Source organism: Lepisosteus platostomus, chromosome 5, assembly GCF_059453375.1.
Source record: "Lepisosteus platostomus isolate fLepPlt1 chromosome 5, fLepPlt1.hap1, whole genome shotgun sequence".
NCBI lineage: Eukaryota > Metazoa > Chordata > Actinopteri > Semionotiformes > Lepisosteidae > Lepisosteus > Lepisosteus platostomus.
Genome location: NC_142615.1, coordinates 57,688,463 through 58,237,439, shown reverse-complemented (window position 1 = coordinate 58,237,439; position 548,977 = coordinate 57,688,463). Strand labels below are relative to the sequence as shown.

Sequence of the window (548,977 nt, the reverse complement as noted above, 5' to 3'; positions counted from 1 at the left end):
TGGAGACTTGTTCGGCTGGCCTTTCGGAGGGTCGCGTTTTTCAGAATTGTATTGAGATCGTTTTCCACAGAGCTCAGATGTCAAAGCACAGCAGCAGCTCTCCAGAGCGATCCTCTATAGCGCCCTTTCTCCCGCAGCTCCGTCCTCATTGGAAGGAAGCAAGAGTGAAAGGCTGAAGTGAAATACAGCGGGGACGAAGGCAGTGAAGAGAGAGAACGTGGGAAGAAGAGAAAAACGCAAGGGAAAAAAAGCAGCGTCGTAAAAGAGGTGACGGAGCTGTCCTCTATAAGAAGGGTGCCAGCGAACCCTGCTTTTGCTTATGGCCACACCCCCTTGAGCACGCCTGATCTCATCTGATCTCGGAAGCTAAACAGGGATGGGCCTGGTTAGTACTTGGATGGGAGACCGCCTGGGAATACCAGGTGCTGTAAGCTTTTAAGCGCAGGAGGCGCCCTATCCCCGCTCGCTCGCTCATTCCCCTGTTCACACGTGCAGTGCGGCTTGTCCGTCTGTTTATTTGTCAGCTTTGGCGAGACACGGGTGCTTGTGTATTAGCGTGAGCGTTTTTTATTCTGATCAGGAACAGTTTTACAAGTCCGCAAAGGATCGAGGAAAGGTTTATCGCCAGCTGAAAAGAGACACAGCGCTTCGGCTGTGGAGACTTGTTCGGCTGGCGTTCGGAGAGTCGCGTTTTTCAGAATTGTATTGAGATCGTTTTCCACAGAGCTCAAATGTCAAAGCACAGCAGCAGCTCTCCACAGCGATCCTCTATAGCGCCCTTTCTCCCGCAGCTCCGTCCTCATTGGAAGGAAGCAAGAGTGAAAGGCTGAAGTGAAATAGAGCGGGGACGAAGGCAGTGAAGAGAGAGAACGTGGGAAGAGAAAAACGCAAGGGAAAAAAGCAGCGTCGTAAAAGAGGTGACGGAGCTGTCCTCTCAATAAGAAGGGTGCCAGCGAGCCTTGCTCTCGCTTATGGCCACACCCCCTTGAGCACACCTGATCTCGTCTGATCTCGGAAGCTAAACAGGGATGGGCCTGGTTAGTACTTGGATGGGAGACCGCCTGGGAATACCAAGTGCTGTAAGCTTTTAAGCGCAGGAGGCACCCTATCCCCGCTCGCTCGCTCATTCCCCTGTTCACACGTGCAGTGCGGCTTGTCCGTCTGTTTATTTGTCAGCTTTGGCGAGACACGGGTGCTTGTGTATTAGCGTGAGCGTTTTTTATTCTGATCAGGAACAGTTTTACAAGTCCGCAAAGGATCGAGGAAAGGTTTATCGCCAGCTGAAAAGAGACACAGCGCTTCGGCTGTGGAGACTTTATTAATAAGGCCCCTCAGTAGTTGAGATCTCTGTTATACCCATCTAGAAACATGCAATCAGCATGTTATTGCTGAAGCAATAGTCACAACATTATTCCACACCTGGGTGAGAGGCGGGTTATGATGACAGTCATGCTTTCTACACCTTATACTGAGCTCAGAAATGGCCCAAGCGGACATCTCACGAGCAGATCCCTCCGCGTAAAGAAAGGCAACTTGTCTCAGCAAAAATACCACGGATTCACATCCAAAATATGATAAAAAGGCAAAAACCCCACACTTGGAATGCAAACGTACCCTAAAAAGGAAACACGGTTTTAAAACCAACTTGATTTTCCCCTGGAGAAACCTTTTTATGGACACACATCGCATCTATTACACATGTAGAACTAAATATAAAGATACAACTTAATATAAGAAGTCATGACATATCACACATGACGAAGTCTGGTCCAGAATAAACAGTTTACACTGACCCACCTTTATTTACCCTGGTCACTCACTTCTATTAACTGTTTAACTGGGTAACAAATTAATATTTGTTTCAATTTGGGATCTACACCTGGGAGCCCTGAAATGTTGGCCAGAGGGGAGAAGCTGATATTCAGACGTGAGAATATATTTAAAAAAAGGATCTGATGTTGTTTTTCACCTGTCTAATCAAAGCTTGTTCAAAAATTATAGGACAATCTGATTATAGGACACACGAGTTTATAATCATACTCATTCCACTTTTTAACCCCGTATATATGCACAATATGAAACGTATATACACTAAATCTCACGTGTGAGTCACATAATATACATTTCTTTACGAAAATTAGGAACACTTACTACAATTATCAACCCCCCATGACGAGGCAATATTTCATACCTTTGTTTCTTTGTGGGTTCAAAGTTCTGTCCTGTCGTTTCACACGTAATGTTTTGGTAGTTATCTCAATTTTCCTTTGCAATTATCTCCAAGATCATCATCAACTTTTTGTAAAACGCTATGCACAACTGATATTTAAAGAAAGTCCTGTACCAAAACGTCTTCGTAGGGAAAGACAACCTTTTTTTCCTTACGTTAGTCGCTACACGGTTACTCAAAAAATCCATTCACCGCCTTTAAAAAAAAGTTTCGTTTTTTATTGTGGTTCACTGACATTTCTGTCACAATTCTGAGGGACCCCAAATAAAATTCACTTGCCGGTATAAAGACGCCGGCGAGGATAAGACAGGTATCGAGCCACCTGCGTATCTAGCGGACGTTTAAAATAAAAAAAATGGCGTGTAATGTTGCGAAGGGCTACTGTTTTTTTTATAGTTTGTCGATTGTAAGGGACGTGGGCCGCGACAGAAATACTGGACGGGGTGGGAAAAGGTTTATTGATGGTTTATTGTACCGCAACGGTCACAATTGACTCACCAGCAAAGATGGCGCCGGAGCCACATCGACTCCCTCCCGCCCTGCCTCGCACCGAAGCTCGAGCTGCGGAGCGCGACGCCAAACCGCCGGTCCACGGGCGCGGGCGCCGGACATAGACGTCATAAACCCTTCCGAGGCGCAGGAATTATAGATCACGGTAGTTTCTTCTGGACCCGGGTTAGGGACAGTGTGCCCTCCGTGAGAGTCTTCTGAGGAAGCCAGTGTCTCATGGGTGTCCAGGCTTGGTACCATCTGTCCATCACAGGACACACAGACACACACACTCACTCACACACCCTGGACAGGACACCAGTCCATCACAGGACATACACACACCCTAGATAGGACACCAGTCCATCACAGGACACACACACACTCACACACCCTGGACAGGACACCAGTCCCTCACAGGACACACACACACAACCTGGATAGGACACCAGTCCCTCACAGGACACTCAGACACACACACTCACACAACCTGGACAGGAACCAGTCCATCACATGACAAACACACACTCACTCACACACCCTGGACAGGACAGCACTCCATCACAGGACACACACACACCAGGGCCAGTTTTCCCAGAAGCCAATTAGCCCAAAAGCCTGTCTTTGGACCCGAAGAACACAGGGAGAACATGCAGACTCCACACAGACAGTCCCCCCCGGGTCCAGACCCGAGCCCGGAGCCCCCCCGCGCTGAACCCCTCCGTACAGACGTCCGCACACAGCTCCGTTGTTCCCGATTCCCGAGGTGATCTGTTAAAAGAAGCCGGTGTGTTGCCTCCAGGTGACATTTCCTACTGGAGTCAGGACAGGAGGCTCTTCTGTACACAGAAGGGGGTGGGGGTGGGGAACAAGCCGCCCAGCCCTGTGGTTGAAGCCGATACCCCGGCTTCTCTCCAGACACAGCTGGGTGAGCTCCTCCAGTCAGTACAGGGGGCTCTACTGTACACAGAGGGTGGCGGGGGTGTGGAACAACTCCTTTGTTCGGGGCCTTGGGGCATTCTTGTTGTGAAAGGCGCTATATAAAAACTGAATTGAAATTGAATCTTACAGGTTTGGGTTTTTCGGAGATCTTGTCAGAGATCTTGTCTGACGTGCCATTTCAAAAACGTAACGACACTCCTCACGTCCGAGCGCCGCCGGTCTGTGACGTAACGTATGCTTACACAACCATGACGGTTTCATCATGGACAGCACGAAAGCCCGAAAAGTGGTTGACGTTTTAATTTGGCAACGCCACGATGGATCCCAGTTTTTTTTTTTATTTTGGGGGCCAAAGAGGACAAAAAAGGAAACGTCTGGAGGTGGATCGATGGTCATCTCTGCGGTTGTTCTGATGTTCTGGAAAAAACAAAACAAAAAAAAAAACGGCTCGCTTGCGCGGTCGTGTAGTGTTTCCACACCCCACACAAATCAATTTCTCTTCGCCCCCTGGGGCTCGTCGCCCGCCGCACCCCTCTCACGTGATAGGGGCTTCCCCCGGCTGTGACGTACTTACCCCACCCCCTTCGGCCAACGTCATACCGAAGGTCGCACTTCGGGCCGCGGCGATGTTGACGGACTGTCTTGTAGCGTGAGAAGGGTTTAAATTTCAACTTAAGGAGTTGGCCATCGTTATATTTCGCGAGGTATCATACGGGGGGAAAAAGAACATTTATATTTATCAACCTACTAGTAATACTGGGTGGATGTCACGTTCCCCAAAGTTCAGTGCCTCTCTCTAATAAAGTAGAAACGCGACATTAAAAAAAAGAACTCCTATTCCCATTTGTAATGACCCTGTCGTGTTTTTCCTGGTGTGCGCTTATCTTTCGGAGACCGTTTCTCTCTGGTGTTGTTTTGCTGTTGGAATAAATGCCGAGGTGACCCTTCTGTGTGGAGTCTGCGTATTCTCTCCAGCGGGTCGTTTCCTCCACCGCAGGGGCTGGTCGAACCGGGGTCTCCCAATCGTCACAGAAGTGTGTGTCGTTTTGGGTGGTGGTGGGGGGGTGCATCGGGGATACTGCGCCCCGAGGGGGTGACCTCTCACCTTACTCCGGACAAAGGGAGAAGACCTGTACCTTCATGAGTCCGGGTTGTGAAAACTTCTTCTGGCAGTTCAAAACGTTTCGAAGGGACTACAGCGCTACCCTGTTTTCCATTTGTATCGTGTATTATTAGACAGTCATAAGTATCTGTACTGATCACAGAGTCCCCCTCTCACTGCCAGGACTGAAGACCAGTGCAGCACGAATAATAATAATAATTAATAAGTCTGGACTCTCCACTCAGAGCTCCTCCCAGGTCAGGGGGATCCCCTCCAGCCCCCCCAGTGTGCAGCCCCTACCTGGATGATGCTCCAGTCCGCTCAGCACACAGCAGCTCTCAGTGGGGAGGAGAGCAGAGGGATGGAGCCAGTTCAGAGAGGGGGGTGATAAGGAGGCCATGATGGGTCAAGACCAGGGGGGGAATCAGGCCAGGACACTGGGGTAACACCCCTACTCTTCTCCAGAAACACCCCGGGATTGTTAACGAGCACAGAGAGTCAGGACCTCGGTTTTACGTCTCATCCGAAGGACGGCGCCTGTTTACAGTCCAGTGTCCCCCGTCACTATACTGGGGTATCAGGACCCACACAGACTGCAGGGTGAGAGCGCCCCCTGCTGGCCCCACTCACACCTCTCCCAGCAGCAACCTTGGGGGGGGGGGGGGAGGGAAAAAACCAAAAGCTAAACAGATTTTTTTTTAAAAAAATTTATTGATGCTTAACAAAAGGTCATCAGTCCAGTCTGGGGCCCCTCAGCTTCAGTACAGTCTGGGGTCCCTCAGCTTCAGTCCAGTGCAGTCTGGGGTCCCTCAGCTTCAGTCCAGACTGGGGTCCTTCAGCATCGGTCCAGCACAGTCTGGGGTCCCTCAGCTTCGGTCCAGCACAGACTGGGGTCCCTCAGCTTCGGTCCAGTCTGAGGTCCCTGAGCTTTGGTCCAGCACAGACTGGGGTCCCTCAGCTTCGGTCCAGTCTGAGGTCCCTGAGCTTCGGTCCAGCACAGTCTGAGGTCCCTCAGCTTCGGTACAGCACAGCCTGAGGTCCCTCAGCTTTGGTCCAGTCCAGTCTGGGGCCTCTCAGCTCCAGTCTAGTCCAGTCTGGGGCCCCTCAGCTCCAGTCCAGTCCAGTCTGGTGTCCCTCAGCTCCAGTGCTGTCCAGTCTGGGGTCCCTCAGCTTCAGACCAGCACAGTCTTGGGTCCCTCAGCTTCGGCCCAGCACAGACTGGGGTCCCTCAGCTTCGGTCCAGCATAGACTGGGGTCCCTCAGCTTCGGTCCAGCACAGTCTGGGGTCCCTCAGCGTCGGTCCAGCACAGTCTGGTGTCCCTCAGCTCCTGTCCAGTCCAGTCTGGGGTCCCTCAGCTTCAGACCAGCACAGTCTTGGGTCCCTCAGCTTCGGCCCAGCACAGACTGGGGTCCCTCAGCTTCGGTCCAGCATAGACTGGGGTCCCTCAGCGTCGGTCCAGCACAGTCTGGTGTCCCTCAGCTCCTGTCCAGTCCAGTCTGGTGTCCCTCAGCTCCAGTGCTGTCCAGTCTGGGGTCCCTCAGCTTCAGACCAGCACAGTCTTGGGTCCCTCAGCTTCGGCCCAGCACAGACTGGGGTCCCTCAGCTTCGGTCCAGCATAGACTGGGGTCCCTCAGCTTCGGTCCAGCACAGTCTGGGGTCCCTCAGCGTCGGTCCAGCACAGTCTGGTGTCCCTCAGCTCCTGTCCAGTCCAGTCTGGTGTCCCTCAGCTCCAGTGCTGTCCAGTCTGGGGTCCCTCAGCTTCAGACCAGCACAGTCTTGGGTCCCTCAGCTTCGGCCCAGCACAGACTGGGGTCCCTCAGCTTCGGTCCAGCATAGACTGGGGTCCCTCAGCTTCGGTCCAGCACAGTCTGGGGTCCCTCAGCGTCGGTCCAGCACAGTCTGGTGTCCCTCAGCTCCTGTCCAGTCCAGTCTGGGGTCCCTCAGCTTCGGTCCAGCACAGTCTGGGGTCCCTCAGCTTCGGTCCAGTCTGGTGTCTCTCAGCTCCGGTCCAGTCCAGTCCAGTCCAGTCCTTGGTGGGGAAGGCGACTCCGATCTTAGCTGGCACAGAACCAGGAAAGGAACCTGGAAAGATATTCTTATTGCAGGTGTGAGGGACACAGACACAGACGTCACCATGACATCAAACAGCAAGAGGAGACTCCTCCTTGAATCACAGACACGACCGGGCGGCGCCCCCCTGTCTGCTCACCTGCACCTCCTCTTCCTCTTCTTGTCCTTCCCGGCAGCCTGCTTCTCCTCTCCCTCGCTCTTCCTCTCCTGAGCTACGGTCTCCGCCGCCTCCATCGGCTCGTCCTGATCTTCTGTCTCCACTGACACGCAGCTCAGGGACTTTAAAAAGACGCATCGGCGCTTCTGAAGCAGAGACAGGAGAGTCACGTTAAGAGTCGGACTGGACACTCCAGTACATGAACACTGCACTGAGAGAGAGAGGGGTTCATACAGACACACTGACTGGACACTGACTTGACACTGGACAGGAGTAAAGAGAGGATCAGAGCATTACCCACCTTCTTTTTCTTCTGTCTCACAGGAGGTGGTGATTGGACCTCCTCCAGCTGGAGTCCGTGGAGGGAGAGAGGGGGCAGGAGAGGGACAGCACAGGGAGAGAAAGAGAGAGACAGGTGAGTCAAGTGTCCCAAGAGCACAGAGACTCTGCTGAGATCACACTCGCAGTGAGTGAGCCTGGGTGTAGCCCACTAATACTGACCCACTGGACACCACATGACAGACAGGAGGAGGAGGAGAGAGACACACCGCCTGGACACCACAGGACAGAGAGGAGGAGAGAGACACACTGAGGACAGAGAGGAGGAGGAGAGAGACACTGACAGACAGGGCTGAAAGAGAGAGAGACACTGAGACCCAGGGACAGACAAGACGGCAAAACTCCACCACAGACAGGACAGGGGGCAGGGTGGGACCAGCACTGACCTCCTTACTCTCTCCTGCCGGAAGAGCTGTCTCCACCTCCTCTTCCTCCTGCAAGTCAAGAGACAGGCTGAGAGAGTGACGGGCTGGCGGGACATCGGCGAACAGAGCTGAAGGCAAAGAGCAGAGGAGACAGGCCCAGCTGGGACAACGCAGGACAGACAGAGAGACAGACAGGGAGACACACGGAGAGACACAGGGAGACAGGCCCAGCTGGGACAACGCAGGACAGACAGAGAGCAGGGAGACACACGGAGAGACACAGGGAGACAGGCCCAGCTGGGACAACGCAGGACAGACAGAGAGCAGGGAGACATGGAGAGACTCAGACAGAAGGACAGAAAGACAGAAAGAGAGAAGTACAGACGGACAAAAAGACAGAGAAAAGGACAGATGGACTGATGGACAGAAAGGCAGAGAAAAGGACAGAAAGACAGATAGACAGATGGACAGAGAAAAGAACAGAAGGACAGAGGGACAGATGGACAGAGGGACAGATGGACTGAAGGATAGACGGACAGAAGGACAGATGGACAGACAGACGGACAGACTCTGCCCCACTTGCCTCGTCAGACATCTCAGCCTCTCTCCTTGCCCTCCGCACTGGGGAGCCCCAGGCGGGGCCTGGCGGGGCCGGGCGGGCGATGGGGGGCAGGACGGGCGGGGGCAGGGGCAGGGGCACCGCCCCGGGCAGCAGGGGGGGCTCGCAGGGCATGGTGGGGATGAAGGGGGGGCGTCGGGGCGGGGCGGGCAGGGGCCTGAGGGGGCTGGAGGGGGGGGCCGGGGGCGGGGAGCGGAGGGGGCTCTTGGGCGGGGGGGGGGGGCACCGAGCCGAACGAGCTGGGCGACCCCGGGAGCTCCAGCTGCAGCTCGGCCGCCCTCTCCAGCTTCTGGACGAGCTCGGGGAAACACGAAGACACCACGGGATTCTGTCCAGCGGGGAGAGAGGGAGACACAACGCAGGGGGGATGAGGAGCAGAGACTACGCCTGGACAGGTGAGTGTGTACAGTGTGTCCAGTAAGAGTCTGGACAGGTGAGTGTGTACAGTGTGTCCAGTGAGAGTCTGGACAGGTGAGTGTGGACAGTGTGTCCAGTGAGAGTGTGGACAGGTGAGTGTGTACAGTGTGTCCAGTGAGAGTCTGGACAGGTGAGTGTGGACAGTGTGTCCAATAAGAGCCCAGACAGGTGAGTGTAGACAGTGTGTCCAGTGAGAGTCTGGACAGGTGGGTGTGTACAGTGTGTCCAATAAGAGCCCAGACAGGTGAGTGTGGACAGTGTGTCCAGTGAGAGTCTGGACAGGTGGTTGTGTACAGTGTGTCCAGTAAGAGTCCGGACAGGCGAGTGTGTCCAGTGTGTCCAGAAAGAGTGTGGACAGGTGTGTCCAACAGTAAGAAGCTGTCTTACCCTGTAACCTAGCTCAGGGGTGTTAGGGGGTGCTCTGTCTCCTCCCCAGATCTCACCTTCAGCTCTGGTGAAATGACGGACCACTAGGAGATGCTGGAAACGAGGACACAAGACAGAGGTTAGGTCCACAGAGCTCACTCAATCACTACAGCAAGCAGAGACCTCTCGGCCATCAGGACTGTGGGGGTCAGAGTGGGGAGCTGTAGGGTATCGGGAGTTTAGGGGCCAGAGTGGGGAGCTGTAGGGTATCGGGAGTTTAGGGGTCAGAGTGTGGAGCTGTAGGGTATCGGGAGTTTAGGGGTCAGTGAGGGGAGCTGTAGGGTATCGGGAGTTTAGGGGTCAGTGTGAGGAGCTGTAGGGTATTGGGAGTTTAGGGGTCAGAGTGGGGAGCTGTAGGGTATCGGGAGTTTAGGGGTCAGTGGGGGAGCTGTAGGGTATCAGGAGTTTAGGGGTCAGTGGGGGGAGCTGTAGGGTATCGGGAGTTTAGGGGTCAGTGGGGGAGCTGTAGGGTAGATGTGGGGCACCGGGCCCACCACAGGGCGGCCGGTCCAGTCTCGCGGAAGGCGACCGGGTCAGACTTACGGAAAAGCACCGGGACTTGGGCCGGGACCTCTCCCGCTGCCAGTCCGGGTTCGGCCTGACCGGTGTGACCTGTGAAGACGCCAAACAGCCCATCTCCGAGACAGCTCTGACCAAATAGCCCAGCCCAGTCGTGTCGAGACTAGGGGCCTTGGGCAGTCTCTACAGTGTGTCCAGTGAGAGTGTGGACAGGTGAGTGTGTACAGTGTGTCCAGTGAGAGTCTGGACAGGTGAGTCTGACCAGTGTGTCCAGTAAGAGTCTGGACAGGTGAGTCTCTACAATGTGTCCAGTGAGAGTCTGGACAGGTGAGTCTGACCAGTGTGTCCAGTAAGAGTCTGGACAGGTGAGTGTGTACAGTGTGTCCAGTGAGAGTCTGGACAGGTGAGTGTGTACAGTGTGTCCAGGAAGAGTCTGGGTCATCCAGAGGCAATCTGTGCTCTCAGAAGGCCATACTGTACACGTGACCCTGTCTCTTGAGCCGAGGGCGTGTCCTCAGTCAAGATCACCACTGGAAGTGTCTCTCCTCGTCTGGAGGTGTTACCGTGAGACCTGGTCTGTCAAGCGCTTTGTGCTGCTATGTGTGTGAAAGGTGCTCTATCAGTGAAGTTTATAATATTATTATAATACAGCGAGTGCTGCTGGGGGCGGAGAGGTCAGTCGGAGGAGGGCTGGATGCTGGACGCTGGACGGTGGGCGGGAGGGGTGGACTTACGACGCCTCGCCGGGCCCGGGTCCTGCTGCGACCGCGCATGGCCATGCGGCATCTCTGTCGGTGCATCGTCCTGCCGAGACAAGCAGAGTCACAGTGGGGAGGGGAGGGGGCGGAGCCACACAGCTGGGCGGTTTATTCCCCACCCCCGCCCCCCTCTGTGTACAGAAGAGCCTCCTGTCCTGACTGGAGGAGCTCACCCAGCTGTGTCTGGAGAGAAGCCAGGGTATCGGCTTCAACCACAGGGCTGGGCAGCTTGTTCCACACCCCCGCCACTCTCTATGTAGAGGTGCACCTCCTCTCAATATCTTTTTACAGCACGATCACACCCATAAGAGTTGAGTAACGGTAAAAAAACAACTTATTTCTCCACTTATTTTGTTATTTCTCGCCAGCGGCACTTTTGACTGACTTACCGTTTCACGGGGATACTGAAGAGCGATTCTGAAGCTGAAACTAATGATTGAAGTCGAAGTAACTTTATTGGAAGAAACACGTGTTTAGAAAGGACTATATAGCGCTTTCCTCCTCTTCTCTCTTCACTCCTCTGAGCTCATGGGGCTCCGGCGCCGCCCCCCGCTAGAATCCGCCGCTCTGTGACGTCAGGCGGCTCATTGTGACGCCCCCGTGACGTCGCCCCCCACGCGCTCACGGCTCGGCCGCGAAACAAAAATGGCCGACATTTTTCACGGTTGTTGTTTTTTTTTTGGGTGGACATTTTATTTTTCCAACTCTCAGCGGCCAGCCGGGTGTCCCTGTACGACCCCGGTAGTCGCCACCTCGGACAGGCAGAGGAAACGGGTCCAGGTGTTTCCGGCCCAAGCGTTACAAAAGCTGCACTTGAATTTAAAGACAAAATCACGTCGAGGGCGCATTCAGCACCCCCACGTCCAACACGGGTTTCCGTGGGGTTTGGTTCAGTGAAATTAGCACCCCCCCCCCGACCCCAAAATCAAAGAAAGACCAACATCCACCCCCCTCTAGCGCCCAAGGGCGTAAATTTCGGGCCACGCCATGTCCAAAAAACACGGGTTCCCCCCCGTCCTGCCGGGACAAGAAACGCCATTTTCTTTTCCGAGCGCTGCGTGGGACCTCACGACCCCCCCCCAAAACCTCTCTCGACCTCTCTACAACACCACCCGGCTGTTTCTGTTTCAAACCGTGGGAAAAAAATAAATAAAATTTCGCCTCTCACCGACCGCCGCGCAAAAAAACACAACTTCACGCTACAGAAACGGCCTGTGTGAGGGGGGGCACGGGAAAAAAATAAAACCTGCGTGTTTTCGGCAGAGTAAGCTCAGCGGGGAAACTCCCTGAATCTCGGGGTTGCTTCTTGAACTCCGAAAACGACCTTTTATCTCTCTCTCGTTTTCTTGGTGTCTGGGACGTTCACGAACTCCACCGCGTTGGTGCGATTCCCAGCGGGACTTGAACATAACCCCCCCCCCGTGGAGCCAGAGCGCCCCCGTGTGGCCGAGAGGACCACCACCCGCAGGGCTGAGCTTTTACTGCCGTGTCCCGCTTTCACTCTGGCGATGAAGGAGGGAATCAAGGAGGAGAATTAATATTGTGATCCACCAGTCCATCACAGGACACATACACACCCTAGACAGGACACCAGTCCATCACAGTACACACACACACCCTGGACAGGACACCAGTCCATCACAGGAAACACACACACCCTGGACAGGACACCAGTCCTTCACAGGATACCAGTCTATCACAGCCAGTGTCTCATGGGTGTCCAGGCTGGGTACCATCTGTCCATCACAGGACACACAGACACACACACTCACACACCCTGGACAGGACACCAGTCCATTACAGGACACGCACACATATTATATTTCGCGAGGTATAATATGGGGGGAAAAAAAACATTTATATTTATCAACCCACTAGTATTACTGGGTGGATGTCACGTTCCCCAAAGTTCAGTGCCTCTCTCTAATAAAGTAGAAACGCGACATTAAACTCCATTCGAAACGGGAGAAATCACCAGGACACGATACACCTTGCTCCGGACGATGGGAGAAGACCTGTACCTTCACGAGTCCGGGTTGTGAAAACTTCTTCTGGCAGTTCAAAACGTTTCGAAGGGACTACAGCGCTACCCTGTTTTCCATTTGTATCGTGTATTATTAGACAGTCATAAGTATCTGTACTGATCACAGAGTCCCCCTCTCACTGCCAGGACTGAAGCCCAGTGCAGCACGAATAATAATAATAATTAATAAGTCTGGACCCTCCCCTCAGAGCTCCTCCCAGGTCAGGGGGATCCCCTCCAGTCCCCCCAGTGTGCAGCCCCTACCTGGATGATGCTCCAGTCCGCTCAGCACACAGCAGCTCTCATTGGGGAGGAGAGCAGAGGGATGGAGCCAGTTCAGAGAGGGGGGGTGATAAGGAGGCCATGATGGGTCAAGACCAGGGGGGGAATCAGGCCAGGACACTGGGGTAACACCCCTACTCTTCTACAGAAACACCCCGGGATTGTTAATGAGCACAGAGAGTCAGGACCTTGGTTTGACGTCTCATCCGAAGGATGGCGCCTGTTTACAGTCCAGTGTCCCCTGTCACTATACTGGGGCATCAGGACCCACACAGACCGCAGGGTGAGAGCGCCCCCTGCTGGCCCCACTCACACCTCTCCCAGCAGCAACTTTGGGGTGGGGGGGAGGGAAAAAACCAAAAGCTAAACAGATTTTTTTAAAAAAATTTTTATTGATGCTTAACAAAAGAACAAAAATTACAAGCTTCAGTCCAGACTGGGGTCTGGGGTACCTCAGCTTCAGTCCAGTCCAGTTTGGGGCCCCTCAGCTTTAGTCCAGTCTGGGGCCCCTCAGCTTCAGTCCAGTCCAGAATGGGGCCCCTCAGCTTCAATCCAGTCCAGTCTGGGGCCCCTCAGCTCCAGTCCAACCTGGTGTCCCTCAGCTCCAGTGCAGTCCAGACTGGGGTCCCTCAGCTTTGGTCTAGCACAGACTGGGGTCCCTCAGCTTCAGTCCAGCACAGTCTGGTGTCCCTCAGCTTTGGCCCAGCACAGACTGGGGTCCCTCAGCTTCGGTCCAGCACAGTCTGGGGTCCCTCAGCTCCAGTCCAGTCCAGTCTGGTGTCTCTCAGCTCCGGTCCAGTCCACTCTGGGGCCCCTCAGCTCCAGTCCAGTCCAGTCTGGTGTCCCTAGGCTCCAGTCCAGTCCAGTCTGGGGCCCCTCAGCTTCAGTGCAGTCCAGTCCAGTCCAGTCCAGTCCAGATCTTAGCTGGCACAGAACCAGGAAAGGAACCTGTAAAGAATATTGTTATTGCAGGTGTGAGGGACACAGACACAGACGTCACCATGACATCAAACAGCAAGAGGAGACTCCTCCTTGAATCACAGACACGACCGGGCGGCGCCCCCCTGTCTGCTCACCTGCACCTCCTCTTCCTCTTCTTGTCCTTCCCGGCAGCCTGCTCCTCCTCTCCCTCGCTCTTCCTCTCCTGACCCACGGTCTCCGCCGCCTCCATCGGCTCGTCCTGATCATCTCTCTCCACTGACACGCAGCTCAGGGAGTTTAAAAAGACGCACCAGTGCTTCTGAAGCAGAGACAGGAGTGTCACGTTAAGAGTCGGACTGGACACTCCAGGACATGAACACTGCACTGAGAGAGAGAGAGGGGTTCATACAGACACATGACTGGACACTCCAGTACATGAACACTGCACTGAGAGAGAGGGGGGCTCATACAGACACACTGACTGGACACTGACTGGACACTGGACAGGAGTAAAGAGAGGATCAGAGCATTACCCACCTTATTTTTCTTCTGTCTCACAGGAGGTGGTAATTGGACCTCCTCCAGCTGGAGTCCGAGGAGGGAGAGAGGGGGCAGGAGAGGGACAGCACAGGGAGAGAAAGAGAGAGACAGGTGAGTCAAGTGTCCCAAGAGTACAGAGACTCTGCTGAGATCACACTCGCAGTGAGTGACACCGACACTAACCAGCCTCAGGACAGCAGTGCTAGAGCACCACAACCCAGACTCAACCACATCACAGCACAGATCAAACAGCAATATCTCACACACTGGGACACACACAAACACAACATAAACTGGAATGCTACAGAACCTTAAACAGACAATACACACTAGCTGAATATTTGACCAAAATAAAAATTAACAAACAGAAACAGACCCTGACGAAGTACAGGCTCAGTGACCACAACCTGGCCATAGAAACTGGGCGACACAGGCAGACCTGGCTGCCCAGAGAGGACAGGCTGTGCTCCCACTGCCAGCGGGGAGAAATAGAGACAGAGGTGCACTTCCTACTGCACTGTGACAGATACTCTGGGATTAGAGAAACATTCTTCCCGAAATTCAGAAATCTAATCCCAGAGTTCCCACACCTTCCAGAATCACAACGGGTCCCAATCCTACTGGAAGAGGGAGGAGGGAACTCAGTTGATCTGGCAGCCCAGTATGTGATCTCCTGTCACAGCCTGAGGAACAGTGAGTCTGTCTCCCAATAATGCTCCAGCCGCCTACAGTATATGTCAATATTTTATAATATGTCTTTGTTGTAAATGTCTGTAACATGTCTGCTTTACGCAGAGAGTGCCGGGGGTTGGATATCAAGGCCTGACGATACCGCATTACGCAGAGAGTGGAGGGGTGGGATGTCAGGGCCTGACGACACTGCTTTATGCAGAGAATGGAGGGGTGGGTGTCAGGGCCATACGACACTTCTTTATTCAGAGAGTGGAGGGGGTGGGATGTCAGGGCTAGATGACACTGCTTTACACAGAGAGTGGAGAGGTGGGTGTCAAGGCTATACGACAGTGCTTTCCGCAGAGAGTGGTGGGGGTGTGATGTCAGGGCCATACAACAGTGCTTTACACAGAGAGTGGTGGGGTTGAGATGTCAGGGCCATATGACACTGCTTTACACAGAGAGTGGTGGGGGTGGGATGTCAGGGCTTGACGACACTGCTTTATGCAGAGAGTGGAGGGGTGGGATGTCAGGGCTATACGACAGTGCTTTCAGCAGAGAGTGGGGGGGTGGGATGTCAGGGCTATACGACAGTGCTTTCGGCAGAGAGTGGTGGGGGTGTGATGTCAGGGCCATAGGACACTTCTTTACGCAGGGAGTGGCAGGGGTGATATGTCAGGGCCTGACGATACTACTTTACACAGTTAGTGGTGGGGGTGGGATGTCAGGGCCATATGACACTTCTTTACGCAGAGAGTGGTAGGGCTTGACGACACTGCTTTATGCAAGAAATGGAGGGGTGGGTGTCAAGGCTATACGACAGTGCTTTCCGCAGAGAGTGGTGGGGGTGTGATGTCAGGGCCATACAACAGTGCTTTACACAGAGAGTGGTGGGGGTGAGATGTCAGGGCCATATGACACTGGTTTACACAGAGAGTGGCGGGGGTGGGATATCAGGGCCTGACAACACTGCTTAACGCAGAGTGTGGAGGGGTGGGTGTCAGGGTTATACGGCAGTGCTTTACGCAGAGAGTGGTGGGGGTGTGATGTCAGGGCCATACGACAGTGCTTTACACAGAGAGTGTCGGGGGAGGGTTTCAGGGCCATAAGACACTGCTTTATGCAGAGAGTGGAGGGATTGGTGTCAGGGCCATATGACACTACTTTACACAGAGAGTGGCGGGAGTGGGATGTCAGGCCCTGACGATACTACTTTACGTAGACAGTGGCGGGGGTGGGATGTCAGGGCCTGAGGACACTGCTTTATTCAAAGAGTGGAGGGGTGGGTGTCAGGGCTATACGACAGTGCTTAATGCAGAGAGTGGTGGGGGTGTGATGTCAGGGTCATACGACACTTCTTTACGCAGGGAGTGGCAGGGGTGGGATGTCAGGGCCTGACGATACTTATTTACGCAGAGAGTGGCAGGGGTGGGATGTCAGGGCCTGAAGATACTGCTTTTCGGAGAGAGCGGAGGAGGTGGGATACGACCTCTCAGTGGGGCCAGCAGGGGGCACTCACCCTGCGGTCTGTGTGGGTCTTAATGCCCCAGTGTAGTGACGGGGGACACGATCTGGCCCACCAGCGACGAGCAGGTTACCAGATCTAGACAAAGGGGGCAACTCTTAGTCGTATGAGCTTAGTCACACATCGCAGTGATTAAAAAAACAAAACAAACATATTATGTCTGTTACTAACGACTTTTTTTTCCTACATTGAAAGTCTCTTTCCCGGGGGATTTTCTAGCGCGACTGGGGCTCTTCATTTCTCCTCGGTGTCTCATCGCGGGCGGATTTGAAACAGACCACAGAAGGTGGTCACACACTATATTATTATTGAGAGACAGGCTCACTGTACCTCAGGCTGGGACAGTAGATCACACTGTATTATTATTATTAATATTACTGAGAGTCTGGCTCACTGTTCCCCAGGCTGGGACAGGAGATCCCACACTGTATTATTATTATTGAGAGACAGGCTTACTCTCCGTTCCTCAAGCTGAGACAGGACATCACATACTGTATTATTATTGATTGACAGGCTCACTGTTCCTCAGGCTGGGACAGGAGATCACACACTGTATTATTATTATTGAGAGACAAGCTCACTGTCTGTTCCTCAGGCTGGGACAGAGGATCACACACTGTATTATTATTATTTAGAGACAGGCTCACTGTCTTTTCCTCAGAGTTGGACAGGAGATCCCACACTGAATTATTATTATAGAGAGACAGGCTCACTGTATGTTCCCCAGGCTGGGTCAGGAGCTCACACAGTATTATTATAATTATTGAGAGACAGTCTCACTGTCTGTTCCTCAGGCTGGGACAGTAGATCACACTGTATTATTATTATTGAGAGTCTGGCTCACTGTTCCCCAGGCTGGGACAGGAGATCCCACACTGTATTATTATTATTTAGAGACAGACTCACTGTCTTTTCCTCGGTCTGGGACAGATGGTCACACACTGTATTATTATTGAGACAGGCTCACTGTCTGTTCCTCAATCTGGGACAGTAGATCACATTGTATTATTATTAATATTATTGAGAGTCTGGCACTCTGTTCCCCAGGCTGGGACAGGAGATCCCACACTGTATTATTATTATTTTGAGACAGGCTCACTGTTTGTTCCTCAGGCTGGGACAGGAGATCACACACTGTATTATTATTATTGAGAGAGAGGCTCACTGTCTGTTCATCAGACTGGGACAGGAGATCCCACACTGAATTATTATTATTGAGAGACAGGTTTACTCTCTGTTCCTCAGGCTGGGACAGAGGATCACAAACTGTATTATTATTGAGAGACAGGCTCACTCTCTGTTCCTCAGGCTGGGACAGGAGATCACACATTGGCTTGTTATTGAGAGGCAGGCTCACTGTCTCTTCCTCAGGCTGGGACAGGAGATCACACGCTGTATTATTATTATTGAGACACAGGCTCACTGTCTGTTTCTCAGGCTGGGACAGGAGATCACACACTGTATTATTATTATTGACAGATAGGCTCACTGTGTCTTCGCTTGGGCTTGAATAGGAGATCACACACTGGATTATTATTATTGAGAGACAGGCTCACTGTCTGTTCCTCAGGAAGATCTAAAGGTCCCTGGTTCGATCCCGGGTTTCGGCATCTTGTTTCATCGCGCCCTTTGTTCCTCTCTCCAGCGCCCCCTGCCTAAAGTGACGCGTCCCTTTCTCAGCCCGAAACGAAAGCGAGACACCAGCAGCGGTCCCTGCAGGTTTCTGTAGTGTAGCGGCTATCACGTTCGCCTAACACGTGGAAAAATCCCCGGTTCGAAACCGGACGGGAACAGCCTCTTTTTGCACGCTCCTGTACTTCACAGAGGTCTTGAGCGACCGGTCATTTGTTCCCAATGTATTTCCGGTGCCTTCGTGCACTCTTGTACCAAACGCACGTTCCTTCTGTACGCGGAGCCGATCATTTGCAATTGGGCTGTGCCCACAGACCAGGACGAGCTCTGTCGGCTCAAAAGCAGCGCAAGACCTGCAAGAACAACAGAAAGATTAGCATCCAGCGGGGGCCTCTTAGTGAGCCCAAGAGCTCATCAAGAATCGGCTCCAGCAACAGGGCTGGGCGCATTGTTCCATTCTCCGACCACTCTCGGTGTAAACAAGTCCCTCCTGGTCTCTGCTTGAAATGCACTTTCCTGCGTTTGCTTTGGTGTAACTGGTTTCCACTGCATGGGCGAATGTGAAGAAGATCCTTAGTAAGTCATTGAAGAAAACCGAGAAGAGGTCGGAGTGGCCTCTGTCGTTCATCAACGATCCAGTCAGGCAGTACTCCTCTGTAAAGCGCCGTTCGTTCACATCGATTGGCTTTTTTTTGCCTTCATTCGTGCGAGTAGTAAAAGCAGACGCCCCTATTCTGCCGTGAGCCGGATTCAAACCGAGGTTGTTGCGGCCACAACGCAAAGTACTGACCACTATACGATCACAGCGACTTACCGAGACACACGCGGCAGGGTGGAAAGGGCTGTGCTCTCTTCGTGTGACATAATTCGGAAAAGTCCTGACGTTGCATTTCAACTGAGCCCCAGTATACATCGACCCTTCGACACTCTGAGTGACAACTCTCTTGCGTGTTTTCTCATATTTATGTAGTTTGCTTGCATGATGCTGGGAACTGCATGGTTGTTCGCTGCCATATAGTCTAGCGGTTAGGGTTCCTGGTTTTCACCCAGGCGGTTCGACTCGGTTTTGCCTCCTGCTTTCCAAAAGATCAGCACCGTGTACGAAAGAGCCGCATTAAAACTACTCGAACGTGCAAAACGTGCGAGAAGAGGGGGCGCTTGTTTCCAACCGAAACTTCTCGCGTGTGAGACGAGCTGATCATCGCTGTGGGAGGGTTACACTGGTAGACAGGGCTGACCTTCGGCAATAGGATTTATACTCTCCAAGATGATATTTGCACTTTCTGGAGAGGCGATTTTCTCCACTTCAGTAGCCCGATTTCGTCGATTGCGTGGAGAGGGCTGTAGAATGTGGCGCCGCCTTTCCTGCTCCGTCCATGACAGGCGTGCTGGTCTCTGGAGAGAGAGCACGGTCCATCAGCGCACTCCAATAAAGGCACTGGAAGCAGCTGAATCGCATTGGCGAAGCTCAGCGCTGGGCCGCTGGGCACGTCTTACCACCGTTTCTGTTATGTAGTGGTTATCACGTTCGCCTCACACGCGAAAGGTCCCCGGTTCGAAAGCGGGCGGAAACAGACATCTTTTGTCGCCAGGCACAAAAGGGGATTGGGGATTCGCCTAGCGCTGTGATCAAACAGACCCACTCACCTCTTAGTGTGGCGGGATCTGCACAGTGCATGTCGCAGCGCTTCCTGCTTTCACTTCAGTGTGCTTCCTGATGTCGAGTCGTGTGCCGTGCGGAGGCTCTGAAAGCGAGAGCAATGAAAAGGTGCACGACGCTGTGAAAGAAAACAGAGAAGTGAAAGGCAGTCCTTTCTCTAAGGAGGTGAAAGAAAAGCTACTCCCCGTCGGGGAATCGAACCCCAGTCTCCCGCGTGACAGGCGGGGATACTTGCCACTATACTAACGAGGAAGACATCGCTCTTTCCGACCCCCGGCATCGTGTCCCGACCCAGCGTGCTGGAAGCCGACGCGTGCTGTGATCCCTTTACGGAGCAGAAATGACAACCGAGGAGCCGAGAGATCATTTCAGCATATCGCGTCTGAACGGAAAACACAAACGACCAACTCGGAATGACTTGCCTTTGAGGCTTTTCAAAGCGTTCTTTGTGCACGATGACTGCGCCACTTAGCAGATACAAATGGGTTGTACAACTTTGAACTAGCAAATGGAAGAGGGCTGAAGTAAGAGACAAGATGTAAAAAGGGTTAACTTAAGTCAGTTCTGCCTGAAAATTAGACTTCTAAGCAACAGGGGTTTATGGCAGGAAAGGGGGTTAACTGATAAGGATTCCAGATGCGAGGGGGCATAATCTTAAACTGACCATTTCGCCAGGGTCTCTTAACTGGCCAAATACCATGACCCCCCCCCCTTACCATAACACCGAATGACGTCTGAAGCAGCAAGGAAGGACTATATAACCTAAAAGTTTGTACCGGCACATCGAACAATACTTCGGTTTTGTTGTTTCTTGCGGGAAACAAGACTTCGGCTTTATTGTTCCTTGCATGCAATACACTCATCTGTTTTACGTCATCTCGGGATCCAGAACCTTATTCTTTCTGTTACAACGAATTTGGCGTAGTCGGCGGATGCTCCAGAAGGCGCAGAACTTCCCATCGGTAGGAGAGACGGTCAGCGCTCACATTACTAAGAGGTAAGGACTCCTCTTTTTTTTAAAAAAAAGTCCCGACTCTCTCTGATCGATAGGGAAATCTCTGCTCCCTGCGAGAATCCCCCGAGATGACAGAGTAAATGTGAGTTCCTGAATTCCTCTGGCCCGGGGAAGACACCGGTGTATGTAATAGGTGGTTTGCTGTAAGCCCAGAATTTGGTCTGGCAGGCGGTCCGCGGTATTGTGTACAGGCGTTCGAAGCTGGTGTAGGCGTCCCACACTGACAGATTGAAGAAACTGAGTCTCTTTAGTCTGAAGGGAGTGTCTCACACTGACAGGCCGGAGGAACTGAGTCTCTTTAGTCTGAAGGGAGTGTCTCACACTGGCAGATTGAAGAAACTGAGTCTCTTTAGTCTGAAGGGAGTGAACCCAGGCGCCCTGTGCTGAGCCAGGATCAGGGTGGAGTGGCGATTGCCATGATCTGGCGAGCACAAAGCTTCATCAGCTGCCCTTTGCCACAGGAGGTAAGAGGATGTCCAGTGATGACGTACTTCCCTGTCCGTCGTGGCAGTGAACAGGTCCTGGTTACAGGATCTCTAAAAAAGGAAATAAAGACTGAAATCAGATCCTACCCACCATGCTGCCACGGCGACGGTGCACTGCCCAGTGAAAGTGGCAGCCTGTCCCTGGACTGTGGGTGGAAACTGGAGCACCTGGAGGAAACCCCCACAGACAAGGGAGAGAACATGCAAACTCCACACAGACAGCACCCACACCCCAGGTCCAGCACTGTGAAGCATGCCCGACGATGCGGAAGGGCTGTTACAAATGAGTGTGTAACTCACACTGGTGCCCAGGATGGCCTGCTACCGGAACGCAACCTAATTTTCTTAATGCAGTTTGTTCGAAGTGGTTCGCAGGAGCTTGAGGTGAGGACTGAGCTGGGGTCCAGGGTGCGAGAGTGACTGCTGATGTCGTGTGTGTGTGTGTGTGTGTGTGTGTGTGTGTGTGTGTGTGTGTGTGTGTGTGTCTGGATCATTGTGAGCGCCGTCAGGTTTGTGTATTTGTTTAAACAAGAGGACGTGTCTGTGCGGGTCTGACTCTGTGTGAAGGTGCATCTCTAACTGTGTGGGCGCTGGCCTGTCTATCTCTCTACACTGCATGAGGGGCTAAATCTGCCTCCGAGAACCCAACTTTTCAGAAGAAAAATCTATGAAAAGGCACGGCCTGGCCCTCTTCTCTTGCTCTCGACGTACAACACACTGGGGGATGAAGCTGGTGTCTTCAGCTGTAACCCTAGCTATTTATGCAAACAGCTCTTTTATGAAAAGCAGCTCTAGGCCTAGACAAGAGGAACAGATTAAACAAATCTTGGATTTATGGCTTATTCAAAGCAGACTGAGCGCTGCTATACTGTATGTAGGAGCCAGAGATGAAGAATGAGCTATTTAAGGAAATCAGGAGTGTGAGAGAGGGACTGTGTGTTTTTCCTCCCAAAAGAGAAGGCTTGTGGTTCATTTGCTTTTCTGCACAGGCTGCCAACGTGAGTACGTGTTGGGTTCTTGGTTTGAATGCTCGAGTTGTCAGGCTGGCGTTTTTTGTTCCTGTTGGAGCCCATAATTGTGAACAAGGCGCTTGAGGACGTCTCTGTGCGGGTGTGCGTTTGTAATGACGTGTGTGTGCCTCTCTGTTTCAGTATAAAAAATGCATTTAAGAAATTCAGCCTTTTCATGTTCCTAATATTCTTTCCTTCTCGACAATAATAACTAAGGTGGCTGCTGGAAGAGGTGTTAATGGGGCCAGCAGGGGGTGCTCACCCTGCGGTCTGTGTGGGTCCTAATGCCCCAGTATAGTGATGGGGACACTGGACTGTAAACTGGCGCTGTCCTTCGGATGAGACGTAAAACCGAGGTCCTGACTCTGTGGTCATTAAAAATCCCAGGGTGTTTCTCGAAAAGAGTAGGGGTTTTACCCCAGTGTCCTGGCCAAATTTCCCATTGACCCTTACCAATCATGGCCTCCTAATAACCCCCATTTATGAATTGGCTTCATTACTCTGCTCTCCTCCCCACTGATAGCTGGTGTGTGGGGAGCGTTCTGGCGCACTATGGCTGCCGTCGCATCATCCAGGTGGATGCTGCACATTGGTGGTGGTGGAGGGGAGTCCCCATGTCCTGCAAAGCGTTTTGAGTGGAGTGTCCAGAAAAGCACTATATAAGTGTAAGCAATTATTATTCATTATAATGTAATAAGTCCATTATTTCTCACCCCTCCATTGCAAGGCATACACAACACAAACACCAGGAACAATTTTCTCAGAAGCCAGTTAACCTCCCAGAAGAAATAAAAGGTGTTAAAAGTAAGTATCTCCTTTAGGTGAGGACAGACTGGATCAAACAAAAACAACATTTGAAGTGAATTGCAAATGTATTGAGTTGTGATGCAACTGTAACTTGAACCTAACATGACTGGGGCGTGCATTTTTGAAATTGCATTTTCACAGCTGAAATACAAAATGAAGCTGATCGCAGTCCAAACTCAAGGTATTGTTGTAAAACTAAATATTCAACATGTTTCTACCTGTCCCTTTTCAGCTCACTCAGAAGTCCACAGCCTGCAGCCTGGTGCCTCTCTGTCTCCCCCCTCCACACTGCTGGTCCAGTGGAGGTGCTGTTTGATCCTGCACGATCTGTCCAGAATCGTATAGTCTTACTGAGCAGCGCAGGGCTCCCTGGCCCCAGGTACGAACAGTGAGTGTCAGTGCAGAACAGCTCTCTGACACTCCGCTCCCTCACTCCAGCTGATCAGGGCAACTACACAGTGAGGGACCTTAATGGAAGCAGTATCAGCACTGTGATCGTCACTGTGGGTGGTGAGCAGGTCTACAGTAGGATCACTAGAGGGCTCTATATTCTTGACAGAGTGTGTTCTTATATCATCCTCTGTCCTGATTGTCTTTCAGCTCACAGAGACAATGTCACCCTGCAGCCTGAAGCCTCTCTGTCTGTCCCTCTGTTCACTGGAGAGCCAGTGGAGGTGCTGTTTGATCCTGCAGGAGGTGGAAACTGGACCTCAGTGTGTTCTGTCCAGAACAGCACAGCCAGCTGTGTCCCCCAGTACAGTTTTTTTTTTATTTTTGATGATTAGCCATATGTTGATTACAATATTGTACATAATGTATAATTTGAACTCGATATTTTTCAGGAGTGAATGATTGTATATTTTCAGAATAAATTTCGAAACCAATTATTGTCCCTCGATCTCTGTCTCTCTCTCGTCCTGCTGTCTGTCTGTCCCTGCCTCTCTGTCTCTCTCTCTTTCAGCCCCGTCTGTCAGTCTGTCTGTCCTTCTCTCTCCTTCCTCTCTCTCTCTCCTTCCGCTCTCTCTCTCGGTTTGTTTGTCCCTCAATCTCAATCTTTCTCTTTGCCTGCTGTCTTTCTGTGCCTTCATCTTTGTGTCTCTCTCTCCTTCCTTTCTGTCTGTCTCTCTGTCTGTCCTGCGTTGTCCCAGCTGGGCCTGTCTCCCCGGCTCTCTGCCTTCAGCTCTGTTCGCCGATGTCCCACCAGCCCGTCTCTCTCTCAGCCTGTCTCTTGACTTGCAGGAGGAAGAGGAGGTGGAGACAGCTCCTCCGGCAGGAGAGAGGAAGAAGGTCAGTGCTGGTCCCACCCTGCCTCCTGTCCTGTCTGTGGTGGAGTTTCGCCATCTTGTCTGTCTTGTCAGCCCTGTCTGTCAGTGTCTCTCTCCTCCTCCTCTCTGTGCTGTGGTGTCCAGTCAGTGTGTCTCTCTCCTCCTCCTCTCTGTCCTGTGGTGTCCAGGCAGTGTGTCTCTCTCCTCCTCCTCTTCTCTGTCCTATGGTGTACAGTGGGTCAGTATTAGTGGGCTACACCCAGGCTCACTCACTGCGAGTGTGATCTCAGCAGAGTCTCTGTACTCTTGGGACACTTGACTCACCTGTCTCTCTCTTTCTCTCCCTGTGCTGTCCCTCTCCTGCCCCCTCTCTCCCTCCTCGGACTCCAGCTGGAGGAGGTCCAATCACCACCTCCTGTGAGACAGAAGAAAAAGAAGGTGGGTAATGCTCTGATCCTCTCTTTACTCCTGTCCAGTGTCCAGTCAGTGTGTGTGTATGAACCCCTCTCTCTCTCAGTGCAGTGTTCATGTACTGGAGTGTCCAGTCAGTGTGTGTGTATGAACCCCTCTCTCTCTCAGTGCAGTGTTCATGTCCTGGAGTGTCCAGTCCGACTCTTAACGTGACTCTCCTGTCTCTGCTTCAGAAGTGCTGGTGCGTCTTTTTAAAGTCCCTGAGCTGCATGTCGGTGGAGACAGATGATAAGGACGAGCCGATGGAGGCGGCGGAGACCGTGTGTCAGGAGAGGAAGAGCGAGGGAGAGGAGGAGCAGGCTGCCGGGAAGGACAAGAAGAAGAAGAGGAGGTGCAGGTGAGCAGACAGGGGGACGCCGCCCGGTCGTGTCTGTGATTCAAGGAGGAGTCTCCTCTTGCTGTTTGATGTCATGGTGATGTCCGTGTCTGTGTCCCTCACACCTGCAATAACAATATTCTTTCCAGGTTCCTTTCCTGGTACTGTGCCAGCTAAGATCGGAGTCGCCTTCCCCACCAAGGACTGGACTGGACTGGACTGGACTGGACTGGACTGGAGCTGAGGGACACCAGACTGGACTGGACCGAAGCTGAGGGACCCCAGACTGTGCTGGACCGAAGCTGAGGGACCCCAGTCTGTGCTGGGCCGAAGATGAGGGAAACCAGACTGTGCTGGACCGAAGCTGAGGGACCCCAGACTGTGCTGGACCGAAGCTGAGGGACCCCAGACTGGGCTGCACTGGAGCTGAGGGACACCAGACTGGACTGGACTGCACTGGAGCTGAGGGGCCCCATACTGGACTGGACCAGAGCTGAGGGGCCCCAGACTGGACTGGACCGGAGCTGAGGGACCCCAGACTGGACTGGACCGGAGCTGAGGGACCCCAGATCCCAGTCTGGACTGAAGCTGAGGGACCCCAGTCTGGACTGAAGCTGAGGGACCCCAGACCCCAGTCTGGACTGAAGCTGAGGGACCCCAGACTGGACTGTGGAAAACTTTCACATTATCTCCACCTGAGTCCTCAGATCGTCTGCATGACCTTGTATTATTAAGTATTATTTTAAGGTCCTGTGATGATCGTAAGATGGGGGGGGGGGTGTGTCCCTTGACATTAATCTGTATTGTAATTTTTGTTCTTTTGTTAAGCATCATTAAAATGTTTTTTAAAAAAAGCTTTTGGTTTTTTCCCTCCCCCCCCGAAACGAACGAACAGAGTCTGTCCTTCTCTTTCATCCCGGAGAGTTTGTGGTTGATGGATTGAGGCCGAGAGCCCTCGTTGTCGGCGTGCCACCAGTTAGCGGGGCTAAAGCAGGGGGGGCATCGTGTCCAATACTCCTTGAAACGAGACAGATTTCAAGCCACCTCCGTCTGAAGAGGAGGAAGTTGACCACGAACTCCAGGGTGTCCTAGGAAGCTCTTTAGCCATCGTTTGCCCAGCAGCCATCTCACCCTGCAGCTCCCAGCTAGCAGCCCCCTCCCCACTGGAGCCCAGCAGGTGGGAGCCTGGTCAGTACCTGGAGGGGAGACTCCTGGGAAAAACTGAGGTTGCTGCTGGGAGAGGTGTGAGTGGGGCCAGCAAGGGGGGCTTTCACCCTGCGGTCTGTGTGGGTCCTGATGCCCCAGTATAGTGACAGGGGAAACTGGACTGTAAACAGGCGCCGTCCTTCGGATAAGACGTCAAACCGAGGTCCTGACTCTCTGTGCTCATTAACAATCCCGGGGTGTTTCTGGAGAGGAGTAGGGGTGTTACCCCAGTGTCCTGGCCTGATTCCCCCCCTGGTCTTGACCCATCATGGCCTCCTTATCACCCCCCCTCTCTGAACTGGCTCCATCCCTCTGCTCTCCTCCCCACTGAGAGCTGCTGTGTGCTGAGCGGACTGGAGCATCATCCACGTGGGGGCTGCACACTGGGGGGGCTGGAGGGGATCCCCCTGACCTGGGAAGAGCTCTGAGTGGAGAGTCCAGACTTTTTAATTATTATTATTATTCGTGCTGCACTGGGCTTCAGTCCTGGTAGTGAGAGGGGGATCTGTGATCAGTACAGATACTTATGACTGTATAATAATACACGATAGAAATGGAAAACAGGGTAGCGCTGTAGTCCCTTCGAAACGTTTTGAACTGCCAGAAGAAGTTTTCACAACCCGGACTCGTGAAGGTACAGCTCTTCTCCCTTCGTCTGGAGCAAGGTGAGAGGTTATCCCCTCGGGGCGCAGTATCCCCGATGCACCCCCCCACCACCACCCAAAACGACACACACTTCTGTGACGATTGGGAGACCCCGGTTCGATCAGCCCCTGCGGTGTAGGAAACGACCCGCTGGAGAGAGCACGCAGACTCCACACAGAAGGGTCACCTCGGCATTTATTCCAACAGCAAAACAACACCAGAGAGAAACGGTCTCCGAAAGATAAGCGCACACCGGGAAAAACACGACAGGGTCATTACAAATGGGAATAGGAGTTCTTTTTTTCTTTTCCGGACGTCAGTTGTATCGTGTCCTGGTGATTTCTCCCGTTTCGAACAGAGTTTAATGTCACGTTTCTACTTTATTAGAGAGAGGCACTGAACTTTGGGGAACGTGACATCCACCCAGTATTACTAGTAGGTTGATAAATATAAATGTTCTTTTTCCCCCCGTATGATACCTCGCGAAATATAACGATGGCCAACTCCTTAAGTCGAAATTTAAACCCTTCTCACGCTACAAGACAGTCCGTCAACATCGCCGCGGCCCGAAGCGCGACCTTCGGTATGACGTTGGCGGAAGGGGGTAGGGTAAGTACGTCACAGCCGGGGGAAGCCCCTATCACGTGAGAGGGGTGCGGCGGGCGACGAGCCCCCGGGGGCGAAGAGAAGTTGATTTGCGTGGGGTGTGGAAACACGACACGACCGGGCAAACGAGCCGTTTTTTTTTTTTTTTTGTTTTTTCAGAACATCAGAACAACCGCAGAGATGACCATCGATCCACTCCGGACGTTTCCTTTTTTGTCCTTTTTGGCCTCCAAAATAAAAAAAAAAACTGGGATCCATCGTGGCGTTGCCAAATTAAAACGTCAACCACTTTTCGGGCTTTCGTGCTGTCCATGATGAAACCGTCATGGTTGTGTAAGGATATGTTACGTCACAGACCGGCGGCGCTCGGACGTGAGGAGTGTCGTTACGTTTTTGAAACGGGCACGTCAGACAAGATCTCTGACAAGATCTCTGAAAAACCCAAACCTGTAAGATTCAATTTCAATTCAGTTTTTTTATATAGCGCCTTTCACAACAAGAATGCCCCAAGGCCCCGAACAAAGGAGTTGTTCCACACCCCCGCCACCCTCTGTGTACAGTAGAGCCCCCTGTAATGACTGGAGGAGCTCACCCAGCTGTGTCTGGAGAGAAGCCGGGGTATCGGCTTCAACCACAGGGCTGGGCGGCTTGTTCCCCACCCCCACCCCCTTCTTTGTACAGAAGAGCCTCCTGTCCTGACTCCAGTAGGAAATGTCACCTGGAGGCAACACACCGGCTTCTTTTAGCAGATCACCTCGGGAATCGGGAACAACGGAGCTGTGTGCGGCCGTCTGTACGGAGGGGTTCAGCGCGGAAGGGCTCCGGGCTCGGGTCTGGACCCGGAGGGGGGGGGACTGTCTGTGTGGAGTCTGCATGTTCTCCCTGTGTCCTTCGGGTCCAAAGACAGGCTTTTGGGCTAATTGGCTTCTGGGAAAACTGGCCCTGGTGTGTGTGTGTCCTATGATGGAGTGCTGTCCTGTCCAGGGTGTGTGAGTGAGTGTGTGTTTGTCATGTGATGGACTGGTTCCTGTCCAGGCTGTGTGAGTGTGTGTGTCTGAGTGTCCTGTGAGGGACTGGTGTCCTATCCAGGTTGTGTGTGTGTGTCCTATGAGGGACTGGTGTCCTGTTCAGGGTGTGTGAGTGTGTGTGTGTGTGTGTGTGTGTGTGTGTGTGTGTGTGTGTGTGTGTGTGTGTGTGTGTGTCCTGTGAGTGACTGGTGTCCTGTCCAGGGTGTGTGAGTGTGTGTGTGTCCTGTGATGGACTGGTGTCCTATCTAGGGTGTGTGTATGTCCTGTGATGGACTGGTGTCCTGTCCAGGGTGTGTGAGTGAGTGTGTGTGTGTCCTGTGATGGACTGGTGTCCTGTCCAGGGTGTGTGAGTGTGTGTGTCTGTGTGTCCTGTGATGGACAGATGGTACCAAGCCTGGACACCCATGAGACACTGGCTTCCTCAGAAGACTCTCACGGAGGGCACACTGTCCCTAACCCGGGTCCAGAAGAAACTACAGTGATCTATAATTCCTGCGCCTCGGAAGGGTTTATGACGTCTATGTCCGGCGCCCGCGCCCGTGGACCGGCGGTTTGGCGTCGCGCTCCGCAGCTCGAGCTTCGGTGCGAGGCAGGGCGGGAGGGAGCTGATGTGGCCTAGGCGCCATCTTTGCTGGTGATTCAATTGTGACCGTTGCGGTACAATAAACCATCAATAAACCTTTTCCCACCCCGTCCAGTACTTCTGTCACGGCCCACGTCCCTTACAATCGACAAACTATAAAAAAAACAGTAGCGGTGTTACTGTTACAAGGCGGTGACTGGATTTTTTGAGTAACCGTGTAGCTACTAACGTAAGGAAAAAAAAGTTGTCTTTCCCTACGAAGACGTTTTGGTACAGGACTTTCTTTAAATATCAGTTGTGCATAGCGTTTTACAAAAAGTTGATGATGATCTTGGAGATAATTGCAAAGGAAAATTGAGATAACTACCAAAACATTACGTGTGAAACGACAGGACAGAACTTTGAACCCACAAAGAAACAAAGGTATGAAATATTGCCTCGTCATGGGGGGTTGATAATTGTAGTAAGTGTTCCTAATTTTCGTAAAGAAATGTATATTATGTGACTCACACGTGAGATTTAGTGTATATACGTTTCATATTGTGCATATATACGGGGTTAAAAAGTGGAATGAGTATGATTATAAACTCGTGTGTCCTATAATCAGATAATTTTTGAACAAGCTTTGATTAGACAGGTGAAAAACAACATCAGATCCTTTTTTTAAATATATTTTCACGTCTGAATATCAGCTTCTCCCCTCTGGCCAACATTTCAGGGCTCCCAGGTGTAGATCCCAAATTGAAACAAATATTAATTTGTTACCCAGTTAAACAGTTAATAGCAGTGAGTGACCAGGGTAAATAAAGGTGGGTCAGTGTAAACTGTTTATTCTGGACCAGACTTCGTCATGTGTGATATGTCATGACTTCTTATATTAAGTTTTATCTTTATATTTAGTTCTACATGTGTAATAGATGCGATGTGTGTCCATAAAAAGGTTTCTCCAGGGGAAAATCATGTTGGTTTTAAAACCGTGTTTCCTTTTTAGGGTACGTTTGCATTCCAAGTGTGGGGTTTTTGCCTTTTTATCATATTTTGGATGTGAATCCGTGGTATTTTTGCTGAGACAAGTTGCCTTTCTTATACGTGGAGGGATCTGCTCGTGAGATGTCCGCTTGGTCCATTTCTGAGCTCAGTATAAGGTGTAGAAAGCATGACTGTCATCATAACCCGCATCTCACCCAGGTGTGGAATAATGTTGTGACTATTGCTTCAGCAATAACATGCTGATTGCATGTTTCTAGATGGGTATAACAGAGATCTCAACTACTGAGGGGCCTTATTAATAAAGTCTCCACAGCCGAAGCGCTGTGTCTCTTTTCAGCTGGCGATAAACCTTTCCTCGATCCTTTGCAGACTTGTAAAACTGTTCCTGATCAGAATAAAAAACGCTCACGCTAATACACAAGCACCCGTGTCTCGCCAAAGCTGACAAATAAACAGACGGACAAGCCGCACTGCACGTGTGAACAGGGGAATGAGCGATCGAGCGGGGATAGGGCGCCTACTGCGCTTAAAAGCTTACAGCACCTGGTATTCCCAGGCGGTCTCCCATCCAAGTACTAACCAGGCCCATCCCTGTTTAGCTTCCGAGATCAGACGAGATCAGGCGTGCTCAAGGGTGTGTGGCCGTAAGCGAGAGCAAGGCTCGCTGGCACCCTTCTTATTGAGAGGACAGCTCCGTCACCTCTTTTACGACGCTGCTTTTTTTCCCTTGCGTTTTTCTCTTCTTCCCACGTTCTCTCTCTTCACTGCCTTCGTCCCCGCTCTATTTCACTTCAGCCTTTCACTCTTGCTTCCTTCCAATGAGGACGGAGCTGCGGGAGAAAGGGCGCTATAGAGGATCGCTGTGGAGAGCTGCTGCTGTGCTTTGACATCTGAGCTCTGTGGAAAACGATCTCAATACAATTCTTAAAAACGCGACTCTCCGAACGCCAGCCGAACAAGTCTCCACAGCCGAAGCGCTGTGTCTCTTTTCAGCTGGCGATAAACCTTTCCTCGATCCTTTGCGGACTTGTAAAACTGTTCCTGATCAGAATAAAAAATGCTCACGCTAATACACAAGCACCCGTGTCTCGCCAAAGCTGACAAATAAACAGACGGACAAGCCGCACTGCACGTGTGAACAGGTGAATGAGCGAGCGAGCGGCGATAGGGCTCCTCCTGCGCTTAAAAGCTTACAGCACCTGGTATTCCCAGGCGGTCTCCCATCCAAGTACTAACCAGGCCCATCCCTGTTTAGCTTCCGAGATCAGACGTGCTCAAGGGGGTGTGGCCGTAAGCGAGAGCAAGGCTCGCTGGCATCCTTCTTATTGAGAGGACAGCTCCGTCACCTCTTTTACGACGCTGCTTTTTTTCCCTTGCGTTTTTCTCTTCTTCCCACGTTCTCTCTCTTCAGTGCCTTCGTCCCCGCTCTATTTCACTTCAGCCTTTCACTCTTGCTTCCTTCCAATGAGGACGGAGCTGCGGGAGAAATGGCGCTATAGAGGATCGCTGTGCAGAGCTGCTGCTGTGCTTTGACATCTGAGCTCTGTGGAAAACGATCTCAATACAATTCTGAAAAACGCGACTCTCCGAACGCCAGCTGAACAAGTCTCCACAGCCGAAGCGCTGTGTCTCTTTTCAGCTGGCGATAAACCTTTCCTCGATCCTTTGCGGACTTGTTAAACTGTTCATGATCAGAATAAAAAAAGCTCACGCTAATACACAAGCACCCGTGTCTCGCCAAAGCTGACAAATAAACAGACGGACAAGCCGCACTGCACGTGTGAACAGGGGAATGAGCGAGCGAGCGGGGATAGGGCGCCTCCTGCGCTTAAAAGCTTACAGCACCTGGTATTCCCAGGCGGTCTCCCATCCAAGTACTAACCAGGCCCATCCCTGTTTAGCTTCCGAGATCAGACGAGATCAGGGGTGCTCAAGGGGGTGTGGCCGTAAGCGAGAGCAAGGCTCGCTGGCACCTTTCTTATTGAGAGGACAGCTCCGTCACCTCCTTTACGACGCTGCTTTTTTTCCCTTGCGTTTTTCTCTTCTTCCCACGTTCTCTCTCTACACTGCCTTCGTCCCCGCTCTATTTCACTTCAGCCTTTCACTCTTGCTTCCTTCCAATGAGGACGGAGCTGCGGGAGAAAGGGCGCTATAGAGGATCGCTGTGGAGAGCTGCTGCTGTGCTTTGACATCTGAGCTCTGTGGAAAACGATCTCAATACAATTCTGAAAAACGCGACTCCCCGAACGCCAGCCGAACAAGTCTTTAAGTGGAAATCTAATAAGTAAATTGATTCTTAAAATGTAGAGAGCTTTGGAAAGAAATATATTGGGGCTTTTAGATAATATATTTCAAGGATGTAATTGCTGTGCGACAGTACGTGCAGAATTTTAGAAAACAGTGCGTCAACAAAGTACACTGTTTAGGTTACTTTAGAAGACAATGTACCAAAACAATATATGCTGTCTGGGTCGTTAGAATTAGCTGAAAGTAACTGATAAGCTTTGAATAACATATCTAGTGCTTCTTCTTTCGCTTTTTGATGTAATCTGTTTTCTCTTAGGGAAAGTGGAAGTTTTAGAATGGACAAAGCGCTGAGCTTTTTTACAGCGCAACGTCTTATGAAAACCCTGTACTGCTTGTAACAAATTGAGTCTCTGGTTGCTCCCAATATTGAAATAAAGACCTTACTCAGGTGAGAACTCTCTCTTGTGGCTTCCTTGATAGTTATATTTCCATGACACCGGTTTTAATGTCTGTAGATTGTATCTTATTTTTATTTTTTGTTTTGTTTCATGTTCATATTATGTGTTTTCACCCAGTTGACTCCAGTTAATAACAGTTCACCCAGTTAATAGCCACTTTTTATGCGCGAAAAACGGGTGATCTTTCTATCTCGTGATCAGCTTAGTATCTTTCTGTAAGTTTTTTTCTTCTTAATTAAACGTTTAAAATACATGAATTTCATAAAGACAACACACGCTTCGAACAGAAAAAAATCATATTCTGTTCTCTTCCTAGTATGTATAACAGATCAGCAGGTCTTATTTTCCCAATTGCTTTTTTCCACTGTATTTATCATAATGGCTAGCCAATGTCCTCTCTTAGCTAGGTAATGTTACTTGTGGATGTGCTTCTGCGTTGCGTAGAAGCACATGTATCCATAGAAAGTGTATTATACTACTATTTGAGCTACAGTACATAAAAATAATTATATCGTTATTAATTTCTTTAGGTACGTGATTCTATATTATATTCCCTATTAATCAAATTCTAAAAGTATGCTTTTGTTTACTCCGATAACGAGCACATTCACAGAAAATGTTAATATCTTATGACTTTTCACAAAGTATATAAAGTTAAGATGGTCAGAAGGAGCATGTAAAAACGTTTCCGAAACGTGGTAAAATCTTACTACATGTAAGACTTTGATGCTTAAAATGTTTAGGAAGAAAGTGGAATACTGGTGTGTATTTTTTCTTTAAACTACCAATACCAGCCATATACAGTTTACACTATATGTTTATGTTCCTAAATTAATATAGTTTATGGTGGTGTATCGTGGTTGTAGAGGTTTGATGGGTTTACTGAGACAATTATTAATTGTAGCAGTAATCACGAGGTTGTTCGTTGTGGCTTTTAGAAAATCAATCGTCAGAACAACTAACAACGCACACACACGGGTTCAATACACGAGATACATTTATTCATATAAATTGTGCACCAAACATATACTAGTCTGCCTGGATACGAGCGGCAGACCTTACTGTGAGGGTTATCAATATACAAGGTATATAATCTCGAAGAGATGCAAACACAAAGATACACAGCAGAGAATATATGTCAATATATATCTTCGGTTACCAAATCGCTAATCAGTGTTATTACCCACTGTTACTCTAAACTCGGAAGTAAATACATTACTCATGGATTAAATTGATAACTTTTTTTGAGGTACAACTGAATTCTCGAGACAGAATGTAGAACATGGGGTTTACTTATCCACTGTGTATGGATTTGGAATCTCCCAGCACGAACACCAAACCAGCTGACAAGCTCTGTTGCAGCCTCTGTTCCAGCAGTTGTCCAATGGGCGTTGTCCTGGCGTCCTCTGGCTACCAGTCTGAATCCATCAAGAAGACAGGAATTTTAATATCGCACTGCCGTCTTGTGGACAAAATATTTGTTCAGCTCTAACGTCTGTGTGCGTTGACAAGGCATCTCAAAAGGAGGTATTAAATAAGAAAATGATCCTTTCTGTTACCATTCCTGTGGTTGGAGCGTTGTTTCACCCTTTTACGTTCTACAATATTTACAGACAAGGTTTTATCACTGGAGTTGTACAGAACAAGTGTGCATCAGTCCATGAAAATCATCAGTACTGCTGTTTTTCTATGCATAGTTTAATCAAGAGCACTTAAAACATGCAAAAGATGGATTGTGGTCTGTGAGCACCTGCACATCTTCGAAAGTTCTCTATGTCGGGGGTGTAGCTTAGTGGTAGAGTGCTTGTCTTACATGTATGAGGTCCCAGGTTCAATCCCTAGCATCTTCAAGTGCTTTATGTTACTGTGCTCACATCGCAGTCTTCTGTCGAGTGAGAACTCTTTGCTCGTGTTCATAGAGAGCCAGGTTTACACAATTAAACTCAAAAGTGCTACAGTGTTCTCTGCAGTTTTAGATGTACCTCCAAAGCATTTAGTTCTGTTAACTACCAAAGAATGTGAACTAATTTAAAGTCACATTCAGGAAATCCAGAGGACGTCTTCACACTTGTCGTGGCTGTTGCAGAAAAACCTCACCCGGGATTTCCTGAGAGATCATTCACCGAGCGAGTCCTCCCTCTGGATTCCGCACTGAGCTGAAAGCTGCGCGAATTCCTCACTGCGTGTCCTGTACTGTGTAGCACAGTGACAAGAATGCCTTGAGTTCTTTTCCGTATGTGAAGGAAAATGCAAAAGAGCATGAAAAGTATTGATGGAATAAAATATCCATGGTACAACTCGAGAAAGAACTGACGGACAAAACAATGCCATTTGATGATTACAAGAGAAACACAACCGTCCGAATATGGGCTTGGATCCTGAACGCTTGTGTTAAAAGACAAAGCAAAGGATATAACCTGTAAATGTCTTCATGTCTTACAGTTTATGAAATAACACAATTTCTTACTTTCTTGATAATTTCTTACTATTGATAGATGCTTTTTTTAATTTTAACAGAATCACAATTACAGAAATTTGGGGTTAAACTGTTATTCACATATTCTAACGAAGAGAAACGTTAGTGTCTTCCGGTGTGTGAGCCCATTTCTCAAATAAGAAAAAAATAAGTTATATAAATTGAATTATTCTATTTTGTAGGCTTGCATAGTCTTATTCATATTTCAGTTAAACCTTTTCTTCTGTAGTAATTTCATTTGATATTGTATTAGTCCTGATTTACAATTTTTGGACATGGTTCATCTTAAATCATTTGTATTTAGTTTCAGTTTTGGAAAATCGTGCCCAGAAGCTACTAAAACTGGTAATGTTTGCATAATGTGTAATGCAATAGTAGCATTTTGGGTGGGAAAACAAAAGGTATTTCTTGGTATTAATCCTAACACTTCATAAGCGGTGTTCGAGGATTTCTCGCTTCAGATAAAGCTGTCACTACATCATAGATTTTTACTCAATCAATATCAGCAGTGTTATCGCTACCGAACGCTAAATATAGATCCTGGCAATACTAAGGAAGCAATCAATTTATACATTTTGATCATTGATATTGACGAATAATATTATACAAATTGTGGTTTTCTGTTAATTGCCAATTTTATTGTAATTACATCTTCGTTTACAGATGTCTTGCATGTATCACAAGGTATAATAGTCGCCGTGTGTCCTCAGCTAAAATGTTTTAAAAAGTACAACAAAAGTACAATATGCTTAACAACATTTATGGTTATATCTATATTAAAATGAAGGTAAATATACCAAGATATTAAAAAACAATTGTACAGTCCTAATCTCATAATGCTTGTGAAGTTTTCCAATAAATCTGAACTGTAATTTTGAAATATTATTGCTGAGAATGGAAAGAGAATACAAAGATCAAAATCAACGAGTGAAAATACGAAAGTAGTTCATTAAACTGAGTTTCTTCCCTGAAATGATTTGATTTGCTTGCAAAGTACTGAGCAGCTTTGAAAGGATCGCGGGAATCAAATATACAGATGGGTTCAGAGTGTGCTTTCCAACTTTTGTTTAACATTTGTCTTTGATAGGGCAGAGTCGTCTTCACAATCTGGGTTACATAAACAGGAGTGACGTCAGTACAAAACAGCTTTCCTTCTTGGGGAACAACAGTTGTGTTCCATATTTCTAACTATTTTGGTTTCTGTGGTTATAGCTGTGACCTTGTGGCGCAAATGTAGCATGCCTGACTCCACATCAGAAGGCTGTGTGTTCAAATTATGTCGAGGTCTGCTTTTAGTTTTTCAGGTTCTGCTCGTCCTGAACACGGAATTCACACCATGTAGTTGAGTTCTATCTGTACACCACATAGATAATCTAAACAAAATAGAGCCCTACTGGACATACAGTTAGGATCTCACTCAGCGAATACCCTTGAACACTAGAGAGAAGGCACAGTTCACATCTGCGAAACATCACATCCGTCTTTAGAGACAGCTACATCAGAGAATGGAATCCCGGAAGTTTCAAATAACTTCTTTTAATACAGGTTCAAGCAAACCTGAAAGTTAGGGAGTTTCTGGACACTTTTGTTTTATTAAAAAGTGTCTGAAGCCTGAAAATGTAATTTGAAAAAAAAACGGTATTGGACATTAGCAGGTACTTTTTGTAACGATTTGCTATTTCATGCTGGAAAACAGAGGAAACAGACCCAATGTTTGCTTTCAGGTGCGGTTCATTACATAATAGACATCTATTACTGAGGAGCTTGAATAAAATTTACACAAGCAAGGTAGAAGTCGAACCTACAATCTTATGATCTAAAATCAGATGTGTTATTTATTAAACTGCTGGTATTTCACATAACCTGAATTCCCCCATAGTGTGCTCAGCGTCGCTACTAGTAATATAACGCCCTGTCTAAAATTTCAAAGTGAGAAACATGTGTTTTCTGATTTTTTATGAGTTTTAAAATATAATCTCTTTAAATCAGACAAAGGGTTTATGTTTCGCACTGAAATTCCAATTGATTGAGAATTCAAAGAAAGACTGTTTTCTTCCACAACACCTTATATTTATCACATCCACCAGACTCTTCAACTTCTCCAGACCTTGCTGGGTGAGCATTTGCTCCTATAAATCAGGTCACGTATCATGTTAAATCACTTCTTCTCAACACAACATTTCCCGGTCCACGTTTTCTCTATGAAAAAAAGACATTTTTTCCCTTGCACGATTTCTCATTTTTTATCAAAGCGTACAGAAATAAAAAAGAAGAAGAAATAGTGTTGCAAAAGAACTCTGTTGCCCTTGGGAGATGTCAAACGCATTGGACATGAAAAATGCCAGATAAAAGCCAATTCTCTTAGTTTCTCGTTGTCGGGGCTGCTACTGTATGTAAAAGAGGCCATTTGCTCTGAGAGCAGGTTCAGCGCTTTCTCAATGCAGATGTCTCAGAGCGATGTGTCCAAGTGGCTGTAAAAGGGGTTGGATGTCATGTCACCGTAGCTTAGTTGTGTCACGACCACCAGGCAGTCAAGACCAAAGCGTAAGCGAGCTAATCAGACCCAGCAGCGGGTGATTATTAACAAACGCCGCCGCACGAGTTAAACCACCTGCGCACACTCATTGCGGTGCACACTGCTATTTAAACCTTCTTCACCTGCTTCCCACTGCTCGGTATTGAGTCTACTCCTTGAGAGCTCTACCTGGCGTTTTTCCCCCGTACCTCGTTTATTCTGGATTTTGGATTCCCCTTCTGCCTTTTCGACTTTGCACCTCGCCTCTCGACTCGGACTGTCTGCTACCGGTGAACTTCCTGGATTACGACTTGCCTTTCGCCTTTTGACTACGACCTTGCCTCTCGTTCTGGTTTGTTCGCCTGCCTCATCTATCACCCGTGCCTGCGTCTGCACAGGATCCGTGTATCTTCTCACCAGGGATTCCTAACAAGTTGGTTAAAGTCCCTCTTTATTAAACAAAAGAACTGCGGTTTGAATCCCAGCTGTGTATTTCTTCCTATCTTGTAGTACAGAACGTACCATTTTGGGCACTCACAAAGGGCTTGATTTCGTTAAATGCATGTGTTCATTTCCTTTCTGGAAAACTTGTTTTTGATTAAATTCACACAGCTTGCGAAACATGAAATTCAGTTCTTGGTTATCAGTGCAGAAGAAATATTACCGGCCGGCAAAAAGAACGGTAAGAGATTTTTTTGGGGGGATTTGAGAAAATTCTCCACCAGTCAGTGTCTGTGGCCCGATCGGTTAGTGCATTTGGTTGTTATCTAAAAGGTTGGTGGTTCAAGTCCAACCAGGGATGGGTTTCTTTTGTGATGTAAACATTGTTTTCGCATAGGTCGATTGGATTTTTGAGCTAAACCATAGCTATTTTAATATTTGTAGGAAATGCGACTGTTCAACACGTGTCAAAAATGTCCAATAATGCCCAACATCGCAACTCCCCAGAAAACCATATTCACCCAAGAAAAATGATCGTTGAATCGTCATTTATACTCCCGTCACATCCTCTGCTGAAATATTTTAAAAAAACAATGCAGATTTGTTTGAGAACTTGACAAGCATTGTTTTGTTAGCACTGTGCAGTTGGATTTTAATATTTTGACATATTTACCTTAATTTTAAACTGTAAATACTGTACAATCTATTGTAATTGTGTTGTAATATTAAAATATGTTAGCTGAGGATGCAAAGGGGTGAAAGGGAAAGGTCAGAGGGTACAGTAACAACAAGGTTAGGATTGGTGGAGGTGTTGATGGTTTTTCTCTGTAGAGGATGATTGAGTTTTTTATCCTTCTCTGAAGTGAGAAACTGGAAGAGTTGGGAGTTGAGAGATCTGATGAGGTTAGTTATAAAAGGAAGTTGATGTGGAGCTGTTAGCTGTAAGAATTCCTTAATGTCTTTGATGTTGTCATCAAAGATAAACTGCAGTCAGCAAAGCTAAAAAGAAATGTATCTTTGCATACTGCCCTGTCTTTCTAACACCTGAAGAAGGCTCCACGGCCAACACGTTGTTTCCTTTCTTCTCTTTTCAGCATGGAATAACCTTTTACTTGTTCCTTTGCAGCCTACGCATGCTGACGCAGCTACTCACCTGATATTTAACATTCCTATAATCACAAATATGAATGTCCACTGTGGGTATTTTTTCCATGGTTATTTATTCTGTCATTGAAGCATATTTTATGTCATACCGAAGTGTCATAATCACTGAATTTTATTTTTTTATTTAGAAAGTAAGAAAATGATAAATCACTATGAATTGCATTTAGCCTGTTCTGATCTAGATTTTCTATATACTTTAACATGCCATGTTCACAATGTCACAACTGAAATGCAACAGGAACATTGAGATGTTTTGGTAATGAGGAAGGAGGGACATGCCATGTTCACAGGGTCATATTTAAAAAAAATGGCACAGTAAAATTTCCTAAAGTTCAGAATTTTGATAGTCTGTTCAATTGTCTCTCACACCTCAATGTCAGACTTTTTAGATATTTTTTATAACCAGGGGGTAGGTTTATAGCAAGAAGCAGAAAGTGCCATCACCCGTTGCTCATCCTCGGTTAACCATATATTCTCATATGCCATGTTCTAAATGTCCCATTTATATTAAAAAGTTCTTGTAAAATGCAAGATTTTAAGACTTTTTATGATCAGAAGGTAAGGTCGTGGTAAATATGCAGAAAGTGCCTGTGAACTTATGTTTTGCCTTTGTCTTATTTACTTATTGTGTTTGTGTTATTGTGAGTTTTGAAAATTGGTTTACAATTTTCTGAAATGTGTTTCACACAAAAATTCTATTTGGATATTCACTACTTACATATTCCCCTTTGCTGAGGATAAATACAGTAATCCATCCCGATTAGTACTTTTAAAAATTACTGTAAAGAGCCATCTACAGGTGAAAGGCGGCATAACATCACAGCAGCAGCATTTAAGGCAGAAGAAGCTGGCGAATAAGAAGCCAGATTCAGCTTCGTTAATGCAATACCATTGGGTGAGGTGGAAAAATATTTCTTGCTCTGAATCCTAACATTTGTATAGGAGGTGTTCTAGTACTTCTTGCCTCAGATAAAACTACCAATACACTTATTTCTACTCCATCAATAGCAGCAGTGTTATCGGTACTGAGTCCTAAATGTACAGATGCAGCCATTCAAAATGGGTGAGGTATTTCGCGGCATACCCCGGTGGGCGTGTCGCGGTATCACGCGGTATCACGCAGTTCACGTGTGTCACGTGACTTACTATCCGGCGTCGCCTTGTAAAACCGCCAGGGGGAGCTTAACCTCTCATGTACAGCATTTGAGCCTTTAATTTTGAACTGTGTATTACAGCATGTTAATCATCAGTCATTAAAATGTTGGTATATTTTATGAAAGCAAGATTGCTCAGTTGGACAAAAGTACACAACCTACCTTTATCAGAAATATTTATGCATCAAAGCCTTTACTGAAGATATTACTAATAGTATTAATAATGGATGACTTTGGACAAGCTGTATACTCAAAGTATAATTTCTTTAGCACATTTGTACAAGCACTTGGAATCTGTCCAAGCCATACTTTGTCAGGCATTTTGTTTTACTTCAACGGGGCATAAAAACTTCCTTGCTTTTAACAGGGCGTTTCATAATTTCTAGCTACGAAAATGATTTAAAATGCGACACCTATCATTCAACTAGAGCTTAAAATATCACAAGGAAAAATACACTCCGGTATTCCATTTCTCCCTAAACATTGTAAGCTTCGAAGTCTTTAACTAACGTGATACCGGAGTCAACAAGCATACTTTTAGAATTTGATTAAAAGGGAATATAATATGGAATTGCGTATCTAAAGAATTTAATAACGGTATGATTATATCCGTGTACTGCAACAGGGCTGTGTAGGGCTGTTTCGCCTGCCTGATCATTGTGTTTACAAACATTGCGAGCTGTCTTGTAGCCTACTGGTCTAGGTGTGTGACTACCAACTGGCAGGTTGTGTGTTCAAATCCAGCTGGTGCTGGACTTTTCTTTTAACAAACATTTCTTCGAAAAAATAGGTAAGCGATATTATGGACAATCAATTGACTTTTATATTTCAAAATATCGCAACATGATCGATATTTGCGATATTTTGAACATATCTTCCCTTCTGACAGCGGTTCCTGCTTCTATTGTGTGTGTGTGTGCAACAGTAAATTTTTATAGAGAAATGGAGGCTGGACAGTATGCGTTACAATATAAACATTTATATTGATTTAAATCGTGTTCTGATTTAAATCGCAAACGCGTGTTTAATTATGTGTTTTTTAATCATAATCAGGCTAATGCATTTCTACATTTTCTGTATGAACCAGCTTAGAGGTTCATACAGAAAGACAGCTTGTGTTTAAATTGAGTGTAAGGTAATTTATGCTTCTAAAGTCATGGTCAGTATTATTGTACTGTGCTGTACTGTGTCACATTATTTTATAGCGTTTTTATTGCGTTATTAAATCCGGTGGCGCTGTGTTAGTTTCCTGACTCACATTATTTAAACTGCGACACTGATCATTCATCTCTAAATAAACTTTATTTTATATAGCGTTTTAAGCGAATAGGTAATTAGATTGCTCATAAACCTAATCACTTTTTCTACATAAACACAGCGTGATTGCTCTCTGAAAATGCTTTTCCTTTATTTTTAAAGTAGGCTCAGATTTCAACTATAGATCGTATTATTATAAACTTTCTTGGAAAAATGTATTTTATGTAAACCATGTTTGCTATTAATTCATTTAGGGCTAAAATATGTTCATTGTCTTCCAATCGAGTCGAGTTGACATTGGAAGCCTGCCACACCCGGACTGTTAAACCAACGCATTAGCACGTCAAAGCCCATTGAGCCAGTATTGGCTTTAGTATTCCCCCCTTCTCCCCTCAATTCAATTCAATTCAAGGTGTTTTATTTGCATGACAGATGGGTACAAGCAGTGTTGGGTATGTATATTGTAACGCTTACGGCAGACAGGCACTGTGTAGGAGCCGACGCACCAGAGCAGCGCACCGAGGGAGCGTCTGCATTTATAACTTAGTTTTTAAAATTAGTCAAGCAATACGAAGCATCTCCTTTTACTTAGTGCCTGAGCATACTGCAACGCGTGTGAAGCCCATAAACGATTTTAATTTTGGAACTTAAACATACAGTATATGGCTGGTCTCGGTACTTTAAAGAAAACATACACACCAGTATTCCATTTCTCCCTAAACATTTTAAGCATCGAAGTCTTTAACTAACGCGATACCGGAGTCAACAGGCATACTTTTAGAATTTGATTAAAAGGGAATATAATATGGAATCACGTATCTCAAGAATTTAAAGACCAGACAATCGCAAACTCGTTTTCAATAAAATTATTTTATTCATTCAGCAGTTTGTGAGAGGGACATCCAGCAGGAAGAGACACACACACCGGTTTTCATTGACAAAATTGTTTTTTTTCAATTCCTCTTGTCTAACAGGAATGTTTTGTTTGTGGACAGACTGTTAGACAAGAGGAAAAGACCGCCTCCTCCTACGAAGCATTTCGTTGATCCGATCACGAATTCTTTTCCAGTCGTACGCAGCAAGGGTTGAGAATCTCCGATTCACCATCGTACTAATGGTTTCCCGGAGATTGCAAGGCAAGGCACTTTTGCCTCTGGACCCATCGAAATTTACAGACGTGGTCCACCCCCAGTAAATTTCAAAAGTCACAAGATTTCGAAACACGAGGGCGGCGTAGCGGTCGGCTCTTGCTTTCCCGTCTATGCCGATGCACTGCAAGTACAACCCCCCCTCCATCTCCTGGGTGATGGGTAGCAGCTGGACATCTGGGAGAATTATTCGTCCCACTGGCATCTGTGAATTCCGCTGTGCTTCCTGGGGGGAGATAGCCGGCGGGGACAGCATCAACAGATTCCTGCGCGGTGGTGAAGTGAGAGGCCGGGATGGAGTGTCCTGAGGCGGTGTGTGCTCTGCGGGGGGCAGAGCTTCCGCCAGGCATTGCAGCCTGCGTGGCGGGGAGAGGCACTTTTCGGGAGACAGCTGCTCAACTGTTTGACTGCTGGAACTCTAGCCTCCCAATCCTCCCCAGTAATGCATCGTAATGCTCCCGCTGCTGCCGAAATGTCTCCATACAGGTGCTGCTTCTACAGGTTGGCACCCTGGCCAGTGGCCGAGAGCAGAGACCCACGGCCTGTGGCAAAATAACATAATTCATGTAAGAAATAAAGTCACACAGTAGTATTCATCAGTCGCGGAACAGAAGTCAAAATAAACTTTTCTTTTTTTCCGTCTTACCGCTTTCTTTTTTACTGTCCTGGTGGTAGATCGTTTTGCCTGTGCGGTGTTTTCTTGAAGAACAGGCTACGAAGAAATAATTATAATTGAATTTAAAATTCAAAACGGCAATAATACCTTGTAATATGCGCTGTAATCGCGTATTTCAGATGAAGTCTGCTGTATTTGCTTACCCTTCGCTCTTTGGAAGCTGGGGCGGCAGAAGCACCCCGTCTCTTCCCGTAAAACGCCTTGGTCTCCAAACTGTACTATGGTCGCTGTAGTGCAGGTTCGCAGTTTTTTTTTTGTGATGGGAGCTCACCCAATCCCTTGGTGTCTTTTATGCGTCACACATACTGTATTTCAGCGCCATATATTTCATGGATATTATGGAATATAATGGATGGATATCTTAGTTATCTTTCTAGTTCACAGGTTTGCATGCATAATTTTATTTTGAAAGCCACTGAGACATCAGGTACTACTGTTGTATTTATGAAAAAGAAACAAAACAAAAAACATACTAACAACTGTGCCATCCTACTCCTTAGTTAATACATTTTATTATTCATAAACAGTTAACATTGTTAGCAAAATATTTTGAATTATATTTAACCCTATTTTTTCTTTAGTTTTGTATTTAACTTATTATACAGATGCAGCCATTCAAAATGGGTGAGGTATTTCGCGGCATACCCCGGTGGGCGTGTCACAGTATCACGCAGTATCACGCGGTATCACGTGTGTCACGTGACTAACTATCCGGCGTCGCCTTGTAAAACCGCCAGGGGGAGCTTAACCTCTCATGTACAGCATTTGAGCCTTTAATTTTGAACTGTGTATTACAGCATGTTAATCATCAGTCATTAAAATGTTGGTATATATTATGAAAGCAAGATTGCTCAGTTGGACAGAAGTACACAACCTACCTTTATCAGAAATATTTATGCATCAAAGCCTTTACTGAAGATATTACTAATAGTATTGATAATGGATGACTTTGGACAAGCTGTATACTCAAAGTATAATTTCTTTAGCACATTTGTACAAGCACTTGGAATCTGTCCAAGCCATACTTTGTCAGGCATTTTGTTTTACTTCAACGGGGCATAAAAACTTCCTTGCTTTTAACAGGGCGTTTCATAATTTCTAGCTACGAAAATGATTTAAAATGACACCTATCATTCAACTAGAGCTTAAAATATCACAAGGAAAAATACACACCGGTATTCCATTTCTCCCTAAACATTGCTTCGAAGTCTTTAACTAACGTGATACCGGAGTCAACAAGCATACTTTTAGAATTTGATTAAAAGGGAATATAATATGGAATCGCGTATCTAAAGAATTTAATAACGGTATGATTATATCCGTGTACTGCGGCAGGACTGTGTAAGGCTGTTTCGCCTACCTGATCATGCGAGCTGTCTTGTAGCCTACTGGTCTAGGTGCGTGACTAACAACGCACAGGTTGTGTGTTCGAATCCAGCTGGTGCTGGGCTTTTCTTTTAACAAACATTTCTTTGAAAAAATAGAATAGCGATATTATGGACAATCAATTGACTTTTATATTTCAAAATATCGCAACATGATCGATATTTGCGATATTTTGAATATATCTTCCCTTCTGACAGCGGTTCCTGCTTCTATTGTGTGTGTGTGTGCAACAGTAAATTTTTATAGAGAAATGGAGGCTGGACAGTATGCGTTACAATATAAACATTTATATTGATTTAAATCGTGTTCTGATTTAAATCGCAAACGCGTGTTTAATTATGTGTTTTTTAATCATGATCAGGCTAATGCATTTCTACATTTTCTGTATGAACCAGCTTAGAGGTTCATACAGAAAGACAGCTTGTGTTTAAATTGAGTGTAAGGTAATTTATGCTTCTAAAGTCATGGTCAGTATTGTTGTACTGTGCTGTACTGTGTCACATTATTTTATAGCGTTTTTATTGCGTTATTAAATCCGGTGGCGCTGTGTTAGTTTCCTGACTCACATTATTTAAACTGCGACACTGATCATTCATCTCTAAATAAACTTTATTTTATATAGCGTTTTAAGCAAATAGGTAATTAGATTGCTCATAAACCTAATCACTTTTTCTACATAAACACAGCGTGATTGCTCTCTGAAAATGCTTTTCCTTTATTTTTAAAGTAGGCTCAGATTTCAACTATAGATCGTATTATTATAAACTTTCTTGGAAAAATGTATTTTATGTAAACCATGTTTGCTATTAATTCATTTAGGGCTAAAATACGTTCATTGTCTTCTAATCGAGTCGAGTTGACATTGGAAGCCTGCCACACCCGGACCGTTAAACCAACGCATTAGCACGTCAAAGCCCATTGAGCCAGTATTGGCTTTAGTATCCCCCCCTTCTCCCCTCAATTCAATTCAGTTCAAGGTGTTTTATTTGCATGACAGATGGGTACAAGCAGTGTTGGGTACTGTATGTATATTGTAACGCTTACGGCAGACAGGCACTGTGTAGGAGCCGACGCACCAGAGCAGCGCCTGCAAATTTTATATTTATAACTTAGTTTTTAAAATTAGTCAAGCAATACGAAGCATCTCCTTTTACTTAGTGCCTGAGCATACTGCAACGCGTGTGAAGCCCATAAACGATATTAATTTTGGAACTTAAACATACAGTATATGGCTGGTCTCGGTACTTTAAAGAAAACATACACACCAGTATTCCATTTCTCCCTAAACATTTTAAGCATCGAAGTCTTTAACTAACGCGATACCGGAGTCAACAAGCATACTTTTAGAATTTGATTAAAAGGGAATATAATATGGAATCGCGTATCTAAAGAATTTAATAACGATATAATTATATTCATGTTGCAAAAGAACTGCAACGGACATAAAAACTCCCTTGCATGGTTTCATTACGACCAGAATCGGTCTTGAGATATTTTTAACTTGATTTACAGTATTTGAGAGGTATGTCTTAACACCGATACTACAGTGCTTAAGTACTGCTCACGTATATGTTTCTAGGTTTATATTATGCATTTCATACGGTCAAATTACTTTTGAGCAATAAGAAGCGAGAAACGGTATGCGTTTTACTTTCGTTTTGTGCTGGGACCCGTGGATTGATTAGAGATATCAAGTACATACAAGTCATTTTTTAAATGTTGTAGTTCGTCTTGAAAAAATGTTACGAGTACATCATCTATCAACAATTACACAGGTTCTGTTTCCATATTGCGGATTTTGGTTACGTAATATTATTTTCTAGATTTCACGTTGTGAATATGATGGGATGTCTGATGGGATGTTCCTAAAAATCCATCCTCTGTAAAACGTCTTCTCTAGTTGTCCTGCATATGTATTCGCTAATGAAGCTGTGTGTTCTGAGCCTAGCCAGCTTAGAGGGCTAAAGACAGCTTGTGTTTAAATTGAGTGTAAGGCAATTTATGCTTCTAAAGTCATGGTCAGCATTTATCTTTGTACTGTGTTGTAAACTTGTTCTGTGCCAATCACAAACTCGTTTTCAATAAAATTATTTTATTAATTCAGCAGTTTGTGAGAGGGACATCCAGCAGGGAGACACACACACACACCGGTTTTCATTGACAACATTGTTTTTTTTTCAATTCCTCTTGTCTAACAGGAATGTTTTGTTTGTGGACAGACTGTTAGACAAGAGGAAAAGACCGCCTCCTCCTACGAAGCATTTCGTTGATCCGATCACGAATTCTTTTCCAGTCGTACGCAGCAAGGGTTGAGAATCTCCGATTCACCATCGTACTAATGGTTTCCCGGAGATTGGGTTAAAAAAAAAAAACATACTAACAACTGTGCCATCCTACTCCTTAGTTAATACATTTTATTATTCATGAACAGTTAACATTGTTAGCAAAATATTTTGAATTATATTTAACCCTATTTTTTCTTTAGTTTTGTATTTAACTTATATGATAGTCAGACTTAATGTATATTTGAACAATGAAAATATATTTTTACAAGATTTTACATTAAGCACTTAAAATTAATATGGTTAATAATAGTAAACTGTAACATGCTGTAACAAGATCGGTTACAAGAAGAAAATGCTTTCAGAGAAAATGTTTCAACCAAACCTGTTCCCACACACCCCGCCCCCACTACCATTAGAATATACACAAACATTTTAGCGTTTCATTCTGAGCAGAAGACCCTCACACCTGAAGAGTGCTGGCTGTGACGAATTAAACCGGTTTTACAGGTTTCAATCACAGACCATGTGACATGGGACTCAGTAAACTACGGTAACACCGTATTTGATAACGCTTTAAAAACGCTATAAAATAATGTGACTTGGCACAGAACAAGTTTACAACACAGTACAAAGATAAATGCTGACCATGACTTTAGAAGCATAAATTGCCTTACACTCAATTTAAACACAAGCTGTCTTTAGCCCTCTAAGCTGGCTAGGCTCAGAACACACAGCTTCATTAGCGAATACATATGCAGGACAACTAGAGAAGACGTTTTACAGAGGATGGATTTTTAGGAACATCCCATCAGACATCCCATCATATTCACAACGTGAAATCTAGAAAATAATATTACGTAACCAAAATCCGCAATATGGAAACAGAACCTGTGTAATTGTTGATAGATGATGTACTCGTAACATTTTTTCAAGACGAACTACAACATTTAAAAAATGACTTGTATGTACTTGATATCTCTAATCAATCCACGGGTCCCAGCACAAAACGAAAGTAAAACGCATACCGTTTCTCGCTTCTTATTGCTCAAAAGTAATTTGACCGTATGAAATGCATAATATAAACCTAGAAACATATACGTGAGCAGTACTTAAGCACTGTAGTATCGGTGTTAAGACATACCTCTCAAATACTGTAAATCAAGTTAAAAATATCTCAAGACCGATTCTGGTCGTAATGAAACCATGCAAGGGAGTTTTTATGTCCGTTGCAGTTCTTTTGCAACATGAATATAATTATATCGTTATTAAATTCTTTAGATACGCGATTCCATATTATATTCCCTTTTAATCAAATTCTAAAAGTATGCTTGTTGACTCCGGAATCACGTTAGTTAAAGACTTCGAAGCTTACAATGTTTAAGGAAGAAATGGAATACCGGTGTGTATTTTTTTCTTTAAAGTACCGAGACCAGCCATATACTGTATGTTTATGTTAAGATTTCCCTTCAGTGGTAAAATTAGATATGAATATTCAATACTTAAACGGGCACAGTTAAGACATTAAATATACATATACATATTGTATACAGTACAGTTTGCATACGGTAATATGTTTATGTTACGCGATTAAAAAATAAATAAATAAAACTGGAAGGTCCAGCACCACCATTATGTTTATATGGTTGTTTTTGTTGGTTGGTTGTTATTATGGTTATTAATAATACGATCTATAGTTGAAATCTGAGCCTAAATAAAAAGAAAAAGCAAGTGATTAGGTTTATGAGCAATCTAATTACTTATTCGTTTAAAACGCTATATAAAATAAAGTTTATTATTAATTTGCTGGACAGAGCGGTGAACATTATTATGCATAAGACAAAGATAACGATCCTGATCAGTTTAGAAATCTGTGTACGCTGTAAGGTTTTTACTTCTTAAACTTTTAAAATACACGTTTTGAATATAAAGAATTCCTCTTCCTGGTAGTGTGTATAGCACGCCAGCATGTCTTTTTTCTCCAATCAGAGGGGTGTCAGATGGTGTCAGCCAATCACCATTCTGCGTTGGGTAGCAACGGGTGACTGTTCTCAGGCGGAAGATGTAAACAGCTTAATGTTCGTGTTAAATAATTTTTTTTAATTCAATTAAACGGGCACAGTTAAGACATCAAATATACATATACATACTGTATACAGTACAGTTTGCATACGCTAATATGTTTATGTTACGCGATTAAAAAATAAATAAATAAAAATGAAAAGCCCAGCACCAGCTGGATTCGAACACACAACCTGTGCGTTGTTAGTCACGCACCTAGACCAGTAGGCTACAAGACAGCTCGCATGATCAGGTAGGCGAAACAGCCTTACACAGTCCTGCCGCAGTACACGGATATAATCATACCGTTATTAAATTCTTTAGATACGCGATTCCATATTATATTCCCTTTTAATCAAATTCTAAAAGTATGCTTGTTGACTCCGGTATCACGTTAGTTAAAGACTTCGAAGCTTACAATGTTTAGGGAGAAATGGAATACTGGTGTGTATTTTTTTCTTTAAAGTACCAAGACCAGCCATATACTGTATGTTTACGTTCCAAAATTAATATCATTTATGGCCTTCACACGCGTTACAGTATGCTCCTATTCTTTTTATGCTCAGCTACTAAGATTTCCCTTCAGTGGTAAAATTCAATATCTACAACGGGCACAGTAAAGGCGTTTACAGTAAGTCTTTCTACGACAGACCAACGGACCACGAGTGCCCCTGTCGGTCAACCAATCACGCACCGCGGTATCGCGTGTCATCTTACCTGCGGTATCTGTACTGCGGTGTCTGTACCGCGCACTTTGAATGGCTGCATCTGTATGATAGTCAGACTTAATGTATATTTGAACAATGAAAATATATTTTTACAAGATTTTACATTAAGCACTTAAAATTAATATGGTTAATAATAGTAAACTGTAACATGCTGTAACAAGATCGGTTAAACTGCGAAGAAAATGCTTTCAGAGAAAATGTTTCAGGTGTGAAGAACATAGATCTCCAATGCAATTTCAACCAAACCTTTTCCCACACACCCTGCCCCCACTACCATTAGAATATACACAAACATTTTAGCGTTTCATTCTGAGCAGCAGACCCTCACACCTGAAGAGTGCTGGCTGTGACGAATTAAACCGGTTTTACAGGTTTCAATCACAGACCATGTGACATGGGACTCAGTAAACTAAAACACAGTGCCACTGGATTTGATAATACTGTAAGAGGACACGGGGAAGGGTCATCTCTAACAGGTACTTCCGAAACGAAACGCTGAAAATGCTAGAGATGGACCTTAGCATGATGGCGGACAAAAAGAATCAGCTGACCAGTAGATGGAAAGGGTCTACCTTAAGAGACAACGAGACACAGCTGAGACGCATCAGAAACCGGGATATAAGTGGCCCGGAGGCAGTGAACAGCGTGGAAGCCGGTAAGGTGAATGCGTTTTGGAGGAAAAGAGTGGAAAGAGGTGGATGTTAAGGATCGGGCTAACGAACGACTGCAAGGAGAAAGGTTTACGATTTTGGATTACTGACACTGGTTTAGGATACATCGCGGATTGTCTTTATTACGAGCTTTTGGAACTCGGAACAAATCAGGACTAAGGGAACGGATTACGGACAGTATTAGGAAGACAGTTGTTGGAAGAAACGCCACGGATCGGAGGACAGTAAAGTGTGGTGTAAGTACGACCTTCGTTTACATAAACTATTCCCCCGGAGACACCACATACCTAACCAAAATCCGCAATATGGAAACAGAACCTGTGTAATTGTTGATAGATGATGTACTCGTAACATTTTTTCAAGACGAACTACAAAATTTAAAAAATGACTTGTATGTACTTGATATGTCTAATCAATCCACGGGTTCCATCACAAAACGAAACTAAAACGCATACCGTTTCGCGCTTCTTATTAGTTGCTCAAAAGTAATTTGACCGTATGAAATGCATAATATAAACCTAGAAACATATACGTGAGCAGTACTTAAGCACTGTAGTATCGGTGTTAAGACATACCTCTCAAATACTGTAAATCAAGTTAAAAATATCTCAAGACCGATTCTGGTCGTAATGAAACCATGTTTCGTGTATGTTTTCTTTTTCATCTTGAAATAACTCATTTCTAAATACCTTTTTCACTGTTAACATATAAAATATGTATATAAAATATACACTCTGAAAGTTCATCCTGCTACCAACATTAAATAAAACAAATCTTAAGATTTCTATATTTATGTCTTTATTTAGTGGTTTCATTCGAAGCTTACAATGTTTAGGGAGAAATGGAATACTGGTGTGTATTTTTTTCTTTAAAGTACCGAGACCAGCCATATACTGTATGTTTATGTTGATTTCCCTTCAGTGGTAAAATTAGATATGAATATTTGATACTTAAACGGGCACAGTTAAGACATTAAATATACATATTGTATACAGTTGTAGTTCAGGTGGGTAGCTGCGTCAGCATGCGTAGGCTGCAAAGGAACAAGTAATAGGTTTATTCCATGCTGAAAAAAAGAAGAAAGAGAACACAACGTTTCGGCCGTGGAGCCTTCTTCAGGTGTGCCTTCTTCACACCTGAAGAAGGCTCCACGGCCGAAACTTCTTCAGGTGTGCCTTCTTCACACCTGAAGAAGGCTCCACGGCCGAAACGTTGTGTTCTCTTTCTTCTTTTTTTCAGCATGGAATAAACCTATTACTTGTTCCTACATATTGTATACAGTACAGTTTGCATACGGTAATATGTTTATGTTACGCGATTAAAAAATAAATAAATAAAAATGAAAAGTCCAGCACTAGCTGGATTCGAACACACAACCTGCCAGTTGGTAGTCATGCACCTAGACCAGTAGGCTACAAGACAGCTCGCATGATCAGGTAGGTGAAACAGCCCTACACAGCCCTGCCGCAGAACACGGATATAATCATACCGTTATTAAATTCTTGAGATACGCGATTCCATATTATATTCCCTTTTAATCAAATTCTAAAAGTATGCTTGTTGACTCCGGTATCACGTTAGTTAAAGACTTCGAGGCTTACAATGTTTAGGGAGAAATGGAATACTGGTGTGTATTTTTTTCTTTAAAGTACCGAGACCAGCTATATACTGTATGTTTACGTTCCAAAATTAATATCGTTTATGGCCTTCACACGCGTTACAGTATGCTCCTATTCTTTTTATGCTCAGCTACTAAGATTTCCCTTCAGTGGTAAAATTCAATATCTACAACGGGCACAGTAAAGACGTTTACAGTAAGTCTTTCTACGACAGACCAACGGATCACGAGTGCCCCTGTCGGTCAACCAATCACGCACCGCGGTACCCCGTGTCATCTTACCTGCGGTACGTGTCTGTACCGCACACTTTGAATGGCTGCATCTGTAAATTTATGCCGTCCCAAAACCACATTTCTCCGCGGTGTAAAGTAAGCGTCTAAGGCAGCTACAGTCTGTTCATATGTACCTTTTTCTCCAGGGAGGTTGGCGAAAATCCGCTGCACGGGAGCCCCGATACAGTGCAGTAATGTAGCACGTCTCACGCCATCCTGAGCTTCTGAAGATCCACTGGCTATTTAAAACAATCTGTACGACTCCATCCATATCTTGTATTCCGTATACAAATCCGGAGCTCCGAGGTTCAGTAGAAGCGGTGGAAAAAGCTGGGCATAACCAAAGCTTCTCGGCGCGGCTGCCATATCTTCCATGGCGCAAACTAAACGAAAAGTCTGAAAATTCAGAAGTTCGTTTCTACCAGCAAGAGAACTAAAATCTGCAGTGTTCTGCTCGCTTTGAGTCCGTCAAGCACTCATCTCTCGTCGCCATAAATGTTGTGTATCTAAATTAAGAGACGTTTTTATATTATTTTAACTATTTTGTTAACTACACAGATCACGCCCTTACACCAATATTCCCGCTTTCTACTCTCTCGTTCTGTTGTCTCGCGATGTCTACTCACTATACTACATTTAGCATGACTTCTTGTTGCAGTTGAGCTCAAAGCTGGAGATGATCTCCATATTCTACCGCACTAACTAGTCCGAAACGTAGTATACTTTTTAAGTGAAGTCAGGTTGTTCAAAAATTAAACCAGCGCCCTGTCACAGAAACGTACCCCGGTCTCCCGCACAACAAGCGGGGGTACTCGGCACTATACTAACGAGGAGCGCTTGTCTGCAGCTGAGCGTCAGCTCTGTTTACTGTCAGCAGTCATTGCCTCATTTTCAAAGACTTTTTCACCTGCTCTCAGCTTTTAAAGACAGTCATAAACGCTCAAGAAGTAATTCATGTCAGTTTGAAGTCTGTTTCTGTTGTCTCAGCTCTTGATGAAGAAAAGCCGTGCGTGGGAGACTCCCTCTCTGAAGAAGTTTGCCGTCACCCTGCGAGGGAGAAGAGCCATCAATCACCGAGGCAACCACTGAGACAGTTAACATTAAACACGTGAAATGCGAGATGTTGTGATTTTTTCCCGCTTAAGGCTTCTATAGTTTCTACTCTAACGAGAAAGACCTCTTTATTAGAAGTAAGATTTTACCAAACGTCTCCAGGGGTAACTGCGACCCGAACGCAACGCCTTAGACCACCAGCCATCTTGCCTGTGGTACTTTTAATGAAGTATATATTTTAGTTCTTTCTACTCATTGATAAGAAAAAAAGTGAAATTATGTAATTAGCGATATGTCTTTTTTTTCATGGGGAAAACTAGCCCGAGCAAATGTAAAGTTTAGAACAGCGCTCAATAAAAATGATCAGAAACCGAAAGCGCTTCTTATGCGGATCAGTATATTCCGATACCACTGGTTCTGCAGAAGAAATAAGAAAAGCCGAACTCAAAGCACTGTGTTGCCATTACGGGTACTCTGTCTGCAGGTACTTTAAGATCTACTCACACCGTGATGCCATTAAGGGTACCTAGTTAAAAAAAACTTATCGTCACCTTTTTGAACGTGATTATTAGACACCCGTTAAATCTCAACCGAGGTTTCTTGAGAGATCGTTCAGCGAGCGAGTATTAAAAAACTACATCGCTTCCAACCTTTGCTGTCACTGTAAACTCGGACGTGATGTTCTGCAGATGTGCAGTGTGCCTTTCCTCTTGTTGTTTTCAAGAGCACTCACTGTGTGAGCTCCTCACTGCGTGTTCTGTACTCTACTGTGATTTAATTTAGATGATTATGTGGTTCAACATTTTCGGTTTGAGAAATGAAACACTAAATACACTACTGTAAATACAAGTAATGGACATTTAAAATAACCACAGTACAGCTAGAAGAGTGAAAGATAAAAGACTATTTAGAATGATATTCACAATAGACTTAAAAACAGCACAACCGCCCAAACAGGGACTTGAACCCTGGGACCCTCAGATTAAAAGCCTGATGCTCTACCGACTGAGCTATCCGGGGTCTGAAAGAAAGTCGACACTGTCAGGATCCTCGCGAGTCACGTGTCTCTTGTGCCGAAGAGCAGTCATACCTGACCTGTCTGGAATGACCACTGACAGACGTTATCCAGAAGCGACGGCACCACTCACAGTAGAATGAGTGAGAAATACAGCATGACATGGGTAGTTAAGGGGCTCCCACAATCCATCTTTCCTCACATTACTGATTTTTTCACTAACATTTTGACCTTTTCACAGTCAGATTTTTTTCACATTTAATAAAATCTTTTAATCAACAACATTAAAAAGAAAACAAATGGAACGTTTTTTGGAACAATAATTAAAAAAACTTTCAATGCCTTGGTTGTATACGTGTGCACACCCTTTATGAAGAGAGTTGCAACAGTGCTGAAATTTAAAGAGCATTTCTGTAGAGAAAACAGCATTTTTTCTGCCTTGATGTTAAGCTTAGGGAGCCTGTCTTTTCTAAATTCTATTTCTTAACACCTTGCACAGCCTCCCGACAGACTAACAAATATTTTTTGGAGAAATTGGCTCACACACCGGAAGACACTAACGTTTATTTACGTTAGAGTATGTAAAACTCAGGCTTTCACACCTCTGCTTATAGAGCCCTTCAAGTCATTTTATTTTTACAGGAAGACGCATTCCCTAACAATCTCTCCTGTTTTAGAAATGCTTCATAAGGCGTGTTTGATTCAACGGACAAACAGTATACTAATTGTACAATGCAGATCTATGCGGCATTCGTACTGGATTTGAGTGGGATTCTGAAATACTTCTTGCAAAGGTATTCAGACTTTCTTGAACCTATAATAAAAACACAGACCTGAAACTCCCTAGCTTCCAATCTCTGATGTTGCTGTCCTTAAACTCGGACGTGATGTTCTGCAGACGTGCAGTGTCCCTTTACTCTCATTGTTTTCAAAACGACCTCCGTTGTCGGGTGAAGTTGAAGTGGAACTGGCCTGACTGCACAGAAAAGTACTGATGATGAGGAATGATAAAATGTTTCTACGGCTCAAAATGTCTCTTTAGACTCTCGTCATGTCTCTGTGAGGAACGGGCAGGTAGAGAGGTTTAACAGATGTTCATGATGTTTCACACGGGGTGTTACCTGTTGTAGTGTTTCAAAAGATGTGTTAGCGGACCACAAATTATCTTCAAAAGATTTGGGTTTGTACTGGCTGGGATTCAAACCCGACTCAATTATTTGGAAGGCGCCTGTACCACCAACAAACTTCCGAGAAGCACCTGCAAATTATCACAATCCTCTCACTCACCTTCAAAGTTATGGAGACACAGACGTCCAATGAAAACTAATTTTATTCACTCAAGGCTCCACTCTTTTGTTGTGATGTCATTTTAATTAATATTAGCTTTGATAAGGTGTCGTTTTTGCCTCTTAAAGTTAGTCTGCTCCTTTCTTCCTGGTATAGAAATAGCATGTTCCATCTTTGTTTAAAAACACCACTAAAAGTAAATTATTCAGCTCTAACGCCTGTGTGCATTGACAAGACATCTCAAAAGGACTTATCAAATAAGAACACGATCCTTCCTGTTACCATTCCTGTGGTTGGGGCATTGTTTCACCCTTTTATGTTCTTCTACAATATTTGCAGACAGGGCTTTATCACTCGAGTTGTACAGAACAAGTGTGCATCGGTCAATGAAAATCATCAGTAGTGCTGTTTGTCTATGCATAGTTTAATCAAGAGCACTTAAAAGATGCAAAAAGCTTTCAAATAAAACAGAATTGAAAGACAGTCGAGTAAGGGGGTAGAAAAAAAGCTCTCCCTCATCTGGGAATTAACCACCGTCGCACGTGTGACTGGATACAAAAATAATAGATTAATTTTTGCCCAGTCTCTTGAAGCTTCAATGCGATTAATTTTCCTTCCTTATTTCTTCATTCCCATTAATTTACTCAGAGGAAACTCGAAAGTGGGAAACTGCAGGCATTTTTTGTGAGTGGTGGATTGTGATCAGTGAGCATCTGCACATCTCTAAGTCTGTTCCATTACCTTTGCCATCGGGGATGTAGCTCAGTGGTAGAGTGCATACTTTGCATGTAGTAGGTCCCAGGTACAATCCCTGGCATCTCTAGGTGCTTTGTATTCCAGGTCTCACATCGCAATCTTCTGTTGAGTGAGAACTCTTTGCTCGTGTTCAGAGAGAGCCAGGTTTACACAATTAAATGCAGGCACACTTGACGTGCTGCAGAGTTGCTCTGCTGTTTTAAATGTACCTCATTTAGTTCTGTTAAATCCTAAATTATTTGAACTAATAATTTAGTTCAAATTCAGGAAATCCTGAGATTGCTTCACACTTGTCGTGGCTGTTGCAGAAAACACCTGTTGAATCTCACCTGGGATTTTTTGAGAGATCATTCAGCGAGCGAATCCTCCTTCTGAACTCCGCACTAAACTGAAAGCTTCACGAGCTCCTCACTGTGTGTCCTGTACTGTTACAAATAATAATAATAATAATAATAATAATAATAATTGCTTACACTTATATAGCGCTTTTCTGGACACTCCACTCAAAGTGCTTTACAGGTAATGGGGTCTCCCCTCCACCACCACCAAGTGCTCTCTTGTAGATGTGAAGCACAGACATAAACACACTTTGAAATTGTTCAGTTTGTAAAGGAAAATGCAAAAGATCATGACAAGTATTGATCGTATAAAATATCCATGGTACAACTCGAGAAAGTACTGAAGGACTACACATCGACTTTTGATGATTACAAGAGATTCAAGAAACACAACCGTCTGCACCTGGGTTTGGATCCTGAACGTTAGAGTTAAAAGAACAAAAGCGACGGATAAGACCTACAAACTCTCTTAATTGTCTTATAGTTTATGAAATAAAATAATTTCTTACTGTTGATAGACGATTTATTGAATTTTAACAAAATCAGAATTACAAACTTTTTCGGTTAAACTGTTATTCATATACTCTAACGCAGATAAACGTTAGTGTCTTCGGTTGTGTGAGCCCATTTCTCAAAAAATATATATTTCTCTCTGGAGGCTGCGCAAGGCGTTTAGAGAGAGAATTTCTAAAAGACAGGCTCTCTAAGCTTAACATCAAGGCAGAAAAAAATGTTTTGTTTTCTCAACAGAAATGCTTTTTGGAACTTTCAGCCTTACGTAGGGAGCAACGTCTGCCGAGATCACTGATGAGCCAGTGCACATGGTGGTGTGCCTGCAAGTATGTTTAATATTGGCTGTGGTGGCGAGCTGCTTTTGTCTGTGAAACTTTAACTTCTTCATGCTGAATCATCGGCAGGAGTAGAGCTTATTGAATCTTTGCGCATACGCTTCATCAGAAATTCCTTGTTCCAATGTCCATGTTCAAAAGAGATTAGGGGATTTACTTCATACTTTCACAAAGCATACCTTACACGAAAGACTTAAATGGGGAATTGATTGTGCTTATTTACGTTGTTCCTGTGGTTGCCTTGGTTACAAAGCTGAACATTCTTCCACGTTCTGCTAGAGTATCCTCTGGGTGGGCTTTATCAGTTCGCTCGGATAGGTCATCAGTGCTCAGTCTCTGGAAAATAATCAGCACTGTCGTTTATTTCTGTGCATATGGCCGTGTTTTAAAGCATATAATCACGAGTTCATTGATTTCTCCAAATAACAACAATACATTTAACCCCGCGGTAAGAATTCCTTCAATCCGATAGTTTAACTCCGAGTAAAAACTATAGCAGCACTATATATAATGAGGTGATATTCAAAGATTTCAACGTTCTTATTGAATCGCCTGTTTGAGATATCGGTCAGAATTCCTAAAATGATTTTATAATTCAGTTTTGCTTTACTATTATGATCCATAATCAGACGCGTTACCCATAGCGCTCCTGGCCCTCGAGTCACATTCTCCAACTCAACCACATTGATCTCAGAGCTGCGACTAGTAACACTGCCCCGGTCAAACTTTTCTCAATTAGATACAATGTCATTCATTTTGTCTGTTTACCCGTCGCGCTGAAATTCACACATGAGGGAAGTCACACGAAAGAAATCACAGAAAAGATATATCGCTTTAAAAAGAATTCCAGAGTGGAGACGCTGACGATTGAAAACTGAGCCTCGTACACACGATGCATGTGCTCTACCAATGAACTAAACTCCCAATTGGTACTTTTGCTTGAGGCTCTTTAATTGTGTTAGGAAGAGTGAGGAGTCGACAGTACATTTTAAAGGTCACAGCAAGACAATAAGACGCGATAATTCAGAACATGACCCTCTGCTTCATTGTATACTGAGCTTTCGATTAACATCTAAGTGAAAGACAAACTCACTTTTTGATTAAAGAACACTTTTATCACATGTTCTGCACTCCTGATGGTGTTTAGCTCTTTTCTACACTCAGTTTTTGAAGATCCCCAGCTAAAATATTCTAAAAAGTATTGAATAGCATTTTCGTTTATGTTTATATTAAAATTCCCAGTGATATTGACTTAGGTACTCAAATATTTACTTTTTGTAGTTTGAGTCGCGCCAAAAGTTTAAAATCTCTGCAAATATCAGGATGGTTGAGAATGTGCAAAGAAACCCAATCACATTTAGAGAAGGTGATGTTTAGATCAGATTAATTTGAAGTGTGTCTCTGGGTGCGTTTGATCTACCAACGATGTGTTTAACTGAAGGACGTCCTGCTTGATTATGCCATAGAAACTAAGACGTCGTATTTTTTCTACTTTCACAGATTTTTGGCTAGAGACAAAGAAAATCGTTGTCGTTTTCTTGCCAGCTGGCAGTAGTTTTTCTGCACTAATAAGAAAGATGAGAATGTTATCTTTCGCAATGTGTGGGTTTCTTGAATAAAAAGTTGTGCAAAAAATGAAATGAACACTTCCATTAAACTTATTGCAGAAGCATGTTGATGGCTATAACGATAAACAGTGTGAGAAAACAGGAAGAAAGGCACCACTGGAACACAGGATCTGTTTACTAGACGAGCACTTTAACCAACTAAGCCATGCACCTGCGAAGTACTGTCCTTTTACAGCTTCTTGGACACACCACTCTGTCACATCTTCGTTCGGTGTGCACTGAGCCTGCTCGCTGAGCAAGTTGAGAAAGGATGTGAAATGGCTTTTAGCTGGCAATTTCATTACCTAGGAGCTCAATATGCTTTTGATGATCTACAGGGAGTCCAGTGCAGCACAGGTGATGGACTGTTAATCCATTGTGCTCTGCACAGGTGGGTTCTTGTCCCATCCTCGTCGACTTCAGGGTTTGACAAATATGCTTTTTTAAGTGGTTGTGCTTTCGTTTCGTTTTTCACTCCTGTTCTAGAGTAGTAATGTTTCTAGATGTGCATGAACGTGGTATAGTAGGCTGACAGCAGGAACACGTGGCCCACATGCAGTGACAGTATTAGAGGTGCCTGCAGTATGTAGGTTTGTGAGCAGTGATAAAATAACTTGCCATGGAAGCAGGTGTGCCTGAGTTAATACAGCTCCATCAAGTAGAAAAAGTAACGGAAGAACCAACATAAATCCAACAGCGAGCTTCTACCCCTGAAAACACGGGCAAGACTCCTCCACTGACACTGCACAAACACAGGGTTTGGGCTGTGGATCCATCTCCACATGGAAGAAAGAGACAGTAAAATAGCAAGGAAATACAAGAGAAGAAACTGAAATAATTGTGCTCACTGCAAAGTAGGAAGGACAGAGGTGGCCGGACACTTAAAACAGCTTGGAGAAAAATTTGTAACGACGTTCTTCGGTGTCAATCAGCAGATGGATTTCTCATCAGGTTCTGCTGTGCAGTTTGAACGTTTGTTCTCCAAAATCTGGTTCTTTATATGAGATCAACTGATATTAATTTGGACTGATCAGAATCAATACAATTGATGTCTGGGGAAGGCAAATAACCTTTCTTCATGATCTGGGATGTGACTCGTTAAATTTCAACAGTTACAATCCCCTTTATAAAGGGTTTGCACACTTATGCAATCAAGGCATTGAAAGATTTTTATTATTATTATTGTTCCAAAAATGTTCCATTTATTTCTGATGGAGCGCCATGTGCAAAGATTTAACAAGCTCAACTCTCGCCAATGATTCGGAGTGAAGAAGCAGAACATTCAAGTTTCACAGACAGAAGCAGTACGCCAGCACAACCAATATTAAAACACAGTACAATTTGCACTGACTGGAAAGTGATCTCAGCAGACGTTGTTCCTTGTATAACGCTAAAGGTGGCAAAGCGCATTTGGTTTGAAAGGATGCAGTAAAGCTTTTGTTTTCTGCCTTGATGTCAAGCTGACAAAGTATTTCTAAAAACTTTGCTTAGGTTCTCAAGGGACTGTCAAAACACAATTCCATTTTCCACAATTCCGATTTTCAAGTCAGAAGAAAAAGGTTCACAGAAGCATCTGGCAGTGGTGGGATTCGGACCCACGCCTCCAAAAAGACTACTCACTATGCTCTCTCTCTGTCTCATTACTTGCCCAGAGGAAGCCAGGTGGCTTATAGCTTATGACCATGGAACCGACTGCACCTGCTTTTTCTGAGATGCTTCCCCTCTCATGGAGAGATCTCGACTTCTTTAACACCTCCAGATAAACTTCTTCTGTGGAGCAGGCTTCAGACCTCTGCGTACAGCATTCTTAATGTCATTTTATTTATACAGCAGGATGCATCCTGAAAGTTTTTTTTAAATATTTTTTTTAATTTGAACAACAAAAATACATATAATACAAGGAAGAGCACATATGACGTATTAATAACATCGTCAGGGGCACGTGCTATAATCCAATTATACTTTCTGAAAAATCTACTGTCCAGGCAAATGTACATGCTGATCTACAGGGCTCTTTTCTGCACTGAGCTGCTCATTTGAAATCCGGAAGGCAACACAAACGCGCTTCTATACCAAGAGTCAAACCTGGACCGCCTGGGTGAACACCAGGAAACCTGGGCACTAATCCATACCTGACAGCTTTTGAAAAGGAGTTCTGTAATATTCACAAATATGAAGACAAGATGTAAATACTCCATAGGTTTAACATTCAGGAATATGAATGGTCAATTGTTTACAATTAGAGTTTTTATGTTTCGTATGATTTAGCTACTTTTTTACAACATGTAAAAAAACAGCACACCTTAATGACAAAGCCTTAGATCCACAGAGAAAAACAAATTGTGTTTAAAGTCATTTTAAAGACACGAGATAACATTACTCTTACTTTTTGTTGCTTTAGCAAATTTCATGTAGTTTATTTCTGACACAAGACATAACAAGCTTATGTATTTATGACAAAAAAGCAGGGCAACAATTTTCATCGACCTTGAAATTGAAATTGTTAAAAAGTAAGTTAAATGCACATATAGTAAATATATTTTCTCATATAATGGTGTGTTTTTTTCTCTAAAAATCGTTCATGAATGGTTTAACAGACACTTTGCATAATTAAAAAAATATATTTATGGATTTTAACGTTTTATACAGTAAGGTTTTATTGTGAACATGAGCCCTGTTTATCGATATCACCAATACAGTTCTGGATTTTATTCTTGCTCCCTATGCACATATGAATTTTCTTTCACACAACAGCTCGCATGTGTGGTAGTTTATTAGCGCCAGGGAGAAAAAGAATGTTGTTGGCTTTTAAATGATAAACCATTTGCTTTTATACAAAATCAAAATGCATTGTCCAAGACATTGGGACATCCTCTGTTTAAACACCTGTCGTTTTCTATAACATTGGCTCCTGTGCTTCGGTCCATTTGAGAGAGAAGACACTGAAAAAGTCCTGTGAAAGTGGATTTTGCACCTGCACCAGTGCTGTAGTGGTATCATACAAATCCATCACATGCTGGAAGCTCTGGAAGGCAATGTAAAATATTGCTCAGTCTGTTGGTGGATTAGGTATGCACGCTTTTTTTCAATGTACAATGCAATGTAAAAAGTTCAAATATGATTCAAAATCGATTAATGTACAAACTGATAAAGCTAATGTTTTTTATCTAGTTTTATACATACATCTATATCTAATTTTTCAAAGGTCTTTTTTTTTAAAAAAATGTTTATCACGATTGTGAAAGTTAGAGAAGGTGTACCAGCGGGTGCCTTCATATTGCCAGCTTCAGCATCACCTATAGCTGCGAGAAAGTTAAATGCGCACAATCTGTCTTTCATCAAAATAATTGCTGGAGCAGCAGGACGCAGAGCACTACCCAGCAGCTGTAGATGGCGCTCGGGTAAGAGCTAATTCTGTTTTCAGCACAGGGAGCAAGAATGAGCTCCGTCCGGCTCCCAACAGAATCCATTCTGGTTTGGTTATTGTAAGACTGTGCGTCTGAGGTTCTTTGGATCGCAACGTGAAAAAAAAAGAACAAAAAACAATTGCTCACATCGTGTTACTTCCACCAGAGGAAGGGAAGATATCACTTTAAAAAATCAGAACTGAATATTTGGATCCGGGGCCTCATACTTAAAATTAATAATTATTTAACTATCAGATTGTGTTTCTGCCACATTTCGTGCACAGTACGCCGTATTTAACAATAAAACAGTCACAACGAGGCCTTTACACGCAGTTTTGGGTATTTTCCCCTTTTATATTTTTGCCACTTTATATCGAACCTGTTATACTACCAGAAGTGCGCAGTAGCTTCTACTTAATACAAATATACAATTCACAGCTGTTGTAAACAGATGTGTGCTGTGTTTGCCTTTGTAAGCATTTGTTTCAAAAATAAGTTCACAATATGTTAAAAACACAAAAAGCACAAACTTAATAATACAACGATACAAAATCAAAACCAAATCATAAAGCCAATTAAGTACCTATCCTTTGAAAACAGAGAACACCTTTATGTCTACAATACAAACATGACATTTGTATCTACTTTTGAATTACTGTACAAATCAGACAGAGAAGTCCCTAAATTCAAAGATCAGATCTTGGCCAAAGCAAGACAATCAGACGTGAGCTGAATTCGGAACAAGAGCCTCTGCTTCGTCGTTTATTGAGCTTTTGATCAAAGTCTGAGCGAAAAAGATCGGCTATTTTAACTGTTTGATTGAAATACACAAAAAGCACATTTCTTCAAGCTGGAGTCGAACCAGCGACCTAAGGATTCCCTCTTGTTTCTACGACAGTCCTCCACTCTACCAACTGAACTTGTCAGATGTCAAGAGCTGCTCTCTGGCACATACTTCCCAATGTAGTGAAATGTTCCAGATGATTTAAATCCCAGTTCGACATCAAGTTTCCAACTCGTTTCCTTAGTCTTGTTTACCTTGAATTTAAGCCACAAACCAGGATTCTACTGTATAAACTTCTGGGAATATTACAAAATGTTTGATGGAGCATCAATCATTCCAGGCGGAAATGGACTCCTTTTTTTTCTTGGGGGATCATATTAAACATTTCATTTGGATCGAGAAGAGGATCACCATGAGACACATAAAAAACAGTTTCATTCTGTCTTTATTAGAAACAGTATCACAGCTAGTAAAGCCTTTAGTATGCGACAGTGAGAGTTCAGTTATGCCGGGGAGTAAAGAGAACTGAAATTTAGTAAATTCATATTTAAATAGATTGCAAATCTTCAAAGTGTTCTGTCACTGCAAAATTATTACAGGGGTCTACCAGCTGCCAGACGTGCTTGTTTTGGGACTATTTCCAATGAGTATCACATTAGTAGTTGTGTGTCCTTACTGGTATCTTTTAAACATTCGGTTATATACAAACGGGACAGAGACACAGTAATAATCCGATTTTAAAGTGTCCTGCATTTTAATTTACTGAACAGATAAATTAAAATGTTCTGATTCAGAGCCCCTGCAGTTCGTGCTAATTAGAACCACAACAATGCTCCTGAGTCCTGAGCACACGTTCAGCTGAACTCTGACTTTGTTCAGCAGGACTTGTTGTTGCAGTTGAGCTCAGAGCTGGAGATGACCTCCATATTCTACCGCAATAGCTAGTCCTTAACGTAGTACACAGTACACACTTTAAACAATTTAAAATATTAAACAAAGGCTGTAAAGCACACTCTAAATCGATCCGAATATTTGATTTCCGCGATCCATTTAGGCAACATTAGGCAACGTGGCGCTTCTCCAGCAAAGCATTTCTCAGTTTTGTGAACTACTGGTGCTTTCAACACACCAACTTGCGGAGCTTGTCAGGATGGCCGAGTGGTCTAAGGTGCCAGATTCAAGGACTTATCTTCTCATAGAGAGAATATAGTATCATACCAGCAGCAAGGACTCGCTCTCGTGTACAGAACTCTTCCATTGTGCTCAGCCTTTTGATGTGGAATTGCGAGTTCACCAATTCTGTACACTTTCCCACACGCCTCAATTCATCTCTGATCTCTGTCAGGAGACTCAATACCTGCTTCTGAAACTCTGAAATCATTCACATCTTGTATCAGCATTTGAAAGGAATAAGGTCAGGATTTTCTTACGCTGTTGTTATATTAGCATTACTGTAGTGTTGCTAATGTGCTACATGTAATTTATAATCTTAAAAATTTAAAATTCCCACATTTGTAGTTGATTTTGTGTGATCTTCACCTTCACACTATTTTTATGTGTCATTTATTGCTTATTAACATACTATTTTTCATCAAAGTAATATTAAGTAAGACCTGATGCATTAAAATAGTATGATTATTATTTATACTTACTCGTGAAAAGAGGATTGCTGAGATTTTTGCAGATTTCTCCTTTGTTGAAAAACATGACAGTATTTAACCAAAATGGCGACCAATGAATATCAGCAATGCATTTTGGTATATAACTGGAAAAGATGCTGTGTTAGATTTGTTTTCAATTTCAATAATATATGCGTTTATTAATGTTGTCGATATTATGGTTGTAATTTAAAATTGATAATACATTGTGGCAATGTGCTGCTATGTGCTGATGTACAACGCATGCAGTTAGTAAGGAAATGGTCACTGTTGTAAGGTATTATATTATATATAATTACATTATGGAATAGGATGTGGACAGGCCCTCAGAACAGGGCAAAAGTATTTTTGAACACTTTCGCTTACTTAACTTGGCGCTAAGAAATAGTTGTATATTGTCAATGGTCAGTAAACACTAACTGACACTAACAGTCACTTGGACTGTTTGATGTGCAGGAGGGCTATCTGTCCAGTATCTACAGATACACAATAACTAACATTAACACAAATACTACTCATATTACAACAGTAACACTATCACTAATACATACACTATCATTATCACTACCACTGACACAAACTACATATAATAACAGTAATGCTATCATTAAAACTAACAGTACTACTACTGTTAATACTCTTAACAGAAACAATATAATTAATATTAACATGAATATGAACATTAAAACTAAAACTATCAGTAGCGCTATCATCATTAATACTCACATGAACACTAGCATTAAAACGACCAGTTGTACTCTCATTAATATTAACATGAATACACTAGGATTAGTACTAGCTGCTACCCATGACGTCACATCACTCTTTGTGACAAAAGCGAGACACCTAGATGCATACAATGACATGGCGCCTGTTGGCGTGGTTACCATATTTATGATTTATAAACACTGGAAAAAATGCATGTAAACTGTTACTTACATACATTTATCAACTTAGGATACAGTTACGTAAATAATAATATGAATAATTATTGTTTAATTTCAGTTTGAACATTTTTAATACTAAACGCACTATGGTAATTGATCGATACAGTCTTTTTTGACTGTTTTCTAGATATTTAAAACATGGTCAAGAACGGAAAAAGAATCAGTACTCACCAATCGGTGAAGTTAATCGTTAATTCTACGGTTCTTCAGGTGAATTAATTGGTTGTCGATAGATAAGTGATCAATAACTCTCCTCCCTGCACCCCACCCGCCTCCCGCGGTCGCTCTCTGATCCCGGAGCTCTTGCTGGTGTCTGTGACGTCACAGCGCTCTTTCTGATGGAGCAGAGCGCCTCAGCCGGAGGAGACTCCTGTCCGGAGCCCGGGGGGCTTTTCTTACACATATAACACCCCCCCCCCCAAAAAAAAAAGAACGCACCGGGTTGTGAAGAGAAGCGAATCATAACAGTTGCAAAAGGAGAGCGACAAACAAAGGAATGAAATTCATTAAACAGGAAAAAAAATAGTTTACTTCGCAGATTAATGTGTTACAAAGCGTACCCGTGTGGAGCAGTAGAGAACGAGCACAAGTCCCTGTAATAATTTTTTAATGTTTTAAACGAATCATTAGAGTATAGGAGCCAGGAGGAACAGACTCCTGTTCCTGGAGGTTAAAATGTGTATCCTGGCTTCATTTCCAGCCTGCTCTCAGTTCCACAGGTAGTCTGATGGTTTACATTAACTGTGTAACTGTTACAATAATTAATCTAATTGTAAATTTAGAAGACTGTTAGACACTTGTGAGAGCAGCTGAATCCCAGGGCTGGTGTGGAATCTTCTGTGTGATCTGAGTTCCACTGCTCAGAGCTACAGACTGGTCAACTAGTCACTATTGTAGACATGACCATCGGATCATCAACTACTAATAATCAATATACTGACCAGAGTGTCACTACTGGTGTTTATTACATAAAAACTAAGGTACTTCCACACTCACGTGTGTTATAAAACATTTGTAAAACGTGTTTGGAGGCTGATATACAGTAAAGAAAGTACAGTAATACTGAATGCCTTGAGGTCCTGGAAAGGGTTAATAGAATCTTCTTGCTTCTGACCTGGAACAGAGCCCACAGCTACCAGATCAGTGACCCCTGAGCCCAGAGATTAGACCTGAGTCTAGGCTGTTCTGTCTGATATTATTCATGTAGCAGCACTGATTGCCTGAATATACTCTGGTTCTGGGTTGTCAGGATAGAGAACAGTATGGAGATGAACTTCTGTCCAAGTGTGAGTCTGAGCTGTGAATCTGACTGAGAAGAGAATAATATTTTTTATTCTGCCTCTGAGAATTTTTCTTCATTGCCAAGTGGTGTTACATCCCCTTCAGATACTCTGCACAGATTGCCAGAGAGAAGAGGAGAGAGATGGACAGATAAGGGTTAGACAGATAAGAGCACACGCAACGAGAGAGATATAAGTCTTGATTTACTTTGAAACAAGTGTTCATTTCCTTTCTGGAACAAGCTGTTTCCGAACTTCAGGAAATTCATAAAATTTCTACAAGATAAAATACAAATCTTCCTTAGCAGGACAGAAGAAATACTGCAAGTAAATGCCAGTGATTTTTTTATCCTTTTAACGAAAAGTGGAGAAAAACAACGGCAGTGCATCTCTGTTGGCTAAATTTAGCTTAATACAAGTATTCACTTCCTTTTCTGTAGATTACAGCCTGCGAAAGATGAAATGAAGTTCTTGGTTACACTTGGTCAGTGCAGAAGAAATACTGCCTGCTGGAAGGAAAATGCCAGTATTTTATTTTAACTACAAACATATGAATGGTGAAAAGCAATGGGAGTGTGTCTCTGTGCAGCTGTTAAACAAAGGGCTGGTGGTTCAAGCACACTCAGGAATGTGCTTCAGATTATCTCCGCAAAAAATTGATGGGATTTCTACGCAAAACCTTAACCCTCTTGAACTTTGTTGGAAATGTGCGTGGTTTACTCGTGTGGAACTACAACAAGTAAACGATTAAGTACTTAAGTCAATGTCCAAGAAAACCATTTTCACGTGTGGAATTGTATCTTCAATTGGCACTCCGGAGAATTCATTTATACACCCATTGTATGCTTAGCAAAAATATTTTAAAATAAGAACACAGATTTGTTGGAGAACTTGACAATCCTTGACAATACTTATTAAATGAGCATTATACAAATGTGCATTTATATTTTTAATATGTACCTTAATTGTAATATATATAAACATAATTGCTTTGATATGGATGTTCATTTGAAGGATTTGAGGAAACTATCAAGGATCTCAGAACAACCAAAGATACATTTGGGCATCTGCTATTGGTAAAGATTAAAGAGTACCGCAAGTGTGACATCAAGAAATCACACACACGAGAGGAAAAAAACAGTTTAATTATCAATCGTGCGTAAAAATGCACATAGTAGAGGATGGTTTCAATCCATCGACCTCTGGGTTATGGGCCCAGCACGCTTCCACTGCACCACTCTACTCACAGCTACTGCAGAATGATTCAACACAACTGCTCCATCTTTGCTTTCTAAAAGTGCGCCTGAGATGAAAACTGTAAACGGTAAACGTCACTTTGAGCACTTGGTCTTTTATAGTACAAATCATCACATGCTGCTCTACATGGGCGTGTCTTCAAGATCATTGAGATCCAGAAAGCAATACCTGCTATCCCTTCAATAGCTCAGATGGTAGAGCGGAGGACTGCAGTGGAAATGGGGGAATCCTTAGGTCGTTGGTTTGACTCCGGCTCGAAGGAAGGTGCTTTTTGTGTACTTCAATCAAAGAGTTAAAATAGCCAATCTTTTTCACACAGACTTTGATCAAAAGCTCAATAAACGACGAAGCAGAGGCTCTTGGTCCGAATTCAGCTCATGTCTGATTGTCTTGTTTTGGCCATGATCTGATCTTTGAATTCAGGGACTATTCTGTCTACTTTGTATAGTAATTCAAAAGTAGATACAAATGTCACATTTTTATTGTATATAAAGGTGTTCTCTGTTTTCAAAGGATAGGTACTTAATTGGCTTTATGATTTGGTTTTGATTTTGTATCGTTGTATTATTAAGTTTGTGCTTTTTGTGTTTTTAACGTATTGTGAACTTATTTTATAAACAAATGCTTACAAAGGCAAACAAGGCACACATCTGTTTATAGCAGCGGTGAATTGTACATTTTTTTAAGTACAAGCTACTGTTCAATTTTGGGAAAATAACAGGTTCGATATGAAGTGGCAAAAATATAAAAGGGGAAAATACCCCAGGCTGCGTGTAAAGGCCTCGTTGTGACTGTTGTTTTCTTGTTAAATATGGCGTATTGTGCACGAAATGTTACAGAAACACAATCTGATATTTTAATAATTTGATAAGTTTGGGGCTCCAGATCCAAATATTAAGTTCTGATTTTTTCTAAGGTGATATCTTCCCTTCCTCTAGTAGAAATCACACGATGTGAGCAGTTGTTTTTGTTCTTTTGTTCACGTTGGAATCCAAAGAGCCTTAGACGCATAGTCTGACAGTAAACAAACCAGAATGGATTCTGTTGGGAGCTGGATTGAGCTCATTATCACTCCCACTGACCCTCACGTACATCCTGCTGGAGTCGCACCACACAGCCACTCCTCGGGTGCCCCCGATGGCCTGGTGAGCCGGCTGCCGCCCTCGCTGGGGAGGGAACAGGACGCTCTTGACGTAGGCGGGTAAGGGCCGGCTGCCGGCTTCGGGGTTCATCTTCTCCTTGTTGAAGAAGGCGAGTGCGCGTCTCTGGACACGGGAAGGCAGCGGTGGTCGGGAGCCGAGGACTGCGAGTTGTTCTCGCTTGCAGACAGGTCTTCGGAGGGCGCATCTGCCAGGCTCAAGTCCTCCGACTGGGCTGCGTCTTCGAGAGCCGGGAAGTTGGCCTGGAGCGCTAATTCCCGAGAGTCCCAGCCAGCCGGCCCGGCAGAGATCAGTGCGGGCACAGCACAAAGAAAATGAGCGCATCGCCAAATTGACGTCCCGGCAAACTGCTACAGGAGTAAGACAACTGTGTTGAAGCAAGAGAGCATAAAGTATGAAAGCGGTGACTAGGTTTTTACACTGGCAGGACCTGCTACCATAAACCTGGTCACACTACCGCTCAATCAACACAATCAATTACACACAGAGACCCGGATTGTTCTCAGCGTCTAATTAGAACCTGCTTCCAGTATGAGGCAGGTCTCCGTGAAGCCGCCTGAACACCGTGTGTATCTGACCTCAGTGGAGGAGTTCCACGCAATTTAGACAGAATAAAATCACCCACACAAGTAGATTTGGCTCAGATTAATTTATTGTTCGTTTCTAATTTCCGAGGACAGTGTGTTAAACTCGCTGTCAGATAGAGTACGGAAAATGTGACACATCCGTCCACACTTTCCTTTATCGAGGGGGCTGTTCTATCAACATGTAACGCAATTAAAATAATTTTACTATTTTTCATTTTTGCATGTCATATTAAAATGTGTAATACAAGCATTTCTTTGCTTCCCAGTAAAGAAATACTGATCAGCTTTTGACATGATCTGATAATAATTTGTCTGATTTTTCAGATTGCTTTTGCTTCGCAGCACTGAGAACCTATGGAAGCCCGTTTCCACCAGGGAGTAAAAAAAAAAACTATGGTATCTCAGAATTGCGACTTAGAAACTTAGAATTCCGAATTTATATCTCGGAATTGCGACTTAAACACTCAGAATTCTGACTTTATATCTCACATTTGCGACTTCGAAATAGCCCATATTTCATTGTCTGTTCTTTTGTTATTGTAATGAATTCAGGTTCTAGGGCTTGTGCCCTCGCCGCTTCTGTATCTTATTTCATATTCTGTGTCCGTTTTTGTATTTTTGGTGTTTAAATATTTTTTTTAAAAGCCGCTATTCCATCCGGGTACTATGGAAGCCTCACGGCAGAAATGGGATTCCATAACAATTAGTGTAATTAATTTGATTTTTATCAAGTCTTCAGGCCTATAGATCCTATGATCGTTGTGTTTTCTTTCTTTTTTTTCAGCATTGAATAAACCTATTACTTGTTCCTTTGCAACATACAATTTGTACGATCTGGTTGCAGTGTGGTGATGGCACCGCCCTCCCCTGCGCATAACAGGGATGCTGGCCGCCGGGGCTAAAGAAAGTGTTCTTAAGCTCAGCTGGCAAGACCTGGGTTCGAGGCAATGCAGTGAGGCACGAACTAGGGTGGGAGTGGTGAGGGCACAAGCCCTTAGAACCCGAATCCGTTACAATAACGAAAGGACAGACAATGAAATATGGGCTATTTCGAAATCGCGAATGTGAGATATAAAGTCAAAATTACGAGATATAAAGTCGCAATTCTGAGTTTTTAATTTGCAATTCTGAGATATAAAGTTGGAATTCTGAGTTACTAAGTCGGAATCCTGAGATACCATAGCGCGTTTTTTTTACTCCCTGGCGGAAACGGGCATCCATACATTTCAATTAGTCTGATCAGTGTAGGACAAGTTAATGTAGAATTATTACTTTGTCTCTTGTTCGTATATAAATGAATGTCTCTGACAACTTAATGTTAGTTTTTAATTTAGTTTTAGTTTTACGATGTAGGTCAAACGTTGACATGTGCACGAGTATAGGAAATGTCTCCCTCCTGATTCAGCTCATGCTCCATAGGAGAGAAGTGATTCCTCCTGCTTCTCGTACAACTATATCAGAACAGAAGCCCGTGTCACCCAGCTCTGATTCAAGAGCGACTCATATCTTTAGCCCCTTTTTTTATTCGTGATCCTAATTTTCTTTAGTTATGATCAATATTGAACTTTTTCTAAATAAAACGACAAAATCAAACATGCAGGCAGACTTTTTAAAAAGTATTAGGAGTTGACAGGGTGCCCCTTTGGAATAGTTGTCAGAAAATGTGAGAAAAGGAAAGTTACATTACAAGCTCTCACACACAGCATTAGAGATTGGAATCTGATTGTAAAAAAAAAACAAAAAACTACCCGTCTCCCCAGCATTTATCGGTGCTGTTGTTTTTATTTTACATATTGTTAGCATTTTAATGAATTGTTAAAAGATTGATACACAAATCGCTAAATACGAAACATAAAAAACCCAACTGTAAGCAATTGACCATTCATATTCCTGAATTTTAAATCCCTGTGTTTATCTGTGTCCAAGTGCCTGGTGCAGCTATTTTGAAAGAAGAGTCTATGATTTATTGTGGAAGCGTATTGTTGCCACCAAGGAGTTTCTAATTAAGAGTTCTCTTAATTAAGAAATACCAAATTATCTCCTAATTACGAGATAGAAATGATATCATATGTGTGTATGAACAACCTGTTACATTTGCAATGGCAGTACCTACAGGCTATCGATAGGTTTGCTGTCACTGTGGGTTTAGTGTTCCTGACACTGCGCATGCTGAGAAATACACACAGACTGACTTTCTTCTCGGAATGAAAAGGTTACCGTTTGTACCTCATGTAAACACAGTTTTAACCATTAGCACACTCATATATATCCTGAATAAAGAACTAATGTGCCCTGGAATCCATTGTACCACTTCAAACTGAATGTCCGATATTTAGAGTCTCAAAACTACATAACTCAGGATTTTTTTCCTTGATGGCAGCATTGGCTTCCGTAATTTAGATACTCAAACACGGAAAGACATTTGCTTTTAGGTAATGTTCAGATGGACCTTGATTATCGATTTGTGGTAGGTACCAATAAAATGTAAATTGGTCAAGGATGAAGGGGAGCTTTCTTTCACTCAGAAAATACACCTTGCCCAAGGTCAAGCTCCAACCCACGACCCTGAGATTTTTTATCTGGACTAGATACCATCTCCAGATTTATCAGTGCTGCCAGCAGAGCTGCCAGCACACTTACAAGTACCCTTGTGAAGCAGTCAGTGAATATGAGTCTGGTGTTAGCGTACAGGGCCAACTCCTCACTTAACACTCAGTTCAGCAGTCACTGGTGATTAACCTGCTAGCACAACTGGTCTATACTTATATTGTTAATAATATAATCTTAATAATATTATTAACCTTAGCTTCCTTAGGGGTGCCTGTCTGAACTCAGAGGGAATCTTGCTGGCACAATATCGTCGCTTAGCTCACCTTGTTCCGTTTAGGGACTTTGCTTCACCCCAGGGGGAAAGCTCCCTGGTTTAGAGACCCGCTCAGAGGAACCACGTCTTGTCTTGGTTTCAAAACCAAGCTCAGAGGAATTGTGTCTTGTCTCGGTTAAGGGATTTTTACCCTGAATCTCAGAGGCGTGTCCTTACTCTTTTCCCTATTAATGATTCTTTATATTCTCTGTATGTTTCCGGTCCTTCCTTTTCGGTAACCTAATTGTGTGGTAACATAAAAAATATACTCACCCTGTGTGCTGTCTGGGAATTACCGAAGACTTGGAGAATCCTGTCGACTACGCCAACTGTTGTGGGAAATTCTTCATCAGAGGAGCAGGACACGGTCTTGTGCAGATTCAGTTTTATTGAGCTCAATAAGTCTGACAATGCGTGCTGGGTCTGCCCCACAGAACAGACAAACCGCAAGGGTTTCCCAGTTCTTATATACAGTCAGAAGAAAGTTTGTTTCACCACCTGAGTGCTTGTCCTGTTCTTTGATATGTAATTACTTCTTGTCCTACTCTGTCTTGCTTTAGGTTCTGTCCTTTGATATGCAGCAGACATTGGTCTGGTTTATCCTGTTTGTGGGTGTTGTTCCTGTTTTTTTATTATGTAGCATTAAGCCACTGGGGCTGCTAAAGCAGGTCAGCTTTATGGCATCTTAGTTTAACTTTTGTTTGAGGCTAGATTAACAGACCCCATCAACACCTCTCACAGTGTGCTTAAGTGGTGATACTGTGATGCTGGATAAGTGAGATATATACACGTCCCACTTCAGTTACAATGGACTTCACGGGGCTCCTAGGAAGATTCAAAGCTTTGCCAATCTTTTTATAACCTTCTCCAGCTTTTCTCCTCCTAACAACTTTATCTCAAAGCTCCACAGGCAGCTCCATGGTCCTCATGACAGCAGGACTGATCTGATCTGCTGTTTTAGTTGTGAGACCTCACAGTCAGTGATATTTATTAATTTATCGAGCAAGTGAACACCGGTGAACTTGAAAGGAACACAGGTGTACCTTGTTAACATAATTTAGTGTGACCTCTCAAGATAATTGACCCAAATTAGGTTGTTAAAACAAAGGGAATGAATACTTATCAATTAAGTAATTTTCCATTTTTATTTAAAAGATGACTTCAGAACTATAAATATTTAATTTCATTTTAACATTATAAACAATGGGGCATGAATACTTTCTGAAGGCACTGTATATATTGCTTGTCTTGTTAAAACAATAGTTGCATTGAAAAAAATGACTATTATAGAATTATTGCTAATTCATACGATATCTTGTTCTTTATTATTTACCCTTTATTGTATAAATATTTCTTGTATTTGATATATATCCTCTCTGGGGAAAATACACTTTAGATTGTGCAACAAAGACTTTGAGCTTTTGTTTGTAGAATTTAATCAGATGTGTGACTTTTTTTCCTTAAGAGTGACAGTTAAGGATCTTAATCTGTTTTATACACATTCTGTGTATAACATGGTAAGTTAAAAGCTGTAACACAATTACAAGCTTATCCAATGAGAACAGTCTTAATTGGAAAATTAAACAGGACTAAAATTAACATTCCAAGACTATAAGGAATTCAATTCAATTGACAATGAAATTTATTCAATTTAGACCTCATTCATTTTAAAATTGAATAACACTAAAAACATTTAATTATACACATAAATTAAACTCTGTGACAAGAGCTATTTCTATTTTAGTCAATCGTAAATAAGAGTATAGTCATAATTTAATTGACCAGATGAACTCAAAAGTGGGTGAGTACAAAGTGACTGTGACTAATAGATATTATATTAAAGTAAAGGTTTGTTCCATGCTGAAAAGAGAAGAAAATAAATGTTTCGGCTGTGGAGCCTTCTTCGGATGTCACATGCCTACTTGCACTGAAAGACATTTTAGTTTACTTGGCTGATAACTGACCTGGTGACTAGATTGGTGTTTTTAAGTCACCCGACTGGGAAAAAAACCCACTCTTAACTGCAGCGGAATGGTCTCTCTCCTGTGTGAATGCGCTGGTGCATTTTTAAGTCATGTGATTGAATAAAACTCTTCCCACACTGACTGCACCTGAATGGTTACTCTCCTATGTGAATGTGCTGGTGAGATTGCAAGTGGCTTATCTGACTAAAACTCTTCCCTCGCTGACTTCAGCTGAATGGTCTCTCTCCTGTGTGAATGCGCTGGTGGGTTTTTAACTGACCTGACCGAATAAAACTCTTCCCACACTGACTGCAGCTGAATGGTCTCTCTCCTGAGTGAATGCGCTGGTGGGCTATTAAGCTACTTGACCGACTAAAACTCTTCCCACACTGACTGCAGCTGAATGGTCTCTCTCCTGTGTGAATGCGCTGGTGGGTTTTTAAGTCACCTGACCGAATAAAACTCTTCCCACACTGACTGCAGCTGAATGGTCTCTCTCCTGTGTGAATGCGCTGGTGGGCTATTAAGCTACTTGACCGACTAAAACTCTTCCCACACTGACTGCAGCTGAAAGGTCTCTCTCCTGTGTGAATGCGCTGATGTCGTTTTAAGTTGTGCAAGTGACTAAAACTCTTCACACACTGACTGCAGCTGAACGGTCTCTCTCCCGTGTGAATGCGCTGGTGGTTTATTAAGTTACGTGACCGACTAAAACTCTTCCCACACTGACTGCAGCTGAAAGGTCTCTCTCCTGTGTGAAGGTGCTGGTAGGGTTTTGAAATGCTAGACTGACAGAAACGCTGCTCCTCCCTGTGCCATAATGGCAGTTTGTCCACTCCATCTGAGCAAGGCCTTGAGTGATTCTTCCTCATCCTTTGATCGTGCTGTGGTCTCTTATTCTGAAAATGCTCCATGGAATGATCTTGCTCTGTGTGCTGAAACTGAGATTTGTTTTCTCCACCTTGTCCCTCAGTGTGCTGATCAGCAGTGTGAATCATCTGGGGCTCCTTCTCCAGCTCTCTGAGACTAAAACCATCCAGTTCATTCAGTTGTTCCTCTCTTTGCCGAAGAACAGACATACTCTCCAGTTCATTAAAACTTTCAACAATTTTCTCAGTAACCAGATCATTAAACCTGTGTGTAAAGTCATCAGATACTAAGGGATCATATGGTTGTTTGAGACTCTGCAATGACAGTCTCTCCACTTGAACAGAACAAGGCCTAATTATTATCAAGCCCTGTAGGAGCTGCTGTTGCTCCTCCCTGTACTGACTCTTCTCAGTGTGCTGTGACTCAGTATTGTTCTCTTCACCAGGTACATCAGTCTGCTGCTCTGCAGGGTCAATCAACTGGGGATCCATGTCCTGCTCTGTAAGATTAAACTCACCCAGTTCTTCTTTGTGCTCTTGTACAGAGAAACAGCCTAGTTCATTACAAACTTGCGTAATATTGTTTGAGTACAGATTATTCATCTTCTCTGTAAACTCATCACATACTAAGAGTCCAGGTGTCCCACTCTCAGACTCCATCTTCATCATGGGCACAGAGTCCAGAACCTCAACAATCTGTCTGCTCTCTGTGTGCTGCTCACTGAGAGTCTTTTTCCCTTCTGGAGCAACGAGCTCTGTCTCCTGCATCAGACTGGAGCCCCACTCCTCCGCACTATGCTTCTGTTCAAGAGGAGCCCTTTCCCCAGCCTCAGAGAGAGCACTGGCCTCTGAGCCTGTAAACACAGAACAAGATAAAATCTTTATAATAATAATAAAAAACGTTATTTTATATAGCACCTTTAAAGGTGGCTTCTCAAAGCATTTTACAGAATGCCAAGAACAAAAAATACACAAAATAAGCACGATGAGAACACACAGTTAGAGGAGACAGTAGATGGTGGTACTAAATACAGTAGGAGCAGAGGGGTAAAGAACAGTTCAATGAAGGGTCTTCTAAAGAAGAAGGTTTTGAATCTGGATTTGAAGGAGTTTAGAGAAGGTGACTCTCTGATATCCTTGGGGAGAGAGTTCCAGAGCTAACAGGAGAAGGCCATGTCACCCATTGATTATAGACGGACTGGGGGACAGATAGGAGAACACAATTAGAAGAGTGAAGGTTGTGACGTGGGGAGTAGGGTGATAAACCAGACAGGTACTGAGGTGCCAAGCCATGGAGAGCCTTATAGGTGAGCAGGAGGATTGTTAAGTCGACATGCAACTTGACAGGAAGCCAGTGCAAGGACTCCAGGATAGGAATAATGTGAACACTTCTTCTAGACCTGGTCAGGATTCTGGCTGCCGAATTATGGACATACTGGAGTTTGTTCAATGGGGATTTAGAATCCCCAGAGAGTACAGCATTACAGTAGTCAATTCAAGATTAGACAACACTTTTCAGCCACAGTTAGTGATAACATAGGGCGTAGTGGAGCAATATTTTTGCTGCACATATGGGTCAAACGTCAAATAGCATCCCTAAGTTTTTCAATATAGACTGAAGCTCAAGTATAAGATTATCTACAGATAGAGTTACAGCATTGGTTTTACAAAGTTGATGGGTGGTGCCAATAAGCATGACTTCAGTCTTGTCACAGTTAAGATGAAGAACATTTTGAGTCATCCAAGATTTTATATGGGAGATGCAACTAAATAGAATAGAGACAGACACATCAGTGTCAGGTTTGGTATGGATGTATATTGAGTATCATCAGCAAAGTAGTGATAGCTGAGGCCATGTGATCTAAAAAGCTTTAAACTACACACATGCGTACTAGTACACTGACAATCAATTTGGGTTGTTTAAACATAGCGGAATAAGGGGGTGTTCTGATTTAGCTTTGTCAAAACCCTAACTACCATGTAAAAAGTAAGTCTACTGTAATAATATCACAATCACGTTACATTTACTTTAACAGTGCACTGAGAGAGAGAGGGGTTAATACAGACACATTGACTGGACACTACAGTACATTAACACTGCACTGAGAGAGAAAGGGGTTAATACAGACACACTGAATAACTTGACACTACAGTGCATTAACATTATACTGAGAGAGAGGGGTTAATACAGACACTGACTGGACACTACAGCACATTAACAATGCACTGAGAGAGAGAGGTAAATACAGACAATGATTGGACATAACAGTACATTAACACTGCACTGACAGAGAGGTGTTAATAGATACATACTGACTGGACACTGCAGCATATTAGCACTGCACTGCACTGAAAGGGGTTTATACAGACATGCTGACTGGACACTACAGTACATTAACACTACACTGAGACAGAGGCATTTATACAGACCGTACATTAACAGTGCTCAGAGAGAGGGGGGTAAATGCAGACAGACTGACTGGACACTACAGTACATTAACATTGTACTGAGAGAGATAGAGGGATAAATACAAACACACTGACTGGACACTACAGTACATTAACACTGCATTGAGAAAGAGAGGAATTAATACAGACACACTGACCACACATTACAGTAGTTTAAAACTGCACAGAGAGAGGCAGGTTAATACATACAGACTTAACACTACAATGCATTAACACTGCACTGAGAGAGGGGTGAACACAGACACATTGACTGGACACTACAGCATATAAACACTGCAATGAGAGAGAGGGGTGAATACAGACACACTGACTGGAAACTACAGCACATAAACACTGCACTAAGTGAGAGGTTAATATGGACACTTTCTGGACACTACAGTACATTAACACTTCACTGAGAGAGAGGGGTTAATACTGACACTGACTGGACACTACAGTAAATTAACTGCACTGAGAGATAGAGGGGTTGATTCACACACACTTACTGCACAGTACATAAACAATGCACTTAGAGAGAGAGAGAGGCTAATACAGACACACCGGATTAATATTCCAGAGGAGTTAATACAGACACAGACCCTGGAGGACGGTAATATCTAAACCAATCAAAATAATGTTTATTTACAAAATCATTTGTTTAAATAAAAACAATCTAGTCCGATACAACGTGAATACAATATTTATAAATGGTGTTTCCTAATGACGTTGGATTACAAATTGATTCAGTGGAACAATTGTTGAATGTGAACGAGGTGTTTTCAGCATCGTAACCGGACAAAACAGTTCAGTTTCCAATAAAGAATCCCGTTGCTACATCACACAAGTCTTTCCCACGTCACTCTGCATCTCTCCACTATACTCTCACCTCTTTCGGAAAGTTTATTTGATGACAGTTTGATACTTTGTTACTTTGTTAGATACTTTGTTAGAATGCGTACTGATAATGAGAATGAGAATGTTCACTATTGTGAGATGTTTTCTTTAAAATAAAGTTTGTTATTTAAAAAATCTCACCAGTGAGTCAGTTATATACACTGGTTTTTAACACATACAAGTTCACCACACTGACCTGACAACATTTCTTCTTTTATTTCTGCAGTGACTTCACAGAGAAGCGTGTGTCCAACACGATCTGTCTGTCCCTGATCTCCTCTTGCTCCCGAATCCTTCTCCCACAGCTGAAATCTCCACTTCAGGCTCTCGTTTTCCTTCTTCAGCTGCGCCATTTCACTCCCGACACTGTCCTCCACACACTGTGTGATTTTAAATACGGCCCGTCTCACCAGAATCTGGGAGACGCTGCGGAGTTTGTCTTGAAACTCGTCCTCAGAGTCAGAAATCCTGTTTCGGAAAACTTCTGAAACTTCATACACGATCGATTTGAGCAAAACCTGCATGAAAGAGTCAAGCTGGATTTGCAGATTTAACAAGCACTCCGCCATCCTTCTTCAGAGTAGGTCAGAAACAAAGGCTCACTTCCGAAGTTTAAACAGAATAGCTTCTTTATTTTTATTCTTCACAGATCCTGTTCTGTTCAAGCATAAACTCAGCCGACGAGACGTTACATATTCAGAACCTGAAGTCTTTAAAAAATAATAATGAATAATGATAAGAAAAAGATTCAGTCACCCACACGTGTGTGAAATACACGCAGTGTCGCGCAGTATGATGACGTCATTCTTTAGCGCGGATGCGGCTTCAAGACAACCGAGAAGCGGAGCTGAGAAAGAGGAGTTTCTGCAGCCGGATATAAACTTCACTGCACCTCCTAGCGCCACCTAGTCAAGAGGAGTGAATCACCTGCGACCTTCGCCGTTCGTAACGGAACAGATACATTTTTTTGCCCTTTCACAACCCTCCTCCCCAATGAAAACGTCTCAATCGGATTTTTGTTCTACATCTCCCTATGCAGGTTTTTGGTTAAAGAAAAAAAATGCTGTCGTTTTCTTGCCAACTGGCAGTATTTCTCCTGCACCGATAAGCAAGATTTCTATTTCATATTTCACAAATTGTTTGAATTTCTTGAAAAACAAGTGGTTCCAAGATAGGAAATAAATACTGTACTTGCATTTAACAAAATCAAGCCCTATGTGATTGTCCTTAATGATACATTCTGTATGACAAGACAGGAAGAAAGTCACCTCAGGATTTTGGACACAGGATCTCATTTACTTTTTAACAGTTTCAATAAGACCGATGAAAATTGTTGCCCTGCTTTTTGTCGTAAATACACAAGCTCTTTACGTCATGGGTCGGAAATAAACTGCATGAAATTAGCTAAAGCAACAAAAAGCAAGCGCCACAAAGAGGACAAACATTTGAGTTTATGGTGCAATATTATCTCGTCTTTAAAATAACTTTAAACGCAGTTTTTTTTTTCCTCTGTGGCTCTAAGGCTTTCTTATTTAGCTGTACTGTTTTATTTTACATATTGTAAAAAAGTCGCTAAATCATACGAACCATAAAAATTCCAATTGTAAACAAATTACAAATTTGAAATTATTCATATTCCTGAATTTTAAACCCATGGAGTATTCATACCTTGTCTTAGTATTTGTGAATTTTACAGAGCTCCTTTTCAAAAACTGTCTGCAGTCTTGTTAACGTGTTTTTTTAAACATTTTGTTACATATTATTAGCATTTTAATGTATTTTTAAATTATTTGTAATCTCTAAACCGCCGTCACCCAGGCGAACTGGGTTCGACTTCGGGTATAGGAGCGCGTCTGTTGCCTTTTGGATTTCAAAGGAGCAGCTCAGCGCAGAAGAGAGCCCTGTAAAACAGCATGCGGAGTGCAAAAACGTGTAATAATAGTCATCGCTTTGGTGTGTTAAGAGAGATACATTGCGGGAGGAGGGGAGGAGTGACTGGTAGAGAGTGCTGACCTTCAAAAAAAGGACTCGTCTCGGTAAATATATATTTCCACATCCTGAAGAGGAGGTTATCCCCATTTCTCTAGTCGGAACTCCTCTATTGCTAGAGAGCTGTAGAATGTGGAGTCTCCAATCCTGCTCTGGGAGTAGGATGTACTGTCGTTTCCGTAGCGCGGTGGTTATCACGTTCACCTTGTTTCTTTGGCCTTCTGACAGGCATGTTTTTTTTAAAGAAACTACTGTATAAAAAATAAAGAGGAACTAAGCTACCAATAATGGTTGTGATAATGAACAATGTTTTGCTCAAGCAATTTCATACTATAATGTGGCATGTATTAACTGCGTTTATCTGCCCTAGTGTCTGGTGAAAATACATTGAGAGCAGAGTCCTTGATTCATCTACTAAAGCAAGGAAAGAGATTTGCTTCTTGATAATCTTTAGCTGGATCAAATACATGCATTGCTATTTAGTGCTAGGTAACTTAAGGTGATTAAAGATGAGGGGAACCTTGTGTAAGAAAATGACATACACTGTGCCCAACAGGGGCTGGAAACCACAACGCTGGGATTAAGAGTCTCAGGCTCTACCGATTGAGTTAGTCAGACGCCGACGCCTGATTGGTTCTGCTGTCGTCACTTTGAAGAGGTAGCTGTCTTATAATTATGTGGTGATCAGGATTCTAGTGTCTTTCACGGTGTGGTATGTTGACTATTCAAAACAGAGCAAATGTCAGTAGTCATTGAAATTAATGGTTGTTATCAAAAGCGCTTAATTCTTTCACACAGTAACAGATACGCATATAACGTGGGAAGGTCCTCATTGTGTTTTCTGTGTCCGATACTGGCAAAATACCAAGAGGCAGCAGGCAATACAAGAAATAAATTTCAAATAATAATAAAGTATTACCCGGGTCACCCTGCTGAAATTGAAGAACACTAACCGCTAGACCATACGGGAGCATGCAGCCTCGTCATTTCGTGCATAACGCAGGCAAAGTGTAATTTCTGTCGCTACAGCACGCTAGAGAGCTAGGTGGCACCCGGAGCGCTTACTGAGAGTCAGTTGAAGTACAATGTCAGGATTTTCCGGTTTTCTGAGATCACAGCCGTTTCTACGCAGGAATGAGACAGCATGTGTACAGTATGTTGGAAATCTTAGTAACGTGCAAAAATAATAAAACGGTTAATATTTTTGTACAACATACCTTTAAATAGGTGTAACTGAATATCAATGGTGTAGCGAAAGATTTAAAGCACACTTGATAAAAAGTGATATACTAACAGTATGTTAAAAAATCTTAGCATAATTTAATACGGTAAAAAAGTTTAAAATGAATGATCAATTATTAAATTCTTATCATGGGTGTTGTTTGTGTTTTATGCAATTTATATTAAAAACAATCATTTAGAAATACATTCAAAAGACAACAATATTTTTATAAAAATATATATTTTCAAAAGTCAGCAGAATGCACAAAACAATAAAGTGATGTAACAGAAAATGCTCACACAATTTGTTAAAACATTTTTTTAAAAGCTCTAATATTCACAAATACTAATACAAAGTATAAATATTCCGTGGGTTTAAAATTCAGGATTATGAATGCTCAATTGCTTACAATGGGTGTTTGTGTTCTATACCTGAACCGATAGAAACACCTATTTCTCTACAAGACATAGAAATAATGACTTAGTAAAACAGAGCACTTTTGCTGGAACATCATTTAATCATAGGATTTGATTGCTTGAAGATGGGCACACAACTTTTTCCAAGGCTTGTCACACTGTCATTCCATGAACCCATTCCAGCTTCTCATAGCAAAACGTCTACTTTTTACTACTATAAGAACAGTGATGCACAAGAAATATTTAGTTATCTAAAATATTGTAATAACAACAGGGAGCTATTGGCCACTCTGACACAGTATATCCAGGTGGATGCTGCACATTGGTGGTGGTGGAGGGGATCCCCATTACTTGTAAAGCGCTTTGAGTGGAGTGTCCAGAAAAAGCGCTATATAAGTGTAAGCAATTATTATTATCATTATTATTATAAACAGTACAAACCTTCTGCCATACAGTATGCACTTCTCCAGGACCAATTTCAGCACACGATGATCCTCGGTCAAATGAAAACTTTAATTTATATCACATTGGCTTCTGGAAAAGCAGTTGATCAGACATCACATTTGCCGCAACACACTTCATCCTCACTTTGAGTGTAATCTTGGGATTTGAGCACAGAAGTGAGACACACCCCACCCCATAAAGGACTTGAGACCCAAATTCCTGTCTTAAAAGACTAATAAACTTCCACTCAGACACACTTTTTATATCTAAGTTCTCTGATTGACTATCTTCACCTGGGTATTGAGCCAATCATCTGGTCCTGAGACTTAATAGGCTGGATTTGAGTGTCTTTCCAAAAGATTATTTAAAAGCCTCACTTATGCAAATAGTGACACTCTATCTTTTCTTCACATATGAGATTTTAAATATTTTAGCACTTTCCTCTTCACCTGCAACACACTCATCTATCTATAGTAAGTGGTATCTTTGCATCATATTTCACCATGGAAAGAAAGATCAAAGGGTTTTGGCAGAAGAGAAGGAGCTCTCCTCGCCCATATAGGAACAAGCAATCTTGGTGTTATTAGCACCACACTCTAACCAACTGAGCTAACTGGCCATACAGAAGAAAGTGCTCTCTGTGCAGCATAAACATTTAATTTAGAGATTTTTTTTTCCTACTCTGAATTGAAACCCTCCCAATTAAGTGTGTGGGCTCTCTGGAAGTGGACAAAATGGTTTTAGTAATTGATTTTCTATCTATTTTTCTATCCTCTTAGGAAGAGGGCATGATTGCTCACTGTGCGGCATAGAAGGTGTTTTAGAGCTTTTACTAAGAATTGAAACTCTTGCAAATACGTGTCCTTACTTCCTGGAAGCGGATACAAGTGGTCTGAGTTGCTTTATTGTGAAGTGACTGGAACAATAAAAGAAGAAATGGACACAAAACTGGAGATGTCAGGTCAGTGGGGTGACTTGTATGAAGCCAGTCTTTAACTTCCTCACTGGTGAGAATATAGTGGAGAGATGCAGATTGAAGTGGGAAAGACTGAACTGTTATTGTCTGGTTTTGGTGCTAAAAACATCTGTAAATAACAGTAACAGGACTGAAAACACCATTTCAAACACAATTACTGTATCAGTATTATAGAACTCAAATCATTCAATAATATTTTGCATATTTTATTATAGTGTTGATATGTAGAAATACATTCTGTTAATAATTGCTAATTTCATTTAATTTGGAAAATTCCCCAAAACCAGGCAACCTAACATAAAAGGTTTAATACATTGTTAAAGATCCAGAGTGAAAGTATATAGAATATTGTTTTACACAATCTCTTAGTGTTTCACAAATTATATTTATTTTACAGGTGGCACCATGGTTAACATTGCTACCATGCAGTGCTGGAGCTCTGTGTTTCATTCCTGCCCTGTGCGCTCTGTGTGGAGTTTGTAAGTTGTCCCCCATGTTTGCATAAGTTTCCTCCAGGTGCTCCAGTTTCCTCCTAAACTCCTAAAACATTCTGATATTATTTTAGGAAGTGAGCTTAAAAGGCTCGTTTTTTCATGATCATGAGTTTTGTAATGTCAGTTTGTCACACCTATCAAAGTGTGTATTGTTTGAGCAAACTTTTAAGTCTCCTGTGTTCCTGTCATTTAAATCCAGATGCTTTAGTAGATGTCTGTAGTTATAACATTTCTGAAGTTTTAGATTTTGGGATTCTGTGCCTTCTTGTAGGGAAATTTTAATACCAGGTTGTCTCATGTTGTGTCTGGTTTTGTCTACAGTGTCCTTTGTGTAGATCAATTTATATGACTAAGTTGATAAACATTTACATTTCCTCTTCCTGTGAGGTGGATATTATCATTGTGAGTGGCCAAGGGCTCCTTAATTTTTTATTGATACTTTTAATATCATACATTAGAAATAACACGCAGATAAAAATGGGTTTAAAAAGTTTATTGCAAAACATCTTTTTAATAACATTTATAAAAAAAATGTTACCATCAAAAGTGGTACATTCAGAATTGAACATCAATGAATGGTTTTATTTCTAATTTCTAAAACATCAAAATATAAAAAGAAGAAAGACTGAGCAGAAATGGGATGTTCAAGCCTCCCTTTTCTAAAACACAAGCTGCAGGTGCTGTAGACACAGACACCGAGGACAGTGTGGAAACAGTGGAATGAAGTGGACTCAGGTCACAGTCTGAATGTGGAAACAGTGGAGTGAAGTGAACTCAGGTCACAGACAGTGTCAGTGTGGAAACAGTGGAGTGAAGTGGACTCAGGTCACAGACAGTGTCAGTGTGGAAACAGTGGAGTGAAGTGGACTCAGGTCACAGACAGTGTCAGACAGTCTCAGTGCTCAGAGCTGCTGTAAGACTGCGTGACTCTGTTGGTGGAGCTCTTCTGTGTCTAGACCTGCAGGAGGAGCTTCTCCCAGACAGCCCTGTCAGTCTCACAGCACCCATCCTCTCCCTGAGACTCGTCCCCAGCATCATCGTAGTCAGCCCTGTCAGGGGCAGAGACTCCTTCTTCAGAGGGCAGTGTGGGCAGGGCCCTGTCCACTCCAGGGCCAGTGTGGGGGACACCTGAAACAGAGACACAGAGTAAGAGACAGGCAGTGGACAACTGATGGACAGGTAGGACACTCTAAGCTGATATTTTTGGTTTAGCAAGTCATTAAAATTGGACCCATCAATTTTTAATCACGGGTACAGTATGCATTTTTTTTAATTGTATATGTGCGATTTTAAAATCTATAGGAATTAATTGCCTATAAACAATGCTAGAAATAGATAGTATCACAAAATTAATACTTGAAATACGGTTTGTCAAATGAATCAGGTATTGAAATAATATTACAAATTACAAATAGGGGTTATGAAAATGGTGAATATCAGAAATGACAGAGTAGATAAATTAATAATTAAAAAAATCATAGCCCCCACCTTGTAAAAATTGTTAAAATTTTGCTAAGAATATACCCAAGCTTTTGGTATAGTTAAAGGCAGATTAGTTCTTTGTTCTTTGGTACAGCTTTGGGAAAACAAGTAATATTTCAGACACAATGAGTTAAATATTTGTTAACAATGACAATACTCACACTAAACAACACACAGAAGAAATGTACAGCACACATGAATTGTACAAATTTAGGCAACTACTTCCTAACCACCCAGAGAAACTACAAAGTGTCACCAAGTATTTAACTTTTACAGAACACCTACACAGGCCAAAAGAAGAGATATACAGTAGCCGCTTTTTTAAAAATCAAACAGAATACGACCTACAGTTAAATCTCTCTCTTTATGAACCTGGATGCTACAAAATCAATATACAGAACAGTTGTTACAATCATTTAGTCAAAAGCCTTGAATAGGACATTTTTTAAATCAAATTGTATTTTTTAGGATGAGTTGATGGTTCAGTGCAGATTTCGCTTATGAAGTTCCAGTGCTCTAAAACCACAGTGAAGAAATACTTTGACAGTATTTTCTGGACTCATTCTTTTTGCAGTCAGAGAACAGAATTCCTGGTCTTGGGGAATCCTTTGCTCTGCCCAGACCTCACTCTCTCATAATAGATCAGCAGCTGATCAACCTCAAACATCTGATTGGCTGGGTATGTCAGTATTTGGGTTTCAATGAGACTCTGATCTATGAAGTCTAACCTTGTACCAGTACAGTCTCTCAGCCTGTACTGGCGAATATTGATCCCAAAATGCCTGATGCCCCCTTATCTTGAATGAAAGTGGCACTGACATGGATTACTGGGAGTCGCCTTCCCCATTACTGAACCACCTTGCCCACACTGAGCCCCCTGGCTGTAGCCCCCTTTACCTGAAGCGGGGTCTCCCTCACTGTCCCCCACATGACTGTACCCAGATTGTGTATCATCAAAGAGGAGTCTCCCTGTGAACAGAAGAGCAGGTCAGTAATGTCTCTGTCATTCTGACACAGACTGGCCTGTCAGAGATCTCTTCTCTTCCAGTTAGTATTTATTTGCAGATGTGAAATTAGGTCAAGACTAATTTCTAACGACAAAGGTTAATGCAGGCTGGTACAGGGTGTACTCAATCTTATTAATAATAATTCACCTGACACAGTGTCTGGACTCTGGAGCACAGTGATGGCATCATCATAGTACTCTGGAGCCTCTTCTTTCACAGAAGACATTAGCTCCCCTAAAGCACACAGAGCACAATGTCACTATCAGTCATCAAAACACTGTTTCATCTAAAGCGCAGGACTGCTGGAGCTCATCATAACACACTGATTAACTAAACATCATGTTATGACTAAAACACCAGACTCTTAAGTACAGTTGATCAGGGAACCTGATTTCCTCTCCTATTCATTTCTGTCATAAATTTAAAATTAATCCTAGATTTTGTCGTATGAATATATTTGGACAGAGAGCAGTAATGTGAGCCCCAAAATCCAGACTCAGTGTGATGTACTGTGCAGTGCACAGTGAGAGGAGAGAGTCAGACTCACTGGGATTGGTACAGGGTTTCTCTATGGGACTGGACTGAAATAACTCACCTGACAAGGCATCTGGGCTCTGAGGTACAGTTACAGCATCATCATAGTACTCTGGGGCCTCTTCTGTCACAGGGGACATCTTCTCTCCTGAACCACAAAGAGCACAGATTCAGTGACACATATCAGAGCACGGAGCCATCTAGAGCACCGGACTGCTGGAGCTCCTCAGAACACACTGATTAACTGAATATCACAAAGGAACTAAAACTCCAGACAAGTACAGGAGATCAGGGAACCTGATTTCTAATCCTATTCACTTCAGTGATATATTTCAAACAATTCCTAAATGTTAAAATAAGATGTTGAAGGACATCAGGGGAGAGAAAGGTTGGTTGTATTTGGAGAGATTGGTGATGTGGACACTATGAGCAACTGAAGAGGAGCAGACTGAGTGTGCAGGGCTGAGATCACAGAGAGAGAGTCAGACTCATGTGACTGGTGAAGGATAACACAGACTCCATATTCAGAGGCTGAGATCAAAGAGAGATTGGTGCAGAGTTTCCCCCATTTGACTGGACTGAAGTAACCCACCTGACAATGCATCTGGGCTCTGAGCTACAGTTACTGCATCATCATAGTACTCTGGGATCTCTTCTTTCAGAGAGGGTATCGAGTCTCCTGAACCACACAGAGAGACAGAGAATTTACACTTCCGGACTCAGACTTACTTTGACCATAGAGCTGCAAAGTTACTGTAGTGTGATTTTAAATGTTTTGTGGAGTATAGTTAAGCCATAACTCTAGGGTCGCTGATTTATCTGATCTGAAAGGCAGTTTTTACAGCATGCTGTTCCCCAGTCTCCTTTTCTATCAAAACCAATTAGAGCAGCACCTTGTTTACTACCCCAGTATTGACCAGCTATAGTTTTGCTCAGCATCTGTGATCTGCCGAGATAAGGCTAGTGTGAGGCAACACTGAAGAGCTGGCTTTATAAGGTATCAAACACATGTGGTTCTATTTGTATAATTCAGTATTTTCTAAATAAGATCTCTAAATGGCATCCTGGTTTGAGGTGAGAGTGAGTACTGGACTGAAGACCTCCCACTCCCACACTGAGACCCCTGACTCCACCTCCCCTCACCTGGTACTGGGTCTCCCTCACTGTCCTCCACATCATCGTATCCAGAGGGCAGCTCATCAGAGAGGAATCTCCCTGTGAACAGGAGAACAGATCAATATTACCTGCAGTCAGACAGCAACCACACTGTCCTCTACTGGAAGAGAAGCCAGGATGTGAGTTTGCTCAATTGCTCATTGTTGTGTCTATAAGGCAGATCCAGAATCGTGCTGTGTTGATTTTCTTCACTTAGTTTGACACCAGTTGAGAAAGTAAACTCTACAGGTTTAAAACTAAAAAATACTTTTTTTTATAAGGCAGCCCAGGGATAGTGATGTGATCATTTTCTTTATCTACCTTAACACACCTCTTGAGAAAACCAGTCAGAAACCAGGATGGTTAGATTTTCTACAATTTTTAAGTCCTCAGATCTTCCTCAGAGGGTGGAGATCAATCACACCTGAAGACTCTCTCCACTCACGTCTCCTGGGGGCACTGTAGGTTCCCTCTCTGGCCAGTTTATACTCTATTTTCTCATAGATGGCATCATGATAAGTGGCGAGTGCTCCCTTAGATAGGGCTGTGTGAGGAAACAGACACTCAGGGTTAACATGCAGGGAGCAGAGTACAAGATCAAACATTGACTACTAAACCTTCTTTGGACATTTGAGCACATAAATGTTATGCTTCTGGATTTGCAAATTTCCTGATATCTCCATCTGTAATTGTTGATAATCTTTTTTAAACTTCAAATGGTTTTCTCTACCAGGTTTATTCCTCACGGTAATTATATAAATATCAGTTCCATGTGAGTGACAGAACTGACCACTAGAGGTCACTATGTGGATGGAGAGTTCCCTCCCTACCTTTCCTCAGCTTCCTGTTCTGGATCAGCTGCCCCACTAACAGAGCCAGCACCACGAAGAGCAGAGCCCCCAGCAGCAGGAGGACCAGGGGCGAGGCAGATAGACCTCCCAGCAGCTGTGTCTGGGGTGTTGTCCTGGTTCTGCCTGAGAAAGGGGGAGACAATGGATGAACAGGGACCAGGAGAGGTGCTCTTGGACTCATGTACGCTTTGACAGATGGAATGTTCTGTCCTCCCCCATTTCCCATATGGGGCTATGATGGTTCAGGATCAGGTGCGTAGAGGAAAGAGAGGCACTAGATCTACAATGGGAATCTGAAAACACTGATCTTCACCCTGAGAGAGGAGAGGAGACATTACAGCTACACTGGGAATCTGAAGAGACAGAAAGACAGGAGTTATCACTGACAAGGAGGATTTCTGTTCACCTGTAGCTGTTGCTGGACTGGATGTTGGCTCTGACAAACCTGTAAAAGAGATACGAGAACTGTCATTATTTTGTCTTTGGTTTTATAGCAAGCTGAATCCAGAGTGGTCTTAATAAAATAAAAATCTTTACATGTGTTCCTTGAGGTCAAATGTAGGATTGCAGGATGAATGGTGTCTTGCTCAGAATTAAAGTCTAGTATTGTTCACACACACAGGGCTACACAACATCCCGATCTTGTGACTGATGATCTTAAGATATTAAGCAGTGATAGAATATGTGTAACAGTGTATCTTCTCCATCAATCTCCTACTTTGTTCATCTACAGTTCTAAGACTCTCCTCACCTGTACAGGTAACCCCTGCATCCTCCTTGTGTCGACAGTCACTCTGATTCAGTCCAGAGTGACAGCAGTCCCACAGGTGAACCTCACTGCCCCTGCAGTTCACCTCGTCCAGCCAGATGGCGCCACTCCCTGGTCCGAATGAGGCCTCTACTGCTGCACTCACTGCGTCCCCACAGCCCAGCTGTCTGCAGACCACCTGGGCATCCTGCAGGTCCCAGGAGTCGTCACAGACTGTCCCCCAGGGGCCCTCATACCGCAGCTCCACCCGGCCAGAGCAGTTAGTGCCTCCAGCCAGGCGCAGAGCCAGTGGGACTGAAAGTCAACAGAAGGGTTACTGAGTGTCATCAGATCTGTGACTGTAGATGAGAGCAGAGAGGTTACTGAGTGTATTTAGCTCAGTGACTGTAGTAAAGATCAGTGAGGTACTGAGTGGCTCTAGAAGAGAGCTGTATGGTTACTGTTCCTCAGCTCAGGGCTGCGGTGTCTCTGAGTGTTTTACACACTGAACTCACCTGGGCAGTACAGCTGAGGCTGCTCTTCCTGAGGGGCTGCAGTGCTTCTGTCAGCTTCTTTTCTAGGACCTTCAAAGATTAATAATCATATAAAAACATTATTATTATAAAATAAATAACAATGACATTGCTTTCATTTTTATACATGTTTGGATATAAATTAATAAGAATTCAGTTTAAAGCTTTTGTCTGTTCTTAATATGGCAGAACACTAATTTACAGAGCATTACTCTTCCCTCTGTACCTGAGCAGGTGATATTAGCCACTTCTCGGTCTGTGCAGTCATTCTGGCCCCAGGGGGAGGAGGGACACTGCCACAGGGTGGAGTCGTGTTTGCGGCAGGAGACAAAGTCCAGCCATTTGGGATCAGGGCTCAGCCTGGAGTTTGTCTCTCTAGTGGTGCCCTTGTCTCCACAGCCCAGCTGTTTACAGATCACTGCAGCTGTAGTGTCTGTCATGCTGTTGGCACAGATGCTGCCCCAGGTGCCATTGTAGTAAACCTCTGCCTGTCCTGAACAGCCTGCAGATAGCCTCAGGAGATTATGATCTATCAAGACAGCAAGGAAAGTCAAAGGAAACAAACCCTGACAAGACAGCATTTCATTCTGAACTGGTAAGAAACTACAAGCAAACAATGTGAACAGCAACCAGTCTCATTTCCCGTACTAATCCAGTTATAACTGACTCACGTAATGAAACAAGGACAGCTGTACAATAACACAGTTGATATGAAGGTGACAGGACTGTGTGGTTCTACAGCATTCCCAGCTGTATCATAACTATATCTTAGTCTCTTTTTACAAAGCTTTGCGTGATCTTGGCCCAAAATATTTGAGTGATCTTTTAGTCCCTTATAATCCCTCTCGTACACTTCAATCACAAGGAGCAGGTTACCTAGTTGTTCCTGGAATTAAAAAAGTCACAGCTGGCAACAGAGCATTTTCTCATAGAGCTCCCCAATTCTGGAATAGCCTCCCTGCAGATGTGTGGAATTAAGACGCACTCCCAGCGTTCAAATCTGGGTTAAAAACATATTTGTTCAGTCTAGCCTTTGGATAAATATTAAGGAAAAACAAGCCACGCAACCTACCAATTTCTGTTTTCGTTGTCATTCACTAATACTTTATTTCTTGTCTATTCTGAGGTGGAGTGTTAGGAAGCCAGGCCCAGAATCCAGCTCCTTCTACCTGTCGAACTCAACTTCCCAGAGAAATTTCAACCAAAGGAAACTACTGAACATTCCAGACACTGCTGGACCTCACTACACATTACTGAAATAAAAATACTATCTTTTTCACCATGTCTGTTCATTTTAATTAACAGAGGAGGATAGGCTCCCCCTTTCGAGCCTTGGTTCAGGCCTGGAAATCTGTAAAGCTGCTTTGTGACAATGTCCATTGAAAAAATACAAATAAAACTAAACTGTATTGAACTGAATTTTCCTCAGTAGGATATATTTAAGCACTCCAAATGCAAACCATATCCACGTTGTGGAATTCGAGAATATGGATGATTTTTTTTTCGTTCGTTTACCTGAACACAGGATTCTCACATCCTCCTTGTGTCCACAGTCATGCTGTCCCCACCCTGCTGAAGGACACTCCCACAGAGACGACTCGTTCCCCATACAGCCCACCTCGTCCAGCCAGATGGGTCCAGTTCCCTGGCTGAAGGAGGCTGGCACTGGGGCACTGAGGGCCGTCCCACACCGGAGCTGCCTGCACACCACCTGAGAGTCTGCCAGGTCCCAGGAGTCATCGCAGACTGTCCCCCAGGAGCCATTGTGATAAACCTCCAGCCTCCCAGCACAATCGCCTCCTGCTCCAACCAGCCTTAAGGAGCGCTGGGCTAGGAGAGAGGCAGGACCAAATGATAAAGACACATTCCTATAAACATAGTAGTTCAGGTGGGTAGCTGCATCAGCATGCGTAGGCTGCAAAGGAACAATAGGCTTATTCCATGCTGAAAAAAAGAAGAAAAAAAACACAACGTTTCGGCCGTGGAGCCTTCTTCAGGTGTGAATTTCTATAAACATTGCTGATACAATTACCTCCTACCTCATCTAGCCTGAGGGAGTGCTGGGCTAGGAAAGAGACATATATATCATTATGGCTGGAGTGGTGTCATTCAAGCTAACGTTGACTCTTAAAAAAAAGTTAGGAGTCTCAAAAATATTAGTTTACATATCTGCAGAACTGGTAAGCACAGAGGAACAAAGTGAATCTTTTGGTTTACTCGAATTACCTCCTTATTAGAGTTGTCATCAGACTAAATTCACAGGATAAAATATAAACAAAGAGAAAGAAGAGAGAGGTAACTGAAGGAAGGAAGAGAGAGGAGGCATGTCAGACAAGAAGAACTGGAGATAAAATTCTAGTTAAATAATGGAACCTTGTTTAAGAGACCTTGCAGTCTTGTAATTTAAGAACATTAAAACATTTTCAGGTTTCCTTTATTGTGCAATCCTCAGGCTAAAGGCATTCTCTCCTAGTTGGAGGTTTAGAATAGAAAGTAGATTTTCATTCACTTTTCGGCATTATATTAGTGAGAACATATTCTGTTCATTTAGGATGCAGGGTAATTCTCTGGTTAGCCTGTTTATCCATCATAGAGGATTTCAGATTATAGAGTTATAAGGGAAAAATGTTTTATATAACAAGGGGTAAACTATGGATTTTTACCCTGTCTTCAAACTAAGTGTCTGTAGAAAACCCGAATAGAAATAGCTATAAGTCAATGAATTCTGACCATTCTGAGGCTTAGAGAGATATCATTGCTGTTTGGGGCAATGCTGAGCAAAAAACAAGTTTTTGTTTAATCTTCATTGCCTGCATGTCAGTCAAGTGCAGATCAATCAGATTCTAGCAATCAGTTTGTAAGAAGTCTTCTTTTTTACTGCTTAAATCCTATATATAGCCTCTCTAGCACTGCCTATGTCACTAAGACATATGAGAAATGTAATGATTCAGGTTTAATATCCAAGGGTTTATCTTCAATCCAAGCCCTGGTCCAGGCCTCTACTGTCTATACTTCACAAGATATTGCACCCCAAGATGTTTAAGGGCACTTTCTTCCAGGTGGAAATTTCCCCTGGATTCTGTGACAACCTGAGACTCCATCTCCAATGGATTTGTTAAGATTATGTCACGAACACGGACTGAAATCCATGTCAGATCTTGTAGAAGACCCTATGCGATGCGGTAAGAGCTGGAGAAAACAGGAGGCGTGGTAAAAAGGAACACACAGGGGTTTAATAGTGCACAAAATAATAGTGACAGTCCGTGAGACAGTGTACGAGGAAGACAAAACGGCATCCAAATCCAAACGGGTCCAAAGGCAGGTCAAAGCACAGTCCGAGAGTCCATCAACTAGAAATCCATCCTGGGACGCAACAAAGTTAAAATCCCCGGGAGGGGGGAGCACACGGACAAACAAAACATGGAGGTCCAAGGGTGACGGGGCGAGATCCTCCAGACCCCGGGCTCAGGAAGCGGGAGGTGTCGGGGATGAGGCCTATGCCCTCAGGAGACGGGCGTAGGGTGTCCTGGTGCTAGGCGGGCCTCGCAACATCTTACCCTAATGATGAGCCCCGAGGACTGGAAGAGCTGGTCTTAAATAATAACACTAAAAGGGTACACCTGGAGAGCTTAATCACACGAACAATAATGGGAGCAGTGAAGCGCCCTCTAGGGAGGGATGTCGGGCGTGACAGATTCTGAATGTTTTAATGTTTATTTTCTTGTTATATCAATGGAAATCCAGCCCATTCAAGATAAAACATTATATATCATTAATAACACTAAAAGATTGTTTTTATGGACCTAATAAACCAGTACTTTTCAATGCTTATGATGTAGTAAGTGCATCTACATCCATATGTTCTGGTAATGCCCACCAATCATTCTTTCAAAAAAATGAATAGATAAAATGTTTGTTTCCTTAGGCTGTAGAGTTTCATTGTTCTTTATTAATGTATTGACTTGTCATGCAAATATTCTCAGTTTTCATCTCTGTTGCTCACAACTGCAAGAAAGGAGATCTTAATGAATTAGAAGCACAGGCCTCACATCTGTGGTCAGCAGTGCATTAACCTGATGACAAAACACTGCATCTCTACAGAAAGGGATGATTGGATCGAACAATATATAGAGCTTCTTCTACAGACATGCTCAAGTTTCAGGAAACATTTATCCCAGCTCTATTATCAGTCTATATTAATGGACAAAAGACTTAAAATAGGAACAAATATCACTTCATACAATATTTTAACTCTTAACAGGTCCAGCTGTTATATTTTGTGACAAATCTTTTAGGGTTTGTCTTTTATGTCCTACATATCAATCTGCATATGATAACAGTCAAAAATACTTTGAATGGCTCCTACCTGAGCAGAGCTGGGCAACATCCTGTCCAGTGTTGCAGCTAACTGTCTGTGGAGAACTGCAGTTCACCAGGTGAGACTCGTCCCCGGAGCACTGAATACCTGTCAGACACACAGTGCTGTCACTGTCCCATACAGAGAGGAGTTATAGACTTGTACTACAGAGCACTGAATACCTGTTAGACACACAGCACTGTCGCCTGTCTCATACAGAGAGGAGTTGTATATTTGCACCACTGAGCCACAGCCCAGCTGTCTGCAGACCACAGAGGCCTCTCTGTAGCCCCAGGAGTGCTGGAGGAGTGTCCCCCAGGTGCTGTTGTAGTGAACCTCCACCCGGCCATCACAGTGACTCTCTCCTCCTGACAGCTGGACTCCACCATCTAGAGCTGACAAGGATGAATCTAAAAAATAAATGAACATCACGTTTTATTGTCAGTCAGATATCAGTACCATAAAACCAGCCCACGGAGATGGAGAATTTGTTTTGTCCAGGTGAAAGGATGGAAAATTTGTTCATACCTGACTGATTTCATCGTTATCTTTTGGTAAAATTAACATGACACATCCATGTGTTCAACCTCAAGAAGCATTGTTTTTAAATAATAATAATATCACTTTATTAACCCTAAACAATTCCTTGCATTAGGAATTATCTTTTCACATATCCCGCTTGCTCTCCATGAGACACACACAGACAGGGAGAGAGCATAGGATCTGCCATTGTACAGCACCCCTGGAGCAGTTGAGGTTACAGGCCTTGCTTAGGAGCCCAACAGAGTAGGATTCCTCTGCCAGTCACAGGATTTGAACCAGCAACCTTTCAGCCATAAGCACAGATCCTTAGCCGCAGAGCCACCACTCCACCCAATGTTAATTATTAACAGTTTTTCAACAAAATGTTTGGACATCATGTTTCATTTATTGGATGGCATTGTGGTGCAGTAGTTAACATTGCTTGCCTCACAGCACTAATGACCTACATGTTCTTCCCATGTTCACGTGGATTTCCTACCACAGTCCAGAAACATTCTGACAGGTTATTTAGATTTTGGGATAACTGCCCCAGGTATCGGTGTGTGTTTGTGTCTGTGTGTGCACTGTGATGGACTGGTATCACTTTCTCCTGTTGTTTGCTTGGGTAGGCTCCAACTCCCCCATGACCCTAAATTGGATGAAGCTGTTAGAAAACGGTTGGAATTTCAATTTAAAAGACAATTTTTCACTAGGATCCAACAGATTGGGGGATGCGATGGGGGATGCCAATACATGTGTTTGTGAACTTCTACCGCTGCACTATCGAGAGCGTCCTCACCAACAGGATCACCGTGTGGTATGGCAACACCTCTTCGCGAGAAAGAAAGGCACTGCAGAGAATGGTCAATATGGCCCAGAAGATCATCGGCTGCAGTCTCACCGAGATTAAACAGCTCTATGAGGACCGCTGCCGTGGTAGAATTCTGGCCATCACAGAGGACAGTCACCACCCAGGGCATGAGCTCTTCACCCCACTGCCCTCAGGCAAGAGATATAAGAGCATACGGACACTTACCACTAGATTCTTCAATAGCTTCTATCCACAAGCAGTGAGACTGGCGAACACATTTAGCCATCCCCCTCGGACCACACCCACACCATCACCATCTACCTCATTGTAATTTATTTATTGTACGTCTCCAGTCATTGTTTACACGTCTGTATTGTTTACATTCAAACTGCCTGCATGTTTACTTGCACATTGTCTATTGTTTGTTTGTACATTGTCTTGCTGCACTGTTTGCACTTTGTTTTGTTTTTTTACACTTGTTTTACAATCGAGAGACTTTCTGTAAGTAAGAATTCCATTGTACCAGTACCGGTTACATATGGCAATAAAGTTCAAGTTCAAGTTCAAGTTCAAGATTGATGGAAGTGGAGCACCAGCAATGTGTCAAAATCACATTTACATTCTGCATGTAATGGCTGCATGTCCCGAGTTCATATATTTTTAGTAGTTAACATGTTTAATTATCAAGATGTAAATTGGTTTGATGGTTGCATTCTCACCAGAGCAGATGACTCCTGCGTCCTGTCCATGAGAGCACACTGCTCTCCCCCATGAGGAGACAGAGCAGTTTGAGAGACGGCTCTCATTCCCCCTGCAATCAAACACATCAGCCCATACTGGTCCACTGCCCTGTCCAAACCAGGCCTGTCCTGGTGTTGCTACAGCCTCCCCACAGCCCAGCTGCTGGCAGAGAACACTGGCATCTGTGAGGTCCCAGCACTGATCACACACTGTCCCCCATTTACTGTCGTACTGCAGCTCCACTCGTCCAGAGCAGGAGTCCGAGCCGTTCGCCAGCCTGAACCCTGTGTATCCTGCAGATAGGAGAGAACTTCATCAGCATGACACCATAACAGGGCACATGAAATACAACAATAAAAAAAAAATCAATAAGATGAAAAAACTGTAACATCCAGCTCTCAGTGACCGAGAGACCAACAGAAAGCTTTGACTAAGAACAAATATTGTGATGCCATGTTAAGGCTTCTTCAAGATGTGTTACTTTTTATTTTTGCCAAGCTTTCCCAGCACCTAAGATAGTGATGTGAAGCTCACAGGAGACAATGTGCTCCCTGCTCCAGGCCTGATGAAACCAGGAAGGACAACCAGGAGAAGAAGACGCAGAACAAATACTGCCCGATCATCAGCCTCCAAGCTGAAGGCTTTCACTTTTATTTTTCATCACTACAACCCCAGCCTTAGACCTGAAGAAGAGCGTTGTGTTATGCTCCCACCTAGCCTTCCCAAAACTTAGAGAGTGTGCAGGTGTGCCTGTTGTGGCTAACAATGAGCCGCAAAAAAAAACAAAAACAAACAGCACTTGTGCCTGTTTTTGAAAAAACAAACCAGAGTACTAGTTTATTTGACAATCTCAGATACAACGTTAGTTAAATAATATCACAGTTATATGCGAGGTCCTATCAGTAAGAAAAATTTAAAAAAGTAACTAGCTGTGAACCTGAAAACACAACAAACACAAAAAGAAAAGTCTTCGGCTAACTCCCTGTCCTAATCTGACTCAAAACAACTAAAATTAACAAATCCAAGACATGAATAAAAATAAAAACAAAAACAAAGTCTCAATCAAATAATTTTCCTGGACACTGGTAATCTATTTTGCTCCTCATGTCTCACTAGATCTCTCATTTACCTATATATAGGCCAACTGGAGGTCCACAGCTGATATTAATTAAGATGTGACCTCCAGGGACACAGGGACTGTCCAACATCAGTGCTACACTAGTCCTACACAAGTCTCATACACTGCCTCTGCAATACCCACAAATACTCACAAATACTACAATACTCACAAATGACAACAACCTTGCCTTTAGTTAAGTGATCTTATCTTACCTGTGCAAGTGAGACCCACAGCTCTGCTCTGGGAGCAGCTCTGCTCTGGCCTGGCTGCAGTGGGGCAGTGCCGTAGCTTGGACTCTTGTCCTGTACACTGGAACTGCTCTGACCCGACTGGACCCTGGCCCTGTCGGAAATGAGCGCCTCTGTGTATCACCGAAGGAGCCCCACAGTCCAGCTCCCGACAGACAACCTCTGCATCCTGCCAGTCAAAGTCAGAGTCGCACACTGAGGTCCAGGTGTTCTTGAGATTCACCTCAACTCTCCCAGAGCAGAGACTGTGTCCGTTCACCAGCCTCACAAAACCTGCAATAGAGAACTACAGGCTGTCAGTCTGAGCAGGTAATCTCTCATAGTGCAGCTCATTGCTCACTGCCACTGAACCTGGTGCCTGTGAGAATTAAACTTACTACCCTATGAAAATAAACCAACTTCATGTGAAAAAATAAATATGATAGATTCTCAATTTAAATCTTGACTTCTTATTGTTCCATTCATAAACAGATTTACACCTACAATTTGGCGTAGAAAATTACATTTTAGAAATACATACACTATTACAATCAATTGTACAATAATGCAGAGTGCTTTCAATAAGAATATAGATAATAGGATAGATATAGATAAAAAAGTAGATAATAGGATATAAATAAAAATGAAATGAAAGAGAGGAGAGTCAGAAGACAATCTGAAAGGTCAACATCAGATAGTTAAACCAAAAAATCTTTTAGGGCTGAATGTTGTTTTAAATTGATTGTTTTCCTCCAGAAATAATGTAGATACATGTACATCTAATAATTGTAGATGAATGTTAAACTCTATTAAGATCAAAGACTCTAAATCATCAATCTCCACCTCTGTGCTCTAACATGTGCCTCCAAAGAAGGTGTTCAGTGCATCATTACCTTTACGCTGGGGCAAATACAAGATATGAAAATCAGAGACACTAAATTAATCAGTTTGTGTAATACTACAAATCAAACTATCACCCTCATTCCAGCTGTTCCACATGTTCATAGCAATAACCACAGTGCTGAAGATGCCACCTGTGGAACACATTTGACTGTAGAATAAGTAAAAATAGAAACTGATCACAAATCCATCCATCCATTTTCGAACTGCTTCTTACAATTCATGATTCCCAGTGTAGCTAGGGATGTAGACTTAATAAATACAGAAGAAAAAAAAACTGATCCATATCACCAAATTCACAGAAGCAGAATGGCATGTCATATACTCAAAGAAAAGATTCCCCATTGCCTGGCACTGCTGAAACAGGACTGTCTGACCTGGGCACTGACACACACTCTGGACAAGACCAGGACTGTCACAGCCTGGCACTGCTGGAGCAGGACTGTCTGACCTGGGCACTGACAGATACTCTGGACAAGTCCAGGACTGTCATAGCCTGGCACTGCTGGAGCAGGACTGTCTGACCTGGGCACTGACAGATACTCTGGACAAGTCCAGGACTGTCACAGCCTGGCACTGCTGAAACAGGACTGTCTGACCTGGGCACTGACACACACTCTGGACAAGACCAGGACTGTCACAGCCTGGCACTGCTGGAACAGGACAGTCAGACCTGGGCACTGACACACACTCTGGGCAAGACCAGGACTGTCACAGTCTGGCACTGCTGGAGCAGGACTGTCTGACCTAAGCACTGACAGACACTCAGGACAAGACCAGGACTGTCACAGCCTGACACTGCTGGAACAGGACAGTCAGACCTGGGCACTGACACACACTCTGGGCAAGACCAGGACTGTCACAGTCTGGCACTGCTGGAGCAGGACTGTCTGACCTGGGCACTGACAGACACTCTGGACAATATGACAACACACACTAGCTGAGGGCAAGACACAGTAAAGAGAAACAGACCCTGAGGAAGTATAGGCTCAATTACCGAAGCTCACTTCTATTAAGATTAATAGAAACAGTATTATTCTTCATGTATTTACAGTATATATTGGCTACAGACGTGTGCATATGTGACCTTATTTCAGGTACAGTGCCTACATATTATTTTCTAATTTGTAAAGGGATGAGCATGTGGAGACAAGACAAGATTGTGATTTCTGTCAAACCCATGAAGATTGATCTGCCATCCTCAGTCACCTGTAAGGTGACATTTAAAATTAGGAAGCGGTTCTCCCAGATGAGATGGGAGCAGAAGGAAGGGACTGATCACTTTTGAGAAAGATATTAAAGAGCTGGTAAGCAGCTTAACTGCCTGTTGTATTCCTTCATGTGAAGATGCTCATTCAAATGTTTAGCTTTATTTTTTTTGTTTTTGGGTTGTTTTTATTGTTCTGTAAATAATTAAACACTACTTTGGAAATGAAGGCTTTATTTGTGTTCATCCAAATAGCTACCTGTATACAGCAGCTGGCTTCTGGGTTTGACACTAACTTACAAAGCGTTTTTATTTTCTGAAACCTCAACCCTGGAAAACATAAAACAGAGGGAGAGGGACATTTTTCCCTAGAGAAACAGATGTTATATCAGATTTTTTAGTTATTTTTTAAGAATGTGAATGTATTCATGATGTATTTAAAACATTCCATACTCTATGTACACTGAGAACTGAGGGCAAGTTTGCTAAAGGATTGTAGGAATATGGAACAGGTTACCAGATATCCCAGCTTTCTTGAAGAAACAGTGGATGAGATCCTTGGATCAATACTGACTACCAAATGGACCAGGAAGCTGAGAGATCTCCTCTACTTTGTAATAGATTACATTTTGAGAATACATATCAGTCATATTGTTTTTATTCTATAGTTTTTAGATATTGTTGTAACTAATTTGTTTCACTCAATCTCACAGAATGCGGTCATTGTTGTTATGTTTGTAAATATATCAGAGAAAAGCAACTGATGTTCAATGTCAATGCTGTAATTCTTTGATCAATACAGCTCTTTGAATCTGAATTTAAATAGAGAAAAGGGAGAAGTAAGAGAGACACAGCAGAACTGTAAGTGAAAATGATCCTGATGAATTACAAGGAGGACAAACTGGAGTTTTCAAATCAAGACCAAGAATAAATTTGTTTATACAGATCTATCGGTCACATACTGTAAATTTATTTGTAGATTTACAGCCTTATGATCAAACACTGTCCTTTGGCCTCTTTATTGGTCAATTGTAAAACGTAACAGGAATCATACAGGTGGGGTTGGGGGTTTCAGACAGTTTTCAATATCTTTTCTACACACTGTAGGAAATACAATCCAGAAGGAGAAAAGACACACAGTGACTTTGAGGGGTGCTGTCACAGCTCTCAGCAGGACAGGAGCAGTAAGAATGGGAGGATGGACAGATGGATCATGATAATGGACTCTAGATAAATAGATGAGTTTTAATTCTCCTCAGTGCTGGAGACTGGAGAGAGTCTGCGTCTCTTACCTGAACACCTCACTCCAGCATCATAGGAGGAGGGCTATACTGCTTCACTTCTTGTTTTCCACAGTCCCTCAGCGCAGCCTCTGACCCCTTGCAGTTGACCCAATTCAGCAGGACTGATCCAGACCCTGGTCCAAAGTGAGCTCCTCCTGGTGCTGAAACAGCAGATCCACAGCCCAGCTGTCTGCACACCACTGCAGCAGCATCCAGATCCCAGCCAGAGTGACGTACTGTCCCCCACTCTCCACCATGATACACCTTCACTGTCCCCTCATAGGGACTGGCTCCATTCACCAGCCTCACATCAGAACTGCCTGGAGAAAGAGAGATAAATACGCATGACTATGACTACAGAGGATTGAGACTTTTTCTTCCTGGGTATTGGGAGCTATAGTCCCTATAGTGGACAGGGGACATAAAAGCCGTAGTGACTATGGCTCTCAGAACACAGACATTAACCACTGTGCTCTGAGAGCTGTGATCAGTACATTGGACAGGGATGTGTGATGTCAGAGTTCTAGGACTTGTGTTCCTGGGTTTCTGGAAGCTGTGGTAACTGCAGTGGACAGTGACTGTGGAGTCAGAAGCCTACATCACTGACACATGGTCTGTTGTATCTGTGTCTCAGGTCCTATATGTAAAAACTGTATGATACCACTGGCTGCTGCCTGCTTGTCCATGTAAGGTAAGAGATATAAAGTGAGATTTAATGATGTGTCTCTTTACTTAGTGTGTTGTATTTGAAAGTGAGACCTTAGAAAACACAAAATAGAAACAGTACAAAAATGTTCACAAACAGATAAGTGCTTTATAGATTGTGCTTAAATATACCATTAATGAACCATTATCTAGTTAAAATATAACTAGATATTTTTTAGATTAAACATTCATTCACTTTCAGTTTGCAGTATGTAATGTTGTTCCCTTATATACTGTAGTACAAATCATTTTTAATACTGATTTTTTACATTCAGATTTTTTTTCACTTAACAAAGTCTTTTCAGCTTATAGATGTTAATATATGACTCACAGAATGAATTCCATTTAAAACACAGCATATTCCAAATGTATAAGATAAGTTTATTGTATGTTTAACTAAAATATGTTTACCAACCATGTTCTTGTGTTTTTGTCCTGAGACATTCTGGTCCTGATTCTCAACTGGTGGTGACAGGCAAATTAAATATTTCACTTGTATAATATTAATTAAATATTCAATTTTCATTATCCGGCTTAAAAACTTGCATTTGAGTATGCATTTTAAATGCAGACTCCACAGATTGACTGTTTTATCTGCGTCTTAGGTCCCAAACATAATAACTGCATGGTAACACTTTGTATGTATGTGGTAGAGATGAATCACTCTGCTCTGAGTGTCCCATTTGAAAATGAAAATGCAATCAGTACAATACCTTTATAATAAACAGATGATTTACATACTATACTAAAATATACATTAGCATGTACAGTACCTACTCAATTTCCAGTGAATATTTAACTAGATTTGTTTTTAAACCTTCACATTCAGGAATATTTGGAATATATATTGTTTCCATTATATATGACAATTCATTTGTAGTATCAATTTTGCTTTACATTCATACATTTCTTTTGCTCTGGAGACATGTTAATGTGTGCCTATTGTATTTTTAGCATTTACCTGTTAACTAAGTATACTTAATTTTCATTATCCAAACTTGCATTTTCATTATGAAAGCTTAAAACACTGCATTATTTATACATTATACACTCCAAATGCACACCACAAAGAAAAAAAAAACACTTATCACACACATCGCAATATAATAAAAAATAATACCCAGCATACAGTTAAATAACCTCAAAACACAAAATGATTAAGCTATCATTGAATCATCAGTCAGATACTGTATAAACATATTTTCTACACATTATCCTTTACCTTTACTACAGTACAGCCTCTACGTGTTAAATTATTGTTGTAACGCCTCAGTGACTAATAAGACTCCACTTTCTAAAAATAATTGATATTCTGCTTTTTCTGAAGGAGTAAAGAATGCCACCTTTACTATAGTACAGCCTGTCCCTTTTAATGTCTAAACACAGCAAACCTGGTGTACATGGTGTACATCAGACGTTGCGTTTCTTTTCTTTAAACCACATGAGACAAAACCACACAAGACAATTTTCCTGTGAGTCTGGTGTTGAGAGGAAATGGGGCTCCTCTGTGTAACCTCTGTGTAAGCTCCTCAGGGCTATAAACCGGCAACCATTAACACATTTCAGAAGAGACAGACGACCCCAGTGATGGAGCTGCAGGAAGAGGCTGTCCTGACGTCTGCTGTCTCTAACACACTAGAGATGAGGAGGTCAGAGCCCCCAGATACACCAGGAGGCTGCTGCAGTGGTGGGGATGTTAGTGTGAGGAACTGGGACTTGTCCTCCTTCTGAACGTTCATCAGACTCCATTAACTTTCCGGTCCCCCTGTCTCTCTTAACCAGCTACTGTCTTAAAGTGTTAATGTTCAAAATAAGCAGCTCTCTACACTGTAAAAAAACATAGCTGTACTGTATCTCTTTCATATCCCTCGATCACAAACAATTGTCTTCCTATGTAATATAGCTTCCTCTAAAAAAATACTCCAGGCTGAACAAATCCCATAATCCCAAAGGAAATACCTGCAATTAAATCTCACACAGACACAAGACAGGAACCCCAGACTGTCTGAACACACAAAGAGGAATAATGGCAGCAAAATAAATGGTTCTGAAAAACAAGAAGCTGTAAGACCAAACTAGGGGCTCCTGTTTCATGAAATTACTGTATATAACTAAAACAACAATGGTGCTGACTGTGTTTCACTGACAAGACTTTCACTAACAATCTACTTTTCTAGGAGAGTCAGTGCTATGTAGCAGGACTTGCGTTCTGTACTGGACAGTATTATCACTCTGCCCTGGTGGTATCTGTGTCCAGTAACACCCCATAACAAAGATAGGCTTCCTCAGTAATTAATTTGACAAGATTCTGTGATAAAACTATCCCAGTCTCTAGAAATGCTGCAACAATTATCTAAATATGTCAAATAACCCCTGGCACAAACACACTACTTAATAAAAAAGGTAATTAATAGTCTTCTTATTAACACAGTATGCACAGAAAAGTTCCTACAATTAAATTACTCCACTCTACAAAATGACATAACTACTGTATTATCCAACCTTAAAATGTCCTTGGCTCAAAATACTCCAGTCTTTTACAACACATTTACCTCCAGTGATGTCCCAGTCTCTGATAATTCTCTATTTAACAAACATGATATCAATGATACTACACCTGTGTGACATAATTATTCAGGCTAAAGATCTCACCTTCAGTAGAAATACTTTTCTCTTTCATAAGAGTTCTATCTCTAATTAAGCCACAGTCTGTAATAATAAAATGGAATCTCAATAATACCTCAGTCTTTAACACACTTAGCTCTTTACATACTGTACATCTGACAGTAATAATAAAATGGCTGAGTCCCACTTACTGGCTGAGCTGTGCAGCACCAGGACAGCGAGAGAGAAGATGGACAGGCAGCTCTCCATTGTCATCAGGACAGAGCGCAGCTGAGACCCCTGTCTTCACCCCTGAGCCCACAGGGCAACTGAGCTACTGCTCCGCACCCTGGACCCCCAGTAACAACACAGCCCCCCGCCCGGCCAATCACACACAGCACTGCCTTTTCAGACTGACAGCAGGAACCTCTCACACAGGCGGGACGGCCAATCACACAGGGCCCTTTCAGTCTTCTCCATATATATCAGAGACACATCACTGTTTCCTCTCCCAGCAGCGCGGAGGAGAGGAGAGACAGGAGCAGCTCTGTGTCTCACTGGAGGAAACACAGATACAGATACAGATACAGATATGACAGACAGCAGGGCTACAGTACAGTCAAATCTCCACCAAATTTTGAGGTTCAATGAAAACTTAAGCTACAGTACTAAGCAAATAAAAAATATGAAATACAATATAAGCATATACATGAGAATTGGATAGTTCTAAAAAAAATGTATTTTGATCATAATAATTATGATATTAACTATTCCCCATCCAAGCACAGAAATGTATAAACATTGCCAACCATTCAATTAGAATTCCAAGCATTCTGGGAATAAAGCACAGTGCCCACCAGAATAACACAATCCAGCGAAGATACCGGAAAAAAAATCAAATTGGAATATCAACCTCACTTTTATTTTTGGCACAAATAATTTCCATAGCTGTGCTGGTGACAAACGGGGGCACTACAGTTTACTTTTCAATTACCCACTAAGGATAGCAGATCACTTCTTCTTCTGAAATTCTTATTTCATTAGACTATAATCAGCCAGTATGATTTTCTCAGTCTGATATCCACGTGACTGAGGGAGCTAGAATATCCCATTTTAACAATAGAGTGAGATCTTGTCTTGACATATTTATTAATATCACAGACCTCTGAGTGTGTCTGAGGACCAGTACAGGGCTGTTCCTGTCAGAATGGAGGCTGACTCTCAGAGCTCCAGTGTCAGTATGAGGAGAAGCTCTCAGACCTGACTGCTGCCAGAGCCTCTGAGCCTGAGTGGCCATGATCACTGAGCTCCTCAGCAGCTGAGAAAAGCCTCCTGTCTCCTGTGGTCACAGTGTGGTGTGGTTTAGTGGGGGCACATTCTTCCTGCTATTTGCTTCCTGTAAATACACCTAATCTCCCCTTCAAATCTGTCAACACATGCTGTAATCTGCCCATCTCTCTCTTCTCTTTAACGTCATCCTCTTTCACATGCTAACTGCATTGGCAGGTGATAAGCAGAAATGAAAAAAAGTATGAAAAAGTATTTTTCTCCTTCTTGTTTTCTTATTTTCTTCTTGATCACACACATATAATATTGGCTTTTCTTACATAAATCTCTCTAACTGCCATTACATCATATTCAGTTTTTCCTTTTCTTTTTGATTACAATGAGCAGCTGGAGTAGGATCAATTATGGCTTTAATAACACCATTTGGTTCCGCTTAGAATGAACAAGGTGTTTACTGCTTTTATGAAGCAAGTTGTCTTATTTTATATTTCGTTAAGTTCCCCATGTAGTTGTTCAAAAATGATTTTCCAGAACAATCGCTCATGTTTGAACTAACGTCCTTTCACAAAATTCAGTCTAACCGGCTCATGGTGTACATGTCATCAGGCTGGAAAGAGAAGAAAAGAAACGGTGACACCTCTCTCCTTCTGTTTTCAGCCTGGAATAAACCTCTACTGTGTTCCTTTGCAGCCTACGCATGCTGACGCAGCTGCCCTACTTGAATTAAATGTCGTCGTGACCAGCATTGTGACGTCACACTGGGACGATGCCGTTAAACGAAGTGACTCTGGATTCTTGCTATCAAGCTGTTTACAGCTCAGCGTTACTTCTTAAATGTGACTTCTTTAATATTAGATTCACATGTGAGTCTTCAGTCTTAGCTGTGTGCATTATCTAACTGCCCCTCCCAAAATTGCGTTCTTTGTCCCACGTAATCCCAAATGATTTCCGCTGTTTGGTTTAATTTAAGTGAAAAAAAAAGTTTTCCTCTGTGTTTCGCTTCGCAAAGAAAAGACGAGCTTCGCTGGCTGGAACATACAGGTGACGTACATGTGCCGTCTGTGTTATTGTGACACAAGTGTTAACCCGCTTTGTAACAGCTGACACGTCGAATGCTATTGGCTGCACATATATGAGTGAGCTGTGAGGACAAGGCTCTTATGACACATTTGTTTTTGCAGTTAATGATAACTGGCACATGTTTTTTTTTACAGTACCTAGCGACTCCAGACTCCTAGCGCCAGATGTTTCCGCATAACCGATAAACTAACCCCTATGCCCTCAGCCTTAACTGGCTCAGGCTGTGTTCCCGTTAATCAGTTGCTGCGGAAAAAGCCATGAAGGTCTTTGCGCTGATGTTTCTCTGCTGCAGGGATCTTGTCCATGCGGGTGAGTGCCAAATGTTTTGCTCTTCAAGAAAAGCAGCAAGTTTCAACACCAGCGGCACTTTGGGGGAAATTTGAAAAATTCCCGGTCTGAGTGTTTGTGTCTGTGTCTAAATAATAGACACATAATTTGTGAATTTTGGTAAAACGCCAGGAAATTAACACATTGCAGGTCTTTTTGTCTGTTTCCAAAATAGTAACACCAGCTGTCAGTGGGGAGGATAGCAGAGGGAGGAAGCAATGAGGATAGTTTGGCCAGTTTGGGTTACAGCCCTACTCTTTTTGAGTAACACCCTGTGGTTTTTGATCATCTCTTCTGAAGCACAGCATCTTTTTACAGTGTAGTATCCCCGTCACTATACTGGGGCATTAGGTCCCACACAAGATCGCAGGGTGAGCTCCCCCTGCTGGCCCCACTAACACCTCTTCCAGAAGCAACTTCAGCTTTCCCAGGAAGTCTCTCACCCAGTTACTGCCCAAACTCATACCTGCTGAGCTTTAGTGGGTTGCTAGTTGTGAGTTGCAGGGTGATATGGCTGCTGGTGTTTTGTAACACTCTAAACACCAGGTTGTTTTGTAGAGCGATGAGCAGGGGGCATGGCTTCTCAGTCAGTTAAAATGTTCTTGTGTCCTGGAAAAAAAAACATTAAGTCACCAATGACTGGTTAACATCCAGTGGTCCAGTTATCAAAATAGGTCGTAAAATCATGGAAGCACCGATTTGCTTAATGACCACTTGATGGCGTGTGTAAAAACCGGTTAACAGCGCTAGTCTTTTTTTTTCAATGTAACACCAGTCTAAAAATTGCTGCTGTACATAGGTGCTGTGTAGCTTGCGCCCTTGATTTTCTGTTTTAAAAATAAAAAAAAATCCCTTTTCCTCTTCATTCCGATAGTTACAATTCTGACAGGCACAGCAGTGTTGGGGTCTGAGAGTTGGAAGTGAAACTCATCAGTTGGGCTAGCAGCTCAGTTAAACGGTTCATATTAAAATGGCCATTAACCGAGTTGAGCTGAAATCTACAGTGACTATATTCTGTTTCTCTATAGATTCTATATACGCCACTATCAGATACACTCTTGCACTGTGCTGGGAATCGGTTCAATTACAAAGAACAGCATAGTGTCCAGCTGGATTTTCAGACATGTTGCAGATCAGGTTGGAACGATCTCTCACTCTTATTCCCTCTGGTTAATCTGGACTCTCCAGATGGGCCAGACCCAGAGTTAGTGGTCAGGGGGATGGTGGGCACTGTCCAGTTCATTCTCCTGTCCTTGTCCTGTTTCCAGACTCGCACTCCCTGTGGTATTTCTTCACTCTCACGATGGGACAGACCCAGATGCCGGAGTTTGTGGCTGTGGGAATGGTGGACGATATCCAGGTGGAATACTACGACAGCGAGATTGGGAAGATCATCTCTTGACGACACTGGCATCCAGGCTCCGAGGTCGAGGAAGCCACGAACAAGGTTCATTCTATGTGGAGTTTGCATGTTCTCCCAGGGACTGCATAGGATTTTTCGGTCTGGTCCAGTTTCCTCCCCATCCTGGTAGCCTGGTTATATTATCACACTGACTTTCCCTCAGACGCCACAGGCCACAGTTTGGAAAGGGATATTTGCAGAGGTGCCTGATCTGTGCGTTGCAGGTCAACGGACCTACCAGGCAGTGGCTGGCTGTGAGTTGGGCGATGACGGTACGGCCCGAAACGAGAGCTGGGACGCTTACGATGACCAGGATGTGATGGTCTACAACATGAAGAGCCACAGCTGGACTCTGCTCATCCCACAAGTAGTCATTGATATGGCACGGCTGCAGGCCACTAAGTTCTTGACAGAGAATTTCTACCAGCCACTGTGTGGCCGGATCCTGAAGAGCTACCTGCTGCAGGAGAGGAACAGGCTGATGAGGAGAGGACAGCTCTTTAGTCTTTGTGTATTTCCTCTACAAGTGGCCAGAAACATCCTGAGCTGTTTCCACACTGTAGCACTCTCCCAATGTTGGTGTACTGTCCATCAATTCCCTAATGGAGTGATGATGTTGCTACATTTTTTTTTCCGGTTTCTTTGCTGGAATGTGTTATTCTGGTGGGCACTGTGCTTTATTCACAGAATGCTTGGAATTCTAATTGAATGGTTGGCAAAGTTTACACAGTTCTGTGCTTGGATTTGGAATAGTTAATATCATAATTATTGCTACTGTGGTTTGGGTCAGTGAGCAACAAACAGCAGAATGACCCAGATAGTGGGCACCCCTTTATTTGCATGGCTGTGGCCACACATAGAGGTCAGTGGTATCAGGGCATTAGGGATGTGTAAAAGACCAGTAACAGCTGCCAGTGCGTTTGCTGTAATCAGTGTCCTGTATTTTTCTCTCTTTTCTTTACAACTCAGCATCAGGGCTTAAAGGCAATGTGAAATATAACTGGTAACTGATACAGGGAAGCCAAGGTAGGAGTCATATGATGACAAAACTAGTTACAGTTCATGCATTAAAATAATGCAAGTTTTTTTTTCTGTACAGCAGAAAGGACAGTTAAAGAAACCTGCAAGCAAGACATTGTGGTAGTCACTGCCTGATGACATAAAAGATCAACTTTCTACGTAAAATACTGTTACTCTTTATTCCCACATGTTGCAGTGAAGCCCAAGGTCAGGGTCTTTCAGAAGAAATCTGGGGTCTCTGGGGGGACAGAAGTGGTCTGCCTGGCCACTGGCTTCTACCCCCGGGCCGTGGAGGTGACCGTGCTGAGAGACGGGCATCCCATCCCAGAGCAGGAGCTGAGAGGGGGGAAGGTGTTGCCCAACGGAGACGGGACCTACCAGCTGAGGAAGAGCCTGAGAGTCAGTGAGGAGGAGCAGAGCGAGAGACGCAACTATCCCTGCAGGGTCCAGCACAGCGGTCTGGACAACAAGATGGAGGTGAACTGGGGTGAGTGAGAGAGAGACCTATCCCGGTCTGGTGATCAGTGCTCTCCTGCACTGTCAGTCTCCTGGATGACTGGGACTTTGGCACAAACTCTCAAGACCTGCACTGCCAGGCCAGACCAGCAGGATGTCCTGAGAGACGCACTGGTGTGTGGACTGTGATCAAACCTTCAGAATAAGAGCTATGTGAACAAGTAACACAGGAGAGTGAACTACTGGAGCTGAGAATCAGCCAGGAATCAATTTGTTTCGGTGTCGATGTGCGGTAAAAAATGCACGACACTTCTCACGAAGACGATGTGTGAGAGAGATTCTCCACAGTTGGATCTCTGTCCCTAAAGACAGAACAGACATTCAGCTGTTGGGCTCAGCTCTGCAGGTTCTTGTTTGACATTGTGACAACCCGGGTGTATATACCAATTCAGCCTCATTCTAGAATGAGCACAGAAAACACTGGATACTAAATCACACACAACGAAACAGACACATACTGTACTCTCATCAAGAGCTCAGTCGTCCCTCTACAGTGTTGACAGATCCAGAGCCCGACGTGAACACTGGGCTCATTGCTGGGGTGGTGATCGGGGTTCTGACTGTGGCTCTGCTGCTGCTCGTTTCTGCCTTTGTCCTCTGGAGGAAGAAACGACAAGGAGAGAGAGGTGAGAAGATCAATATGGACAGCAGACATAAGAGATAGGAGACAGGGTGAGACAGGAGAAAATGAAAAAAAAAATTTGGGGGGGAATTTCTGTTGGATCTGCAATTAAGTTGTTGCAATGTATCTGAGTTGCTTATTATTATACGCAGGTGGGGTTTCATCTGACAGTCCATTAGCTACAACACAGCTCAGATTAGAGCACTTCACTGCTGTCTCACTAACACTGATCTGTGATTTGACATCCTAGGAGCCCAGAGTCCCGGCTGTATGAGCACTGAGGTCAGATACACTGCAGCCCAGGATGACTGTGATGAGTCCTGACAGTGGGAGGCCTCTCTGACTGTAGGAATGTTATGACATATAATGTAACTATTGTACAATTGCCCGACAACACAGCTGCCAGCTTGTTGCTGTAAGATAAACACAATAAGTTGTGGGAATGGGGAACAAGCTGCCCAGCCATGTGGTGCAAGACCATAGCCCGGCTTCTGTCAAGACACAACTGGAGGAGGTCCTCTAATCAGGATAGAAGGCTCTTCTCTACACAAAGGGTGGTGGAAGTGTGGAACAAGCTGCCCAGCTAGTTCTCTCTGGGCTTCTCTGTGACCTTCTGACCTCTCCTGTTGTGTCTTGCAGGAAAAGAACAGAGCAACACTTTTTCCAACAGCTCTGGTCCCTGAAGAAGCTGTACAGACAAGGCGAAAAACTCTACATTGTATGGGCAGAGATGTCACAAGGCCTACATTATTTTTTGAAGGATATTTTTTAAATATTAGATATTTTTCATAAGTAAAATGCATCTGACCGGACTGTATTTCCCTATGGAACAGGACATAGAGCACAGGCAGGACAGCGGCAGGAAACCCACTGGAGAATGAAGGTCTGCGTGTTGTACAAGGTGTACTGACACTGTTTGGTCACCGGGAGGCACTGCAGGGGATGCCAATTCAACACCACCGGCCCTGAGCCCCATGATCCAGGTGTCGCTGGTTCGAGCCCGGGTCTTGTTATGAGCCCCTTAAAAGCAAAGGCTTTAGGGGGTAAAGAGCTATGAATCTGATCACCTAAATTCTTAATTACTGATGTGCATAATTAGGCATTTTTACCCTCCTGGTAAGGTCTATGATCAGCAGATGAGACTGCAGGAAAAATCCTGCAGGATTGTGTCTGTGACACCCTGGATAGCTAACCTCTTTTATACTCTTTTAAACTTAATACTCTTTTATATCTTAAGCTAATCTGTATTCTGCTATACATGGGTGTATTCTATAGATGGCTATATCCTATTGATGTACTGGATTACCTCCTGTTACAGCCCAGGTACTATTGGAACTGAGGTGCTATAGGACTTGATTCTCACTGGGCCACCGCTCAACTCTACAGGTTTTTAAACCATGAAGCCTTGATTACAGTATTATAGGAACAAGTAATAGGTCTATTCCATGCTGAAAAGAAAAGAAAGAAAACACATCGTTTGGGCCGTTGAGCCTTCTGACACGTGAAGAAGGCTCCACGGCCCAAACGATGTGTTTTCTTTCTTCTCTTTTCAGCATGGAATAGACCTATTACTTGTTCCTTTGCAGCCTACACATGCTGATGCAGCTACCCACCTGAACTACTACAGTAATATAGGGTCTGTTTTCAACTTGTAACCTAATTAGAGTCTTAGTTTAAGCTAATTAGACTCTAAGTCTCAGTATTATATTTAAGAAAGTCAATAAAAGCTCTGATTCTCTGCATCACTGGCTTGGTGCGTTGTCGTTATTGAAAAGACAAGAGTTCTGGGGAAGCCCAGGGTTCGACCCAATGAGCTGATCAATACAGCTGATCAGAAGAAAGTGTCAAGATGGGTCCTTTGTCTTCACAAAGACCAGTAGCTCTGTAACGCAGCCAAAACCAGCAGCCATTTCACTCTGCAATTCACAACTGGCAACCCACTGAAGCTCCGCAGGTGTGAGTCTGGTCAGTGCCTAGATGGGAGACCTCCTGGGAAAAACTAAGGCTGCTGCTGGAAGAGGTGTAAGTGGGGCCAGCAGAGGATGCTCACCCTGCAGCCCATGTGGGTCCTAATGCCCCAGTAAAGTGATGGGGACAATATACTGTAAACAGGCACTGTCCTTCAGATGAGATGTAAAACCGAGGTCCTGACTCTCTGTGGTCATTAAAGATTCCAGGGTGTTTCTTGAAAGGAGCAGGGGTGTAACCCTGGCATCCTGGCCAAATTTCCCATTGGCCGCTTACCAATCATGGCCTCCTATTAATCACCATCTATGACCTGGCTTCATCACTCTGCTCTCCTCCACACTGATAGCTGGTGTGGGGGGAGCGTTCTGACGCAGTATGGCTGCCTGTCGCATCATTCAGGTGGGACTGCACACTGGTGGTGGTGGGATTCCCCATTACCTGTGAGCGCTTTAAGTGGAGTGTCCAGAAAAGCATTTCTTATTATTATTACTGAACTTGAAGGTACTAATATGTACTTCTGTGCCTGCAGGCCTTGTGGGTTTTATGAGAAATTGGTCCCGCTGAATAAAAAGAGGCTGTTTTGAGAAACAGGATGCAGAGCGGTTGCTAAACAAGGTGAGGATGCAGCTGTTGAGCCGTTGAGCCAGTTACGTCAGAAACGCATTGCTGGGCAGGGAGCCCGCTCTCGGCTCCACAGCGACCCCCAGTGGACAGAGAGGTAAGGTGAAACCGCAGTCCGGCTTGAAGAGGATGACGGGATGCTCAGGAAGACACCTTGCGTGACGGAGAGTTTTTCCTCAGGTTTTAACAGAACGTCAAATAATACAAAGGAGAAAAGTGATCCAAAAAGGCAAGTGAAAATAAAAACACACAAAACACTATTCTGCCAGAGGTAATGAAAAATCTGAATACAATAACTTAAGATTTTTACATACATCAGATGTGTTATTTTTACCATTTTTAAAGGAGTTCAAGTAATATTTTGCATTTCTGTCTTACACGCCTTAAAGCATGGAGAAGTTTTAGACCATTTTGTATTGCAAATGTGATATTTACCTGTTATTAATAACACATTAATTGGAAAAAAACATTTTCTTTTCCATATTATAGCTCACAAAGTATAAGAACTATGTTGTTATAAGAACTAATAACTATAACACCTAATAACATATCAATGTCCTTACATCTGGCATTCACATTTAAATGCTTAAAGATAAAGCTTTACTAAATCTATCTAAACAACTTTGTATATATATAAACAGCTCAAAATAAATGTCAGAGTTCTTTTCCTTGCCTTACATAAATCATCTTATTCATAAAACCTAGGACGAGTTTTAAATGTGATTTATTTTACCTTGTTTGTAAGGCAGTATAAGTCAGAAGTTGTCCAAACTAATTCCCAGATAATGTTTTAAACAGTGTTCCCAGAAGATACACAGGGAGGATTGAAGGAGTGTTGACATGGATTCTTTATGTGGTTATTGTTGTCGTTTTGTCTTCTTTTCCATACCTTCCAAAAATACATTAATTGTAAAATCTGGAATACTGACAGTTAAAAATTTACTTTGAAGAAACTCCCAGCTTTCTCGGGGATCAAAGACTGGAACCTGTCCAAAAATTCAGTGGATTGAAATTGGGAATCACTTTGCATAGAGAATTATTGTTTTGAATATATTGTAATGGAAAGTTACTGAAGAAAAGTTTTATCCTAAAAATGTCGTGCACGGGCAGAGCTGTGTTGTAAAAGCAGTTGGATTCTATGAACAAAGTGAGATTGTACCTCAGCGAGTCAAGGGCACAGGATGTTCTAAGAATATGTATATCTCTGCCCCAGCAAAAAAGGCAGATACAAAACTGCACGTACAGTAGCTGTCTTCTCTGTCCTTCAAGGCTGCCTGTCTTTGTATTACAAACCAACTAAAATGAAGTAAGAAAGTTGAGGTGTTGCATCAGCTAAGTGTATAAAATAAGGGACCTTTCTCTATTTTACTTTGAAATCAGCTCCCACTTGCTGCACAGACTAGTGGTTGCTGTCTTTCCCTATTGCGCAATATGAATAAATGCCTTACTGAGTGAATGAGAACACCTCTCCTGGCTCTTCTTTGATAAAGATTCCACGACAATATAGTTTCTAATTTCAGTTGATTTTGAAAGTTATATTTTAGTTACAAAATTCTAATATGTTCAAATTCAGTTCTCGTCCTACTTTACTACAGAGAATCAAGAAGGTCTTTGTGCTGATACTTGCTTTGGCGCTGATACTCTGCTTTGGCGATCTGGTCAATGCGGTTAGCACAACGTTTTGTTTTTCAATGTCTTTCGATTACGGTTTGACTTCCAGCTTTCGTCTCTGTGTGCGCGAAGTTCACACTCGGCGTGTTCGCGTGAGTCTTGGTGAAAGAAACGCGCATTGTGAAATTCACACATCACAGCTCTTTTGGAGATCGGAAGTTCTCAGTATAAGAGCAGCCAGAACTCGCTTGGAATATTTTCCCTGTATCATTGGCCGGGGGTATTTTTTTAAACAGACCTGTGGGCCCCATTGGTCCATAAAAATGTTGAATAGTTTGTGAACCAATGATTGGTTAGATGCAATGGTTTCGCAGTTCAAATTTATTTTAGCGGATGCATTGGGTGATCTCGGGTACAAGTTTACAGTAGCCGGCCTCAAAATGTGCGGTAGAAAATATGATAGTGGGGCACAAGAACGAAAAGCACAGCGGTAAAAAGAGCAGTGTGAGCAGGATCGACATAAAAAGATCCCCAGATTGACTGGTTATTTCAAGTTTGCTGAGCCTGACCCCCATCCTGGGTTTGCGGCTAACATTGCAGCCAGTGCTACAACAACCGCGGTTGAGAAGTTAGCTGCAGCGAGCTCTGGCCGAGGCGCAGTCTACATCCACGCCGCTCATGAGGACGAGCAGCTCCCGCAACGGAGTCACAGGAACACGAGTCAGAGGCAGAGCCGTCCGAAACGCCACCATCTCCACAAGACCCACGAGCCGTGTCTGGGCCGCCGCCATGGCTGTTGCACCTGCTGCCGTGGAGCTAACAGAGGCCGAAACACCCGCTCCCGCTTCCTAAAGCTCGGACCCAGCATGCTGGGGTAAAATAGATTTAGGCCATACGTGGCTAAATTGGGTCCAAAATCGTGTCAAAACCTATTTTTTGCGGCTTTGCAGCATCAGAAAGACAACATAAGAGGTATTTCTCTAAAACCCTCTTCAAAAGAAAACTCAGAAATGACGAGTAAATTATCTGGGGACAGTGATAAGGTCAGTCCGGACTGACCATAGGCTATAGAGACTGGAAAAGAGCAGCTGCACGCTTGGCTGAACACGAAGTGTCGGAGAGCCCTAGGAAAGCTATGGTTGTATACGTTATGCACTGGGCTGATAATGGTCTAATAGATTCAGAACTAAAGACAGTTCGACAACGAATATGAGTATTGGACTAAAATCTTGAAAAGGGTGGTTACAGTGGTGAAGTTTTTAGCAGAGCAAGGGCTGCCTTTACAAATAATTGCTACAATACATAGAATACAGTGTATACAATACATTGGTAATCGTTAAATAATTCCTAGAATCCATTTTGTGAGATAATGCAAAACGATTTCAAATTTACAAAAAATATATCTAACGTTAAATGTAATGATTGAGGGGTATTTCCTAGTGCACTAATAAAAAAAATAATGCTCAGATGTAAGCTATTTTACATTTATTTTAGAGGAGTTAGAACTCATTTTCTGTAACCAAATGTTTTTCACTTTAACAATGATTAGTAGCTTATGTTGATCGAGGAAAGCCTGGAATTGCAGTGTGAAAGATGACATAACTTGATCTCTTTGTAGCCAGAGCACAGGGCAGACCTGGCAGGTTAATATTTGTCTTTTAAAAGGAACTAATATGAATTATAGGAATTAATATCAAGTCTTGCTATTTCACAATGTTTCAAAGGTGAATCACCTAAATAGATTTACTGTATATAGATATAAAACCCATATATATACAGTATAGGCTACTATAATATATACAGAATTTTAACTGAACAAAATGTTACAATCTTTTTGCATTCAGCTATAAATTTATTTCCCTTTTAAACCTACAAAACTGTGTGCATTATTCTCAAATTAATTCCAAATAGAACGTGAATATAGTCTGAAGATGTTACATAACAGTGCCCACCTACGACCAGACAAAACTACAGCAAGTGATTGTAAGAAACATGCCAGACACCGGAAGCAGTTTTTTAATAATCCATTTCCAATAAAATATTTGTACCATAACATTTCAGTCCCTTTCTTTCGACGTAATTACAAAAACTGCAGACCCTTAAAAACATAAAAATGACCTCTCCACGGAAATGATCTTTGCAGTAAAAAAAGTGATACCCTATTATGTTACTAAAGGAAAATCACTTTACAATAAATAAGCATAACCTGTCTGTTCCCCCGGTTTAAAAGAGTGATGCAAACATGATCATCCAACTGTATATACCTGCAAGACATTGTACTTTGTGAAATGTTAAGCTGTGAACCTGAAATCAGTGAACACCTGTTCCTTCAGAAATCAAAGCACTTTTCCAAAACACACAGCCGAATTAGTCTTCATTTATTAATTGCACCTTAATTAACCCAGGCGATTTGTTTTACTGTCGAAATTACCAGTCTTCTTTTGGAGATTTGAGAGCCAGTGTCCTACAGATCTCCATGGTCATGATTGTGTTTAAATCTGAGCTCAGACTTGTGACTCTGAAAGGATGTCCCTGGAGTCGAGAGCAGTACTGTTGGACATGCACACCCACCCCACGTGGGCTGAAGATGGTCTTTATTCTTCTGTCGTCACCACAGGCTAGTATGGCCCAAATCACAAGGTGGACGCCTTTATGCACTTCTTACCCTACTTAACTCTGAAAAGGGATGCTTCTTTTTCTGCAATGATTTAAAAGGCACTACAGAGCCTTGCTCTGCAGAAGGGCCGCCCTGCTGCTTCGACAGCTGACCTCCGTGAGATCCGTGCTCTGTTCATGTCAGCTCAGTACAAGTTGGAGTTGGACTGCTTCTCCAGAAAGCGCCACTTGAGCATTGTCAGCGCTCCCGGCAGTGACAGCGGTCATGACAGCACACGTGGACTTGCGATTCACCAGCACAGAGGGCGAGAAACGCGTGTCCCGAACAAAGAAAAGAGTCCGAAGTGAAAAGGGAAAGCCTGGGGCACCTCCTGCTGATAGCTCCAGAAAGAACTGACAGCAGCAGAGCGTTTATGCTCCAAGCACTAACCAGGCAGGAGCTTGCTTACCTGAAACAACTGCTCTGCTACTGCCATGCACAAGCCCCATGTAAGTGATGTGAATGAATAGCGCTTTACAATGCAGTGCATTTCAATCAGAGAACAGGAGAGACTTGTTTACGCCAAGAGTGGTCAAAGTATGGAACAGTTTGCCAGGCCCGTTGCTGGAGTAGATATCCTGGCCTCGTGATGAGATCCTGGGCTCACTAAGAAGCTCCCGGTGGTTTGCAATCTTTATGTTATTTTGAGCTGCTTTGGAATTGACGAAAAGCTCGTCTTTGTCTCTCTGCACAGCCAAATTGCAAATTATCAGCAATTTGGTACGAGATGCCATGAAGGCACCAGAAATACATTGGAAACAAATGGCCTCTCTCTAGGGATCTTTAAGCAGTAGAGATACATGCGAAAAGAGGTGGCTTTTTTCCTCCCGGTTTTGAACCAGGGAAGCTTTCGCATGTTAGGCGAATGTGATAACCAGTACACTATGGAAAGCTGCGGGCACTGCTTTTGCTGCTGGCTCTTGTTGTGAATGCAAGGAGCTGTGTTTTTTTAATCTCACGCCATGCATCATTAACCAAAAGTGCCAGTGCATTTTTCATTATGTCACTTGAGCAGTGTGGGGGCTCCAGAGGGACTTGGAGACACGAAGGGTCTAGTTTGCGTATCGGGCAGAGAAAAGGACGCATTACTTTAGGCAGGGGACACTGGAGAGAGGAACAAAGGGCACAATGACAACAGTGTTTCAGCTGCGCATGCAGGAGCTCTCCCACCGCCAGCTCTGGCCTTCGAGTGTTTCAGCATGAGCACACCCACCAAGAGGAGCGGTAGAGTGGTACAGGAATGCATGCGACGTCCAGGAAAGGATTAGCAACAGCACCGCACTGGGTGTCCAGGCATGAAAAAATTGCCACAATTTAGGTTCTGACATGTGGAGGTGTGAGGGGTTGCTGAGCCAGTTTGGACCAGACGTTGGGTGGAGGAGGGAGCAGGGAAGCAAACACCTGAAGTTCTGCACAATCACAGCTCTCTAACACCCCTAACATCTGCTCAATAATCTACTGAACATACCTGCCCCTCACAGAATCAGTGGAAAAGCCCCCGAGTGGGAGTAATGGAAGGCACAAGAGCACAGCTCTCTAACGCCCCTAATCCCTAGTGGCTGACAGGAGGCACAAGAGATAGGGGTCTTCTCTTCCTCTCACGAACTGTGGGACACAGCAGACACACGGAAGGCTCTGGAGCGCCATTTTTGTAAAAATGCAGTTGTGTCGTATGACATAGTCCAGCTCCTTGCACCTCTGGGGCAGAAACGTCAGCCTCAGACGTTCCCACAGCCATGCCGGCTCGAAGTGGGGGGAGATTTTTCCCCAAACCACCTCAGAGACTGGCACCCTGAACTGTTCTGCCACAATCAGCCTGTGGAACACGCTGGTTGGGGCACCCCATTAGGTCCCCAGACTTAACCATCAACCACCAGTCACAGCTTCTCCAGCCAGCTGTCTGGGAGGCTGAGCTTGAGCTGCTCAAATTCCTGGCAGATCTTACTGCCAGACAGCTCATCGTCAACCTCCCGCACAGTGTCGACAATAGCCTGAGCAGGCAGAAAGCCGTCCTTTATTTTGTAAAAAAAGATCCATGTACTTAGACAATCCAACATCATAACAAAGTCTATTCCATCGATACCCAATCAAGGTGGTTGAGGAAAAGAGGCTGCTACAGCAGCTGGGCCCTCGTCTTCAGCATGTAGGAGACAGGCTGCAAGACGAACTCCCCCATGCCTGCAAGACTTCCCTGTAAAAGGGGGGCAGATGTTTCACCAGCCCTGGACTCATCAGAAGAGCCTTCCACCCCACGCCCCCACAGGTCTTGAGGTGACGCCCCATACAGATCTTCCAGACGCTATGATTATCCGTGTCAAGGAACCTCTTCAGCTTCAGGCTGACATCAGACAGCCCCAGCCCACCCCTGGAGACTTCTCCAATAACGGTGTTGTAGGCAACCCATGGAGGTTCCCCCCCGACACGAAGCATTTGCATTTGCATTTGAGGACTTTGCATTTGTGAAGGAGAAAAGAGCAGACCAAAATCTTCTATGTGATATTGTACGAGAGACTCAGACTTGTAACTTCTTCACTGGACCATGTGAGTCAAAACTGCTTAATATTGTATATGTTAATAGTCTGGATATGCATGCAAGGGAGAAATTCCTCTCTGTTGCACAGAAAAGTAGTGTGTCTCCCATATTGTGCTGGTTATGTCCTTTTCCCTCTTCTACATGGAATAGAACATAATCCTGTTCCATGAAGTAGTTGCAACTTTGCTTCTGTCTGCTCTTTTCTCATGGTTAAGTTTAAATTTTAAAGTTTGTGAGGAATTGCTTGTAGTGAATACCATCTAACACCAAATGTATACATAAAGCAGAATGTTTATTATTGAATTATGTGTTTCATTGAGTATAATCATTATAAGCGAACACAAGTGTAGTAATCAGCACCACAATCTGAATTAAGACTCAACATTAAAATGTGTCTGTTTCAGGTGATGTGGACACGCGCTGTTTGGATAGAGCAGGAGGGGGAGGTTGAGGTCCTGCCCTCAAACTGGGTGGAAGCCCGAAGAGAATATGTGTGGTGGCTGAATGATCCAAAGCAGGCCACAAAACTATACAAAGAGAAGGCCAACCCTAATAAAGATACAGATGCAGCCATTCAAAGTGCACGGTACAGACACGTACCGGAGGTAATTGGCTACGGCGTCACGCATCGTGACGCAAGATGACGCGGGGTACCGCGGTACGTGATTGGTTGACCGACAGGTTCACTCGTGGTCCGTTGGTCTGTTGTAGAAAGATTTACAGTAAACATCTTTACTGTGCCCGTTGTAGTATTGAATATTCATATGGAATTTTACCACTGAAGGGAAATCTTAGTAGCTGAGCATAAAAAGAATAGGAGCATACTGCAACACGTGTGAAGGCCATAAACGATATTAATTTTGGAACATAAACATACAGTATATGGCTGGTCTCGGTACTTTAAAGAAAACATACACGAAACATGGTTTCATTATGAACAGTATCGGTCTTGAGATATGTTTAACTAGATTTACAGTATTTGAGAGGTATGTCTTGACAATGATACTACGTAAATACTGCTCACGTATATGTTTCTAGGTTTATATTATGCATTTCATACGGTCAAATTACTTTTGAGCAACTGATAAGAAGCGCGAAACGGTATGCCCAGGGCGTTTTAGTTTTCGTTTTGTTTTAATGCAGTGCAGTGGATTGATTAGAGGTATCAAGTACATACAAGTCATTTTTTAAATGTTGTAGTTCGTCTTGTAAAAATGTTACGAGTACATCATCTGTCAACAATTACACAGGTTCTGTTTCCATATTGCGGATTTTGGTTACGTAATATTATTTTCTAATTTCACGTTGTGAATATATGATTTGGGCAAACAGAGCCGCAAAGAAGTACATTATGGGTTGTTGTTTGTTTTTTTTGCAGTTTTATCTAGAACAAGCGATGCTTAAACCTTTGTCTGATTCTTGTGAAACTATCCACACGACAGTTACCTAGGAGTTGACTTCAGTGATGTCACTGATGGGATGTTTCTAAAAATCCATCCACTGTAAAACGTCTTCTCCACTTGTCCTGCATATGTATTCGCTAATGAAGCTGTGTGTTCTGAGCCTGGTTCTCTACATTTCTGTATGAACCAGCTTAGAGGGCTAAAGACAGCTTGTGTTTAAATTGAGTATAAGGTAATTTATGCTTCTAAAGTCATGGTCAGCATTTATTATTGTACTGTGCTGTAAACTTCTTCTGTGCCTAATTACATTATTTTATAGCTTTATCAAATCTGTACATTGTCTGTCGATAATGTTTCTGTAGTGCTTTTTCAGCCCTCAGCATGTGACTGTGCTGGTGGCGCTGTGGGTTAGGTTCCTGACTTCCATTTCACATGGTCTGTGATTGAATCCTGTGGAACTATGACTATTTCTTAACAAACATTTCTTTGAAAAAATGAAACGTTTCCCTTGGTCAGAGATTAAATAAAACCTCACTCGCACCAAACAAATGTATATTTCGAAATATCATAACATGATCGAATTTAAGTCTTTTTAATAACAATGAATAGTCACCTATGTGTTACAAAATAAACATTTATATTGATTTGAATCGCGTTTTGATTTAAATCGTAAACGTGTGTTTAAATATATGTGTTTAAAGGCGATATACTGTATAAAAGCACTGATTCTTATGGAATGTGTTCCGCCGGGGATTCAAAAATTTTTTTTTTTTAATCACGTATCTAAAAGCAGTATAACTTTGTTCATGCACATCATTATACAGTATCTCATTTTGTATTTCTATAAAAAAAATTTGTTTGCCCAGCCACTATTGTTGTTATTGTTTTTATCCTGTAAAGCGCTTTGAGGAGCACAGCTTTCTCACCACTTAGATTACTTTTTGACACCATCCTTACACAAAGCAGAAACTGATTGTACTTTCCGATGACATACAAGTGCAAAGATTACAGATTTTAATCGTCTTTTTTCTGAACCAGGGAAAATCTGATCATGTTTCTCTATAACAATAATAAAAAAACTTTATTTTACATATCACCTTTAAAAGTGGCATCTCAAAACAATACAGTAGATGTAAACCACAGATTACAAAGTAAATACCCAGACAAACGCAAACGCGTTTTTAATAAAATGCTTTCATTCATTCAACAGAGAGAGAGCGTAAAACCTGGGTGTAACAGCTGTTCCTTTTTCTGATCACTCGCTCTCTGGATAAACGTCTCGCCTGTCCAGTTCTTTGTTTTCCTAATTTGCTGATTATGCCTGCTGCGATCCACTCCTACCCTCACACCTAAAGAAGACTATTTAAAATTTATTTGCGCATCCTTAAGGTGATATCACATAAAGGTGATACGTAAAATAATGTTTTTATATTGTTGTTATAGAGAAACATGATCAGATTTTCCCCGGTTCAGAAAAAAAGATCTAAAGTATACTAGTTAAGAAAAATAAATCTAAACGGGGAGAAAGCTATGCTGAAAGTTTATTAAGATACTTAGAAGACAAAGATATCAATTTATTTTAGTCAAAATTTTATATATCACCTTTAAAAGTGGAATCTCAAAGCAAAGTAAATACCCAACACTGATTGTACCCATCTGTCATGCTAATAAAACACCTTGAATTGAATTGAATTGAATTGAGGGAGAGAGGGGGGGAGGGCGAGCGAGATAACCAGGACGTAAGGCAAATAAGATACACTCCACAGGCATTCACAACAGCAACATATGGAACGTTTGCACATATAGTTAAGTTATTACTTGGTTTTCAAAGTGCAATGAAATACAATATTGTTGTTGTTGCTGTTCTTGTTGTATTTATCCTGTAAAGCATTTTGAGAAGCCACCTTTAAAGGCGATATATACTGTAAAAGCGCTGATTCTTATGGAATGTGTTCCGCCGGGGATTCAAGTTTTTTTATTTTTTTTTTAATCGCGTATCTAAGGAAATCTCAGTATAACTTTGTTCATGAACAAACAGTGGCATGTTACATTATTAATTTGGGTGTCTTAATTTGATGTATCTAAAGCAGTGAACTACTGTAGGTGTAACATAACATTCAGAAATACAATAATGTAACCGGGCATCCATATGAATCAAGTAACAGGTTTATTCCATACTGAAAAAAAGAAGAAAGAAAACACATTCCATAAGAATTGACTGAGCTCTGCTCTGTACCACGCAATGATCCCCCCAGAGTCTCTGCCCCGGGTTATTTGGGTTTTTAGACAGAGGGTAAAAAACTCTCTCTCTGGCTTGACCTCCCCCTCCCTGTGTATTGTCTGTTTTTTTGTTAACAAGGCTCGCCAGCTAATGTGAATCGAAACCTGTCTTTCTAGCTTTTAAAGTCGTGCGATGTGTAAGCCACAATTTCTCAAATAGAGAAAAAAGAGCTGACTGACAAGATTTAAGATGTGGCTGTCAATGTTGGATTAAAAAAAAACACATTGCCCGACGTTTGTTGCATTGCTTGAAAAATAACTTTATTTCGAGAGACTAGATAAGTAATTCAAGTGTTTTTTTAACTTCCTGAAAAACAACGAATAATTTAACTATATGTGCAAACGTTTTATGATATGTCGCTGTTGTGAATGTCTGTGGACATGTGCTGGCTGGACAGGAGGCTCTACTGTACACAGAGAGGGGCGGGAGGAGGGGACAAGCCGATAAATACTCTTAGAGTTTGATTAATAGGGAATATAATACAAAAATATAGTACTAAAAATAAGATACACTCTACAGACATTCACAACGGCGACTGTCAGAAGATAGGACACAGCGGCTCAGGCACCCGCTGAATGGAAAAGGGGCACTTTAATGTTCTGTATGGCTAATACTAAAGCCAATACTAATATTCAATACTTTAATATTCTTTTCTGTATGTTTAACAATAGTGGGTTACTGGCCTAATTCATCCCTGCTCCCGTTGTTAGGTGTTAATGTGTTGTTAAGTGTGAATTTGTACTTGTTTCCCTGAGGTCTGGCTTTTTTTCTGGAAAACCATAACTCTGGTCTTGTCCAGATTGACTGTCGGCGCCCAGGTCTGACAGTGCTGCTCCAGCAGTGCCAGGTTCTGGCGCAGCCTCTGTTCTGTGGGCAACAGCGGGACCAGGTCGTCTGCAAAGAGCAGGAACTCGATTTCCATAATTAATGCAGATCAGTAAATCAAGGGACAAAACAACTATTGCTCCCGGGTCCTCAATGGGCTTTGACGTGCTAATGCGTTGGTTTAACAGTCCGGGTGTGGCAAGCCTCTACTGTTTAACCTTTAACTGTTTTTCCATGTACTGTATTGCTTTGAGATGCCACTTTTAAAGGTGATATGTAAAATAAAGTTTTTCATTATTGTTATAGAGAAACATGATCAGATTTTCCCTGGTTCAGAAAAAAAGATCTAAAGTGCTACACCTAGCTTTCTTATTTCGATGTATTTAAAGCAGTGAACTACTGTAGGTGTAACATAACATTCAGAAATACAATCGAGAATAGTTTTGTGGTGTTTGTTTAGATGAAACGTTCCTAAAACGTATAATGTAACAAAATTAAAGACGATTAAAATCTGTAATCTTTCCACTTGTACTGTATGTCATCGGAAAGTTTCTCCTTTGTGTAAGGATGGTATCAAAAAGTAATCTTAAGTGGTGAGAAAGCTGTGCTCAATGTATTTGAGGGACTTAAAAGTAAAAGGAGATGCTTCATATTGCTTGACTAATTTTAAAAACTAAGTTATAAATGCAGTTATAAATCCCTCGGTGCTGCGCCGGGTGTAAATATCAAAATATACATTCATCCCGGGCAGAGGCCGAAGAGCGCCCGGCTGGGGTGCGCAGGGAAGAGCAGGACAGGAGTGAAAGGCGGGGTTTAGGGAGGCGTCCAGTCTGGGCAGGTATAGATTACACTTTTCTAAAACGTATTTGAAAAATAAAAACGATTACAATCTAATCCTTCCACGTTTGATCCCAAAATCCCAAGAAAAATAAATCTAAACGGGTAGAAAGCTATGCTGAAAGTTTATTAAGATACTTAGAAGACAAAGATACAGTATCAATTTATGTTGCATTAGCCTGATTATGATTAAAAAACACATATAATTAAACACGCGTTTGTGATTTAAATCAAAACACGATTTAAATCAATATAAATGTTTATATTGTAACGCATACTGTCCAGCCTCCATTTCTATATAAAATTGTACTCTATTACACACACACACAATAGAAGCAGGAAGCAGAAGCAGGGACCGTTGTCAGAAGGGAAGAAGGTGACTATTCATTGTTATCAAAAATGACTTAGAATCGATCATGTTGTGATATTTTGAAATATAAAAGTCAATTGATTGTCCATAATATTGCTATTGTATTTTTTCGAAGAAATGTTTGTTAAAAGAAAAGTCCAGCACCAGCTGGATTTAAACACACAACCCGTGAGTTGGTAATCGGGCACGTAGACCAGTGGGCTACAAGGGAAGTCACATGAAGAGAGTTGAATGATAAGTGTCGCATTTTAAATCATTTTTGTAGTTAGAAATTATGAAACGCCCTGTTAAAAGCAAGGGAGTTTTTATGCCCGTTGAAGTAAAACAAAATGCCTGACAAAGTATGGCTTGGACAGATTCCAAGTGCTTGTACAAATGTGCTAAAGAAATTATACTTTGAGTATACAGCTTGTCCAAAGTCATTCATTATTAATACTATTAGTAATATCTTCGGTAAAGGCTTTGATGCATAAATATTTCTGATAAAGGTAGGTTGTGTACTTTTGTCCAACCGAGCAATCATGCTTTCATAAAATATACCAACATTTTAATGACTGATGATTAACATGCTGTAATACACAGGTCAAAATTAAAAGCTCAAATGCTGTACATGAGAGGTTAAGCTCCCCCTGGAGGTTTTACAAGGTGACGCCGGATACTTTCCGGCATGACGTCAAATGACGCGATTAACCGTGTGATACTGCGTGATACCGCGACACGCCCACCGGGGTATGCCGCGAAATGCCCCACCCATTTTGAATGGCTGCATCTGTACATATTTTTCAGGTGTGAATGTGTATTTTCAGAATAAATTTCAAAACTAAATCATTGGCTTGGTTTACTAGTATTCTTACTGTCATGTTCTTTACCACCCCTGGGTGCTATAGGTGGACTGGTGTCACATTATGGGCGATACTCTGCTTTGCACCCACTGCTTGCCAGGATTGTTCCAGTTCCACCACAACCCTGAATCGAGTGGATGGGTATATTAATGTATATTAATCATCTTACATATTCCTGTTTTTCACTCTATAGGCATCCTCCCACGAGGCACCAGTAAATGTAGGGGTTTTGTGCTTAACTGGGACAATTATTAATTATAGCAGCAAGTCACAAAACTTATTCTTTTGATGGCTATTAGAATCAACCTTGCAGGATAACTCAAACAACGCACACACGCAGATACTAATACACAACAATACATTTATTAATACAAAAAATGTGCATAAACATAACAGATCTTATAGAGGGGGTTAGCAGTATACAAAAGGTATATATTCAATCACGAAGAGTTACAAACCAAGAGGGACATACATTCCATATATCATTCATTTAGACCATTTTGTAAATGAACTTTGTTACAACTTGTACATTAGATACTCAAAAGCAAGTACATGACTCATAGGAATTAAATTGCTATCAACTCAGGTTGAGGTAACAATTGAATTCTCGAGCTGTAATGCAGAAAGTTGAATACTCATCCGCTCTATGGGGATTCAGATCTCCCGCGGATGCAAAGAAGCAGTGGCAGGCTGTTGCCGTGTCCAGTCGGTGCTCTCTGGCCTGGTGCAAGGCAGTGCTGGTTCGACTTGAGAGAAGGAGAAGGAGGGAGAGATTTCTGCTGAGGTGCGCTGCTGATGCTCTCTGAAGACCTGTGTTGGCTGAAACTAGCAGAGAATACTGATATTCAGCTGTCCACAGTTCCAACCGTAGTTCACTCGTTGATCAGGTGAGCATTCGCGGTGGGTTCACGAGGCTTGCTGCTGGGCTAACCTCGGGTGGATCCTTTGGTTACACGCTGGCAACCTCCATTCTCAACTCTTAGAACAAGGAAAAGTCCTGGCACTGGGACACACTGGCCATTACGTGACTGTCTGAGCCGAGTCTGAGGATGTCCAGGAGGAGCTGGAGTTGTACCTGGAGGAACTACGGTCGCTCATTGGTTGAAAGTTCGTTGGGCATTCAAGAATCATTTCGTGACTTACTGCTACAATTAACAATTGTCCCGGGAAATGCACAAACCCCTACAGTTATTGGTGCCCCGTGTGAGGATGAGTAACCATGAACTCTGACCTTGGGGTTGTAAACCACTTGGGATGAGACTCTCCCTTGGAATCTCCCAGACAGCAAGGCACCAGCGATGACCATTCACGTGTCTCAGCTTTGGGAGTTGTTCCTTATCAGAACACACTGTCAGCTAGAAAAACACCTTAAATGTGAACCAAATGGAATCGCCTCTCTGTGTCCAGCACCACTTGAGATGAGGGAGAGAGAGACTGGCAAGGGAGCAGCAAACTTAATTCCTGTATTTTAATAAACCTTGCCGCTACAACGGTCTCTCTCCTGAGTGAATGCGCTGGTGGGTTTTTAAGTCACTTGGCAGACAAAACTCTTCCCAAACTGACTGCAGCTGAACGTTCTCTCTCCTGTGTGAATGTGCTGGTGGGTTTTTAAGCCACCTGACCGACTAAAACTCTTCCCACACTGTCTGCAGCTGAATGGTCTCTCTCCTGTGTGAATGCGCTGGTGGGCTATTAAGGTACTTGACTGACTAAAACTCTTCCCACACTGACTGCAGCTGAACAGTCTCTCTCCTGTGTGAATGCGCTGGTGGGTTTTTAAGTTACTTGACTGACTAAAACTCTTCCCACACTGACTGCAGGTGAACGGTCTCTCTGCCGTGTGAATGCGCTGGTGGGTTTTTAAGTTATTTGATTGACTAAAACTCTTCCCACACTGACTGCAGCTGAATGGTCTCTCTCCTGTGTGACTGCACTGGTGGTCTATTAAGTTACTTGACTGACTAAAACTCTTCCCACACTGACTGCAGCTGAACAGTCTCTCTCCTATGTGAATGCGCTGGTGGGTTTTTAAGTTACTTGATTGACTAAAACTCTTCCCACACTGACTGCAGCTGAATGGTCTCTCGCCTGTGTGAATGGGGTGATGCCTTTTTAAGTGACTTGCCTGACTAAAACTCTTCCCACACTGACTGCAGCTGAAAGGTCTCTCTCCTGTGTGAATGCGCTGGTGGTCTATTAAGTTACTTGACTTACTAAAACTCTTCCCACAATGACTGCAGCTGAAAGGTCTCTCTGCTGTGTGAAGGTGCTGGTAGGGTTTTGAAATGCTAGACTGACAGAAAAGCTGCTCCTCCCCGTGCCATAATGGCAGTTTGTCCACTCCATCTGAGCAAGGCCTTGAGTGATTCTTCCTCATCCTCTGATCGTGCTGGAGTCTCTTATTCTGCAAATGCTCCATGGAATGGCCTTGCTCTGTGTGCTGAAACAGAGCTGTGTTTTCTCCACCGTGACCTTCAGTGTGCTGCTCAGCAGTGTGAATCATCTGGGGCTCCTTCTCCAGCTCTCTGACACTTAAGCCGTCCAGTTCATTCAGCTGTTTCTCTCTTTGCCCAAGAACAGACATACTCTCCCATTCATTAAAACTTTCAACAATTTTCTCAGTAACCAGATTATTAAACCTGTGTGTAAACTCAACAGAATCTAAGGGATCATATGATTGTTTTAGACTGTGCAATGACAGTCTCTCCACTTGAACAGAACAAGGCCTAATTCTTATCAAGCCCTGTAGGAGCTGCTGTTGCTCCTCCCTGTACTGACTCTTCTCAGTGTGCTGTGACTCAGTACTTTTCTCTTTACCAGACACATCAGTCTGCTTCTCTGCAGGGTCAATCAACTTGGGATCCATATCCTGCTCTGTAAGATATAAAACATCCAGTTTTTTACTGTGCTCTTGTACAGAGACGCAGCCAAGTTCATTACAACTTTGTGTAATATTGATTGTGTCCAGATTATTCATCTTCTCTGTAAAATCATCACATACTAAGAGCCCAGGTGGCTCACTCTCAGGCTCTGTCTTCATCATGGGCACAGAGTCCAGATCCTTGACACTCTGTCTGCTGTCTGTGTGCTGCTCACTAAGTGCCTCTTTCCCTTCTGCGGCAGTGAGCTCTGTCTCCTGCATCAGACTGGAGCTCCAGTCCTCCTTCCTGTGCTGCTGTTCAAGAAGAGCCCTTTCCCCAGCATCGGAGAGAACACTGGCCTCTGAGCCTGTAAACAAAGGACAAGAAGACACGACCTTTATAAGAATAAACTTTATTTTATAGTTTTATACCTATAAAGAAGTGGCTTCTCAAAGCATTTTACAGAATGCCAACAACAAAAAATACACAAAATTAGCACGATGAGAATACACAGTTAGAGGAGACAGTAGACAGTGGTACTAAGTACAGTAGGAGCAGAGGGGTACAGAACAGTTAAATAAAGGCTTTTCTGAAGAAAAAGTTTTTGAGTCTGGATTTGGAGTTTAGAGAAGGTGACTCTCCGATATCCTTAGGGAGAGAGTTCCAGAGCTTGGGGGGATAACAGGTGAAGGCCATGTCACCCATACAATGTAGACAGGCTTGGGGGACAGTAAGGAGAGCAGAATTAGAAGAGCGAAGGTTGTGAGGTGGGGAGTAGGGTGATAACTCAGACAGGTACCGAGCCATGGAGAGTCTTATAGGTGAGCAGGAGGACTGTTAGGTCGATATGAAACTTGACAGGAAGCCAGTGCAAGGACTCCAGGATAGGAGTAACGTGATCATTTGTACTAGACCTGGTCAGGATTCTGGCTGCTGAATTTTGGACATACTGGAGTTTGTTCAATGGGGATTTAGAATCCCCAGAGAGTAGAGCGTTACAGTAGTCGATTCAAGATTAGACAACACTTTTCAGCCACAGTTAGTGATAACATAGGGCGTTGTCAAGCAATATTTATGAGGTGAATGAAAGATGTTCTGACAACATGCTGCACATGTGGGTCGAAGGTCAAATATCATCCACAAGTTTTTCAATTTAGACTGAAGCTCAAGTACAAGACCATCTACAGATAGAGTTACACATTGGTTTTACAAAGTTGATGGGTGGTGCCAATAAGCATGACTTCAGTCTTGTCACAGTTAAATGAAGGACATTTTGAGTCATCCAAGTTTTTATATCGGGGATACAAATAAATAGAATAGAGACAGCCACATCAGTGTCAGGTTTGATATGGATGTATATTTGAGTATCATCAGCATAGTAGTGATAGCTGAGGCCATGTGATCTTAAAAGCTTTAAACTACACACACGCATACAAGTACACTCACAATCAATTCGGGTTGTTTAAACATAGTGGAATAAGTGGGTATAAGGGCGTGTTCTGATTTAGCTTCGTCAGAAACCTAACTACCATGTAAAAAGTCTACTGTAATAATATCACAATTACATTACATTTACATTAACAGTGCACTGAGAGAGAGAGGGGTTCATACAGACACACTGACTGCACACTACAGGACATTAACACTGCACTGAGAGAGAGGGGTTAATACTACGCTGGGCAAACGTTCCGAGGTCAAATGCTTCCAGCACGGGGGTACCTTTAAAGCGGAGATGACGGCACCGAAATTTTTTGGCGCGCCTTCTCTTTAAAGCCCTGGCCAAATATGAAGACAGTACGTACAGTTATAATTCAAACAGAATTAAAAACTACACATCCCAGTTACCATGGTGGTGCTTGTGATCATTGCGTTTAACCAACGAAACAGGGCGAAAAATCAGTCACATGACTTTGGGGCAGAGTTTCGAAAGCTTAACCTATCAGCAACAAAGCGAAATTTACACGATAGGCTACCTCAAACTGTCAGTTACACGACTGTGTATGTCGCTTAAGCCACTCCTATTTGGCATTTTAGTTATGGAGGTGAGAAGACGCCCCCCCCCCTCTGGGTGTCTGATTTGCCGCCATCTTTAACTGTTCACTGTCCGAATCGTAGTAGCTATGCGTATGAAATGAAGTTAATCCCAGCTACAAAACATATATTTTTGTGGTAAGAGGGTGCAAAACATCAGTATTTACTGCTATTAATTACTGTACGATTTATAGTTGAAATATGAGCCTAGATATAAAGTTAAAATCTCGATAAAGCAATGTAGGAAATAGAGAAAATAAATCCTTTCTGACATCTAAAATCAGTTTCGATCAAGGTCTCTAAAACGAACAAGAAAAAGAGGATTTTCGGAGGGCAATTACGCTGTGTTTATATAGAATAACTGATTTAGGAGCAATCTAATTTCTTGTTCGTATAAAACAGTGAAATGTCAGCTGCAAAAGATCGCACCAGAAACGGCACTCTCTCTGCCTGTCATAGACGTTCAGGAAAGGCTGAATGAAGTCATGTCAAGTACAATAATTCGGTGATCAATAATAACAGTTGTAGGACAAGAAACAAAAGATAGTGAAAACTTAAGGCTAAAACTCAAATTCATTCTACAAATTAATGCAAATGAAAATTCAGGACGTTTAAGTGCTAGAGGTGTAAAAAATACAAAAATGCACATGGGCAAAAAGTTTTAGAAATGGAGCAGGTGTTGCTTTGAAATAAGCAAACAGAAAAAAAGCCATGACTACAGTGCAGAAGAGGGATGCAGGAACACTTGCTTAGATATACAAAAAAATCACAAAAAGGTGTATGTTACAAAAGAACATGCAAACATGTTCATCATGTATATGAACATGTACATCAATTTCCCTTCGCGATCAATAAAGTCTTATCTATAAACATGAAACAGAGTGAGGAATCAGAAAATTATCATGCATAAAAAACAGCAATTCTGTCAGTGAGCCCTAAATGAATTAATAGCAACCATGGTTTCATGGAGGGCTTCTCAGATAGTTGGGCATTCAGGTAGATTGGCAGGTGAAAGGATCTGTAAACATATTTTGTTAAAGCAAGTCAGTTTTTTCCACAACACATAAAATACATTTTTCCAAGTTTAGCCTTTGTCACTAATGAAACCACTAAAGAAAGACATAAATATAGGAATCTTAAGATTTTTTTTATTCAATGTTGGTAGCAGGATGAACTGTCAGGTTGAGCTAAGTGTATATTTTGTCGCAGAGTTGCTGCAAGATGTTAACAGTGAAAAAAGGTATTTAGAAATGAGTTATTTCAAGAAGAACATTTTCAGAATAATTGCAAATCTAGCAGGATAGAGAAAGCACAGAAAACAGGCAGTTAGATTGATCAGATTAGTATGAAAAGTCATTTAGCAAAGGGAATGAGAAGAGTGACAAACTAGTATACTTTAGATCTTTTTTTCTGAACCAGGGAAAATCTGATCATGTTTCTCTAATTTCTGAACCAGGGAAAATCTGATCATGTTTCTCTATAACAATAATAAAAAACTTTATTTTATATATCACCATTAAAGGTGGCATCTCAAAGCAATACAGTAGATATAAAAACAGATAAAAGGACCACAGATTACAAAGTAAATACATATAAGAAAGACAAGCAGTTAGAGGTGCTACCAAAATTAGAAAACGAAGCAGATACAGACACTAAGTCTTCTGAAAAGAAAGGTTCTGAGGTTAGATTTAAATGCATTTAGGGTACGTGACTGATATCACTGGGAATACAAATTGAGAGCTCTGGGGTGCAGCTAGAGAAGACCCTGTCACCCACAGAATGTAGATGTTCTTGAGGACAGCTAGAAGACCAGAGTCAGATGGACAAAGGTGGGGAGTAGACAGATAATAAGCCATATACTGTAGGTACTGAATGAGGATAAGGATTTTGAAGTTGACTCGAAACCTGATAGGTAACCAGTGCAAGGACTTGAAAACAGGTGTAATGCATCCCTGATAGGATTTTTGCTGTCATATTCTGAACATATTGAAGATTGCTCAGTGTGGATTTAATTTCCCCAGTGAACAGGATGTGCATTTATTAATTCTAGAAAAAAAAGCCTTTCTTGATTTCTCTAGTTCTTAGTTTCTCTAGTTCCCTTTAAAATAAACTATTATTCTACAATGCAGAGTATTACATGGCCAGTATGTGTTGGCTGAGTTATTGCAGGATAAAAGACTAGAGATGTTGGTAAGAAGAAGATAATTTGGGGAAAGCTGAGGAATACACTGATAACAAGCACACTTCCTAATGGAGTTAGGCATACTTTTGATGAAGATGATGAAGTTAACAGACTGTATGTTTACATAGATACTGAAATGAGGATTGTATTTTAGATTTTGTGTAGTTGCTGGCATTGAACTGTGTGTTGGATGCACATGAATTGAAGGAATGGGCAAACATAGCTGATGCGGATCCACAGAGCCAGCATATTAAGATGTTTATAATTAGAGGCAATTTGTTTAAATAACTAGGTATGGATACTGATGTGCAAGAGAGGTGGAAAGGCTGTTTCCTTAAGCCAGCACTATAAAATATTTTATTCTCAGTGAGATGCTACCATTTCATAATGGGTTTCTAACACTGTGTATAGTTCCATCCACACAGTGCCTTTACTTCCATCCATTTCTAATCTCTTTATCCAGTACAGAGGATTTGGAGCCTATCCCAGTAAGCAACGGACACAAGGCAGAATACACCCTGGACATAGCGCCAGTCCATCACAGGACAGACAGACACAAACACACACACACACCAGGGCCAGTTTTCCCATAAACCAATTAACTTACCAGTATGTTTTGGAGTGCGAGAGGGAGTCATATCACACATATGGAGAAAAACCATGTAACCTAGAGAGAACATGTAAACCCCACACACACTGCCAGGATGGCAGGAATTGAACCTAGGACCCCAGTGCTGCAAGATAGCAATGCTAACCACTTCGCCACCATTATAAATGGATGGATATCTTAGTTATCTTTCTAGTTCACAGGTTTGCATGCATAATTTAATTTTGAAAGCCACTGAGACATCAGGTACTACTGTTGTATTTATGAAAAAGAAACAAAACAAAAAACATACTAACAACTGTGCCATCCAACTCCTTAGTTAATGCATTTTATTATTCATAAACAGTTAACATTGTTAGCAAAATATTTTGAATTATATTTAACCCTATTTTTTCTTTAGTTTTGTATTTAACTTATTATATGATAGTCAGACTTAATGTATATTTGAACAATGAAAAAATATTTTTACAAGATGCGGGGGAAAGTGCAACAACTTATTACAGTGCTAAATTTAATATTATTGATTGCTAATAGTTTATGCTAACACCTAACTTTCTTAATTAGATGTATTTAAAACAGTGAACTAAGTGTAACATACTATTCAGAAATACAATCGAGAATAGTTTTGTGGTGTTTGTATGGATGAAACGTTTCTAAAATGTATAACGTAACAAAATTAAAGACGATTAAAATCTGTAATCTTTCCACTTGTAATGTCATTAGACAGAACAAGAAGTTTCTGCTTTGTCTAAGGATGGTATCAAAAAGTAGTCTAAGTGGTGAGAAAGCTGTGCTTAACGATAATTAAGTGACTTAAAAGTAAAAAGAGATGCTTCATATTGCTTGATTGATTTTAAAAACTAAGTTATAAATGCAGACGCGATCGCTGCCATAAGCGCTCCAGGCAGCAGAACGTTCGTTCTGTACTGCTGCGCTCTGCGCCTCCTCCCTCTCTCGGTGCCGCGCCCCTCTCTGACGGAGCGCAGTGGGCGGTGCGCTATTTTTTTAGAGCCTCTGATTGGGAAAAAAAGACCTGCTGATCAGTTTCACACACCAGGAAGAGAAAAGAATGGGATTTTTTCTCTTTGAAACGTGTGTTGTCTTTATGAAATTCGTGTATTTTAAACGTTTAATTAAGAAGTAAAAACCTTACAGCGTACACAAAGATTCTGAGCTGATCACGAGGAAGAAAAATCACCTATTTTTCGCGCATAAAAAGTGGTTTTTAACTCTCGAAACCTGTTTTTATATGTTTTTTTAAAGTCGTGCAATGTCTAAGTTAAGCAGGAACACATCATTATATCTCATTTTTTATTTATTTTTTAAAAATTTTAAAAATCGTTTGCCCAGCCTATTAATACAGACACACTGACTGGACATTACAGTACTTTAAAACTGCACAGAGAGAGGCGGGTTAATACATACACAATGACTGGACACTACAGTACATGAACACTGCACTGAGAGAGAGGGGTTAATACAGACACACTGACTGGACACTCCAGTACATTAACACTGCACTGAGAGAGAGAGGGGTTCATACAGACACACTGACTGGACACTCCAGTACATGAACACTGACCTGAGAGAGAGAGGGGTTCATACTGACTGGACACTCCAGTACATGAACACTGCACTGAGAGATAGGGGTGAATACAGACAGACTGAATGGACGTAACAGCATGTAAACACTGCACTGAGAAGAGAGGGATTAATACAGACACACTGACTGCACATTACAGTACTTTAAAACTGCACAGAGAGAGGCGGGTTAATCCATACACAATAACCGGACACAACAGGAAAAAGACTGCACTGAAAGAGGGCTACACACAGGCACTGCGACTGGACAATACAGCACATTAACACTGCAATCAGAGAAAGGGGTTAATAGACACACACTGACTGACTGGACACTACAGCACATTAACATTGCAATCAGAGAAAGGGATTAATACAGACACACTGACTGCACATTACATTACTTTAAAACTGCACAGAGAGAGGCAGGTTAATACAGACACTGACTGGACACTGCAGGACATAAAGACTGCACTGAGAGAGAGGGGTGAATACAGACACAGTAACTGGACACTACAGCACATTAACACTGCACTGAAAGAGGGGTTAACACAGACTGACTGGACACTATAGGACATTAACACTGCAATCAAAGAAAGGGGTTAATACAGACACACTGACTGCACACTACAGGTCATTAACACTGCATTGAGAAAGAGAGGGATTAATAGAGACACACTGCACATTACAGTAATTTAAACTGCACAGAGAGAGTCGTGTTAATACAGACACACTTACTGCACAGTACAGTACATAAACAATGCACTTAGAGACAGAGGGGTTAATACAGACACACTGGATTAATATTCCAGAGGAGTTAAAACAGACACAGACCCTGGACGACAGTAATACTTAAACCAATTAATGTCTATATACACAATCATTAGTATACTTATAAAATTTAGACCAATACAACGTAAATACAATATTTATAAATGATGTTTCCTAATGACGTTGGAGTACAAATTGATTCAAAAGTGAAACAATTGTTGAATGTGAACGAGGTGTTTTCAGCACCGTAACCGGACAAAACAGTTCAGTTTCCAATAAAGAATCCCGTTGCTACATCACACGTCTGTCCCACGTCACTCAGCATCTCTCCACTATACTCTCACCAGTGAGGAAAGTTTGATGACGGTTTGATACTTTGTTAGAACGCGTACTGATAATGAGAAGGTTTACTATTGTGAGATGTTTTTTTTTTTTAAATAAAGTTTGTTGTTTAAAAAATCTCACCATTGAGTTAGTTATAGACACTGGTTTTTAACAAACACACACTCTGACTTCATACAAGTCACCACACTGACCTGAGAGCTGCAGTTCCGTGTCCATTTCTTCTTTTATTTCTGCAGTGACTTCACAGAGAAGCGTGTGTCCAACACGATCTGTCTGTCCCTGATCTCCTCCTGCTCCCGACTCCTTCTCGCACAGCTGCAATCTCACCTTCAGGCTCTCGTTCTCCTTCTTCAGCTGCGCCATTTCACTCCCGACACTGTCCTCCACACACTGTGTGATTTTAATCACGGCCCGTCTCACCAGAGTTTGGACGCTGCGGAGTTTGTCTTGAAACTCGTCATCAGAGTCAGAAATTCTGTTTCCAAAAACTTCTGACATTTCATACACAATCGATTTGAGCAAAACCTGCATGAACGAGTCAAGCTGGGTTTGCAGATTTAACAAGCACTCCGCCATCCTTCTTCAGAGTCGATCAGAAACAAAGGCTGACTTGCGATGTTTAAACAGAACTGCTTCTTTATTTTTATTCTTCACAGATTCTGTTGTCAGGGCTGTGCTCTGTTCAAGCATAAACACAGTTGACAAAATGCTACGTTTTCAGAAACTGAAGTTATTAAAAAAAACAACTTTCTTCTTTATAGAAAAAAAATCATTCAAGCACCCACAGGTACGCTGTGTAGCGCCGTGTGATGACGTCAGTCGTTAGCGCGGCCGCGGCTTCAAAACAACCGAGAAGCGGAGCTGAGAAAGAGGAGTTTCTGCAGACGGATATAAACGTCACTGCACCTCCTAGCGCCACCTAGTCAAGAGGAGTGAATCACCTGCGACTTGCACCGTTCGTAAGTTTGAATTTTGTGAAACGGAACAGATTTATTGTTTTGCCCTACCACAACGAAAACGTCTCCCTTTGCAGGTTTTTGGTTAAAGAAAAAAATGCTGTCATATTCTTCCCAGCTGGCAGTATTTATTCTGCATCATAAGCAAAATTTGTATTTCATATTTCGCAAATTGTATGCATTTCTCGAAAAACACGTTGTCCCAAGAAAGGAAATAAATACTTCCATTAACAAAATCAAGCCATATGTGATTGTCCTTAATGATACATTCTGTATGACAAGAGAGGAAGAAACGCACCTCAGGATTCCAGACACAGGATCTCCTGTTTATTGAGAGAAGTTTTAACCATCTGTCAGTTTTCATGTCCAAGGAGCTCAATTTGCATTCCATGTACAACACCGTGTCCTCTACACCCGCCACTGAAGCACAGCACAGGCACAGCATCTTGACATCTCCCTAACAGAGACACGCAGAGACCTTTTGGTGGGCAGTGGCTCAAAAGGGGAGAAGAGACAATTTCTGGAGCAGGATTTGTTAAGTTGGAGTATTCTGGACACAAATCAGTGCCCGCTTGTATTTCTGTGTTTTTTTTTAATTTTACAGAAAGTTTAAATGTGACTTTTAAGGCATTATAATTCACAACCTTGGCAAAAAATGGTTGTCCATAATTGTTGATTATGTTTGATTAACAGACAAAATATGACAACCCCTCTACTGAGCATATACTTTATTTTCCTGATGTAACAGATCTTAACAAGAGGGCAAAGTAAATAAAATAATTAGCATCTAATTACATGCAATACCAAATGCAATCTCTTTCCATCTTAAGAGCAAGGGTTCACATGATACATCAATTCAATTTTTTTTCCCAAAAAAGTGTGTATTGTGGGACAAATAATCAGGAAGTCGCTATAAATTATCATCTGGTACCAATTTATTTATGTATATCAGAATCAATGATGCTCCAGGAGATGCTGGAACTCACAATCTCAACATGACTCTGCTGTATAAGTATGCTGACCTATTGTGCCACCGGAGCAGCGTGAGTCCCTCTCCTCACACAGACTGACGCTGCACAAACAGGGTGAAACAAGCAGGGTTTTGGCTGTAGATCCATCTCCACATGAGGGAAGGGGACAGTAATACAGCAAGGAAAAGACAGGAGAAGACACTGAAAGAAATGTGCTCACTGCAAAGGAGGAAGGAAAGATGTGCTCAGACACATAATACAGATTGGTGGATAATTTGAAGTGACTTTTTTATTGTCAATCAGCACACGGATTTCCCTTCATCTGTCTTCCTGTGGAGGACATGACTGGAAAGGGAGAGGACATGAGGCTCATGTACAGGGGGATCATGAGGTGTGTCAGGGTGAATGGTTCCCTCACGATCTTCTTTCCCGTGACCAGGTAAATGTGCCAGGGTTGCCCTCTGTCTGCCCTGCTCTACTCCTCAGTGGCTGAGCCCTTGGGCCTGGCGATTCTCAGGAAGGAGCGGGTGCACGGGTTGCCTTGCCTGGGGGCGCTGCCACCTCACTGATCTATTAATATGCCAACAACACCATAGGTGGTGCAGGCCTACTGCACTGCCTCAGGCACCAGGGTAAACCTGGAGAAGTCTGAGATCATGCCGGTGGGGAGGGTAGACACTGACCCGCTCCTTGGATACCCCTTCAAGGTGGAGACGGGTCACCTTAAGGTCCTCGCAGTCTATATTGGTATTGATGAGTAGGCCACTGGGCTCCTGCTGTGGAAGGAAAAGCTTGTTAAGATGAGGGTCAGACTTGGCAGGTGGAGATGCAAGACCCTGACCTCTAAGGGAACGGTCTTATTGGTCAAAATGCTGTGCCTGTCCCTCTTGTGGTACCTTCTATCTGTGATGCCTCTTCCCTAGAGGATTGAGAGAGAGATTCAACAGCTGTTGGTGGGCTCTGTCCACAGGTCGCCTACAACACCCTTATTGGAGAAGTCTCCATGGGTGGGCTGGGGCTGTCTGATATCGGCCTGAAGATGAAGAGCGTCCTTAACATGGATAATCATTGCGTCTGTATGGGACGTCACCTCAAGACCTGCAGGGGTGTGGGGTGGGAGTCTCTCTTGATGAGGCTGACTCTGGGGCTGGTGGAACACCTGCCCCACTTTTACAGGGAAGTCTTGCTGGCATGGGGGGAGTTCATGTCTCCTACATGCTAAAGATGAGAGCCCCGCTGCTTGAGCAGCCTCTGTTCCTCAACCACCCGGCTCAGGTCTCGATGGCGTAGATGTTTCTATGAGGCTGAATTGTCTAAGTTCAGGGATCTTCTTTACGAAATAAAGGATGGCTTTCTACCTGCTCAAGCTATTGTCGACACTGTGCGGGAGGTTGACGATGAGCTGTCTGGCAGTTAGATCCGCCAGGACTTTGAGCAGCTCAAGCTCAGCCTCCTGGACAGCTGGCTGGAGAAGCTGTGACCGGTGCATGGCTCAGGGAGATGACAGTGAAGTGGGGGGACCATGGGGTGAGCCTCCTGGGGTGCACCAACAGCGTGTTCCACAGGCTGATTGTGGCAAAGCAGTTCAGGGCACCGGTCTTGGAGGTGATTTGGGGAAAAATCTTCCCCGACTACGAGCCGGCGTGGCTGTGGGCATGTCTGAGGCTGCCTTTCCTTTCCCAGAGGTTGAAGCAGCTCGACAATTTCATCCAACATAATTGCATCTTATGAAAATGGTGCTGCAGCACCTTCTGTATGTCTGTTGTGTCCCACGGCTTGTGAGAAGAAGAGAAAGACCCCTTTCTCTTTTGCCTTCCATTACTCCCACTCGGGGGTCTTTCCACTGACTCTTTGAGGGGCAGGTGTGTCCAGTAGATTATCGAGTGGAAGTTAGGGATGTTGGAGATGCAGCTCCTTGCATTCACAACAAGAGTCACCAGCAGCAGCAGCAGTAGTGTCTGAAGCTTTCCATACTGTAGTGGTTTCGCCTAAACGGAAGGTTTAACAAGCGGAAACAAGCCACCTTTTTTCCCATGCTTCTCAACTGTATAAAGGTCCCTAGTGACAGGCCATCTTTTGTCAATGTATTTCTGGTGTTTCATGGCATCTCGTACCAAATGCACTTTCCTTCTGTACATGGAGCTGATCACTTGAAATTTGGCTGTGCAGAGAGACCAAGATGAGCTTTGTCGACTCCAAAGCAGCTCCTTTGTAAAACGCTGTTTGTTCACATCACTTATGTGGGGCTTATACACAGCGGTCTCTAAAGGTCTTTGCTACCTGATAGTGGGGCATTGCAGTAGTCTAACCTGCTGTATGCAAGAGCATGCATTAATTTCACTGTGTCTTGAGTGGAGAGAAACTGCCTTAGTTTTGCAATTTTTCTTAACTGTAGGAAGCATGTTTTGATACTCTTTTAACATGAGAGTTAAGCGAGAGCCTTGTGTCTAATATGGTTATGTGCTGAGTCTTTGAGGCAAATTTTTGAATCCTCTGAGTTAAGTGCTGAAGTTATAGTAGTCCTATCAGTATTGTAGCCACCAAACAACAGAACCTGTTTTATCAGAGTTGAGTAACAAAATGTTTTCACACATCCAAGTCTTTACTTCATTAATGCAATTAAATAAAGTGATAATAGACGAGTTGTCGTTAGGTGTAAACAAAATGTTTATTTGAGTGTCATCAGCATATGAATAAAAGTTAATATTATGTTTTTGGATTATCCTACCTAGCAGCAGCATGTACAGAGAGAACAATATTGGCCCCAGCACTGATCCCTGTGGTACCCTAAATTGACATTGAGGAACCAGTTCAATTATTAGATATTGGAACATTTAAAAAGCATCAGATATTTATTTCTTGATATTGTATTTATACTTTATGTTACTCTTTTATACATGTTATATCAGAATTTATTTTACCTTCATTTACACATTGTAACATTCAACCTCTAAGTAAATAACAAATGCTCAAACATTCCGAACAGTAATTATAAATCCTCTTAGTCAATAACTTCGGAAAATCAAGTTAGAAACACTTAATCTCTGTCTGTAATAGATTCTTGTAAGTCTTGGATTTTAAATAAGTCTACTGTAGCTGAATATATTTCATGTAAAAGCAGAAATATTACACATCCTTAATCTCTTTAATGACCTCTCTGCTACATAAGGCATCTCAGTGAAAAGTATTAAGGAGGTGGTATAAAGAATCTCTACTTAATCTCAATCTCTTCTCTACTTAATTGGATTTCTTAGCAAAAACTTAACCCACTTGATATTTGCAGGAAATGTGATTGTTTTTGTTAAACAATTGAGTACGTACTGTACAGCCTTTAATATGCGATAGTGAATTTTCCCGTATTCTGCGGAGGGAAGAGAACTGAAATTAAGGAAATACATATTTAAAGGGGTGAAAGTCTTAAATGTGTTCTGTCATATCTGGGCGTTTGAATAGATTTGTTGTATAATTTATTATGATTTCACTCTATACTTGTGTTTCTCAGGAGAAAGTAGTAACATTGGGGATTTGAGGGTACAGAAAATACATTGTACTGTATGGGTAAATGTAAGGTTATGTTAAAAAAGAAACTTTTCGGCACCTTTTTGAACGTGATTATTAGACACCTGTTGAATCTCAACCAGGGTTTCTTGAGACATCATTCAGCGAGCGAAGCCTCCCTCTGGACTCCGCACTGAGTTGAAAGCTATGTGAGCTGCTCACTGCTTGTTGTGTACTGTTACCAGAAATCAAGATAAATCATGTCAGACATTTTTCCATCTTTAATGTGACCTTGCAACCAACAAAATTCAAGAGAAAACAGATAATTATTAGGAAAAATCATTGAAATTAAAAAACCTACTGTCACAGACGTCCAAAGGGACTAACCGTGGAGAGCAGGAGAGTGGAAAAAGACCCATATGCGTAGCAGCGGAACGGAGAGTTAGCCCGGGCTCATTCGTGCAAAGAGTTCAGGAGTGCCGTATAGAAACCAATGCCCTCAGGTAGCGGACGTGGGATGACCTGGTGCTAGATGGGTCTCAGGACATCTGAACATCAATGTTGAGCCAGGGCAGAGTGCAAGACCCGGAAATATATAGCCCCAGAGAGAGAGAAATACCGGAAGGACAACAAATAACCGGAAATGAGATACAGGACAGAGAAGGAGCACCCTCTGGCTGCAGAGGGCGTGACACCTACAACACTCTGGTTGCATAAGTGTGCACACCCTTTTATAATGGGGGCTGTAGCTGTGTTCAGAGTTAACCAATCACATTCAAAATCATGTCCAAAGTTAAGTAGCATACACCTGCCATTAATGAAAGTGATTATGATTAACCCCAAATAAAAATCAGCTGTTCTTGTAGGACTTCCTTGTAACTTTCGTGGTTGAAGTCTACTGGGATAGCCATGGTCCTCAAGGAGGTGATTAAAAATATAAGGGATCTTATTGTTGAAAGGTACTGATCAGGAGAGGGGTATAAAAGAATATCAAAGGCATTGGATGTACCATGGAGCCCTGTGAAGATTATCATCAAATGTGGCACCACAGGGACATTGACAAGATCAGGACAACCCTCCAAAGTTAATGATGGGACAAGGAGAAAACGTATTAGGGAAGCTACCAAGAGGCCTACAGAAAGCTACAGAGGCCTACAGAGCTGCAGGACTTTTTGGTGGGTATTGGTCACTCCTTGCATGTGACAACAATCTCCCATATTCTGCACGTCTGGGCTATGGGGTAGGAGGCAAGACAGAAGCCATTTTTCACAAAAAAATAAATCTAAATTTTGCAATAAAATGCATTCAGTCACCCTAAAAAATGTCTTATGGTCTTATAAGACAAAGGGTGAGCCTTTTGGCCTTAAGTTTAAAAGATATGTTTGGTGCAACACAGCCCATCATCACACACCACTTGGTGGTGGAAGCATCATGCTTTGGGGATGCTTTTCTTCAGCTGGGACAGGGGCTCTAGTCAAAATACATAGGATAATGACTAGCTCCAAATATCAAGATATTTTGGCACAAAACCTGCTGGCCTCTGTCAGAAACCTGTCATCTAGACACTGTTCCCAGAGCTGGATAAGTGACTCCAGATTCTACAGCTCTCTAGCAATAGAGAAAGTCAGGGTACAGAAGTGGAGAAATGGCTACAATGTGGAAAAATATTACCTTGACGAGTAAATTTCTTGAAGTTCAATACTTTATACAAGTTACCCCTTCCCACCTGGCAAAATTTAAGGGCTTCAGTACAAAATCTGGCTGAAACAAGTGATCGCTATTATTACACGTTTTTGCAGACCTCACGGTGCTCTACACTGCTCTTTTCTAAACTGAGCTGCTCATTTGGAAACCAAAAGGCAACAGAGAGGCATTCTTATACTGGGAGCCGAACCCGGGCCACCTGGGTGAAAACCAGGAATCCTAACTGCTAGACCAACGTAGTCATTCTGTGCATAATGCAGGCAAATTGTAGTTCCTGTCTCTATGCCGTTCTTCCTAGAGAGCTAGCTGACAACCAGAGCGCTGCAGAGTCTAAACAGAAGGCCACACCTGCATTCAACATATTCACACCAGGACTTGAACACAGATACACCTGATGAAAATCTTCCCACATTATACACTTGCAGCCCTGGGTCTCAGTTCATTGTTGGTAGCCTTAGCCAATCAAAGCCTGTATGGCTCCCAATTATTTACAAAGAATTGTCCAATCACAGTCTCCGCTCTCATTCTTGGTAGTTTTCACCGAATCACAGCCTGCTGTCAATCAAGTGGGGAGTTTATCCATTTGTGTGCTGGTTAATCAATCCGGTTTTTCAAACTTGAAGTACCAGAAACTGTGGGCTCCTTGTGTTCCTTTGTCCTTTTTAAAATGTTTCTGGTTTGTAAAATAACTGTTTTTGACATCAGCTTCTCCGGTGCTGTTAGAAATAAATATAAATAGGTATGTGGAATTTTAACAAATCTGGTGTTTGAATCAATTAAGGGGTGGCTCCATCTGCTTTGTAGTTATAAAAAAAAATAATAAAAAATGTTAGTGAAGCTTGATATGAGGGTATTCTGTGTTTTTACGAGTTGGGTACTTAATAGACTTGTGGGTTTGGATTTTGAATCATTATTGTCATGCTCAGGGTGGGACCAGCTTCTTTCTTCATAGAAATGTTTACACACTATAAACAAGTAAACCATGTACACTCAGGAAAAAATCTCAATTTCAATTTCTCATCTAGTCTATTTTGATCTTACAGAAGATTGATATTATTGATATATTATCTTATCTGTATTATTGATAGAGCTCATGTATTTGTTGTAGAGTATTTATATTCTTGAGAGAACAACTGTACAACTGTTCTTTTTCTCCACTTCCCATCTCCTCTTCTCCACCTCCTGCTTCATCTGTTCCATCTCCTTCTATACAGTGTGTCCAATAAGAGTCTGTCCAGATGAGACTATACAGTGTATCTAGTAAGAGTCTGTCCAGATGAGTTTATACAGTGTGTCCAATAAAAGCCTGTACAGGTGACGCCACACAAGGACAGAGGTTCTGTTCACTTCTCACCTGTCTCTGAGTCTCAGGAACTCTGAAGTTACTCAAAGGAGGGGGCTCCTCCAGGGGTTGATGGGGGCGGCATGGCACAGTCACCAGGGGTTTCTCTGAGCTCAGATGATTGAGGAGGGAGGGCCCAGGGGCGCCGAGGTCCAGGAGAGGGAGGGATGAACATCTTGTTTTCTTTAACAGCCTCACCCATCTGGATTGTGCGTCTCCTTGGCTGTGGAGACTGAAGACACACAGAAGACCTTTCTGTTCCTGCTGAGTCCCACAACAAGTCAGACTGTCCTAAGACTACTACAAAGAGAAAAAATTAACCTGCTATTCACAGACCTCAGCTACAGGGACTCCCAGGTTGTTCTGCAGGATGAGGTCGAGCTCTGCTGCAGACTGGCAGAAGCACTTGTCCACCTCAGAGAAGTGACACCTGACCTTCGTGTTTTCGAAGTAAGACTTCAGTGTCTCCTTCGCCTCCTCCTAGTCATCCTGCTTCATGATTCCTGTGCCCTGGAAGGGAAAATCCTAAGAAAATGGGGAGAGAGAATCAGGCAAGATGTCCTGACCATGTCTGCTGCCGTCAAACCAAACCTCCATTATCAGAGCTCTCGTTGTGTTGCCTGTTGTCTTCACTGTTTTAATTTTGGGATTTGGTAAAATTTCTTATCATATCCTCTGTTAAACTTCACGAACTCAGTACCAACTCTTGTACCAAAGAGAGAGAACAAAGACAGTGAATCATCATCATCATACCTCCACAGCGCCAGACAGGAGATGCAACCTAGGGGTGGAACTGTGGTATCTCTAAAGCCAAAAGAGAGGGGGAGGGGGGTCACCCCACTGTTAATAGAGCCAATAGAGAGAGAGAGAGACACCCCACTGTTAATAGAGCCATTAGAGAGAGGGGGAGTAACCCCACTGTTGCCATCGATGACCAAGAGTCTCACCACCCACTCTATGATGCCCCCTACTGGTGATCTGTAAGTGGTGTGTTTTTCAGCCACCCACTTGAAATAACAGCAGGCTGGTGTCCCAGCCCAGCTCCTGTCTCTCTCCCCTTGGATCTGGGAGATTTCCAGGTTGAGTGGGGTGGCGCAGGTATCTTGGAAAGCTGAGGGGGTCAGGAGAGTCACCCCAGCCCCTGTACCGCCCCGATACCACAGTGTAAGCTGGACAAGGGGAGGGGTTTCAGTGACTCACTAATCCCACATATGCTGCCTCCAATCCAATCTTGGCCAGGACCTCATCGTACAACTCCAGGCAGTCAAGCAACTCCAGGCAACATCGCATTCTGAGCCCTGGGCCGCACCCGGCTCTCCTCAACCTAGAGCAGCCCCTCCAGTTCGACCCACAGGCCCTCCCCGAGCCACCACAGGGCAGCCGGGGCCTTACCTACACTCTTACCTACAGTTACACTATAACTAACACACAAATACGGCCAATATTACAACAGTAACACTGCAATTAAGGCTTACAGTATCATTATTACTAACAATAACACAAACTTAGCAGTACACTAATAATACCAATAATAACAATAATACTATCAAAAGAAATAACATGACAATGAGTCTTAATATTCTGACACTAACACTATGATTATCACTAATATTAACATGAATACTAGAATTAAAACCAAAATTAAAAGTAGCTCTATCATCACTAATTCTCACATGAATACTAGTATTCAGTAGTGCTATCATCATTAATACACACATACAGATGCAGCGGTACAAAGTGCGCGGTACACACACGTACCGGAGGTAATTGGCTACGACGTCATACATTGTGACGCTCGATGACGCGCGGTACTGCGGTATGTGATTGGTTGACCGACAGGGGCACTCGTGGTCCATTGGTCTGTCGTAGAAAGATTTACAGTAAACGTCTTTACTGTGCCCGTTGTAGTATTGAATATTCATATGGAATTTTACCACTGAAGGAAATCTTAGTAGCTGAGCATAAAAATAATAGGAGCATACTGTAACGCGTGTGAAGGCCATAAACAATATTCATTTTGGAACATAAACATACAGTATATGGCTGGTCTTGGTACTTTAAAGAAAAAATACACACCAGTATTCCATTTCTCCCTAAACATTTTAAGCATCGAAGTCTTTAACTAAAGAGATACCGGAGTCAACAAGCATACTTTTAGAATTTGATTAAAAGGGAATATAATATGGAATCGCGTATCTAAAGAAATTAATAACGATATAATTATATTCATGTACCGCAACACAAGAATAGTACATGCTGTACATTGTCTGTCGATAATGTTTCTGTAGTGCTTTTTCAGCACTCTGCATGTGACCTTGCCGTTGGCGCTGTGGGTTAGGTTGCTGATTCCCATGTCACATGGTCTGTGATTGAATCCCACTATAACTCTGACTTATTGCTTTAACAAACATTTCTTTGAAAAAATTAAACGTTTCCCTTGGTCAGAGATGAAATAAAACCTCACTCGCACCAAACAAATTTATATTTCTAAATATCACAACATGATTGAATTTAAGTCTTTTTAATAACAATGAATAGTCACCTATGCGTTACAAAATAAACATATATATTGATTTGAATTGCGTTTTGATTTAAATCGTAAACACATGTTTAAATATATGTGTTTAAAGGCGATATATAAAAGCGTTGATTCTTATGGAATGTGTTCCGCCGGGGATTCAAAAAATTTATTTTTTTTAATCGCGTATCTAAGGAAAATTGCAGTATCACTTTGTTCATGCACAAACAGTGGCATGTTACATTATTAATTTGGGTGTCTCCTCTTTCCAGAAAGCTCTAAATTGCATTTTGAGTGCGGTTTTTGACTTTTTCTAAATTGCAACCCATAAATAAAGCTGATACAGTTTAGACTTACTGTATTTTAAACTGTATTACAGCAGCACATTGGACAATGCAACGTAAATTGCAAAAATGCACTTGGAATCTGTCCAAGCCCTACTTTTTCAGGCATCTTCTTTTGCTGCAACGGACATAAAAACTCTCTTGCTTTTAACAGAGCGTTTCATAATTTCTAACTACGAAAATTATTTAAACTGCGACACTTATCATTCATATCATTCAAATAAACTTTATTTTATATAGTGTTTTAAGCGAATAGGTAATTAGATTGCTCATAAACCTAATCCCTTTTTCTACATAAAAACAGTGATTGCTCTCTGAAAATGCCTTTTCTTTATATTTAGGCTCAGATTTCAACTATTGATCGAATTATTATAAACTTTCTTGGAAAAATGTCTTTTATGTAAACCATGTTTGCTATTAATTCATTTAGGGCTAGAATACGTTCTTTGTCTTCCAATCGAGTCGAGTTGACATTGGAAGCTTGCCACGCCCGGACTGTTACACCAACGCATTAGCATGTTAAAGCGATTTCATTGAGGAGCCTAGCTTTCTTAACTAGTAAGTACTGTACTTCCTACTTTGAAAATACCTGTGAAACCGGTTTAATTTGTCACAGCCAGCACTCCCGCAGAGAGGGGGGTTGTACTTGTTAATGTCTTAGCACAAAGCAGAAACTTCTTGTATTTTCCGATGACATACAAGTGGAAAGATTACAGATTTTAATCGTCTTTTTTCTGAACCAGGGAAAATCTGATCATGTTTCTCTATAACAATTATAAAAAACTTTTATACTAAAGAATATTACTTAGTAATATTAATCATCATATAATTACCAAAAAAGCAGGTTGTTTTGAGTGTCTGAACATTGTCTCTTTGCACCTGTAGTTATTTGCAGCTGGGAAAGCTAATGATTATGATCTGGGAATGTAACTGAGATTTTTTTCTCCATAATAAGCAGCTTTGCAGCAGGTTATTTGTTTTCACTGCTTGAGAGGTATTGGAATGGTGCAAGCAAACATGCAGCTGTAAAGTTTAGCAGTTTTTAATGTCATGCTCTTAAGAAATAAAGCCTTTAGACAATTAGGAGGTACTGGTATTCACAAGGTAGAAGGTGGTGTTTTCAGAGGCCTAAAGGGAAACTGTTATACCTAATGATTAAATACTTGATTTTTTTACTGCATTGTCTATGTATGATCTGTGTATCTCAGCTGAAAAGCTGAGATAAAAAAAGATGTATGCATCTAAATAACTGGACCTCAAATAGCAGACCTTATGAGCAATACTGTGTGTATTTATTTAAAATATTTATAGCTCCTCTGGAAAGTTTGTGGGGGAAAAAAAACTGATGTGCTGAAACAGTACAATTAAACACGCTCTGCAGAAAAGGTGATGATTGTTAGGTCAGTTTCAGTTTTACACGTACAGTACACATTTGATTTAATTAAAATTATGAGGTACCTGTATCTGCAGGACTCAAGAGGCTCTCAGTCATGTCACTTTGCAGTTGATGTCTCCTAGAGGTTCCTAGATTCTTATTGTAAATAAAAGGAACAGCATACAGTGGGACTTTTTCAAAAACGGGGAACAAATTTCAACATGTGACTGCACCGAGCACACAAATATTGGTTCTAGGCTCCTGAATCACCTTTGGTCCCTGGATCATTGCTTTTAACCATTTACACAAGGTTTTAACTGTAAAGCACTTTCACAGCTCAACATAAATGGACCTTCTGGGGCACAGGCTTTAAAGGAGCTTTTTTAAAAAAACAGACTTTGCATTTCCTGTTATAAGCTATTCTTTTAGCATATGACAAGCATTGGAGAAATCTAGAAGTTCAATTAAAACAGAAATGCTTCAAATCACTTGGGATACAACAAAAAAGTGGTGTATTATAAAGTGTGTTAAAAAATGTAGCTAGTTTGTTTTCATACCCTAGATTATAATAAAACCTCACCATTTAACACCAACAGGTGTTTTCTTGAAGACTGCTAGCTTCAAAGTTTATGGTTTGGCTTTTGTGTATAATGATAGTGAACTGCATTGGAAATGTAGGAAAGTAAGTAATAAGCAGGAAAATTAAACCAAGAAACACCTAAAGTACTGGACTATATTGCAGATAAACTACCGATCTACCTTTTAAGCCTGTACAACCTGCAGAACTCCAGCTTTAATTGATTGGACTCAACAGCCTAAGGTTAAGGTTATCCTTACAAGTGTGGAAAAGCATGGGCGTAATGTTGCAGCCTTCACTGTTGTTTTAGAAGCTGTTTTTTCCAGCTGTACATGAACATTTCTGTCTTGAGTCTTTCTTAACAATATGGTGTAAACAGTGTCTGGTTTCTACTGTGATTATTATTTCATTACTGAAGTAGCCTTTTGATATTTGCACAGTAATTTTTGTTGTTATGGATGTTTTCATATTCGTAGTTTTCTTCTGTTAAAACTTAAAATCTCTCGCATTAAATTGGCTACAAATGCAAGAATTCAACCAGATATTCTTACTTGTAAAATGTATACTGTTGCATTGCAGTTAGTTAATGTAGTTAGTCCATAGTCAGCAATCTAAACTTTATGGTTAAGCTTTAATGATCGATGTTGTACCAGTAACCTTTAGAAATACTATAGTACTTCACAAATGCTTTGTGTGTTTGGAAATCTTTTGAGTAAAAGCCTTATAAAAATAGGTTTAGTTTTTACAGGACATCACAAAGAAATAGGATGGTATAATTCTTATAATTGCTTAGTGATTGTATTTGGAAGATTATGGACTAAACAGACTTCAGGGATGCCAGTGGATCATTGTGCTATTTGGAATTATTCCAAAAATCAAGTGACCTCTTTGCTGTAGTATTTTTAGTATTATTTATTTAGTATTAATAAAGAATAGATTCATTAAAGTCGTGCGATGTGTAAGCGGGATATGCAAAATAATGTAAAAGAAAGTTTTTTATTATTGTTATAGAGAAACATGATCAGATTTTCCCTGGTTCAAAAAAAAGACGATTCAAATCTGTAATCTTTCCACTTGTATGTCATCGGAAAATACAAGAAGTTTCTGCTTTGTGCTAAGACATTAACGAGTACAACCCCCCTCTCTGCGGGAGTGCTGGCTGTGACAAATTAAACCGGTTTCACAGGTATTTTCAAAGTAGGAAGTACAGTACTTACTAGTTAAGAAAGCTAGGCTCCTCAATGAAATCGCTTTAACATGCTAATGTGTTGGTGTAACAGTCCGGGCGTGGCAAGCTTCCAATGTCAACTCGACTCGATTGGAAGACAATGAACGTATTCTAGCCCTAAATGAATTAATAGCAAAAATGGTTTACATAAAAGACATTTTTCCAAGAAAGTTTATAATAATACGATCTATAGTTGAAATCTGAGCCTAAATATAAAGAAAAGGCATTTTCAGAGAGCAATCATACTGTGTTTATGTAGAAAAAGCAATTAGGTTTATGAACAATCTAATTACCTATTCGCTTAAAATGCGATATAAAAGATGAATGATAAGTGTCGCAGTTTAAATAATTTTCATAGTTAGAAATTATGAAACGCTCTGTTAAAAACAAGAGAGTTTTTATGTCCGTAATTATTGAAAATTCCCGGTAATGTTGACTCTGGTACTGGTAGTAATGGTTTACTACTGCAAATATCAAAATAGTTCAGGTTTTGCGGAAAAATTAAATTTTTGGAGTGATAATGTTTACTATAGGAAGAAGTGCGTCCCTGGGTGGGATCAAAAAACCCACATTGGGGTTAATAGCTGAACATGCTAACCAATTGCACCACAGAAATGCTTACACCTTTTTCATTTACATACTTTTGGTGAACAAAACAATTCGCTCGCATTTCACCTTTCGCAAGCTATATGATTAAAAAAAACAAGTTGTTCTGCAAAGGAAATGAATAAAGGCATTAAACCAAATCAAGACCTTTTTGAGTGTCCCAAATTACATGTTCTGTAAAACAAGATGGGAAAAAAGGTACCGCTGGAATTCGGATCCAGGATTTCCTCTTTATGAAACAGGTGTTTTAACCAGCTTTACCACAGCACCAGCAGAACACTATTCTTATACAGGTGGGTACCCACCCTCAATGGAATAAACCTATTGGAATAACATGGAATAAACCTATTACCTATTCTTATACAGCCGCTTGGACACACCGCTCTGAGGCATCTGAGGTCGATGTGCGCTGAGCCTGGTCGCCGAGGAAAATCATGCCCAAGTGGGGTGGCCCTCATCACGAGGTGGCTGAGTGGTTAAGGCAATGGACTGCTAATCCATTGTGCTCTGCACGCGTGGGTTTGAATCCCATCCTTGTCGGTTTATGTTTTCGACTTGTGATCCGTTTCTAAGTCGGACTTGCTTTCTTTAGCTACTGTAGTAGAGCAGTAATATTTCTAGCGTTGGCTGAACATGGCTTACAGCAGTAGCTGACAGATATAGTCTCTTAATATTTAGCTTAAATTGATGCTTTGTACTGCTTTCACCTGATATTAATAGTAGTCCTGATGAACGATTTAGGGACATGGCACATCTTGAAAATGTTCTTGTTAATTTCAGTTTGGAAAAGATGCACTCACCAGAAGCAGAAACTGGTCGTATCTGCAAAATGCGCAATGCAATAGCAATGTCTTGCTATGAGTCCTTACCTGTTACAGGAGGCTTTGTAGGACTTTTTAAGTTCAGCAAAAGCTGTCAATTCATCTTACATTTCTACTCCATCAATATTAGCAATGCTATCTTTACTAAGCTCTAAATATAGCTCTAAATAAATGCTAGTTTTAAAATACATTTAAAAATAAATGCTATTCCATATGTTGTAACTTTGTGGTATTTAGAAATTTGATCTGAGGATGCAAGGGAAAGTATTATACAACTGTGAAAGAGGCTTGTATTTTAATACAATTTTCGATCAAAAGAAAACCAAAGTCCCTATGATATAACTGTCAATATCCCTTGATATCAACGTTCAGTTGAAAGATTTGAAGAAACTCTCAAACAAGCAACTGCAGTAGCAGAGAGTTTTGATTTAAACCGATGCTTGCAGCTCAATACTCCATTCATCCTTGAAAGAAGCAAAGACAGGGATGTTTTGAGTGTCTCCATGATCCTCTTCTCAATCCAAAAGAAAGGTTTTATATGATCCTGATCCCAATAGAAAAAGGGTCAATTTCAGCCTGCACTGATGTCCCTTCAAACATTTTATAAGAACTCTGGTCCATTTCTTCTTCTGAACGAGACTATGGGAGTGAGTATTTTGACGTCGAACTCGGATTTAAATAGAGGAACACTACACTACATTGGGCTACATGTGTGACAAAGCGTTTACTTTCCGACCTCTTGATAGCTCAATTGCTAGATCTTAAGACTGTAGACAAAAACAGTGGGCATTTCTTATGTCCCTGGTTTGAATCCAGCTCGAAGGATGGTGTTTTCTTGTTCCTTAATCAAAAAGTGAAAATTGCGAATTTGTCTTTTACTTTGATGTTAACCCGAAAGCTCAGTATACAAAGAAGTAAAGGCTCCTGTTCTGGATAATCCTCACGTCTGATTGTTTTGCTTAGACCTTTAAAATGTACACTGTGGACTGTTTGCTCTTCCTAACACAATTAAAAAGCCGCTGACAAACTTAACGATCGGGAGTTTAGTTCAGTGATAGCGCGCACTTAAGATGCTCCGTTATCTATCGCCGGCATCTCTGTATTCTTTTTAAACGCGATATTGTTTATTCTTCGTGTGTGAATTTCAGGCTGACTCATAAACCCTTTGTCTGTTTTAAAGATACATTATTTTAAACCAGACATAATGAAAGACGTAGTAACTAGACACACGTACAACACACATGAATAGTAGCGGCTCTGAACTCAATGTGGTGCTGGATAGGAATGCAATACAAACGCCAATGGCACAATGGATAACGTGTCTGATTACGGATCAGAAGACTGTAGATTTCTACTCCTTCCTGGTTCGTGAAAAAGCTTTTAAACCACACTACTCAACACTGACATCGTAGTATGTGAGGTCCTACACAACCTTACTATCGACTGGATGACTGGTCTTCTGTTCTATCTCCGATTCTTTCCGCACATTCCTGCTATTTCACCACCGTTATTGTAGGATAACAGCCACAGACACAAGAAGATATACTATTCCGAACAAATGTCTTAAAAAATCACGTTGAAAAGGGTGACAATAAGTTTTTGTTTCTTTAACGTAACCTTATTTTTGCCTGTAAAGTTCACATTATTTTCTGTAGCCGCAAATCCCCAATATTTCTGCTGTCTCTGGAGAAACACAAGCCTGGAGTCAAATCATATTAAATAACACAACACATCTATTAATTTAACACCCAGATGTGACAGAACACATGTAAGACTTACACACAGCTTTTAATATGTATCTATAGTGAATTTGCAGGTATCCTGGGGAGGGAAGAGAACTGATTTTAAGGAAATACATATTTAAAGGGGATGTAAGTCTTAAATGTGTTTTGTCACATCTGGGTGTTAACTGAATAATTTTTTAGCATTATTTATTGTGTTTTGACTCTATACTTGTGTTTCTCAGGAGACAGCAGAAATATTGATGTTAACATTTATATTCACATTCCCGGTGATATTGACTTAGGTACTCAACTATTTACTTGTAGTTTGACTCGTGTCAAAAGTTGAAAATCTCTCCAAACATCAAGATGGCTAAGGACGTGCAAAGAAACTCAATCACATTTAGCGAAGGTAATGTTAAGATCGGATTAATTCGAAGTGTGTCTCTGGGTGCGTTTGATCTACCAACGTTGTGTTTAACTGAAGGACACCCTGACTGAGTGTGCCATAGAAACTGACACATGTCGTATTCTTCTACATTCACAGATTTTTGGCTAAAGTAAAAACAAATCGTTGTCATTTTCTTGCCAGCTGGCAGTAATTATTTTGCATTGATAAGAAAGATGAGCACTTTCTCTTTCGCAATGTGTGGATTTCTTGAAAAACAAGTTGTGCCAAAAACTAAATGAACACTTCCTTTAAACATAATGCAGAAGCATGTTGTCTATAACAATAAGCAGTGCGAGAAGACAGGAAGAAAGGCACCACTGGGTTTTGAACCTACGATCTTCTGTTTACTAAACAGGCGCTTTAACTAACTAAGCCACAACGCCAGCAAAGTACTTCCCTTTTACAGCCAGGTGGACACACCACTCTGTCACATCTTTGTTCAGTGTGCGGTGAGCCTGCTCGCTGAGCAAGTTGAGAAAGGATGTGAAATGGCTTTTATCCGGCAGTTTCATTACTAATGAGCTCAATATTTTTTTTTGATGATCTACAGGGTGTCCAGTGCAACACAGGCGATGGACTGCTGGGATTTGGAGCCAGGATTTCCCGTTATCTAGACAGGTGCTTTAACCAACTAAGCCACGGCGCCGGCAGAATTCTCCTCTTTTACTGCCGATTGGACACACCGCTCTGAGACACCTGCGTTCAGTAAGCGTTGAATCGGCTGGCTGAGCACGTTGCCTCCTTTACATTCAATAGGAGCCCCGACACTAAGAGAAACGTACGGAAATGGCTTTTATCGGGCACTTTTCATGTCCAGTGCGCTTGACATCTCCCACGGACGACAGAGTTCATTTACGACACTTTTCCTTTCTTTCTTTCTTCTTTCTGTACTATTTGATGGAAAAAAAATGAGAAACCACGTAAGGTTAAATGTCTTTTTTCATGGAGAAAACGTGCACCAGGAAATGTTGTGTTTAGAAGAAGTGAGTTAACGTGAAAAGTGACCTAATTTACCGGAGCAAATGCTCACCTAGCAAGGTCTGCTTTACTACAAGAGAGAAGTAGAGTGAAAGACGTGATCATTTCACGCCGTTGTGGAACAAAACACTTTTTTCTTTGAATTCTAAATCAATTAGAAATTCAGAGCGACACATAAATGCTTTGTCTGTTTAAAAGTGATGATTTTTTAAAACTGATAAAAATGTAGAAAGCACGTTTCTCTCAAATTGTAGATGTGGTGGTGTACTAGTAGCGGCGCTGAACTCACCAAAGCGCAATTCAGTTATGTGACGGGCTAGTGGTTTAATGGATAACGCGTCTGATTTCGGTTTATAAGATTGTCGATTCGACTTCTACCGGGGTTGTGTGATTTAAATCAGGCTCCTCAGAAATAGATGTCCTAATGTAAATAGACCGCACCTGAAAGCAAACGTTGGGTCTGGTTTCCTTTCTTTCCTGCATGAAAAAGCAAATCGTTACAAAAAACACCAGCTAATGTCCTATAGCATTAATCATTTAAGCAAACATGAATATACTGTAGGTCTTGGTACATGGGAGTGGATTTCAACTACAATTAAAAAAGGACAAATTATAATTACAGGCTTCAGACACTTTTTCATACAAAAGTGACCAAACACTCCCTAACTTTCAGGTTTGCTTGAAACTGTACAAAAAAGCGGTCTGAAACTTCCATTCTCTGATGTCACTGTCTCTAAAGTCGGACGTGATGTTTCGCGGATGTGCAGTGTGCCTTTTCTCTTGTCGTGTTCAAGATGAAACACTGCATAAACTCCTGACTGGGTGTTCCGTACTGCTCTGTTATTTCATTCAGATTACCTAGGTGGTGTACAGATAAAACGCAACTGCGTGGTGTAAAATCTGGGTTCGGCACCAGCAGCATCTACAAACACATCAGCTGACCTCGACGTGATTTGAACACGCAACCTTCTGATCTGGAGTCAGACGCGCTACCATTGCACCACGAGGTCACTCACTGCAAGGGCTTTTAATTCACCCAAAGAGAACAATCAGCGTCCCTGAAAAAGATTTTCAAAAAAGATTTCATTCTCTCCTGTGAGGAGCGCCGCTATTCCAACGAGGGTCTCTTCTTCCCAGACCACAGATTATTCTTCCTGCCCGGCTCTTTCACAGAGAGCAGACACACCGTCCCCACTAATGTCTTCACTACATCTACAGATCTGACCCCCTACAGCCCCGATATTCCTGGACAGGATATTTACCACCAGCCTCGTGAACTTCTCATCTTGTCCTCTCCCAGGAGGAGAACAATTAACACAGCATCCTCTCTCCATTTAGCAAATAACACAAAACACTGTTTACCTGTGAAGACAGAAACCCAGGCTGCTCCAGGTGAGGCTTAAACTCACAAACTCAGCATGACTCCACTGATTATGTCATTTGACATGGCCTGAACCAGGATAGAGATTGGAAGTCGAGAAGTTATGGTGTTGTTTTAATACTTGCCTACTCTTTTAATTTTAAATAAAAAATATTTTATTTTGGAGTACTTTCAATTGATAATCCTAGTCCCGATGAACGATTCTGGGCCATGGTGCATCTTGAAGAATGTTCTTATAGGCTTCAGTTTGGAAAAGTGCGCTCTTCAGAAGCTACCGAAACTGCTAATGGTTACATAACACTTAATGCAAAAGCAACGTCCGGGTTTGAAAAAGAATATTACTTGCTATGAATACAAACACTGTTACAGGAGGCGTTAGGGCTATTTTATCTTAGATCATCAATTCATCTTACATTTCTTCTCCATCTATATCAACAGCGTAATCGCTACCGAGCGCTAAAGGCAGGTCCTGGCAATACAATCTTCTTTAGAAAACATTTTTAAAGCTATTTCCACTACCATCCCTAAAGTAAAAGATACCGATTGCACGCAACTCATAAAATATCTTTTCCAGGGACGTTGTACAGATGCAGCCATTCAAAATGGGTGAGGTATTTCGCGGCATACCGCGACACGCCCACCGGGGTATCACGCGGTTCACGTGTGTCACGTGACTAACTATCAGGCGTCGCCTTGTAAAACCGCCAGGGGGAGCTTAACCTCTCATGTACAGCATTTGAGCCTTTAATTTTGAACTGTGTATTACAGCATGTTAATCATCAGTCATTAAAATGTTGGTATATTTTATGAAAGCAAGATTGCTCAGTTGGACAAAAGTACACAACCTAACTTTATCAGAAATATTTATGCATCAAAGCCTTTACTGAAGATATTACTAATTGTATTAATAATGGATGACTTTGGACAAGCTGTATACTCAAAGTATAATTTCTTTAGCACATTTGTACAAGCACTTGGAATCTGTCCAAGCCATACTTTGTCAGGCATTTCGTTTTACTTCAACGGGCATAAAAACTTCCTTGCTTTTAACAGGGCGTTTCATAATTTCTAACTACGAAAATGATTTAAAATGCGACACCTATCATGAAAAGAAAAAAATACACACCAGTATTCCATTTCTCCCTAAACATTGTAAGCTTCGAAGTCTTTAACTAACGTGATACCGGAGTCAACAAGCATACTTTTAGAATTTGATTTAAAGGGAATATAATATGGAATCGCGTATCTCAAGAATTTAATAACGGTATGATTATATCCGTGTACTGCGGGAGGGCTGTTTCGCCTGCCTGCTTATGCGAGCTGTCTTGTAGCCTACTGGTCTAGTTGCGTGACTACCAACCGGCAGGTTGTGTGTTCGAATCCAGCTGGTGCTGGACCTTTCAGTTTTATTTATTTATTTTTTAATCGCGTAACATAAACATATTACCGTATGCAAACTGTACTGTATACAATATGTATATGTATATTTAATGTCTTAACTGTGCCCGTTTAAGTATTGAATATTCATATCTAATTTTACCACTGAAGGGAAATCTTAACATAAACATACAGTATATGGCTGGTCTCGGTACTTTAAAGAAAAAAATACACACCAGTATTCCATTTCTCCCTAAACATTGTAAGCTTCGAATGAAACCACTAAATAAAGACATAAATATAGAAATCTTAAGATTTGTTTTATTTAATGTTGGTAGCAGGATGAACTGTCAGAGTGTATATTTTGTCGCAAAGTTGCTACAAGATGTTAACAGTGAAAAAGGTATTTAGAAATGAGTTATTTCAAGATGAAAAAGAAAACATACACGAAACATGGTTTCATTACGACCAGAATCGGTCTTGAGATATTTTTAACTTGATTTACAGTATTTGAGAGGTATGTCTTAACACCGATACTACAGTGCTTAAGTACTGCTCACGTATATGTTTCTAGGTTTATATTATGCATTTCATACGGTCAAATTACTTTTGAGCAACTAATAAGAAGCGCGAAACGGTATGCGTTTTAGTTTCGTTTTGTGCTGGAACCCGTGGATTGATTAGAGATATCAAGTACATACAAGTCATTTTTTAAATGTTGTAGTTCGTCTTGAAAAAATGTTACGAGTACATCATCTATCAACAATTACACAGGTTCTGTTTCCATATTGCGGATTTTGGTTAGGTACAGTATTATCAAATCCAGTGGCGCTGTGTGTTACTTTACTGATTCCCAATCTGTGATTGAAATCTGTAAAACCGGTTTAATTCGTCACAGCCAGCACTCTTCAGGTGTGAGGGTCTTCTGCTCAGAATGAAACGCTAAAATGTTTGTGTATATTCTAATGGTAGTGGGGGCAGGGTGTGTGGGAACAGGTTTGTTCTTCACACCTGAAACATTTTCTCTGAAAGGATTTTCTTAGCAGTTTAACCGATCTTGTTACAGCATGTTACAGTTTACTATTATTAACCATATTAATTTTAAGTGCTTAATGTAAAATCTTGTAAAAATATATTTTCATTGTTCAAATATACATTAAGTCTGACTATCATATAATACGTTAAATACAAAACTAAAGAAAAAATAGGGTTAAATATAATTCAAAATATTTTGCTAACAATGTTAACTGTTTATGAATAATAAAATGTATTAACTAAGGAGTAGGATGGCACAGTTGTTAGCATGTTTTTTGTTTTGTTTCTTTTTCATAAATACAACAGTAGTACCTGATGTCTCAGCGCCTTTCAAAATTAAATTATGCATGCAAACCTGTGAACTAGAAAGATAACTAAGATATCCATCCATTTATAATGGTGGCAAAGTGGTTAGCATTGCTATCTTGGAGCACTGGGGTCCTAGATTCAATTCCTGCCATCCTGTGTGTGTGGGGTTTGCATGTTCTCTCTGGGTTACATGGTTTTTCTCCGTATGTGTGATATGACTCCCTCTCGCACTCCAAAACATACTGGTAAGTTAATTGGTTTATGGGAAAACTGGCCCTGGTGTGTGTGTTTGTGTCTGTCTGTCCTGTGATGGACTGGCGCTATGTCCAGGGTGTATTCTGCCTTGTGTCCGTTGCTTACTGGGATAGGCTCCAAATCCTCAGTACTGGATAAAGAGATTAGAAATAGATGGACTATACACAGTGTTAGAAACCCACTATGAAATGGCAGCATCTCACTGAGAATAAAATATTTTATAGTGCTGGCCTTTCCACCTCTCTTGCACATCAGTATCCATACCTAGTTATTTAAACAAATTACCTCTAATTATAAACATCTTAATATGCTGGCTCTGTGGATCCGCATCAGCTATGTTTGCCCATTCCTTCAATTCATGTGCATCCAACACAAAGTTCAATACTAGTAACTGCACAAAATCTAAAATACAATCCTCATTTCAGTATCTATGTAAACATATAGTCTGTTAACTTCATCATCTTCATCAAAAGTATGCCTAACCCCATTAGGAAGTGTTCTTGTTATCAGTGTATTCCTTAGCTTTCCCAAAATTATCTTCTTCTTACCAACATCTCTAGTCTTTTATCCTGCAATAACTCAGCCAACACTTAAATCCCCAAAAGCTGCTTGTGTTAATTTCTTTAAATCACAAATATCATGTGTAAATACTGGCCATTTAATACTCTGCATTGTGGGATAATAGTTTATTTTAAAGGGAACTAGAGAAACTAAGAACTAGAGAAATTAAGAAAGGCTTTTTTTTCCTAGAATTAATAAATGCACATCCTGTTCACTGGGGAAATTAAATCCACACTGATCAATCTTCAATATGTTCAGAATATGACAGCGAGAATCCTATCAGGGATGCATTACACCTGTTTTCAAGTCCTTGCACTGGTTACCTATCAGGTTTCGAGTCAACTTCAAATTCCTCATCCTCATTCTGTACCTACAGTATATGGCTTATTATCTGTCTACTCCCCCACCTTTGTCTGTCTGACTCTGGTCTTCTAGCTGTCCTCAAGAACATCTACATTCTGTGGGTGACAGGGTCTTCTCCAGCTGCACCCCAGAGCTCTCAATTTGTATTCCCAGTGATATCAGTCACGTACCCTGAGTGCATTTAAATCTAACCTCAGAACCTTTCTTTTCAGAAGACTTAGTGTCTGTATCTGCTTCATTTTCTAATTTTGGTCGCACCTCTAACTGCTTGTCTTTCTTATATGTATTTACTTTGTAATCTGTGGTCCTTTTATCTGTTTTTACATCTACCATATTGCTTTGAGATGCCACCTTTAATGGTAATATATAAAATAAAGTTTTTTATTATTGTTATAGGGAAACATGATCAGATTTTCCCTGGTTCAGAAAAAAAGATCTAAAGTATACTAGTTTGTCACTCTTCTCATTCCCTTTGCTAAATGACTTTTCATACTAATCTGATCAATCTAACTGCCAGTTTTCTGTGCTTTCTCTATCCTGCTAGATTTGCAATTATTCTGAAAATTTTCATCTTGAAATAACTCATTTCTAAATACCCTTTTCACTGTTAACATCTTGCAGCAACCCTGCGACACAATATACACTTAGCTCAACCTGACAGTTCATCCTGCTACCAACATTAAATAAAACAAATCTTAAGATTTCTATATTTATGTCTTTATTTAGTGGTTTCATTAGTGACAAAGGCTAAACTTTCTTGGAAAAATGTCTTTTATGTGTTGCGGAAAAAACTGACTTGCTTTAACAAAATATGTTTACAAGTCCTTTCACCTGGCAGTTTACCTAAATGCCCAACTATCTGAGAAGCCCTCCATGAAACCATAGTTGCTATTAATTCATTTAGGGCTCACTGACAGAATTGCTGTTTTTTATGCATGCTAATTTCTGATTCCTCACTCTGTTTCATGTTTATAGATAAGACTATTGATCGCGAAGGGAAATTGATGTACATGTTTACATGTTCTTTTGTAACATAGACCTTTTTGTGATTTTTTTGTATATCTAAGCAAGTGTTCCTGCATCCCTCTTCTGCACTATAGGCATGGCTTTTATTCTGTTTGCTCCATTTCTAAAACGTTTTGCTCATGTGCATTTTTGTATTTTTTTACACCTCTAGCACTTTAACGTCCTGAATTTTCATTTGCCTTAATTTGTAGAATGAATTTGAGTTTTAGCCTTAAAAATCTTAAGTTTTCACTATCTTTTGTTTCTTGTCCTACAACTGTTATTATTGATCACCATGACTTCATTCAGCCTTTCCTGAACGTCTATGACAGGCAGAGAGAGTGCTGTTTCTGGTGCGATCTTTTGCAGCTGACATTTCACTGTTTTAAACGAACAAGAAATTAGATTGCTCATAAATCACTTATTCTATATAAATACAGCGTAATTGCCCTCCGAAAATCCTCTTTTTCTTGTTCGTTTTAGAGACCTTGATCGAAACTGATTTTAGATGTCAGAAAGGATTTATTTTCTCTGTATTTCCTACATTGCTTTGTCGAGATTTTAACTTTATTTTTAGGCTCAGATTTCAACTATAAATCATACACTAATTAATAGCAGTAAATACTGATGTTTTGCTCCCTCTTACCACAAAAATATATATGTTTTGTAGCTGGGATGAACTTTATTTCGTACGCGTAGCTACTGCGATTTCGACACGAAGCGGTTAAAGATGGCGGCAAATCAGGCACCCAGAGGGGGGGGGGGGGGGGGGCGTCTTCTCGCCTCCATAACTAAAATGCCAAATAGGAGTGGCTTAAGCGACATACGCAGTCGTGTAACTGACAGTTTGAGGTAGCCTATCGTGTAAATTTCGCTTTGTTGCTGATAGGTTAAGCTTTCGAAACTCTGCCCCAAAGTCATGTGACTGATTTTTCGCCCTGTTTCGTTGGTTAAACGCAATGATCACAAGCACCACCATGGTAACTGGGATGTGTAGTTTTTAATTCAGTTTGAATTATAACTGTACGTACTGTCTTCATATTTGGCCAGGGCTTTAAAGAGAAGGCGCGCCAAAAAATTTCGGTGCCGTCGTCTCCGCTTTAAAGGTACCCCCGTGCTGGAAGAATTTGACCTCGGAACGTTTGCCCAGCGTACTTAAACTTAATATGGTCAGTAACGGTAAACAGTAACATGGTAAGAAGGAGCACGTACAAACGTTTTCGAAATAACCACATGTAAGACTCTGATCCTAAAAATGTTTAGGGAGAAAGTGGAATACTGGTGTGTATTTTTTCTTTAAACTACCAATACCAGCCATATACAGTCTGTAACGTAGGGATTTCTATATGTCTTTATTTAGTGTTTACATTAGGACAAAGGCTAAACTTTTAGCTTCAGTAACGTGTACATATCTCCCCTTTTTATAAAACGACTTGGTTGAAAACTGTTCCAGAGCCACTGTTGTTTCATCAGTGAAAAGTACATCATGAAATGCCTCTCCCTGTTCAATCCACTGGAAAAAGAAAAGGAGCATAAAGCTTCTGATGGTCATAAACGATATTCATTTAGGAGCAGCATCAGAGGTATGTTTTTAACTGCACTGCATTGGAGAGAATACCATAGTGTGTTTTTTTTTTTACTCCCTGGCGGAAACTGGCTTCCAGAAGAATCAGTATGGCTCAGAGATTAAATAAAACTTCACAGACATTAACGAAGAGCATAACGCGTGTACTGTATACACTGCAAGTACAACCCAACTCTCTGCAGGAGTGCTGGCTGTGACGAATTGAACCGGTTTCACGGGTATTTTCAAAGTAGGAGGCGAGATTTCCAGCGAAAGACACCCCCCCCCCCTCAAAAACCCAGTAAATACAGTACTTACTAGTTAAAGGCTAGGCTCCCGACTACGGCGAAAGGAACCCTTCTTTCATTAGAAGACAATGAACATATTTTAGCCCTGAATGAATTAATAGCAAACATAGTTTACATAAAAGACATTTTTCCAAGAAAGTTTAGCCTTTGTCACTAATGAAACCACTAAATAAAGACATATATAGAAAAATCTTAAGATTTTTAAAATACATGACTTTGCTAAAATTTATTTGAAAATAAAAACAATTACAACCGCCAGGGGAGAGAGAGAACAGGGGAGGGATGTTGGTTTTGCATAAGGGGCGGGGCTATGGAAAGTAGGTATGTTTGGGAATGTGTAGTTACATGTTCTGGCTGTTTGTGAATTATCGTTGTTGAGTATGGAGTGTTGAGGTATTGATTTTGTGTAATGCTTTATGTTGAAAATTGAGGTGGATTTTGTTTATGATAAACAGGATAAACTGGGATGGGAGGAAGGTTTGGTTTTGCATAAGGGGCGGGATTATGATAATTGGAGGACTTGCGAGTGTAAAATGGTTTGATTATTTGATTTTGTATTGTGGTTGTTATCTATGTTTTTGGTTGGTATTATGTTTATATGGTTGTTTTTGTTGGTTGGTTGTTATTATGGTTATTAATAATACGATCTATAGTTGAAATCTGAGCCTAAATAAAAAGAAAAAGCAAGTGATTAGGTTTATGAGCAATCTAATTACTTATTCGTTTAAAAAGCTATATAAAATAAAGTTTATTATTAATTTGCTGGACAGAGCGGTGAACATTATTATGCATAAGACAAAGATAACGATCCTGATCAGTTTAGAAATCTGTGTACCCTGTAAGGTTTTTATTTCTTAAACTTTTAAAATACACGTTTAGAATTGAAAGAAATCCTCTTCCTGGTATAGCAAACCAGCACGTCTTTTTTCTCCAATCAGAGGGGTGTCAGATGGTGTCAGCCAATCACCATTCTGCGTTGGGTAGCAACGGGTGACTGTTCTCAGGCGGAAGATGTAAACAGCTTAATGTTCGTGTTAAATATTTTTTTTTAATTAAAATTCATTCTATACAGCAATCGCATATTTGGGTACCGTTTCATAAAACTTTCATGCTTAAAATGTTTAGGGAGAAATGGAAGACTGGTGTGTATTTTTTCTTTAAACTACCAAGACCAGCCATACACAGTACAGTTTACATACATACAGTAATGTTTTAAATTAATATCGTTTATGACCTTCAGATGCGTTATGCTCCTCTTCTTTTTATGCTCAGCTACTAAAATTTCCCTTTAGTGGTAAAATCCATATAAATATTCAAAACTAAGCGGAAAACAAGGCTGCTCCAGGTGAGGCTTAAACTTTCAGCCTCGGCATGACTCAACTGATTATGTCATTTTACTGTACATGGCCTGAACCTGGAAGAAGATTGGAAGTTAAGACGTTATGGTGTTGTTTTAATACTTTCCTACTCTTTTAATATTCAGGTTAAATATTTTATTTTGGAGTACTTTCAGTTGATATTAATCCTAGTCCCAATGAACGATTCTGGGCCATGGTGCATCTTAAATAATGTTCTTATAGGTTTCAGTTCTGAAAACAACTCAGTAGCAGGCTATGCGGAACAAGCAAACACATTAGAACTGTTGTGAATGCAGTGGAAATAATTAAGTCACTAAATAACAAGCTTATGCACCACTCGCTTGAAAATTGTTATATTTAACAAAAATTGCTTTCCAGACACCACAACTATTCACAATAATTTTGTCAATACATGTCTTAATGAAAAGTGTATTTTTTAAATAATTAACTTTAATGTCCATCTTTATTAGTAGATGTATTACATGTACAGCCTTTAATATGCGATAGTGAATTTTCAGGTATCCTGGGGAGGGAAGAAAACTGAAATGAAGGAAATACATATTTAAAGGGGTGTGTTCTGTCATATCTGGGCATTTGAATAGATTTGTTGTATAATTTATTGTGATTTCACTCTATACTTGTGTTTCTCAGGAGAAACATTGGGGATTTGAGGGTACAGAAAATACATTGTGCTGTATGAGTAAATGTAAGGATATGTTGAAAAAAACGTATTGTCACCTTTGTGAATGTCATTATTAGATACCTGTTGATCGTTCAGCGACCTAGGCCTCCCTCTGGACTCTGCACTGAGTTGAAAGCTACGTGAGCTCCTCACTGCTTGTCCTGTATTGTTACCTGTGCTCTCGTCTATATTATCTACGTGCAGCACAGCACCAAGAACACTATAAACTTTGTGACAGAAAGTGCTTAAGAGCATGAAAAATATTGAACATTTTAAACATTAATAGAACAACTTCTATGTTATACTGAGGGACAAAAGACCATCTATTTCGCAGGTTCACAGTAGTTGCAAGAAAATCAGTCACCTGACTAGGGACCTAGAGATAAAAAGCTCGATATTCTACTGACTGGGCTATTCCTGTCTACTCAGCTTCTCTCTGAAACAACGTTTTTCAAGAAATTTGCCAAATTTGAAATACAATACTTGCTTAAAAGTGCAGATTATTTTTTACCCAAAACTGCAAATGGAGAAAACTGACTTGTTGGAGTCTCTGTGGTACAATTGCTTAGTGCGGTCAGGGTGGGACTCAAATGATAATAAGGTGATGGTTCAAGCGCATCCAGGCACGCCTTTCTCACTGTTCCAACGTGAACATCATTTATGGAAAAAATGGCATAAAATGTTTAACAGATTATTGACCTTATTGATACCGAAGTCTTAGCACTTGGCCACCACGCCTGCAGTGCCGCTTACTTTCCCATTAAGGCTAGCATGTTTTTTAAAATATAAAAAAGTTAAATCTTTGAGCACAAATTGCCATGGTAGGAGGAATAAAACAAATATGACTGTTCAAATTAATTCTATTGAAACTGATTTAATCGCGCAGAATCTACAACAACAAAACCATGATTCTTAACAAGGAGATACTGGGCAGCAGTGGGATTCCGACTCATGCCTTCGAAGAGACGGAGCTTTAATCCAGCTCCTTAGAGCGCTCGGCCGGGTTACCCTTGATAGCAGCTTTTCAGCACTTGTAGTCTGACTTTGTGGTGTTATTCTGCATGGAAGAGACTGCACCTCCTTTTTCTGAGATGCTTTCTCTCGCTTGGTGAAATATTCACTTCTTTGGCCCTCTGAATATAGTTCTTCTGTTAAGCAGGCTTCAGACTCTGCTTATAGCACCCGTGTAGAGATTTTATTTTTACAGGAAGACGCATTCCGAAACGTATCTCTGTAGTTTTTTAAAAGCTTTGAACAGCGTATTTTATACAACGCACAAACAGTATTCTAAATTCACACGTCAGATCTGTGCAGCAATCTTACTCGATTTGACTGTGATTCTGAAATACTTCTAGCAAACATATTCAGGTTTCCTTGAACCTTTCATAAAAAAAATTACTTTGCGATGTTCCGCAGATGTGCAGTGTGCCTTTCCTCTTGTCGTATTCAAGAGTACTCACTGCGGGAGCTCCTCGCTGCGTGTCCTTTACTCTTCTGTGATTTCTTTTAATTTATCTATGTGGAGTGTGGTGAGAAGATCACCTTGAACATTTTCGGTTTGTGAAAGGAAACACTAAAGAAAATACAAGTGATGAACATTTAAAATAACCACAGTACAGCTAGAAGAGGGAAAGATAAAAGACGATTTAGAATGACATTCACAATAGATTGAAGAAAAGCACAACCGCCCAAACAGGGACTTGAACCCTGGACCCTCAGATTAAAAGTCTGATGCTCTACCAACTGAGCTATCTGGGCTCTAGAAAAAAACGAAGACACTGCCGGGATCCTCGCAAATCACATGTCTCTTCTTGTGCCGAAGTGCAGTCATACCTGACCCATCTGGAATGACCACTGACAGACTTTATCCAGAAGCAACGGCACAACTCCCAGTAGAATGAGCGAGAAATACAGAACGACACGAGGAGTCAAGGGGCTCCCACAATTCATCTTTCCTCACATTACTGATTTTTTCACTAAGAATTTGACCTTTTCACAATCAGATTTTTTCGCATTTAATAAGATCTTTTAATCAACAACATTTAAGAAAGAAAACAAATGGAACATTTTTTGGAACAATAATAAAAAAAAAACTTTCAATGTCTTGGTTGTATAAGTGTGCACACCCTTTATAAAGGGGGTAGCAACTTTGCTTAAATTTAACCAGTCACATTCCAGATCATGTACAAAGGTTATTTGCCTTTGCCAGACATCAATTGTATTGATTCTTATTAGTCCTATTTAATATCAGCTGATCACATATAACTAACCAATCTCGGAGAATGTACGTTCAAACTGCAGAGCTGGACCTGAAGAGAAATCCGACCGCTGATTGTCACCAAAGAATGTCGTTACAAATTATCTGCGGAGTTGTTTTACGTATCCAGCCACCTCTTTCCTTTCTACTTTGCAGTGAGCACAATTCTTTCAGTTTCTTCTCTTGTATTTTCCTTGCTATTTTACTGTCCCTTTCCCCCATGTGGAGATGGATCCACAACTGAAACCCCGTTTGCAGCCTGTGTTTCTGCAGCGTCAGTCTGTATGAGGAGAGGGTGTTAAACAGCTCCAGTGGCGCAGTCGGTCAGCGCGCGGTGCTTATACAGCAATGCACAGCAGAGTCATGCTGAGGTTGTGAGTTTGAGCCTCAACTGGAGCAGTGTGACCTGTGTATTTAGCTACTTGTTAAGGATTTGGCCAGTGAAACCGAAACCAAGTAATGAACCCACTTGCAGGAGCCGATAGAGACAAGTCGTGCTCCAAATACCGTAGACGAAGCCAGAGATCCAAACTGAGAGAGAGCAACCGAAGCCGAGCCGTAATCCAAAAAACGTAGTAAGAGGGGAGAAACCAAAGTCGGAACCTGAATAGTACGAAGAGGTAGAAGGCGTAACGCAACTAAGTAGCTCGAAAGGCCAACCAATACTGAGCGAGGAGGTAGGGAAAGACTAGTGCTTAAATACAAGATGAGACGGAGGTGTTACCAGGTGATTATTTCTTCACATAACCCTTGCAGAAAAAGAAAAATTAGGACCTCATCCTCCCAGTGAGTCTCTGCTGCTGCTACTCTAAAGTCTATGGCATAATCCTGTGCAGACCTGCGGCCCTGGCGGATAGATGAGAGGCGGTAGGAGTCTTGTCCAGCTGAGGAACGACAAAAAAAACCCTTAAATTTCTCTAAAAAGAGATCATAGTCCTGTACCTCAGGAGCCCTGCGATCTAGTAGGACAGTTGCCCAATCCAGAGCACAGCCAGTTAACAGAGAAACTAATGTACGAAGGCAATCTTGTCTTGAGGAGAAAAAAAAAGTTTCCGGATGGAGCCTGAAAACCAGCGCACACTGTGCTAAGAAACCCCGACATCTCGTAGGGTTGCCGTCAAACCTGTCAGGTGGTGTAAGTGGAAGAGGTCGAGGAGCGGGTGTAGAAGCTGGCGGGGGCGGAGCCGAAGCGGCAGCTCCAGCGTTACTTTCACTATTACTGGTAGGCGGCACTGCCGACAGGTGCGGTGAAATCTGTTGGACTGAAGCCTGTAACTGGAGTAAGGCTTGCCAGTATTGATCCAAAACCGAGCGAAATTCCTCTTGTTCTGCTGGGTCCATGTTAAGTGGCTCAGTATTCTGTTAAGGATTCGGCCAGTGAAACCAAAACCAAGTAATGAAGCCACTTGCAGGAGCCGATAGAGACAAGTCGTGATCCAAATACCGTAGACGAAGGAGAGAGCTGAGAGTCCAGGGGAAGCCAGTGATCCACTTCTTGGGTAGATGAGATATATGCCCTTAAGTAGGTTAGCAGCTCTTGATTCATACGCTCAGTTTGACCGTTGGCCTGAGGGTGGTAAGCTGAAGTAAGCGAAACTGGGGCTCCCAGTGACTTACAGAAGGCCTTCCAAAATTGTGAAATAAACTGGGGGCCCCTATCGGAAACAATGTCTTTAGGGATGCCATGAAGACGGAAGATATGCAGTACGAACAGGTCTGCTAGTTCCCTAGCCGAAGGCAAGGAAGGTAGGGGAATAAAATGGGCAGATTTAGAGAAACGATCTACTACTGTCATGACTGTCGTGTATCCTTGGCTTGGTGGAATGTCAATAATAAAATCAACTGAGAGGTGGGTCCAAGGACGGTTGGGGATAGGTAAGGGTTGAAGAGGGCCTGCCGCCCTCATCCGAGAAGACTTAATTCGGGAACAGATAGAACAGGCCTGGACATACTCCTTGACAACTTTAACCATGGTTGGCCACCAGAAGTCTCTAGAGATGAAATCCAAGGTACGTCAGAAGACAGAAGACAGAAGATCTGACTGGGGTTGAGACAAATAACTTGTCCGGAGGGCACTGAGGAGGTACAGTTTGTCCAGCCAAGGCGCGTCTAGCTACAACTTCTATGTCCCATCTGACAGCTGCCAGGAATTTACCAGAAGGGATGATGGGTTCGGGAAGCAGTTCAGCCTCAGGGGGGTCGTGGATCTGTGAGAGAGCATCAGCTTTGATGTTCTTAGAGCCTGGAGTGTAGGTGATAAGGAAATTAAATCTGGAGAAAAAGAGGGACCATCTGGCCTGGCGAGGACATAGACGTTTGGCCGATTGTAAATACTCCAAGTTTTTGTGATCTGTGTATATCAAGAATGGATGATGAGCTCCCTCCAGCCAGTGTCTCCATTCCTCCAATGCTAACTTAATAGCCAGAAGCTCACGGTTACCAACATCATAGTTCATCTGTGCAGGGAATAACTTCTTAGAAGGCGCAGGGGTGAAGAATTTGTTTTTCTCCATGACGTTGAGAGAGAACAGCGCCCACACCATGGCCAGAAGCGTCCACCTCAACAACAAAAGGCAAAGAAGGATCAGGGTGTTTCAGGATGAGGGCAGTAGTGAACAGGTGTTTCATGTCCTGAAATGCCTCTTCTGCTTGAGGGGTCCATTTACCTTGTCTGGGTCCTTTGCGAGTTAAACAGGTTATGGGAGCAACCACCGAGCTGAAGTTTCAAATAAACCTCCTATAGAAGTTGGCAAAATCAAGAAACCGTTGCATGTGTTTAAGGTTCTTGGGTGTGGGCCAATCAGTAATTGCGGAGACTTTACTTGAGTCCATTTTCACCCCTTCTGGAGAGATGATGTAACCTAAAAAGTGAATCCTAGAAGCATTAAAAGTGCACTTCTCCAGTTTGACATAAAGTTTATTCTTTATGAGTCGGGAGAGAACTTCTCTGACATGGAGAACATGATCCTGGAAGGTATTAGAGAAAATTAGAATGTCATCAAGGTATACCAAGACAAACCTTTGTAGTGTAAGAAAACCGGCTCAGGGACGCCAAATATGTAATCATAGTGGCTCTCTGAAGGCACCAGTTCTGTAGGGTTTGGGCATTTACTGAGACAATTATTAATTGTAGCAGTAAATCACAAAGTTGATTCTTTTGATGGCTTTAGAATCCAACCATGCGACATAACTCAAACAACGCACACACACAGGTACTAATACACGAGGATACATTTATTAATACATAGAATATGCATATAAACCTAACAGATCTTATCGAGAGGGTTATCAGAATACAAAAGGTATATATTCAATCAGTTACAAAGTGTTACACATATCAATAGGACATACGTTCAGTATATCATTCATTAAGACCGTTTCATAAATGAACTTGGTTATAACTTCTACATTAGATACTCGAAACAAGTACATAACTCTTAGGAATTAAATTGATATCAACTGGTTGGGATAACAATTGAATTCTCGAGCTGTAATGCATTGAAGTTGAATACTCATCCAATCTTTGGGAATTCAGATCTCCTGCGGGCACAAAGAAACAGTTGCAGGCTTGTTGCTGTCCAATCCGCGCTCTCTGGCTCGGTGCCAGGCTGTGCTGTGCGGCTTGCGACGGTGCGCTGCTGATGCTCACTGTTGGCTTTAACTAGCAAAGTTTGTGCACAGGAGAAAAGATGACTGTGGGTCCCAGCAAGTCAGGAAGAGGACCGGTTCGTTCCTGATGAAGAGCTAGTTCTGAATAGTGATTCAGCTGTCCACAGTTCCGACCTGTTCACGAGGCCTGCTGCTGGTTACTCTCTGGCAACCTCCACTCTACACTCTTAGAACAAAGGAAAGTTCTGGCACTCGGACACACTGGCCGTTCCGTGGTTGTCCGGGCTGAGTCTCAGGATGGTCAGGAGGCGCTCTGCGAGAATGTCCTGCCCTTGGGAGCCTTCTGCTCCTGGGCTGTCCTGCCCTGGAATTCTCCTTTGAATTCCCTTTAGAACAGTCCACAGAATCCTCTCCAGAATCTTACTGAATCTCCTCTGAATCTTCCCTTTCTTGTTGAATCTCCCAGGCTCTCTGTGTTGCCTGTTTTTACCTGGAGGAACTTCAGCTTATTGATTGGTTGAAAGTTCCATGGGCATCAGAGTCCCACGTGGGTTACTCGGCCCTACCAGTCCCTGATTGGTTGATCAAGGTGAGATATGAGTCACTTACTCCTGACACTTAGGAATGCAGTCCAGATGTCCATCTGACACTCCCTAGACAGATAGGTGCCAATGGATGACCATTGATCATGATAGCCAGGCTTAGCTCCCTTTGGGAGCTGCCCTAGGACCTTAAATCACCCTGCATGAATGGTCTCTCTGTGGCTGCACCACAGAGATGAACAGAGAAATGGGGCCTCATTTGGGAAGGCTCAGAACACTTAATTCTTTCTTATTAATAAGCCTCGCCGCTACAGTAGCAGATCACAAAAAATATCATTAATAAAGGTTTGAAACACTGCTGGGGCATTTACCAAACAAAAAGGCATGACCAAATATTCATAATGTCCATGGGTTGTCATGAATGCTGTCTTCCACTCGTCCCCTTCCCGAATACGGATTAAATTATAAGCCCCTCGTAGATCCAGTTTGATGAAGATCTTGGCCCCATGCACGGACTCAAGCGCTGCCGGAATTATGGGCAAAGGGTACCGGTTCTTAATAGTGATCTCATTAAGGCCACTATAATCAATACAGGGACGGAGCCAACCATCCTTCTTTTCCACAAAAAAAACTGGCACAAGCAGGAGAAGTGGATGGGCGTATAATTCCAGCCTTCAGAGAATCTGGTATATATATTTTCAGGGCCTCGGATTCCATATTGGAGAGTGGAATATACGACCTTTAGGAGGAATAGTTCCTGGCAAAAGGTCGATGGCACAGTCATAATGTCGGTGGGGTGGGAGAGCCAAGGCCTCTTGCTCATTGAAGGCTTCCTGTAGATCAGAATATTGGGGGGGGTATCGTAGGAACACCAGAAGGGGGCGTTTCCATGAGTGCAACTCTTACAACCTTGCAGACGACAGCAACTACCAATACATTGGGGTCCCCAAGTTAAAATTTCTCTACGGGACCATGAAATGTTAGGGTCATTCTGTTGGAGCCAGGGAAAGCTTAGTACAAGGGGATGTGATGGGGTCTCGAGGAGATAAAACCTTATTAAAAAATCTTATTAATTCAGTTTGCCATCTTATAAGTCCTGGAGACACTGGGGAACCATCAATAGATTGTCCATGAAGAGGAGGAGTCACCTGGGTCAGGGGTAATTTCCAAGCTTGAGCTAAGGAGGCGTCGATGAAGTTCCCTGCTGCCCCCGAGTCAATAAAAGCAAGAAGTGGCGTCTGTTTATTACCCCAAAACAGTGTAGACATAATAGAAAATCCTGAGGAAAACTTAGAGGATTGAGTTAACTCACTCACCACAGGATCTTGAGTAGTAGGGAGGCGCCTCAAAGACGAATGTAAAGCAGGGCAGTCAGCTTTAAAGTGTCCTAATTTTCCACAGAACATATAGTGGCCCTCTCGTCTGCATCTCTCTCTTTCTTCTGGAGTTAACCGGGTGCGGGCAATTTCCATAGATTATTCCGAGTCTAGAGTGTTGGTAGGTGGTGGCCGAGGAACCTCTAGTATCTGTGTCTGAGATCTTTCTATATTCCTCTGACAAATTCTAAACTCTAATTCCAACACCTGGGAAATTACTTCCTCCAAAGTTCTGCCCAACTGTGGTATAGTTACCAGGTGATCCTTTATTTCTTCACATAACCCTTGCAGAAAAAGAAAAATTAGGACCTCATCCTCCCAGTGAGTCTCTGCTGCTGCTACTCGAAAGTTTATGGCATAATCCTGGGCAGACCAGCGGCCCTGGTGGATAGATGAGACGAAGGAGAGAGCCGAGAGTCCAGGGGAAGCCAGAGATCCAAACTGAGAAAGAGCAACCGAAGCCGAGCCGTAATCCAAAAAATGTAGTAAAAGTGGAGAAACCAAAGTCAGAACCAGAACAGTACGAAGAGGTAGAAGGCGTAGCGCAACTAAGTAGCTCGAAAGGAAAACCAATACTGAGCGAGGAGGTAGGGAAAGACTAGTGTTTAAATACAAGATGAGATGGAGGTGTGGTGGTGAAAGCGTACAGTGATAGGTAGACTAATGAACTAAGACTACGCCTTCTTCTGCCTCTTTCGTTGCCGGGATGCAGGGATCGTAACACATGGTTCTAGTGTAATACTGCTACTACAGCTACTACTACTGCTGCCACTGACACAACTGCAACTAATACAATTTTACAGCTACTCCTACTGCTACTACTAATGTTACTAAAGCTACTAATAGTACTGTTACTGCTACTAATACTGCTGCCACTGACACAACTGCTAATACCACTACTACCATTACTACTACGACCATGACTTCAGATTCTAATGGTAATTCTGATACTAATACTCCTGCTACTATTACTGCTGTCATTACTACTAATAGTGATAAAAACAGAGCACTCACAGCTCTGTAGACATTGGTCTGGACTCTAGAAAGTGATTCCATTTGCAAGCAGCTCTGGACCTCGACACCTGTTGATGGGTCACTTCTATCAGACACAACATTGGAGCCCAAGCCCACCTACAAACACATTCACACACAGAGAGATACAGTATACACCTACACACTCACACACATTCACACACACAGACACTACACATACTGACTAACACCATACACATTTATACACACAATCAGACACATACATGCTCAAATACAAACTAGCACACATTCACAGACACACACATACTGTAGACACTACACTCAGAGATACACACCCACACACTGATACGCACACATTTACAGAATCACACATAGACAGTACACATACTCACAGACACAAACTCACACACTGATGGACATTACATACACTCTTACCTACAGTTACACTATAACAAACACTAACAAAAATACCACTAATATGACAACAGTAACACTATCACTATAACTAACACTATCATTATTACTAACTATAACACAAAGTTACTACTACACTACTAATACTAATAATAACAGTAATAATTCAGGTGGGTAGCTGCGTCAGCATGCGTAGGCTGCAAAGGAACAAGTAATAGGTTTTATTCCATGCTGAAAAAAAGAAGAAAGAGAGAAAGAGAGAGTGTGATACCTGAAGTAGGCTCCACGGCCGAAACGTTGTGTTCTCTTTCTTCTTTTTTTCAGCATGGAATAAACCTATTACTTGTTCCATAACAGTAATAATATCACTAAAACTAACATGACTACTAGTGTAAATAGTCTAACAGTATATCCATAATAAGCACTAATATTAACATGAATACTAGCATTAATATTAAAACTACCAGTTGTACTCTCACAAATTTTAACATGAATACACTAGTATTACTATTAGTAGCTGTCCGTGACGTCAGACCGCTCTTTGTGATGAAGGCGAGACACTTAGCCGGGCACAGTGACTTGGCGCATGTCGCCGTGGTTACCATACTTATGATTTGTAAACAAATAGAAAATGCATTTTAACTGTTACTTAAACAAATTTATCAACTTGGAATATAATTCTCTAGTTCTAGGATTAAATTCCTAAATAATAATTTGAATAACCATTCTTTAATTTCGGATTGAACATTATTAACACTAAACGCACTATGGTACTGTAATTGATCGATACAGGCGGTATTGACCGTTTTCTAGATATTTAAAACGGGGTCAAGAACGGGAAAAGAATCAGTACTCACCAGTCGATGAAGTTAATCGTTTATTCAACGGTTCTTCAGTTGATTTAATTGGTTGTCGATAGATAAGTGATCAATAACTCTTCGCAGTGCGTTCCGCACACCTCCCGCGGTCTCGCTCGCTGATCCTGGCGCTCTGGCTGGTGTCTCTGACGTCACAGTGCTCTTTCTGACATATACAGATGCAGCCATTCAAAACAAGTGGGCGGTACCGCATTATTTTGCGGTGGGCTTTACACAGTCCACCGCGAGTTACCGTAAATTCTCCTATAATACCGCAAAAAAATAATAGTATCCGGAATTTCCGCAAGGTGGAGCTAATGAAGCTCAACCTTTCATGTTTGAGCTGTCGCCATCAAAGTCTTTAACGAAGATATTACTAATAGTATTAATAATGAATGACCTTGGACAAGCTGTAAACTCAAAGTATTGCCCTGGTCCACATTCTTTTTTTCATTGACTGTTTTTGTAAAAGTAACACCACAGCATTTCGCAATCACACATTTGTTTCCAATCATGCAAAGTACAGTAATTTTTGAGAATCGATTCACCATACCTTTCACATGCTCATAAAAGAGATTGATTTAGGAACATAACATATTACTGTATGCAAACTGTACTGTATACAGTATGTATATGTATATTTAATGTCTTAACTGTGCCCGTTTAAGTATTGAATATTCATATCTAATTTTACCACTTAAGGGAAATCTTAGTACCTGAGCATAAAAAGAATAGGAGCATACTGTAACACGTGTGAAGGCCATAAACGATATTAATTTTGGAACTTAAACATACAGTATATGGCTGGTCTCGGTACTTTAAAGAAAACATACACACCAGTATTCCATTTCTCCCTAAACATTTTAAGCATCGAAGTCTTTAACTAACGTGATACCGGAGTCAACAAGCATACTTTTAAAATTTGATTAAAAGGGAATATAATATGGAATCGCGTATCTAAAGAAATTAATAACGATATAATTATATTCATGTACCGCAACACAAGAATAGTACACGCTGTACATTGTCTGTTGATAATGTTTCTGTAGTGCTTTTTCAACACTCTCCATGTGACCTTGCTGGTGGCGCTGTGGGTTAGGCTCCTGACTTCCCTATCACAATGTCTGTGATCAAATCCCACTGAAGCCATGACTCTCTCTTTAACAAACATTTCTTTGAAAAAATGAAACGTTTCCCTGGGTCAAAGATTAAATGAAACCTCACTCGCACCAAACAAATTTATATTTCTAAATATAAATATTTCAAAATATCACAATATGATCGAATTTAAGTCATTTTTAACAATGAATAGTCACCTAGTGGTAGTGGTAAAATTCCATATAAATATTCAATGCTAAAATGGGCACAGTAAAGACATTTACTGTAAATCTTTCTACGACCGAGTGCCCCTGTCGGTCAACCAATCACGTACCGCGGTGTTTTGCATCAATTACCTCCGGCACTTTGAATGGCTGCATCTGTATAACATCTCCAAAAAAAAAACACACCGGGCTTTGAAGAGAGGCGATTCATAACAGCTGGAGAAGGTGTAATATTTGTGTGCGTCAGCAGTGAAACTGCATGTTGATTGATGGAGGGCTGGGCGGGGAATAACGGTTGCTCAGGGTCACAGGTCATAGTGAATTTAGGAGCTAACTGGTTCGGAGTTACGGGTGCTCCAGGTGCTCCAGTGTCCTCCCACAGTCCAAAGACGCTCTGGTGAGTGAATTGGCTGCTGGGAATGTTTGGCCCTGGTGTGACTGTATGCGGTGCTTGTGCCTCCGTGCAGTGGACTGGCGTCCCATCCAGGTGGTATCCTGCCTGTTGCTTGCCGAGGCTGCTCCGCGACCCTCAACCCGACTACTGACTGGGGTTCACTTCTTCAGGGGGGGAAGGCGCAGCCGATCAATACTTCCTGGTGGCTGAGGCCAAGAACTGGACAGAAGCCCTGACGTTTTGCAGAGAACATTACACCGACCTGACCCGGGTGAGGAGCCAGAGCGAGAATGAGTTAGTAAGAGTTACGGCCGGAGGCAGGGAGGTCTGGATCGGACTGTTCACCGAGCCCTGGAAGTGGTCCGATGGGGACGTCTCCACTTTCCGCCCCTGGCACGTGGGCGAGCCCAACAATTATGGTGGCATCGAGAGCTGTGGCGCCGTGAATCTTCAGGGGAGTGCGAGAGGCTCCTGGAATGACTATAATTGCAACACCACCTACGCTTTCTTCTGCTACAGTGGTAAGTTATCGCGGTGCCACTTCGACAGCCTTATGGGGGTAACCTTGCGGGGAACGTCGCCTTCACTTTGCTATTCCACGACCGCTTATCCAGTTCGCACTTGTGGTGGCCCAGAGTCGGTCCCAGGGTGCACTGGGTGCAGTGGTTAGCATTGCTGCCTCGTAGTGCCTGAGCTCTGGGTTCAGTATCTGGGCTGTTGTCTGCATGGAGTTTGAATGTTCTCCTTGTCTTTGCGTGGGTTTTCTCCTGCAGTACGAAGACATGCTGGTAGGTTTTGAATCGGCTCCTGGGAAAATGAGCTGTGGTGTGTGCCCTGTGACGGACTGGCATTACTGCCAGGGTTAACCCTGCCTTGCACCTGTTGCTTGCTGGGATAGACTCTGGAGCCACCTTCAGAGCACCAGTCTTTTGTAATATTGTAAGTGATGTTTTGACGTCCTTGACCATATAACTGTCCCTCAGACCAGGCAGGGTGAATCACTTAATGCTACTTCAGAATGGGGTTTGCCTCTTTTTTTGTCTTCTATGCTGTTTTCATCCTTTCCTCCACAGGGAAGAGAGTGGTGCTGAGAGTAAGGATATTAATGGACTTGGAAGTGAATCCTAATGACCCAGATGTTAAAGAGTGGCTTCTGGTCCAGGTATAGGAAATCGACTACTAGATTGTGTCAGTGTGCATAGGTGGCTTGCGATATTCCAGGCTCCTCGTAAAGAAGAAACTAAGCAAATCATACTGTTGGAGCTGCAGTAGACAAAAAAGATCATCCAGTCAATGCTATGCATAATGAGCCACACATTGCTTTGTTATACAGAAATCAGAAATACACTCAATCATAATGGTTGTCACACATTGCACGCAGTGGGTTCCTACCAATATGAATCATTATTGGGGATTTTCTTTGGTTAAAAAGCAGCATTTTAGGAATTCAGGAAACAATCAGATGAATATAAAGGGATAGTGTACTTATTATTGTAGTGTTACCTCACCTGGCTGGGGAAATCATTTGTGAAGAATGAGCCAGGGAGGCAGTTGCAAGGGTCAAGATAGGATGGAGGGAGGGGAGCAAGAGAAGATTAGCGCAGAGCTGTGGACAGACTGGGAGTATTTATAAACTGGGGAGTGGAAGTGATTAATAAACACAATACAAAACAAACAGAAGAAATTACTATTATCTTCCTTTTGGCATTTTGAATTAAGGGAGCATATGAATAGGCCCAAAAGTGCAGGGTAGAGTTATAGAGTTAATAAGGGCTTTAAACTAGAATATAAGAGAGAGAATACTGGAGATCATAGTTGCAGTTATATCGAAGCGCTGACCTTTCCCTTGCTGGCTTTGTTTATTTTATCATGCCTGCTCACGTTGGATTGCTCAAAGACCCTTCCGAGTAACCACAGCAACCGACGTGGCCACCTGTCAGTCACCTGGTTGCCGTGACAGTGCAATTGGGTGGAAGATCAGTTCCACCTGCTCACAGTCAGCCCTCCGCTCGCTCAGTGTTAGGGAGTTCAGGCTTGAGCCTTGGTGTTCCTTAGTCAAGTTTTCCTTGATTCTTTGACCCCATTTCCCTCGACCTTGCTCTTGGATTGCCCTTGTGTTTACTCCTTGGCGTCGAAGATTTCTCGCCTCGACCTCGTCTCTTAGCTGCTTCGCTTGGGTATCTATCGGCTCCGGGCTTTGCTTGCTTTCGACGTCACCTATCTGGCTGCCTCCCTGCTTCGTTCTGCAACTTTGAATCCCACTACGTCCCACGTTTTCCAGAGCACTCACTCCAGCTGCCACCTCCCACTACAGACCACTATCACCCACCACAGGCGCTGTCTGCTGCTGCTTCCCTGTTTCGCCCGGCGATCGCGTCCTCCCTGCCGCGACAAGACCGCGGCTCTCGTTCAGGAAGACGTACCGGGCCCTGATTTCTGACCCGGGCTGCTGTGGTACTGTCCCCTCCACAGGTGACGAGAGAGCTGTCCAGGCACACCGAGCTGGGCAACACCAGCCTGCGCTGGGGCCAGGAGGACAATGGCGTGGTGTTCTCGAAAGACAAGGAGGAAGATGGTGAGATGCTTAAGCAGCACAGCCTTGGCGACGCGCATTCTGAACGCCAGGAACTTCATCGGTGATGTCTTTGCTCCACAGGGCAGTGCCACCCTATGGGAGACTGAGTGTCGGAGGATCAGTCTGCACAGGATTCCTCTGTGAAACACTGGCGACTGGCCACTGGCAACAGACCGACGTCTAAGAATAATGCAAGCTTCAAATACCGTAGCATTTATATTAAGGTTCAATATATATGGATATAGTATAATATTTTCTCTATGAGTGGTTCTCTGTTTAAACATCAAGGTCTGGTCTCAGTACAGTGAAAATGCATTGAGAGTTGTTTAATGAATATATATATATATATATCACATTTAAATGTAGTAGTAGTATTCAGGTCCAAGGAAATACTTTTTGAGAATTGTTTGCTTTGGCAATCACTGGTGTATTTTTCCTCTCACGTATGTTTGGAAGGGAACATTCGATCAGCCTTACTGGGCAACTTGACTTTCTGACCAGCTGCTCAAAAGTTGGATTTCAAAAGTTTTAAGGAGAATAAAAATGGTTGGTTAGTTGATGGTTGATGACATTGAAACCACAGATCAGAACAGGTGGACTTACAGTAAGTGGAATATGATTAAACGTCAGATTTTCAATTTTGACAGTTTAGAGACTAACAATAGACTAAACAGATTATGAACATCTATTCTACACAGGGGGACGTAGTGGGATCTTTGTAAATTATTCCATGTATTATAAGTACATGTGTACAGAACAAACACTGAGCTCTAATAAGCTGAATTGTCTATTGGTATCATTAACGTTTCATATGTTCTTTAGTAATTTGATTTGTTATAAATAATAATAATTGCTTACACTTATATAGCGCTTTTGTGGACTCTCCACTCAAAGCTCTTTACAGGTTAATGGGGATCCCCTCCACCCCCTTGTGAGCAGGGTGACAGCTGATCCACTGTGAGAGCGGAGGGAGTGTCTCCCTCTACTGCACGGACACCGGAATTCCGGGATTAAGCTGCACTTCCTTAGTGACCGTTGCTATGCACGACTTTCGTTTTTTTTTTATTGCAACAGCAAAAATTTATACCGTACAAACAAGAGTACATATAACATATAACACCAATAACACCGTCAGGGGCTACATACTGTAATACAATTGCACTTGACCAAAAAAAAGACTAAACAAGGTAAAAAAAAGATAAGGTCCACACAACTCTCACATTCTTACATTTAGAAATACTGTATTGTAGATAACGCCCTCATGCCTATTTTAAACTTTTCAAACATGTGTCTCAGACCATTTCATTTAATCAATATAAGAAAGTGTAGTATTAATGATTTAAAAGGAACATACTTCAAGGAACTTCTTGAAGGAGACATACTGTATATATCTGTGCATACTCAGGGTTATAGTGCTACTTAATCACGCTGGCATGTATGGAATAAATAGTGGATTATAGTGACCATGCAGCTTGGTGTCGGTCACCAGAGTAATTAAACATAGCAGTAATTGCCTTTGCTCCTAACAAGGCTGTCAAGAAAGGATCGAGGCTGTCAGGGTTGTATAAATCTTGAATATACCTGCTCAATATCTGGAACTGCAGTCGACTTTCATGAGCGTAAGACATCATCCAAACTAGGTACTGTGTAATCATCGTGGTCGTAGCTCCTCTGTCATCCAATGGAAGCACAAGGCACCCGCGTTCAAGTCTTTTGTGAGATCATGTGCATGCATCCAGGATGGATAGTGGTGTACCCTGCTAGTCCAATAAGGGACACACACACACGGAAGAATATGCAGACTCCACCCCGACAGCACTCTGGGTCTGGAATTGAACCCGGGGCCTCTGCAGTACGAGGCAGCCAAGCAAAACCACTGAGCCACAGAGCTGTCCCCCAGGTACTCCATATATATCAAATAAGGAGTCTCAGAGGCTCCTTAACACAATTCTAGCTCCTTAACCTGAAGCACTGGACAATAATGAGACAGGCCAATTTCTATAAAATAAAATAAAAAGCAAACTCGAACTAAATCTCTTCCTACAAAGTGGATGTCCAAAAGCAAACAGAGTTTTAAAAAATGCATCTAGGACTACAACACCATGCTTTGACACCCCCAGGGTGGTAGAAACATTCACCACATAATTACTCTGTAATCAGACTTCCTGCGGTTTCAATGTGAAATATACATCTTTCAGCTCAAACGTGTTCTTGCTCTGTGGTGTTGTCATTGGAAGCTTATTAATATTCGTGTCCAGCATTCATGTTCCATGCGCCTGAAGTGTGTTGCCATCTTAAACAGCTTAATAATAAAAATTAATAATAATCCCTTACATTTATATAGTGCTTTTCTGGACACTCCACTCAAAGCACTTTACAGGTTAATGGGGATCCCCTCCAGCCCCACCTGGATGATGCTCCAGTCCGCTCAGCACACAGCAGCTCTCAGTGGGAAGGAGAGCAGAGGGATGAAGCCAGTTCAGAGATGGGGATAATTAGGAGGCTGTGACTGGTAAAGACCAGGGGGGGATTAGACCAGGACACTGGGGAAACACCCCTACTCTTTTCGAGAAACACCCTGGGATTGTTGATGACCACAGAGAGTCAGGACCTCGGTTTTACGTCTCATCCGAAGGACGGCGCCTGTTTACAGTCTAGTGTCCCCATCACTATACTGGGGCATTAGGACCCACACAGACTGCAGGGTGAGCGCCCCCTGCTGGCCACACTAACACCTCTCCCAGCAGTACCTCAGCTTTCCCAGGAGGTCTCCCATCCAAGTACTGACCAGTTGCGAGTTGCAGGGTGATATGGCTACTGGCTATCCAGCCTGCGTACTTCAAAAATCTTAAAATCTTTTTTAAAAATCTGCGGCCGGCAGAGGAATCCTACTCCTTTGGGCCCCTGAGCAAGGCCCTTAACCCCAACTGCTCCAGGGGTGCTGTACAATGGCTGACCCTGCACTTTGACCCCCAGCTTCTCTCCCTGTCTGTGTGTCTCATGGAGAGCAAGCTGGGGTCTGTGAAAAGACTTTGTGAAGACAGTGGTAAAAATGGCACACAGCACAGCTTCTTCTGGTGCAAGATGACTACAGCCCCTGCTGCCATCACACACAGAAGTGCCAGAATCACCCTGACATGCAGTCTGGAATCCAGGTGGATAGAGTTCAGACATGCGGCATAATCTGCTATAGAGACAAGAAAAGTTTCAGACGTTACCTGCTGCATAACAAAAATAATGTGACTCTGTTATCACCCTAGTGTGTGATACAGTATAATACACACTGATCTGCTCCAGACTCACCTGTGTGTGATACAGTATAATACACACTGATCTGCTCCAGACTCACCCCAGTGTGTGATACAGTATAATACACACTGATCTGCTCCAGACTCACCCGTGTGTGATATAGTATAATACACACTGATCTGCTCCTGTATCACCCCTGTATGTGATACAGTATAATACACACTGATCTGCTCCAGACTCACCCCTGTATGTGATACAGTATAATACACACTGATCTGCTCCACTCTCACCCCCGTGTGTGATATAGTATAACACACACTGATCTGCTCCAGACACTTACCCCAGCTCAGCGTGACGCTGTGGTTGGAGCTGTGATGAGTGACAGTACAGCTGTATTCCTCGATCTTACTCTCTCAGATCTCCACACTCTTCCTCAGCTGTCTCCATTGGGTCTGAGCCCACTGGACCACACGTCCTCTCCCTCGGTCTCTCCAGGCCTGGACAAACTGACCTCTATGACTCTAGGACTGAAGCCCCGGTGACCAGACAGGACAGGGAACAGCTCTGTGTGTCTCCCAGATGCTCGGAAGAGACAAACACCTGAGGAGAGACTGAGAGGGAGACCGGAAGCAATGTTAACACACTGAGAATTAGTGTGGACACTGTGCAAGGTGAGGCGACATCGCTGCACAGACAAAATATTGTGTGGCTCCTTTCTGCAAACCTTTACAACCAAAACATGTCAGTATTAGACAATTATACAAATCAAACACATTTTCTCTTTGTCTGTTCCTCAGGCTAAGAAAGGAGATCACAGTAGAACTGGAGCACTGCAGACACGTCCTATTCACACAGGATCACACAAGCTTCACATTCACACAGACACAGACACACACTCACACACGAGCCAATTTCCCATAAGCCAATTTACCCACCAGCAAGTGGGAGGAAACCCACACAAACATGAGGTGAACATGCAAACTCCACACAGACAGCACCCCAGAAACTGCACTGTGCCACCCACTCCTCTGCACATGGGGGAACTTCTTGTGTAGAGCTTCTAGGTGCATTTGTCTCATATTGTATCTGATATCTCTCTGTCTCACCTTTGTGTGGTTTTTGTGTTTCTTTCTGTACTGCAGGAATCTCTTCAGTGTTTCCATACAGTCAGTCTCCAGGAAGAATCTGGTATACTGGTTTTTAATCTTGTTCTGGTTCCAGTCCCTTTGAGTGCCCTCTGCCTCCAGGGAACTTGCTCTCCAGGTCATGTTGTCCACCTCAAAGGACAGGAAGTCTTGTCCATTGAAGCTGTAGTGATCCAACAGAGCCACACTCCCATCATCCTCCAGTCTACAGCCTTGCCACCTCTGGAGCGCATCTGGAGAGAGAGACCGAGGACACTGACACAGACAGAGAGACCAGGGACAGTGACACACACAGAGAGACCAAGGACAGTGACACACACACAAAGAGACCGGGGACAGTGACATCCATTTTCTAACAGCTGTATCCAGTCCAGGGTCACAGGGGGGAGCTGGAGTCTATCCCAGCAAGCAACAGGCACAAGGCAGGGTTCACCCTGGACAGGGCACCAGTCCATCACAGGACACACACACACCCTGGACGGGGCACCAGTCCATCACAGGACACACACATATACACACACACCAAGAAGTCAATTAACCCCCCAGCCTGTCTCTGGACTGGGAGGAAACTGGAGCACCAGGAGGAAACCCCCACAAACACAGTTCAGAACTCCACACAGACAGCACCCCAGGTTCTGAACTGATCCCAGGGCAGGAATAACAACCACTGAGCCTCCCCCAGACATCTATACCTTTTATTTGTACGGAAAGTATTATATATAGAGACATGTAAATATCACTTCTCGAACCTGTTGTTTCCAGCTTCCTGTAAAGTCGTGTGGAAAGTTATTTATTTCTGATACGAAGTAGGAGTGAAACTCCGAAGTAATGAAGACAGAAGTCGGTTCAACGACAAAAGGAGTCAGGCGCCTCTGAAGTCCGCCTACGCGTCAGAAACTGGTGCGCGTTTATGCCCTGGGCCGTTGTCATTGTTTTATTCGGTTATGCAGTTTAAAATATTTTTAAGTTAAAGAGAGCTCTCTACTTCCGTCTCTGAACAGGTTTACGATGATGATACACGCGTTTCCTTGTTCTCTGACTGGCCATGCGGCGGCCATGTGACGAGGAAACGGGAGAGAGCAGGACGAAAATGAAAGAGAGAGAGAGACGGTGGAAATGTGACAGTTAAAATAAACTGCCAGAAGAGAATAACCGTCTCCGTCCCGTCCCTCTCCCTGCAGGCGGAGTGTTTAGTCACCGCCGACCTCTCGTACCCTACAGCAGTTAGTGAACAGGGCACTAGGTACTACTGAGCTTCCGTCCGGACTAAGCCCGGAGAGGACGGCGGTTCACTCACCCGTGGGGCAGCCCGGACCCGGATTCCCGTCTCGGGTTTGACAGCCCGTCTCCTGCGGAGCCGGAGCGGACTGGCGACGCGTACACCGGCCAGGCAGCAGTTTAATCGGAGGTTGTAATCGTGGGGGGGGGAATTTAACCTTACGAGAGTTTCTTCTGTTACATTTTTTTTTTTCTGTTAGGGAAATTCATATTACAGGATAATGTAAATTTACTATGTAAGGCGTTTAAAGGTCGAGGAGAGGTTGGGAAAGCCCCTGAAACCCAGCGCTGGAAACGTTGTCCGTCTCCACTAGGTATAGAATGCGCTCTTTACACGTCATTCACAGGCGTCACGTTACTCGGGCAACGGAGGTACGCTTATCCTCGGTGGGCAAGTTGATGTAATTCAGTAAAGCTGGAAAAGATACTCAGACACGTTAATTTATCACCTGCATATATTAACAAAGTTATTTTAGATGGACTTGCAGAACTATACTGTAGCTGCGTCGGCATGCGTAGGCTGCAAAGGAACAAGTAAAAGGTTATTCCATGCCTTCTTCAGTTGTTAGAAAGACAGGGCAGTATGCAAAGATAATTTTCTTTTTATCTTTGCTTACTGCAGTTTATCTTTGATGACAACATCAAAGACATTAAGGAATTCTTACAGCTAACAGCTCCACATCAACTTCCTTTTATAACTAACCTCATCAGATCTCTCAACTCCCAACTCTTCCAGTTTCTCACTTCAGAGAACGATAAAAAACTCAATCATCCTCTACAGAGAAAAACCATCAACACCCCTACCACCTCCACCAATCCTAACCTTGTTGTTACTGTACCCTCTGACCTTTCCCTTTCACCCCTTTGCATCCTCAGCTAACATATTTTAATATTACAACACAATTACAATAGATTGTACAGTATTTACAGTTTAAAATTAAGGTAAATATGTCAAAATATCAAAATCCAACTGCACAGTGCTAACAAAACAATGCTTGTCAAGTTCTCAAACAAATCTGCATTGTATTTTTAAAATATTTCAGCAGAGGATGTGACGGGAGTATAAATGACGATTCGACGATCATTTTTCTTGGGTGAATATGGTTTTCTGGGGAGTTGCGATGTTGGGCATTATTGGACATTTTTGACACGTGTTGAACAATCGCATTTCCTACAAATATTAAAATGGCTGTGATTTAGCTGAGAAATCCAATCGACCGATGCGAAAACAATGTTTACATCGCAAAAGAAACCTGACCCTGGGTGGACTTGAACCACCAACCTTTTGGATAACAGCCGAACACGCTAACCGATTGTGCCACAGAGACTGACTGGTGGAGTATTTTCTCGAATCAAAAAAAAAATATCTTACCGTTCTTTTTGCCAGCCGGTAATATTTCTTCTGCACTGATAACCAAAAACTGAATTTCATGTTTCGCAAGCTGTGTGAATTTAATCAAAAACAAGTTTTCCAGAAAGGAAATGAACACATGCATTTAACGAAGTCAAGCCCTTTGTGATTGCCCAAAATGGTACGTTCTGTACTACAAGATAAGAAGAAATACACAGCTGGGATTTGAGCATAGGTTCTTTTGTTTAATTGAGAAGCGCTTTAACCAACTAAGCTACGGTGACGGGATGACTGTCACCTTTTACAGCTACTTGGACACACTGCTCTGAGACATCTGCGTTCAGAAAGTGTTGAACCTGCTCTCAGAGCAAATTGCCTCTTTTACATACAGTAGCAGCCCTGACACTAAGAAACGAAGAGAAATGGCTTTTATTGGGCATTTTTCATGTCCAATGCGTTTGACATTTCCCAAGGGCGACAGAGTTCTTTTGCAACACTATTTCTTCTTCTTTTTTCTTTCTGTACGCTTTGATAAAAAACGAGAAATCATGCAAGGGAAAAATGTCTTTTTTTCATAGAGAAAACGTGTACCAGGAAATGTTGTGTTGAGAAGAAGTGATTTAACATGATACGTGACCTAATTTATCGGAGCGAATGCTCACCCAGCAAGGTCTGGAGAAGTTGGAGAGTCTGGTGGATGTGATAATTATACGGTGTTGTGGAAGAAAACAGTCTTTCTTTGAATTCTCAATCAATTGGAATTTCAGTGCGGAACATAAAGCCTTTGTCTGATTTAAAGAGATTATATTTTAAAACTCATAAAAAATCAGAAAACACACGTTTCTCACTTTGAAATTTTAGACGGGGCGGTATATTACTAGTAGCAACGCTGAGCACACTATTGGGGAATTCAGGTTATGTGAAATACCAGCAGTTTAATAAATAACGCATCTGATGTTGGATCATAAGATTGTAGGTTTGACTTCTACCTGGCTCATGTAAATTTTATTCAAGCTCCTCAGTAATAGATGTCTATTATGTAATGAACCGCACCTGAAAGCAAACATTGGGTCTGTTTCCTTTGTTTTCCAGCATGAAATAGCAAATCGTTACAAAAAGTACCTGCTAATGTCCAATAGCGTTTTTTTTTTTTCAAATTACATTTTCAGGCTTCAGACACTTTTAAATAAAACAAAAGTGTCCAGAAACTCCCTAACTTTCAGGTTTGCTTGAACCTGTATTAAAAGAAATTATTTGAAACTTCCGGGATTCCATTCTCTGATGTAGCTGTCTCTAAAGACGGATGTGATGTTTCGCAGATGTGAACTGTGCCTTCTCTCTTGTGTTCAAGGGTATTCGCTGTGGGAGATCCTAACTGTATGTCCAGTAGGGCTCTATTTTGTTTAGATTATCTATGTGGTGTACAGATAGAACTCAACTACATGGTGTGAATTCCGTGTTCAGGACGAGCAGAACCTGAAAAACTAAAAGCAGACCTCGACATAATTTGAACACACAGCCTTCTGATGTGGAGTCAGACATGCTACCTTTGTGCCACAAGGTCACAGCTCTCAGCTGTTTTGAATTCCCCAAAGGAGACAAATCAGCTTCACAAAAAATTCTCCTGTGAAGAGAAAAAATTCTTCCTGCGCAGCTCTTGTGCAGGTGTTGTTCTTGATAACAGATCCAGGAACACTGACTGTTTTTCTATTTTTTTTTAATTAAGTACCCCATGGTGCAACGGTAGCATGTCTGACTCTAAATCCCGAAGTTAATTTTCAAAGTATATCGGAGTCAACTGATACTGATCAGGTTCTGCTGCTGCTGAACCCGCAGTCTTCACCTTAAAGTTTAATTCCCCAAGCCTTATATGTCCATCCCTTCTCGTCAAAACTCATATTTTCACAGGGTACCCTTCAGAAATCGCAGTATAGAATGAAAAACTCCAGTAGATCTCGGCCGCTGTTGGTGATTTTCCTTTAAAAATAAATGAATCTCTGGAAATTTTACGGAGTGTATTACTTTCACTGAGACCGAGGAGTGTTAAGATGTACATGAGTCTTTGTGGCTCGGTTGTTAACCAAAAGGGTGGTTTTATGTTTCACACTAAATTGAGATCTTGAAACCAAAATAGTTAGAAATATGGAACACAACCGTTGTTCCCCAAGAAGGAAAGCTGTTTTGTACTGACGTCACTCCTTTTTATGTAACCCAGATTGTGAAGACAACTCTGCCCTATCAAAGGAAAATGTTACACAAAAGTTGGAAAGCACACTCTGAACCCATCTGTATATTTGATTCCCGTGATCCGTTCAAAGCTGCTTAGTACTTTGCAAGCAAATCAAATCATTTCAGGGAAGAAACTCAGTTTAATGAACTACTTTTGTATTTTCACTCATTGATTTTGATCTTTGTATTCTCTTCGCATTCTCAGCAATAATATTTCAAAATTACAGTTCGGATTTATTGGAAAACTTCACAAGCATTATGAGATTAGGACTGTACAATTGTTTTTTAATATCTTGGTATATTTACCTTCATTTTAATATAGATATAACCATAAATGTTGTTAAGCATATTGTACTTTTGTCGTACTTTTTAAAACATTTTAGCTGAGGACACACGGCGACTATTATACAGTACCTTGTGATACATGCAAGACATCTGTAAACGAAGATGTAATTACAATAAAATTGGCAATTCACAGAAAACCACAATTTGTATAATATTATTCCTCTAAATCAATGATCAATTGAAGGATTTGAAGAAACTATCAAAGAAACAGCAGCAATAGCAGATGATTTTGGTTTTGAACCCATCTTTACACCTCAATAATCCATTTGTCCTCGAAAAAAGAAAAGACAGGGATATTTTGAGTCTCATAATTATCCTCTTCTTGATCCAAAAAAAGCGTTTATTGCTTCTGTACTTTTTTGGATTTTCTTACGAAGATCTCACGAAGTATTGCCAGGATCTATATTTAGTGTTCGGTAGCGATAACACTGCTGATATTGATTGAGTAAAAATCTGTGATGTATTGACAGCTTTATCTGAAGCGAGAAATCCTCGAACACCGCTTATGAAGTGTTGGGATTCATACCAAGAAATACCTTTTGTTTTCCCACCCAAAATGCTACTATTGCATTACACATTATGCAAACATTACCAGTTTTAGTAGCTTCTGGGCGCGATTTTCCAAAACTGAAACTAATTACAAATTATTTAAGATGAACCATGTCCAAAAATTGTAAATCAGGACTAATATAATATCAAGTGAAATTACTACAGAAGAAAAGGTTTAACTGAAATATGAATAAGACTATGCAAGCCTACAAAATAGAATAATTCAATTTATATAACTTATTCTTTTCTTATTTGAGAAATGGGCTCACATACCGGAAGACACTAACGTTTCTCTTCGTTAGAATATGTGAATAACAGTTTAACCCCAAATGTCTGTAATTGTGATTCTGTTAAAATTCAAAAAAGCATCTATCAATAGTAAGAAATTATTAAGAAAGGAAGAAATTGTGTTATTTCATAAACTGTAAGACATGAAGACATTTACAGGTTATATCCTTTGCTTTGTCTTTTAACACAAGCGTTCAGGATCCAAGCCCATGTTCGGATGGTTGTGTTTCTCTTGTAATCATCAAATGTCATTGTTTTGTCCGTCAGTTCTTTCTCGAGTTGTACCATGGATATTTTATACCATCAACACTTTTCATGCTCTTTTGCATTTTCCTTCACATACGGAAAAAAACTCAAGGCGTTCTTGTCACTGTGCTACACAGTACAGGACACGCAGTGAGGAATTCGCGCAGCTTTCAGCTCAGTGCGGAATCCAGAGGGAGGACTCGCTCGGTGAATGATCTCTCAGGAAATCCCGGGTGAGGTTTTTCTGCAACAGCCACGACAAGTGTGAAGACGTTCTCTGGATTTCCTGAATGTGACTTTAAATTAGTTCACATTCTTTGGTAGTTAACAGAACTAAATGCTTTGGAGGTACATCTAAAACCGCAGAGAACACTGTAGCACTTCGAGTTTAATTGTGTAAACCTGGCTCTCTATGAACACGAGCAAAGAGTTCTCACTCGACAGAAGACTGCGATGTGAGCACAGTAACATAAAGCACTTGAAGATGCTAGGGATTGAACCTGGGACCTCATACATGTAAGACAAGCGCTCTACCACTAAGCTACACCCCCGACATAGAGAACTTTCGAAGATGTGCAGGTGCTCACAGACCACAATCAATCTTTTGCATCTTTTAAGTGCTCTTGATTAAACTATGCATAGAAAAACAGCAGTACTGATGATTTTCATGGACTGATGCACACTTGTTCTGTACAACTCCAGTGATAAAACCTTGTCTGTAAATATTGTAGAACGTAAAAGGGTGAAACAACGCTCCAACCACAGGAATGGTAACAGAAAGGATCATTTTCTTATTTAATACCTCCTTTTGAGATGCCTTGTCAACGCACACAGACGTTAGAGCTGAACAAATATTTTGTACACAAGACGGCAGTGCGATATTAAAATTCCTGTCTTCTTGATGGATTCAGACTGGTAGCCAGAGGACGCCGGGACAACGCCCATTGGACAACTGCTGGAACAGAGGCTGCAACAGAGCTTGTCAGCTGGTTTGGTGTTCGTGCCGGGAGATTCCAAATCCATACACAGTGGATAAGTAAACCCCATGTTCTACATTCTGTCTCGAGAATTCAGTTGTACCTCAAAAAAAGTTGTTATCAATTTAATTCATGAGTAATGTATTTACTTCCGAGTTTAGAGTAACAGTGGGTAATAACACTGATTAGCGATTTGGTAACCGAACGATATATATTGACATATATTCTCTGTTGTGTATCTTTGTGTTTGCATCTCTTCGAGATTATATACCTTGTATATTGATAACCCTCACAGTAAGGTCTGCCGCTCGTATCCAGGCAGACTAGTATATGTTTGGTGCACAATTTATGTTAATAAATGTATCTCGTGTATTGAACCCGTGTGTGTGCGTTGTTAGTTGTTCTGACGATTGATTTTCTAAAAGCCACAACGAACAACCTCGTGATTACTGCTACAATTAATAATTGTCTCAGTAAACCCATCAAACCTCTACACTTGTATAGTATAATTTATTATCTGTACCTGCAAATCCCCAATATTACTGCTGTCTCCTGAGAAACACAAGTGTAGAGTCAAATCATATGAAATAATACAACAAATCTATTCAATTAACACCCAGATGTGACAGAACACTTTTAAGACTTATACCCCTTTAAATAAGTATTTCCTTAATTTCAGTTCTCTTCCCTCCATGGGATACCTGAAAATTCACTATAGCATAATAAAGGCTGTGCATGCATTACCTGTAATACAGCTACTAATAAAGATAACATTAAAGTTGATTATTAAGAAATCACACTTTTATTAATAAAATATGTTTTGATAAAAGAAGTCTTAATAGAACCTAGGTAAATCCCTGTAGTAGTCTAACAACTACAAAAAAGAAAAAAAAAACAGAACAACTTCAAAACAAAGAGAAAAAGAACATTAAAAACAAATCTTGGTAACAACAAAAACAGAAAAGTGAGTGCTTTTTCAAGTCTTCGGTACTCCATCGTGCTCCTCTCATTTCAGTAGACCTCTCTCATATATTTGTGTATAGGTCTGCTGGAGGTCCATTGCTGATGGTAATTTAAGTAGGGAGCTGTGTCAGCATGTGTGGACTGCATAGGAACAAGTAAAATTTTATTTCATGCAGAAAAGAGAAGCAAACAACGTTTGAGCTTTGGAGCCTTCTTCAGGTCTGACAAGGAACAAACCTTTACTTGTTCCTTTGATGTTAATTTAGACCTGATCTCCAGCAAATACTTAACAGGACCTAAACTGGTCAGTTAGTTTACATAGTTGAAGATATAGGCCACACTGCTCCAGGTGAGGCTTGAACTCAATCTCAGCATGAGTTCGATCGCACCACTGGAGCTGCAGAAGTCTTTTTTTACACAGACTAATGCAATTGCAATTTGTCACGAAACAAACGAGAACTGCAGCTGTACACTTGAGACAGGACGCTACTGTATTTTTTTTGTTTAACACTCCAGTCGAACAAGCCGACATGTCACTATTGCTAAATCGTTACAAAAGACGCCAACTAATGACCAGTTTTATTTTTAACAGAACTTTACTGAAAGTTAAACTTATAAAACTACCTGAGCAAATAAATACAACAATTATTGTTCCTCTGACCTTCTCAGTATTTCTTTTTTTAAATTAATACATTTATTTATCCATGGTGTGCCTTGTGCTTACTTTTCAGAACTCTCTCTCCTGTGTCAGTAGGAGCTTACATTTCAAATTAAGTTCTTTAATCAGTTCCAATATCTTCCTTTCAAAGTAGGGAAGAGCAAGCTGGCATGTTGTTTTGCCTGTGGTTATTCTTTATGACTATATCTTCTGACACCTGTGCACAATCCTACAACATTACAAGAGAAGCACTATAACAGGAGTCATAAAAATGCAAGAAGCCACTTTGAACAATCTTTCGGAATTGTAAAACAACTAACGCTTTGCTTGGCTGTCATTTGGTTTGTATACCAGTCCATCAAGAGCCAGCACCATCATCATCAGGTCATGTGCAGTCCTACACAACCTTGCGATTGACTGGGATGAGCTACCTTTTCCATCTCCATGGCATGCAGCACACTCTGGCTGTTTCAACACAGTCATTATTGGACCACAGTGCACTGTCTCTTCTGTCCTGTGGCTATCATAATCACTTTTAAGAAGCCAAGTTTTTTTTCTTTAACATGTGCTTGGGTGCCACCCATTTCCTTATTATCCCTGCTTTCCAGCGGCTGACCCTACCTGTGTAAATAATGTCCTAGTAGTTCTAGTGCCCTGTGTAGTCTTGTAAAAGTGTGTATAGTGTGTTGTTAGGTAATTACCACCCTAAAGATGTGTACGTGTTCTGTCAGTCTCCTCATGTGCATGTATATCCTGTGTTTGGTTTTGTGGTTGTTAAAGAATAAAGCTATTGCTTGGTTTGTTAATCGCGTCTCCACTGGTCCTTTGTTCTGAGAAGAACCTCTAAATGCTACATTGGTGTCAGAAGCGGGCAGGATGGACAAATCTTGGCAGACATTAGCTGATTCTGTCAAGTGCTGTCTGACTCTAAAAGAGACAGAACCCATCGGCAGCGCACATAGGGAGCCTGAGCAACTCCTGGGTGTGACTGGTGGCCACAGCCCTTACCAGGGCTATCCAGTAGTGGTCCTGCCGGAAGAATTGGGGCGACTGCCCGCTACTCCCGCCCAGTGGATGCCCCAAAGAGAAGATACCCTCCCTGCTGGAGCTGACCAGCGATTCCCACACCCATCAGTGCGGGTGCAACCCGGTCGCTACGACGGGGAAGCGCCTTGGGAAACCTACAAGGCGCAGTTCCAGCTCGCGGCCTGGACGAATGGCTGGTGCCGGGCAGAGATGGAAGGAGTGGCCTGCCAGGTGCTCCTGGACGTCCCGGAGGAGGACAGAGGCGAATACACGGCGCTGGCGGCGGCTCTCCAGCTGCGTTTCGGTGTGGAGGAGGCGCCGGACTTGATGCGGGAGAGGCTGGCCCTGCGGCGGCGCCGACCAGGAGAGCGACTGGGCCCGGTTGCCGCTGATGTCGCGTTCCTCGCCCGCCGAGGATACCCAACTTTCCCCCGGGAGGCGCAGCGGGAGATGGCTCTCCAGGCCTTTCTCAAGGCCCTCTCACACGAGGAGCTGCGGCACCAAGTGCATCGCTGGAGCAGGCCTTGGTCACCCGAAGTCCGTCAAGGCCCTCTGCGCCCTGTGGGAGGCCTTGGAGGTAAAGGACGGGGTGCTGCACTGGCGGGTACCCTCCAGTGGTGAGGTACGGTGGCAGCTGGTGGTGCCTCGGTCGCTCCGCGGGGCGGTGCTCCGAGCGGTGCACGGCCAGCCGGGCATGGGGCACTTCGGCGGTAAGAAACCCTGCAGCGTCTCCGAGGCCATTTTTATTGGGGTCTTTGCCACCGGGACGTGGAGCGGTACTGCCGAACGTGTGCGGTGTGCGTGGCGCAGAAGGGTCCCCCCGAGCACTCTTGGGCCCCCCTCCAACAACACCAGGTGGGGGCTCCTATGGAGCGGGTGGGGGCGGACGTTTTGGGCCCGTTTCCACACACCGAGGCCGGGAACCGCTACGTCTTGGTGGCCATGGATTATTTTACGAAGTGGCCGGAGGCCTACGGCCCCCCGGACCAGAGTGCCCCCACGGTGGCCGATGCACTGCTGGAGGGGATGTTTGCCAGGCTGGGGGTGCCGGAGGAGTTACACAGTGACCAGGGGCGTAACTTCGAGTCCCAGGTCTTCGCCAGAGTGTGCCAGCGCCTGGGGATCACTAAGACGCGGACCACACCGCTGCATCCCCAGAGCGACGGGTTGGTGGAGCGGTTTAATCGGACGCTCGCCACCCAGCTGGCCACCCTGGTGTCCTGGCACCAACGGGACTGGGACCGCCACCTCCCCCTCGAGCTCTGGGCGTACAGGACCGCGGTCCAGGAATCCACCGGGTGCACCCCGGCCTCACTCATGCTGGGCCGGGAAATAAGAACCCCGGTGGACCTGGTCTTCGGCCCGCCGCCCGAAAATGGGTTGGCACTGCCGGCTGGACCGGACTACGAGTGGGACCTGTGGCAGCGGATGCAGCGGGTGCACAGCTTTGCACGGACCCACCTGACACAGGCGGGGGTCCGGCAGAAGCGGTACTACCACCTGCGCTGCAGGGGACCTGCCTTCCAGCCCGGGGACTCGGTTTGGGTGTACAACCCGCGCCGCCGCAAAGGCCTCAGCCCTAAGCTGGCGCTGTCGGAGGAGGAGCCGTGTGGGGAGGCTCTAGAGGAGCAGCCGGGGCTGGAGCCGGCCGATAGTGGGGCGTCCGTGGGTCGCCAGCCGTCACCGCAGCGCAGCGGCCGCTCACGCAGGGTTCCGCAGCAGTTGGCCGAATACGAGTACAGCCTGAGGGGGGTGTTCGACGTCGGCGAGACGCCAGACGCTTCAGGTGGGGGCAGTGTAACGCCCTCGCCTGGTGGTGAGGAGGAAGCGCCCCTAGGCGCTCGTAGTACCGCTGGGCATGCTGGGAGTGGTAGCCGGGGAGAGTCTGAGGGTCAGCACGATGACCAGCGGCTGACCCTACCTGTGTAAATAATGTCCTAGTAATTCTAGTGCCCTGTGTAGTCCTGTAAAAGTATAGTGTGTTGTTAGGTAATTACCACCCTAAATATGTGTACGTGTTCCGTCAGTCTCCTCATGTGTGTGTAGCTCCTGTGTTTGGTTTTTGTGTGGTTGTTAAATAAAGCTTGTGCTTGGTTGGTTAACCGCGTCTCCACTGTTCTTTAGTTCTGAAAAGAACCTGCAAACGCTACACAATGTATTGTGAAGCATAAAAGCCAGCTGCATCAATCTCTATTACGCGTCATTTATGAAGGCGTTTCAAATAGCAGCCAGTGCAGTATTAACGCTTTTGGAGCATGTATTACATTGTAAATAGTCTTATTTAAATAAGTTTAAATTCGCACACTGTTATTTAGACAGCGCCAACCAGTCTGACCTCCTACAACCTGTGCCCGCTGAGTAGATCTTAAAGCAGCTGCAGCCAGAGTAGCCGTAATGGCAACAGTGTTTGGATTTCGGCTTATTTCTTCTGCAGAACCACTGGTATCGGAATATACTGTTCCGCAAAAGAAGCGCTTTCGGTTTCTGATCGTTTTAATTAAGCGCTGCTCTAAACTTTACATTTGCTCGTACTAGTTTCCTCCATGAAAAAAATACGTTTCCCTCATTACTTGATTTCACTTTTTTCTTATAAATAAATAAAACATTTAATTCAATACAATAACCACAGGCAGGAAGGCTCGTTGTCTAAGGCGTTGCGGTCAGTTAGCAGTTTCTCCTGGAGACATTTGTTCAAATCCCACTTCTGATGAAAAGCTTTTCTCGTTAGAGTAGAAACGATAGAAAAAAATCACAACATCTCGCATTTCACGTGTTTAATGTTAATTGTCTCAGTGATTGATGGCTCTTCTCCCTTGCAGGGTGACGGCAAACTTCTTCAGAGAGGGAGTCTCCCACGTACGGCTTTTCTTTGTCAAGAGCCGAGACAACAGAAACAGACTTCAAACTCACATGAATTAATTCTTGAGCGTTTATGACCCTCTTTAAAAAGCCGAGAGCAGGCGAAAACGTCATTGGAAATGAGGAAATGCCTGCTGACAGTAAACAGAGCTCACGTTCAGCTGCGAATAAGTGCTCCTCGTTAGTACAGTGCTGAGTACCTACGCTTGTTGCGCGGGAGACCGGGGTACTTTTCTGTGACAGGGCGCTGGTTTAATTTTTTAAAAACCTGACTCCACTTAAAAGTGTGTACTGTGTACTAACTTTCGAAGTACTTAGTGCGGTAGAATATGGAGATCATCTCTAGCTCTGAGCTCAACTGTAACAAGAAGTCGTGCTGAACAAAGTCAGAGCCCAGCTGAACATGTGCTCAGTGTGGTGCTCAGGACACGTGAGCATTGTTGTGGTTCTAATTAGCGCGAACTGCAGGGGCTCTGAATCAGAACGTTTCAATTTATCTGTTCAGTAAATTAAAATGCAGAACACGTTAAAATCGGATTATGACTATATAACCGAATGTCCCTCACAGTTTAAAAGATACCAGTAAGGACACACAATTACTAATGCGATACTTATTGGAAATAGTCCCAAAACAAGCACGCATCGCAGCTGGTAGACCCCTGTAATAATTTTGCAGTGACAGAACACTTTGAAGATTTGCAATCTATTTAAATATGAATTTTCTAAATTTCAGTTCTCTTTACTCCCTGGCATAACTGAACTCTCACCTTCACATACTAAAGGCATTACATGCATTAGCTGTGATAATGCTTCTAAGAAACACAGAATGACATTTAGTTTTGTTCCTCATTTCCCCCAAGAAAAAAAAAGGAGTCAATTTCCGCCTGGAATGATTGATGCCCCATCAAACATGTTTTAATATCCCCAGAAGTTTATACAATAGAATCCTGGTTTGTGGCTTAAATTCAAGGTAAAAAAGACTAAGGAAACGAGTTGGAAACAATGTCGATCTGGGATTTTACTCATCCGGAACATTTCACTACATTGGGCAGTATGTGCCAGAGAGCAGCTCCTGATATCTCTTCGATAGCTCAGTTGATCGAGTGGGGAACTGTAATAAAAACACTTTGGAATCCTTAGGTTGTTGGTTCAACTCTGGCTTGAAGGAAGGTGCTTCTTGTGTATTTTAATCAAAGAGTTAAAATAGTGAATCTGTTTAATTCAGTCGTTGATCAAAAGCTCAATAAACGACGAAGCAGAGGCTCCTGTTCCGAATTCAGCTCCTGTCTGATTGTCTTGTTTTGGCCAAGATCTGATCTATGAATTAAAGGACTACTCTGTCTGCTTTGTAATTCAAAAATACATTTTGTAATGCAAATGTCAAGTTTTTTGTAGATATAAAGGTGTTCTTTGTTTTCAAAGGATAGCTACTTAATTGGCTTTATGATTTGGTATAGATTTTGTATCGTTGTATTATTAACTTTGTGCTTTCTGTGTTTTTATCGTATTGTGGACTTATTTTTTAAACAAATGCTGACAAAGGCAGACACAGCACACATCTGTTTATACCAGCGGTGAATTGTACATTTTTATTAAGTACAATCTACTGTGCATTTTTGGGAGTATAACAGGTTCGATATAAAGTGGCAAAAATCTAAAAGGGGAAAATACCCCAGACTGCGTGTAAAGCCCTTGTTGTGGCTGTTGTTTTATTTTTAGATAAAAATGGCGTAGTGTGCACGAAATGTTGCAGAAACACAATCTAATATTTTAATAACTGTTATTTTAATAATTTGATAAGTATGAGGCCCCAGATCCAAATCTTCGGTTCTGATTTTTTAAACATGATATCTTCCCTTCCTCTCGATGTGAACAATTGTTTTTTTTTCACGTTGCGATCCAAAGAGCCTCAGACGCACAGTCTAACAGTAACCAAACCAGAATGGATTCTGCTGGGAGCCGGACTGAGCTCATTCTCACTCCCTGTGTTGAAAACAGAATTATCTCTTCCCCGAACATCGTCTACAGATCACTTGTGTGCTTTTAACCTTCTCGCAGCTACAGGCGAGACTGAAGCTGGAGATGTGAAGGCACCCGCTGGTGCATCTTCTCCAAATTTCACTTCTCTTTTTTTTAAAAGTAGATATAGCCCTGAAAAAAGCATTAGCTTTATCAGTTTTTACATTAATCAATTTTGAAACAAATATTATATTTTTATTGCAGTTTACATAATAATAATAATAATTATTATGATTATTATTATCACTTACACTTATATAGCGCTTTTCTGGACACTCCACTCAAAGCGCTTTACAGGTAATGAGGAATCCCACTACCGCCACCAATGTGCAGCCCCACCTTGATGATGCAACGGCAGCCATACTGTGCCGAAATGCTCACCACACATCAACAATCAGTGGGGAGGAGAGCAGAGTAATGAAGCCAGTTCATAGATGGGGATTATTAGGAGGACATGACTGGTAAGGGCCATTGGAAAATTGGGCCAGGATGCTGGGGTTACACCCCTACTCTTTCAAGAGACGACCTGGGATTTTTAAAGGCCAGAGAGAGTCAGGACCTCAGTTTTACTTCTCAGCCGACAGACGGCACCTGTTTACAGTTTAGTGTCCCCGTCATTATACTGGGGCATTAGGACCCACATGGACCACAGGGTGAGCGCCCAGCGACAGAAACCAGATGGTACTGTGTGTCGGGCTCGGCTGCAAGCAGGACAATGATGTCACGGGGACAAAGTAGAAAAAATCAAAACGGTTCTGTAAAAGACCTGTGTCAGCTGTCGGTTCGCAGTCTGGACTCTAAATCCATCGATCTGATTTCAAATCTCTCTAACACCTGAGCTGTGGCTTCTTTTGAGTAGTTATTCAGGAGAACATTATGTTAATCGTATAGATGAAACGTTTAATATATTCAGGTGGATAGCTACTTCAGCATGCATATCTGCAAAAAAACAAGTAATATTGTAGGTTTAATCCATGCTGAAAAGAGAAGAGAGAAAACAAACCTGAAGAAGTTTTCATAGCTGAAACATTGTGTTTTCTCTCTTCTCTTTTCAGCATGAAATAAACCTATTACTTGTTCCTTTAATATATTGTTCGGTTGAATTCAAAATGCTTTACTACTACAAGAGAGGATTATAGTATGGAGGATGAGACAAATTTATGATTTCTTGGAAGAAAATGGTTTTACTTTGCATTCGAAATGAATCAAAACTTTTGCATGACACACAAACCCTTTGTCTTTTTTAAAGATATCATATTTTTAAACAGACAAGTATAGAAAAAGTTTTTTTTTTTACTTAGAAATTTTGGATGGGGGTGATGCATTACTAGTAGTGGCACTGAGGTCACTATGGTGCTGTTGAGCACCATAAGGTTAGGGCCAGTGGTGTAATGTATAATGCATCTGACTTTGGATCAGAAGATTGTAGGTTTGACTCCTGTCTGACTCATGTTGCTTTTAAACCAGTAGTAGATTTTCTTTATGTAAATTAACTGCAGCTGAAAGCTATAGAAAACACGTTGGGTAATTTGCAATGAACTGTCGAACTGTTTTGCACGAAGCTGCAGACTACTTAACACGGTACTGTCTGAAGATCAGCTCCTGCTCTGAGCTCAATAGCAATGCAAAACTGTGCGTAACAAAGCTGGCGAGCAGCTGAACTTGTGCTAAGTAGTCAGTTCAGTGATGAGGGTTCAGTACTGGCGTTGTTCTAATTAGCACGAACTGCACAGGCTGAATCAGACCATTTCAAATAGTCTGATCAGTGTAGGACAAGTTAATGAAGAATTATTACTTTGTCTGTCTCTTGTTTGTATATAAATGAATGTCTCTGACAACTTAATGTTAGTTTTTAATTTAGTTTTAGTTTTACGATGTAGGTCAGGCGTTGACATATGCACAAGCACACGAAATGTCTCACTCCTGATTCAGCTCATGCTCCATACGAGTGAAGCGATTCCTCCTGCTTCTCGTACAACCATATCAGAACAGAAGCCCGTGTCACCCCGCTCTGATTCAAGAGCGACTCACATCTTGACAGGGTGCCTGACATGAAGGGGGGGGGGGGGTACTGTCACGCCCTCTGCAGCCAGAGGGCGCTCCTTCTCTGTCCTGTCCCTAGTTTCCAGCCTGCTGTCCTTCCTGTCCCTCTCTTTCCCTTGGGCTATATATTTCCGGGTCTTGCACTCTGTCCTCGCTCAGCATTGACGTTCGGATGTCCTGAGACCCGCCTAGCATCAGGGCGCCCCACGTCCGCTCCCTGAGGGCACAGGTTTCTATACGGCATTCCTGAACTCTTTGCACTAATGAGCCCGGGCCTTTTTCCAGTCTCGCCTCTACGCATATGGGTCTTTTTCCACTCTCCTACTCCCCATGGTTAGTCCCTTTGGACGTCCGTGACAGGTGCCCCTTTGGAATAGTTGTCAGAAAATGTGAGAAAAGGAAAGTTATGTACAGTAAGCTCTCACACACAGCTCTCAAACACAGCATTAGAGATTGGAATCTGTAAAAAAAAACTGCCCGTCTCCCCGAATTTAACGGTGCTGTTGTTTTTATTTTACATATTGTTAGCATTTTAATGAATTGTTAAAAGATTTATACACAAATCGCTAAATACGAAACGTAAAAAACCCAACTGTAAGCAATTGACCATTCATATTCCTGAATTTTAAATCCCTATGTTTATCTGTGTCCAAGTGCCTGGTGCAGCTACTTTGAAAGCAGAGTCTATGATTTATTGTGGAAGTGCATTGTTGCCACCAAGGAAAAAAATCCAGAATTCTCCTAATTAAGAAATACAAAATTATCTCCTAACTGCGAGATAGCAAAACCTGTTACATTTGCAATGGCAGTACCTACAGACTATCGAAATGTTTGCTGGCACTGTGGGTTTAGTGTTCCTGACAATGTGCACGCTGAGAAATGCATACAGACTGACTTTCTTCTCGGAATGAAAAGGTTACCGTTTGTACCTCATGTAAACACAGTTTTAACCATTATCACACTCATATATATGAATTAAGAACGAATGTGACCTGGAATCCATTGTACAGCTTCAAACTGAAAGTGAGATATTTAGTCTCAAAACTACATAACTCAATATTTTTTTTTTCCTTGATGGCAACATTGGCTTCTGTAATTTAGATTCAACCACTGAAGAGGTTGGTTTTGTGTTTTTAGCTATTAAACTTAACTGGTAAGTTTAAGTCAGTTCTTGTTACTCTTTCCACTCGAAAGAGCTGTATTAATACCGGCGCACCTGTCTCCACAGGAAAGTTATTGCTGTTCCCAAACCAATGTACTGCAGCTTGTGGCCACGTGTTCCTGCTGTCAGCCTGTGATACCATGTTCGTCTTACGCCTTAACCATGACAAGGATAGGATTTGAACCTAGACGAGCAGAGCACAATGGATTAGCAATCCAAAAAGTGACTCCTGTTTAATTTTCTTTTCGCTTGCTCGATTTGTGGTACGCTCCGCAATCCTTACAACGATAAACAAAACGGCTTCATGTACCACAGCATTCTGCTGCAGGTACGGGTTGCACCGTGTATTAGGCGAACCCAAATGAAATATTTCAAATATGTGAAGAATTTCATGAAACCTGAAAAAAGAAGATCACAGCCAATGTCAACAGTTCAGAGCCTGTAGGCAGCTTCAACAGAACAAAACGATCTGAAGCCACAATTCTTTCATAGAGTGTATTGTGACGCTCTAACCATGCTGTTGCTATTACTGCTACATCTGCTGTCGTTGGTTAAAACTCTACTCAGCGGGCAAGTAAAGTTGTACAAGGAATAGACTACTTTGAGCCGTCCAAATTCCATTATGTGAGTTTAAGCTTTTTTTTAAATTAATAATAGCATTAGTAATACAATGCGTGCTCAGAAACGTTACTTATTAGCTTATGAAGCAACAGTGTTTCGACAATTTGCGGTCTTCAAAAAGTAAACGCTGAAGTTTTTATACTTCCTTGTGAGCAGATCACCTTTGATTTAGAAAAGGAAAACTTACTCCCCTGTTGCTTTCATTGCAATATCTGAATCGAGACCCAAGCGCTAAGAAAGCTGAATAACGCAAAATACATTTTCTAATGCAGCTTTCATTACAAGACAGTCTATTTCTCGAAAGCGTGTTATGTAAAAAAGAGAAAAACGAAAATATATGGATGACAATATTTAAAAGATTAAGAATTTACTTTTGAGAAATTGTCATTTTATGTATCTAGACGCTTTTCAACCGCTGGTTTTAGACTGGGGTAAGGTTAGCTTGAAGTTCGAAAACGATTTTGGCACGCCTGTAGCGCTTTCACGAAATCTCTTAGAGTTACAAAAACACTTGCTTTGTGTATAAAATACATTGTGGATGATTTCTCAGCCTTTACTTTTTCGTTTTTATGACATTTTTTTGACCAAGCACGAATATTCTTTTGTCCATATCTCCGCAATGGAAGCACAGAACGCCTTCAAACCAAAAGCATTTTAAAGACCACGAATTGTGGATATTTCCACAGCCTTTACATCAAACTATCAGTGAGCTAATTCTCTTTTTTTAAATCTCCGGTTTTTCATCGATGCGTAATTACGCACGAACTGGAACCCGTGGGACCGCTGGTTTTAGAACTTTGCTGTGCTTCCTGCATCATTTTCAGTGTTATAAAGTGGGTGTAGAGGGAGCGATCACTGTAGAACAGTTGATAGGTTGGAGCTGTTCAGACTACTCTTGTTATTTCTCAAATGCTTCCATAATTTTTCTTTCACGGTACGACGCGAGTGTGTACAGATGCAGCCATTCAAAATGGGTGAGGTATTTCGCGGCATACCCCGGTGGGCGTGTCACAGTATCACGCAGTATCACGCGGTGTCATGTGTGTCACGGCGTAAAAACTTCCTTGCTTTTAACAGGGCGTTTCATAATTTCTAGCTACGAAAATGATTTAAAATGCGACACCTATCATTCAACTAGAGCTTAAAATATCACAAGGAAAAATACACACCGGTATTCCATTTCTCCCTAAACATTGTAAGCTTCGAAGTCTTTAACTAACGTGATACCGGAGTCAACAAGCATACTTTTAGAATTTGATTAAAAGGGAATATAATATAGAATCGCGTATCTAAAGAATTTAATAACAGTATGATTATATCAGTGTACTGCGGCAGGACTGTGTAAGGCTGTTTCGCCTACCTGATCATGCGAGCTGTCTTGTAGCCTACTGGTCTAGGTGCGTGACTACTAACTGGCAGGTTGTGTGTTCGAATCCAGCTGGTGCTGGACTTTTATTTTAACAAACATTTCTTCGAAAAAATAGGTAAGCGATATTATGGACAATCAATTGACTTTTATATTTCAAAATATCGCAACATGATCGATATTTGCGATATTTTGAATATATCTTCCCTTCTGACAGCGGTTCCTGCTTCTATTGTGTGTGTGTGCAACAGTAAATTTTTATAGAGAAATGGAGGCTGAACAGTATGCGTTACAATATAAACATTTATATTGATTTAAATCGTGTTCTGATTTAAATCGCAAACGCGTGTTTAATTATGTGTTTTTTAATCATGATCAGGCTAATGCATTTCTACATTTTCTGTATGAACCAGCTTAGAGGTTCATACAGAAAGACAGCTTGTGTTTAAATTGAGTGTAAGGTAATTTATGCTTCTAAAGTCATGGTCAGTATTGTTGTACTGTGCTGTACTGTGTCACATTATTTTATAGCGTTTTTATTGCGTTATTAAATCCGGTGGCGCTGTGTTAGTTTCCTGACTCACATTATTTAAACTGCGACACTGATCATTCATCTCTAAATAAACTTTATTTTATATAGCGTTTTAAGCGAATAGGTAATTAGATTGCTCATAAACCTAATCACTTTTTCTACATAAACACAGCGTGATTGCTCTCTGAAAATGCTTTTCCTTTATTTTTAAAGTAGGCTCAGATTTCAACTATAGATCGTATTATTATAAACTTTCTTGGAAAAATGTATTTTATGTAAACCATGTTTGCTACTAATTCATTTAGGGCTAAAATACGTTCATTGTCTTCTAATCGAGTCGAGTTGACATTGGAAGCCTGCCACACCCGGACCGTTAAACCAACGCATTAGCACGTCAAAGCCCATTGAGCCAGTATTGGCTTTAGTATCCCCCCCTTCTCCCCTCAATTCAATTCAAGGTGTTTTATTTGCATGACAGATGGGTACAAGCAGTGTTGGGTACTGTATGTATATTGTAACGCTTACAGCAGACAGCGCCTGCAATTTTTTATTTATAACTTAGTTTTTAAAATTAGTCAAGCAATACGAAGCATCTCCTTTTACTTAGTGCCTGAGCATACTGCAACGCGTGTGAAGCCCATAAACGATATTAATTTTGGAACTTAAACATACAGTATATGGCTGGTCTCGGTACTTTAAAGAAAACATACACACCAGTATTCCATTTCTCCCTAAACATTTTAAGCATCGAAGTCTTTAACTAACGCGATACCGGAGTCAACAAGCATACTTTTAGAATTTGATTAAAAGGGAATATAATATGGAATCGCGTATCTCCAGAATTTAAAGACCAGACAATCGCAAACTCGTTTTCAATAAAATTATTTTATTCATTCAGCAGTTTGTGAGAGGGACATCCAGCAGGGAGAGACACACACACCGGTTTTCATTGACAACATTGTTTTTTTTTCAATTCCTCTTGTCTAACAGGAATGTTTTGTTTGTGGACAGACTGTTAGACAAGAGGAAAAGACCGCCTCTTCCTACAAAGCATTTCGTTGATCCGATCACGAATTCTTTTCCAGTCGTACGCAGCAAGGGTTGAGAATCTCCGATTCACCATCGTACTAATGGTTTCCCGGAGATTGGGTTAAAAAAAAACAAAAAACATACTAACAACTGTGCCATCCTACTCCTTAGTTAATACATTTTATTATTCATAAACAGTTAACATTGTTAGCAAAATATTTTGAATTATATTTAACCCTATTTTTTCTTTAGTTTTGTATTTAACTTATTATATGATAGTCAGACTTAATGTATATTTGAACAATGAAAATATATTTTTACAAGATTTTACATTAAGCACTTAAAATTAATATGGTTAATTTATAATATAGTAAACTGTAACATGCTGTTACAAGATCGGTTAACTGCGAAGAAAATCCTTTCAGAGAAAATGTTTCAGGTGTGAAGAACGAACCTGTTCCCACACACCCTGCCCCCACTACCATTAGAATATACACAAACATTTTAGCGTTTCATTCTGAGCAGAAGACCCTCACACCTGAAGAGTGCTGGCTGTGACGAATTAAACCGGTTTTACAGGTTTCAATCACAGATTGGGACTCAGTAAAGTAACACACAGCGCCACTGGATTTGATAATACTGTACCTAACCAAAATCCGCAATATGGAAACAGAACCTAATTGTTGATAGATGATGTACTCGTAACATTTTTTCAAGACGAACTACAACATTTAAAAAATGACTTGTATGTACTTGATATCTCTAATCAATCCACGGGTTCCAGCACAAAACGAAACTAAAACGCATACCGTTTAGCGCTTCTTATTAGTTGCTCAAAAGTAATTTGACCGTATGAAATGCATAATATAAACCTAGAAACATATACGTGAGCAGTACTTAAGCACTGTAGTATCGGTGTTAAGACATACCTCTCAAATACTGTAAATCAAGTTAAAAATATCTCAAGACCGATTCTGGTCGTAATGAAACCATGCAAGGGAGTTTTTATGTCCGTTGCAGTTCTTTTGCAACATGAATATAATTATATCGTTATTAATTTCTTGAGATACGCGATTCCATATTATATTCCCTTTTAATCAAATTCTAAAAGTATGCTTGTTGACTCCGGTATCACGTTAGTTAAAGACTTTGAAGCTTACAATGTTTAGGGAGAAATGGAATACCGGTGTGTATTTTTTTCTTTAAAGTACCGAGACCAGCCATATACTGTATGTTTATGTTAAGATTTCCCTTCAGTGGTAAAATTAGATATGAATATTCAATACTTAAACGGGCACAGTTAAGACATTAAATATACATATACATATTGTATACAGTACAGTTTGCATACGGTAATATGTTTATGTTACGCGATTAAAAAATAAATAAATAAAACTGGAAGGTCCAGCACCACCATTATGTTTATATGGTTGTTTTTGTTGGTTGGTTGTTATTATGGTTATTAATAATACGATCTATAGTTGAAATCTGAGCCTAAATAAAAAGAAAAAGCAAGTGATTAGGTTTATGAGCAATCTAATTACTGATTCGTTTAAAACGCTATATAAAATAAAGTTTATTATTAATTTGCTGGACAGAGCGGTGAACATTATTATGCATAAGACAAAGATAACGATCCTGATCAGTTTAGAAATCTGTGTACGCTGTAAGGTTTTTACTTCTTAAACTTTTAAAATACACGTTTTGAATAGAAAGAAATCCTCTTCCTGGTAGTGTGTATAGCACGCCAGCATGTCTTTTTTCTCCAATCAGAGGGGTGTCAGATAGTGTCAGCCAATCACCATTCTGCGTTGGGTAGCAACGGGTGACTGTTCTCAGGCGGAAGATGTAAACAGCTTAATGTTCGTGTTAAATATTTTTTTTTTAATTCAATTAAACGGGCACAGTTAAGACATCAAATATACATATACATACTGTATACAGTACAGTTTGCATACGGTAATATGTTTATGTTACGCGATTAAAAAATAAATAAATAAAAATGAAAAGTCCAACACCAGCTGGATTCGAACACACAACCAGCCAGTTGGTAGTCACGCACCTAGACCAGTAGGCTACAAGACAGCTCGCATGATCAGGTAGGCGAAACAGCCTTACACAGTCCTGCCGCAGTACACGGATATAATCATACCGTTATTAAATTCTTTAGATACGCGATTCCATATTATATTCCCTTTTAATCAAATTCTAAAAGTATGCTTGTTGACTCCGGTATCACGTTAGTTAAAGACTTCGAAGCTTACAATGTTTAGGGAGAAATGGAATACCGGTGTGTATTTTTTTCTTTAAAGTACCAAGACCAGCCATATACTGTATGTTTACGTTCCAAAATTAATATCGTTTATGGCCTTCACACGCGTTACAGTATGCTCCTATTCTTTTTATGCTCAGCTACTAAGATTTCCCTTCAGTGGTAAAATTCAATATCTACAACGGGCACAGTAAAGGCGTTTACAGTAAGTCTTTCTACGACAGACCAACGGACCACGAGTGCCCCTGTCGGTCAACCAATCACGCACCGCGGTATCGCGTGTCATCTTACCTGCGGTATCTGTACTGCGGTGTCTGTACCGCGCACTTTGAATGGCTGCATCTGTACGTGTTTGGTTTTCGTTTCACTGATTCTCATTTAATATTTCAGAATTAACGACGAAAGAATCAGTTGCCTCGGAAAGCAGAAGCTTTGGTTCACAACGATCTTGAAGACACGCCCATGTAGTGCAGCGTGTGATATTTGTACTATAAAAGACCAAGTGCTCAAAGTGATGTCTGCGTTTACCGTTTAGACTTTTCATCTCGGGCGCACTTTTAGAAAGCAAAGATAGAGCAGTTGTGTTGAATGACGCTCTGATAGCCGTCAGCAGAGTGGCGCAGCGGAAGCGTGCTGGGCCCATAACCCAGAGGTCGATGGATTGAAACCATCCTCTGCTATACACACTGTCAGTTTAATGAAGTGAATTAAAACTGGTTTTTTTCTCTCGTTTGTGTGCAAGCTTCACACTTACTGTATTCGTTAATCTTTACCAAGATTGGTTGTTCTGAGATCCTTGATAGTTTCCTCAAATCCTTCAAATGAACATCCATATCAAAGCAATTATGTTTATATTTATTACAATTAAGGTACATATACAAAATATCAACGCACATTTGTATAATGCTCATTTAATAATGATGGTCAAGTTCTCCAACAAATCTGTGTTCTAATTTTAAAATATTTTTGCTAAGGATACAACGGGTGTATAAATTAATTCTCCTGACAGCCAGTTGAAGATAAAATTCCACACGTGAAAATGGTTCTCTTGGACATTTACTGAGGTACTTAATTGTTTACTTGTAGTTCCACACAAGTAAAATGCAAATTTCCTGCAAAGTTCAAGAGGGTTTGCAAAGAAATCCCATCAAGTTTAAACAGAGATTATGGTTACAGCAGAACAATCTGAAGCACATCCCTGAGTGGGTTTGAACCACCAGCCCTTTGTTTAACAACTGCACAGAAACACACTCCCGTTGCTTTTTGCCATTCACGTTTGTAGTTAAAATAAAATACTGACATTTTCCTGCCAGCCAGCAGTATTTCTCCTGCACTGACCATGAATAACCAATAACTTTATTTCATCTTTCGCATTCTGTAATCTACAGAAAAGGAAGTGAATACTTGTATTAAGCTAAATCAAGCCGACGGAAATGCACTGCCGTTGTTTTTCTCCACTTTTCGTTAAAAGGAGAAAAATCACTGGCATTTTCCTGCGGTATTTCTTCTGTCCTGATAAGCAAGACTTGTATGTTATCTTTCATAAGTTGTTTGAATTTCTTGAAGTTCAGAAACAACTTGTTCCAGAAGGGAAATGAACACTTGCTTCAAAGTAAATCAAGACGTACTGTATGTCTCTCTAGCTGTGTGTGCTCTTATCTGTCCATCTCTCTCTCCTCTTCTCTCTGGCAGTCTGTGCAGAGTAACTGAAGGGGATGTAACACCACTTGGCAAAGAAGAAAAATTCTGAGGCAGAATAAAAAAAAACATTATTCTCTTCTCAGTCAGATTCACAGCTTAGACTCACACTCAGACAGAAGCTCAACTCCGTACTGCTCTCTATCCTCACAATCCAGAACCAGAAGATATTCAGACGATCAGTGCTGCTACATGAACATAAAAGAGCTCCTGGTTCTCCTTTCTGTGAACTGGGCTCAGGGGTCACTGATCTGGCAGCTGTGGGCTCTGTTCCAGGGCAGAAGCAAGAAGCTTCTATTAACCCTTTCCAGGACTTCCAGCCCTTCAGTATTACTTTCTTTACTGTATATCAGCCTCCAAACATGTTTTTTAAGTGTTTTATAACACAAGTGAGTGTGTAATTATATTAGTATTTATGTAATAAACACCAGTATTGACACTCTGATCAGTATATTGATTATTAGTAGCCAATGGGCCGATGGTCGTGACTACAATAGTGACCAGTTGACCAGTCTATATCTCTGAGCAGTGCTCTGGTGATTCTACACCAGCCCTGGGATTCAGCTGCTCTCACAAGTGTCTCACAGACAGTCTTATAAATGTACAATTAGATGAAGTCTTGTAACAGTTATACAGTTAATGTAAATCATCAGACTATCTATAGAGCTGAGAGCTGGGTGGAAATAAAACCAGGATACACATTTTAACCTCCAGGAACATGAGTCTGATCCTCCTGGCTTCTATACTCTGATGATTCGTGTAAAACCCTTAAAAGCGCTTATTTCAGGGACTCGTTCTCTACTGCTCCACATGGGTACGCTTTGTAACGCATTAATCTGTGAAGTAAACTTTTTTTTTCTGTTTAATGAATTTCATTCCTCTGTTTGTCACTCTCCTCCTCCAACTGTTAGAAATCGCCTCTCTTCACAGCCCGTTTTTTTTTGGGGGGGAGATGTTATATTTGTATGAAAAGCCCTCCGGGCTCCGGACAGAAGTCTCCTCCAGCAGAGATGCGCTCTTTTTTGTTTATTAAACGTATAGAATTTACAAATATAACTACAACCAGAGGATCAGAAACAGGTACAAGAGAAAAAAAACACAACAGAAAAAAAAATTAACCACCAGAGATAATGAAGTAAATTATGTGATCAAATTGTATTTTTACATATATGTTTTCCTGGCTTTATTATTTCTCAATTATTTATAGAATTTAGTGTTTCAACATACATGCGTTTCCTGTATAAAATAAAACTCAGCACTCACTTTTTTACAAAACAAAAAAAACGCTTTTCTTTTTGCAACATTTCGAGTACCTCTGGCATTCCTGAAAAAGACACACAAAAGCAGCAGAGACGCGCTCTGCTTTGTCAGAATAAGTGCTGTGATGTCATAGACACCAGCCAGAGAGCCGGGATCAGAGAGAGAAAGAGTGCGGGAGGAGCACGGAGCGCACGGAGAAGAGTTATTGATCACTTATCTATCGACAACCAATTATTTCAACTGAAGAACCGTAGAAAAATCGATTAACTTCACCAATTGGTGAGTACTGATTCTTTTCTTGATCCTGTTTAAATATCTAAAAAACAGTTAATTAATAATAATTGCTTACACTTATATAGCGCTTTTCTGGACACTCCACTCAAAGCGCTTTACAGGTAATGGGGACTCCCCTCCACCACCACCAATGTGCAGCATCCACCTGGATGATATGACGGCAGCCATAGTGCGCCAGAACACTCACCACACATCAGCTATCAGTGGGGAGGAGAGCAGAGTAATGTAGCCAGTTCAAAGAGGGGGGATTATTAGCAGGCCATGATTGGTAAGGGCCAATGGGAAATTTGGCCAGGACGATAATGACTGTATCGACCAATTACCATAGTGTGTTTAGGGTTAATAATAATAATAGTTGCTTACACTTATATAGCGCTTTTCTGGATACTCCACTCAAAGCGCTTTACAGTAATGGGGACTCCCCTCCACCACCACCAATGTGCCGCATCCACCTGGATGATGCGATAGCAGCCATAGTGCGCCAGAGTGCTCACCACACATCAGCTATCAGTGGAGAGGAGAGCAGAGTAATGAAGCCAATTCATAGATAGATAGGGTTAATAATGTTCAATCTGAAATTAAACAATGATTATTCATATTATTATTTAGGTAACTGTATCCTAGAGCTAGAAAATGATATTTCAAGTTCATAAATGTATGTAAGTAACAGTTTAAATGCATTTTTCCAGTGTTTATAAATCATAAGAATGGTAACCACGGCGACAGGAACTCCATCACTGCACGCGTTTAAGTGTCTCGCATTTGTCACAGAGAGCGGTGTGACGTCACGGGTAGCAACTAATACTAATATCAGTGTCTTCATGTTAATATTAGTGAGATTACAACTGGTAGTTTTAATGCTAGTGTTCATGTGAGTATTAATGACAGTGGCACTACTGATTGTTTTAGTTTTAATGTTCATATTCATGTTAATATTAATTATAATTATAGTGTTACTGTTAGAGTATTAACACTAGTAGTAATGTTAGTTTTAGTAACAGCATTGCTGTTATTATTAGTAGTTTGTGTCAGTGTTAGTGATAGTGTTACTGTTGTAGTATTAGTAGTATTTATATTTGTGTTAGTTATTGTGTATCTGTGGATAAGTGTGTTTGTGGTATCTGTGCGTGTGTGGGTGCATGTCTGGAAGTGTGTGGTGTATGTGCATGTGTGGGCTGTTAGTGTGTGAGCGTGTGAGGTCTCTGAGTGTTTGGTGTCTATAAGTGTGTGTCTGTGAGTATGCGTAGTGTCTGTTTCTGTGAATGCATGCCTGTGAATGTGTGTGTATGGTGTGTGTCTGTGAGTGTGTGGTGTCTGTCAGTGGGTAGTTTTATATTTGTAAGTGTATGTGTTGGTATGTCTGTTAGTGTGTGTAGTGCCTGCGTCTATGTGAGTATTAATGATGATAGCATGTGTGAGTGTATATATGTGAATGTGTAAGTGTCTGATTGTGTGTATAAATGTGTGATGTGTCTGTGAGTGTAAATGTGTGTGAGAGTGTAGGTGTACAGTATATCTATCAGTGTGTGTGAATGTGTGTGTAGGTGGGCTTGGGTTCCACTGATGTGTCTGACAGAAGTGACCCATCAACAGGTGTTGAGTTCCAGAGCCGCTTGCAAATAAAAACACTTTCTAGAGTCATGACCAACATCCAGAGAGCTGTGAGTTCTCTGTTTTTATCAGTATTAGTAATAATGACAGAAGTAATTCCCACGCAAATGATTATTAACCAAGACAGACATCAGAAAATATCGCCTTTGCAGTGATGTCACACCTCTTCTTCATAAATTTTCTTTAATGACAGGACATTTCTGTGTCTGAGTGTCTGCTGCAAATAGTGCGACAAGCCATTTCTCTCCAATATTTTCTGGTGCGGTTATTTATCGCATACAAAATATTATTCTCATTAAGAATATTTTACCTGCAAAGTCACAGTGAAACTGCTACGGCGAATGAACTTTTTATGAGTGAAAAACATTCAGAAGACTTAATGGCTCCAGGGGAGGCTTGAACTTATAACCTCAGCATGACTCCACTGTATACAGCTATATAAGTAACACAGACTGACTGATTGTACCACTAGACCTGTGTAAGGCAGGCTTTTACACAGATTGTAAAACTGGCACAAATGCAGGGTGAAACATGGGGTTTTGGATGTGGATTCATCTCCACATGGGGGAAAGGGATAGTAAAATATCAAGGAAAATATAAGAGAAGAAAATAAAATATATGTGCTCACTGCAAAGTAGGAAGAGGTGGTTAGACAAGCAAAACAGCTTTGCAAATAATGTGAAGCGACATTGTTTTGTGTCAATCTGCTCACGAATTTCGCTTCATGTGCCTTAAGCTGTGCAATTTGTATGGTTGTTGAATGAGATTGGTTTCTTCAAAAGCCCGGTCAATTGCCAGTGGAGAGCTTGCCATTAATACCTTCATGAAGACTCCTTTAATTGTCAAGGCGCCTCCTTTGCATAGAATAGTAGCACCAACACTAAGAGAAAGGATGAGAAGTGTCTTTTATCAAGCTATTGCAGTGTTTGTTTGACTGAGGATCCTCGTGTGCTGAACTGGCTCCTGGAGAAGTGTAGTGCAGTAAAAGAGAAGGATTGTGTCACTCAAGACTGTCACAGAACAGAACAATACAATTACAATACTTTTATGAGAGTAAATATTACTGGTGAAACACAGTTTTTATAATGGTGAAAACAGGAGCACCTTCTCTATATTTTTGACTGAAATATTTAAACGACAAGAAATACTATCACTATGCAATTCATGAATGCAATTGAGCTCCTCTAAATGTTCTAGTCTGATGAAACAATGTATAGAATTAGGTGACAATATTGGAATTAATTCAAATGCACAAGATAAAGTTTCAGCAACAAAAATGTGCTCGAAAATATTTTACAAAAAAGAAACCTTACATTCACCTTAAACAACATTCACCCTCTACGTTAGCAGAGAACAGTAGGACAGATAGTTAGTGTCACTGGACACTGCATCACAGAGGCCAATCTCTTCTCCCTCATTATGCAGGCTTACCCACTCATGATGAACTGTCCTCCAGTGATAGTCAGCTGCCATCACCGACTCAGACTTCAGACTCAGTTCATGTACATATTATACCTTAATTGTACCTGCCACTGCATTACAATAATTTGATCAAAACAACTGCTAGACAATTATCAAATATTTCCTTTCTTCTTTTAGCAGATAAAAAATAAGTATTTATTCCTTTCCTCTCCTACCAGTCTTTGCAAGCCACCCAGTTTTCTCTGAGCCAGTGTGAGGTATGAGGCAGTCAGGGCTAACACAGCCGAGCACTCTAAAGAGCTGGATTAAAGCTCCAGACTCTTTGGGGACGTAAGTTGGAATCCCACTGCTGCCAAATATCTCCAACTATCTCTGTGTTAAGAAGCACTTAATTTTTTGTTGTTACATCCCTTTGATTTAAACCAATTTCATACCAATACATTTAAATAACCACACTGTTCTTACGGCATGGCTTTGTCTGGCAAAAAAAATAACATGACATCTCCTTTAAAACACACATTTTCTACAGAGGGAAAAGGAGAACTCGTGCCATTCAACCTTATAGCGTGATGTCATTTTCTCACGCTAATTTTTAGATGCTTGTGATCGAATCTATGATCCTTATGAGTGCGCTCACCCTCCATAAAGGTACCACAGATATAATGTGCCACGTTTTTAGAGAATTGCTTTAAATACAGGTCAGAAGAAGGCGACAAAATGTCCGCTAGGCAGTTCAGCGATGTCAACTGTGTTCTCTGTTGTTTATGTGTAGAGTGCCAGCCGTTACAACCAGGAACCACACAGTTTCAGGCATCAAAAAGACTTCCCCAAACCCTGATCCTGTCCTTACTCCGATGATGGCATTCAGAAATTTCCTGCAACAAAGCGATGATATGGTCTTCAACAACACACGTGAAAAGCTTGTTCCCTACCCCTGCAGTCCTTCTCAAAGAAGGACCAAGTGTGCTCAGTGTTAAATGCACTGTTCTTTATTAATAATAATAATAAACTTTACTTTATATAGCACCTTTAAAGGTGGCTTCTCAAAGCACTTTGCAGAATGAGAACAATACAATGAAAAAATACACAAGATAAGCAGGATGAGAATACACAGTTAAAGGAGACAGTAGATGGTGGTACTAAATACAGTAGGAGCAAAGGGGTAAAGAATAGTTAATTAAAGGCTCTTCTAAAGAAGGAGGCTCTGAGTCTGGATTTGAAGGAGTTTAGACAAGGTGACTCTCTGATATCCTTGGGGATAGAGATCCAGAGGTTGGGGGAATAACCGGAGAAGGCCCTGTCACCCGTAGAGTGTAGACGGGCTTGGGGGACAGATAGGAGACCAGAATTAGAAGAGCCAAGGTTGCGATTAGGGGAGTAGGGCAATAAGAGCTCAGACAGGTACTGAGGTGCCAAGCCATGGAGAGGCTCATAGGTGAGCATGAGGATTTTAAAGTCGACATGAAACTTGACAGGGAACCAGTGCAAGGACTACAGGATAGGAATAATCCGATCACCGACCAGGTCCAGTGCTAATTTCTCCCTTGTGGCCGCTTGTTCATTTTCGACTGTCGACTCAGAAGAAGTCCTCTATTTGACTTGATCAACACCAATCCCTAGAGGATTTCGAAAGGCTGAATCAAAATAACATGTGACTCTGGGTGGACTCCAACCCACAACCTTTGAATGACTTCATTCTATTAACATCTAGAAGCCCAACACGCCCTCCATTGTGCCACAGAGCCAACACTTGTGCTAAAACATAAAATACCTGCAGAAAGCTGTAACACATGCATATCCTTTCATCCTTAAATTGAGCTCCATAAATATTGGCAGTGATTGGCCCGCTGTTTATGAATAGATACCACTGGGATTCACACCCAGGATCTTTTGTTTTTTAGTCAGGCACACTAACCAGCTAAGCCATGGCACCAAACATGTAAAATGTTATCTACAGCTTCAAACATCTGTGAGAAACAGCCAGCTTTGCAGTGTTACACCTGCTGGCTCAAAAGGTTAACCTTTTCAAAGATGAAGATCGGGAGAGGATTTCTTTGTCAATTCAATCAAACGTTTCAGAAATGCTGAAAGATTGGTGTGATTCATGCCCAGCGTGGGTTCTTGTTTGCTTACAAATAGAATTAATTTCTTACTCCAATCTACTCAGCTTCAATTTTTGCTAATCTTTTGTTTAATTGCTTCCTAATGTATACTGTGCTGATTACTGCACTGTTCAATTTACCAGTTGATTTTCATTTCTTGTTTTGTAAGACAAAGAGGCTGTTCAAAACGTTACCTCACACTTCAGCCGCAGAGGCGCAGAGAGAGATACTACAACAGGTAACACCCCATGAGAAATATCATGAGCATCTGTAAAACCTCTCTACCTGCCCACTCCCCACACTGACGTGTGTGAGGAGGGTTTTAAAGGGACATTTTGAAGTGTAGAAACATTTTATCGTTCCGTAATTTTCTGTGCAGTTTGTTCCCCTTCAACTCTGCCCAACAACAGAGGTACTGTTTAATACGACAAGAGTAAAGGCACACTGCACATCTGCAAAAGACCACATCCGAGTTTAGTTACAGCAACATCAGAGATTGGAAGGTACAGTAGGTAGTTTCAGATCACTTTTTTATTCAAGTTTTAAGCAACCCTGAATACCTTCTTAAGAAAAATTTGAGAATCCCAGCTAAATCCAGTACGATAGCTGCACTGATCTACAGTATACAGTTAGAACACTGTTTGTGCGTTAAAAGAAGACACACCGCCCAGAGCTTTTCTAAAACAGGAATTACACATTTTGGAATGCGCCCTCCTTTATAAATTAAATAAAAGGTCTGAAGTCTGCTCCAAAGAAGAACTATATTCAGAGCTGCCAAAGAAGTTGAGATTTCACCAAGTGACAGGAAATATCTCATAAAACGAAGGTACAGTCGTTTCCATGTTGGACAAGAGCTAAAGCCCAGTGTTCTTTAATTGAGTAATGTAAGGAAGGAATGTGCTGCAGTAGGTAGTGTGGCTGAGCGGTCTGAGGTGCTGGGTTTTAGGCTACGGTCTTTTTGGTGTCATGGGTTCAAATTCCGCTGCTGCCAGTTTCTTCTATGTTAAGACCTTGCTTCCGATGAGAATTTGATCAGTTAAGAATTTATTCGACAGTCTGTCGAGAGATTGGGATATCTTTCAAGATAGTCTTTGTCAGCTCAACATCAAGGCAGAAAAAAGCTTTAATTTGTCTTCTCAACAGAAATGCTCATTGACCCTTTCAGCTTCACGCGGGGAACAACAGCTGCCGAGATAACTTTTCAGTCAGTGCGAATCGTAGTGTGCTGTAAATTCCATTTAATATTGCTTTTGGCTTGCATTCAGCTTTTATCAGTGAAACTCGAATGCTCTGCTTTTTCACACCGAATTGTCAGCAGGAGTACAGTTTATGAAATCTTTGCACACAGCGCTCCATCAGGAATACTTTATCAAGTTTAGAAGAAATTGTGGGATTCTCTGCATGCGTTCACAACGCATACCTCAAACAACAGCACCATTCAATGGGAAATTGATTCTGCTTCTTGCTGTTGTTCCTGTGGTTGCGGTAGTTATAAAGTTGAACGCTCTTCCACCTTCTGCCATAGTATTCACAGGGTCGGCTTCATCAATTGGCTCACAAAGGTCAACTGTGATTCGGCTCCGGAAAAAATCAGCAGCAGTGTCGTTATTTTGTCAGTGGGTATGGCTGTCTTTTAAAACACAAGAAAAACACGAGTTTGTGGATTTCTCCAAATAGCAACAGCAAGTTTTAAACCTGCGATAAACATTCTTCCAGTTGAATAGTTTTCCTTCAAGGAAAAGGCAGCACAACAGGGAGAGTCAATATTTAAAGACTTCAGCATCTGTATTGGATTGCTTGTATGCAGATATCGCTCAGAATCCCTAATATTATTCTCCCGAATTCAGTTGTGCAGTGCTTTAGTGGTTTCAGAGTTTCTTTTATCGACACTGCTGTAGTAGAGAAGTGACATAATCACAAACACAACCATTTGTGCTGGCTGTTTCACTATTAAGCTTTGTTAACTATCACATGATTTTAACTAATTTAACGTCATCTTCAGGAAGGCAAGAGAGCGCTGCACACTGAGCTGAAAGCTGTGTGAGCTCCTAACTGGGTGTCCTGTGCTGTTACATGCGCTCTCATATAGATTGCCACCTTTAAAAGTGCAATATAAAATAAAGTTATTTATTATAATTATTATATAACAAGCTCAACCCCTGCCAACGATTCGGTGTGAAGAAGCAGAACATTCAAGTTTCACAGACAGAAGCAGCACGCAAGCACAACCAACATTAAAATGGAGGGCATTAAAACTGAGTTTCTCGAGAGACTGTGAAAAAGCAATTCATTCCATTTCATATGAAGTCAGCTGAAAACAACAAAACTACATACAATACAAACAAGAGCACATATAAAATATCAATAACATCGGCAGGGGCACATGCTATAATACAATTACACTTTATGAAAAAGGATTACACAAGGTAAATAAAGATAAGGTCCGCACAGCTTGTTCTTACATTTTGAAAGAGTCCGTAAATACCCCTTTACGTCTATTTTGAACTGTTCAAACGAAGGACTCTTCCCAGACCATTTCACTTTATACCACGTTCCTAAACGAGGATGCATCTCCTGTTTTAGAACTATTTTCGTTTCCTTTCTGGAACAACTTGTATTGAAAGAAATCTATACAGCTTGCGAAAGATGAAACACAAATCTTGCTTATCAGTGAAGAAGAGGTGCTCCCAGCAGGCCAGCTAATACCAGCAAAGTTTTTTTTTCACCCTGACCCAGAGAATGGAGAAAAGCGAGGCGCCTGTGGCTCTGCAGTGTAATCAGTTTGCGAGTTCGGCGGTTAGCTGAAAGAGTGGTAAATGGAGCTCGCCCCAGCCCGTCCTTATTCTTTTAAAGCGGATAAAAAATTAACTTCGCCACCATTACTACCAGCTTTAAAAGACTGCCATGAGCACGGAAAAAAACATACAGATGAGTTTTCTGGAACCGAAGCAGAGATTCCTTTTCGAACCAACTGATAAAGCTCAGCCAGTGAATACAGAATTTAACAGAATGTGAAAGCACGATCAACTTTGTAACTGCAACCACAGGAAAAACAGCAAGAAGCAGACTCCATTCTCCAAAGATTTAACAAGCTCAACCCCCGCCAACAATTCGGTGTGAAGAAGCAGAACATTCAAGTTTCACAGACAGAAGTAGCACGCCAGTACAACCAACATTAAAGCGGAGGGCACACTACGATTTGCATTGACACAAAAGTGATCTCGGCAGACGTCGTTCCCTGCATAACGCAAAAAGTGGCAAAACGCATTTAGGTTGAGAGGACGCAAGAAGGATTTTGGTTTGTGCCTTGATGTCAAGCTGAGAAAGTATCTTTAAACACTTTGCTTAGTTTCTCGAGAGACTGCCAAAAAGCAGCTCCCTCCCTTTCGTCTGAAGTCAGCTGAAAGGAGGTCGCGACAGAAGCACCTGGCAGCGGTGGGATTTGAACCCACGCCCCCGCAGAGACTGGAGCCTTAATTCAGCGCCTTAGAACACTCGGCCACGCTACCCGCTGTGCCCTCTCTCTTTGTCTCACTACTTGCCTGGAGGAAGCCGGTTGGGTTTTGCTCTTGTCGCCCGACTTAGTGGCGTTATGACCGTGGAATCGACTGCACCTGCTTTTTCTGAGATGCTTCCCCTCTCATGGCGAGATCTCGACTTCTTTAACACCTCTGGATAAAGATCTTCTGCGAAGCAGGTTTCAGACCTCTGTGTACAGCACCCTTGATGTCATTTTATTTTTACAGCAGCCGCATCCGGAAAGTTGTGTCTTTTACTTTTTATTTGAACAACAAAACTACATACAATACAAACAAGAGCACATATAAGGTATCAAGAAAATCGTCAGGGGCACATGCTATAATACAATTACACTTTTTGGAAAACGATTACACAAGGTAAATAAAGATAAGGTCCGCACAGCTTGTTCTTACATTTCGAAAGAGTCCGTAAATACCCCTTTACGTCTATTTTGAACTGTTCAAACGAAGGACTCTTCCCAGACCATTTCACTTTATACCACGTTCCTAAACGAGGATGCATCTCCTGTTTTAGAACTATTTTGGGCGGTATGGCTTATACAACACACCCACAGTATTCTAATGGTGGACTGCAGATCTGTGCTATAGTTCAGTCGAATTCGAAGGATCCAGCAATCGTACTGGATTTGACTGGGATACTGAAATGTCTCTTGCAAAACTATTTGGGTTTGCTTGAACCTTTGATAAAAAAGTGATCTGATCTGAAACTACCCAGCTTCCAATCTCTGAGGTAGTTGTCACTAAACTCGGACGTGATGTGGCACACATGTGCCGTGTGCCTTTACTTTTGTAAAAAACTGGTATGGGGAAAAGTTTCTTAATATTTCTTTTGATTAGCATGCAAGAAAATGTGATCATTACCTATGGAATTTCCCGCCAGCGTGGAGCTTGAATTCACAATCTTGAGATTGAGTGTTCAAGAGTCACAGAAGAGGTCGGCCTGGTCTTCAGTTTGCCAACGATAAGCTCCGGCAGTGCTCCTCTGTAAAGCAGATTGTTCGGATCGGTTATGTGGGACGGCACTTCGATACTAAGATCGTTTGCAGCACACGCATGGTTTCCCCCCTTCACGCAAAAAACATAGACGAAGGAAGCTCTCTTGTCTTGGGCTGCTGACTCCCGGATTTAAAGCGCTCTGGGTGCCAGCTAAGTCTCTAACAAGCACACTATAAAGACAGGAATTACACTTTGCTCACATCACGCATGGAATGGCGAGGCTACTTGTTCCAATATTATCTAGTCTCACCTCATATGGTGCCGATTCCTGGTTTTCATTTAAGAAAGAGCACTGCAAACACCGTAAACAGTGCAAAACGTGTGATGAAAGAAGTCTTTTCCCCCTTTGTCTAAAGGAGAACACAGCGGAGTCATGCCGAGGGTTGTGAGATCAAGATTTCAGTGGAGCACTGTCGTCTACGTCTTTAGCTACATGAGTTGGACATCCTCTTGTACACGGAAAGCAGATTGAGATCCTCTGACATGAAAAGTGCCAGATAAAAGCCATTTCTCATCCTTTCTCTTAGTGGTGGAGCTATCGCATGTAAATGAGGCAACTTGCAAGGCGAGCAGGCTCGGTGCACACCGAACGCAGATGTCTCAGAGCAGTTGAGACGTGTCCAAGTGGCTGTCAAAGGACAGCACTTTGCTGGCGCCGTGGCTTAGTTGGCTAAAGCGCCTGCCTAGTAAACAGGAGATCCTGCTCCGATTCCCAGCGGTGCCTTTCTTCCTGTCTTACTGTACAGAATGTATCCTTACGGGCAAATCCCATGCCTTTTAATCCAGGTGAATGCAAGTGTTCGTTTCCTTTCTGGAACAACTTGTATTGAAAGAAATCTATACAGCTTGCGAAAGATGAAACACAAATCTTGCTTATCAGTGAAGAAGAGGTGCTCCCAGCAGGCCAGCTAATACCAGCAAAGTTTTTTTTTCACCCTGACCCAGAGAATGGAGAAAAGCGAGGCGCCTGTGGCTCTGCAGTGTAATCAGTTTGCGAGTGCGGCGGTTAGCTGAAAGAGTGGTAAATGGAGCTCGCCCCAGCCCGTCCTTATTCTTTTAAAGCGGATAAAAAATTAACTTCGCCGCCATTACTACCAGCTTTAAAAGACTGCCATGGGCACGGAAAAAAACACACTACAGATGAGTTTTCTGGAACCGAAGCAGAGATTCCTTTTCGAACCAACTGATAAAGCTCAGCCAGTGAATACAGAATTTAACAGAATGTGAAAGCACGATCAACTTTGTAACTGCAACCACAGGAAAAACAGCAAGAAGCAGACTCCATTCTCCAAAGATTTAACAAGCTCAACCCCCGCCAACAATTCGGTGTGAAGAAGCAGAACATTCAAGTTTCACAGACAGAAGTAGCACCCCAGTACAACCAACATTAAAGCGGAGGGCACACTACGATTTGCATTGACACAAAAGTGATCTCGGCAGACGTCGTTCCCTGCATAACGCAAAAAGTGGCAAAACGCATTTAGGTTGAGAGGACGCAAGAAGGATTTTGGTTTGTGCCTTGATGTCAAGCTGAGAAAGTATCTTTAAACACTTTGCTTAGTTTCTCGAGAGACTGCCAAAAAGCAGCTCCCTCCCTTTCGTCTGAAGTCAGCTGAAAGGAGGTCGCGACAGAAGCACCTGGCAGCGGTGGGATTCGAACCCACGCCCCCGCAGAGACTGGAGCCTTAATCCAGCGCCTTAGACCGCTCGGCCACGCTACCCGCTGTGCCCTCTCTCTTTGTCTCACTACTTGCCTGGAGGAAGCCGGTTGGGTTTTGCTCTTGTCGCCCGACTTAGTGGCGTTATGACCGTGGAATCGACTGCACCTGCTTTTTCTGAGATGCTTCCCCTCTCATGGCGAGATCTCGACTTCTTTAACACCTCTGGATAAAGATCTTCTGCGAAGCAGGTTTCAGACCTCTGTGTACAGCACCCTTGATGTCATTTTATTTTTACAGCAGCCGCATCCGGAAAGTTGTGTCTTTTACTTTTTATTTGAACAACAAAACTACATACAATACAAACAAGAGCACATATAAGGTATCAAGAAAATCGTCAGGGGCACATGCTATAATACAATTACACTTTTTGGAAAACGATTACACAAGGTAAATAAAGATAAGGTCCGCACAGCTTGTTCTTACATTTCGAAAGAGTCCGTAAATACCCCTTTACGTCTATTTTGAACTGTTCAAACGAAGGACTCTTCCCAGACCATTTCACTTTATACCACGTTCCTAAACGAGGATGCATCTCCTGTTTTAGAACTATTTTGGGCGGTATGGCTTATACAACACACCCACAGTATTCTAATGGTGGACTGCAGATCTGTGCTATAGTTCAGTCGAATTCGAAGGATCCAGCAATCGTACTGGATTTGACTGGGATACTGAAATGTCTCTTGCAAAACTATTTGGGTTTGCTTGAACCTTTGATAAAAAAGTGATCTGATCTGAAACTACCCAGCTTCCAATCTCTGAGGTAGTTGTCACTAAACTCGGACGTGATGTGGCACACATGTGCCGTGTGCCTTTACTTTTGTAAAAAACTGGTATGGGGAAAAGTTTCTTAATATTTCTTTTGATTAGCATGCAAGAAAATGTGATCATTACCTATGGAATTTCCCGCCAGCGTGGAGCTTGAATTCACAATCTTGAGATTGAGTGTTCAAGAGTCACAGAAGAGGTCGGCCTGGTCTTCAGTTTGCCAACGATAAGCTCCGGCAGTGCTCCTCTGTAAAGCAGATTGTTCGGATCGGTTATGTGGGACGGCACTTCGATACTAAGATCGTTTGCAGCACACGCATGGTTTCCCCCCTTCACGCAAAAAACATAGACGAAGGAAGCTCTCTTGTCTTGGGCTGCTGACTCCCGGATTTAAAGCGCTCTGGGTGCCAGCTAAGTCTCTAACAAGCACACTATAAAGACAGGAATTACACTTTGCTCACATCACGCATGGAATGGCGAGGCTACTTGTTCCAATATTATCTAGTCTCACCTCATATGGTGCCGATTCCTGGTTTTCATTTAAGAAAGAGCACTGCAAACACCGTAAACAGTGCAAAACGTGTGATGAAAGAAGTCTTTTCCCCCTTTGTCTAAAGGAGAACACAGCGGAGTCATGCCGAGGGTTGTGAGATCAAGATTTCAGTGGAGCACTGTCGTCTACGTCTTTAGCTACATGAGTTGGACATCCTCTTGTACACGGAAAGCAGATTGAGATCCTCTGACATGAAAAGTGCCAGATAAAAGCCATTTCTCATCCTTTCTCTTAGTGGTGGAGCTATCGCATGTAAATGAGGCAACTTGCAAGGCGAGCAGGCTCGGTGCACACCGAACGCAGATGTCTCAGAGCAGTTGAGACGTGTCCAAGTGGCTGTCAAAGGACAGCACTTTGCTGGCGCCGTGGCTTAGTTGGCTAAAGCGCCTGCCTAGTAAACAGGAGATCCTGCTCCGATTCCCAGCGGTGCCTTTCTTCCTGTCTTACTGTACAGAATGTATCCTTACGGGCAAATCCCATGCCTTTTAATCCAGGTGAATGCAAGTGTTCGTTTCCTTTCTGGAACAACTTGTATTGAAAGAAATCTATACAGCTTGCGAAAGATGAAACACAAATCTTGCTTATCAGTGAAGAAGAGGTGCTCCCAGCAGGCCAGCTAATACCAGCAAAGTTTTTTTTTCACCCTGACCCAGAGAATGGAGAAAAGCGAGGCGCCTGTGGCTCTGCAGTGTAATCAGTTTGCGAGTGCGGCGGTTAGCTGAAAGAGTGGTAAATGGAGCTCGCCCCAGCCCGTCCTTATTCTTTTAAAGCGGATAAAAAATTAACTTCGCCGCCATTACTACCAGCTTTAAAAGACTGCCATGGGCACGGAAAAAAACACACTACAGATGAGTTTTCTGGAACCGAAGCAGAGATTCCTTTTCGAACCAACTGATAAAGCTCAGCCAGTGAATACAGAATTTAACAGAATGTGAAAGCACGATCAACTTTGTAACTGCAACCACAGGAAAAACAGCAAGAAGCAGACTCCATTCTCCAAAGATTTAACAAGCTCAACCCCCGCCAACAATTCGGTGTGAAGAAGCAGAACATTCAAGTTTCACAGACAGAAGTAGCACCCCAGTACAACCAACATTAAAGCGGAGGGCACACTACGATTTGCATTGACACAAAAGTGATCTCGGCAGACGTCGTTCCCTGCATAACGCAAAAAGTGGCAAAACGCATTTAGGTTGAGAGGACGCAAGAAGGATTTTGGTTTGTGCCTTGATGTCAAGCTGAGAAAGTATCTTTAAACACTTTGCTTAGTTTCTCGAGAGACTGCCAAAAAGCAGCTCCCTCCCTTTCGTCTGAAGTCAGCTGAAAGGAGGTCGCGACAGAAGCACCTGGCAGCGGTGGGATTCGAACCCACGCCCCCGCAGAGACTGGAGCCTTAATCCAGCGCCTTAGACCGCTCGGCCACGCTACCCGCTGTGCCCTCTCTCTTTGTCTCACTACTTGCCTGGAGGAAGCCGGTTGGGTTTTGCTCTTGTCGCCCGACTTAGTGGCGTTATGACCGTGGAATCGACTGCACCTGCTTTTTCTGAGATGCTTCCCCTCTCATGGCGAGATCTCGACTTCTTTAACACCTCTGGATAAAGATCTTCTGCGAAGCAGGTTTCAGACCTCTGTGTACAGCACCCTTGATGTCATTTTATTTTTACAGCAGCCGCATCCGGAAAGTTGTGTCTTTTACTTTTTATTTGAACAACAAAACTACATACAATACAAACAAGAGCACATATAAGGTATCAAGAAAATCGTCAGGGGCACATGCTATAATACAATTACACTTTTTGGAAAACGATTACACAAGGTAAATAAAGATAAGGTCCGCACAGCTTGTTCTTACATTTCGAAAGAGTCCGTAAATACCCCTTTACGTCTATTTTGAACTGTTCAAACGAAGGACTCTTCCCAGACCATTTCACTTTATACCACGTTCCTAAACGAGGATGCATCTCCTGTTTTAGAACTATTTTGGGCGGTATGGCTTATACAACACACCCACAGTATTCTAATGGTGGACTGCAGATCTGTGCTATAGTTCAGTCGAATTCGAAGGATCCAGCAATCGTACTGGATTTGACTGGGATACTGAAATGTCTCTTGCAAAACTATTTGGGTTTGCTTGAACCTTTGATAAAAAAGTGATCTGATCTGAAACTACCCAGCTTCCAATCTCTGAGGTAGTTGTCACTAAACTCGGACGTGATGTGGCACACATGTGCCGTGTGCCTTTACTTTTGTAAAAAACTGGTATGGGGAAAAGTTTCTTAATATTTCTTTTGATTAGCATGCAAGAAAATGTGATCATTACCTATGGAATTTCCCGCCAGCGTGGAGCTTGAATTCACAATCTTGAGATTGAGTGTTCAAGAGTCACAGAAGAGGTCGGCCTGGTCTTCAGTTTGCCAACGATAAGCTCCGGCAGTGCTCCTCTGTAAAGCAGATTGTTCGGATCGGTTATGTGGGACGGCACTTCGATACTAAGATCGTTTGCAGCACACGCATGGTTTCCCCCCTTCACGCAAAAAACATAGACGAAGGAAGCTCTCTTGTCTTGGGCTGCTGACTCCCGGATTTAAAGCGCTCTGGGTGCCAGCTAAGTCTCTAACAAGCACACTATAAAGACAGGAATTACACTTTGCTCACATCACGCATGGAATGGCGAGGCTACTTGTTCCAATATTATCTAGTCTCACCTCATATGGTGCCGATTCCTGGTTTTCATTTAAGAAAGAGCACTGCAAACACCGTAAACAGTGCAAAACGTGTGATGAAAGAAGTCTTTTCCCCCTTTTGTCTAAAGGAGAACACAGCGGAGTCATGCCGAGGGTTGTGAGATCAAGATTTCAGTGGAGCACTGTCGTCTACGTCTTTAGCTACATGAGTTGGACATCCTCTTGTACACGGAAAGCAGATTGAGATCCTCTGACATGAAAAGTGCCAGATAAAAGCCATTTCTCATCCTTTCTCTTAGTGGTGGAGCTATCGCATGTAAATGAGGCAACTTGCAAGGCGAGCAGGCTCGGTGCACACCGAACGCAGATGTCTCAGAGCAGTTGAGACGTGTCCAAGTGGCTGTCAAAGGACAGCACTTTGCTGGCGCCGTGGCTTAGTTGGCTAAAGCGCCTGCCTAGTAAACAGGAGATCCTGGTCCGATTCCCAGCGGTGCCTTTCTTCCTGTCTTACTGTACAGAATGTATCCTTACGGGCAAATCCCATGCCTTTTAATCCAGGTGAATGCAAGTGTTCGTTTCCTTTCTGGAACAACTTGTATTGAAAGAAATCTATACAGCTTGCGAAAGATGAAACACAAATCTTGCTTATCAGTGAAGAAGAGGTGCTCCCAGCAGGCCAGCTAATACCAGCAAAGTTTTTTTTTCACCCTGACCCAGAGAATGGAGAAAAGCGAGGCGCCTGTGGCTCTGCAGTGTAATCAGTTTGCGAGTGCGGCGGTTAGCTGAAAGAGTGGTAAATGGAGCTCGCCCCAGCCCGTCCTTATTCTTTTAAAGCGGATTAAAAATTAACTTCGCCGCCATTACTACCAGCTTTAAAAGACTGCCATGGGCACGGAAAAAAACACAGTACAGATGAGTTTTCTGGAACCGAAGCAGAGATTCCTTTTCGAACCAACTGATAAAGCTCAGCCAGTGAATACTGTTAACAGAATGTGAAAGCACGATCAACTTTGTAACTGCAACCACAGGAAAAACAGCAAGAAGCAGACTCCATTCCCCATTTAAATCTGTCATGCGAGGCATGCTTTTTGAACGCATGAAGTTAATCCCACGATCGCTTTTAAACTTGGACAAAGTACTTTCAAGGAGCGCTATGCGCAATGATTTAACAAGCTCAACCCCTGCCGACGATTCGGTGTGAAGAAGCAGAACATTCAAGTTTCACAGACAGAAGCAGCACGCCAGCACAGCCAACATTAAAACGGAGGGCACACTACGATTTGCATTGACACAAAGGTGATCTGGGCAGACGTCGTTCCCTGCATAACGCAAAAAGTGGCAAAACGCATTTAGGTTGAGAGGACGCAAGAAGGATTTTGGTTTGTGCCTTGATGTCAAGCTGAGAAAGTATCTTTAAACACTTTGCTTAGTTCCTGGAGAGACTGTGCGTCGTGTCCAAGAGCTCCTGGGAGGAAGAGAGAGCCCTCCCACTTGGGGGCTTTTCCACGGTCTGTGTGAGGAGGGGCGGGTGTGTCCAGTAGCTTATCGAGCGGAAGCCTGGGGCGGCGGAGAGCTGTGATCGTGCAGACCTTGAGGTGTCACCTCTTTGTCTGCTTTCCCGCCCCCCCTCCGCCCAAGCTCTGCTCCAAAGTAGCCCGGCAACCCCTCACACCTGCACGTGTCACAACCTAAGGTGTGGTCATGAGACACCCATGGGGTGTTGTTCTGTTCTTGCTAATTGTTTCCTGTCCGTCGCAGGCAGGAGTCCATGCGAGGAAGATGCGCTGGACAGAGCTCAGAGGGCGCAGCTGGGTGGCTTTCCTTCTGAGTGACGTTCCTGCAACACTCTCCTGCTCCTCTTGGTGCGCTCATGCCGCAACACAGGAAGGCTGGAGCAGGTGACTGTGCGCGTTGTGCACTGCTGAAATAGCTCAATTGGGAGAGCGTTAGACTGAAGATCTGAAGGTCCCTGGTTCGATCCTGGGTTTTGGCATTTTGTTTCATCGCGCCCTTTGTTCCTCTCTCCAGCACCCCCTGCCTAAAGTGACGCTTCCCTTTCTCAGCTCGAAACGCAAGCGAGACACCAGCAGCGGTCCCTGCAGGTTTCCGAAATATAGCGGCTATCACGTTCGCCTAACACGAGAAAGATTCCCGATTCGAGACCGGGTGGAAACAGCCTCGTTTTGCACGCTCCTGTACTTCACAGAGGTATTGAGCGACCGGTCATTTGTTCCCAATGTATTTCCGGTGCCTTCATGCACTCTTGTACCAAACGCACGTTCCTTCTGTACGCGGAGCCGATCATTTGCAATTGGGCTGTGCCTACAGACCAGGACGAGCTCTGTCGGCTCAAAAGCAGCGCAGGACCTGCAAGAACAACAGAAAGATTAGCATCCAGCGGGGGCTTCTTAGTGAGCCCAAGATCTCATCAAGAATCGGCTCCAGCAACAGGGCTGGGCGCATTGTTCCATTCTCCGACCACTCTCGGTGTAAACAAGTCCCTCCTGGTCTCTGCTTGAATTGCACTTTCCTGCATTTGCTTTGGTGTAACTGGCTTCCCCTGCATGGGCGAATGTGAAGAAGATCCTTAGTAAGTCATTGAAGAAACCGGAGAAGAGGTCGGAGTGGCCTCTGTCGTTCATCAACTATCCAGTCAGGCAGTACTCCTCTGTAAAGCGCCGTTCGTTCACATCGATTGGCTTTTTTTTGCCTTAATTCGTGCAAGTAGTAAAAGCAGACGCCCCTTTAGGGAGCCTATCAGCACCCGGAGTTTTCCCCTTCTGTAAGCTCTCCATAGCCTCTCAGCTCTTCTACTGTCAAATCCCCCTCAAGTACTTCCCTATCTTCTTCACTCAAAACGTTTTCTAGCTTTGAGGTAAAAAAATGAATTTCTTCATCCTTTACCTCTGTAGAGCTGTACAGTCTTGAGTAGAAGTGTCACACCCTCTGCAGCCAGAGGGCGGTCCTTCTCTGTCCTGTCCCTAGTTTCTGGTCTGCTGTCCTTCTTGTCCCTCTCTTTCCCTTGGGCTATATATTTCCGGGTTTTGCACTCTGTCCTCGCTCAGCATTGACGTTCGGATGTCCTGAGACCCGTCTAGCACCAGGGCGCCCCACGTCCGCTCCCTGAGGGCACAGGTTTCTATACGGCATTCCTGAACTCTTTGCACTAATGAGCCCGGGCCTTTTTCCTGTCTCGCCGCTACGCATATGGGTCTTTTTCCGCTCTCCTGTTCCCCACGGTAAGTCCCTTTGGATGTCCGTGCAAGAAGGCCTCGATGCAGGAGAGGATAGCACTCAACTACACTTTCCATGACAGACTTGGAGCCTACCACTTTCCTGAAAAAGAAGCGAGTACACTTCTCATTTTCTTCCAAGAACTGCACTCAGCTTCTTAACAGCACTCCTCGACTACTTTCTTCGGCTGTGCTCCGGATGTCCTTTTTTAAAAGGGTGATATCCTCGAGCACATCGAAGCCACTGTGCAGCATCGTGTAGAGACGCTGCAGCTGCCTCTGTTTCCTGGCTAGCACTCCTCTCCGTCTTGCAGCAGCCTTCCTTCCCTCAGCCATGAAAAAGGCCTTTGTCCTCACCTTCACCTCCTCCCACCACTCTCCTACTGACCCGTACAGACACTGCAAGGACAGCCACTGTGATAGTTTCTCCTTGTAGCGGGATACTACCCCCTCGTTCTCTAGCAGCTTTGTGTTGAGTTTCCAGAGGCCTGGGCCAAAGACAGTCCCGCCCTGGAGTTCCACTCTACACCCTAAAGCCTGATGATCTGAGAAGAAGACAGGCTGAAGAGTGACCCCAACAACTTTCACTCTCTCTGAGACAAAGCAATAGTCAATTCTGGAGCTGCTATTCCTCCCTGACCATGTATATCCTGCTGTTGTGGGATATATACATCTATATGTGTCTGAGAGTTTAAAGTCTTGAACTAAGTTTTGCAGGGCCAATGAGCTGGAATCCAATTTTATCGGAGAGCTAGACTGCCTGTCTGTGTGCTCTAAGATACAATTAAAATCCCCTCCCACTATCACGTCTGTGCTACATAACAATAGTGGAGAGAGTGCTTTGAGTAGCTCCACCCTTCCTCCCACGTCAGTAGGACAATACACATTGATTAGCCGCAGGTTAACGGTCCCCCATTCCACATCCACACACAGCAACCTGCCATCTATGACCCTCTGAATACTTTTCAATTTGAATGCCCATCCTTTGAAAAGAATGGCCACGCCAGAGGCTCTGTTATTGTCCCCTGACCAAACAGAAGGCCCTTTATCCAACATATCTTCAAAGCTTTTATACCTCTCTTGATAGGCTAAAGCACACTCCTGCAACATCAACACATCTCCCTCTCTCTGCTGGAGGTAATCCAAGACAGACTGGCATTTAACTCTGTCATTGATACCTCTGGTGTTAAGAGAAATTATGTTTAGAGCCATATTACATAAGAAAGTGGAACCAGTCTTTACAAAACACATTTCTCTTCTGTCTCACCTGTTACCTTCTTCTTTTTCTTCTTACCAATTTCCTGCCAGCCATCCTCTGAATGAGCCTTCATCAGGGTGGCAGCAGTAAAAGCGTTCACGGAGTCCATTTCAAGGAAGGGGGTAGAGGGAGGGGTGGAGGGGTTCCAGCTGTCCCCATCGCCATGCTCTCCTTCCTCGTCACTCGGGGAGAAAACAGAGTCATTTTTCCTTTTCCTCAAGTCCAGCTCCTGGGAGCACTGAGGGGAAAGGGGTGCAGCCGATGCACCAGTCTCCTCTTCCCCCTCACCCACCAGCTGCTGCAGATCCTCCGTGATGGACTGGATGGAGGAGAGGAGGGCATCTGTAGGACTTGCAGAGTCTGAGAAAAGCAGCTCCGCTGAATCCTGGGTATCCTCGCTGGACCCGCTCCACCGGGGGGCCCCACACTGGCTCTCGTTCTGAGGAGCAGGAGTGGGGGAGGGGTCCTCGCTGTTCTCGGGGGTTTTCAAACCCTCGTGCTTGTCTGGTGCAGTCTGCGGTTGTGGGGGCGTAGTGGATTTCTCTTCCACCGGCCCTGGAGCCACAGCAGGACTGATCCTGGCTGGAGGCTGAGAGTCTTTGTCCAACAAGGGTTCTTTGTTTGACTTGTTGTTTGCTTTGGCTTTTCGGGCCGGTTTGGCTGAAACAAGCACTGCCTCATCCTTTCTCATTTTGAGTTTATTGGCGTAGGCGTGAGGGCAGTTCTTAAAAACGTGTCCTTCCGAGTCACATAAATTGCACTTTGGCAGCATTGAACAGTCAGAGGCTAAATGTCAATGTTTGCCACAAGTCTTGCAGCATTTCACAGTGCAGGACGATGCCAGGTGTCCCACAGCACCACAGCGCCAACACACCTTTGGTTGTCCCACATAAAAAACATAGCCATTGCAGGCGCCCAGCCGGATTGTAGAGGGCAGGTGCCTTAAGCCTCCATTTACATTGTCCGGTAGCAAGCGAACCTCGAATTTCCTTGCTCCTGTTTTTATACCGTCAACATCTCTAACCTCAGTTCCATGGTGGACGGTGCAGTACTGGTTAAGCCAGGTGTGAATGTCCTCTGTCTTTGCCAGTTCCGAGAACATAACAACATGCACCGTTTTCCTCTCTCTCTGTGTCAGAGGCTGCAAGTCGATCTTCTCAAGGGCAGGAACTTTCCCTCTTTTTGCCTCAAACACATCCACACATTGTTCAAACAGAGAATAGGTAGCAAAAACAACCTCAAAAGCTTTCTGACCTGGGAGAGCGAAGATGAAATCCAAGTGCCGAGGTTCAAAGCCAAGTTCCTTCTGCAACACTTTTCTGCTGAACTGCATACAATCCATGAAGAGGTCATCCAAAAGCTCAAAACTCACAGCATTCTTGCGGGATCCAAAAGTTGCCATTTCGTGAACTGCAAAACAAACACTGCTTCCACAAAACAAGAAAACAATCCAACTACTCCACCTACAGGCTGATCAAGGTATCTCCCCTGCCAGGTAAGTATGAGCTGTACAAACCCCTGCAAGCGGCTCGCACCCACAGCACAAAGCGCGCAGCCTAGGCCAGCTCCTCGCCCCGCACACCACCGCCTCCTGCTGGGCCCACTCTTTCGCACACTCACACGCCACACTAACACTCAAAAGGGTGGACAAAACGAGAAAACGAGCGCGCCGTTTCCTACATATTCGCAGCATGTCCCGGGACGCATTCGCAGCATGTCCCGGGACGCAATTCGGCCTCATTTTCATAACACCAGCCCAGCAGATCGCTACGCAAGCTCGCGTCGTGCGCCTGCCACACACCGAACAAACACCGGAGCCTTTTCAGCAATTTCCAAAAAACGGGCCTGCTCGCCTGCCCACAAGGCTCCGTCTCTTACCCGCTCTCCAGAACCTGCTGCCTTCTGTGCTGTTCTCTCAGCACCGCTGCAGCACACACAACAAATGCAGCGCGGGGAGAAAGGTTCCACACTCCGCCGCAGGGAAGGCTCGCTCCGTGCGCACACGTCCTTTCAATGCCAGTTCAACAAGTGCTCCGCATTAGCAGCGTCGGGGCTCCGGCGTGTCGCACCTCACCTCACCTCGCATAGCCCACTCCTTGAATGTCTGGCGCTGGGCATGCCCCGCTCTCCTCCACCTTATCTTATCGCGTGTGACCACCGACAATGGCCACAATGCCGGGGAATGGCACCTGTAAAGTGTTAATTGGGGCACAGGAACAGCCTGTCTCGTCTCGGGGGCCAGCTTCAAAGACAATACAGCAAACACAGCGGGGCGGGGGAAGTAGACGACACGACACATGCAGGTACATTCAGCTCCGGCGGGAACAAATCATTTGTCAGTCTTTTCAAGTGCTGGGAGCCGAGTAATCCTTCGCTTGTATCGTTTCTCCCCGGTGACTAGATCTCACCCTGCGACTCTCGACTGGGCTCACCCACGGCAGCCCAGCAGGTGTGAGCCTAGCCGGCACCCGGATGGGAGATTCCCCCCGGAAAAGCTCAGGTTGCTGCTGCTCCTTCAAGAGGTGTGACTGGGACCAGTAGGGAGCGCTCACCCTGCGGTCTGTGTGGCTTTCTTATGCCCCAGCATCCTCATGGCGACACTCTGCTGCACAAACAGGCGCCGTCCTTCGGGGGAGGCGTAAAACCGAGGTCCCGACCCTCCTCGGCCATTAAGAAAATCGCAGGGCGTCTCTCAAAAAGAGACACCGGGGGTGTCACTCTGGTGTTAGTGTTCCCCTTCACCAATCAGTCGGGTTCTCCTCCTAATCCCCATCTCATATGTAACAATCAATGACGAGGCCCCCCTGTCCCGCGATATTGTACTTGTCTCCTGGCCACTGGCTGGCGCCGTGAGATTTAGTACTCGCGCAAGAGACCGGGGGCAGAGCGCGAACGCGTTCCCCCGCCCCCCACAAAGTGTGCGCTCCAGGTTCCCTCTCGGGGCTCTGCAACACAGCGGAAAGGCAGCGAGAAGGAGCCTCTTGCGCTGACGCCGCAAGGCCACAAGAGCACATTCGCTAACATCCAGGTACTCAATGCGATTTGGAAAGAAGCTCCTTTCCAAAGAGTTGCACACGAACGATCCTTCAGTCCCGCTCGGGGGGCACGGAGCCCCAGCCACACACAGCTTCAAGTAGCGAGTTAGGCGCCATGGTTTTCGCTTGCGGCCACACCACCCTGAATGTGCCCGATCTCATCTGATCTTGGAAGCTAAGCAGGGTTGGGCCTGGTTAGTACTTGGATGGGAGACTTCCTGGGAATACCAGGTGCTGCAAGCTTTTACTCTCTCGGCCAGCAGGGGTCGCCGTTGGTGCCGTAGGCTTTGGGAGGAAAACCTGGAGGATGGAAAGGTGATATATAGCCTCATCTCTAGAGATGTTTTGTTGCTATGGGATGTGTGTGACCCATATAAAAAAAAAACTGTTTGTAAAACGAATATCGAAGCTGCCTCTAAATCTGCAAATGAAGATGAGTCGATAAACCACTTGTTTTTCATATAACTATACATATGTAGCGGCGAGACTTATTAATAAGACAGAATTAAGTGTTGCGAGCTTTCCCAAATGAGGCCCCATCTCTGTTCATCTCCGTGGTGCAGCCACAGAGAAACTATTCATGCAGGCTGATTTAAGGTTTCCTTTGATAAGGGAGAGCTCCCAAAGGGGAATGCACTTAGCTAAGCCTGGCTATCATGATCAATGGTCATCCATTGGCGCCTATCTGTCTAGGGAGTGCCAGATGGACATCTGGACTGCATTCCTAAGTGTCAGGATTAAGTGACTCATATCTCACCTTGATCAACCAATCAGGGACTGGTAGGGCCGAGTAACCCACGTGGGACTCTGATGCCCATGGAACTTTCAGCCAATCAATGAGCTGAAGTTCCTCCAGGTAAAAACAGGCAACACAGAGATTCAGAAGGGGAGATTCAGTAAGATTCAGAAGGGATTCAGGAGGATTCTGTGGGCTGTTCTAAAGGGAATTCAAAGGAGAATTCCAGGGCAGGACGGCCCAGGAGCAGAAGGCTCCCAAGGGCAGGACATTCTCGCAGCGCGCCTCCTGACCATCCTGCGACTCAGCCCGGACAACCACGGAATGGCCAGTGTGTCCGAGTGCCAGAACTTTCCTTTGTTCTAAGAGTCTAGAGCGGAGGTTGCCAGAGAGTAACCAGAGGATCCACTCGAGGTTAGCACCAGCAGCAAGCCTCGTGAACAGGTCGGAACTGTGGATAGCTGAATCACTATTCAGAACTAGCTCTTCATCAGGAACGAACCGGTCCTCTTCCTGACTTGCTGGGACCCACAGTCATCTTTTCTCCTGTGCACAAACTTTGCTAGTTAAAGCCAACAGTGAGCATCAGCAGCGCACCGTCGCAAGCCGCACAGCACAGCCTGGCACCGAGCCAGAGAGCGCGGATTGGACAGCAACAAGCCTGCAACTGTTTCTTTGTGCCCGCAGGAGATCTGAATCCCCAGAAATTGGATGAGTATTCAACTTCAATGCATTACAGCTCGAGAATTCAATTGTTATCCCAACCAGTTGATATCAATTTAATTCCTAAGGGTTATGTACTTGTTTTGAGTATTTAATGTAGAAGTTATAACCAAGTTCATTTACGAAACGGTCTTAATGAATGATATACTGAACGTATGTCCTCTTGATATATGTAACTCTTTGTAACTGAATGAATATATATCTTTTGTATTCTGATAACCCTCTCGATAAGATCTGTTAGTTTTATATGCATATTCTATGTATTAATAAATGTATCCTCGTGTATTAGTACCTGTGTGTGTGCGTTGTTTGAGTTATATCGCATGGTTGGATTCTAAAGCCATCAAAAGAATCAACTTTGTGATTTACTGCTACAATTAATAATTGTTCCAGTAAATGCCCAAACCCTACAGAACTGGTGCCTTCAGAGAGCCACTACAGTTACATATTTGGCGTCCCTGAGCCGGTTTTCTTACACTGTCAACTTCAAAATCCTCATTCTCACCTATAAGGCTCTCGATGGCTTGGCACCTGAATACCTGTCTGGGTTATCGCCCTACTCCCCACCTCATAACCTTCGCTCTTCTAATTGTGATTTCCTATCTGTCCCCCAGTCCATCTACACTCTATGGGTGACAGGGCCTTCTCCTGTTTTGCCCCAAAGCTCTGGATCTTTATCCCCAAGAATATCAGAGAGTCACCTTCTCTAAACTCCTTCAAATCCAGACTCAAAACCCTCTTCTTTAGAAGAGCCTTTAATGAACTATTCTTTACCCCTCTGTTCCTACTGTATTTAATACCACCATCTATTGTCTCCTCTAACTGTGTATTCTCATGCTGCTTATCTTGTGTATTTTTTTAACTTTATTGTTGTCATTCTGTAAAGCTCTTTGAAAAGCCACCTTTAAAGGCGCTATATAATGTAAAGATTATTATTATTATTAATAATGAACAGTGCATTTAACACTGAGCACATGCGGTCCTTCTTTGCAAAGGATTGCAAAGGTTGGGAATTAGCTTTTCACTCGTGTTGTTGAAGACCGTATCCTGGCTTTGTTGCAGGAAATGTCTGGATGCCATCACCCGATCAAGGAGAGGATCAGGGTTTTGGGAAGTCTTTTTGATGCCTGACACTGTGGGTTTCCTGGTTGTAACGGGTGTCATTCTGGACCTAAACAACAGAGAACACCGTTGAAATCGCTGAACTGCCTAGTGGACACTTTGTCGCCTTCTTCTGACCTGTATTTAATGCAATTCTCTGAAAACGTGGCACGTTATACAGATGCAGCCATTCAAAGTGCGGTGTACAGACACATACCGGAGTTAATTGGCTATGGCGTCGCACATCGTGACGCGCGATGAAGCAAAATACTGCGGTACATGATTGGTTGACTGACAGGGGCACTCGTGGTCCGTTGGTCGGTTGTAGAAAGATTTACAGTAAATGTCTTAACTGTGCCTGTTTAAGTATTGAATATTTATATGGAATTTTACCACTGAAGGGAAATCTTAGTACCTGAGCATAAAAAGAATAGGAGCATACTGTAATGCGTGCGAAGGCCATAAACGATATTAATTTTGGAACTTAAACATACAGTATATGGCTGGTCTCGGTACTTTAAAGAAAACATACACACCAGTATTCCATTTCTCCCTAAACATTTTAAGCATCGAAGTCTTTTACTAACGTCATACCGGAGTCAACAAGCATACTTTTAGAATTTGATTAAAAGGGAATATAATATGGAATCGCGTATCTAAAGAAATTAAGAACGATATATTCATGTACCGCAACACAAGAATAGTACACGCTGTACATTGTCTGTTGATAATGTTTCTGTAGTGCTTTTTCAGCACTCTCCATGTGACCTTGCTGGTGGCGCAGTGGGTTAGGTTCTTGACTCCTATGTCACCTTGTCTGTGATCAAATCGTGCTGGAGCCATGACTTGTTTTTTAACAAACATTTCTTTGAAAAAATGAAATGTTTCCCTGAGTCAGAGATTAAATAAAACCTCACTCGCACCAAACAAATTTATATTTCTAAATATCACAACATGATCGAATTTAAGTCATTTTAATAACAATGAATAGTCACCTAGGCGTTACAATATAAACATTTATATTGATTTAAATTGCATTTTGATTTAAATTGCAAACACGTGTTTAAATATATGTGTTTTTTTGATTCACAATCAGACAAATGCAACATAAATTGATATTTTTGTCTTCTAAGTATCTTAATAAATTTTCAGCATAGCTTTCTCCCCGTTTAGATTTATTTTTCTTGGGATCTTGGGATCAAACGTGGAAAGATTAGATTGTAATCGTTTTTATTTTTTAAATACATTTTAGAAAAGTGTAATCTATACTAAAAAGCTGTACACCACCTGCTATAAAGATACATATTGAAATACTTTTGGGTTCAGATAGGACAGACACAAGAACTCAGACTAAAATCAAAGTCTGTTAAAGCTTTGATTTTATATATCACCTTTAAAAGTGGCATCTCAAAGCAAATACCCAACACTGATTGTACCCATCTGTCATGCTAATAAAGCACCTTGAATTGAATTGAGAGGGGGGGGGGAAGGGCGAGCGAGAGAGAGAGCGAGAGAGCACAGCCAGGACAGACAAGCATCGCATATCTAAGGAAATAGCAGTTTAACCTTGTTCATGCACAAACAGTGGCATGTTACATTATTAATTTGGGTGTCTCCTCTTGCCAGAAAGCTATAAATTGCATTTTGAGTGCGGTTTTTGACTTTTTTTAAATTGCAACCCATAAATAAAACTGATACTGTTTAGACTTCTAATTATTTTAAACTGTATTACAGGAGCACAATGCACAATGCAACGTAAATTGCATAAATGCACTTGGAATCTGTCCAAGCCCTACTTTGTCAGGCATTTTCTTTTATTGTAACGGACATAAAACCTCCCTTGCTTTTAACAGATTTTCATACGAAACTACGAAAATTATTTAAACTTATCATTCAACAGAGCTCGAAATATCACAAGTATCCTCAAGAGCACAGACTGTATTAAAAGTATGCTAGTGACAAACTAGTATACTTTAGATATTTTTTTCTGAACGGGGGAAAATCTGATCATGTTTCTCTATAACAATAATAAAAAATATTATTTTACATATCACCTTTATGTGATATCACCTTAAGGACAGCACATACAAGGGTTAATTGCACAATGGACCGCGCAAAGAAATTTAAAATAGTCTTCTTTAGGTGTGAGGGCAGGAGTGGATCGCAACAGGCATAATCAACAAATTAGGAAAACAAAGAACAGGACAGGTGAGACGTGTATCCAGAATGCGAGTGATCAGAAAAAGGAACAGCTGTTACACCCAGGTTTTACGCTCTCTCTACGCTCTCTCTCTCTAATCTAAGTGGTGAGAAAGCTGTGCTCAATTATAATTAAGGGACTTTAAAGTAAAAAGAGATGCTTCATATTGCTTGACTAATTTTAAAAACTAAGTTATAAATGCAGATGCTCTCTCTTAATATCTCATATCTAATATCTTTTGAGGCTGTACAGTATGCATTACAATATAAACATTTACTGTCAACCTTTAAATCAACAATTGATTTAAAGACAATCTGTCAAAGCGCAAGGAAACCTATTACTTGATTCTTATGGACTCCCAGTCCCGCCAGGGGTTAAAAAATAACATGGAATCGTGTATCTAAAGAAATAACAGAATACAGTAACTATGTTCATGCACCAACAATAGCATGTTACATTATTAATTTGGGGGTCTCCTCTTGCTAGAAAGTGCTAAATTGCATTTTGCCTCAACACTCCATACTCAACAACGATAATTCACAAACAGCCAGAACATGTAACTCCACATTCCCAAATAGACCTCATTTCCATAGCCCCACCCCTTATGCACACCCAACATCCCTCCCCTGTTCTCTCTCTCTGCTGGCGTTTGTAATCATTTTTATTTTTAAATACATTTTAGCAAAGTCATGTATTTTAAAAATCTTAAGATTTCTTTATTTATGTCTTTAGTGGTTTCATTAGTGACAAAGGCCAAACTTTCTTGGAAAAATGTCTTTTATGTAAACCATGTTTGCTATTAATTCATTTAGGGCTAGAATATGTTCATTGTCTTCCAACGAAAGAAGGGTTCCTTCAAAACATTAAATATATATACATACTGTATACAGTACAGTTTGCATACGTTAATATGTTTATGTTCCTAAATCAATCTCTTGAGCATGTGAAAGGCATGGTGAATCGATTCTCAAAAATTACTGTACTTTGCATGATTGGAAACCAATGCGTGATTGCGAAATGCTGTGGTGTTACTTTAACAAAGACGGTCAATGAAAAAAATAATGTGGACCAGGGCAATACTTTGAGTTTACAGCTTGTCCAAGGTCATTCATTATTAATACTATTAGTAATATTTTCGTTAAAGACTTTGATGGCGACAGCTCAAACATGAGAGGTTGAGCTTTATTAGCTCACCTTGCGGAAATTCCGGATACCATTATTTTGCTTGCGGTATTATAGGAGAATTTACCGAAACTCACGGTAGAATGCATAAAGCGCACCGCAAAATAATTTTGAATGGCTGCATCTGTATCTGTGCAACCTTTATGGAGGGTGACCACACTCAAAAGAATCATAGATTCGATCACAAGCATCTAAAAATGAGCATGAGAAAATGACATCACACTATAAGGCTGAATGGCGCAAATTCTCCTGTTCCTTCTGCAGCAAATGTGTGTTTTTTGCTTCTTAACACTGAGATAGTTGGAGATATTTGGCAGCAGTGGGATTCCAACTAACACCCCCAAAGAGACTAGAGCTTTAATCCACCTCTGAATTAAAAACTGGGTGACTTGTAAGGGTGGTAGGAGAGGAAAGGAATAAATGCTTCTTTTTTGGACAAAGTCTTTATCTACTAAAAGAAGGAAAGAAATATTTGATTATTATTTTTTCACCAGTTGTTTTGATCAAATTATTGTAATGCAGTGCCATATTAAGGTATAATATGTACATGAACGTCATGTCTGAGTCGATGATGGCAGCTGAGTATCGCTGGAGGACAGTTCATCATGAGTGGGCAAGCCTGCATAATGAGGGAGAAGAGATCGGCCTTTCTGACGCAGTGTCCAGTGACACTAACCTTCTGTCCTACTGTTCTCTGCTAATGTAGAGGGTGAATGTTTATTTAGGTGAATGTAAGGTTTCATTCTTGTAAAATATTTCCGAGCACTTTTTTTGTTGCTGAAAATTAATCTTGTGCATTTGAATGAATTCACCTTGTCACCTTATTCTATGCATTGTTTCATCAGATTAGAACATTTAGAGAAGCTCAATTGCATTTATGAATTGCATTGTGATAGTATTTCTTTCCGTTTAAATACTTCAGTCAAAAATGTAGAGAAGGTGCTCCTGTTTTCACCATTATAAGAACTGTGATGCACCAGTAATATTTACTCTCATAAAAGTATTGTAATTGTATTGTTCTGTTACAATCTTGAGTGACACAAACCTTCTGTTTTACTGCACTACACTTCTCCAGAGGCCAGTTCAGCACACAAGGATCCTCAGTCAAACAAACACTGCAATCGCTTGATAAACGCCATTTCTCATCCTTTCTCTTAGTGTCGGTGCTACTATTGTATGCAAAGGAGGCGACTTGACAATTAAATCTTAAAGAGAGTCTTCATGAAGGTGTGTGTCGGCAAGCTCTCCACTGGCAATTGACTGGGCTTGTGAAGAAACCAATCTCATTCAACAACCATACAAATTGCACAACTTAAGGTACATGAAGCGAAATCCGTGAGCTGATTGACACAAAACAATGTCACTTCACATTATCTGCAAAGTTGTTTTGCTTGTCTGACCACCTCTTCCTACTTTACAGTGAGCACATATATTTCAGTTTCTTTCCCCCATGTGGAGATGTATCCACTGCCAAAACTGCTGTCTGATTATTTAAATTATCTGTAAAACTGTTACATGACTTCATCTAATTGTAAATTTATAAGACGGTCTGTGAGAGCTGTGAATCTGACTGAGAAGAGAATAATGATTTTTTATTCTGCCTGAGAATTTTCCTGAGAATTTTTCTTCTTTTCCAAGTGGTGTTACATCCTCTTCAGATACTCTGCAAAGACTGCCAGAGAGAAGAGGAGAGAGAGATGGACAGATAAGAGCACACACAGCAAGAGACACATACGTCTTGATTTACTTTGAAGCAAGTGTTCATTTCTTTTCTGGAACAAGTTGTTTCTGAACTTCAAGAAATTCATACAACTTCTGAAAGATAAAATACAAATCTTGCTTCTCAGGACAGAAGAAATGCTGCAAACAAATGCCAGTGATTTGTGAAAAGCAATGGGAATGTGTCCCTGTGCAGCTGTTAAACAAAGGGCTGATGGGTCAAACGCACTCAGGGACGCGCTTCAGATTGTGATGATGTAAACATAATCTCCGCTAAAAATTGAAGGGATTTCTTCGCAAACCCTCTTGAATGTTGCAGGAAATCTTCGTGTTTTACTTGTGTGCAACTACAACAGGTAAACAAATAAGTACCTAAGTCAATGTCCAAGAAAACCATCTTCACGTGTGGAATTTTTCTTTAACTGGCTGTTGGGAGAATTCATTTATACACCCGTTGTATCCTTAGCAAAAATATTTTAAAATTAGAACACAGATTTGTTGGAGAACTTGACAATCCTTGACAATCATTATTAAATGAGCATTATACAAATGTGCGTTGATATTTTTAATATGTACCTTAATTGTAATATATATACACATAATTGCTTTGATATGGATGTTAATTTGAAGGAATTGAGGAAACTATGAAGATACATTTGGGCATCTGCTATTGGTAAAGAGGAAAGAGTACCTTAAGTGTGAAGCTTGCATACACACGAGAGACAAAATCAGTTTAAATTCACTTCATTAAATTGATGGTGTGCTAAATCAATCGTGCATAAAGTGTACATAGCAGAGGATGGTTTCAATCCATCAACCTCTGGGTTATGGGCCCAGCATGCTTCCACTGCGCCACTCAGCTGATAGCTGCCATATAGCGATTCAACACAACTGCTCTATCTTTGCTTTCTAAAAGTGCGCCAGAGATGAAAAGTCTAAACGGCAAACGCAGACGTCACTTTGAGCACTTGGTCTTTTATAGTACAAATCATCACCCGCTGCTCTACATGGGCGTGTCTTCAATATCGTTGAGAACCAAACCTTCTGCTTTCCGAGGCAACTGATTCTTTCCTCGTTAATTCCCAAATCTTCAATGAGAATCAGTGAAACGAAAATCAAACACATGTACACACTCGCGTCCTAACCTGAAAGAAAAATCTACACCCACTTTATAATACTGAAAATGATTCAGGAAGTACAGCAAAGTTCTAAAACCAGCGAATGCATCTGCATGAATAAAATGTCATTTTTTCAAAAGTAAAATCTTCAGCTTTGAAAGATTGCCATCCATATATTTTCGTTTTTCTCTTTTTTTACATAACACGCTTTCGAGAAACAAACTGTCTTTTAATTAAGGCTTCATTAGAAAATGTGTATCTTGGTTTGCTAAGTTAAAATCGGCACATCCCAGTAGGCAAAAGATGTAGAATATACGACTATTAAATGCATACCTTAGACGTGTAAATGTGCTCCGTAACTGGTCTAGAATGAAATTCTAATATACGAATATCATTATACGTCAATTAGACATCTATGATTATATGTTTATTATACATAAATGGTTGGAGTTCTATTATACGGATACATTTAGAAGACTATTATACATATATAGATCCAGCCATTCAAAATGCGCGGGCGATACCGCATTATTTACCGCAAGCTAGACTGCGTACCGCGAGTTACCGGTAAATACCGCTAGTTACCGTAAATTCTCCTATAATACGACAAGCAAAATAATAGTATCCGGAATTTCCGCAAGGTGGAGCTAATAAAGCTCAACCTCTCATGTTTGAGCTGTGGCCATCAGTCTTTAACAAAGATATTACTAATAGTATTAATAATGAATGACCTTGGACAAGCTGTAAGTGTAAACTCAAAGTATTGCCCTGGTCAACATTCTTTTTTTCATTGACCGTCTTTGTAAAAGTAACACCACAGCATTTTGCAATCACTCATTTGTTTCCAATCATGCAAAGTACAGTAATTCACCATGCCTTTCACATGCTCATAAAAGAGATTGATTTAGGAACATAAACATATTACCGTATGCAAACTGTACTGTATACAGTATGTATATGTATATTTAATGTCTTAACTTTGCCCGTTTAAGTATTGAATATTCATATCTAATTTTACCACTGAAGGGAAATCTTAGCTGAGCATAAAAAGAATAGGAGCATACTGCAACGCGTGTGAAGGCCATAAACGATATTAATTTTGGAACATAAACATACAGTATATGGCTGGTCTCGGTACTTTAAAGAAAACATACACGAAACATGGTTTCATTATGACCAGAATCGGTCTTGAGATATTTTTAACTTGATTTATAGTATTTGAGAGGTATGTCTTAACACCGATACTACAGTGCGTAAATACTGCTCACGTATATATTTCTAGGTTTATATTATGCATTTCATACGGTCAAATTACTTTTGAGCAACTAATAAGAAGCGCGAAATGGTATGCCCAGGGCGTTTTAGTTTCGTTTTGTGCTGGGACTCTGCTTTTAACAATGTCCCCGTGGATTGATTAGAGATATCAAGTACATACAAGTCATTTTTTAAATGTTGTAGTTCGTCTTGTAAAAATGTTACGAGTACATCATCTATCAACAACTACACAGGTTCTGTTTCCATATTGCGGATTTTGGTTACGTAATATTATTTTCTAGATTTCACGTTGTGAATATATGATTTGGGCAAACAGAGCCGCAAAGAAGTACATTATGGGTTGTTGTTTTGTTTTTTTTGCAGTTTTATCTAGAACAAGCAATGCTTAAACCTTTGTCTGATTCTTGTGAAACTATCCACACGACAGTTACAGTACATAGGAGTACGCTGGGCAAACGTTCCGAGGTCAAATTCTTCCAGCACGGGGGTACCTTTAAAGTTGAGACGACGGCACCAAAATTTTTTGGCGCGCCTTCTCTTTAAAGCCCTGGCCAAATATGAAGACAGTACGTACAGTTATAATTCAAACGGAATTAAAAACTACACATCCCAGTTACCATGGTGGTGCTTGATATCATTGCGTTTAACCAACGAAACAGGGCGAAAAATCAGTCACATGACTTTGGGGCAGAGTTTCGAAAGCTTAACCTATCAGCAACAAAGCGAAATTGACACGATAGGCTACCTCAAACTGTCATTTACACGACTGTGTATGTCGCTTAAGCCACTCCTATTTGGCATTTTAGTTATGGAGGCGAGAAGACGCCCCCCCCCCCCCCCCTCTGGGTGTCTGATTTGCCGCCATCTTTAACCGCTTCGTGTCCGAATGGTAGTAGCTATGCATACGAAATAAAGTTCATCCCAGCTACAAAACATATATTTTTGTGGTAAGAGGGAGCAAAACATCAGTAATTACTGCTATTAATTAGTGTACGATTTATAGTTGAAATCTGAGCCTAAATGTAAAGTTAAAATCTCGACAAAGCAATGTAGGAAATACAGAGAAAAGAAATCCTTTCTGACATCTAAAATCAGTTTCGATCAAGGTCTCTAAAACGAACAAGAAAAAGAGGATTTTCGGAGGGCAATTACGCTGTATTTATATAGGATAAGTGATTTATGAGCAATCTAATTTCTTGTTCGTTTAAAACAGTGAAATGTCAGCTGCAAAAGATCGCACCAGAAACAGCACTCTCTCTGCCTGTCATAGACGTTGTAGCAGCAATGCTTGTTAATAAGACATAATTAAGCGTTGGTATGCTCCTAAAGGAGGCCCCATCTCACCCTCCATCTCTGTGGTGCAGCCACAGAGAAAGAATTCATGCAGGCTGATTTAAGATGTTTTCTTTTGATAAGAAACAAGCTCCCAGACGGGGATGCAATTGGCTAAGCCTGGCTATCATGATCAGCCTGTCAGCTGGTTTGGTGTTCGTGCCGGGAAATTCCAAATCCAAACACAGTGGATAAGTAAACCCCATGTTCTACATTGCGTCTCGAGAATTCAATTGTACCTCAACACAAGTTGTTATCAATTTAATTCATGAGTAATGTATTTACTTCCGAGTTTAGAGTAACAGTGGGTAATAACACTGATTAGCGATTTGGTAACCGAACGATATATATTGACATATATTCTCTGTTGTGTATCTCTTTGTGTTTGAATCTCTTCGAGATTATATACCTTGTATATTGATAACCCTCACAGTAAGGTCTGCCGCTCGTATCCAGGCAGACTAATATATGTTTGGTGCACAGTTTATATTAATAAATGTATCCCGTGTATTGAACCCGTGTGTGTGCGTTGTTAGTTGTTCTGACGATTGATTTTCTAAAAGCCCCAACGAACAACCTCGTGATTACTGCTACAATTAATAATTGTCTCAGTAAACCCATCAAACCACTACAACATGCAGGTACATTCAGCTCCCGCGGGAACGAGTCATTTGTTATTTTCTTTTCAAGTGCAGGGAGCCGAGTAATCCTTTGCTTGTATCGTTTCTCCCCGGTGACTAGATCTCACCCTGCGACTCTCGACTGGGCTCACCCACGGCAGCCCAGCAGGTGTGAGCCTAGCCGGCACCCGGATGGGAGATTCCCCCCAGAAAAGCTCAGGTTGCTGCTGCTCCTGCAAGAGGTGTGACTGGGACCAGTAGGGAGCGCTCACCCTGCGGTCTGATTGGCTTTCTTATGCCCCAGCATCTTGATGGCGACACTCTGCTGCACAAACAGGCGCCGTCCTTCGGGGGAGGCGTAATACCGAGGTCCCGACCCTCCTTGGCCATTAAGAAATCCCAGGGCGTCTCTCAAAAAGAGACACCGGGGGTGTCACTCTGGTGTTAGTGTTCCCCTTTACCAATCAGTCGGGGTCTCCTCCTAATCCCCGTCTCATATGTAACAATCAATGACGAGGCCCCCCTGTCCCGCGATATTGTACTTGTCTCCTGGCCGCTGGCTGGCGCCGTGAGATATAGTTCTCACACAAGAGACCAGGGGCAGAGCGCGAACGCGGTCCCCCGCCCCCCACAAAGTGTGCGCTCCAGGTTCCCTCTCGGGGCTCTGCAACACAGCGGAAAGGCAGCGAGAAGGAGCCTCTTGCTCTGACGGTGCAAGGCCACAAGAGGGCGGAGGCGCCGCGCGCCCGTCCGACGTGTTGGACTAGTGCGCTTTATGTGCTGAAATAAACACGCGACAGCCAAGAAATGTTTTCAGAGTGCTGTGCACTGGAGGTTTTTGTCTTGTGAAGACTTGCCTTGTGCTCCTCCGAGCAGTTTGTTTGTTCTCCTCCAGTGCGGGACAAGCCAACACAAGGGAGCACATTCGTCAACATCCAGGTACGCAATGCGATTTGGAAAGAAGCTCCTTTCCAAAGAGTTGCACACGAACGATCCTTCAGTCCCGCTCGGGGGGCACGGAGCCCCAGCCACACACAGCTTCAAGTAGCGAGTCAGGTGCCACAGCTTTCGCTTGCGGCTACACCACCCTGAACGTGCCTGATCTTGGAAGATAAGCAGGGTTGGGCCTGGTTAGTACTTGGATAGGAGACTTTCTGGGATTACCAGGTGCTGCAAGCTTCTGCTCTCTCCCCCAGCAGGGGTCGACGTTGGTACCGTAGGCTCTGGGAGGAAAACCTGGAGGATGGAAAGGTGATCTATACAGATGCAGCCATTCAAAATGGGTGAGGTATTTTGTGGCATACCGCGACATGCCCACCGGGGCATCACGCATAACTATCCGGCGTCGCCTTGTAAAACCGCCAGGGGGAGCTTAACCTCTCATGTACAGCATTTGAGCCTTTAATTTTGAACTGTGTATTACAGCATGTTAATCATTAGTCATTAAAATGTTGGTATATTTTATGAAAGCAAGATTGCTCAGTTGGACAAAAGTACACAACCTACCTTTATCAGAAATATTTATGCATCAAAGCCTTTACTGAAAATATTACTAATAGTATTAATAATGGATGACTTTGGACAAGCTGTATACTCAAAGTATAATTTCTTTAGCACATTTGTACAAGCACTTGGAATCTGTCCAAGCCATACTTTGTCAGGCATTTTGTTTTACTTCAACGGGCATAAAAACTTCCTTGCTTTTAACAGGGCGTTTCATAATTTCTAACTACGAAAATGATTTAAAATGCGACACCTATCATGAAAAGAAAAAAATACACACCAGTATTCCATTTCTCCCTAAACATTGTAAGCTTCGAAGTCTTTAACTAACGTGATACCGGAGTCAACAAGCATACTTTTAGAATTTGATTAAAAGGGAATATAATATGGAATCGCGTATCTCAAGAATTTAATAACGGTATGATTATATCCGTGTACTGCGGCAGGGCTGTGTAGGGCTGTTTCGCCTGCCTGCTTATGCGAGCTGTCTTGTAGCCTACTGGTCTAGGTGCGTGACTCCCAACTGGTGTGTTGTGTGTTCAAATCCAGCTGGTGCTGGACCTTTCAGTTTTATTTATTTATTTTTTAATCGCGTAACATAAACATATTACCGTATGCAAACTGTACTGTATACAATATGTATATGTATATTTAATGTCTTAACTGTGCCCGTTTAAGTATTGAATATTCATATCTAATTTTACCACTGAAGGGAAATCTTAACATAAACATACAGTATATAGCTGGTCTCGGTACTTTAAAGAAAAAAATTAACACCAGTATTCCATTTCTCCCTAAACATTGTAAGCTTCGAATGAAACCACTAAATAAAGACATAAATATAGAAATCTTAAGATTTGTTTTATTTAATGTTGGTAGCAGGATGAACTGTCAGAGTGTATATTTTGTCGCAAAGTTGCTACAAGATGTTAACAGTGAAAAAGGTATTTAGAAATGAGTTATTTCAAGATGAATAAGAAAACATACACGAAACATGGTTTCATTATGACCAGAATCGGTCTTGAGATATTTTTAACTTGATTTATAGTATTTGAGAGGTATGTCTTAACACCGATACTACAGTGCGTAAATACTGCTCACGTATATATTTCTAGGTTTATATTATGCATTTCATACGGTCAAATTACTTTTGAGCAACTAATAAGAAGCACGAAACGGTATGCCCAGGGCGTACAGTATTATCAAATCCAGTGGCGCTGTGTGTTACTTTACTGAGTTCCATGTCACATGGTCTGTGATTGAAACCTGTAAAACCGGTTTAATTCGTCACAGCCAGCACTCTTCAGGTGTGAGGGTCTTCTGCTCAGAATGAAACGCTAAAATGTTTGTGTATATTCTAATGGTAGTGGGGGCAGGGTGTGTGGGAACAGGTTTGGTTGAAATTGCATTGGAGATCTATGTTCTTCACACCTGAAACATTTTCTCTGAAAGGATTTTCTTCGCAGTTTAACCGATCTTGTTACAGCATGTTACAGTTTACTATTATTAACCATATTAATTTTAAGTGCTTAATGTAAAATCTTGTAAAAATATATTTTCATTGTTCAAATATACATTAATATACATTAAGTCTGACTATCATATAATAAGTTAAATACAAAACTAAAGAAAAAATGGGGTTAAATATAATTCAAAATATTTTGCTAACAATGTTAACTGTTTATGAATAATAAAATGTATTAACTAAGGAGTAGGATGGCACAGTTGTTAGTATGTTTTTTGTTTTGTTTCTTTTTCATAAATACAACAGTAGTACCTGATGTCTCAGTGGCTTTCAAAATTAAATTATGCATGCAAACCTGTGAACTAGAAAGATAACTAAGATTTTAATACTAATTAAATGACAGCGGGCACTTTCCACCCCCTCTACATTCTCAGAGTAGAACAGACTAACCTTCTAATGAAAGACGGTCCACCCCTCACGGACAGGAAAAGTGCCCACAGGCACTTAAACTTAATATGGTCAGTAACAGTAAACAGTAACATGGTAAGAAGGAGCACGTACAAACGTTTTCGAAATAACCACATGTAAGACTCTGATGCTTAAAATGTTTAGGGAGAAAGTGGAATACTGGTGTGTATTTTTTCTTTAAACTACCAATACCAGCCATACACAGTCTGTAACGTAGGGATTTCTATATGTCTTTATTTAGTGGTTACATTAGTGACAAAGGCTAAACTTTTAGCTTCAGTAACGTGTACATATCTCCCCTTTTTATAAAACGACTTGGTTGAAAACTGTTCCAGAGCCACTGTTGTTTCATCAGTGAAAAGTACATCATGAAATGCCTCTCCCTGTTCAATCCACTGGAAACAAGAAAAGGAGCATAAAGCTTCTGATGGTCATAAACGATATTCATTTAGGAGCAGCATCAGAGGTATGTTTTTAACTGCACTGCATTGGAGAGAATACCATAGTGTGTTTTTTTTTTACTCCCTGGCGGAAACTGGCTTCCAGAAGAATCAGTATGGCTCAGAGATTAAATAAAACTTCACAGACATTTACGAAGAGCATAACGCGTGTACTGTATACACTGCAAGTACAACCCAACTCTCTGCAGGAGTGCTGGCTGTGATGAATTGAACCGGTTTCACGGGTATTTTCAAAGTAGGAGGTGAGATTTCCAGCGAAAGACACCCCCCCCCCCCTCAAAAACCCAGTAAATACAGTACTTACTAGTTAAAGGCTAGGCTCCCGACTACGGCGAAAGGAACCCTTTTTATTAGAAGACAATGAACATATTTTAGCCCTGAATGAATTAATAGCAAACATGGTTTACATAAAAGACATTTTTCCAAGAAAGTTTAGCCTTTGTCACTAATGAAACCACTAAATAAAGACATAAATATAAAAATCTTAAGATTTTTAAAATACATGACTTTGCTAAAATTTATTTGAAAATAAAAACAATTACAACGGCCAGGGGAGAGAGAGAGCAGGGGAGGGATGTTGGTTTTGCATAAGGGGCGGGGCTATGGAAATTAGGTCTGTTTGGGAATGTGTAGTTACATGTTCTGGCTGTTTGTGAATTATCGTTGTTGAGTATGGAGTGTTGAGGTATTGATTTTGTGTAATGCTTTATGTTGAAAATTGAGGTGGATTTTGTTTATGATAAACAGGATAAACTGGGATGGGAGGAAGGTTTGGTTTTGCATAAGGGGCGGGATTATGATAATTGGAGGACTTTGCGAGAGTAAAATGGTTTGATTATTTGATTTTGTATTGTGGTTGTTATCTATGTTTTTGGTTGGTATTATGTTTATATGGTTGTTTTTGTTGGTTGGTTGTTATTATGGTTATTAATAATACGGTCTATAGTTGAAATCTGAACCTAAATAAAAAGAAAAAGCAAGTGATTAGGTTTATGAGCAATCTAATTACTTATTCGTTTAAAAAGCTATATAAAATAAAGTTTATTATTAATTTGCTGGACAGAGCGTTGAACATTATTATGCATAAGACAAAGATAACGATCCTGATCAGTTTAGAAATCTATGTACGCTGTAAGGTTTTTACTTCTTAAACTTTTAAAATACACGTTTTGAATAGAAAGAAATCCTCTTCCTGGTACAGTATGTATAGCAAACCAGCACGTCTTTTTTCTCCAATCAGAGGGGTGTCAGATGGTGTCAGCCAATCATCATTCTGCGTTGGGTAGCAACGGGTGACTGTTCTCAGGCGGAAGATGTAAACAGCTTAATGTTCGTGTTAAATAATTTTTTTAAATTAAAATTCATTCTATACAGCAATCGCATATTTGGGTACCGTTTCATAAAACTTTCATGCTTAAAATGTTTAGGGAGAAATGGAAGACTGGTGTGTATTTTTTCTTTAAACTACCAAGACCAGCCATACACAGTACAGTTTACATACATACAGTAATGTTTATGTTCCTAAATTAATATCGTTTATGACCTTCAGATGCGTTATGCTCCTCTTCTTTTTATGCTCAGCTACTAAAATTTCCCTTTAGTGGTAAAATCCATATAAATATTCAAAACTAAGCGGATTAAAATGTGCACAGTAAAGACATTAAATGATTAAATCTTTGCACTACCAACCAATGCACCACGAGTACCCCTGTCGGTCATTTTGGCCAGCCAATCACTTGCCCTGCGGTACCCTCCGGTGCCCCGCGGTGGCTTGTGGGTAGGTTACTGTACCGCGGGTTTTTACCGCGCATTTTGAATGGCTGCATCTGTAGGCTTCAGTTTGGAAAAGTGCGCTCTTCAGAAGCTACAGAAACCGCTAATGGTTACATAACACTTAATGCAAAAGCAACGTTCGGGTTTGAAAAAGAATATTACTTGCTATGAATACAAACACTGTTACAGCAGGTGTGTTAGGGCTATTTTAGCTTAGATCATCAATTCATCTTACATTTCTTCTCCATCTATATCAACAGCGTCATCGCTACTGAGCGCTAAAGGCAGGTCCTGGCAATACAATCTTCTTTAGAAAACATTTTTAAAACTATTTCCACTACCATACGTAAAGTAAAAGATTCCGATTGCACGCAACTAATAAATTATCTTTTCCAGGGACGTTGTAGCTAGATGCAAATTACAATCGAAAATATCAGTATCAGCTTTAATATTTTCTTTTGGATCCACAGGACGATCAGCATGAGCCATCAAAGAGCCTGTAGCAGCAAGAAGTTTAAAAGCGCACAAGTGATCTGTCTTTGGTCAAAGGAATTGCTGGAGCAGTAGGACACAGAGCAATATCTAGCAGCTGTAGACGATGTTCAGGGAAAAGATAATTCTGTTTTCAGCACAGGGAGTGAGAATGAGCTCAGTCCGGCTCCCAGCAGAATCCATTCTGGTTTGGTTACTGTCACTGTGCGTCTGAGGCTCTTTGGATCGCAACGTGAAAAAAAAAGAACAAAAAACATTTGCTCACATCTTGTGATTTCCACGAGAGGAAGAGAAGATATCACTTTAAAAAAAATCAGAACTGAAGATTTGGATCCGGGACCTCATACTTGTCAAATGATTAAAATAATAATTATGAAAATATCAGGTTGTGTTTCTGCAACATATCGTGCACAGTATGCCATTTTTTTAAAAAAATACAGTAGATTGTACTTAATAAAAATGTACAATTCACCGCTGGTATAAACAGATGTGTGCTGTGTTTGCCTTTGTAAGCATTTGTTTAAAAAATAAGTTCACAATATGATAGAAAAACACAGAAAGCACAAACGTAATAATATAATGATACAAAATCAATACCAAATCATAAAGCCAATTAAGTACCTATCCTTTGAAAACAGTGACATTTGTATCTACTTTTGAATTACAAATCAGACAGCGTAGTCCCTTAATTCAAAGATAAGATATTTGCCAAAACAAGACAACCAGATGTTAGCTGAATTCGGAACAAGAGCCTCTGCTTCATCGTTTATTGAGCTTTTGATCAACGTCTGAGTGAAAAAGATTCGCTATTTTAACTATTTGATTAAAGTTCACAAAAGCACCTTTCTTCGAGCTGGAGTCAAAACTGCGACTTAAGGATTCCTAACTGTTTCTAATACAGTCAACCGCGCTACCAACTGAGCTATCGAAAGGATTTAAAACGCTCCTCTCTGGCACATATTGCCCAATGTAGTGAAATATTCCGGGTACTTAAATTCCAGTTCGACATCAAGTTTCCAACTCGTTTCCTTAGTCTTGTTTACTTTGAATTTGAGCCACAAACCAGGATTCTACTGTATAATCTTCCGGGGATGTTACAAAATGTTTGATGGGGCGTCAATCATTACAGGCGGAAATTCACTCCTTTTTTTTTCTCGAGGCATCATATTAAATGATCCATTTCATTTGGATCAAGAAGAGGATCAACATGAGAAATAGAACAAACTGTTTGATTCTGTCTTTATTGGGAGCTGTATCACAGCTAATGCATGTAAAGCCTTCAGTATGCGATAGTGAGAGCTCAGTTATGCCAGGGAGTGGGAGTGAAGAGAACTGAACTGAAATTTAGTAAATTCATATTTAAATAGAGTGTAAATCATCAAAGTGTTCTGTCACTTAAAGCTTATTATAACACTACCAGAAGTGGGGATTGAACCCACTTGGACATTTGTCCATTAGCTCTTAAGTCCAACGCCTTAACCACTTGGCCATCCTGGTCTACAGCGAGATGCTCTTCAGTTGTTTAACATTTAAATATGATTCAACAATTAAAAAAAATTAAACCACGAAACCTCTTAGAGTTGCGAGAATACTTCTTTGTGTATAAAATACATTGTGAATGCTTTCTCAGCCTTTACTTTTTCGTTTTTATGACATTTTTTTGACCGAGCACGAATATTCTTTTGTCCATATCTTCCCAATGGAAGCACAGAACGCCGTCAAACCAAATGCATTTTAAAGACCAAGACTTGTGGATATTTCCACAGCCTCTACATCAAACTATCAGTGGGCTAATTATCTTTTTTTAAACCTCCGGTTTTTCATCGATGCGTAATTACGCACTTACTGGAACCCAGAGGACCGCTGTGTACAGACGTTCACAACGCGAGAAATACTGTTCAATACGGCTTCGTGCGAATAACCCGCCTATGACCATAGGAAGCAGAACAGTGCAGTCTCCAATTACCCAGACTGTAAGCACAGAAATAAAGCTTTGTTTGATTTCTGAAACCCTTCCTTTACGCCCTGTTTTCATTCAGGTAAGGATCAACTATATTGACAATACTACTGACAGCAGGAAGATTAAAATATTCTTTACTCAGCAGCTTATTAAAAACAGCTCCCATGATGTTCAAACCGATTTTTTACACAGAACACTGACACAGCTTTGCGTTCTGAATCTCTTTTTCTCGTGCTTTTATTTAATATGGCACAATGCACTGGGATAGGGGTATTCTGTTCACAAACCAATAGCATTTAAATCACAGCACCCACAATGCTGCAAGTAAGTGTTTTGCACACTAAGCAGGTCTTCTGACTTTTCCCAGCTTTGTGTTGGGTTGTGGAACCTTTATTTTTTATGATTTTCTGAAGATAACACTACAGGTATACACTGGGATAGGTGGGTCTTTTTCATGGCTCAATAGTAATTCAAATACAACAGCCACACTGCTGAAACCATATGTTTTACACACCAGACAGGGCCCCTAACCTCATACAACCTTGCTGTGGCTGTGGCCTCTTTCTTTATTTTTTTATGATTTTCTGAAAGTAACACTACAGGTAATACACTGGGACAGGTGGGTCTTCTTCATGGCTCAATAGTGTAGTGGTTTGATGGGTTTACTGAGACAATTATTAATTGTAACAGTAATCACGAGGTTGTTCGTTGTAGCTTTTAGAAAATCAATCGTCAGAACAACTAACAACGCACACACACGGGTTCAATACACGAGATACATTTATTAATATAAATTGTGCACCAAAGATATACTAGTCTGCCTGGATACGAGCGGCAGACCTTACTGTGAGGGTTATCAATATACAAGGTATATAATCTTGAAGAGATGCAAACACAAAGAGAGACACAACAGAGAATATATGTCAATATATATCGTTCGGTTATCAAATCGCTAATCAGTGTTATTACCCACTGTTACTCTAAACTCGGAAGTAAATACATTACTCATGAATTAAATTGATAACAACTTGTTTTGAGGTACAATTGAATTCTCGAGACACAATGTAGAACATGGGGTTTACTTATCCACAGTGTATGGATTTGGAATTTCCCGGCACGAACACCAAACCAGCTGACAGTCTCTGTTGCAGCCTCTGTTGCAGCGGTTGTCCAATGGGCGTTGTGTCGGCGTCCTCTGGCTACCGGCCAACCAGTCAAGGTGCAGCTCGGAATAGGACGGGCGGAGGAATCTGACTGCGGCGCGCAGGGCAGTCGTTGCTCCGAGGGGATCTACCAGGAGTCCGGCTGGCTAGTAGAAAGTCTCTATGCACAGAGTGTGACCGCGAGTCCTCACAAGTCACTCTTTTGCCCGGGAAGAAGCTGGTTCGTTCCCGGTCCAGCGCTGCTTCTGAATAAGCTATTCAGGTTGTCGACGAGGGTCCAACTGTAGGCTGCCGTTGATCAAGCGGAGCATTCACGTCGGTAGAATTCTGAGTACGTACGGGATCCTCGGCCTCGCGCTTAGAACAAAGTCCAAGTCCTTTTGCAGACAACAGCAGTTGTCACGTGATTGTCTCTGAGGATGCGCGAAAATGGCCAAGGAGAGCCCCGATCTGAGCTTGCGCTCCCTTTTTGACCAAGACCCAGATGTGTGCTGATTGGTTGAGAGTTTGGCGGGCATTGGAGACCCACATGGTATTACCACGCCCTGCCAGTCCCTGATTGGTTGGTCAAGATGAGATATAATTCACTTACTCTTGACACTTAGGAATGCAGTCCAGATGTCCATTCGGCACTCCCTAGACTGATAGGCGCCAACGGATGACCATTGATCATGATACCCAGGCTTAGCTAAGTGCATCCCCGTCTGGGAGCTTGTTCCTTATCAAAAGAAAACATCTTAAATCAGCCTGCATGAATACTTTCTCTGTGGCTGCACCACAGAGATGGAGGGTGAGATGGGGCCTCCTTTAGGACAGCATACCAACGCTTAATTCTGTCTTATTAACAAGCATTGCCGCTACAATAGCAATTCAAATACAACAGCACACTGCTGAAACCATATGTTTTACACACCAGACAGGCCCCCTAACCTCATACAACCTTGCTGTGGCTGTGACCCCTTTCTTTATTTTTTTATGATTTTCTGAAGGTAACACTACAGGTAATACATTGGGATAGGTGGGTCTTCTTCATGGCTCAATAGCAATTCAAATACAACAGCCACACTGCTGAAACCATATGTTTTACACACCAGACAGACCCCCTAACCTTATACAACCTTGCTGTGGCAGCGGCCCCTTTATTCATTTTTTTATGATGTTTTCAATATGGCACCATTAGACAGGCGGTACATGGTGATAGGAGGGTGCTATTCACGAGTCAATTGCTCTTCAAGCACAACAGCCACAGTGCTGCAACCAGGTGTTTTACACATCAGACAGCTCCCCTAACCTTATACAACCTTGCTTTGAGTTGTGGAACATTTCTTTATTTTTTAATGATTTTTTTACTGTAATCAAGTGTTGTGCTCATTAATAATAATAATAATAATAATAATTGCTTACACTTATATAGCGCTTTTCTGAACACTCCACTCAAAGCGCTTTACAGGTAATGGGGACTCCCCTCCACCACCACCAATGTGCAGCATCCACCTGGATGATGTGACGGGAGCCATAGTGCGCCAGAACACTCACCACTATCAGTGAGGAGGAGAAAAGAGAAATGTAGCCAATTCAAAGAGGGGGATTATTAGGAGGCCATGATTGGTAAGGGCCAATGGGGAAATTTGGCCAGGACGCCGGGGTTACACCCCTACTCTTTTCAAGAAACGCCATGGGATTTATAATGACCACAGAGAGTCAGGACCTCAGTTTTACATCTCATTCAAAGGAAAGCGCCTGTTTACAGTATAGTGTCCCTGTCACTATACTGGGGGCATTAGGACCCACATGGACCGCAGGGTGAGCGCCCCCTGCTGGCCCCACTAGCACCTCTTCCTGCAGGAACCTTAGTTTTCCCCAGGAGGTCTACCATCCAGGTACTGACCAGGCTCCCACCTGCTTAGCTTCAGTGGGTTGCCAGTTGTGAGTTGCAGGGTGATATGGCTGCTGGCCATAATCAGCAGCCTTCAGTACTGAAGCAGGTGTGAGCCTGGTCAGTACCTGGATGGGAGACCTCCTGGGAAAAACTAAGGTTGCTGCTGGAAGAGGTGCTAGTGGGGCCAGCACCACCATTAGGCAGGCCACCTGACCTTTCACAGTCATGCTTTGTTGTGTGAAACTTTAATTATCTTTTTAGGATTTTTTGAACACGGCAACTTCCACCGAGATGGGTGGGGGGTGTCGGGGTGCTCTTCAATAGCTTTTTCATCTATACACACAAACGGATGTAACCAAGACACTCAGAACCTGTCACGCAGGGGCTGACTGCTGAGGATAGGGATCCAATGCGGTGCCCTTGGTAGGGTTGGCGTGAGACGCAGGCGTAGTCGGAGTAAACAGGCAGGGGTCCGAGTCCGGGAAGGCGTATGTCGAAGAAAACTCAGTCTTCACTAAGGTTGGGAGATTGTCAACAGATCTTTAATACAATCAGCTGAAGGGGAGATTATCACAGAGAAAGGGTTTCCCCTAGCACTCAAGACATGCTCACTGGACTGAAGTTATACTTTCCTTTTTTATACATTAAAAGTAGGCAATACTTTAACATATCAAAGGAACATACAGGGAAAGGGGCAGTGTCAGAAGTCAAACAAACAGGACAGGGGGGTTCCATTTGGCATCCTACAATCTGTTTCAATTTTCTCTGGTTGAATGGGTGTGAGGAATCACAGGCTTTAGTTTGCACCTAAAACAGTGGTCTTAGGTGCGAACAGAAAACCTTTCCCACACATAGTTACTGTCCTGACCTTTTGACTCGGTCTTCCACACGTAGCACAGGCGTAGGCACAGAATCGACAGGCGAAAGTGTAGTCGAGGGACTGGCAGGGGTCGGAGACCGGGAAGGCGTAGAAGTTGCGTCGGTGTGGATTCAGAAGGCAGAGGCGTAAACGAAGAGACAGGCTGGGGTCAGGATCCGAAAAAGCGTAAAACAGGCGAAGGTACAAAATCGAGTGGCTAAAGCGGTAGTCGGAAAAGCGGGGTCGAGGTCCAGGGGAGAAGTCGTAGTAAGGCAAAGGTGTAGTTAGTACGTAAGCTCCTGGAGAGAATCTCAATCGTGAGCAATGACCGGGGGGCAGATGAGGGTTTAAGCAGAGGACTGATTGACACGTGCACGTTTGGTACGGGGAGAGCTCGTAGGAATGCGGGAGCGCTTGCCTGCGTGAGGGAGATTCGTGGCAAAACCAACAGAATCAACCTGAACTCACAGAAAAACAAGAATGCCCCCGAGACACTTGCACCCCCCCCGGACCACTCTGGTATCAACACCCCCAAACCCATCCATACCAGCTAACAAGACTCAGAATCGGTGCAACCCTCCATCCTGGACCAAGAGCAGGATGGGACAAGAACCTGCACCACACTACGCACCCCTCATCCAGACCAGCAGGACAGCCAGACCACAGACAGCACCATCATGTAACCCCCCTGTTCATTCCAACAGAAAAGCCGAACTGACCCCCACCAGCATGGCGACGCTGCAGCTCTGGTCACACCAGCAGGCCCAATGGGCTCAGAGCTGGGGGACATACAGATGCAGCCATTCAAAATGCGTGGGCGATACCGCATTATTTTCCGGTACGCTGTACGCAGTCTACCGCAAGTTACGGGTAAATACTGCGAGTTACCGGTAAATACCGCTAGTTACCGTAAATTCTCCTATAATATGACAAGCAAAATAATAGTATCCGGAATTTCGGCAAGGTGGAGCTAATAAAGCTCAACCTCTCATGTTTGAGCTGTGGCCATCAAAGTCTTTAACGAAGATATTACTAATAGTATTAATAATGAATGACCTTGGACAAGCTGTAAGTGTAAACTCAAAGTATTGCCCTGGTCAACATTCTTTTTTTCATTGACCGTCTTTGTAAAAGTAACACCACAGCATTTCGCAATCACGCATTTGTTTCCAATCATGCAAAATACAGTAATTTTTGAGAATCGATTCACCATGCCTTTCACATGCTCATAAAAGAGATTGATTTAGGAACATAAACATATTACTGTATGAAAACTGTACTGTATACAGTATGTATATGTATATTTAATGTCTTAACTGTGCCCGTTTAAGTATTGAATATTCATATCTAATTTTACCACTGAAGGGAAATCTTAGTAGCTAAGCATAAAAAGAATAGGAGCATACTGCAACGCGTGTGAAAGCCATAAACGATATTAATTTTGGAACATAAACATACAGTATATGGCTGGTCTCGGTACTTTAAAGAAAACATACACGAAACATGGTTTCATTATGACCAGAATCGGTCTTGAGATATTTTTAACTTGATTTACAGTATTTGAGAGGTATGTCTTAACACCGATACTACAGTACGTAAATACTGCTCACGTATATGTTTCTTGGTTTATATTATGCATTTCATACGGTCAAATTACTTTTGAGCAACTAATAAGAAGCACGAAACGGTATGCCCAGGGCGTTTTAGTTTCGTTTTACTGGGACTCTGCTTTAACAATGTTGCCGTGGATTGATTAGAGATATCAAGTACATACAAGTCATTTTTTAAATGTTGTAGTTCGTCTTGTAAAAATGTTACGAGTACATCATCTATCAACAATTACACAGGTTCTGTTTCCATATTGCGGATTTTGGTTACGTAATATTATTTTCTAAATTTCACGTTGTGAATATATGATTTGGGCAAACAGAGCCGCAAAGAAGTACACTATGGGTTGTTTTTTTTTTGCAGTTTTATCTAGAACAAGCGATGCTTAAACCTTTGTCTGATTCTTGTGAAACTATCCACACGACAGTTACAGTACCTAGGAGTTGACTTCAGTGATGTCACTGATGGGATGTTTCTAAAAATCCATCCTCTGTAAAACGTCTTCTCTAGTTGTCCTGCATATGTATTCGCTAATGAAGCTGTGTGTTCTGAGCCTGGATCTCTACATTTCTGTGTGAATCAGCTTAAAGGGCTAAAGACAGCTTGTGTTTAAATTGAGTGTAAGGCAATTTATGCTTCTAAAGTCATGGTCAGCATTTATTATTGTACTGTGCTGTAAACTTGTTCTGTGCCTAGTCACATTATTTTATAGCGTTTTTATAGCGTTATCAAATCCAGTGGCGCTGTGTGTTAGTTTCCTGACTCCCATGTCCCATGGTCTGAGATTGAAACCTGTGAAACCGGTTTAATTCGTCACAGCCAGCACTCCGGCAGAGAGGGGGTTGTACTCGTAAAGTAGAAGCAGGCAAGATTTCCAGCGAAAGACACCTCCCCCTAATAATACACCCTCATACGATTCAAATTGTATTACAGCATTGTAATTACACATTGTAATTGTATTACACATTCTACACATGCTTAAAAGAGAAGAGAGAAAACGCAAGCCTTCTTCAGGTGTGAGGGTCTTCTGCTCAGAATGAAACGCTAAAATGTAATGTAGGCTCTGAATGGGTTCAATTATGATTTGGGCTTGATTAAGGTTGCCGCCTTTCATCTAAAACCCTTCTTGAATCCTTCTAAACTAAAAATCAGTGTTAGTGAGTTCTAAATTAAGAGGTATCCAGGTAACAGTGAAACGGGCGGACAGTCTGGGGAGATCGCCCGTTTTCCATGTAAATAGTTCCCTGGTTCCGCACCCCTTGGTGTTTCTCTCTCTCTCTCTCGGGTCACCTGATCATTAGCTCGAAAGATTTCAGTGCTTTGTGTATATTCTAATGGTAGTGGGGGCAGGTTGTGTGGGAACAGGTTTGGTTGAAATTGCATTGGAGATCTATGTTCTTCACACCTGAAACATTTTCTCTGAAAGCATTTTCTTCGCAGTTTAACCGATCTTGTTACAGCATGTTACAGTTTACTATTATTAACCATATTAATTTTAAGTGCTTAATGCCATTTTTTGACCAGGCACGAATATTCTTAAGTCCATATCTTCGCAAGGGAATCAGTGTGAATTGCAATACTAATTAAATTAAAACTACTAACTACTAACTAATACTAGCTAATTAAAACAAACCAGAAACCTGTTGTTCTGTCTAATGACATTACAAGTGGAAAGATTACAGATTTTAATCGTCTTTAATTTTGTTACGTTATACATTTTAGAAACGTTTCATCCATACAAACACCACAAAACTATTTTCGATTGTATTTCTGAATAGTATGTTACACTTAGTTCACTGTTTTAAATACATCTAATTAAGAAAGTTAGGTGTTAGCATAAACTATTAGCAATCAATAATATTAAATTTAGCACTGTAATAATCTGTTGCACTTTCCCCCACATCTTGTAAAAATATATTTTCATTGTTCAAATATACATTAAGTCTGACTATCATATAATAAGTTAAATACAAAACTAAAGAAAAAATAGGGTTAAATATAATTCAAAATATTTTGCTAACAATGTTAACTGTTTATGAATAATAAAATGTATTCCTGTGTGTGTGGGGTTTACATGTTCTCTCTGGGTTACATGGTTTTTCTCCATATGTGTGATATGACTCCCTCTCGCACTCCAAAACATACTGGTAAGTTAATTGGTTTATGGGAAAACTGGCCCTGGTGTGTGTGTGTTTGTGTCTGTCTGTCCTGTGATGGACTGGCACTATGTCCAGGGTGTATTCTGCCTTGTGTCCGTTGCTTACTGGGATAGGCTCCAAATCCTCTGTACTGGATAAAGAGATTAGAAATGGATGGAAGTAAAAGCACTGTGTGGATGGAACTATACACAGTGTTAGAAACCCACTATGAAATGGCAGCATCTCACTGAGAATAAAATATTTTATAGTGCTGGTTTAAGGAAACAGCCTTTCCACCTCTCTTGCACATCAGTATCCATACCTAGTTATTTAAACAAATTGCCTCTAATTATAAACATCTTAATATGCTGGCTCTGTGGATCCGCATCAGCTATGTTTGCCCATTCCTTCAATTCATGTGCATCCAACACACAGTTCAATGCCAGCAACTACACATAATCTAAAATACAATCCTTATTTCAGTATCAATGTAAACATATAGTCTGTTAACTTCATCATCTTCATCAAAAGTATGCCTAACCCCATTAGGAAGTGTTCTTGTTATAAGTGTATTCCTCAGCTTTCCCCAAATTATCTTCTTCTTGCCAACATCTCTAGTCTTTTATCCTGCAATAACTCAGCCAACACTTAAATCTCCAAAAGCTGCTGGTGTTAATTTCTTTAAATCACAAATATCATGTGTAAATACTGGCCATGTAATACTCTGCATTGTGGAATAATAGTTTATTTTAAAGGGAACTAGAGAAACTAAGAACTAGAGAAATCAAGAAAGGCTTTTTTTCTAGAATTAATAAATGCACATCCTGTTCACTGGGGAAATTAAATCCACACTGAGCAATCTTCAATATGTTCAGAATATGACAGCAAGAATCCTATCAGGGATGCATTATACCTGTTTTCAAGTCCTTGCACTGGTTACCTATCAGATTTCGAGTCAACTTCAAAATCCTTATCCTCCTTATATACTGTCCTACAACTGTTTTTATTGATCACCGAATTATTGTACTTGACATGACTTCATTCAGCCTTTCCTGAACGTCTATGACAGGCAGAGAGAGTGCTGTTTCTGGTGCGATCTTTTGCAGCTGACATTTCACTGTTTTAAACGAACAAGAAATTAGATTGCTCATAAATCAGTTATTCTATATAAACACAGCGTAATTGCCCTCCGAAAATCCTCTTTTTCTTGTTCGTTTTAGAGACCTTGATCGAAACTGATTTTAGATGTCAGAAAGGATTTCTTTTCTCTGTATTTCCTACATTGCTTTGTCGAGATTTTAACTTTATATCTAACTTTATATCTAGGCTCAGATTTCAACTATAAATCGTACAGTAATTAATAGCAGTAAATACTGATGTTTTGCGCCCTCTTACCACAAAAATATATGTTTTGTAGTTGGGATTAACTTTATTTCCTACGCGTAGCTACTCCGATTCGGACACCGAACAGTTAAAGATGGCGGCAAATCAGACACCCAGAGAGGGGGGGGGGGCGTCTTCTCGCCTCCATAACTAAAATGCCAAATAGGAGTGGCTTAAGCGACATACACAGTCGTGTAACTGACAGTTGGAGGTAGCCTATCGTGTAAATTTCGCTTTGTTGCTGATAGGTTAAGCTTTCGAAACTCTGCCCCAAAGTCATGTGACTGATTTTTCGCCCTGTTTCGTTGGTTAAACGCAATGATCACAAGCACCACCATGGTAACTGGGATGTATAGTTTTTAATTCCGTTTGAATTATAACTGTACGTACTGTCTTCATATTTGGCCAGGGCTTTAAACAGAAGGCGCGCCAAAAAATTTCGGTGCCGTCATCTCCGCTTTAAAGGTACCCCCGTGCTGGAAGAATTTGACCTTGGAACATTTGCCCGGCGTAGTTATAGTGGACATAAAAACAAGAGTTCGCTGGCATTATATCATAGAAGGCACAGACAGGCGCCAGACCGGTAATGCTTGATGAACTAGGGATTGGACAGTTTCCAAGTGCTTGTACAATCGATGGAAATGTTCAAATAAATGTGCAAAAGAAATAAACAAAATAATCATTTATTTCTTTATCATATTGGCTAGCTAATGTCTTCTCTTTGCTAGTTAGTGGCTGTGTTTCTGCGTTGGGTAGCAACGGGTGACTGTTCTCAGGCGGAAGATTTTCGTGCTAATTTAATTTTTAAAAATTTAAATTCATTCTATACAGCAATCACATATTTGGGTACCGTTTCATAAAACTTTCATGCTTAAAATGTTTAGGGAGAAATGGAAGACTGGTGTGTATTTTTTCTTTAAACTATCAAGACCAGCCATACACAGTACAGTTTATGTACATACAATAATGTTTATGTTCCTAAATTAATATCGTTTATGACATTCAGATGCGTTATGCTCCCCTTCTTTTTATGCTCAGCTACTAAAATTTCCCTTTAGTGGTAAAATTCCATATAAATATTCAAAACTAAGCGGATTGAAACGTACACAGTAAAGACATTAAATGATTAAATCTTTTCACTACCAACCAATGCACCACGAGTGCCCCTGTCGGTCATTTTGGCCAGCCAATCACTTACCGCGGTGCCCTACGGTGCCCTGCGGGTTGGTTACTGAACCGCGGGTTTTTAACGCTCATTTTGAATGGCTGCATCTGTATTTCACTTCAGCCTTTCACTCTTGCTTCCTTCCAATGAGGACGGAGCTGCGGGAGAAAGGGCGCTATAGAGGATCGCTGTGGAGAGCTGCTGCTGTGCTTTGACATCTGAGCTCTGTGGAAAACGATCTCAATACAATTCTGAAAACGCGACTCCCCGAACGCCAGCCGAACAAGTCTCCACAGCCGAAGCGCTGTGTCTCTTTTCAGCTGGCGATAAACCTTTCCTCGATCCTTTGCGGACTTGTAAAACTGTTCCTGATCAGAATAAAAAACGCTCACGCTAATACACAAGCACCCGTGTCTCGCCAAAGCTGACAAATAAACAGACGGACAAGCCGCACTGCACGTGTGAACAGGGGAATGAGCGAGCGAGCGGGGATAGGGCGCCTCCTGTGCTTAAAAGCTTACAGCACCTGGTATTCCCAGGCGGTCTCCCATCCAAGTACTAATCAGGCCCATCCCTGTTTAGCTTCCAAGATCAGACGAGATCAGGCGTGCTCAAGGGGGTGTGGCCGTAAGCGAGAGTAAAGCTCGCTGGCACCCTTCTTATTGAGAGGACAGCTCCGTCAACTCTTTTACGACGCTGCTTTTTTACCGGGGTAAACTTAGCTTGAAGTTCCAAAATGATTTTGGCACGCCTGTAGCGCTTTCACGAAATCTCTTAGAGTTACAAAAACACTTGCTTTGTGTATAAAATACATTGTGGATGATTTCTCAGCCTTTACTTTTTCGGTTTTATGACATTTTTTTGACCAAGCACGAATATTCTTTTGTCCATATCTCCGCAATGGAAGCACAGAACGCCTTCAAACCAAAAGCATTTTAAAGACCACGACTTGTGGATATTTCCACAGCCTTTACATCAAACTATCAGTGAGCTAATTATGTTTTTTTAAATCTCCGGTTTTTCATCGATGCGTAATTACGCACGAACTGGAACCCGGGGGACCGCTGTGTGCACACGTTCACAACGTGAGAAATACTGTTCCATACGGCTTCGTGTGAAAAACCCGTATATGACCATAGGAAGCAGAACAGCGCAGTCTCCCATTACCCAGACTGTAAGCACGGGAAAAAAGCTTTGTTTGATTTCTGAAACCCTTCCTTTACGCCCTGTTTTCATTCAGGTAAGGGTCAACTATATTCACAATACTACTGACAGCAGGAAGATTAAAATATTCTTTTCTCAGCAGCTTATTAAAAACAGCTCCCATGATGTTCAAACCGACGTTTTACACAGAACACTGACACAGCTTTGTGTTCTGAATCTCTTTTTCTCGTGCTTTTATTTAATGTGGCACAATGCACTGGGATAGGGGTATTCTGTTCACAAACCAATAGCATTTAAACCACAGCACCCACAATGCTGCAAGTGTTTTGCACACTAAGCAGGTCCTCTGACTTTTCCCAGCTTTGTTTTGGGTTGTGGAACCTTTCTTTATATTTTTTAGGATTTTCTGAAGATAACACTACAGGTAATACACTGGGATAGGTGGGTCATCTTCATGGCTCAATAGCATTTTAAATACAGCACCCACACTGCTGTACCCAAGTGTTTTACACACCAGACAGGCCCCCGAACCTCGTACAACCTTGCTGTGGCTGTGGCCCCTTTCTTTAATTTTTTATGATTTTTTGAAGATAACACTACAGGTAATACACTGGGATAGGTGGGTCGTCTTCATGGCTCAATAGCATTTCAAATACAGCACCCACACTGCTGTACCCAAGTGTTTTACACACCAGACAGGCCCCCGAACCTCGTACAACCTTGCTGTGGCTGTGGCCCCTTTCTTTATTTTTTTATGATTTTCTGAAGATAACACTACAGGTAATACACTGGGACAGGCGGGTCATCTTCATGGCTCAATAGCATTTCAAATACAGCACCCACACTGCTGAAACCAAGTGTTTTACACACCAGACAGGCCCCCTAACTTTATATAACCTTGCTGTGGCTGTGGCCCCTTTATTTATTTTTTTTAATACGAATTTTAGTTTTTCAATATGGCACCATTAGACAGGCGGTACATGGGGATTGGGGGGTGCTATTCATGAGTCAATAGCTCTTCAAGCACAACAGCCACAGTGCTGCAACCAGGTGTTTTACACCAGACATTTCCCCTAACCTTATACAACCTCGCTTTGAGTTGTGGAACATTTCTTTATTTTTTAATGGCTTTTTTGACTGTAATCAAGTGTTGTGCTCACTAGGCAGGCCTCCTGACCTTTCACAGTCATACTTTGTTGTGTGCAACTTTAATTATCTTTTTAGGATTTTTTGAACATGGCAACTTCCACCGAGACGGGTGGGGGGTGTGGGGGTGCTCTTCAATAGCTTTTTCATCTATACACACAAACGGATGTAACCAAGACACTCAGAACCTGTCACGCAGGGGCTGACTGCTGAGCATAGGGATCCAATGCGGTGCCCTTGGTAGGGTTGGCGCGAGACGCAGGCGTAGTCGGAGTAAACAGGCAGGGGCCCGAGTCCGGGAAGGCGTAGTACAGGCGTTGGCACAGAATCGACAGGCGAAGGCGTAGTCGAGGGACTGGCAGGGGTCGGAGTCCGGGAAGGCGTAGAAGTTGCGTCGGTAGGCAGAGGCGTAAACGAAGAAACAGGCTGGGGTCAGGATCCGAGAAAGCGTAAAACAGGCGAAGGTACAAAATCGAGTGGCTAAAGTGGTTGTCGGAAAAGCGGGGTCGAGGTCCAGGGGAGAAGTCATAGTAAGGCAAAGGCGTAGTTAGTAGGTAAGCTCCGGGAGAGAATCTCAATCGTGAGCAATGACCGGGGGACAGATGAGGGTTTAAGTAGAGGACTGATTGACATGTGCACGTTTGGTATGGGGAGAGCTCGAGGGAATGCGGGAGCGCTTGCCTGCGTGAGGGAGATTCGTGACAGAACCAACAGAATCAACCTGAACTCATAGAAAAACAAGAATGCCCCCGAGACACCTGCACCCCCCTCCTGGACCACTCTGGTATCAACACCCCCAAACCCATCCATACCAGCTAACAAGACTCAGAATTGGTGCAACCCTCCAACCTGGACCAAGAGCAGGATGGGACAAGAACCTGCACCACACTACGTACACAGGTTTGTATTTTTGACTGAAGATGAAAATGTCTAACATAGATTGTTTTGGTTCTAGCAAACAATAAAAATAGTTGTTAAAATCCAAACACACATAATGAGATCACTCTCTGTCAGTATGTGTAACATTCTGGGTCTGGGCTCCTCTGTATTTGGGCTAAAGAGAGTTCAACAACATTATTAAATGCACTGACATCATAATCTGACAAGATCTATTGTTTAGGGGAGACTTGACCACCCACTGTCCCCCTGGTATCGTGAAGCTCATTGTCCTTTAGCTTTCCAAAACCAGAATCACTTGGGACTCCGGGGGGATCGGTGTATGCAAAATATGAATTCCTTATGCAAGAAATTGTATATGGTCAATATAGCGATCATATCTTATCAGCAGATGGTAATCTCCAAGGAACAAGTAATAGGTTTATTCCACGCTGAAAAATGATCAAATGATTGATGAACCCAAGTGATTTGAAAGAAATGTTAAACAACTCAAAGCGAGGTTGTATAAGGTTAGGGGAGCTGTCTGGTGTGTAAAACACCTGGTTGCAGCACTGTGGCTGTTGTGCTTGAAGAGCTATTGACTCGTGAAGAGCACGATGTACTATCCCCATGTACCGCCTGTCTAATGGTGCCATATTGAAAAACTCATAAAAAAATAAAGAAAGGGGCCACAACCACAGCAAGGTTGTATGAGGTTCTGGGGGCTGTCTGGTGTGTAAAACACTTGGTTTCAGCAGTGTGGCTGTTGTATTTGAAATGCTATTGAGCCATGAAGATGACCCACCTGTCCCAGTGTATTACCTGTAGTGTTATCTTCAGAAAATCATAAAAAAATAAAGAAAGGGGCCACAGCCACAGCAAGGTTATATAAAGTTAGGGGGCCTGTCTGGTGTGTAAAACACTTGGTTTCAGCAGTGTGGGTGCTGTATTTGAAATGCTATTGAGCCATGAAGATGACCCACCTGTCCCAGTGTATTACCTGTAGTGTTATCTTCAGAAAATCATAAAAAAATAAAGAAAGGGGCCACAGCCACAGCAAGGTTATATAAAGTTAGGGGGCCTGTCTGGTGTGTAAAACACTTGGTTTCAGCAGTGTGGGTGCTGTATTTGAAATGCTATTGAGCCATGAAGATGACCCACCTGTCCCAGTGTATTACCTGTAGTGTTATCTTCAAAAAATCATAAAAAATTAAAGAAAGGGGCCACAGCCACAGCAAGGTTGTACGAGGTTCGGGGGCCTGTCTGGTGTGTAAAACACTTGGGTACAGCAGTGTGGGTGCTGTATTTAAAATGCTCTTGAGCCATGAAATTGAGAGGATCGCTGTGGAGAGCTGCTGCTGTGCTTTGACATCTGAGCTCTGTGGAAAACGATCTCAATACAATTCTGAAAAACGCGACTCTCCGAACGCCAGCCGAACAAGTCTCCACAGCCGAAGCGCTGTGTCTCTTTTCAGCTGGCGATAAACCTTTCCTCGATCCTTTGCGGACTTGTAAAACTGTTCCTGATCAGAATAAAAAACGCTCACGCTAATACACAAGCACCCGTGTCTCGCCAAAGCTGACAAATAAACAGACGGACAAGCCGCACTGCACGTGTGAACAGGGGAATGAGCGAGCGAGCGGGGATAGGGCACCTCCTGCGCTTAAAAGCTTACAGCACCTGGTATTCCCAGGCGGTCTCCCATCCAAGTACTAACCAGGCCCATCCCTGTTTAGCTTCCGAGATCAGACGAGATCAGGCGTGATCAAGGGGGTGTGGCTGTAAGCAAGAGCAAGGCTCGCTGGCACCCTTCTTATTGAGAGGACAGCTCCGTCACCTCTTTTACGACGCTGCTTTTTTTCCCTTGCGTTTTTCTCTTCTTCCCAGTTTTAGAAGTTTTAGATGGGTCAAAGCGCTGAGCTTTTTTACAGCGCAACGTCTTATGAAAACCCAGTACTGCTTGGAACAAATTGAGTCTCTGGTTGCTCCCAATATTGAAATAAAGACCTTACTCAGGTGAGAACTCTCTCTTATTGCTTCCTTGATAGTTATATTTCCATGACACCGGTTTAATGTCTGTAGATTGTATCTTATTTTTATTTTTTGTTTTGTTTCATGTTCATATTATGTGTTTTCACCCAGTTGACTCCAGTTAATAACAGTTCACCCAGTTAATAGCCACTTTTTATGCGCGAAAAACGGGTGATCTTTCTATCTCGTGATCAGCTTAGTATCTTTCTGTAAGTTTTTTTCTTCTTAATTAAACGTTTAAAATACATGAATTTCATAAAGACAACACACGTTTCGAACAGAAAAAAATCATATTCTGTTCTCTTCCTGGTATGTATAACAGATCAGCAGGTCTTATTTTCCCAATTGCTTTTTTCCACTGTATTTATCATAATGGCTAGCCAATGTCCTCTCTTAGCTAGGTAATGTTACTTTTGGATGTGGTTCTGCGTTGCGTAGAAGCACATGTATCCATAGAAAGTGTATTATACTACTATTTGAGCTACAGTACATAAAAATAATTATATCGTTATTAATTTCTTTAGGTACGTGATTCCATATTATATTCCCTATTAATCAAATTCTAAAAGTATGCTTTTGTTTACTCCGATAACGAGCACATTCACAGAAAATGTTAATATCTTATGACTTTTCACAAAGTATATAAAGTTAAGATGGTCAGAAGGAGCATGTAAAAACGTTTCCGAAACATGGTAAAATCTTACTACATGTAAGACTTTGATGCTTAAAATGTTTAGGAAGAAAGTGGAATACTGGTGTGTTTTTTTTCTTTAAACTACCAATACCAGCCATATACAGTTTACACTATATGTTTATGTTCCTAAATTAATATAGTTTATGGTGGTGTATCGTGGTTGTAGAGGTTTGATGGGTTTACTGAGACAATTATTAATTGTAGCTGTAATCACGAGGTTGTTCGTTGTGGCTTTTAGAAAATCAATCGTCAGAACAACTAACAACGCACACACACGGGTTCAATACATGAGATACATTTATTCATATAAATTGTGCACCAAACATATACTAGTCTGCCTGGATACGAGCGGCAGACCTTACTGTGAGGGTTATCAATATACAAGGTATATAATCTCGAAGAGATGCCAACACAAAGAGATACACAACAGAGAATATATGTCAATATATATCGTTCGGTTACCAAATCGCTAATCAGTGTTATTACCCACTGTTACTCTAAACTCGGAAGTAAATACATTACTCATGAATTAAATTGATAACAACTTGTGTTGAGGTACAATTGAATTCTCGAGACACAATGTAGAACATGGGGTTTACTTATCCACTGTGTATGGATTTGGAATCTCCCGGCACGAACACCAAACCAGCTGACAGGCTCTGTTGCAGCCTCTGTTCCAGCGGTTGTCCAATGGGCGTTGTCCCGGCGTCCTCTGGCTACCGGCCAACCAGTTGAGGTACAGCTCGGAGTAGGACGGGCGGAGGAATCTGACTGCGGCGCACAGGGCAGTCGTTGCTCCGAGGAGATCTACCAGCAGTCCAGCTGGCTAGTAGAAAGTCTCTATGCACAGAGTGTGACCGCGAGTCCTCACAAGTCACTCTTTTGCCTGGGAAGAAGCTGGTTCGTTCCTGGTCCAGCGCTGCTTCTGAATAAGCTATTCAGGTTGTCGATGAGGGTCCAACTGTAGGCTGCCGTTGATCAAGCGGATCATTCACGTTGGTAGAATTCTGAGTACGTATGGGATCCTCAGCCTCGCGCTTAGAACAAAGTCCAAGTCCCTTTGCAGACAACAGCAGTTGTCACGTGATTGTCTCTGAGGATGCGCGAAAATGGCCAAGGAGAGCCCCGATCTGAGCTTGCGCTCCCTTTTTGACCAAGACATAGATGTGTGCTGATTGGTTGAGAGTTTGGCGGGCATTAGAGACCCACGTGGTATTACCACGCCCTGCCAGTCCCTGATTGGTTGGTCAAGGTGAGATATGAGTCACTTACTCTTGACACTTAGGAATGCAGTCCAGATGTCTATTCGGCACTCCCTAGACAGATAGGCACCAATGGATGACCATTGATCATGATAGCCAGGCTAAGCTAAGTGCATCCCCATCTGGGAGCTGTCCATTATCAAAAGAAAACATCTTAAATCAACCTGCATGAATACTTGCTCTGTGGCTGCACCACAAAGATGGAGGGTGAGATGGGGCCTCATTTAGGACAGAATACCACCGCCTAATTCTGTCTTATTAACAAGCACTGCCGCTACAACGGCATCTCTCCTGTCAAACTTCCTCCTGACGTGTTTGACAGGATCTGGGCCGTGGTGAACAGTGGGAAAGACGCCCTGTAGAGAGTGAGGAACATGGGGCTGTTCAAAGGCATCGAGGTCCCAGTCAAGGCAGCAGGTAGCCTGGCCCTGTTCATCACCCGAGAGAACTATTACTTCAGAGATCTGTGGAGAGAAGGGAGGGAGGAAGCAGAAAATCTGTGGGAAATTGAGAGCATAGGTCAATATCTCAAGAAACTGTGAAAAACATTATCATGTTTAAGTAAAGAATGTGATTTGCACCAGAAAAAAATAAATTGTTGCTATATAACTGGTACCGTGTCAAAATGTAATGAGATGTGATTATATATACTGTTTTAAGTATGTATATTAATGTAAAGCTTTCTAATTTGTGATGTCCTGTATTTTTTTGTGAAAAGAAAATAAAGTTCTTAAAAAATCGATTCACCCAGGGCGAGGCTCGGCCATTGCACTCCGGCTGTGCTGACCCCTGCGAATTCCCCAAATGTGGGAATCTCGACTGCATAATTTCTGGTAGTGGGGGACTGCGTTCGCGCTCTCTCCTGATGTGCTTGGTCCAATATCAGATACGGGAGAGTTAGGACACCACGAGCTGCGATAGGATCCCAGTTCGAAAGGAGTCGATGCCACTGCTGGTTCCCGGTTTCTTTTAGTTAGAGGTCCGGAGAAGCATTTCAAGCTGGTTACACTACTCCTTCCGGACATTCATTCCCTTTTCAAAGTCAGTCGTTTTGCTGTTGTCTGCATTATTTAGGCTGATTATCGAGGTTAGCCTTTATTTGGTCATGGGGGCCTCGGTACTGTATGCTAATTCTCAAGACAGTTTCACCCGTTTTCTGATTGCTAGGTTCTGTACCAGTGCAGACATGTCAAACAGTGAATGGCTGTACCTCTATTGTATCCGTGCTCAATGAATGAAATCAGTAATAAATGAATATATGTATAGTTATACGAAAAATAAGTGGTTTATCGACTCATCTTCATTTGCAGATTTAGAGGCAGCTTCGATATTCGGGGGAGGCGTAAAACATGGTGCTGATCTTTGGAAAGCAGGAGGCAAAACTGACACGTTCTCATACAAGGAGCTGAAACCAGGCCACCTGGGTGAAGATCAGGTATCGTAACCGCTAGACCATATGGGAGCATACAGCCATGTTGTGCGTGCGTCATGTAAGCAAACTGTAATTGCTGCCTTCATGACCTGCTTGATGGAGAAAACACACAAGAGAGTTGGCACTCAGAGTGTCGAAGGGTTGATGTATACTAGGGCTCAGTTGAAATGCAGCGTCAGGACTTTTCCGACTAGTGTCACACAAAGAGAGTACATCCTTTCCTACTGGCTGTGTATGTCTCGGTAACTCGCTGTGATCGTATAGTGCTCAGAATTTGTGTTGTGGCCGCAACAACCCCGGTTCGAATCCACATACTGGCAGAATAGGAGGAGTACTGCCTGACTGGATCGTTGATGAACGACAGAGGCCACTCCGACCTCTTCTTGGTTTTCTTCAATGACTTACTAAGGATCTTCTTCACATTCGCCCATGCAGGGGAAGCCAGTTACACCAAAGCAAACGCAGGAAAGTGCATTTCAAGCAGAGACCAGGAGGGACTTGTTTACACCGAGAGTGGTCGGCGAATGGAACAATGCGCCCAGCCCTGTTGCTGGAGCCGATTCTTGATGAGATCTTGGGCTCACTAAGAGGCCCCCGCTGGATGCTAATCTTTCTGTTGTTCTTGCAGGTCCTGCGCTGCTTTTGAGCCGACAGAGCTCGTCCTGGTCTGTCGGCACAGCCCAATTGCAAATGATCGGCTCCACGTACAGAAGGAACGTGCGTTTGGTACAAGAGTGCACGAAGGCACCGGAAATACATTGGGAACAAATGACCGGTCGTTCAAGACCTCTGTGAGGTACAGGAGCGTGCAAAACGAGGCTGCTTCCACCCGGTCTCGAACCGGGGACCTTGCGCGTGGTAGGCGAACGTGATAGCCGCTACACTACGGAAACCTGCAAGGACCGTTGCTGGTGTCTTGCTTGCGTTTCGGGCTGAGAAAGGGACGCGTCACTCTAGGCAGGGTGCGCTGGAGAGAGGAACAAAGGGCGCGATGAAACAAAATACCAAAACCCGGGATCAAACCAGGGACCTTTAGATCTTCAGTCTAACGCTCTCCCAACTGAGCTATTTTGGCGGTGCGCAGAGCCCACAGCCACCTGCTCCAGCCTTCCTGTGTTGCGGCATGAGCGCACCAAGAGTAGCGGGAGAGTGTTGCAGGAACGTCACTCTGAAGGAAAGCCACCCAGGTGCGCCCTCTGAGCTCTGTCCAGCGCATCTTCCTCGCATGGACTCCTGCCTGGGACGGGCAGGAAACAATTAGCAAGAACAGAACGACACCCCATGGGTGTCTCATGACCACACCTTAGGTTGTGACACGTGCAGGTGTGAGGGGTTGCCGGGCTACTTTGGAGCAGAGCTTGGGCGGAGGGGGGGCGGGAAAGCAGACAAAGAGGTGACACCTCAAGGTCTGCACGATCACAGCTCTCCGCCTCCCCAGGCTTCCGCTCGATAAGCTACTGGACACACCCGCCCCTCCTCACACAGACCGTGGAAAAGCCCCCGAGTGGGAGGGCTCTCTCTTCCTCCCAGGAGCTCTTGGACACGACGCACAGACAGGGCGAAGCGAACTGCCGCCTGCAAACACGGCTCCAGGCAGGACTCCACTCCGCAGGAGCCGCAGAGCAGAGGAGATGGGGGCAACTTAGCTCCTGTGCAGAGACCTGAGCTGTTGTTGCTGCGGACGCTGTCTTTTCTGCACTCGGGGTAGGAGTGAATGTTGAGTTGCCCTTAGAAATGAAGCAGAGCACTTCAACGGCACGGGTGTGTGTGTGTGCGTGCGCCCTGGTGATTCTGGGAGACAGATCGAACCTGGGCTAAAAGAGAGGGGGCTTAGCCCTCTTCCATTTGCTAGTTCAAAGTTCTACAACCCATTTGTATCTGCTAGGTGGCGCAGTCGTCGTGCACAAAGAACGCTTTGAAAAGCGTCAAAGGCAAGTCATTCCGAGTTGGTCGTTTGTGTTTTCCGTTCAGACGCGAAATGCTGAAATTATCTCTCGGCTCCTCGGTTGTCATCCCTGACATCCCAACCCCGCCACTCACTGTGTAAAGCAGTGTCGTATGGCCCTGACATCACACCCCCACCACTCTCTACGGAAAGCACTGTCGTATAGCCCTGACACCCACCCCTCCACTCATTGAATAAAGCAGTGTCATCAAGCCCCGACATCCCACCCCCGCCACTCTCTACGTAAAGAAGTGTCGTATGGCCCTGATATCCCACCCCCACCACTAACTGCGTAAAGTAGTATCTTCAGGCCCTGACATCCCAATCCCGCAACTCTCTGCGTAAAGAAGTGTCGTATGGACCTGACACCCACCCGTCCACTCTGTGCTTAAAGCAGTGACGTCAAGCCCTGACATTCCACCCCCTTCACTCCCTGCGTAAGGCACTGTCATATGGCCCTGACACCCACCCCTCCACTCACTGTGTAAAGCAGTGTCATATGGCCCTGACATCACACCCCCACAACTCTCTGCGTAAAGCAGTATCGTCAGGCCCTGACATCCCACCCCTGCCACTCCCTGCGTAAAGCACTGTCGTATAGCCCTGAAACCCACCCCGCCACTCACTGTGTAAAGCAGTGTCGTATGGCCCTGACATCACACCCCTGCCACTATCTGCGTAAAGCAATATCGTCAGGCCCTAACATCCCACCCCCGCCACTCTCTACGTAAAGAAGTGTTGTATGGCCCTGACACCCACCCCTCCGCACTCTGCATAAAGCAGTCTCATCTGGCCCTGAAAATCCACCCCCGCCACTATCTGCGTAAAGCAGTATCGTCAGGCCCTGACATCCCACCCCTGCCACTCTCTGCGAAAAGAAGTGTCGTATGGCCCTGATACCCACCCCTCCACACTCTGCGTTAAGCAGTGCTGTCAGGCTCTGACATCCCAACCCCGCCACTCTCTGCCTAAAGAATTGTCGTATGGCCCTGACACCCACCCCTCCATTTTCTACAAAAAGCATTGTCTTCATGCCCTGACATCCCAAACTCACCACTGTCTGCGTAAAGAAATGTCGTATGGCCCTAACATCTAACCCCCACCACTCTCTACGATAAGCAGTATCGTCAGGCCCTGACATCCCACCCCAGCCACTCTCTGCGTAAAGAAGTGTCGCATGGCCCTGACACCCACCCCTCAACTCTCTGCATAATGCAGTCTCGTGAGGCCCTGACATCCCAACCCCGCCACTCTCTGTGTAAAGCAGTATCATCAGGCCCTGACATCCCACCCCTGCCACTCTCTGCGTAAAGTAGTATGGTCAGGCTCTGACATCCCACCCACGACACTCTCTGCCTAAAGCACTGTCATATGGCCCTGACACTCACCCCTCCACTCTCTGCGTTAAGCGGTGTCTTCATGCACTGACATCCCACCCCCGCCAATCTCTGCGTAAAGCAGTATCGTCAGGCCCTGACATCCAACCCCCGACACTCTCTGCGTAAAGCACTGTCATATGGCCCTGACACTCACCCCTCCACTCTCTGCGTTAAGCACGGTCGTATGGCCCTGACATCCTAGCCTCGCCGCTCACTGCGTTAAGCACTGTCGTATGGCCCTGACACCCACCCCTCCACTCTCTGCATAAAGCAGTGTCGTCAAGCCCTGACATCCCACCCCCGCCACTATCTGCGTAAAGTAGTATCGTCAGGCCCTGACATCCCACCCCTGCCACTATCTGCGTAAAGCAGTATCGTCAGGCCCTGACATCCCACCCCTGCCACTCTCTGCGAAAAGAAGTGTCGTATGGCCTTGATACCCACCCCTCCACTCTCTGCGTAAAGCAGTGCTGTCAGGATCTGACATCCCAACCCCGCCACTCTCTGCCTAAAGAATTGTCGTATGGCCCTGACACCCACCCCTCCATTCTCTGCATAAACCAGTGTCTTCATGCCCTGACATCCCACCCCCGCCACTCTCTGCGTTAAGCAGTGCTGTCAGGCCCTGACACCCACCCCTCCACTCTCTGCATAAAGCAGTCTCATCAGGCCCTGACATCCCACCCCCGCCACCCTCTACGTAAAGAAATGTCGTATGGCCCTGATACCAACCCCTCCACTCTCTGCGTTAAGCAGTGCTGTCAGGCTCTGACATCCCACCCCTGCCACTCTGTGCGTTAACCCCTGTCGTATGGCCCTGACACCCACACCTCCATTCTCTAAGTAAAGCAGTGTCTTCATGCCCTGACATCCCACCCCCGCCACTCTCTGCGTAAAGCAGTATCGTCATTCCCTGACATCCCACACTCGCCACTGTCTGCGTAAAGCACTGTCGTATGGCCCTGACATCCCACCCCTGCCACTCTGTGCGTAAAGAAGTGTCTTATGGCTCTGACAATCACCCCTCCACTATCTGCATAAAGCAGTGTCTTATGGCCATGACACCCACCCCTCCACTTTCTGCGTTAAGCAGTGTTGTCAGGCCCTGACATCCCACCCCCGCCACTCTCTGCATAAAGCAGTGTCGTCAAGCCCTGATATCCCACCCCCACCACTCTCTGCATAAAGCAGTGTTGTCAGGCCCTGACATCCTACCCCCTCCACCTTCTGCCTAAAGCACTGTCATATGGCCCTGACACCCACCCCTCCACTCTCTGCGTTAAGCAGTGTTGTCAGGCCCTGACATCCCGCCCCCTCCACTCTGCGTAAAGCACTGTCGTATAGCCCTGACATCCCAGCCTCGCCACTCACTGCGTTAAGCACTGTCATATGGCCCTGAGACCCACCCCTCCACTCTCTGCGTTAAGCAGTGTTGTCAGGCCCTGACATTGCACGCCTGCCACTCTCTACGTAAAGAAGTGTCGTATGGCCCTGACATCCCACCCCCGCTACTCTCTGCATAAATCAGTGTCAAGTAATAGGTTTATTCCATGCTGAAAAAAAGAAGAAAGAGAACACAACGTTTCAGCCTTCTTCAGGTGTGAGAGAGACAGGGCAGTAGGCAAAGGTAAAGTAATAATAATAATAATTGCTTACACTTATATAGCGCTTTTCTGGACACTCCACTCAAAGCGCTTTACAGGTAATGGGGACTCCCCTCCACCACCACCAATGTGCAGCATCCACCTGGATGATGCTACGGCAGCCATAGTGCGCCAGAACGCTCACCACACATCAGCTATCAGTGGGGAGGAGAGCAGAGTAATGTAGCCAATTCATAGAGGGGGATTATTAGGAGGCCATGATTAGTAAGGGCCAATTGGAAATTTGGCCAGGACACCGGGGTACACCCCTACTCTTTTCGAGAAGAGCCCTGGGATTTTTAATGACCACAGAGAGTCAGGACCTCGGTTTTACGTCTCATCCGAAGGACGGCGCCTGTTTACAGTATAGTGTCCCCATCACTATACTGGGGCATTAGGACCCACATGTACCGCAGGGTGAGCGCCCCCTGCTGGCCCCACTAACACCTCTTCCAGCAGCAACCTTAGTTTTTCCCAGGAGGTCTCCCATCCAGGTACTGACCAGGCTCACACCTGCTTAGCTTCAGTGGGTTGCCAGTTGTGAGTTGCAGGGTGATATGGCTGCTGGCAAGTAGCGGGAGAACAAAGGATGGGAGAGAGGAGGAGTGAGAGGCGGGAGCAGGGGACAGAAAGAGAGGCCAATCAAGAGGTTTAAAGTCAGATTGGGTGCAGAGAGGTGTGAAATGAAACTTCCAATGAATGGAGAAAATTTAAAAGAACAGTAGTCTGTCGTTAAGGGAAGGGAGAATGTGTGATCCTAGCTGCAGAATAATTTTAGTTTCGGTGGTCTTTCTGATGTATGAGTTTCTGAAAACTGTCTTTGAGAACACATACAGAGAGATTAGAGTGGTTGTGGCCGTCAGAGGTGAAATGAGAAACAATGGGCTTGGAGAGATCTTTAATCTTCACAGCCCTGACGTGTTCTCTGAAGCGGTCTTCGAGTCTCCTTCCTGTTTCTCCAATGTAGATGGCTGGGCATTTACTGCAAGAGATACAGTAAATAAGGTTGCTGGAGGTACAAGATGCTGTCTGGGTGATCCGGAAATTGTCCTGAGGGGCCTTGAATGAGTGTGGTGGTGGCTGTGTACTTGCAGGTGATACAGCGAGCTCTGTTGCAAGGGAAAGTGCCTGGTGTGGATGGTTGTTGAGGGCGGTCAAGGGAGCTGTGAACAAGGAGGTTACGCAGATTAGGTGGTCGGCGATATGAGATGATAGGGCGATCAGAAAAGAGGGCCCCAATGGAGGGATCATCCTGTACGATGGAAAAGTTCTGGTTAATGGTCCTGGGGATAGGAAGTGTGTTAGGGTGGTAAGGAAGCACCAAAGGAATGCAGTTTTTACGGCGGGAGTTCCTGATCGGGTTGATGGTCCGGGGGGTGTTTTTGGCTCGGGCAAGGGCCTTGTCAATCACACTGCTGGGGTATCCTCTGTTGATGAAAAATGAGTACATTTCGAGGGCTTGGTTCTTGAAGTCGATGTCGTCGCTGCATAATCGTCGTAACCTAAGGAATTGTGAAAAAGGAAGAGAGTTTTTAGTGTGGTTGGGGTGAAATTAGCTGTACAGGAGGTAGCTGTGTGAATCTGTGGGTTTGTAATAAACTGAAGTGGACAGTCGGGGGTAGTTGATAGACAAGTGGATGTCTAGAAACAGAAGAGTGGTGGAAGATATGTTAACCGTATATTTGAGGGACGGGTGGAAGTTGGTGAAATGGTGCAGGAAGAACTCAAGCTGATCGTTGGAGCATGTGGCGGCACCGACGCAGTCATCAATATATCGCTTGTAGAGGTCAGGGACATAGCCAGTGTAGGAAGCGAAGAAGCGTTCTTCTACCCAGCTGACAAAAATGTTGGCATAGCTGGGTCCCATTCTGGTGCCCATGGCAACTCCACTGACCTGTTGGTAAAAAAGATTATTGAAAGAGAATGCGTTCAGTGTGAGGACCAATTCTGCACGGCATACCAGGGTGTGGGTGGGTGGATCAAGCACTGTGCGTTTGTCCAGCGTGTGCTTGAGGGCTGTAAGGCCGTCATTATGGGGAATGACGGTGTACAGAGATGTGATGTCCATGGTAAAAATGTAGCATTCGGTACCCTGAAATTGGAAATCATTAAAAAGTTGGAGCGCGTGGTTGGTGTCTTTGATGTATGAGGGAAGATCTTCAACCAGCGGTCTCATGAGGCTGTCGAGAAAGGCTGAGATGTAAGTAGTTGGACAGTTACATGCTGATACGATGGGGCGTCCAGGGGTGTCCGGTTTGTGGATTTTGGGGAGGAGGTAAAATTGAGATACCTGTGGATGTTCCATGATGAGCCGGTTCGCCTCCTGGGGGAGCTCGTTACTGCTGATAAAAAGGGAAATGGTGGATACCACTTCCTTTTGGTAGTCAGTGGTAGGGTCCTGTTGGAGAGGGAGGTAGGCAGAAGTGTCAGTTAGTTGTCTAGAGGCTTCAAAGATATATAGATCCTTACGCCACACCACAACAGCACCTCCTTTGTCCGCTGGTTTGATGACAATATCATCCCTGTTGCGGAGAGACTGGAGCGCCTGATTTTCTCCTTGGGAGAGGTTAGACCTATGTTTACTGGGTATAGGGAGTGCCTTGGGAGCTTGATTAGTGCATTGGTTGATGAAATAATCAACTGGTGGAAAACGGCCAGAGGAGGGAGTCCAACAGCTCTGTTTGGGATTAATGTTGTTAATGACATCAATAACCGGGTTGTTATCAGCTGCCTGTGAAGAGAAATTGTTGGCAAAATGTGCTCTGAGACGGATCCTGCGGTAAAAGCGGTTAAGGTCGACATTGGTCTGGGTGATGTCCAGTTTCCTGGGAACTGGTACAAAACTGAGCCCTTTGCTGAGGAGGGATCGCTCATCCTGTGAAAGGGAAAGGTCAGAAGGTATGGTGACAACAAGGTTAGGGTTGGTGAGGGTGTTCGGGGTGTTGATGGTTTTCTTCTGTAGAAGATGACTGAGTTTTTTGTCCTTCTCTGTAGTGAGAAACTGGTAGAGTTTAGAGTTGAGAGATCTAATGAGGTTAGTTATGAAGGGAAGATGATGTGGAGCTGTCAGCCGTAGAAATTCCTTAGCCTCTTTGATGTTGTTGTCGGAAAGGATAATCTGTTTTTTGAGGGAGAAAATGGTAGAGAGCATTAGTTTCCTAGAAAATTGTTTTAGAAGTCTCTGAGTGTTACTCTGGGTGGTATCAGAGTCAAAAGAAAAGGTATTAAATTTAAGGCGAAATCCTTTAGGGATGATATTATGTCGACGACATCTGTAAAGGAATAGAAGGTGGTTAGAAAGCCTGGTCTTGGAACAGATAGCTGTAAAGAGACGGAATGCTGGTTTAGTGAGAGAAGCGGGCAAGTGGCCCAGGGAGGAAGAGAAGGTATGACGAAGAGATCTAGAAAAAGATTTGGAGGAAGGCATAGTGGGTCGCATATATTTTCGTTTTTCTCTTTTTTACATAACACGCTTTCGAGAAATAGACTGTCTTGTAATGAAAGCTGCATTAGAAAATGTGTATCTAAATTAAAATCGGGAATATGTCTTTTGCGTTATTCAGCTTTCTTAGCGCTTGGGTCTCGATTCAGATATTGCAATGAAAGCAACAGGGGAGTAAGTTTTCCTTTTCTAAATCAAAGGTGATCTGCTCACAAGGAAGTATAAAAACTTCAGCGTTTACTTTTTGAAGACCGCAAATTGTCGAAACACTGTTGCTTCATAAGCTAATAAGTAACATTTCTGAGCACGCATTGTATTACTAATGCTATTATTAATTAAAAAAAAGCTTAAATTCACATAATGGAATTTGGACGGCTCAAAGTAGTCTATTCCTTGTACACCTTTACTTGCCCGCTGAGTAGAGTTTTAACCAACGGCAGCAGAAGTAGCAGTAATAGCAACAGTGTGGTTAGAGTGTCACAATACACTCTATGAAAGAATTGCGGCTTCAGATCGTTTTGTTCTGTTGAAGCTGCCTACAGGCTCCGATTTGCTGACATTGGCTGTGATCTTTTTCATGAAATTCCTCACATATTTGAAATATTTAATTCGGGTTCGCCTAATACACGGTGCAACCCGTACCTGCAGCAGAATGCTGTGGCACATGAAGCCGTTTTGTTTATCGGTTGTAAGGATTGAGGAGCGTACTACAAATCGAGCAAGCGAAAAGAAAATTAAACAGGAGTCAGGAGTTTTTGGATTGCTAATCCATTGTGCTCTGCTCATCTAGGTTCAAATTCCATTCTTGTCATGGTTAAGGCCTGAGACGTGTGTGTTTTTTCTAATCGGTGTTTTGCATTTATTTCCTCCTTTACTCCTGTAAACTCAGGATTTTTTTTTCCTTGGTGGCAACAATAGCTTATGCAATACAGTAAATGGTAGACTCTGCTTTCAAATTAGCTGCACCAGGCATTCGGATACAGAAAAACACAGGGATTTAAAATTCAGAAATATGAATGGCCAATTGCTTACAGCTAGGGTTTTTACGTTTTCTTATTTAGCGATTTGTGTATCAATCTTTTAACAATTCATAAAATGCTAACAATATGTAAAATCAAAACAACAGCACCTTTAAATGCTGGGGAGACAGGTAGTTGTTTTTTTCATCAGATGCCAATCTCTAATGCTGTGTGAGAGCTTACGTACCTTTCCTTTTCTCACATTTTCTGACAACTATTCCAAAGGGGCACCCTGTCAGCTCCTAATACTTTTTAAAAGTCTGCCTGCATGTTTGATTATTGTCGTTTTATTTAGAAAAAGTTCAATATTGATCATAACTAAAGAAAATTAGGATCACGAATAAAAAAAGGGCTGAAGATGCGAGTCGCTCTTGAATCAGAGCTGGGCGACACGGGCTTCTGTTCTGATATGATTGTACGAAAAGCAGGAGGAATCTCTTCTCTCCTATGGAGCATGAGCTGAATCAGGAGTGAGACATTTCGTATGCTCGTGCATATGTTAACGCATGACCTACATCGTAAAACTAAATTAAAAACTAACATTAAGTTGTCAAAGACATTCATTTATATACAAACAAGAGACACACATAGTAATGATTCTACATTAACTTGTCCTGCACTGATCAGACTAATTGAAATGTATGAAAGCCCGTTTCCGCCAGGGAGTTAAAAAAACGCGCTATGGTATCGCAGAATTCCGGCTAAGTAACTCAGATTTGCGACTTAGTAACTCACAACTCCGACTTTATATCTCACATTTGCAACTTCGAAATAGCCCATATTTCATTGTCTGTCCTTTTGTTATTGTAACGGATTCGGGTTCTAGCCAGCAAGACCTGGGTTTGAGCCAATACGGGGTTTGAGGCACGAAGTAGGGTGGGAGCGGCGAGGGCACAAGCCCTAGAACCCGAATCCGTTACAATAACAAAAGGACAGACAATGAAATATGGGCTATTTCGAAGTCGCAAATGTGAGAGATAAAGTCAAAATTCTGAGTTTTTAGGTCGCAATTCTATGATTCTAAGTCACAATTCTGAGATACCATAGTGCGTTTTTTTTACTCCCTGGCGGAAACGGGCTTCCATAGGTTCTCAGTGCTGCGAAGCAAAAGCAATCTCTGGAAAATCAGACAAATTATTATCAGATCATGTCAAAAGCTGATCAGTATTTCTTTACTGGGAAGCAAAGAAATGCTTGTATTACACATTTTAATATGACATGCAATTACACATGAAAAATAGTAAAATTATTTTCATTGCGGTACGTGTTGATAGAACAGCCCCCTCGATAAAAGAAAGTGTGGACGGACGTGTCGCATGTTCCGTACTCTGTCTGACAGCGAGTTTAACACACTTTCCTCGGAAATTAGAAACTAATTGAACAATAAATTAATCTGAGCAAATTTTACACGTGTGGGTGATTTAATTCTGTCGAAATTGTGTGGAACTCCTCCGCTGAGGTCAGATACACACGGGAAAGTGTTCAGGCGGCTTCACGGAGTCCCGCCTCAGACTGGAATCAGGTTCTAATTAGACGCTGAGAACAATCCGGGTCTCTGTGTGTAATTGATTGTGTTGATTGAGCGGTAGTGTGACCAGGTGTGCGGTAGCAGGTCCTGCCAGTATAAAAACCTAGTCACCGCGTTCACACTTTATGCTTTCTTGCTTCAACACGGTTTTGTGGTTTATTTATTTTACTCCTGTAGCAATTAAGCGGGACGTTAATTTGCCGATGCGCTCGTTTCTCTTTGTGCTGTGCCTGTGCGCAGGGGCCGGGCTCCCCGCACTGGTCTCCGCCGGGCCGGCTGGCTGGGACTCTCGGGAATTGGCGCTCCAGGCCGACCTCCCGGCTCCTGAAGATGCAGCCCAGTTGGAGGACTTGAACCTGGCAGATGCGCCCTCCGAAGACCTGTCTGCAAGCGAGAACGACTCGCAGTCCTTGGCTCCCGACTTTCGCCGCCTTCCCGTGTCCAGAGACGCGTACTCGCCCTACTTCGACAAGGAGAAGATGAAGTCGGCAGCCGCCCCTTACCCGCCTACATCAAGAGCGTCCTGTTTCCTCCCCAGCGAGGGCGGCGGGCGGCAGCCGGCTCGCCCGGCCATCGGGGGCACCCGAGCAGTGGCTGTGTGGTGCGACTCCAGCAGGATGTACATAAGGGTCAGTCGGCTCCTGTTCGGCTTCAGCTGTCGGCCATCGGAGGTGACCTTGGGCAACTGCAGCGTCAGCCGAACCACACGCCATTACTTCTACTTCATCTACGGGCTTCACGAGTGCAGTACCGAGTGATCGGTAAGCGGGTCTTCATTTACAGGCAATGTATCGATGTGAACTGTAGGGCTAGTGCCTTTCCTGGGAATACCCCTTCCTCTGTGACCTTGCAGGTTGTCCAGGGCCGCCTGGTGTACTCCAACACTCTCCGCTATGCCCCGCCCTCCTCCAGTGCGCCTGTGCATCACTTCATTCCCTTCTCTGTGCCGGTCAAGTGCTCCTACAACAGGTAGGCAGGGCTCTGCTGCTGCTGAGAAGCTGCTGGGAAAGTGTCCAGAAGCCCCTCATCTCCTCTGTCCTGCAGGTTCCACTACTCCTACAAGGTTGGCTATGTCCCCACGTGGGCCAGGAGAAGGACCTTCTTCAAGGACCTGAAGAACAAGCACAGCTTTGTCCTGCTCACCACCAACTGTAAGCTCCTTGAGCGAGTGGCTCCTCCTGCCAGCAGGGGGTGCTGTGTGCAGGTGTAATGCTGCCTCTCTCTCTCCAGCCCACTGGGTCCGGCTCTCTCCTAAGGATGAGTACTTCCTGGGTCAGCCCATGTACTTCCAGGCCACTGCCTACTTTGCCACAGCGGAGCAGAGGCTGTACATCCACTCGTGTTACGTAACCGAGAAACCGGACCAGCACTCGCAGCCCCGTTTCCCTGTGATCGATAACTTGGGGTACGGCCCCTTCTGGAAGGAGAGGTGGGCAGGAACCCCGAGAGCCTGCAGGGGTTCATCCTTGTCCTTGTCCCCAGGTGCATGGTGGACAGCAAGGCAGATGGCTGCCTGTCCAGGTTTGTCCCCTCCAAGCAGAAGGATGTGCTCTGCTTCACAATTGATGCCTTCCTCTTCCAGAAGAAGCTGTCCAGGAAGGTACTGCTCTCAAAGGCTGCTCAGCCTTCTTGCTCTACTGATCCATTGTCTGCTTTTCCATCCATGATCTAGATGTGAACCAGACTGTGGCAGCTGTAGTGCCTAGAGCTGCCAGCTTGCCTTCACTGATGGCAGAAGGTCCTTCTCTGTCCCTCTATTGGCCTTGATCCCTTAATGCTGTGACCTTCCCTCTTGCAGCATGAAGTGACTGAGCTGTACATGCACTGTCATGGCTGTGGCTCCTGCTAAAGCAACACCAGGGACCAAGTCCTGCACCTACAACAGGGAGGCTAAGAGGTACTTCTGCAAGGAACCTGCTGAGGGTGCTCTGGGACATGCCAGGTGGAGGCCTCACCTGTCCTCCTCTCCTCCAGGTGGGAGGAGCTGTATGGTGACCATGAGGTCTGTGCCTGCTGTGAGTCCAGGTGTGCTGGCAGCCGGAATGAAGGTGGGTCTGGTTCTCTATCCCTTGTGGATGCATCTCTGCCCAAGAGACAACCATGCTTGGACAACTGAGGAATGATCCCGTGCTGGACAAAGGGACTGTGTAGATGAGTAGACTGGGTCTCTGGGTATAGCAGATCCCTCACTCCTGGGTGTTACTTGTCCACAGGTACCAGGAGCCTGGTGACCAGCAGTCGGGTGGCTGTGGCACCAGTAGAAGCTCCTCTGGATGTGGGAGCTGACTGGACTGAGGATGAGGAGGGAGACCCTCAGATCTCCAGTGAAAATGCTGAGAGCACCAGTGAGGATGTGGAGGGAGCAGAGGACTTTGGAGATGTTGGCCAGTGGACAGGTAGGGTCTGGCAGGAGGAGCTCCTGTAGGGGTGGGTGTCCTGCAGTTCAGCTGGATTGTTCTCCTTCTTCCTCCCCAGGTGCCTGAATGAAGGCTCCAGCCTGGCCCTTGAGACTCTCCTGCCTCCAGTCGCCTTGTAATGGCAACATTTCAATAAAGCTGTGAAAGACCCTTCTGCCTGCCCTTGTTTCTTTATGGTTTACAGGTTTGAATGGGGTGGAGGAATTCAAGGGAAGTGAGACCCATTAATAAATTAAAGTACTGTATTTGTGGGGGTTCTACTTTCAAGAATGCTTCCTGTATTGCTGCCAATGAGGACTGAAAATGGCTGGAGTTATAAAGCATTGTACTGGGGGAAGATGGCCGCACTATTCCTTGGACAGGTCATTGTGACTTTTTTACTGGGGGAGAGACAGAGGTGTTCAATATACTGAAAATCCTCCCGTTTCTGAGAGGGGTAGTGCTTATGGAGTGAGTTGCTACTGTAGTGCCCAGTAAGAGTGAGATCTGGTGTCCTATTCTGGGCTGCACAAACTGACTAAAATAAACACAAGGAAGGAATTGTCAACAGGGGCTTGGTGTAAAGTAGGGCTTCCCTTCCTTAGCAGAGGAACAATACTGGTGTGTGAACATCAGTGAATAATGGTACAGTTAGAATCTCGGAGGTCTTATGTTATGGGTGTTGGTTTCACAGCAGTGGTAGTGGACAGTCATAAGTATTAGGATTGAGACTGGAGATCCCAGTACTTGATCCGGAAGACAGGTGTTCACAACTACCTCTACCAGCAGCACAGATGGTGTAGATTGAGACTGAATGCTTACTACACAAAGCCTCTCCACTGTTTCAGTGTCCCGTGTCATGGATTTCAAGTGAATCCTAGTCTTCCTTTGTGACTACCTATAATTTGCACAAATCATGATGGCCCACTAAGGCTGTCAATTTTTAGCCCTACTGCAGTGCCCTATTTAAGTTTCAAGGATTTAGAATAAACTATTTTATATAATGGTTCCGAAGGTGGCTTCTCAAAGCACTTGACAAAATTACAATTAGAATACACAGGATAAAACAATTCCAATAGATTGAGGAGAAAAGTAGAAGCAGAGGGGTAAAGAATAGAACCAGTTCAGTAAAGGCTCTTCTACAGAAGAAGGTGTTGAGTCTGAATTTGAAGGAGTTTAGGGAAGGTGACTCTGGTATCCTTGGGGAGAGAGTTCCAGAGCTTGGGGGCATAACAGCAGAAGGCCCTGTCACCCATACAGTGTAGACAGGCTTGGGGGACAGTTAGGAGACTAGAATTAGAAGAGCGAAGGTTATGATGTGGGGAGTAGGGTGATAATAGATCAAACTGCTACTGAGAAGCAACTGAAATGTGATGGCATGTTCTACAATTTATGCAAGACAGGTAATGTTAGGATTTTATGGAACAGTGGTAATGGCACCACTTTTGAGGATCGTTGGTACAACGGCAATGCTCAAGGATTCATTTCTAATATTGAGGACAATGGGTTATATACCCATCGTTCTTACCAAAGGATCAGAGACCTTTTGCTATATATAAAGACTCCTTTCCACCACTAATTTATACAGGTTTGGTTCATTTGGGCTTTATCAGTTAAACATTTAATATTGTATTTGTCAGTTTGTTGATGCTTATATATCACAGTGATCTGCACACACATCTTTGACTGAATATGGGCTGCGAAACCTCTCCACCAAACTTATGTATCACGGTAGGTACACAAGAAGTTTCTTTGTAATAACAGGGTTGATGCCAGTAGTCAGATTGGGTCAATTGCAAGGTAAGAACAGCATCGCATTAACTGGAGATGATCCAGAGATTAGCATGCAGCTCTGTACGCCAGATTACTACCGATTTGCAACGCGCTCGTCTGCTGACTTTAGTCCCCTGCTCAATAATCACAATGTTCCCAATTGCAATGAGCCCAAGGAAACAGCTGCTGCTCTCTAGATGACACTACAGGACAGGACTAAGTACAATTCCTGCAATAGACTAAGCAGTTTAGTGCCAAACTAATGGAACACTGAATCCTATGGGACAGTTCCGAATGTAGTAACAGCTTAATACTGAAATAATATCGTAAACACCTTGTGATCTTAAGAATCTGTCGCTGTTAAAAAGTATTATAATAATAAGCTAAAATTGTACTGCAGCCACAACACAGTGGACCTGCAGCTCCTGTCCTGATCATACAGAAAGATGTCATCACTATGTAGTGTGCTCTCTGAAGGCACCAGTTCTGTAGGGTTTGGGCATTTACTGGGACAATTATTAATTGTAGCAGTAAATCACAAAATGATTCTTTTAATGGCTTTAGAATCCAACCATGCGATATAACTCAAACAATGCACACACACAGGTACTAATACACGAGGATACATTTCTTAATATATGGAATATGCATATAAACCTAACAGATCTTATTGAGAGGGTTATCAGAATACAAAGGGTATATATTCAGTCAGTTACCAAGAGTTACATATATCAAGAGGACATACGTTCAGTATATCATTCATTTAGACCATTTCGTAATTGAACTTGGTTACAACTTCTACATTAGATACTCAAAACAAGTACATAACTCTTAGGAATTAAATTGATATCAACTGTTTGGGATAACAATTGAATTCTCGAGCTGTAATGCATTGAAGTTGAATACTCATCCAGTCTCTGGGGATTCAGATCTCCTGCGGGCACAAAGAAACAGTTGCAGGCTGTTGCTGTCCAATCCGCGCTCTCTGGCTCGGTGCCAGGCTGTGCTGTGCGGCTTGTGACGGTGCGCTGCTGATGCTCACTGACCAGCTAGTTAGTGTTGGCTTTAACTAGCAAAGTTTGCACACAGGAGAAAAGATGACTGTGAGTCCCAGCAAGTCAGGAAGTGGACCGGTTCGTTCCTGATGAAGAGCTAGTTCTGAATAGTGATTCAGCTGTCCACAGTTCCGACCTGTTCACGAGGCCTGCTCGGGTGGATCCTCTGGTTACTCTCTGGCAACCTCTGCTCTAGACTCTTAGAACAAAGGAAAGTTCTGGCACTCGGACACACTGGCCGTTCCGTGGTTGTCCGGGCTGAGTCTCAGGATGGTCAGGAGGCGCGCTGCGAGAATGTCCTGCCCTTGGCAGCCTTTCTGCTCCTGGGCCGTCCCGCCCTGGAATTGTCTCACACTCCTGGAATTCTCCTTTGAATTCCCTTTAGAATAGTCTTGGAGCTCTGTGTTGCCTGTTTTTACCTGGAGGAACTTCAGCTCGTTCATTGGATGAAAGTTTCATGGGCATCAGAGAGCCACGTGGGTTACTCGGCCCTACCAGTCCCTGATTGGTTGATCAAGGTGAGATATGAGTCACTTACTCCTGACACTTAGGAATGCAGTCCAGATGTCCATCTGGCACTCCCTAGACAGATAGGCGCCAATGGATGCCCACTGATCATGATAGCTAGGCTTAGCTAAATGCATCCCCATTTGGGAGCTGTCCCCTATCAAAAGAAAACATCTTTAAATCAGCCTGCCTGAATAGCTTGAAGAGAGAGATGGGGCCTCATTTGGGAAAGCACAGCAACACTTAATTCTGTCTTATTAATAAGCATTGCCGCTACAAATAGTAGGAAGAAAGATACAATGTTTTGAAAATGTAATATGTTTTAAAGGATTAAAGGGAAAAGAAATACTTAATATAAACTAATTCAGCTGAGCTCCTCTAAACAATATAGCCTGAAGAATTGCCAAAGCACAATGTATCAATTTTGGTGACACTGGGGTAAAAGGATCACAACATTGAAAACCACAAGGCTTATTTTCAACAGCAAAATTTGTGCTTGATAAAATTTGACAAAAAAAGGAATATTACACGCACGGAAACCAATATTTACCACTAGGGTAGAATGCAGCATAGAACAGTTGGATAGAAGGTTAATGTAACTCTATAGTGCATCACAGAGGTCAGTCTCTTCCCCCTCATTATGCAGGCTGACTTGTTCACAGTGAACTGTCCTCCAGCGATAGTCAGCTGTAATCACTGACGCAGACATGATGTTAATACTCTGACAGCATCTTGGCTGATTTGGTTAAAGTGTTTTCCTATTAAACAGGAGATTCTGCGTTCAAATCCCACCAGTGTCTTTCTTCCTGTCTTGTCTTACAAAATGTATCACTATGGATGATTACATGCAGCTTGATTTTGTTTAATGCAAGTTTTCATTCCCTTTCTGATGGCTCTCTCTACAGTAATTTTTAAAAGTACTAATCGGGATGGATTACTGTACATATCCTCAGTTAAGGGGAATATATAAGTAGTGACTATCCAAATTGCATTTTTGTGTGAAACGCATTTCAGAAAATCGAAAACCAATTTTCAAAACTCACAATAACAAGACAAAGGCAAAACATAAGTTCACTTGCACTTTATGCATATTTACCACAACCTTGCCTTCTGATCATAAAAAAGTCTTAATTTTAATATAGCAGTTTTAAATGGGACATTCAGAACATGGCATATGAGAATATATGGTTAACCGAGGATGAGCAAAGGATGATCGCACTTTCTGCTTATTGCTATGAACCTACCTCTGGTTATAAAAATGTCTCAAAATTCTGACACTGAGGTGTGAGACACAATGTAACAGGCTCTCATAATCCCGAAATACAAGAAATTTTACTGTAGCGTTTTATAAATTTGACCCTGTGAACATTGCATGTCCCTCCTTCCTCATTACCAAAACATCTCAATGTCCCGACACTATGTACATTTGTAATTACAACACTTCACTGTTTCATTTATGAGTTGTGACATTGTGAACATGGCATGTTAAAGTATATAGAAAATCTAGAACAGAACAGGCTAAATGCAATTCCTAGTGATTTATCATTTTCTTACTTTCTAAATTAAAAAAATATTTTTTCAGTGATTAGGACACTTCAGTATGACATAAAATATGCTTCAATGACAGAATAAATAATAATAATAAATAATCATGGAAAAAATACCCAAAGTGGACATTCATAGTTGTGATTATAGGAATGTTAGCTATCGGGTGGGTAGCTGCGTCAGCATGCGTAGGCTGCAAAGGAACAAGTAAAGGACTATTCCTGCTGAAAAGAGAAGAAAAGAATCACAATGTTTCGGCTGTGGAGCCTTCTTCAGGTGTGAGAAAGACAGGGCAGTAAGCAAAGATAATTTTCTTTTTATCTTTGCTGAATGCAGTTTATCGCTGATGACAACATCAAAGACATTAAGGAGTTTTTACGGCTAACAGCTCCACATCAACTTCCTTTCATAACTAACCTCATCAGATCCCTCAACTCCCAACTCTTCCAGTTTCTCACTTCAGAGAAGGATAAAAAACTCAAAATTCTCTACAGAGAAAAAACATCAACATCCTTATCACCTCCACCAATCCTAACCTTGGTGTTACTACACCTCTGACCTTCCCCTTTCACCCCTTTGCATCCTCAGCTAACATATTTTAATAGTACAACAAAATTACAATAGATTGTACAGTATTTATGTTTAAAATTAAGGTAAATGTGTCAAAATATCGAAGTCCAAATGCACGGTGCTAATGTAACAAAGCTTGCAAGTTCTTAAACAAATCTGCATTGTATTTTTAAAATATTTCAGCAGAGGATGCAACGGGGGTATAAATGACGACTCGACTTTTTCTTGGGTGAATTTGGTTTCCTGGGGAGTTGCGATGTTGGGCATACAGTAATCGGACATTTCCCGGTGATTCAGACACGTGTTAAGCACTCGCATTTCCTGCAAATATTAAAATGGTTAAGGTTTCGCTTAGAAATCCAATCGACCTTTGCGAAGACAATATTTACATCGCAAAAGAAACCCGTCGCTGGGTGGACTCGAACCACCAACCTTTCAGTTAACAACCAAACGAGCCACACAGACGGAATGGTGGGTCCCTGTCTCACCTTACAACTTTCCGGTTAAAAAAATATATTTTTTTGCCAGCTGGCAATATTTCTTCTGCACTGATAATCAAGAATTGAATTTCATTTCTCGCAAGCTGTGTGAATTTCTTGAAATACAAGTTTTCCAGAAAGGAAATTAATACATGCATTTAACGAAATCAAGCCCTTTGTGATAGTCCGAAATGGTACGTTATGTACCACAAGATAGGAAAAAAAACATGACTGGGATTTTAAGCTACGTGACCTATGGTACCAGACCGGGGAAAAGTTAGCTTGAAGTTCGGAAACGATTTTGGCACGCCTGTAGCGTTTACACGAAACCTCTTAGAATCGCGAGAATACTTGCTTTGTGTATAAAATACATTGTGAATGCTTTCTCAGCCTTTACTTTTTCGTTTATATGACATTTGTTTGACCAAGCACGAATATTATTTTGTCCATATCTTCGCAAGGGAAGCACAGAACGCCTTCAAACCAAATGCATTTAAAAGACCACGACATGTGGATATTTCCACAGCCTCTACATCAAAGTATCAGTGAGCTAATTATCTTTTTTTAAACCTCCGGTTTTTCATCGATGCGTAATTACGCACTAACTGGAACCCGGGGGACCGCTGTGTGCACAAGTTCACAACGCGAGAAATACTGTTCAATATGGCTTCATGCGAAAAACCCGTATATGACCATAGGCAACAGAATAGCGCAGTCTCCAATTACTCAGACTGTAAGCACGGGAATAAAGCTTTGTCTGAATTCTGAAACCCTTCCTTTACGTTCTGTTTTCATTCGGGTAAGAGTCAACTATATTCACAATACTACTGCCAGCAGGAAGATTAAAATATTCTTTACTCAGCAGCTTATTAAAAACAGCTCCCATGATGTTCAAACCGATTTTTTACACAGAACACTGACACAGCTTTGCGTTCTGAATCTCTTTTTCTCGTGTGTTTATTTAATGTGGCACAATGTACTTGGATAGGGGTATTCTGTTCACAAACCAATAGCATTTAAACCACAGCACCCACAATGCTGCAAGTAAGTGTTTTACACACTAAGCAGAGAGCGATGTCTTCCTCGTTAGTATAGTGGCAAATATCCCCACCTGTCACGCGGGAGACCAGGGTACATCAGGACATGCATTGAAGTGAAAGCAGGATGCGCTGCGACATCCACTGTGCAGATCCCGCCACACTAAGAGGTGAGTGGGTCTGTTCGATCACAGCGCTAGGCGAATCCCCAAACAGTGTGCGTGGCAACAAACGAAACGGGCCTGTTTCCGCCCGGTTTCGATCCGGGGAAATCGGGCCCAGTAGTGGCGGGATCTGTACAGTGCATGTCGCAGCGCTTCAATGTGCTTCCTGATGTCCTACCCCGAGAACAGAAAGGACAGCGTACACAGCAACGACAGATCAGGTCTCTGCACTGGATCTAAGCTGCCCCCATCTCCTCTGCTCTGCGGCTCCTGTGGAGTGGAGTCCTGCCTGGAGCCGTGTTTGCAGGCGGCGGCTCCCCGCGCTCTGTCTGTGCGTCGTGTCCAAGAGCTCCTGGGAGGAAGAGAGAGCCCTCCCACTCGGGGGCTTTTCCACGGTCTGTGTGAGGAGGGGCGGGTGTGTCCAGTAGCTTATCGAGCGGAAGCCTGGGGCGGCGGAGAGCTGTGATCGTGCAGACCTTGAGGTGTCACCTCTTTGTCTGCTTTCCCGCCCCCCCTCCGCCCAAGCTCTGCTCCAAAGTAGCCCGGCAACCCCTCACACCTGCACGTGTCACAACCTAAGGTGCGGTCATGAGACACCCATGGGGTGTCGTTCTGTTCTTGCTAATTGTTTCCTGCCCGTCGCAGGCAGGAGTCCATGCGAGGAAGATGCGCTGGACAGAGCTCAGAGGGCGCAGCTGGGTGGCTTTCCTTCTGAGTGACGTTCCTGCAACACTCTCCCGCTACTCTTGGTGCGCTCATGCCGCAACACAGGAAGGCTGGAGCAGGTGGCCGTGGGCTCTGCGCACCGCCGAAATAGCTCATTTGGGAGAGCGTTAGACTGAAGATCTAAAGGTCCCTGGTTTGATCCCGGGTTTTGGCATTTTGTTTCATCGCGCCCTTTGTTCCTCTCTCCAGCGCCCCCTGGCCAAAGTGATGCTTCCCTTTCTCAGCCCGAAACGCAAGCGAGACACCAGCAGCAATTCCTACAGGTTTCCGTAGTGTAGCGGTTATCATGTTTGCTTCACATGTGAAAGGTCCCCGGTTCGAGACCATGTGGAAACAACCTCTTTTTGCACGCTCCCTTACTTCACAGAGGTCTTGAGCCAACGGTCATTTGTTCCCAATGTATTTCCGGTGCCTTCATGCACTCTTGTACCAAACGCACGTTTGACGAAATGACAACCAAGGAGCCGAGAGGTTATTTCAGCATTTCGCAGCAATTCACCAGGGCCTAGCAGATACAAATGGGTTGTACAACTTTGAACAAGCAAATGTAAGAGGGCTAAGCCCCCTCTCTTTTAGCCCAGATTCGATCTGTCTCCCAGAATTACCTGGGCACACACACACACTGTCTTGTTTCTCCTACACGTATAGTGTAAAAATTAAGAACCCAGGACGAAGATGTGACACTCGAACAAACTCTTTATTATTTATCCTGTAACTCCGATCCAGTTAGCTCCTAAATTCACTATGACCTGTGACCCTGTGACCCTGAGCAACCGTTATTCCCCGCTCAGCCCTCCATCAATCAACATGCAGTTTCACTGCTGACGCACACAAATATTACACCTTCTCCAGCTGTTATGAATCGCCTCTCAAAGCCCGGTGTGTTTTTTTTTTGGAGATGTTATACAGATGCAGCCATTCAAAGTACCGGAGGTAATTGACGCAAAACACCGCGGTACGTGATTGGTTGACCGACAGGGGCACTCGTGGTCCGTTGGTCGGTCGTAGAAAGATTTACAGTAAATGTCTTTACTGTGCCCATTTTAGCATTGAATATTTATATGGAATTTTACCACTACCACTAGGTGACTATTCATTGTTATTAAAATGACTTAAATTCGATCATGTTGTGATATTTTGAAATATTTATATTTAGAAATATAAATTTGTTTGGTGCGAGTGAGGTTTTATTTAATCTCTGACCAAGGGAAACGTTTCATTTTTTCAAAGAAATGTTTGTTAAAGAGAAATAGTCATGGCTTTAGTGGGATTTGATCACAGACATTGCAACAGGGAAGTCAGGAACCTAACCCACAGCACCACCAGCAAGGTCACAGCCAGAGTGCTGAAAAAGCACTACACAAACATTATCAACAGACAATGTACAGCGTGTACTATTCTTGTGTTGCGGTACATGAATATAATTATATCGTTCTTAATTTCTTTAGATATGCGATTCCATATTATATTCCCTTTTAATCAAATTCTAAAAGTATGCTTGTTGACTCCGGTATCACGTTAGTTAAAGACTTCGATGCTTAAAATGTTTAGGGAGAAATGGAATACTGGTGTGTATGTTTTCTTTAAAGTACCGAGACCAGCCATATACTGTATGTTTAAGTTCCAAAATTAATATCGTTTATGGCCTTCACACGCGTTACAGTATGCTCCTATTCTTTTTATGCTCAGGTACTAAGATTTCCCTTCAGTGGTAAAATTCCATATAAATATTCAATACTTAAACGGGCACAGTTAAGACATTAAATATACATATACATACTGTATACAGTAATATGTTATGTTCCTAAATCAATCTCGTTTATGAGCATGTGAAAGGCATGGTGAATCGATTCTCAAAAATTACTGTACTTTGCATGATTGGAAACAAATGTGTGATTGCAAAATGCTGTGGTGTTACTTTTACAAAAACGGTCAATGAAAAAAAGAATGTGGACCAGGGCAATACTTTGAGTTTACAGCTTGTCCAAGGTCATTCATTATTAATACTATTAGTAATATCTTCATTAAAGACTTTGATGGCGACAGCTCAAACATGAGAGGTTGAGCTTCATTAGCTCCACCTTGCGGAAATTCCTGATACTATTATTTTTTTGCGGTATTATAGGAGAATTTACGGTAACTCGCGGTGGACTGCGTAAAGCCCACCGCAAAATAATGCGGTACCGCCCACTTGTTTTGAATGGCTGCATCTGTTTATGTCAGAAAGAGCACTGTGACGTCAGAGACACCAGCCAGAGCGCTGGGATCAGCGAGCGAGACCGTGGGAGGTGCGCGGAGCGCAATGCGGAGAGTTATTGATCACTTATCTATTGACAACCTATTAATTCAACTGAAGAACCATAGAATAAACGATTAACTTCATCGACTGGTGAGTACTGATTCGTTTCCATTTCTTGACCCTGTTTAAAATATCTAGAAAACGGTCAATACCGCCTGTATCGATCAATTACAGTACCATAGTGCGTTTAGTGTTAATAATGTTCAATCCGAAATTAAAGAATGGTTATTCAAATTATTATTTAGGAATTTAATCCTAGAGCTAGATAATTATATTCCAAGTTGATAAATTTGTTTAAGTAACAGTTAAAATGCATTTTCCATTTGTTTACAAATCATAAGTATGGTAACCACGGCGACACGCGCCGAGTCACTGTGCCCGGCTAGGTGTCTCGCCTTCGTCACAAACAGCGGTGTGACGTCACGGACAGCTACTAATACTAATACTAGTGTATTCATGTTAATATTAGTGAGAGTACAACTGGTAGTTTTAATGTTAATGCTAGTATTCATGTTAATATTAGTGCTTATTATGGATATACTGTTAGACTATTTACACTAGTAGTCATGTTAGTTTTAGTGATATTATTACTGTTATGGAACAAGTAATAGGTTTTATTCCATGCTGAAAAAAAGAAGAAAGAGAACACAACGTTTCGGCCGTGGAGCCTTCTTCAGGTGTCACACTCTCTCTTTCTCTCTTTCTTCTTTTTTTCAGCATGGAATAAAACCTATTACTTGTTCCTTTGCAGCCTACGCATGCTGACGCAGCTACCCACCTGAATTATTACTGTTATTATTAGTATTAGTAGTGTAGTAGTAACTTTGTGTTATAGTTAGTAATAATGATAGTGTTAGTCATAGTGATAGTGTTACTGTTGTAATATTAGTGGTATTTTTGTTAGTGTTTGTTATAGTGTAACTGTAGGTAAGAGTGTATGTGATGTCCATCAGTGTGTGAGTTTGTGTCTGTGAGTATGTGTACTGTCTATGTGTGATTCTGTAAATGTGTGCGTATCAGTGTGTGGGTGTGTATCTCTGAGTGTAGTGTCTACAGTATGTGTGTGTCTGTGAATGTGTGCTAGTTTGTATTTGTGCATGTATGTGTCTGATTGTGTGTATAAATGTGTATGGTGTTAGTCAGTATGTGTAGTGTCAGTGTGTGTGAATGTGTTTGTAGGTGGGCTTGGGCTCCAATGTTGTGTCTGATAGAAGTGACCCATCAACAGGTGTTGAGGTCCAGAGCTGCTTGCAAATGGAATCACTTTCTAGAGTCCAGACCAATGTCTACAGAGCTGTGAGTGCTCTGTTTTTATCACTATTAGTAGTAATGACAGCAGTAATAGTAGCAGGAGTATTAGTATCAGAATTAGTATTAGAATCTGAAGTCATGGTCGTAGTAGTAATGGTAGTAGTGGTATTAGCAGTTGTGTCAGTGGCAGCAGTATTAGTAGCAGTAACAGTACTACTAGTAGCTTTAGTAACATTAGTAGTAGCAGTAGGAGTAGCTGTAAAATTTTATTAGTTGCAGTTGTGTCAGTGGCAGCAGTAGTAGTAGCTGTAGTAGCAGTATTACACTAGAACCATGTGTTACGATCCCTGCCTCCCGGCAACGAAAGAGGTAGAAGAAGGCGTAGTCTTAGTTCATTAGTCTACCTATCAGTGTACGCTTTCACCACCACACCTCCGTCTCATTTTGTATTTAAGCACTAGTCTTTCCCTACCTCCTCGCTCAGTATTGGTTTTCCTTTCGAGCTACTTAGTTGCGCTACGCCTTCTACCTCTTCGTACTGTTCTGGTTCCGACTTTGGTTTCTCCACTTTTACTAAAGAAATAAAGGATCACCTGGTAACTATACAACAGTTGGGCAGAACTTTGGAGGAAGTAATTTCCCAGGTGTTGGAATTAGAGTTTAGAATTTGTCAGAGGAATAGAGAAAGATCTCAGACACAGATACTAGAGGTTCCTCGGCCACCACCTACCAACACTCTAGACTCGGAATAATCTATGGAAATTGCCCGCACCCAGTTAACTCCAGAAGAAAGAGAGAGACGCAGATGAGAGGGCCGCTGTATGTTCTGTGGAAAATTAGGACATTTTAAAGCTGACTGCCCTGCTTTACATTCGTCTTTGAGGCGCCTCCCTACTACTCAAGATCCTGTGGTGAGTGAGTTAACTCAATCCTCTAAGTTTTCCTCAGGATTTTCTATTATGTCTACACTGTTTTGGGGTAATAAACAGACGCCACTTCTTGCTTTTATTGACTCGGGGGCAGCAGGGAACTTCATCGACGCCTCCTTAGCTCAAGCTTGGAAATTACCCCTGACCCAGGTGACGACTCCTCTTCATGGACAATCTATTGATGGTTCCCCAGTGTCTCCAGGACTTATAAGATGGCAAACTGAATTAATAAGATTGCAAATTGGCGCCACACATGTGGAAGATATCTGGTTTTATCTCCTCGAGACCCCATCACATCCCCTTGTACTAGGCTTTCCTTGGCTCCAACAGAATGACCCTAACATTTCATGGGCCCGTAGAGAAATTTTAACTTGGGGACCCCAATGTATTGGTAGTTGCTGTCGTCTGCAAGGTTGTAAGAGTTGCATTCATGGAAACGCCCCCCTCTGGTGTTCCTACGATACCCCCCCCCCCCAATATTCTGATCTACAGGAAGCCTTCAATGAGCAAGAGGCCTTGGCTCTCCCACCCCACCGACATTATGACTGTGCCATCGACCTTTTGCCAGGAACTATTCCTCCTAAAGGTCGTATATTCCACTCTCCAATATGGAATCCGAGGCCCTGAAAATATATATACAAGATTCTCTGAAGGCTGGAATTATACGCCCATCCACTTCTCCTGCTTGTGCTAGTTTTTTTTTGTGGAAAAGAAGGATGGTGGGCTCCGTCCCTGTATTGATTATAGTGGCCTTAATGAGATCACTATTAAGAACCGGTACCCTTTGCCCCTAATTCCGGCAGCGCTTGAGTCCGTGCATGGGGCCAAGATCTTCATCAAACTGGATCTACGAGGGGCTTATAATTTAATCCGTATTTGGGAAGGGGACGAGTGGAAGACGGCATTCATGACAACCCATGGACATTATGAATATTTGGTCATGCCTTTTGGTTTGGTAAATGCCCCAGCAGTGTTTCAAACCTTTATTAATGATATTTTTTGTGATCTGCTACAAAGGTTTGTCTTGGTATACCTTGATGACATTCTAATTGTCTCTAATACCTTCTCTAATACCCAGGATCATGTTCTCCATGTCAGAGAAGTACTCTCCCGGCTCATAAAGAATAAACTTTATGTCAAACTGGAGAAGTGCACTTTTAATGCTTCTAGGATTCACTTTTTAGGTTACATCATCTCTCCAGAAGGGGTGGAAATGGACTCAAGTAAAGTCTCCGCAATTACTGATTGGCCCACACCCAGGAACCTTAAACACATACAACGGTTTCTTGGTTTTGCCAACTTCTATAGGAGGTTTATTTGAAACTTTAGCTCGGTGGTTGCTCCCATAACCTGTTTAACTCGCAAAGGACCCAGACAAGGTAAATGGACCCCTCAAGCAGAAGAGGCATTTCAGCACCTGAAACACCTTTTCACTACTGCCCTCATCCTGAAACACCCTGATCCTACTTTTCCTTTTGTTGTTGAGGTGGATGCTTCTGGCCATGGTGTGGGCGCAGTTCTCTCTCAACGTCATGGAGAAAAACAGATTCTTCACCCCTGCGCCTTCTTTTCTAAGAAGTTATCTCCTGCACAGATGAACTATGATGTTGGTTACCGTGAGCTTCTGGCTATTAAGTTAGCATTGGAGGAATGGAGGCACTGGCTGGAGGGAGCTCATCATCCATTCTTGATATACACAGATCACAAAAACTTGGAGTATTTACAATCGGCCAAACGTCTATGTCCTCGCCAGGCCAGATGGTCCCTCTTTTCTCCAGATTTAATTTCCTTATCACCTACACTCCAGGCTCTAAGAACATCAAAGCTGATGCTCTCTCACGGATCCACGACCCCCCTGAGGCTGAACTGCTTCCTGAACCCATCATCCCTTCTGGTAGATTCCTGGCAGCTGTCAGATGGGACATAGAAGTCATAGTTAGATGCGCCTTGGCTGGACAAACTGTACCTCCTCAGTGCCCTCAGGACAAGTTATTTGTCTCAACCCCAGTCAGATCTTCTGTCTTACAATGGGGATATGATTCCCGCTTCGCCGGACACCCTGGATTCCGACGTACCTTGGATTTCATCTCTAGAGATTTCTGGTGGCCAACCATGGTTAAGGATGTCAAGGAATATGTCCAATCCTGCTCTATATGTTCCCGAATTAAGTCTTCTCGGATGAGGGCGGCAGGCCCTCTTCAACCCTTACCTATCCCCGACCGTCCTTGGACCCACCTCTCAGTTGATTTCATTACTGACCTTCCACCAAGCCAAGGATACACGACAGTCATGGTTGTAGTAGATCGTTTCTCGAAATCCGCCCATTTTATTCCCCTACCTTCCTTGCCCTCAGCTAGGGAACTAGCAGACCTGTTCGTACTGCATATCTTCCGTCTTCATGGCATCCCTAAAGACATTGTTTCCGATAGGGGCCCCCAGTTTATTTCACGATTTTGGAAGGCCTTCTGTAAATCACTGGGAGCCTCAGTTTCGCTTACTTCAGCTTACCACCTGCAGGCCAATGGTCAAACTGAACGTATGAATCAAGAACTGCTAACCTACTTACGGGCATATATCTCATCTACCCAAGATAACTGGGTATCATTGCTTCCATGGGCAGAATATGCTCATAATTCTTTGTATACTTCATCGACCGGCATGTCACCATTCAAGTGTGCCTTAGGTTATCAGCCCCCTCTCTTCCCGGACTCCCCACCGGACACAGAAGTTCCTTCTGTTCAAGAATATATCGCTAACCTACAGGAATTCTGGAAGAAGGCTAAAGCCGCCCTTCTTCACACTGCAGCTAGGCAGAAGACCGCGGCGGATCGGCACCGTCGAACCGTACCCAGATTTCGAGGTTGACAATTTGTCTGGTTATCTACCCACAACCTTCCTCTAAAGCAACCTTCTGGCAAGCTGGCTCCCAGGTTCATCGGTCCTTTTTGTGTCCTCACCCAGGTTACCCCTGTAACTTATCGGCTGGCCTTGCCTCCTACCCTCAGGATTCACCCTACATTCCATGTTTCCCTCCTTAAGCCCTTTCGCAGATCCACTCTGTCTAAACCGCAACAAAAACCCCCACCACCTCGAGTAATTGATGGACTTCCTGCCTACACTGTAAATAAGATCTTAGATTCCCGATGGTCTCGTGGATCCCTGCAATACCTAGTGGATTGGGAAGGCTACGGTCCAGAGGAGCGGTCGTGGGTAGCGGAAAGAGATATACTGGATTCAAACCTGATCCGGGATTTCCATCAGAGTTTCCCTAATCGTCCAGCTAGGGCGTCGGGAGCCGCCCATAGAGAGGGGGGTAATGTTACGATCCCTGCCTCTCGGCAACGAAAGAGGCAGAAGAAGGCGTAGCCTTAGTTCATCAGTCCACCTATCAGTGTACGCTTTCACCACCACACCTCCGTCTCATCTGGTATTTAAGCATTAGTCTTTCCCTACCCCCTCGCTCAGTATTGTTTCCCTTTCGAGCTACTTAGTTGTGCTACGCCTTCTACCTCCTCGTACTGTTCTTGTTCCGACTTTGGTTTATCCCCTTTTACTACGTCTTTTGGATTACGGCTCGGCTTCGGTTGCTTTCTCCTAGTTTGGTTCTCTGGCTTCCCCTGGACTCTCGGCTCTCTCCTTCGTCTACGGTTTTTGATTACGGTCTGGCTTTGGCTACTCTCTCCCTGTTTGGATCACTGGCTTCCCCTGGACTCTTGGCTCTCTCCTTCGGCTACGGTATTTGGATCACGACTTGTCTCTGTCGGCTCCCGCAAGTGGGTTCACTACTTGGTTTCGGTTTCACTGGCCGAATCCGTAACATTACAAGGAGGACAAACTGGAGTTTTCAAATCAAGACCAAGAATAAATTTGTTTATACGGATCTATCGGTCACATACTGTAAATGTATTTGTAGATTTACAGCCTTATGATCAAACACTGTCCTTTGGCCTCTTTATTGGTCAATTGTAAAACCTAACAGGAATCATACAGGTGGGGTTGGGGTTTTCAGACAGTTTTCAATATGTTTTCTACACACTGCAGGAAATACAATCCAGAAGGAGAAAAGACACACAGTGACAGGGAGGAGTGATGTCACAGCTCTCAGCAGGACAGGAGCAGCAGCAATGGGAGGATGGACAAATGACGAAGGATTGGTGCAGGAGTTTTAATTCTCCTCAGTGCTGGAGACTGGGGACTGAAAAATTCAATTTGTTCAACTCAGATCCATTGGTGACATAGTTATATTACCTTATATATTAATGTATATTATACATAACTGGAAGGTCGAGTGTAAAACTGACAGACAGCAGACAGGAGGGGTTTGTCCTGCAGTTGCTCTCAGACAGTGTCTCCTGTCTGTGTTTCTACATCTGGTCTCCACACAGTTAGAAAGACATAGTGACAGTAAGGAGTGTTGACGGGGCTCTCGATCAATGGAGGAGCTTCAATTCTCCTCAGTGCTGTAGACTGGAGAGAGTCTGTTTCTCTTACCTGAACACCTCACTCCAGCATCATAGACATGAGGAATGCTATACTGTTTCACTACAGTTTTACAACAGTCCCTCAGCGCAGACTCTGACCCGCTGCAGGAAACAGCACCCAACAGGACTGATCCAGACCCTGGTCCAAAGTGAGCTCCTCCTGGTGCTGAAACAGCAGATCCACAGCCCAGCTGTCTGCACACCACTGCAGCATCATCCAGATCCCAGCCAGAGTGATGTACTGTCCCCCACTCTCCACCATGATACACCTCCACTGTCCCCTCACAGGGACTGGCTCCATTCACCAGCCTCACATCAGAACTGCCTGGAGAGAGAGAGATAAATACGCATGACTATGACTACAGAGGACTGAGACTTTTTCTTCCTGGGTATTGGGAGCTATAGTCCCTATAGTGGACAGGGGACATAAAAACCGTAGTGACTATGGCTCTCAGAACACAGACATTAACCACTGTGCTCTGAGAGCTGTGATCAGTACATTGGACAGGGATGTGTGATGTCAGAGTTCTAGGACTTGTGTTCCTGGGTTTCTGGAAGCTGTGGTCACTGCAGTGGACAGTGACTGTGGAGTCAGAAGCCTACATCACTGACACATGGTCTGTTGTATCTGTGTCTCAGGTCCTATATGTAAAAACTGTATGATACCACTGGCTGCTGCCTGTTTGTCCATATAAGGTAAGAGATTTAAAGTGAGATTTAATGATGTGTCTCTTTACTCAGTGTGTTGTTTTTGAAAGTGAGACCTTAGAAAACACAAAATAGAAACAGTACAAAAATGTTCACAAACAGATAAGTGCTTTATAGATTGTGCTTAAATATACCATTAATGAACCATTATCTAGTTAAAATATAACTAGATATTTTTTAGATTAAACATTCATTCACTTTCAGTTTGCAGTATGTAATGTTGTTCCCTTATATAGTACAAATCATTTTTAATACTGATTTTTTACATTCAGATTTTTTTTCACTTAACAAAGTCTTTTCAGCTTATAAATGTCAAGATCTATGTTAATATATGACTCACAGAATGAATTCCATTTAAAACACAGCATATTCCAAATGTATAAGATAAGTTTATTGTATGTTTAACTAAAATATGTTTACCAACCATGTTCTTGTGTTTTTGTCCTGAGACATTCTGGTCCTGATTCTCAACTGATGGTGACAGGCAAATTAAATATTTCACTTGTATAATATTAATTAAATATTCAATTTTCATTTTCCGGCTTTAATACTTGCATTTGAGTATGCATTTTAAATGCAGACTCCACAGATTGACTGTTTTATCTGCGTCTTAGGTCCCAAACGTAATGACTGCATGGTAACACTTTGTATGTATGTGGTAAGAGATGAATCACTCTGCTCTGAGTGTCCCATTTGAAAATGAAAATGCAATCAGTACAAAACCTTTATAATAAACAGATGATTTACATACTATACTAAAATATACATTAGCATGTACAGTACCTACTCAATTTCCAGTGAATATTTAACTAGATTTGTTTTTAAACCTTCACATTCAGGAATATTTGGAATATATATTGTTTCCATTATATATGACAATTCATTTGTAGTATCAATTTTGCTTTACATTCATACATTTCTTTTGCTCTGGAGACATGTTAATGTGTGCCTATTGTATTTTTAGCATTTACCTGTTAACTAAGTATACTTAATTTTCATTATCCAAACTTGCATTTTCATTATGAAAGCTTAAAAAACTGCATTATTTATACATTATACACTCCAAATGCACACCACAAAGAAAAAAAAAACACTTATCACACACATCGCAATATAATAAAAAATAATACCCAGCATAAAATAACCTCAAAACACAAAATTATTTAGCTATCAGTGAATTATCAGTCAGATACTGTATACACATTAGTTTCTACACATTATCCTTTACCTTTACTACAGTACAGCCTCTACGTGTTAAATTATTGTTGTAACACCTCAGTGACTAATAAGACTCCACTTTCTAAAAATAATTGATATTCTGCTTTTTCTGAAGGAGTAAAGAATGCCACCTTTACTATAGTACAGCCTGTCCCTTTTAATGTCTAAACACAGCAAACCTGGTGTACATGGTGTACATCAGACGTTGCGTTTCTTTTCTTTAAACCACATGAGACAAAACCACACAAGACAATTTTCCTGTGAGTCTGGTGTTGAGAGGAAATGGGGCTCCTCTGTGTAACCTCTGTGTAAGCTCCTCAGGGCTATAAACCGGCAACCATTAACACATTTCAGAAAAGACAGACGACCCCAGTGATAGAGCTGCAGAACGAGGCTGTCCTGACGTCTGCTGTCTCTAACACACTAGAGATGAGGAGGTCAGAGCCCCCAGATACACCAGGAGACTGCTGCAGTGGTGGGGGTGTTAGTGTAAGGAACTGGGACTTGTCCTCCTTCTGAACGTTCATCAGACTCCATTAACTTTCCGGTCCCCCTGTCTCTCTTAATCAGCTACTGTCTTAAAGTGTTAATGTTCAAAATAAGCAGCTGTACTGTATCTCTTTCATATCCCTCGATCACAAACAATTGTCTTCCTATGTATTATAGCTTCCTCTAAAAAAATACTCCAGGCTGAACAAATCCCATAATCCCAAAGGAAATACCTGCAATTAAATCTCACACAGACACAAGACAGGAACCCCAGACTGTCTGAACACACAAAGAGGAATAATGGCAGCAAAATAAATGGTTCTGAAAAACAAGAAGCTGTAAGACCAAACTAGGGGCTCCTGTTTCAGAAATTACTGTATATAACTAAAACTACAATGGTGCTGACTGTGTTTCACTGACAAGACTTTCACTAACAATCTACTTCTCTAGGAGAGTCAGTGCTGTGTAGCAGGACTTGCGTTCTGTACTGGACAGTATTATCACTCTGCCCTGGTGGTATCTGTGTCCAGTAACACCCCATAATACAGACAGGCTTCCTCAGTAATTAATTTGACAAGTTTCTGTGATAAAACTATCCCAGTCTCTAGAAATGCTGCAACAATTATCGAAATATGTCAAATAACCCCTGGCACAAACACACTACTTAATAAAAAAGGTAATTAATAGTCTTCTTATTAACACTGTATGCACAGAAAAGTTCCTACAATTAAATTACTCCACTCTACAAAATGACATAAGTACTGTATTATCCAACCTTATAATGTCCTTGGTTCAAAATACTCCAGTCTTTTACAACACATTTACCTCCAGTAATGTCCCAGTCTCTGATAATTCTCTATTTAACAAACATGATATCAATGATACTACACCTGTCTGACATAATTATTCAGGCTAAAGATTTCACCTTCAGTAGAAATACTTTTCTCTTTCATAAGAGTTCTATCTCTAATTAAGGAACAAGTTATAGGTTTATTCCATGCTGAAAAAAAGAAGAAAGAGAACACAACGTTTCGGCCGTGGAGACTTCTTCAGGTGTGAGAGAGACAGGGCAGTAGGCAAAGGTAAAGTAACGGAAGAACAAAGGTTGGGAGGGATTAGGAGTGAGAGGCGGGAGCAGGGGACAGAAAGAGAGGTCAATCAAGAGATGTGAAGTCAGAATGGGTGCAGAGAGGTGTGAAATGAAACTTCCAATGAATGGAGAAAATTTAAAAGAACAGTAGTCTGTCGTTAAGGGAAGGGAGAATGTGTGATCCTAGCTGTAGAATAATTTTAGTTTCGGTGGTCTTTCTGATGTATGAGTTTGGAAAACCGTCTTTGAGAACACAGACGGAGAGATTAGAGTGGTCGTGGCCGTCAGAGGTGAAATGAGAAACAATGGGCTTGGAGAGATCTTTAATCTTCACAGCCCTGACGTGTTCTCTGAAGCGGTCTCCAAGTCTCCTTCCTGTTTCTCCAATGTAGATGGCTGGGCATTTACTGCAAGAGATACAGTAAATAAGGTTGCTGGAGGTACAAGATGCTGTCTGGGTGATCCGGAACTGTCCTGAGGGGCCTTGAATGAGTGGTGGTGGCTGTGTACTTGCAGGTGATACAGCGAGTATACAGCGAGCTCTGTTGCAAGGGAAAGAGGGAAAGGGAAAGAGAAGAAAAGAAACGGTGACACCTCTCTCCTTCTGTTTTCAGCCTGGAATAAACCTCTACTGTGTTCCTTTGCAGCTACACATGCTGACGCAGCTGCCCTACTTGAATTAAATGTCGTCGTGACCGGCATTGTGACGTCACACGGGGACGATACCGTTAAACGAAGTGACTCTGGATTCTTGCTATCAAGCTGTTTACAGCTCAGCGTTACTTCTTAAATGTGACTTCTTTAATATTAGATTCACATGTGAATCTTCAGTCTTAGCTGTGTGCATTATCTAACTGCCCCTCCCAAAATTGCGTTCTTTGTTCCACGTTATCCCAAATGATTTCCGCTGTTTGGTTTAATTTAAGTGAAAAAAAAAAGTTTTCCTCTGTGTTTCGCTTCGCAAAGAAAAGACCAGCTTCGCTGGCTGGAACATACGGGTGACGTACATGTGCCGTCTGTGTTATTGTGACACAAGTGTTAACCCGCTTGGTAACAGCTGACACGTTGAATGCTATTGGCTGCACATATATGAGTGAGCTGTGAGGACAAGGCTCTTATGACACATTTGTTTTTGCAGTTACTGGTAACTGACACATGTTTTTTTTTTTACAGTACCTAGCGACTCCAGACTCCGAGCGCCAGATGTTTCCGCATAACCGATAAACTAACCCCTATGCCCTCAGCCTTAACTGGCTCAGGCTGTGTTCCCATTAGTCAGTTGCTGCGGAAAAAGCCATGTAGGTCTTTGCGCTGATGTTTCTCTGCTGCAGGGATTTTGTCCGTGCGGGTGAGTGCCAAATGTTTTGCTCTTCAAGAAAAGCAGCGAGTTTCAACACCAGCGGCACTTTGGGGGAAATTTGAAAAATTCCCGGTCTGAGTGTGTGTGTGTCTGTGTCTAAATAATAGACACATAATTTGTGAATAAATTATTTATTTACTATTATGTGTCTATTTATTTGTGGAATAAATAGACTTGCAGGCGCCCCGTCTCGCACCCGCTGCTTGCTGGGATAGGCTCCTTCTCGCCCGCGACCCTGTACAGGATACCGTGGTTAGAAAATGGATTGGACGGAGTTTCAGAACCTCTTCTGAGTTCTGTTGGACTTGCAGCGCTCGTCTCTGTGTGCAAAGGGAGAATGGTAGTGTGAATTTTGGTAAAACGCCAGGAAATTAACACATTGCAGGTCTTTTTGTCTGTTTCCATAATAGTAACACCAGCTGTCAGTGGGGATGATAGCAGAGGGAGGAAGCCATGGGGATAGTTTGGCCAGTTTGGGTTACAGCCCTACTCTTTTTGAGTAACACCCTGTGGTTTTTGATAATCTCATCCGAAGCACTTTTTACAGTGTAGTATCCCCGTCACTATACTGGGGCATTAGGTCCCACACAAGATCGCAGGGTGAACTCCCCCTGCTGGCCCCACTAACACCTCTTCCAGCAGCAACTTCAGCTTTCCCAGGAAGTCTCTCACCCAGTTACTGCCCAAACTCATACCTGCTGAGCTTTTGTGGGTTGCTAGTTGTGAGTTGCAGGGTGATATGGCTGCTGGCGTTTTATAACACTGTAAACACCAGGTTGTTTTGTAGAGCGATGAGCAGGGGGCATGGCTTCTCAATCAGTTAAAATGTTCTTGTGTCCTGGAAAAAAAAACATTAAGTCACCAATGACTGGTTAACATCCAGTGGTCCAGTTATCAAAATAGGTCGTAAAATCATGGAAGCGCCAATTTGCTTAATGACCACTTGATGGCGTGTGTAAAAACCGGTTAACAGCGCTAGTCTTTTTTTTCAATGTAACACCAGTCTAAAAATTGCTGCTGTACATAGGTGCTGTGTAGCTTGCGCCCTTGATTTTCTGTTTTAAAAATAAAAAAAAATCCCTTTTCCTCTTCATTCCGATAGTTACAATTCTGACAGGCACAGCAGTGTTGGGGTCTGAGAGTTGGAAGTGAAACTCATCAGTTGGGCTAGCAGCTCAGTTAAACAGTTCATATTAAAATGACCATTAACCGAGTTGAGCTGAAATCTACAGTGACTATATTCTGTTTCTCTATAGATTCTATATACGCCACTATCAGATACACTCTTGCACTGTGCTGGGAATCGGTTCAATTACAAAGAACAGCATAGTGTCCAGCTGGATTTTCAGACATGTTGCAGATCAGGTTGGAACGATCTCTCACTCATATTCCCTCTGGTTAATCTGGACTCTCCAGATGGGCCAGACCCAGAGTTAGTGGTCAGGGGGATGGTGGGCACTGTCCAGTTCATTCTCCTGTCCTTGTCCTGTTTCCAGACTCGCACTCCCTGTGGTATTTCTTCACTCTCACAATGGGACAGACCCAGATGTCGGAGTTTGTGGCTGTGGGAATGGTGGACGATATCCAGGTGGAATACTACAACAGCGAGATTGGGAAGATCATCTCTCGACGACACTGGCACCCAGGCTCTGAGGTCGAGGAAGCCACGAACAAGGTTCAAGCAGGCCATGATTTTTATCTCAGCATGAAAAAAAAGCTGCAGCTCCTGATGTCTCACCTGAACCACACGGGAGGTGAGTTGATGACACACACATTCCAAAAGTCTCCATTCCTCCTCCCTGCTGAAAGAGCGCTTGGCTCCACAGAGGTATCCTCAAGGCTCCTGTAACAAATTACTATATATGGATGTTAACAGTACTGTCTCACACTAGGCGGGAATGCATTCTATGTGGAGTTTGCATGTTCTCCCAGGGACTGCATAGGATTTTTCGGTCTAGTCCAGTTTCGTCCCCATCCTGGTAGCCTGGTTATATTATCACACTGACTTTCCCTCAGATGCCACAGGCTCACAAGCCACAGTTTGGAAAGGGATATTTGCAGAGGTGCCTGATCTGTGCATTGCAGGTCAACGGACCTACCAGGCAGTGGCTGGCTGTGAGTTGGGCGATGACGGTACGGCCTGAAACGAGAGCTGGGACACTTACGATGACCAGGATGTGGTGGTCTACAACATGAAGAGCCACAGCTGGACTCTGCTCATCCCACAAGTAGTCATTGATATGGCGCGGCTGCAGGCCACTAAGTTCTTGACAGAGAATTTCTACCAGCCACTGTGTGGCCAGATCCTGAAGAGCTACCTGCTGCAGGAGAGGAACAGGCTGATGAGGAGAGGTCAGCTCTTTAGTCTATGTGTATTTCCTCTACAAGTGGCCAGAAACATCCGAGCTGTTTCCACACTGTAGCACTCTCCCAATGTTGGTGTACTGTCCATTAATTCCCTAATGGAGTGATGATGTTGCTACATTTTTTTTCCGGTTTCTTTGCTGGAATGTGTTATTCTGGTGGGCACTGTGCTTTATTCCCAGAATGCTTGGAATTCTAATTGAATGGTTGGCAATGTTTACACATTTCTGTGCTTGGATGGGGAATAGTTAATATCATAATTATTGCTACTGTGGTTTGGGTCAGTGAGAAACAGACAGCAGAATGACCCAGATAGTGGGCACCCCTTTATTTGCATGGCTGTGGCCACACATAGAGGTCAGTGGTATCAGGGCATTAGGGATGTGTAAAAGACCAGTAACAGCTGCCAGTGCGTTTGCTGTAATCAGTGTCCTGTATTTTTCTCTCTTTTCTTTACAACTCAGCATCAGGGCTTAAAGGCAATGTGAAATATAATTGGTAACTGATACAGGGAAGCCAAGGTAGGAGTCATATGATGACAAAACTAGTTACAGTTCATGCATTAAAATAATGCAAGTTTTTTTTTTCTGTACAGCAGAAAGGACAGTTAAAGAAACCTGCAAGCAAGACATTGTGGTAGTCACTGCCTGATGACATAAAAGATCGACTTTCTACGTAAAATACTGTTACTCTTTATTCCCACATGTTGCAGTGAAGCCCAAGGTCAGGGTCTTTCAGAAGAAATCTGGGGTCTCTGGCGGGACAGAAGTGGTCTGCCTGGCCACTGGCTTCTACCCCCGGGCCGTGGAGGTGACCGTGCTGAGAGACGGGCATCCCATCCCAGAGCAGGAGCTGAGAGGGGGGGAGGTGTTGCCCAACGGAGACGGGACCTACCAGCTGAGGAAGAGCCTGAGAGTCAGTGAGGAGGAGCAGAGCGAGAGACGCAACTATCCCTGCAGGGTCCAGCACAGCGGTCTGGACAACAAGCTGGAGGTGAACTGGGGTGAGTGAGAGAGAGATCTATCCCGGTCTGGTGATCAGTGCACTCCTGCACTGTCTGTCTGCTGGATGACTGGGACTCTGGCACAAACTCTCAAGACCTGCACTGCCAGGCCTGACCAGCAGGATGTCCTGAGAGACGCACTGGTGTGCGGACTGTGATCAAACCTTCAGCACAGAGCTATGTGAACAAGTAACACAGGAGAGTGAACTACTGGAGCTGAGAATCAGCCAGGAATCAATCTGTTTCGGTGTCAATGTGCAGTAAAAAATGCACGACACTTCTCACAGAAATAGAAGACAATGTGTGAGAGAGATTCTCCGCAGTTGGATCTCTGTCCCTAAAGACAGAACAGACATTCAGCTGTTGGGCTCAGCTCTGCAGGTTCTTGTTTGACATTGTGACAACCCGGGTGTATATACCAATTCAGCCTCATTCTAGAATGAGCACAGAAAACACTGGATACTAAATCACACACAACGAAACAGACACATACTGTATTCTCATCAAGAGCTCATTCGTCCCTCTACAGTGTTGACAGATCCAGAGCCCGACGTGAACACTGGGCTCATCGCTGGGGTGGTGATCGGGGTTCTGACTGTGGCTCTGCTGCTGCCCGTTTCTGCCTTTGTCCTCTGGAGGAAGAAACGACAAGGAGAGAGAGAGAGGTGAGAAGATCAATATGGACAGCAGACATAAGAGATAGGAGACAGGGTGAGACAGGAGAAAATGAAAAAAAAATATTTTTTTGGAATTTCTGTTGGATCTGCAATTAAGTTGTTGCAATGTATCTGAGTTGCTTATTATTATACGCAGGTGGGGTTTCATCTGACAGTCCATTAGCTACAGCACAGCTCAGATTAGAGCAATTCACTGCTGTCTCACTAACACTGATCTGTGATTTGACATCCTAGGAGCCCGGAGTCCCAGCTGTATGAGCACTGAGGTCAGATACACTGCAGCCCAGGATGACTGTGATGAGTCCTGACAGTGGGAGGCCTCTCTGACTGTAGGAATGTTATGACATATAATGTAACTGATGTGCAATTGCCCGGCAACACAGCTGTCAGCTTGTTGCTGTAAGATAAACACAATAAGTTGTGGGAATGGGGAACAAGCTGCCCAGCCATGTGGTGCAAGACCATAGCCTGGCTTCTGTCAAGACACAACTGGAGGAGGTCCTCTAATCAGGATAGAAGGCTCTTCTCTACACAAAGGGTGGTGGAAGTGTGGAACAAGCTGCCCAGCTAGTTCTCTCTGGGCTTCTGTGTGACCTTCTGACCTCTCCTGTTGTGTCTTGCAGGAAAAGAACAGAGCGACACTTTTTCCAACAGCTCTGGTCAATGAAGAAGCTGTACAGACCGGGCGAAAAACTCTACATTGTATGGGCAGAGATGTCACAAGGCCTACATTATTTTTTAAAGGATATTTTTTAAATATTAGATATTTTTCATAAGTAAAATGCATCTGACCGGACTGTATTTCCCTATGGAACAGGACATAGAGCACAGGCAGGACAGCGGCAGGAAACCCACTGGAGAATGAAGGTCTGCGTGTTGTACAAGGTGTACTGACACTGTTTGGTCACCGGGAGGCACTGCAGGGGATGCCAATTCAACACCACCGGCCCTGAGCCCCATGATCCATGTGTCGCTGGTTCGAGCCCGGGTCTTGTTATGAGCCCCTTAAAAGCAAAGGCTTTAGGGGGTAAAGAGCTATGAATCTGATCACCTAAATTCCTTATTACTGATAATAGGATAATTATCAGTAATAATTAGGCATTTTTACCCACCTGGTAAGGTCTATGACCAGTAGATGAGACTGCAGGAAAAATCCTGCAGGATTGTATCTGTGACACCGTGGTTAGCTAACCTCTTTTATACTCTTTTAAACTTAATACTCTTTTATATCTTAAGCTAATGTCACGATATTAGTTCCCCCTCCTTAAGGGTGCTCCAGCCCTATCACTCTAGACTTTATTCCATGCACCTGCGCCCTATTCCCTGCCCACCTTAAAAGCCAGGCGCTGACGCTCTTCCGGGCTCTGCATCTGATTTCCATATCGTGCGAGTCCGGGACCAGGAAGCGCCTGGCCCCGTTAAGGTTTTAACCTCCGTTCCCGTTCCTGTTCCCCGTCCGCCGGTTCCGACCCGGCCTTCGTGGTTTTAATTCCGAGTTCTGATGGATCTCCTGGTTTTGGACTTACCTTCGTGTTTTGGATACTCTATGGATTATTCTTTCGGATTGTTCGCCTCGGCCACACCTCCCCCGGGCACCAGCGCACCTTGGACACGCCCCCCAGTCTTCAGCCCCGTTTTCCTGCATGACGTTTCCCCAGTGTTCCCCCACTCCGTCGGACTGTGTCGTCCGCATAGGGTCCGGAAAGAACTGTTCGTTACAGCTAATCTGTATTCTGCTATACATGGGTGTATTCTATAGATGGCTATATCCTATTGATGTACTGGATTGTATGCATGTACTGTATTTCAAAGTGCTTGAAAGAAGACCTCCTGTTACAGCCCAGGTACTATTGGAACTGAGGTGCTATAGGACTTGATTCTCATTGGGCCACCGCTCAACTCTACAGGTTTTTAAACCATGAAGCCTTGATTAAAGTATTATAGGAACAAGTAATAGGTTTATTCCATGCTGAAAAGAGAAGAAAGAAAACACATCGTTTGGGCCGTGGAGCCTTCTGACATGTGAAGAAGGCTCCACGGCCCAAACGATGTGTTTTCTTTCTTTTCTTTTCAGCATGGAATAGACCTATTACTTGTTCCTTTGCAGCCTACACATGCTGATGCTGACCCACCTGAACTACTGCAGTATTATAGGGTCTGTTTTCAACTTGTAACCTAATTAGAGTCTTAGTTTAAGCTAATTAGACTCTAAGTCTCAGTATTATATTTAAGAAAGTCAATAAAAGCTCTGATTCTCTGCATCACTGGCTTGGTGCGTTGTCATTATTGAAAAGACCAGAGTTCTGGGGAAGCCCAGGGTTCGACCCAATGAGCTGATCAATACAGCTGATCAGAAGAAAGTGTCAAGATGGGTCCTTTGTCTTCACAAAGACCAGTAGCTCTGTAACGCAGCCAAAACTAGCAGCCATTTCACTCTTGAACTTGAACTTGAACTTTATTGCCATATGTAACCGGTACTGGTACAATGGAATTCTTACTCACAGAAAGTCTCTCGATTGTAAAACAAGTGTAAAAAACAAGACAAAGTGCAAACAGTGCATCAAGACAATGTACAAACAAACAATAGACAATGTGCAAGTAAACATGCAGACAGTTTGAATGTAAACAATACAGACATGTAAACTATGACTGGAGACGTACAATAAATAAATTACAATGAGGTGATGGTCCGAGGGGGATGGCTAAATGTGTTCGCCAGTCTCACTGCTTGTGGATAGAAGCTATTGAAGAATCTAGTGATAAGTGTCCGTATGCTCTTATATCTCTTGCCTGAGGGCAGTGGGGTGAAGAGCTCATGCCCGGGGTGGTGACTGTCCTCTGTGATGGCCAGAATTCTACCACGGCAGCGGTCCTCATAGAGCTGTTTAATCTCGGTGAGACCGCAGCCGATGATCTTCTGGGCCATATTGACCATTCTCTGCAGTGCCTTTCTTTCTCGCGAAGAGGTGTTGCCATACCACACGGTGATTCCGTTGGTGAGGACGCTCTCGATAGTGCAGCGGTAGAAGTTCTGCAACTCACAACTGGCAACCCACTGAAGCTCAGCAGGTGTGAGTCTGGTCAGTGCCTAGATGGGAGACCTCTTGGGAAAAACTAAGGCTGCTGCTGGAAGAGGTGTTAGTGGGGCCAGCAGAGGATGCTCACCCTGCGGCCCATGTGGGTCCTAATGCCCCAGTAAAGTGATGGGGACAATATACTGTAAACAGGCACTGTCCTTCAGATGAGATGTAAAACCGAGGTCCTGACTCTCTGTGGTCATTAAAGATTCCAGGGTGTTTCTTGAAAGGAGCAGGGGTGTAACACTGGCATCCTGGCCAAATTTCCCATTGGCGCTTACCAATCATGGCCTCCTATTAATCACCATCTATGACCTGGCTTCATCACTCTGCTCTCCTCCCCACTGATAGCTGGTGTGGGGGGAGCATTCTGACGCAGTATGGCTGCCTGTGGCATCATTCAGGTGGGGCTGTACACTGGTGGTGGTGGGATTCCCCATTACCTGTGAGCGCTTTAAGTGGAGTGTCCAGAAAAGCAATTCTTATTATTATTACTGAACTTGAAGATACTAATATGTACTTATGTGCCTGCAGGCCTTGTGGGTTTAATGAGAAATTGGTCCCGCTGAATAAAAAGAGGCTGTTTTGAGAAACAGGATGCAGAGCTGTTGCTAAACAAGGTGAGGATGCAGCTGTTGAGCTGTTGAGCCAGTTACATCAGAAACACGCATTGCTGGGCAGGGAGCCTGCTCTCGGCTCCACAGCGACCCCCAGTGGACAGAGAGGTAAGGTGAAACCCCGGTCCGGCTTGAAGAGGATGACGGGACGCTCAGGAAGACACCTTGCGTGACGGAGAGTTTTTCCTCAGGTTTTAACAGAACGTCAAATAATACAAAGGAGAAAAGTGATCCAAAAAGGCAAGTGAAAATAAAAACACACAAAACACTATTCTGCCAGAGGTAATGAAAAATCTGAATACAATAACTTAAGACTTTTACATATATCAGATGTGTTATTTTTACCATTTATAAAGGAGTTCAAGTAATATTTTGCATTTCTGTCTTACACGCCTTAAAGCATGGAGAAGTTTTAGACCATTTTGTATTGCGAATGTGATATTTACCTGTTATTAATAACACATTAATTGGAAAAAAACATTTTCTTTTCCATATTACAGCTCACAAACTAACATATAAGAACTATGTTGTTATAAGAACTAATAACTATAACAACTAATAACATATCAATATCCTTACATCTGGCATTCACATTTAAATGCTTAAAGATAAAGCTTTACTAAATCTATCTAAACAACTTTGTATATATATAAACAGCTCAAAATAAATGTCAGAGTTCTTTTCCTTGCCTTACATAAATCATCTTATTCATAAAACCTGGGAAGAGTTTTAAATGTGATTTATTTTACCTTGTTTGTAAGGCAGTATAAGTCAGAAGTTGTCCAAACTAATTCCCAGATGATGTTTTAAACAGTGTTCCCAGAAGATACACAGGGAGGATTGAAGGAGTGTTGACATGGATTCTTTATGTGGTTATTGTTGTCGTTTTGTCTTCTTTTCCATACCTTCCAAAAATAGATTAATTGTAAAATCTGGAATACTGACAGTTAAAAATTTACTTTGAAGAAACTCCCAGCTTTCTCGGGGATCAAAGACTGGAACCTGACCAAAAATTCAGTGGGTTGAAATTGGGAATCACTTTGCATAGATAATTATTGTTTTGAATATATTGTAATGGAAAGTTACTGAAGAAAAGTTTTATCCTAAAAATGTCATGCACGGGCAGAGCTGTGTTGTAAAAGCAGTTGGATTCTATGAACAAAGTGAGATTGTACCTCAGCAAGTCAAGGGCACAGGATGTTCTAAGAATATGTTTATCTCTGCCCCAGCAAAATAGGCAGGTAAAAAACTGCACGTACAGTAGCTGTCTTCTCTGTCCTTCAAGGCTGCCTGTCTTTGTATTACAAACCAACTATCATGAAGTAAGAAAGTTGAGGTGTTGCATCAGCTAAGTGTATAAAATAAGGGACCTTTCTCTATTTTACTTTGAAATCAGCTCCCACTTGCTGCACAGACTAGTGGTTGCTGTCTTTCCCTATTGCGCAATATGAATAAATGCCTTACTGAGTGAATGAGAACACCTCTCCTGGCTCTTCTTTGATAAAGATTCCACTACAATATAGTTTCTAATTTCAGTTGATTTTGAAAGTTATATTTTAGTTACAAAATTCTAAAATGTTCAAATTCAGTTCTCGTCCTCCTTTACTACAGAGAATCAAGAAGGTCTTTGCGCTGATACTCTGCTTTGGCGATCTGGTCAATGCGGTTAGCACAACGTTTTGTTTTTCAATGTCTTTCGATTACGGTTTGACTTTCAGCTTTCGTCTCTGTGTGTGCAACGAAGCCTCGGCGTGTTTGCGTGAGTCTTGGTGAAGGAAACGCGCATTGTGAAATTCACACATCACAGCTCTTTTGGAGATCGGAAGTTCTCAGTATAAGAGCAGCCAGGACTTGCTTGGAATATTTTCCCTGTATCATTGGCCGGGGGTATTTTTTTAAACAGACCTGTGGGCCCCATTGGTCCATAAAAATGTTGAATAGTTTGTGAACCAATGATTGGTTAGATGCAATGGTTTCGCAGTTCAAATTTATTTTAGCGGATGCATTGAGTGATCTCGGGTGCAAGTTTATGGTAGCCAGCCTCAAAATGTGCGGTAGAAAATATGATAGCGGGGCACAAGAACGAAAAGCACAGCGGTAAAAAGAGCAGTGTGAGCAGGATCGACATAAAAAGATCCCCAGATTGACTGGTTATTTCAAGTTTGCTGAGCCCGACCCCCATCCTGGGTTTGCGGCTAACATTGCAGCCAGTGCTACAACAACCGCGGTTGAGAAGTTAGCTGCAGCGAGCTCTGGCCGAGGCGCAGTCTACATCCACGCCGCTCATGAGGACGAGCAGCTCCCGCAACGGAGTCACAGGAACACGAGTCAGAGGCAGAGCCGTCCGAAACGCCACCATCTCCACAAGACCCACGAGCCGTGTCTGGGCCGCCGCCATGGTTGTTGCACCTGCTGCCGTGGAGCTAACAGAGGCCGAAACACCCGCTCCCGCTTCCTAAAGCTCGGACCCAGCATGCTGGGGTAAAATAGATTTAGGCCATACGTGGCTAAATTGGGTCCAAAATCGTGTCAAAACCTATTTTTTGCGGCTTTGCAGCATCAGAAAGACAACATAAGAGGTATTTCTCTAAAACCCTCTTCAAAAGAAAACTCAGAAATGACGAGTAAATTATCTGGGGACAGTGATAAGGTCAGTCCGGACTGACCATAGGCTATAGAGACTGGAAAAGAGCAGTTGCACGCTTGGCTGAACACGAAGTGTCGGAGAGCCCTAGGAAGGCTATGGTTGTATATGTTATGCACTGGGCTGATAATGGTCTAATAGATTCAGAACTAAAGACAGTTTGACAACGAATATGAGTATTGGACTAAAATCTTGAAAAGGGTGGTTACAGTGGTGAAGTTTTTAGCAGAGCAAGGGCTGCCTTTACAAATAATTGCTACAATACATACAATACAGTGTATACAATACATTGGTAATCGTTAAATAATTCCTAGAATCCATTTTGTGAGATAATGCAAAACGATTTCAAATTTACAAAAAATATATCTAACATGTTAAATGTAATGATTGAGGGGTATTTCCTAGTGCACTAATAAAAAAAAATAATGCTCAGATGTAAGCTATTTTACATTTATTTTAGAGGAGTTAGAACTCATTTTCTGTAACCAAATGTTTTTCACTTTAACAATGATTAGTAGCTTATGTTGATCGAGGAAAGCCTGGAATCGCAGTGCGAAAGATGACATAACTTGATCTCTTTGTAACCAGAGCACAGGGCAGACCTGGCAGATCTGGCCATGTACAGAACATTTCTTCACTCATAGATACAAAACAATTTGGGTGCCATATCAATCAACTAGTCAAGTAATTCGTTCAGTAAAATTAACTGATTATTTTCCATCTTATAGGTTTTTACACAGTCAGTGAACAGAACTTTTGCTAGTCCTATATATATATAATATTTTTAAGTGATGACTCGAAACACCCCAACATGTTCCTTATCAAATTACTGAAATAAAAACATCAAACACTTCCATTAGAAGTCATTTTCAGTGATGCATAATAACACAGGTACTTATGAATGAGAATGGAATATGAAATGGAATTGTTGGATATAATTGTTGGATAACAAAACACCATTACAGGTTAGGGTGTGTGTTTAAACCATGTAGTCTTCATTCATATAGGAAGAAACAGTTTTCAGGTTAATATTTGTCTTTTAAGAGCAACTAATATGAATTATAGGAATTAATATCAAGTCTTGCTATTTCACAATGTTTCAAAGGTGAATCACCTAAATAGATTTACTGTATATAGATATAAAACCCATATATATACAGTATAGGCTACTATAATATATACAGAATTTTAACTGAACAAAATGTTACAATCTTTTTGCATTCAGCTATAAATTTATTTACCTTTTAAACCTACAAAACTGTGTGCATTATTCTCAAATTAATTCCAAATAGAACGTGAATATAGTTTGAAGATGTTACATAACAGTGCCCACCTATGACCAGACAAAACTACAGCAAGTGATTGTAAGAAACATGCCAGACACCGGAAGCAGTTTTTTAATAATCCATTTCCAATAAAATATTTGTACCATAACATTTCAGTCCCTTTCTTTCGACGTGATTACAAAAACTGCAGACCCTTAAAAACATAAAAATGACCTCTCCACAGAAATGATCTTTGCAGTAAAAAAAGTGATACCCTATTATGTTACTAAAGGAAAATCACTTTACAATAAATAAGCATAACCTGTCTGTTCCCCCGGTTTAAAAGAGTGATGCAAACATGATCATCCAACTGTGTATACCTGCAAGACATTGTACTTTGTGAAATGTTAAGCTGTGAACCTGAAATCAGTGAACACCTATTCCTTCAGAAATCAAAGCACTTTTCCAAAACACACAGCCAAGTGAGTCTTCATTTATTAATTGCACCTTAATTAACCCAGGCGATTTGTTTTACTGTTGAAATTACCAGTCTTCTTTCGGAGATTTGAGAGCCAGTGTCCTACAGATTTCCGTGGTCATAATTGTGTTTAAATCTGAGCTCAGACTTGTGACTCTGAAAGGATGTCCCTGGAGTCGAGAGCAGTACTGTTGGACACGCACACCCACCCAGCGTGGGCTGAAGATGGTCTTTATTCTTCTGTCGTCACCACAGGCTAGTATGGCCCAAATCACAAGGTGGACGCCTTTATGCACTTCTTACCCTACTTAACTCTGAAAAGGGATGCTTCTTTTTCCGCAATGATTTAAAAGGCACTACAGAGCCTTGCTCTGCAGAAGCGCCGCCCTGCTGCTTCGACAGCTGACCTCCGTGAGATCCGTGCTCTGTTCATCTCAGCTCAGTACAAGTTGGAGTTGGACTGCTTCTCCAGAAAGCGCCACTTGAGCATTGTCAGCGCTCCCGGCAGTGACAGCGGTCATGACAGCACACGTGGACTTGCGATTCACCAGCACAGAGGGCGAGAAACGCGTGTCCCGAACAAAGAAAAGAGTCTGAAGTGAAAAGGGAAAGCCTGGGGCACCTCCTGCTGATAGCTCCAGAAAGAACTGACAGCAGCAGAGCGTTTACGCTCCAAGCACTAACCAGGCAGGAGCTTGCTTACCTGAAACAACTGCTCCGCTACTGCCATGCACAAGCCCCATGTAAGTGATGTGAATGAATAGCGCTTTACAATGCGCACTGCATTTCAATCAGAGAACAGGAGAGACTTGTTTACGCCGAGAGTGGTCAAAGTATGGAACAGTTTGCCAGGCCCATTGCTGGAGTAGATATCCTGGCCTCGTGATGAGATCCTGGGCTCACTAAGAAGCTCCTGGTGGTTTGCAATCTTTATGTTATTTTGAGCTGCTTTGGAGTTGACGAAAAGCTCGTCTTTGTCTCTCTGCACAGCCAAATTGCAAATTATCAGCAATTTGGTACGAGATGCCATGAAGGCACCAGAAATACATTGGAAACAAATGGCCTCTCTCTAGGGACCTTTAAGCAGTAGAGATACATGCAAAAAGAGGTGGCTTTTTTCCTCCCGGTTTTGAACCAGGGAAGCTTTCGCGTGTTAGGCGAATGTGATAACCAGTACACTATGGAAAGCTGCGGGCACTGCTTTTGCTGCTGGCTCTTGTTGTGAATGCAAGGAGCTGTGTTGTTTTAATCTCACGCCATGCATCATTTACCAAAAGTGCCAGTGCATTTTTCATTATGTCACTTGAGCAGTGTGGGGGCTCCAGAGGGACTTAGAGACACGAAGGGTCTAGTTTGCGTATCGGGCAGAGAAAAGGACGCATTACTTTAAGCAGGGGACACTGGAGAGAGGAACAAAGGGCACAATGAGCTGAAGTGCAGAAACCCAGGATTGAACGAGGGCCCCTTAGATCTTCAGTCTAACGCTTTCCCAACTGAGGTGTTTCAGCTGCGCATGCAGGAGCTCTCCCACCGCCAGCTCTGACCTTCGAGTGTTTCAGCATGAGCACACCCACCAAGAGGAGCGGTAGAGTGGTACAGGAATGCATGCGACGTCCAGGAAAGGATTAGCAACAGCACCGCACTGGGTGTCCAGGCATGAAAAAATTGCCACAATTTAGGTTCTGACATGTGGAGGTGTGAGGGGTTGCTGAGCCAGTTTGGACCAGACGTTGGGTGGAGGAGGGAGCAGGGAAGCAAACACCTGAAGTTCTGCACAATCACAGCTCTCTAACACCCCTAACATCTGCTCAATAATCTACTGAACATACCTGCCCCTCACAGAATCAGTGGAAAAGCCCCCGAGTGGGAGTAATGGAAGGCACAAGAGCACAGCTCTCTAACGCCCCTAATCCCTAGTGGCTGACAGGAGGCACAAGAGATAGGGGTCTTCTCTTCCTCTCACGAACTGTGGGACACAGCAGACACACGGAAGGCTCTGCAGCGCCATTTTTGTAAAAATGCAGTTGTGTCGTATGACATAGTCCAGCTCCTTGCACCTCTGGGGCAGAAACGTCAGCCTCAGACGTTCCCACAGCCATGCCGGCTCGAAGTGGGGGGAGATTTTTCCCCAAACCACCTCAGAGACTGGCACCCTGAACTGTTCTGCCACAATCAGCCTGTGGAACACGCTGGTTGGGGCACCCCATTAGGTCCCCAGACTTAACCATCAACCACCAGTCACAGCTTCTCCAGCCAGCTGTCTGGGAGGCTGAGCTTGAGCTGCTCAAATTCCTGGCAGATCTTACTGCCAGACAGCTCATCGTCAACCTCCCGCACAGTGTCGACAATAGCCTGAGCAGGCAGAAAGCCGTCCTTTATTTTGTAAAAAAAGATCCATGTACTTAGACAATCCAACATCATAACAAAGTCTATTCCATCGATACCCAATCAAGGTGGTTGAGGAAAAGAGGCTGCTACAGCAGCTGGGCCCTCGTCTTCAGCATGTAGGAGACAGGCTGCAAGACGAACTCCCCCATGCCTGCAAGACTTCCCTGTAAAAGGGGGGCAGATGTTTCACCAGCCCTGGACTCATCAGAAGAGCCTTCCACCCCACGCCCCCACAGGTCTTGAGGTGACGCCCCATACAGATCTTCCAGACGCTATGATTATCCGTGTCAAGGAACCTCTTCAGCTTCAGGCTGACATCAGACAGCCCCAGCCCACCCCTGGAGACTTCTCCAATAACGGTGTTGTAGGCAACCCATGGAGGTTCCCCCCCGACACGAAGCATTTGCATTTGCATTTGAGGACTTTGCATTTGTGAAGGAGAAAAGAGCAGACCAAAATCTTCTATGTGATATTGTACGAGAGACTCAGACTTGTAACTTCTTCACTGGACCATGTGAGTCAAAACTGCTTAATATTGTATATGTTAATAGTCTGGATATGCATGCAAGGGAGAAATTCCTCTCTGTTGCACAGAAAAGTAGTGTCTCCCATATTGTGCTGGTTATGTCCTTTTCCCTCTTCTACATGGAATAGAACATAATCCTGTTCCATGAAGTAGTTGCAACTTTGCTTCTGTCTGCTCTTTTCTCATGGTTAAGTTTAAATTTTAAAGTTTGTGAGGAATTGCTTGTAGTGAATACCATCTAACACCAAATGTATACATAAAGCAGAATGTTTATTATTGAATTATGTGTTTCATTGAGTATAATCATTATAAGCGAACACAAGTGTAGTAATCAGCACCACAATCTGAATTAAGACTCAAAATTAAAATGTGTCTGTTTCAGGTGATGTGGACACGCGCTGTTTGGATAGAGCAGGAGGGGGAGGTTGAGGTCCTGCCCTCAAACTGGGTGGAAGCCCGAAGAGAATATGTGTGGTGGCTGAATGATCCAAAGCAGGCCACAAAACTATACAAAGAGAAGGCCAACCCTAATAAAGATACAGATGCAGCCATTCAAAGTGCACGGTACAGACACGTACCGGAGGTAATTGGCTACGGCGTCACGCATCGTGACGCAAGATGACGCGGGGTACCGCGGTACGTGATTGGTTGACCGACAGGTTCACTCGTGGTCCGTTGGTCTGTTGTAGAAAGATTTACAGTAAACATCTTTACTGTGCCCGTTGTAGTATTGAATATTCATATGGAATTTTACCACTGAAGGGAAATCTTAGTAGCTGAGCATAAAAAGAATAGGAGCATACTGCAACACGTGTGAAGGCCATAAACGATATTAATTTTGGAACATAAACATACAGTATATGGCTGGTCTCGGTACTTTAAAGAAAACATACACGAAACATGGTTTCATTATGAACAGTATCGGTCTTGAGATATGTTTAACTAGATTTACAGTATTTGAGAGGTATGTCTTGACAATGATACTACGTAAATACTGCTCACGTATATGTTTCTAGGTTTATATTATGCATTTCATACGGTCAAATTACTTTTGAGCAACTGATAAGAAGCGCGAAACGGTATGCCCAGGGCGTTTTAGTTTTCGTTTTGTTTTAATGCAGTGCAGTGGATTGATTAGAGGTATCAAGTACATACAAGTCATTTTTTAAATGTTGTAGTTCGTCTTGTAAAAATGTTACGAGTACATCATCTGTCAACAATTACACAGGTTCTGTTTCCATATTGCGGATTTTGGTTACGTAATATTATTTTCTAATTTCACGTTGTGAATATATGATTTGGGCAAACAGAGCCGCAAAGAAGTACATTATGGGTTGTTGTTTGTTTTTTTTGCAGTTTTATCTAGAACAAGCGATGCTTAAACCTTTGTCTGATTCTTGTGAAACTATCCACACGACAGTTACCTAGGAGTTGACTTCAGTGATGTCACTGATGGGATGTTTCTAAAAATCCATCCACTGTAAAACGTCTTCTCCACTTGTCCTGCATATGTATTCGCTAATGAAGCTGTGTGTTCTGAGCCTGGTTCTCTACATTTCTGTATGAACCAGCTTAGAGGGCTAAAGACAGCTTGTGTTTAAATTGAGTATAAGGTAATTTATGCTTCTAAAGTCATGGTCAGCATTTATTATTGTACTGTGCTGTAAACTTCTTCTGTGCCTAATTACATTATTTTATAGCTTTATCAAATCTGTACATTGTCTGTCGATAATGTTTCTGTAGTGCTTTTTCAGCCCTCAGCATGTGACTGTGCTGGTGGCGCTGTGGGTTAGGTTCCTGACTTCCATTTCACATGGTCTGTGATTGAATCCTGTGGAACTATGACTATTTCTTAACAAACATTTCTTTGAAAAAATGAAACGTTTCCCTTGGTCAGAGATTAAATAAAACCTCACTCGCACCAAACAAATGTATATTTCGAAATATCATAACATGATCGAATTTAAGTCTTTTTAATAACAATGAATAGTCACCTATGTGTTACAAAATAAACATTTATATTGATTTGAATCGCGTTTTGATTTAAATCGTAAACGTGTGTTTAAATATATGTGTTTAAAGGCGATATACTGTATAAAAGCACTGATTCTTATGGAATGTGTTCCGCCGGGGATTCAAAAATTTTTTTTTTTTAATCACGTATCTAAAAGCAGTATAACTTTGTTCATGCACATCATTATACAGTATCTCATTTTGTATTTCTATAAAAAAAAATTGTTTGCCCAGCCACTATTGTTGTTATTGTTTTTATCCTGTAAAGCGCTTTGAGGAGCACAGCTTTCTCACCACTTAGATTACTTTTTGACACCATCCTTACACAAAGCAGAAACTGATTGTACTTTCCGATGACATACAAGTGCAAAGATTACAGATTTTAATCGTCTTTTTTCTGAACCAGGGAAAATCTGATCATGTTTCTCTATAACAATAATAAAAAAAACTTTATTTTACATATCACCTTTAAAAGTGGCATCTCAAAACAATACAGTAGATGTAAACCACAGATTACAAAGTAAATACCCAGACAAACGCAAACGCGTTTTTAATAAAATGCTTTCATTCATTCAACAGAGAGAGAGCGTAAAACCTGGGTGTAACAGCTGTTCCTTTTTCTGATCACTCGCTCTCTGGATAAACGTCTCGCCTGTCCAGTTCTTTGTTTTCCTAATTTGCTGATTATGCCTGCTGCGATCCACTCCTACCCTCACACCTAAAGAAGACTATTTAAAATTTATTTGCGCATCCTTAAGGTGATATCACATAAAGGTGATACGTAAAATAATGTTTTTATATTGTTGTTATAGAGAAACATGATCAGATTTTCCCCGGTTCAGAAAAAAAGATCTAAAGTATACTAGTTAAGAAAAATAAATCTAAACGGGGAGAAAGCTATGCTGAAAGTTTATTAAGATACTTAGAAGACAAAGATATCAATTTATTTTAGTCAAAATTTTATATATCACCTTTAAAAGTGGAATCTCAAAGCAAAGTAAATACCCAACACTGATTGTACCCATCTGTCATGCTAATAAAACACCTTGAATTGAATTGAATTGAATTGAGGGAGAGAGGGGGGGAGGGCGAGCGAGATAACCAGGACGTAAGGCAAATAAGATACACTCCACAGGCATTCACAACAGCAACATATGGAACGTTTGCACATATAGTTAAGTTATTACTTGGTTTTCAAAGTGCAATGAAATACAATATTGTTGTTGTTGCTGTTCTTGTTGTATTTATCCTGTAAAGCATTTTGAGAAGCCACCTTTAAAGGCGATATATACTGTAAAAGCGCTGATTCTTATGGAATGTGTTCCGCCGGGGATTCAAGTTTTTTTTATTTTTTTTTTAATCGCGTATCTAAGGAAATCTCAGTATAACTTTGTTCATGAACAAACAGTGGCATGTTACATTATTAATTTGGGTGTCTTAATTTGATGTATCTAAAGCAGTGAACTACTGTAGGTGTAACATAACATTCAGAAATACAATAATGTAACCGGGCATCCATATGAATCAAGTAACAGGTTTATTCCATACTGAAAAAAAGAAGAAAGAAAACACATTCCATAAGAATTGACTGAGCTCTGCTCTGTACCACGCAATGATCCCCCCAGAGTCTCTGCCCCGGGTTATTTGGGTTTTTAGACAGAGGGTAAAAAACTCTCTCTCTGGCTTGACCTCCCCCTCCCTGTGTATTGTCTGTTTTTTTGTTAACAAGGCTCGCCAGCTAATGTGAATCGAAACCTGTCTTTCTAGCTTTTAAAGTCGTGCGATGTGTAAGCCACAATTTCTCAAATAGAGAAAAAAGAGCTGACTGACAAGATTTAAGATGTGGCTGTCAATGTTGGATTAAAAAAAAACACATTGCCCGACGTTTGTTGCATTGCTTGAAAAATAACTTTATTTCGAGAGACTAGATAAGTAATTCAAGTGTTTTTTTAACTTCCTGAAAAACAACGAATAATTTAACTATATGTGCAAACGTTTTATGATATGTCGCTGTTGTGAATGTCTGTGGACATGTGCTGGCTGGACAGGAGGCTCTACTGTACACAGAGAGGGGCGGGAGGAGGGGACAAGCCGATAAATACTCTTAGAGTTTGATTAATAGGGAATATAATACAAAAATATAGTACTAAAAATAAGATACACTCTACAGACATTCACAACGGCGACTGTCAGAAGATAGGACACAGCGGCTCAGGCACCCGCTGAATGGAAAAGGGGCACTTTAATGTTCTGTATGGCTAATACTAAAGCCAATACTAATATTCAATACTTTAATATTCTTTTCTGTATGTTTAACAATAGTGGGTTACTGGCCTAATTCATCCCTGCTCCCGTTGTTAGGTGTTAATGTGTTGTTAAGTGTGAATTTGTACTTGTTTCCCTGAGGTCTGGCTTTTTTTCTGGAAAACCATAACTCTGGTCTTGTCCAGATTGACTGTCGGCGCCCAGGTCTGACAGTGCTGCTCCAGCAGTGCCAGGTTCTGGCGCAGCCTCTGTTCTGTGGGCAACAGCGGGACCAGGTCGTCTGCAAAGAGCAGGAACTCGATTTCCATAATTAATGCAGATCAGTAAATCAAGGGACAAAACAACTATTGCTCCCGGGTCCTCAATGGGCTTTGACGTGCTAATGCGTTGGTTTAACAGTCCGGGTGTGGCAAGCCTCTACTGTTTAACCTTTAACTGTTTTTCCATGTACTGTATTGCTTTGAGATGCCACTTTTAAAGGTGATATGTAAAATAAAGTTTTTCATTATTGTTATAGAGAAACATGATCAGATTTTCCCTGGTTCAGAAAAAAAGATCTAAAGTGCTACACCTAGCTTTCTTATTTCGATGTATTTAAAGCAGTGAACTACTGTAGGTGTAACATAACATTCAGAAATACAATCGAGAATAGTTTTGTGGTGTTTGTTTAGATGAAACGTTCCTAAAACGTATAATGTAACAAAATTAAAGACGATTAAAATCTGTAATCTTTCCACTTGTACTGTATGTCATCGGAAAGTTTCTCCTTTGTGTAAGGATGGTATCAAAAAGTAATCTTAAGTGGTGAGAAAGCTGTGCTCAATGTATTTGAGGGACTTAAAAGTAAAAGGAGATGCTTCATATTGCTTGACTAATTTTAAAAACTAAGTTATAAATGCAGTTATAAATCCCTCGGTGCTGCGCCGGGTGTAAATATCAAAATATACATTCATCCCGGGCAGAGGCCGAAGAGCGCCCGGCTGGGGTGCGCAGGGAAGAGCAGGACAGGAGTGAAAGGCGGGGTTTAGGGAGGCGTCCAGTCTGGGCAGGTATAGATTACACTTTTCTAAAACGTATTTGAAAAATAAAAACGATTACAATCTAATCCTTCCACGTTTGATCCCAAAATCCCAAGAAAAATAAATCTAAACGGGTAGAAAGCTATGCTGAAAGTTTATTAAGATACTTAGAAGACAAAGATACAGTATCAATTTATGTTGCATTAGCCTGATTATGATTAAAAAACACATATAATTAAACAAGCGTTTGTGATTTAAATCAAAACACGATTTAAATCAATATAAATGTTTATATTGTAACGCATACTGTCCAGCCTCCATTTCTATATAAAATTGTACTCTATTACACACACACACAATAGAAGCAGGAAGCAGAAGCAGGGACCGTTGTCAGAAGGGAAGAAGGTGACTATTCATTGTTATCAAAAATGACTTAGAATCGATCATGTTGTGATATTTTGAAATATAAAAGTCAATTGATTGTCCATAATATTGCTATTGTATTTTTTCGAAGAAATGTTTGTTAAAAGAAAAGTCCAGCACCAGCTGGATTTAAACACACAACCCGTGAGTTGGTAATCGGGCACGTAGACCAGTGGGCTACAAGGGAAGTCACATGAAGAGAGTTGAATGATAAGTGTCGCATTTTAAATCATTTTTGTAGTTAGAAATTATGAAACGCCCTGTTAAAAGCAAGGGAGTTTTTATGCCCGTTGAAGTAAAACAAAATGCCTGACAAAGTATGGCTTGGACAGATTCCAAGTGCTTGTACAAATGTGCTAAAGAAATTATACTTTGAGTATACAGCTTGTCCAAAGTCATTCATTATTAATACTATTAGTAATATCTTCGGTAAAGGCTTTGATGCATAAATATTTCTGATAAAGGTAGGTTGTGTACTTTTGTCCAACCGAGCAATCATGCTTTCATAAAATATACCAACATTTTAATGACTGATGATTAACATGCTGTAATACACAGGTCAAAATTAAAAGCTCAAATGCTGTACATGAGAGGTTAAGCTCCCCCTGGAGGTTTTACAAGGTGACGCCGGATACTTTCCGGCATGACGTCAAATGACGCGATTAACTGTGTGATACTGCGTGATACCGCGACACGCCCACCGGGGTATGCCGCGAAATGCCCCACCCATTTTGAATGGCTGCATCTGTACATATTTTTCAGGTGTGAATGTGTATTTTCAGAATAAATTTCAAAACTAAATCATTGGCTTGGTTTACTAGTATTCTTACTGTCATGTTCTTTACCACCCCTGGGTGCTATAGGTGGACTGGTGTCACATTATGGGCGATACTCTGCTTTGCACCCACTGCTTGCCAGGATTGTTCCAGTTCCACCACAACCCTGAATCGAGTGGATGGGTATATTAATGTATATTAATCATCTTACATATTCCTGTTTTTCACTCTATAGGCATCCTCTCACGAGGCACCAGTAAATGTAGGGGTTTTGTGCTTAACTGGGACAATTATTAATTATAGCAGCAAGTCACAAAACTTATTCTTTTGATGGCTATTAGAATCAACCTTGCAGGATAACTCAAACAACGCACACACGCAGATACTAATACACAACAATACATTTATTAATACAAAAAATGTGCATAAACATAACAGATCTTATAGAGGGGGTTAGCAGTATACAAAAGGTATATATTCAATCACGAAGAGTTACAAACCAAGAGGGACATACATTTTATATATCATTCATTTAGACCATTTTGTAAATGAACTTTGTTACAACTTGTACATTAGATACTCAAAAGCAAGTACATGACTCATAGGAATTAAATTGCTATCAACTCAGGTTGAGGTAACAATTGAATTCTCGAGCTGTAATGCAGAAAGTTGAATACTCATCCGCTCTATGGGGATTCAGATCTCCCGCGGATGCAAAGAAGCAGTGGCAGGCTGTTGCCGTGTCCAATCGGTGCTCTCTGGCCTGGTGCAAGGCAGTGCTGGTTCGACTTGAGAGAAGGAGAAGGAGGGAGAGATTTCTGCTGAGGTGCGCTGCTGATGCTCTCTGAAGACCTGTGTTGGCTGAAACTAGCAGAGTTTGCACACAGAAAAGTCACACTCTTTAGACAGGAATAAGACCGGTTCGTTCCCGATGTAGCGCGAGTCCTGAATACTGATATTCAGCTGTCCACAGTTCCAACCGTAGTTCACTCGTTGATCAGGTGAGCATTCGCGGTGGGTTCACGAGGCTTGCTGCTGGGCTAACCTCGGGTGGATCCTTTGGTTACACGCTGGCAACCTCCATTCTCAACTCTTAGAACAAGGAAAAGTCCTGGCACTGGGACACACTGGCCATTACGTGACTGTCTGAGCCGAGTCTGAGGATGTCCAGGAGGAGCTGGAGTTGTACCTGGAGGAACTACGGTCGCTCATTGGTTGAAAGTTCGTTGGGCATTCAAGAATCATTTCGTGACTTACTGCTACAATTAACAATTGTCCCGGGAAATGCACAAACCCCTACAGTTATTGGTGCCCCGTGTGAGGATGAGTAACCATGAACTCTGACCTTGGGGTTGTAAACCACTTGGGATGAGACTCTCCCTTGGAATCTCCCAGACAGCAAGGCACCAGCGATGACCATTCACGTGTCTCAGCTTTGGGAGTTGTTCCTTATCAGAACACACTGTCAGCTAGAAAAACACCTTAAATGTGAACCAAATGGAATCGCCTCTCTGTGTCCAGCACCACTTGAGATGAGGGAGAGAGAGACTGGCAAGGGAGCAGCAAACTTAATTCCTGTATTTTAATAAACCTTGCCGCTACAACGGTCTCTCTCCTGAGTGAATGCGCTGGTGGGTTTTTAAGTCACTTGGCAGACAAAACTCTTCCCAAACTGACTGCAGCTGAACGTTCTCTCTCCTGTGTGAATGTGCTGGTGGGTTTTTAAGCCACCTGACCGACTAAAACTCTTCCCACACTGTCTGCAGCTGAATGGTCTCTCTCCTGTGTGAATGCGCTGGTGGGCTATTAAGGTACTTGACTGACTAAAACTCTTCCCACACTGACTGCAGCTGAACAGTCTCTCTCCTGTGTGAATGCGCTGGTGGGTTTTTAAGTTACTTGACTGACTAAAACTCTTCCCACACTGACTGCAGGTGAACGGTCTCTCTGCCGTGTGAATGCGCTGGTGGGTTTTTAAGTTATTTGATTGACTAAAACTCTTCCCACACTGACTGCAGCTGAATGGTCTCTCTCCTGTGTGACTGCACTGGTGGTCTATTAAGTTACTTGACTGACTAAAACTCTTCCCACACTGACTGCAGCTGAACAGTCTCTCTCCTATGTGAATGCGCTGGTGGGTTTTTAAGTTACTTGATTGACTAAAACTCTTCCCACACTGACTGCAGCTGAATGGTCTCTCGCCTGTGTGAATGGGGTGATGCCTTTTTAAGTGACTTGCCTGACTAAAACTCTTCCCACACTGACTGCAGCTGAAAGGTCTCTCTCCTGTGTGAATGCGCTGGTGGTCTATTAAGTTACTTGACTTACTAAAACTCTTCCCACAATGACTGCAGCTGAAAGGTCTCTCTGCTGTGTGAAGGTGCTGGTAGGGTTTTGAAATGCTAGACTGACAGAAAAGCTGCTCCTCCCCGTGCCATAATGGCAGTTTGTCCACTCCATCTGAGCAAGGCCTTGAGTGATTCTTCCTCATCCTCTGATCGTGCTGGAGTCTCTTATTCTGCAAATGCTCCATGGAATGGCCTTGCTCTGTGTGCTGAAACAGAGCTGTGTTTTCTCCACCGTGACCTTCAGTGTGCTGCTCAGCAGTGTGAATCATCTGGGGCTCCTTCTCCAGCTCTCTGACACTTAAGCCGTCCAGTTCATTCAGCTGTTTCTCTCTTTGCCCAAGAACAGACATACTCTCCCATTCATTAAAACTTTCAACAATTTTCTCAGTAACCAGATTATTAAACCTGTGTGTAAACTCAACAGAATCTAAGGGATCATATGATTGTTTTAGACTGTGCAATGACAGTCTCTCCACTTGAACAGAACAAGGCCTAATTCTTATCAAGCCCTGTAGGAGCTGCTGTTGCTCCTCCCTGTACTGACTCTTCTCAGTGTGCTGTGACTCAGTACTTTTCTCTTTACCAGACACATCAGTCTGCTTCTCTGCAGGGTCAATCAACTTGGGATCCATATCCTGCTCTGTAAGATATAAAACATCCAGTTTTTTACTGTGCTCTTGTACAGAGACGCAGCCAAGTTCATTACAACTTTGTGTAATATTGATTGTGTCCAGATTATTCATCTTCTCTGTAAAATCATCACATACTAAGAGCCCAGGTGGCTCACTCTCAGGCTCTGTCTTCATCATGGGCACAGAGTCCAGATCCTTGACACTCTGTCTGCTGTCTGTGTGCTGCTCACTAAGTGCCTCTTTCCCTTCTGCGGCAGTGAGCTCTGTCTCCTGCATCAGACTGGAGCTCCAGTCCTCCTTCCTGTGCTGCTGTTCAAGAAGAGCCCTTTCCCCAGCATCGGAGAGAACACTGGCCTCTGAGCCTGTAAACAAAGGACAAGAAGACACGACCTTTATAAGAATAAACTTTATTTTATAGTTTTATACCTATAAAGAAGTGGCTTCTCAAAGCATTTTACAGAATGCCAACAACAAAAAATACACAAAATTAGCACGATGAGAATACACAGTTAGAGGAGACAGTAGACAGTGGTACTAAGTACAGTAGGAGCAGAGGGGTACAGAACAGTTAAATAAAGGCTTTTCTGAAGAAAAAGTTTTTGAGTCTGGATTTGGAGTTTAGAGAAGGTGACTCTCCGATATCCTTAGGGAGAGAGTTCCAGAGCTTGGGGGGATAACAGGTGAAGGCCATGTCACCCATACAATGTAGACAGGCTTGGGGGACAGTAAGGAGAGCAGAATTAGAAGAGCGAAGGTTGTGAGGTGGGGAGTAGGGTGATAACTCAGACAGGTACCGAGCCATGGAGAGTCTTATAGGTGAGCAGGAGGACTGTTAGGTCGATATGAAACTTGACAGGAAGCCAGTGCAAGGACTCCAGGATAGGAGTAACGTGATCATTTGTACTAGACCTGGTCAGGATTCTGGCTGCTGAATTTTGGACATACTGGAGTTTGTTCAATGGGGATTTAGAATCCCCAGAGAGTAGAGCGTTACAGTAGTCGATTCAAGATTAGACAACACTTTTCAGCCACAGTTAGTGATAACATAGGGCGTTGTCAAGCAATATTTATGAGGTGAATGAAAGATGTTCTGACAACATGCTGCACATGTGGGTCGAAGGTCAAATATCATCCACAAGTTTTTCAATTTAGACTGAAGCTCAAGTACAAGACCATCTACAGATAGAGTTACACATTGGTTTTACAAAGTTGATGGGTGGTGCCAATAAGCATGACTTCAGTCTTGTCACAGTTAAATGAAGGACATTTTGAGTCATCCAAGTTTTTATATCGGGGATACAAATAAATAGAATAGAGACAGCCACATCAGTGTCAGGTTTGATATGGATGTATATTTGAGTATCATCAGCATAGTAGTGATAGCTGAGGCCATGTGATCTTAAAAGCTTTAAACTACACACACGCATACAAGTACACTCACAATCAATTCGGGTTGTTTAAACATAGTGGAATAAGTGGGTATAAGGGCGTGTTCTGATTTAGCTTCGTCAGAAACCTAACTACCATGTAAAAAGTCTACTGTAATAATATCACAATTACATTACATTTACATTAACAGTGCACTGAGAGAGAGAGGGGTTCATACAGACACACTGACTGCACACTACAGGACATTAACACTGCACTGAGAGAGAGGGGTTAATACTACGCTGGGCAAACGTTCCGAGGTCAAATGCTTCCAGCACGGGGGTACCTTTAAAGCGGAGATGACGGCACCGAAATTTTTTGGCGCGCCTTCTCTTTAAAGCCCTGGCCAAATATGAAGACAGTACGTACAGTTATAATTCAAACAGAATTAAAAACTACACATCCCAGTTACCATGGTGGTGCTTGTGATCATTGCGTTTAACCAACGAAACAGGGCGAAAAATCAGTCACATGACTTTGGGGCAGAGTTTCGAAAGCTTAACCTATCAGCAACAAAGCGAAATTTACACGATAGGCTACCTCAAACTGTCAGTTACACGACTGTGTATGTCGCTTAAGCCACTCCTATTTGGCATTTTAGTTATGGAGGTGAGAAGACGCCCCCCCCCCTCTGGGTGTCTGATTTGCCGCCATCTTTAACTGTTCACTGTCCGAATCGTAGTAGCTATGCGTATGAAATGAAGTTAATCCCAGCTACAAAACATATATTTTTGTGGTAAGAGGGTGCAAAACATCAGTATTTACTGCTATTAATTACTGTACGATTTATAGTTGAAATATGAGCCTAGATATAAAGTTAAAATCTCGATAAAGCAATGTAGGAAATAGAGAAAATAAATCCTTTCTGACATCTAAAATCAGTTTCGATCAAGGTCTCTAAAACGAACAAGAAAAAGAGGATTTTCGGAGGGCAATTACGCTGTGTTTATATAGAATAACTGATTTAGGAGCAATCTAATTTCTTGTTCGTATAAAACAGTGAAATGTCAGCTGCAAAAGATCGCACCAGAAACGGCACTCTCTCTGCCTGTCATAGACGTTCAGGAAAGGCTGAATGAAGTCATGTCAAGTACAATAATTCGGTGATCAATAATAACAGTTGTAGGACAAGAAACAAAAGATAGTGAAAACTTAAGGCTAAAACTCAAATTCATTCTACAAATTAATGCAAATGAAAATTCAGGACGTTTAAGTGCTAGAGGTGTAAAAAATACAAAAATGCACATGGGCAAAAAGTTTTAGAAATGGAGCAGGTGTTGCTTTGAAATAAGCAAACAGAAAAAAAGCCATGACTACAGTGCAGAAGAGGGATGCAGGAACACTTGCTTAGATATACAAAAAAATCACAAAAAGGTGTATGTTACAAAAGAACATGCAAACATGTTCATCATGTATATGAACATGTACATCAATTTCCCTTCGCGATCAATAAAGTCTTATCTATAAACATGAAACAGAGTGAGGAATCAGAAAATTATCATGCATAAAAAACAGCAATTCTGTCAGTGAGCCCTAAATGAATTAATAGCAACCATGGTTTCATGGAGGGCTTCTCAGATAGTTGGGCATTCAGGTAGATTGGCAGGTGAAAGGATCTGTAAACATATTTTGTTAAAGCAAGTCAGTTTTTTCCACAACACATAAAATACATTTTTCCAAGTTTAGCCTTTGTCACTAATGAAACCACTAAAGAAAGACATAAATATAGGAATCTTAAGATTTTTTTTATTCAATGTTGGTAGCAGGATGAACTGTCAGGTTGAGCTAAGTGTATATTTTGTCGCAGAGTTGCTGCAAGATGTTAACAGTGAAAAAAGGTATTTAGAAATGAGTTATTTCAAGAAGAACATTTTCAGAATAATTGCAAATCTAGCAGGATAGAGAAAGCACAGAAAACAGGCAGTTAGATTGATCAGATTAGTATGAAAAGTCATTTAGCAAAGGGAATGAGAAGAGTGACAAACTAGTATACTTTAGATCTTTTTTTCTGAACCAGGGAAAATCTGATCATGTTTCTCTAATTTCTGAACCAGGGAAAATCTGATCATGTTTCTCTATAACAATAATAAAAAACTTTATTTTATATATCACCATTAAAGGTGGCATCTCAAAGCAATACAGTAGATATAAAAACAGATAAAAGGACCACAGATTACAAAGTAAATACATATAAGAAAGACAAGCAGTTAGAGGTGCTACCAAAATTAGAAAACGAAGCAGATACAGACACTAAGTCTTCTGAAAAGAAAGGTTCTGAGGTTAGATTTAAATGCATTTAGGGTACGTGACTGATATCACTGGGAATACAAATTGAGAGCTCTGGGGTGCAGCTAGAGAAGACCCTGTCACCCACAGAATGTAGATGTTCTTGAGGACAGCTAGAAGACCAGAGTCAGATGGACAAAGGTGGGGAGTAGACAGATAATAAGCCATATACTGTAGGTACTGAATGAGGATAAGGATTTTGAAGTTGACTCGAAACCTGATAGGTAACCAGTGCAAGGACTTGAAAACAGGTGTAATGCATCCCTGATAGGATTTTTGCTGTCATATTCTGAACATATTGAAGATTGCTCAGTGTGGATTTAATTTCCCCAGTGAACAGGATGTGCATTTATTAATTCTAGAAAAAAAAGCCTTTCTTGATTTCTCTAGTTCTTAGTTTCTCTAGTTCCCTTTAAAATAAACTATTATTCTACAATGCAGAGTATTACATGGCCAGTATGTGTTGGCTGAGTTATTGCAGGATAAAAGACTAGAGATGTTGGTAAGAAGAAGATAATTTGGGGAAAGCTGAGGAATACACTGATAACAAGCACACTTCCTAATGGAGTTAGGCATACTTTTGATGAAGATGATGAAGTTAACAGACTGTATGTTTACATAGATACTGAAATGAGGATTGTATTTTAGATTTTGTGTAGTTGCTGGCATTGAACTGTGTGTTGGATGCACATGAATTGAAGGAATGGGCAAACATAGCTGATGCGGATCCACAGAGCCAGCATATTAAGATGTTTATAATTAGAGGCAATTTGTTTAAATAACTAGGTATGGATACTGATGTGCAAGAGAGGTGGAAAGGCTGTTTCCTTAAGCCAGCACTATAAAATATTTTATTCTCAGTGAGATGCTACCATTTCATAATGGGTTTCTAACACTGTGTATAGTTCCATCCACACAGTGCCTTTACTTCCATCCATTTCTAATCTCTTTATCCAGTACAGAGGATTTGGAGCCTATCCCAGTAAGCAACGGACACAAGGCAGAATACACCCTGGACATAGCGCCAGTCCATCACAGGACAGACAGACACAAACACACACACACACCAGGGCCAGTTTTCCCATAAACCAATTAACTTACCAGTATGTTTTGGAGTGCGAGAGGGAGTCATATCACACATATGGAGAAAAACCATGTAACCTAGAGAGAACATGTAAACCCCACACACACTGCCAGGATGGCAGGAATTGAACCTAGGACCCCAGTGCTGCAAGATAGCAATGCTAACCACTTCGCCACCATTATAAATGGATGGATATCTTAGTTATCTTTCTAGTTCACAGGTTTGCATGCATAATTTAATTTTGAAAGCCACTGAGACATCAGGTACTACTGTTGTATTTATGAAAAAGAAACAAAACAAAAAACATACTAACAACTGTGCCATCCAACTCCTTAGTTAATGCATTTTATTATTCATAAACAGTTAACATTGTTAGCAAAATATTTTGAATTATATTTAACCCTATTTTTTCTTTAGTTTTGTATTTAACTTATTATATGATAGTCAGACTTAATGTATATTTGAACAATGAAAAAATATTTTTACAAGATGCGGGGGAAAGTGCAACAACTTATTACAGTGCTAAATTTAATATTATTGATTGCTAATAGTTTATGCTAACACCTAACTTTCTTAATTAGATGTATTTAAAACAGTGAACTAAGTGTAACATACTATTCAGAAATACAATCGAGAATAGTTTTGTGGTGTTTGTATGGATGAAACGTTTCTAAAATGTATAACGTAACAAAATTAAAGACGATTAAAATCTGTAATCTTTCCACTTGTAATGTCATTAGACAGAACAAGAAGTTTCTGCTTTGTCTAAGGATGGTATCAAAAAGTAGTCTAAGTGGTGAGAAAGCTGTGCTTAACGATAATTAAGTGACTTAAAAGTAAAAAGAGATGCTTCATATTGCTTGATTGATTTTAAAAACTAAGTTATAAATGCAGACGCGATCGCTGCCATAAGCGCTCCAGGCAGCAGAACGTTCGTTCTGTACTGCTGCGCTCTGCGCCTCCTCCCTCTCTCGGTGCCGCGCCCCTCTCTGACGGAGCGCAGTGGGCGGTGCGCTATTTTTTTAGAGCCTCTGATTGGGAAAAAAAGACCTGCTGATCAGTTTCACACACCAGGAAGAGAAAAGAATGGGATTTTTTCTCTTTGAAACGTGTGTTGTCTTTATGAAATTCGTGTATTTTAAACGTTTAATTAAGAAGTAAAAACCTTACAGCGTACACAAAGATTCTGAGCTGATCACGAGGAAGAAAAATCACCTATTTTTCGCGCATAAAAAGTGGTTTTTAACTCTCGAAACCTGTTTTTATATGTTTTTTTAAAGTCGTGCAATGTCTAAGTTAAGCAGGAACACATCATTATATCTCATTTTTTATTTATTTTTTAAAAATTTTAAAAATCGTTTGCCCAGCCTATTAATACAGACACACTGACTGGACATTACAGTACTTTAAAACTGCACAGAGAGAGGCGGGTTAATACATACACAATGACTGGACACTACAGTACATGAACACTGCACTGAGAGAGAGGGGTTAATACAGACACACTGACTGGACACTCCAGTACATTAACACTGCACTGAGAGAGAGAGGGGTTCATACAGACACACTGACTGGACACTCCAGTACATGAACACTGACCTGAGAGAGAGAGGGGTTCATACTGACTGGACACTCCAGTACATGAACACTGCACTGAGAGATAGGGGTGAATACAGACAGACTGAATGGACGTAACAGCATGTAAACACTGCACTGAGAAGAGAGGGATTAATACAGACACACTGACTGCACATTACAGTACTTTAAAACTGCACAGAGAGAGGCGGGTTAATCCATACACAATAACCGGACACAACAGGAAAAAGACTGCACTGAAAGAGGGCTACACACAGGCACTGCGACTGGACAATACAGCACATTAACACTGCAATCAGAGAAAGGGGTTAATAGACACACACTGACTGACTGGACACTACAGCACATTAACATTGCAATCAGAGAAAGGGATTAATACAGACACACTGACTGCACATTACATTACTTTAAAACTGCACAGAGAGAGGCAGGTTAATACAGACACTGACTGGACACTGCAGGACATAAAGACTGCACTGAGAGAGAGGGGTGAATACAGACACAGTAACTGGACACTACAGCACATTAACACTGCACTGAAAGAGGGGTTAACACAGACTGACTGGACACTATAGGACATTAACACTGCAATCAAAGAAAGGGGTTAATACAGACACACTGACTGCACACTACAGGTCATTAACACTGCATTGAGAAAGAGAGGGATTAACAGAGACACACTGCACATTACAGTAATTTAAACTGCACAGAGAGAGTCGTGTTAATACAGACACACTTACTGCACAGTACAGTACATAAACAATGCACTTAGAGACAGAGGGGTTAATACAGACACACTGGATTAATATTCCAGAGGAGTTAAAACAGACACAGACCCTGGACGACAGTAATACTTAAACCAATTAATGTCTATATACACAATCATTAGTATACTTATAAAATTTAGACCAATACAACGTAAATACAATATTTATAAATGATGTTTCCTAATGACGTTGGAGTACAAATTGATTCAAAAGTGAAACAATTGTTGAATGTGAACGAGGTGTTTTCAGCACCGTAACCGGACAAAACAGTTCAGTTTCCAATAAAGAATCCCGTTGCTACATCACACGTCTGTCCCACGTCACTCAGCATCTCTCCACTATACTCTCACCAGTGAGGAAAGTTTGATGACGGTTTGATACTTTGTTAGAACGCGTACTGATAATGAGAAGGTTTACTATTGTGAGATGTTTTTTTTTTTAAAATAAAGTTTGTTGTTTAAAAAATCTCACCATTGAGTTAGTTATAGACACTGGTTTTTAACAAACACACACTCTGACTTCATACAAGTCACCACACTGACCTGAGAGCTGCAGTTCCGTGTCCATTTCTTCTTTTATTTCTGCAGTGACTTCACAGAGAAGCGTGTGTCCAACACGATCTGTCTGTCCCTGATCTCCTCCTGCTCCCGACTCCTTCTCGCACAGCTGCAATCTCACCTTCAGGCTCTCGTTCTCCTTCTTCAGCTGCGCCATTTCACTCCCGACACTGTCCTCCACACACTGTGTGATTTTAATCACGGCCCGTCTCACCAGAGTTTGGACGCTGCGGAGTTTGTCTTGAAACTCGTCATCAGAGTCAGAAATTCTGTTTCCAAAAACTTCTGACATTTCATACACAATCGATTTGAGCAAAACCTGCATGAACGAGTCAAGCTGGGTTTGCAGATTTAACAAGCACTCCGCCATCCTTCTTCAGAGTCGATCAGAAACAAAGGCTGACTTGCGATGTTTAAACAGAACTGCTTCTTTATTTTTATTCTTCACAGATTCTGTTGTCAGGGCTGTGCTCTGTTCAAGCATAAACACAGTTGACAAGATGCTACGTTTTCAGAAACTGAAGTTATTAAAAAAAACAACTTTCTTCTTTATAGAAAAAAAATCATTCAAGCACCCACAGGTACGCTGTGTAGCGCCGTGTGATGACGTCAGTCGTTAGCGCGGCCGCGGCTTCAAAACAACCGAGAAGCGGAGCTGAGAAAGAGGAGTTTCTGCAGACGGATATAAACGTCACTGCACCTCCTAGCGCCACCTAGTCAAGAGGAGTGAATCACCTGCGACTTGCACCGTTCGTAAGTGTGAATTTTGTGAAACGGAACAGATTTATTGTTTTGCCCTACCACAACGAAAACGTCTCCCTTTGCAGGTTTTTGGTTAAAGAAAAAAATGCTGTCATATTCTTCCCAGCTGGCAGTATTTATTCTGCATCATAAGCAAAATTTGTATTTCATATTTCGCAAATTGTATGCATTTCTCGAAAAACACGTTGTCCCAAGAAAGGAAATAAATACTTCCATTAACAAAATCAAGCCATATGTGATTGTCCTTAATGATACATTCTGTATGACAAGACAGGAAGAAACGCACCTCAGGATTCCAGACACAGGATCTCCTGTTTATTGAGAGAAGTTTTAACCATCTGTCAGTTTTCATGTCCAAGGAGCTCAATTTGCATTCCATGTACAACAGCGTGTCCTCTACACCCGCCACTGAAGCACAGCACAGGCTCAGCATCTTGACATCTCCCTAACAGAGACACGCAGAGACCTTTTGGTGGGCAGTGGCTCAAAAGGGGAGAAGAGACAATTTCTGGAGCAGGATTTGTTAAGTTGGAGTATTCTGGACACAAATCAGTGCCCGCTTGTATTTCTGTGTTTTTTTAAATTTTACAGAAAGTTTAAATGTGACTTTTAAGGCATTATAATTCACAACCTTGGCAAAAAATGGTTGTCCATAATTGTTGATTATGTTTGATTAACAGTAAAAATATGACAACCCCTCTACTGAGCATATACTTTATTTTCCTGATGTAACAGATCTTAACAAGAGGGCAAAGTAAATAAAATAATTAGCATCTAATTACATGCAATACCAAATGCAATCTCTTTCCATCTTAAGAGCAAGGGTTCACATGATACATCAATTCAATTTTTTTTCCCAAAAAAGTGTGTATTGTGGGACAAATAATCAGGAAGTCGCTATAAATTATCATCTGGTACCAATTTATTTATGTATATCAGAATCAATGATGCTCCAGGAGATGCTGGAACTCACAATCTCAACATGACTCTGCTGTATAAGTATGCTGACCTATTGTGCCACCGGAGCAGCGTGAGTCCCTCTCCTCACACAGACTGACGCTGCACAAACAGGGTGAAACAAGCAGGGTTTTGGCTGTAGATCCATCTCCACATGAGGGAAGGGGACAGTAATACAGCAAGGAAAAGACAGGAGAAGACACTGAAAGAAATGTGCTCACTGCAAAGGAGGAAGGAAAGATGTGCTCAGACACATAATACAGATTGGTGGATAATTTGAAGTGACTTTTTTATTGTCAATCAGCACACGGATTTCCCTTCATCTGTCTTCCTGTGGAGGACATGACGGGAAAGGGAGAGGACATGAGGCTCATGTACAGGGGGATCATGAGGTGTGTCAGGGTGAATGGTTCCCTCACGATCCTCTTTCCCGTGACCAGGTAAATGTGCCAGGGTTGCCCTCTGTCTGCCCTGCTCTACTCCTCAGTGGCTGAGCCCTTGGGCCTGGCAATTCTCAGGAAGGAGCGGGTGCACGGGTTGCCTTGCCTGGGGGCGCTTCCACCTCACTGATCTATTAATATGCCAACAACACCATAGGTGGTGCAGGCCTACTGCACTGCCTCGGGCACCAGGGTAAACCTGGAGAAGTCTGAGATCATGCCGGTGGGGAGGGTAGACACTGACCCGCTCCTTGGATACCCCTTCAAGGTGGAGACGGGTCACCTTAAGGTCCTCGCAGTCTATATTGGTATTGATGAGTAGGCCACTGGGCTCCTGCTGTGGAAGGAAAAGCTTGTTAAGATGAGGGTCAGACTTGGCAGGTGGAGATGCAAGTCCCTGACCTCTAAGGGAACGGTCTTATTGGTCAAAATGCTGTGCCTGTCCCTCTTGTGGTACCTTCTATCTGTGATGCCTCTTCCCTAGAGGATTGAGAGAGAGATTCAACAGCTGGTGGTGGGCTCTGTTTGGAGAGGGGACCCTCCACAGGTCGCCTACAACACCCTTATTGGTGAAGTCTCCATGGGTGGGCTGGGGCTGTCTGATATCGGCCTGAAGATGAAGAGCGTCCTTAACACGGATAATCATAGCGTCTGTATGGGACGTCACCTCAAGACCTGCAGGGGTGTGGCGTGGGAGTCTCTCTTGATGAGGCTGACTCTGGGGCTGGTGGAACACCTGCTCCAATTTTACAGGGAAGTCTTGCTGGCATGGGGGGAGTTCATGTCTCCTACATGCCGAAGATGAGAGCCCCGCTGCTTGAGCAGCCTCTGTTCCTCAACCACCCGGCTCAGGTCTCGATGGCGTAGATGTTTCTATGAGGCTGAATTGTCTAAGTTCAGGGATCTTCGTTACAAAATAAAGGACGGCTTTCTACCTGCTCAAGCTATTGTCGACACTGTGCGGGAGGTTGACGATGAGCTGTCTGGCAGTTAGATCCGCCAGGACTTTGAACAGCTCAAGCTCAGCCTCCTGGACAGCTGGCTGGAGAAGCTGTGACCGGTGCATGGCTCAGGGAGATGACAGTGAAGTGGGGGGACCATGGGGTGAGCCTCCTGGGGTGCACCACCAGCGTGTTCCACAGGCTGATTGTGGCAAAGCAGTTCAGGGCACCGGTCTTGGAGGTGATTTGGGGAAAAATCTTCCCCCACTTCGAGCCGGCGTGGCTGTGGGCATGTCTGAAGCTGCCTTTCCTTTCCCAGAGGTTGAAGCAGCTCGACAATTTCATCCAACATAATTGCATTTTATGAAAATGGTGCTGCAGCACCTTCTGTATGTCTGTTGTGTCCCATGGCTTGTGAGAAGAAGAGAAAGACCCCTATCTCTTTTGCCTTCCGGCATTGTTTCTGGTTTGTAAAATAACTGTTTTTGACATCAGCTTCTCCGGTGCTGTTAGAAATAAATATAAATAGGTATGTGGAATTTTAACAAATCTGGTGTTTGAATCAATTAAGGGGTGGCTCCATCTGCTTTGTAGTTATAAAAAAAATAATAAAAAATGTTAGTGAAGCTTGATATGAGGGTATTCTGTGTTTTTACGAGTTGGGTACTTAATAGACTTTTGGGTTTGGATTTTGAATCATTATTGTCATGCTCAGGGTGGGACCAGCTTATTTCTTCATAGAAATGTTTACACACTATAAACAAGTAAACCATGTACACTCAGGAAAAAATCTCAATTTCAATTTCTCATCTAGTCTATTTTGATCTTACAGAAGATTGATATTATTGATATATTATCTTATCTGTATTATTGATAGAGCTCATGTATTTGTTGAAGAGTATTTATATTCTTGAGAGAACAACTGTACAACTGTAGTATTAACAGCGACTCTGCATTAAATACTATCTCCATTTTTTTAACTGCTTCAATTCAGAGTAGCGGGGTAGGCAGAGCCTATCCCAGCATTAAATGGGCACAAGACAGGATACGCCCTGAATGGGACACTACAGACACACATTCACACCAGGGCTGGTTTTCCCAGAAGCTAATTAACTAAACTCAAGCGAACAATGGTACATGCACATACCAAGGGAGCAGATAGAACGCCAGGAACTGAACCAGCAATGCTAACCACTGCACTGCCTTGTCACCCTGACAGAGATTTAATATAGAATAATCCACAACACAAGTCATTGATCTCCCTTCTTCCTTTATTTCTTATCTACACTCTGGTTTATCGATTCTCTCTTCCTAGTGTAGTGACTCCTTTCCTCTTGATTCTCAACTTTATTTCAGTATTTTTTTCAGATCCCTTCTTCTCTTCATTCTAGTCTGGTGAGAAGTCAGGCTCCAAACAATACCTTGAGCAGTTTCTGCAATTTAAAATAATAATAATAATAATAATTAATTCTGCTTCCTCTACTAATGATATCACTCCTGCTGCTGCTTACAACAGTAAATTCCCCCCTTATGTTTATAGTACTGATGACACTGCTAGTGCTCTGAATAATATCACAACTGTTTCTACTGCTGCTCCTGCTAAACCTACAGTCTGGACATACCTAGAGGCTGCTCTTCTCCTCCTTCACTCTCTTCTTCTGAGCTTTCATTTGTCTCTTCTTTTTCTCCACTTCCCATCTCCTCTTCTCCACCTCCTGCTTCATCTGTTCCATCTCCTTCTATACAGTGTGTCCAATAAGAGTCTGTCCAGATGATACTATACAGTGTATCTAGTAAGAGTCTGTCCAGATGAGTTTATACAGTGTGTCCAATAAAAGCCTGTACAGGTGACGCCACACAAGGACAGAGGTTCTGTTCACTTCTCACCTGTCTCTGAGTCTCAGGAACTCTGAAGTTCCTCAAAGGAGGGGGCTCCTCCAGGGGTTGATGGGGGCGGCATGGCACAGTCACCAGGGGTTTCTCTGAGCTCAGATGATTGAGGAGGGAGGGCCCAGGGGCGCCGAGGTCCAGGAGAGGGAGGGATGAACATCTTGTTTTCTTTAACAGCCTCGCCCATCTGGATCGTGCGTCTCCTTGGCTGTGGAGACTGAAGACACACAGAAGACCTTTCTGTTCCTGCTGAGTCCCACAACAAGTCAGACTGTCCTAAGACTACTACAAAGAGAAAAAATTAACCTGCTATTCACAGACCTCAGCTACAGGGACTCCCAGGTTGTTCTGCAGGATGAGGTCGAGCTCTGCTGCAGACTAGCAGAAGCACTTGTCCACCTCAGAGAAGTGACACCTGACCTTCGTGTTTTCGAAGTAAGACTTCAGTGTCTCCTTCGCCTCCTCCTAGTCATCCTGCTTCATGATTCCTGTGCCCTGGAAGGGAAAATCCTAAGAAAATGGGGAGAGAGAATCAGGCAAGATGTCCTGACCATGTCTGCTGCCGTCAAACCAAACCTCCATTATCAGAGCTCTCGTTGTGTTGCCTGTTGTCTTCACTGTTTTAATTTTGGGATTTGGTAAAATTTCTTACCATATCCTCTGTTAAACTTCACTTACTCAGTACCAACTCTTGTACCAAAGAGAGAGAACAAAGACAGTGAATCATCATCATCATACCTCCACAGCGCCAGACAGGAGATGCAACCTAGGGGTGGAACTGTGGTATCTCTAAAGCCAAAAGAGAGGGGGAGGGGGGTCACCCCACTGTTAATAGAGCCAATAGAGAGAGAGAGAGACACCCCACTGTTAATAGAGCCATTAGAGAGAGGGGGAGTAACCCCACTGTTGCCATCGATGACCAAGAGTCTCACCACCCACTCTATGATGTCCCCTAGTGGTGATCTGTAAGCGGTGTGTTTTTCAGCCACCCACTTGAAATAACAGCAGGCTGGTGTCCCAGCCCAGCTCCTGTCTCTCTCCCCTTGGATCTGGGAGATTTCCAGGTTGAGTGGGGTGACGCAGTTATCTTGGAAAGCTGAGGGGGTCAGGAGAGTCGCCCCAGCCCCTGTACCGCCCCGATACCACAGTGTAAGCTGGACAAGGGGAGGGGTTTCAGTGACTCACTAATCCCACATATGCTGCCTCCAATCCAAACTTGGCCAGGATCTCATCGTACAACTCCAGGCAGTCAAGCTGGATGGAAGACATCGCATTCTGAGCCCTGGGCCACACCCGGCTCTCCTCAACCTAGAGCAGCCCCTCCAGTTCGACCCACAGGTCCTCCCCGAGCCACCACAGGGCAGCCGGGGCCTTACCTACACTCTTACCTACAGTTACACTATAACTAACACACAAATACGGCCAATATTACAACAGTAACACTGCAATTAAGGCTTACAGTATCATTATTACTAACAATAACACAAACTTAGTAGTACACTAATAATACCAATAATAACAATAATACTATCAAAAGAAATAACATGACAATGAGTCTTAATATTCTGACACTAACACTATGATTATCACTAATATTAACATGAATACTAGAATTAAAACCAAAATTAAAAGTAGCTCTATCATCACTAATTCTCACATGAATACTAGTATTCAGTAGTGCTATCATCATTAATACACACATACAGATGCAGCGGTACAAAGTGCGCGGTACACACACGTACCGGAGGTAATTGGCTACGACGTCGTACATTGTGACGCTCGATGACGCGCGGTACCGCGGTATGTGATTGGTTGAACGACAGGGGCACTCGTGGTCCATTGGTCTGTCGTAGAAAGATTTACAGTAAACGTCTTTACTGTGCCCGTTGTAGTATTGAATATTCATATGGAATTTTACCACTGAAGGAAATCTTAGTAGCTGAGCATAAAAATAATAGGAGCATACTGTAACGCGTGTGAAGGCCATAAACAATATTCATTTTGGAACGTAAACATACAGTATATAGCTGGTCTTGGTACTTTAAAGAAAAAATACACACCAGTATTCCATTTCTCCCTAAACATTTTAAGCATCGAAGTCTTTAACTAAAGAGATACCGGAGTCAACAAGCATACTTTTAGAATTTGATTAAAAGGGAATATAATATGGAATCGCGTATCTAAAGAAATTAATAACGATATAATTATATTCATGTACCGCAACACAAGAATAGTACACGCTGTACATTGTCTGTCGATAATGTTTCTGTATTGCTTTTTCAGCACTCTGCATGTGACCCTGCCGTTGGCGCTGTGGGTTAGGTTGCTGATTCCCATGTCACATGGTCTGTGATTGAATCCCACTATAACTCTGACTTATTGCTTTAACAAACATTTCTTTGAAAAAATTAAACGTTTCCCTTGGTCAGAGATGAAATAAAACCTCACTCGCACCAAACAAATTTATATTTCTAAATATCACAACATGATTGAATTTAAGTATTTTTAATAACAATGAATAGTCACCTATGCGTTACAAAATAAACATATATATTGATTTGAATTGCGTTTTGATTTAAATCGTAAACACGTGTTTAAATATATGTGTTTAAAGGCGATATATAAAAGCGTTGATTCTTATGGAATGTGTTCCGCCGGGGATTCAAAAAATTTATTTTTTTTAATCGCGTATCTAAGGAAAATTGCAGTATCACTTTGTTCATGCACAAACAGTGGCATGTTACATTATTAATTTGGGTGTCTCCTCTTGCCAGAAAGCTCTAAATTGCGGTTTTTGACTTTTTCTAAATTGCAACCCATAAATAAAGCTGATACAGTTTAGACTTACTGTATTTTAAACTGTATTACAGCAGCACATTGGACAATGCAACGTAAATTGCAAAAATGCACTTGGAATCTTTCCAAGCCCTACTTTTTCAGGCATCTTCTTTTACTGCAACGGACATAAAAACTCTCTTGCTTTTAACAGAGCGTTTCATAATTTCTAACTACGAAAATTATTTAAACTGCGACACTTATCATTCATATCATTCAAATAAACTTTATTTTATATAGCGTTTTAAGCGAATAGGTAATTAGATTGCTCATAAACCTAATCGCTTTTTCTACATAAACCCAGTGATTGCTCTCTGAAAATGATTTTTCTTTATATTTAGGCTCAGATTTCAACTATTGATCGAATTATTATAAACTTTCTTGGAAAAATGTCTTTTATGTAAACCATGTTTGCTATTAATTCATTTAGGGCTAGAATACGTTCATTGTCTTCCAATCGAGTCGAGTTGACATTGGAAGCTTGCCACGCCCGGACTGTTACACCAACGCATTAGCATGTTAAAGCAATTTCATTGAGGAGCCTAGCTTTCTTAACTAGTAAGTACTGTACTTCCTACTTTGAAAATACCTGTGAAACCGGTTTAATTTGTCACAGCCAGCACTCCCGCAGAGAGGGGGGTTGTACTTGTTAATGTCTTAGCACAAAGCAGAAACTTCTTGTATTTTCCGATGACATACAAGTGGAAAGATTACAGATTTTAATCGTCTTTTTTCTGAACCAGGGAAAATCTGATCATGTTTCTCTATAACAATTATAAAAAACTTTTATACTAAAGAATATTACTTAGTAATATAAATCATCATATAACTACCAAAAAAACAGGTTGTTTTGAGTGTCTGAACATTGTCTCTTTGCACCTGTAGTTATTTGCAGCTGGGAAAGCTAATGATTATGATCTGGGAATGTAACTGAGATTTTTTTCTCCATAATAAGCAGCTTTGCAGCAGGTTATTTGTTTTCACTGCTTGAGAGGTATTGGAATGCTGCAAGCAAACATGCAGCTGTAAAGTTTAGCAGTTTTTAATGTCATGCTCTTAAGAAATAAAGCCTTTAGACAATTAGGAGGTACTGGTATTCACAAGGTAGAAGGTGGTGTTTTCAGAGGCCTAAAGGGAAACTGTTATACCTAATGATTAAATACTTGATTTTTTTACTGCATTGTTTATGTATGATCTGTGTAAATCAGCTGAAAAGCTGAGATAAAAAAAGATGTATGCATCTAAATAACTGGACCTCAAATAGCAGACCTTATGAGCAATACTGTGTGTATTTATTTAAAATATTTATAGCTCCTCTGGAAAGTTTGTGGGGGAAAAAAAACTGATGTGCTGAAACAGTACAATTAAACACGCTCTGCAGAAAAGGTGATGGTTGTTAGGTCAGTTTCAGTTTTACACGTACAGTACACATTTGATTTAATTAAAATTATGAGGTACCCTGTATCTGCAGGACTCAAGAGGCTCTCAGTCATGTCACTTTGCAGTTGATGTCTCCTAGAGGTTCCTAGATTCTTATTGTAAATAAAAGGAACAGCATACAGTGGGACTTTTTCAAAAACGGGGAACAAATTTCAACATGTGACTGCACCGAGCACACAAATATTGGTTCTAGGCTCCTGAATCACCTTTGGTCCCTGGATCATTGCTTTTAACCATTTACACAAGGTTTTTACTGTAAAGCACTTTCACAGCTCAACATAAATGGACCTTCTGGGGCACAGGCTTTAAAGGAGCTTTTTAAAAAAAACAGACTTTGCATTTCCTGTTATAAGCTATTCTTTTAGCATATGACAAGCATGCCCTTATTATGGCGATATCCTCCTAAACATTGGAGAAATCTAGAAGTTCAATTAAAACAGAAATGCTTCAAATCACTTGGGATACAACAAAAAAGTGGTGTATTATAAAGTGTGTTAAAAATGTAGCTAGTTTGTTTTCATACCCTAGATTATAATAAAACCTCACCATTTAACACCAACAGGTGTTTTCTTGAAGTCTGCTAGCTTCAAAGTTTATGGTTTGGCTTTTGTGTATAATGATAGTGAACTGCATCGGAAATGTAGGAAAGTAAGCATTAATAAGCAGGAAAATTAAACCTAGAAACACCTAAAGTACTGGACTATATTACAGATAAACTACCGATCTACCTTTTAAGCCTGTACAACCTGCAGAACTCCAGCTTTAATTGATTGGATTCAACAGCCTAAGTTTTAAGGTTATCCTTACAAGTGTGGAAAAGCATGGGCGTAATGTTGCAGCCTTCACTGTTGTTTTAGAAGTTGTTTTTTTCCAGCTGTACATGAACATTTCTGTCTTGAGTCTTTCTTAACAATATGGTGTAAACAGTGTCTGGTTTCTACTGTGATCATTATTTCATTACTGAAGCAGCCTTTTGATATTTGCACAGTATTTTTTGTTGCTATGGCTGTTTTCATATTCGTAGTTTTCTTCTGTTAAAACTTAAAATCTCTCGCATTAAATTGGCTACAAATGCAAGAATTCAACCAGATATTCTTACTTGTAAAATGTCTACTGTTGCATTGCAGTTAGTTAATGTAGTTAGTCCATAGTCAGCAATCTAAACTTTATTGTTAAGCTTTAATGATTGATGTTGTGCCAGTAACCTTTAGAAATACTATAGCACTTCACAAATGCTTTGTGTGTTTGGAAATCTTTTGAGTAAAAGCCTTATAAAAATAGGTTTAGTTTTTACAGGAAATCACAAAGAAATAGGATGGTATAATTCTTATAATTGCTTAGTGATTGTATTTGGAAGATTATGGACTAAACAGACTTCAGGGATGCCAGTGGATCATTGTGCTATTTGGAATTATTCCAAAAATCAAGTGACCTCTTTGCTGTAGTATTTTTAGAATTATTTATTTAATTCCTATTGGAATAACATGGAATAAACCTATTACCTATTCTTATACAGCCGCTTGGACACACCGCTCTGAGGCATCTGAGGTCGATGTGCGCTGAGCCTGGTCGCCGAGCAAAATCATGCCCAAGGGGGTTGGCCCTCGTCACGAGGTGGCTGAGAGGTTAAGGCGATGGACTGCTAATCCATTGTGCTTTGCACGCGTGGGGTTGAATCCCATCCTTGTCGGTTTATGTTTTCGACTTGTGATCCGTTTCTAAGTCGGACTTGCTTTCTTTAGCTACTGTAGTAGAGCAGTAATATTTCTAGCGTTGGCTGAACATGGCTTACAGCAGTAGCTGACAGATATAGTCTCTTAATATTTAGGTTAAATTGATGCTTTGTACTGCTTTCACCTGATATTAATAGTAGTCCTGATGAACGATTTAGGGACATGGCGCATCTTGAAAATGTTCTTGTTAATTTCAGTTTGGAAAAGATGCACTCACCAGAAGCAGAAACTGGTCGTATCTGCTAAATGTGCAATGCAATAGCAATGTCTTGCTATGAGTCCTTACCTGTTACAGGAGGCGTTGTAGGACTTTTTTAGTTCAGAAAAAGCTATCAATTCATCTTACATTTCTACTCCATCAATATTAGCAATGCTATCTTTACTAAGCTCTAAATATAGCTCTAAATAAATGCCAGTTTTAAAATACATTTTAAAATAAATGCTATTCCATATGTTGTAACTTTGTGGTATTTAGAAATTTTATCTGAGGATGCAAGGGAAAGTATTATACAACTGTGAAAGAGGCTTGTATTTTAATACAATTTTCGATCAAAAGAAAACCAAAGTCCCTATGATATTACCGTCAATATCCCTTGATATCAACGTTCAGTTGAAAGATTTGAAGAAACTCTCAAACAAGCAACTGCAGTAGCAGAGAGTTTTGATTTGAACCGATGCTTGCAGCTCAATACTCCATTCATCCTTGAAAGAAGCAAAGACAGGGATGTTTTGAGTGTCTCCATGATCCTCTTCTCAATCCAAAAGAAAGGTTTTATATGATCCTGATCCCAATAGAAAAAGGGTCAATTTCAGCCTGCACTGATGTCCCTTCAAACGTTTTATAAGAACTCTGGTCCATTTCTTCTTCTGAACGAGACTATGGGAGTGAGTATTTTGACGTCGAACTCGGATTTAAATAGAGGAACACTACACTACATTGGGCTACATGTGTGACAAAGCGTTTACTTTCCGACCTCTTGATAGCTCAATTGCTAGATCTTAAGACTGTAGACAAAAACAGTGGGCATTTCTTATGTCCCTGGTTTGAATCCAGCTCGAAGGATGGTGTTTTCTTGTTCCTTAATCAAAAAGTGAAAATTGCGAATTTGTCTTTTACTTTGATGTTCACCCGAAAGCTCAGTATACAAAGAAGTAAAGGCTCCTGTTCTGGATAATCCTCACGTCTGATTGTTTTGCTTAGACCTTTAAAATGTACACTGTGGACTGTTTGCTCTTCCTAACACAATTAAAAAGCCGCTGACAAACTTAACGATCGGGAGTTTAGTTCAGTGATAGCGCGCACTTAAGATGCTCCGTTATCTATCGCCGGCATCTCTGTATTCTTTTTAAACGCGATATTGTTTATTTTTCGTGTGTGAATTTCAGGCTGACTCATAAACCCTTTGTCTGTTTTAAAGATACATTATTTTAAACCAGACATAATGAAAGACGTAGTAACTAGACACACGTACAACACACATGAATAGTAGCAGCTCTGAACTCAATGTGGTGCTGGATGGGAATGCAATACAAACGCCAATGGCACAATGGATAACGTGTCTGATTACGGATCAGAAGACTGTAGATTTCTACTCCTTCCTGGTTCGTGAAAAAGCTTTTAAACCACACTACTCAACACTGACATCGTAGTATGTGAGGTCCTACACAACCTTACTATCGACTGGATGACTGGTCTTCTGTTCTATCTCCGATTCTTTCCGCACATTCCTGCTATTTCACCACCGTTATTGTAGGATAACAGCCACAGACACGAGAAGATATACTATTCCGAACAAATGTCTTAAAAAATCACGTTGAAAAGGGTGACAATAAGTTTTTGTTTCTTTAACGTAACCTTATTTTTGCCTGTAAAGTTCACATTATTTTCTGTAGCCGCAAATCCCCAATATTTCTGCTGTCTCCTGAGAAACACAAGCGTGGAGTCAAATCATATTAAATAACACAACACATCTATTAATGTAACACCCAGATGTGACAGAACACATGTAAGACTTACACACAGCTTTTAATATGTATCTATAGTGAATTTGCAGGTATCCTGGGGAGGGAAGAGAACTGATTTTAAGGAAATACATATTTAAAGGGGATGTAAGTCTTAAATGTGTTTTGTCACATCTAGGTGTTAACTGAATAATTTTTTAGCATTATTTATTGTGTTTTGACTCTATACTTGTGTTTCTCAGGAGACAGCAGAAATATTGATATTAACATTTATATTCACATTCCCGGTGATATTGACATAGGTACTCAACTATTTACTTGTAGTTTGACTCGTGTCAAAAGTTGAAAATCTCTCCAAACATCAAGATGGCTAAGGACGTGCAAAGAAACTCAATCACATTTAGAGAAGGTAATGTTTAGATCGGATTAATTCGAAGTGTGTCTCTGGGTGCGTTTGATCTACCAACATTGTGTTTAACTGAAGGACACCCTGACTGAGTGTGCCATAGAAACTGACACATGTCGTATTCTTCTACATTCACAGATTTTTGGCTAAAGTAAAAACAAATCGTTGTCATTTTCCTGCCAGCTGGCAGTAATTATTTTGCATTGATAAGAAAGATGAGCACTTTATCTTTCGCAATGTGTGGATTTCTTGAAAAACAAGTTGTGCCAAAAACTAAATGAACACTTCCTTTAAACATAATGCAGAAGCATGTTGTCTATAACAATAAGCGGTGCGAGAAGACAGGAAGAAAGGCACCGCTGGGTTTTGAACCTACGATCTTCTGTTTACTAGACAGGCGCTTTAACTAACTAAGCCACAACGCCGGCGAAGTACTTCCCTTTTACAGCCAGGTGGACACACCACTCTGTCACATCTTTGTTCGGTGTGCGGTGAGCCTGCTCGCTGAGCAAGTTGAGAAAGGATGTGAAATGGCTTTTATCCGGCAGTTTCATTACTAAGGAGCTCAATATTTTTTTTGATGATCTACAGGGTGTCCAGTGCAACACAGGCGATGGACTGCTGGGATTTGGAGCCAGGATTTCCCGTTATCTAGACAGGTGCTTTAACCAACTAAGCCACGGCGCCGGCAGAATTCTCCTCTTTTACTGCCGATTGGACACACCGCTCTGAGACACCTGCGTTCAGTAAGCGTTGAATCGGCTGGCTGAGCACGTTGCCTCCTTTACATTCAATAGGAGCCCCGACACTAAGAGAAACGTACGGAAATGGCTTTTATCGGGCACTTTTCATGTCCAGTGCGCTTGACATCTCCCACAGACGACAGAGTTCATTTACGACAGTTTTCCTTTCTTTCTTTCTTCTTTCTGTACTATTTGATGGAAAAAAACGAGAAACCATGTAAGGTTAAATGTCTTTTTTCATGGAGAAAACGTGCACCAGGAAATGTTGTGTTTAGAAGAAGTGAGTTAACGTGAAAAGTGACCTAATTTACCGGAGCAAATGCTCACCTAGCAAGGTCTGCTTTACTACAAGAGAGAAGTAGAGTGAAAGACGTGATCATTTCACACCGTTGTGGAACAAAACGCTTTTTTCTTTGAATTCTAAATCAATTAGAAATTCAGAGCGACACATAAATGCTTTGTCTGTTTAAAAGTGATGATTTTTTAAAACTGATAAAAATGTAGAAAGCACGTTTCTCTCAAATTGTAGATGTGGTGGTGTACTAGTAGCGGAGCTGAACTCACCAAAGCGCAATTCAGTTATGTGACGGCCTAGTTGTTTAATGGGTAACGCGTCTGATTTCGGTTTATAAGATTGTCGATTCGACTTCTACCGGGGTTGTGTGATTTAAATCAGGCTCCTCAGAAATAGATGTCCGTTATGTAAATAGACCGCACCTGAAAGCAAACGTTGGGTCTGGTTTCCTTTCTTTCCTGCATGAAATAGCAAATCGTTACAAGAAACACCAGCTAATGTCCTATAGCATTAATCATTTAAGCAAACATGAATATACTGTAGGTCTTGGTACATGGGAGTGGAGTTCAACTACAATTAAAAAAGGACAAATTATAATTACAGGCTTCAGACACTTTTTCATACAAAAGTGACCAAACACTCCCTAACTTTCAGGTTTGCTTGAAACTGTAACAAAAAAGCGGTCTGAAACTTCCATTCTCTGATGTCACTGTCTCTAAAGTCGGACGTGATGTTTCGCGGATGTGCAGTGTGCCTTTTCTCTTGTCGTGTTCAAGATGAAACACTGCATAAACTCCTGACTGGGTGTTCCGTACTGCTCTGTTATTTCATTCAGATTACCTAGGTGGTGTACAGATAAAACGCAACTGCGTGGTGTAAAATCCAGGTTCGGCACCAGGAGCATCTACAAACACATCAGCTGACCTCGACGTGATTTGAACAAGCAACGTTCTGATCTGGAGTCAGACGCGCTACCGTTGCGCCACGAGGTCACTCACCACAAGGGCTTTTAATTCACCCAAAGAGAACAATCAGCGTCCCTGAAAAAGATTTTCAAAAAAGATTTCATTCTCTCCTGTGAGGAGCGCCGCTATTCCAACGAGGGTCTCTTCTTCCCAGACCACAGATTATTCTTCCTGCCCGGCTCTTTCACAGAGAGCAGACACACCGTCCCCACTAATGTCTTCACTACATCTACAGATCTGACCCCCTACAGCCCCGATATTCCTGGACAGGATATTTACCACCAGCCTCGTGAACTTCTCATCTTGTCCTCTCCCAGGAGGAGAACAATTAACACAGCATCCTCTCTCCATTTAGCAAATAACACAAAACACTGTTTACCTGTGAAGACAGAAAACCAGGCTCCAGGTGAGGCTTAAACTCACAAACTCGGCATGACTCCACTGATTATGTCATTTGACATGGCCTGAACCAGGAAAGAGATTGGAAGTCGAGAAGTTATGGTGTTGTTTTAATACTTGCCTACTCTTTTAATATTCAGGTTAAATATTTTATTTTGGAGTACTTTCAATTGATATTAATCCTAGTCCCAATGAACGATTCTGGGCCATGGTGCATCTTAAATAATGTTCTTATAGGTTTCATTTCCAAAAACAACTCAGTAGCAGGCTATGCGGAACAAGCAAACACATTAGAACTGTTGTGAATGGAGTGGAAATAATTAAGTCACTAAATAACAAGCTTATGCACCACTCACTTGAAAATTGTTATATTTAACAAAAATTGCTTTCCAGACACCACAACTATTCACAATAATTTTATCAATACATGTCTTAATGAAAAGTGTAATTTTTTAATAATTAACTTTAATGTCCATCTTTATTAGTAGATGTTTACACGTACAGCCTTTAATATGCGATATTGAATTTTCAGGTATCCTGGGGAGGGAAGAAAACTGAAATGAAGGAAATACATATTTAAAGGGGTGTGTTCTGTCATATCTGGGCGTTTGAATAGATTTGTTGTATAATTTATTGTGATTTCACTCTATACTTGTGTTTCTCAGGAGAAAGTAGTTACATTGGGGATTTGAGGGTACAGAAAATACATTGTGCTGTATGAGTAAATGTAAGGATATGTTGAAAAAAACGTATTGTCACCTTTGTGAATGTCATTATTAGATACCTGTTGATCGTTCAGCGACCTAGGCCTCCCTCTGGACTCTGCACTGAGTTGAAAGCTACGGGAGCTCCTCACTGCTTGTCCTGTATTGTTACCTGTGCTCTCGTCTATATTATCTACGTGCAGCACAGCACCAAGAACACCATAAACTTTGTGACAGAAAGTGCTTAAGAGCATGAAAAATATTGAACATTTTAAACATTAATAGAACAACTTCTATGTTATACTGAGGGACAAAAGACCATCTATTTCGCAGGTTCACAGTAGTTGCAAGAAAATCAGTCACCTGACTAGGGACCTAGAGATAAAAAGCTCGATATTCTACTGACTGGGCTATTCCTGTCTACTCAGCTTCTCTCTGAAACAACGTTTTTCAAGAAATTTGCCAAATTTGAAATACAATACTTGCTTAAAAGTGCAGATTATTTTTTACCCAAAACTGCAAATGGAGAAAACTGACTTGTTGGAGTCTCTGTGGTACAATTGCTTAGTGCGGTCAGGGTGGGACTCAAATGATAATAAGGTGATGGTTCAAGCGCATCCAGGCACGCCTTTCTCACTGTTCCAACGTGAACATCATTTATGGAAAAAATGGCATAAAATGTTTAACAGATTATTGACCTTATTGATACCGAAGTCTTAGCACTTGGCCACCACGCCTGCAGTGCCGCTTACTTTCCCATCAAGGCTAGCATGTTTTTTAAAATACAAAAAAGTTAAATCTTTGAGCACAAATTGCCATGGTAGGAGGAATAAAACAAATATGACTGTTCAAATTAATTCTATTGAAACTGATTTAATCGCGCAGAATCTACAACAACAAAACCATGATTCTTAACAAGGAGATACTGGGCAGCAGTGGGATTCCGACTCATGCCTTCGAAGAGACGGAGCTTTAATCCAGCTCCTTAGAGCGCTCGGCCGGGTTACCCTTGATAGCAGCTTTTCAGCACTTGTAGTCTGACTTTGTGGTGTTATTCTGCATGGAAGAGACTGCACCTCCTTTTTCTGAGATGCTTTCTCTCGCTTGGTGAAATATTCACTTCTTTGGCCCTCTGAATATAGTTCTTCTGTTAAGCAGGCTTCAGACTCTGCTTATAGCACCCGTGTAGAGATTTTATTTTTACAGGAAGACGCATTCCGAAACGTATCTCTGTAGTTTTTTAAAAGCTTTGAACAGCGTATTTTATACAACGCACAAACAGTATTCTAAATTCACACGTCAGATCTGTGCAGCAATCTTACTCGATTTGACTGTGATTCTGAAATACTTCTAGCAAACATATTCAGGTTTCCTTGAACCTTTCATAAAAAAAATTACTTTGCGATGTTCCGCAGATGTGCAGTGTGCCTTTCCTCTTGTCGTATTCAAGAGTACTCACTGCGGGAGCTCCTCGCTGCGTGTCCTTTACTCTTCTGTGATTTCTTTTAATTTATCTATGTGGAGTGTGGTGAGAAGATCACCTTGGACATTTTCGGTTTGTGAAAGGAAACACTAAAGAAAATACAAGTGATGAACATTTAAAATAACCACAGTACAGTTAGAAGAGGGAAAGATAAAAGACGATTTAGAATGACATTCACAATAGATTGAAGAAAAGCACAACCGCCCAAACAGGGACTTGAACCCTGGACCCTCAGATTAAAAGTCTGATGCTCTACCAACAGAGCTATCTGGGCTCTAGAACAAAACGAAGACACTGCCGGGATCCTCGCAAATCACATGTCTCTTCTTGTGCCGAAGTGCAGTCATACCTGACCCATCTGGAATGACCACTGACAGACTTTATCCAGAAGCGACGGCACAACTCCCAGTAGAATGAGCGAGAAATACAGAACGACACGAGGAGTCAAGGGGCTCCCACAATTCATCTTTCCTCACATTACTGATTTTTTCACTAAGAATTTGACCTTTTCACAATCAGATTTTTTCGCATTTAATAAGATCTTTTAATCAACAACATTTAAGAAAGAAAACAAATGGAACATTTTTTGGAACAATAATAAAAAAAAACTTTCAATGTCTTGGTTGTATAAGTGTGCACACCCTTTATAAAGGGGGTAGCAACTTTGCTTAAATTTAACCAGTCACATTCCAGATCATGTACAAAGGTTATTTGCCTTTGCCAGACATCAATTGTATTGATTCTTATTAGTCCTATTTAATATCAGCTGATCACATATAACTAACCAATCTCGGAGAATGTACGTTCAAACTGCAGAGCTGGACCTGAAGAGAAATCCGACCGCTGATTGTCACCAAAGAATGTCGTTACAAATTATCTGCGGAGTTGTTTTACGTATCCAGCCACCTCTTTCCTTTCTACTTTGCAGTGAGCACAATTCTTTCAGTTTCTTCTCTTGTATTTTCCTTGCTATTTTACTGTCCCTTTCCCCCATGTGGAGATGGATCCACAACTGAAACCCCGTTTGCAGCCTGTGTTTCTGCAGCGTCAGTCTGTATGAGGAGAGGGTGTTAAACAGCTCCAGTGGCGCAGTCGGTCAGCGCGCGGTGCTTATACAGCAATGCACAGCAGAGTCATGCTGAGGTTGTGAGTTTGAGCCTCAACTGGAGCAGTGTGACCTGTGTATTTAGCTACTTGTTAAGGATTCGGCCAGTGAAACCGAAACCAAGTAATGAACCCACTTGCAGGAGCTGATAGAGACAAGTCGTGCTCCAAATACCGTAGACGAAGGAGAGAGCCGAGAGTCCAGGGGAAGCCAGAGATCCAAACTGAGAGAGAGCAACCGAAGCCGAGCCGTAATCCAAAAAACGTAGTAAGAGGGGAGAAACCAAAGTCGGAACCTGAATAGTACGAAGAGGTAGAAGGCGTAACGCAACTAAGTAGCTCGAAAGGCCAACCAATACTGAGCGAGGAGGTAGGGAAAGACTAGTGCTTAAATACAAGATGAGACGGAGGTGTTACCAGGTGATTATTTCTTCACATAACCCTTGCAGAAAAAGAAAAATTAGGACCTCATCCTCCCAGTGAGTCTCTGCTGCTGCTACTCTAAAGTCTATGGCATAATCCTGTGCAGACCTGCGGCCCTGGCGGATAGATGAGAGGCGGTAGGAGTCTTGTCCAGCTGAGGAACGACAAAAAAAAACCTTAAATTTCTCTAAAAAGAGATCATAGTCCTGTACCTCAGGAGCCCTGCGATCTAGTAGGACAGTTGCCCAATCCAGAGCACAGCCAGTTAACAGAGAAACTAATGTACGAAGGCAATCTTGTCTTGAGGAGAAAAAAAAAGTTTCCGGATGGAGCCTGAAAACCAGCGCACACTGTGCTAAGAAACCCCGACATCTCGTAGGGTTGCCGTCAAACCTGTCAGGTGGTGTAAGTGGAAGAGGTCGAGGAGCGGGTGTAGAAGCTGGTGGGGGCGGAGCCGAAGCGGCAGCTCCAGCGTTACTTTCACTATTACTGGTAGGCGGCACTGCCGACAGGTGCGGTGAAATCTGTTGGACTGAAGCCTGTAACTGGAGTAAGGCTTGCCAGTATTGATCCAAAACCGAGCGAAATTCCTCTTGTTCTGCTGGGTCCATGTTAAGTGGCTCAGTATTCTGTTAAGGATTCGGCCAGTGAAACCAAAACCAAGTAATGAAGCCACTTGCAGGAGCCGATAGAGACAAGTCGTGATCCAAATACCGTAGACGAAGGAGAGAGCTGAGAGTCCAGGGGAAGCCAGTGATCCACTTCTTGGGTAGATGAGATATATGCCCTTAAGTAGGTTAGCAGCTCTTGATTCATACGCTCAGTTTGACCGTTGGCCTGAGGGTGGTAAGCTGAAGTAAGCGAAACTGGGGCTCCCAGTGACTTACAGAAGGCCTTCCAAAATTGTGAAATAAACTGGGGCCCCTATCGGAAACAATGTCTTTAGGGATGCCATGAAGACGGAAGATATGCAGTACGAACAGGTCTGCTAGTTCCCTAGCCGAAGGCAAGGAAGGTAGGGGAATAAAATGGGCAGATTTAGAGAAACGATCTACTACTGTCATGACTGTCATGTATCCTTGGCTTGGTGGAAGGTCAGTAATAAAATCAACTGAGAGGTGGGTCCAAGGACGGTTGGGGATAGGTAAGGGTTGAAGAGGGCCTGCCGCCCTCATCCGAGAAGACTTAATTCGGGAACAGATAGAGCAGGCCTGGACATACTCCTTGACATCTTTAACCATGGTTGGCCACCAGAAGTCTCTAGAGATGAAATCCAAGGTACGTCAGAAGACAGAAGACAGAAGATCTGACTGGGGTTGAGACAAATAACTTGTCCGGAGGGCACTGAGGAGGTACAGTTTGTCCAGCCAAGGCGCGTCTAGCTACAACTTCTATGTCCCATCTGACAGCTGCCAGGAATTTACCAGAAGGGATGATGGGTTCGGGAAGCAGTTCAGCCTCAGGGGGGTCGAGGATCTGTGAGAGAGCATCAGCTTTGATGTTCTTAGAGCCTGGAGTGTAGGTGATAAGGAAATTAAATCTGGAGAAAAAGAGGGACCATCTGGCCTGGCGAGGACATAGACGTTTGGCCGATTGTAAATACTCCAAGTTTTTGTGATCTGTGTATATCAAGAATGGATGATGAGCTCCCTCCAGCCAGTGCCTCCATTCCTCCAATGCTAACTTAATAGCCAGAAGCTCACGGTTACCAACATCATAGTTCATCTGTGCAGGGAATAACTTCTTAGAAGGTGCAGGGGTGAAGAATTTGTTTTTCTCCATGACGTTGAGAGAGAACAGCGCCCACACCATGGCCAGAAGCGTCCACCTCAACAACAAAAGGCAAAGAAGGATCAGGGTGTTTCAGGATGAGGGCAGTAGTGAACAGGTGTTTCATGTCCTGAAATGCCTCTTCTGCTTGAGGGGTCCATTTACCTTGTCTGGGTCCTTTGCGAGTTAAACAGGTTATGGGAGCAACCACCGAGCTGAAGTTTCAAATAAACCTCCTATAGAAGTTGGCAAAATCAAGAAACCGTTGCATGTGTTTAAGGTTCTTGGGTGTGGGCCAATCAGTAATTGCGGAGACTTTACTTGAGTCCATTTTCACCCCTTCTGGAGAGATGATGTAACCTAAAAAGTGAATCCTAGAAGCATTAAAAGTGCACTTCTTCAGTTTGACATAAAGTTTATTCTTTATGAGTCGGGAGAGAACTTCTCTGACATGGAGAACATGATCCTGGAAGGTATTAGAGAAAATTAGAATGTCATCAAGGTATACCAAGACAAACCTTTGTAGTGTAAGAAAACCGGCTCAGGGACGCCAAATATGTAATCATAGTGGCTCTCTGAAGGCACCAGTTCTGTAGGGTTTGGGCATTTACTGAGACAATTATTAATTGTAGCAGTAAATCACAAAGTTGATTCTTTTGATGGCTTTAGAATCCAACCATGCGACATAACTCAAACAACGCACACACACAGGTACTAATACACGAGGATACATTTATTAATACATAGAATATGCATATAAACCTAACAGATCTTATCGAGAGGGTTATCAGAATACAAAAGGTATATATTCAATCAGTTACAAAGTGTTACACATATCAATAGGACATACGTTCAGTATATCATTCATTAAGACCGTTTCATAAATGAACTTGGTTATAACTTCTACATTAGATACTCGAAACAAGTACATAACTCTTAGGAATTAAATTGATATCAACTGGTTGGGATAACAATTGAATTCTCGAGCTGTAATGCATTGAAGTTGAATACTCATCCAATCTTTGGGAATTCAGATCTCCTGCGGGCACAAAGAAACAGTTGCAGGCTTGTTGCTGTCCAATCCGCGCTCTCTGGCTCGGTGCCAGGCTGTGCTGTGCGGCTTGCGACGGTGCGCTGCTGATGCTCACTGTTGGCTTTAACTAGCAAAGTTTGTGCACAGGAGAAAAGATGACTGTGGGTCCCAGCAAGTCAGGAAGAGGACCGGTTCGTTCCTGATGAAGAGCTAGTTCTGAATAGTGATTCAGCTGTCCACAGTTCCGACCTGTTCACGAGGCCTGCTGCTGGTTACTCTCTGGCAACCTCCACTCTACACTCTTAGAACAAAGGAAAGTTCTGGCACTCGGACACACTGGCCGTTCCGTGGTTGTCCGGGCTGAGTCTCAGGATGGTCAGGAGGCGCTCTGCGAGAATGTCCTGCCCTTGGGAGCCTTCTGCTCCTGGGCTGTCCTGCCCTGGAATTCTCCTTTGAATTCCCTTTAGAACAGTCCACAGAATCCTCTCCAGAATCTTACTGAATCTCCTCTGAATCTTCCCTTTCTTGTTGAATCTCCCAGGCTCTCTGTGTTGCCTGTTTTTACCTGGAGGAACTTCAGCTTATTGATTGGTTGAAAGTTCCATGGGCATCAGAGTCCCACGTGGGTTACTCGGCCCTACCAGTCCCTGATTGGTTGATCAAGGTGAGATATGAGTCACTTACTCCTGACACTTAGGAATGCAGTCCAGATGTCCATCTGACACTCCCTAGACAGATAGGCGCCAATGGATGACCATTGATCATGATAGCCAGGCTTAGCTCCCTTTGGGAGCTGCCCTAGGACCTTAAATCACCCTGCATGAATGGTCTCTCTGTGGCTGCACCACAGAGATGAACAGAGAAATGGGGCCTCATTTGGGAAGGCTCAGAACACTTAATTCTTTCTTATTAATAAGCCTCGCCGCTACAGTAGCAGATCACAAAAAATATCATTAATAAAGGTTTGAAACACTGCTGGGGCATTTACCAAACAAAAAGGCATGACCAAATATTCATAATGTCCATGGGTTGTCATGAATGCTGTCTTCCACTCGTCCCCTTCCCGAATACGGATTAAATTATAAGCCCCTCGTAGATCCAGTTTGATGAAGATCTTGGCCCCATGCACGGACTCAAGCGCTGCCGGAATTATGGGCAAAGGGTACCGGTTCTTAATAGTGATCTCATTAAGGCCACTATAATCAATACAGGGACGGAGCCAACCATCCTTCTTTTCCACAAAAAAAAACTGGCACAAGCAGGAGAAGTGGATGGGCGTATAATTCCAGCCTTCAGAGAATCTTGTATATATATTTTCAGGGCCTCGGATTCCATATTGGAGAGTGGAATATACGACCTTTAGGAGGAATAGTTCCTGGCAAAAGGTCGATGGCACAGTCATAATGTCGGTGGGGTGGGAGAGCCAAGGCCTCTTGCTCATTGAAGGCTTCCTGTAGATCAGAATATTGGGGGGGGTATCGTAGGAACACCAGAAGGGGGCGTTTCCATGAGTGCAACTCTTACAACCTTGCAGACGACAGCAACTACCAATACATTGGGGTCCCCAAGTTAAAATTTCTCTACGGGACCATGAAATGTAAAGGTCATTCTGTTGGAGCCAGGGAAAGCCTAGTACAAGGGGATGTGATGGGGTCTCGAGGAGATAAAACCTTATTAAAAAATCTTATTAATTCAGTTTGCCATCTTATAAGTCCTGGAGACACTGGGGAACCATCAATAGATTGTCCATGAAGAGGAGGAGTCACCTGGGTCAGGGGTAATTTCCAAGCTTGAGCTAAGGAGGCGTCGATGAAGTTCCCTGCTGCCCCCGAGTCAATAAAAGCAAGAAGTGGCGTCTGTTTATTACCCCAAAACAGTGTAGACATAATAGAAAATCCTGAGGAAAACTTAGAGGATTGAGTTAACTCACTCACCACAGGATCTTGAGTAGTAGGGAGGCGCCTCAAAGACGAATGTAAAGCAGGGCAGTCAGCTTTAAAGTGTCCTAATTTTCCACAGAACATATAGTGGCCCTCTCGTCTGCATCTCTCTCTTTCTTCTGGAGTTAACCGGGTGCGGGCAATTTCCATAGATTATTCCGAGTCTAGAGTGTTGGTAGGTGGTGGCCGAGGAACCTCTAGTATCTGTGTCTGAGATCTTTCTATATTCCTCTGACAAATTCTAAACTCTAATTCCAACACCTGGGAAATTACTTCCTCCAAAGTTCTGCCCAACTGTGGTATAGTTACCAGGTGATCCTTTATTTCTTCACATAACCCTTGCAGAAAAAGAAAAATTAGGACCTCATCCTCCCAGTGAGTCTCTGCTGCTGCTACTCGAAAGTTTATGGCATAATCCTGGGCAGACCTGCGGCCCTGGCGGATAGATGAGACGAAGGAGAGAGCCGAGAGTCCAGGGGAAGCCAGAGATCCAAACTGAGAAAGAGCAACCGAAGCCGAGCCGTAATCCAAAAAATGTAGTAAAAGTGGAGAAACCAAAGTCAGAACCAGAACAGTACGAAGAGGTAGAAGGCGTAGCGCAACTAAGTAGCTCGAAAGGAAAACCAATACTGAGCGAGGAGGTAGGGAAAGAAATACAAGATGCTTAAGGTGCTTAAATACAAGATGAGACGGAGGTGTGGTGGTGAAAGCGTACACTGATAGGTAGACTAATGAACTAAGACTACGCCGCCTTCTGCCTCTTTCGTTGCCGGGAGGCAGGGATCGTAACACATGGTTCTAGTGTAATACTGCTACTACAGCTACTACTACTGCTGCCACTGACACAACTGCAACTAATAAAATTTTACAGCTACTCCTACTGCTACTACTAATGTTACTAAAGCTACTAGTAGTACTGTTACTGCTACTAATACTGCTGCCACTGACACAACTGCTAATACCACTACTACCATTACTACTACGACCATGACTTCAGATTCTAATGCTAATTCTGATACTAATACTCCTGCTACTATTACTGCTGTCATTACTACTAATAGTGATAAAAACAGAGCACTCACAGCTCTGTAGACATTGGTCTGGACTCTAGAAAGTGATTCCATTTGCAAGCAGCTCTGGACCTCAACACCTGTTGATGGGTCACTTCTATCAGACACAACATTGGAGCCCAAGCCCACCTACAAACACATTCACACACAGAGAGATACAGTATACACCTACACACTCACACACATTCACACACACAGACACTACACATACTGACTAACACCATACACATTTATACACACAATCAGACACATACATGCACAAATACAAACTAGCACACATTCACAGACACACACATACTGTAGACACTACACTCAGAGATACACACCCACACACTGATACGCACACATTTACAGAATCACACATAGACAGTACACATACTCACAGACACAAACTCACACACTGATGGACATCACATACACTCTTACCTACAGTTACACTATAACAAACACTAACAAAAATACCACTAATATGACAACAGTAACACTATCACTATGACTAACACTATCATTATTACTAACTATAACACAAAGTTACTACTACACTACTAATACTAATAATAACAGTAATAATTCAGGTGGGTAGCTGCGTCAGCATGCGTAGGCTGCAAAGGAACAAGTAATAGGTTTTATTCCATGCTGAAAAAAAGAAGAAAGAGAGAAAGAGAGAGTGTGATACCTGAAGTAGGCTCCACGGCCGAAACGTTGTGTTCTCTTTCTTCTTTTTTTCAGCATGGAATAAACCTATTACTTGTTCCATAACAGTAATAATATCACTAAAACTAACATGACTACTAGTGTAAATAGTCTAACAGTATATCCATAATAAGCACTAATATTAACATGAATACTAGCATTAATATTAAAACTACCAGTTGTACTCTCACTAATTTTAACATGAATACACTAGTATTAGTATTAGTAGCTGTCCGTGACGTCACACCGCTCTTTGTGATGAAGGCGAGACACCTAGCCGGGCACAGTGACTTGGCGCGTGTCGCCGTGGTTACCATACTTATGATTTGTAAACAAATAGAAAATGCATTTTAACTGTTACTTAAACAAATTTATCAACTTGGAATATAATTCTCTAGTTCTAGGATTAAATTCCTAAATAATAATTTGAATAACCATTCTTTAATTTTGGATTGAACATTATTAACACTAAACGCACTATGGTACTGTAATTGATCGATACAGGCGGTATTGACCGTTTTCTAGATATTTAAAACAGGGTCAAGAACGGGAAAAGAATCAGTACTCACCAGTCGATGAAGTTAATCGTTTATTCAACGGTTCTTCAGTTGAATTAATTGGTTGTCGATAGATAAGTGATCAATAACTCTTCGCAGTGCGTTCCGCGCACCTCCCGTGGTCTCGCTCGCTGATCCCGGCGCTCTGGCTGGTGTCTCTGACGTCACAGTGCTCTTTCTGACATATACAGATGCAGCCATTCAAAACAAGTGGGCGGTACCGCATTATTTTGCGGTGGGCTTTACACAGTCCACCGCGAGTTACCGTAAATTCTCCTATAATACCGCAAAAAAATAATAGTATCCGGAATTTCCGCAAGGTGGAGCTAATGAAGCTCAACCTCTCATGTTTGAGCTGTCGCCATCAAAGTCTTTAACGAAGATATTACTAATAGTATTAATAATGAATGACCTTGGACAAGCTGTAAACTCAAAGTATTGCCCTGGTCCACATTCTTTTTTTCATTGACCGTTTTTGTAAAAGTAACACCACAGCATTTCGCAATCACACATTTGTTTCCAATCATGCAAAGTACAGTAATTTTTGAGAATCGATTCACCATACCTTTCACATGCTCATAAAAGAGATTGATTTAGGAACATAACATATTACTGTATGCAAACTGTACTGTATACAGTATGTATATGTATATTTAATGTCTTAACTGTGCCCGTTTAAGTATTGAATATTCATATCTAATTTTACCACTGAAGGGAAATCTTAGTACCTGCGCATAAAAAGAATAGGAGCATACTGTAACACGTGTGAAGGCCATAAACGATATTAATTTTGGAACTTAAACATACAGTATATGGCTGGTCTCGGTACTTTAAAGAAAACATACACACCAGTATTCCATTTCTCCCTAAACATTTTAAGCATCGAAGTCTTTAACTAACGTGATACCGGAGTCAACAAGCATACTTTTAAAATTTGATTAAAAGGGAATATAATATGGAATCGCGTATCTAAAGAAATTAATAACGATATAATTATATTCATGTACCGCAACACAAGAATAGTACACGCTGTACATTGTCTGTTGATAATGTTTCTGTAGTGCTTTTTCAACACTCTCCATGCGACCTTGCTGGTGGCGCTGTGGGTTAGGCTCCCAACTTCCCTATCACAATGTCTGTGATCAAATCCCACTGAAGCCATGACTCTCTCTTTAACAAACATTTCTTTGAAAAAATGAAACGTTTCCCTGGGTCAGAGATTAAATAAAACCTCACTCACACCAAACAAATTTATATTTCTAAATATAAATATTTCAAAATATCACAATATGATCGAATTTAAGTCATTTTAATAACAATGAATAGTCACCTAGTGGTAGTGGTAAAATTCCATATAAATATTCAATGCTAAAATGGGCACAGTAAAGACATTTACTGTAAATCTTTCTACGACCGACCAACGGACCACGAGTGCCCCTGTCGGTCAACCAATCACGTACCGCGGTGTTTTGCATCAATTACCTCCGGCACTTTGAATGGCTGCATCTGTATAACATCTCCAAAAAAAAAACACACCGGGCTTTGAAGAGAGGCGATTCATAACAGCTGGAGAAGGTGTAATATTTGTGTGCGTCAGCAGTGAAACTGCATGTTGATTGATGGAGGGCTGAGCGGGGAATAACGGTTGCTCAGGGTCACAGGTCATAGTGAATTTAGGAGCTAACTGGTTCGGAGTTACGGGTGAAATAAAGAGTTTGTTCGATTGTCACATCTTCGTCCTGGGTTCTTAATTTTTACACTATACGTGTAGGAGAAACAAGACAGTGTGTGTGTGTGCCCAGGTAATTCTGGGAGACAGATCGAATTTGTGCGTGGCAACAAAAGAAGTCTGTTTCCGCCCGGTTTCGAACCGGGGACTTTTCACGTGTGAGGCGAACGTGATAACCACTACACTACAGAAACGGTGGTAAGATGTGCCCAGCGGCCCAGTGCTGAGCTTCGCCAATGCGATTCAGCTGCTTCCAGTGCCTTTATTGGAGTGCGCTGATGGACCGTGCTCTCTCTCCAGAGACCAGCACGCCTGTCATGGACGGAGCAGGAAAGGCGGCGCCACATTCTACAGCCCTCTCCACGCAATCGACGAAATCGGGCTACTGAAGTGGAGAAAATCGCCTCTCCAGAAAGTGCAAATATCATCTTGGAGAGTATAAATCCTATTGCCGAAGGTCAGCCCTGTCTACCAGAGTAACCCTCCCACAGCGGTGATCAGCTCGTCTCACACGCGAGAAGTTTCGGTTGGAAACAAGCGCCCCCTATTCTCGCACGTTTTGCACGTTCGAGTGGTTTTAATGCGGCTCCTTCGTACACGGTGCTGATCTTTTGGAAAGCAGGAGGCAAAACCGACACGTTCGCATACCGAGAGTCGAACCCGGGCCGCCTGGGTGAAAACCAGGAATCCTAACCCCTAGACCATATGGCAGCGAACAACCACACTGTTCCCTGCATCATGCAAGCAAACTACATAAATATGAGAAAACACGCAAGAGAGTTGTAACTCAGAGTGTCGAAGGGTCGATGTATACTGGGGCTCACTTGAAATGCAACGTCAGGACTTTTCCGAATTATGTCACACAAAGATAATTTACTACTTGCACGAATGAAGGCAAAAAAAGCCAATCGATGTGAACGAACGGCGCTTTGCAGAGGAGTACTGCCTGACTTGATCGTTGATGAACGACAGAGGCCACTCCGACCTCTTCTCGGTTTTCTTCAATGACTTACTAAGGATCTTCTTCACATTCGCCCATGCAGGGGAAGCCAGTTACACCAAAGCAAACGCAGGAAAGTGCATTTCAAGCAAAGACCAGGAGGGACTTGTTTACACCGAGAGTGGTCGGAGAATGGAACAATGCGCCCAGCCCTGTTGCTGGAGCCGATTCTTGATGAGATCTTGGGCTCACTAAGAGGCCCCCGCTGGATGCTACTTTCTGTTGTTCTTGCAGGTCCTGCGCTGCTTTTGAGCCAACAGAGCTCGTCCTGGTCTGTCGGCACAGCCCAATTGCAAATGATCGGCTCCGCGTACAGAAGGAACGTGCGTTTGGTACAAGAGTGCACGAAGGCACCGGAAATACATTGGGAACAAATGACCGGTCGCTCAAGACCTCTGTGAAGTACAGGAGCGTGCGAAACGAGGCTGTTTCCACCCGGTCTCGAACCGGGGACCTTTCGCGTGTTAGGCGAACATGATAGCCGCTACACTACGGAAACGGTGAAAGACAAGAATCACGAGAATCAATTTAATTCCTAAGGGTTATGTACTTGTTTTGAGTATCTAATGTAGAAGTTTTAAACAAGTTCAATTCCGAAATGGTCTAAATGAATGATATACCGAACTTATGTCCTCTTGATATGTGTAACTCTTTGTAACTGAATTAATTTATATCTTTTGTATTCTGATAACTCTTACGATAAGATCTGTTAGGTTTACATGCATATTCTATATATTAATAAATGTATCCTCGTGTATTAGTACCTGTTGAGGTACTTTGAGTTATATCGCATGGTTGGATTCTAAGACCATTAAAAGAATCAATTTTGTGATTTACTGCCACAAAAATAATTGTCCCAGTAAATGCCCAAACCCCTACAGAACTGGTGCCTTGTGAGAGCACACTATAACAGTGTGTGATCTCCTGTCCCAGCCTGAGGAGCAGACAGCGAGCCTGTCTCTCAATAATAATAATACAGTGTGTGATCTCCTATCTTAGCCTGAGGAACAGACAATGAACCTGTCTCTCAATAATAATAACCTAGTGTGGAATGTCCTGTCCCAGTCTGAAGAACAAATAGTGAGCATGTCTCTCAATAATAATAGAACAGTGTGTGATCTCCAGTCCCAGCTAGAGGAACAGACAGTGAGCATGTCTCTCAACAATAATATGAATAAACTGTGTGATCTCCTGTCCCAGCCTGAGGAACAGACAGTGAGCCTGTCTCTCAATAATAATAATATAGTGTGTGACTTCCTGTCCCAGCCTGAAGAACAGACAGGAGTGAGCCAGTCTCTCAATAATAATAAAGCAGATTATAATCTCCTGTAACAGCCTAAGGAACAGTCAGGAAAGAGCAGGTCTCTCGATAATAATAATACAGTGTGTGTTCTCCTGTCCCAGCCTGAGGAACAGACAGTGAGCCTGTCTCTCAATAATAATAATACATTGTGTGACCTCCTGTTTCAATCTGAGGAACAGACAGGAGTGAGCCAGTCTCTCAATAATAATAAAGCAGATTATAATCTCCTGTAACAGCCTAAGGAACAGTCAGGAAAGAGCAGGTCTCTCGATAATAATAATACAGTGTGTGATCTCCTGTCCCAGCCTGAGGAACAGACAGTGAGCCTGTCTCTCAATAATAATAATTCAGTGTGTGATATCCTGCCCCAGCCTGAGGAACAGAGAGTAAGCCTGTCTCTCAATAATAATAATTCAGTGTGGGATCTCCTGTCCCAGCCTGAGAAACAAACAGTGAGCCTGTCTCGAAATAATAATAATACAGTGTGGGATCTCCTGTCCCAGCCTGGGGAACAGTGAGCCAGACTCTCAGTAATATTAATAATAATAACACAGTGAGATCTACTGTCCCAGCCTGATGTACAGACAGTGAGCCTGTCTCTCAATAATAATATAGTGTGTGACCACCTGTCCCAGACTGAGAAAAAGACAGTGAGTCTGCCTCTCAACAATTATAATACAGTGTGTGACCTCCTGTCCCAGACTGAGGAAAAGACTGAGGAAAAGACTGAGTCTATCTCTAAATAATAATAATACAGTGTGGGATCTCCTGTCCCAACCTCGGGAACAGTGAGCCAGACTCTCAATAATAATAATACAGTGTGATCTCCTGTCCCAGCCTGAGGAACAGACAGTGAGCCTGTCTCTCAATAATAATAATACAGTGTGTGATCTACTGTCCCAGCACAAACGAAGACACAGTGAGCCTGTCTCTCAATAATAATAATACAGTGTGTGATCTCCTGTTCCAGTCTGGGAAACAGAAAGTGAGCCTGTCTCTCAGTAATAATAATATAGTGTGTGATCCACTGTCCCAGCCTGAGGAACAGACAGTGAGCCTGTCTCTCAATAATAATAATACAGTGTGTGATCTCCTGTCCCAGCCTGAGGAACAGACAGTGAGCCTGTCTCTCAATAATAATAATACAGTGTGTGATCTCCTGTCCCAGCCTGAGGAACAGACAGTGAGCCTGTCTCTCAATAATAATAATACAGTGTGTGATCTCCTGTCCCAGCCTGAGGAACAGTGAGCAGTCCTAATAGTTACCGCTTTCCTGATTTAGCTCAGCAGCTTTTATTTCGCCTGAAGCGCAAGCAACTTGTGAGAACAGGTTGGGTTTGCTGTGCTCAACTGGCTCGGCGTCTTCGTGTCGTAGCGCCGCAATGGTGTGTTTTCCTTCCTTCTCTTTTCAGCCCGGAAGAAACATTTTACTTGTTCCTTTTGTAGCCGACGCATGCCGACGCATGTGTTGTGTTGTGGATTTTCCCCTTCTTGAATTTGTACTCCTCCTCCCTCTCTCTTCCTATCTTTACCTCTCCCTCTCTCTACCTCTCCCTCTCTCCCTAACCCCCTCGCCCTCCACCTCTCTCCCTCTCTCTACCTCTCTACCTCTCCCTACCCCTCTCTGCTCTCTCTCTCTCACTCTGGAGTTTATTTTCCAGACAGAAATCCAGCTCCGTCCCTGCTGTGGAAGATTGGTGATGCAGGATGAGAGCCCCTAACCGAGAGCACTGCAGCGGCAGGTTCTGTGGTCTGTTTCAAATCCGCCCGCGATGAGACACCGAGGAGAAATGAAGAGCCCCAGTTGCGCTAGAAAATCACCCAGAAAGAGACTTTCAATGTAGGAAAAATAAGTCGTTAGTAACAGACATAATATGTTTGTTTTATTTTTTTAATCGCTGCGATGTGTGACTAAGCTCATACGACTAAGCGTTGCCCCCTTTGTCTAGATCTGGTAACCTGCTCATCGCTGGTGGGCCAGATCGTGTCCCCCGTCACTATACTGGGGCAATAGCACCCACACAGACCGCAGGGTGAGCACCCCCTGCTGGCCCCACAGAGAGGGAGAGGTAGAGGTAGGGAGAGAGGTAGGGAGGGGAAAAGTGAGAGGTAGGGAGAGAGGTAGAGAGAGGAAGAGGTAGAGGTAGCGAGAGAGAGGAGGAGTACAAATTCAAGCAGAGGCCTGAGTGGAGCACTGTCGTATGGCCCTGACATCAATCCCTCAACTCTCTGCATAAAGCAGTGTCTTATGGCCATGACATCCCACCCCCACCACTCTCAGTGGAAAGCACTGTCGTATAACCATGACATCCCACCTCCACCGCTCTCTGCGTAAAGAAGTATCGTCAGGACCTTACATCCCACCACCGCCACTCTCTACGTAAAGAAGTGTCGTATGGCCCTGACACCCACCCCTCCACTCTCTGCATAAAGTAGTGTCGTCAAGCCCTGACATCCCACCCCCGCCACTCTCTGCGTAAAACAGTATCGTCAGGCCCTGACATCCCACCCCCGCCACTCTCTGCATAAAGAAGAGACACCTTCCCCTCAACTCTCTGCGGAATGCAGTCTCGTCAGGCCCTGACATCCCACCCCCGCCACTCTCTGCCTAAAGAAGTGTCGTATGGCCCTGACACCCACCCCTCCACTCTCTGCGTTAAGCTGTGTTGTCAGGCCCTGACATCCCACCTCCGCCACTCTCTGTGTAAACAGTGTCTTATGGCCCTCACACCCACCCCTCCACTCTCTGCATAAAGCAGTGTCGTCAAGCCCTGACATCCCACCCCCGCCACTCTCTACGTAAAGAAGTGTCGTATGGCCCTCACACCCACCCCTCCACTCTCTGCGTTAAGCTGTGTTGTCAGGCCCTGACATCCCACCTCCGCCACTCACTGTGTAAACAGTGTCTTATGGCCCTCACACCCACCCCTCCACTCTCTGCATAAAGCAGTGTCGTCAAGCCCTGACATCCCACCCCCGCCACTCTCTACGTAAAGAAGTGTCGTATGGCCCTGACACCCACCCCTCCACTCTCTGCATTAAGCTGTGTTGTCCGCCCTGACATCCCACCTCCGCCACTCTCTGTGTAAAGCAGTGTCATATAGCCCTGACACCCACCCCTCCACTCTTTGAATAAAGCAGTGTCGTCAAGCCCTGACATCCCACCCCACCACTAACTGCGTAAAGCAGTATCGTCAGGCCCTGACATCCCACTCCCGCCACTGTCTACTGTCATGGAAATATAACTATCAAGGAAGCCACAAGAAAGAGTTCTCACCTGAGTAAGGTCTTTATTTCAATATTGCAATATTGGGAGCCCTGCTGCCACTTCACAAAGTGCAACCAGAGACTCAATTTGTTACAAGCAGTACAGGGTTTTTATAAGACGTTGCGCTGTAAAAAAGTTCAGGACTTGGTCCCTTCTAAAACTTCCCCTTTCTCTAAGAGAAAACAGATTACATCATAGAGCGAGAGAAGAAAAACTAGATTTGTTATTCAAAGCTTATCAGTTACTTTCAGCTAATTCTAATGACCCAGACAGCATATATTGTTTTGGTACATTGTCTTCTAAACTAACCTAAACAGTGTACTTTGTTGACTAACTGTTTTCTAAAATTCTGCACGCACTGTAGCACAGCAGTTACATCCTTGAAATATATTATCTTAAAGCACCAATATATTTTTTTCAAAGCTCTCTACATTTTTAAGAATCAATTTACTTATTAGATTTCCACTTCACTACGTAAAGAAGTGTCGTATGGCCCTGACACCCACCCCTCCACTCTCTGCATTAAGCTGTGTTGTCAGGCCCTGACATCCCACCCCTGCCACTCTCTGTGTAAAGCACTGTCGTTTGGCCCTGACACCTCACCCCCGCCACTCTCCGTGTAAAGCAGTGTCATATGACCCTGACATCCCAACCCCGCCAAACTATGTGAAAAGCAGTGTCATATGGCCCTCACATCCCACCCCCACCACTCTATGTGTAAAGCACTGTCGTATGGCCCTGACATCAAACTCCTGCCACTCTATGTGTAAAGCACTGTTGTATGGCTCTGACACCCACCCCTCCATTCTCTGCATAATGCAGTGTCCTCAGTCCCTGACATCTCAATACCCCCAATCTCTGCGTAAAGCAGTATCGTTAAGCCCTGACATCCCAACCCCTCCACTATCTGCGTAAAGCAGAATTGTCAGGCTCTGACATCCCACCCCTGCCACTCTCTGCGTAAAGCGGTGTCGTCAGGCCCTGATACCCACCCCTCCACTCTCTGCGTTAAGCAGTGCTGTCAGGCTCTGACACCCCAACCCCGCCACTCTCTCCGTAAAGAATTGTCGTATGGCCCTGACACCCACCCCTCCACTCTCTGCGTAAAGCAGTGTCGTCAAGCCCTGACATCCCACTTCCGCCACTCTCTGCATAAAGCAGTGTCGTCAAGCCCTGACATCTCACCCCTGCCACTCTCTGCCTAAAGAAGTGTCATATGGCACTGACACCCACCCCTCCACTCTCTGCGTAAAGAAGTGTCGTATGGCCCTGACACCCACCCCTCCATTCTCTGAGTAACGCGGTATCGTCAGACCCTGACATCCCACCCCCACCACTCTCTGCATAACGCGGTATCGTCAGGCCTTGACATCCCACCCCCGCCACTCTTTCATAAAGCGGTGTATTACGGCCCTGACATCCAACCCCCGCCACTCTCTGCGTAAAGCAGTATCGTCAGGCCCTGACATACCACCCCTGCTACTATCTGCGTAAAGCAGTATCGTCAGGCCCTGACATCCAAATACCGCCACTCTCTGCGTAAAGCCCTCTCGTATGGCCCTGACACCCACCCCTCCACTCTGTGCATAAAGCAGTGTCGTCAACCCCTGACATCCCACCCCCGCCACTCTTTGCGTAAAGCAGTATCGTCAGGCCCTGACATCCCACCCCGTCCACTTTCTACGTAAAGCACTGTCGTATGGCCCTGAAATCCCACCTCATCCAGTCTGCGTAAAGCACAGTCGTCAACCCCTGACATCCCACCCGCGCCACTCTCTGCGTAAAGAAGAGTCGTATGGCCCTGACACCCACTTCTCCATTCTCTGCATAATGCAGTGTCCTCATGCTCTGACATCCCAATACCGCCACTCTCTGCGTGAAGCAGTATCGTCAAGCCCTGACATCCCACCCCCGCCACTATCTGCGTAAAGCAGTCGTCAACCCCTGACATCCCACCCCCGCCACTCTCTGAGTAAAGTAGTATCTTCAGGCCCTGACATCCCACCCCGCCACTCTCTGCGTAAAGAAGAGTCGTATGGCCCTGACACCCACCTCTCCATTCTCTGCATAATGCAGTGTCCTCATGCCCTGACATCCCAATACCGCCACTCTCTGTGTGAAGCAGTATCGTCAAGCCCTGACATCCCACCCCCTCCACTATCTGCGGAAAGCAGAATTGTCAGGCCCTGATATCCCACCCCTGCCACTCTCTGCATAAAGCAGTGACTTATGGCCCTGACAACCACTCCCGCCACTCTCTGCGTAAAGCATTATCGTCAGACCCTGACATCCCACCTCAGCCACTCACTGCGTAAAGCAGTATCGTCAGGCCGTGACATCCCACCCCTCCACTCTCTGAGTAAAGCACTGTCGTATTGCCCTCACACCCACCCCTCCATTCTATGCGTTAAGCAGTTTTGTCAGGCCCTGACATCCCACCCCCAGCCCTCTCTGCGTAAAGAACTGTCGTATGGCCCTGACACCCACCCCCCTCCACTCTCTATGTAAAGCATTGTCGTATGACCCTGACATCCCTCCACCAGCACTCTCTGTGTAAAGCACTGTCCTATAGTCCTGACATCCCACCCCACCACTCTCTGCGTAAAGCCCAGGTTTTTGTTTGTTGTGTTTGTGCTTGTGTACTTTTTTGTTTTAAGTCTCCGGAGCTTTACTCGACCCCCCTTCCTCCACCCAATAAAGGTTAATACCCCGGAGGAGGGGGTAGCTCTCAGCCGTGGACTCCCGGAGGTTTCCTTTCAGTTAAATGAGGTTTTTACTCCCCCCAGTGCTGGGCAGCTCATGTATTTGTATAGGCGTCGGGAGCCGCCCATGAAGGGGGGGGTACTGTCACGCCCTCTGCAGCCAGAGGGCGCTCCTTCTCTGTCCTCTCCCTAGTTTCCGGTCTGCTGTCCTTCCTGTCCCTCTCTTTCCCTTGGGCTATATATTTCTGGGTCTTGCACTCTGTCCTCGCTCAGCATTGACGTTCGGATGTCCTGAGACCCGCCTAGCACCAGGGCGCCCCACGTCCGCTCCCTGAGGTCATAGGTTTCTATACGGCATTCCTGAACTCTTTGCACTAATGAGCCCGGGCCTTTTTCCCGTCTCGCCGCTACGCATATGGGTCTTTTTCCGCTCTCCTGCTCCCCACGGTTAGTCCCTTTGGATGTCCGTGACACTGCCAGCACAGATGAAACTATGTTGTGTTAAGATTGTATCGCACAGTAGGAGTAGGAGGATCTCATTTAGAATAGTGCATATAATGTTGGTGCCTCTTCTTCTCAATTTAGGGTAGTTTCCACTTTCATGGTTCATTCCGAAGAAATCAGATGGGTTGACTTTGATCCATGTTCAAGACTCAAGAGATTCTGTCAGTGTAGAACACTACCCTTCAGACTAAAGATACTCAGCTCCTTCAGACCTGTCAGTGTGGGACACTCCCTTCAGACTAAAGAGACTCGGTTCCTCCAGCCTGTCAGTGTGGGACACTCCCTTCAGACTAAAGAGACTCAGCTCCTTCAGCCTGTCAGTGTGGGACACTCCCTTCAGACTAAAGAGACTCAGTTCCTTCAGACTAAAGACTTCTTTCAGCCTGTCAGTGTACCTTTGATGGAAAGGGTGCCAGTCTGTCAAAGGATGCTAACCACTGTACCAGAACTGTGCCACCATCTGACTTCTGAACAGTGTAAACTAATTTTCTGAAATAATCTGCTGAAACTTTGTTGCGCCACCTTCTTTGTTGACAGTGTTTTGTCTTTGTCGTATTGGTTTTGCTGGACCTTGGCCATAAGAAAACAAATGTATCCCCCCACCCCAATAGATATAAATCCAAACCTGATTTGCCAGGGATTAAAATTTAAATGAGTCCAAAGTAAAGCAGAGAGACTGATTTGCCTAGGCACCTGGCACGGGGTGGGGGGAGGAGTCCGATTTGAATATTGTCCCTGCAGAGAATCAATTAGATAGGGCCTAGCTAAGCCCAAATGGTTTCCTTGGGGACCGCAGCTAGGTGATCCGAGGGCTGTACAGTCCTGGTAACAGTCCGTGTCTACGCAGCATCCCGGGACGTCGGAGACACTCCCCGCATCCAGAGGGGAGAAGAAGGGTGAGTGGTGACTAAATTAGAGAGGAAAAAAATATCGAGGAGCAAAGTTTCAGAAAAAGTGCAAAGTTTCAGAAACGCTGTGTAATGAGTGACTTATTAGGAAATCCCGATGTTACTGTTTCGAGGTGTGGAAGAAGATTTTGAGGATTATAGGGAAATTTCAGGACATTTTAAAGATTATCAATGTCCAAACCTGCGAGAAATGTAAGCTTTGTTCGTTTGAGAGTCTGGGAACTTTTAAGCGGGTAGGTTTTTTTTTAAGGACCAAGCGAACCGACAGGGCTCAAAAAGAGCGTTTATTTCACTTTAAGCCCGCAATGTGACCTGTTTTGAAGAGGGAGTGGTTGGTTGTTTTATTGGAGTAAGTGGCGACTCCAAAGCCAGGCTCTGCCTTAAGTGAAACTGTACCGGTCAAGCGATGTTGACCCAGGGAGAACCTGATGAGAAAGATGAAAAACGATCAGCTTCTCCTTTATTTTCATGACATCACCTTGCTTTAAGTAACTGCTTATCCAGTTAAAAACAAATCGGTGTCTCTGTGGCTCAGGCTCTGTGCCTGTGGCTGGAAGGGTTTGCCGGTTCAAGTCCCGCGGCTGGCAGAGGAATCCTACTCTGTTGGGCCCCTGAGCAAGACCCTGAACCCCAGCTGCTCCAAGGGTGTCGTATAAATGGCTGACCCTGCGCTCTGACCCCCAGCTTCTCTCTCCCTGCCTGTGTGTCTCATGGAGAGCAAGCTGGGGTCTGTGAAAAGACAAATTCCTAATGCAAGAAATTGAATATGGCTAATAAAAGTGATCTGATCTTACCAATTCAAGGCCACAGGACCTATTCTGGCAAGCAAAGGGCACTAGGCGGGCTACACTCTGGACAGGACGCCACTCCATCCCAGGTCTTGGTAAATTGATCATGTATTATGTCTTTATTATATTATATTATATTATATATTATATTATATAGTATGTGTTGTGTTTGTCCGGCAAAGCCAAGTTCCCATCTGGGCCACTAAAGTCTGGAACCTAATTGGAAACTACATCTAAATGAAAATCGAAGAAATCTGAAAGGAGCTCTTAAGTGTTTCTCTGATTGCAGATTCACCGACCCACAGTGATGGCTAAGAAGATATGCCTCACCTTAATCGTCTCAGGTTAGTGAGTCCTTTTTTCATTTGTGTGGACTAACCCTGAACCTCTGTTTGGAAAGATGATGTTGCTTTACTGCACAGTATTCAAGTTCAAGTTCAAGTTCATTGTCACTATACTCATATACAGGTATATGGTATAACGAAATGCTATTTAGCGAGCTCTCAGACGATACGTAGTACAAAAAAACAACAAATCAATTGTATAATAAAAGAAAGACAGAGACAACAGGCAGTGTGCAAAAACAACAACAGGCAGTGTGCAAAACAACAAAAGGTAACAGGTAATGTGCAAAACAACATCAGATGTACAAAAACATGCATCAACAGAATGAAATAAAAGGATAGAAATTATGGGGAGTGAGCTTTTTGACATGTAAGGTAGAGGTAGATTTCAATGTGTGTTTGAGTTTTTGGTAAGAAAGAAGGCACTGTGAGGTTCAGATCATAGGTGAGAGGTGAGGTGAGAGTGAGAGAGGCTGGGAGTTTAATAGTTTGATAGTGCAGGGGTAAAAACTGTTTCTGAGTCTGGTAGCCTGGGGCCAAATGCTCCGGTACAGTTTTCCAGATGGTAGAGGGTCATACAGTCTGTAGCTGGGGTCTGTGGGGGTCTTTGATGATGCTTAGAGCTTTCCTCAGGCACCATCTGTCATCAATGTCCTGTATAGATGGGAGGGCAGCCCCAGTATGTGAACAGAACTGTGTCACCAGCTCTCTGTAACTATCTGAAACACAACGAAGGTTACTTATCGACAGATACTTTATTGATCCCGTGAGGGGAAATTGCAGTGCGACAGCAGCACAGTCATCACAGCAACAGTGTAATGAAATGATACAACAATACAAAAACACAATCCAATCAGTCCAGTCAGTGAGAAGTGCGCTAAGAAGAGTCGCTCACAGTCCAGAATATACAAAGAGCAAGCCGGAACAGTACACAAAAAAGTTGTATTGCACAATATAAATATATTGTCCCTGGCATGTATTGCACAAAAAACAGTTGTAAACGGGGAAAAAAAAAACAGAGGGAAGCAGAGAGTTTACTGTTTAGTCCAAAACCAGGTCAGTGTCAGTGCTGCTCCTGCCCAGACACACAGTGGATGAGTGGTACAGTCTGATGGCAGAAGGCACGAATGACCACCTGTAGCACCCCCTGTCCCACCGCGGGTGGATCAGCCTGTCGCTGAATGTGCTCTTCATTCTCCCAAGCATGTCTTAGAGGGAAAGATGGGAGATGTCCATGATGGCCTGTAAGGTTTTTCCTGGGGCGCACGATCGACCTTTTCGGAGTTCTCCAGTAAAGAGGCAAAGAAATATGTGTGCAGCTTCATTCAAATACACCGTTTGCTCCTGCCTACTTGTTAATTTTATTTAGAATTGGTCACAAATTTATATAGTGTCATAGGGAAAAAAAAACAGTGAACGGTTATAGACAATTTGCCAAGGTTAATTTATGGCTGGTTTTAAAAAAATGATTATATACAGTATATGTATTGTAATCTCCTCATGTGGGCTTTTTCTCTCCTTTCCAATATGGACCGGCAGAGATGGAAGATGAAAAGACCTCTGAACTTCGGTGTTGAAAGGGCTGGAGCTTACAATCAGTCCCAATACAGTCAGTCCAGGGGTCTGTGTCCCCGGTCCAGTTAGTCCAGGCGGTCTGTGACCTCTGGTCCAGTCAGTCAAGGAGGTCCGTGACCCCGGTCCAATTAGTCCAGGGATCTGTGACTCTGGTCCAGTTAGTTCAGGGGTCTGTGTCCCCGGTCCAGTCAGTCCAGGGGTCTGTGACTCTGTTCCAGTTAGTCTAGGAGTCTGTGTCTCTGGTCCAGTCAGTCCAGGGGTCTGTGACTCTGTTTCAGTTAGTCTAGGAGTCTGTGTCTCTGGTCCAGTCAGTCCAGGGGTCTGTGACTCTGGTCCAGTCATTCCAGGGATCTGTGCCACCAGTCCAGTTAGTCCAGGGCTCTATGACTCTGGTCCAGTCAGCGCAGGGCTCTCTGATCCTGACCCAGGGAGAGCTCAGGTCTAGTAAATCTTACAGGTCACCCTGAATCGCCAGTTTTATTGATGTTTGCTCCCAATGATCCCTTAGTTACTTTATTGAACAGACCACCTGTTTAATCGATCATAGTCCAGGTGATCCAGGCCTTTATTAATTGATCAAAGCACTGTTATTTACTCCTGGTCCTGGAGTGTGACAGGTAAATTTATGAGTGAGAGCCTTATAACAGTGCCAATCGAGTCTAATTGCATTTAGAGTGTATTCAAACCATTAAGAGTCCAGGAAAGGACATCAATATGCCCTTTGATTATTTGCAGGCTCCCTTTAAAACCCACTGGGAAAGGTTCAAGATGCTTCTAAATCTGGAGGTCTCAGTCCTGGTCCAAATCCAGGTATTAAGAGCCTAGGATGGAATAAAGATTAAAAGATACAAAAGCCCTCCAGGCTCAGAAATCAAATCAAATCAAAGTTTATTTATCAGATGCACAACAAAATGGCATGCAGCAGCAGTAGTTGCTGGCAATGAATTGTCTTTTTCTGCGAGCTCACAAAAACCACAAGAATCACAGAAATCACAAAATTCACAAAATCACAAAATTGAGGTTACATTTTTTTAAATGGAATAAAACTCAATATGAGTAGAGCTGCTATGTGTCCATGGTGTATGCAATATATACAAGTAGTGCAGTTATGCTGAATACAGTGAAAACTGTGTGTCCATGTAGCCATTACAGGTGATTTGCTAAAGGAGCTGCAGGTTGGCTATTTAGCAGTCTAAAGTCTCAACAGTGAATAACAGTCTTATAGTCTCAAAAGTGAATATCAGAGCTCTGGGGCCAGGACTGGCCCTTCATTCCATGTTATCTTCATATTTCCACAGCCTTTCCTTTACTTATATGCTTTGTGAGGAGACTGTTCAAGACTTTTTTCTGTTGGGGACACAGTCTCTTTCTGCAGGATCAAGATGGCTAAAGTCTCATAAGCACTTGGCTCACCAATGACTGGAGTGGTTGCACCCTGGATTCAGTTCTGCTGTCTGCTGTCTGGAGTTGGTATGTGCCTCCAGTTCATGTGTGTTTCTTATAGGTTTGCCCCGGTTTCTTCCCATAGTCCAAAGCCATGCTGGTGGGTTAATTGGCTTCTGGGAAAATTGGCCCTGGTGTGAGTGTGGGCATATCTGTGCCCTGCAATAGGCTGGTGTCCCTGTGTTAACATAGTCATTCATCTGTCCTGCCTTGTGCCTGTGGCTTATGGCTCGCTCACATTGTTTCGAGGATGCAAACGACGCATCAGCATAAACACCTGTCTTTTCCCCGAGTATCCTCCCTGAGTTTTGCATTGAAAGTTTGTTTTTCCTGCCGGCACGCCAGAACCCCACACTTAGACATGATCTGTCAGGTGTTTTTGGTTTAAATCATTTTAATTTCATTTGCTGCCCGCTTCTCGGCCTCCGCTAATCCCGCTGTATCACCTGCGATCGTCTGCAGTCTGGACTGGTCCGCTCATCTGGATCTGAGCAAAGTACAGAAATGACCAGGGGGCCGATTGCTCATCAAAGAACCTGTGGCCACCAGCCTACCAACTCGGAGGTTGTACCTCCTTAGATAGATAGATACTTTATTGATCCCGTGAGGGAAAGTGCAGCGCAACAGCAGCTTTACACAGACAACACAGCCACAGTGTAACGAATGATACAATAATAATAAAAATAATAATACAATACAATCAGTACAGTGAGGGGTGCACTAAAAGAGTTACTCACAGTCCGGACACACAAAGAACAAACTAGAACAGAACAGTACGCAGAAAAATCGTAGCACACATATGAAAATAAATATAGATCTAAATATAGATATAGATATAAATATAAATGTATTGCACGGGTCCCTGGCATATATTGCACAAAAAACGGTTGTAAACGGGAAAAGAAAAGAAGAGGACAGATGTAGCAGTAGATGTGTAGATGCGTTCAGTCCAGAAACAGGTCACTGTCAATGTTGCCTCTGTCCAGACGCAAGGTGGATGCGTTGTACAGTCTTATGGCAGAAGGCAAGAATGACCTCCTGTAGCGCTCCCTGTCGCACCGTGGATGAATCAGTCTATTGCTGAACATGCTCTTCATTTCTACAAGCCTGTCATAGAGGGGATGGGAGATGTTGTCCATGATGGCCTCTAGTTTGGACACCATTCTCCTCTCAGCTACTACCTCCAAGGGGTCCAGGTCAGACCCAATGACAGAGCTTGCTCTCCTGATGAGCTTGTTCTGCCTTTTAGAATCCACAGCTCTAATCCCAGGGCCCAAGCATACCACTGCGTAGAAAATGGCGCTCGCCACCACCGACTGATAGAACAAATGTAGCATCTTACTACATACATTGAAGGACCTGAGCCTCCTCAAGAAGTAAAGCCGGCTCTGTCCCTTCTTATAGATGGCCTCGATGTTCTTAGACCATTCCAGTCTATCGTCGATGTGCACTCCCAGGTACTTGTACGAGTCCACCATCTCCACGCCACTCCCATGGATGTAGATAGGAGTAGGTTTGACCTTTTTCCTCCTGAAATCTACCACCAGTTCCTTTGTCTTTGTTACATTTAGTTCCAAGTGGTTCAACCCGAAGTTCAAAGTCCGAAGTATAGAGAGTGAAGAGGAATGGAGAAAGAACTGTCCCTTGAGGTGCCCCTGTGTTACTCACTACCTGTTCAGACACACAGTTCTGAAGTCTCACAGACTGTGGTCTGCCTGTCAGGTAGTCAGTGATCCACGAGGTCATGGAGGCATCGACTTGCATATCCTCCAGCTTCCTCCTTAGAAGTAAGGGCTGGATGGTATTGAAGGCACTGGAGAAGTCTAAAAACATGATCCTTACAGTGTTGCCAGCCCTGTCCAGGTGTGAGTAGGCCCTTTGCAGCATGTAGATGATCACATCCTCCACACCAACACTAGGCTGGTAGGCGAACTGTAGGGTGTCCAGTGATGAGCTGACCAAGGGGTCTCAGGTGGGATAAGACCAACCTCTCCAGTGTCTTCATGACGTGAGAAGTCAGTTCAACTGGTCTGTAGTCGTTGAGGACAGAGGGGCGCCCTTTCTTTGGTACCGGGACCAGGCATGTCTTCCAGAGCACCGGGACACTCTCCAAGCGCAGGGTCAGGTTGAATAGTCGCTGGAGCACTCCGCTCAGCTGATCAACACAGGCCCTCATGACTCTGGGACAGATGTTATCTGGCCCTGTGGCCTTACCCTGGTGCAGCCTCTTCAGCTCCTTCTTCACCTGGTCAGCTGTGATGGTCAGCCTGGCCTGGGGGATGGTGCTCATAGGGCTTTCAGTGCTGCAGGTGTTAATGGCGGAGGTGTTGGAGTGGCAGCTGTGGGGGATGGGTGGGTGAGTAGCTGTCGGGGGTTGTAGCTGTAGGCGGCCATGTTTGTGGGGGGATGGAGGAGGTGTTAGGCAGTCGCAGCTGTGAAGGGTTAGGGAGCGTGTGGCTGTGGGGGGATGGGTGTTGAGCCACAGAGCACCCAGAATCAAACCTGTTAAAGAACTGGTTCAACTCGTTGGCCATCTCCAGGTTCCCCTCTGTTGCACCCCCAGCCTGTTTGAAGCCAGTGATCTCTCTCATGCTGATCCATACATCCCTTACCCTATTCCTTTGCAGCTTGTCCTCTACTTTCCTCCTGTAGGCGTCCTTGCTCTCTCTTAACTTCTGCTTTAGCTCCTTCTGTACACGCTTGACCTCTTCCTTATCCCCCCTCCTAAAGGCTCTCTTCTTGTCATTCAGAAGAGCCTTCAAGTCGCTGGTGATCCAGGGTTTGTTATTGGAAAAGCAGTGTACGTCTTTGGTGGGGATGGTTTTGTCTACGCAGAAGTTAATGTAGTCAGTGACACAGTCCACCATGCTGTCTATGTCGTCCCCATGTGGTTCGCACAGCACATCCCAGTCGGTGGCCTCCAAAGCACCACGTAGATCCTCCATAGCCTCTTGAGACCATCTCCTCACAGTCCTCATGGTTGCAGGTTGACGCTGGACAATAGGCTTGTATAGTGGTGTAAGCAAGACAAGGTTGTGATCTGATCTGCCAAGGGGGGGAAGGGCTGTGGAACTATATGCATCCTTAGCATTGGCATATAATAAGTCCAGTTTTTTGTTTTCTCTGGTCGGGCACTTAACAAATTGGTGGAAAGTAGGCAAAGTGGTGGAAATAGATACGTGGTTAAAGTCCCCTGAAATAGCTATAAAAGCGCTAGGGTGCTTTGTTTGTAGACTGGCTGTGACTGTGTTTATGACGTCACACGCTACCTCTGCGTTTGCCGTAGGTGGAATGTAAACAACAACAAAGATGGCGCATGTAAACTCCCGCGGTGTCCGGGTTACAGACGCGCTCCTTAAAATGAGTATGTCCACCATCTGTTGTTGACAAGCACCGCGAGCCCCCCTCCTTTCCTCTTACCACTCTCGGTGTTTCTGTCCGCCCGCACCGTCTGAAAGCCGCCGATGGTAACGTTCGAGTCCGGAATAAGTTCCTGCAGCCACGTCTCGGTGAAACACATGATACTGCATTCACGATACTCCCTCTGTCTTCTCACCAATGCTCCCAGTTCGTCCATCTTGTTCACTAAGGACCGCACATTTCCCATGATGATCGAAGGAAGGTAGGGTTTAAATCTCCTTCTCTTCGCCTTTTGCGTCGCACCAGCCCTACAGCCTCGGCTTCTCCTCCTCAGCTCCTCCGGCACCAATGGCTTCTCTCCAGTGAGTAGAGCCGGACGCGCTAGCGCGATCAGCTGGTCATGCGTGTAGACAATGCCTCTGTAGCTATCGGCATTGCAACCCGATAGAAACAGAGGTCCGAGTATCAGAAAAAACAAGAAAAAGCATGTCAGCTTTCTAGTATCCATCATGTTGTGATCGCAAATCTAGTTGCCGGCAAAGGTATGAAGAAAAAACACTAACACACTAGCATTAACTAACTGAAAGAAACAAAAAGACAACAAAAAGACACAGACCTGCTGTAGCAGGCTGCCACTAACACGGCGCCATCTTAGACTGATTATCATCTGGTCTTGTTGATGCCGTTGCTTTTTGCCAATTAATCGTTCCGCCTGACTTTGATATCAGCGGTGCTCTTGATTATATGATATTCCATCCTCCCACCTGTTCCACCTCATGCAGTTCAGGGTGGTGGGACAGCCAGAGCTTATTCCAGTAAACAGCAGGCACAAGGAGTGGTACTCCATCACACTGGCACTAACTCTCCCAGACGTCAGTGAACATACCAGCATGCCTTTCGACTGGGGAGCAGACTGGAGCACCCTAGAGGAAACCCAGCGTGAGCACAGTGTCGAATATACAAACCAGACCAGAAGCAGAGCTGAACCCAGCGTCCCAACGCTGAGAAACTGCAGTCCTAAAGCCCCTGTGCCACTTCACAGTGCATTGGCAGACCCATTTGAAATCCTCCCCCAGGGAAGACAAAACCACTCAAAACGACAGCCACAAATGTCGGGTTGAGAAGTGCCGGGCCATTCCCCGACCGGATTTGCTTCTCCGACGCGTTGGCACGTCGTGCGCAGGCTTGGCCAGGCATCGCGAGCTGGTCACCCCTGCTCCTAAGCCTCAACCCTGCCTCCTGTGTTTCAGGCCTCTGGGAGTTGGTCTCACCTCACCGCTACCACTTCGTGAGCAAGCGCAGGACGTGGGCGGGGGCTCGGGCGTACTGCAGGGGCCAGTACACGGACATGGCTACCGTGAGTGGGCCAGCCGACCTGGAGCAGCTCCTTGCCACCACCGAGCCGGTCAAGGGCTGCGCCTGGACCGGCCTGTACTATGTCTGGGACCTGTGGCAGTGGTCCCTCGGGGGGGGCTACCTCTACGGCGTGGGGAGGTCTGCTTTTACCAGCTGGCGTGCGGGAGAACCAAACAACTACGGCGGCAAGGAGAACTGCGTGGCGATGGTCGGCGGCGGGTTGTGGGCAGATCGCCCTTGCAGTTTCACGAGCTATTCCGTTTGCTATCAAGGTAAATGGCCCCTGAGTCTTTTACGGCCTTTTACGGTCTTTCTCACGCGACTACTGCATGTGAAGGTGGTGGAGGGAGGGGGGGGCTTGGGAGTACGAGTAATTCCTCCTTATGAAATTCCCCATTGTTCTCGGAATTGAATCCTTTGAGTGGCTCTTGGGCTGATGGGATGGCGGCACCGGGGCCCTGGGTTCAAATCCTGGGGTGGCGAGGTGGAGTTTGCATGTTCTCCCCTTGTGCGTGGGGGTTTCCTCCAGGTGCTCCAGTGTCCTCCCACAGTCCAAAGACGCTCTGGTGAGTGAATTGGCTGCTGGGAATGTTTGGCCCTGGTGTGACTGTATGCGGTGCTTGTGCCTCCGTGCAGTGGACTGGCGTCCCATCCAGGTGGTATCCTGCCTGTTGCTTGCCGAGGCTGCTCCGCGACCCTCAACCCGACTACTGACTGGGGTTCACTTCTTCAGGGGGGGAAGGCGCAGCCGATCAATACTTCCTGGTGGCTGAGGCCAAGAACTGGACAGAAGCCCTGACGTTTTGCAGAGAACATTACACCGACCTGACCCGGGTGAGGAGCCAGAGCGAGAATGAGTTAGTAAGAGTTACGGCCGGAGGCAGGGAGGTCTGGATCGGACTGTTCACCGAGCCCTGGAAGTGGTCCGATGGGGACGTCTCCACTTTCCGCCCCTGGCACGTGGGCGAGCCCAACAATTATGGCGGCATCGAGAGCTGTGGCGCCGTGAATCTTCAGGGGAGTGCGAGAGGCTCCTGGAATGACTATAATTGCAATACCACCTACGCTTTCTTCTGCTACAGTGGTAAGTTATCGCGGTGCCACTTCGACAGCCTTATGGGGGTAACCTTGCGGGGAACGTCGCCTTCACTTTGCTATTCCACGACCGCTTGTCCAGTTCGCACTTGTGGTGGCCCAGAGTCGGTCCCAGGGTGCACTGGGTGCAGTGGTTAGCATTGCTGCCTCGTAGTGCCTGAGCTCTGGGTTCAGTATCTGGGCTGTTGTCTGCATGGAGTTTGAATGTTCTCCTTGTCTTTGCGTGGGTTTTCTCCTGCAGTACGAAGACATGCTGGTAGGTTTTGAATCGGCTCCTGGGAAAATGAGCTGTGGTGTGTGCCCTGTGACGGACTGGCATTACTGCCAGGGTTAACCCTGCCTTGCACCTGTTGCTTGCTGGGATAGACTCTGGAGCCACCTTCAGAGCACCAGTCTTTTGTAATATTGTAAGTGATGTTTTGACGTCCTTGACCATATAACTGTCCCTCAGACCAGGCAGGGTGAATCACTTAATGCTACTTCAGAATGGGGTTTGCCTCTTTTTTTGTCTTCTATGCTGTTTTCATCCTTTCCTCCACAGGGAAGAGAGTGGTGCTGAGAGTAAGGATATTAATGGACTCGGAAGTGAATCCTAATGACCCAGATGTTAAAGAGTGGCTTCTGGTCCAGGTATAGGAAATCGACTACTAGATTGTGTCAGTGTGCATAGGTGGCTTGCGATATTCCAGGCTCCTCGTAAAGAAGAAACTAAGCAAATCATACTGTTGGAGCTGCAGTAGACAAAAAAGATCATCCAGTCAATGCTATGCATAATGAGCCACACATTGCTTTGTTATACAGAAATCAGAAATACACTCAATCATAATGGTTGTCACACATTGCACGCAGTGGGTTCCTACCAATATGAATCATTATTGGGGATTTTCTTTGGTTAAAAAGCAGCATTTTAGGAATTCAGGAAACAATCAGATGAATATAAAGGGATAGTGTACTTATTATTGTAGTGTTACCTCACCTGGCTGGGGAAATCATTTGTGAAGAATGAGCCAGGGAGGCAGTTGCAAGGGTCAAGATAGGATGGAGGGAGGGGAGCAAGAGAAGATTAGCGCAGAACTGTGGACAGACTGGGAGTATTTATAAACTGGGGAGTGGAAGTGATTAATAAACACAATACAAAACAAACAGAAGAAATTACTATTATCTTCCTTTTGGCATTTTGAATTAAGGGAGCATATGAATAGGCCCAAAAGTGCAGGGTAGAGTTATAGAGTTAATAAGGGCTTTAAACTAGAATATAAGAGAGAGAATACTGGAGATCATAGTTGCAGTTATATCGAAGCGCTGACCTTTCCCTTGCTGGCTTTGTTTATTTTATCATGCCTGCTCACGTTGGATTGCTCAAAGACCCTTCCGAGTAACCACAGCAACCGACGTGGCCACCTGTCAGTCACCTGGTTGCCGTGACAGTGCAATTGGGTGGAAGATCAGTTCCACCTGCTCACAGTCAGCCCTCCGCTCGCTCAGTGTTAGGGAGTTCAGGCTTGAGCCTTGGTGTTCCTTAGTCAAGTTTTCCTTGATTCTTTGACCCCATTTCCCTCGACCTTGCTCTTGGATTGCCCTTGTGTTTGCTCCTTGGCGTCGAAGATTTCTCGCCTCGACCTCGTCTCTTAGCTGCTTCGCTTGGGTATCTATCGGCTCCGGGCTTTGCTTGCTTTCGACGTCACCTATCTGGCTGCCTCCCTGCTTCGTTCTGCAACTTTGAATCCCACTACGTCCCACGTTTTCCAGAGCACTCACTCCAGCTGCCACCTCCCACTACAGACCACTATCACCCACCACAGGCGCTGTCTGCTGCTGCTTCCCTGTTTCGCCCAGCGATCGCGTCCTCCCTGCCGCGACAAGACCGCGGCTCTCGTTCAGGAAGACGTACCGGGCCCTGATTTCTGACCCGGGCTGCTGTGGTACTGTCCCCTCCACAGGTGACGAGAGAGCTGTCCAGGCACACCGAGCTGGGCAACACCAGCCTGCGCTGGGGCCAGGAGGACAACGGCGTGGTGTTCTCGAAAGACAAGGAGGAAGATGGTGAGATGCTTAAGCAGCACAGCCTTGGCGACGCGCATTCTGAACGCCAGGAACTTCATCGGTGATGTCTTTGCTCCACAGGGCAGTGCCACCCTATGGGAGACTGAGTGTCGGAGGATCAGTCTGCACAGGATTCCTCTGTGAAACACTGGCGACTGGCCACTGGCAACAGACCGACGTCTAAGAATAATGCAAGCTTCAAATACCGTAGCATTTATATTAAGGTTCAATATATATGGATATAGTATAATATTTTCTCTATGAGTGGTTCTCTGTTTAAACATCAAGGTCTGGTCTCAGTACAGTGAAAATGCATTGAGAGTTGTTTAATGAATATATATATATATTATCACATTTAAATGTAGTAGTAGTATTCAGGTCCAAGGAAATACTTTTTGAGAATTGTTTGCTTTGGCAATCACTGGTGTATTTTTCCTCTCACGTATGTTTGGAAGGGAACATTCGATCAGCCTTACTGGGCAACTTGACTTTCTGACCAGCTGCTCAAAAGTTGGATTTCAAAAGTTTTAAGGAGAATAAAAATGGTTGGTTAGTTGATGGTTGATGACATTGAAACCACAGATCAGAACAGGTGGACTTACAGTAAGTGGAATATGATTAAACGTCAGATTTTCAATTTTGACAGTTTAGAGACTAACAATAGACTAAACAGATTATGAACATCTATTCTACACAGGGGGACGTAGTGGGATCTTTGTAAATTATTCCATGTATTATAAGTACATGTGTACAGAACAAACACTGAGCTCTAATAAGCTGAATTGTCTATTGGTATCATTAACGTTTCATATGTTCTTAAGTAATTTGATTTGTTATAAATAATAATAATTGCTTACACTTATATAGCGCTTTTGTGGACTCTCCACTCAAAGCTCTTTACAGGTTAATGGGGATCCCCTCCACCCCCTTGTGAGCAGGGTGACAGCTGATCCACTGTGAGAGCGGAGGGAGTGTCTCCCTCTACTGCACGGACACCGGAATTCCAGGATTAAGCCGCACTTCCTTAGTGACCGTTGCTATGCACGACTTTCGTTTTTTTTTATTGCAACAGCAAAAATTTATACCGTACAAACAAGAGTACATATAACATATAACACCAATAACACCGTCAGGGGCTACATACTGTAATACAATTGCACTTGACCAAAAAAAAGACTAAACAAGGTAAAAAAAAGATAAGGTCCACACAACTCTCACATTCTTACATTTAGAAATACTGTATTGTAGATAACGCCCTCATGCCTATTTTAAACTTTTCAAACATGTGTCTCAGACCATTTCATTTAATCAATATAAGAAAGTGTAGTATTAATGATTTAAAAGGAACATACTTCAAGGAACTTCTTGAAGGAGACATACTGTATATATCTGTGCATACTCAGGGTTATAGTGCTACTTAATCACGCTGGCATGTATGGAATAAATAGTGGATTATAGTGACCATGCAGCTTGGTGTCGGTCACCAGAGTAATTAAACATAGCAGTAATTGCCTTTGCTCCTAACAAGGCTGTCAAGAAAGGATCGAGGCTGTCAGGGTTGTATAAATCTTGAATATACCTGCTCAATATCTGGAACTGCAGTCGACTTTCATGAGCGTAAGACATCATCCAAACTAGGTACTGTGTAATCATCGTGGTCGTAGCTCCTCTGTCATCCAATGGAAGCACAAGGCACCCGCGTTCAAGTCTTTTGTGAGATCATGTGCATGCATCCAGGATGGATAGTGGTGTACCCTGCTAGTCCAATAAGGGACACACACACACGGAAGAATATGCAGACTCCACCCCGACAGCACTCTGGGTCTGGAATTGAACCCGGGGCCTCTGCAGTACGAGGCAGCCAAGCAAAACCACTGAGCCACAGAGCTGTCCCCCAGGTACTCCATATATATCAAATAAGGAGTCTCAGAGGCTCCTTAACACAATTCTAGCTCCTTAACCTGAAGCACTGGACAATAATGAGACAGGCCAATTTCTATAAAATAAAATAAAAAGCAAACTCGAACTAAATCTCTTCCTACAAAGTGGATGTCCAAAAGCAAACAGAGTTTTAAAAAATGCATCTAGGACTACAACACCATGCTTTGACACCCCCAGGGTGGTAGAAACATTCACCACATAATTACTCTGTAATCAGACTTCCTGCGGTTTCAATGTGAAATATACATCTTTCAGCTCAAACGTGTTCTTGCTCTGTGGTGTTGTCATTGGAAGCTTATTAATATTCGTGTCCAGCATTCATGTTCCATGCGCCTGAAGTGTGTTGCCATCTTAAACAGCTTAATAATAAAAATTAATAATAATCCCTTACATTTATATAGTGCTTTTCTGGACACTCCACTCAAAGCACTTTACAGGTTAATGGGGATCCCCTCCAGCCCCACCTGGATGATGCTCCAGTCCGCTCAGCACACAGCAGCTCTCAGTGGGAAGGAGAGCAGAGGGATGAAGCCAGTTCAGAGATGGGGATAATTAGGAGGCTGTGACTGGTAAAGACCAGGGGGGGATTAGACCAGGACACTGGGGAAACACCCCTACTCTTTTCGAGAAACACCCTGGGATTGTTGATGACCACAGAGAGTCAGGACCTCGGTTTTACGTCTCATCCGAAGGACGGCGCCTGTTTACAGTCTAGTGTCCCCATCACTATACTGGGGCATTAGGACCCACACAGACTGCAGGGTGAGCGCCCCCTGCTGGCCACACTAACACCTCTCCCAGCAGTACCTCAGCTTTCCCAGGAGGTCTCCCATCCAAGTACTGACCAGTTGCGAGTTGCAGGGTGATATGGCTACTGGCTATCCAGCCTGCGTACTTCAAAAATCTTAAAATCTTTTTTAAAAATCTGCGGCCGGCAGAGGAATCCTACTCCTTTGGGCCCCTGAGCAAGGCCCTTAACCCCAACTGCTCCAGGGGTGCTGTACAATGGCTGACCCTGCACTTTGACCCCCAGCTTCTCTCCCTGTCTGTGTGTCTCATGGAGAGCAAGCTGGGGTCTGTGAAAAGACTTTGTGAAGACAGTGGTAAAAATGGCACACAGCACAGCTTCTTCTGGTGCAAGATGACTACAGCCCCTGCTGCCATCACACACAGAAGTGCCAGAATCACCCTGACATGCAGTCTGGAATCCAGGTGGATAGAGTTCAGACATGCGGCATAATCTGCTATAGAGACAAGAAAAGTTTCAGACGTTACCTGCTGCATAACAAAAATAATGTGACTCTGTTATCACCCTAGTGTGTGATACAGTATAATACACACTGATCTGCTCCAGACTCACCTGTGTGTGATACAGTATAATACACACTGATCTGCTCCAGACTCACCCCAGTGTGTGATACAGTATAATACACACTGATCTGCTCCAGACTCACCCGTGTGTGATATAGTATAATACACACTGATCTGCTCCTGTATCACCCCTGTATGTGATACAGTATAATACACACTGATCTGCTCCAGACTCACCCCTGTATGTGATACAGTATAATACACACTGATCTGCTCCACTCTCACCCCCGTGTGTGATATAGTATAACACACACTGATCTGCTCCAGACACTTACCCCAGCTCAGCGTGACGCTGTGGTTGGAGCTGTGATGAGTGACAGTACAGCTGTATTCCTCGATCTTACTCTCTCAGATCTCCACACTCTTCCTCAGCTGTCTCCATTGGGTCTGAGCCCACTGGACCACACGTCCTCTCCCTCGGTCTCTCCAGGCCTGGACAAACTGACCTCTATGACTCTAGGACTGAAGCCCCGGTGACCAGACAGGACAGGGAACAGCTCTGTGTGTCTCCCAGATGCTCGGAAGAGACAAACACCTGAGGAGAGACTGAGAGGGAGACCGGAAGCAATGTTAACACACTGAGAATTAGTGTGGACACTGTGCAAGGTGAGGCGACATCGCTGCACAGACAAAATATTGTGTGGCTCCTTTCTGCAAACCTTTACAACCAAAACATGTCAGTATTAGACAATTATACAAATCAAACACATTTTCTCTTTGTCTGTTCCTCAGGCTAAGAAAGGAGATCACAGTAGAACTGGAGCACTGCAGACACGTCCTATTCACACAGGATCACACAAGCTTCACATTCACACAGACACAGACACACACTCACACACGAGCCAATTTCCCATAAGCCAATTTACCCACCAGCAAGTGGGAGGAAACCCACACAAACATGAGGTGAACATGCAAACTCCACACAGACAGCACCCCAGAAACTGCACTGTGCCACCCACTCCTCTGCACATGGGGGAACTTCTTGTGTAGAGCTTCTAGGTGCATTTGTCTCATATTGTATCTGATATCTCTCTGTCTCACCTTTGTGTGGTTTTTGTGTTTCTTTCTGTACTGCAGGAATCTCTTCAGTGTTTCCATACAGTCAGTCTCCAGGAAGAATCTGGTATACTGGTTTTTAATCTTGTTCTGGTTCCAGTCCCTTTGAGTGCCCTCTGCCTCCAGGGAACTTGCTCTCCAGGTCATGTTGTCCACCTCAAAGGACAGGAAGTCTTGTCCATTGAAGCTGTAGTGATCCAACAGAGCCACACTCCCATCATCCTCCAGTCTACAGCCTTGCCACCTCTGGAGCGCATCTGGAGAGAGAGACCGAGGACACTGACACAGACAGAGAGACCAGGGACAGTGACACACACAGAGAGACCAAGGACAGTGACACACACACAAAGAGACCGGGGACAGTGACATCCATTTTCTAACAGCTGTATCCAGTCCAGGGTCACAGGGGGGAGCTGGAGTCTATCCCAGCAAGCAACAGGCACAAGGCAGGGTTCACCCTGGACAGGGCACCAGTCCATCACAGGACACACACACACCCTGGACGGGGCACCAGTCCATCACAGGACACACACATATACACACACACCAAGAAGTCAATTAACCCCCCAGCCTGTCTCTGGACTGGGAGGAAACTGGAGCACCAGGAGGAAACCCCCACAAACACAGTTCAGAACTCCACACAGACAGCACCCCAGGTTCTGAACTGATCCCAGGGCAGGAATAACAACCACTGAGCCTCCCCCAGACATCTATACCTTTTATTTGTACGGAAAGTATTATATATAGAGACATGTAAATATCACTTCTCGAACCTGTTGTTTCCAGCTTCCTGTAAAGTCGTGTGGAAAGTTATTTATTTCTGATACGAAGTAGGAGTGAAACTCCGAAGTAATGAAGACAGAAGTCGGTTCAACGACAAAAGGAGTCAGGCGCCTCTGAAGTCCGCCTACGCGTCAGAAACTGGTGCGCGTTTATGCCCTGGGCCGTTGTCATTGTTTTATTCGGTTATGCAGTTTAAAATATTTTTAAGTTAAAGAGAGCTCTCTACTTCCGTCTCTGAACAGGTTTACGATGATGATACACGCGTTTCCTTGTTCTCTGACTGGCCATGCGGCGGCCATGTGACGAGGAAACGGGAGAGAGCAGGACGAAAATGAAAGAGAGAGAGAGACGGTGGAAATGTGACAGTTAAAATAAACTGCCAGAAGAGAATAACCGTCTCCGTCCCGTCCCTCTCCCTGCAGGCGGAGTGTTTAGTCACCGCCGACCTCTCGTACCCTACAGCAGTTAGTGAACAGGGCACTAGGTACTACTGAGCTTCCGTCCGGACTAAGCCCGGAGAGGACGGCGGTTCACTCACCCGTGGGGCAGCCCGGACCCGGATTCCCGTCTCGGGTTTGACAGCCCGTCTCCTGCGGAGCCGGAGCGGACTGGCGACGCGTACACCGGCCAGGCAGCAGTTTAATCGGAGGTTGTAATCGTGGGGGGGGAATTTAACCTTACGAGAGTTTCTTCTGTTACATTTTTTTTTTCTGTTAGGGAAATTCATATTACAGGATAATGTAAATTTACTATGTAAGGCGTTTAAAGGTCGAGGAGAGGTTGGGAAAGCCCCTGAAACCCAGCGCTGGAAACGTTGTCCGTCTCCACTAGGTATAGAATGCGCTCTTTACACGTCATTCACAGGCGTCACGTTACTCGGGCAACGGAGGTACGCTTATCCTCGGTGGGCAAGTTGATGTAATTCAGTAAAGCTGGAAAAGATACTCAGACACGTTAATTTATCACCTGCATATATTAACAAAGTTATTTTAGATGGACTTGCAGAACTATACTGTAGCTGCGTCGGCATGCGTAGGCTGCAAAGGAACAAGTAAAAGGTTATTCCATGCCTTCTTCAGTTGTTAGAAAGACAGGGCAGTATGCAAAGATAATTTTCTTTTTATCTTTGCTTACTGCAGTTTATCTTTGATGACAACATCAAAGACATTAAGGAATTCTTACAGCTAACAGCTCCACATCAACTTCCTTTTATAACTAACCTCATCAGATCTCTCAACTCCCAACTCTTCCAGTTTCTCACTTCAGAGAACGATAAAAAACTCAATCATCCTCTACAGAGAAAAACCATCAACACCCCTACCACCTCCACCAATCCTAACCTTGTTGTTACTGTACCCTCTGACCTTTCCCTTTCACCCCTTTGCATCCTCAGCTAACATATTTTAATATTACAACACAATTACAATAGATTGTACAGTATTTACAGTTTAAAATTAAGGTAAATATGTCAAAATATCAAAATCCAACTGCACAGTGCTAACAAAACAATGCTTGTCAAGTTCTCAAACAAATCTGCATTGTATTTTTAAAATATTTCAGCAGAGGATGTGACGGGAGTATAAATGACGATTCGACGATCATTTTTCTTGGGTGAATATGGTTTTCTGGGGAGTTGCGATGTTGGGCATTATTGGACATTTTTGACACGTGTTGAACAATCGCATTTCCTACAAATATTAAAATGGCTGTGATTTAGCTGAGAAATCCAATCGACCGATGCGAAAACAATGTTTACATCGCAAAAGAAACCCGACCCTGGGTGGACTTGAACCACCAACCTTTTGGATAACAGCCGAACACACTAACCGATTGTGCCACAGAGACTGACTGGTGGAATATTTTCTCGAATCAAAAAAAAAATATCTTACCGTTCTTTTTGCCAGCCGGTAATATTTCTTCTGCACTGATAACCAAAAACTGAATTTCATGTTTCGCAAGCTGTGTGAATTTAATCAAAAACAAGTTTTCCAGAAAGGAAATGAACACATGCATTTAACGAAGTCAAGCCCTTTGTGATTGCCCAAAATGGTACGTTCTGTACTACAAGATAAGAAGAAATACACAGCTGGGATTTGAGCATAGGTTCTTTTGTTTAATTGAGAAGCGCTTTAACCAACTAAGCTACGGTGACGGGATGACTGTCACCTTTTACAGCTACTTGGACACACTGCTCTGAGACATCTGCGTTCAGAAAGTGTTGAACCTGCTCTCAGAGCAAATTGCCTCTTTTACATACAGTAGCAGCCCCGACACTAAGAAACGAAGAGAAATGGCTTTTATTGGGCATTTTTCATGTCCAATGCGTTTGACATTTCCCAAGGGCGACAGAGTTCTTTTGCAACACTATTTCTTCTTCTTTTTTCTTTCTATACGCTTTGATAAAAAACGAGAAATCATGCAAGGGAAAAATGTCTTTTTTTCATAGAGAAAACGTGTACCAGGAAATGTTGTGTTGAGAAGAAGTGATTTAACATGATACGTGACCTAATTTATCGGAGCGAATGCTCACCCAGCAAGGTCTGGAGAAGTTGGAGAGTCTGGTGGATGTGATAATTATACGGTGTTGTGGAAGAAAACAGTCTTTCTTTGAATTCTCAATCAATTGGAATTTCAGTGCGGAACATAAAGCCTTTGTCTGATTTAAAGAGATTATATTTTAAAACTCATAAAAAATCAGAAAACACACGTTTCTCACTTTGAAATTTTAGACGGGGCGGTATATTACTAGTAGCAACGCTGAGCACACTATTGGGGAATTCAGGTTATGTGAAATACCAGCAGTTTAATAAATAACGCATCTGATGTTGGATCATAAGATTGTAGGTTTGACTTCTACCTGGCTCATGTAAATTTTATTCAAGCTCCTCAGTAATAGATGTCTATTATGTAATGAACCGCACCTGAAAGCAAACATTGGGTCTGTTTCCTTTGTTTTCCAGCATGAAATAGCAAATCGTTACAAAAAGTACCTGCTAATGTCCAATAGCGTTTTTTTTTTTCAAATTACATTTTCAGGCTTCAGACACTTTTTAATAAAACAAAAGTGTCCAGAAACTCCCTAACTTTCAGGTTTGCTTGAACCTGTATTAAAAGAAATTATTTGAAACTTCCGGGATTCCATTCTCTGATGTAGCTGTCTCTAAAGACGGATGTGATGTTTCGCAGATGTGAACTGTGCCTTCTCTCTTGTGTTCAAGGGTATTCGCTGTGGGAGATCCTAACTGTATGTCCAGTAGGGCTCTATTTTGTTTAGATTATCTATGTGGTGTACAGATAGAACTCAACTACATGGTGTGAATTCCGTGTTCAGGACGAGCAGAACCTGAAAAACTAAAAGCAGACCTCAACATAATTTGAACACACAGCCTTCTGATGTGGAGTCAGACATGCTACCTTTGTGCCACAAGGTCACAGCTCTCAGCTGTTTTGAATTCCCCAAAGGAGACAAATCAGCTTCACAAAAAATTCTCCTGTGAAGAGCGCCGCTCTTCCGAAGAGAGTCTCTTCATCTCAGATTATATTTTATTCTTCCTGCGCAGCTCTTGTGCAGGTGTTGTTCTTGATAACAGATCCAGGAACACTGACTGTTTTTCTATTTTTTTTTAATTAAGTACCCCATGGTGCAACGGTAGCATGTCTGACTCTAAATCCCGAAGTTAATTTTCAAAGTATATCGGAGTCAACTGATACTGATCAGGTTCTGCTGCTGCTGAACCCGCAGTCTTCACCTTAAAGTTTAATTCCCCAAGCCTTATATGTCCATCCCTTCTTGTCAAAACTCATATTTTCACAGGGTACCCTTCAGAAATCGCAGTATAGAATGAAAAACTCCAGTAGATCTCGGCCGCTGTTGGTGATTTTCCTTTAAAAATAAATGAATCTCTGGAAATTTTACGGAGTGTATTACTTTCACTGAGACCGAGGAGTGTTAAGATGTACATGAGTCTTTGTGGCTCGGTTGTTAACCAAAAGGGTGGTTTTATGTTTCACACTAAATTGAGATCTTGAAACCAAAATAGTTAGAAATATGGAACACAACCGTTGTTCCCCAAGAAGGAAAGCTGTTTTGTACTGACGTCACTCCTTTTTATGTAACCCAGATTGTGAAGACAACTCTGCCCTATCAAAGGAAAATGTTACACAAAAGTTGGAAAGCACACTCTGAACCCATCTGTATATTTGATTCCCGTGATCCGTTCAAAGCTGCTTAGTACTTTGCAAGCAAATCAAATCATTTCAGGGAAGAAACTCAGTTTAATGAACTACTTTTGTATTTTCACTCATTGATTTTGATCTTTGTATTCTCTTCGCATTCTCAGCAATAATATTTCAAAATTACAGTTCGGATTTATTGGAAAACTTCACAAGCATTATGAGATTAGGACTGTACAATTGTTTTTTAATATCTTGGTATATTTACCTTCATTTTAATATAGATATAACCATAAATGTTGTTAAGCATATTGTACTTTTGTCGTACTTTTTAAAACATTTTAGCTGAGGACACACGGCGACTATTATACAGTACCTTGTGATACATGCAAGACATCTGTAAACGAAGATGTAATTACAATAAAATTGGCAATTCACAGAAAACCACAATTTGTATAATATTATTCCTCTAAATCAATGATCAATTGAAGGATTTGAAGAAACTATCAAAGAAACAGCAGCAATAGCAGATGATTTTGGTTTTGAACCCATCTTTACACCTCAATAATCCATTTGTCCTCGAAAAAAGAAAAGACAGGGATATTTTGAGTCTCATAATTATCCTCTTCTTGATCCAAAAAAAGCGTTTATTGCTTCTGTACTTTTTTGGATTTTCTTACGAAGATCTCACGAAGTATTGCCAGGATCTATATTTAGTGTTCGGTAGCGATAACACTGCTGATATTGATTGAGTAAAAATCTGTGATGTATTGACAGCTTTATCTGAAGCGAGAAATCCTCGAACACCGCTTATGAAGTGTTGGGATTCATACCAAGAAATACCTTTTGTTTTCCCACCCAAAATGCTACTATTGCATTACACATTATGCAAACATTACCAGTTTTAGTAGCTTCTGGGCGCGATTTTCCAAAACTGAAACTAATTACAAATTATTTAAGATGAACCATGTCCAAAAATTGTAAATCAGGACTAATATAATATCAAGTGAAATTACTACAGAAGAAAAGGTTTAACTGAAATATGAATAAGACTATGCAAGCCTACAAAATAGAATAATTCAATTTATATAACTTATTCTTTTCTTATTTGAGAAATGGGCTCACATACCGGAAGACACTAACGTTTCTCTTCGTTAGAATATGTGAATAACAGTTTAACCCCAAATGTCTGTAATTGTGATTCTGTTAAAATTCAAAAAAGCATCTATCAATAGTAAGAAATTATTAAGAAAGGAAGAAATTGTGTTATTTCATAAACTGTAAGACATGAAGACATTTACAGGTTATATCCTTTGCTTTGTCTTTTAACACAAGCGTTCAGGATCCAAGCCCATGTTCGGATGGTTGTGTTTCTCTTGTAATCATCAAATGTCATTGTTTTGTCCGTCAGTTCTTTCTCGAGTTGTACCATGGATATTTTATACCATCAACACTTTTCATGCTCTTTTGCATTTTCCTTCACATACGGAAAAAAACTCAAGGCGTTCTTGTCACTGTGCTACACAGTACAGGACACGCAGTGAGGAATTCGCGCAGCTTTCAGCTCAGTGCGGAATCCAGAGGGAGGACTCGCTCGGTGAATGATCTCTCAGGAAATCCCGGGTGAGGTTTTTCTGCAACAGCCACGACAAGTGTGAAGACGTTCTCTGGATTTCCTGAATGTGACTTTAAATTAGTTCACATTCTTTGGTAGTTAACAGAACTAAATGCTTTGGAGGTACATCTAAAACTGCAGAGAACACTGTAGCACTTCGAGTTTAATTGTGTAAACCTGGCTCTCTATGAACACGAGCAAAGAGTTCTCACTCGACAGAAGACTGCGATGTGAGCACAGTAACATAAAGCACTTGAAGATGCTAGGGATTGAACCTGGGACCTCATACATGTAAGACAAGCGCTCTACCACTAAGCTACACCCCCGACATAGAGAACTTTCGAAGATGTGCAGGTGCTCACAGACCACAATCAATCTTTTGCATCTTTTAAGTGCTCTTGATTAAACTATGCATAGAAAAACAGCAGTACTGATGATTTTCATGGACTGATGCACACTTGTTCTGTACAACTCCAGTGATAAAACCTTGTCTGTAAATATTGTAGAACGTAAAAGGGTGAAACAACGCTCCAACCACAGGAATGGTAACAGAAAGGATCATTTTCTTATTTAATACCTCCTTTTGAGATGCCTTGTCAACGCACACAGACGTTAGAGCTGAACAAATATTTTGTACACAAGACGGCAGTGCGATATTAAAATTCCTGTCTTCTTGATGGATTCAGACTGGTAGCCAGAGGACGCCGGGACAACGCCCATTGGACAACTGCTGGAACAGAGGCTGCAACAGAGCTTGTCAGCTGGTTTGGTGTTCGTGCCGGGAGATTCCAAATCCATACACAGTGGATAAGTAAACCCCATGTTCTACATTCTGTCTCGAGAATTCAGTTGTACCTCAAAAAAAGTTGTTATCAATTTAATTCATGAGTAATGTATTTACTTCCGAGTTTAGAGTAACAGTGGGTAATAACACTGATTAGCGATTTGGTAACCGAACGATATATATTGACATATATTCTCTGTTGTGTATCTTTGTGTTTGCATCTCTTCGAGATTATATACCTTGTATATTGATAACCCTCACAGTAAGGTCTACCGCTCGTATCCAGGCAGACTAGTATATGTTTGGTGCACAATTTATGTTAATAAATGTATCTCGTGTATTGAACCCGTGTGTGTGCGTTGTTAGTTGTTCTGACGATTGATTTTCTAAAAGCCACAACGAACAACCTCGTGATTACTGCTACAATTAATAATTGTCTCAGTAAACCCATCAAACCTCTACACTTGTATAGTATAATTTATTATCTGTACCTGCAAATCCCCAATATTACTGCTGTCTCCTGAGAAACACAAGTGTAGAGTCAAATCATATGAAATAATACAACAAATCTATTCAATTAACACCCAGATGTGACAGAACACTTTTAAGACTTATACCCCTTTAAATAAGTATTTCCTTAATTTCAGTTCTCTTCCCTCCATGGGATACCTGAAAATTCACTATAGCATAATAAAGGCTGTGCATGCATTACCTGTAATACAGCTACTAATAAAGATAACATTAAAGTTGATTATTAAGAAATCACACTTTTATTAATAAAATATGTTTTGATAAAAGAAGTCTTAATAGAACCTAGGTAAATCCCTGTAGTAGTCTAACAACTACAAAAAAGAAAAAAAAAACAGAACAACTTCAAAACAAAGAGAAAAAGAACATTAAAAACAAATCTTGGTAACAACAAAAACACAGAAAAGTGAGTGCTTTTTCAAGTCTTCGGTACTCCATCGTGCTCCTCTCATTTCAGTAGACCTCTCTCATATATTTGTGTATAGGTCTGCTGGAGGTCCATTGCTGATGGTAATTTAAGTAGGGAGCTGTGTCAGCATGTGTGGACTGCATAGGAACAAGTAAAATTTTATTTCATGCAGAAAAGAGAAGCAAACAACGTTTGAGCTTTGGAGCCTTCTTCAGGTCTGACAAGGAACAAACCTTTACTTGTTCCTTTGATGTTAATTTAGACCTGATCTCCAGCAAATACTTAACAGGACCTAAACTGGTCAGTTAGTTTAAATAGTTGAAGATATAGGCCACACTGCTCCAGGTGAGGCTTGAACTCAATCTCAGCATGAGTTCGATCGCACCACTGGAGCTGCAGAAGTCTTTTTTTACACAGACTAATGCAATTGCAATTTGTCACGAAACAAACGAGAACTGCAGCTGTACACTTGAGACAGGACGCTACTGTATTTTTTTTGTTTAACACTCCAGTCGAACAAGCCGACATGTCACTATTGCTAAATCGTTACAAAAGACGCCAACTAATGACCAGTTTTATTTTTAACAGAACTTTACTGAAAGTTAAACTTATAAAACTACCTGAGCAAATAAATACAACAATTATTGTTCCTCTGACCTTCTCAGTATTTCTTTTTTTAAATTAATACATTTATTTATCCATGGTGTGCCTTGTGCTTACTTTTCAGAACTCTCTCTCCTGTGTCAGTAGGAGCTTACATTTCAAATTAAGTTCTTTAATCAGTTCCAATATCTTCCTTTCAAAGTAGGGAAGAGCAAGCTGGCATGTTGTTTTGCCTGTGGTTATTCTTTATGACTATATCTTCTGACACCTGTGCACAATCCTACAACATTACAAGAGAAGCACTATAACAGGAGTCATAAAAATGCAAGAAGCCACTTTGAACAATCTTTCGGAATTGTAAAACAACTAACGCTTTGCTTGGCTGTCATTTGGTTTGTATACCAGTCCATCAAGAGCCAGCACCATCATCATCAGGTCATGTGCAGTCCTACACAACCTTGCGATTGACTGGGATGAGCTACCTTTTCCATCTCCATGGCATGCAGCACACTCTGGCTGTTTCAACACAGTCATTATTGGACCACAGTGCACTGTCTCTTCTGTCCTGTGGCTATCATAATCACTTTTAAGAAGCCAAGTTTTTTTTCTTTAACATGTGCTTGGGTGCCACCCATTTCCTTATTATCCCTGCTTTCCAGCGGCTGACCCTACCTGTGTAAATAATGTCCTAGTAGTTCTAGTGCCCTGTGTAGTCTTATAAGTGTATAGCGTGTTGTTAAGTAATTACCACCCTAAAGATGTGTACGTGTTCTGTCAGTCTCCTCATGTGCATGTATATCCTGTGTTTGGTTTTGTGGTTGTAAAAGAATAAAGCTATTGCTTGGTTTGTTAATCGCGTCTCCACTGGTCCTTTGTTCTGAGAAGAACCTCTAAATGCTACATTGGTGTCAGAAGCGGGCAGGATGGACAAATCTTGGCAGACATTAGCTGATTCTGTCAAGTGCTGTCTGACTCTAAAAGAGACAGAACCCATCGGCAGCGCACATAGGGAGCCTGAGCAACTCCTGGGTGTGACAGGTGGCCACAGCCCTTACCAGGGCTATCCAGTAGTGGTCCTGCCGGTAGAATTGGGGCGACTGCCCGCTACTCCCGCCCAGTGGATGCCCCAAAGAGAAGATACCCTCCCTGCTGGAGCTGACCAGCGATTCCCACACCCATCAGTGCAGGTGCAACCCGGTCGCTACGACGGGGAAGCGCCTTGGGAAACCTACAAGGCGCAGTTCCAGCTCGCGGCCTGGACGAATGGCTGGTGCCGGGCAGAGATGGAAGGAGTGGCCTGCCAGGTGCTCCTGGACGTCCCGGAGGAGGACAGAGGCGAATACACGGCGCTGGCGGCGGCTCTCCAGCTGCGTTTCGGTGTGGAGGAGGCGCCGGACTTGATGCGGGAGAGGCTGGCCCTGCGGCGGCGCCGACCAGGAGAGCGACTGGGCCCGGTTGCCGCTGATGTCGCGTTCCTCGCCCGCCGAGGATACCCAACTTTTCCCCGGGAGGCGCAGGGGGAGATGGCTCTCCAGGCCTTTCTCAAGGCCCTCTCACCCGAGGAGCTGCGGCACCAAGTGCATCGCTGGAGCAGGCCTTGGCTGAGGCCGTGTTCAGGGTGGCTGGAAGCGCCAGCAGACACTGCTGGCTGACCGAGGCGGCGACGGAGGAGTCCAGCGAGGGGGAAGAGGAGCCAGACCTTGCAGCGACCCCTGCGGAACAGCCCCACACGCTGCTTTGCGACCGCTGCAGGAAGAGGGAACTCTGAGCCCGGTTCTGCCGGGCACCCGAACCTCGCACTCCTCGATCGGCGTCGGGAAACGGGAACGGGGCGACTCAGCGTGTGGAAGGCCGCCACTCGAACACCTCACCCCCCGCTCCGGAGAGCGCTATTAAGACCGGCGCCCCTCACGTCACCGTGGGGCGAGTCGGCTGTAGCCGGGGCCTGTACCTCCACTGCCGAATCGAGGACCAACCCTGCCTGGCCCTACTCGACGCCGGTTCATCGGTAACCTTACTCCGGCCGGGCGTCCTCCCCGACACCGAGGGCACCAACCCCCCAGGATGGGAGGCCTCCGGCCTGCGGCTAAGGACCGTGACGGGACAGCTCGCCGCAGTCCGGGGGAAACGGGTGCTTGCCTTCCGTCTAGGTGCAGCGACGGTGTGCCACCCCTGCTACCTTGCACCCATCCAGGAGGACTGCATTCTGGGGCTGGACGTACTGCAGCGAGTGGGGGCCAGTTTGGACTTGAGCCGGCAGGAGTTGGTGTGGCAGGGGGAGCGACTTCACCTGGTGGAGGGCAGGCCCGGCGAAGGCCGAGGGACGCGGGCTTGCCGGAGCTGGGAGAAAAAGAGGCAGTGGCGGCGGCGGCGGCGGCAGTCGCCGGGGCAGACCAGGCCTGTGAGCCGGGGAGCGAGCGTGCTGGATCCTGCTCCCGAGTCAGCCGGGGGGCCAGACAAGGCGGCGGCGGCGGGAGCCGAGCGTTGCATGGAAGCGAGGCGCGCCGTTGAGGATCTACCAGCAGAGCTGCGAGGGCCTCGATCAGGACCAGCGGCAGCGGCTCCAGGCGCTACTCGCCCAGAACGAGGATCTCTTTGCGGCGATAGATGAGGACTGCACCCGCACTGCCCTGGTCCAACACGAGATCAACACCGGCGACGCTCGGCCCATCCGCATCCCACCGGGACGCATGGTTCACGCCAAGCGGACCGCCGCCGAGGAAAAGATCCGGGAGATGGCCGCAGCGGGGGTGATTGAGCCCTCCGCGAGCCCGTGGTCGGCGCCAGCTGTACTGGTAAAAAAAAAAGACGGCTCGTGGAGGTTCTGCGTCAACTACCGCAAGCTGAACGAGGTCACCCGGAAAGATTCCTACCCCCTGCCGAGGATAGATGACGCCCTAGACTACATCACCGGGTCGACCTGGTTCAGCTCCCTGGACCTCCGCTGCGGCTACTGGCAGGTACCGCTTGCTCCCGATGCTCGCCCGAAGACAGCCTTTTCTATCGGCCAGGGCCTCTGGCAGTTTACTGTCATTCCTTTTGGCCTGTGCAATGCCCCGGCGACGTTCGAGAGGCTGATGGAGAGGGTGCTGGCATCTGTCCCGCGGAACCAGTGTGTGCTGTATCTGGACGATCTGCTGGTTCATGCCCGGGGCTTCGACCAGGCCTTGACGAACCTCCAGGCGGTGCTGGACTGCATCCGCCGTGCTGGCCTGAGGCTCAACCCCTCACCGACAAGGGCCGCCGTTTCGACTGGGACTCGGGCTGTGAGACTGCCTTCGGCCGGTTGCGTGAAGCTCTGGTGGGGGCCCCCGTGCTGGCCTACCCCGACCCGCGGTTGCCGTATGTTCTCGATACCGACGCGAGTGACTCGGGGGTGGGCGCGGTGTTGGCGCAGGAGGGGCCGGATGGGGAGCGCGTAGTGGCCTACTATAGTCGGGCTTTGACTAGGGCTGAACGGAACTACTGCGTGACCCGTCGCGAGCTGCTGGCGGTGATGGCGGTGGTCCACCACTTCAGGCCGTACCTGTTCGGGACCCGGTTCCGGCTGAGGACCGACCATGCGTCCCTCACCTGGCTGCTCCACTAAAAGGAGCCGGAGGGGCAGATGGCGCGATGGATAGAGATCCTGCAGGAGTACGACTTCACTGTCGTGCACCGTGCGGGGTCTCGCCATCTCAATGCCGACGCTCTCTCGCGGCGCCCCTGCGAGGCCGCGGACTGCCATCACTGCGCCCGGCGGGAGCAGCGTGAGGTGGCTGTCCGCACCGTGGCGGGGGTGGGCACCGCGGCCACGGCCCGGGAGGGGCCGCTGGGGGTGGGCCTGCCAGACCTGGCGCAGCGTCAGGCAGCTGATCCTGACGTGGGGCCGGTGCTCCGCTGGAGGGCAGCTGGAGTGCGGCCTACGCGAGAGGAGCTCGCCCCGCACCCAAAGTCCGTCAAGGCCCTCTGCGCCCTGTGGGAGGCCTTGGAGGTAAAGGATGGGGTGCTGCACCGGGGGTGGCGGGTACCCTCCAGTGGTGAGGTACGGTGGCAGCTGGTGGTGCCTCGGTCGCTCCGCGGGGCGGTGCACGGCCAGCCGGGCATGGGGCACTTCGGCGGTAAGAAAACCCTGCAGCGTCTCCGAGGCCATTTTTATTGGGGTCTTTGCCACTGGGACGTGCAGAGGTACTGCCAAACGTGTGCGGTGTGCGTGGCGCAGAAGGGTCCCCCCGAGCACTCTCGGGCCCCCCTCCAACAACACCAGGTGGGGGCTCCTATGGAGCGGGTGGGGGTGGACGTTTTGGGCCCGTTTCCGCGCACCGAGGCTGGGAACCGCTACGTCTTGGTGGCCATGGATTATTTTACGAAGTGGCCGGAGGCCTACGCCCTCCCGGACCAGAGTGCCCCCACGGTGGCCGATGCACTGCTGGAGGGGATATTTGCCAGGCTGGGGGTGCCGGAGGAGTTACACAGTGACCAGGGGCGTAACTTCGAGGTCTTCGCCAGAGTGTGCCAGCGCCTGGGGATCACTAAGACGCGGACCACACCGCTGCATCCCCAGAGCGACGGGTTGGTGGAGCGGTTTAATCGGACGCTCGCCACCCAGCTGGCCACCCTGGTGTCCCGGCACCAACGGGACTGGGACTGCCACCTCCCCCTTGCGCTCTGGGCGTACAGGACCGCGGTCCAGGAATCCACCGGGTGCACCCCGGCCTCGCTCATGCTGGGCCGGGAAATGCGAACCCTGGTGGACCTGGTCTTCGGCCCGCCGCCCGGAGACGGGTCGGCACCGCCGGCTGGACCGGACTACGAGTGGGACCTGCGGCAGCGGATGCAGCAGGTGCACAGCTTTGCACGGACCCACCTGACACAGGCGGGGGTCCGGCAGAAGCGGCACTACGACCTGCGCTGCAGGGGGCCTGCCTTCCAGCCCGGGGACTCGGTTTGGGTGTACAACCCGCGCCGCTGCAAAGGCCTCAGCCCTAAGCTGGCGCCGTCGTGGGAGGGTCCCGCTGAGGTACTCGGGGTGGTGGGTGAAGTCTGCTACCGTGTCCGGTTGCGAACACGGGGGAGAGTGGTGGTCCTGCACCGAGACCGCCTGGCCCCCTACCGGGCCCGGGAGGAGGAGCCGTGTGGGGAGGCTCTACAGGAGCAGCCGGGGCTGGAGCCGGACGATAGTGGGGCGTCCGTGGGTCGCCAGCCGTCACTGCGGCGCAGGGTTCCACAGCAGTTAGCCCAGTACGAGTACAGCCTGAGGGGGGTGTTCGACGTCGGCGAGACGCCAGACGCCAGACGCCAGACGCCAGACGCTTCAGGTGGGGGCAGTGTAATGCCCTCGCCTGGTGGTGAGGAGAAAGTGCCCCTAGGCGCTCGTAGTACCGCTGGGCATGCTGGGAGTGGTAGCCGGGGAGAGTCTGAGGGTCAGCACGATGACCAGCGGCTGACCCTACCTGTGTAAATAATGTCCTAGTAGTTCTAGTGCCCTGTGTAGTCTTGTAAAAGTATAGTGTGTTGTTAGGTAATTACCACCCTAACTATGTGTACTTGTTCCCTCAGTCTCCTCATGTGTGTGTATATCCTGTGTTTGGTTTTGTGTTAATGCTTGTTTGTTAATCGCGTCTTCACTCGTCCTTTGTTCTGAAAAGAACCTGCAAATGCTACAGTATTTATTTTATAAACACCAGTATTGACACTTTGATCAGTATATTTATTATTAGTAGCCAGTCTTATAAATTTACAATTTAGATTAAGTCTGGTAACAGTTATACAGTTAATTTAAATCATCAGACCACTAATGGAACTGAGAGCTGGGTGGAAATAAAACCAGGATACACATTTTAACCTCCAGGATCAGGAGTCTGATCCTCCTGGCTTCTTTACTCTGAAGATTTGTGTAAAACTCTTAAAAGCGCTTATTTCAGGGACTCGTGCTTGTCCTCTACTGCTCCACATGGGTACGCTTTGTAACGCAATAATCTGCGATGTAAACTTTTTTTTCTGTTTAATGAATTTTATTCCTAGGTTTGTCGCTCTCCTTCTCCAACTGTGATGATTCGCTTCTCTTCACAGTCCGGTGTGTTTTTTTTGGGGGGGGAGATTTTATATCTGTAAGAAAAGCCCCCCGGGCTCCGGACAGGAGTCTCCTCCAGCTCTGCTTTGTCAGAAAGAGCGCTGTGACGTCACAGACACCAGCCAGAGTGCTGGGATCAGAGAGCGAGACCGCGGGAGATGCGCGGAGGGAACGGAGGAGAATTATTGATCACTTATGTATCGACAACCAATTTATTCAGCTGAAGGACCATAGAATAATCGATTAACTTCACTGATTGGTGAGTACTGATTCTTTTCTTGACCCTGTTTAAATATCTAGAAAACAGTCAATAAAGACTGTATCGATCAATTACCATAGTGCGTTTAGTGTTAATAATGTTCAATCCGAAATTAAACAATGATTATTCATATTATTATTTAGGTAACTCTATCCTAGAGCTAGAAAATTATATTCCAAGTTGATAAATGTATGTAAGTAACAGTTTAAATACATTTTTCCAGTGTTTATAAATCATAAGTATGGTAACCACGGCAACAGCCGGCACGTCACTGTATGTGTCTAGGTGTCTCGCATTCGTCACAGAGAGTGTATGTGACGTCACGGGCAGCAACTAATACTACTACTAGTGTATTCATTTTAACATTAGTGAGAGTACAACTGGTAGTTTTAATGGTAGTGTTCATAACAAAGTGTGAGTATTAATAACAAAGCGCTTGTTTGTTAATCGCGTCTCCACTCGTCCTTTGTTCTGAAAAGAACCTGTAAATGCTACAATATTCTTTACTCAGCAGCTTATTAAAAACAGCTCCTGTGATGTTCAAACCGATTTTTTACACAGAACACTGACACAGCTTTGCGTTCTGAATCTCTTTTTCTCGTGCGTTTATTTAATGTGGCACAATGCACTGGGATAAGGGTATTCTGTTCACAAACCAATAGCATTTAAACCACAGCCCAGGTTCGATCTGTCTCCCAAAATCACCAGGGCGCACACACACACACACACAACCGTGCCGTTGAAGTGCTCTGCTTCATTTCTAAGGGCAACTCAACATTCACTCCTACCCCGAGTGCAGAAAAGACAGCGTCCGCAGCAACAACAGCTCAGGTCTCTGCACAGGAGCTAAGCTGCCCCCATCTCCTCTGCTCTGCGGTTCCTGCGGAGTGGATTCCTGCCTGGAGCCGTGTTTGCAGGCGGCGGCTCCCCGCGCCCTGTCTGTGCGTCGTGTCCAAGAGCTCCTGGGAGGAAGAGAGAGCCCTCACACTCGGGGGCTTTTCCACGGTCTGTGTGAGGAGGGGCGGGTGTGTCCAGTAGCTTATCGAGCGGAAGCCTGGGGCAGCGGAGAGCTGTGATCGTGCAGACCTTGAGGTGTCACCTCTTTGTCTGCTTTCCCGCCCCCCCTCCGCCCAAGCTCTGCTCCAAAGTAGCCCGGCAACCCCTCACACCTGCACGTGTCACAACCTAAGGTGTGGTCATGAGACACCCATGGGGTGTCGTTCTGTTCTTGCTAATTGTTTCCTGCCCGTCGCAGGCAGGAGTCCATGCGAGGAAGATGCGCTGGACAGAGCTCAGAGGGCGCACCTGGGTGGCTTTCCTTCAGAGTGACGTTCCTGCAACACTCTCCCGCTACTCTTGGTGCGCTCATGCCGCAACACAGGAAGGCTGGAGCAGGTGGCTGTGGGCTCTGCGCACCGCCAAAATAGCTCAGTTGGGAGAGCGTTAGACTGAAGATCTAAAGGTCCCTGGTTTGATCCCGGGTTTTGGTATTTTGTTTCATCGCGCCCTTTGTTCCTCTCTCCAGCGCACCCTGCCTAAAGTGACGCGTCCCTTTCTCAGCCCGAAATGCAAGCAAGACACCAGCAGCGGTCCCTGCAGGTTTCCATAGTGTAGCGGCTATCACGTTCGCCTAACACGCGAAAGGTCCCTGGTTCGAGACCGGGTGGAAGCAGACTCGTTTTGCACGCTCCTGTACTTCACAGAGGTCTTGAACGACCGGTCATTTGTTCCCAATGTATTTCCGGTGCCTTCGTGCACTCTTGTACCAAACGCACGTTCCTTCTGTACGTGGAGCCGATCATTTGCAATTGGGCTGTGCCGACAGACCAGGACGAGCTCTGTCGGCTCAAAAGCAGCGCAGGACCTGCAAGAACAACAGAAAGATTAGCATCCAGCGGGGGCCTCTTAGTGAGCCCAAGATCTCATCAAGAATCGGCTCCAGCAACAGGGCTGGGCGCATTGTTCCATTCTCCGACCACTCTCGGTGTAAACAAGTCCCTCCTGGTCTCTGCTTGAAATGCACTTTCCTGCGTTTGCTTTGGTGTAACTGGCTTCCCCTGCATGGGCGAATGTGAAGAAGATCCTTAGTAAGTCATTGAAGAAAACCAAGAAGAGGTCGGAGTGGCCTCTGTCGTTCATCAACGATCCAGTCAGGCAGTACTCCTCCAATTCTGCCAGTATGTGGATTCGAACCGGGGTTGTTGCGGCCACAACACAAATTCTGAGCACTATACGATCACAGCGAGTTACCGAGACATACACAGCCAGTAGGAAAGGATGTACTCTCTTTGTGTGACACTAGTCGGAAAAGTCCTGACGCTGCATTTCAACTGAGCCCTAGTATACATCAACCCTTCGACACTCTGAGTGCCAACTCTCTTGTGTGTTTTCTCCATCAAGCAGGTCATGAAGGCAGCAATTACAGTTTGCTTACATGACGCACGCACAACATGGCTGTATGCTCCCATATGGTCTAGCGGTTACGATACCTGATCTTCACCCAGGTGGCCTGGTTTCAGCTCCTTGTATGAGAACGTGTCAGTTTTGCCTCCTGCTTTCCAAAGATCAGCACCATGTTTTATGCCTCCCCCGAATATCGAAGCTGCCTCTAAATCTGCAAATGAAGATGAGTCAATAAACCACTTGTTTTTCGTATAACTATACATATATTCATTTAATACTGATTTCATTCATTGAGCACGGATACAATAGAGGTACAGCTATTCACTGTTTGACATGTCTGCACTGGTACAGAACCTAGCAATCAGAAAACGGGTGAAACTGTCTTGAGAATTAGCATACAGTACCGAGGCCCCCATGACCAAATAAAGGCTAACCTCGATAATCAGCCTAAATAATGCAGACAACAGCAAAACGACTGACTTTGAAAAGGGAATGAATGTCCGGAAGGAGTAGTGTAACCAGCTTGAAATGCTTCTCCGGACCTCTAACTAAAAGAAACCGGGAACCAGCAGTGGCATCGACTCCTTTCGAACTGGGATCCTATCGCAGCTCATGGTGTCCTAACTCTCCCGTATCTGATATTTGACCAAGCACATCAGGAGAGAGCGCGAACGCAGTCCCCCACTACCAGAAATTATGCAGTCGAGATTCCCACATTTGGGGAATTCGCAGGGGTCAGCACAGCCGGAGTGCAATGGCCGAGCCTCGCCCTGGGTGAATCGATTTTTTAAGAACTTTATTTTCTTTTCACAAAAAAATACAGGACATCACAAATTAGAAAGCTTTACATTAATATACATACTTAAAACAGTATATATAATCCCATCTCATTACATTTTGACACGGTACCAGTTATATAGCAACAATTTATTTTTTTCTGGTGCAAATCACATTCTTTACTTAAACATGATAATGTTTTTCACAGTTTCTTGAGATATTGACGTATGCTCTCAATTTCCCACAGATTTTCTGCTTCCTCCCTCCCTTCTCTCCACAGATCTCTGAGGTAATAGTTCTCTCGGGTGATGAACAGGGCCAGGCTACCTGCTGCCTTGACTGGGACCTCGATGCCTTTGAACAGCCCCATGTTCCTCACTCTCCACAGGGCGTCTTTCCCACTGTTCACCACGGCCCAGATCCTGTCAAACATGTCAGGAGGAAGTTTGACAGGAGAGATGCCGTTGTAGCGGCAATGCTTGTTAATAAGACAGAATTAGGCCGTGGTATTCTGTCCTAAATGAGGCCCCATCTCACCCTCCATCTTTGTGGTGCAGCCACAGAGAAAGTATTCATGCAGGTTGATTTAAGATGTTTTCTTTTGATAATGGACAGCTCCCAGATGGGGATGCACTTAGCTTAGCCTGGCTATCATGATCAATGGTCATCCATTGGTGCCTATCTGTCTAGGGAGTGCCGAATGGACATCTGGACTGCATTCCTAAGTGTCAAGAGTAAGTGACTCATATCTCACCTTGACCAACCAATCAGGGACTGGCAGGGCGTGGTAATACCACGTGGGTCTCTAATGCCCGCCAAACTCTCAACCAATCAGCACACATCTATGTCTTGGTCAAAAAGGGAGCGCAAGCTCAGATCGGGGCTCTCCTTGGCCATTTTCGCGCATCCTCAGAGACAATCACGTGACAACTGCTGTTGTCTGCAAAGGGACTTGGACTTTGTTCTAAGCGCGAGGCCGAGGATCCCATACGTACTCAGAATTCTACCAACGTGAATGATCCGCTTGATCAACGGCAGCCTACAGTTGGACCCTCATCGACAACCTGAATAGCTTATTCAGAAGCAGCGCTGGACCAGGAACGAACCAGCTTCTTCCCAGGCAAAAGAGTGACTTGGTGTTCGTGCCGGGAGATTCCAAATCCATACACAGTGGATAAGTAAACCCCATGTTCTACATTGTGTCTCGAGAATTCAATTGTACCTCAACACAAGTTGTTATCAATTTAATTCATGAGTAATGTATTTACTTCCGAGTTTAGAGTAACAGTGGGTAATAACACTGATTAGCGATTTGGTAACCGAACAATATATATTGACATATATTCTCTGTTGTGTATCTCTTTGTGTTGGCATCTCTTCGAGATTATATACCTTGTATATTGATAACCCTCACAGTAAGGTCTGCCGCTCGTATCCAGGCAGACTAGTATATGTTTGGTGCACAATTTATATGAATAAATGTATCTCGTGTATTGAACCCGTGTGTGTGCGTTGTTAGTTGTTCTGACGATTGATTTTCTAAAAGCCACAACGAACAACCTCGTGATTACTGCTACAATTAATAATTGTCTCAGTAAACCCATCAAACCTCTACAACCACGATACACCACCATAAACTATATTAATTTAGGAACATAAACATATAGTGTAAACTGTATATGGCTGGTATTGGTAGTTTAAAGAAAAAATACACACCAGTATTCCACTTTCTTCCTAAACATTTTAAGCATCAAAGTCTTACATGTAGTAAGATTTTACCAGGTTTCGGAAACGTTTTTACATGCTCCTTCTGACCATCTTAACTTTATATACTTTGTGAAAAGTCATAAGATATTCACATTTTCTGTGAATGTGCTCGTTATCGGAGTAAACAAAAGCATACTTTTAGAATTTGATTAATAGGGAATATAATATGGAATCACGTACCTAAAGAAATTAATAACGATATAATTATTTTTATGTACTGTAGCTCAAATAGTAGTATAATACACTTTCTATGGATACATGTGCTTCTACGCAATGCAGAAGCACATCCACAAGTAACATTACCTAGCTAAGAGAGGACATTGGCTAGCCATTATGATAAATACAGTGGAAAAAAGCAATTGGGAAAATAAGACCTGCTGATCTGTTATACATACCAGGAAGAGAACAGAATATGATTTTTTTCTGTTCGAAACGTGTGTTGTCTTTATGAAATTCATGTATTTTAAACGTTTAATTAAGAAGAAAAAAACTTACAGAAAGATACTAAGCTGATCACGAGATAGAAAGATCACCCGTTTTTCGCGCATAAAAAGTGGCTATTAACTGGGTAAACTGTTATTAACTGGAGTCAACTGGGTGAAAACACATAATATGAACATGAAACAAAACAAAAAATAAAAATAAGATACAATCTACAGACATTAAAACCGGTGTCATGGAAATATAACTATCAAGGAAGCCACAAGAGAGAGTTCTCACCTGAGTAAGGTCTTTATTTCAATATTGGGAGCAACCAGAGACTCAATTTGTTACAAGCAGTACAGGGTTTTCATAAGACGTTGCGCTGTAAAAAAGCTCAGCGCTTTGTCCATTCTAAAACTTCCACTTTCCCTAAGAGAAAACAGATTACATCAAAAAGCGAAAGAAGAAGCACTAGATATGTTATTCAAAGCTTATCAGTTACTTTCAGCTAAATCTAACGACCCAGACAGCATATATTGTTTTGGTACATTGTCTTCTAAAGTAACCTAAACAGTGTACTTTGTTGACGCACTGTTTTCTAAAATTCTGCACGTACTGTAGCACAGCAATTACATCCTTGAAATATATTATCTAAAAGCCCCAATATATTTCTTTGCAAAGCTCTCTACATTTTAAGAATCAATTTACTTATTAGATTTCCACTTAAAGACTTGTTCAGCTGGCGTTCAAGAGTCGCGTTTTTCAGAATTGTATTGAGATCGTTTTCCACAGAGCTCAGATGTCAAAGCACAGCAGCAGCTCTCCACAGCGATCCTCTATAGCGCCCTTTCTCCCGCAGCTCCGTCCTCATTGGAAGGAAGCAAGAGTGAAAGGCTGAAGTGAAATAGAGCGGGGACGAAGGCAGTGAAGAGAGAGAACGTGGGAAGAAGAGAAAAACGCAAGGGAAAAAAAGCAGCGTCGTAAAAGAGGTGACGGAGCTGTCCTCTCAATAAGAAGGGTGCCAGCAAGCCTTGCTCTCGCTTACGGCCACACCCCCTTGAGCACGCCTGATCTCATCTGATCTCGGAAGCTAAACAGGGATGGGCCTGGTTAGTACTTGGATGGGAGACCGCCTGGGAATACCAGGTGCTGAAAGCTTTTAAGCGCAGGAGGCGCCCTATCCCCGCTCGCTCGCTCATTCCCCTGTTCACACGTGCAGTGCGGCTTGTCCGTCTGTTTATTTGTCAGCTTTGGCGAGACACGGGTGCTTGTGTATTAGCGTGAGCGTTTTTTATTCTGATCAGGAACAGTTTAACAAGTCCGCAAAGGATCGAGTAAAGGTTTATCGCCAGCTGAAAAGAGACACAGCGCTTCGGCTGTGGAGACTTGTTTGGCTGGCGTTCGGAGAGTCGCGTTTTTCAGAATTGTATTGAGATCGTTTTCCACAGAGCTCAGATGTCAAAGCACAGCAGCAGCTCTCCACAGCGATCCTCTATAGCGCCCTTTCTCCCGCAGCTCCGTCCTCATTGGAAGGAAGCAAGAGTGAAAGGCTGAAGTGAAATAGAGCGGGGACGAAGGCAGTGAAGAGAGAGAACGTGGGAAGAAGAGAAAAACGCAAGGGAAAAAAAGCAGCGTCGTAAAAGAGGTGACGGAGCTGTCCTCTCATTAAGAAGGGTGCCAGCGAGCATTGCTCTGGCTTACGGCCACACCCCCTTGAGCACGCCTGATCTCGTCTGATCTCGGAAGCTAAACAGGGATGGGCCTGGTTAGTACTTGGATGGGAGACCGCCTGGGAATACCAGGTGCTGTAAGCTTTTAAGCGCAGGAGGCGCCCTATCCCCGCTCGCTCGCTCATTCCCTGTTCACACGTGCAGTGCGGCTTGTCCGTCTGTTTATTTCTCAGCTTTGGCGAGACACGGGTGCTTGTGTATTAGCGTGAGCGTTTTTTATTCTGATCAGGAACAGTTTTACAAGTCCGCAAAGGATCGAGGAAAGGTTTATCGCCAGCTGAAAAGAGACACAGCGCTTCGGCTGTGGAGACTTGTTCGGCTGGCGTTCGGAGAGTCGCGTTTTTCAGAATTGTATTGAGATCGTTTTCCACAGAGCTCAGATGTCAAAGCACAGCAGCAGCTCTCCACAGCGATCCTCTATAGCGCCCTTTCTCCCGCAGCTCCGTCCTCATTGGAAGGAAGCAAGAGTGAAAGGCTGAAGTGAAATAGAGCGGGGACGAACGCAGTGAAGAGAGAGAACGTGGGAAGAAGAGAAAAACGCAAGGGAAAAAAAGCAGCGTCGTAAAAGAGGTGACGGAGCTGTCCTCTCAATAAGAAGGGTGCCAGCGAGCCTTGCTCTTGCTTACGGCCACACCCCCTTGAGCACGCCTGATCTCGTCTGATCTCGGAAGCTAAACAGGGATGGGCCTGGTTAGTACTTGGATGGGAGACCGCCTGGGAATACCAGGTGCTGTAAGCTTTTAAGCGCAGGAGGCGCCCTATCCCCACTCGCTCGCTCATTCCCCTGTTCACACGTGCAGTGCGGCTTGTCCGTCTGTTTATTTGTCAGCTTTGGCGAGACACGGGTGCTTGTGTATTAGCGTGAGCGTTTTTTATTCTGATCAGGAACAGTTTAACAAGTCCGCAAAGGATCGAGGAAAGGTTTATCGCCAGCTGAAAAGAGACACAGCGCTTCGGCTGTGGAGACTTGTTCGGCTGGCGTTCGGAGAGTCGCGTTTTTCAGAATTGTATTGAGATCGTTTTCCACAGAGCTCAGATATCAAAGCACAGCAGCAGCTCTCCACAGCGATCCTCTATAGCGCCCTTTCTCCCGCAGCTCCGTCCTCATTGGAAGGAAGCAAGAGTGAAAGGCTGAAGTGAAATAGAGCGGGGACGAAGGCAGTGAAGAGAGAGAACGTGGGAAGAAGAGAAAAACGCAAGGGAAAAAAAGCAGCGTCGTAAAAGAGGTGACGGAGCTGTCCTCTCAATAAGAAGGGTGCCAGCGAGCCTTGCTCTCGCTTACGGCCACACCCCCTTGAGCACGCCTGATCTCGTCTGATCTCGGAAGCTAAACAGGGATGGGCCTGGTTAGTACTTGGATGGGAGACCGCCTGGGAATACCAGGTGCTGTAAGCTTTTAAGCGCAGGAGGCGCCCTATCCCCGCTCGCTCGCTCATTCCCCTGTTCACACGTGCAGTGCGGCTTGTCCGTCTGTTTATTTGTCAGCTGTGGCGAGACACGGGTGCTTGTGTATTAGCGTGAGCGTTTTTTATTCTGATCAGGAACAGTTTAACAAGTCCGCAAAGGATCGAGGAAAGGTTTATCGCCAGCTGAAAAGAGACACAGCGCTTCGGCTGTGGAGACTTGTTCGGCTGGCGTTCGGAGAGTCGCGTTTTTCAGAATTGTATTGAGATCGTTTTCCACAGAGCTCAGATGTCAAAGCACAGCAGCAGCTCTCCACAGCGATCCTCTATAGCGCCCTTTCTCCCGCAGCTCCGTCCTCATTGGAAGGAAGCAAGAGTGAAAGGCTGAAGTGAAATAGAGCGGGGACGAAGGCAGTGAAGAGAGAGAACGTGGGAAGAAGAGAAAAACGCAAGGGAAAAAAAGCAGCGTCGTAAAAGAGGTGACGGAGCTGTCCTCTCAATAAGAAGGGTGCCAGCGAGCCTTGCTCTCGCTTACGGCCACACCCCCTTGAGCACGCCTGATCTCGTCTGATCTCGGAAGCTAAACAGGGATGGGCCTGGTTAGTACTTGGATGGGAGACCGCCTGGGAATACCAGGTGCTGTAAGCTTTTAAGCGCAGGAGGCGCCCTATCCCCGCTCGCTCGCTCATTCCCCTGTTCACACGTGCAGTGCGGCTTGTCCGTCTGTTTATTTGTCAGCTTTGGCGAGACACGTGTGCTTGTGTATTAGCGTGAGCGTTTTTTATTCTGATCAGGAACAGTTTAACAAGTCCGCAAAGAATCGAGGAAAGGTTTATCGCCAGCTGAAAAGAGACACAGCGCTTCGGCTGTGGAGACTTGTTCGGCTGGCGTTCGGAGAGTCGCGTTTTTCAGAATTGTGTTGAGATCGTTTTCCACAGAGCTCAGATGTCAAAGCACAGCATCAGCTCTCCACAGCGATCCTCTATAGCGCCCTTTCTCCCGCAGCTCCGTCCTCATTGGAAGGAAGCAAGAGTGAAAGGCTGAAGTGAAATAGAGCGGGGACGAAGGCAGTGAAGAGAGAGAACGTGGGAACAAGAGAAAAACGCAAGGGAAAAAAAGCAGCGTCGTAAAAGAGGTGACGGAGCTGTCCTCTCAATAAGAAGGGTGCCAGCGAGCCTTGCTCTCGCTTACGGCCACACCCCCTTGAGCACGCCTGATCTCGTCTGATCTCGGAAGCTAAACAGGGATGGGCCTGGTTAGTACTTGGATGGGAGACCGCCTGGGAATACCAGGTGCTGTAAGCTTTTAAGCGCAGGAGGCGCCCTATCCCCGCTCGCTCGCTCATTCCCCTGTTAACACGTGCAGTGCGGCTTGTCCGTCTGTTTATTTGTCAGCTTTGGCGAGACACGGGTGCTTGTGTATTAGCGTGAGCGTTTTTTATTCTGATCAGGAACAGTTTTACAAGTCCGCAAAGGATCGAGGAAAGGTTTATCGCCAGCTGAAAAGAGACACAGCGCTTCGGCTGTGGAGACTTGTTCGGCTGGCGTTCGGAGAGTCGCGTTTTTCAGAATTGTATTGAGATCGTTTTCCACAGAGCTCAGATGTCAAAGCACAGCAGCAGCTCTCCACAGCGATCCTCTATAGCGCCCTTTCTCCCGCAGCTCCGTCCTCATTGGAAGGAAGCAAGAGTGAAAGGCTGAAGTGAAATAGAGCGGGGACGAAGGCAGTGAAGAGAGAGAACGTGGGAAGAAGAGAAAAACGCAAGGGAAAAAAAGCAGCGTCGTAAAAGAGGTGACGGAGCTGTCCTCTCAATAAGAAGGGTGCCAGCGAGCCTTTCTCTCGCTTACGGCCACACCTCCTTGAGCACGCCTGATCTCGTCTGATCTTGGAAGCTGAACAGGGATGGGCCTGGTTAGTACTTGGATGGGAGACCGCCTGGGAATACCAGGTGCTGTAAGCTGTTAAATGCAGGAGGTGCCCTATCCCCGCTCGCTCGCTCATTCCCCTGTTCACACGTGCAGTGCGGCTTGTCCGTCTGTTTATTTGTCAGCTTTGGCGAGACACGGGTGCTTGTGTATTAGCGTGAGCGTTTTTTATTCTGATCATGAACAGTTTAACAAGTCCGCAAAGGATCGAGGAAAGGTTTATCGCCAGCTGAAAAGAGACACAGCGCTTCGGCTGTGGAGACTTGTTCGGCTGGCGTTCGGAGAGTCGCGTTTTTCAGAATTGTATTGAGATCGTTTTCCACAGAGCTCAGATGTCAAAGCACAGCAGCAGCTCTCCACAGCGATCCTCTATAGCGCCCTTTCTCCCGCAGCTCCGTCCTCATTGGAAGGAAGCAAGAGTGAAAGGCTGAAGTGAAATAGAGCGGGGACGAAGGCAGTGAAGAGAGAGAACGTGGGAAGAAGAGAAAAACGCAAGGGAAAAAAAGCAGCGTCGTAAAAGAGGTGACGGAGCTGTCCTCTCAATAAGAAGGGTGCCAGCGAGCCTTGCTCTTGCTTACGGCCACACCCCCTTGAGCACGCCTGATATCGTCTGATCTCAGAAGCTAAACAGGGATGGGCCTGGTTAGTACTTGGATGGGAGACCGCCTGGGAATACCAGGTGCTGTAAGCCTTTAAGCGCAGGAGGCGCCCTATCCCCGCTCGCTCGCTCATTCCCCTGTTCACACGTGCAGTGCGGCTTGTCCGTCTGTTTATTTGTCAGCTTTGGCGATACACGGGTGCTTGTGTATTAGCGTGAGCGTTTTTTATTCTGATCAGGAACAGTTTTACAAGTCCGCAAAGGATCGAGGAAAGGTTTATCGCCAGCTGAAAAGAGACACAGCGCTTCGGCTGTGGAGACTTGTTCGGCTGGCGTTCGGGGAATTGCGTTTTTCAGAATTGTATTGAGATCGTTTTCCACAGAGCTCAGATGTCAAAGCACAGCAGCAGCTCTCCACAGCGATCCTCTATAGCGCCCTTTCTCCCGCAGCTCCGTTCTCATTGGAAGGAAGCAAGAGTGAAAGGCTGAAGTGAAATAGAGCGGGGACGAAGGCAGTGAAGAGAGAGAACGTGGAAAGAAGAGAAAAACGCAAGGGAAAAAAGCAGCGTCGTAAAAGAGGTGACGGAGCTGTCCTCTCAATAAGAAGGGTGCCAGCGAGCCTTGCTCTCGCTTACGGCCACACCCCCTTGAGCACGCCTGATCTCGTTTGATCTCGGAAGCTAAACAGGGATGGGCCTGGTTAGTACTTGGATGGGAGACCGCCTGGGAATACCAGGTGCTGTAAGCTTTTAAGCGCAGGAGGCGCCCTATCCCCGCTCGCTGGCTCATTCCCCTGTTCACACGTGCAGTGCGGCTTGTCCGTCTGTTTATTTGTCAGCTTTGGCGAGACACGGGTGCTTGTGTATTAGCGTGAGCGTTTTTTATTCTGATCAGGAACAGTTTAACAAGTCCGCAAAGGATCGAGGAAAGGTTTATCGCCAGCTGAAAAGAGACACAGCGCTTCGGCTGTGGAGACTTGTTCGGCTGGCGTTCGGAGAGTCGCGCTTTTCAGAATTGTATTGAGATCGTTTTCCACAGAGCTCAGATGTCAAAGCACAGCAGCAGCTCTCCACAGCGATCCTCTATAGCGCCCTTTCTCCCGCAGCTCCGTCCTCATTGGAAATAAGCAAGAGTGAAAGGCTGAAGTGAAATAGAGCGGGGACGAAGGCAGTGAAGAGAGAGAACGTGGGAAGAAGAGAAAAACGCAAGGGAAAAAAAGCAGCGTCGTAAAAGAGGTGACGGAGCTGTCCTCTCAATAAGAAGGGTGCCAGCGAGCCTTGCTCTCGCTTATGGCCACACCCCCTTGAGCACGCCTGATCTCGTCTAATCTCGGAAGCTAAACAGGGATGGGCCTGGTTAGTACTTGGATGGGAGATCGCCTGGGAATACCAGGTGCTGTAAGCTTTTAAGCGCAGGAGGCGCCCTATCCCCGCTCGCTCGCTCATTCCCCTGTTCACACGTGCAGTGCGGCTTGTCCGTCTGTTTATTTGTCAGCTTTGGCGAGACACGGGTGCTTGTGTATTAGCGTGAGCGTTTTTTATTCTGATCAGGAACAGTTTAACAAGTCCGCAAAGGATCGAGGAAAGGTTTATCGCCAGCTGAAAAGAGACACAGTTCTTCGGCTGTGGAGACTTGTTCGGCTGGCGTTCGGAGAGTCGCGTTTTTCAGAATTGTATTGAGATCGTTTTCCACAGAGCTCAGATATCAAAGCACAGCAGCAGCTCTCCACAGCGATCCTCTATAGCGCCCTTTCTCCCGCAGCTCTGTCCTCATTGGAAGGAAGCAAGAGTGAAAGGCTGAAGTGAAATAGAGCGGGGACGAAGGCAGTGAAGAGAGAGAACGTGGGAAGAAGAGAAAAACGCAAGGGAAAAAAAGCAGCGTCGTAAAAGAGGTGACGGAGCTGTCCTCTCAATAAGAAGGGTGCCAGCGAGCATTGCTCTTGCTTACGGCCACACCCCCTTGAGCACGCCTGATCTCGTCTGATCTCGGAAGCTAAACAGGGATGGGCCTGGTTAGTACTTGGATGGGAGATCGCCTGGGAATACCAGGTGCTGTAAGCTTTTAAGCGCAGGAGGCGCCCTATCCCCGCTCGCTCGCTCATTCCCCTGTTCACACGTGCAGTGCGGCTTGTCCGTCTGTTTATTTGTCAGCTTTGGCGAGACACGGGTGCTTGTGTATTAGCGTGAGCGTTTTTTATTCTGATCAGGAACAGTTTTACAAGTCCGCAAAGGATCGAGGAAAGGTTTATCGCCAGCTGAAAAGAGACACAGCGCTTCGGCTGTGGAGACTTGTTCGGCTGGCGTTCGGAGAGTCGCGTTTTTCAGAATTGTATTGAGATCGTTTTCCACAGAGCTCAGATGTCAAAGCACAGCAGCAGCTCTCCACAGCGATCCTCTATAGCGCCCTTTCTCCCGCAGCTCCGTCCTCATTGGAAGGAAGCAAGAGTGAAAGGCTGAAGTGAAATAGAGCGGGGACGAAGGCAGTGAAGAGAGAGAACGTGGGAAGAAGAGAAAAACGCAAGGGAAAAAAAGCAGCGTCGTAAAAGAGGTGACGGAGCTGTCCTCTCAATAAGAAGGGTGCCAGCGAGCCTTGCTCTCGCTTATGGCCACACCCCCTTGAGCACGCCTGATCTCGTCTGATCTCGAAAGCTAAACAGGGATGGGTCTGGTTAGTACTTGGATGGGAGACCGCCTGGGAATACCAGGTGCTGTAAGCCTTTAAGCGCAGGAGGCGCCCTATCCCCGCTCGCTCGCTCATTCCCCTGTTCACACGTGCAGTGCGGCTTGTCCGTCTGTTTATTTGTCAGCTTTGGCGATACACGGGTGCTTGTGTATTAGCGTGAGCGTTTTTTATTCTGATCAGGAACAGTTTTACAAGTCCGCAAAGGATCGAGGAAAGGTTTATCGCCAGCTGAAAAGAGACACAGCGCTTCGGCTGTGGAGACTTGTTCGGCTGGCGTTCGGAGAGTCGCGCTTTTCAGAATTGTATTGAGATCGTTTTCCACAGAGCTCAGATGTCAAAGCACAGCAGCAGCTCTCCACAGCGATCCTCTATAGCGCCTTTTCTCCCGCAGCTCCGTCCTCATTGGAAATAAGCAAGAGTGAAAGGCTGAAGTGAAATAGAGCGGGGACGAAGGCAGTGAAGAGAGAGAACGTGGGAAGAAGAGAAAAACGCAAGGGAAAAAAAGCAGCGTCGTAAAAGAGGTGACGGAGCTGTCCTCTCAATAAGAAGGGTGCCAGCGAGCCTTGCTCTCGCTTATGGCCACACCCCCTTGAGCACGCCTGATCTCGTCTAATCTCGGAAGCTAAACAGGGATGGGCCTGGTTAGTACTTGGATGGGAGATCGCCTGGGAATACCAGGTGCTGTAAGCTTTTAAGCGCAGGAGGCGCCCTATCCCCGCTCGCTCGCTCATTCCCCTGTTCACACGTGCAGTGCGGCTTGTCCGTCTGTTTATTTGTCAGCTTTGGCGAGACACGGGTGCTTGTGTATTAGCGTGAGCGTTTTTTATTCTGATCAGGAACAGTTTAACAAGTCCGCAAAGGATCGAGGAAAGGTTTATCGCCAGCTGAAAAGAGACACAGTTCTTCGGCTGTGGAGACTTGTTCGGCTGGCGTTCGGAGAGTCGCGTTTTTCAGAATTGTATTGAGATCGTTTTCCACAGAGCTCAGATATCAAAGCACAGCAGCAGCTCTCCACAGCGATCCTCTATAGCGCCCTTTCTCCCGCAGTTCTGTCCTCATTGGAAGGAAGCAAGAGTGAAAGGCTGAAGTGAAATAGAGCGGGGACGAAGGCAGTGAAGAGAGAGAACGTGGAAAGAAGAGAAAAACGCAAGGGAAAAAAGCAGCGTCGTAAAAGAGGTGACGGAGCTGTCCTCTCAATAAGAAGGGTGCCAGCGAGCCTTGCTCTCGCTTACGGCCACACCCCCTTGAGCACGCCTGATCTCGTTTGATCTCGGAAGCTAAACAGGGATGGGCCTGGTTAGTACTTGGATGGGAGACCGCCTGGGAATACCAGGTGCTGTAAGCTTTTAAGCGCAGGAGGCGCCCTATCCCCGCTCGCTGGCTCATTCCCCTGTTCACACGTGCAGTGCGGCTTGTCCGTCTGTTTATTTGTCAGCTTTGGCGAGACACGGGTGCTTGTGTATTAGCGTGAGCGTTTTTTATTCTGATCAGGAACAGTTTAACAAGTCCGCAAAGGATCGAGGAAAGGTTTATCGCCAGCTGAAAAGAGACACAGCGCTTCGGCTGTGGAGACTTGTTCGGCTGGCGTTCGGAGAGTCGCGCTTTTCAGAATTGTATTGAGATCGTTTTCCACAGAGCTCAGATGTCAAAGCACAGCAGCAGCTCTCCACAGCGATCCTCTATAGCGCCCTTTCTCCCGCAGCTCCGTCCTCATTGGAAATAAGCAAGAGTGAAAGGCTGAAGTGAAATAGAGCGGGGACGAAGGCAGTGAAGAGAGAGAACGTGGGAAGAAGAGAAAAACGCAAGGGAAAAAAAGCAGCGTCGTAAAAGAGGTGACGGAGCTGTCCTCTCAATAAGAAGGGTGCCAGCGAGCCTTGCTCTCGCTTATGGCCACACCCCCTTGAGCACGCCTGATCTCGTCTAATCTCGGAAGCTAAACAGGGATGGGCCTGGTTAGTACTTGGATGGGAGATCGCCTGGGAATACCAGGTGCTGTAAGCTTTTAAGCGCAGGAGGCGCCCTATCCCCGCTCGCTCGCTCATTCCCCTGTTCACACGTGCAGTGCGGCTTGTCCGTCTGTTTATTTGTCAGCTTTGGCGAGACACGGGTGCTTGTGTATTAGCGTGAGCGTTTTTTATTCTGATCAGGAACAGTTTAACAAGTCCGCAAAGGATCGAGGAAAGGTTTATCGCCAGCTGAAAAGAGACACAGTTCTTCGGCTGTGGAGACTTGTTCGGCTGGCGTTCGGAGAGTCGCGTTTTTCAGAATTGTATTGAGATCGTTTTCCACAGAGCTCAGATATCAAAGCACAGCAGCAGCTCTCCACAGCGATCCTCTATAGCGCCCTTTCTCCCGCAGCTCTGTCCTCATTGGAAGGAAGCAAGAGTGAAAGGCTGAAGTGAAATAGAGCGGGGACGAAGGCAGTGAAGAGAGAGAACGTGGGAAGAAGAGAAAAACGCAAGGGAAAAAAAGCAGCGTCGTAAAAGAGGTGACGGAGCTGTCCTCTCAATAAGAAGGGTGCCAGCGAGCATTGCTCTTGCTTACGGCCACACCCCCTTGAGCACGCCTGATCTCGTCTGATCTCGGAAGCTAAACAGGGATGGGCCTGGTTAGTACTTGGATGGGAGACCGCCTGGGAATACCAGGTGCTGTAAGCTTTTAAGCGCAGGAGGCGCCCTATCCCCGCTCGCTCGCTCATTCCCCTGTTCACACGTGCAGTGCGGCTTGTCCGTCTGTTTATTTGTCAGCTTTGGCGAGACACGGGTGCTTGTGTATTAGCGTGAGCGTTTTTTATTCTGATCAGGAACAGTTTTACAAGTCCGCAAAGGATCGAGGAAAGGTTTATCGCCAGCTGAAAAGAGACACAGCGCTTCGGCTGTGGAGACTTGTTCGGCTGGCGTTCGGAGAGTCGCGTTTTTCAGAATTGTATTGAGATCGTTTTCCACAGAGCTCAGATGTCAAAGCACAGCAGCAGCTCTCCACAGCGATCCTCTATAGCGCCCTTTCTCCCGCAGCTCCGTCCTCATTGGAAGGAAGCAAGAGTGAAAGGCTGAAGTGAAATAGAGCGGGGACGAAGGCAGTGAAGAGAGAGAACGTGGGAAGAAGAGAAAAACGCAAGGGAAAAAAAGCAGCGTCGTAAAAGAGGTGACGGAGCTGTCCTCTCAATAAGAAGGGTGCCAGCGAGCCTTGCTCTCGCTTATGGCCACACCCCCTTGAGCACGCCTGATCTCGTCTGATCTCGAAAGCTAAACAGGGATGGGTCTGGTTAGTACTTGGATGGGAGACCGCCTGGGAATACCAGGTGCTGTAAGCCTTTAAGCGCAGGAGGCGCCCTATCCCCGCTCGCTCGCTCATTCCCCTGTTCACACGTGCAGTGCGGCTTGTCCGTCTGTTTATTTGTCAGCTTTGGCGATACACGGGTGCTTGTGTATTAGCGTGAGCGTTTTTTATTCTGATCAGGAACAGTTTTACAAGTCCGCAAAGGATCGAGGAAAGGTTTATCGCCAGCTGAAAAGAGACACAGCGCTTCGGCTGTGGAGACTTGTTCGGCTGGCGTTCGGAGAGTCGCGCTTTTCAGAATTGTATTGAGATCGTTTTCCACAGAGCTCAGATGTCAAAGCACAGCAGCAGCTCTCCACAGCGATCCTCTATAGCGCCTTTTCTCCCGCAGCTCCGTCCTCATTGGAAATAAGCAAGAGTGAAAGGCTGAAGTGAAATAGAGCGGGGACGAAGGCAGTGAAGAGAGAGAACGTGGGAAGAAGAGAAAAACGCAAGGGAAAAAAAGCAGCGTCGTAAAAGAGGTGACGGAGCTGTCCTCTCAATAAGAAGGGTGCCAGCGAGCCTTGCTCTCGCTTATGGCCACACCCCCTTGAGCACGCCTGATCTCGTCTAATCTCGGAAGCTAAACAGGGATGGGCCTGGTTAGTACTTGGATGGGAGATCGCCTGGGAATACCAGGTGCTGTAAGCTTTTAAGCGCAGGAGGCGCCCTATCCCCGCTCGCTCGCTCATTCCCCTGTTCACACGTGCAGTGCGGCTTGTCCGTCTGTTTATTTGTCAGCTTTGGCGAGACACGGGTGCTTGTGTATTAGCGTGAGCGTTTTTTATTCTGATCAGGAACAGTTTAACAAGTCCGCAAAGGATCGAGGAAAGGTTTATCGCCAGCTGAAAAGAGACACAGTTCTTCGGCTGTGGAGACTTGTTCGGCTGGCGTTCGGAGAGTCGCGTTTTTCAGAATTGTATTGAGATCGTTTTCCACAGAGCTCAGATATCAAAGCACAGCAGCAGCTCTCCACAGCGATCCTCTATAGCGCCCTTTCTCCCGCAGTTCTGTCCTCATTGGAAGGAAGCAAGAGTGAAAGGCTGAAGTGAAATAGAGCGGGGACGAAGGCAGTGAAGAGAGAGAACGTGGGAAGAAGAGAAAAACGCAAGGGAAAAAAAGCAGCGTCGTAAAAGAGGTGACGGAGCTGTCCTCTCAATAAGAAGGGTGCCAGCGAGCATTGCTCTTGCTTACGGCCACACCCCCTTGAGCACGCCTGATCTCGTCTGATCTCGGAAGCTAAACAGGGATGGGCCTGGTTAGTACTTGGATGGGAGACCGCCTGGGAATACCAGGTGCTGTAAGCTTTTAAGCGCAGGAGGCGCCCTATCCCCGCTCGCTCGCTCATTCCCCTGTTCACACGTGCAGTGCGGCTTGTCCGTCTGTTTATTTGTCAGCTTTGGCGAGACACGGGTGCTTGTGTATTAGCGTGAGCGTTTTTTATTCTGATCAGGAACAGTTTTACAAGTCCGCAAAGGATCGAGGAAAGGTTTATCGCCAGCTGAAAAGAGACACAGCGCTTCGGCTGTGGAGACTTGTTCGGCTGGCGTTCGGAGAGTCGCGTTTTTCAGAATTGTATTGAGATCGTTTTCCACAGAGCTCAGATGTCAAAGCACAGCAGCAGCTCTCCACAGCGATCCTCTATAGCGCCCTTTCTCCCGCAGCTCCGTCCTCATTGGAAGGAAGCAAGAGTGAAAGGCTGAAGTGAAATAGAGCGGGGACGAAGGCAGTGAAGAGAGAGAACGTGGGAAGAAGAGAAAAACGCAAGGGAAAAAAAGCAGCGTCGTAAAAGAGGTGACGGAGCTGTCCTCTCAATAAGAAGGGTGCCAGCGAGCCTTGCTCTCGCTTATGGCCACACCCCCTTGAGCACGCCTGATCTCGTCTGATCTCGAAAGCTAAACAGGGATGGGCCTGGTTAGTACTTGGATGGGAGACCGCCTGGGAATACCAGGTGCTGTAAGCCTTTAAGCGCAGGAGGCGCCCTATCCCCGCTCGCTCGCTCATTCCCCTGTTCACACGTGCAGTGCGGCTTGTCCGTCTGTTTATTTGTCAGCTTTGGCGAGACACGGGTGCTTGTGTATTAGCGTGAGCGTTTTTTATTCTGATCAGGAACAGTTTAACAAGTCCGCAAAGGATCGAGGAAAGGTTTATCGCCAGCTGAAAAGAGACAGCGCTTCGGCTGTGGAGACTTGTTCGGCTGGCGTTCGGAGAGTCGCGTTTTCAGAATTGTATTGAGATCGTTTTCCACAGAGCTCAGATGTCAAAGCACAGCAGCAGCTCTCCACAGCGATCCTCTATAGCGCCCTTTCTCCCGCAGCTCCGTCCTCATTGGAAGGAAGCAAGAGTGAAAGGCTGAAGTGAAATAGAGCGGGGACGAAGGCAGTGAAGAGAGAGAACGTGGGAAGAAGAGAAAAACGCAAGGGAAAAAAAGCAGCGTCGTAAAAGAGGTGACGGAGCTGTCCTCTCAATAAGAAGGGTGCCAGCGAGCCTTGCTCTCGCTTACGGCCACACCCCCTTGAGCACGCCTGATCTCGTCTGATCTCGTAAGCTAAACAGGGATGGGCCTGGTTAGTACTTGGATGGGAGAGCGCCTGGGAATACCAGGTGCTGTAAGCTTTTAAGCGCAGGAGGCGCCCTATCCCCGCTCGCTCGCTCATTCCCCTGTTCACACGTGCAGTGCGGCTTGTCCGTCTGTTTATTTGTCAGCTTTGGCGAGACACGGGTGCTTGTGTATTAGCGTGAGCGTTTTTTATTCTGATCAGGAAAAGTTTAACAAGTCCGCAAAGGATCGAGGAAAGGTTTATCGCCAGCTGAAAAGAGACACAGCGCTTCGGCTGTGGAGACTTGTTCGGCTGGCGTTCGGAGAGTCGCGTTTTTCAGAATTGTATTGAGATCGTTTTCCACAGAGCTCAAATGTCAAAGCACAGCAGCAGCTCTCCACAGCGATCCTCTATAGCGCCCTTTCTCCCGCAGCTCCGTCCTCATTGGAAGGAAGCAAGAGTGAAAGGCTGAAGTGAAATAGAGCGGGGACGAAGGCAGTGAAGAGAGAGAACGTGGGAAGAAGAGAAAAACGCAAGGGAAAAAAAGCAGCGTCGTAAAAGAGGTGACGGAGCTGTCCTCTCAATAAGAAGGGTGCCAGCGAGCCTTGCTCTCGCTTACGGCCACACCCCCTTGAGCATGCCTGATCTCAACTGATCTCGGAAGCTAAACAGGGATGGGCCTGGTTAGTACTTGGATGGGAGACCGCCTGGGAATACCAGGTGCTGTAAGCTTTTAAGCGCAGGAGGCGCCCTATCCCCGCTCGCTCGCTCATTCCCCTGTTCACACGTGCAGTGCGGCTTGTCCGTCTGTTTATTTGTCAGCTTTGGCGAGACACGGGTGCTTTTGTATTAGCGTGAGCGTTTTTTATTCTGATCAGGAACAGTTTTACAAGTCCGCAAAGGATCGAGGAAAGGTTTATCGCCAGCTGAAAAGAGACACAGCGCTTCGGCTGTGGAGACTTGTTCGGCTGGCGTTCGGAGAGTCGCGTTTTTCAGAATTGTATTGAGATCGTTTTCCACAGAGCTCAGATGTCAAAGCACAGCAGCAGCTCTCCACAGCGATCCTCTATAGCGCCCTTTCTCCCGCAGCTCCGTCCTCATTGGAAGGAAGCAAGAGTGAAAGGCTGAAGTGAAATAGAGCGGGGACGAAGGCAGTGAAGAGAGAGAACGTGGGAAGAAGAGAAAAACGCAAGGGAAAAAAAGCAGCGTCGTAAAAGAGGTGACGGAGCTGTCCTCTCAATAAGAAGGGTGCCAGCGAGCCTTGCTCTTGCTTACGGCCACACCCCCTTGAGCACGCGTGATATCGTCTGATCTCAGAAGCTAAACAGGGATGGGCCTGGTTAGTACTTGGATGGGAGACCGCCTGGGAATACCAGGTGCTGTAAGCCTTTAAGCGCAGGAGGCGCCCTATCCCCGCTCGCTCGCTCATTCCCCTGTTCACACGTGCAGTGCGGCTTGTCCGTCTGTTTATTTGTCAGCTTTGGCGATACACGGGTGCTTGTGTATTAGCGTGAGCGTTTTTTATTCTGATCAGGAACAGTTTTACAAGTCCGCAAAGGATCGAGGAAAGGTTTATCGCCAGCTGAAAAGAGACACAGCGCTTCGGCTGTGGAGACTTGTTCGGCTGGCGTTCGGAGAGTCGCGTTTTTCAGAATTGTATTGAGATCGTTTTCCACAGAGCTCAGATGTCAAAGCAGAGCAGCAGCTCTCCACAGCGATCCTCTATAGCGCCCTTTCTCCCGCAGCTCCGTCCTCATTGGAAGGAAGCAAGAGTGAAAGGCTGAAGTGAAATAGAGCGGGGACGAAGGCAGTGAAGAGAGAGAACGTGGGAAGAAGAGAAAAACGCAAGGGAAAAAAAGCAGCGTCGTAAAAGAGGTGACGGAGCTGTCCTCTCAATAAGAAGGGTGCCAGCGAGCCTTTCTCTCGCTTACGGCCACACCCCCTTGAGCACGCCTGATCTCGTCTGATCTTGGAAGCTAAACAGGGATGGGCCTGGTTAGTACTTGGATGGGAGACCGCCTGGGAATACCAGGTGCTGTAAGCTTTTAAGCGCAGGAGGCGCCCTATCCCCGCTCGCTCGCTCATTCCCCTGTTCACACGTGCAGTGCGGCTTGTCCATCTGTTTATTTGTCAGCTTTGGCGAGACACGGGTGCTTGTGTATTAGCGTGAGCGTTTTTTATTCTGATCAGGAACAGTTTTACAAGTCCGCAAAGGATCGAGGAAAGGTTTATCGCCAGCTGAAAAGAGACACAGCGCTTCGGCTGTGGAGACTTGTTCGGCTGGCATTCGGAGAGTCGCGTTTTTCAGAATTGTATTGAGATCGTTTTCCACAGAGCTCAGATGTCAAAGCACAGCAGCAGCTCTCCACAGCGATCCTCTATAGCGCCCTTTCTCCCGCAGCTCCGTCCTCATTGGAAGGAAGCAAGAGTGAAAGGCTGAAGTGAAATAGAGCGGGGACGAAGGCAGTGAAGAGAGAGAACGTGGGAAGAAGAGAAAAACGCAAGAGGAAAAAAGCAGCGTCGTAAAAGAGGTGACGGAGCTGTCCTCTCAATAAGAAGGGTGCCAGCGACCCTTGCTCTCGCTTACGGCCACACCCCCTTGAGCACGCCTGATTTCGGAAGCTAAACAGGGATGGGCCTGGTTAGTACTTGGATGGGAGACCGCCTGGGAATACCAGGTGCTGTAAGCTTTTAAGCGCAGGAGGCGCCCTATCCCCGCTCGCTCGCTCATTCCCCTGTTCACACGTGCAGTGCGACTTGTCCGTCTGTTTATTTGTCAGCTTTGGCGAGACACGTGTGCTTGTGTATTAGCGTGAGCGTTTTTTATTCTGATCAGGAACAGTTTAACAAGTCCGCAAAGAATCGAGGAAAGGTTTATCGCCAGCTGAAAAGAGATACAGCGCTTCGGCTGTGGAGACTTGTTCGGCTGGCGTTCGGAGAGTCGCGTTTTTCAGAATTGTATTGAGATCGTTTTCCACAGAGCTCAGATGTCAAAGCACAGCATCAGCTCTCCACAGCGATCCTCTATAGCGCCCTTTCTCCCGCAGCTCCGTCCTCATTGGAAGGAAGCAAGAGTGAAAGGCTGAAGTGAAATAGAGCGGGGACGAAGACAGTGAAGAGAGAGAACGTGGGAAGAAGAGAAAAACGCAAGGGAAAAAAAGCAGCGTCGTAAAAGAGGTGACGGAGCTGTCCTCTCAATAAGAAGGGTGCCAGGGAGCCTTTCTCTCGCTTACGGCCACACCCCCTTGAGCACGCCTGATCTCGTCTGATCTTGGAAGCTAAACAGGGATGGGCCTGGTTAGTACTTGGATGGGAGACCGCCTGGGAATACCAGGTGCTGTAAGCTTTTAAGCGCAGGAGGCGCCCTATCCCCGCTCGCTCGCTCATTCCCCTGTTCACACGTGCAGTGCGACTTGTCCGTCTGTTTATTTGTCAGCTTTGGCGAGACACGTGTGCTTGTGTATTAGCGTGAGCGTTTTTTATTCTGATCAGGAACAGTTTAACAAGTCCGCAAAGAATCGAGGAAAGGTTTATCGCCAGCTGAAAAGAGATACAGCGCTTCGGCTGTGGAGACTTGTTCGGCTGGCGTTCGGAGAGTCGCGTTTTTCAGAATTGTATTGAGATCGTTTTCCACAGAGCTCAGATGTCAAAGCACAGCAGCAGCTCTCCACAGCGATCCTCTATAGCGCCCTTTCTCCCGCAGCTCCGTCCTCATTGGAAGGAAGCAAGAGTGAAATGCTGAAGTGAAATAGAGCGGGGACGAAGGCAGTGAAGAGAGAGAACGTGGGAAGAAGAGAAAAACGCAAGGGAAAAAAAGCAGCGTCGTAAAAGAGGTGACGGAGCTGTCCTCTCAATAAGAAGGGTGCCAGCGAGCCTTGCTCTCGCTTATGGCCACACCCCCTTGAGCACGCCTGATCTCGTCTGATCTCGGAAGCTAAACAGGGATGGGCTTGGTTAGTACTTGGATGGGAGACCGCCTGGGAATGCCAGGTGCTGTAAGCTTTTAAGCGCAGGAGGCGCCCTATCCCCGCTCGCTCGCTCATTGCCCTGTTCACACGTGCAGTGCGGCTTGTCCGTCTGTTTATTTGTCAGCTTTGGCGAGACACGGGTGCTTGTGTATTAGCGTGAGCGTTTTTTATTCTGATCAGGAACAGTTTTACAAGTCTGCAAAGGATCGAGGAAAGGTTTATCGCCAGCTGAAAAGAGACACAGCGCTTCGGCTGTGGAGACTTGTTCGGCTGGCGTTCGGAGAGTCGCGTTTTTCAGAATTGTATTGAGATCGTTTTCCACAGAGCTCAGATGTCAAAGCACAGCAGCAGCTCTCCACAGCGATCCTCTATAGCGCCCTTTCTCCCGCAGCTCCGTCCTCATTGGAAGGAAGCAAAAGTGAAAGGCTGAAGTGAAATAGAGTGGGGACGAAGGCAGTGAAGAGAGAGAACGTGGGAAGAAGAGAAAAACGCAAGGGAAAAAAAGCAGCGTCGTAAAAGAGGTGACGGAGCTGTCCTCTCAATAAGAAGGGTGCCAGCGAGCCTTGCTCTCGCTTACGGCCACACCCCCTTGAGCACGCCTGATCTCATCTGATCTCTGAAGCTAAACAGGGATGGGCCTGGTTAGTACTTGGATGGGAGACCGCCTGGGAATACCAGGTGCTGTAAGCTTTTAAGCGCAGGAGGCGCCCTATCCCCGCTCGCTCGCTCATTCCCCTGTTCACACGTGCAGTGCGGCTTGTCCGTCTGTTTATTTGTCAGCTTTGGCGAGACACGGGTGCTTGTGTATTAGCGTGAGCGTTTTTTATTCTGATCAGGAACAGTTTTACAAGTCCGCAAAGGATCGAGGAAAGGTTTATCGCCAGCTGAAAAGAGACACAGCGCTTCGGCTGTGGAGACTTGTTCGGCTGGCGTTCGGAGAGTCGCGTTTTTCAGAATTGTATTGAGATCGTTTTCCACAGAGCTCAGATGTCAAAGCACAGCAGCAGCTCTCCACAGCGATCCTCTATAGCGCCCTTTCTCCCGCAGCTCCGTCCTCATTGGAAGGAAGCAAGAGTGAAAGGCTGAAGTGAAATAGAGCGGGGACGAAGGCAGTGAAGAGAGAGAACGTGGGAAGAAGAGAAAAACGCAAGGGAAAAAAAGCAGCGTCGTAAAAGAGGTGACGGAGCTGTCCTCTCAATAAGAAGGGTGCCAGCGAACCTTGCTCTTGCTTACGGCCACACCCCCTTGAGCACGCCTGATCTCGTCTGATCTCGGAAGCTAAACAGGGATGGCCCTGGTTAGTACTTGGATGGGAGACCGCCTGGGAATACCAGGTGCTGTAAGCTTTTAAGCGCAGGAGGCGCCCTATCCCCGCTCGCTCGCTCATTCCCCTGTTCACACGTGCAGTGCGGCTTGTCCGTCTGTTTATTTGTCAGCTTTGGCGAGACACGGGTGCTTGTGTATTAGCGTGAGCGTTTTTTATTCTGATCAGGAACAGTTTTACAAGTCCGCAAAGGATCGAGGAAAGGTTTATCGCCAGCTGAAAAGAGACACAGCGCTTCGGCTGTGGAGACTTGTTCGGCTGGCGTTCGGAGAGTCGCGTTTTTCAGAATTGTATTGAGATCGTTTTCCACAGAGCTCAGATGTCAAAGCACAGCAGCAGCTCTCCACAGCGATCCTCTATAGCGCCCTTTCTCCCGCAGCTCTGTCCTCATTGGAAGGAAGCAAGAGTGAAAGGCTGAAGTGAAATAGAGCGGGGACGAAGGCAGTGAAGAGAGAGAACGTGGGAAGAAGAGAAAAACGCAAGAGAAAAAAAGCAGCGTCGTAAAAGAGGTGACGGAGCTGTCCTCTCAATAAGAAGGGTGCCAGCGAGCCTTGCTCTCGCTTATGGCCACACCCCCCTTGAGCACGCCTGATCTCGTCTGATCTCGGAATCTAAACAGGGATGGGCCTGGTTAGTACTTGGATGGGAGACCGCCTGGGAATACCAGGTGCTGTAAGCTTTTAAGCGCAGGAGGCGCCCTATCCCCGCTCGCTCGCTCATTCCCCTGTTCACACGTGCAGTGCGGCTTGTCCGTCTGTTTATTTGTCAGCTTTGGTGAGACACGTGTGCTTGTGTATTAGCGTGAGCGTTTTTTATTCTGATCAGGAACAGTTTAACAAGTCAGCAAAGAATCGAGGAAAGGTTTATCGCCAGCTGAAAAGAGATACAGCGCTTCGGCTGTGGAGACTTGTTCGGCTGGCGTTCGGAGAGTCGCGTTTTTCAGAATTGTATTGAGATCGTTTTCCACAGAGCTCAGATGTCAAAGCACAGCATCAGCTCTCCACAGCGATCCTCTATAGCGCCCTTTCTCCCGCAGCTCCGTCCTCATTGGAAGGAAGCAAGAGTGAAAGGCTGAAGTGAAATAGAGCGGGGACGAAGACAGTGAAGAGAGAGAACGTGGGAAGAAGAGAAAAACGCAAGGGAAAAAAAGCAGCGTCGTAAAAGAGGTGACGGAGCTGTCCTCTCAATAAGAAGGGTGCCAGCGAACCTTGCTCTCGCTTACGGCCACACCCCCTTGAGCACGCCTGATTTCGTCTGATCTCGGAAGCTAAACAGGGATGGGCCTGGTTAGTACTTGGATGGGAGACCGCCTGGGAATACCAGGTGCTGTAAGCTTTTAAGCGCAGGAGGCGCCCTATCCCCGCTCGCTCGCTCATTCCCCTGTTCACACGTGCAGTGCGGCTTGTCCGTCTGTTTATTTGTCAGCTTTGGCGAGACACGGGTGCTTGTGTATTAGCGTGAGCGTTTTTTATTCTGATCAGGAACAGTTTAACAAGTCCGCAAAGAATCGAGGAAAGGTTTATCGCCAGCTGAAAAGAGATACAGCGCTTCGGCTGTGGAGACTTGTTCGGCTGGCGTTCGGAGAGTCGCGTTTTTCAGAATTGTATTGAGATCGTTTTCCACAGAGCTCAGATGTCAAAGCACAGCATCAGCTCTCCACAGCGATCCTCTATAGCGCCCTTTCTCCCGCAGCTCCGTCCTCATTGGAAGGAAGCAAGAGTGAAAGGCTGAAGTGAAATAGAGCGGGGACGAAGACAGTGAAGAGAGAGAACGTGGGAAGAAGAGAAAAACGCAAGGGAAAAAAAGCAGCGTCGTAAAAGAGGTGACGGAGCTGTCCTCTCAATAAGAAGGGTGCCAGCGAGCCTTGCTTTCGCTTACGGCCACACCCCCTTGAGCACGCCTGATCTCATCTGATCTCGGAAGCTAAACAGGGATGGGCCTGGTTAGTACTTGGATGGGAGACCGCCTGGGAATACCAGGTGCTGTAAGCTTTTAAGCGCAGGAGGCGCCCTATCCCCGCTCGCTCGCTCATTCCCCTGTTCACACGTGCAGTGCGGCTTGTCCGTCTGTTTATTTGTCAGCTTTGGCGAGACACGGGTGCTTGTGTATTAGCGTGAGCGTTTTTTATTCTGATCAGGAACAGTTTTACAAGTCCGCAAAGGATCGAGGAAAGGTTTATCGCCAGCTGAAAAGAGACACAGCGCTTCGGCTGTGGAGACTTGTTCGGCTGGCGTTCGGAGAGTCGCGTTTTTCAGAATTGTATTGAGATCGTTTTCCACAGAGCTCAGATGTCAAAGCACAGCAGCAGCTCTCCACAGCGATCCTCTATAGCGCCCTTTCTCCCGCAGCTCCGTCCTCATTGGAAGGAAGCAAGAGTGAAAGGCTGAAGTGAAATAGAGCGGGGACGAAGGCAGTGAAGAGAGAGAACGTGGGAAGAAGAGAAAAACGCAAGGGAAAAAAAGCAGCGTAGTAAAAGAGGTGACGGAGCTGTCCTCTCAATAAGAAGGGTGCCAGCGAGCCTTGCTCTCGCTTACGGCCACACCTCCTTGAGCACGCCTGATCTCGTCTGATCTTGGAAGCTGAACAGGGATGGGCCTGGTTAGTACTTGGATGGGAGACCGCCTGGGAATACCAGGTGCTGTAAGCTGTTAAATGCAGGAGGCGCCCTATCCCTGCTCGCTCGCTCATTCCCCTGTTCACACGTGCAGTGCGGCTTGTCCGTCTGTTTATTTGTCAGCTTTGGCGAGACACGGGTGCTTGTGTATTAGCGTGAGCGTTTTTTATTCTGATCATGAACAGTTTAACAAGTCCGCAAAGGATCGAGGAAAGGTTTATCGCCAGCTGAAAAGAGACACAGCGCTTCGGCTGTGGAGACTTGTTCGGCTGGCGTTCGGAGAGTCGCGTTTTTCAGAATTGTATTGAGATCGTTTTCCACAGAGCTCAGATGTCAAAGCACAGCAGCAGCTCTCCACAGCGATCCTCTATAGCGCCCTTTCTCCCGCAGCTCCGTCCTCATTGGAAGGAAGCAAGAGTGAAAGGCTGAAGTGAAATAGAGCGGGGACGAAGGCAGTGAAGAGAGAGAACGTGGGAAGAAGAGAAAAACGCAAGAGAAAAAAAGCAGCGTCGTAAAAGAGGTGACGGAGCTGTCCTCTCAATAAGAAGGGTGCCAGCGAGCCTTGCGCTTGCTTACGGCCACACCCCCTTGAGCACGCCTGATCTCGTCTGATCTCGGAAGCTAAACAGGGATGGGCCTGGTTAGTACTTGGATGGGAGACCGCCTGGGAATACCAGGTGCTGTAAGCTTTTAAGCGCAGGAGGCGCCCTATCCCCGCTCGCTCGCTCATTCCCCTGTTCACACGTGCAGTGCGGCTTGTCCGTCTGTTTATTTGTCAGCTTTGGCGAGACACGGGTGCTTGTGTATTAGCGTGAGCGTTTTTTATTCTGATCAGGAACAGTTTTACAAGTCCGCAAAGGATCGAGGAAAGGTTTATCGCCAGCTGAAAAGAGACACAGCGCTTCGGCTGTGGAGACTTGTTCGGCTGGCGTTCGGAGAGTCGCGTTTTTCAGAATTGTATTGAGATCGTTTTCCACAGAGCTCAGATGTCAAAGCACAGCAGCAGCTCTCCACAGCGATCCTCTATAGCGCCCTTTCTCCCGCAGCTCCGTCCTCATTGGAAGGAAGCAAGAGTGAAAGGCTGAAGTGAAATAGAGCGGGGACGAAGGCAGTGAAGAGAGAGAACGTGGGAAGAAGAGAAAAACGCAAGGGAAAAAAAGCAGCGTCGTAAAAGAGGTGACGGAGCTGTCCTCTCAATAAGAAGGGTGCCAGCGAGCCTTGCTCTCGCTTATGGCCACACCCCCTTGAGCACGCCTGATCTCGTCTGATCTCGGAAGCTAAACAGGGATGGGCCTGGTTAGTTCTTGGATGGGAGACCGCCTGAGAATACCAGGTGCTGTAAGCTTTTAAGTGCAGGAGGCGCCCTATCCCCGCTAGCTCGCTCATTCCCCTGTTCAAACGTGCAGTGCGGCTTGTCCGTCTGTTTATTTGTCAGCTTTGGCGAGACACGGGTGCTTGTGTATTAGCGTGAGCGTTTTTTATTCTGATCAGGAACAGTTTAACAAGTCCGTAAAGGATCGAGGAAAGGTTTATCACCAGCTGAAAAGAGACACAGCGCTTCGGCTGTGGAGACTTGTTCGGCTGGCGTTCGGAGAGTCGCGTTTTTCAGAATTGTATTGAGATCGTTTTCCACAGAGCTCAGATGTCAAAGCACAGCAGCAGCTCTCCACAGCGATCCTCTATAGCGCCCTTTCTCCCGCAGCTCCGTCCTCATTGGAAGGAAGCAAGAGTGAAAGGCTGAAGTGAAATAGAGCGGGGACGAAGGCAGTGAAGAGAGAGAACGTGGGAAGAAGAGAAAAACGCAAGGGAAAAAAAGCAGCGTCGTAAAAGAGGTGACGGAGCTGTCCTCTCAATAAGAAGGGTGCCAGCGAGCCTTGCTCTTGCTTACGGCCACACCCCCTTGAGCACGCCTGATCTCGTCTGATCTCGGAAGCTAAACGGGGATGGGCCTGGTTAGTACTTGGATGGGAGACCGCCTGGGAATACCAGGTGCTGTAAGCTTTTAAGTGCAGGAGGCGCCCTATCCCCGCTAGCTCGCTCATTCCCCTGTTCACACGTGCAGTGCGGCTTGTCCGTCTGTTTATTTGTCAGCTTTGGCGAGACACGGGTGCTTGTGTATTAGCGTGAGCGTTTTTTATTCTGATCAGGAACAGTTTAACAAGTCCGTAAAGGATCGAGGAAAGGTTTATCGCCAGCTGAAAAGAGACACAGCGCTTCGGCTGTGGAGACTTGTTCGGCTGGCGTTCGGAGAGTCGCGTTTTTCAGAATTGTATTGAGATCGTTTTCCACAGAGCTCAGATGTCAAAGCACAGCAGCAGCTCTCCACAGCGATCCTCTATAGCGCCCTTTCTCCCGCAGCTCCGTCCTCATTGGAAGGAAGCAAGAGTGAAAGGCTGAAGTGAAATAGAGCGGGGACGAAGGCAGTGAAGAGAGAGAACGTGGGAAGAAGAGAAAAACGCAAGGGAAAAAAAGCAGCGTCGTAAAAGAGGTGACGGAGCTGTCCTCTCAATAAGAAGGGTGCCAGCGAGCCTTGCTCTCGCTTATGGCCACACCCCCTTGAGCACGTCTGATCTCGGAATCTAAACAGGGATGGGCCTGGTTAGTACTTGGATGGGAGACCGCCTGGGAATACCAGGTGCTGTAAGCTTTTAAGCAAAGGAGGCGCCCTATCCTCACTCGCTCGCTCATTCCCCTGTTCACACGTGCAGTGCGGCTTGTCCGTCTGTTTATTTGTCAGCTTTGGCGAGACACGGGTGCTTGTGTATTAGCGTGAGCGTTTTTTATTCTGATCAGGAACAGTTTAACAAGTCCGCAAAGGATCGAGGAAAGGTTTATCGCCAGCTGAAAAGAGACACAGCGCTTCGGCTGTGGAGACTTTATTAATAAGGCCCCTCAGTAGTTGAGATCTCTGTTATTCCCATCTAGAAACATGCAATCAGCATGTTATTGCTGAAGCAATAGTCACAACATTATTCCACACCTGGGTGAGATGCGGGTTATGATGACAGTCATGCTTTCTACACCTTATACTGAGCTCAGAAATGGACCAAGCGGACATCTCACGAGCAGATCCCTCCGCGTATAAGAAAGGCAACTTGTCTCAGCAAAAATACAAAAAGGCAAAAACCCCACACTTGGAATGCAAACCTACCCTAAAAAGGAAACACGGTTTTAAAACGAACTTGATTTTCCCCTGGAGAAACCTTTTTATGGACACACATCGCATCTATTACACATGTAGAACTAAATATAAAGATAAAACTTAATATAAGAAGTCATGACATATCACACATGACGAAGTCTGGTCCAGAATAAACAGTTTACACTGACCCACCTTTATTTACCCTGGTCACTCACTTCTATTAACTGTTTAACTGGGTAACAAATTAATATTTGTTTCAATTTGGGATCTACACCTGGGAGCCCTGAAATGTTGGCCAGAGGGGAGAAGCTGATATTCAGACGTGAGAATATATTAAAATAAAGGATCTGATGTTGTTTTTCACCTGTCTAATCAAAGCTTGTTCAAAAATTATCTGATTATAGGACACACGAGTTTATAATCATACTCATTCCACTTTTTAACCCCGTATATATGCACAATATGAAATGTATATACACTAAATCTCACGTGTGACTCCCATAATATACATTTCTTTACGAAAATTAGGAACACTTACTACAATTATCAACCCCCCATGACGAGGCAATATTTCATACCTTTGTTTCTTTGTGGGTTCAAAGTTCTGTCCTGTCGTTTCACACGTAATGTTTTGGTAGTTATCTCAATTTTCCTTTGCAATTATCTCCAAGATCATCATCAACTTTTTGTAAAACGCTATGCACAACTGATATTTAAAGAAAGTCCTGTACCAAAACGTCTTCGTAGGGAAAGACAACTTTTTTTCCTTACGTTAGTCGCTACACGGTTACTCAAAAAATCCATTCACCGCCTTTAAAAAAAAAGTTTCGTTTTTTATTGTGGTTCACTGACATTTCTGTCACAATTCTGAGGGACCCCAAATAAAATTCACTTGCCGGTATAAAGACGCCGGCGAGGATAAGACAGGTATCGAACCACCTGCGTATCTAGCGGACGTTTAAAATAAAAAAAATGGCGTGTAATGTTGCGAAGGGCTACTGTTTTTTTTATAGTTTGTCGATTGTAAGGGACGTGGGCCGCGACAGAAATACTGGACGGGGTGGGAAAAGGTTTATTGATGGTTTATTGTACCGCAACGGTCACAATTGACTCACCAGCAAAGATGGCGCCGAGGCCACATCGGCTCCCTCCCGCCCTGCCTCGCACCGAAGCTCGAGCTGCGGAGCGCGACGCCAAACCGCCAGTCCACGGGCGCGGGCGCCGGACATAGACGTCATAAACCCTTCCGAGGCGCAGGAATTATAGATCACTGTAGTTTCTTCTGGACCCGGGTTAGGGACAGTGTGCCCTCCGTGAGAGTCTTCTGAGGAAGCCAGTGTCTCATGGGTGTCCAGGCTTGGTACCATCTGTCCATCACAGGACACACAGACACACACACTCACACACCCTGGACAGGACACCAGTCCATCACAGGACACACACACACTCACTCACACACCCTGGACAGGACACCAGTCCATCACAGGACATACACACACCCTAGATAGGACACCAGTCACTCACAGGATACACACACACACTCACACACCCTGAACAGGACACCAGTCCATCACAGGACACACACACACTCACTCACACACCCTGGACAGGACACCAGTCCATCACAGGACATACACACACCCTAGATAGGACACCAGTCCATCACAGGACACACACACTCACACACCCTGGACAGGACACCAGTCACTCACAGGATACACACACACACTCACACACCCTGAACAGGACACCAGTCCCTCACAGGACACACACACACAACCTGGATAGGACACCAGTCCCTCACAGGACACTCAGACACACACACTCACACACCCTGGACAGGAACCAGTCCATCACATGACAAACACACATTCACTCACACACCCTGGACAGGACAGCACTCCATCATAGGACACACACACACCAGGGCCAGTTTTCCCAGAAGCCAATTAGCCCAAAAGCCTGTCTTTGGACCCGAAGAACACAGGGAGAACATGCAGACTCCACACAGACAGCCCCCCCCCCCCCCCCGGGTCCAGACCCGAGCCCGGAGCCCCCCCGCGCTGAACCCCTCCGTACAGACGGCCGCACACAGCTCCGTTGTTCCCGATTCCCGAGGTGATCTGTTAAAAGAAGCCGGTGTGTTGCCTCCAGGTGACATTTCCTACTGGAGTCAGGACAGGAGGCTCTTCTGTACACAGAAGGGGATGGGGGTGGGGAACAAGCCGCCCAGCCCTGTGGTTGAAGCCGATACCCCGGCTTCTCTCCAGACACAGCTGGGTGAGCTCCTCCAGTCAGTACAGGGGGCTCTACTGTACACAGAGGGTGGCGGGGGTGTGGAACAACTCCTTTGTTCGGGGCCTTGGGGCATTCTTGTTGTGAAAGGCGCTATATAAAAAAAACTGAATTGAAATTGAATCTTACAGGTTTGGGTTTTTCAGAGATCTTGTCAGAGATCTTGTCTGACGTGCCCGTTTCAAAAACGTAACGACACTCCTCACGTCCGAGCGCCGCCGGTCTGTGACGTAACGTATCCTTACACAACCATGACGGTTTCATCATGGACAGCACGAAAGCCCGAAAAGTGGTTGACGTTTTAATTTGGCAACGCCACGATGGATCCCAGTTTTTTTTTTATTTTGGAGGCCAAAAAGGACAAAAAAGGAAACGTCCGGAGTGGATCGATGGTCATCTCTGCGGTTGTTCTGATGTTCTGAAAAAACAAAACAAAAAAAAAAACGGCTCGCTTGCCCGGTCGTGTAGTGTTTCCACACCCCACGCAAATCAACTTCTCTTCGCCCCCGGGGGCTCGTCGCCCGCCGCACCCCTCTCACGTGATAGGGGCTTCCCCCGGCTGTGACGTACTTACCCTACCCCCTTCCGCCAACGTCATACCGAAGGTCGCGCTTCGGGCCGCGGCGATGTTGACGGACTGTCTTGTAGCGTGAGAAGGGTTTAAATTTCGACTTAAGGAGTTGGCCATCGTTATATTTCGCGAGGTATCATACGGGGGGAAAAAGAACATTTATATTTATCAACCTACTAGTAATACTGGGTGGATGTCACGTTCCCCAAAGTTCAGTGCCTCTCTCTAATAAAGTAGAAACGTGACATTGAACTCCGTTCGAAACAGGAGAAATCACCAGGACACGATACAACTGACGTCCGGAAAAGAAAAAAAGAACTCCTATTCCCATTTGTAATGACCCCGTAGTGTTTTTCCCGGTGTGCGCTCATCTTTCGGAGACCCGTTTCTCTCTGGTGTTTTGCTGTTGGAATAAATGCCGAGGTGACCCTTCTGTGTGGAGTCTGCGTGTTCTCTCCAGCGGGTCGTTTCCTACACCGCAGGGGCTGATCGAACCGGGGTCTCCCAATCGTCACAGAAGTGTGTGTCATTTTGGGTGGTGGTGGGGGGGTGCATCGGGGATACTGCGCCCCGAGGGGATAACCTCTCACCTTACTCCGGACGAAGGGAGAAGACCTGTACCTTCACGAGTCCGGGTTGTGAAAACTTCTTCTGGCAGTTCAAAACGTTTCGAAGAGACTACAGCGCTACCCTGTTTTCCATTTCTGTATTATTATACAGTCATAAGTATCTGTACTGATCACAGATCCCCCTCTCACTACCAGGACTGAAGCCCAGTGCAGCACGAATAATAATAATAATAATTAATCCGTCTGGACTCTCCACTCAGAGCTCTTCCCAGGTCAGGGGGATCCCCTCCAGCCCCCCCAGTGTGCAGCCCCCACGTGGATGATGCTCCAGTCCGCTCAGCACACAGCAGCTCTCAGTGGGGAGGAGAGCAGAGGGATGGAGCCAGTTCAGAGAGGGGGGGTGATAAGGAGGCCATGATGGGTCAAGACCAGGGGGGGAATCAGGCCAGGACACTGGGGTAACACCCCTACTCCTCTCCAGAAACACCCCGGGATTGTTAATGAGCACAGAGAGTCAGGACCTCGGTTTGACGTCTTATCCGAAGGACGGCGCCTGTTTACAGTCCAGTGTCCCCCGTCACTATACTGGGGCATCAGGACCCACACAGACCGCAGGGTGAAAGCGCCCCCTGCTGGCCCCACTCACACCTCTCCCAGCAGCAACCTCAGTTTTTCCCAGGAGTCTCCCCTCCAGGTACTGACCAGGCTTCTACCTGCTGGGCTCCAGTGGGGAGGGGGCTGCTAGCTGGGAGCTGCAGGGTGAGATGGCTGCTGGGCAAACGATGGCTAAAGAGCTTCCTAGGACACCCTGGAGTTCGTGGTCAACTTCCTTCTCTTCAGACGGAGGTGGCTTGAAATCTGTCTCGTTTCAAGGAGTATTGGACACGATGCCCCCCCTGCTTTAGCCCCGCTAACTGGTGGCACGCCGACAACGAGGGCTCTCGGCCTCAATCCATCAACCACAAACTCTCCGGGATGAAAGAGAAAGACAGACTCTGTTTGTTCGTTTCGGGGGGGGAGGGAAAAAACCAAAAGCTTTTTTTAAAAAACATTTTAATGATGCTTAACAAAAGAACAAAAATTACAATACAGATTAATGTCAAGGGACACACCCCCCCCCCCCCCCATCTTACGATCATCACAGGACCTTAAAATAATACTTAATAATACAAGGTCATGCAGACGATCTGAGGACTCAGGTGGAGATAATGTGAAAGTTTTCCACAGTCCAGTCTGGGGTCCCTCAGCTTCAGTCCAGACTGGGGTCTGGGGTCCCTCAGCTTCAGTCCAGACTGGGGTCCCTCAGCTTCAGTCCAGACTGGGATCTGGGGTCCCTCAGCTCCGGTCCAGTCCAGTCTGGGGCCCCTCAGCTCTGGTCCAGTCCAGTATGGGGCCCCTCAGCTCCAGTGCAGTCCAGTCCAGTCTGGTGTCCCTCAGCTCCAGTGCAGCCCAGTCTGGGGTCCCTCAGCTTCGGTCCAGCACAGTCTGGGGTCCCTCAGCTTCGGTCCAGCACAGACTGGGGTCCCTCAGCTTCGGTCCAGCACAGACTGGGGTCCCTCAGCTTTAGTCCAGACTGGTGTCCCTCAGCTTCGGCCCAGCACAGACTGGGGTCCCTCAGCTTCGGTCCAGACTGGGGTCCCTCAGCTTCGGTCCAGCACAGACTGGGGTCTCTCAGCTTCGGTCCAGACTGGGGTCCCTCAGCTTCAGTCCAGCACAGTCTGGGGTCCCTTAGCTTTGGTCCAGTCCAGTCTGGGGTCCCTCAGCTTCGGTCCAGCACAGCCTGGGGCCCCTCAGCTCCAGTCCAGTCCAGTCTGGGGCCCCTCAGCTTTGGTCCAGCACAGTCTGGAGTCCCTCAGCTTCGGTCCAGCACAGACTGGGGTCCCTCAGCTTTGGCCCAGCACAGACTGGGGTCCCTCAGCTTCGGTCCAGCACAGACTGGGGTCCCTCAGCTTCGGTCCAGCACAGTCTGGGGTCCCTCAGCTCCAGTCCAGTCCAGTCTGGTGTCTCTCAGCTCCGGTCCAGTGCAGTCTGGGGTCCCTCAGCTTCGGTCCAGCACAGTCTGGGGTCCCTTGGCTCCAGTCCAGTCCAGTCTGGTGTCCCTCAGCTCCAGTCCAGTCCAGTCCAGTCCAGTCCTTGGTGGGGAAGGCGACTCCGATCTTAGCTGGCACAGAACCAGGAAAGGAACCTGGAAAGAATATTGTTATTGCAGGTGTGAGGGACACAGACACGGACATCACCATGACATCAAACAGCAAGAGGAGACTCCTTCTTGAATCACAGACACGACCGGGCGGCGTCCCCCTGTCTGCTCACCTGCACCTCCTCTTCTTCTTCTTGTCCTTCCCGGCAGCCTGCTCCTCCTCTCCCTCGCTCTTCCTCTCCTGACACACGGTCTCCGCCGCCTCCATCGGCTCGTCCTTATCATCTGTCTCCACCGACATGCAGCTCAGGGACTTTAAAAAGACGCACCAGCACTTCTGAAGCAGAGACAGGAGAGTCACGTTAAGAGTCGGACTGGACACTCCAGGACATGAACACTGCACTGAGAGAGAGAGGGGTTCATACACACACACTGACTGGACACTCCAGTACATGAACACTGCACTGAGAGAGAGAGGGGTTCATACACACACACTGACTGGACACTGGACAGGAGTAAAGAGAGAATCAGAGCATTACCCACTTTCTTTTTCTTCTGTCTCACAGGAGGTGGTGATTGGACCTCCTCCAGCTGGAGTCCGAGTAGGGAGAGAGGGGGCAGGAGAGGGACAGCACAGGGAGAGAAAGAGAGAGACAGGTGAGTCAAGTGTCCCAAGAGTACAGAGACTCTGCTGAGATCACACTCGCAGTGAGTGAGCCTGGGTGTAGCCCACTAATACTGACCCACTGTACACCATAGGACAGAGAAGAGGAGGAGGAGAGAGACACACTGCCTAGACACCACAGGACAGAGAGGAGGAGGAGAGAGACACACTGACTGGACACCACAGCACAGAGAGGAGGAGGAGAGAGACAGTGACAGACAGGGCTGACAAGACAGACAAGATGGCGAAACTCCACCACAGACAGGACAGGAGGCAGGGTGGGACCAGCACTGACCTTCTTCCTCTCTCCTGCCGGATGAGCTGTCTCCACCTCCTCTTCCTCCTGCAAGTCAAGAGACAGGCTGAGAGAGAGACGGGCTGGTGGGACATCGGCGAACAGAGCTGAAGGCAGAGAGCCGGGGAGACAGGCCCAGCTGGGACAACGCAGGACAGACAGAGAGACAGACAGAAAGGAAGGAGAGAGAGACACAAAGATGAAGGCACAGAAAGACAGCAGGCAAAGAGAAAGATTGAGATTGAGGGACAAACAAACCGAGAGAGAGAGCGGAAGGAGAGAGAGAGAGGAAGGAGAGAGAAGGACAGACAGACTGACAGACGGGGCTGAAAGAGAGAGAGACAGAGAGGCAGGGACAGACAGACAGCAGGACGAGAGAGAGACAGAGATCGAGGGACAATAATTTGGTTTCGAAATTTATTCTGAAAATATACAATCATTCACTCCTGAAAAATATCGAGTTCAAATTATACATTATGTACAATATTGTAATCAACATATGGCTTATTATCAAAAATAAAAAAAACTGTACTGGGGGACACAGCTGGCTGTGCTGTTCTGGACAGAACACACTGAGGTCCAGTTTCCACCTCCTGCAGGATCAAACAGCACCTCCACTGGCTCTCCAGTGAACAGAGGGACAGACAGAGAGGCTTCAGGCTGCAGGGTGACATTGTCTCTGTGAGCTGAAAGACAATCAGGACAGAGGATGATATAAGAACACACTCTGTCAAGAATATAGAGCCCTCTAGTGATCCTACTGTAGACCTGCTCACCACCCACAGTGACGATCACAGTGCTGATACTGCTTCCATTAAGGTCCCTCACTGTGTAGTTGCCCTGATCAGCTGGAGTGAGGGAGCGGAGTGTCAGAGAGCTGTTCTGCACTGACACTCACTGTTCGTACCTGGGGCCAGGGAGCCCTGCGCTGCTCAGTAAGACTATACGATTCCGGACAGATCGTGCAGGATCAAACAGCACCTCCACTGGACCAGCAGTGTGGAGGGGGGAGACAGAGAGGCACCAGGCTGCAGGCTGTGGACTTCTGAGTGAGCTGAAAAGGGACAGGTAGAAACATGTTGAATATTTAGTTTTACAACAATACCTTGAGTTTGGACTGCGATCAGCTTCATTTTGTATTTCAGCTGTGAAAATGCAATTTCAAAAATGCACGCCACAGTCATGTTAGGTTCAAGTTACAGTTGCATCACAACTCAATACATTTGCAATTCACTTCTGAGATAATTGTTCCTGGTGTTTGTGTTGTGTATGCCTTGCAATGGAGGGGTGAGAAATAATGGACTTATTACATTATAATGAATAATAATTGCTTACACTTATATAGTGCTTTTCTGGACACTCCACTCAAAGCGCTTTGCAGGACATGGGGACTCCCCTCCACCACCACCAATGTGCAGCATCCACCTGGATGATGGGACGGCAGCCATAGTGCACCAGAACGCTCCCCACACACCAGCTATGAGTGGGGAGGAGAGCAGAGTAATGAAGCCAATTCATAAATGGGGGTTATTAGGAGGCCATGATTGGTAAGGGTCAATGGGAAATTTGGCCAGGACACTGGGGTAAAACCCCTACTCTTTTCGAGAAACACCCCGGGATTTTTAATGACCACAGAGAGTCAGGACCTCGGTTTTACGTCTCATCTGAAGGACGGCACCTGTTTACAGTTTTTCCAGTGTCCCCGTCACTATACTGGGGCATTAGGACCCACATGGGCCACAGGGTGAGAGTTCCCCCTGCTGGCCCCACTAACACCTCTTCCAGCAGCAACCTTAGTTATTATTGTGAAGAATGAAAGAATATTAGGAACATGAAAAGGTTGAATGTTTTAAATGCGTTTTTTTACTGAAACATCCGCTACAGAGATGCGCACACACGTCATTACAAACGCACACCTGCACAGAGACGTCCTCAAGCGCCTTGTTCACAATTATGGGCTCCAATAGGAACAAAAAACGCCAGCCTGACAACTCGAGCATTCAAACCAAGAACCCAACACGTACTTATGTTGGCAGCCTGTGCAGAAAAGCAGAAAGAACCACAAGCCTTCTCTATTGGGAGGAAAAACACACACTCCCTCTCTCACACTCCTGATTTCCTTAAATAGCTCATTCTTCATCTCTGGCTCCTACATACAGTATAGCAGCGCTCAGTCTGCTTTGAATAAGCCATAAATCTAAGATTTGTTTTATCTGTTCCTCTTGTCTAGGCCTAGAGCTGCTTTTCATAAAAGAGCTGTTTGCATAAATAGCTAGGGTTACAGCTGAAGACACCAGCTTCATCCCCCAGTGTGTTATACGTCGGGAGCAAGAGAAGAGGGCCAGGCCGTGCCTTTTCATAGATTTTTCTTCTGAAAAGTCAGTTTCTCAGAGGCAGATTTAGCCCCTCATGCATTGTAGAGAGATAGACACGCCCGCGCGCGCACAGTTAGAGCTGCACCCTCACACAGAGTCAGACCCGCACAGACACATCCTCTTGTTTAAACAAATACACAAACCTGACGGCGCTCACAATGATCCAGACACACACACACACACACACACACACACACACACACACACACACACACACACACACACGACATCAGTAGTCACTCTTGCACACTGGACCCCAGCTCAGTCCTCACCTCCAGCTCCTGCAAACCGCTTCGAACAAACTGCATTAAGAAAATTAGGTTGCGTTCCGGTAGCAGGCCATCCTGGGCACCAGTGTGAGTTACACACTCATTTGTAAAAGCCCTTCCGCATCGTCGGGCATGCTTCACAGTGCTGGACCTGGGGTGTGGGTGCTGTCTGTGTGGAGTTTGCATGTTCTCTCCCTGGTCTGTGGGGGTTTCCTCCAGGTGCTCCAGTTTCCCACAGTCCAGGGACAGGCTGCCACTTTCACTGGGCAGTGCACCGTCACCGTGGCAGCATGGTGGGTCGGATCTGATTTCAGTCTTTATTTCCTTTTTTAGAGATCCTGTAACCAGGACCTGTTCACTGCCATGACGGACACAAGGAACAATAAAGCCGAAGTCTTGTTTCCCACAAGAAACAACAAAACCGAAGTATTGTTCGATGTGCCGGTACAAACTTTTAGGTTATATAGTCCTTCCTTGCTGCTTCAGACGTCATTCCGTGTTATGGTAAGGGGGGGGGGGGGGTCGTGGTATTTGGCCAGTTAAGAGACCCTGGCCAAATGGTCAGTTTAAGATTATGCCCCCTCGCATCTGGAATCCTTATCAGTTAACCCCCTTTCCTGCCATAAACCCCTGTTGCTTAGAAGTCTAATTTTCAGGCAGAACTGACTTAAGTTAACCCTATTTACATCTTGTCTCTTACTTCAGCCCTCTTCCATTTGCTAGTTTAAAGTTGTACAACCCATTTGTATGCGACAAAAGAAGCCAGTCTGTTTCCGCCCGGTTTCGAACCGAGGGCCTTTCGCATGCAAGGCGAACATGATAACCACTACACTACGGAAACGGTGGTAAGATGTGCCCAGCGGCCCAGTGCTGAGCTTCGCCAATGCGTTTCAGCTGCTTCCAGTGCCTTTATTGGAGTGCGCTGATGGACCGTGCTCTCTCTCCAGAGACCAGCACGCCTGTCATGGACGGAGCAGGAAAGGCGGTGCCACATTCTACAGCCCTCTCCACGCAATCGGGCTACTGAAGTGGAGAAAATCGCCTCTCCAGAAAGTGCAAATATCATAGAGGTAGAGGTAGGGAGAGAGGAGGAGTACAAATTCAAGCAGAGGCCTGAGTGGAGCACTGTCATATGGCCCTGACATCAATCCCTCAACTCTCTGCATAAAGCAGTGTCTTATGGCCATAACATCCCACCCCCACCACTCTCAATGGAAAGCACTGTCGTATAACCATGACATCCCACCCCCACCACTCTCTGCATAAAGAAGTGTCGTGTGGCCCTGACGCCCACCCCTCCACTCTCTGCGTTAATCTGTGTTGTCAGGCCCTGACATCCCACCTCCGCCACTCTCTGCGTAAAGCAGTATCTTCAGGCCCTGACATCCCACCCCCGCCACTCTCTGTATAAAGCAGTGTCATATGGCCCTGACATCCCACCCCCACCACTCTCTGTGTAAAGAAGTGTCGTATGGCCCTGACACCACCCCTCCACTCTCTGCGTTAAGCCGTGTTTTCAGGCCCTGACATCCCACCTCCTCCATTCTCTGTGTAAAGCAGTGTCATATGGCCCTGACATCCCACCCCCACCACTCTCTGCGGAAAGCACTGTCATATAGCCCTGACACCCACCCCTCCACTCTTTGAATAAAGCAGTGACGTCAAGCCCTGACATCCCACCTCCGCCACTCTCTACGTTAACCCCTGTTAACTCGCTTGCTGAATGATCTCTCAAGAAATCCCTGGTGAGATTCAACAGGTGTTTTCTTCAACAGCCACTAAAAGTCTGATGACCTTCTCTGGATTTCCTGAATATGATGTAAAATTAGTTCAAATCATTTGGTAGTTAACAGAACAAAATGCTTTGGAGGTACATTTAAAACAGCAGAGCAACACTGTAGCACTTCGTGTGTGACTGAGTTTAATTGTGTAAACCTGTCTCTCTATGAACACGAGCAAAGAGTTCTCACTCAACAGAAGATTGCGATGTGAGCACAATAATGTAAGACATCTGGTGATGCCAGGGATTGAACTCGGAACTTCATACATGAAAAGCACGCACTCTACCACTGAACTACATCCCCTATGGCACAGATGGTGGAACTGACTTAAAGATGTGCATATGTTCACTGACCACAATCCACCCTTCATGAATAATTGAAATGAATAATTTATTTTTATATCCAGTCACATGGGCGACGGTGGTTGATTCTTCAACGGGGGAGAGCGTTTTTCTACCTCCTTACTCGACTGTCTTTCAATTATGTTTTCTTTGAAATCTTTTTGCATCTTTTAAGTGCTTGCGATTAAATTACGCATAGAAAAACAGCAGTACAGTTGATGTTCATGGACCGATGCACACAACTCCAGTGATAAAGCCGTCTGTAAATATTGTAGAAGAACGTTAAAGGGCGAAACAACGCTCCAACCACGGGAATGGTAACAAGAAGGATCATGTTCTTATTTAATATGTGCTTTTGAATTGCCTTGTCAATACACACAGGCTTTAGAGATGGACAAATAATTTACAGTGGTGTTTGTAAACAAAGATGGAACATGTTTTTTTCTATACCAGGAAGAAAGGAGCAGACTCTTAAACTTTAAGAGACAGAAACAATACCTCATCACAGCTAACACTAATTAAAACAACATCACAACAGAAGAGTGAAGCCTTGGGTGAATCAAATTAGTTTTCATTGGTCGTCTGTGTCTTCATAACTTTGTAGGTGAGAGAGAGGATTGCGAAAATGTGCGGGTGCTTCTTAGAAGTGTGTTGGTAGTACAGGTGACTTCCAAATAATTGAGCCGGGTTTTAATCCCGGCCAGTGCATCCCCAAACCTTTTCAAGATAATCATTTATCCGGTAGCACATCTCCTGAAACTAACATTCGAGGTAGGAAGCGTGCTCTTAAACACCAAAACACTCAAAAAGGAAGAAGCAGATCTCTGTACACAAGACAGTAGTGCGATATTAGAATTTCTGAGTTCTTGATGGATTCAGGCTCCTTCTCAGAGGTCCTTGCTCGCCAAATAACTTTACATCTGAGGAAGAGCACCACGGAAAAAAAACCCAACTCAACAAGCGAGCGTGTTGGTTGCTCTTGCTCTTAATGCAAGGAGCTGTTTTTTTTTCCTTGCAATAATCATTATTAACCAAAAACAGTAGCACAGGTAAGTCGCATTTGTGATTATGTCACTTCTCTGCTTCAGCAAGGTCAATAAAAGACTCTGAAAGTAGTAAAGCAAAACTGAACTCAAAATCATATTAGGAATTCTGAGCGATATCTCCATACAGGTAATCCAATAAGAACGTTGAAATATTTGAATATAATCTCTCTATATATTTCGCTGCTTTTTACCCGGAGTAAAACTATTGGATTGAAGGAATGCTAACCGCTGGGTTAAAATGTATAGTTGTTACTTGGAGAAATCTGTAAGCTCGTGATCTTATATGTTTTAAAAGACAGCACAGGAAAAAACTACAGTGCTGATTATTTTCCGGAGACGGAGCACAGATGACCTATCCGAGCTGATTGATAAAGCCCACCCAGTGGATACTCTAGCAGAACTTTAAAGAACATTCACCTTTGTATCCAAAGAAACCACAGGAACAACATCAGGAAGCACAATCAATTCCCCTTTTAAATCTTTCCTGTAAGGTATGGTATGTGAATCCATGAAGTTAATCCTCTGATCTCTTTTGATCACGAACAAAGTATTTCTGATGGAGCGCTATGTTCAAAGATTTAATAAGCTTTACCCCTGCCAACGATTCGGCGTGAAGAATTAAAAGTTTCACAGACAAAAGCAGCTCACCACCACAGCCAATATTAAATGTACTGTACTTGCCGGTACACTATCATGTGCACTGCCTCAAAAGTGATCTCGGCAGACGTTGTTCCCTACATAAAGCTGAACGTGCCAAAGAGAATTTCTGTTGAGAAAACAAAATATTTTTTCTGCCTTGATGTTAAGCCTGTCTTTTAGAAAGTCTATCTCTAAACACCTCCCGCAGCCTAACAAAAAGCGCTTTTACTGATTGTATTGCAGGTCTTAAAACATTAATATTTGGCAGCAGTGGGATTCAAACCCACGCCCCCAGAGAGACTGGAGCCTAAATCCAGTACCTTAGACCACTCAGCCACGCTACCTTCCTCCATACCCATCTTCACATTGCTGGCTTGGACTAGGGGGGGCTTCAGCTCTTGTCGTCAGATCTAATGATATCATGACATGTGGAAGTGACTGCACCTTCATCTTCCGAGATGCTTTCAATAACACAAACGCTACTTTCACTGGCACAAACACAGCAATAATGAAGGTGGTGGGATTCATCCTTTGTGCTGTTTGTAGGGGTGCAACTCTACGGTGATCTGCTGACTTGAAGAGCAAAAATCAAAATCCTCTGCTATTACTGTTGCTTTTTTCATAGTTTCTTCAAATCCTTCATTTGAACGTAGATTTTGAAGGATATTGATGATAATACCACATAAATTGTGGTTTTCTTGTGATCGCCAATTTTATTCAAATAACAGCCTTTTTTACAGTTCCTTGTGTGTTTCACAAGGTATAATAGCCCCCTTCGCATCCTCAGCTAACATATTTTAAAATTACAATAGCTTATACAGCATGCATGTTTACATTTATATTAAAATTAAAGTAAATATACAAGAATACATACAGTGCTAACCCAATAATTCTTGTCAGGTTCTGCAACAAATCTGCGTTGTTATTTTAACATGTTTCAGCTGAGGGTGCAACAGGAGTATAAATGAATTTTCCCGCCAGCCATTCAAAGACCAAATTCCATGAGTGAACATTATTTTCTCAGATGTTGCCGGCATTGGACTTTGCCGGTGGTATTGAATTATGTCCACAACTGTTGTAGTAGTTCCTTCTTGAAATTCGACACGTGCAAAGCACTCGTAATATCATAGGTGTTAAAGTTCGCTGAGTCTATTCGAGTCATGGTGTGTATCCCTGCCTATCATTGGGAGACGGGTAACTTTTTTACACTCAGATTCCAATCTTCAATGCTTTGTGTGAGAGCTTACATAACTTTCATTTTCTCACAATTTCTGACGATTGTTCCAAAGGGGCACCCTGTCAATTCCGAATACTTTTCAAAAATCTGCCTGCATGTTTGATTATTGTCATTTCATTTAGAAAAAGTTCAATATTGATCATAACTAAAGAAAATAATGATCACGAACAAAAAAGGGATAAAGATGCAAGTCGATCTTGAATCAGAGCTGGGTGAAACGGCTTCTGTTCTGATATGGTTGTATGAGAAACAGGAGGAATCGCCAATCTCCTATAGAACATGAGTTGAATCAGGAGTGAGACATTTCATATACTCGTGCATATGTCAACGCCTGACCTACATCGTAAAACTAAATTAAAAACTAACATTAAGTTGTCAGAGTCATTCATTTATATACAAACAAGAGACAGACCAAGTAATAATTCTACATTAGTTCAGGTGGGTAAACTTGAACTAACTAACTAATAAACCTTTTAATAATTCTACATTAACGTGTCCTACATTGATCAGACTAATTGACATGGTCTGATTCAGAGCCTGTGCAGTTCGTGCTAATTACAACAAGGACAGTTCTGATCCCTCATCACCGAACTGAACACAAGTTCAGCTGTTCTCCAGTTTTGTTACGCATGGTTTTTCATTGCAATTGAGTTCAGAGCTGGAGCTGATCTCCAGACAGTACAGTGTTTTGGGTAAGTTGTCGAAATTCGCATGAGGCTGCAGACAACTTACCCAAAGTGTTTTCTATAGCTTTCAGGTGGAGTTCATTTATATAAAACAACGTAAGTGGTATAAACGCAACAAGCCAGACGGCAGTCCAACTTATAATTTTCTGACGCGAGGCCTGACGCGTTATTCATTATGCCACTGACCCTGCTATTGTAGTGCTAAAAAACACGTTTTCTACATTTATGTCTGTTCACTCTAAAAACTCTAAAAAGGACAAAGGGTTTGTGTGTCCCGCTAAAATTCCGCTTCATTTCGAATGCAAATAAAAACCGTTTTGTTCCAAGAAATCATAGATTTGTCACATCCTTCATACTATACTTCTCTCTTGTATTAGTAAAGCATTTTGATTTAAACTGAACAATATATGAAAGGTTTCATCTATACACTTACACATAATAAGTATACGAATAAATACTCGGAAGAAGCCGCAGCTCAGGTATTAGAGAGATTTAAAATCGGATCGGAGGATTTAGAGTCCAGACTGCAAACCAACAGCTTACATAGGTCTTTTATAGAACCCTTTTGATTTCCTCTACTTTGTCCCTGTGATGTCATTGTCCTGCTCGCAGCCGAGCCCGACACACGTCTGGTTTCTGTCGCTTGACGCACACCCTGCGGTCCATGCGGGTCCTAATACCCCAGTACAATGAAGGGGACACTAAACTGTAAACAGGTGCCGTCCTTCGGCTGAGACGTAAAACCGAGGTCCTGACTCTCTGTGATCATTCAGGAGAATGGTGGTGGTGGAGGGGAGTCCCCATTATCTGTAAAGCGCATTGAGTGGAGTATCCAGAACAGCGCTATATAAGTGTGCGTAATAATAATAATAATTATTATTATTATAATTGTAATGTAAAATGCAATAAAAAATAAAAAAATATCAAACTTTGATTCAAAATAGATTAATGTAAAAACTGATAAAGCTAATGCTTTTTTCAGGGCTATAGCTGTAGCTGCGAGAAGGTTAAAAGCGCACAAGTGATCTGTCTTTCGTCAAAGTAATTGCCGGAGCAGTAAGACGCAGAGCACCATCCAGCAGCTGTAGACGATGTTCGGGGAAGAGCTAATTCTGTTTTTAGCACAGGGAGTGAGAATGAGCTCAGTCCGGCTCCGAGCAGAATCCATCCTGGTTTGGTTACAGTGCGCCTGAGGATCTTTGGATCGCAACGTAAAAAAAACAATTGCTCACATCGTGTGACTTCCACGACAGGAAGGAAAGATATCACTTAAAAAAATCAGAACTGAAGATTTGGATCCTGGGCCTCAATTTGATCAAATTATTAAAATAATAATTATTAAAATATCAAATTGTGTTTCTGCAACATTTCGTGCACAGTACGCCATTTTTATCTAAAAATAAAACAACAGTCACAACGAGAGCTTATACGCAGTCTGGGGTATATTCCCCTTTTATATTTTTGCCACTTTATATCGAACCTGTTATACTCCCAGAAGTGCACAGTAGCTTGTACAAATGTACAATTCACCACTGGTATAAACAGATGTGTGCCGTGTTTGCCTTTGTAAGCATTTGTTTAAAAAATAAGTTCACAATACAATAAAAACACAGAAAGCACAAACTTCATAATACAACGATACAAAATCAATACCAAATCATTATGCCAATTAAGTACCTATCCTTTGAAAACAGAGAACACCTTTATATCTACAAAAAACTTGACATTTGTATGTATTTTTGAATTACAAAGCAGACAGAGTAGTCCCTTAATTCAAAGATCGGATCTTGGCCAAAACAAGACAATCAGACGTGGGCTGAATTCGGAACAGGAACCTCTACTTCGTCGTTTATTGAACTTTTGATAAATGTCTGAATGAAACAGATTCGCTTTTTTAACTCTTTGATTAAAGTACACAAAAAGCACCTTCCTTCGAGCCGGAATCGAACCAGCGACCTAAGGATTCCCTACTGACTCCACTACAGTCCTCCGCTCTACCAACTGAGCTATCGAAGGGACGTCAAGCAATGCTCCCTAGCACATACTGCCCAATGTAGTGAAATGTTCCGGGTGATTTAAATCCCACTTCGACATCAAGTTTCCAACTCGTTTCCTTAGTCTTGTTTACCTTGAATTTAAGCCACGAACCAGGATTCTACTGTATAAACTTCCAGGGATATTACAAAATGTTTGATGGGGCATCAATCATTCCAGGCGGAAATTGACTCCTTTTTTTTCTCGAGGGATCATATTAAACATGTCATTAGTATCGAGAGGAGGATCACCATGAGACACAAAACAAATAGTTTCTTTCTGTCTTTATTAGAAAGTAGCGTTTGTGCTACATTAATAATATTTTCGTGGAAATAAAGAAGTTTCGAAATGTGGTTTTGAGTTAAATATTAGCGTGTTCATGTAATTAGTTTGTGTTTGTCATTACTATATATATATATTGCCATGTTACTAGAATTTGTAACTGAAGTTTACTAGTTGTGTTTTTTATGATGGTTAGACATTTGTTGATTACAATATTGTATATAATGTATAATTTGAACTACATATTTTTCAGGTGTGAATAGTTGTATATTTTAAGAATAAATTTCTAAAATAAATCATTGGCTTTATTTACTAGTTTCTACACCTATAAAAATCTTTCTTTGATGTATAATAGACCTTTAACTATATATGTATAGTAGTCTTCTAAATTTATCCGTATAATAGAACTACAACCATTTATGTATAATAAACATATAATCAATTTCATTCTAGACCAGTTACGGAGCACAGTTACACGTCTGGTATGCGTTCAATAGTCGTATATTCTACATCTTTTGCCCACTGGGATGTGCCGATTTTAACTTGGCAAACCAAGATACACATTTTCTAATGAAACCTTAATTAAAAGACAGTTTGTTTCTCGAAAGCGTGTTATGTAAAAAAAGAGAAAAACGAAAATATATGGATGGTAATCTTTCAAAGCTGAAGATTTTACTTTTGAAAAATTGACATTTTATGTACTGTATACAGATGCATTCGCTGGTTTTAGAACTTTGCTGTACTTCCTGAATCATTTTCAGTATTATAAAGTGGGTGTAGATTTTTCTTTCAGGTTAGGACGCGAGTGTGTACATGTGTTTGATTTTCGTTTCACTGATTCTCATTGAAGATTTGGGAATTAACGACGAAAGAATCAGTTGCCTCGGAAAGCAGAAGGTTTGGTTCTCAACGATATTGAAGACACGCCCATGTAGAGCAGCGGGTGATGATTTGTGCTATAAAAGACCAAGTGCTCAAAGTGACGTCTGCGTTTACCGTTTAGACTTTTCATCTCGGGCGCACTTTTAGAAAGCAAAGATAGAGCAGTTGTGTTGAATCACATTATAACAGCTGTCAGCAGAGTGGCGCAGCGGAAGCGTGCTGGGCCCATAACCCAGAGGTCGATGGATCGAAACCATCCTCTGCTATGTACACTTTATGCACGATTGATAAGCATACCATCAGTTTAATGAAGTGCATTAAAACTGTTTTTTTCTCTCGTGTGTATGAAAGCTTCACACTTAAGGTACTCTTTCATCTTTACCAATAGCAGATGCCCAAATGTATCTTTGGTTGTTCTGCGATCCTTCATAGTTTCCTCAATTCCTTCAAATGAACATCCATATCAAAGCAATTATGTATATATATATATTACAATTAAGGTACATATTAAAAATATCAACGCACATTTGTATAATGCTCATTTAATAATGATTGTCAAGGATTGTCAAGTTCTCCAACAAATCTGTGTTCTAATTTTAAAATATTTTTGCTAAGGATACAACGGGTGTATAAATGAATTCTCCCAACAGCCAGTTAAAGAAAAATTCCACACGTGAAGATGGTTTTCTTGGACATTGACTTAGGTACTTATTTGTTTACTTGTTGTAGTTGCACACGAGTAAAACACAAAGATTTCCTGCCACATTCAAGAGGGTTTGCGAAGAAATCCCTTCAATTTTTAGCGGAGATTTTGTTTACATCATCACAATCTGAAGCACGTCCCTGAGTACGTTTGACCCACCAGCCCTTTGTTTAACAGCTGCACAGGGACACATTCCCGTTGCTTTTCACAACTCACATGTTTGTAGTTAAAGAAAATAAAATACTGTCATTTTCCTGCCAGCTGGCAGTATTTCTTCTGCACTGACTAAGAGTAACCAAGAAGTTCATTTCATCTTTCGCAGGCTGTAATCTACAGAAAAGGAAGTGAATACTTGTATTAAGCTAAATCAAGCCGACGGAGTTGCACTGCTGTTGTTTTTCTCCACTTTTCGTTAAAAGGAGAAAAAATCACTGGCATTTTTTGGAAGCATTTCTTCTGTCCTGAGAAGCAAGATTTGTATTTTATCTTTCAGAAGTTGTATGAATTTCTTGAAGTTCAGAAACAACTTGTTCCAGAAAAGAAATTAACACTTGCTTCAAAGTAAATCAAGACGTCGGTGTCTCTTGCTGTGTGTGCTCTTATCTGTCCATCTCTCTATCCTCTTCTCTCTGGCAGTCTGTGTAGAGTATCTGAAGGGGATGTAACACCACTTGTAAAAGAAAAAAATTCTCAGGAAAATTCTCAGGCAGAATAAAAAATCATTATTCTCTTCTCAGTGAGATTCACAGCTCAGACTCACACTCAGACAGGATCTCAACTCCGTACTGCTCTCTATCCTCACAATCCAGAACCAGAAGATATTCAGACAATCAGTGCTGCTACATGAACAATATCAGACAGAACAGCCTGGACTCATGTCACATTTCCCCCTTTTATCTTTCCTCCCAGCCCTCTTAGAGACATAGAAGAGCTCCTGGTTCTCCTCTCTGTGAACTGGGCTCAGGGGTCACTGATCTGGCAGTTGTGGGCTCTGTTCCAGGTCGAAAGCAAGAAGGATCTATTAACGCTTTCCAGGACTTCCAAACTCTTCAGTATTACTTTCTTTACTGTATGTCAGCCTCCCAAAATGTTTATAAATGTTTTATGAGTGTGGAATTATCTTATTATTTATATACAGTATTTATGTAATAAACAACAGTAGTGACACTATGATCGGTATATTGATTATTTGTAGCCTATGGTCCGATGGTCGTGTCTACAATAGTGACCATTTGACCAGTCTGTAGCTCTGAGCAGTGGGACTCAGATCACACAGAAGACCCGCCTGTGTGTGATTCCATACCAGCCCTGGGATTCAGCTACTCTCACAAATGTCTCACAGACCGTCTTATGAATTTACAATTAGATGAAGTCATGTAACAGTTTTACAGATAATTTAAATAATCAGACAGCAGTTTTGGCAGTGGATACATCTCCACATGGGAGAAAGGAACTGAAATATATGTGCTCACTGTAAAGTAGGAAGAGGTGGTCAGACAAGCAAAACAACTTTGCAGATAATGTGAAGTGACATTGTTTTGTGTCAATCAGCTCACAGATTTCGCTTCATGTGCCTTAAGCTGTGCAATTTGTATGGTTGTTGAATGAGATTGATTTCTTCACAAGCCCAGTCAATTGACAGTGGAGAGCTTGCCGACACACACCTTCATGAAGACTCTCTTCATTGTCAAGTCGCCTCCTTTGCATACAATAGTAGCACCGACACTAAGAGAAAGGATGAGAAATAGCGTTTATCAAGCGATTGCAGTGTTTGTTTGACTGAGGATCCTTGTGTGCTGAACTGGCCTCTGGAGAAGTGTAGTGCAGTAAAACAGAAGGTTTGTGTCACTCAAGATTGTTACAGAACAGAACAATACAATTACAATACTTTTATGAGAGTAAATATTACTGGTGCATCACAGTTCTTATAATGGTGAAAACAGGAGCACCTTCTCTACATTTTTGACTGAAGTATTTAAATGGAAAGAAATACTATCACTATGCAATTCATAAATGCAATTGACCTCCTCTAAATGTTCTAGTTTGATGAAACAATGTATGGAATTAGGTGACAATATCGGAATTCATTCAAATGCTCAGGATTAATTTTCAGCAACAAAAAAAGTGCTCGGAAATATTTTACAAGAATGAAACCTTACATTCACCTAAATAAACATTCACCATCTACATTAGCAGAGAACAGTAGGACAGAAGGTTAGTGTCACTGGACACTGCATCAGAGAGGCCGATCTCTTCTCCCTCATTATGCAGGCTTACCCACTCATGATGAACTGTCCTCCAGCGATACTCAGCTGCCATCATCGACTCAGACATGACGTTCATGTACATATTATACCTTAATATGGCACTGCGTTACAATAATTTGATCAAAACAACTGGTGAAAAAAAAGATAAAGACTTTGTCCAAAAAAGAAGCATTTATACCTTTCCTCTCCTACCAGCCATTACAAGTCACCTAGTTTTTAATTTAGAGCTAGATTAAAGCTCTAGTCTCTTTGGGGGTGTGAGTTGGAATCCCACTGCTGCCAAATAAGAAGCAAAAAACACACATTTGCTGCAGAAGTAACAGGAGAATTTGTGCCATTCAGCCTCATAGCGTGATGTCATTTTCTCAGGCTCATTTTTAGATGCTTGTGATCGAATCTATGATTCTTATGAGTGTGCCCTCCATAAAGGTAGCACAGATATAACGTGCCAAGTTTTCAGAGAATCGCATTAAATACAGGTCAGAAGAAGGCGACAAAGTGTCCGCTAGGCAGTTCAGCTATTTCAACGGTGTTCTCTGTTGTTTAGGTCCAGAATGACACCCGTTACAACCAGGAAACACACAGTGTCAGGCATCAAAAAGACTTCCCAAAACCCTGATCCTCTCCTTGATCCGGTGATGGCATCCAGACATTTCCTGCAACAAAGCCAGGATACGGTCTTCAACAACACGAGTGAAAGGCTAATTCCCAGCTTTTGCAATCCTTTGCAAAGAAGGACCGCATGTGCTCAGTGTTAAATGCGCTGTTCATTATTATTATTAATAATAATAATCTATACATTATATAGTGCCTTTAAAGGTGGCTTTTCAAAGTGCTTTACAGAATGAAACCAATAAAGTTAAAAAATACACAAGATAAGCAGGATGAGAATACACAGTTAGAGGAGACAATAGATGGTGGTATTAAATACAGTAGGAACAGAGGGGTAAAGAATAGTTCATTAAAGGCTCTTCTAAAGAAGAGGGTTTTGAGTCTGGATTTGAAGGAGTTTAGAGAAGGTGACTCTCTGATATCCTTGGGAATAAAGATCCAGAGCTTTGGTACAAAACAGGAGAAGGCCCTGTCACCCATAGAGTGTAGATGGACTGGGGGACAGATAGGAGACCAGAATTAGAAGAGCGAAGGTTGTGAGGTGGGGAGTAGGGCGATAACCCAGACAGGTACTGTGGTGTCAAGCCATGGAGAGCCTTATAGGTAAGCATGAGGATTTTGAAGTTGACAGGAAGCCAGTGCAAGGAGTCCAGGACAGGAGTAATGTGATCACAGTCCAGTGCTAATTTCTTTCTTGTGGCTGCTGGTTCATTTTCAACTGTGGACTCTTAAGAAGTCCTTTATTTGACTTGATCAACACTGATCCCTAGAGGATTTTGAAAGGTTGAATCAAAATGATACATGACTCTGGTGGGACTCGAACCCACAACCTTTGAATGACTTCATTCTATCAAAGCCTAGAAGTCCAATGCGCTCTCCATTGCGCCACAGAGCCAACCGATACATCGCTATATAAAACAGCTACAGAAAGCTGTAACTCATGCTTCTCCCGTTGTCTTTAAATTAAGCTCCATAAATATTGACAATGAGTGGCCTGTTGTCTACGAATAGATACCGCTGGGATTCACACCCAGGGTCTCCTGGTTTTTAGTGAGGCGTCTTAACCAGCTAAGCCATGGTGCCAAACCTGCTAAATGTTATCCACAACTTCAACCACCTGTGAGAAACGGGCAACTGCAGTGTTACGCCTGCTGGCTCAACAGATAATCCTTTTCGAAGTTTAAGGAGAGGATTTCTTTGTCAATTCAATTAAACATTTTAGAAATGCTGAACGATTGATGTGTTTCACGCGCAGAAATATTTTATCGTTATGTACTTTTTCTGTGCAGTAAGTTCTCCTTCAACTCCGCCCAACAACAGAGGTCGTTTTTAATACAGGAGTAAAGGCACACTGCACATCAGCAAAACATCCCGTACAGGTTTAGGGAGAGCGACATCAGTGATTGGAAGGTTGGAAGTTTCGGGTCACTTTTTTATTATAGATTCAAGCAGCCCTGAATACCTTTTCAAGAAACATTTCAGAATCCCAGTCACGTCCAGTATGATTGCTACACAGGTCTACAGTATACAATCAGAATACTGTTTGTGCATTATATAAAACACACCGCCCAAAGCATTTCTAAAACAGGAATTACATGTTTCTGAATGGCCCTCCTTTATAAATAAAATAAAAGGTCTGAAGCCTGCTCCAAAGAAGCACTTTATTCAGAGCTGACAAAGATGTGATAGGAAACATCTCGGAAAATGAAGATGCAGTCATTTCCACGCGTCGCACAACAAGAGCTGAACCCACCCGACGTTCTCAAGAGAGTAAGGTGTAAGGAGTGTGGCTGGGTGGTCTAAGTGCTGGGTTTGTGCTCCATTTTCTTCGCTGGGTTAGGTTTGAATCTTGCCACTGCTAAGTGTTGGTGGGTTAAGACCTTCCTTCTATTGCGACGTCAATGGGTAAAAGCTTTGCTTGGCAGTCTGTCGAGAGACTGAACTAGGTGTTTCAAGATAGTCTTTGTCAGCTTAACATCAAGGCATAAAAAAACCTCATTTTGTGTTCCCAACAGCAATGCTCTTTGGTCCCTTCAGCATTATGCAGGGAACAACATCTGCCGTGATCACTTTTGAGTCAGTGTGAATCGTAGTGTGCCGCAATTGTTTTTAAAATTGGTTCTGTAGTGTAAGAAAAACTGGCCGTTCAGGGACGCCAAATATGTAACTGTAGTGGCTCTCTGAAGGCACCAGTTCTGTAGGGTTTGGGCATTTACTGAGACAATTATTTATTGTAGCAGTAAATCACAAAGTTGATTCTTTTGATGGCTTTAGAGTCCAACCATGCGACATAACTCAAACAACGCACACACACAGGTGCTAATACACGAGGATACATTTATTAATACATAGAATATGCATGTAAACCTAACAGATCTTATCGAGAGGGTTATCAGAATACAAAAGATATATATTCAATCAGTTACAAAGTGTTACACATATCAAGAGGACATACGTTCAGTATATCATTCATTAAGACCGTTTCGTAAAGTGAACTTGGTTACAACTTCTACATTAGATACTCAAAACAAGTACATAACTCTTAGGAATTAAATTGATATCAACTGGTTTGGATAACAATGGAATTCTCGAGCTGTAATGCAGTGAAGTTGAATACTCATCCAATTTCTGGGGATTCAGATCTCCTGCGGGCACAAACAAACAGTTGCAGGCTGTTGCTGTCCAATCCGCGCTCTCTGGCTCGGTGCCAGGCTGTGCTGTGCGGCTTGTGACGGTGCACTGCTGATGCTCACTGTTGGCTTTAACTAGCAAAGTTTGTGCACAGGAGAAAAGATGACTGTGGGTCCCAGAAAGTCAGGAAGAGGACCGGTTAGTTCCTGATGAAGAGCTAGTTCTGAATAGTGATTCAGCTGTCCACAGTTCCGACCTGTTCACGAGGCCTGCTGCTGGTTACTCTCTGGCAACCTCCACTCTAGACTCTTAGAACAAAGGAAAGTTCTGGCACTCGGACACACTGGCCGTTCCGTGGTTGTCCGAGCTGAGTCTCAGGATGGTCAGGAGGCACGCTGCGAGAATGTCCTGCCCTTGGGAGCCTTCTGCTCCTGGGCCGTCCTGCCCTGGAATTCTCCTTTGAATTCCCTTTAGAACAGTCCACAGAATCCTCTCCAGAATCTTACTGAATCTCCCTGAATCTTACTGAATCTCTCAGGCTCTCTGTGTTGCCTGTTTTTACCTGGAGGAACTTCAGCTCGTTGATTGGCTGAAAGTTCCATGGGCATCAGAGTCCCACGTGGGTTACTCGGCCCTACCAGCCCCTGATTGGTTGATCAAGGTGAAATATGAGTCACTTACTCCTGACACTTAGGAATGCAGTCCAGATGTCCAACTGGCACTCCCTAGACAGATAGGCACCAATGGATGACCATTGATCATGATAGCCAGGCTTAGCTAAGTGCATCCCCTTTGGGAGCTGTCCTTATCAGGAACCTTAAATCAGCCTGCATGAATAGTTTCTCTGTGGCTGCACCACAGAGATGAACACAGAAATGGGGCCTCATTTGGGAAGGCTCAGAACACTTAATTCTTTCTTATTAATAAGCCTCGCCGCTACAGTAGGCATGGTGCATTTGTCTGTGAAACTTGAATGCTGTGCTTTTTCACGCAGAATCATCGGCAGGAGCAAAGCTTATTCAATCTTTGCGCACAGCGCTCCATCAGAAATACTTTGTCCAAGTTTTGAAGAGATTGTGGGATTCTCTGCACACGCTCACATCGCGTACCTCAGACAACACCACCATTCGATGGGAAATTGATTCTACTTCTTGCAGTTGTTCCTGTGGTTGTGATAGTTACAAAGTTGCACTTTCCTCCACCTTCTGCTATAGTATTCATTGGGTGAGCTTCATCAATTGGCTCAGAAAGGTCAACTGTGCTTCGGAAAAAATCAGCAGCAGTGTCTTTATTTTGTCGGTGAGTATGGCTGTCTTTTAAAGCACATGAAAAACACGAGTTTGTGGATTTCTCCAAATAGCAACGAATTCAGCTGTGCAGAGCCTTACTGCTTTCAGAGGGTCTTTTACCGACGCTGCTGTAGTAGAGAAGTGACATAATCACAAACGCAACCATTTGTGCTGGCTGTTTAACTAAGTATTAAGCTTTTTTAACTATCACATGATTTTAACTAATTTAACATCATCTCCAGAAGAGCACCTCGCACTGCTCACTGAGCTGATGTATGTGCCCATTTCTCAAAAAATTAAATATCATCTGAACTGATTTTTTTCTACTTTAAATGCTTTCCTACTCTTTTAATATTTCAGTTAAATCTTTTATTTTGAAGTACTTTCCATTGATATTAATCCTAGTCCCGATGAATGATTCTGGGACATGGTGCGTCTTGAATAATGTTCTTATAGGTTTCAGTTTGGAAAAGTGCGCTCTCCAGAAGCTACCGAAACCTCTAATGGTCACACAAAGCTTAATGCAATAGCAACGTTTGGGGTTGAAAAAGAATATAACTTGCTATGAATATGAACACTGTTCCAGGAGGCGTGTAAGGACTATTTTGGCTCAGATCACCAATTTACCTTACATTTCTGATCCATTAATATCGCTATTGAATGCTTAAGGAAGGTCCTGGCAATACTTCTTGAGATCTTCTTTAGAAAAATTAAAAAAAAATATATTTCCAGTACTAAACAAAAAGTAAAAAATACTGATTACATGCAACTGATAAAATCTCTCTTCCAGGGACGTTGTAGCTACATGCAAATTACAATGGAAAACTTTATCAGCTTTAAAAGTTTCTTTTGCATTTATAAGACGATCAGCATGACACTCAAAACATACCTGTATTCAGTAAGCGGTGAGTCTGCTGGCTGAGCAAGTTGCCTCCTCTACACACAATAGCAGCCCTGACGCTAAGATAAATGAAAAGAAATTGCTTTTATTGGGCACTTTTCATATCCGATGAGCTTGACATCTCCCAAGGGCGATGGAGTTTTTTTGCGACACTGCTTTTCCCTTTTTTCTTCTTTCTGTACTCTGATGGAAAAAAAAAGAGAAATCATGTAAGGGAAAAATGTATTTTTTTCATGGAGAAAACGTGCACCAGGAATGTTTTGTTTTGAAGAAGTGATTTAACATGATACATGACCTAATTTACTAGAGTAAATGCTCACACTGCAAGGTCTGCTTTACTACAAGAGAGAAGTAGAGTGAAAGATGTCATAATTGCACTGCGTTGTTGAAGAAAGCATCTTTTTCTTTGAATTCTAAATCAATCAGAATTTCAAAGTGAAACACAAACCCTTTGTCTGTATTAAAGAGATGATATTTTAAAACTGATAAAAATGTAGAAAACACGTTTCTCACTTAGAAATTTAGGATGGGATTATTACTATTACTAGTAATTACTAGTTGCAGTACTGAACTCACCATGGTGCAATTCAGTTACATGATTGGCCAGTGGTTTCATGGATAACGCGTCTGATTTTGCATCATGAGATTGGAGGTTCGACTTCTACCGGGTTCGTGTGTTTTTAAATCAGGCTACTCAGAAATAGAAGTCCATTATGTGAATGAACCGCACCTGAAAGCAAACGTTGGTCAGGTTTCCTTCTTTCCAGCATGAAATAGCAAATCGTTACAAAAAGCACCAGCTAATGTCCAATAGCATTAGTCATTTTAATTAACATGAATATACTGTAAGGTCTTGGTACATGGGATTGGATTTCATCCACAATTTAAAAAAGGGCAAATTATATTTATAGGCTTCAGACACATTTTAATACAAAAGTGACCTAAAACTCTGTAACTTTCAGGTTAGTTTGAACCTGTAATGAAAAAGGGGCCTGAAACTTCCATTCTGTGATGTAACTGTCTCTAAAGTCGGACGTGATGTTTCACGGATGTGCAGTGTGCCTTTTCTCTTGTCATGTTCAAAATGACTTGCTGTGTAATTTCCTGAATGCGTGTCCTGTACTGCTCTGTTATTTCATTTAGATTATCTATGTGGTGTACAGATAAAACCAAACGGCATGGTCTAATTCCTGGGTTCGGCACCAGCTGAACCTGAACATACATCATCCGATCTCAACATGATTTGAACACACAACCTTTTGATGTGGTATCAGATGCACTACCATCACACCACTCCCCATAAGTGCTTTTAATTCCCCCAAGGAGAAAAATATTTTTTTTCATTCTCTCCTGTGAGAAGCACCGCTCTTCCAACGAGGGTCTCTTCTTCCCAGACCACAGATTATTTTTCCTGTCTGGCTCTCACACAGAGGGCAGACACACTGTCTCCACTAATGTGTTTACTACATCTATAGATCTGACCCCCTTACAGCCCTGATATTCCTGGACAGGATCCCATATTGAGCAGTATTTCTCGCGTTCTGAACTTACAGTGTGTACACAATGTACTTTATACACAAAGTAAGTGTTTTCGTAACTCTTGGACGTTTTGTCAAAATGTTACTGGCATGCCAAAATCGCCCCCTCAACTGAACAGTCCCACCCCCCTCAGTTTTGGATAAATTGTCAATGGTCAGATAACTACACTAACCCCGAATTCACAGTTACTACATCAGACTGTTTAATGTGCAGGAGGGCTATCTGTCCAGGAACAGCACGTTACATAGTGTCTATGTTTTGGGGTGTCAACATTATTATGACCTTATTTGCTCAGGTGGACCAATGCCTTGCAGTAGTTTATCCTTTTACGTACAATCGTTATATAACTAGGACTGTAGTTATAGAAGTTTCTACTTTCTGTTGGTTTTACAATGATTTCTTAATGATTCAGAACCTCGTTACCGTTGATGTTGTTGCAAAAATGAACACATATGGTTGATGCTCCAGGCAAAAATAATCACGTGAGTTCTGATGAACGTGGAACTGTTCTTCATCACTAAATACCAGATTGCTTGTCGTTATCTTCTAACATGAAATACTAATCAGTGGCATGCTTGCGAGAATTCACTTGGATGGTTGCAATGGCTCCATTTAAACCGAAATATCACTACCCCCCTCAGGATTTCAGACCCCCCCCCCCTACAGATCATTCCCCTGGCGCCAGTCCTGGGTATAATGATGAACATAGCTGCCTTGCAAGCAGTGAATCTGGGTGTGATTCCCACCTGACCCATCAACAAACCTTTTCCAATGAATCTTTGATCAATTTAAAAAAGTCTTGAAGCTGGTAGGCTAGGGAAGAAGCACTGTTTGAGTACACTGAGGAAAATGTGCTACTGTGCTGTGCTGCTCCAGTAGCGCAATTGGTCAGGTTGTGGTGCTTTTATAGTGGAGTTATACCGAGGTTGTGAGCTCAATCATCACGTGGAGTATGTTCTGTTTTCAGCTGCAGAAACGTGCTGTTGAATTTATGTCGGTTCTTGTGTTACTTTTTCCTCTCGATGGAGCTGTATTAATGCAGGCACACCTGCTTCCATGTCAAGTTATTTTATCGTTGCTTACAAACCAACACACTGCAGACACCTCTGATATTGTCACTGCTTGTGGGCCACGTGTTCCTGCTGTCAGCCTACCATGATAATACACCTATAGAAATATTACTGCTGTAATACAGGAGCGAAGAAACAAAACGAAAGCACACCAAGTTTAAAAAGGTCAAAATGTGTCAAAGCCCTTCCTCGAGGAGAATGGGGTTCAAACCTACTTGTGCAGAGTATCATGTATTAAGAGGAGATTGCCTTAACCACTTGGCCACCTCCATACACACTTCAGCCCCCTCCGGACATGAGTTGCCTCTTTCCCCATACTCAAGGGTAATTTTCCTCTTCCACCTACAATTTCAACATTTACCTTGTGAGATGTCAAACCACAGAGCCTGTGCTGCGCTTCAGTGTTAGCTGTAGTGGACACCCCATTGAACATAAAAAGCATATTGAACTCCTTGGACATAAGCCATTTCTCGTCACTTGCTCAGCGAGCAGGCTCAGCGCACACTGAATGCAGGTGTCTCAGAGCAATTGAGCTGTGTCCAAGTGGCTGTAAAAGGGATATCTGATGCCAGTGCCATGGCTTAGTTCTCCGACGGCAGGCATAGCGGCGCGCCGGTTGGAGTATTCTCGGTCGCATTTAATGGCAACGTCATGGCAACGTCAGCTCAAACCACCAAATGGAGACAGGCGTGCTGACAAGCTGACCCTGCTGATGCAGAATTAACACTAGGATGTGAGAATGCTGTGGCTTAGTTGGTTAGAGTGCCTGCCTAGTAAACAGGAGATCCTGGGGTTGAGTCTCAGTGGTGCCTGTCTTGCCACACAGTTTATCATTATGGAAAGCAACATCCTTCTACATTAAATTTAATGGAAGTGTTCATTTAATTTTAGAAAATTTGGACTGGGGCGATGTATTATTGTAGCGGCGCAAGCTCACAGTGGTGCACTTGAGGAATGCGGTACAAGGGCCAGTGGTACATTGGATAACGCATCTGATTACGGATCAGGAGACTGTAGGATCGTAATGCTTTAAACCCAGTACCATAACCGTAGTGTGTTCAGTCCTACACAACCTTTCTATCGACTGAATAAGCCTCCTGTTCCATCTCCATCTTCTTCCCACACATTCCGGCTATTTCAGCACCGTTATTGTTGGACCACAGTCACAGATACGTAAGGGACACTATTCTGAAGAACCGTCTTAAATAAATAACGTTGCAAAAGGTAACAACAATGTTTTCTTAACGTAACCTTACATTTGGGCGTACAATACAATTTTCTGTACCCTCAAATAAAACAAAATCTTACTGCTTTCTCCTGAGAAACACAAGTGGAGTGTTAAATCACAATAAATAATACAACAAATATACTAAACTAACACCCAGATGTGACAACACACAGCTATGACAGAACACATTGAAGACTTAAAAGCCCTTTAAATTTTTATTTCCTTAATTTCCATTCTCTTCCCTCCCCAGGATAACTGAAAACTAACTATAATAAAGACTGTATATGCATTACTTGTAATACAGCTACTAATAAAAATATACATGGAAGATATACATAATAATTAATAAATAACACTTTTATTAGTAAATACGTGTAATGATAACATTCATTGTGAATATTTGTGGTGTCTGGAAAGCAATTTTAGTTAAATATAATAATAATTTTCAAGCAAGTGGTGCATAAGCTTGTTACTTAATGAGTACATTATTTCCATTACATTCAAGACAGTTCTAATGTGATCGATTGTTCTGCTTAGTCTGCTACTGAGTAGCTTAAAACCTATGAAGAGGTGGTTTAAGCTAGACTCCTAATGCAGTAACATCTAACGGGCAGCAGCTGTTATTTTAGGTTTGTTGCAATTGAGAACAGGTTTAGTACAGAGCTGCTGACAAATTTCAGTGGAGTTTATTGTATAAGGGTTTATTGCAATTGACCCATTGTAGCTACCAATCAGCAGCAAGGAAAAACAAACTTCACTTGTGCCTTTTAAAAAAAGGGAAACAGAGTAGTAGTTTATGTGGTAATTTCAGGTACAATGTAAGAACTAAAGTTATCTACTCCCATAGTAATGCGTGGGGTCCTATAAATAGAAAAAAAACAATTTTAACCCGAAAACACAACAAACACAAAACAAGAAGTCTTCCAGGAACCCAGGTAAATCCCTGTAGTAGTCTAACAACTACAAAAAAAAAACAAATGCAACAACTTCAAAAGAAAAAGAACATTAAAAACAAATCTAGGGAACAACAAAAACACAGAGTCTAATTCGAGAGCTTTTTCAAGTCTTCAGTGCTCCTCTCGTCTCAGTAGACCTCTCTCATATATTTGTGTACAGGTCAGCTGGAGGTACACAGCTGATGGTAATTTAAGTAGGGAGCTGCGTCAGAATGCATGGGCTTCAAAGGAAAAAGTCAAGGTTTATTCCATGCTGAAAAGAGAAGGAAACACAATGTTTCAGCTGTGGAGCCTTATTTGATTGTGACTCGAAGTAAACCTTTACTTCTTCGTTTGATGTTAATTTATCTCCATCAGATACCTAATAATATCTAAACTTGACAGTTGCTTTCAGTAGCTAAAGACACTGCTCCAGGTGAGGCTCGAACTCACAACCTTGGCATAACTTCGCTGTGCACTGCTGTATAAGTACCGCGCGCTGACCGATTGCGCCACTGGAGCTGTACAAAGTGTGCTCCTCATACAGACTGACGGTGCAGAAACACAGGGTGAAAACGGTTTCGGTTGTGGATCCATCTATACATGGGGAACACTGAAATAGCAAGGAGAATACAAGAAAAGAAACTGAAAGAATTGTGCTAACAGCAAAGGGGGACGGAGGGAGGTGGTCGGACAAGTAAATCAGCCTGGTAGATTGTTTGTAGCGACATTTTTGAGTCAATCGGCACACTGATTTCTCTTCATGTGCCTTGAACTGTGCAGTTTGTATTTTCGTTGTAGATAGGTTTCTTCAGAAGTCCAGTAAATTGACAATAATGGAGAACTAGCTGACGCACCCCGTCGTGAAGACCCTCTGTAAGGTGATTACACGTTTCATTTTCAAGTCGCCTCCTTTACACTCAATTGCTTCCTCGACACTGAGAGAACATGAGAAATGGCTTCAATTTCAATGTGAAGCGCAGTTCAGGCTCGATGGCTTCACATCTCCAATCAATCAAATAAAATTGCAGTGAAGCGATCTAAATAAGACTCTGAAGTACTGGGAAAGATGATTATTTTGAGCGTGCCTCCCAGGGTCTGCTACGAGGCTGAAGTTGGCTTCTTATTCGCCAGCTTCTTATGCGTGTTTTTCGTTCCACCTTAAATGCTGCTGCTGTGATGTTATGTCGCCTTTCGCCTGTAGATGGCTCTCTTCGATCAGTACTAATCCGGCTGGAAAACTGTAGACATCTTCACTGAAAGGGAATATCCAAATAGCGACTGTCCAAACTATATTTTTGTATGGAATATATTTCAGAAAATCGCAAACCAATTTTAAAAACTCACCATAACACGGACTTACACTGGGAAAAAGTGATTGCACTTTCTGCTTATTTCTACGGCCTCCCCCCTGATTATGAAAATGTCTCACAGTTCTGACACTGATGTGTGAAAGACAATGTAACAGACTATCAAAATCCTGAAGTACAAACAATTTTAATGCACCAGTTTTTTAAATATGACCCTCTGATCTTGGCATGTCAGAATACATTGGGAAAAATTATGGCACGAATTGCAATGTCACGCATTGTTGAGAATATCACTGACCTTGCCGATATTTGCAGGGGATACGAATGTTTTGCACATGTTGAACTACAACATGTAAAAATTGAGCTCCTTAGTCAATATCACTGGGAATGTCCAATAATGACGTACATCAGTAGCCTCAAAGAAACTTAGACTCACACATGGAGTTTTATCTTTGTATGGAGATTGGGAGAATTAATTTATACTCTCATTGCTCATTAGCTAAATTATTTTAAAAATATGACACAGATTTGTTTGAGAAACTTGTAATTGCCTTAAAGAGAGTCTTCTTGAAGATGTGCACCAGCTAGCTCTCCACTGTCAATTGACAGGACTTGAGAAGAAACTGTTCTCATACAACCAACATACAAATTACACATCTTAAGGAACATGAAGAGAAATCCGTGTACTAAATAACATAAAACTGTCGCTGCAAATTATCACCAAGCTGTTTTATGTATCTGACCACCTCTTTCCTACTTTGCAGCGAGCACAATTCTTTCTGTTTCTTCATTGCTATTTTACTGTCTCTTTCCCCCATGCGGAGATGGATCCACAGCCGAAACTTTAGGTCGGTTCCTGTTACTCTGTCCGATTGAAAGAGCTGTATGAAAGGCACTCCCATCTCTGCAGGAAAGTTATTGCTGCTCTCAACACAATATACTGCAGCCAAATGTGATAGCGATACTGTCACTGCCTGTGGGCCACGTGTTCCTGCTGTCAGCCTATTATGTCATGTTCATCCACACCCAGAAACATTACTGCTGTAGCACAAGAGTTATAGGTGCAGTTGATAGAGCATGAATCTCTTAATCTCAGAACTGTGGGTTCAGTCCCCACATTGGGTCCCTCTGTGTCAGTTTGATCCCCCAAATCCTCCTAGCATGACCTGATGGTGTAACAGTGATACCCAGTACCCAGCGTAATTCAGCTTTCTTTCCACTTGATTCAGATTTTGATCTGAAATCATCGGCCGAACAAAAGTTTGTCTAAATCGAGGGAGATCTGCTCTCAATCAAGTATTAAACACTTCAGCATTTACTGTTTGAATACTGCACTTTGTCAAAACACTGCCGCTTCTTAAGCTAATAAGTAACGGTTTTTGAGCATGCATTGTATTGTTAATGCTTATATTAAAAAAGCATAAATTCACATAATGGAATTTTGACGGAACAAAGTAGTCCAGCCCCTTTACAACATTACATACCCACTGATTAAAGCTTAAAACTACAGTAGCAGGAGTAATAATAATGGCAAGAACATGTTTGGAGTTCGGCATTTCATTTATTCTGCGGAAACATCGTATCGGAATGAACTGCCCGAGATAAAAGAGTAATTGCAGCTTCAGATCATATTTTCCAGAGCATTGCATTGTTCTGTTCATGCTGACTACACGCTTTAAATTTGTAATTTACTGCAAGCGTTGCTTTTCCAGATTTTTCTGAAATTCCTCGCATTTGACTTGACTTGAACTTTATTGCCATATGTAACCGGTGCTGGTACAATGGAATTCTTACTTACAGAAAGTCTCTCGATTGTAAAACAAGTGTAAAAAAAACAAAACAAAGTGCAAACAGTGCATCAAGACAATGTACAAACAAACAATAGACAATGTGCAAGTAAACATGCAGACAGTTTGAATATAAACAATACAGACGTGTAAACAATGACTGGAGACGTACAATAAATAAATTAAAATGAGGTAGATGGTGATGGTGTAGGTGTGGTCCGAGGGGGATGGCTAAATGTGTTCGCCAGTCTCACTGCTTGTGGATAAAAGCTATTGAAGAATCTAGTGGTAAGTGTCCGTATGCTCTTATATCTCTTGCCTGAGGGCAGTGGGGTGAAGAGCTCATGCCCGGGGTGGTGACTGTCCTCTGTGATGGCCAGAATTCTACCACGGCAGCGGTCCTCATAGAGCTGTTTAATCTTGGTGAGACCGCAGCCGATGATCTTCTGGGCCATTCTCTGCAGTGCCTTTCTTTCTCGCGAAGAGGTGTTGCCATACCACACGGTGATCCCGTTGGTGAGGACGCTCTCGATAGTGCAGCGGTAGAAGTTCACCAACACATGTATTGGCATCCCCCATCGCTTGAGGCACCTCAAGAAATAAAGGAGCTGCTGAGCCTTCTTCATGATAGAGTCAGTGTTCACAGTCCAGGTTAAATCTTTAGAGATGTGAATTCCCAAAAACCTAAAGCTGGTAACTGTTTCCACTTCCGTTCCATCAATACTGAGTGGGCTGTGAGTGTGTGGCCTGTGTCTCCGAAAGTCCACTATTAGCTCTTTCGTTTTCTTTATGTTCAAGTCCAGGTTATTGCTATGACACCACCGAAGCAGCTGTACAACTTCATCCCTGTAAGTGGACTCGTCATCATCACTGATCAGTCCTATTATAGTGGTGTCATCGGCAAACTTAATGATGTGGTTGTTGCTGTGTCTTGCTGTGCAGTCGTGAGTAAATAGGGAGTACAACCTTGGACTCAGACAGCAGCCTTGTGGGGTTCCAGTGCTCAGGGTGAGTGGTGTTGATGTTTTATTGCCTATCCGCACCACCTGTGATCTCTCGATAAGAAAGTCCAGCAGCCAGTTGCAGACAGAGTTGCACAGACCTAATCCCCTGAGCTTTGTCACCAGTTGACTGGGTATGATGGAATTGAATGCTGCACTGTAGTCCAAAAACAGCATTCTCACATACGAGTTCTTAGTGTCCAGGTGTTCCAAGGCTGTATGCAGAGCCAGGGAGACAGCATCATCCACTGATCTGTTGCTCTGGTAGGCGAACTGCAGGGGGTCCAGGGACTCTGTGATGGAGGAGTTGATGTGTGACAACACCAGCTTCTCCAGGCATTTTATCACCACAGATGTTAATGCTACTGGGCGGTAATTATTCAGGCATGCCACTTTTGTCTTTTTGGGGGTTGGAACAATAGTGTTTTTTTTAAAGCAGAGCCAGCACTAAAATATTTCATTCCCATCGCTGAATACATCGTGGAAACGGTATTTGCAACGGAATGCTGTCACACATGAAACCTCTTTGTTTTTCGGTTCTGAAGTTTGAAAATGAAAATAAAACGGGGGTCACCTCATAGGCTTGAAAGAAGTCCAAGCAGCATAAAAACCCGCGAATTCTCACAAATTGTGTTGCATTGTGCTGCACCTTTCTTCTGCTGCTTTTTTAAATCAGCCTTAAACATTTGAATGCATACCTTACTGCTGCTAATCACATTCACGTGTTTACGAAGCTTTTTTCTGTCCGTTATGTTTTTGCTAAGCAGTTTCTCCATTTTCCTCGTACTGTGATTGTGAGCGAGCACAACAACACTGAAACAGTGTAAAGAGATAAAAAAGTCAGGGTAAAACGTCTGACTGTCGGGAGTGGGATTTGAACCCGTGCCTCTATTTGGAGAGCGAAACACAAAGCTTAAAAGACATGAAGCTGTGAATTTGCTGTTTTAAACCGCTTGGCTATCCTGAAAAATGTGTGCTGATTGTACCAGTCGCATCCGATTTTCCGTAACTTTAGAACGATTGATATGACTGGACAAACACAATTTATGGCGTTTAGCATGACATGGAAAACGGTACCAGAGCATTCGGGTCCGGACTACCAGACTCAGAAACAGTTTTTACCCCCGCACTATCAAACTATCAAACTCCCAGCCTCTCTCACTCTCACCTCACCTCTCACCTATGATCTGAGCCTCACAGTGCCTTCTTTCTTACCAAAAACCCAAACACACATTGAAAATCTACCTCTACCATACATGTCAAAAGCTCACTCCCCATCATTTCTATCCCTTTATTTCATTCTTTTGATGCATGTTTTTGCACATAACCTGTTACCTTTTTGTTGTTTTGCACACTGCCTGTTGTTGTTTTTTGCACATCGGCTGTTGTCTCTTTCTTTTGTTATACAATTGTATTGTTGTTGTGTTTTTTTCTTTGTACTACTTATGTCCGAGAGCTAGCTAAATACCATTTCGTTATTCCATATACCTGCGTATGAGTATAATGACAATAAACTTGAACTTTTAACTTGAATTTGAACTTGAACTTGACATAGTCTTGCAGGCAGTATATTATTTTATCGTTTACTCGTATAAAAAAACATGGTCTTCTTGTTTCTAAGTCAGATTTTTAGTGCTTTCGAACGTTACTTCCAACCTGGACTGACAGCTCACCAGATCTGTTTGTGATCAGACCATGGAGTCTGGGGCTGTACCAAGCGCACGTTCCTTCCCAATGCTGAGGTGATCATTCAGAAGATGGGTGTGAAGAGAGATAAGCTTTGTCGACTAAAAAACAAGGCAGGATATGCACGAATACTAATCACTGGCGACAGTTATGCTCTCTTACTATTGAGATCCCTACATTGCAAGTTTTTTTAAGACTTTGAAACTAAAGGAAAGTGGTGACAAATGAAACAGGCACAGGTGGGGCTTGAACCCACGCTCTTCAGTTTACGAGGCCAACGCCTTACCACTTGGCCAACGCGCCTTTGAGTAAGCATGGGAATAAGGTTGTTCAAATTATTTTTTTCTGAATCTGGTTTACATCGCCTGGATGCAGCAACAACAATAAAAGGTATACTTGTCCTTAAACTCGGACGTGATGTTCTGCAGACATGTGCACAATGTCCTGTTTTCTTGCAGTGTAGACATTTTGCTGTTCACGCTCCGCATTCATCTGCTTTGTGCGTTGTTAGTCCGCACCTGTAACATGTAATGTCAGCCGTCCCCTGTTCTTCTATTTCTCTAGCATGACTGTGTCCTGCTGCTCGGCTTTTGTTTGTAAAGTTTGAGCGAGCGCCCCGTTCAGTGTCACTTTGTCACTGTGGTCAGAAAGCATTCTTGATTCTGCTTGAGCTGCTTCATGAATTCTAGCGACTGTAAGAGTCAGCCCTTCCTCCTGCAGCAATTTATAGTCTCTTATGTGCACATTTTTCCACAAGTTGATCTCTTAACATGTCAGTTTCCAATACTCCAAAGTCACAAGATTTAGCCAATTCTCTTAGTGCAGTCACAAAAGCATCAACAGATTCGTCCTGAGACTAAGTTCTCTGCCTAAATTTATGCCGTTCCAAAACCACATTTCTCCGCGGTGTAAAGTAAGCGTCTAAGGCAGCTACAGTCTGTTCATATGTACCTTTTTCTCCAGGGAGATTGGCGAAAATCCGCTGCACGGGAGCCCCGATACAGTGCAGTAATGTAGCACGTCTCACGGCATCCTGAGCTTCTGTAGATCCACCGGCTATTTAAAAAAAATCTGTACGACTCCATCCATATCTTGTATTCCGTATACAAATCCGGAGCTACGAGGTTCAGTAGAAGCGGTGAAAAAAGCCGGGCATAAGCAAAGCTTCTCGGCGCGGCTGCCATATCTTCCAATGGGCAAGCTAAACGAACAGTCAGAAAATTCAAAAGTTCGTTTCTACCAGCAAGAGAACTGCAGTGTTCTGCTCGCTTTGAGTCCGTCAAGCACTCATCTCTCGTCGCCATAAATGTTGTGTATCTTAATAAAGAGACGTTTTAATATTATTTTAACTATTTTGTTAACTACACAGATCATGCCCTTACACCTTATATTCCTGCTTTCTACTCTCGTTCTGTTGTCTCGCGATGTCTACTCACTAAACTACATTTAGCATGACTTCTTGTTGCAGTTGAGCTCAAAGCTGGAGATGATCTCCATGTTCTACCGCACTAACTAGTCCGAAACGTAGTACACAGTACACACTTTTTAAGTGAAGTCAGGTTGTTAAAAAATTAAACCAGCGCCCTGTCACAGAAACGTACCCCAGTCTCCCGCGCAACAAGCGGGGGTACTCAGCACTATACTGTACTAACGAGGAGCGCTTGTCTGCAGCTGAGCGTCAGCTCTGTTTACTGTCGGCAGTCATTTCCTCATTTCCAAAGACTTTTTCACCTGCTCTCAACTTTTAAAGACGGTCATAAACGCTCAAGAAGTAATTAATGTCAGGTGGAAGTCTGTTTCTGTTGTCTCAGCTCTTGATAAAGACAAGCCGTGCGTGGGAGACTCCCTCCCTGAAGACGTTTGCCGTCACCCTGCGAGGGAGAAGAGCCATCAATCACCAAAGCAACCACTGAGACAGTTAACATTAAACACGTGAAATGCGAGAAGTTGTGATTTTTTCCCCCGCTTAAGGCTTCTATCGATCCTACTCTAACGAGAAAGACCTCTTTATTAGAAGTGAGATTTTAACAAACGTCTCCAGGGGTAACTGCGACCTGAACGCAACGGCATCTTGCCTGTGGTACTTATAATGAAGTATATATTTTATTTCTTTCTACTCGTTGATAAGAAAAAAAGTGAAATCATGTAATTAGGGATATGTCTTTTTTTCATGGGGAAAACTAGCCCGAGCAAATGTAAAGTTTAGAGCAGCGCTCAATAAAAATGATCAGAACCCGAAAGCGCTTCTTATGCGGATCAGTATATTCCGATACCACTGGTTCTGCAGAAGAAATAAGAAAAGCCGAACTCAAAGCAGAAACGTGTTGCCATTACGGGTACTCTGTCTGCAGCTGCTTTAAGATCTACTCACACCACGATGCCATTAAGGCTAGTTAAAAAAAAAAACATCGTCACCTTTTTGAACGTGATTATTAGACACCCGTTAAATCTCAACCGAGGTTTCTTGAGAGATCGTTCAGCGAGCGAGTAATAAAAAACTACTTCGCTTCCAACCTCTGCTGTCACTGTAAACTCGGACGTGATGTTCTGCAGATGTGCAGTGTGCCTTTCCTCTTGTCGTATTCAAGAGTACTCACTGTGTGAGCCTCTCACTGCGTGTCCTGTACTCTACTGTGATTTAATTTAGATAATGATGTGGAGTAGAGTGACAAGATCTACTTGAACATTTTCGGTTTGTGAAATGAAACACTAAATACACTACTGTAAATACAAGTAATGGACATTTAAAATAACCACAGTACAGCTAGAAGAGTGAAAGATAAAAGACTATTTAGAATGACATTCACAATAGACTTAAGAACAGCACATCCGCCCGAACAGGGACTTGAACCCTGGGCCCTCAGATTAAAAGTCTGATGCTCTACCGACTGAGCTATCCGGGCTCTGAACGAAAGTCAACACTGTCGGGATCCTCGCAAGTCACGTGTACCATTCCCAGTAGAATGAGTGAGAAATACAGCATGACATGGGTAGTTAAGGGGCTCCCACAGTCCATCTTTCCTCACATTACTGATTTTTTTCAATAGCATTTTGACCTTTTTTCACATTCAGATTTTTTTCACATTTAATAAAATCTTTTAATCAACAACATTAAAAAGAAAACAAATGGAACATTTTTTGGAACAATAATTAAAAAAAAAAACTTTCAATGCCTTGGTTGTATACGTGTGCACACCCTTTATAAAGGGAGTTGCAACAGTGCTGAAATTTAAAGAGCATTTCTGTAGAGAAAACAGCCTTGATGTTAAGCTTAGGGAGCCTGTCTTTTAGAAATTCTATTTCTTAACACCTTGCACAGCCTCCCGCCAGACTAACAAATATTTTTTTGGAGAAATTGACTCACACACCGGAAGACACTAACGTTTATTTACGTTAGAGCATGTGAATAACAGTTTAACCGAAAAAGGTTGTAATTGTGATTTTGTTAAAATTCAATAAATCGTCTATCAACAGTTAGAATTCATTTAGAAATTGTTTTATTTCATAAACTATAAGACAATTAAAAGAGTTTATAGGTCATATCCGTCGCTTATGTTCTTTTAACTCTAGCGTTCAGGATCCAAACCCAGGTGCGGACGATTGTGTTTCTTGAATCTCTTGTAATCATCAAAAGTCGATGTGTAGTCCTTCAGTACTTTCTCGAGTTGTGCCATGGATATTTTATACGATCAATACTTGTCATGCTCTTTTGCATTTTCCTTAACAAACGGAAAAAGTTCAAGGTGTGTTTACGGCTGTGCTTCACATCTACACGAGAGCAGTACAGGACACGGAGTGAGGAGTTCGTGAAGCTTTCAGTTTAGTGCTGAGTTCAGAAGGAGGATTCGCTCGCTGAATGATCAATCAAGAAATCCCGGGTGAGATTCAACAGGCGTTTTCTGCAACAGCCACGACAAGTGTGAAGCAATCTCTGGATTTCCTGACTTTGAACTAAAATATTAGTTCAAATAATTTAGGATTTAACAGAACTAAAAGAGGTACACTTAAAATAGCAGCGCAACCCTGCAGCACGTCGAGTTTAATTGTGTAAACTGCATTTAATTGTGTAAACCTGGCTCTCTCTGAACCCGAGCAAAGAGTTCTCACTCAACAGAAGATTGCGATGCGAGTACTCTAATATAAAAGCACCTGGAGATACCAGGGATTGAACCCGAGACCTCATACATGCAAAGCATGCGCTCTACCACTGAGCTACATCCCCGATGCTAAAGTTTATGGAACAGACTTAGAGATGTGAAATGCTCACTGATCACACCACTCACGAAGAATGCCTGCAGTTTCCCACTTTCGCGTTTCTTCTACAACAGAGTAAATTCATAGGAATGAAGAAATAAGGAAGGAAAAATAATCGCATCGAAGCTTAAAGAGACTGGGCACAAATTAATCTGTTATTTTTGTATCCAGTTACATGGGCGACGGTGGTTGATTCCCAGACGGGGGAGTGCTTTTTTTCTACCTCCTTACTCGACTGTCTTTCAATTCTATTTTATTTGAAAGCTTTTTGCATCTTTTAAGTGCTCTTGATTAAACTATCCATAGAAAAACAGCAGTACTGATGATTTAACGCAAAAGGGTGAAACAACGCCCCAACCACAGGAATGGTAACAGGAAGGATCGTGTTCTTATTTAATATGTCCTTTTGAGATGTCTTGTCAATGCTCACAGGCGGTAGAGCTGAATAATTTACTTTTAGTGGTGTTTTTAAACAAAGATGGAACACGTTCTTTCTATACCAGGAGAAAAGGAGCAGACTTTACCTTTAAGTGGCAAAAATGACACCTTATCAAAGCTAATATTAATTAAAATGATATCACAACAAAGGATTTGAGCCTTGAGCTTTCATTGGACGTCTGTGTCTCCATAACTTTGTAGGTGAGAGAGAGGATTGTGATAATTTGTAGGTGCTTCTCGGAAGTGCGTTGGTGGTACAGGCGCCTTCCAAATAATTGAGTCAGGTTTGAATCCCAGCCAGTGCAAACCCAAATCTTTTCAAGATAATCTGTGGTCCGCTAACACATCTTTTGAAACACTACAACAGGTAACACCCCGTGTGAAACATCGTGAGCATCTGTTAAACCTCTCTACCTACCCGTTCCTCACAGAGACATGACGAGGGTCTAAAGGGACATTTTGAGCCGTAGAAACATTTTATCATTCTGTACTTTCCTGTGCGGTCAGGCCAGTTCCACTTTAACTGCGCCCGACAACGGAGGTCGTTTTGAAAACAACGAGAGTAAAGGGACACTGCACGTCTGCAGAACATCACGTCCGAGTTTAAGGACAGCAAGAGACTGGAAGCTAGGGAGATTCGGGTCTGTGTTTTTATTATAGGTTCAAGAAAATCTGAATACCTTTTCAAGAAGTATTTCAGAATCCCAGTCAAATCCAGTACAAATGCCGCATAGATCTGCATTGTACAATTAGTATACTGTTTGTCCATTGAATCAAACATGCCTTATGAAGCATTTCTAAAACAGGAGAGATCGGGAGAGAATGCGTCTTCCTGTAAAAATAAAATGACTTCAAGGGCACTATAAGCAACATTTATGAGGTGCTCTACAGGAAAAACTATAGCCAGAGATGCCAAAGAGGTCGAGATTTCACCACATAAGAGAAAGCATCTCAGAAAATGAAGTTGCGGTCGTTTCCACGCGTTATAAAACCACTAGGTCAAACAACAAGAGCTGAAGAGCCGCTGTTGAGAGTAACACGGCCGAGCGCTCTAAGGAGCTGGCTTAAACCTCCAGTCTCTTCAGGAGCATCTGTTGGAGTCGCACTGCTACAGCGCATCTCCTTGTTAAGTATCCCTTTTATTGTTGTTGCTGCCTCCAGGCGATGTAAACCAGGTTCAGAAAAAAATAATTTGAACAACATTATTCTCCTGTTTATTTGAAGGCGCGGTGGCCAAGTGGTAAGGCGTCGTTTTCGTAAACCGAAGATCGTGGGTTCAATCCCCACCCGCACCTGTTTTGTTTGTCTCCGCTTACCTTTAGTTTCAAAGTCTTCAAAAAAAATGTAGGAGTCTCAATAGTAAGAGAGCATAACTGTCGCCAGTGATTAGTATTCATGCTTATCCTGCCTTGTTTTTTAGTCGACAAAGCTTGTCTCTCTTCACACCCATCTTCCAAATGATCGCCTCAGCATTGGGAAGGAACCTACGCTTGGTACAGTCCCCGACTCCATGGTCTGATCACAAACAGATCGGGTGAGCTGTCAGTCCAGGTTGGAAGTAACGTTCGAAAGCACTAAAAATCTGACTTAGGAACGAGAAGACCATGTTTTTTTATACGAGTAAACGATAAAATAATATACTGCCTGCAAGACTATGTCAAGTTCAAGTTCAAATTCAAGTTAAAAGTTCAAGTTCAAGTTTATAGTCATTATACTCATACGCAGGTATATGGAATAACGAAATGGTATTTAGCTAGCTTTCGGACATAAGTAGTACAAAGAAAAAAACACAACAACAATACAATTGTATAACAAAAGAAAGAGACAACAGCCGATGTGCAAAAAACAACAACAGGCAGTGTGCAAAACAACAAAAAGGTAACAGGTTATGTGCAAAAACATGCATCAAAAGAATGAAATAAAGGGATAGAAATGATGGGGAGTGAGCTTTTGACATGTATGGTAGAGGTAGATTTTCAATGTGTGTTTGGGTTTTTGGTAAGAAAGAAGGCACTGTGAGGTTCAGATCCTAGGTGAGAGGTGAGGAGAGAGTGAGAGAGGCTGGGAGTTTAATAGTTTGATAGTGCGGGGGTAAAAACTGTTTCTGAGTCTGGTAGTCCGGACCCGAATGCTCCGGTACCGTTTTCCATGTCATGCTTAACGCCACAAATTGTGTTCGTCCAGTTGTATCAATCGTCCTAAAGTTACGGAAAATCGCATGCAACTAGTGCAAGCAGCACACATTTTTTCAGGATAGGCGAGCGGTTAAAAACAGCAAATTCAGATTCGTGTCTTTTAAGCTTTGTGTTTCGCTCTCCAAATAGAGGCACGGGTTCAAATCCCACTCCCGACAGTCAGGCGTTTTACCCTGTCTTTTTTACCTGCCTTTACACTGTTTCAGTCTTCTTGTGTTCGCTTGACAATCACAGTACGAGGAAAACGGAGAAACTGCTTCGCAAGAACATAACGGACAGAAAAAAGCTTTGTAAACACGTGAATGTGATTAGTAGCAGTAAGGTACCTGTATGTATTCAAATGTTTAAGGCTGATTTATAAAAGCAGCAGAAGAAAGGTGCAGCACAATGCAATTTGTGAGAATACGCGGGTTTTTATGCTGCTTGGACTTCTTTCAAGCCTATGAAGTGACCCCCGTTTTATTTTCATTTTCAAACTTCAGAACCGAATAACAAAGAGGTTTCATGTGTGACAGCATTCCGTTGCAAATACCGTTTCCACGATGTATTCAGCGACGGGAACGAAATATTTTAGTGCTGGCTCAAATGCGAAGAATTTCAGAAAAACCTGGAAAAGCAACGCTTGCAGTAAATGACAAATTTAAAGCGTGTAGTCAGCATGAACAGAACAACGCAATGCTCTGTAAAAACGATCTGAAGCCGCAATTACTCTTTTATCTCGGGCAGTTCATTCCGGTACGATGTTTCTGCAGAATAAATGAAATGCCGAACTCCAAACATGTTGTTGCCATTATTGTTACTCCTGCTTCTGTAGTTTTAAGCTTTAATCAGTGGTATGTAATGTTGTAAAGGGGCTGGACTACTTTGTTCAGTCCAAATTACATTATCTGAATTTATGCTTTTTTAATATAAGCATTAACAACACAATGCGTGTTCAAAAACCCTTACTTATTAACTTAAGAAGCGGCAGTGTTTTGACATAGTGTGGTATTCGAATAGTAAATGCTGAAGTGTTTAATACTTGCTTGTGAGCCTTAGATAAATTGCCTGCTGCAATTTCAGCAAGCGGAGTTCTGCTCAGCTGCCTGTAGTATACATTGCTGATTCCTTTTGTGAGGGCACGGGCAATCTTTCAACGATAAGGCTGGCGTGCCTGTCGAAATTTTGTTTCCCTTTCACTGTGTTGTATTTGCCCTACTCCTACAACATCAATTGTGATGTCATCATTGCCCATTGGTTTGTGTCTTGTTGTCATTATGTATTTTACATTACAGGAACTGTAATGTAAAAGGTACTGAAGGTAGGAACTGAAAGTACAGACTGCTTTAATCATTAGAATTCTCTTTCCTGATGTATTGGTATTTGAAGGCTATTGACAGCAAGGATTTATCTTCCTGAACTTGCTATATAAGATATGGGTCCATGGTTATCTTAGTTTAGATGTACCTTTAAGAAGTGGTAATTTTCTCCATTGTTCAGCCTTTAGACATACTTTGAAAGTTTTAGGCACAGACATAATCTTTCTTAATCCCCTTTTATCCTGAGGTGATGTCCCAGACAAGCTTGCCCCCTGGGAATATTCACTGTGTTCTTCAGGCTTTTTTCTGATTCTACACAGATTTTGTCTCCCTCTAACATGTCACCACTGTCTGTGCTGCCTGTGCATATTAGCATATCTTCTAATGAACTTCTGAGCTCTGTGTCGCCTTCCAAACTACATCCCTCACATTGACTTGAAATATTGACTATAGATTGTGTACTGTCATCTGGTTTGGAATCCCTACCAATACTCACCCCCTTCTGCGCCCTAAGCACTTGGGTTCTTACTTTTTATCTATCTTCATGCCAAATCACTGATAACCATTTCCTGTTGCTGGAGCAATCCTCTCCAAGGACTCTGTTTGACAGTGTTGACCACATATTGTCATGCCACCTAATTTCTTTTTTCTATCTTAGAAAACTTCAGAAATTCTTTGATCACATTCCCTACTCCTCCAACCCTTGACCACACTTCTGGCCTCCTACACCTCTGTCCTTCTTTAACATGTGGCATTGGCAACAATCTGTAAAATAGGAAACACAGCTGAATGAAGTGGAAACATAAGTGAAATTCAACTCCCACTGGATGTTAATAGTGTAGGAGTGCGACAGATGTACAAGTCCATTAAATGTTTTTATTTCTGTGCTTAATTTTACGGGCCCTATATTTTGATATAGCATCAATCACAAAACAGCATTCTGTCACTGTCACAACCACCGGGGATCAACTCACAAAAGAACTAACCAGTACCAGCAGCGGGTTAATAATAACATGTGTTAATCCATCAGCACACGCTCTGCAGCACTTTTTTAACCATCCAAACCCGCTTCCCGCTGCTCGGTATTGAGTCTTCTCTTTGAGAGCTCTACCTTGCGTTTACTCTGAATCTCGCTTACTGGTTACTGAACTCCCTTTTGCCTCTCGACCTTGGACCTCACCTGACGTTCTGGATTGTTTGACTGTCTCAATAACTACTGGCTCCTGCATCTGCACAGGATCTGCATACCTTTTCACTGAGGATTCCTGATAGTCACCACGTAAACAAAACTAGAAAAGAACTATGTGTTTCTTAAACTTACCCCCAAATTTAAAAAAAGTCAACATATCTGGGTTGTGTGTGCAAGATTTTTAAAAACTGCAAAGTTTGTGTGGGTATGATTGTAAAAAATCAAATCATAACTGAAGAAGGCTCCATGGTCAAAACATTGTGTTTTCTTTCTTCTTTTTTCAGCATGGAATAAACCTATTACGTGTTCCTTGGAGATTACCATTTGCCAATAAGATATGATCACTGTATTGACCATATACAATTTCTTGCATTAGGAATTCCTATTTTGCATACCTCAGCTTGCTCTCCATGAACACACAGACAGGGAGTGAAGCTGGGGGTCAGAGCGCAGGGTCAGCCATTTATACGGCACCCCTGGAGCAGTTGGGGTTAAGGGCCTTGTTCAGAAGCCCAACGGAGTAGGACTCCTCTGCCGACCGTGGGATGTAAACCAGCAACCTTCCAGGCACAGTTGCAGATCCTTAGCCACAGAGCCACCGCTCCACCTAATGTGCCAATTCTTTAAAAAGTCCAAAAAAATGCAAATTTATTTTTAAAAATAGCTGTTGTAAATAACATCAGTGGCTATTGAAGAGTACATACAAAACAGAGACAAGTTAATAAACTTGGAATGACTACTTACAGCTCTGGAAAGACCGAAGATAGTGTTTCCGGTTGTTAAGGATCAAGTAATAGATTTATTCCATGCTGAAAAAAAGAGAGAAAACGTTTCAGCCGTGGAGCCTTCTTCAGGTGTGAGAGAGACAAGGCAGTAGGCAAAGGTAATATAGTGGGAGAACAAAGGCTGGGAGGGAGGAGTGGTGAGAGGGAGGAGCAGGGGACAGAAAGAGAGGCCGATCAAGAGATGTGAAGTCAGAATAGGTGTTGAGAGGTGTGAAATGAAACTACCAATGAATGGAGAAAATTTAGTAGAACAGTCTGTCGTTTAGAGAAGGGGGAGGTGTGATCCTAGCTGCAGGATAAGTTTGGTTTCGGTAGTCTTTCTAATGTATGAGTTTAGAAAACCATTTTTGAGAAAACAGATGGAGAGATTGTAGTGGTCGTGGCCATCAGAGGTGAAATGAGAAACAATGGGCTTGGAGAGATCTTTAATCTTCACAGCCCTGACATGTTCTCTGAAGCGGTCTCCAAGTCTCCTTCATGTTTCTCCAATGTAGAGAGAAACTGGGTATTTACTACAAGAGATACAGTAAATAAGGTTGCTGGAGGTACAAGATGCCATCTGGGTGATCCAGAATTGTCCTGAGGGGCCTTGAATGAGTGTGGTGTTGGATGTGTACTTGCATGTGATACAGTGAGCTCTGTTGCAAGGGAAAGTAGCTGGTGTGGATGGTTGCTGAGGGTGGTCAAGGGAGCTGTGAACAAGAAGGTTGCGCAGATTAGGTGATCAGCGATATGAGATGATGGGGCGGTCAGAAAAGAGGGCCCCAATGGAGGGATCATCGTGTAGGATGGAAAAGTTGTCGTTTACAGTCCTGGGGATAGGAAGTGTGTTAGGGTGGTACCAAAGGAATGCGGTTGTTACTGCAGGAGTTCCTGATTCGGTTGATGGTCCGAGGGGTGTTTTTGGCTCGGACAAGGGCCCCGTCAATAACATTGCTGGGGTATCCTCTGTTGATCAAAAGGGAGTACATTTTGAGGGCTTGGTTCTCAAAGTCAATGTCGTCCCTGCATAGTCATTGTAGCCGAAGGAACTGTGAAAAAGGGAGAGAGTTTTTAGTATGTTTGGGGTGAAATTAGTTATACAAGAGATAGCTGTGTGAATCCATGGGTTTGCAATAAACTGAAGTGGAGAGTCTGGGGTAGTTGATGTCTAGATCGGAAGAGTAGTGGAATATATGTTAACCGTATATTTGAGGGACGGGTGGAAGTTGGTGAAATGGTGCAGGAAGCACTTAAGCTGATCGTCGGAGCATATGGCGGCACCGACGCAGTCATCAATATATCGCTTGTAGAGGTCAGGGACATAGCCAGTGTAGGAAGCGAATAAGCATTCTTCTACCCAGCCAACAAAGAGATTGGCATAGCTGGGTCCCATTCTGGTGCCCATGGCAACTCCACTGACCTGTTGTTAAAAAAGATTGAAGGAGAATGCGTTCAGTGTGAGAACCAATGTTTCTGGTTATTGTCCTTTAATTGATCTGCCACCAAAACATTAATCCTCAACAGTCAAACAAGTCCATGTGATGAAAACCCTTATGCTCTTTAATGTTTTTTTTATGGATTGTGCATCTGTACTAATTCCCCCCCCCCACTCATCAGCTTTTGGATGACAGATTCTGACCACTGTATAAGATCAGAAGCAGTTGAAGAAAAGGGCTCTTTTCTGCTTATTTAACACACTCCTAATGCAAACACATTATGAGTACAATGGAAAGGTTGCACCCAATGGGATCAAGCAATGTAAAACATATGTTCAGGGGACAGGAAAGTTGTTTTAAGTTGTTTTATTGTTTTAGAGATGAATGGTATTCATGAAACAAATAATATTGCAAAAAACTTTGCCAAAAGTCACAACCCATTTAACATTCATCAGACATTCATCAGACAGGTTGAATCAGTTGGATATCTCTTAGATTCAAAATGCACTCAACGGCTGTATAATGCAAGCTCAAGAGTCAAAAGAACAGTAGTGAACTACAATCTTACAATAATAAACAGCCATTTGATCTTGTGAATGATCTATCATACACCCTTGAAATGATGTTACAGATTTGGAAGTTTGTCCAGCTTGTAACTCCTTTCTAACTCCATGAGACACACAGACAGGGAGAGAAGCTGGGGGTCAGAGCGCAGGGTCAGCCACTGTGCTCTTGTGCCAAACAGGTCATACAAAGACTGCCATTCCTTATATCTTTCCCTGAACCTCTGCGTCACTTCCTCACCTTCCAAAAGCAAAATATCGAGCTTCCACACACCCTTCCCCACAGTAACAGCTGTTGGAATAGATAGTTAGGCCTGTGGTCTTGCAAGTAAAATCACGTATCAAAACAAAATGTGTGAGGCTTGGGTCCCATGAGACTAGTGCCATGTGAAACCTGCCCTCCCCTGACTATGAAGTTTGAAGCCATCTTTCAGTTTAAAATCTTTAAAAAATAATGTTTGCAATAATATTGATGATTTATCAAATTGGACCCGTCTCTAGCCCCTCATTCTGCCTTCTCTTTCTAAAAGAGAATTCAAATCCCATCCCAATCAATTTACTCAGTTCCTGAATTAGGACATATCTGTCATGTGAGCAACTCAGACAATATATATTTAAGAGTTTAAATTAGACATTCATGAAACCCAGATACACCACCAGTGCTCTCCCTGGTTTCATTACAAGGTGTTGACGTACCTCTATCATCTTATTTTTAATTAGAACAGCTATACCATCAGATTTATTTTCTTTGGACCCACTCCAGATTGATGGGCCCAATGTCCACAGTTCTTCCGTATCCTTATAGCAGTTTTTAAAGGGTAACCCCCACTCCTGTAACAACACAATATCAGCATTTACCTTCCTCACAAATGATAGTATAGTCCTTGCCCTTAACTTAGAGCGAATGCTTCTCACATTTATTGACACAATATTAAGAGCCATACTTAAAGTAGGACCAGGGGAGACTAAAAGCTCTGGCTACAATCATTCAGTAGGTGACACCTACTATACAGCCCCCCCCCTTTTGCTTTAATTGTCTCCTCCTCTACCACCCCCACAATCCATAGGATATTTCACCACCTGCCCTCCTTGAGTCTTTGGTTCTAAAGCTTGGTCAGTAAGATCACATATATTGGAGACATCTAAACCCATGGGAGAACCTACCTGAGGACTTGGAAAATGATCTTCCCTCACTCTTCTGCTCTGAGTTCAATCATTTTCTAAATCCAATGTCTCTTTTAGACTGCACCCTCTGTTCTGTACATTTCATTTGAGCACTTTCAGTCTCCACAGGTGGCAGGCTATTGGAAGAGCATTGGTCTTCCCAGTTTTGTTCTATTTGCAAAGGAATTTGGACAGTCTTTAAACACATGACCTTCACACTCACAGAGATTACATTTCCTCACGCTTGTACATTCAGTATATGCATGTCCAATTTCCTTGCACTTACCACACACCACCTTTGTACAGGCATCCACAAAGTGACCCATCTCCCCACATCTCCTGCACGGTTTTGGCTGCCCTTGGTAGAACACAAGGCCTGTATTTTCACCTAATCCAATCAAAGAAGGAATGTGTTTAAATCCACCATAACCATTTTTTGTCTTCATGCAATGAAACAGGTACTCTCCATGCACAGTTCCAGATGCCATCATCATCCAAGACTTTCTGAAGCTCACCTTTCACTAAACAATACTTAGACAACCATGTCACAACATCTTCCTTCATCACCATCTCATTAAACATGCAAACAATCACAGTCCTATTAATTAATAATAATTGCTTACACTTATATAGCGCTTTCTGGACACTCCACTCAAAGCGCTTTACAGGTAATGGGGACTCCCCTCCACCACCACCAATGTGCAGCATCCACCTGGATGATGCGTTGGCAGCCATAGTGCACCAGAACGCTCACCACACATCAGCTATCAGTGGGGAGGAGAGCAGAGTAATGTAGCCAATTCATAGAGGGGGATTATTAGGAGGCCATGATTGGTAAGGGCCAATGGGAAATTTGGTCAGGATGCCGGGGTTATACCCCTACTCTTTTCAAGAAACGCCGTGGGATTTTTAATGACCACAGAGAGTCAGGACCTCGGTTTTACATCTCATCCGAAGGACGGCGCTTGTTTACAGTATAGTGTCCCCGTCACTATACTGGGGCATTAGGACCCACACAGACCACAGGGTGAGCGCCCCCTGCTGGCCCCACTAACACCTCTTCCAGCAGCAACCTTGGTTTTTCCCAGGAGGTCTCCCATCCAGGTACTGACCAGGCTCACACCACATTAGAAAGATCCATCAGCTTCTGCCATTCAAACATTCTAATCAGGCCCACATCTTTTTTTCTCCTCTATTTTCATCCAAAATTGTTCCAGTAACTTTGCCGATTGAAACTAATGTCAAAACCAATTCCCTTCAGCAAAGTGATTAAGCATTTGACATCTAATGCCTTAATCCTTTCTGTAACACCTTCCTTGAGAAGTCCAACCGTGAAATATCACCCGAGTGAGCCGAAACCTCACCACCCTTATACACCAAACGTGCGCAAAAGTAACGGCGCATGCCGACTCTACAGGCCGCCATGGCCGTTACAAATGTGTCAAAAGCAAACTAAACCTAAACCGAAACCTCTTCTGTGCACCAAAGCCCCCGAAACCCTATTCCCTTAATCTTACACTTATACAAAAACTCCACTCCCGACTTCTGGGTTTAACCCTTTACATCTCCAACACTGGTTAGAGACTCAGTGTGTCCCAGGCTCAGCAGTTATATAGGACAGGACTCAGCGAGCTGCAGGTGAAACTCGTTGTTCTGCGCTCCCCGTGCGGAATGCGTATCTCCTCCCTCCAGACTCATCAAACTCCCTTTACTGTCTTCATACAGTACATCCCTCTTAAATCCTAGAAACACAGAAACTCTGGGGCGTTTCTGTGAGTCAGTACTGGGTTTCTCTGTTCGAGGTTACAAGCAGAAACAATAAAAGCGCTGAAAGCAGGAAGTTATTTCTGCTCGTAGGCATAAACATATACAAATAAATTTTCTGATTCCTAAAACCTAATAAAATCCATGTAAGTCTCCTTTTCGTCCCCAATGCACATAACTGAATATAAACCAGTCACGTTCAGCTACTTTTCTGATGTATATGAATACACTAGTTCTGGCGCAGCTGTTACAACAAAGATACTTAAGAACTTTTTTTTCATACGAGCTCTTGCCGTTTTTAAATTGAATATTTTTTTCATTTAAGTAAATCACACGAAACACCAGCAACACTCATCGTAAGCATCTGACCAATCACTTTCCTGAATTTTAAACCCATTTAGTATTTATTTTAACTTGTTTTATTTTTTTTTAATTTTACACACCTGTTTTAAGTATTCATGCCATTTTTAGCATATTGTAGTTTTACAGATTTTTTTCAAACATTTTATTTTTTAAATCATATCAACCCATTGTAACTTCCCATTGATAATTCCTGAGCTATATAACTGTGTATTATTTCTTTTTACCTTGTTTTAATTTTTTCATTATTTAATAGAGCTTTTTAATATATTGTGAGCATTTTAGTGTCATTTTAAAATAGGACTATCAATGCTCCTGACTTTTAAACCTGTATTTATTCTGACATTATTCTCTCCACCTGCAGATGAGGGATTTATTTGATTTTAAATTTGTTGATTTTGGGGGAAAATGTACATTCATTTCCTTGTATGTATCACCAGTGGGAAACTTTTTTTGGATGAATTGTATTTTTGGATGAATTGCAATCTTTACTTCAAGGCCTTCAGACTGATATAGAAATGACGAGAGATTTAAATGACACATTTGACAAATCAGACAGGAACAGCATAACATCTAAAATGGCAGAACCCTCTAAAGTACTGAAAAATTTCAGGCACATTCATAATAAATAAAATTAATTTAATTTGAAGCATAAAATTTGCTTTTATTTTTTACCTCACCTCACCTAATGTTATTGCATTAACGAGGCTGAAGTTGGCTTCTTCGCGTTTTTCGTTCCATCTTAAATGCTGCTGTTGTGATGTTATGCCGCCTTTCGCCTGTAGATGGCTCTCTACAGTCATTTTTAAAAATACTTATCCGGATGTATTACTGAACATATCCTCAGTAAAGGGGAATATGTAAGTAGAGACTGTCCAAATTGCATTTTTGTATGAAACACATTTCAGAAACACAACTCACAATAAAACAATCTGGCATGTTATACAACGAGTAAAAAAGACAAAGGCAAAACAGAAGTTCACTGGCACTTTCTGGATATTTTCCACGACCTTGGCTTCTGATCATAAAAAGTCTCAAACTCTTGCATTTTGCAAGAAATTTTAATATAGCAGTTTTAAATGGGACATTAAGAACATGGCATATGAGAATATATGGTTAACTGAGGATGAGCAGGGCGTGATCACACTTTCTGCTTATTGCTGTGAACCTACCTCCTGGTTATAAAAATGTCTAAAAATTCTGACACAGATGTGTGAGAGACAATGGAAAAGACTATCAAAATCCTGAACTTCAGGACATTTTACTGTACCATTTTAAAAATATGACCCTCTGAACATGGCATGTGAGAAAATGGCATGTGAGAATGCATTGGGAAAAGGTGAATGCAATTTCTGCTGATTACAAAATCGTCTCACAATTCTGACACTGAGGTGTGAGACACAATGTAACAGGCACTCATAATTGTGAAGTACAAGAGATTTTACTGTTACGTTTTTTTTTAATAATGACCCTCTGAACACAGCATGTGGGGATTTATAGTCAACAAAATAGCAGAGATTCTGCCAATTTGCTTTGTCACTCCTTCCTCGTTACCAATACATCTTAATATACCGACACTAAGGTAAATATCGGAGTCAACCGATACTGATCAGGTTCTGCTGCTGCTGAGCCCTCACCCTTCACCATAAGGTCCAATTCCCCAAGCCTGCTGACCACATATGTCCATCCCTTCTCGTCAAAACTCGTATTTTCACAGGGTAACCTTCAGAAATCGCAGTACAGAATGAAAAAAAAAACTCGATCTCAGCCGCTGTTGGTGATTAAATAAATGTCCGGAAATTTTACGGAGTGTATCACTTTCATAGAGACCGAGAAGTCTCCACGACCAGTCTTGTACCGCAATGAAATACAGAGCCCGTAGGGGGCAGTAGGCTCGCAAATATAGCTCACTGTGTATATAATGAAGAAGCAGAGATTAGTTCCTCATCTGCATGTTGCAGAGCCTTATGCTACTCGTACCAGCAACTGGGGTTTGATCCCTGCACGGGCGATTAGTTGAAAGACCATTTAGCCAGCTGGCTTTTTTTTATCTCACTAAATTGAGATCTTGAAACCAAAATATTTAGAAATATGGAGCACAACCATTGTTCCCCAAGAAGGAAAGCTGTTTTGTACTGACGTCACTCCTTTTTATTTAACCCAGATTGTGAAGACAACTCCCTCCTATCAACGAAAAATGTTACTCAAAAGTTGGAAAGCACACTCTGAACCCATCTGTATATTTGATTCCCGCGATCCATTCAAAGCTGCTTAGTGTTTCGCAAGCAAATCATTTCAGGGAAGAAACTCAGTTTAGTGAACTACTTTTGTATTTTCACTCATTGAATTTGATATTTGTACTCTCTTTGCATTCTCAGCAATAATATTTCAAAATTACAGTTCGGATTTATTGGAAAACTTCACAAGCATTATTAGGTTAGGACTTTAAAATTGTATTTTAATATCTTGGTATATTTACATTCATTTTGATATAGATATAACCATAAATGTTGTTAAGCATATTGTACTTTTGTCGTACTTTTTAAAACATTTTAGCTGAGGATGCACGGCGACTATTATACCTTGTATAGTTTTTTTCTCGAGTTCTACCATGGATATTTTATACGATCCATTCTTTTCATGCTCTTTTGAATTTTCCTTCACTTATAGAAAAAGTTCAATGTTGTTCTTGTCGCTGTGCTCCACATCTATTGACTTGTAAATAGCACCGCCCTATCGCCTGTCTAATGGTGCCATTTTGAAAAAATCATAAAAAATAAAGAAAGGGGCCACAGCCACAGCAAGGTTGTCTAAGGTTAGGGGCCCTGCCTGGTGTGTAAAACACTTGGTTTCAGCAGTGTGGCTGTTGTACTTGAAATGCTATTGAGCCACGAAGAAGACCCACCTATCCCAGTGTATTACCTGTAGTGTTATCTTCAGAAAATCATTTAAAAAATAAAGAAAGGTTCCACAGCCCAAAACAAAGCTGGGAAAAGTCAGAGGACCTGCTTAGTGTGCAAAACACTTACTTGCAGCATTGTGGGTGCTGTGGTTTAAATGCTATTGGTTTGTGAACAGAATACCCCTATCCCAGTGCATTGTGCCACATTAAATAAAAGCACGAGAAAAAGTGATTCAGAACACAAAGCTGTGTCAGTGTTCTGTGTAAAAAGTCAGTTTGAACATCATGGGAGCTGTTTTTAATAAGCTGCTGAGTAAAGAATATTTTAATCTTGCTGCTGTCAGTAGTATTGTGAATATAGTTGACCCTTACCTGAATGAAAACAGGGCGTAAAGGAAGGGTTTCAGAAATCAAACAAAGCTTTATTCCCGTGCTTACAGTCTGGGTAATTGGAGACCGCGCTGTTCTGCTTCCTATGGTCATATACGGGTTTTTCGCATGAAGCCGTATTGAACAGTATTTCTCGCTTTGTGAACGTGTGCACACAGCGGTCCCCCGGGTTCCAGTTCGTGCGTAATTGCGCATCGATGAAAAACCGGAGGTTTAAAAAAAGATAATTAGCTCACTGATAGTTTGATGTAAAGGCTGTAGAAATATCCACAAGTCGTGGTCTTTAAAATGCATTTGGTTTGACGGTGTTCTGTGCTTCCATTGCAAAGATATGGACAAAACAATATTCGAGCGTGGTAAAAAAAATGTTATAAAAACGACAAAGTGAATGCTATTCAGGGGCCAATGCTATTCGATGTGAATTGAATGCTATTCAACTCGCCAATGCTATTCAGGGGTGGAAAAGGGTGGAGCCGTGTGTGTCTCGGTAACTCGCCATGATCGTATAGTGGTCAGTATTTTGCGTTGTGGCAACAACCTCGTTTTGAATCCGGGTCACTGCAGAATAGGGGCATCTGCTTTTACTACATGCACGAATGAAGGCAAAAAAAGCCAATCGATGTGAACAAACTGCGCTTTACAGAGGAGTACTGCCTGACTGGATCGTTGATGAACAACAGAAGCCACTCCGACCTCCTCTCTATTTTCTTCAATGACTTACAAAGGATCTTCTTCACATTCACCCATGCAGGGGAAGCCAGTTACACCAAAGCAAACAGGAAAGTGCATTTCAAGCAGAGACCAGGAGGGACCTGTTTACACCGAGAGTGGTCATAGTATGGAACAATGCGCCCAGCCCTGTTGCTGGAGTCAATTCTTGATGAGATCTTGGGCTCACTAAGAGGCCCCCGCTGGATGCTAATCTTTCTGTTGTTCTTGCAGGTGTTGCGCTGCTTTTGAGCCAACAGTTCGTCTTGGTCTGTCAGCACAGCCCCAATTGCAAATGATTGGCTCCAGGTACAGAAGGAACGTGCGTTTGGTGCATGAAGGCACCGGAAACACATCGGGAACAAATGACCGGTGGCTCAAGACATCTGTGAAGTGCAGGAGCGTGCAAGAAGAGGCTGTTTTCACCCGGTCTCGAACCTGGGACCTTTCGGATGTTAGGCGCACGTGATAACCACTACACTACGGAAACCTGTAAGGGTTGCTGCTGGTGTATCGATTGCGTTTCGGGCTGAGAAAGGGACGTGTCATTTTAGGCAGGGGGCGATGGAGAGAGGAACAAAGGGAGCGATGAAACAAAATGCCGAAACCCGGGATCGATCCAGGGACCTTTAGAACATACTCTCACGAATCGTTAGAATACGTGCGTTTGATCATCGATTGCGTAACAACCACATCCGTTCGACTTGAGCCATCAAGCTCATAGTTTTCAAATCTTGAAAGCGGTCAGTGAGCACATCATAGTCTGCAGTACGCCCCGTAACTTGCGTACTTCAACAGAAAGAAGAGCAGACAGCTCCATAAATATGCGAGGCGCAGAGCGTGCAAGGCGAGCCGCACACGTTTCGGTGGCTGAGAGAGGGCAACTTTTGCTTCTGCATTTCCCAAGTTAGGACGCATGACAACAAGCGATCGCAGTGCTCATTTACGACATAGTGGTGATGAGTTTTCAGTACGTGTTCTTTTGAACGAGCAATGAGGTTGCCGCCTCAGACAGCTGACTGCACGCTCTCATTGTGCCACGTGATGAGTATTCACCAGGCTCGTTCAGTCATTAGTCACATTCCATCGTTTGCCATAAGCAGACGCTGCAAGGTGATGTGGATATCAGTTCCCAGTCTTGTGGACGAGGACAAAAAGAGCACACAAGGGCTCATCTGGGAGTTGAACCTGGGACCTCCCGCACCCTAAGCAAGAATCATACCCCTAAACCAATGAGCCATGGCAGCACTTTCCATTTCAATCTGTCAGCGAGCTTGAGGACAGGGGAGAGGCGTCATTCGCTTGTCCAGTCAGACCTTCATCAATAAGTCAAGAAAGCCGCAATTACACGACTGCCTTGCAGACGAAGGGCAGTGAACTGTGCCCGGTAAGAGGGGAACAAGTGGCACTAGGTGACGCCGAGGCATAACCCCCATGAGGGGGGTTAGCTTGCATGGTACAGTGCTTGCTTTGCATGCAAGAGGTAGCGGGATCAATTCCCGCATCCTCCGGGTGTGTGCTTAGAGCTTGATGTGCCGAAAGGTGTCCTTTAGCCTGTGGTCACGCCTTGCGTGGAGAGCGTCGTGCAGCTGTCAGGCGTTTCGCAGCCACGCCCCCTTTTCATCTTCTCTCTGCCTTAAGCGTCTCCGCCACTCTCTCTTGACATTTCATGTCAGCATGTCAGAAGTCCGAGTGACGTTTTTAATGGCTGAGTGAGGGCACGATGCTGAAGCAGAGAGGCCACTTCAGCCAGAGAGACTTGTGCTAGGTGAGATCTGAAAGACGGACTCGCAACAGAAACAGACCAAAAAAGTATCGGTGAGATCAAAAGGCAAATGCAACATCCAGCAGAGGGCGTATAAAGATTAGGGAACGGGCGACTGAAATCCATGTGAGGCAAACTTTCCGGTGTATGTACTGCAGCTGGGCTTGTTGGCGTAAATGGTAGTGCGTCAGTCTCATCATCTGAAGGTCCTGAGTTTGATCCTCACACGGGGCAGGGCTGCTTCCTCTCTTGCTCTTTTCAAACACTTGCGGCAACTGTTCGCTCATAACCACGTCTGGAATGTGTGACCTTTCCAAGGGGAAAAGCAACGCCACATCCCTTTTCTAAAGAACATTCACATTCAGAAATAAGTCAAGAAATTTGCCATTACTTTCGCTCGCACTGCTGTCAGCCTGCCCATGTTGCCAAAGAAAGATTCACTCAGCGTCAACATGACAGAACAGCCATCACTTCAAAACAATGTTCCACACTCCATAAGCAAAAACTTCAGTGTTTGCAGTCACCCGATATGCCGATAGGCAAAGGAGCGCAAAACACGAAGCGTCAAAAGACAAGATGAGTTGATGGAAAGAGCGTTGAATTGATGAGCACAAAAGTTCAGCTCGTACAATAGGCAACGAAGGTCCGGGCATCGTCATCACACTTGAAAGGACTGCCTTGCAGACTAAGGGCAGTGGGAGGTTGTTGTTGTGAGATGGAGGCATTGGGATGGTGGGCCGAGATCTATTCTTCTTAAGGAATTCTTCATCATGAAAGATCGGTCCACAGGTTATCTAAAGAACTCAGGGAATCATGCGCTACTGAAGGGAGTGAAGTGTTCTAACACATGACATGCCCCCTTGATCTCGCATGCACAATTCTGCTGCAACATGCACAGCTACTGTCCACACCAGGCAGTGGGGCTTCAGCAGAATTTGCTACGCCAACTGCAATTACATATCCAGCTGCACACATATAGATGGCCCCTCTGTCCTTTTCAGGATTTCAAAAAAAAAGCATAGCGTGGTTTTCCTGCCACCTGATTGACCTCATCTCCCTCAGAATGTGCCCCGCCACATTCATTGCTGAAGCAGGACGGAGGCTAACGGACATGTCAGAACAGTGAGGTTCAACAATCTCTCCAAAATATTGTGGTTGTAGTGGAAGAAATATGGTTTAAATTGTACCTTGGTATTTCAAACTCTCTCTAGAATGTTATCCATTTCTATTTTATTTTGACAGGAACTGTTAAAAGGCTAATGACACTATATGAAAAGAGAGGAAAGAAAACACAACGTTTCAGCTGTTGAGCCTTCTTCAGGTGTGAGGGCTCCACGGCTGAAATGTTGTGTTTTCTTTCTTCTCTTTTAAGCATGGAATAGAGCTATTACTTGTTCCTTTGAAGCCTACACATGCTGACGCAGCTCCCCACCTGAACTGGTAATGTACTAGATGCCTGGTAGTTTGTGGTACTTTGTTATTGTCTTATATTTGCTCAAACTGGATATTTGTGATTGCATATTTTTGTGTATTTTCATATGTCAATATTTAATTCACTGACATTCCTGTATGCTTGGAAGGAAGGCAGATTGGATTTGACACAGGACGCCTGCTCATATATGTTGATCTTTGTTGGGCTGGAAAAACAATGATAAAAAGTGAATGAGATCTCTCCAACATTTCCCTTCTCTTGGCCATGGTTACACTGCCCTTTCTTTCCGTCTTTTGTCCTTCTACGAAGATTCCAGGGCTCTTTTTCCACCATAATATCAGAAGCCAAAAATAACCATCTAATGTGTAAACAGCATTTGTAATGTTGGTAGCTGGAAGAGGTTAAGTATGTTTGCAAGACCTAGTTGATTACACCACAGACTTACTTTGTTGCTGTCCGGTTTTCTTTTCTATTTTAAAGGCTGTGCTGGACTGTACCACTATCATAGTAGATTTTTTTCAGGACACATCACAGTTCCATGGTAGGATTTATCAATAGTAGAATTCCATAGGACATTATTTATCAACATCTAACATTACCCAGTGTGAGACTCTGCCAGTAAACCTCAGAGCATTGAGTTCTCCACTGGTGAAGATGGCTTTCTGAAGTCATGAAATCCACTGCTGGGATGCCTGAGAGACAGTGATTGAATCCTGGCTGGAATTAGACTCTCTGTTAGTGTTGATCTGTGGGAATTATGTGGTAAAAAGGGAAGACTCCTTTACTTTAGTCACTTTGAAAGTTCAAATGTACAGATCTTCAGAAACCCCAGTCTGAAGGATGAAGCAGGTTCTGCTCAAGGAGTTGCCTACGTTTTGCTCCATTCAATCCAAGCAGATAGTCCAACATTTGCCTTCTCTTGGCCATGATTACACTGCCCTTTCTTTCATCTTTGTCCTTCTACAAAGATTCCAGGACTCTTAATCCACCATAATATCAGAAGCCAAAATTAACCTTCTAACATGTACAAATCATTTGCAATGAAAGGAGGTGGAAGGGTTTAGAATGTTTGTAAGACTTGGTTGATTACCACACATAGACATACTTTGTTTTCAATTTTTTTTCTCTTTGAAAGGCTATAGGAGGGGCGGGATGGACTGTACCACTATCATAGAAGATGTTTTTCTTCTAAGGACACTTCTGTAGCGGCAAGGCTTATTTAAAATACGGGAATTAAGTTTGCTGCTCCCTTGCCAGTCCCTCTCTCCCTCATCTCAGTGGAGCTGGATACAGAGAGGCCATTCCATCTAGTTCACATTTAAGGTGTTTTTCTAGCTGATAGAGTTTCCTGATAAGGAACAGCTCCCAAGGCTGAGATTCACCAGGCACCCTAATAAATGGTCATCTCTGGCGCCTTACTGTCTGGGAGATTCTATGGGGCTCATCCCAAGGTTTACAACCCTAAGGTCAAAGTGCATTGTTACTCATCCTCCACCTCAATCAGGCAATCAGGAACTGGTAGGGCAGGGTAACCCAACGTGGGTCTTGAATGCCCGTGGAACTTAAAACCAATGAACTACCGTAGTTCCTCCAGATAAAACACAACGCCCAGAAGAGGCCCCTCCAGGACGTTCTCAGACTCAGCTCGGACAATCACGTGATGGCCAGTGTGTCCGAGTGCCGGGACTTTACTTTGTTCTAAGAGTCGAGAACGGAGGTTGCCCGCACATAACAAAAGGATCGGCCCGAGGTTAGCCCAGCAGCAAGCCTCATGAACCGCCGGTACTCCACCGCCAAAGCTCGGCTGATCAATGAGTGAACTATGGTCGGAACAGTCGACAGCTGAATCTCAGGATTCAGAACTGGTCTTCTTCCCATCTAAAGAGTGTGACTTGCTTGGACCCTCAGTCACTTTCCATATGCACAAGCTCTGCTAGTTTCAACCAACATTAACTAGCCGGTCTTCAAAGAGCATCAGCAGCGCATCTCAGCAGGAATTTCTCCCTCTTCTCCTTCTCGCCAGCCGCACTGGCCACTGCCTGGCACCGAGCCAGAGAATGCCGATTGGACACAGTAACAGCCTGCCACTGCTTCTTTGTGTCCGCGGGAGATCTGAATCCACATAGATTGGATGAGTATTAAACATTCTGCATTACAGCTCGAGAATTCAATTGTTACCTCAACCACCATTGATATCAATCTAATACCTATGAGTGATGTACTTGCTTTTGAGTATCTAGTGTAGAAGTTGTAATCCCAGTTCATTTACGAAACAGTCTAAAAGAATGGTATACTGAATGTATGTCCCTCTTGGTTTGGAACTCTTCGTGATTTAATATATACCTTTTGTATTCTGCTAACCCACACTCTTAAGATCTGTTATGTTTATATGCACATTTTACGTATTAATAAGTGTATTAGTATCTGTGTGTGTGCGTTGCTGAGTTATCCCGCAAGGTCGGTTTTCTAATAGCCATCAAAGAATCATTTTGTGACTTACTACTACAATTAATAATTGTCCCAGTAAATACACAAAACCCTACACATTCATGGAAACCAATATTTACCTGCTAATCCAGAATGCAGCAGAGAACAGTTGGACAGAAGGTTAGTATTTGTCGATACTGCATCACAGAGGTCAGTCTCTTCCCCCTTGTTATGTAGGCTGACTTGTTCACAATGAACTGTCCTCCAGCGACAGTCAGCTGCAATCACTGAGTCAGACATGGTGTTGATGCACTTTTGCTGATTTGGTTACCATGCTTTCCTTTTAAACAAAAGATCCTGAGTTCAAATCCCAGCAGTGCCTTTCTTCCTGTCTTGTCTTACAAAATGTATCACTATGGATGATTACGTGCAGCTTGATTTTGTTTAATGCAAGTTTTCATTTTCTTTCTGGAACAACTTTCTTTTCATGAAATTCATACAGCTTGTGTATGATGAAATACAAATCTTGCCTTGTATATTGCAGGCTTGCAAATGGAGAAAAGGGACACACATGAGTCTCTGTTAATTGAAAGGTTAGTGGTTTGAGCCCTCCCAGAAATACACTTCTCATTATTGCAATGTAAACCTCATCTCTACTTATTTGGATTTCTTAGCAAAACCTTAACCCACTTGATATTTGCAGGAAATGTGAATGTTTTTGTTAAACAATGAAGTACATAAGTTAATATCACTGGGAATGGCCAATAATGACCAACATTCAAGGACATCATATTCAGCCATGGACTTTGATCTTCAAACGGCTGGCAGAAGAATTCATGTATGCTCTTGTTGCACCCTTAGTTAGAATATTTAAAATTACGACACAGATTTGTTGGAGAACTTGACAAGCAAAAAAGACAGTTGGACAGCATGATTATGTTAGGACTGTACATTTGTTTTTTTTAATACTTTTGTATATTTATCTTAATTTTAATATACATGCAACCATAAATGCTGTTCTGTGTAAATTAATTTTGTTGTATTTGATCATATTTTAGCTGAGGGCACAAGGGGGTCTATTATACCTTGCGAAACTTCCAAGACAACTATAACAGAGGCTCATATTTTAAGAAAATTGCTTTAAAAGAAAACCAAAATGTGTATGATATCATCCCTCAATATTGACGTTCAAATGAAGGATTTAAAGAAGCAACAGCGATAGGAGAGCACATTGATTTTGGACCAATGCTTGCATCTGAACAATCCTTCCTCCTGGAAAGAAGAAAAAACAGGTATGTTTTGAGTCTCATGATGCTCTTCTGGATAAAAAAAACAGTGCAAATTTGTTTTGGATGTATTTTGGATAACATTATAACAGTCATCGAAGAGAAATTTGATCAGTTGAATGCAGTTGAAACTTTCAACATTTTATATGATGACAGGACATACATTTAGGACTCAGTACCGATAACACTGCTGCTATTGATGGAGTAGAAATAAGTGATGTATTGGCAGTTTTATCTGAGGCAAGAAGTACTAGAACACCTCCTATAAAAATGTTAGGATTCAGAGCAAGAAATATTTTTCCACTTCACCCAATGGTATTGCATTAACGAGGCTGAAGATGGCTTCTTATTCGCCAGCTTCTTCTTCTGCCTTAAATGCTGCTGCTGTGATGTTATGCCGCCTTTCGCCTGTAGATGGCTCTCTACAGTAATTTTTAAAAGTACTAATCGGGATGGATTACTATACTTATTCTCAGTAAAGGGGAATATGTAAGTTGTGACTATCCAAATAGCATTTTTGTGTGAAACACATTTCAGAAAATTGTAAACCAATTTTCAAAACTCACAATAACACAAACACAATAAGTAAAAAAAACAAAGGCAAAACATAAGTTCACAGGCACTTTCTGCATATTTACCACAACCTTGCCTTCTGATCATAAAAAGTCTTAAAATCTTGCATTTTACAAGAAATTTTAATATAAATGGGACATTTAGAACATGGCATATGATAATATATAGTTAACCGAGGATGAGCAAAGGGTGATGGCACTTTCTGTTTATTGCTATAAACCTACCCCCTGGTTATAAAAACATCTCAAAATTCTGACACTGAGGTGTGAGACACAATGTAACAGGCTCTCTTAATCCTGAAGTACAAGAAATTGTACTGTACCATTTTTTTTAAATATGACCCTGTGAACATGGCATGTCTCTCCTTCCTCATTACCAAAACATCTCAATATTCCAACACTATGTATATTTGTAATTACAACACTTCACTGTTGCATTTCTGAGTTTTGACATTGTGAACATGGCATGTTAAAGTATATAGAATATCTAGATCAGAACAGGCTAAATGCAATTCATAGTGATTTATCATTTTCTATTTTTTCAGTGATTATGACACTTCGGTATGAGGTAAAATATGCTTCAATGACAGAATAAATAATCATGGAAAAAATACCCACAGTGGACATTCATAGTTGTGATTACAGGAATGTTAAATATCAGGTGAGTAGCTGCGTCAGCATGCGTATGTCACGAACAGTTCTTTCCGGGCCCTATGCGGACGACGCAATCCAGAATAGTGAAGACACAAGGGGAAAAATATCATGCAGGAGTCGGTCGGGAGACAGGGGGGCGTGTCCATGCAGTGCTAGTGTCCGGGGGGAGTGAATCCAGGGCGAACAATCCAAGGGTAAATCCAGAGGAGGAATCCAAGACGAGAGGTTTAGTCCAAGACCAGGGGATCCATCCGTAGTTAAAACCAGAACCGGGTCGGGACCGGCGGGGCAGGGAATCAGGACCAGGAAACTAAAACCATAACGGAGCCAGATGCAGCAGGACCCCGGGCTCTCACGACACGGAAATCAATGAGAAGCCAGGAGTGAGGTCAGCGTCTGGCTTTTAAGGGGGAACGGGAATAGGGAACAGGTGCAGACAATGGGAAGGAACGAGGAAGGGCTGGAGCTCCCTTAAGAGGAGGGGTTAGCGATCGTGACAGGAGCCTGATTGACAAGCCAGGCAGGAGTCAGATCTACAATTTTCTGATCCGCATGATTCTGAACACTTGATTCAGGACCCTTTATAGCTTTCTCTGTTTAAGCTAAAAATAAAAAGGTTCAGTGCGTAACAAAGAATCACCAATAAATTGAATGTGGAAGTTAAGTCCTGTTCTATCTTTCCTGCTTTAGAGAGCAAACTTACCCAGATCTGCAATATTTTAAAATATTTAACATTGTTGAATTGGAAATAACTAAATTAAATTATCGATTTCCAGTTATATACTTGAACGAGACAGAAAAAATAACAATTATGACCTACATATTAACACATTGATCAGAATAATTGAAAAGTTTTGATTCTGAATCCCTGCAGTTAATGTTAATTAGAAAAAACAACAGTGCTGAAACCTGAGCATAAATTCAGCTGCTCTCCAGGTTTGTTCCACATGGTTTTTCGTTGAAATTGAGCTCAGAGCTGGAGATGATCTCTAGATAGAACCGTGTTAACTAGTCCACAGCTGTGTGCTCCTTTCGAAACTTTGTTGCAATTGACCCAATGTGTGGTTCTATAGCTCTCAGGTGCAGTTCACTTACACAGAGGACATTTATTACTGAGGAGCCAACACGAGTCAAGCAGGAGATGAACCTACAATCTTCTGATATGCGTTATCCATTGCGTTACTGCCCTTCCTCTCACATTGCTGAACTGCACCAGAGTGAGCTCAGCGCAGTAGTACCATCCATAGTATATGGGGTGGTGTGGTGGGTAGGGATCTGTGCCTGTGGCTGGAAAGTTGCCAGTTCGTGTCTCGTGGCCAGCAGAGAAATCCTCTTAATGTTAGATGCAAGACAATCAGATGTCAGGAGAATCTTAAAGCTACTGACGCAGGAGTAGCAGTAACCGCAATGAGGTGGGTAAAGTTTGGCATTTCTCATTTTCTTCTACACAGCCACCGTGTCAGAATGCACTGCTCGGGATATGAAGGGAATTAAGGCTTCAGATTGTTTTTACTGAGCTCTGCATTGTTTTATTCATGCTGCCTACATGCTTTGAATTGCTGACATTGTCTTTTTAATACAAATCATCACACTGCTCTACATAGACCTGTCTTCGGGATCCTTACGATTGCTGAGAAACAAAGCTTCTGCATTCCGAGGATACTGATTCTTTCACCGTAAATCCCCAATTCTTCAACAAGAATCAGTGAAAACCAAACATTTATACACACTTGTATCCTAGCATGAAAGCAATATGATGGAAGCATTTGAGAATCTCCTTCACAGCACAGATGAGAATTTCGATTTCTTCCCCATTGCAGAGCATGTATGGGCACTCCCTCAGTACCCTAGTTTGTAAAACCACGACTTAAAGGTCGAAGCACTTTTTAATATTCTGGAGTCTCTCATTTGATAGCCAGAAATAAACAAATTTATGTCAGAACTTGAAAAGCTTTCTAAAATTGTTCGGTGCTTCTTATTAAAAGAAATGACAAGAGCAGTCTAAACAGCTCCAGGCTATTAACTGCTTAATATAGTGATCAGCAGTGTGATAACCAGTTTATAAGGCTGAAAATGATCCTGGAAGCACAGCAAACTTCTAACTGCTGCTACTGTTTTGGGTTTTACAACCCAAAACATGTCCTCTGTGTAAGTGAACTGCACCTGAGAACTATTGAACCACACATTGAGTCAATTGCAACAAAGTTTCGAAAGGAGCACACAGCTGCAGACTAGTTAACACGGTTCTATCTAGAGATCATCTCCAGCTCTGAGCTCAATTGCAACGAAAAACCATGTGGAACAAACCTGGAGAGCAGCTGAATTTATGCTCAGGTTTCAGCACTGTTGTTTTTTCTAATTAACATTAACTGCAGGGATTCAGAATCAAAACTTTTCAATTATTCTGATCAATGTGTTAATATGTAGGATATGAAGTATGTGGTTATATGTAATATCATAATCATTTTTTTGTCTGTCCAAGTATATAACTGGATATTGTCGATAATTTAGTTATTTCCAATTAATTATTCCATATATTTTAAAATATTGCAGATCTGGGTAAGTTTGCTCACAAAAGCAAGAAACTTAGAACGGGACTTATACGAAGAGACTTTGTTTATGTTTTTTTTCTTATTCTACATTGACCCGATGGTGTGCTTAAGTCTTCCATAAAACGTCCATAGAAGAGAAGGGTTTTGCTGCATCAACTTCTGGGTTATGGGCCCAGCACGCGTCAGATGCGCCACTCTGCTGTGTGATGAGAGTGTCAACACAACTATTCTTTCTATGCCTTCTAAAAGTATACCTGAGATGAAAAGTTGCAATGGTAAAAGATGTCATATTAAGCACTTGGTGTTCTTTAGTACAGATCTTCACACTGTGCTCTACATAGACATGCCTTCAAGATCGCTGAGAAACAGAGCTCCTGCTTTCCGACACTACTGATTCTTTAATCTTAAATCACCAATTCTTCAACAAGAATCAGCTCATCGAAACCCAAACACATATTCACATTGGTGTCCTAGTCTAATAACATTATGATGTAAGCATTAAAGAATCTGTGTGGTCTCGTGCTATTTTTCTTACCGTAAGAACCATAAAATTGTTTCCCAACTTGTCGGGATCGCAGAGAGTAAATTCAGATTAATCCATTGGGATTGTACTGGATTTGATTGAGATTTTGAAATGTTCCTTGCAAAGTTATTCAATTTTGCTTGAACTTTTAATAAAAAGGTGATCTGAAATGTCTTAGCTTAAAATCTCTAATGTTGCTGTCACTAAACTTGGACGTGATGTCCCAAAGTTGTGCAGTGTGATTTTATTCTTCAAGAATTCTCACTGTGTGGGCCTTTACTGTGACATGAGATTTATTTTACATTATCTACATGGATTATGTATGAGTACATATGATTATGATTAAATATAGTGAAATATAAACATATCAAATGCAGATGAACATTACAGCAAGAAATCATGTTAAAATCTCATAGTAAACCAAGGTTTGAGTTTTACAACTTCAAGCACATAAATTTCATTACAAAAAAGAGCAGGGTGAAGACATTAAACACAAAACAGACACATTAAAATACAGAATCAGGTATTTAAATTGCCACCTGGGCAGAAATGTTACTGGGTGTTAACAGGTGAGAACAGTCCTGTGACTCATCATTCATTCTGACAATGGAGCAGCAGGAGGTGAAACTCTGGACAGAAACTGCAGACAATGGAGCAGCAGGAGGTGAGACTGCAGACAAGGTGAGAAAGAGAGTGAATGAGACAGGAGCAGGTAAAGGTTTATTCCATAGTGAAAAGAAAAGAGACACAATGTTTTGGCTTTGGTGCCTCCTTCATGTATGAGGGGCAGCTGATAAATCAAACAAAAGAACAAAAGACGGTAGTGGAGAGGAGACGAGCAGGAGAGAAAGAGCATCAGCACTCAGGTGGTGTGAAGTCAATGAGACAGCTGGAGAGCTGTTCTCACACTGACAATACCAGCTAACAGCTCTGACCTCTCAGTCACTCTGCTCCTCTGGACAACTGAGACAATGACAGTTTACAACTCCTCTGTCTGTCAGAATGCTGCTGGTTTGTCAGAGAGCTGCAAAATGTTAAATTTGGATAAAAAATGCTTCATTCAAATCAGTCTTTTAGGGACCTTTTTTTCTTATTCCATCAACATTGCAGTCTTTTTTTCTGAAAAAAAAATGAAACAAAGGATTACTATAAATTATAATAAAACCAACCTTTACTATGAATAGAGATATAAAACTATCTATTGTAATCAGAAATATAATTTGTCTAATTAATTAAATCCCATAAAGCCCATAAAACTAATGGATGCACAGAACATGTAGTATGGTGTACTTAGGTTATCAGAAGGCTTTTGACCTACTTTCCATTTCACATTTTCTGTTTAAAAAATATTTTCAATACCTGATCTCTTGGATGTCTTGGAGATATCCAACCAATTGGCAACAGGAATTGTCCACATTACCGTCTATTAGCAGACATTGTTTAGATACTGTATGAATCCATTACATTCAAAGTTTGATCTCTTTATTTCAATACACGTTTAAGTACTGTTATTTATTTCAATACAGGCGAAGGATCTGGAAATATATGAAAATACAACATATATATTTGTATGTGTACATATATGTGTATATTTTACGCACATATATTTGTAAACAATGCTACATTATTTTTCATTGTATATTCAACAAGATCCAACATACTGAAAGTCCTTCACGTGAAGTGCATAGCAACAATCACTATGAAGTGCGTCATGTGGCAGGATGTAGGAGTGATCGCCAGTTCCTGCTTCAGGTGTGAATTAAAACCCTTGCAATAATATAGACCCGTAGGGGCGTAGGAGTTTTAGTGTTTGTCATTTCAGTATCAGCACAGCAATCTCTCTGTATTTGTGATCAACTTTGGTTAAATATGGCAATTTTACTGTTCAATCTGGAAACTGAACTTCGCTCTTTCATGGAGGTTTTGCTCAAATCGATCGTGTATGAAGTTTCACATGTGTTCCGAAACAGGATGTCTGACTCTGAGGATGAGATTGAAAACAAACTCCGCAGCGTCTCCCAGACTCTGGCGAGACGGTCTGTGTTTAAAATCACACAGTGTATGGAAGAAAGTGTCGGGAGTGAAATGGCGCAGCTGAAGAAGGAAAACGAGAGCCTGAAGGTGAGATTGCAGCTGTGGGAGAAGGAGTCGGGAGCAGGAGGAGATCAGGGAGGGACAGATCGTGTTGGACACCCGCTTCCCTGTGAAGTCACTGCAGAAATAAAAGAAGAATTGAACACGAAACTGGAGCTGTCTGGTCAGTGTGGTGACTTGTATGTAGTCAGAGTGTCTGTGTTTAAAACCAGTATCTTTAACTTCCTCACTGGTGAGAATATAGTGGAGAGATACAGAGTGAAGTCGGAAAGTCTTGTGTGATGTAGCAACGGGATTCTTTACTGGAAACTGAACTGTTGGCCGGTTATAAAAATAACTCGTTCATATTCAGCATTTGTTTCTCTAAATCAGTGTGTAATCCGACGTTATTATGATATATATATATATCACGGTATATAATACTGTATTTGTATTATAATATAATTCTTTCACCGAATCAGTGTACAATCCGACGTCATTCGGGAAAATACAAATGTTGTATTTGTATTATAATTATTGTGTTATATCTTTAGATTTTATATTTATATAGATAGGTTTAAACATTCCAGTCCACCAGGGTCTGTCTGTACTAACTCCTTTGGACTATTATGTCAGTCACTTTGTCTGTATTGACCCTTCTCACTCTCAGTGTAGTTTTCATATACTGCAATGTCCAGTCAGTGTGTCTGTATTAACCCCCCCCCCCCTCTCTCTCTCTCTCTCTCTCTCTCTCTCTCTCTCTCTCTCTGTGCAGTGTTCATGTACTGGAGTGTCCAGTCAGTGTGTCTGTATGAACCCCCCTCTCTCTCAGTGCAGTGTTCATGTACTGGAGTGTCCAGTCAGTGTGTCTGTATGAACCCCTCTCTCTCTCAGTGCAGTGTTCATGTACTGGAGTGTCCAGTCAGTGTGTCTGTACAAACCCCTCTCTCTCTCAGTACAGTACTGAACTGTTGTTTTCTAATTATGGTGCTGAAAACATCTTTATTTCAGAAACGGGGCTTAGAACACATAATTTAGACTGACTCCATATCATTCAATGACTCAGATAAAAAAAAATGATGAGCTACTGTATTTACATAATCATTACGGAAAAACGTTCGTATCTTACTTGTTTCGTTTTTTTTTTAATTTTTGGAACATCTTCCTTATTTTTAACATTCTTGGCCAAACGTGTTTCCAGTGATTTAGGATTTACATACGCAAATAAAATCTGGAAATAACCGTGAAATTATAAACAGGATAAAAATGGTCGATCAGTCGATGGCTGTATGCATTCTTATGTTTTCCAGCGGTCAGGGGTTTGAGGTGCAGGAGCAAGTGAATATTGGATTGTCTCTGGTGAGGTGCAGTGTATTGGGGTGTTTGAAGTTTGGGGATTCTTCTGTGTTGATTGATCTTGGAGGAGAAGGAGTGTTGTGGATTTGGAAGGAATTAAAAGTACAAACTCTGTTCCCTGGGTTTTTCTCATGGTGTTTTTGTGCTGAATGTCTGGCCAGTGTTGTCTGCTCTTACTGTTGAGTACCAGCACTGCAAGGTCCACTGTTCTCTTCCTGACCTCTTTGGATTAAGCACAAAGCAGAAGGTGTATGAGTCTTCTAGAGATACAGTCATTTCCTCTCAGTTGAATTCACTGCTCTACCCAGTACAGTGGTACAGTAGAGCCGGAGCCTATCCCAGCATGCAAGTGGCACAGTGTGGGATACACCATGGACGGGATACCAGTTTATCACAGAAAATTGGTGACACCAGCTGTTACGAATAGGGGGTTTTGAAATTAGACGAACAACCTGAAATGGCCCAGAGGGTGAATCAACAATTAAACGAAATGACTATAACCCCTATATAACTGAGCAATAATAAGATTGAGAAGCACTTGTGTTCTTTGTGCTGACACAGAAAGAGGCAGAAGTAAGACACTGGGCTAACAAATATTTATTAACAGTGACAATACACACACTAATCTACACACACAATAAACATACAGCATGCAAGTTACCCAATCTATAAAGAAGGTGTTGCTAAGTATTCAGCTCTTAAATAACTCCTACAAAGACCTAAAGAAGAGATCAACTGCCTTGCTGCCTGTAAATGTTTGTAAATGTTACCTGCAGTTAAATCTCTCTTCAAAGCTTAACCCTGATGTTACCAGATTAATGGCAATTTATCTGCTTATTCTCAGAATCCACCCACTAATCAGGAGAAGGTGTTTCTAACCAATTCACCTCAATGTTATTTTACTAAATTTGATATTTGTGGGTTATTTTAGAATCTATGCTCTCTGCTTTCTAAAGAATCAGGTTCAGATCATTTGTGTGTTTGGGTCTTTGCTTTTGTTGGGGGTCTTGCCTTTTTATTGTCGTGTCCAGACTGGGTCCGACCTGTATCCTGCAGTTGCAAGGAGCAACATAAGCAATCTCACCATCTCACCCTGCCACTCAAACAGATCTGACTATCAGATGGCCAGTTTTTCAATGAGCATCTCAATCTAGATCTCAATCTGTTTAATCAAACTCCTTATTGCCCTTTCTGAAACCTCACTGTACCCGAACACTGTACCTAATTCTGCTGCCTCCTCCTACTGTGTAGCTTTTTTTCCCTCTGTAAAGAGCTTTGAAAAGCCCCTTTTAAAGGTGCTATATAGAATAAAGTTTTTTATTTATTATTATGATTCAATCCGCTGTTGTTAATAAGTGTCACTCACTCGTGTTAGCGTTATCTTCAGTAAAGTGTATTCAGAACAACCCTTTTCCCCTCTTATCATATCAAGTAATGAATTAGTGGAAAATCATCCCCGATCTCATTTTCTCCCACTGGTTATCTCTGTGCCTTTTTGCCTTTTTTCCCCTCTTTGGTTTTTTTTTTCTGAATCACCATCTTACCTCTTTCTGATCCACCTGGGAGCCTCTCTGTAATTAAACAGTTCTGTATCAGACTGTCTCCCTCTGAATTCACTTTCTAAACCATTCACTGCTTCTAGAGTTCAACCATAAACAGCACACTGGGGACTGTGCTTGGGCTTTGACCAATCAACATGCTGTTTTCACATTTAAACCTTGACGTGGTTATTAAGAATTTGCTGGTCGATGCTGATTGTTGCTGTCAATAGAGGTGTATGATACCAACAAATGTAATGTGTGCTTAGAAAAGTTGTTAATTCTGAGTGTTACTTTTCTGTGTACTTGTTTGCAGTGTTAATTTAGTTTCCAGTTTTTGATTTAGTCATAGTCTTAGTCAAGTCAAGTGTCTGTCATAGTCACCTTCTAGTCATCCATTTTTAATTTAGGAACAAGTAATAGGTTTATTTCATGCTGAACAAAAGAAGAAAGAAAACACAACATTTCGGCTGTGGAGCCTTCTTCAGGTGTGGGACTTAGAGCTTAGAGTGTAGACTTAGAGTGTCTGTATTAATCCTTCTCTCTGGTTGCAGTGTTAATGTGCTGTATTATCCAGTCGCAGTGCCTGTGTTAAGCCCTCTCTCAATGCAGTGTTAATGTGTCTGTATTCACCCTTCTCTGTCAGTGCAGACTTTATGTCCTGTAGTGTCCAGTCAGTGTCTGTATTAACCCCTCTCTCCGTGCAGTGGTAATATGATCTAAGTTTCAGTTTGTCCATGTCTGTATAAGCCCCCTGTCTCAGTCTAGTGTTAATGTACTGTAGTGTCCAGTCAATCAATGTGTCTGTATTCACCTCTCTCTCTCAGTACAGTGTTAATGTCCTGTAGTGTCCAGTCAGTGTCAGTATTAACCCCCCTCTCTCAGTGCAGTGTTAAAGTACTGTAGTGTCCAGGCAGTATGTATCTATTAACCCCTCTCTCTCTAAGAGCAATGTTAATGTGCTGTAGTGTCCAGTCAGTATGTATCTATTAACCCCTCTTTCTCAGTGCAGTGTTAATGTACTGTTATGTCCAGTCAGTGTGTCTGTATTAATCCCTCTCTCAGTGCAGTGTTAATGTGCTGTAGTGTCCAGTCAGTGTGTCTGTATTAACCCCTCTCTCTCTCTCAGTGCACTGTTAATGTAAATGTAATGTAATTGTGATATTATTACAGTAGACTTACTTTTTACATGGTAGTTATGTTTCTGACAGAGCTAAATCAGAACACGCCCTTATACCCACTTATTCCACTATGTTAAAACAACCCAAATTGATTGTGAGTGTACTAGTATACGTGTGTGTAGTTTAAGGCTTTTAAGATCACATGGCCTCAGCTTTCACTACTGAAGAAAGAGACAAGATGTAAAAAGGGTTAATAACTTAAGTCAGTTCTGCCTGAAAATTAGACTTCTAAGCAACAGGGGTTTATGGCAGGAAAGGGGGTTAACTGATAAGGATTCCAGATGCGAGCAAGGAACCCCCTGGGGGCATAATCTTAAACTGACCATTTGGCCAGGACCTCTTAACTGGCCAAATACCATGACCCCCCCCCCCCCCCCCTTACCATAACACCGATTGACGTCCGAAGCAGCAAGGAAGGACTATATAACCTAAAAGTTTGTACCGGCACATGGAACAATACTTCGGTTTTGTTGTTTCTTGCGGGAAACAAGACTTCGGCTTTATTGTTCCTTGCATGCAATAAACTAATCTGTTTTACTTCATCTCGGGATCCAGAACCTTATTCTTTCTGTTACAACACTACTATGCTGATGATACTCAAACATACATCCATACCAAACCTGACGCTGATGTGGCTGTCTCTATTCTATTAATTTGCATCCCCGATATAAAAACTTGGGTGACTCAAAATTTCCTTCCTTTAACTGTGACAAGACTGAAGTCATGCTTATTGGCACCACCCATCAACTTTGTACAACCAATGTGTAACCCTATCTGTAGATGGTCTTGTACTTGAGCTTCAGTCTAAATTGAAAAACTTGGGGATGATATTTGACGTTCGACCCACATGTGCAGCATGTTGTCAGAACATCTTTCATTCACCTCATAAATATTGCTCGACTATGCCCTGTGTTATCACTAACTTTGACTGAAAATTTTTGTCTTCTCCCAAATTGACTACTGTAACGCTCTACTCTCTGGGGTTTCTAAATCCACATTGAACAAACTGCAGTATGTCTAAAATTCAGCAGCCAGAATCCTGACCAGGTCTAGTACAAATGATCACATTACTCCTATCCCGGAGTCCTTGCACTGGCTTCCTGTCAAGTTTCATATCGGCTTAAAAATCCTCCTGCTCACCTATAAGACTCTCCATGTCTTGTCTTGGCTTGGCTTGACACCTCCATGCTGGTCTGATATTATCACCCTACTCCCTACCTTGCAATCTTCGCTCTTCTAATTCTGTTCTCCTATCTGTCCCCCAAGGCTGTCTACATTGTATGGGTGACAGGGCCTTCTAATTTTATGCCCCAAGCTCTGGAACTCTCTCCCCAAGGATATCAGAGAGTCACCTTCTCTAAACTCCAAATCCAGACTCAAAAACATTTTCTTCAGAAGAGCCTTTATTTAACTGTTCTGTACCCCTCTGTTCCTACTTTACTTAGTACCACTGTCTACTGTCTCCTCTAACTGTGTATTCTCGTCATGCTAAGTTTGTGTATTTTTTGTTGTTGGCATTCTGTAAAATGCTTTGAGAAGCCACCTCTAAAGGTATAAAACTATAAAATAAAGTTTATTCTTATAAAGGTCTTGTCTTGTGTTTACAGATTCAGAGGCCAGTGCTCTTATTGAAGCTGGGGAAAGGGCTCCTCTTGAACTGCAGCACAGTGTGGAGATGCACAGGCTGATGCAGGAAACAGAGGTCACTGCCGCAGAAGGGAAAGAGGCACTTAGTGAGCAGCACACAGAAAGTAGACAGAGTGTCAAGGATCTGGACTCTGTGCCCATGATGAAGACAGAGCCTGAGAGTGAGACACCTGGGCTCTTAGTATGTGATGATTTTACAGAGAAGATTAATAATCTGGACACAATCAATATTACACAAGGCTGTAATGAACTGGGCTGCATCTCTATACAAGAGCACAGTGAAAAACTGGATGTTTTAAATCTTACAGAGCAGGACATGGAGCCCAAGTTGATTGACCCTGCAGAGCAGCAGACTGATGTACCTGGTGAAGAGAACAGTACTGAGTCACAGCACACTGAGAAGAGTCAGTACAGGGAGGAGCAACAGCAGCTCCTACAGGGCTTGATAATAATTAGGCCTTGTTCTGTTCAAGTGGAGAGACTGTCATTGCAGAGTCTCAAACAATCATATGATCCCTTAGTATCTGATGACTTTACACACAGGTTTAATAATCTGGTTACTGAGAAAATCGTTGAAAGTTTTAATGAACTGGAGAGTATGTCTGTTCTTGGGCAAAGAGAGGAACAACTGAATGAACTGGACGGTTTTAGCCTCAGAGAGCTGGAGAAGGAGCCCCAGATGATTCACAGTGCTGTGCAGCACACTGAGGGACATAATGATGAAAACAAATCTCAGTTTCATCACACAGAGCAAGGCCATTCCATGGAGCATTTGCAGAATAAGAGACCCCAGCACGATCAGGGGATGAAGAAGAATCACTCAAGGCCTTGCTCAGATGGGTTGGACAAACTGCCATTATGGCACAGGGAGAAGCAGCGTTTCTGTCAGTCTAGCATTTCAAAACCCTATCAGCACCTTCACACAGGAGAGAGACCGTTCAGCTGTAGTCAGTGTGGGAAGAGTTTTAGTCAGTCAAGCCACTTAAAAACCCACCAGCGCATTCACACAGGAGAGAGACCTTTCAGCTGTAGTCAGTGTGGGAAGAGTTTTAGTCACTCGCACCTCTTAAAACGACATCAGCACATTCACACAGGAGAGAGACCATTCAGCTGCAGTGAGTGTGGGAAGAGTTTTAGTCAGTCAAGTAACTTAATTACCCACCAGCGCATTCACACAGGAGAGAGACCGTTCAGCTGCAGTCAGTGTGGGAAGAGTTTTAGTAAGTCAAGTCACTTAAAAACCCACCAGCGCATTCACACAGGAGAGAGACCGTTCAGCTGCAATCAGTGTGGGAAGAGTTTTAGTAAGTCAAGTCACTTAAAAACCCACCAGCGCATTCACACAGGAGAGAGACCGTTCAGCTGCAATCAGTGTGGGAAGAGTTTTAGTCAGTCAAGTAGCTTAAAAACCCACCAGCGCATTCACACAGGAGAGAGACCGTTCAGCTGCAATCAGTGTGGGAAGAGTTTTAGTCTGAAAAGCCACTTACAGTCACACCAGCGCATTCACACAGGAGAGAGACCTTTCAGCTGTAGTCAATGTGGGAAGAGTTTTAGTCACTCAAGTAGCTTAATAGTCCACCAGCGCATTCACACAGGACAGAGACCGTTGTAGCTTGAGTTTGCTGCTCCTTTGCCAGTCTCTCTCTCCCTCATCTCAAGTGGTGCTGGACACAGAGAGGCCATTCCATTTGGTTCACATTTAAGGTGTTTTTCTAGCTGATAGAGTGTTCTGATAAGGAACAACTCCCAAAGCTGAGACACATCAACCACCCTAATTAATGGTCATCTCTGGTGCCTCACTGTCTGGGAGATTCCAAGGGAGAGTCTCATCCCAAGTGGTTTACACCCAAGGATGAGTGCATGGTTACTCATCCTCACACTGGGCACCAATAAATGTATGCATCCTCTCACGAGGCACCAATAAATGTAGGGGTTTGTGCATTTACTGGGCCAATTGTTAATTGTTGCAGTAAGTCACAAAATGATTCTCGAATGCCCATGGAACTTTCAACCAATGAGCGACCATAGTACCTCCAGGTAAAACTCCAGCTCCTCCTGGACATCCTCAGACTCAGCTCAGACAGTCACGTAAACGCCAATGTGTCCGAGTGTCAGGACTTTTCCTTGTTCTAAGAGTCAAGAACGGAGGTTGCCCGCCCGTAACCAAAGGATCCACCCGAGGTTAGCCCAGCAGCAAGCCTCGTGAACCCACCGCGAACGCTCACCTGATCAACGAGTGAACTACGGTCGGAGCTGTGGACAGCTGAATATCAGTATTCAGGACTAGCGCTACATCAGGAACGAACCGGTCTTCTTCCTGTCTAAAGAGTGCGACTTGCTCGGATCTGTAGTCACTTTTCTGTGTGCAATCTCTCCTTTGTTTCAGCCAACACTAACTAGCCGGTCTTCAGAGAGCATCAGCAGCGCACCGTAGCAGAAATCTCTCTTCTTCTTCTTCTCTCAAGTCGAACCAGCACTGCCTGGCACCGGCCGAGCCAGAGAGGGCCAGAGAGCACCGATTGGACGCAGCAACAGCCTGCTACTGCTTCTTTGCGTCTGCGGGAGATCTGAACCCCCACAGAGCAGACGAGTATTCAACATTCTGCATTACAGCTCGAGAATTCAATTGTTACCTCAACCTGAGTTGATATCAATTTAATTCCTATGAGTCATGTACTTGCTTTTGAGTATCTAATGTACAAGTTGTAACAAAGTTCATTTACAAAACGGTCTAAATGAATGATATATGGAATGTATGTCCATCTTGGTTTGTAACTCTTTGTGATTGAATACATACCTTTTGTATTCTGCTAACCCTCACTATAAGATCTATGCACATTTTATGTAATAATAAATGTACTCTCGTGTATTAGTATCCATGTGTATGTGCGTTGCTGAGTTATCCTGCTGGGTCGGTCTTCTAATAACCATCAAAGAATCATTTTGTGACTTACTGCTACAATTAATAATTGTCCTGGTAAATGCACAAGACACCTACATTTATTGGTGCCTCGTGAGAGGATGCCTTTTAAGTTCCTCCAGTCAGGACAGTAGGCTCTACTGTACACAGAGAGGGGTGGGGGTGTGGATTAAGCCGATACCCTGGCTTCTCTCCAGACACAGCTGTGTGAGCTCCTCCAGTAAGGACAGGAACCTCTTCTGTACACAGAGAGGGGTGGGAGGGGGGAACAAGCCGATACCCTGGCTTCTCTCCAGGCACAGCTGGGTGAGCTCCTCAAGTCAGGACAGGAGGCTCTGCTGTACACAGAGGGGGGTGGTAGGAGGGAACAAGCTGATACCCTGGCTTCTTTCCAGACGCAGCTGGATGGGCTCCTCTATTCAGGACAGGAGGCTCTACTGTACACAGAGAAGTACCGGGGTGTGGATCAAGCTGGTACTTTGGCATCTCTTCAGACACAGCTGGATGAGGTCCTCCAGTCAGGACAGGAGGTTCTACTGTAAACAGAGAGGGGCGGGAGAAGGGAACAAGCTGATACCTGTTTGTCCTTATCCAGTGCAGGACAAGCCAACACAAGGGAGCACATTTGCGAACATCCAGCCACGCATTGATTTCGAAAGAAGCTCCTTTCCAAAGAATTGCAAATGAACGATCCCGCTCAGGGGACACGGAACCCCCGCCAAACAGCTTCAAGTAGCGTGTCAGGTGCCATTGCTTTAGCTTATGGCCACACCACCCTGAACATGTCTGATCTTGGAAGCTAAGCAGGGTCAGGTCTGATTAGTACTTGGATGGGAGACCACCTGGGAATACCAGGTGCTGTAAGCTCTTGCTCTCTCAGCCAGCAGAGGTCGCCATTGGTGCCGTAGGCTTTGGGAGGAAACCCTGAAGTATGGACATTTAACACTTACAAGAAAAGTGATCTATAGCCTCATTTCTGAGATGTTTTGTGTGTGACTCATACATATAAAAAAAACGTTTGTAAAACGAATATCGAAGCTGCCTCTAAATCTGCAAATGAAGATCAGTCAATAAACCACTTGTTTATGTATAACTATACATATATTCACTTATTACTGATTTCATTAATTGAGCACGGATGCAATAGAGGTACAGCCATTCACTGTTTGACATGTCTGTACTGGTACAGAACCTAGCAATCAGAAAACGGGTGAAACTGTCTTTAGAATTAGCATACAGTACCGAGGCCCCCCATGACCAAATAAAGGCTAATCTCGATAATCATCCTAAATAATGCAAACTACAGCAAAAAGACTCACTTTGAAAAGGGAATGAATGTCCGGAAGGAGTAGTGTAACCAGCTTGAATTGCTTCTCTGGACCTATAAGTAAAAGAAACAGAGAACTAGTAGCGTCATCGATTCCTTTCAAACTGGGACCCTATAGCAAGCACATGATTCGTGTTGTCGTAAATCTTCTGTATCTGATGTTGGACCAAGCACATCAGGGGAGAGTGCGAACGCAGTCCCCCACAACCACAAGCATCTTGAGATACTGTCCTATGCCCTCTATTTCCCACAGATTTTCTGCTTTTGTGCAAACACGTCAGGAGGAAGTTTGTCAGGAGAGATGCCGTATATAACGAAAGCAGCGGTCAGGGAAAATTGGGGCGAGAGAACTTGCAACCAGTGTTCAAACTGGGCCCAGAAGGTCTTAGCAAAAAAGCAGGACCACAGGAGATGGGTCACAGTCTCCTCCTCACCGCAGCCCACCCAAACGCAGCGAGGGCTGGGGGTGAGGCCCTACGGTACAAGAAAGTTCGCACTTGTAAGCACTGGTGGATGACATTTCAGGCTACGTCTCTGTGAATGTTGCACAGAAACTTAGAGAAGTGTTTCCACACCTTCCTTGTTTGGGCTGATGTTAAAATGCTCACATGGGTCTGCCTATTCTTCTGGGGTGCAATGAAATCTTCCAGTTTTTGGACGCTGACATCTCGGAGGGGAATATGGCCAATTGGGTGAGATCTTACAAAACTTTTAACTGTCCCATAAATTGCAGGGCATGTGTCAGAGAGTGTGACATCCAGCTTGGGTCTGACACCCCACACTCTGAACACCTCCCTACCTACCCAGAGCCTGGCAAAATAAGTCCAGGTACTCTCCAGGCGCTGTTGCAAAGCCTCTCAGCACAGAGGCCAGGAAAATGCACAGCAGCTTCGTAGCAATATCTGGGACTGACTTCCCCCCTGAGAGTAGCGGCCTGTACATTATTTCTCTTCTGAGTCTTTCCTGCTTCCCACCCCATAGAAATTGAAACATCAATCTCCTCAGCACCGCCGCAACACGGTGTGGGATTGGGAAGGTAGAAGCCAGAAAATTCAAGACAGGCAAGAGCTCGGCTTTGATGACCAGCACCTTCCCTGTCATGGTGAGGTCTCGGTCCTTCCATTGCATCAGTTTTTTGTTTAAGATTGGCAATTTGTTCTGCCAATTTACTGTTCCCATCTCTTCTCCAAAATACACCTTAATTCTGTTCTCTTGCAGGCTGAGATCATGTCCTTCTTTTGGCTCCCTCCAGTTCTGATAAAAAATCTCACTCTTAGATTTGTTAATTTTTGCAGAGGAAGCCAAAGAGAAACGATCACAGCACTGCAGAGCTCTGCTAATTGAGGCATTGTCAGAGAGGATCAGGGTGACGTCATCCATGTATAGAGATGTGTTTACCTCTCCTCCCCCACTTCCAGGCACTGGTATCCCATTAATGGCCTGATCCTGGCGCAAGGCACAGGCTAAGGGCTCCATAGCCAAAACGAATAACAAGGGGGATAATGGGCAGCCCTGCCTCACCCCTGAACAGACTTCAAAGGGGCGTGATCTATTGCCATTAACCATTACTCTGCTGTTGCTATCTGTGTACAGCAGGTTAATCCACTTTCTCATGATGGGGCCAAACTTCATGTGCTCAAGTACCGATATTAAGTACTGCCGGTTTAGGCGGTCAAAGGCCTTTTCTAGGTCTACACCTAAAATGCACAGAGGGAGGGAGCGATCCTCTGAGTACAGACAGACATCCCTCAACAAGGCCAGGTTGTCGCTCATCAGGCGTCCTGCTATCCCACAAGTCTGTTCTTTTCCTACCAGTTAGGCCACTACATTTTGTAGGCGCAGGAAAAGGGCTTTGGACAGGATCTTAGTGTCCACACCTAACAGACTGAGGGGTCTCCAGTTCTTTATGTCATTCTTTGCTCCTTTCTTAAACAAGAGAGAGATAGTGCCTTCTCTTAAGGAGTCAGGCAGCAATTCTGTCTTATAGCTTTCCTCGAATAGGAGCAGTAGCGGATCCTGAAGCAGATCCCAAAAGGTGCAATAAAATTCCTTAGGGAGCCCGTCAGCACCCGGAGTTTTCCCCTTCTGTAAGCTCTCCATAGCCTGTCTCAGCTCTTCTACTGTCAAATCCCTCTCAAGTACTTCCCTATCTTCTTCACTCAAAACGTTTTCTAGCTTTGAGGTAAAAAAATGAATTTCTTCATCCTTTACCTCTGTAGAGCTGTACAGTCTTGAGTAGAAGGCCTCGGTGCAGGAGAGGATAGCACTCGGCTCTGTTCTCTCTCGTCCCTCCTCATCAACTACACTTTCCATGACAGACTTGGAGCCTACCACTTTCCTGAAAAAGAAGCGAGTACACTTCTCATTTTCTTCCAAGAACTGCACTCTGCTTCTTAACAGCACTCCTCGACTACTTTCTTCGGCTATGCTCCGGATGTCCTTTTTTAAAAGGGTGATATCCTCGAGCACATCGAAGCCACTGTGCAGCATCGTGTAGAGACGCTGCAGCTGCCTGTTTCCTGGCTAGCACTCCTCTCCGTCTGGCAGCAGGCTTCCTTCCCTCAGCCATGGAAAAGGCCCTTGTCTTCACCTTCACCTCCTCCCACCACTCTCCTACTGACCCATACAGAAACTGCAAGGACAGCCACTGTGATGGTTTCTCCTTGTAGCGGGATACTACCCCCTCGTTCTCTAGCAGCTTTGTGTTGAGTTTCCAGAGGCCTGGGCCAAAGACAGTCCCGCCCTGGAGTTCCACTCTACACCCTAAAGCCTGATGATCTGAGAAGAAGACAGGCTGAAGAGTGACCCCAACAACTTTCACTCTCTCCGAGACAAAGCAATAGTCAATTCTGGAACTGATATTCCTCCCTGACCATGTATATCCTGCTGTTGTGGGATATATAGATCTATATGTGTCAGAGAGTTTAAAGTCTAGAACTAAGTTTTGCAGGGCCAGTGAGCTGGAATCCAATTTTATCGGAGAGCTAGACTGCCTATCTGTGTGCTCTAAGATACAATTAAAATCCCCTCCCACTATCACGTCTGTGCTACATAACAATAGGGGAGAGAGTGCCTTGAGTAGCTCCACCCTTCCTCCCACGTCAGTAGGACAATACACATTGATTAGATGCAGGTTAATGGTCCCCCATTCAACATCCACACACAGCAACCTGCCATCTATGACCCTCTGAATACTTTTCAATTTGAATGCCCATCCTTTGAAAAGAATGGCCATGCCAGAGGCTCTGTTGTTATTGTCCCCTGTCCAAACAGAAGGCCCTTTATCCCACCTATCTTCAAAGCTTTTGAACCTCTCTTGATAGGCTAAAGCACACTCCTACAACATGAACACATCTCCCTCTCTATGCTGGAGGTAATCAAAGACAGACTGGCATTTAACTCTGTCATTGATACCTCTGGTGTTAAGAGAAATTATGTTTAGAGCCATATTACATAAGAAGGTGGAACCAGTCTTTACAAAACACATTTCTCTTCTGTCTCACCTGTTACCTTCTCTTTTTCTTTTTCTTCTTACCAATTTCCTGCCAGCCATCCTCTGAATGAGCCTTCATCAGGGCGGCAGCAGTAAAAGCGTTCACGGAGTCCATTTCAAGGAAGGGGGTAGAGGGAGGGGTGGAGGGGTTCCAGCTCTCCCCGTCGTCATGCTCTCCTTCCTCCTCGCTTGGGGAGAAAACAGAGTCATTTTTCCTTTTCCTCAAGTCCAGCTCCTGGGAGCACTGAGGGGAATGGGGTACAGCCGATGCACCAGTCTCCTCTTCCCCCTCACCCACCAGCTGCTGCAGATCCTCCGTGATGGACTGGATGGAGGAGAGGAGAGCATCTGTAGCACTTGCAGAGTCTGAGAATAGCAGCTCTGCTGAATCCTGGGTATCCTCGCTGGACCCGCTCCACCGGGGGGCCCCACACTGGCCCTCGTTCTGAGGAGCAGGAGTGGGGGAGGGGTCCTCGCTGTTCTCGGGGGTTTTCAAACCCTCGTTCTTGTCTGGTGCAGTCTGCGGTTGTGGGGGCGTAGTGCTTTTCTCTTCCACCGGCCCTGGAGCCACAGCAGGACTGATCCTGGCTGGAGGCTGAGAGTCTTTGTCCAACAAGGGTTCTTTGTTTGACTTGTTGTTTGCTTTGGCTTTTCGGGCCGGTTTGGCTGAAACAAGCACTGCCTCATCCTTTCTCATTTTGAGTTTATTGGCGTAGGCGTGAGGGCAGTTCTTAAAAACGTGTCCTTCCGAGCCACATAAATTGCACTTTGGCAGCATTGAACTGTCAGAGGCTAAATGGCCCTGTTTGCCATAGGTCTTGCAGCATTTCACAGTGCAGGACGATGCCAGGTGTCCCACAGCACCACAGCGCCGACACACCTTTGGTTGTCCCACATAAAAAACATAGCCATTGCAGGTGCCCAGCCGGATTGTAGAGGGCAGGTGCCTTAAGCCTCCATTTACATTGTCCGGTAGCAAACGAACCTCGAATTTCCTTGCTCCTGTTTTTATACTGTCAACATCTCTAACCTCAGTTCCATGGTGGACGGTGCAGTACTGGTTAAGCCAGGTGTGAATGTCCTCCGTCTTTACCAGTTCCGAGAACATAACAACATGCACCATTTTCCTCTCTCTCTGTGTCAGAGGCTGCAAGTTGATCTTCTCAAGGGCAGGAACTTTCCCTCTTTTTGCCTCAAACACATCCACACATTGTTCAAACAGAATAGGTAGCAAAAACAACCTCAAATGCTTTCTGACCTGGGAGAGCGAAGATGAAATCCAAGTGCCGAGGTTCAAAGCCAAGTTCCTTCTGCAACACTTTTCTGCTGAACTGCATACGATCCATGAAGAGGTCATCCAAAAGCTCAAAACGCACAGCATTCTTGCGGGATCCAAAAGTTGCCATTTCCTAAACTGCAAAACAAACACTGCTCCCACAAAACAAGAAAACAATCCAACTACTCCACCTACAGGCTGATCAAGGTATCTCCCCTGCCAGGTAAGTATGAGTTGTACAAGCCCCTGCAAGCGGCCCGCACCCACAGCACAAAGCGCGCAGCCTAGCCCAGCTCCTCGCCCCGCACACCACCGCCTCCTGCTGGGCCCACTCTTTCGCACACTCACGCGCCACACTAACACTCAAAAGGGTGGGCAAAACGAGAAAACGAGCGCGCCGTTTCCTACACATCTGCAGTCGCCATTGCGCATTCGCAGTTTGTCCCGGGACGCAATTCATAACACCAGACCGGCAGATCGCTACGCAAGCTCACGTCGTGCGCCTGCCACACACCGAACAAACACCAGAGCCTTTTCAGCAATTTCCAAAAAACGGGCCTGCTCGCCTGCCCACAAGGCTCCGTCTCTTACCCGCTCTCCAGAGCCTGCTGCCTTCTGTGCTGTTCTCTCGGCACTGCTGCAGTGCACACAACTCCTGCAGTGCGGGGAGAAAGTTTCCACGCTCCGCCGCAGGGAAGGCTCGCTCCGTGCGCACATGTCCTTTCAATGCCAGTTCAACAAGTGCTCCGCATTAGCAGCGTCGGGGCTCCGGCGTGTCGCACCTCACCTCACCTAACCTCGCACAGCCCCCTCCTTGAATGTCTGGCGCTCTCCTCCACCTTATCTTATCGCGTGTGTAGGGAAAACCGGTTCAGGGACGCCAAATATGTAATCATAGTGGCTCTCTGAAGGCACCAGTTCTGTAGGGTTTGGGCATTTACTGAGACAATTATTAATTGTAGCAGTAAATCACAAAGTTGATTCTTTTGATGGCTTTAGAATCCAACCATGCGACATAACTCAAACAACGCGCACACACAGGTACTAATACACGAGGATACATTTATTAATACATAGAATATGCATATAAACCTAACAGATCTTATCGAGAGGGTTATCAGAATACAAAAGGTATATATTCAATCAGTTACAAAGAGTTACACATATCAAGAGGACATACGTTCAGTATATCATTCATTTAGACCGTTTCGTAAATGAACTTGGTTATAACTTCTACATTAGATACTCAAACAAGTACATAACTCTTAGGAATTAAATTGATATCAACTGGTCGGGATAACAATTGAATTCTCGAGCTGTAATGCATTGAAGTTGAATACTCATCCAATTTTTGGGGATTCAGATCTCCTGCGGGCACAAAGAAACAGTTGCAGGCTTGTTGCTGTCCAATCCGCGCTCTCTGGCTCCGTGCCAGGCTGTGCTGTGCGGCTTGCGACGGTGCGCTGCTGATGCTCACTGTTGGCTTTAACTAGCAAAGTTTGTGCACAGGAGAAAAGATGACTGTGGGTCCCAGCAAGTCAGGAAGAGGACCGGTTCGTTCCTGATGAAGAGCTAGTTCTGAATAGTGATTCAGCTGTCCACAGTTCCGACCTGTTCACGAGGCCTGCTGCTGGTTACTCTCTGGCAACCTCCACTCTAGACTCTTAGAACAAAGGAAAGTTCTGGCACTCGGACACACTGGCCATTCCGTGGTTGTCCGGGCTGAGTCTCAGGATGGTCAGGAGGCGCGCTGATGGTCAGGAGGCGCACTGCGAGAATGTCCTGCCCTTGGGAGCCTTCTGCTCCTGGGCCGTCCTGCCCTGGAATTCTCCTTTGAATTCCCTTTAGAACAGTCCACAGAATCCTCTCCAGAATCTTACTGAATCTTGTTGAATCTCACTGAATCTGAATCTCACAGGCTCTCTGTGTTGCCTGTTTTTACCAGCTCATTGATTGGCTGAAAGTTCCATGGGCATCAGAGTCCCACGTGGGTTACTCGGCCCTACCAGTCCCTGATTGGTTGATCAAGGTGAGATATGAGTCACTTAGTCCTGACACTTAGTAATGCAGTCCAGATGTCCAACTGGCACTCCCTAGACAGATAGGCACCAATGGATGACCATTGATCATGATAGCCAGGCTTAGCTAAGTGCATCCCCCTTTGGGAGCTGTCCTTATCAAAAGAAAACATCTTGCATGAATGGTTTCTCTGTGGCTGCACCACAGAGATGAACAGAGAAATGGGGCCTCATTTGGGAAGGCTCAGAACACTTAATTCTGCCTTATTATTAAGCCTCACCGCTACACGTGTGACCACCGACAATGGCCACAATGCCGGGGAATGGCACCTGTAAAGTGTTAATTGGGGCACAGGAACAGCCCGTCTCGTCTCGGGGCCGGCTTCAAAGACAATACAGCAAACACAGCAGGGCAGGGGAAGAAGACGACACGATACATGCAGGTACATTCAGCTCCGGCGGGAACGAGTCATTTGTCGGTCTTTTCAAGTGCTGGGAGCCGAGTAATGCTTCGCTTGTATCGTTTCTCCCCGCTGACTAGATCTCACTCTGTGACTCTCGACTGGGCTCACCCACGGCAGCCCAGCAGGTGTGAGCGTAGCCGGCACCCGGATGGGAGATTCCCCCCGGAAAAGCTCAGGTTGCTGCTGCTCCTGGAAGAGGTGTGACTGGGACCAGTAGGGAGCGCTCACCCTGCGGTCTGTGTGGCTTTCTTATGCCCCAGCATCCTGATGGCGACACTCTGCTGCACAAACAGGCGCCGTCCTTCGGGGGAGGTGGAAAACCGAGGTCCCGACCCTCCTTGTGTCAGTGTCTCAGGGAGAGGATGGGCAATGTGAGACTGACAGTGCTGTCTGGGAGAAGCTCCTCCTACAGGACTAGGCACATTAGAGCTTCACCAACAGAGTCACACAGCGAACGTGATAACCGCTACACTACGGCAACCTGCAGGGGAACGATGGGAACTCGTGCCCAGTGGCCCAGCGCTCCTCAGCCAGTTTGATGATTTAATTAACTGTATAACTGTTATCACACTCTGTTTAACTGTATATTTATAAGACTGTCTGCGAGAGATGTGTGGGAGATGCTGAATCCCAGGGCTGGTGTGGAATCACACACAGACAGATCTTCTATGTGATCTGAGTCCCACTGCTCAGAGCTAAAGACTGGTCAACTGGTCACTATTGTAGACACAACCATTGGTCTGCTGCTGCTGAGAATCATAATACACTGGTAAGAGTGGCAATACTCACAACCAATTAATTCAACTGAAGAACCGTAGAATAATCGATTAACTTCACTGATTGGTGAGAACGAATTATTTTCCCATTTTGACCCTGTTTTTAATATCTAGAATACAATTCAACTGAAGAACTCAGATTGTCAGGATAAAGAGAAGGATGGAGATGAGCTTCTGTCTGTTCAGGAGGTAGGAGTTTTGGTAAAGTACTGAGGGATCCAATGCTCTGTGTGTGAGTCTGAGCTGTGAATCTGACTGAGAGGAGATACATTTTTTTATTCTGCCTGTGAGAAGTCTTTTCCTTTGCCGATCAATGTTACATCCCATTCAGATACTCTGCACAGACTGTCAGAGTGAGAGAAAAGGAGAGAGAGATGGACAGATAAGAGCACACACAGCAAGAGAGACAGAAAGGGGGAGAGAGAGGAGAAGGAGCAGGAAGACAGTGCAGGTGTTCAACCACACTGTGACCACAGGAGACAGGAGGCTTTTCTCAGCTGCTGAGGAGCTCAGGGCTCATGGCCACTCAGGCTCAGAGGCTCTGGCAGCAGTCAGGTCTGGGAGCTTCTCCTCATACTGACACTGGAGCTCTGAGAGTCAGCCTCCATTCTGACGGGAATAGCCCCTCCTGTTCAGCCCTGAAAGACACACTGAGAGAGCTGTTAGAGCCCTGAGACAGCTGTGTGGGTAGAAGACCTGTCACCCTGTAGAGCTCTGAACACTGGGCTCCCCTGTGTGCCTCACTGTACAGGAACAGAGCTCTGACTGGACTCCCCGTGTTTCTCTGCACAGCACTAGAGCTCTGAGCACTGGGCTCCACTGTGTGTCTCACTGTACAGCAATAGACCTCTGACTGGACTCCCTGTGTGTCACTGTACAGCACTAGAGCTCTGAGCACTGGGCTCCACTGTGTGTCTCACTGTACAGCAATAGAGCTCTGACTGGACTCCCTGTCTGTCTCTGTACAGCGCTAGAGATCTGAACACTGGGCTCCCCCATGTGTCTTCCTGTATACCTCATCACACTGCACTGCACAAACCACAGACTCACTGCACAGTCTGACCTGCAGTTCCAGTAAAGCTCTGTCGAAACAGGCCCATTTCCTAAAGACAGGGGAGTGAAGAGATAGTGCAGTTTTACTGAAGATAATATGTCCCTCTCTAAAAATATGCTGTCATATCATTATATGACATTTTTTCATGCTAGCCCAGCAGGAATTGTGGCCTTAAATCACAGCTGTTCAGCTGTATTAACAAGAACTGATTGTTTCTAGTTAATCATTTTATTGTTTGTATTAATATTAAAACTACCAGTTGTACTCTCACTAATATTAACAGGAATACACTAGCATTAGTATTAGTAGTACAGACACACACATAGACACTACGAATACTTATAGACACACATCCACAAACTCACAAACACACACTCACACACTGACGGACACCACACACTCCTCACAAACAGCACACACAAACAGACACATACACTCATAACTACAAATACACTATAAATAACACTAATACAAATACCACTAATATTGCAACAGTAACACTATCACTAAGACTTACACTATCATCCTAACATTGACACAAAATACTGCTACACTAATAATACTAATAATAACAGTAATGCTATTACTAAAACTAACATGACTACTAGTGTAAATAATCTAACCTTTTCTCTGTAATTATCACTAATAACAGGAATACTAGCATTAAAACAATCAATAGCACTATCATCATTAATACTCACATGAAAACTATCATTAATATTAAAACTAACGATTGCACTCACACTAATATTAACATGAAGACACTAATATTAGTATTAGTTGCTGTCCGTGACGTCACACCGCTCATTGTGACGAAGGCGAGACACCTAGCCGTGGACAGTGACGTGGCGCCTGTTGCTGTGGTTCCCATACTGATGATTTGTAAACAGTGGAAAAATGCATTTAAACTGTTATCTACACAAATTTAGCACCTTGGAACATACTTTTTAAGCTCTAGCATACAATTCCTAAACAATCATTTGAATAATAATTCTTTAATTTCAGATTGAACATTATTTACACTAAAGGCACTATGGTCATGCACCTTTTCACGATGCCGGGGGTCGGAGAGAGCGATGTCTTCCTCGTTAGTATAGGACCTGTCACCTGTCCCAACCTGTCACGCGGGAGACCGGGGTACATCAGGACGCGCATTGAAGTGAAAGCAGGATGCGCTGCGACATGCACTGTGCAGATCCTGCCACACTAAGAGGTGAGTGGGTCTGTTCGATCACAGCACTAGGCGAATCCCCAATCCCCTTTTGTGCGTGGCAACAAAAGAAGTCTGTTTCCGCCCGGTTTTGAACTGGGGACCTTTCGCATGTGAGGCGAACGTGATAACCACTACACTACGGAAACGATGGTAAGACGTGCCCAGCGGCCCAGCGGCCCAGCGCTGAGCTTCGCCAATGAGATTCAGCTGCTTCCAGTGCCTTTATTGGAGTGCGCTGATGGACCGTGCTCTCTCTCCAGAGACCAGCACGCCTGTCATGGACGGAGCAGGAACGGCAGCGCCACATTCTACAGCCCTCTCCACGCAATCGACGCAATCGGGCTACTGAAGTGGAGAAAATCGCCTCTCCAGAAAGTGCAAATATCATCTTGGAGAGTATAAATCCTATTGCCGAAGGTCAGCCCTGTCTACCAGAGTAACCCTCCCACAGCGATGATCAGCTCGTCTCACACGCGAGAAGTTTCGGTTGGAAACAAGCGCCCCCTCTTCTCGCATGTTTTGCACGTTCGAGTGGTTTTAATGCGGCTCCTTCGTACACGGTGCTGATCTTTTGGAAAGCAGGAGGCAAAACCGACATTCTCATACCAGGAGTCGAACCCGGGCCGCCTGGGTGAAAACCAGGCATCCTAACCGCTAGACCATATGGCAGCAAACAACCACGCTGTTCCCGGCATTATGCAAGCAAACTACATAAATATGAGAAAACACGCAAGAGAGTTGTCACTTAGAGTGTCGAAGGGTCGATGTATACTGGGGCTCAGTTGAAATGCAATGTCAGGACTTTTCCGAATTATGTCACATGAAGAGAGCACAGCCTTTTCCGCCCTGCCACGTGTGTATCAGTAACTCGCCGTGATCGTAAAGTGGTCAGTACTTTGCGTTGAGGCCGCAACAACCCCGGTTTGAATCCGGGTCACGGTAGAATAGGGGCGTCTGCTTTTACTACTTGCACGAATGAAGGCAAAAAAAAGCCAATCGATGTGAACGAACGGCGCTTTGCAGAGGAGTACTGCCTGACAGGATCGTTGATGAACGACAGAGGCCACTCCGACCTCTTCTCGGTTTTCTTCAATGACTTACTAAGGATCTTCTTCACATTCGCCCATGCAGGGGAAGCCAGTTACACCAAAGCAAATGCAGGAAAGTGCATTTCAAGCAGAGACCAGGAGGCACTTGTTTACACCGAGAGTGGTCGGAGAATGGAACAATGCGCCCAGCCCTGTTGCTGGAGCCGATTCTTGATGAGATCTTGGGCTCACTAAGAAGCCCCCACTGGATGCTAATCTTTCTGTTGTTCTTGCAGGTCCTGGTATAAGAGTGCATGAAGGCACATGAAATACACTGGGAACAAATGACCAGTCGCTCAAGACCTCTGTTACAAAATAAAGAAAGGGGCCACAGCCACAGCAAGGTTGTATGAGGTTTGGGGGCCTGTCTGGTGTGGAAAACACTTGGTTTCAGCAGTGTGGCTGTTGTATTTGAATGCTATTGAGCCATGAAGTCAACCCACCTATCCCAGTGTATTACCTGTAGTGTTATCTTCAGAAAATCATAAAAAAATAAAGGTTCCACAACCCAAAACAAAGCTGGGAAAAGTCAGAGTACCTGCTTAGTGTGCAAAACACTTACTTTCAGCATTGTGGGTGCTTTGGTTTAAATGCTATTGGTTTGTGAACAGAATACCCCTATCCCAGTGCATTGTGCCACATTAAATAAAAGCATAAGAAAAAGAGATTCAGAACACAAAGCTGTGTCAGTGTTCTGTGTAAAAAGTCGGTATGAACATCATGGGAGCTGTTTTTAATAAGCTGCTGAGTAAAGAATATTTTAATCTTGCTGCTGTTAGTAGTATTGTGAATATAGTTTACCCTTACCTGAATGAAAACAGGACGTAAAGGAAGGGTTTCAGAAATCAAACAAAGCTTTATTCCCATGCTTACAGTCTGGGTAATTGGAGACTGCGCTGTTCTGCTTCCTATGGTCATATATGGGTTTTTCGCACGAAGTCGTATTGAACAGTATTTCTCGTGTTGTGAACGTGTGCACACAGCGGTCCCCCGGGTTCCAGTTCGTGCGTAATTACACATCGATGAAAAACCGGAGGTTTAAAAAAAGATAATTAGCTCACTGATAGTTTGATGTAAAGGCTGTGGAAATATCCACAAGGGGTGGTCTTTAAAATGCATTTGGTTTGAAGGCGTTCTGTGCTTCCATTGTGGAGATATGGACAAAAGAATATTCATGCTTGGTAAAAAAATGTCATAAAAATGAAAAAGTAAAGGCTGAGAAAGCATTCACAATGTATTTTATACACAAAGGAAGTATTCTCGCAACTCTAAGAGGTTCTGTGTAAACACTACAGGCGTGCCAACATCTTTTTCGAACTTCAAGCTGTTTACCCCGGTTGGCTCTTCTCTCTTGCAGGGTGATGGCAAACTTCTTGAGAGAGGGAGTCTCCTACGTAAGGCTGCTCTTTGTCAAGAGTGGAGACAACAGGAACAGACTTCAAACCGACATTAATTACTGAGAGCAGGTGAAAATGTCTTTGGAAAAGAGGAAATGACTGCTGACCGTAAACAGAGCTCACGCTCAGCTCCGGACAAGTGCTCCTCGCTAGTATAGTGCCGAGTACCCCTGCTTGTTGCGCGGGTGACCGGGGTATGTTTCTGTGACAGGGCGCTGGTTTAATTTTTTTTAATTGTTGAATCATATTTAAATGTTAAACAACTGAACAGCATCTAGCTGTAGATTAGGATGGCTGAGTGGTTAAGGTGTTGGACTTAAGATCCCATAGACAAATGCCCATGTGGGTTCAATCCCCACTCCTGGTAGTGTTGTAATAAGTTTTAAGTGACAGAACACTTTGATGATTTACACTCTATTTAAATATGAATTTACTAAATTTCAGTTCAGTTCTCTTCACTCCCACTCCCTGGCATAACTGAACTCTCACTATCGCATACTGAAGGCTTTACATGCATTAGCTGTGATACAGCTCCCAATAAAGCCGGAATCAAACAGTTTGTTCTGTTTCTCATGGTGATCCTCTTCTCGATCCAAATGAAATGTTTAATATGATGCATCGAGAAAAAAAAAAGGAGTGAATTTCCGCCTGTAATGATTAATGCCCCATCAAACATTTTGTAACATCCCCGGAAGATTATACAGTAGAATCCTGGTTTGTGGCTTAAATTCAAGGTAAACAAGACTAAGGAAACAAGTTGGAAACTTGATGTCGAACTGGAATTTAAGTACCCGGAATATTTCACTACATTTGGCAATATGTGCCAGAGAGGAGCACTTTAGATCCCTTCGATAGCTCAGTTGGTAGTACGGCTGACTGTATTAGAAACATTTAGGAATCCTTAAGTCACTATTTCGACTCCAGCTCGAAGGAAGGTGCTTTTGTGAACTTTAATCAAATAGTTAAAATAGCGAATCTTTTTCACTCAGACGTTGATCAAAAGCTCAATAAACGATGAAGCAGAGGCTGTTGTTCCGAATTCAGCTAACATCTGGTTGTCTTGTTTTGGCCAAGATCTGATCTTTGAATTAAGGGACTACGCTGTCTGATTTGTAATTCAAAAGTAGATACAAATGTCACTGTTTTCAAAGGATAGGTACTTAATTGGCTTTATGATTTGGTATTGATTTTGTATCATTATATTATTACGTTTGTGCTTTCTGTGTTTTTTATCTTATTCTGAACTTATTTTTTAAACAAATGCTAACAAAGGCAAACACAGCACACATCTGTTTATACCAGCGGTGAATTGTACATTTTTATTAAGTACAATCTACTGTATTTTTAGAACAAAATGGCATACTGTGCACGATATGTTGCAGAAACACAACCTGATATATTATTTTAATCATTTGACAAGTATGAGGTCCCGGATCCAAATCTTCAGTTCTGATTTTTTTTTAAAGTGATATCTTCTCTTCCTCTCATGGAAATCACAAGATGTGAGCAAATGTTTTTTGTTCTTTTTTTTTTCACGTTGTGATCCAAAGAGCCTCAGACGCACAGTCTGACAGTAACCAAACCAGAATGGATTCTGCTGGGAGCCGGACTGAGCTCATTCTCACTCCCTGTGCTGAAAACAGAATCTCTCTTCCCCGAACATCGTCTGCAGCTGCTAGATATTGCTCTGCGTCCAACTGCTCCAGCAATTCCTTTGACCAAAGACAGATCACTTGTGTGCTTTTAAACTGCTTGCCGCGACAGGCTCTTTGATGGCTCATGCTGATCGTCCTGTGGATCTGAGAGAAAATGTTAAAGTTGATAAATGTTTGATTGTAATTTGCATCTAGATACAATGTCCCTGGAAAAGATTATTTATTAGTTGCGTGCAATCGGAATCTTTTACTTCACGTATGGTAGTGGAAATAGTTTTAAAAATGTTTTCTAAAGAAGATTGTATTGCCAGGACCTGCCTTTAGCGCTCAGTAGCAATGACGCTGTTGATATAGATGGACAAGAATTTAAGATGAATTGATGATCTAAGCTAAAATAGCCCTAACACGCTTCCTGTAACAGTGTTTGTATTTATAGCAAGTAATATTCTTTTTCAAACCCGAACGTTGCTTTTGCATTAAGTGTTATGTAACCATTAGCGGTTTCGTAGCTTCTGAAGACCGCACTTTTCCAAACTGAAGCCTATAAGAACATTATTCAAGATGCACCATGGCCCAGAATCGTCCATCGGGACAAGGATTAACATCCATTGAAAGTACTCCCAAATAAAATATTTGACCGAAAAATTAAAAGAGTAGGCAAGTATTAAAACAACACCATAACTTCTTGACTTCCAATCTCTTTCCTGGTTCAGGCCATGTAAAATGACATATTCAGTGGAGTCATGCTGAAGTTGTGAGTTTAAGCCTCACCTGGAGCAGCCTGGTTTTCTGTCTTGCAGGTAAACAGTGTTTTGTGTTATTTGCTAAATGGAGAGAGGATTCTGTGTTAATTGTGCTCCTCCTGGGAGAGGTCAAGATGAGAAGTTCACGAGGCTGGTGGTAAATATCCTGTCCAGGAATATCGGGGCTGTAGGGGGTCAGATCTATAGATGTAGTAAACACATTAGTGGAGACGGTGTGTCTGCTCTCCGTGAGAGAGCCGGGCGGGAAGAATAATCTGTGGTCTGGGAAGAAGAGACCCTCGTTGGAAGAGCGGCGCTCCTCACAGGAGAGAATGAAAACAATCTTTTTCAGGGACGCTGATTTTTCTCTTTGGGTGAATTAAAAACACTAGCCATGAGTGACCTCGTGGCGCAATGGTAGCGTATCTGACTCCTGATCAAAAGGTTGTGTGTTCAAATCATGTTGAGGTCAGCTGATGTGGTCGCTTTTGCTGAACCCGGAATTTATACCACACAGTTGGGTTTTAGCTGTACACCACCTAGGTAATCTGAACAAAATAACAGAGCAGTACAGAACACCCAGTCAGGAGCTTATGCAGCGTTTCATCTTGAACACGACGAGAAAAGGCACACTGCACGTCCGCGAAACATCACGTATGACTTTAGAGACAGTGACATCAGAGAATGGAAGTTTCAGACTGCTTTTTTGTTACAGGTTCAAGCAAACCTGAAAGTTAGGGAGTGTTTGGTCACTTTTGTATGAAAAAGTGTCTGAAGCCTGTAATTATAATTTGCCCTTTTTTAATTGTGGTTGAAATACACTCCCATGTACCAAGACCTTACAGTATATTCATGTTTACTTAAATGACTAACTATTGGATTATTGGACATTAGTTGGTGTTTTTTTTTTGTAACGATTTGCTATTTCATGCAGGAAAGAAAGGAACCCAGACCCAACGTTTGCTTTCAGGTGCGGTTCATTTACATAACGGACATCTATTTCTGAGGAGCCTGTTTAAATCACACAACCCCGGTAGAAGTCGAATCGACAATCTTATAAACCGAAATCAGACGCGTTATCCATTAAACCACTAGCCCGTCACGTAAATGAATTGCACCATGGTGAGCTCAGCGCCGCTACTAGTAATACCCCACCCCCATCTTAAATTTCTAAGTGAGAACCGTGTTTTCTACATTTTTATCAGTTTTAAAAAATCAGTACTTTTAAGCAGACAAAGCCTTTATGTGTCGCTCTGAATTTCTAATTGATTTAGAATTCCAAGAAAAAAGCGTTTTGTTCCACAACGGCGTGAAATGATCACGTCTTTCACTCTACTTCTCTCTAGTAGTAAAGCTTATCTTGCTAGGTGAGCATTTGCTCCGGTAAATTAGGTAACTTTTCATGTTAACTCACTTCTTCTAAACACAACATTTCCTGGTGCATGTTTTCTCCATGAAAAAATACATTTTCCCTTAGATGATTTCTCATTTAGTTTCATCAAAGAGTACAGAAAGAAGAAAGAAAGGAAAAGTGTTATAAATGAACTCTGTCGCCCTTGGACAAGCGCATTGGACATGAAAAGTGCCCAATAAAAGCCATTTCTCTTACGGTCAGGGCTCCTGTTCCGTGTAAAGGAGGCAGCTTGCTCAGCCGGCAGACTCAGGGCTTACTGAACGCAGATGGCTCAGAGCGGTGTGTCCAAGCAGCTGTAAAAGAGGAGAATTCTGCCGGCACCGTAGCTGAGTCAGTTTAAGTACCTGTCTAGTTAACTGGAGATCCTGGCTCCACATCCCAGCTGTGACTTTCTTTTTGTGCAGAAACTACCATCTTGGACAACCGCACAGGGCTTGATTTAGTTTAATGCATGAATGCATTTCCTTTCTGCAACAACTTGTTTTTCAAGAAATTCATGCAGCTTGCGAAAAATGAAATTTAATTCTTGGCTATCAGAGCAGAAGGAATATTGCCGACTGGCAAGAAAATGCAAGCTATGTTTATTTTTTGACCGGAAAGGTGCGAATGGAGGAGAGCCTTTCTCGTCAGTCTCTGTGGCGCAATTGGTGAGAACATTCAGCTGTTAACTGAGATGTTGGTGGTTCAAGCCCACCCAGGGACGTTCTTCTTATTATTGTCAATGTAAACACTGTCTCCGCTAAAGCCGAAACCTTAACCCTCTTTATATTTACCGAAAATGCGAGTCTTTTGCCCGTGTCCAAGAACAACACTTGAGACCGGGGAAGTCCAATAGTGATCAACACCGCAACTCCCCAGACAACCATATTCACCCATGGAAACGTATCTTTGAAGGGCTGGCGGGAGATATCATTTACAGTACAGTAAAGAAAGTAATACTGAAGGGCTGGAAGTCCTGGAAAGGGTTAATAGAAGCTTCTTGCTTCTGCCCTGGAACAGAGCCCACAGCTGCCAGATCAGTGACCCCTGAGCCCAGTTCACAGAGAGGAGAACCACGAGCTCTTTTATGTCTCTAAAAGGGATGGGAGAAAGGAGAAAAGGGGGAGATGTGACTTGAGCCCAGGCTGTTCTGTCTGATATTGTTCATGTAGCAGCACTGATTGTCTGAATATCTTCTGGTTTTGGATTGTGAGGATAGAGAGCAGAACGGAGTTGAGCTTCTGTCTGAGTGTGTCTAAGCTGTGAATCTAACTGAGAAGAGAATAATGTTTTTTTTTATTCTGCCTCAGAATTTTTCTTCTTTGCCAAGTGGTGTTACATCCCCTTCAGATACTCTGCACAGACTGCCAGAGAGAAGAGGAGAGAGAGATGGACAGATAAGAGCACACGCAGCTAGAGAGACATACAGTACGTCTTGATTTACTTTGAAGCAAGTGTTCATTTCCCTTCTGGAACAAGTTGTTTCTGAACTTCAAGAAATTCAAACAACTTATTAAAGATAAAATACAAGTCTTGCTTATCAGGACAGAAGAAATACCGCAGGAAAATGACAGTGATTTTTCTCCTTTAAACGAAAAGTGGAGAAAAACAACGGCAGTGCATTTCCGTCGGCTTGATTTAGCTTAATTCAAGTATTCACTTCCTTTTCTGTAGATTACAGCCTGCAAAAGATGAAATAAAGTTACTGGTTATTCATGGTCAGTGCAGGAGAAATACTGCTGGCTGGCAGGAAAATGTCAATATTTTATTTTAGCTACAAACGTGTGAATGGCAAAAAACAATGGGAGGGTGTTTCTGTGCAGCTATTAAACAAAGGGCTGGTGGTTCAAACCCACTCAGGGATGCGCTTCAGATTGTTCCGCTATAACCATAATCTCTGTTTAAACTTGATGGGATTTATTTGCAAACCCTCTTGATCTTTGCAGGAAATGTGCATTTTACTCGTGGGGAACTACATGTAAACAATTAAGTACCTAAGTCAATGTTCAAGAGAACCATTTTCACGTGTGGAATTTTATCTTAAACTGGCTGTCAGGAGAATTCATTCATACACCTGTTGTATCCTTAGCAAAAAATATTTTAAAATTAGATCACAGATTTGTTGGAGAACTTGACAATCCTTGACAATCATTAAATGAGCATTATACAAATGTGCGTTGATATTTTGTATATGTACCTTAATTGTAATAAATATAAACATAATTGCTTTGATATGGATGTTCATTTGAAGGATTTGAGGAAACTATCAAGGATCTCAGAACAACCAAAGATACATTTGGGCATCTGCTATTGGTAAAGATTAACGAATACAGTAAGTGTGAAGCTTGCACACACACGAGAGAAAAAAAATAAAAAATCATCGTTATTAAACTGACGGTGTGTATAGCAGAGGATGGTTTCGATCCATCGACCTCTGGGTTATGGGCCCAGCACGCTCCCACTGAGCCACTCTGCTGACGGCTGTCGTACCGTCATTCAACACAACTGCTCTATCTTTGCTTTCTAAAAGTGCGCCCGAGATGAAAAGTCTAAAAGGTAAACGCAGACGTCACTTTGAGCACTTGGTCTTTTATAGTACAAATATCACACGCTGCACTACATGGGCGTGTCTTCAAGATCGTTGTGAACCAAAGCTTCTGCTTTCCGAGGCAACTGATTCTTTCGTCGTTAATTCCCAAATCTTCAATGAGAATCAGTGAAACGAAAACCAAACACATGTACACACTCGCGTCGTAGCGTGAAAGAAAAATTATGGAAGCATTTGAGAAATAACAAGAGTAGTCTGAACAGCTCCAACCTATCAACTGTTCTACAGTGATCGCTCCCTCTACACCCACTTTATAACACTGAAAATGATGCAGGAAGCACAGCAAAGTTCTAAAACCAGCGGTTGAAAAGCGTCTAGATATGTAAGATGACAATTTCTCAAAAGTAAAATCTTAATCTTTTAAATATTGTCATCCATATATTTTCGTTTTTCTCTTTTTTACATAACACGCTTTCGAGAAATAGACTGTCTTGTAACGAAAGCTGCATTAGAAAATGTGTATCTTAATTAAAATCGGGAATATGTCTTTTGCGTTATTCAGCTTTCTTAGCGCTTGGGTCTCGATTCAGATATTGCAATGAAAGCAACAGGGGAGTAAGTTTTCCTTTTCTAAATCAAAGGTGATCTGCTCACAAGGAAGTATAAAACCTTCAGCGTTTACTTTTTGAAGACCGCAAATGGTCGAAACACTGTTGCTTCATAAGCTAATAAGTAACATTTCTGAGCACGCATTGTATTACTAATGCTATTATTAAAAAAAGCTTAATTTCACATAATGGAATTTGGACGGCTCAAAGTAGTCTTTTCCTTGTACAACTTTACTTGCCCGCTGAGTAGAGTTTTAACCAACGACAGCAGATGTAGCAGTAATAACCGGGGTAAAGTTAGCTCGAAGTTCGAAAACGATTTTGGCACGCCTGTAGCGCTTTCACGAAACCTCTTAGAATTGCGAGAATGCTTGTTTTGTGTATAAAATACATTGTGGATGCTTTCTCAGCCTTTACTTTGTCGTTTTTATGACATTTTTTTGACCAAGCACGAATATTCTTTTGTCCATATCTTCGCGATGGAAGCACAGAATGCTGTCAAACCAAATGCATTTTAAAGACCACGACTTGTGGATATTTCCACACCCTTTATATCAAACTATCAGTGAGCTAATTATCTTTTTTAAAACCTCCGGTTTTTCATCGATGCGTAATTACGCACGAACTGGAACCCGGGGGACCGCTGTGTGCACACGTTCACAACGCGAGAAATACTGTTCAATACGGCTTCGTGCGAAAAACCGGTATATGACCATAGGAAGCAGAACAGCGCAGTCTCCAATTACCCAGACTGTAAGCACGGGAATAAAGCTTTGTTTGATTTCTGAAACCCTTCCTTTACGTCCTGTTTTCATTCAGGTAAGGGTCAACTATATTCACAATACTACTGACAGCAGGAAGATAAAAATATTCTTTACTCAGCAGCTTATTAAAAACAGCTCCCATGATGTTCATACCGACTTTTTACACAGAACACTGACACAGCTTTGTGTTCTGAATCTCTTTTTCTCTTGCTTTTATTTAATGTGGCACAATGCACTGGGATAGGGGTATTCTGTTCACAAACCAATAGCATTTAAACCACAGCACCCACAATGCTGCAGGTAAGTGTTTTGCACACTAAGCAGGTCATCTGACTATTCCCAGCTTTGTTTTGGGTTATGGAACCTTTATTTTTTTATGATTTTCTGAAGATAACACTACAGGTGGGATGGGTGGGTTGTCTTCATGGCTCAATAGCATTTCAAATACAGCACCCACACTGCTGAAACCAAGTGTTTTACACACCAGACAGGCCCCCGAACCTCATACAACCTTACTGTAGCTGTGGCCCCTGTCTTTATTTTGTAATGAGTTTCTGAAGATAACACTACAGGTAATACACTGGGACAGGTGGGTCGTCTTCATGGCTCAATAGCATTTCAAATACAGCACCCACTCTGCTGAAACCAAGTGTTTTACACACCAGACAGGCCCCCAAACCTCATACAACCTTACTGTAGCTGTGGCCCCTTTCTTTAATTTTTTATGATTTTCTGAAGATTACACTACAGGTAATACACTGGGACGGGTGGGTCGTCTTCATGGCTCAATAGCATTTCAAATACAGCACCCACTCTGCTGAAACCAAGTGTTTTACACACCAGACAGGCCCCCAAACCTCATACAACCTTACTGTAGCTGTGGCCCCTTTCTTTAATTTTTTATGATTTTCTGAAGATTACACTACAGGTAATACACTGGGACGGGTGGGTCGTCTTCATGGCTCAATAGCATTTCAAATACAGCACCCACTCTGCTGAAACCAAGTGTTTTACACACCAGACAGGCCCCCAAACCTCATACAACCTTACTGTAGCTGTGGCCCCTTTCTTTAATTTTTTATGATTTTCTGAAGATTACACTACAGGTAATACACTGGGACGGGTGGGTCGTCTTCATGGCTCAATAGCATTTCAAATACAGCACCCACTCTGCTGAAACTAAGTGGTTTACACACCAGACAGGCCCCCAAACCTCATACAACCTTACTGTAGCTGTGGCCCCTGTCTTTATTTTGTAATGAGTTTCTGAAGATAACACTACAGGTAATACACTGGGACAGGTGGGTCGTCTTCATGGCTCAATAGCATTTCAAATACAGCACCCACTCTGCTGAAACCAAGTGTTTTACACACCAGACAGGCCCCCGAACCTCATACAACCTTACTGTAGCTGTGGCCCCTGTCTTTATTTTGTAATGAGTTTCTGAAGATAACACTACAGGTAATACACTGGGACAGGTGGGTCGTCTTCATGGCTCAATAGCATTTCAAATACAGCACCCACTCTGCTGAAACCAAGTGTTTTACACACCAGACAGGCCCCCAAACCTCATACAACCTTACTGTAGCTGTGGCCCCTTTCTTTAATTTTTTATGATTTTCTGAAGATTACACTACAGGTAATACACTGGGACGGGTGGGTCGTCTTCATGGCTCAATAGCATTTCAAATACAGCACCCACTCTGCTGAAACTAAGTGGTTTACACACCAGACAGGCCCCCGAACCTCATACAACCTTACTGTGGCTGTGGCCCCTGTCTTTATTTTGTAATGAGTTTCTGAAGATAACACTACAGGTAATACACTGGGACAGGTGGGTCGTCTTCATGGCTCAATAGCATTTCAAATACAGCACCCACTCTGCTGAAACCAAGTGTTTTACACACCAGACAGGCCCCCAAACCTCATACAACCTTACTGTAGCTGTGGCCCCTGTCTTTATTTTGTAATGAGTTTCTGAAGATAACACTACAGGTAATACACTGGGACAGGTGGGTCGTCTTCATGGCTCAATAGCATTTCAAATACAGCACCCACTCTGCTGAAACCAAGTGTTTTACACACCAGACAGGCCCCCGAACCTCATACAACCTTACTGTAGCTGTGGCCCCTGTCTTTATTTTGTAATGAGTTTCTGAAGATAACACTACAGGTAATACACTGGGACAGGTGGGTCGTCTTCATGGCTCAATAGCATTTCAAATACAGCACCCACTCTGCTGAAACCAAGTGTTTTACACACCAGACAGGCCCCCGAACCTCATACAACCTTACTGTAGCTGTGGCCCCTGTCTTTATTTTGTAATGAGTTTCTGAAGATAACACTACAGGTAATACACTGGGACAGGTGGGTCGTCTTCATGGCTTCATGATTTTTTGACTGTAATCAAGTGTTGTGCATTTGTGCAAGTGTCAGGCCTCCTGACCTTTCACAGTCATGCTTTGTTGTGTGAAACTTTAATTCTCTTTTTAGGATTTTTTGAACATGGGAACTTCCACCGAGATGAATGAGGTGCTCTTCAATAGCTTTTTCATCTATACACACAAGCGTATGTAACCAAGACACTCAGAACCAACAGAATCAACGTGAAGTCATAGAAAAACAAGAATGCCCCCGAGACATCTGCACCCCCCTCTTGGACCACTCTGGTATCAACACCCCCAAACCAATCCATACCAGCTAACAAGACTCAGAATCGGTGCAACCCTCCAACCTGGACCAAGAGCAGGATGGGACAAGTACCTGCACCACACTACGCACCCCTCATCCAGACCAGCAGGACAGCCAGACAGCACCATCATGACACACATAATGAGATCACTTTCTGTCAGTATGTGTAACATTCTGGGCCTGGGCTCCTCTGTATTTTGGCTGAAGGGAGTTCAACAACATTATTAAACGGACTGACATCATAATCTGACAAGATACATTGTTTAGGGGAGACTTGTCCACCCACTGTCCCCCTGGTAACGTGAAGATCATTGTCCCTTGGCTTACCTAAACCAGAATCACTTGGGTCTCCGGGGCGGATCGGTGTATGGTACAAAGTCTTAAAAACAGAACATTGTTGAATTGTCTATAAAAAACAACCAATATCCCTTGGATTTCCCAAACACAAAGCTGGAGCAAGTATACTAACTCCATACCCTTAAACTACAAAAGGCCTGTGGCGTAGACAGGGTAAACAGCCACATCATGTGACATAACTGCATGAGCCTAGTGATGAGCCTAGTTTAAAATACTCAACCCCATCCTGAAGTACGGATGTTTTCCTTTGGCCTGGAATCCAGGACTGATCACCTGACCCTAACAACTGCCGGAGCATTTGTGTGAACAGTAACCTGGGCTAGCTATTCACCAGTATCTTCAATACCCTATTACTGGCAGCTTGCCAAATACAGTGTCCTGAATAGAAGTCAGATCGACTTCATATGAAGCTGGCACATATCTGACCACATACGCACTCAACACACACTTTAAATGAACAGAAAAATAGTGACCTGTGTCTTTGATTTCTAAAAAGCAATAGGCTCTATTTTGAACAAATAACAAATATACAAACTTTCAATGTGGGGTAAGAGGTACAGTCCACAACTGATTTTTTTTAGCGTACTCAGAAAGTATAAGCGGTTTGAAAATACTTACATAAATTATTTTAGGAAGACTGTGTTGGTTTTTGTATCATTTGTGTTTGTGTTGACTCTTATTGAGATCTCCAGTCACCTGCCCTTATAGATGCCTCTTTTGCTTATGTGTTGTTAGAAATTGAGCTCGCCTGTGTGCCTGCTTCTAGGGTTTTTTTAAAAAAGGAATAGGTTGGTTTTCTATTTTTTTTACCCCTTGCCCAGTAGCAGTCTACTACAGGGGGGATTCTGGGTCCTCTCTCCATACAGTATGTCTCCTTTTGCATTGTTTCCAGACCTGGGCTGATTTGAGTTTTTCATGGTAATGGATTACAAGGGTAGGTCTGACAGAAGTGAATGTGGTGGATCTGCCATCTGCCCAGGCAGGAAGGTAGATACAGTATATGTAAACAGGTTTTAGCATTAATGTTTTGCATACAATCACCCTTTCCAAAAGGTGAGATAACCAGAGAAAACAGGACACAGCTTTTCTAGGGACTTTTTTTCCCTACAGTATTTATGGTTACGATGGGTTCTAACTCTTTGTGGAGATAAGCTATTTTTATCTTTTCTTTGGTGTAGGTTCATGAATGCATGGGCTTTCTTTTCTTCCATGTCTTGTTCCTTTGTTCAGTTGTTTTGTATTCTTTCTGTTTTGTCCCCTTATTTTTGTGCTGGTGCTAGAATTTCTGCTGGCTTTTCCATGTTTTTCCCTTTTGCTCTTTGATTTAATTTTTTCCTGTGACCCATTTTTCCTTATTTATCTCAATGTGATATTTTCCCCTTCTCCTCAGCTGTTGAGTCTCTTGCACTTTCTTCCCTGTTATCAGTATTGTCTGATGTTGGATTGCATTTTAAGTTCCTTATTTTTTAGTAATCCTGTAATTTTTTTTCCACTGTTATTCTCATCTTTTATTGTACTATTGCTGTTATTGCAGTCTTCCCACAGTTTATTTTATTCTTAAACAACATACTAAATAATATAAGAATACATGTTGTGCTCATCTCTTTCCTGCCACTTGCACTCCTGATATTGTCTTCAAATAATTCCAATATTTTAGAGCTCTATATTTTCAAGCCTTGAAGGCCTAAGGTTGTTTTTTAAAGTGTTTGAATGTGATGTACTAACTACTGTCTACAATAACAATAACATACATAAATTACCAATAACATGCATATAAAAAATAGCCCAGAAATCAAGTATGAAGTAAGGAAATGGCTGCAGCTATGAATCAGAATTTTAATCTATTGGTTTTGTAGTTGGTTGGAACTTGGAACTAGTTAGACAAGGGGTGTGAAGATTCGTTACAGATGTATTTTGCTGTACGCAGAACAAGTGAACAATAGACGGACATAATTTCACAAGACAACCCAGTTGGTTCTTGAAATTTCCAAACCACACATCAGAGTGAAAATTAAAACAAATTGAGGAAGGACCGATAGGAGAAGATCAACAATGAATCATTAACATTACAATGCTTAAGTTGCCTTTATAATAAAGACAATTTTGTCCTTTTGTGAGGATCATGTCCACATTGGACCTGTTTTTTTAAGTTGTTTTGAAATTTCACTTAGGGTTCAGAACATTTCACAACTACTAATTTTTTTTCCTACCACCTCAGCTAATTCTCTCCCCCTTTAGGTTTGGGTGGGGGTATGGGTTTTTTCCAGAAACCTGTTATCATTTCTTTGATGTTGGACACATTTGTCTTCAGGAAGTTTTCTTCACACCTCCTATCATACTCATCTGACATGTCCATAGCTACACTCATTTACTTGCAGCAGACAAACAATGACAGAGTCGTCTGCAAATTTTATTAAGTGTCTGGAGTGGTGAGAGCTCTTGAGGGTGTTTGCTTACAGGACAAAGAGTAACGGAGACAATATGCATCCTTGGGGGAACCAGTAAAACAATACCTGTTGTTGGATAATACATTGTTGACTTTCACACTCTAAGTCTGTTCAGAAATCAGTAACCCCTCTGATGATGTTAAGATCAAAACCAAAGTTTGATAATAGCTTTGCTGCCTGTACTTGAGGTCAAATGCAATTGCATACAGAGGAGGAAGTATAGCACAACAAAAATAACACACTTCTAAATCTACCACAGCACAGAAAAAAACTAGAAAAATCACTTATAA

At 43.5% G+C, this 548,977-nt stretch overlaps 8 protein-coding genes, 3 long non-coding RNA genes, 41 other non-coding genes and 30 pseudogenes across 61 annotated transcripts; 51 read left to right on the top strand and 31 right to left on the bottom strand.

The window, feature by feature from the left end:
- The first annotated feature begins 315 nt into the window (after positions 1–315).
- Positions 316–434, top strand: LOC148670228 (5S ribosomal RNA). The gene has a single exon (XR_015938021.1). It is a non-coding gene; the product is annotated as a 5S ribosomal RNA (ribosomal RNA).
- A 533-nt stretch (positions 435–967) lies between these two features.
- LOC148670227 (5S ribosomal RNA) lies at positions 968–1,086 on the top strand (annotated as a pseudogene).
- A 29,561-nt stretch (positions 1,087–30,647) lies between these two features.
- On the bottom strand, positions 30,648–30,766 carry LOC148670226 (5S ribosomal RNA; annotated as a pseudogene).
- A 537-nt stretch (positions 30,767–31,303) lies between these two features.
- On the bottom strand, positions 31,304–31,412 carry LOC148670225 (5S ribosomal RNA; annotated as a pseudogene).
- A 537-nt stretch (positions 31,413–31,949) lies between these two features.
- On the bottom strand, positions 31,950–32,068 carry LOC148670224 (5S ribosomal RNA). The gene has a single exon (XR_015938340.1). It is a non-coding gene; the product is annotated as a 5S ribosomal RNA (ribosomal RNA).
- Positions 32,069–74,810: 42,742 nt separating this feature from the next.
- Positions 74,811–80,590, bottom strand: LOC148670223 (uncharacterized). Its single transcript, XM_088632452.1, has 2 exons — positions 79,890–80,590; positions 74,811–77,205 (listed from the first exon to the last, which is right to left on the bottom strand). The coding sequence occupies exons 1-2, from the start codon at positions 80,260–80,262 to the stop codon at positions 75,710–75,712; spliced, it is 1,869 nt and encodes a 622-aa protein (XP_088488578.1). The 5' UTR covers positions 80,263–80,590; the 3' UTR covers positions 74,811–75,709.
- A 9,106-nt stretch (positions 80,591–89,696) lies between these two features.
- Positions 89,697–306,837, bottom strand: LOC148670204 (antigen WC1.1-like). Its single transcript, XM_088631014.1, has 12 exons — positions 306,831–306,837; positions 305,713–306,027; positions 99,308–99,616; positions 97,954–98,268; positions 96,084–96,311; positions 95,911–96,009; positions 93,060–93,374; positions 91,771–92,073; positions 91,015–91,326; positions 90,670–90,708; positions 90,243–90,386; positions 89,697–89,956 (listed from the first exon to the last, which is right to left on the bottom strand). Exons 1-12 carry the CDS (start codon positions 306,835–306,837, stop codon positions 89,802–89,804), a joined length of 2,541 nt encoding a protein of 846 aa, XP_088487140.1. The 3' UTR covers positions 89,697–89,801.
- On the top strand, positions 110,019–111,633 carry LOC148670222 (major histocompatibility complex class I-related protein 1-like). Its single transcript, XM_088632957.1, has 3 exons — positions 110,019–110,075; positions 110,248–110,620; positions 111,334–111,633. Exons 1-3 carry the CDS (start codon positions 110,019–110,021, stop codon positions 111,630–111,632), a joined length of 729 nt encoding a protein of 242 aa, XP_088489083.1. The 3' UTR covers position 111,633.
- LOC148670221 (uncharacterized) lies at positions 129,077–139,386 on the bottom strand. Its single transcript, XM_088632436.1, has 2 exons — positions 138,792–139,386; positions 129,077–131,450 (listed from the first exon to the last, which is right to left on the bottom strand). Exons 1-2 carry the CDS (start codon positions 139,174–139,176, stop codon positions 129,748–129,750), a joined length of 2,088 nt encoding a protein of 695 aa, XP_088488562.1. The 5' UTR covers positions 139,177–139,386; the 3' UTR covers positions 129,077–129,747.
- Positions 158,629–158,700, bottom strand: trnaw-cca (transfer RNA tryptophan (anticodon CCA)). Its single transcript has one exon. It is a non-coding gene; the product is annotated as a tRNA-Trp (tRNA).
- On the bottom strand, positions 169,574–169,646 carry trnak-uuu (transfer RNA lysine (anticodon UUU)). The gene has a single exon. It is a non-coding gene; the product is annotated as a tRNA-Lys (tRNA).
- LOC148670218 (uncharacterized) lies at positions 183,263–188,253 on the bottom strand. 5 transcript variants are annotated; one of them, XR_015936990.1, is made up of 4 exons: positions 187,371–188,253; positions 186,583–186,854; positions 185,817–186,087; positions 183,263–185,411 (listed from the first exon to the last, which is right to left on the bottom strand). It is a non-coding gene; the product is annotated as an uncharacterized LOC148670218 (long non-coding RNA). The 5 variants fall into 5 exon arrangements; XR_015936989.1 differs by having other exon boundaries at positions 183,263–186,087; XR_015936991.1 differs by having other exon boundaries at positions 183,263–186,087; positions 186,583–186,784.
- Positions 193,387–193,458, bottom strand: trnav-uac (transfer RNA valine (anticodon UAC)). Its single transcript has one exon. It is a non-coding gene; the product is annotated as a tRNA-Val (tRNA).
- On the bottom strand, positions 222,249–222,330 carry trnal-aag (transfer RNA leucine (anticodon AAG)). The gene has a single exon. It is a non-coding gene; the product is annotated as a tRNA-Leu (tRNA).
- LOC148670213 (uncharacterized) lies at positions 223,228–228,823 on the bottom strand. Its single transcript, XR_015937066.1, has 3 exons — positions 228,716–228,823; positions 225,969–226,089; positions 223,228–223,342 (listed from the first exon to the last, which is right to left on the bottom strand). It is a non-coding gene; the product is annotated as an uncharacterized LOC148670213 (long non-coding RNA).
- Positions 224,996–225,077, bottom strand: trnal-aag (transfer RNA leucine (anticodon AAG)). Its single transcript has one exon. It is a non-coding gene; the product is annotated as a tRNA-Leu (tRNA).
- Positions 227,743–227,824, bottom strand: trnal-aag (transfer RNA leucine (anticodon AAG)). The gene has a single exon. It is a non-coding gene; the product is annotated as a tRNA-Leu (tRNA).
- Positions 236,730–236,848, top strand: LOC148670212 (5S ribosomal RNA). The gene has a single exon (XR_015938690.1). It is a non-coding gene; the product is annotated as a 5S ribosomal RNA (ribosomal RNA).
- On the top strand, positions 249,682–249,790 carry LOC148670211 (5S ribosomal RNA; annotated as a pseudogene).
- trnal-uaa (transfer RNA leucine (anticodon UAA)) lies at positions 256,188–256,270 on the bottom strand. The gene has a single exon. It is a non-coding gene; the product is annotated as a tRNA-Leu (tRNA).
- Positions 267,443–267,561, bottom strand: LOC148670209 (5S ribosomal RNA; annotated as a pseudogene).
- Positions 271,784–271,902, bottom strand: LOC148670208 (5S ribosomal RNA). The gene has a single exon (XR_015937240.1). It is a non-coding gene; the product is annotated as a 5S ribosomal RNA (ribosomal RNA).
- On the top strand, positions 274,803–274,967 carry LOC148670207 (U1 spliceosomal RNA). The gene has a single exon (XR_015938102.1). It is a non-coding gene; the product is annotated as a U1 spliceosomal RNA (small nuclear RNA).
- trnag-acc (transfer RNA glycine (anticodon ACC)) lies at positions 276,355–276,427 on the bottom strand. Its single transcript has one exon. It is a non-coding gene; the product is annotated as a tRNA-Gly (tRNA).
- On the top strand, positions 287,727–288,540 carry LOC148670205 (zona pellucida sperm-binding protein 3-like). The gene is made up of 4 exons (XM_088632685.1): positions 287,727–287,895; positions 287,973–288,090; positions 288,289–288,387; positions 288,465–288,540. The coding sequence occupies exons 1-3, from the start codon at positions 287,771–287,773 to the stop codon at positions 288,337–288,339; spliced, it is 294 nt and encodes a 97-aa protein (XP_088488811.1). The 5' UTR covers positions 287,727–287,770; the 3' UTR covers positions 288,340–288,387; positions 288,465–288,540.
- A 5,139-nt stretch (positions 306,838–311,976) lies between the features above and the next one.
- On the top strand, positions 311,977–314,644 carry LOC148670203 (BOLA class I histocompatibility antigen, alpha chain BL3-7-like). Its single transcript, XM_088632608.1, has 3 exons — positions 311,977–312,321; positions 313,644–313,934; positions 314,464–314,644. Exons 1-3 carry the CDS (start codon positions 312,099–312,101, stop codon positions 314,601–314,603), a joined length of 654 nt encoding a protein of 217 aa, XP_088488734.1. The 5' UTR covers positions 311,977–312,098; the 3' UTR covers positions 314,604–314,644.
- Positions 314,645–332,488: 17,844 nt separating this feature from the next.
- On the bottom strand, positions 332,489–343,402 carry LOC148670202 (uncharacterized; annotated as a pseudogene). Its single transcript, XR_015936925.1, has 2 exons — positions 342,786–343,402; positions 332,489–335,444 (listed from the first exon to the last, which is right to left on the bottom strand). The product of XR_015936925.1 is annotated as an uncharacterized LOC148670202 (transcript).
- A 14,722-nt stretch (positions 343,403–358,124) lies between these two features.
- On the bottom strand, positions 358,125–358,196 carry trnaw-cca (transfer RNA tryptophan (anticodon CCA)). The gene has a single exon. It is a non-coding gene; the product is annotated as a tRNA-Trp (tRNA).
- A 2,760-nt stretch (positions 358,197–360,956) lies between these two features.
- trnak-uuu (transfer RNA lysine (anticodon UUU)) lies at positions 360,957–361,029 on the bottom strand. Its single transcript has one exon. It is a non-coding gene; the product is annotated as a tRNA-Lys (tRNA).
- Positions 361,030–389,159: 28,130 nt separating this feature from the next.
- LOC148670199 (C-type mannose receptor 2-like) lies at positions 389,160–391,093 on the top strand. Its single transcript, XM_088632956.1, has 3 exons — positions 389,160–389,208; positions 389,520–389,897; positions 390,359–391,093. The coding sequence occupies exons 1-3, from the start codon at positions 389,160–389,162 to the stop codon at positions 390,856–390,858; spliced, it is 927 nt and encodes a 308-aa protein (XP_088489082.1). The 3' UTR covers positions 390,859–391,093.
- Positions 391,094–393,801: 2,708 nt separating this feature from the next.
- On the bottom strand, positions 393,802–399,027 carry LOC148670198 (uncharacterized). Of its 5 annotated transcripts, XR_015936995.1 has the most exons (4): positions 397,905–399,027; positions 397,117–397,388; positions 396,351–396,621; positions 393,802–395,945 (listed from the first exon to the last, which is right to left on the bottom strand). It is a non-coding gene; the product is annotated as an uncharacterized LOC148670198 (long non-coding RNA). The 5 variants fall into 5 exon arrangements; XR_015936998.1 differs by having other exon boundaries at positions 393,802–396,621; positions 398,453–399,026; XR_015936994.1 differs by having other exon boundaries at positions 393,802–396,621; positions 397,905–399,025.
- A 4,929-nt stretch (positions 399,028–403,956) lies between these two features.
- Positions 403,957–404,028, bottom strand: trnav-uac (transfer RNA valine (anticodon UAC)). Its single transcript has one exon. It is a non-coding gene; the product is annotated as a tRNA-Val (tRNA).
- A 9,908-nt stretch (positions 404,029–413,936) lies between these two features.
- trnav-aac (transfer RNA valine (anticodon AAC)) lies at positions 413,937–414,009 on the top strand. The gene has a single exon. It is a non-coding gene; the product is annotated as a tRNA-Val (tRNA).
- A 1,387-nt stretch (positions 414,010–415,396) lies between these two features.
- Positions 415,397–415,561, bottom strand: LOC148670195 (U1 spliceosomal RNA). The gene has a single exon (XR_015938091.1). It is a non-coding gene; the product is annotated as a U1 spliceosomal RNA (small nuclear RNA).
- Positions 415,562–418,746: 3,185 nt separating this feature from the next.
- On the top strand, positions 418,747–418,865 carry LOC148670194 (5S ribosomal RNA; annotated as a pseudogene).
- A 537-nt stretch (positions 418,866–419,402) lies between these two features.
- Positions 419,403–419,521, top strand: LOC148670193 (5S ribosomal RNA). The gene has a single exon (XR_015937798.1). It is a non-coding gene; the product is annotated as a 5S ribosomal RNA (ribosomal RNA).
- A 536-nt stretch (positions 419,522–420,057) lies between these two features.
- On the top strand, positions 420,058–420,176 carry LOC148670192 (5S ribosomal RNA). The gene has a single exon (XR_015937797.1). It is a non-coding gene; the product is annotated as a 5S ribosomal RNA (ribosomal RNA).
- A 537-nt stretch (positions 420,177–420,713) lies between these two features.
- LOC148670191 (5S ribosomal RNA) lies at positions 420,714–420,832 on the top strand. The gene has a single exon (XR_015937796.1). It is a non-coding gene; the product is annotated as a 5S ribosomal RNA (ribosomal RNA).
- Positions 420,833–421,369: 537 nt separating this feature from the next.
- Positions 421,370–421,488, top strand: LOC148670190 (5S ribosomal RNA). The gene has a single exon (XR_015937794.1). It is a non-coding gene; the product is annotated as a 5S ribosomal RNA (ribosomal RNA).
- A 537-nt stretch (positions 421,489–422,025) lies between these two features.
- LOC148670189 (5S ribosomal RNA) lies at positions 422,026–422,144 on the top strand. The gene has a single exon (XR_015937793.1). It is a non-coding gene; the product is annotated as a 5S ribosomal RNA (ribosomal RNA).
- A 537-nt stretch (positions 422,145–422,681) lies between these two features.
- On the top strand, positions 422,682–422,800 carry LOC148670188 (5S ribosomal RNA; annotated as a pseudogene).
- A 537-nt stretch (positions 422,801–423,337) lies between these two features.
- Positions 423,338–423,456, top strand: LOC148670187 (5S ribosomal RNA; annotated as a pseudogene).
- Positions 423,457–423,992: 536 nt separating this feature from the next.
- On the top strand, positions 423,993–424,111 carry LOC148670186 (5S ribosomal RNA). Its single transcript, XR_015938121.1, has one exon. It is a non-coding gene; the product is annotated as a 5S ribosomal RNA (ribosomal RNA).
- A 537-nt stretch (positions 424,112–424,648) lies between these two features.
- Positions 424,649–424,767, top strand: LOC148670185 (5S ribosomal RNA; annotated as a pseudogene).
- Positions 424,768–425,304: 537 nt separating this feature from the next.
- On the top strand, positions 425,305–425,423 carry LOC148670184 (5S ribosomal RNA; annotated as a pseudogene).
- A 537-nt stretch (positions 425,424–425,960) lies between these two features.
- Positions 425,961–426,079, top strand: LOC148670183 (5S ribosomal RNA; annotated as a pseudogene).
- A 537-nt stretch (positions 426,080–426,616) lies between these two features.
- Positions 426,617–426,735, top strand: LOC148670182 (5S ribosomal RNA; annotated as a pseudogene).
- Positions 426,736–427,271: 536 nt separating this feature from the next.
- Positions 427,272–427,390, top strand: LOC148670181 (5S ribosomal RNA). The gene has a single exon (XR_015938120.1). It is a non-coding gene; the product is annotated as a 5S ribosomal RNA (ribosomal RNA).
- A 537-nt stretch (positions 427,391–427,927) lies between these two features.
- LOC148670180 (5S ribosomal RNA) lies at positions 427,928–428,046 on the top strand (annotated as a pseudogene).
- A 537-nt stretch (positions 428,047–428,583) lies between these two features.
- LOC148670179 (5S ribosomal RNA) lies at positions 428,584–428,702 on the top strand. The gene has a single exon (XR_015937792.1). It is a non-coding gene; the product is annotated as a 5S ribosomal RNA (ribosomal RNA).
- Positions 428,703–429,239: 537 nt separating this feature from the next.
- LOC148670178 (5S ribosomal RNA) lies at positions 429,240–429,358 on the top strand (annotated as a pseudogene).
- A 537-nt stretch (positions 429,359–429,895) lies between these two features.
- On the top strand, positions 429,896–430,014 carry LOC148670177 (5S ribosomal RNA; annotated as a pseudogene).
- A 537-nt stretch (positions 430,015–430,551) lies between these two features.
- LOC148670176 (5S ribosomal RNA) lies at positions 430,552–430,670 on the top strand. Its single transcript, XR_015937791.1, has one exon. It is a non-coding gene; the product is annotated as a 5S ribosomal RNA (ribosomal RNA).
- Positions 430,671–431,207: 537 nt separating this feature from the next.
- On the top strand, positions 431,208–431,326 carry LOC148670175 (5S ribosomal RNA; annotated as a pseudogene).
- A 534-nt stretch (positions 431,327–431,860) lies between these two features.
- Positions 431,861–431,979, top strand: LOC148670174 (5S ribosomal RNA; annotated as a pseudogene).
- A 537-nt stretch (positions 431,980–432,516) lies between these two features.
- LOC148670173 (5S ribosomal RNA) lies at positions 432,517–432,635 on the top strand (annotated as a pseudogene).
- A 537-nt stretch (positions 432,636–433,172) lies between these two features.
- Positions 433,173–433,291, top strand: LOC148670172 (5S ribosomal RNA; annotated as a pseudogene).
- A 537-nt stretch (positions 433,292–433,828) lies between these two features.
- LOC148670171 (5S ribosomal RNA) lies at positions 433,829–433,947 on the top strand (annotated as a pseudogene).
- A 537-nt stretch (positions 433,948–434,484) lies between these two features.
- On the top strand, positions 434,485–434,593 carry LOC148670170 (5S ribosomal RNA; annotated as a pseudogene).
- Positions 434,594–435,130: 537 nt separating this feature from the next.
- On the top strand, positions 435,131–435,249 carry LOC148670169 (5S ribosomal RNA; annotated as a pseudogene).
- A 537-nt stretch (positions 435,250–435,786) lies between these two features.
- LOC148670168 (5S ribosomal RNA) lies at positions 435,787–435,905 on the top strand (annotated as a pseudogene).
- A 537-nt stretch (positions 435,906–436,442) lies between these two features.
- LOC148670167 (5S ribosomal RNA) lies at positions 436,443–436,561 on the top strand. Its single transcript, XR_015938026.1, has one exon. It is a non-coding gene; the product is annotated as a 5S ribosomal RNA (ribosomal RNA).
- A 537-nt stretch (positions 436,562–437,098) lies between these two features.
- Positions 437,099–437,217, top strand: LOC148670166 (5S ribosomal RNA; annotated as a pseudogene).
- Positions 437,218–437,754: 537 nt separating this feature from the next.
- Positions 437,755–437,874, top strand: LOC148670165 (5S ribosomal RNA; annotated as a pseudogene).
- A 537-nt stretch (positions 437,875–438,411) lies between these two features.
- Positions 438,412–438,530, top strand: LOC148670164 (5S ribosomal RNA; annotated as a pseudogene).
- Positions 438,531–439,067: 537 nt separating this feature from the next.
- LOC148670163 (5S ribosomal RNA) lies at positions 439,068–439,186 on the top strand. The gene has a single exon (XR_015939129.1). It is a non-coding gene; the product is annotated as a 5S ribosomal RNA (ribosomal RNA).
- Positions 439,187–439,723: 537 nt separating this feature from the next.
- Positions 439,724–439,842, top strand: LOC148670162 (5S ribosomal RNA; annotated as a pseudogene).
- A 537-nt stretch (positions 439,843–440,379) lies between these two features.
- LOC148670161 (5S ribosomal RNA) lies at positions 440,380–440,498 on the top strand. Its single transcript, XR_015937790.1, has one exon. It is a non-coding gene; the product is annotated as a 5S ribosomal RNA (ribosomal RNA).
- Positions 440,499–441,035: 537 nt separating this feature from the next.
- LOC148670160 (5S ribosomal RNA) lies at positions 441,036–441,154 on the top strand (annotated as a pseudogene).
- Positions 441,155–441,691: 537 nt separating this feature from the next.
- Positions 441,692–441,810, top strand: LOC148670159 (5S ribosomal RNA). Its single transcript, XR_015938154.1, has one exon. It is a non-coding gene; the product is annotated as a 5S ribosomal RNA (ribosomal RNA).
- A 537-nt stretch (positions 441,811–442,347) lies between these two features.
- Positions 442,348–442,456, top strand: LOC148670158 (5S ribosomal RNA; annotated as a pseudogene).
- Positions 442,457–452,897: 10,441 nt separating this feature from the next.
- On the bottom strand, positions 452,898–452,970 carry trnaa-ugc (transfer RNA alanine (anticodon UGC)). Its single transcript has one exon. It is a non-coding gene; the product is annotated as a tRNA-Ala (tRNA).
- A 3,228-nt stretch (positions 452,971–456,198) lies between these two features.
- Positions 456,199–456,280, bottom strand: trnal-uag (transfer RNA leucine (anticodon UAG)). Its single transcript has one exon. It is a non-coding gene; the product is annotated as a tRNA-Leu (tRNA).
- A 3,507-nt stretch (positions 456,281–459,787) lies between these two features.
- Positions 459,788–459,875, bottom strand: trnay-gua (transfer RNA tyrosine (anticodon GUA)). Its single transcript is given in 2 exon segments — positions 459,788–459,823; positions 459,839–459,875. It is a non-coding gene; the product is annotated as a tRNA-Tyr (tRNA).
- Positions 459,876–461,251: 1,376 nt separating this feature from the next.
- On the top strand, positions 461,252–461,323 carry trnam-cau (transfer RNA methionine (anticodon CAU)). The gene has a single exon. It is a non-coding gene; the product is annotated as a tRNA-Met (tRNA).
- A 4,118-nt stretch (positions 461,324–465,441) lies between these two features.
- On the bottom strand, positions 465,442–465,534 carry trnar-ucu (transfer RNA arginine (anticodon UCU)). The gene is made up of 2 exons: positions 465,498–465,534; positions 465,442–465,477 (listed from the first exon to the last, which is right to left on the bottom strand). It is a non-coding gene; the product is annotated as a tRNA-Arg (tRNA).
- A 9,126-nt stretch (positions 465,535–474,660) lies between these two features.
- trnai-uau (transfer RNA isoleucine (anticodon UAU)) lies at positions 474,661–474,754 on the bottom strand. Its single transcript has 2 exons — positions 474,717–474,754; positions 474,661–474,696 (listed from the first exon to the last, which is right to left on the bottom strand). It is a non-coding gene; the product is annotated as a tRNA-Ile (tRNA).
- Positions 474,755–482,846: 8,092 nt separating this feature from the next.
- On the bottom strand, positions 482,847–482,919 carry trnak-uuu (transfer RNA lysine (anticodon UUU)). The gene has a single exon. It is a non-coding gene; the product is annotated as a tRNA-Lys (tRNA).
- Positions 482,920–484,166: 1,247 nt separating this feature from the next.
- trnaa-ugc (transfer RNA alanine (anticodon UGC)) lies at positions 484,167–484,238 on the bottom strand. The gene has a single exon. It is a non-coding gene; the product is annotated as a tRNA-Ala (tRNA).
- A 1,693-nt stretch (positions 484,239–485,931) lies between these two features.
- Positions 485,932–486,003, top strand: trnat-cgu (transfer RNA threonine (anticodon CGU)). Its single transcript has one exon. It is a non-coding gene; the product is annotated as a tRNA-Thr (tRNA).
- Positions 486,004–512,414: 26,411 nt separating this feature from the next.
- Positions 512,415–520,318, top strand: LOC148670148 (uncharacterized). The gene is made up of 2 exons (XM_088632441.1): positions 512,415–512,912; positions 518,411–520,318. The coding sequence occupies exons 1-2, from the start codon at positions 512,525–512,527 to the stop codon at positions 520,063–520,065; spliced, it is 2,043 nt and encodes a 680-aa protein (XP_088488567.1). The 5' UTR covers positions 512,415–512,524; the 3' UTR covers positions 520,066–520,318.
- Positions 520,319–538,277: 17,959 nt separating this feature from the next.
- On the top strand, positions 538,278–538,349 carry trnar-ccu (transfer RNA arginine (anticodon CCU)). The gene has a single exon. It is a non-coding gene; the product is annotated as a tRNA-Arg (tRNA).
- Positions 538,350–548,977: the final 10,628 nt, after the last annotated feature.

Coding starts and splice junctions, on each gene's coding strand:
- LOC148670223 (XM_088632452.1), bottom strand. CDS start 80,262: ATGGCGGAGTGCTTGTTAAATCTGCAAATCCAGCTTGACTCTTTCATG. Junction 77,206..79,889: donor AAAAGAAGAAATGTTGTCAG/GTCAGTGTGGTG, acceptor CTGTGTTTACAG/GCTCAGAGGCCAGTGCTCTC.
- LOC148670222 (XM_088632957.1), top strand. CDS start 110,019: ATGGGACAGACCCAGATGCCGGAGTTTGTGGCTGTGGGAATGGTGGAC. Junction 110,076..110,247: donor GAATGGTGGACGATATCCAG/GTGGAATACTAC, acceptor CCATCCTGGTAG/CCTGGTTATATTATCACACT. Junction 110,621..111,333: donor GAGGAGAGGACAGCTCTTTA/GTCTTTGTGTAT, acceptor CACATGTTGCAG/TGAAGCCCAAGGTCAGGGTC.
- LOC148670221 (XM_088632436.1), bottom strand. CDS start 139,176: ATGGCGGAGTGCTTGTTAAATCTGCAAACCCAGCTTGACTCGTTCATG. Junction 131,451..138,791: donor CACGGAACTGCAGCTCTCAG/GTCAGTGTGGTG, acceptor CTTTGTTTACAG/GCTCAGAGGCCAGTGTTCTC.
- LOC148670205 (XM_088632685.1), top strand. CDS start 287,771: ATGTACTTCCAGGCCACTGCCTACTTTGCCACAGCGGAGCAGAGGCTG. Junction 287,896..287,972: donor CCTGTGATCGATAACTTGGG/GTACGGCCCCTT, acceptor CCTTGTCCCCAG/GTGCATGGTGGACAGCAAGG. Junction 288,091..288,288: donor AGAAGAAGCTGTCCAGGAAG/GTACTGCTCTCA, acceptor TCCCTCTTGCAG/CATGAAGTGACTGAGCTGTA.
- LOC148670204 (XM_088631014.1), bottom strand. Junction 90,709..91,014: donor TGCAGGGGTTACCTGTACAG/GTGAGGAGAGTC, acceptor TCTCTTTTACAG/GTTTGTCAGAGCCAACATCC. Junction 89,957..90,242: donor GAACAGGAAGCTGAGGAAAG/GTAGGGAGGGAA, acceptor TTCCTCACACAG/CCCTATCTAAGGGAGCACTC.
- LOC148670203 (XM_088632608.1), top strand. CDS start 312,099: ATGGGACAGACCCAGATGTCGGAGTTTGTGGCTGTGGGAATGGTGGAC. Junction 312,322..313,643: donor TCACCTGAACCACACGGGAG/GTGAGTTGATGA, acceptor CACATGTTGCAG/TGAAGCCCAAGGTCAGGGTC. Junction 313,935..314,463: donor CAAGCTGGAGGTGAACTGGG/GTGAGTGAGAGA, acceptor GTCCCTCTACAG/TGTTGACAGATCCAGAGCCC.
- LOC148670199 (XM_088632956.1), top strand. CDS start 389,160: ATGCCTTTCGACTGGGGAGCAGACTGGAGCACCCTAGAGGAAACCCAG. Junction 389,209..389,519: donor CACCCTAGAGGAAACCCAGC/GTGAGCACAGTG, acceptor CCTGTGTTTCAG/GCCTCTGGGAGTTGGTCTCA. Junction 389,898..390,358: donor CTATTCCGTTTGCTATCAAG/GTAAATGGCCCC, acceptor TCACTTCTTCAG/GGGGGGAAGGCGCAGCCGAT.
- LOC148670148 (XM_088632441.1), top strand. CDS start 512,525: ATGGCAATTTTACTGTTCAATCTGGAAACTGAACTTCGCTCTTTCATG. Junction 512,913..518,410: donor CACGAAACTGGAGCTGTCTG/GTCAGTGTGGTG, acceptor TTGTGTTTACAG/ATTCAGAGGCCAGTGCTCTT.